The 572,248-nt window shown below is 47.3% G+C and overlaps 10 protein-coding genes, 2 non-coding genes and 1 pseudogene across 25 annotated transcripts; 7 read left to right on the plus strand and 6 right to left on the minus strand.

Moving 5' to 3' along the window:
* The first annotated feature begins 17,142 nt into the window (after positions 1-17,142).
* On the plus strand, positions 17,143-91,269 carry METTL16 (methyltransferase 16, RNA N6-adenosine). Of its 2 annotated transcripts, XM_075561190.1 has the most exons (11): positions 17,158-17,295; positions 20,853-20,959; positions 21,933-22,060; positions 53,574-53,773; positions 58,061-58,201; positions 59,008-59,123; positions 61,398-61,540; positions 77,247-77,316; positions 79,307-79,396; positions 89,566-89,739; positions 89,852-91,269. In XM_075561190.1, the coding sequence occupies exons 3-11, from the start codon at positions 21,933-21,935 to the stop codon at positions 90,470-90,472; spliced, it is 1,683 nt and encodes a 560-aa protein (XP_075417305.1). In that variant the 5' UTR covers positions 17,158-17,295; positions 20,853-20,959; the 3' UTR covers positions 90,473-91,269. The 2 variants fall into 2 exon arrangements, with proteins under 2 accessions (XP_075417304.1, XP_075417305.1); XM_075561189.1 differs by lacking the exon at positions 20,853-20,959 and having other exon boundaries at positions 17,143-17,295.
* Positions 91,270-104,442: 13,173 nt separating this feature from the next.
* On the plus strand, positions 104,443-121,663 carry MNT (MAX network transcriptional repressor). Its single transcript, XM_075561191.1, has 6 exons — positions 104,443-104,905; positions 109,939-110,518; positions 111,125-111,166; positions 111,293-111,404; positions 118,181-118,373; positions 118,543-121,663. The coding sequence occupies exons 1-6, from the start codon at positions 104,833-104,835 to the stop codon at positions 119,274-119,276; spliced, it is 1,734 nt and encodes a 577-aa protein (XP_075417306.1). The 5' UTR covers positions 104,443-104,832; the 3' UTR covers positions 119,277-121,663.
* Positions 121,664-124,311: 2,648 nt separating this feature from the next.
* On the minus strand, positions 124,312-153,539 carry SGSM2 (small G protein signaling modulator 2). 6 transcript variants are annotated; one of them, XM_075561200.1, is made up of 24 exons: positions 153,274-153,539; positions 149,568-149,643; positions 139,786-139,948; positions 139,090-139,251; positions 138,748-138,815; positions 138,505-138,650; positions 138,103-138,237; positions 137,520-137,644; positions 137,119-137,186; positions 136,871-137,031; positions 136,535-136,661; positions 134,872-135,006; positions 131,363-131,516; positions 130,152-130,216; positions 129,914-130,059; positions 129,522-129,650; positions 129,242-129,424; positions 128,355-128,711; positions 127,639-127,763; positions 127,209-127,291; positions 126,896-127,005; positions 126,271-126,367; positions 125,712-125,879; positions 124,312-125,634 (listed from the first exon to the last, which is right to left on the minus strand). In XM_075561200.1, the coding sequence occupies exons 1-24, from the start codon at positions 153,328-153,330 to the stop codon at positions 125,546-125,548; spliced, it is 3,129 nt and encodes a 1,042-aa protein (XP_075417315.1). In that variant the 5' UTR covers positions 153,331-153,539; the 3' UTR covers positions 124,312-125,545. The 6 variants fall into 6 exon arrangements, with proteins under 6 accessions (XP_075417315.1, XP_075417313.1, XP_075417314.1 ...); XM_075561198.1 differs by having other exon boundaries at positions 130,152-130,228; XM_075561199.1 differs by having other exon boundaries at positions 139,090-139,254.
* Positions 153,540-154,163: 624 nt separating this feature from the next.
* Positions 154,164-164,575, plus strand: TSR1 (TSR1 ribosome maturation factor). Its single transcript, XM_075561203.1, has 15 exons — positions 154,164-154,663; positions 154,830-154,933; positions 155,193-155,412; positions 155,520-155,654; positions 156,024-156,448; positions 157,358-157,517; positions 158,372-158,532; positions 158,826-159,022; positions 159,707-159,869; positions 160,141-160,251; positions 161,184-161,316; positions 162,693-162,809; positions 163,744-163,884; positions 163,986-164,060; positions 164,168-164,575. Exons 1-15 carry the CDS (start codon positions 154,567-154,569, stop codon positions 164,344-164,346), a joined length of 2,418 nt encoding a protein of 805 aa, XP_075417318.1. The 5' UTR covers positions 154,164-154,566; the 3' UTR covers positions 164,347-164,575.
* On the plus strand, positions 160,401-160,493 carry LOC142460643 (small nucleolar RNA SNORD91 family). The gene has a single exon (XR_012786813.1). It is a non-coding gene; the product is annotated as a small nucleolar RNA SNORD91 family (small nucleolar RNA).
* On the plus strand, positions 161,468-161,564 carry LOC142460644 (small nucleolar RNA SNORD91 family). Its single transcript, XR_012786814.1, has one exon. It is a non-coding gene; the product is annotated as a small nucleolar RNA SNORD91 family (small nucleolar RNA).
* Positions 164,576-164,582: 7 nt separating the features above from the next.
* Positions 164,583-177,507, minus strand: SRR (serine racemase). Of its 2 annotated transcripts, XM_075561208.1 has the most exons (9): positions 177,359-177,507; positions 174,107-174,296; positions 170,103-170,274; positions 168,436-168,565; positions 168,176-168,279; positions 165,979-166,098; positions 165,803-165,877; positions 165,138-165,347; positions 164,583-164,904 (listed from the first exon to the last, which is right to left on the minus strand). In XM_075561208.1, exons 2-9 carry the CDS (start codon positions 174,133-174,135, stop codon positions 164,689-164,691), a joined length of 1,056 nt encoding a protein of 351 aa, XP_075417323.1. In that variant the 5' UTR covers positions 174,136-174,296; positions 177,359-177,507; the 3' UTR covers positions 164,583-164,688. The 2 variants fall into 2 exon arrangements, with proteins under 2 accessions (XP_075417323.1, XP_075417324.1); XM_075561209.1 differs by lacking the exon at positions 174,107-174,296 and having other exon boundaries at positions 177,359-177,506.
* LOC142460279 (U1 spliceosomal RNA) lies at positions 173,548-173,677 on the minus strand (annotated as a pseudogene).
* Positions 177,508-177,574: 67 nt separating the features above from the next.
* Positions 177,575-447,641, plus strand: SMG6 (SMG6 nonsense mediated mRNA decay factor). 4 transcript variants are annotated; one of them, XM_075561194.1, is made up of 19 exons: positions 177,575-177,743; positions 179,857-181,609; positions 182,134-182,326; positions 183,491-183,601; positions 187,316-187,422; positions 187,668-187,746; positions 200,556-200,666; positions 201,039-201,251; positions 238,205-238,266; positions 245,311-245,456; positions 307,803-307,919; positions 310,303-310,471; positions 328,651-328,852; positions 426,842-427,018; positions 430,641-430,787; positions 439,416-439,569; positions 442,385-442,596; positions 442,866-442,947; positions 445,974-447,641. In XM_075561194.1, exons 1-19 carry the CDS (start codon positions 177,656-177,658, stop codon positions 446,102-446,104), a joined length of 4,254 nt encoding a protein of 1,417 aa, XP_075417309.1. In that variant the 5' UTR covers positions 177,575-177,655; the 3' UTR covers positions 446,105-447,641. The 4 variants fall into 4 exon arrangements, with proteins under 4 accessions (XP_075417309.1, XP_075417307.1, XP_075417310.1 ...); XM_075561192.1 differs by lacking the exon at positions 177,575-177,743 and adding an exon at positions 177,858-179,220; XM_075561195.1 differs by lacking the exons at positions 177,575-177,743; positions 179,857-181,609; positions 182,134-182,326; ... (5 more) ...; positions 238,205-238,266; positions 245,311-245,456 and adding an exon at positions 247,754-247,859.
* A 316-nt stretch (positions 447,642-447,957) lies between these two features.
* On the minus strand, positions 447,958-452,500 carry HIC1 (HIC ZBTB transcriptional repressor 1). Of its 3 annotated transcripts, none has more exons than XM_075561205.1 (2): positions 452,335-452,500; positions 447,958-450,881 (listed from the first exon to the last, which is right to left on the minus strand). In XM_075561205.1, the coding sequence occupies exon 2, from the start codon at positions 450,859-450,861 to the stop codon at positions 448,732-448,734; it is 2,130 nt and encodes a 709-aa protein (XP_075417320.1). In that variant the 5' UTR covers positions 450,862-450,881; positions 452,335-452,500; the 3' UTR covers positions 447,958-448,731. The 3 variants fall into 3 exon arrangements, with proteins under 3 accessions (XP_075417320.1, XP_075417321.1, XP_075417319.1); XM_075561206.1 differs by lacking the exon at positions 452,335-452,500 and adding an exon at positions 451,961-452,038; XM_075561204.1 differs by lacking the exon at positions 452,335-452,500 and adding an exon at positions 451,220-451,678.
* Positions 452,501-461,151: 8,651 nt separating this feature from the next.
* On the minus strand, positions 461,152-462,572 carry OVCA2 (OVCA2 serine hydrolase domain containing). Its single transcript, XM_075561212.1, has 2 exons — positions 462,254-462,572; positions 461,152-461,969 (listed from the first exon to the last, which is right to left on the minus strand). The coding sequence occupies exons 1-2, from the start codon at positions 462,426-462,428 to the stop codon at positions 461,473-461,475; spliced, it is 672 nt and encodes a 223-aa protein (XP_075417327.1). The 5' UTR covers positions 462,429-462,572; the 3' UTR covers positions 461,152-461,472.
* Positions 461,834-471,133, minus strand: DPH1 (diphthamide biosynthesis 1). 2 transcript variants are annotated; one of them, XM_075561211.1, is made up of 13 exons: positions 470,995-471,133; positions 469,238-469,390; positions 469,085-469,148; positions 467,198-467,319; positions 466,686-466,843; positions 466,446-466,567; positions 464,519-464,587; positions 464,046-464,202; positions 463,841-463,941; positions 463,276-463,354; positions 462,865-463,005; positions 462,601-462,711; positions 461,834-461,969 (listed from the first exon to the last, which is right to left on the minus strand). In XM_075561211.1, exons 1-12 carry the CDS (start codon positions 471,053-471,055, stop codon positions 462,619-462,621), a joined length of 1,320 nt encoding a protein of 439 aa, XP_075417326.1. In that variant the 5' UTR covers positions 471,056-471,133; the 3' UTR covers positions 461,834-461,969; positions 462,601-462,618. The 2 variants fall into 2 exon arrangements, with proteins under 2 accessions (XP_075417326.1, XP_075417325.1); XM_075561210.1 differs by having other exon boundaries at positions 463,841-463,944.
* Positions 471,134-564,653: 93,520 nt separating this feature from the next.
* Positions 564,654-567,560, plus strand: RTN4RL1 (reticulon 4 receptor like 1). Its single transcript, XM_075559608.1, has 2 exons — positions 564,654-564,803; positions 566,184-567,560. The coding sequence occupies exons 1-2, from the start codon at positions 564,654-564,656 to the stop codon at positions 567,558-567,560; spliced, it is 1,527 nt and encodes a 508-aa protein (XP_075415723.1).
* The last annotated feature ends 4,688 nt before the right edge of the window (positions 567,561-572,248 follow it).

Consider the following 572,248-nt stretch of genomic DNA (forward strand, 5'->3'; position numbering starts at 1 on the left):
TGTGTATATGTATATATGTATGTGTATATATGTATATATATATCATATTAAATGAAGGGGGAAGTGCAGAGTGGAGACCCAAGGCCCAAGTGTCGACCAATGGAGATCCCCTCATAGAGGGGTTTAGCAGAGGAGATGGGTTAATTAGGGTGTGAGGTAGTATCGATGAAGAACACAGCTTTCCCCCAGATCCTGGATGCTTCTTCCCCCCAACTACCATGATCCGAATTCTACCTTGCAGGGCTGGATAGGACAGAGGATGTACACTGGTGCATATGAGGGTTGGAGGTACAGGGAATCCAGGGTGGATGATACCTTCAGGACCAAGGGTGTGAGGGACGATGCTGGGAGAGTGTAGGGTGAGTGGGTTGGAAAGGGGGAACTGATTACAAGGATCCACATGTGACCTCTTCCCTGGGAGAGGGACAGCAGAGAAGGGGGGAAGGGAGACTCCGGATAGGGCAAGATATGACAAAATAACGATGTATAAATTACCAAGGGCATATGAGGGAGGGGGGAATGGGGAGGGCGGGGGAGAAAAAAGAGGACCTGATGCAAGGGGCTTAAGTGGAGAGCAAATGCCTTGAGAATGATTGGGGCAGGGAATGTATGGATGTGCTTTATACAATTGATGTATGTATATGTATGGATTGTGGTAAGAGTTGTATGAGTCCCTAATAAAATGTAAAAGAAGAAAAGAGAAAAAAATGATTAGGGCAAAGACTGTACAGATGTGCTTTATACAATTGATGTATGTATATGTATGAACTGTGAAAAGAATTGTATGAGCCCCAATAAATTGTTAAAAAAAAAAAGAAAAGAAAAAGAGGCTGAAGTGGCAAATGGCTTTGTTATATATACTTTATTAATTTTTCCTTAAATTTAATGCAATGTAAAAAAAGATGGGGAAACTGAGGCCGTGGAAGATTAAATAACTCGCTTGATGGCTTAGAGAACAGTGCTAGGTCAGTGATACTGGAGAACTCAGAAAGAGGGGGACAGTGTGAGGAGAGGAGGCCAGGGAGACAATCATGAGAGTGAAGCTTCGTGGCCCTGAGTGCCTTGTGTTTGACTGGAACAATTAGTTCACAAGGGGATGTTCCTGAGCTGCTCTGGACATTCTTCCTATCCAGAAAGTTCCACAGGGACCATAGCAATCCTCTCGGACAGGAGGGCCCCTAGGAGTTGGCACCCACTCATGGCGGTGAGTTTGCTTTGGGCCGATAAAGATGTGGGCAAGGACCATACGTTGTGGTAAAGAAGACTCGAATCTGGCAGTCTGGGCTGGGGTTTTGGTTTTCCCACTTGCCTTCGGCTTTACTCTCTTGAAACCTTAGTTTCCTCATCAATAAAATGGGGCAATATCAATCCTATCTTCTTACCTGGTGGTTATGGAGAGTGAACCTTTTGCCTAGTCCACAGTGAGTGGGCACTTATGACAAATCAGCTTTTTAATATTCGTACTATGTGGGGGACCAGCCTCCACAATTGAACAGGTCCAAGGGACAGTTGTATAATTGAGGGGTAAAATGAAAGAGAGATCAGACAACATAAAGCATTTAAGTGCTCACCTCTGGGACCATCATGACCTCAAAAGCCAGTTCCACGCAGAGGGGAGAATATATTTCCAAACAAGGCTTATATACACTCAGGGGGGCATGCAAGCCCCCAATTACAGGTAATCGCATGCATAACAAGAAGGGGTTGTACATTAGGCATACAAGCAACAGGAAGGGGAAAGCTAGGAGTATGCGTGCAATAGGAAGGAGAGGCACTGGCAGCCTGACCTTATTTGGCTTGACCTTCGGTGTCTTTGGGTTCTACCTCAGGGAAACCACCCATTATCCTTATTAGAAGGAAGTGGGGTCTACTTAGGGTGGGGTAGACTACAGGGTCTGCTTGCTCTATGGCTGATAACATTCAGGTAGATCACCTTTGAAGCAGTTGACTTCCAAGTGTACAGTCAGTGCCTTAGGTTTGGCATATATTATGGGGGGGCGGTGCCCTGGGGAATAACTGTTCTGTTTCCTACAGCACTAGACAACCTCTAAACTCAGCCAGGCTCTCTGAGGACTCCTCCTTCCTGCTACCAGAATGAGTGGGTTAATTAAGTACCATGAAGACCGCTGTGGGTAAAAGGAGAGTTCAGAAATAACTTGCCCTCGCCCCTTCAGGCTCACTGTTCAGGTCAGCCCTCCTGGCCAGCAGACCTCAGTTTATGTCTTTGTAGCAGACTCCAGTCTGAGATGAAGATGTTTTTGCAACCCCCATTGTGCCCCACAGAACAAACCAAACAAAACTTAGTTTGCAAAGCTGCTCCTTTGGTTCACGATGGATAAAGCACCAGTGCCTTGTGGGTTGCAACGATGCTGGAAGCAAAACCACCGGGATTTCAAATACCAGTAGAGTCGCCCATGGTGGACATGGTTTAGCCATGCTTCCAGATTAAGACAGACAGGAAGAAAGATCGAGCAGTCCACTTCTGTAAATTAGTCAAGGAAAATTCTAAGGATCACAAGAGAACTTTGCCCCCCGTGTGGTGCTGGAAACTAAGCCCCGTTGGTGGAAGGCAAACAATAGTCATTTATCCCAGCACTATTCACAATAGCAAGACAGTGGAAACAACCTAAATGCCCCTCGGTGAGAGAAGGGACAAGTACCGCGTGGCACATGCATACAGTGGAATATGACTCGGTGATAAAGAAAAGAGAGTTCCCCAAACATCTTGGAACGTGAGTGAACCTGAAAGACATTAGGTTGAGTGAAATAAGGAAACCACACATAAGTTACACATATCTCACTTCTATTAAATGACATGAACAAATAAGTACACAGAAACTCAAGTTCATTAGTGGGAAGGGGGACTCACTCTTTAGAAAGTAGGTATTAGTTATTTTGTGGTGACCAAACGAAGGTGTAATCATTACCCAAAAAATGCCTTTACAAAGGTAAATGATATCACTAAAACACACACACACACATCTATTGTTTATTGCTAGGTCATACGAGGGGGTATCCCCCCCCCAAAAAAAGGGGGGAAAGCTCCGCTGGACAGAGCTTTTGCAATATGCATTTTTCTCACTAGGTGAGCATGCAGCAACTCGCTCTAAGTTAATGCACCCAGTGGCGTTGCCGGAAAAGGTTCTCTCTGGTCACGGTGCATTTTTCTTTTTCATAAAAGCAGTTTCACTTGAACCTCGTTTTTGTGATGGCTGATTTAAGAGAGCTGTGTACAGCTGTGAGATTTTGTTTCCTGCTCGGGAAAAATGCCGCAGAAACTATTGCGATGTTGCACACAGCTTACAAGGACAGCACTGTGGGAAAAACGCAAGTGTATGAGTGGTTTTCTTATTTCAAAAAAGGTGAAATGTCGATTGATGACAAACCTCATTCTGAATGTCTGTCAACTTCCCAAAGGGATGGAAATGTCGACAAACTTCATACACTTGTGCTTGCAGAGCAACAACGGACCATTGAAGAGATGGGGAAGTTCCCTGGACTATGTTGGAGCTCAGTTCAGCGAATTTTAACAGAAAATTTGGGAATGAGAAGGGTCGTTGCAAAATTTGTGCCTGGGGTTCTGACTGACCAGGAAAAGGGCTGTCGAATGGAAACATGCTGTGCTTTGAAAGAACATCTCCAAAGTGGCCCCGACTTTTTTTCCCCGAGGACATTACTGGTGATAAGACATGGTGCTATTCTTACCACCTCGAAAGCAAACATCAATCAAGCCAGTGGAAGATGTGGTTGTCACCTTGCCCCCAAAGAGTTCACCAGTGAAATCGATGCTATTTGTTTTTATGATGTGAAGGGGATAGTGCATTTGGAGTTTGTTCCACCAGGTCAGACTGTTAATCAAGCTTTCTATTTAGAGGTTATGAAAAGATTGCTTAACAGAGTGTGACAAAAAAAAAGTTTGTTTTGTGGCAGACCGGGGACTGGTCTTGCCACCATGACAATGCACTTGCTCACGCAGCCATCTCAGTGAGACAGTTTTTGGCAAAACACAGCATGCCTCTCTTGCCCTATACACCTTACTCACCTGACCTCACTCTGCGTGACTTCTTCTTGTTTCCTTGAATAAAGAGGGACATGAAAGGACAGAGATTTGAGGATGTAAAAGAGGTGAAGAAAAAAATGAGGGAGGTGCTGTCAGCCATCCAAACAGATGAGTTTGAAAAAAGTTTCCAAGAATGGAATCGCAGATTTGAGAAATATATTAAGTGTCATGGAGAGTACTTTGAAGGTGATAACATTGCTTTGTAAAAAAAATAAATAAATACAAAAAATTGAAAAGTACATAGCTTTGAAATATAAATTCCAGTGTTTTTTGGTACCCCTTGTTTATAATTTAGAAACAACCAAAATATATATGGGGCATATATGTACATATGTGTGCATATATGTATACAAGTGCTTATGTGAGTGTCTATATTTGTATATGAAAGGGGCCCCAGTGGCACTATGAGGTAAGTATTAGATGGCAAACCAAAGGTCAACAGTTCAAACCCACCGGTTGCTATAGGGGAGAAAGAATACATTATCTAGTCCAATAAAGATTTGTAGTCTCAGAAACCCAAATAGCGTCCCCATGAGTTGCAATCAACTTGATGGGAGTGGGTTTGTTTATGTTGTGTATATATATGTGTGTGTGTGTGTGTATATATGTACATGTATATACATACATACATAGGGGGCTTCAAAAAGTTTATGGGAAATTTTCATTATATTTTAATCCTATTTTACCATGAACCTGTTGAAGTCACATCAAATAGCTGTGTGCATATGTAGATGCATCCACATAAGTGTATGCTCATACACTGGTATTTATAATAAAGCACATCGGGGGCACAGTTACAGGTGCTTCTTAGACATAAACAGACATCTCACAGGATTGGATTGCTGGGTTTGAAGGATTGGGACCACAGACTTATGGAATAATATACTTATCCAGTCTTGGCATAATAGAGTTCATAAAGTTATGCTCTACATCCTAGTTTGGCAAGTAGCATTTGGGGTTTTAACAGCTGACAAGGGCCATCTAAGATATAACAATGGGTCTACTCATCCAGAGCAAAAGAGGAAGAAAGAAACCAAAGAGTCAAAGAAGATACTGTCTATAGGACAACAAGTTTACACAAACCATCTGCCCACCAGCAGAACAAGAGAGTGCCTGGCTACCATTCCAATCCAAACCACAATAGATGGACCTTGATAAAAAGAGAGGAAAATGTGGACTAGAACCACAAATTACTCAAAACAAAAACAACCAGATCTGGGTGAGATCAGAGGATATGTCAAGACTTCAAACTTTGGCCTGAAATTAACCCCTGAGGTCACTTGTAGCTAACTAGGAAACTGGCTAGGAAGTAATGGATACCTGTGCAAACCATGGTCTCATCTATCCTGAGACCAAAAGACCCAGGTGTCTGGCTATGACGAAGGATCATTCTAACCAGGGGCATGATAGATAGTCATGAATAGAAATGTAGAACAAAGCAAATTCCTGGAAAAGGCCCAATTAGCTGGACTGGTAGAGACTAGAGACATGCCTGCAACTACTGCCCTGGGATACCCTTTAAACTTAGAATGGAAGTCACTTCAGAGGTTACCTTTCCGTCAAATAAATGACACAAACAAACAAACTCACTGCCACCGAGTCCATGCCAACTCATCGCAGCCGTACAGGATAGGGTAGAACTGCCCCTGTGAGTTTCAGAAACTGTAACTCTTTACAGGAGTAGAAAGTCCTGTTTTTCTCCTGAGGAATGGCTGTTGGTTTTGAACTGCTAACCTTGCAGTTAGAAGCCCGAAGAGGAACCAGGTCTCCTAAACAACAGATGGGCTCATAAAATAAAACAGTATCACCCATAAGTACTGAGTTCCTTAAAAAATCTCTGTGTGAGACTAAATGATCAACAGCAGTTACCTTAAAGCAAAGATGAGAAGATATGGTGGAGAGTTAGGGAAGCCAGATTAATAGAAACAAAACAACCAGAATGCTGACAAATCTTGAGAAAATGTAACCAGTGTCACTAAACAATATGTATACCAGTCTCCAAAACTCACTGCTATTGAGTTGATTCCGACCCATCATGACCCTTTCAGCCAATAAAACTGGCCCTTTGGGTTTCTGAGGCTTTAAACCTTTAAAGCCGCAGACAGTCTTACCTTTCTCTTTTATAGCTCTGGTGGCTTTGAACCTCTGACCTTGTGGTTAGGTTAATGGAAATGGAATAACCACAATGGGAATTATGAGACAACTTACACATTATGAAGCATGTGACCAGTGCAAACTGAGCAACTTGGTTAGAGGTTGCTGAGTAGGAACCTACATTACTATGTAAACCTTTACTAAAAGCACAATAAAATATTATTTTAAAAATACATGTAAAAAATCGCATGGGCTGCAACAATGGACCTGAGCATTGAGCATGCCAATGAGAGTGAAGATGGCACAGGTGGCGCAATACTTCAGTCTGTTGTGAGTGGGGCCACCCGCTTGAGGGTGACTAGCAACAGCGACGACAAACTTGGTCCCCGATAGGCTTCAGCAGAGTTCTGGGCTAGTCTTTCATCTTTGTCCCCAGTGCCTGGGATATGGTAAGCTCTCCACAGCTGGCGGTTGAATAAATAAATGGGTGGCTGAGTGAGCTGCCTATTCTTGGCAAACAGATCTCACCCTTCAGACTCTGCAGGATCCCTGGCCAGAAATAATATGTCAGTAACTATAATCCTTTACATGTATATGTGAGTATTGGTGGACAATACTACTTTCCCATTTCAAAGCTCATCCATTGTTATTTTCTCTTCTTGGAAAAGAGATATTACTAATTCTGGTACTCCTTGTTTTCAGGGAAATAAATGAGCTAGATGCCACGTACTGGTTTCTGGGGCTTGTAGCCAGGGATAAATATAAGGCTCACATTTCTCTTGCTTTTCCCTCTGCCTACTGTAGTGTTTGGGCAGCAGGAACAACTGTGGGGGCTGGGCTGGGCATCTGGTGACATCTTGGTAAGAGTACAGAAATGGGGAAAGCAATATGTAATTTAATGCCAGTCTGGGTTTGAGTCAATGCAGATGTGCTTACCATATCTTCATTGGACTAGGTGCAAAGATGGAGACACAGGCCTTGCACTGTGAGAGCAAATGCCTGGCGGAACATTAGCTTTATATATAGATACACACACACACACACACACACACACATATATACACACACATCTACAGTGGTTCTCAGTCAGAGGTTCAAAGCTTTGTAGAGGTTTTCCAGACTGCCCATATAAGACTATCTAGACAGTACAGAACTATATAGACCTCAGGTCTCCACCTTCTCCCTATTGAGTTAGACTCTTCAAGTATGGTATATAAGCAGGTGGGGGGCTTTGGGGACTGCTTTCCCTGGGCTCTGCTGTGGCTCCTAACTGAAACCCACCGTTCTAATGCAGAGTGTTCGTTGCAGGCCTAGTTCTGGAAAGGGGAGGCATTGGTGGGATTCAGTGGTAGAATCCTTGCCTTCCACATGGAACACCTGGGTTCAAGTCCCCACCGCAGGCCTTGTACACAGCCACCACCCACCAGCCAGTGGTTGCCTGTGTACGGCTGGGACATGGAACCGGTGCCAGTGGCTCTTTCATACTCAGACACACTAGGAAGGCAGGCCTAGTGATCTGCTTGTGGAAATCAGCGAAAGAACTCCCACGAATGCATGGTCGTAGTGATGGCGCCGGACCAGAGAGTGTTTTGTTGGGTTGTGCATGGTGTCCCCACGAATCAGAGAAGCACACAAATAATGATAACAACGTACAAAGTGGGGTGAGCCCTATGGAGTGGGCCGACCAGGTGCTGCGGGGCTGCAGAGGAGGCAGGCAGAGGCACCCACAACTCGGTGAAAGAATCAGGAAGGGTTGGGTTTTTTTAATCAGGAAGGTTTTATGGGGGCTTCGTGGGTGACTTGGACATGTGCGTGAGATGGGATGTCAAGGGCATGTAGGATCTGGGCCAGCAGTCCTTGTGGGAAGGAGATGGGAGCTTATCAGGATGAGAAACAAGCATGAGCAAGAAAGAGAGGAGGGGGGCAGGGGAAGAACACGGAGTGTTCCAGAAATAGATCGTAGTGATTTTGGCTGGAAACCCCAACCCCGCTGCTTTGAGTCCATTCTAACTCTTCGATTGCCGCCGAATCTGTGCTTCTGAGGCCGTCAGGAGAAGCCCCGGTGAGGTGGTGGTTAGTGAGAGGGGCTGCTAATTGCAAGGGTGGTGTTTCTCTGCGGACAAAGATGTCGCTTTCTGCTCCTGTCAAAAGTTACAACCTCGGAAACTCATGGGCAGCTCGATTCTGTCCCCTAGGATCAGCCTGGAAATGATTTGATGGCACTGAGAGTTCTGGAGGGTATACATCTTTATGGGAGCAAATAATCTCATCTTTTTGCCTCCGAGTGGTTCGGAACCGCTGACCTTGCGGTCAACAGTCTAATGCTTATCTAACACCCCCACCAATGCTCCTAATTTGGCAGATGGTGGTGGTGGTGGTACAGTGTTTAAGGATTGGAGGAAAGGGAAGATTGGAACCGTCTCCTGTCTTGAGCTCCTGCCTTGTGAGTGGTTTTGAAGGCTGTGGTGAATGAAGTCTTATTAAAGATAAATGGAAGAGTCAATATTGTAGAAATTCTGATCCTCTCAAAATTGATCTAGGTGTTTAGTATACCATAATTATTTTTTAAATCTCAAAAGGATTTTTCTAAGAAAATGTCATAAAGTGATTCTAGGGCTTCTTTGGAAGCATAAACATGAGAAGATTGATGTCACTGGCTTATGGGTTAGTTTAATGCAGAGTCAGAGAGAGCTACAGTCATGGAAACAAATGTGTCCATGTGTAGACGGAGGCAAGCCGATCAATGAAACACAAGTCTAGAACAAAAGCAAGCGCACGTGGGAACTTTGTAAATTCTCAAGGGGGCAATTCAACCTGACCGGTTAAAATGGTTTTCAAACGTCCAGATAGACCTTTGGAAAAGATCCATCCCTCACTAGATCCAGTTAGGCTAACAGTAACAACAGGGAACATTCTTTGAGTGCTTGACCTGAGCTCTGTGCCAATTGCCTTAGATATGTGCGCTATCTCATTAAGGCCTTGAAATAACCCGATGAGGAGTTTTATAAATACATTTTACAGATAGGGAAACAGGCTCAGAAGGCTAACATTCATGAGATGTAAGTGGAGAGTGCTAGAAGAAATTAGGTGTAACATTGTATATTTATAAACAGCAAGGGCTCTAGAGACAAATTACTTGAATTCAAATCCCAGTTCGATGATTTATTGACAACTTTGGGCAACTCACTAAAGTTCTCTGTGTCTACCCTTATATGACTGATAAAAGCACTGAATGAATAGATGATCGGTAAGTGCTTAAAGATATGAAATTGTGGCGTAGTAACCCACAGTTGTCTTGGCTGCTAACTGCAAGGTCAACAGTTCACAACCACCAGCTGCTTTGAGGAAGAAAGATGAGGCTTTCTACTCCGGTAAAGCGTTACAATGCCGAAAACTCATAGGGGCAGTTCTACCCTGTCCTATCAGGTTTCTGATTTGGAATCCATTAGGTGGCAGTGCGGTTGTGTGCGTGTGCTTAATGTAAGTGTGCATCAAATAAACTATAAGTGAACATGGACTATTATTGAAAAAGGAAAACAGAGACCCTAATGAATTAAATTGCATGCAAATTAAACATTTTTGAATGGTAAAAAAAAGCCCCACAAAGTTGAAAGACAAATAACAAAATTAAGACAAGATTTACAATATGTCCCACAGACCAACGATTCCAACTCCCCAAACCCACTGCTGACCTGTCAGTCCAGATGCATTGTGACCCTCTTCCCGGGAGCAGCTGTTTGGCTCCAATCAGTTTCAGGCAGCAGACAAGTGCTTTACCACTGCACCAACACAAATCCTTGACCAAAGCTTATTATTCTTTACCTACAAGAATGTCCTACAAAATGCAAAGGAATTTAAGAGGGCATGGGGACCTGGGCCAGGCGCCACAGAATATTGGGACATTGAAACCTGGATCTTCAAGGCATACAACATGCTCAAAAGGCCACACCGGAGGGATCCAAGGCGGAAACCTCACTAAGGTGATTTAGGCCCGACCTCAAACACACCTGTAATCTGAGAACTGAAACTACATGGTATGTGAAGAAGCAGAAGACAGCTATCAACAGGTAGAGCAAGAGTATTGGACAGCTGCTAAGGGGACTAACATTTACTTCCAACTTCAATGTCCTACTTGGTGTATAAAGACATGTATTATTCTGGTAGACCTATGTCTGACATTGCCAGTGAATATTATTGTAAGTTTTGCCTGACCATCAACACCCATTGTTTGTGTAAATAGCATTCAGTCAGGTAAGGATTTATTCTGTACAAGTCAATAATCCATGGATTGTGATTTGTAGTTAGCCTACACTTGTTCAATCTCCCTCTCTCAAAAGTGTTTTAAAATTAGTACCATGGACTAATTAATGCCACTACAAGAAGAAGGTCCTATGCTCCAAGGAGGTGATTGATAAGATTCTCGACCATAAGCTAACAAGGAGGTCTCTAAGGGAAACCAAAGGTAGATAAAAATACATAGATTCAGCAATGGATTTTGGGCTTGCACTTAATCCTAGCTCCAGTATAAGAACAATTGATTCTTTCAACAAGGTCCTGCTCAATACTTGCCCTCAAGAAGGAAAGACAGAAGATATGGGTGCTCTAGCAAAGTGTGGTGAAGAATTAGATGGTGGCCAGTGATCAGATAGAATAGTGTCTTGGATCTTTTCTTTTTAATTGTTTATTAGGGGCTCATACAACTCTTATCACAATCCATACATACATCAATTGTGTGAAGCACATTTGTACATTCATTGCCCTCATCATCTCAAAACATTTGCTCTCCACTTAAGCCCCTGGCATCAGCTCATTTTTCCCCTCCCTCTTCCCTCCATCATGAACCCTTGATAATGTATAAATTATTATTTTGTCATATCTTGCCCTGTCTGACATCTCCCTTCACCCACTTTTCTGTTGTCCGTCCCCCAGGGAGCAGGTCACATGTAGATCCTTGTAATCGGGTCCCCCTTTCCAATCCACCCTCCCTCCACCCTCCCAGTATCGCCACTCACACCACTGGTCCTGAAGGGATCATCTGCCCTGGATTGCCTGTGTTTCCAGTTCCTATCTGTACCAGTGTACAGCCTCTGGTCTAGCCTGACTTGCAAGGTAGAACTGGGATCATGACAGTCGGAGTGAAGGAAGCATTTAGGAACTAGAGGAAAGTTGTATGTTTCATTGTTACACTGCACCCTGACTGGCTTGTCTTCTCCCTGAGACCCTTCTATAAGGAGATGTCCAGTGACCTACAAATGGGTTTGGGGTCTCCACTCCGCACTTCCCCCCTCATTCACTATAATGCCTGATACCTGATCCCTACGACACCTCGTGATCGCACAGGCTGGTGTGCTTCTTCCATGTGGGCTTTGTTGCTTCTGAGCTAGATGACCATTTGTTTGCAGTGTCTGGGATCTTAAAGGCTTGTTTCCAAACAAACAGCCATCTAAGTGAGACGTCATCCAAGCCCATATGGAAGAAGCACACCAACATTCATGATTCAAGGATTGAAAATCATATAATCCAAATCTGAAGAAGGGAATCGTATCAGAGTTTAAAATCTGGGTTTGCAGAAGACTATGGATGACAGTGGAAGCTCAAAATATGTTTTCAGAACCTACATCAGGAATGCGCCTCTGATGATGTCCCTCTGACCGTAATCGAGGGATGGGACTAACCTGGTGATCAGACAGAGAGTAGATTAAAATGATAAACCTGGCTTAAAGGGTTAAAACCTTGTCATTTGATCTCTCTTTTGCTACACTGTGTGCTTGATCTGGTTTTCAATATTTCCCCCCCATATTGGGGTTTGTCTCTGTTGTATTTTGTCGTTGTTGGTAGCCTTCTTGATACTCTGTTATGTATGTTTCCATGTTGTTCGGCATATAAAATCCAGAATGGGTGAATCTATAGAGACAATAACTAGAATATGAGTTCTTTTTTATTGTTTTATTAGGGGTTCATGCAATTCTTATCACAATCCATACATACATCAATTGTGTCAAGCACATTTGTACATTCATTGCCCTTATCATTTTCAAAACATTTGCTCTCCACTTAAGCCCCTGGCATCAGCTCCTCATTTCCCCCTCCCTCCACGCTCCCCCTTCCCTCATGAACCCTTGATAATTTGTAAATTATTATTTTGTCATATCTTGCCCTGTCCGATGTTTCTCTTCACCCACTTTTCTGTTGTCTGTCCCCCAGGGAGGAGGTCACATGTAGATCCTTGTAATCAGTTCCAAGAATATGAGTTCTTGTGGGCTGGGTCTGACAGGGGAGGTAGGGGGCTTAGAGGCCAGCTGATGTCAAGGAGTTCAAGAAGGAAGAAAATGTTTTAGAGATGACTGTAGTAGCAATTGTACAACACTGCCTGATATAATTGAACTATGGAATGGCATGATGTCTGGATTGGCTCCTAATAAAATAGTTTGGGAAAAAATTTTTAAATAAAAGAGGACAGAAAACAGTAAAGGCAAGTTATAAATAAAGAAATAATAATTATCAACAAATATACAAAAAGGTGCTCAACCATACTAATAAATCCATAAATGCGATCAACCAGAGCAATATTTTCACTTGTGAGATTTGCTAGGAGGATGAGAAAATTAATAATGGCCACTGTATTGAGAATGTGAGGAAACTGACGCTCATGGGTGGGAGTGCAAATTGATAAAAATGCTATGTAGGGCAATTTGGTATGTTCCAAATTTAAGATACACTCATATTATTAATCATAACATTTAAACAAATCTTCATTTTGTCTAAACATGTGCATGCTAATTTACTGGATAAAGCAATTCAGATGAAAAATTATTTTCTCACAAATTTCTGAAGACAGACTCCATCGTTGTCCAACACATATCGTTGTCCTGGAGAAATCTGATGAACCATTCATTTGTATTAGTAAGCTGGTTTGTTTTCCTTGTAAACATCTGAATTTTTCTCCTCTGTAGTGACTAGAAATTTCATTATGAAATGACCTGATGTGAGTCTTTAAAACTTCATCCAGTCATCCAATTAATCCTTTTTCTTTGAAGACTTGCCTCTCCGGGCAAACTGTTTCCATGATTCTTTTATTCTCTCGGTTTGCACTTGCTTGAACTCCTTTTAGACAGATGTTGGAGCTGCTGAACATATCTTCTAAATCTCCTTTATCTCATGTTACCCAACGCTTGTCTTTTTGTGGTTTTTCTGGGGTGGTTTTTTTTTTTTTTTTGCCTACTCAGTTGATCTTCAATGTGCCCATTACATTTTTCAGTTCATTTGTTGAATTTTCAGTTTCAACTATCCTATTTTTAAATTCTAAGTTCTCTAATTGTTTTTTCACATCAACATCTTTATGAAAGAAATATTCTCTCTCAAAGTCATAACTAGTATGTATTATAAAATTCTTTCTTTGCTCTGCTAATTCCTTCTTAAGGTATTCGTTTTTCTTCTGAGTGTGGCACTGTAGTGTGCATTTGAGGCACTACATTATCATGATCTTTTAAATGACTTTTCTATATAATATTAGCCCCTCTGTTAAGAGACTCATTTTACCAATGTAGAAAGCAAATTCCCAGCTTTCCTTGCAAAGAGGGTGAGAAAGTTGTGATACTTCAACTCCTCCCATTAGAAACATTCAGAGGAGATTTTCACCTGCAAGGAAGCAGCATGGAGAAATTGGGAATTCCCATTCTGCCAATGTGGGTGGAGACATAAGAATTCTGGCTTTTAAGGACAGCTCAAAAACTAACAACAAACTCACTGTCGTCTAGTCGATTCCGACTCATAGTGACCCTATAGGACAGGATAGAACTGCCCCAGTGGGTTTCTGGAACTGTAGCTCTTTACAGGAGGAGAAAGGTCTTGTCTGTCTCCCAAGGAGCAGCTGGTGGTTCTGAACTGCTGATCTTGTGGTTAGGAACCACTATACCAGCAGCGGTTGTGAATACAGATACAGGATGCTTGGTGGCAAATGGCATGGAAACCGGTAGCAGTGGAAGTTCAAGGGAGGTCAAGTCCCTGGTGCTGAGTGCTCAGTGGCAGTGTCTGCAGCAGTAGACAGGCCAGTTATCAGTTTTCTTTTTATTATTTATTTTTTATTAAATCATTTTATTGGGGGCTCATACAACTCTTATCACAATCCATACATACAGCCATCGTGTCAAGCACATTTGTACATTTGTTGGCCATCATCACTCTCAGAACATTTGCTTTCTCCTTGAGCCCTTGATATCAGCTCCTCATTTCCCCCCCTCCCTTCAGTTTTCTTATCAGGTCAGTTCTACAGCATGGTCTCTCGCGCATTGTTCCCACAGTCCAATCAGCTACCTAATATCCCCTTATGAATTCATGTTCTGCTTTGATGTGATCAAGACAAATGCCTCGCTTTCATGCTGCTGGTTTATTTTGTAATTTCTGTTGAGATGGTTGGATATTTTGTCATTTTAAACTTTAAATCCTATTCAGCTCCTATGTACTGATTCTGTTAAGACCTATTTCTGATGTTCTCGTGATCATAGATGAGGCACATGTAGAGAACATCATTATTTTCCAGCCATATCTGGGAACATGGGAAGACTGAACTCTGTCCAGCCAACGTAGGTGGGGGCATGTGAGTGGCTTCAGCCTAGGAGATACAAGCAGAAGTGGTGTGTCACGTCTCAGGGGAAGCACGGTAAAGGTGGTGGGATGGACTCTCCCTTCTCACTGTCCTTTTGCTGCGGTGACTCCTGAAGCACATGGACATGCAGGTGCCACGAGGCTGTCGCTGCCTCAATCTCTGCTTTGCCAAATACAGATGCCTAAGTCAGAGGGACTTTTTGTCCCCTCTCGACACTGTCTTGCCTCTCCTGCTTCAGATTGTGGTTTTTGTCCTCTTTCCTATTTTTAAATTATGCATATATCAATACCTTATAATTGTAAGAAATTCACATGGTACAGAGACAAAATCTCACAGGCCCCTGCTTCTAACCTTCCAATTCATTTCCCACAAGTGACCACTCCTGTAGGTGGAGGCGTTTTCCTTTCAGATCTTTTCGCATGGCTAGTTTTACACGTCCATTGTCCCCTATGTGCTTAGTGTTGCTTTCCTGACTACACATGCTCTCAAACAGTATTTACCATTTGTTTTTATCTCTATGTCATTGAATTTTCCATACCAGTAAATATAGATTTACAATTTTAAAACTATAAACAGTAGTACAGTGCATTCTGTAACATCAGTGTACTATATTACAGTCCTCTAGAATATGGATGCACTATCTTTAATTATTCCCTGCTGAGGGACATTTAGGTTGCTCCCATTTCTTCTTTCATATGCACTGTAGTGATAAATATCTTTGTACCTCCATCACTGTAAACATGTATTTCTCTGTGATACAAACTTTCAAATTTTCCAACTTGCATACCCTTGATACAAAATAAATTTACTGAAAAGTAGTACGATCTCCTATTTCCTCTTCCCTCCCATATCTGTCTTCTAGACACTCAGACTTCTGAGTTCAAGGGACATGTAGGGCGACAGTCTCAGAGGTTCCTTCATTTCTATTGGTCAAGTAAGCCTGGCCTTTTGAAGGAATTTGAGTATTATTCTACATTTTATTCTCCATCTACCTGGGGCCTTCTATTGTGTCCTTGATGGGAATGGTCAGTATTAATATCAAGATACCATCTAGTTTTTCTGGTCTCAAGTTATAAGAGGGCGTGGTTCATGTGAACTGTTAGCGCTGTAGACTAGTTTATTTTTTTAATTTTGTTTTCCTTCATTCTCTTTTATTGTATACCAGTAGAGACCAATAATTACTTGTAACTTAGATGACTGCTCACAGCTTTTAAGACCTCAAATGTTACACACCACCCTAGAAGGTACAATATTATCTTTATGAACTATGTTATGCCAATTGAGTTAGTCTTATGCCTTTTGACCCAGTAAAACAATCCCACAGAGTGCACAGGTATGCCTAAGATGTCTCTGAAACTACCTCATGTGTTTTATTAGAATATCAATACATATGCAGCAAATGCAAACACAAAGCTAGGTGATGCTATGCCAGTGTTGTGCCTAAACCTTAAGAAAGCCCGGAAGCTTCCATTTTCACCCTTTTGGGAACCCACATGCACTATGTAAGAAGCCTGACTAAAAAAAAGAAGTACAAGTCTGACTACTTGTAGAGACCATTTGGAGAAGGAGAGGACAAGTCGAAAGAGACCCAACTGAACCCAGTTACCACAGATCCATCAACTCAAAGCAAGCACACAAACTACCATAAAGACCAGTAGAAAGAAAACAACAACAACAGTAGAAGAATAGCTAGGCATCTCTCAGTCCAGATAGCAGAATTGTGAGCAAATGAACTGGTTGCTTTAAGTTATCCATTTGGGGGCGGTTTCTCAGCTGTCCTTGGGAGACTACTGGTACTCTCATTCTGCATAAAGCTGAGGGCCTCCATCCTCTACTCCCTGCTGGCTTTCCATTTTATGGCAATAGTTTGCCAGAAGCATTCACATTAATTACCAGCAGGCAAGTTTTATAATGAAAAGAGGTACTTGGTGGAGGTCCAGAGCGCAGATTGAGCCCAGCTTTGTTATTAGCTTTATGCCCATGAAAGCCATTCATCTTTCTCTCTTAAACTGTAAAACGAAGAGACTAAGTAAGGCTCACGATACTTAATAAAAGGTCCATATGAGTGTAGCTAAGTTGGAAAGAGAACTGACAGGCATTCACAGATCTTCCAGCTCCAGAAGGTGATGAAACAGAAAGAACGCATACTTGATGTCACCCGGCTGTAAAGGAACAACTGACTTAATCTCTCCGCTCTTCAGCTCTTCCCAAGCTCCCTAGATGACTCTCAGGCCGCGTCCTCACACCACCCTTGGAGAGACAGCCAAGACGACCAGGCTCGCCACCACGCCCCTTGCCGCTGTCAGAGGGAACCGCACACCCCAAGTCTCGCGACAGTTTCTCCTCGCTTCCGGCTCGACCTACAGGTAGCGCGAGAGCAACTCGTCCAATCACAGGCTGGGGGCGGGGCAAGATGGCGGCGCGCGGGGAGCGTAGCGTCCGCGTTTCTGGGAGCCGCGCGTGGTGCGCGGCTTAGCGCTGCGGGGTTGCCGAGGCCCGTGCCGGACTTGATCTGGTCAGAACGTCGGTCTCCGAGGTGGGTCGCTTCACATATCTTTGTCACGCGGGTCACGCGAGGGGCGAGTGTGCGTAACGTGTGGGTCACCCGCGTCCCTCCTCGTCCGGGGTGTCTGCAGATGGGGAGTCTTCTGGCGGGGCGGGGGAGGTGTGTGCGCGAAGCTGGGGTGTGGGTGAGGGTGAGTGGGAGGAGTTGGCGCATGGAAGAGGGACTAGGCTTGAAAGGGAAAACCAACCGAGGTTGACGAGGTTTGGGGAGATGCGAAAAGAAGGCGGGAAGACAAACTGAGTGGGTGAAGTGAGGGCGGGTAAGGCCTGAGTGCAAGGGCGAGTCTAGGGGAGCAAAGGGTAGTATTTACGAGGGAAGACGCTGAAGGAAAACGGAGATGGGGGGACGATCTGTGCAGAAGAGAAATGGTAGGTGAAGAGGGTCAAGGGTCTGAAAGAACCAGGGGGACCGAACCATGGATACGAGAAAGAGCAAAGAAACTGGAAGCATCAGCGCCAAGGGTCCAGTACTTGGGCTTTCTGGACTCAGATATCCTGGAATAAACGACTGCAGCCCAAGGCTGAGCGTTTTTGAGCCACAGCTTGGGTACTGCCGCCTCAGAATGTGATGTGAAACGAGAAGAGACGGACTATACTCGCCAAGGAATGATTAAAAAGCAGGCTTTATTGGGGACAGCGGACGGGTTCAACAGCCCACAGTAAAGTGAAGCTGTGGAAGCCGCCACAGGGGAGCTTGAGGGTTTTTTTAATACCCCCCCCCCCATTGAAGCTTCTGGAGAGTTGACGTAAGGTGCGGTTTTGCTCAGTGGGGCGTACATGACTGCTCGTTGTACTGGTTCTAGGAACAGTGATATGGGTGGTCTGTGCTTTTAGTGGGTACAGCTGTTCGCAGAACTAGCCCGTTTCTGGGAAACTCAGTCTGGGGGAAGGGTATCGATGCTTTTACCAGACAGCCTCAACAGTGACACTAAGCCAGTGTCCAAAGAGTGCCTACTTTGCCAGGTTCCAGGAACAAGACGGGATAGGCGGGAACTCTTTCCCTGATTAAACTTACGGGCTGGACAGTTAAAGTACAATATGTAGAATGTCAGATGGGTTAAGTTCTGGGTAGAAAACTAAAGCTGGGAAGGGAGACGATGGTCTCTCTCAAGACCTCAGAGAAAGTGATGATTGATTGACCAGAAGACTCTAAGAACGCAGGTAGCCTTGATTGTGTGTATTTTCAGGGACTAGCATCTGTGCATAGAGACCAGCAAGTGCAAACGTCCAGAACCAGAATTGTGCCAGACTTGATGAAGACACAGCAAGGGTGCTAACGAGTGTGGCCAAGAGCAGAAGGAGTGAGCAAGAGAAAAATAGGAGGTCAGAGAGAGGCGGGTAATGACAGTGCAGGTGCCAGGAATGAGGAAAGTAATCTATGTGACAAAGACCCATTACCTGCTTTTGGAGCTTGGCTCGCAAATACATTGTTTTTGTTAGCTAGGGGTCATTGGTACAACAGAATGAAACACTGCTTCACATTGGTTGTTGGATGATTGTGTTGATCTGTCTTGTTGTGGATCTTCGGTGACCCTCAGCTTGACCATGCATGATGTCCTTCTCCAGATAACGTGTCCAAAGGATGTGGGACTAAGTCTCATCATTCTTTTAAGGAGTATTCTAGAGAATGGAAAAGACATTAGATGAGTTCTTTGAGGAAGATATTGTCATTGCAGGTGTTCACTTGCTCCTGCTCCTGGCTCACGGCTGTTCTTTTTCTTGCTGAGAGACAAGTAGGTCAGGAAGCCTTGTCACTGCCATGACTTTTAGAGATACTGGCAAGACATCCATGGAACCAGAGAGCTGGATTAGAATTACTCTAACCAGCTGTAGCTGGAGGAGGGATGTGCTAACTTGCTTAGAGCTTCAAAGGAGAAGAACCTGAAACTGAAGGGACTGATAAAGATACCTACCAGGGCTCTGGGGAAAAATAAGTCAATAAATAACCAAGGGCTTATTAATTTATTCCTTCCCAGGCTCAGTGATCTGCTTAAGGGTCTCAGAAGGACTGTGCAAAGCGATGAGTTGCTTATAGAGTTTTATATGGACACGATCCTGGGACAAAAAGTTCCTTGTAATTCTCAGTCTCATAGTTTAACTTCATGTGTGTTCAGAATCTTAGATTGCCATTACAGCAATCTAAGAAAGATGATAGTGATATTGATTAAAGAGTTGAATTGTGAGTGGTAAAATGTAGACAGGGTCAAGAAAAAATTAGGTATAGAATGTCCAGGACATGGTAGTGTGTTTGGAATGGGAGTGAGGTAAGGGAAGATGGTGCTAAAGGTTTCTGGTTTGTGTCCCTAGAAAGATGGCAGTGCCACTCAATTAGGTGGGGATGATTAGAAGAAGATGATTAGAATTTGGGGTGGATAGAATTATTTTTGTTTTAGACATGTTAGACCAGCTACTTTTGAGACATTAAGTGGAGAATTCTGGTAGGTGGTTGGATATATGATCTGGATCTCAGGAAAGGTCTAGGGTGAAGATTTTTTTAAATTTTTTTGTAATCAGTTATATTTAAAGTGTAGAAAGCTATCAAAAAAAGTCAAATCAAATACTGACAGATTTATTACTATGTAAAATTGTGTCTGTAACAGAGACTGCGAAAGAAAAAGGGTCTTGTGGGTATGAGTCATTTATAATATAAGGCTCCGACATACTAGGAAAATTAGGGAAGAAATGCCTTCTTGAAGAAGAGATGCTAGATCTGTGACCAGAAAGTGCATGGGAATTCAACAGGTGACAAGAGGGAGGAGAGAACATGACGGTGTGTTTATCTGTGTAAGGTCACTGTAGCAAGAACGAAAGGAAGGACTAGCCAGAGTGGAGAGATGTGGCCCGAAAAGGAAGTGGAAGGAATGCCTGGTTTAAACTGAAGGCAAGACCAGACCATTCAGAGTTTTGTGTGCACCCGCATTAATGATTTCTGTGTTTATTCCAAGAATAAGGTTTTGAGACAGTGGGTGTGGGAAGAGAACCTAATGAAGTTTGTGTGTAGAAGGGATCACTGACTGCAGAGTGGAAAGGCGAATGACGAGAACAAGAGTGGTGCAGGGGACACTTAAGAAACTTGTAGTTTTTAGGTAGCTTGTTGCTGGTGAGTCTGTTCTACTTCATAATGATCCTATGGGAACAGATTAGAACTGCTCCATAGGGTTTCCAAGGCTGTAAATCTTTATGGAAGTCCACTGACTCCTCTTTCTCCCTTAGGATCTTTCATGGGTGTGAATCACTGACCTTTTGGTTAGCAGTTGACCGCTTTAACCCCTATGCCATCAGGACATTCCTCAAGCTTTTACTAAGAGGCGATTGGTAGAGATGGGCATACATAGATCTGAAAGTTATTTCACAGAAAACATCCAAAGAACTGGCAATTTCTTGGCTATCTTCTAGGTTTCTGGTTTATGTAATACTATGCGTATTATGAAACAATTGGAAAATCTATAGATATAAAAAAATAAAAATTATCTGCCATCCAAAGATTTATATTAAAATATTCTAAAAATGACTTGCTTCCTGATTTAGGCTTTGGGCTGCTGATGTAAGGTCAGTGGCTCGAACTCACCAGCTGCCGTGTAGGAGGAAAATGAGGCTGTCCCCTTCAATAACCAGTCTTGGAAACCCAGTATCAGGTGACTGAACCAGAATTGACGCGATGACAGTGGATTTGGTCTGGTTTGGTTAGGTTTAGCGATGTGTTTGTTTTTTTTCTGTGACAGTGAAGTAAGTTTGGTTTAGAAGTTTTTTTGTTTTTCTCCCAATAATTATTTTAATGTTTTTCCTCTTTGGAATGTAGAAGAAAGAAAAAAATTATAGTCTTTTTTTTTTTTTGAAGAACAGTTTCCATTTTATTTCCTTTGAGGTTTGTTTTCTTTAGCTTCTAATTTTTACATAGGGTTTGGAGGAAGTTGTGGGGCAGCTTCTGCAGGTGTAAATCGGGGCGGGGGGAGTTCGTTCCTTCTGGGCTCCACCTGACCGATTCTTAACCACCTTGCTCTGAATGGTACAACTCATAATCAGGTAGCCTGGGAAGCACATATACATCAAAGACACTTGCCTCAGAAATGTCTCTGATGGCAGTGGCCTCCACTGTGTTTCTTATTAAGCTCTTCTCAACAACCTTGTCTTTGGGCACGTAGTGGGCGCAGTGAACGGGCTGTACATGGTCACGGGACTTTCTTGACACAACTTATGATGCCTTTTCCTTGTCATCTCAGAAGTGAGGATGCGAGAGAGAGCAAAATTAGTTGTGTTTTCATTTGGTTTTGGCTACCTAGGAATAAGACTGAAATTGTAAAGTAAGTTAGAATAGAAGATACTTTTTTCCAAACCTTAGTGATGAAGGTATTAAATATTCAGTTCTTGCGAGGTCAGTAAAAACTGACCTCAACCTATGTTATTCTTGGCTGTTGATTATACTTCACTTTACTCTGATGTTCTTACGGGCGTTTTCTCTTGGTTTAAGAAATAATGACTCATTTTATATTGTACATACTTAATTTCTCCTTTCTTACTTCATTGGCAAAGATTTGTTGACTTGACATCCACAACTTTACCCCAGTAATGTATTTTGACTAAATATGCTATTTCTTCTTTTTTTAAAAGATGGCTCTGAGTAAATCAATGCATGCAAGAAATAGATACAAGGACAAACCTCCAGATTTCGCCTATCTGGCATCCAAATACCCAGATTTTAAGCAGCATGTCCAGATAAACCTGAATGGAAGAGTGAGGTAGGTTACAGATTACCAGTTCTTTTTGTTTTTTAATCAATTTATTGGGAGCTTGTACAACTCTTACCACAATTCATTCATTGAATCAGGCATGTTTGTACATATGTTGCCTTCATTCTTTTCCAGACATTAGATTATATTGAGCCCTTGGTACCAGCTCCTCTCCCTCCCCCTTACCCCCCTCCTCAAAGATTATACATTGTTATTGTTTTCATTTCCACACCGACTGCTATCTTCCTTCCCCCATGTTTTCTGTTCTTCCCCCTGTAGAGGGTGTATGGTTATGTGTCGATTATTGCGATTGGTTCCCCTTTTTTCCCTTCCTCTCCTCTTCCCCCTACATTTCTGGTATCACTATTCCCACTCCTGTTCCTGGATTCTGTGTGTCGTGAGCTCCATCTCTTAACTATACGTGTGTACATGTTCCAGTCTAGTCTGAATTGAGAAGCAGCACTGGGGTCAGGGTAGTGGGGAGTGAGGAAGCCTCAAGGAACCAGGGGAATATAGTCTTTCATCGATGCTTTACTGCACCCTGGTGACTCATCCCTTCCCTGTGGCCCCTCTGTGGGGAGATTGTTTCACTGTCTACAGATGGGCTTTGGATCTCTGCTCCAGCCCCTCTCATTTTCAGCAATATGTTTTTGTTTGTTATGTGTCTGCTGATGCCTATAACCCAGTCCCCATGACTCCTCATGATCGCACCGGTGGTATGCTTCTTCCATGTGGACTTGCTGTTTCACTGCTGAGTGGTGGCTTGTGTAGCTTCAAGCCTTTAAGATCCAGACACTGTATCTTTTAATAGCTGGGCACCATCCGTCTTCCTCATATTTGGTTATGCACCCATTTTGTCTTCGGCGATCATGTTGGGAGGGTGAACATCTCAGACTGCCAACTGGTTAGAACCAAGTGTTCTTGTATTGAGGGTATGAGCAGAGGGCTAAAGCCCATCCCCTACCTCAGTGTATTGCCATATAAATATATGTACATGGGCCAGTACCTCTATTTTTGTGGATTAAGGTATTTACATATGTACACCGCTATTTTTATGCCTCTTTCCATTGCTTTGCTTCCTAGGTCCTTCCTCTGTTTCCTTTTACCTTCCTCCTGCCCCACTGTCACTTTCCCCTTATTTCTGCCTCTTAGTACCTCCTCTTAGCCAGTTTGCTGTTGCTCTGACACTCCCCCTTGGATCCCTATCTCCTTGTTATTGACTCCAATACCCCAGTTGTTCCCCTCCCACTGCCCTCACCTCCGAGGTCTCATCTCCCTGGTCTCCTGGGGACCATTGGTTCCGCTGCTCTCTCCTCGGGCATGCCTCCTGTGTCTATCCTATATAGGTAGGTACACCAACTATGACATAGCCCAAACTGATAAAAAAATTGATAATAGTAAATCAGAAAAAAAATTTTTTTAACAGAAGAAAGAGAGAAGAAATATACAAAAATCCTGGGTCTGTTCGCTGGCCTTCATGGCTGTCTAGGAGCTGGCCCACCCTGCTTGGAGTGCCCCCTTGGGGGCTCCTCAAGGACTTGGTAGCTCTGCTCTGCTCCAGCTGCTGATCTGCTATGCTCCCTTCTTGGTTCGCTCCACTTTGTGGGGAAGGGGTCAGAATGCAGAATGTCCTCTGTCGCAGTCTGCTCCAGTGAGGGAACAGCATGGCACATGCTGTTGTCAGTTGCCCACCCCCCTCTGTGTCCCATTAGCTCCCCACAAGGACTTCATCCTCCAGGCCTGGTGTGCCAGCCTGGGGTCCAGTCCGCCTCTGTCTTTCTTTTCCTCCCTCTTGGCCTGCCTCTGTGTGGTGTGGCATGCTGGCTCCTCACCAACCTGTAGGCTCAGTGCTGCTCTCCACCACATCCATTTCCAGGGAGGAGGTCAGATTGCCTCTGGGTGAGGCCAGCCCTGTAGCTCTCTCTTTTCATGCATTGCTCCACGTGGCCAAGCTGAGAGACCAGTTCTTGATGCTGTCATTCTAGGTTAATCTGAAGGGACACAGTAGGCTGGACTGGCAGAAGACCTGAATGCTAATCCTAGTCATTTCATTGAATACCATCTTTGACCTTGGGCAAATCACTTCTCTGGGTCTCAGATTTTAAATCAAGGAAATGATGGAATTGGACCAAATGCTTTTATTTTCTGCTTTAAAGGGGGGGTCGGGGGATGGGAATTTCTTGACATCCAAATTGTCAGTTACTTGCCAGAGATCTCACAGCAGCTGCAGAGACCTTATGATTGTGCTCCTAGTGCTCTAAATCTTGGTGGTGGGTAAGAGTGTAGAGTGGATATTTTGATAAAAGGTTGTTTTTATGTTGCTGTGAAGTACGGACATAACCAGGGCATGAAACTGTGATCTTACAGATGACAATACTACTGATCATTACTAAGATATTGCTAAATGTACATTTAAAATCTTGGTTTCTAAAACTCAATAGAATAATGTATGTGCTTTAGGAAATGCCAGGCATGACTGTGGGAGGAGAATCGCTAACGTTTTGTATTAAATTTGTGAGAAGGAACCACCCCTAACTACATTCCTAAATCCCGTGGGAGTTATAGGGGGGATTGGAAACTCTAAGACTGCCTAGGGAGAGGGGTGGTGATTTAACTGTGGAGAGGAGGAAACGGGATTAAATAGGAGGAGGAAGGTAAGGAATGGGATCACAGGGCTGCGGCAGTTTGCTAACCAAAAGGTCAGCATTTCAGCCAACTGGCCACTCTGGGAGAAAGATGGGGTTCTCTATGCCCATAAAGATTTTATCGCCTCGGAAATCCAAAGGGCAGTTTTACTCTGCCCTTTGGGGTTGCTATGAGTTAGAATTCACTTGATGGCAGTGAATTTTTTTTTGAAGCATTTCATCTTTTATTTATTTATTTTAATCGTTTTATTAGAGGCTCATACAACTCTTATCACAATCCATACACACAATTATGTAAAGCACATCTGTGCATTCATTACCCCCATGGTTCTCAAAACATTTGCTCTCCACCTAAACCTCTGGCATCAGCGCCTCATTTTTCCCCTCCCTCCCTGCTCCCCCCTCTCTCATGAACCCTTGATAATTTACAAATTATTGTTTTGTCATATCTTTCCCCGTCCGATGTTTCTCTTCACCCACTTTTCTGTTGTCTGTCCCCCAGGGAGGAGGTCACATGTAGATCCTTGTAATTGGTTCCCCCTTTGCAACCCACCGTCCCAGGATCACCACTCACACCAATGGTCCTGAAGGGATAATCTGCCCTGGATTCCCTGTGTTTCCAGTTCCTACCTGTACCTGTGTAAATCCTCTGGTCTAGTCAGACTTGCAAGGTAGAATTGGGATCATGATAGTCGGAGTGAAGGAAGCATTTAGGAACTAGAGGAAAGTTGTATTTTTCATCGTTGCTACCCTGACTGGCTCGTCTCCGCCCCAAGACCCTTCTGTAAGGGGATATACACTGGCCTACAAATGGACTTTGGGTCTCCACTCCGCATACTCCACCTCATTCTCTATGGTAAGATTTTTGTTCTGATGATGCCTCATACCTGATCCCTTCAACACCTTGTAATCGCACAGACTGGTGTGCTTCTTCCATGTGGGCATGGTTGCTTCTGAGCTAGATGGCCGCTTGTTTACCTTCAAGCCTTTAAGACCCCAGACGCTAAATCTTTTGATAGCCAGGCACCATCAGCTTTCTTCACCACATTTGCTTATGCACCCATTTGTCTTTAGCGATCATATCATGGAGGTGAGCACACAATGATACGATTTTTGTTCTTTGATGCCTGATAACTGATCCCTTTGGCACCTCATGATCACACAGGCTGGTTTGCTTCTTCCATGTGGGCTTTGTTGCTTCTGAGCTAGATGACCACTTGTTTTTACCTTCAAGCCTTTAAGACCCCAGATGTTATATCTTTTGATACCCAGACACCATCAGCTTTCTTCACCACATTTGCTTATTCACCCTCCTTATCTTCAGTGGTTGTGTTGGGAAGGTGAGTATCCTAGAATGCCAATTTAATAGAAGAAAGTATTTTTGCATTGAGGGAGTACTTGAGTGGAGGCCCAATGTCCTTCTGCTACCTTAATACTATACCTATAAATATATGCACATAGATCTATTTCCCCCATCCTCATATATAAATATATTTGCATATGTGCATCCCTTTATTTAGACCTCTATAAATGCTCTTTGTCTCCCAGCTCTTTCCTTTATTTCCTTTTACTTTCCTCCTGTCCCACTATCATGCTCAGTCCCCACCTGGGTTTCAGCAATTCCTCTTGGTTACATTACCCTTGATCACACCCAACCAGGCCTCCCACAACCTCCTCACCACTGATTTGGATCACTTGTTGTTCCCTTGTCCCTGGGTTTATTAACACTACTACCTTTCCCCCCACCACCCCTTCTCCCATGTCCCCCGGATTTGTCAGTCCCATTGTTTTCTCCTCCAGATTGTTCATCTAGCCTTTCTTTATTTAGACAGACCTGCGGAGATAATAACATACACAAAAACAAGACAGAGCAAAACCAAGCAATAATATACAACAAAACAATGACAAAAACCAAAACACAATAAGAACGTAAAGCTTACAGTTATTTCAAGGACTATGTTGGCCTTCAGGAGGGTTTTCCAGTCGCGTCTGTTGGGGCGCCATGCCCTGGCCCCAAAGTCCTCCTTTAGCATTCCCTGAGGACCTCGCCACTCTGTTCCCTTGCTGTTCTGTTGCACCCGCTTAGTGTTTTGCCTGGGTGTGGCGGGATCAGATCAGGCACAATTCCCACACTGTGTTTCCAGTGTTGTCCCCTGTAGGGCTATGGGTCAGTGAGGGACGTCATGGTTCATAGTGGGGCCGGCCATGTGGTCCTTTCTGTGGACTGGCTGCTCTAACCGGGCACATAGTCCCGGTGTGCTCCACTCTCTCCTCCCCCTTTCATCTGCTCAGTGTGCTCGGATAAGCTCCTCCCTCTCCTGGAGCTGTAGATTCAATGCCATCCTTTGAAATAAATTCCTCTGGGGGGAGGGGCAGGTTTGATGGCAGCAAATTTTATCTTGTCTCTGTGACGTTAGGAATGGAAGTTCAAGGACAGGACTTAAAAAAATTATTTTATTTTTATTATTGAAAACATACTGCATTACATATACTAACTCAGCAATTTTTTATTCAGTACATTGTACGATTAATGACCTTGATTACATTCTTTAATATATGTAACATTCTCACCATCTTTTTCTGAATTATTCTTCCTTAACATTAACTCACTATCCCCTTAAGATTCCTAGTTGCTTCTGTTACTTTAATCCCATATATATCTTAAAAGAGCCCAATATCCAAGGCAAATGTGTTTTATTCATTAAAACTATGTTTTTTATTTAAAGAAGATTTATCGATAATTTTGAGTTAAAGGGCTTCAGTTTCAGAGATTTGTCCACAAACTATGGCTTTCACATGAATTTGAATTCCTGGTTCATATGTTCCCGACTTTTGATCAGGATGATGCTGTCGAATCTTAGATCACGGTGTTCAATAATAGAACTACACGTGGACTAAGCCTCCAGTTAATTTCCTGTAACCTAGAGCAGAGATGTTTGTAGCCTTGCTGTCAGGCAGAATGCATTGGAAAGTTGTATTATCACATATGCAGTTAAGTTAAAATTTAAAACCTTATGTTAAATCTCTTGTGACCATTTTGAATTTGTTCTAGTTTTAATATGTTCTACTTTTCAATTGAGGTTTTCTCTGTTTTACTTTGTTACTGTTGTTAGCTAATAACTTTGGAGAGTATGTCTTTCTGTATATGGAATTTAGGATGCATAAATCTGTAGAGACAATACTGTATACTCGTGTATAAGCTGAGTTTTTCAGCACATTTTTATTCAGGTTGGCTTATACTCAAGTATTTATGGTAAGTGGATTCATGGTTTCTTGCGGGTATGGCAAGGGGAGGTTGGGGGAAAATCGGGAGCTAATAACAATGAATACAAGAAAGAAGAAAATGTTCTAAAACTGTGGTGATGGATGTATAACTTAAAAATTTTTTTCTTGGGGGCACAGACACCTCATCACAATCCATCCATGTGTCAAGCACATTTGTACATTTGTTTCCCTCATCATTCTCAAAACATTTGCTTTCTACTTGAGCCCTTGGTATCAGCTCCTCATTTTTCCCCCTCCCTCCCTCTCCCCGCTTCCCCATGAACCCTTGATAATTTATAAATTATTATTATTATTATTTTGTCATATCTTACACCATCTGACGTCTCCCTTTACCCACTTCTCCACTGTCTGTCCCCCAGTCAGTAGTTATATGTAGATCCTTGTAATCTGTTCCCCCTTTCTACCCCACCTTCCCTCCACCCTCCTGGTATCGCCACTCTCACCGCTGATCCTGAGGTGTTCATCTGTCCTGGATTCTCTGTTTCCAGTTCCTGTCTGTACCATTGTGCATCCTCTGGTCTAGTCAGATTTATAAGGTAGAATTGGGAAGCTATTGAAGTATATGATATGTGAATTATGTGCCAATAAAACTACTGAGAAAAAAAAGTTCTGTAATGATGCCAGGTACCATCCAGATCTTCTGCCTGGCCTCTTGGCACAGACTGTTCATGGGGGTAATTAGCAATGATTCCATTTCCTCCTGTTGATGATTCTTCCTCTATTGCTCCTGCTGAATAGAGATCACATGTTGTACCTTGAAAGTCCAGCAGCAGGAATTCTTAACCTGAAGTCGTAAAAAACCTTAAATCACATTGAACAATTAATGTGTGTTCATACAAATACATTTTCTAGGAAATAATTCTTAACTTTTGTTCCATTCTCTACTACGCCCCACTATTCAAAGATGAAGATCAGGTGGCCAAGGACTGTGGTCCGTAAAGTTTTTAAATTGTCTACCACAATTGGGGCAGGGAATGTATGGATGTGCTTTATACAATTGATGTATGTATATGTATGGATTGTGGTAAGAGTTGTTTGAGTCCCTAATAAAATGTAAAAGAAGAAAAGAGAAAAAAATGATTAGGGCAAAGACTGTACAGATGTGCTTTATACAATTGATGTATGTATATGTATGAACTGTGAAAAGAATTGTATGAGCCCCAATAAATTGTTAAAATTAAAAAAAAAATTGTCTACCACAGTCAGTAAGAAAGTTGAGCTCGGCCCATTCATAAATGAATACTTATACTATATCATAATATTTCATCAAGCATATGAGAAAAACAGCAAAAGTAAAATTTTAAATAGATTTTAAAGGGGGTTTTAATATTTGCTTAGTCTAAAGAACTTTCTTTGGCACCTTCCTTTGATGATCACGCTTTTCTCTTTGTTTATAAAATGCCTATCATTGTGCTTAAATTTTGTTCCTTGGTATATAGGTGGATGCTTATTCTAGTAAATACAGTTTATTATTTTTAAAGTTCCTTTACTTATTTAACACCATTGAACTTAATTATTTAAAAAGTAATTCTTGAACAAGTACTTTATGATAGGTTCTAGGAAGCCACATAAACAGCACCCTTTGCCATTGAATTAATGTTGACTCATAGTGACTCTTTAAGGACAGAAGAGAACTATCTCGATGGGTGTGTAAGCTGTGATCTGTATGGAACAGACTGCCGTATCTTTGTCCCATGGAGTAGCTGCTGCATTCAGACTGCGGCCAAGAAGGACAGAGTGTCTGCCAAGTTTGGAGCTTACGTACTACGAGTGAGAGAAGTAACTATGTGGACTGGTAATTCCATCCAGTGGAATTGCATGGATTGGAGACCTGATCCCAACTACGGGAATTTGAGGATGATTTTAAAGGGAAATGCTATCTTGGTTATGTTGTTAAGAAGGAGTAGGTATTGTGTGCTATTGAGTCAATTCCGACTCTCCGTGACCTTAGGGTGCTCCATAGAGTTCTGGCAAAATTTATTTTGTTTTATTTTCACCTCTTTGTTAATTGGGTGAAGGTGTGCAGTGCACATCAGTTTTTCTCTAGGGGTATCGTATAGTATTTGTCCTTTTGTGATGGACTAATTTCAGTCAGTATAATGTCTTCCAAGTTTACTCATATTATGAGGTAATTTGTAGATTCTGCATGACCTAGTCTTTGCTTACATGTATGCACCGCAGTTTGTTTCTCCACTGATGGTGTTTAACTTGGTTCCATCTTTTGATTATTGTGAGTGGCTCTGTGATGGACATGGGTATGCATATATCTCTTTATGTTTTGACTTGTTTCTTTAGCTTATACCCAGTAGAGGGATTGCTAGGGTTATATGGTATTTTTGTTTTTGACTTTTTAAGGAGGCATCTAGACTTGAATCTTTATGGGAGTAGCTGGGCAGTTTTTTCTCCTGTGGAGTGTCAGGTGTGTTGGAACCAATGACCTTTCGTTGGCAGCTGAGTGTTTCTCCCTTGCATCGTGAGGGCTTCTTGAGTAGGCATCAGCTACGAAGGGAAATATATTCTGGGTAGAGGAAGCATTGTTTGCACAAATCAGTGACCAGCAGGGAAAAGGACAAAAGTGGGTATCCAAGGGTGTGGTGAACAAGAGATTGGATTTTGAGGAGGACTGTTCTTCCAGCACATTATACGGCTCGTTAAAGAGTTTGGATATAGTTTAAGACTGTGATAAGGAGGATTCTTGATTCATCATGGCTACTCATCACCGTCCTTATTCATTCAAGTTTGAAGTAGGGTTTGAAGTAAAGTTTGAAGACAGGCTAAAAATTGTTCTAAGCCCATTTATTCTAGGGCAATTTGGAGAATGGATGGCTTACAGGGATAATTAAGACAGGCGTTCAAGAGGTAGGTAGGAAATGACCTAACTAGAAACAGGATAGAGAACACTGAATGAGTTTGAGGAACATTTAAGAGTTAGAATTAGCAGGTTAGGGTAGAAATTAAGAACAGAAAAGCCAAGTATGACACTAGGGTTCCAACTTAGGCAAGAGGTTAGATGGTAGTGCCCTTTGCTCAGTAGGGAACAAGGGAGTTTGAAGGGACGTGGTGTAGGGGAAGTGGTATTTTTAGCAGGATATATTAGATTTAAGAAGTCTCTGGGTTAGCTAAAGGAACCCTAGAGATACACTAAATACTTATCTGCTAACGAGTTTGAACCCCCAGCCACACCACACGAGAATAGATCTGGCGATTTGCTCCCATAAAGATTTCAGCCTGTCAAACCCTATGACACAGTTTTCTGTTCTACAGGGTCCCTGTGAATTGTACTTGACTTGATGACACCCAGTAGCAGTTTGGGGATATCTCGTTGGAGGCAGTTAGTGGACACTGACTACAGGAGGATGACAGCAGTGATGGTGGGGATGATGGTGGTGAAGTCTTGGATATGGATACTGAAGGATGCATAGGAAAGGGGAAAGAATTCCAAATGTAGAGAAGAGCATATTATGAAATGCTTGAATGTGGAGAACTGCATGTAGGTGGGACCAGAGTGGGTGTAGGGTAGTAAATTGGTGTGTAAGATGTAAAAGTAAAGCTGAGTAGTTCACAACGAGCTTTTCCTGGTGTGCACATCACAGCGTGCTTCCTCACACATTGAGGAACCAGAGAGGGATTTTCTTAAATCATTTTATTGAGGGTTCATACAACTCTTATCACAATTCATACATACATTAATTGTATAAAGCACATTTGTATATTCGTGACCCTCATCATTCTTAACACATTTGCTCTCCACGTAAGCCCCTGACATCAGCTCCTCATTTTCCCCCAACCTCCCTGTTCCCCCTCCCTTATGAACCCTTGATAATTTATAAATAATTATTTTTTCCTATCTTGCCCTGTCCGATGGCTCCCTTTACCCACTTTTCTGTTGTCCGTCCCCCAGGGAGGAGGTTATATGTAGATCCCTGTAATTGGTTTTCCCTTTCTACCCCGCCCTCCCTCGACCCTTCTGGTATCGCCACTGTCACTACTGGTCCTGAAGGGATCATCGTCCTGGATTCCCTGTGTTTCCAGTTCCTATCTGTACCAGTGTACATCCTCTGGTCTAGCCAGACTTGTAAGGCAGAATTTGGATCATGATAGTGGGAGGGGGAGCATTTAGGAACCAGAGGAAATTTGTATGTTTCATTGTTGTTACACTGCACCCTGACTGGCTTGTCCTCCCCGAGACCCTTCTCTAAGTTGATGTCCAGTTGCCTGCAGATGGGCTTTGGGTCTCCAGTCCACACTCCCCCACATTCACAATGATAGAATTTTTTTGTTCTTTGATGCATGATACCTGATCCCTTTGACACCTCATTATCACACAGGCTGGTGTGCTTCTTCCATGTGGGCATTGTTGCTTCTGAGCTAGATGGCCGCTTGTTTACCTTCAAGCCTTTAAGACCCCAGATGCTATATCTTTTGATAGCCAGGCACCATTAGCTTTCTTCACATTTACTTATGCACCCATTTGTCTTCACTGATGGAATCGGGGAGGTGAGCGCACAAAGATACGGTTTTTTGTTCTTTGAGGCCAGAGAAGGATCTTAAGATGCATATTGACTTGAGCAGATTAATAGTAAGTTAAAAAAAAGAAGGGATAAAAGTCACTGAGAGCACAACAAATGCATTTGCTATAGAGACATTTAAATAGATCAAGGTGCCCGACAGGTAATAGACCTTAAACAAATATTTATTCAGTGGACAAGAACAATTCTCTATAAAATCTATTTGCTATTTCCCTGAAACAAAATGTCCATGTATTAATCTGCCTTTGAATACTTAGTTTGTGTGAACATAATGAACCTGTATCTATTCATGGAACTGCTAGTACATCTCTGGGGTATGTATCTAGATTAGAATTTTAGAAATAAGATACTTCTATTTTTAACTTTTTGAGAAACTTCCAAATTGTACCATTTGGCAATACCACCAGCAGTGGATAAGGGTTCCAATCTCCCCACAGCCTTACTCATCACTGTCATCCCAATTTATAGCTTACCCTAGAGGAGAGAATAGAACTGCCCCTGCGGGTTTCTGAGACATAATCGTTATAGGAGTAGAAAGCCTCATTTTTGTCCTTCAGAACAGCCGGTGGGTTTGAACTGCTGACCTTATGGCTAGCTGCCCAATTTGTAACCCACTCTGCCACCAGGGCTCCCTTACAACCTTACTAGCAGTTGTTTTGTTTTTTTGTCATTGCTCTGTTAACCAGTATGAGATGGTAGGTATCTCACTGTAGTTTTGATTTGTATCTCTGATGGTGCTGTTGTTAAGCTTTGGACTGCTGATCCCAAGGGCAGCAGGTTATACCCACTGAGATAGTTAAGGTTTATTGTGCCAACCTGGCTAATAAACTCATGTGGGATTAACTGAAGGGCGGAGAGATAACTGGTGTGGTGAGCTTCACCTTTCTAGTTCTCTGGTCTCTTGCTTTCTGATGGTTGGACCAGGGTGCAGCTCCCTTAGCCAGTTCCCTGCTTCAGCTGACAAGGCTCACTTCCTGTGAGACATCCCCGAGGAGAAGCCACATGGACCTACCCCGATGCAGCTCTGGGTGCTGGAGCAGAGATGCTTACACGTTCACTGATTGGACTTTCCTCCTGTAGTCGGCGTCATTGCATGTGCTTTGTGAGATAGTGGAGGACTTTGTAGATTGGTGTCGGACATGTGTTAATGTTGCACTTATGGGCTTGGACAGCACTGGTTTGGGATGCTTTCTTTTTTTTTTTTTTTGTTAGAATTTTATTTTTAATGTTTTATTAGGGACTCATATAACTCTCATCACAATCCATACATACATTAATTGTGTAAAGCACATCTGTACATTCATTGCCCTCATCATTTTCAAAGCATTTGCGCTCCACTTAAGCCCTTTTCATCAGGTCCTCTTTGTTTTCCCCCTCCCTCCCCGCTCCCCCCTCCCTCATGAGCCTTTGATAATTTAAAAATTATTATTTTGTCATATCTTGCCCGTCTGATGTCTCCCTTCACCCCCTTCTCTGCCGTCCGTTCCCCAGGAAAGAGGTCACATATAGATCCTTGTAATTGGTTCCCTCTTTCCAACCCACTCTCCCTCTACCCTCCCAGTATCGCCACTCTCACCCCTGGATTCCCTGTGCCTCCAGCTCCTGTATGCACCAGTGTACATCCTCTATTCAGACTTGCAAGGTAGAATTTGGATCATGATTGGAGGGCGGTGGGGGGCGGTGAGGAAGCATTTACGAACCAGAGGAAAGCTGTATTCTTCATCGGTGCTACATCGCACCCTGACTGACTCCTCCCCTAGACCTCTCTACAAAGGGATCTCCAGTGTCCGTCAAATGGGTTTTGGGTCTCCACTTTGCACTTATTTCTTAATGTACACTTACCCTTTATATAAAACTCTGTCTTATACAAATGAGTTTCTGTGGATTTGTATCCCTAGTTCACCCAGACTACCACACCCACCATTCGTTCTGCAGGAAAAAGCCGAGGCTATCTGCCCCACATAGGGTCGCCAGCAGTTGGATTTGAAATGACTTGATGGTACCTAACGATAACAATACTCTCCTAGGACAATGTACAGCCTTAGAAGCCCTGACTTGGAAACCGTTGCATGGCAGCGAGTGGAGTGAGAGAACGATCCTGAGCGTCTGTCTGTTCATGTGTTTGTTGGCTGCTTGAATGTTGTCTTGAGGTGTATGGTCTTATTCTTGTTCATCTTTTTATTGGGTTGTTTGTCGTCGTTGTTGAAGATCTTTACAAACTTTAGAGATTAGATCCTTATGTACTATGTTGTGTTTGAAGATTGTCTCCAGTCTGCAGTTTTTCTTTTGGTGAGCACACTTAATTTTTATGAGGTCCCAGTTATCTGATGTGACTGCTACTGTTCATGCATTGGTGGTATGTTTGAAGACACTCACCTCGGGCTGTTTGTAATAAGAAAAGGAGGTTCCCATACAGTGCAATGCCATGTAGGTAATAGAGAGAATGTTGCAAAGTACAGAGTAAATCTAAAATACCTGCTGTTGCCACAGAAAGAGCCTACACGACAGAATTGGGACATTGCCAGTGGTGGGGTTGCTTTGGTAACAGACAATGTGTGTGTGAGGGGAGGGGAAGGAGGTGAGGCACTCTTGAGGAGAAACACCAGCTTTCCCCTTAAAGGTAGGAGCAAAGGAGCGCTTCGCTAGTTGGAGGAACAAGGAGGCTCCTTTTCCTTCATGTAAATGACTTCGTTTCCCCAGACACCACCCTCTTCTTTTTTTGCTTAGGTAGGAGGTACTAATAATTGCCTGCCTTGATAGAAAGGACTTTGACTTTATAATAGCTTTTTCATTGAACTCCATGAGATATATAGTAGGGACTAACAAAACAATGACTTCCTAAAATATTAGGCAGCCAATGATAAGGAAAAGTGAAAAAGAGTATCAAACACAACTCGAGGCCTGCAGTGGATGAGGCGGAGTGCTATTTATTTGCTGGTTTTCAGGGGGCACTTGTTCTTAAACCTGGCGTAATTGATAAGACGATGAGGATTGCTGGTGTGATATCTGTTTTTCTTTCCTGAACCTGCCATTGCTTTATTATAGAGTCATATCTGACCATTGCCATTAGACTTTAGTGTGTGCTTTTCCCAGTAACCATCCCCATAGAGATATCCTGCAGTTTAATTGAGCCATGTCAGTTAAGCTTGAATGGAGTGTGATACTTAAACTGATTTTTTTTTTTAATCAAGACACCCTGCCTTGAAGGGCTTTGTTACACTGTAGCATTTTTAGCACCTCAGTGACTGCCTAATGAATAGAGAAGATGGTGGCATAAGATCGGTAGGCTTCAGCCTTTGTTACTGTAACATCAGGTTCTGCCTGTGTGGTACTGCACTGATTGCTCCTTCAGCTGTGGATCACTCCCATCTGAAATGGTCATGCAGCATTTAGCTGTGGCACAGTAGGCGGCATTCTGGGGAAATTGACATGAGCCTGTTGACAATAGGCTATTTTGTGAAGCTGGATGGGTGGATGTGTTAAACAAACAACAAAGACTGATGGAATAAATTGCTGATACCCATGTGAGAGCTATTTTTAGTTCCTGTACCTCCCTGTGATCTCAGAAATGAGAATGAAAGCGATCTTTCCTTTGTTCAGGATTTTTGAATGTCCCAGAGTGCTAAAGTGACCTAGATACTTAACTAGTGAAGTCAGCTGACTAGACTTTGCCCTACAAAAGGGTTTTCAACTTTCAGATGGTTTCTGTTAGGTGCCATTGAGTTGGCTCTGAATCATAGCGCACCTGTCTGTATCCAGTAGGACCAAACGTTTCTCCGTCCTGCATAATCATATTTACATAAACAGTTCTTATCATTCAAAACTTTTTCTCTCCCTCCTGCCCCTTGTAATCTCTAATACACTTTGGTCTCTATTCTTTTGCCTTTTCTTGTCTTTTTAAAGTACAGTCATAATATGTGAATTTTTTTGAATGATAAGAACTGTTTATGGAAATAATTACCTTTGAAGGTACTAGGAAAACATCAATTACATTGCTGTTCCTCTTGTCTCAAATGGTTCATGAAGCTTTATGATTAATGCTTAAGCTTAAGCTGTAGCATTAGCCTTTGGTGAGATCTGTCACCGTGGGAAAGGTCCTGGTTTAGTGTGCAGCAAGATTGGCCTTCTTTTATGGGAAGTAAGAACTCTGGACCCAAGGTCCCATTTTCCAATTTTTGTAAAAAATATTCTTTATTACACTGACATCACAGTGCTGATTCTGTGGTCCATAGCCTCCCTGGGGTGGAACTGACTCAGTGGCACCTAGCCATAGTCTCTTGAATAGCAATATCACATACATAAAAGAAAAAAGTCACATTCTTCCATCCTAGAAGATCAGATCACGTATTTGTCTGTGTTCCTTTCTAGTCCTTGTCCTTAGGCATATATAATAATTTTTGTGGTTGTAATTTTGTTGTAGGTATAATCATAGATCACCCCCCACTTAAGTATTTCATAAGTAGCTACAAAACATTTATTAATGTGAAAGTGATACCATGTCAGATCATATGAAAATGAGGATGAAATCTCCACACTTTCTCTTTCTTCCACCATTTCCATATCCAGAGGCCGTACTTAGCCTTTCAGGCCTTTTAAATGTATATCCAAACAGAGGGGATTTTTTTGGTATGGTTTTTTTAAGAATATAATTGGAATGCACGTATACCTTCTACTTAAGCTTAAAAAACAAAAAACCCAAAAACTTTATTTGGGATCTTTCATTACTAGCATATGTGGATCAACCCAGTTATTTTTATTTAGTGATTGCAAAGTATTTCCCTAAATGTGGGTATATTATATTTTGCTAACTTCTTATTAATTGCCTTTAGGTTGTTCCTAAATTTTACATGATGAGGGATATTTCAGGCCCTTTAAAAAGATCCTGAGTTGGCTTTCATTTCTGTTGGATCATCTGTTATTGTTATCATTATATCATAGTTAAATGAAAGGCTCTTTACTTTGGATCTCATCCTTATTCCTCAGGAATCCTGCCTAATACAGTCGTTTTTCTTAATTTTTTATTCTCTCTATGTTGTCTAGTTTCTTCCTGTTACCTTTTTTAAAATGTGAGCTAGAATTCACATACTATAACCTCACCATTTTGAAGAGTGCAGTTCATTTGCATTTTTAAAATTTTTATTATTTTTTATTTTAAAAATCATTTTATTGGGGGCTCGTACAACTCTTATCACAATCCATACATACATCCATTGTGTCAAGCACATTTGTACATTTACTGCCCTCTTCATTCTCAAAATATTTGTTTTCCACTTGAGCCCTTGGTATCAGCTCCTTATTTTCTCCTCCCTCATGAACCCTTGATAAAATATAAATTATTATTTTGTCATGTCTGACACTGTCCAACGTCTCTCTTCACCCACTTTTCTGTTGACCGTCCCCCAGGAGGGGGTTATATGCAGATTCTTATAATTGGTTCCCCTTTTCTGCCCCACCTTCCCTCCACCCTCCCAGTATCACCACTCTCACCACTGATCCTGAAGGGTTCATCTGTCCTGGATTCCCTGTTTCCAGTGCTTCTCTGTAACAGTGTAAATCCTATGGTCTAACCGAATTTGTAAGGTAGAATTGGGATCATGATAGTGGGGGAGAGGGAACATTTAAGAACTAGAAGAAAGTTGTATGTTTCATTGTTGCTATACTGCAACTTGACTATCAGGCTCATCTTCTCCCCATGTCCCTTCTGTAAGGGGATGTCCAGTTGCCTACAGATGGGCTTTGGGTCCCCACTCCGCACTCCCCCTCATTCACAAAGATAGGATTTTTTGTTCTTTGATGCCTGATACCTCATCCCTTCGATACCTCATAGTCACATGCTGGTATGCTTCTTCCATGTGGGCTTTGTTGCTTCTGAGCTAAATGGCCGCTTGTTTACCTTCAAGGCTTTAAGACCCCAGACACAGTATCTTTTGATAGCCAGGCACCATCAGCTTTCTTCGCCACATTTGCTTATGCAACCCCTTTGTCTTCAGCCATTGTGATGTGAAGGTGAACATCGTGGAATGCCAGGTTAATAAAACAAAGTGGTCTTGCATTGAAGGAGTACATGAGTGAAGGCCCAATTTCCATCTGCTACCTTAACACTAAACCTATAAATATGTGCACATAGATCTATATCCCCATCATCATATATAAATATATTTACATATGGACATGCCTGTATTTAGACCTCTATAAATGCCTCCTAGTTCTTTCATCTATTTCCTTTTACTTTCTTCTTGTCCCACTATCATGTTTGGCCTTCATTTGGGTTTCAGTAAGTCCTCTCAATTACATTGCCCTTGATCAAGCCTTGCTAGGCCTCTTATACCATCCTCATCACTGATTTTGGATCACTTGTTGTTCCCTTGTCCCTGGGTTTGTTAACACCACTTCCTTTACCCCACTTCCCCCTCTCCCATGTCCCCTGGAACATCTTCATTTGTTTGTATTTTTATAAGATTCCTGTAACTCATCACCCCAGAACATTCCTTACCCCTAAAATAACCCCTGCACTCCTCACTTCCATTCCTCCCTCCTTCCAGCTGCTGACCACCACCGATGGACTTTCTCTATGGATTGGCCTGTTCTGAATGTTTTATCACTTGTGGCCTTTTGTGACTTTCTACTGACTTTTTTTCCCTTCAGCTTTCTGTGAATTAGGTGAAGGTTTACAGAGCAGATCATCATTTTCCATTGACTTAAGTGTGCATTAAAATAAAGTCTTCCATTAAAATAAATAAATAGAATATATACTTTAACCATACTATTTCTACTGCCCCATGTTTTTTCTCTGTACAGCCCACTTTCTTGAAAGAATTGTCAGTTTTTGTCCCACCATACTTAATCTTTAACTCATTTCAGGTAAGTTTCTAATTCTATCACTGCCAGAGCAATTCTTTTTTTTTTTATTTACAATTTTAAAAATTGTTGGGGCTCTTATAGCTCTTATAACAACCCACACATCAATTGTATTAAGCCTATTTGTACAGTTGTTGCCATCATCATTTCCAAGACATTTTTTTTTAACGTGACATGGGAGTTGTTTTTTTTTAAAAATAATTTTATTAGGGACTCATACACCTCCCATCACAATCCATATATACATCAATTCTGTAAAGCATATTTGCACATTCGTTGCCCTGCTCATTCTCAAAACATTTGCTCTCCACCCAAGCCCCTGGCATCAGGTCCTCATTTTCCCCTCCCTCCCTATTCCCCCCTCCCCCGTGAACCCCTGATAATTTATAAATTATTATTTTGTCATATCTTGCTCTGGCCCACGTCTCCCTTCCCCAACTTTTCTTTTGTATGACCCCCAGGGTCACATGCAGACCCCTGAAATAGGTTCCCCCTTTCCAACCCACCCTCCCTATGCCCTCCCAGTATCGCAACTCACTCCACTGGTCCCGAGAGGTTCATGCGCCCTGGCTTACCTGTGTTCCCAGTTCCCACCTGTACCAGTGTACCTCCTCTGATCTAGTCAGGCTTGCAAGGTAGGATTCAGATCATGATTTTGGTGGGAGGATGTGGAAGCATTTAGGAACTAGAGGAAATTTTTTAATCATTTCATTAGGCACTCACCATGAGAAGCCAATGCCAGGGGCTTATGTGGAGAGCAAATGTTTTGAGAATTATCAGGGTAACAGAGGTACAAATGTGCTTGACACAATGCATGGATGGATGGATTGTGATTAGAGTTGTATGAGCCCCCAATAAAATGATTTTTAAAAAAGTTTGGGGGAGTTTTCCATTATTTTTAATTTTTAAAAAATTTACACATTTTATTACATACCCTCTAGTAAACATTGTGTTCTACATGGAGGGGAATCATAAGAATTCCTACTTACACTGTTGGCCCCCAACATACAAGGGCTCTGTCATAAATAGGCTCCTATAGTGGTTCAGGGTACGTCCAGCATGTTTCCAACACCAGTGGTACTACAAACGCCTGTGTTTTGAAATAAATAATGGTAGGAGTGATTGTAAAGACAAGCAGAACACGTGTCAACCCCAATTCTATTTATCTTCATGACCACTTGGACTTTGGGTAGTTAACTTGTAAAACCCTGGGGCAGTACAAATTGTAAGATGAACATTTTTGGTTGATGAGTCCAAAATTTAGTTTACACATAAAACATTGTACAAAATTGGAATAATCTTTAAAATTGAAATGTCTTGTTTGTAATGCAACAATCTTTTATGAGATTAATAAACTCTAATTCATGTCTGTGACTGAACAATATATCTAGGTATAAGTTTTTCCTTTTTTTAAAAAATAATTTTATTAGGACTCATACAACTCATCACAATCCATACATACATCAGTTGTGTAAAGCACATTTGTACATTCATTATCCTCATCATTCTCAGAACATTTGCTCTCCATGTAAGCCCCTGGCATCAGCTCCTCATTTTACTCCTCCATCCCTGCTTTCCCTTCCCTCATGAACCCTTGATAATTTATAAATTATTATTTTGTCACATCTTACACTGTCCGAAGTCTCCCTTCACCCACTTTTCTATTGTCCGTCCCCCAGGGAGGAGGTTATATGTAGATCCTTGTAATCCATTCCCACTTTCTACCCCACCCTCCCTCCACCCTTCCGGTATCACCACTCTCACCACTGGTCCTGAAGGGATCATCTGCCCTGGATTCCCTGTGTTTCTAGTTTCTTTCTGTGCCAGTGTGCATCCTCTGTTCTGGCCAGATTTGTAAGGTAGAATTGGGGTCATGATAGTGGGGGGGAAGGAAGTATTTAGAAACTAGAGGAAATTTGTATGCTTCATCGTTGGTACACTGCACCCTGACTGGCTCATCTCCTGTCAGAGCAATCTTTGAAAAACGTCCTTGGTGATCTCAAATCACAAAATTCAGTGTTCACTTCTCAGTTACTTCTGAGAAGCCGGTCACTTGTTCACTATGTTCTTGTGTATGTTCTCTTACCTCAGTTTCCCTTTTTAACCTTAGTTTCCTTGACATGACACGGTGTTCTTCCTTCCGCTCTGGCCAGCCTGTGTCTCCCTGTAGCGCTTTCTCTGTAATGATTGTGCAGCCACTAAAGGAGTCTCCACGGCTCATTTCTTACTTTGTATTTTCTCTGTAAGCACTTTCATCTATGTCAGGCCTTCACTTTGTTTGCAGATTATTTCTCTAACCCCCGACTCTGGCCTTCATACACAGGAAGCTTACTTGAGTGTCCCAAATACAGCTCAAATTTACAAGAAAAATTTACCGAAAACCAAACCACTATTTTCTTAGTTGTTTACAGTTTATGGTGACCCCTCTATAGGACAGAACAGAACTACTCCTAAGAGTTCCTTAGACTGTAGATTTCCATAGGAGCAGACAATTTCATCTTTTTCCTACAGAGTGACTCATGTGTTTGAACTATCAACCTTGCAGTTAGTAACCTAATGCGTAGTCTCCAGTGCCACCTGAGCGCCTTAAAATGTTTCTCTGCCAGTGTTCCCAGTGTCAGTAAATGGCCCTTTCAGTCTTGTGGAAGCCATAATTCTAAGAGACATGTCTGAAACCCCCTCTCACCCCTTGTATATCAGTCTATCACCAAACATCCTAAGTTTTCCATCCTTGACATCAGCTAGCCCTGTTACTTTCCCCAGCCTCTGCCATTATAGCCTTGGTGTAGTCTCCACACTCAGACACTCAGCAAGAACCTCCTCATTGGCTACCACTTTGGCCTGTCTTCATTCCTTACCAAACAGATCTTTAGCAGAGATTATAAATTGACTCATTGGAAATATTTACAATTTCTACTTTCAATTTCCAGAGATGATAAAATTGAGTGATCTTTCTAATTCTAGTATATGTACTGCCGAAGTGAGCAGTCTTTCTAATTCTAAGGCCCTGCATAATTTGGCCCCTGTAAGACCATTGGAGCAGTTCCACTGTTTAACACATGGGATCCCCATGGGTTGGTATTGACTAGACATCAACGAACAGCAACCTTCCCCAGTAGCTTTCCCTTGAATCATGCATGTTTACTTTACCCTCTGTATTTTGGGCACGATAAACCTCTCAATATTTGGAATGCCATCATGTTCTCTCCTGCTTTTGGGATCTTTGAACCTGCTGTTCTTAACCCAGGACCATGGAATGCCATGTTCCTTCCCTCAGTTTCTCGCCTTCATTAATAGCTTCGCTACTGTTATGGGGCCTTGGTGGCACAATGATTAAGTGCTCAACTGCTAATAGAAAGGTCAGTAGTCTGAACCCCTCAGGTCCTCCACTCCATGGAGAAAAGACCTGATGATCAGCTCCTTAAAAGACTTTGGCTAGGACATCCTCAGGGCAGTTCAACTCTGTATAGGGATGCTATGATTCTGAATCAACTCCATGTCTGTTACATCCTCAAGGAAGTTTTCTAGGGTCTTTCTTAAGCAGATCCACTTAGACTTGTCTTGGTAGCATCCTCTGCTTATCTTTTGAATCATTACTCAGTTATAATTTTGCATGTATGAGGGGTGCTTCAAAAAGTTTGGGGGAGATACGATTACTGAAGACAAATGGGTACATAAGCAAATGTGAAGAAAGCTGATGGTGCCTGGCTATCAAAAGATATAGTGTCTGGGATCTTAAAGTCTTGAAGGTAAACAAGCGGCTGTCTAGCTCAGAAGCAACAAAACCCCACATGGAAGAAGCACACCAGCCTGTGTGACTATGAGGTGTCCAAGGGATGAAATATGGGGCATCAAAGAACAAAAAATCATATCATTGTAAATGAGGGGGAGTGCGGAGTGGGGACCCAAAACCCATCTGTAGGCAACTGGACATCCCCTTACAGAACGGTCTCTGGGAGGAGACAAGACTAGAGACCAGAAGAGCCAGTCTGGGTGCAATGTAGCAACAAATGAAACATACAACTTTCCTCTAGTTTTTAAATGCTTCAGCTCCCCACTATTATGATCCTAATTCTTCCTTACAAATCTGGCTAGACCAGAGGATGTACACTGTTACAAATAGGAACTAGAAACACAGGGAATCCAGGACGGATGATCCCTCTAGGACCAGTGGTGAGAGTGGCGATACCGGAATGGTGGAGGGAGGGTGGTGTATAAAAGGGGAACCAATTATAAGGATCTACAGGGAATCTCCTCCCTGTGGACGGACAACAGAAAAGTGGGTGAAGGGAGACATCAGACAGTATAAGATATGACAAAATAATTTATAAATTATCAAGGGTTCATGAGGGAAGGGGGAGCAGGGAAGAAGGGAGAAAAAAGGAGAAGCCGATGCCAGGGGCTTATGTGGAGAGCAAATATTTTGAGAATTATCAGGGTAACAGGTACAAATGTGCTGGACACAATGGATTGTGATTAGAGTTGTATGAGCCCCCAATAAAATGATTTTTAAAGAAGTTTGGGGGAGTTTTCCATTATTTTTAATTCTGTTTTTCCATAAATTATTTGAAGCTCCTTGTATTTTAGTAAATTTGGATTCATACCTGTCTTTTACTTGTATTAGATTCTTACAGTATCTCCAGCGTCTTACAAAATATCTGGCACATAATTGACTTTAAAAAAATTGACTCATAATATTTCTTGAATTAATAAAAGGACTGTCAGTTCTCATTGCTTTTTAAAAATTCTAACCCGATATATAATTCAATTGAACAAAGTAGTACTCTGAGGACAAATTTTTACTTCATCTTTAAAAGTATGGAATATCTAATACTCCAACTCTCTTTACAATCCTATTATTTACGATGGAGAATGCAGCCTATGAGTTGGGTAAGACTGGCTGTTGTTTATTATTTAAGAATGGAAAATACCACAAAAATACGGATGACTGTTTTATTTGAAATGTTCGGAGATCTGGCAAAACTGGCCACCAGACCCACTTGGCATTACTTGCCTGCACAGAGTAGTGGCTGTGAAATGGTCGTTTATGTCATCTGGTACAGCACTACGACTCTGTGGTCATTGGACAGTTTAGTCATGAGCTGCGACCATCCGTAGCGATAAGCCCCTCCTGTCAGAATGCAAATCAAGAAGAGCACACACCATCTTTTAGGTTCAGCTGATATTTCTGGGGTTGCAGGACTTTCTTCAGTGTCTTGATTTCCATCTTTATCCTGGCAAAACCTGGCACTTGGAACAGCATTGTGCCACGTCCGTCTTCTGTGGAAGGACCGGCGATTCAAGCTGCCTGCCTTTCAGTGCGCAGCCCAGTGCCACCAGGGTTCCTACTGAGCACTGTGGCTTGTAAACATTTGAAATTCTAGCCCTTCATTTCCACATTGTCTTTGGAGTGCTGCGTAAAAATAGCATTAAAAAGTTATGAAACAAGCATGCTAATATTAAGAGAAGTTACTTGCTCTTCATTAATACTAAGGTTTGTTTTTATAAGACACCTCATTAAATTTTGTTAATAAAAAATTATGGAGCTTTACATTTGAGGTTTTAAGATTTTATATGATACTGGGATGTTTTCTTTTGTGTGTTTTCTGTCAAGTTTAGTAATTGAATGAGCTGCCTTTGAGAATAAAATACATGAATTTATTTGAATGCCCTAGTCCGGTCCTCAGACGTTAACTTCGTTCCTTGTGTACAAATGGACTCATTGGTGTGTCATTGAAGGCAATGAAGCTATATTTTAGCTAGATTAAAGTGAACATTTTTGTATTGTGTGCTTTTTGTTGGTATATCACTTATCTTGTTGATCCTGAGTTTGTACTGTTTTAATTGAGGAAGAAATACGCAGGTAGAATGATCCTCTTCTTTTTTATTAATGGGTAACTGACTGAGGCAGTTGCTGTGCAGTTGAATGAAATGGCAATTTGTTCATGGTTCCTTGCCCATGGATTAACTTTTATCAGTCTTCACAATGACAAATTAGTATACAACTAGTTCTGATATCTAAGAATACATTTAACACCCTTTTAAATGGATTAGTATATTTTAATGAGACTTTTTTACTTGCATATACTTATACAAACTAAAGTCAATGATTTTTATAAATTAGTATTGTCCTTGCTATAACTCACTTAAAACCAAACTCATTGACATCAATTGATTCTGACTCATAGTGACCCTATTGGACAGGGTAAAACTGCGCCTGTGAGTTCCCCAAACTGTAACTCTTTATGGGGGAGTAGAAAGTCCCGTCTTTTCTCTTAAAGACTGGCTGGTGGTTTCAAGCTGCTGACCTTGCTGTTAGCAGCCCAACGTACAACCAAGACACCTTACCTGACTCTAGCATTTTGTATAGATGATCTTTTCTACCCAGTTGTGTCTTGTTTCCTGTTTTTTATTAGTTAATGCTTTTGGAGGGTATCGTAAAATAATTAACTCAGATTTAGTTACTGTGTCATTATATCCTTTTTCTAATAACATTAATTTCTGCTTGTATCATATATATTTTTTTTAGTTAGTTTAAGGATCATTTGTTGGCCTTTAGGTGTGTTTTCCAGTCCAGTCTGTTGGGGCACCATGCCCTGGCCCCAAAGTCTACTTTCAGCATTCCCTGGGGACTTCGCCACTCCATTCCCTTGCTGTTCCGCTGCACTCCCCCAGTGCTTTGCCTCGGTGTGGTGGGATCAGGTCAGGTGCAATTCCCACACTGTCTCTGGTGCTGTTCCCTGTATCGCCCTTAGTCACTGAGGGGCATCATGTCTCATAGTGGGGCCAGCCATGTTGCTCTCTCTGTGGACTGGCTGCTTTACTCAGGAACATCATCCTCACGGCCTGGTGGGCCAGGCTGTGTTTCACTCTCTCCTCCTGCCCCTTCACCTGCTCCCGTGTGCTCTGATCAGATATGTCCATCTCCCTCTGCTTGTATCTTATTAATTTGTTCTTTCAATGCATTTTGTTCTTTTTTCTCTTAAATTGGATGCTTTGTTTCCATTCTTGTTTTATAAGCTGAGCATTTAAGGTTTAGAATGATCCTAGATCAGAGTTTTGCTTTATGCAAGATTATTATTATTTTTAAAACATCATTTTATTGGGGTTCACACAAGTCTTATCACAATCCATCCATTGTGTCAAGCACATTTGTATATTTGTTGCCATCATCATTCTCAAAACATGTTCTTTCTGCTTGAGCCTTCTTCATTTTCCCTTCCCTCACAAACCCTTGATGATTTATCATGAATTTATATTTGAATATTTCTTTGGTTCACTTGATTATTTTCTTCAGGTATATGTGGAATCTCTATTATCCCTTGCTAGTATTGTCTTCCTCATGTTGACTCCCATATCATCTATTTTCTTTTCAATAGCAAAGCGGGCTCCTTTTTAACACTTTTTACAAATACTGTTCTGTGACTTTGTCTACATTCTCATATCCATTCTAGTTGGTTCATTTCCATTAACCTAATTTCACATTCCCCCAATCTTCTCATTTGTACTTTAGAATATTTGTTGACCATTTGGTCTCATATAGAGGATGTTTTTTAACGGAGTGCAGTACTCAAGGGTGATATTCATGAGATAATCTCCATTTATCTTAAAGGGGATTTGTGAGCAGCCTGCAAGGTAAAACAAGAAGACTCAAAATGACAGTCTTAAAGAGTCAATGTCTTTATACAGAACATTTTGAACAGAAGGAAAAGTAAACATGAATTTTTAAAAATCAATCAATGGTGCAAAAAAATTTAAGCCACATAATTTTTGGAACTCTTAGGCATATCAGTTCATTGATTCCCAGAGACAGCTTCTTAACCTTACCCAGGATTTTCATGCTGATGGCTCAAAACTGACAGTGTCGGGTCGGAGGTTGCTTCTGAATCACTGGTGCCTCTGATTGCGTCAGCGAAGGCTTATCCTTTCTTTAGGCACAGTATGAAGTTGCCTATAATACTCACAACTAAGGACAAATTAACATGCAAGATTGGTTAAACTTTTTCCAGCAACATGAAATCAGACAGAAAAAAACCTGTCAGTTGATGTTTTTACGTGCAACCTGAATTTTGTATAGATGTAGATATATATTTTTCAAAAAAATAAAAAGAGAGAGAGTATCCCAGTCTTGGGATTTTCTTCGGTCTCCATGAATCCTGTAAGCCTAGTTATTTTTGAGCACTTGAAGTTCTGTTCCATTTGTTTTTCCCTGTCAGGATCCTTCTAGTGTGGTTCTGATTAGAAAGTATTGTCTCAGGCTGTGATGCAAGTTAGTGCACTTGCTTTAGTAGGGCAGAGGCCAGGCCAAGGCCAAAGGCCTGAGGGGAGGCATGTCCTGAAAGGACCAAGAAGAATCTGTGTTCTGGTGGCTGAGCACAGGGCTTAGGCCCAAGTAGGGCTCAGACATGGCTGGGAAAAATGTCCCGATTGAAAAATTGTGCCCTGAATTGTAGCATTTTACGTCTCTAGTAAACCCTATACCTGTGACTGTGGTATGTGAATTCTGTGTGGCCATTGCACCACATTGTCACGTCCAGCAGAGAAGTAGAGATTACGGTGAGAAGGCCGGACTCTTGTCCTCAGATATCCCACTTAGGCTGATGGTGGTGGTGATTCTTTCTCCTTTCCCTTGTGAAGTTAGAGGTCCATCAACATCCCCCAATGTTACAGAAATCCACACTAAGATTGGGCAGCTCAGGAGTTGTTTGAGGACAGCGAGCCATCTAAGCAGACCGTTTCAGACCAAACTGCGCAGTGCTTTCTCTTCCTCAGGTCAGGCCTCTTTTTCCTCCTTGTCTGATTTATAAGTAAGGACTGATAGTATTTTTCATCATTCAGTTTAGTATTGTTTTAATTTTTAACATAATAGCTTAAGTTTCTTAACAAGATAATAATGAATTTACTGTCTGATCCAACTTCTGGATACTTGCACAACAGAAGTGGAAAAATATTTCCGTACAAGACCTGTACATGAATGTTTATAGCTGCATTACTCATAATAGCCAGACGATCCAAATGCTCAACAACTGATGAATAGATACAACAAAATGACCCACCTATTCCAGTGGAATACTGTTCACCTGAAAGCAGAAACAAATCAGTGATGCATGCTGCAACATGGATGAACCTCACAAACGCTGAACTCTGTGGTAGAACCCACACAAAGACTGCACATGATTTCATTTTTATGAAATGTCTAGGAGGGGCAAATCTGTAGAGTCAGAAAAGTACATAGTGGCGGCCTGAGTTTGAGGTTGGATACAGAATGGTGAACAAATGGGCACGAGGTTTCTTTTTGAGGGACGAGCAGCTTCTAAAATTGGATTGCGGTGTACAGCTCTGTGAATAAGCTTGTGGGAGGAGCAGGAGTGTCGGAACTTGTCTAACTTCAGTGGGGATACTGCCAGGATCAGCCCAAAATTGATTCCCATGAGCTGGAGGTCAGACTGACTTTCTGACCTTTTTGCTAATTCTGACTCCAGCTCTCCCTTCCATGCTACTTTATATTTTCTCTGCTAGATTCAGTACTCCATTGGAATCGCTGCATATAACTCACGGATCATACTTAGAGTCAATTGGTTTATTAAGGAAGTAACAGGGGACAACTTGGGATCAAGAATCAGGGAACATGCAGGCATTCTCCCTTCCTTGGAGTAGGGCAGCTCCTGTCAGCTGTATAGGCCTTCTCTCGGTCCCCTCAATTCAGACCTCTTTTGGCCCTGTCACCTGTCACCATCAGCTCTGCCACAGGTCCCCTCCAGGCCTTTTGTCACCAGCTCTGTGGACACCTTCTGGGGTGCTCCCTGTCTATAACATTAAAGCTCTGACTCGTCTTATAAGTCTCCGTGGTGTTCTCTCTCTGTTTTGTCTCTTTTCCCTCTGCTTCAACCTACTTCATTTCTTTCTTCTGTCAGAAAAACTTCTGATGTTGGCTGCATCACGTGCACAAAAACTTAACTCACCGTCATTGAGTTAATTCCATCTCATAGTAACCTGATAGGGCAGGCTAGAATTACCCCTCTGGATTTCTGAGATAGTAACTCTTGACAGGAGTAGAAAGCCCTTGTCTTTCTCCATTGGAGCAGCTGGTGGTTTCAAACTGTTGACCTTACGGAGTGCAGCTGAACTCATAACCACTATGGCACCAGGGCCCTCCCCAGCACCTTATACACACTAAAAAGCTCACTGCCATCTAGTCAAAGCCAATGCACAGCAACCCAAAGGGCAGGGTAGAATTGCCCCTGTGAATTTCTGAGACTTAAATCTCTAAGAGAGTAGAAAGCTTTTAACCACTATGCCACCAAGGGTGCTTCATACACAAGGCCTTGTTAATTTTACCGGACTCCTCCACAGGGACTACAACTTCCCATTAGACCACAGATACTTTATTTGCATAGTATATCGACAAATCTGTGCAAGGTGCCCACCAATCATAAGGGAAGCAAAAAGAATCAAACCCTCTGAGGTAGAAAACTGGGACTAAAGTAACTCCTCGGGATCTATTTATTTATTTATTATATTTTATTAGGGGCTCATACAACTTATCACAATCCATACATATACATACATCAATTGTATAAAACACATCCGTACATTCTTTGCCCTAATCATTTTCAAAGCATTTGCTCTCCACTCAAGCCCTTTGCATCAGGTCCTCCTCTTTTTTTCCCCACCCTCCCCGCTCCCCCTCTCTCATGAGCCCTTGACAATTTATAGATGGTTATTTTGTCATATCCTGCCCTATCCGGAGTCTCCCCTTCCCCCCCCCCCCATTCTCTGCTGTCTGTCTCCCAGGGAGGAGGTCACATGTGGATCCTTGTTATCGGTTCCCCCTTTCCAACCCATTCACCCTCCACTCTCCCAGTATCACCCCTCAGACCCCTGGTCCTGAAGGTATCGTCCACCCTGGATTCCCTGTGCCTCCAGCTCCTATATGCACCAGTATACAACCTGTGCCCTATCCAGACCTGCAAGGTAGAATTCAGATCATGGTAGTTGTGGGGAGGAAGCATCCAGGATGTGGGGGAAAGCTGTGTTCTTCATCAGTACTACATCACACCCTGACTGACCCATCTCCTCTCCTAAACCCCTCTGTGAGGGGATCTCCAGTGGCCAACAAATGGGCTTTGGGTCTCCACTCTGCACTTCCCCCTTCATTCACTATGGGGTGTGTATATATATTGCATGATGCCTTATACCTGGTCCCTTTGGCACCTCGTGATCGCACAGGCTGATGTGCTTCTTCCATGTGGGCTTTGTTGCTTCTTAGTTAGATGGCCGCTGGTTTATCTTCAAGCCTTTAAGACCCAAGACCTATCTCTTGATAGCCGGGCACCATCAGCTTTCTTCACCACATTTACTTGTTCACCCACTTTGACTCCAGCAGTTGTGTCGGGAGGGTGAGCATCGTACAATGCCAATTTAATAAAAGAAAGTATTCATGCATTGAGGGAGTGCTTGAGTAGAGGCGCAAGGTCCTTCCGCCACCTTAATACTAAACCTATAAATATAGACACATAGATCTAGTTCCCCATCCTCATATATATATTTGCATGTACATGTCTTTGTCTAGACCTCTATAAATGCCCTTTGACTCCTAGCTCTTTCCTCCATCTCCCTTGACTTTCCTCCTGCCCTACTACCATGCTCCGTCCCCACCTGGGCTGCAGCTATACCTCTTCTTTACGTAACCTTACCCCTTGATCATTCCCTACCAGGCCTGCCACTCCCCCCTCACTACCATTTTGGGTCCCATGTTGTTCCCTGGTCCCTGTGTTTGTTAACACCACTTCCTTATCCCCCCACCTCCCCTTATTCCCAAGTCACCCCCGGAACTGTCGGTCCCATTGTTTTTCCTCCAGATAGTTCATCCAGCCTGTCTTATATAGACAGACCTGTGGAGACAATAACATGCACGAAAACAAGACAGAGGAAAACAAAGCAACATTATACAACCAGACAACAAAACAACAACAACAAACCACTGACAAAGAACAAAACAAAACACATCAAGAAAGAAGAGCTTGTAGTTAGTTCAAGGATCGTTTGTTGGCCCTTAGGAGTGTTTTCCAATCCAGTCTGTTCGGGCACCACGCCCTGACCCCAAAGTCCACTTTCAGCATTCCCTGGGGACCTGGCCACTTCATTCCCTTGCTGTTCCGCTGCACTCCCCAGTGCTTTGCCTTGGTGTGGTGGGATCAGGTCAGGTGCAATTCCCACACTGTGTCTCCAGTGCTGTCCCCTGTATCGCCCTTGGTCACTGAGTGGCATCATGTCTCATAGTGGGGCCCAGCCATGTTGTTCTCTCTGTGGACTGGCTGCTCTAATCAGGAACATCATCCTCACTGCCTGGTGGGCCAGGCTGTGCTCCACTCTCTCCTCCTCCCCCTTCATCTGCTCCCGTGTGCTCTGATCATATATGTCCGTCTCCCGGAGCTGCAGAATCAATGTCGTCCTTTGAAACAAATTCTTCTCAGGGGAGGGGCAGGAATCCACTTAATTTTTGGTGCTGGGGCCAGCCTCCCAGACCTCTCCACTGGTTCCCTACTCCACGCCGGGATGTTGCATTCACACCTTGCGACACTGGGTTGAAGTCTGGTCCCCCTTTCCCAAATCTCTCCATTGTTTTTCCCAAAGAACCAAGGTAAAAGGCCATGTGAAGGAATTAATTTTAACACAATTCAAAAACTATCAAATTGGACAGTATCGGTGAATTTTATAGTGTGTAAGTTATACCTACCTCAATAAGGCTGTTAAAATAGTTGTATTCAAAATTTCATGTCTGTAATAGTTTATTATAGTTTTCTGTATTCGTTACAGGAGCCCTGGTGGCTGTGATCCTCATGGTCAGCAATTCAAAGCCACAAGCAGATCCGAGGGAGAAAGACTTGGCTTTCTGTTCCCATAAAGTTAGAATTTCAGAAACCTACAAGGTGTCGCTATGAGTGTGTTAGTCTGGGTAGATTAGAGAAACAAAGAGCTTTTTATAAAAGAGCAATTGTATATTAAGAAAACATCTCAGCCTAGTCCAGATCAAGTCCGTATGTCTGTCCGATATTAGCCCATATATCCGATACTAGTACATAAATTATTCTTTAGACTCACACAGCACATGCAATGATGTTGATTGCAGGAAGACCACAGGCCACTGGTTAGAAAGTCTTGTGGATCCAGTGGCTGTGGAAACATCTCAGCACTGGCATGAGTCTCCATGCAGCTCCTCCAGGTCCAGGTCTTTGGCTCCATCAATGTACATCCATGTGTCTTGTGTACAGGATAATGTAGCAGAGAGAGTGTGTCTGGTCTCCAGTGAGCTATTAGTCATGCCTCCAAATGAGGTCATCAAGCTGTGACCTGATTGACGGACTACACTCTACCCCTTCCTCAAGTTGACAGTAGATTATATAACTGCCACAATGTATTAGCACTTACTCAATGGCAGTGAATTTGGTTTTGTTTGTAGTCATTAAAATGTTATGTACTGTTCTAAGTATAATTTTTAAAGGAAAGCTAATATAAAATGATAATGAAAGTACCTCCCCAAACTCTTAAACTCACTGCCATCAGCCAATGCCGACTCCTAGTGACCCTTATTGGACTGGGAAGACGGCCCCTGTGAGTTTCCGAGACTGTAACCTTTATAGGAGTAGAAAGCCCTGTGAGTTTCCGAGACTGTAACTGTTTATAGGTTGTAGCTGTTTACAGAAGTAGAATGCTTCCTTTATGTAACATAAAATAGCTAGCATTTACAAAATAGTTACTATGTATCAGTTTGCCAATTACTTTTAACAGATTCACACACAGCAGTGCTACAATGTAGCGTTGATGTATCATTTCCCTCTCTCCCTCTTGCACATTTTACTGATGAGCAAACAACCTCCAGAGGTTAAAATAATTTGACTAAGGTCATGCCATAGCTAATGAGGAGACAATTAGGCAAGAATTTGAATCGAAGCAGTCTTAGTAACCTCAGTGTTCATGTGAAGAAATAGGTAGTACATTCTAAGGCCTTTCGTTTACTGTGACAGTGTGAAGCAGCATAGGTCTGCCATTGTTGCCAGTGTTGTTGAACATTCTGCACAGCTGTTTGTGTGTGATAACTCTTGGAAATCTAAGTGAATACTCGGTATTGCCTGGTTGCCATTGAGATTTTACAGCATAAGAAATATTGCTAATTCACTTTACTTATTTTTCTCTACCCCTCAGCCTCAATTTTAAAGACCCTGAAGCAGTCAGAGCTCTGACTTGTACTCTCCTAAGAGAAGATTTTGGACTTTCTATTGATATTCCATTGGAGAGACTAATCCCCACCGTTCCTTTGAGACTCAACTATATTCATTGGGTCGAAGATCTGATTGGTCACCAGGGCTCTGACAAAATTACTCTGCGAAGAGGAATTGATATAGGTATATGGATTTTAATTCTTTCCTGATTAAACAGAAGTTACATAAATTTTCCAACATCCAAACTTTATAATTCCCTACTGAGTGCTGCTGTGTGAAGGAAACTGACCACAGATAATACTGCTCTCTGCTGCGCCGGGCTGCTCTGCCGTCCGTCGGCTTCTCTTGGAAGGATTGTCTGTGTCGCCCGGGGCAAGAGGGAGAGAGAGGTGCGGATGCTCCCAGGGCTCCGTGAAGGAAAGCCAGCCGAGTCTGACTTGCTTTTCAGAGTCCAGCGGCGGTGTCTGCCTTAGAGGGCATTATTATTTTCACTCTGCATTGGTGTTCGCACAGTAGTCCCCTGGTGGGGTTTTGTGGTGATGACCACTTCATAAAAGATCATGTAGACTTGAATACTTTCAGGAATATTTTTGGTGACTGTTGGTTAGAGGATATTTAAACCAAAATTAAAGGGAAGAAAAGTCATCAAGTTAAAGTAAGATATTCCTTTCATCGTAAACGTTCACAATTGGAGGAGACTGTCCATATGATTTGCTTGAGAGAGTAAGATTCAGAAGAAGATGGAGCCAGGGTAAGTTTTGGATTTTTAAATATATGTTTGTTATAGCAATTATTTCTCATTTGATAGTTTTACTTTTATTTTTTTAAGTTGGGTTTTTTCTCCCCTTTGACCTTTACTGATTCTTTATAGGGAGGTCTGAAATAAAAGCTCTGTGCCTCTTTCTAAATCCACGTGTCCTTGCTTACAGGCATGGTGAAGTTCCAAATACCAGATCGTTATGTAAAATTTAGCATTATGTTAAAATAAGAAATGACCACATAAGCTTACATCATTATACAAATGCCAAACAATTGAGAATCGTGGTTGGCACATAACCCTGGCACAGACACGGTTACCCTTACATTGCACCTCAGTCTTTGTTACTGTCATGTATATGTCATTAGTGTGCAAAATAGAGTGTAGATTTGTTATTGTCACAGATGTGAAGTACTGGATAGTAATATAGTCAGTACATGATAAATAAGTGTTTAGTATAAACACCAAACCAAACTCACTGGTTTTGAGTGGACTCCTACTCATAGTGACCTTTGTAGGGTTTCTGAGGGTGTAGATCTGTACCTGAGCAGACAGCCTCATCTTTCTCCCACGGAGCAGCTGCAAGGTTTGAACCTACTACCCCTGCTGTCAGAGGTCCAGTGCTTGCCCCAGTGTCGCCTGGGCTCTTTTGGTGCATAGTATAGTTAATATAAATAATACTTTCTAGACAGTGAACGTTTTCACTTTTATATTTGCATTAATTTTTAGTGAATATTTCATCTTCCATGACCTTTCAGTAGCATTAATTGACTACTTCTTTCCCAACCCTGGTAGTGTAGTGGTTATGCTTTTGGCTGTGATCTTCAAGATCAGTGGTTCCAAACCGACAACCTTTCTGCGGGAGAAAGACAGAACTTGCTATTCCCGTAAAGAGTGACAGTCTCAGAAACTAAGGGGCAGGTCTACCTTGTCCTATAGGGCCACTGTGAGTCGGCAGCAACTTGATGCCTATGAGTTTGGTTTTAAGTTTTATTTTCTGGTTCTTCCCTATTCATGAACTCTCTCTCCTATGGCTTCCATGACACTAGACTCCTCTGATACTTCTGGTCATTCTTCTCTCTCCCTTTTAGCTAATTTGCTTGTCTTACCATCAGACATTACAAATCCATACTGGAGACTCAGCTCTTGGCTCATCTCACTCAGTACTCCACGTAGGCAGTTTTATCAACATCTGTGACTTTGTTTCCCCTCCATGCAAAATTACAAATTTAGATATTCCCACAGCTCTTTACTTTTCTTGGTCTCTGCGCATACATCTGAAAAGCATGGGCATCTCAAAACCTCTCAGTCCTATAGCCAAGGTCAAGCTCATGCTTATTTCTTTTTAATTCTGGTCTTTGGTTTCTTCTTTCTGTGAACTCACCACTATCCACACGGCTAGGTAAGAAGCCAGAAGTCTCGGAGTCATCCTCGATATTTCTCCCCATTCGCATTCTTATCTGCCACCATTTCCTGTGGATTTTCTCACTTAAGTATTTCTTAAATCATTGGCTGTTTATCTGTACTGCCACCATTCTAGTCCAGATCACCAACATCCCTCACCTGGTCTCAGTTGCCCCTCTATTCCATTCTCTATGCTGCAGCGAAAAGGAATGTATAAAACTCTTAGCTGATCACATCTGTGATGAATACTGAAGGTTTTCTGTGATGAAACCTTAGCATGGCTGATTAGTATCTTCATGGTCTCATTCTTGCTCTCCTTTCTAAGCCTCATAATGACTCTTCCTTGCTTTGTGCACTTGAATGTTCCTTCTACCTATAGCTTCCCCACCTGTACCTAGTTACTTCTCATTTATTTTTAGTTGTTAATTCCAACCTTATTTTCTTCGGAAAGTTTTCTCTATTATAAATCAAGTTCCTTGCCAATAAACTTTCAGAAAACCAAGTTGTTTTTTATTTCAAGACATTTATTATATTGTATGGTTGTTTGATTAATACCTGTGTATCTATCGTTCCACATCTAAGCAATGTGTTCTCACTGGATTGTCCAATGTAGAGCCCATTTTTGGTTGTTTTTTGTTGTTGGTTCTGAAGCCTGGCAACATTTCTGGCATATAGTAGACATCCAGTAATTAATTTGTTGAATATTAAAGGATAATCTTTGACCATTCAAATTTTGGAGCATCCTGTATGAGCTAAGTACTATGTAAAAATAATAGAGTTTAGCAAAGCTCCTCCTACCCACTTAAATTCATGACAAAAGGTAGACTGGTGAATTATAGAAAGCTTAAAATGGATGAGCTTATTTGGTACGGATTTGATTTTAATTATGCCCCAGACCCTCTGAAATAACACTTTGGGGAATATAGGAGGATAATGAGTTTTAGCTCTTCACAAAGAGCACTTGCTGAAATCCTGTCCATTCTAATAAGAATTTTATATAAATCTTTCCTCAGGTGCCATTAGTTGTTCCAGTTCTACGAGTATATACTTTCCATTTTTATTTATCATTGCAGAGCTTGTTACCCACTTTAAAATGTTACTCAGCTTTCTGAGTGTAGTAGGATATTAGATTGTAAGTCTTTTGACTTTGAGTGTTGAGATATTTGAGTTGTTTGGGAAGGGAGGTGACGAAAAGTCCTTTGCCTGCATTTATTATTCTAGAAGCACATGATCTCTTGGTGGCTGAAAGAAAGTACGTATACTTTCTCCCTCCCTGAAATATAGGGAGGCAGTTATATGAGAATCAAGGACCTGGGATCTGGTCTGTATATTTGTTCCTACAGACCTGATAGTGCTACTGAAATGCACCTCTTCTCAGTAACCCCAAGCAGAATGGCTTACGGGGAACCAGGATGTGGTCCAGATGAAAACAGACCTGGAGTGGCTGATACAGTCTATAGCTACTGTAGACCTTCAGAAGAAGCATTGACTTTCCTTCTCCTGAATATACATACACTTTAGGTTTGTATTAGCCAAACTTGGTCCGGTGGTCATAAAAGCAAGGTGTGATTATGGATAGTTCACTCTAAGCCTTGGGGTTCTACGTGTAAGACCAAACTGAAGTTGTCAAAGAGTGAACTTTACCTGGCGTGTTTGCCTCTGAATATCTCTGAAATATGCCGGGGCACACCATAGATTGCCAGTGTTTTATATCTCTTTATCATAGATTAAGATATTCTCTCTAGTTTTTGTGGGGGGTTTTGTTTTGTTTTTTACTTTTGTTTTCTTTCAAGTGACAATTTATAGAAATTAAAGGAATTGGGCAGCTTAATATTCTGTGCATGTTTTTTATTTTGAACGATGGGCTATATATTTGTTAAAACACTGTTCTGAAAAACTATATAAAATACTGTTCTGGTATTTTCATACATTCATTTTGCTTAGGAAAGTAGACTTTTGTGTGGGTTTTAAAATGGAGACTTTACATAAAATAAATTGAGTTATGACCATGTTCAGTTAATCAGCCATATTTTCCTTGACTACTAATTATATACCCTTCATTTAACCTGAAACATGCAAAAAGAAGAAAGCAAGGTTTCTATCTTCTCGGAAGTTTGAGTCTGACTCTGAGGAAACGAACAGAGCACCCTGTCCACTGCCGTAAAGCCCATTCTGATTCCCAGCTGCCCTGTAACAGAGGAGAACCGCTCTATAGGGCTCCCAAGGCTATATGTATTTATCAACTTGTGATTTTACATATAGATGAATCTCTCTCTCCTGTGTGGAATTCTGACTTTTCATTTTTCCAGGTACCGGGGCATCCTGCATCTATCCCTTACTTGGAGCAACTTTAAATGGCTGGTATTTCCTGGCCACGGAAGTGGATGACATGTGCTTCAACTATGCAAAGAAAAACGTGGAGCAGAATAATTTATCTGATCTCATAAAAGGTTGGCTCTAGAAGTGAAAACCCTTTTCAATCTTTGTTTAGTAACCTGTCTTTATAAATATAATACACTTCATTATCATTTATCTTTGCTTTAATACACACACTTTGGTAAGAATTAATTAAAGAAATTCTAAAATAGAGAGAGTAATCTAGTTTAGATTTTAAAGGGAAAAAAAGTACTATTTAATCTGTTTTTTTTGGATTCAGTACATGGAATGGTAATAGTTGCCATCATTGTCATCAAATCCCCTTAGGGACCAGTTGACATTTTATCTTTGAACCTATTTTTTTCAGGCTTCTTAGTAGGTGTTAAACATACCTTGTTAAGAGAAGATTCCAACATTGCTAATGAATTTTATTTAGTGTAATCTCAAAGGCTCCATGGGTCAGAAACTGAAGCATGGGTTAGCTTGCTGGTTCTGATTCAGAGTCTCTGTGAGGCTTGTTGTCAGGAGACCAGCTAGAGCTGTACTTATCTGGAGACTTGACTGAGGGTAGAGATTTGACCCTTGGTAGGCAGACTCAACTTATTGCCACATGAGTCTTGCCTCACAGCCTGTGGGCTGATGTCCCTGCAGGAAGTCATCTGAGAGAGAAAAGGCAAGGAGAAAGCCACAGTGCTTTCCATGACTTCACCTCGAAGGTGATGCCCTGGCACTTCCGTCATCTTCTGATTGACAGACGTGAATTACTAGGTGCGGCCTGCACTCGAGAGGGAAGTGAAACACATGCATTTTGAATGGAGGCGAGTCGGAGAGTTTGTGGACATAATTTAAAGCCACCACAACATTAATATTTTTCTCCTAGTGGTAAAAGTACCCCAGAAGACACTCCTGATGGATGCTCTTAAAGAAGAATGTGAGATAATCTATGATTTTTGCATGTGCAACCCTCCCTTTTTTGCCAACCAATTGGAAGCCAAGGTAACATGTATTCTCCTTTAATGTAATTGAACACTTAATCTCAGTTTATTTTGCAGTGATAGTAGCAAAGAGCAGCTTTTCTTTTGGAAGCCTTATTACTACATAGGATACTTTGGTTTCAAGTACCTGCAAACCTACTTCAGACTGACAACAAAGGAAATGTATTATCTTCAATGTATGAGAAGTCCACTGGCAGCATGGACTTCAGGAACAGGATGCTCAAGAAGTTCACCGTATTACTAAGTCTGAGGCTCTGCTTTTCCAGCTCTCTCTGTACCCTGATCTGATCTTTGAGCTGTGTTTGTGCACTCGTGGTCAATGACTGTCTGTTAGGATGGGATTGGGGGAGGAAGAGGATTGAGGAAACTTCTTCCTTAAACCATTGAACAATAGGTTTTCTTCTAATTGGACCAAATAGGTCACCGGCCACTCCTACACTGGGCTCGTTGCTTAGCCAAGATGATCTCTGCTTTTACCACCACAGCCATATGATAGCAAACAAATGTCCACTTTAATCTTTTTAACTTAAAAATATATTTACTCATTAATACAGAAGGTCAGTGGATAAAAAGAACTAACCTATGAAAAAGTATCCAATGCTGTTAAATAGCACTGAATTAACCTACATTTTCTTACCTCTAGTAAGCTCTTTATTAATTTAGAGTGAATAATATCAGATGAGAACTTTTGAGAGAATAAATCGTTTTTAGAATCCCTCGGATGCCCTAAAATACCATTCCTCTAGACCTCATAACAAAATTAATTCCAGATGTATTAGTTTGAGGAGTAGGGGGAAAATTTGTCAAAAAAATCATTAGCAATGCCACCATTGCAAGTTGGAAAATAAAATGAAGCAGAATTTAATAACTCTTATCTCTAGCCTTTGATACTCACAGAGTAGTGGCAAGAAGAAAAACTGTCACACGATTAAAAAATACAAATATTGAGATATGTACATACCGTATGTACATAAACGCACCCATGGAATGAGCATCGGCTGTGTCCAAAGAGAACATTCTGGAATCCGTGTCCGGGTGAAGAGATAGAGTATCTCTGGTATCCACAGCTAAGAATGGTTGAGACTAGCTTTATTGACGTGTAATTCATATATGATACAATCCACCCATTAAAGGAAGGTCTACACTTCGCTGGGATTTAGTCTATTATCCGAGTTGCGTACTTATCACCACAGTCAGTTTTGGCGCATTTCCAGATTCTAGGAAACCTCAACGAGGAGACCTAGTGGTGCAGTGGTTAAGCTTGACTGCTAACCAGAAGGCCGGCACTTTGAACCCATCAGCTACTTGACAGGAGTTGCTGGCAATTGTCTGCTCCCATGAAGCTCTGCAAAGTTGGGGGCAGTTCTAGTCTGACATACGCAGTATCTCAATTGACTTAATGGCAACTGGTTTTCAAATGGTGAGCATCTTTCCAAGTGCTTATTGGCCATTTTCTTGTGGGAGAAGTGCCTATTTAAGCCCATTGGCCACTTGTTTTTAATTGGGTTCTTTGTCATTGACTTATAGAAGTTCTTTATACTCTGGACATTTTTCCCTCATCCAGACACATGATATGCAATTATTTTTTCCCATTAGGTTTTTTTTTTACTCTATTGATGGTGCCTTTTTGATCTACAAATGTTTAAATTTGATGACTTACGATTAATATGTTTTCCTTGTCTTTTTAAAATAACACTTTCAAATCCGAGGTTATGATCTATTTGGAGTTAATTTTTTATGTGTTATCAGGTAGGGGTGATTCAGATATTTAAATTTAGAATCATACAATAATAGAAAAAATGTAAGTGGATATTTATTAAATTTTTTGTTTTCTGTACATGATACCAAAGAGGGAAATAAAGAAAAAGTGACAAATTGAATGACATTCAATTGCACTCAGTTACAAAGAGGAAAAGAAGACTTGCATAAGTGTAGTAAAAATATCATACTGCAGTAGCTGTAAGACTGTCGGGGGATAAAATGTAAAAAAGAAAAGGGAATGATGAGGGCAAAGACTGTACAGATGTGCTGTATACAATTGATGTATGTCTATGTATGGACTGTGATAAGAGTTGTATGAGCCCCTAATAAAACGTTTCAAACAAACAAACAAAAAAGACTATTGAGGGGGCCTATAAGACTTAAATCCTAGATCTAATATAGTATTTGAGAAGTAAAGTTATATGTAACAGTCTTATATAGAGCTAGGTATACATTCACAGACTTGATTCTTAAAAGTAAAAATTTTGACCCCAACATTTTTCTTGTTGTTCAGGGTGTAAATTCTCGGAATGCTCGAAGACCCCCACCAAGTTCTGTGAACACTGGAGGTATCACAGAGATCATGGCAGAAGGAGGTGAATTAGAATTTATCAAAAGGATCATCCATGACAGTTTACAACTTAAAAAAAGATTAAGGTAAACCACTTATTTCAACATGAGGATTTTCCTGTTCCCTTTTTTATTTCCCTTTTTAATTCCAGAGGAAACCATCATTCAAAGCAAAAATAATCATAATCTGAATTATAAACAGATTGAAGTTTGTAAAAGCCCTGTTTTTAAAATTTTTAATTAATTTTTTTGTTTTCTTTTAGAAAATCATTTTATTGGGGGCTTATACAACTCATCATAATCCGTACATCCATCCATTGTGTCAAGCACATTTGTACATGTGTTGCCATCATCATTCTCAAAACATTTTCTTTCTACTTGAGCCCTTCGTATCAGCTCATTTTCTCCTCCCTCATGAACCCTTGATAATTTATAAATTATTATTATTTATTAAATCTTACACTGTCTGATGTCTCCCTTCGTCTCCCAGGGAGGGGCTTTTATGTAGAGCCTAGTGATTGGTTCCCCCTTTCTACCCCGCCTTCCCTCCACCCTCCTGGTGGCGACACTCTCACCAATGGTCCTGAGAGGTTCATCTATTTTGGATTTTCTGTGTTTCCAGCTCTTATCTGTACCAGTTTACATCCTCTGGTCTAGCCAGATTTGTAAGGTAGAATTGGGATCATGATAGTGGGTAGGTGGGGGGGGGGGGCGCATTAAAGAACTAGAGGAAAGTTGTATGTTTCATCATTGCTATACTGCACCCTGACTGACTTGTCTCCTCCTCATGAACCCTTCTGTAAGGGGATGTCCAGCTGAAAGGCCCTGTTTTTGAGACTACTTTCAGGCCATTAATTGATCTGTGTTCTCTGTAATCATACTGTAATATACTACCACAGCCACCAAGTTTCTGAGACTATAAAATATTTTTAATCATTTTATTGGGGGCTCTTATAATACATACATAAATACATACATACATACTTTCAAGCACATTTGTACATGTGTCCATCATCATTTTCAAACATTTTCTTTCTTCTTGAGCTTGGCATCAGCTCATAGTTTCAGAGACTATAAAACCTTTATGGGCGCAGCCTCATCTTTCTCGCTAAGAATGACTGGTGTGTTTGAATCACCAACTTTACAGATAGCAACCCAGTCCCATCCCATTAGCACCACCAGCACTCCTTTGTAGAAAGGAGGGAAATGCTATATGATTGTGCTGCTCCCGTACTATGGTATCATGATTAAACAAAACAGACAGGTTCTGTTTTCTAATAAACTTGAATCAACTTATGTTCTTGGAAGCAGTTTTCTAAACAATGACAGTTTTGAGGATACTGATTTCTTACCAATTTAAGGGAGGGAAACTGAGTTCAGTAGCCAGTTCCATAGGAGAAAGCTAAGCCTAATTATTTCAGGTACCACACCTGTCGTTCAGCGGCGTCAGGTACACAGTGGTTTGTCTTGATTGACTGCTCATCCTGCTCACATTCTTGAAGTGGTGGGCAGTGTGGTAGTTGAAAACTAAAGCTGCTGAAAAGGCTCCCCAGTGCTGCAGTGATTGAGTGCTCAGCTGTTAACCTAAAGGTTGGCAGCTTAAAGCAGCCAGCTGCTCCATAAGGGCAGAGGCCTGCTAGTGAAAGAGCATGGCTTAGGATGCCCTTGGACAGTGGTTGTCAAGCTTCCTAATGCTGCCACCCCTTAATATACTTCCTCATGTGGTGGTGACCCTCGCCCCCATCCATAAAATTACTTTTGTTGCTACTTCATAACTAATTTTGCTACTGTTATGAATTGGGCGACACCTGTAAGAGGATTGCTTGACTTCCAAAGGGGTCGCAACCCACAGGTTGAGAACTGCTCTGTCCTGCAGGGTCAGTGTTAGTTGGCTGCACACAGCAACCACAGTTTATCATAGTAAAAAGCCGATTCCAAAATCAGGATAACCTTTTTTATTAAATCTGTGTATGTTTATTTGTAGAAAGCAGGTTGATTATTGAATGGTCTGCGTCTCAGAAATTACATATCATTGAAACCAAAGGTCAATAGATTTTTGCTTTAAACTGATTTTTTTCAAAGACGCATTTGACTATGAGAGGGGAAGAGTAAAGTTATACTACACAGTGAAGAGAATCTGAGTAAGTAATAGCAACTTGAAGCGAACAGAGCATTAACTGTGTTACCATTTTCGTATTTGAGCATACTAAAGCCTGCTGGGAAAGTGGAGAACTGCCTCTCTCTATAGAAGTTTCTCCCAGGCTACAGTGCACTGGTGGAGATTCAAAACACAAAACTCCAAACCAAACTCTCTACCATTGAGTTGATTCTAATTCATACCGACTCTGTAGGATATAGTACAACTGCTCCTTTGATTGTCTCAGACTTTGAATCTTTACAAGCGCATACAGCCTCATTATTCTCCTGTGGAGCAACGGGTGGGTTAGAATCCCTGACCTTGTGGTTAGCAGCTCAATGCCACTATGCCACAAGGACTGCTGGTGGTTGCTTTGGGCAGGCTTTTTAGCGCATGTTTCTGAAGGTTTTTGTAATTTTCTTTTTTTACCTTTTTAAAATCGTTTTATTAGGGGCTCATACAACTCTTATCACAATCCACACGTCAATTGTGTAAAGCACATTTGTACATTCATTGCTTTCATCCTCAAAAGATTTGCTCTCCACTGAAGCCCCTGGCATCCGCCCCTCATTTTTTCCCCACTCTCCTCTCCCCCATGAACCCTTGATATTTTGTAGATTATTATTTTGTTATATCTTGCCCTATCCGATGTCTCCCTTCACCCACTTTTCTGTTGTCCATCCCCCAGGGATGAGGTCTCATGTAGATCCTTGTAATTGGTGCCCTCTTTCCAACCCACCCTCCCTCCACCCTTCCAGTATCACCACTCATACCACTGGTCCTGAAGGGATCATCCACCCTGGATTGCCTTTGTTTCCAGTTCCTATCTGTACCAGTGTACATCCTCTGGTCTGTTTTTGTTATTTTCAAAGTCCCATTTGAACTACAAAATTATATTTTGGGACAACACAATTTTATGGAACAAATTAACTCAGTGTGTTCCAAGATTGTATGGTGAGGTAGCACCCACGTCAAAAAGTGTAAGCCTGTTAGGAAAGATAAGTAGCTAGAGTATTTTTTGAGAGCTATTCGAGCTTGATTTAGCAGGTGTGTGGGTGTGCGCACACCACATTGAACATTGATTAAATATTGGACTGCAAACCAGGAGGTCAACAGGCTAAGCCCATCAGCCACTCTTAAGAAAGATGAAGATATCCGTTTCTGTAAAGATTTACCGCTTTGGGAATCCTAGAGAGCAGTTCTGTACTGTCCGATAGGGTTGCTGTGACAAGACAGTGGGAAATATTAACTGATCATGATTTAGGTGCTCAGCAGTCTTCTCTGATTATTATTGAAAAGAGACTGGAACATTATTGTATGAAAAGAATATTGGTTGCTGATCTTCTTCACAGTTGCACATCCTGCCAGGACATTTGTTTGTATACGTCTTTTATGTAGTCAGGTGCAAATTAAGTTGAATGTGTATATGCCTATGAGATGTTCAGATTACAGAGGATTGTGAAAACATATTGTTATGCTCTAAAAAAACAGTATCTCGTCCTTCCAATATGCATCTAATTCCTGTAGAATTTTTTCCTACCTCTTTCTGAAGTGTCGAAACTAAGCAGAATTTGTTACAGTTTGAAGTGAAATGAATTAAATGTGTCGATTCCACTGAAGGTACCCCACCACCCCTTTAAGATTCAAGCCTTAAGTCAGTCTCAACAGCAACTAAAATTTGGTTTTGCATCTTAAGGGATTTTGTAGAGTTATTTTACACACAAGGAAACTGGGGCTCCGAACTCCTAACGCTGGTCTAGCACTTTTTCTACCACCACCCTCTGCAGTCTCACACTGCACTTGAACTCCCTGACTGTTGCTGGTAAAGATTTCTGCTGCTTGTCACTCTCGCTGTTATGGCTATGGCCCGAACTCAATGCATAACTTTTTTTTTTCTTTTAGAGGAGGGGCCCTCAAATTTTTTAAACAGGGGTCCAGTTCACTGTCCCTCAGACCTGTTGGAGGGCCGGACTATAGTTTTTAAAAAAAACAACTATGAACAAATTCCTTTGCACACTGCACATATCTTACTTTGAATTAAAAAACAAATGGGGCAAAAACACCTGGGGGGCCTGGTAATGCCCTCGGCGGGGCTGCTTGTGGCCCGCGGGCCCGTAGTTTGAGAACCCCTGTTTTAGAGGCTTATCAATGGAATTGTGCATACACTCACACACATCCTAAGTTGTGTGAGTTTGGCTAAGCCATGATTCTCACAGTATCCTCCGTTTTGTGATCTGATATAATTATCCTATGTGATGTTAATGAGGCAAGATTAGAGTCAGTTCTGTTGAACACAAGGAGGAGAGATCAGAGGGCCCTAACCTCAACGAAGAGGGAGGGGCATCCTTTAGATCCAGGTTCCCTATGTGGAGTTCTCCTGAATGCTGGGAAGACACGTGTAGATGTCCAAGCAGTGCCTAGCCACAGACATTCTGAATTCAAGCTTAGCTTCCCAAACTATGATAGAAGAAGTTTGTTTGTCATTGTTGTTGTTACAGCAGCACTAGATACGACTAGACGGTCCTGGAATTAAATGAACATGTATTTGAGCTAAGTAATAAAATTGGATCACTTTATCCACTACATTGCCTGGATGCTGGCTCATAGTGACCCTAATCTGTGCAGGTTTTCCGAGCCTGTAAGTCTTGACAGGAGCAGGAGCCTGCATCTTTTTGCCAGAGGAACACCTGTTGGTTTTGCCCCACCGCCTTGCACTCAGCAACCCAACACCTCACCGATCATGCCACCAGGGGTCCTTCCTCTACACTCGCCTGCTAGATTTTAAGTGCCAGAGTCCACTGTGCTAGAAAGAAATGTTAGCTGGTATTTTTGTATTTTCTTAATTAAGTGCTAATAAATAGGGCGTAGTGGGCCGTGCGTTGGTGTGTTAGTCTGGGTAAAATAGAGAAACAAATCCACAGAAACATGTATAAGAGAGTTTTTTATAAGTGTACATTGAGAAAGTATCCCAACCCCATCCAGTCCAAGCCCATATGTCTGACACCAATCTACAAAGTCCTATTCAAACTCACAAAACGCACACAATGATGCCAGTGCAGTAGGATCACAGGCCAGTGGGTAGAAAGTGTTTGAATCCAGTGAATGTGTCAGCATCTCAGCGCTGGCAGGGGTCTCCACGCGGCTTTTCCAGCACCCAGAGCTGCATAAGGGTAGGTCCACGTGGCTTCTCCTTAGGGATGTCTCGCAGGAAGTGAGTCTTGCCAGCTGAGGCAGAGGGCTAACTAAGAACCGTAAACTGGTCTGACTATCAGAGAGCAAGAGACCAGAGAACTAGAAGGGTGAGGCTCGCCAAGCCATTTATCTCTCTGCCCTACAATTAAACTGTCCTTCATTTAATCCCACATGTGTTTATCCGCCAGGTTGGCACAATAAACCTTAACTAGCACAGTTGGGCTGTGAACTACAAGGTCGGCAGTTCTGCTTCCATACGAGTTACAGTCTTAGAAAGCCCCAGGTAGTTTGACTCTGCCCTACAGGGTCACTATCGGTTGGAATCACCTCCATGGTAGTGCATTAGTTGTTTTGTTCTGTGTAACTGCTACAGTGCTTACAAATGCTCAGCTATTAACTGAAGAAGAGGCCAGTGATTGAAAGCCCCCGGTGGCGTTGTGGGATGAAAGACTGGTGATCTGCTCCCTGGAAAACCCTGTGGGGCATTTTCACTCTGTCCTACAGGGGCCCTGTGAGTTGAAATTGACTTGACAACACACAAGAGACATAGTTATAAAGGACTCACTCTTGGGAGTCCTTGGGAGAACCATGAAGCTGTCTGCTCCTATAAAGAGTTATACGTTTGGAAACCCTGTATAGAGTTGTATTGACTCGGCCCATCCAGATGCAGGAGAAAGCCCTGGCATCCACTTCTGTCAAGATTACAGCCAAGAAAACGGTTTTAGAAAGTTCCACTCTGTCACATGGAGTTTTGACTAAAATTCACTGGACAACACCTAACAATGATAAGAAGTACTTTAATTAGCTGTTATAGAGAACAGTTGAGAGTATATAATTCAGTTCTTAATTAATTTTCTTCTCAGTGCCTGCCCAGTTCGTGCACAAACCTTTACTTGCCTTTAAAAAAAAAAAAAAGCCCAGTCTTTATTCTGAGGTACTGCTGTTGGTTTTGAACCAGTGACCATGTGGCTCTCAGCCCAGCAAGGACCCTACCTGCCTTGATAAAAGGGCAAAGAAGCCCTGGTAGTGCTGTCAGATACGTGTTGAACTGCTAACTGCAAGGTTGACAGTTCAAACCCACCAGCTGCCCGTGGAAGAAAGATGAAGCTGTCGGTTCTTCTAAAGGTTTATAGCCTCAGAAACCCCATTTAGGGTCGCTGTGGGTTGGAATCGACTCGTAGGTGGGTTATAAAAGAGCAGGCCGCTTCAGTTTCCTTACCTGAAATTGGATGGCAGTGCTTAAAAATATTGAGTTACATGTTTATCGATTTCACAGTGCTGGGTAAGTGTTCAGTAGCATCATGAGTACAATTTCACTCTAGAAATATTTTGTAATTTTGCTACAGAAAATTAGAAAACGAGGCATTTCCTGCTATCTGCCTTTTTTATTCATATGCTTGTTATGAATACAAATAATTTTTGTCCTGCTTTCGTGTTTACTTTCTGTCATTTCTGTATTTCTTGTGGCCAGTAATTTTAAATTGCTTGACAACAGGCCATAATTAATTTCTTCCTTTTTTCAGTACTACAAAGAATGCTTTACTTCTAGTGTATTATTGAACTATAGATTAATCTGTTGAGATAATTATGAATGACTGTCTTTGATTTCCATTTTCAGCTTTGAGGCCTTAAGTAGGTCCCCTTTTAGTATTTCTAAAAGGACCTTTTGAGCTATCATTTGAAAGGAAGACATGTCAACATAGGTGGAGCAGGTAGACATTAATGGAGGACAGAGGGTTCTCAGCTTGTTTTCCAGATAGAATAGCATTTTTGTCATTAAAAGCTGAATGAGTGTTTCCCAGGGGGTGAGGCACCACGGGAGGCAGACGTTGCTATTTTGCTTTTTATCCTACCTATAGGGTCACTCTGAGTCAGAATTGGCACAGTGGCAGTGGGTTTGGTGTTTTGATGTTGTGGGTTTTTTAGGAGTAAGAAGACTGAATGGAAAGAGGAGCCCCAGCCTGAAAGCATAGGAGGAAAAGGTTGGACCCATTGGCTTACGATATGACAAGCTAACTGCGTAAGCTTTTATGGTATGTCATCTACAGGAAGTAGTTGTGAGTCTAAAATTGATTGTGATAATGATTGTACAACTCTTTAATATGTACAAACTATTAGATTGCATGTGAATTACATGTCATTAAAACTTTAAAAAAAGTAGTAGTCATGGATGGTTCCACTTCGAGTGTGTTGAAGAGGGCAGTTGTTAAAATCAATACACGTGTGTTTTAAGTACGTCAGGCAGTCTTTTAACAATGCCAAGGAAATAAAAGCCCCAGTCCAACTGCCTTAGAAAAGCTTGGACCCTGTAGTGTTTCTCCAAAGTAGTGTTTATTCTATTGAGAAGGATATAAGGTAAATATTTTTGGCCATGTAGATTGGAAATTTATAATAGTTTATAAGCAATTTTTGAGAGCAGACAGGTATGAGGGCCACTCTGATGAATATTTGAGGATGAGGATGTTCATTGCAATTTAATAAGCATACCCAGCAAGATGTTTTTACAATAGTTTAACTCCTCTCTGACCCCAGCCTCTGCTTTTTTACCTCTTTTTTCTATATTATCCTTCAGTTTTAGGTTTTAATTTTAAAAACGTTTTCTATAGAAACATTCCCTATGCAAAGAACCCAAGCCCCATGGAGAAGTGGTTGATTGCAGGGCTGGGTCAGGATGAGTGTGACATGAGCCTGAAAACCCTGACATAGCAGAGAGAGAGAAAGTGCTTGCAGCAAACATCTAAATGAGATTGGGACCATCCCGAAGGGCCGTAGGAGCTTCGAGAGACTTACAGTGACAATGTGGATTGTAACCTTGAATAAAGTAAGTGAAACAGAAAGGGCATCCAGGAGAAGCCCTTTCTTGCCGTTGCATACTCATAGAAGCAGGAGGAGGCGCAATTGCTGCTGCCGCAGCTGCTGTGGAGATTCCAACGCGTGGGTGTGTGTGCAGTGAGGAACTGCTCCGTGTGCTTCCCCTGGCTGCGAGCCTTCAGAAGCAGATTGTCAGCCTGTCTACTCTCAGGCACCTTTAGGTAGATTCCAGTCACCAACCTCTCCACTAGCCCTCTAGGACTTAACCCTTTGCATCATGCCATTTGGGACTCCTTCTCAACCGGTGGGTCGTGACCCCTTTGGGTTGAGAAACCCAAAGAAAGGTTGAGAACCACTGCCTTAGAAGGAATAATAGAATTAAAAAGACCACCATCCTGCAAACATCATAGTAATAACTGACAGGCATCAAAGTATCTCGTTCAATGGAGAAAATGCAGTGTACCTTGGCAGTGGAAGGACCTGCGGGAGATCTTTTTGAGTAGGTTATCATCTCCTGATGGGACCAACCTTGAGGAAACCTCAGACAAACCAAACTGAGGAATGGTAGAAGTACTGCGATCCCGCAAAGTAAGGGAAGCCTAGGGAGCTGTTCCAGGTTGAAGGGGATGAAACGAGCGCTGGTGGCACTGTGGGTGAAGCGTTTGAATGCTAACCGAAAGGTTGACAGATGGGAGAAAGATGATGCTTTCCAAAAGATTTGCAGCCTTAGAAACCCTATAAAGCAAGCAATTCTGCACTTAAAGCATTGCTTTGAGTCAGAATCTACTGGATGGTACTGAGTAATGAAAGATGACATGTAATGAAGTGTCTGATTCTGATGGGATCTTGCTTCCAGTGAAAAATTGAGAGATAATACTGGGATAATTGGTAAAATTTGAATATGGGTTGTATCTTACATAGTAGTATTCTAATAATGTTCAATTTCTCCAATTTGATCATTGGTCATTATTTTTTAAATGTACATGTGGAATATACAAGGTTAAAGAGACCATAATAATGTCAACAGTCAGCTCTCAAATGGGTCATAAAAAACATGCACCCAGACGGAACGAGCAAGTGGGGGAAATGTTTGATGGTGAATCTGGGTAGAGAGCATCCTGGAGACGTTTGTACTAATCTTGCAAGTCTTCTGGAGAGTTTGAACTTAACTGCAAAATAAATTTTCTTGAAACCTGCTGTCTCAGAGGAATTACTAAATGCTATAATGAGTAGAGAGCTACTTTCATCATTAAAATAGTGTAATGGGGTCAGTCTCTTGGGTGCCAGATCTTCTTTTTGCTCGTTTTTTTCTACCTGCACTCTGCTGAGTTGTTAGAAGATGCCTGTTGAGAAGAGCGAGGGTCTATGAGTAGGCTTTAAAAAAAAAAAATGGAGTTAAATGAGCCTTTTAACACCGCCATAGTTACTTAGGCTCTTTCTGTAAATATTAGCACTGTTGAAGAGTAAGAAGTATTCTGATGAGATTAAATCTTGAAAGATTAACAATACAATATTCTGTTTAGAGCAGGAGTTAAAATAAATGTAAACTCTCCCAAGCCTATATTAAGCACCGATAGCACGTTTATTACAAGTTTTTCTTGTATTAGAGCATTTGCTTTCCTTTAAACTCACTGCCGTGGAGTCAGTGCTGACCCATAGCGACCCCTGTGGGTTTCTGAGTCTGGAACCGACTTACTGGGTAGAAAGCCCTGCTTTCTCCCCTTTCCCCTGTAGATCCCTTAATAGTATTTTTCTTCTTTGTTCTAGGCCATTTCTTGCCTTCCAATGTCTGTCTCTGAGCTAATCTATTCAGGAATACTAATTTTAGAGGAAAGGTGTTAATTAACCTGTTTTATTGTGTTGCTATGTGAGCACTAATTGCTCTTAATTTCTCTTCCTGCATCTTGCTCCTAACATACCCTGCCCTCTTAATTCATGGTTGAGGACTTTTCCATTGATAAACTGTTTTCTTACGAACAACATTATTTTACTTCCGAACATTTTAAAATCATGGAGTGAAATTGCCTATGCTTACTTAAATTTACCAGGTTATTCAGTTTGTTGTTGGTGCCATCTAGTTGTTTCTGACTCAGTGTTTCTGTCAAACAGAGGAGAACTGCCTCATAGGGTTTCCTAGGTGAAAATATTAAAAGGAAAAGATAGAAGCTGACCTTTTGGGTAACATGTATAACTGTGATATATAATATGTATATATAGCTGATATATATGTGTACACATAGGTTGGACAACTATTTCTCTGTGTATTTTCAAAAGGAAAAAAATTAGGCTGACATTAATATAGATACCTGTGGATGAACCCACAGTAAAGGTAAATGAAATATTTGTTGATGCCTATCATTCCTGAACTAATATGAAAATATTTGTCATACTTTAAAGATGAGCAAAGCTCACTATTATATTATTTAATGCATTAGGTTGAACCATATGAAATTGTATTTAATAATTTTCAGTCAATGAAAATTCTGACTTTATGTAGCTTTAGCCTACCTTGTGATTTAGAAGCTTATAAATTCTCTTACAATCTGACTCACTTTAAAATTCGCCTTCAGATAGATGTTGCATACATACCCCTTTGATCTGAAATTCCTCTTTAATAATAATATACAATTAAATGAATTTAAATTACATGGGAATAATGAGGATGCAGACCTCCCATCAGCAGGATACAAAATATAAATTGCTAGAGTGACTAACAAAAAGGAAATATGAAAAACATCAATGTAGTGTTAATTATTTACAGTTTTTTGGAGGTATAATGCACATCACATTTATACATTTAAATTTGTTTAATGAGCTAAAATTTTCATGTGGTGCAATTCTCTAATTTTAAGCATACAGTTGGATGAGTTTTGACAAATGTGTATATGTTACGACCGCCACAATAAAAACATGAGCTTTCCCATCACTGTAAAGAGTGCTTGGCTGCCAACTGAAAGGTGGCAGATTCAGGTTCACCCGTGGAACCCTGAAAGAAAGGCCTGGATGCCTACTTCCAAAAGATCAGCCATCGAAGATTCCGGAAAACACAGTGTGCTAACACACACGGGCTTGCCACGATCCTAACTTGACTCATAGCAATTGTTTCAGAGTTCCTTAAACTGAAGTCCTGATAAGTTAAGTTATTGAATGCAAGAAAAAGAAGATGATGTTATGATATATAGCCCCCCCCACCTAATTCACAAGTTATGTATTTATTTATTTAAGTTCCCTAGACCCCTTTTTAGTGTATCCCCGCCCTACTCCCAACCTCTCAAATGCATTGTCATGAAGTCGACTCTCATTCATAGTGAGCCCTTGTGACAAAGGAGAACTGCCTCACCGGCTTCCAAGGCCGTGTTCTTTAGGAAAGCAGACCACCCTCTCTCTCCTGGGCAGCAACTGCCCATCTTTTTCAGTGCTGGCACATTCATCTAGCTCGCCACAATAGCTTTATCTCTTCTAGGCTTTCATATAAATGAAATCAAACACAATGTCGCGTACTTGGGTGTGATTTCATACATGTCTTATAAAAGTGCTTTCTCTCAGTAGCGGCTTGTCCCATGTTTTTGCTAAATAGTAGGGCCTCTGTGGGAATGCCACAATTGGTTACTCCGTGCTACAGTGACTAGACCGCGGGGTTATTTCTGAGTGTGGGGAGTACGCCTAGAACGACCACGGACAGTTGCATACAGATCATCATGTGGACCTGTTTCCTTTCCTGAGCCAATGCCCAGGAGTATTATTCTGAAGCCCTGTGGTAAGTCACAAAGGATTGCTACTGTCATCCATCACAGGTTTCTTCCGAACAAAGCACGTTGAAACGTGTCTCTGCAATCAGAGGATGGCTGCAGACAAGGTCTTTCTGTACAACATCTGTCTTAGTCTTATTAAAAAAGGTCCAATCAAACAGTGACTTTGGAGGCAGTCAGCGCTGGACCAGTTCAACTCTTAGGAACGAGAAGTCAGCTCCGAAGGGCATGGAAACTATTGACCCCAAAGGGCTAATCGTGACAAGTTTACTCCAACACAGGAGTAAACGTATTAGGAAGAAGCTTTAAGAAAATGGAAACCTGCATCGTGAGAAATGGCCAACTTATGCAGAGGACACTTTTGTTATTTCGTGGCAGCGCACCTGCTCATTGTTGAAGAGCAGCAAGGACTGGCCTCTGAGATTGTTGTGGGTAGCCTACCATCCACCCTACGGTCCTGATCTTGCCTCCCAAGCCGCCTTTTTATTCCCCAAACTCAAGAACTTTTCAAAGGAACACTTTTGAGTCTTTCCAGGGTTCCCAAATTACTATTTTGGTGTGGTGTCAATCAAAGACCACAGACTTCTTCAGGAGAGACCTCTTAGAGAGCTGGACGGACTCACTGCTTTCAGAAGTACATAGACCTAGATGGAAGAAATATTGAGAATCAGCTTTACATTTTGCTACTCTGTCACTGACTGCCACCTAATCAATTATTACTCCTGGTGAACCCTATAGGACATGGTAGGACTTCCCCTGTGGGTTTCCAAGACTGTAACTCTGTGAGAGTAGAAAGCCTCATCTTTCTCCCAAAGAGTGGCTGGTGGTTTCAAGCTGCTGACTTTGTGGTTAACAGCCCAACATGTAACCACTATGCCGCCAGGACTCCCTTACATTTTGGTGGGTTTGTTTAATTATGGTGTCGCTGGGTTTGTATCAGTGCTATTTGACCTAGCCTTGTGTTTATAAAAAGTTAGCATACCATACTCTGTCAGTAAGAGAAATGAAATCCTCATACATACTACAACATGGATGAATCTTGGAAGCATCATACTGAGTGAAATAAGTCACTCAACGAATAACATGTATTTTATAATCCCACTCAAATGTAATAGGCAAGTACATTGAGACCAGGGGTGGAAGGTAGGGGAGATGGAAAGTCTTTGCCAAGGTTATCAAGGTTATCCTTTGCACAAAGGAACCGGACCGGTGTGATCTGTAGAGTTTTCACTGACAGAGTTTTTGGCAGGAGATCTTCAGGTCTTTTATCTTAGCCTGGAAGTTCCACTGAAATCTGATTGTGCTTGAGGGCCAGTGGCCTGGAACACAAGCCAGGTCTCATGTGCAGAAGAGAAGTCTGCCATGGAGCCACGACTGCGCCCAGTGCCCACTGAGTTTTGTTACAGGTGGCAGAATAATCTGTAACTAGCAGTAGTAAAAAGAGGTGGATGGACGCAGCGGCTCCCAACAGTGGGCTCAAGCTGTAGGATTGGGTTTTGTTGTGCATAAGGTCACTATGGGTCTGGCTCGGAGCCGACTTGACAGCACCTAACAACAACGGCACCCGACTTTGTTCTAGCACCTAGTACTTAAGTTCCCTGGGGCAGTATAGCCTTTTGAAGCTAACTTTGTTAGGCACATCCAGAACCAGCTTTAGCCTAGCCGAAAAGTAGAAACTTTCTGGACCCCAAGCCACACACTATTCCTCACCGTGTCTGGGCTTCAGGAATGGTTCAGCCAACTGCTTTCTGGGTGTTCCTTCAGTGGTCTCACGGAGTTCCACCCCGCACATGTGCAGATCACCACTTAGACAAACCTTTTGCAGAACCCGTCTTCAGATCCCGAGATCTCTTTCTGTGCAGTTTGCTCTGCAAAGTCTCGCTGACTCGGTCTGTCTCATCAGTTCTTCGAGCCTCCGTGGCCTCTCCTGAACCGCCACCTGGAGATTGCCTTCGGGCCGTAAACTGACAACTGTAGGCTTTCCGTATTTGTCTCCTTTGCTAGCAGCCAGCGCTTCCGCTGCCAGCTGTCCAGCGTGTGGACACGGTTGCCCTCTGTAAAATGCTCAGTTTCCTTTTTGTTTGTGGCAGCAGGACACTCCTCCTCATGGGCTAAGGAAAATGTTCTGTAGGAGTGTTTATATTTGAAAAATTTTAAGAGCAATTGGAGAAGGCCTCACCACACTCGTTTTTTCTGGATTTGTGTATGCTTTGCGATAAATTCAGAAACTGTAGTGGCGGAGTGGTTAACGTATTGGTCTCTGAACAGCAAGATCAGCAGTTTGAAACCACCAGCACGCCTCTGGAGAAAGATGGGTTTTTCTATTCCTTTAGAGCAGTGGCTCTCCACTTTCCTAATGCCTCAACCCTTTCATACAGTGCCTCATGTTGTGGTGACTCCCCAACCATAACATTATTATCGTTGCTACCTCCTAACTGTAATTTTGCTACTGTTATGAATCAGGTGACCCCTGTGAAAGGGTCGTTCAATCTCCAAAGGGGTCGTGACCCACAGGTTGGGAACTGCTGCTTGCTCTCCCTGTAGTGGCCTGGGGTGACCTGCCAAAATGATTCGCTAGACCCAGAAAACCCCACAAAATCCTGCAAATCAAAAGGTGGAATCTCCGGGTCCACTTTAAGAACACGCGTGAAACTGTGCACTCCACAAAGGGTATGCGTATCCGAAAGCCACCAAATATTTGAACGATGTCACTCTGCAGAAGCAGAGTGTGCCCTTCTGACGTTAATGGTGCAGTTGGTAGGCGTTCCCAGGCCAAACAGGATCGCTGGCCCAAAAAGAGTGCAGAACTTTTGCTGCACATGCTTAAAAATGCAGAGAGTAATGTTAAACGTAAGGGTTTAGATATCGATTCTCTGGTCAGTGAGCACATCCAGGTGAACAAAGCCCCCAAGACGCGCCTCCGGCCTTACGGAGCTCATGGTCGGATCAACCCACACGTGAGCTCCCCCTGCCACACAGATGCTCCTGACTGAAGAGGACCACGTTGTTCTGAAACCGAAGACGCGGTTTCACAGAGAAACAAAAACATAGGGCGTGCTATAAATTAAGCTTAAAAGTTTAAATAAAGAAAAGAAAGTCATGGGGGCAGTTCTATCTTGTCCTGTAGTAGCAGTTCTCAACCTGTGGGTTATGGCCCCTTTGGGGGTCGAATGACCCTTTCACAGGGGTTGCCCAATTCATAACAGTAGCAAAATTACAGTGAAGTAGCAATGAAAATAGTTTTATGGTTGGGGGGTCACCACAGCATGAGGAACTGTTTGACAGGGTCGCGGCACGAGGAAGGTTGAGAACCACTGTCCTAGAGAGTGGCTATGTGTTGACATCAACTCATGGTAGTGAGTTATGGGACAGATTGACTTCGCAGTCTGTCAGAATTCTAATACAATATGAGGGACCTTCAGAAAGTTTGTGGAAAGATCGAATGAAAAGGTGAAGGGATTTTCCCTTTTTGTATATATTTTTAATTAATGTACAAGTGAGGACATAAAATTCATGCTGAATCTTCTAAGTTTTCATAGTGGTGAAAGGGGTGTTTATATATGCTTTTGTACTACTTCCTGACCAGTTTCTGCCTTAGCGCTAAAAAGTCTTTTTCCCTTTCAAATACATCCTGTCCTGAAACATCTGTGAGTGCTACGTGTGGCTTTTAATTTTAAAATGGTTTTGAATGAGTTTTCCACCACTAGGCCTAGCCTTTCTTGAAACACATTATGTATACTTATTGTTACTTAAAAATGCGGAGAGTAACTCGGTGTGTGTGTGTGTGTGTGTGTGTGTGTGTGTGTGTGTGTGTGTGTTGCTGTTCTCATCTTTGCCACTTAGTATTACTTGGTTTCACAAGGTCCCTCATCAGCAGAGCTTCACCTGTCTCGTTCTTCCCCAGGTGGTATAGCTGTATGCTGGGCAAGAAATGCAGCCTGGCTCCTCTCAAGGAAGAGCTGCGCATTCAAGGGGTGAGTCTCTGCAGTTCCTGGTCGATGTTACCTGTAAGGGCGGGTCAAGAAGCATTGCTACTCGGGTTCCAGTTCCTACATACAGAGGCTATCTCCAACACAAGACGTTTAGACTCGTCTCTGCCATCAGTGGATGGTGGCCAGCAAGTTCTCTCGGCAATGCTCTGCTATTAGTGTCAGTAGAGTACCTTCAAAAAGTGTCCAACCACGCAAACAACTCTGAAACCAGGAATAATAGATGATGCCCAGCCACCACTCTAAACTGGTGAAAAACGATCACAGGAGAGTCTTGGATAGATTTGAATAAATACATGTAATAGCACTTCAAATTTTAAAAATCCAGATTTACCGGTTGGGTAGTAACTGGTGAGATCCCCAAGACTATGGCCCTTAGTAGTCACCCTTCAGACGTGCATCTGGAACCGTCCCTGTGTTAGAGTGATCCACTAGTTAAGGACAGCGTTTACCTCGGGACAAAGCTCTGAGGTTTAGGAAAGAAGGAGGGATGGAAATAGAAGTAGAGTAAGTGATAGTGTATGGAGGGAATTGTAGTGGATGAATTGAAGCAAAATGTGTATGGATTATCTAATATAGCCTTAACTGAATTCACAATTGTATGTGTATATATGTACATATATATAATCTGTCGCCAAATAAAACAGTGGCTTCCAGGCAGATGTTCTGGGCAGTTTAATCCATGGCCATGAAGTCAGCACAGAAGGTGATGGGGCCATGAAGTCAGCACAGAAGGTGATGGTGATTCAAAACGGGTCTTCCCGATAGACCTCCAGGGACTCGGGTCAACCAGGGGGACTTATTAGGAAGAAGCCTTAAGAAAATTGAATCTTTCATTGGTGAGAAAAAGGACAGGAAAGCTAGTCCAAGGAATTTTCCCTGTAGTGACAGTACCCTGCTCATCCTTCAAAAGTAACCATGGGCTGCCCCAAGAGGGCTTGCACATTGAAAAGGAGCATGGCTTGAGCTCCTCAAAGCTGCTGTTTACACCTGGTGGTTAGACCCAATTGTGGGGCTCCCCAGGGAAGGGGGAAGAAGGTGGAAACAATTGTTTCCCTACGGAAATGATAGGCCTGCATTTTGATACTTTTTTTCTAATAAAGGTTCTATGATTTTGTAGCAATACTTTATTTCTCACCCAGGTAGTTTAAGTATAGAATTTCTTCTTATAGCATGAAACTGTGTGTGTGTGTGTGTGTGTGTGTGTGTGTGTGTGTGAGAGAGAGAGAGAGAGAGAGAGAGAGAGAGAGAGAGAGAGAGAGAGAGAGAGAGAGAGAGAGAGAGAGAGAAACAGGATTAGTTTGCACTCTGCAAAAGTGCATTCTGTGTGTTGCTTCATAATGTGGATGCAGAAACTGCAGTCCAGATAGATAGGGTCTTGTTTCCGGTCACATGGGCAATTTGTGAAGAAAGCAGCCTGAATCCAGTGTACTTGTCACTGGTGGCAGTCCACACAAGTCTGCACCCTCTTTCCAGTTTTATGGTGTGTTAGCACAAATTTTCTAGTTTCTCTGACATTCTACTGATTTGTTTTCCTCTTGCCGCTTCTCTGTTTCTAAATGGATAAGTAACAAAGTGGTAACACATGCACCACCCCCACCCCATGACCCCTCCAGGCTCTGATACTCAAAAGGGACACAACATAGCTGTTTCTGATCAGCAATGGCTAGCTCTTTTTCTTAAGAAAAGGAGAAAGCCAGCCACTTGAATCGTTTTACAAATTATTGCCCAAACGCTGTGTTTTGCATGTGTCATATTTGGACCTGCGGGCCAAATCTGTAAATTCTTTCTAGTCTCTTAAGCTTTGTGGAAAGCTTAGTCATTGATGATTGGGCGTTGCGGAGCTCATTCTCGGATGGTGGTGTTCATTAACAAGGAGGGCCAGCTCAGAATTTAATGCGAGTGAAGCAGCTGCCAGGAATACAACAGGTGGATCGGCTTCAATTTGATGAGATGCTGTGTTTATTGGTTTCAGGTTCCTAAAGTCACCTACACCGAGTTCTGTCAAGGTCGGACCATGAGATGGGCTTTAGCATGGAGTTTTTATGATGACGTGACAGTACCGGTAAGTAGAAACCTCACCTGGGCTCTCCCAAATGCCAGCACCTGATGGGTTCTAGAAGGTCAGAAATGAACTAATTCTGTACTGGCCTGTTTCATTGACGTTTGTCTCCGAGCTTCCGTTACCGTGGAAGGTGGCTGTAAACCAGACACTGCTGTGGGGTGCTTACCAGGGTGACCACGACCTTGCATTATGAATATAGGCTTATGTGGAATGTTTCCTTGGCAAACATAAGTGAATGGGAAATGCACCTGTTAGGAAGTAAAATTCCAGGTAGTGTGATCTATGGAAATACCTTGGTGACAGAATTATTCTGGTGGACGTTCCCTAAGAATTGAGATGGAAGCTTGTTTTATGTGCCTCTTTCTTTGCCATGATAGCTCTCCTGAGTGAGGTTTCTGGTGCATGTCTAAGTTGCCATTGGGGTACAGGCTTTGGATAGGTGCATCATCCACTAATACATTGATCATTTTGAAACTGAGCGAGGGGTAGATTGTCTAGTTTTTGGTTTGTATGTGATTGAACATTTTGTTAAAAGAAAAAGGTGTCAGCATTCACTAGTTATTTCCCACAAGTGTCTTTGTCTTCTGTACTGCCATATGTAAAGGAAAAATGCTTCTGAGTTGGCCAGACGGATTAATTTCCAGGGCTGGGCTGGGCTAAGAGGTGACGAGAGAATAGCCCTGTTTGTTCCCATGTTTTCCTTGCAGGTTTTACAACTCCAAAAGAAAGACTTATTGGAGTCTGGGGCCTGCAGTTGTCAGCCTAAGCGTGCATTGTTTGGAGCAGTGGGTGTCCTTGCTCACTGGACAGAGCTGAAGCACAGGGAGCCAATGGGAATACAGGACCCTATCTTGCCTCCATCCTTGGTCTGCTGCAACTAGTGCTATGGGATGAAGTATGAGGGGCTACCCCCCCAAAACTGGAATTTTTTTCAAAGCTATATTCAAATTTTTTACAAACCAACCTTATGACCTTCAAAGCACTCCCATTACATCAAATCTGTGATTCCATTCTTAGAAACATTTTTCAAACTCATCTGTTTGGATGGCTGACAGCACCTTGTTTTCTTTACCTTTCTATGCCGTCAAATAACTGTCCTTTCATGCCCCTCTGCGTTCACAGAGACAAAAAGAGGTCTCATGGAGCATGGTCAGGTGATTCGGATTCAGGTGCATGAGGGAAGAGAAGCATGCTGTTTGTTGAGACGGCTGTGTGAGCAGGTGCATTGTCATGGTAGCAAAACTAGCCCCCACATCTGGCCACAATCAGGCTGTTACACTGTCTTTTCAGAAGCTCTAAATAGAAAGCTTGATGAATAGCCTGACCTGGTGGCATGAACTCCAAATGCTCTACGAGTTGACATTTTCATCCGTTCGGGAAGTTTACAGCATCCAGAGCAAGGTTTTTCATCAATCAACATTTCTTTTTTTAAAAAAAAAAATAAGAAAACCGCTCATACACTTGAGTTTTTCCCCATAGTGCTGTCCTTGTAAGCTGTGTTCAACATCACAACAGTTGCTATGACCTTTTTCCCGAGCAGGAAACAAAATTTCACAGCTGCATGCTGTTCTCTTAAATTGACTATCACCAAAAAATGAGGTTTGTGCAAAACTACTTTCACGAAAAAAATTCACTGCTACCAGAGAGAACCTTCGCAGGTGACACCACAGGCTGCACTAACTCAGAGCGAGTTGCTTGATGCTCACCCAGCAAGAAAAATGCAAACTGTGGAAGCTCTGTCTCAGTGGGACTTTTTTTGGGGGGGGGGTACCCCCTCATCTCTGTCCACAGTTAGTCATTCCCCTGGAAGCTCTGTTCACTGGCTATAGGCAGTCTGGAGGTTGGGGTCAGAAACAGCTACAGGTTAAAAGGATGGTTCTGTGATGACTGCGTAACATGGCGAATGCAGTTAGTGTTGCTGAGATGTATGCATAAAAGTGGTTGATGTGGAGAAGATTTTGTTATACATTTATACATAAAATAGTGGTTCTGTTTCTTTGACCACACTCCCACACCCAGAACTATCTTTTTTTTTAAATCATCTTATTGGGGGTTCTTACAAGTCTTATCACAATTCAAGCACAGTTGTACATGTTATCATTATCATTTTCAAAACATTTTCTTTCTACTTGAGCCCTGATGCGCCTCAATTCCCCCCCCCCCCCTTTTCCAGGATTGTTTTCTTTTACCTTCTGGAATACCTGGGCCTTCACACCAAATGGTTAAAACCATTAGCACTGCCTTACACTCTCTGTGCAGGCACCACCAGCTGCCGGAGAGTGGAACTGCACCTGTTTGCAAATGCTCTCTGCTCCGCCTGCTTCTCTGTCGCTGGCACCCTGGCACCCCAGTGGAAGAGCCGCTGATGAGCTCTGGCCCTCTGTGCAGCGCTGAGGGCAGAGTCACCCTTGTCAGCTTTGATTTTGGTAGCCATTTGAAACCCGGATATGTTTCTGTGCCAGCAAAACTGCCCTTTTTTGAAAAGGGACCCCCAAAGCCTTGCTCTCTTGTAGCTTATCCTGTAGTCCTGCGCATAGTTTCCATCTGTCTGGAAAAGGCCTCTGGCGAAGGACTTGAGATTTCTCCCCAGTTGGAGGCTCATCCCGCTCCACCACTACCCCCAGCCCCGGGCTGTTATTAATGCATTCCCAGGTGTTCCATCAGATGCACTTAAAGTGCTACAGGAAAAATGGCGACTTCTGATTTGTAGTAACCCAGCAACAGTTCCTCCATCAGCACCTGCTTTCCCTGGGGTAGGCCCAGGGAGCAGGGAAGAGGCTTATTTGCCTGTCCTATGGATTTTCCTTCCCTCTAGGTCAGTGGTTCTCAACCTTCCTAATGCCTCCACCCTTTTACACAGTTCCTCATGTTGTGGACCCTGCCCCCAACCATAAAATTATTTTCGTTGCTACGTAATAACTGTAGTCTTGCTACTGTTGTGAATCTGCTGAGCCCTGCAAAAGGGTCATTCTACTGCCAGATTGAGAACTGCTGCTCTAGGTAGACCTTTCCCTACCCCCCTGCTTTTGAAAAGCTCACCTGCTGGGTCACAACCCCCCTCTCCTTGGGGTGGGGAGTGGGAAGAGTTCACTTTAGAGGAGTAGAGGAAGCCAAGGACCAGAGCTCCTTAAGCAGAAATATTGACCTACTTCCCCACCCCACCCCCATTCCTGCCTTTTTAGGATAAATGTGCAAGTTACTATGGCAACTTCTGTTTTCACTTAGCTCCGGCCTACTGTTGGTGCTGAATGCTGAAAATTCAAATTCACTGTGGATTCATGTGCCTACACTAAGCCTGCTGCTCTTGTCTGGATTTATTTTAGCAACAAAAAGGCAGGTCCTCGGGTTGATAGAATTGTTCTGCATTTCTTTCTGGCGGGTGACCGACTGAGAGTATCAGGATGAACACTTGGGTGGCTATTTAAAGAATTCCAGCAAGCCACTGAGAAAGCAACCTGGTCCCAGCTTCACCTCAAATTGCTCAGGACACTACTTTAGCTGTGCTTTGCTTTTGAGGTGTTTGCCCCGGGCTAAAAGAAATAGAGAAGAGAACATGGCTGGTGTAGCCATTGTCCAAAAACTGTTTAAAAAAAAATTCCTTCCCCACCCCCCCACCCCGTGGCCAAAGCATTTCCTTTAAGCCTGGAGTGTGCCTGTCTGGGGGGTAATAACTAGAGATTGGTTTGGGCTCTTTGGTTTCTGGAAGGTAAGGTTGTACCATTTTATTGGTAGTTAGAAGTTCGAAAAGTCACAGATCCACCCAAGGAGGCAGGCTGTGGGGACCTGTTAGCGAGCAGCTGGAGGACAAGCCCAAAGTAAGCAGGGCTCTCTTGACAGTGCTCTTAGCCCCACAGGCTAGATGGAGGACTCCGTGTAGCTAGACTAGGGGTGCGGGGCCCTTGCCCTCATTTTAACTCGCACAGACCTGATATGTAAATTGTGGGTATTGATTTTATTTACTAAAGGGGTTAGGAACGAGTTTGGAAAGTAATAGCATCCTAGTCTGTGCCTCACACTGCAAAATGTGAAGACTAGGGAGTGGAGCTCTTGAACAGTCAAAACTTCAGACCCTGGTCTTATTTTTCCTGCTAAGTGTGACCTTCAGTGTGGTGCTGCCGCCGAAGCAGTTTGCCACCATTTCCTATCCCTTAGGACCCTGAGTTTTGTGGGAGGAAGAAAAGAACGTTAACTGAAACCATTAATAGAAAATTGAATGGGTGAGCATTGGAATGAATGATAAGGATGAGCGCATGAGGGAGTTTAGAAAAGGGACCCATTCTGGCTGGGCTTGTCAGAGAAGACGTATGGGAGGAATCCCCAGTGCTCCTAAGGAGGATCATTGTGAGCAGGACAGCAATAGCTTTTGTCACTTTTGAGCCCTGGGTATGATTTGTGGGATGTTTGAATGTTTCATATCACTATCTCATTTTATTCAAGCAAATGAAGGAGATGCCGTTTTATAGAGGAGGAAGCTGGAGGGTCCGAAAAATCACGCTGAACTTAGATCAGCCAGATTTCACCACGTTGACTCCATAGCACTGAGCCTCTCTTCTCACTTGTATTCATCCCAAGTTCACCATTCTAAAAACTCCCCCGGGACCACCCATTGCCAATGGGGTGAGGTTTGGCTCATGAGTTGACTCCCTGGGCTTCCCACCCTTATCGGTCCCTGTTCCCCGTCTGTTCTGTCTGCCGCTAGATTAACTTCCCCAGACCTTTCCTTGTGCTTCGGCTCCTTCCCTGTCCTCTGCCTGGACCTTGCTTTGCACTTCCTTCTCAATCCCGCCTTCTGTGGAAAGACGTCTTAGCCATTCAAGCCTTGGCCATGAAGCCAGAAGAATTGGGTGAATTGATCAATTATTCCATAGAGTGCTCCTGATCAAAAAGGAGAAAATACAGAACAGAATTTCAAATTCTCAAGTCTCCATGGAGGGCATATGAACCCCTAAAACTATTGCCCTGTGATAATCTTTAAACGTTAAACCAAATGTTATTCCCTGTAGTCTTCTTAGAACTCTAACTTCATTTAACTAGTTACATTTAACTAGTTTCAAAGGACTACCATAAGCATTATGCTCTTTAAAGATGTATCTATTTGAGGTCAGTTTGATAACTGTCTCAGAAGCTTACATAGGAACCTCAGGGGGGCAGTGAGTTTGTGTTCTCGATGGAGGAACAGCTCAGACGTATTCATTGTCATGGCGTTACACATGTAGAAACTGCTGAACTAATGTATATTTTGATGTGTTTATTCTCAACAAAAATAAGTAAAATTTAGGGTGGGGGTAATCCCTTTTTTTCTTGATATTTACTTTTTTTTTTTTCAGTCATTGATTGGGTATTCTAAACTTCCCCGGTAATATGAGAGGACGATTTGGTGAACTGGCCTCTTTTAGCTTGATGTGGAGTATATTAATTTTCCTAAATTATTTTTCTAAACGTTAGTTTCCTCATCTGTGTTTTTGCAGTTGTTGGGTGTTGTGTTGAGTTGGTTCAGGCTTACAACAACCCTGTGTGCAACAACAGGGCCTGTGCCGTCCTCGCAGTTGTTTTTTGTTGCTGTCAATGCAATGCAAACTCTAACACTTAAACTCCACATCATTCAGAACAAACAGTAAGTCTACCTAATTTGTATGAATTGCGTCTGATACCATACAAGCACAGTCTCACAATAAATCATTAGAAATCCGTGTCCTAAGTCAGACTTCAAGCTTTCTGCAAGTGAGTCTCCTGCAAGTAGCCCAGGTCATGGGCAGGAAGTTTCCAGGGAGTGATTTTGGGGTTCTACTTTGGGCCGGGGATGGGGGTGCAGTGGAAAAGAAGCAAGCTGGCAGAGGGAGGAGAAGAAGACTGTGATGCAGACACAGGAGGCCTCAGCTGAACTCCACGAGGGCTTCTAGAGCTGGATAGGTGTCCCAAGTTGGGGTTAGGGCAAAGCTTCTGGGTAAGGCCTGTGTACCCCCAGGTTGGCAGGGGTTACAGGCTGCTCCAGGAGGGGACTGTGAGCATGGGAGAAGGCAGGGTTTTTCAGCAGAGGAAATGCCCAAGAAAGACTGGCATTTGTGACCTGATCACAGTTGTTCTTATGTTTGAGCCCATTGTTGCGCCTGCTGTGTCGGTGCAGGGGACCTTAAGAGAGTCGCTGAGCAGTGTAGACGTGGGCACATCAAGGCCAGTCTCACGACTAGAAGATGCTTTGTCCAGAACAAGGAGGCTTCACTCAGCAAGTCTTTAGTCAATGTCTCGCTTCTCTGGTGTGTGTGCTAGGAGTAGCTCAGTGGTTTCATGCTGGTTGAGGCGTCCCTGGAGTTCTGCTTCAGCTGTGGTGAGCAGCAGCGCATCGACAGAGGGTAGCAGAAACTACACTCTGACTTGTGTTAAGTTATACCTCATTTAAAAGCCTTGGTTGCTTTCACTACCGAAATGTTGAAGATTAACGTAAAAATGAGGCTGAGGAATTTGTAGGCAGTCTTAATAGGTAAAGCATATTTTAAAATTAATCAACTTTTTTTTTTTAATCAACTTTTTTGTGTGTTCCCAATTTATGGGTTCAATCCAATGTTTGTTTGGTTGGTTTTGTCTTGTGAGTTCTTTTTTTCAACAATTTTATTGGCATATAATTCATATACAATTCAGTAGTTCGGTCACATCTACAAGAGTTGTACAATCATCACCACAATCAATTTTAGAACATTTTCTTCATTCTTGTACTCATCATTATTAGCTCCCCATTTCCCCCCAATCTTCCCCGCCACAGTGCAAAGAAACCTGTAATCCATTTACTGTCTCTAGAGATTAATAAGTTTTAAACCATTTAACGAAGCAACACCTGAAACAGTTCCTCTTGATTGTCATTCGTTGAATCCTTGCCGTTTAAAAGATACATGTCCTGTGTCACATCTGGGACACAGGCTCCTTATAATTCTTCACACTGTCATCTCAGCTGGGTAATAATACAGTAGGGCCATCAAAAGGGGTGTCTTCTGAGCTGAAACCATTTATCAATTCAACTTTTGGTTCTGTGCATTGAACTCAGTTTACCCACTGGAAATGACGGAGCTTTTTGTTTGTTTTATTAATGTTAAATTATCTTTATCTGCGGTGACTGTTGAACTGTTGTGATAGATTTGAATATAGTGCTCTTCATTTAAAATACTTGTGATATTTTTAAAATTGTGATTTGAAGTCACAGCATAGTAGCAGAAGATGATTTTAATTAGAGCAAAACAGATAAGTTCTGTTTATTAATGTTTGTGACAAGGTGTAAGATTACCTAATGCCAGGAACATAGGAGGTTTAGCGTAAGTCTTTATTTTAAAGATCTGATCTTGTGTCTCATCGTGGCCCTGCCTGCTAATGTTCAATACACGAACACGAGAGGGGTGTTGCTCTGCTAGAAGCAGTGCTTGAGTTTAATAATTTGAAACCTTGCTGGAGAATTGCTAGATATTTTATCTGTCTCTTGAGTGGCCAGTTTTCTATAGTAGAGTAAAAGGAAATTTAAAATAATTCTGAGAATGTGTATATATGGGTACCTGTTAAAGCAAGGCATTAGAACCCTCAGCATGCCAGACAAGGGTTGACTGAAGCTTGTCTATGGAAAACCAGGACCGAGATGCTGTGTTAAGGAGCCATACTTGAGATGATAGGGAAGTTCTCCTGCAAACCCTGCAATAGCAAGGTCCTAAGTGGTTTCTTTTGTTGATTCTGACTCCTGCAGAACTAGACATGCAAATCCTTGATAGCGCTCTGTTAGGGTTTGGGGAGAGTGTTTGTCTCTCATTCCATTCTGGAAGTCAAGAAGAGTTCGTGCTTACTTAAAAAGAAAGAATTGAGGACCAGTCCCAGTGTGACAAATTGATAATGCAACAGCATCTTTACTGATTGCAATTTATGACCCCAGATGACTGCCATTTGGGTAAAACGGTAAAAAGGTAGGTGGTACTGCCCTTTTAACCAAACGGGTAGATGGCCTCAGTGTGCTCTCTATCTTCAGGGGCGGCCTTGTCACAGCGAGGTTTCCCTGGAACAGACTTGGATCTTGGGAATCGAAATGGAGAGTATGGTTCTTGTACCTTTTTTTACACGTGCACATCACCTCTACCACCGCCACCATCACCGGCTGCTTTTCTCTGCAGCTTCATCCTATTTTTGAGCCATAGTGCAAGGTGTCAAAATATCTATAAAGCCCTCGGTAATCTGTAAGATGTGTGTTTCTCCTGCTGCCTGATTGGGCAATGGCAGTTCGGCTGTTTTGATGTCAGTGTGAATCTGTCTGATCTTCGTCGTACAAGCCCGGACTCCCGCAGTACGCGTGCAGTTGTGGTTAGGTGCCGGTGAGGCTGTGCTGACCCATAGGGACCCCGTACACAGCAGAAGGAAACACTGCCCGGTCCTGCGCCATCCTCACAGTTGTTCCTGGGCTGGAGTCCATTGTGGCCGCCACTGGGTCAGTCCATCTTGCTGGGGGTCTTTCATGTCTCTCACTGACCTCTACTGTACCAAGCCTGGCGCCCTGGTCTCTCGTGACATAGCTTCCAGCGCCAGAGCAGCACACAGACAAGTGGTGGAGGCAGTACTTAGAGTCCACTGTTGGTTTTTCAAGAGCTGCCTCTTTCTCGAACATACTTTTTGCTATTGGTTCTTTTCTCTCTAGTATTTTTTCCCCTAGCCTTCTTTAATTGTTATTTTTAATTAGTTAATATCTGGTATAGAGACAGTAGGGATTGTTTCTTGGAAGTATCAATTCTTTTTTTTTTTTTTTACATTTTATTAGGGACTCATACAACTCTTATTACATATACATACATCAATTGTATGGAAGTATCAATTCTGATAGTGCTTTAAAACATTTCTGGCACAGACCTACCTGGGGCTATTTGGTTATATACTTGTGGTACATGGGGTTGTCATTTAATTCTTGAAAGACCTTATCTAGCGACTGAACCTTTCCGTGCATTCACACATGCTCTGGCAGTGTTTCCGGTGCGCTGCAGTTAGCCGCCCGCGGCAGGGCGACCAGGGAGCCTCCCCACAAGGACTCCTTTACATCGAATCTTTTCTGACTCCTGGTGGCCTGTGTAGGACAAAGTAGGGTTCCCGAGACCGTGTCTTTCTGGAAGCAGATCCACCTCTTTCTCTTTTTTTTTTTTTTAGTTTTAAAATTAATGATTTTATTAACATTTATGTACCATACAGTTCAATAGTTGAATTTTTTTTTTTTTTGATTCCACCTCTTTCTCCAGGGCCAAGGGTCAGGGGCGGGGGACTACTGGGTCTGAATTACTGAACTTGTCATTCAAGGCTGAGTGCATAAGTATTGTTGGATTTTTTTTTTTGCAGGAAAAGATCTTCAGTGTTAACTTGTTTTTTCCTCCCTTTGAGCCCTTTTCTTTTCCTCCCTTTCGCTTCATTTTAACCTTGACCTTAGAATTATCTGGTTTTAGTAAATTTTGTCAACAAGCGTGTCTTTTTAAAGAATCCATATTCTTTATAGTCATGACTAAAAACGTTGGTAAAAACGTTGTCACTTTAAAGGATTGCAAGCTGTAGAGAGTGGTGCCGTTAGGGTTGTAGATGGAGCTTGAGCCCCTCTAGTGAGGGACGTGGTGAGCCAAGCCTCTACAGGGTTTGCCTCCGCTTGGGCTGCCCAGCTCACCTGTGGCGGGGACCAGCATTAATGGGCTTTCAGCAGGCCTCCTCTTCAGCACATGTGAATGGATTGGCCAGCCATTCCGAGCTTGTGGTCTCTCATGCCGTGGTTCACTGGCTGCTTGATTTCAAGCCTCAGCAAAGTACAAATTCAAACTACAAGTTGGTGATTTCAAGCCCTATAGTTCTCTGTGGTGCCCCAGGCTCCTTGAATTGGCATGCAATAAATAATTACCCAGGTCAGCTTTGAACAAAACGGTAGACAGGGCCATTTAGCAATGGGAGGAAGATGGTGGAGTAATTGGGACTCAGGAGTTCGGGATATGTGACCTTGAGGTGATTACACAGCTGCTCTGTCTCTTTGTTTTCCCACCTGTATTTGGGGAGCTGGAAAAGGTGAGCAAAGCCTTTGCTTTTCAGTGCGCTATGATTGATTTCCCTAGCTTGGGTCCATTACAATGCAAGAGCGTGACTGTAAGTATTTTGTTTCACTTTCCTCTCTCCTCGGTTTCCTTCAGTCCCCACCAAGTAAACGAAGAAAACTGGAGAAGCCTCGGAAGCCCATTACGTTCGTGGTGTTAGAGTCTGTGATGAAGGAGCTATCCCTCAAAGCTTCCTCTTTGGGCTCCGAGACCACAGAAGGCATAGTCGTGGTGACGGCGTGGATTGAAAAAATTCTCACTGATCTGAAGGTACCTGATTGAGCATGATGAAGAAGTGCTTATCCTAGTTTCTTTATAAAAGGAACTTGGAGAAGAGAAGCAAAAAGTGATTTCCTGTAAATTGTGTTTTTCTTCCAACTAGGTCCAGCATAAGCGAGTTCCCTGTGGGAAGGAGGAAGTGAGCCTTTTCCTAACAGCCATCGAAAACTCCTGGATTCATTTAAGGAGAAAGAAAAGAGACCGTGTGAGACAATTGAGAGAAGTTCCCCGAGCTCCTGAGGGCGTGATCCAGGCCTTGGAAGAAAAAAGAGCTACCACCCCCAAAGAGTCTGGCTGTAGCCAAGATTTGGCCCAGGAGAGTACCCCATGCGGGCCTGCTCTAACGGAGAGCCAGTCTGTCTCTGTTGAGGGCCACCGCCAAGTCGAGCATGCCCTTCCCCATGAAGAAAAGCCAGAGTCCATGGCGGATGAAAGGAGCGAGGGAAAGGAGGGTGGGGTGGAGGTCTGGGAACCTTGCCAAGGTTCGCGCAATGGAGCCCCGGACCGGGAGGCATCTGAGCAGTTCAGCAACCCGGTGGTGGACAGAGGGAGCTCACTCCAGGGAGTGGCTGGGCAGTATCTCTTTAAGTGTTTGATCAACGTTAAGAAAGAGGTGGATGATGCCTTAGTTGAAATGCATTGGGTTGAAGGCCAAAACAGGGACTTGATGAACCAACTCTGTACCTATATCCGTAACCAGATTTTCCGACTTGTGGCTAGTTAACGCTGCACATACTCTTTGCACAGCCGGGACAGTGTCTTTAGAAGCAGCTTGCTTTGGGAGGCCAGAAGGAATCCCACCACTGGCCCTCATTAGTGTCATTAAGTGGAATATTCTGAGAACAGAAACAAACTCGTATTAAAGCCAGCCCCCCTCCTCCCCTGGTTGTTGTGGGGTTTTTTGTTTGTTTTTAACTTGCAGCGAGTAATCTTAATGATAGTTAAGGAGGAAGTCAAGTGTATCAGCAACAGCAGGAAGCTGTCAGTAAACTCCGGAGGAATATAAACCCGACTGAAACTGCTCCCTTCAACTTGGACCAGTTCTCTTAGACCAAGAGGCCTGCTGGCAGGGCGAGGGGTCTGTCCAGGATCAGCTGCGCAGACCATGTGCTTGCTGCCTAAAGGGCCCGCTCTTCCTCTGAGTGGAGCTCCTTCCCCAGGATTCTTCTGGAGTCACCTGTCAAGACTAGACCAACCCCCACTCCCCGGGGGGACATCCTCCTCCTTGCCTCAGACCTGAGAAAGGACTTGGCCTCGGGGCAGGTGGTGGAGACTCCAGGGGAAACCTGAGTAATGGCAGAGAGAAGACCCCCTGCGGAGTGCCTGGGACAGGTGACTGCCTTCAGGGTGCTCCTTTCAGAAGCCATCAGAGAAGCAGAATCCCACATCTGACGGAGACACAGCTACTCCCCTACCGCCAGCCATTTTGGAGTGATTTTCCTGATGTACGATTTTCACTTTGACATCTGAATCTCACAGAGCTTTGTTTTGTTCTTAATATAAAACTGTTCAGAATTGAAAGCTGTCAATCATGTTTGGATCCTGGGGTTGGGGTTGGGGTGTGGGTTTTAGAACGAGAGTGAGAGTGTCTGGCTGGCTTTGGGTGGGGTTTTTGATTTTATATATATATATATATATTTTTTTTTTTTTTAATGAAACAAGATAATACGTGCCACAGTTAACTTATAAAAGTCACATCTGGCGGCAGATAAATTGTTGCTGACCTGCTAGATGTTGCTTTTTGTGGGCTCAAGTGTAATCCCCTCTGCTCACTTGCTAACATTGGAGATTTCTGAGGCCAGAGTTGCCGTATTTCGAAACATGTTTCTAATCGGCATGCCAGACTCAGCAGGAATTCTCTGGACCAGGAATCTCCTTTTTTGTTCTTGCGGGTCTCAGCTCCCCTCTGCTGTGTTGAACTCCGCACAGCTTGCAGCGGATAGTTCTGTTTAGTCTGCAGTCTGAGAATGGAGCCAGAGCTACATGCCACCGACACAGAAGATGGGGACGCTGAGTTGTTGGGCCAATCTTTGGAGAGGTGATTCTTGGGTAGGACAAAAAGCCAGTGACCTTGGCATATCATGGCAACAGTAGGTCAGGGCTTCCGGAAAGGTGCAGGAAAGGAAAATAGGACTGTATGGTGCCCCCCTGTGTAGTGGAGACAGGGCCGTGGAAAGGAACTTATTAACCAGGTGTTTGTTTTATTTTGTGAGAACATTTTATTATGGTTTGGGTGGAAGTTTACAGAGCAAATTGGTTTCCCATTCAACAGTGAATACACTTTTTGTTTCATGACATTAGTTGCAGTCCCCTGCTGTAACAGCACTCTTCCACCTCTCTGCACTGTTTCCATTCATCTAGCCTCCTGTCTCATCCGCCGTCTCACGTTTGCTTTGGAGCAGATATTGCCCTTTTGGTCGGCTGGCCTTGCCAGGTCTGTCTCTTCTTTAGCCAAAAGGTTAAGCAGTGTTCTTAACCCAGTCCATGGACCACTCGAGAATCTGTGCTCTTCCTGGAATTATTTCTAAAAGATCTAGGAGCATACCTGCTTCGCTTGTTTGCCTGGGGAGCAGGTAGATCCTTATAGACAGGAGTCAGCAGCCAGACCCAGTAACTTTAGTTTAACCCTTTGTTTCACAGGTCAAGGAGCCCGTGCCCAGGGTCACCCAGAGCCAAGGTGTTCAACTCTGGATAGGGTCTCTAACTTAGCCTGTGCTGCCTAGCACAGTCAAACAGTATACAGCCACCGGGACTTTAGCTTCTCATAGTTTTAGGATAAAGTTAAGTGGCAACTTTTCATACCACAAGCCATGGATTATTCTGACTGGTTGGCGTATTTTAAAAGAATATCACACGCTCCTGTAGAAAAGAAAAAATCACCCCAGTCTCAACCCTCCTCACACCGCCAGGATTGGTAATGAAATGTTTCCTATCATTTCCCTTTCTGTAGATGGGATTGTATCTTGGGTTACACATAACATTTCGTCTTTCCATTTAATGGCTTGTAAGTACTTTTTCATGTCAGAACAGTAGTATATTTATTTGCACTCTTGCCTTTTTCAGGATGAATTTGTGGCACGGTTTTAGCCTTTAAATTCAAGTCTTGGGGATTCACCGCGAATACTAGTAACTAGAGGTGTAAAAGGTGGGTCTGTGTCTACATGTGCTTTGGAGCCCCAGGCTTAAGGTGTGTCCTAGACAAGGTCATAGGTTACTAAGCTAATGCTCAGAGAAATGTTTCTAAATATTAGTGACTAGAGCTGTGAGTGCCTTCGGAAGTCTCTTTCCTTCTCTGTGGATAATGCGTGTTTCTTAATGTAGAGGACCTGAATGAGAAGACATTGAGAAATTGGTTTGGAAATATATATATTTCATTCAACTGTAAAGTGTATATGTAAACACTATATATAGTATACATTATGTATGCCATACACCTCTGGTAGGGAAAGGGAGTTTGTTCTTTTTCTACCCCCATTACAAAATGCTGGGTGGTACTCAGAAGTGTCTGGAGGGCAGGTTCATCTTGGTGGATTGGCATGAAATTAAATCTTGTGGTATTATCTTCCATTCTATTCTGGTCCCTGGCATCGGCTTCGGATCTCTTGATAATGAAAGTGGGAACAGGAGCAGAGCTTGTTTCCGAGGGACTAAAGCTACTTGTAATCTTTGGAATCTGTTTGGTTCCGTTGGCCTTGGCAGGCTGTTCATATAGCAGAGCGGGGCGGCACACCCGAAGAGACTGAATTCTGGTTGGTTGTTTACAACCTTGGTGTTTATGTGCTTCGGTGTCTACAGGGTTTTCCGTGAACACTCTTCTAAGATCTGACAGTAGCCACAAAACAAGTGATGGGAAAGATGAAGAAGGCTGTGGGAAGTCTGAGGCCTCTTAAGAATATGGGTCTTCTGGACCAGTGGCCTAGCCGGCATCTTACTCAAAGCATAGCAGTTTCCTCTCTGGCCACACGGGGGCAACTTTGGCCTTTTGATCATGGGCCTTGAGGTCACTGGGAATTGATGAAGTGTGGCCAAGGTATTTTCTTGAACTACCCAGTTGCTCTCCAGCTAAGTATGTTGTGTAAATAAGTACATTATAACATAAAGAAAAATTGAAAAATAAAAGAATACCAGTAAGCATCAACAAATAACCACCACCAGTTGTCTTTATCTGCAAATGACCCCTTTGGACCTTTTTTGTCTTTCTTCACAGGCCTACTGAACTGCTTTTCCTCTTGTTTCCCATCTGCCCTCTACTTTAAGACATTGCCGGGTTGGGCCGTCTCTTGGGCTGAACCGATGGTGGTGTTGGGGGCTATTTAGCTTAAAACCGTCGATTTTCAAAAGCAGGCGGAAGAGTCACCCTGAGGGCCCCAGGAAAGAAACTTTCTTTGTAGTGTTCTTGTGTCTGTTCTCGGCCTGGATCCTCCGACTGACCGACTCAGCAGCCCTCCTGCACAGCGTGGAACCGCACCTGTGGGGTCTGGCGCTGCCGCTGCTCACAGCAGCAGGAGGTCCCTCCCTCAGAGCACCAGGCAGAGTCGGCCTGCGGCCCTTGCAGTTAGCAGCCCAACATGTGACCTGCCACGGCACCAGGGCTCCTTCCTCTGAATTGGCTGTTGCAATTAATTAGTTTGATTGACTGGCTGGCTGGCTGACAAATGCATTAAATATGTTGTTTCTATCAAATGTTGGCAAGGGCTTCTGTGTTGTGTCCGTGTGGCTTGGCTGAGTCTTGTTTCTGCGGAGAGCTGGTGTGCCACTCATCCCCGGGCCTGTGTGTGCTCTGGAAGTGCCATCGGCTCCTGACATAGGTTCAGGCTGGCCGGCCAGGCAGCTAAGTAAGGAGACCTCGGTGAAGGAGTGGGTGGAGCACACTGTTTGGAGGATGTGGCTGCCCTAGAGATGTGTTTTTCTGAAAACCTGTTGCCATTGAGTGAAATCCCACTCACAGCAACCCTATGGAACAGCGGTTCAGCAAAATAACAGTTATGAAGTAGCGACAACAGTAATTTTATGGTTGGGGGTCAGCACAATATGAGGAACTGTATGAAAGGGTCGCAGCATTCGGAAGGTTGAGAACTGCTGTTCTAGAAACTGCCCCCATAGGGTCTCCGCGGCTGGAAGTGTTTAAACGAAGCCACCGGCCACATCTCTGCCCTGTGCAGCAGCGGCCTGTAGATTCCTACCCAGCCCTCTGGTGAACAGCCGCATGCGGCCAGAGGGGGCTGAATGAGGAGTGGGAGTTGGCCTCTGCCTGCTGGAGCAGGGCATTGGTGCTCAAATCTCTCTAGTCATCCTGGGCACACATCTCTTGGTCCGTAGAAGCCCTTCAGGAGGCTCCCCTACTAGTTGCAGGGCCTCACACTCGTATCAGAGAGTTCCTGCTCTGCTCTGCTCTGCTCTGGAAAGACGTTCAGAGCCTCCACTGTGACTCACCCAAATGACTAAAACAGTGGTTTATTTTTTTAATTGCTGGTTGAAACAGTGAATGCCGCCTTTTGGAGGCTGTGCTTTCATCACTGGAGACTGTGTTGTGACTGAGGGGAGGCCTTGTGCCTCTGAAATGTAGCCTAGCCGCCTAGCTCAGTGCAAACAGAAACAGCAGGGCTCTGAGGAAGTGGTGCTCGCAGGAGCCAGGGAACTGAGCTAAGAAGAGTGCAGATGGACTTGGCAAGATGCTCAGAAGAGGGCAAACTGGGTATAAACCAAGGTACTTTTAAACCACTGGAGGGGAGCAGCCAACGGAAGGAAGCTCGCTGAGTGCAGTTCATCAGCTGTGTGGCTTATGGACCGTACCCACACGGGGTAAGTTGCTTTGTTAAGCCTTGGTCTCCTCCTGTAAATGGTGGGGGGTGTTTGTCTCGCAGCTTCGTGAGAGCAGTCCTAAAGCAGCTGGCGGGGTGCATCAGCAGTTGGCGCCCCGCTCGCTCCCACCCTCCGCTCCTGAAGTCTCCTGCCCTGCCTGTAGACTGGTGACAAAGCTGAGGCTTTGAGGGCACGGGAACAGGTGTGTAAGCACTCCTTCTTGACCAGAGCCTACAGGGCCAGGCCATGAGGAGTGTGACGTGAGAGAAGCACGTGACGTGCCACGGCGGTAGCCCAAGGAAGGGGAAGTCCAGAGAACTCAAAGCATGTCTTGAAGACATTCCCAGAGGGGAGCCCCAGGAAGGGGATTCTTATGCTCAGTCTCAAGATTTAAGTGCTGCCCTTAGGATGAATGTGGGTCTTAGTCTCGTCTGAGCTACCTCTATAGAGGAAGACTTCAGGAAAGCCTGTATCATAACAGCTTCACAATGCAGCCCTTTAACCGAACAGTTTGTAGTTTCTGTCTGATGAGTGAGCATGATTTAGTAAGTGGAATTGTGCATAATTAATTCTTAGTTTATGCTACCAAATCTTCACAGAATTTTGTATTTGGCAGGAGTGTAGATAATTAAGTAGTTAATGAAACCACACAATAAAATGTCTAGTGAAAGCACACGTTGGACCGGAATCAATGTAAAATAACTGATAATTAGCTAATGACTCTTTGACAATACCTAATTGTATCATACTGGAAGAGCGATTTCATTTTTTCTTTCCGCAGGCAGCTCCAAATATCTCCCTCGCAGAACTTATGAACTTGATGCGTGTTTTCGCTTGTTGGAAAATGGTATCAATTGTCAGAAACCATAAGTCAGTCCGTTTCCCTCCGTAGGTGTGTGAACCAGTGTGAATACGAGAAAGGGAAGGCTGCCTGCCATCTGGTGGAGCCATTTAGGGAGCGTGGCCCAGGAATCTTGACGCAACACCGAGCCAGGAAATCCCCAGCTGGGGCACTTGGCTAGTTCTAGCAGCCAGCCAGCCCCCAGGGAAATGGCAGCTTGCACTGTGCTGCTGTCCAAAAGCACTGCGGAGCCAGAAGCCCTCCCCGGTTGGAGCCAGTGGCCAGGGACCTGCTCCTTCTCATGGCTTATGATTTGGAAACTTGCTGTCTGTTACTGGTGTGACATAGGATCGTCTCCTCGGACCTCTCAGGGTTCCTGTCCACAAGGCTAACTGGGGAGCCGTATGGACCAGCAAGTGCAGTGGGTTCTCAATCTCCCTAATGCCATGACCTATTAATACAGCTCCGCGTGGTGTGGTGACCCCCAACCATAAAAGGATTTTCGTTGCTACTTCATCACTGTCATTTTGCTACTGTTATGAATCGGGCAGCCCCTGTGAAAGGGTCATTTGACACCCCCCCCAAAGGGGTCGAGACCCACAGGTTGAGAACCGCTGAGCTAGTGGGACCCCGAGTTGTAGAGAAGCACATGTATCTTAGGCTCTTTCAGCCCCGAGCGCAGTTTGGTACTTCTCCACAAGTGTACTCTTGCCTTAATTAGTTTTACGGTCCTATTCTTGATGTGCTCTTTCCACCATGGACATCTCTCTATATTTTTCAAGGATACCAGAAATCCAGATTTTGTGAGAAATTTTACTGAACTATAAATCCTAGCAAGTAATTCATTATTTCATTTAAAACTTGAGGGGCTTCAAAAATTTTGTGGAAAAACAATGAAAAGATAATGGGGGAAAAGAAAAGGATAATGGAATTTTCCCATGAACTTTTTGAAGCTCTCGTGTCTGGTGGGCCCCCATTTGCAGTCTCTGGTAGGACTACCTCTGTTAGCTGCCCCACCTTTCTAGCTCTCGTTTACTGCAGTTCCTGCAGTCTGAGTGCTGTCCAGCCAACACCCTTATTTCTAAGGCTCCTCTCATCTTTTCATGGGGGAGAACCCCAAGGATTGTACTTATGGACTTCCTCTGTTCTCTCTCCCCATTCCTGGGTGGCCTCCGCTACGACTTCCCTCCCCCTGGAGTCATGACACCAAACGTCTAGGCTTCCCTGGAGCTTCCAGCATCTTCATACCATGGGGCCTCTGTCTCCACCAGGCCCCACACCACGCAGAATTCAACCTAGCGCTACCTCTCCGTTCTTCTCCTGCGTCTTTTGTTCACCACCCACCCAGTCTCGGAGTTAGGAAACCTTTCTTCTTCCGTATTCTTGAAAAAGGAAAAGAAACAGCTTCTAATTCCACCTCCCCATTCCTAGAGCCTCTGTCCTCCTTTCTCACTGGACTATAGAACCAGACTAATGATTTCTGGAGAACGTCAGAGTTAAACAGCAAAGCGAGCTCCTGGGCAAAATGGACAAAGAAACCACCTTTGGGAATGAAATGGAAGTACCATAAGTATATATACGGGTATTTCAGGAAAAGGTTAGGATGGGAAGTAGACTCATAGAGACAGGCCAAATGAAGTCAAGAGAGATGAGATCCTAAGTAATGGGATACCCGTCCTAATAAAGCTCTGGCTGGCTCCCTCCAACACTTTGATTTCTTTTGTAAAAGTAACACATCTTCATTAGATAAGTTTTAGAAAATAATTTAAAAGCCAAAACACCATAACCACAATTCAAACGAAGGTATTTTACATTTTGTTGCCTGCTCAGCCACTTCTATATGCACCTGTATTTTCACACTGCAAATATAGGATCATAGTGAACAGAAGATTACTTACTGTGTTACATCTTTCATTTAATAATACAACTTTTTTCCTGATAAGACTAATACATATTTCAGAAAACTAAAAAAAGTTCACAGTGCCCAAAGACAATGGTTACTATTTTGGTATGTTGACAGCCCTGCTTTCTTCTCATTGCTACATTATGAGCGTGAAATTCACTAAAAGGACTGACTGCTCCTAGTTGGAAATTGAGGCTTTCTGGTTTTCACTGTTTGAATAATGCTTCAGTGACTATCTTTGTATAAAGGATATTCATGCATCTCTCTTACTGTTGTGATATAAATTTGTAGCAGTAGACTGACAAAACTGAAGATAATTTTTTTCTATCTTGGATGAAGAGAAAATCTGTAACTGAGACTTAGCTGAGCCTCTGAACACATACTTTAAGTTTGTTCAGCAAAAGGTGTACAGTTTATATTTCCATGTCTTGTTTTTACCCTGCCATTGATAGCTCTAAGAGACTCATTGTTAAAAATCTGTTACAAGTTGGTGGGGAATTACTTGTTTTAATTTTATTACAGTAATGGCAAAGTCAAACATTTCCTTTCTTTCACAAATGTCCTTGGTGGCCTGCGTTCTTGTACCCTGTCTCTGCCGGCTTCATTCTTTTTCTTAAACTGCCGATATGTCCCTTCATTTGGCCTTCTCCTGTTGCCTTTGGTGGCTTCATTTTGTTTTCATAGCTCAGAACTTTTAGAGAGTTTATGCAAAAAAAATCTGTCATGGTATACCTTTATATTTTATTTGCCCCTTTTTTGCTAAAAATACTTTTCTGCACTAACAGCAGAAAAATGTGTACCTGAACACTTGAATTCGTGTTGATGTGAATTTATGGTGTGAGGTTTAAGGACCTGCTTGACCGGTGATTCGGAGTTGTCATGAGAGTTACTCTTCAGGGGTGACTGTGAGCTCCAGCACGCCCAGCTGATGTGTCTGCCATGGGAAGCAGAGCAGGCTGGGTACTGAGGGGCTGGGCAGTTGTGCTTGTCGCAGCCCCAAAGCTGGCATGGTGCTCCTAGTCTCTGAAGCGTGTCCCCAGGACTGGGCAGGATAGACTCTCCCAGGGGGTCCTGGGACCTTCCAGAGAGGTCTGGTTGTGCTAGTGGAGTGGGATCGCTGAGGGCCGCCCACCCATGGTAAGGCCGGTGTGGTGGGGGAAGGGCGGTCCCTGCATGTTGTGAGGGTCTCAATTACTAGCACAGCAACACACCGCTTGGGTTTTAGAGACGTGATCCTCGGGCCTTCCGATCACGGCTAAGCGTGCTTTGCTGGGACAGCCCTGATTGTATTCCCATCCCGCTGCCGTGGGAGGGGCCTTCCCTATCGCCAGCGTCCCCCACCCCCACAGGATCCAGCTGCCTCTTGACTCCACCTCTCTTTACTCATAATCTGCCTGGGCTCACGCCCATGACCTCAATGTACTCCAATAAAATGGCTCCGCTGCCACTCCCAAGAATTCAGTCAAGTCCTCATCCTTTCCCTTTTAACTTTCCACTTTGACCAGCCTCCTCCTCGTCCAGTTTCCAGCCCATTGCCACCACTGGGCCGACCCTTCTCAGGCTGCAGGACTTGGCTGTCCAGCTTCTTTGGTTTCTCAGGCAAGACACAGAGCTTAGCTCCTCCCTCTTTGCTTGGGAACTGCATTTCTTTCCTTATTACTCAGGGTCCACACCCAGGGTGACTGCCCAGATAAAGATCTGTCCCTTTCCCTAGTCACCTTTCCAGGCTGGACAGAAGCACACATGAGGAATGGAAACCTACACGGACCCAGTTAGAAGTCAGATTCCGCAGGGTGGCCTCCCAGGTCATTTACTCTTTTCTGGTCGCCTCAGTTATCTGCTAAGCTTGCTTAGGGAGCACCACTAAGCAAGGTGAGTGTTACTAACTTCTCCTTTACCCATCACCACTCATTTACGTGAAGTTCTCAAAGATTCTGGACCCCCATGCTGTAGCACTTCGCAGAGAAGGGAGAGCAGGTAGCTTGTAACCTTGGAGAGGTTAGACTGGGAGCCTCCACTCGTGCATTGTTGGCAGCAGTGGGAGGGGAAAACAAGGTGGAACTTGATGTGACCTGTTCGGTGAGTTCGGGAGTGGGGTTTCTGTAGAGACTACCTCCTTGGAAAGGGAGCATTTCCTTCTGGGGTGGTTGGCGTCTCAAGAATTGGGGACCGATCTGATGGTAGCTACCATCAGCACAGACTGTCAACGCAATTCAAGATCCTTTGTATTATAGAAGCCGGCTGCCAGCACTCAGGTTCCGCTGGCTAACCCCGCCTTAACTCCGCCTAATTTCCTCTTAGCCCTTCTGAGGAAGAACGTGATTATCTGGGAACCCCCTCTCCACAGCAGGCACCGCTGAGACTGCCCCAGCATGCTGGCTGTGAGCGGAAGAAACCCTCTGCCCGTGCTCCTGCAGGACTGAGTTCTGTTCGTGACCTTTTACCCCACTCTGGTTACCAAAGTTGCCTGGCTGACTACTGGGATACTTAGCCCAGTGCCTGGCACATATTGGGCACACAATAAATATTTGCTCAGTGAGTGTTGCCTAGGGTGGCCCTAGGTGGAGTAGTCGTCTGCCCCTACTTCATCCCACATTGGACACCCTCTCTTTCCATCTTGTTTTCATGTTGGCGGCTGCACAGCTCCAGAAAACCAAGAATGAGAAGTCAGGTCTGAAGGAAGGGGTAGCCCATCTGCTGGGAACCGATGCAAATTTCTGCTGCCCTTTTGCCTCACCCACCTCCCAGCCTCTCACTGTGAGCTTTGAAGGGGCGATGGTGTGGCATCTCCTAGCTCTTGGAGGTATAGGAGAGGGCTTCAAAAACGGTTTTGGAAAAATCCCATTATCTTCTCATTTCCATTTTCCCCGCATGCTTTTGGAAACTCCCTTGGAAATGAAAAGCTTTGTTGGAGTGTGCTGAGCCCTGGGGGCGCGGCTAGGAAGGCTGTCTCATGACGGGGGTAGATGTCTCTGGTTCTGTAGATTAGAAAAATTGGGGTGCACACATCTGCTGAGGGGTGAGACTGAGTAGAAATTCCCTGGTGAGAAAACCCACCCTGATGGGCACCCGGAAGCCACACACACTCAGGGGACCACTCTACAGAGGTTCCTGGTCTTTGGGTTACTCCACAAAACGTGCTAGCCTTTCTGATGAACATCAACAAGATTCATCTTCCCTTTCCTATGAGTGACTGAAAACAAGTGCCAGCTTCTACCCCAGCCCCACCCTTGTGGAACAGGAAGCTGGGCCTAAAATGTCAATCAGCCCCCTTCATAGTCACTGCCCTCCCGTTGTTCCTCCTCTTAATAGTTCTCTCCCACCTCTCCCCCACTGGGGAAATGTTTGGTTTATTCTGCTTGGCCATTTTGGGGCTCTGGTAGGCAGTAAGAGACCTGGGGGTGGGGGCGGGGCAGAGAACAAAAACCTTTTAGATTCATTGCTTTTGCCTGACATCCCCTGGCTGCTCTCCCCACACGACCCAAATAAACAGATGATCATGTGAAACCAGAAAGGCTGTTTGTTTTAAATAGCAAGCATCCCCGCTAAGCTCTGGAGCAGATGGGGTATTGGGGGCAAAGGAGAGGCCGGCATTAGAGTCTGCATTCCCCTCACTTTTACCTTCTGCTTCTCTGTCCCTGAAGGAAAGGTTGCTACTTAATGGCATGGGGCTGTTCCCTGACTGGAAGACTAAGGAAAAACTAGGCATCTGCCTCCGGACAAGCTCTCAAGAGTGTATACAGCTATCACCATCCGAAGAAGTCAAAGGAGATGGCTGGATGTAGCTCTAAGCACCCTGACCCGCTGGGTTGGATGCCACAGTGAAGCCTGGGGAACAGTGCCGTTTCCAGTCACTGACATAAACTGTGCCACTCAAGGTGTGAGGTGTGGGGTACACACACACACACACACACACACACACACCACCAACCTCCCTCCCTCCCTCTAGGAGTGGAGTCAGCTGGGCCCAGCCACACCGGTGGCAGGCAGCTTCAAAGGAGGCAGTGAAAGGGCCAGCACAGGTATAACAGGTACAACCCTCCCAGAAAAAGCCACTCATCCCATGGAGAAATCCTGGGCTGGCTTGCCCCTTCACTTGCCATCTCTTGATGTTAGCAAAGTTGACGGTGCCCAGGTTATGAGTTACTGGCCTCTTCGTGCTCAGCTCCAAAAAACTGAGGCGTGAACTCTGCAAGGAGAGCTCTTTCCAGACTGGTGCTGGCAAATAATCCTTTCTTCACTAGATTCCTGATTCCCAAGATCTGGGTAGATTTCTTCTCTGGGGTGCCTTGTGTCCTCAGAAGGATCAACCCAGCAAACACACCTCTGTGTGTGCCTACCTCTCCTTCACCTGCCCTCTGAAATAAGCGTATACCCCTGAGGACCCAGTGGAAGTGGATTGGCAGGTAACTTGCCACACAGAGGTCCTCTGAAAAGTGCTTTCTGGATTTATGTGATGGTAGAGCCCAAGCTGTGGGGGTCCAGAGCCCACTGGCATTGCCTCACTCGGTTGACATTTGTTGGGGAAGGAAAGGACATTGGTCCAGTGTCTGGGGCCAAGGCTAAGGACACTAGGCCTAGTGCTGGGAAGGCAGGGCTGGACATCCTTGTAAATGTGTCTCCTGGCCAGTGCCTGTCATTATCAACTGTACCAATGTGTGTGCCCTCCACCTGCCAGAACACAGGGCTTAGTTTCAGGGAAGGAGTTGTCCTGTATCAGAGTTTTTACGTAGTACTCTTACCGTACTGACAATAACAAAACCCTAAGTTTTCCCAATTCCTTAACCCATCCCAGAACTAGCTCCAATGAGTCATCAGTGGGGTCAGGAACAAATAGTCCTCCCCACAGGTGGGGAGCCGCTCTGGGCTCTTCCCAGGATATCAGACTGGCCGCTCTCTGGCTCTGTCATAACCTACTTCTGGAATACTGAGTGGCCTTAGCCGGTCCTTTCTCTGGACGTTAGTTTCATTGTAAAATGAGAGGTTGGAAAATTGGCCTCGAAGTTCTTAACTTTCTGATTGTACCTTTGTGGCCCTCAGACACGCGCGCCAGGAAACGGTGTGGACGTGCCAGCCCAGGGTCCCCGCCCTGCCGGCAAGCGCGAAAGCCAGACGGCGCGGCCCCGCCCGCCCGTCCGTCCGCAGCCTCTCGCTGGGAGGGCCGGGCTTCCGCCCTCCACGTTGTTGTTCCCGATTGGGGCCACGCCCCGCGGCCAGAGCTGGGGACGCTTTGCCAAGCCCTCCTGCTCGCTCCCGCGTCTGAGCATAGGGCGGCTCCTAGGGTGGCACAGTTGGTTTCTCCACTCACATCAGACGTGTGGACAAAGACAAGAGTTTCGGGGAAAGAGACTTGGTCCTAAAGCGGGGCGCTGAAGAGTTAAGGGTTCTCCGTGGCACAGTTGCAGGATTCCCCTCTCACTCTTTGCTCACTCCGTGGTTCCCTTGCGCGCCCACGAATGTGACCCTGCAGGTACTGGCCCTTTAAACAGAAGGCTGGCGGCGCGGGGTGTCCATGTGGAGCTGCTCCATGCCGTGTTGTCTTGCCCGCCCATTGGCCTGCAGCCGGGTGACGTCGCCTAATAGGATGCGAACGCACTGCGGGGGGAGGAACGGAGACAAAACCTGGAACTGGATCGCCACTCTTCGCGTTCTGCCGGGTCTCCGACTGCCTCTGGCCGTTAGCTCCGCCCAGGGGCGGATCCCGGGGGAATTGCGACAGCGGGGAGGTTGCGGGACTTGGGTCACGTGTGGGTCGGGAGAAGAGAGCTAGGGAATCATACCAGTCGTTACCGTCCTAAGGCTATCGTTACTCAGAACATCCTTATTTGAGCTAATTTAAACTTGAAAATTTCACCCGTCGTTACCTCCCAACATGACAAGATTTAGGAGTGACCTAACATTTAGCCCTTGCTCAACTTGTAGATTGCAGGTGGAGCAAGGCGGGAAAGCGGAAATACTGCGCGCGAATCCGGCGGGATCATCCTTCGCCCCCGCCCAGGCCACGTGTGCGCACTCCGTCTATAGTGGGCGGGACCAGCCCACGCAGGACCCCGCCCCTCCCTTCGCAAGACGCCGGGGCCCGGCGGCCGGGGGCTCCGGTCCGGGCTTTGGCTGCGGCCCCGGTGTAGTAGCGGGGGCGGCGGCCGGGGGCAGCGCGGCTCCTTCCCTTGTTGTGTGTGTCGGTGCCTCCTCGCCATCTTGTTGCAAAGCCCTTTCTTGTCGGCGGGACTCCCGGGGGCCGCGGGGCGGGAGGCATCGGAAGGGAGGAAGAGAGGGAGGGCAAAGAGGGGAGCAGGGCCGCCTCCCCTTTTTTGCATCAAATTCTTTAAATTGCAAATTTATATTTTGCAAATATTTGGGGAGACACTGACTTTTCTCCCCGTGCTCTCCCATTCCTCTCTGCGGAGTGCGCTGCGCCACCCAGCCCTGTCTCTCCCAGGAGGTGATCACTGCCTCCTGCCTGCCCGCCAGCCTGACCTGTGCCCGGCTCGCGGGCCGCAGCCTCGGCTCCGGCGCACCCCCGGCAGCTCTCAGCGCGATGAGCATAGAGACACTACTGGAGGCGGCCCGCTTCCTGGAATGGCAAGCGCAGCAACAACAGAGAGCACGTGGTGAGCGGCCAGGCTGGGCCCCGGGACACTGGGGAAGGGGAGGCGAGCGACCCCGGCCCCCAACTCACACTCAGCGGTGGGCAGGACACCTTCCTCCCCGGCGGCCTTCGAAGCCCGGCAGTGCTCAGCTTTCTGCACTAGCCGCTGCCGGGGAAGGACTGATGTGGGCAGTACAATTAATTGATGAATTCATTAACATGCAGTGAGGGGCCTGGCTCTTGCGGGCTCCACCCTAGCTGCCTGCCACCCTCCTTTCACCTTCTGTTGGGGGTGAGGGGCTTCTTTCCCGTGGGCCAGCGGCAACCTTGGTGGCGGAAGATGTGTGTGAACCGGTGGGGGGGGGTTGAGAAATGGTGTTGCGGGTGGGGGGGTTGGCAGATCCGCGTGTGCGTGCGTGTGTGTGCACGGGAAGATGTGATGTGAGCCTAGGGGAGAGCTGGTGAGCGGACGTGTACACGGGCGTGCGTGTAGTGCACACGAGTGGGCGTGTGTGTAACAGAGTGGGGGTGGGAATTACTCTACGCGGAGCAGCTCCCGGCTTCCCTGGCCCTGGGGGATGGTGTCGAGGACGCTCCCGGCACGGCTACGCGCCGCTTGGGGCGGAGGCGGCCTTTGCAGAATGAAATGACATCGCGTGTCTTATGATCCTGGCCAGCCCCGCCTGACCCCGCCTCCCAGAGCTGGGCTGGGTCGCGCGTCTGGGGTTTGGGTGCGAGCCAGGCTGATTGGGTTTCTGCGAGCGGCCCACGGGTTGCTGGGGGCAGCTCCTGCGCCCCGCTTTAGCCGGTGTGGAATGTGGCGTGTCGGTGCGTTCCAAGCCCGCTCTGGGCTGGAATGTTGCGTGTGTCTGCGTTCCAAGCCTGTTGGTTACACCGGGTGGTGACGTGGATGGGCCCCGCCTCCGACCACGTGCACCGGGGACACTCCCGCTGGGGACGGCGCGGCGGGGCCTGTCTGAGCTGCCTCGCGCTGGGTCAGGGGCGGGGCCTGGGCGGAGCTGGCCCCGGGCCCTGCTCCGGGTTGGGCCGGGGCCGAGGCCGCTGGGCTTCTCCCAAGGCTGGGATCTACTCTGCTCACCTGCTGGTTCTCGCCCCGAAGCAACTGTTTTTTGGGTAGTGGTTTTATTAATACTGGGGTGGGAAGCCCCCAGAGTGGTAGGGTGAGACGATAACAGAGCTCACATCTTCCCTCCGACCCCTCCAACGTTCTCACCAGACGCCCCTGGCAACCCTTTCAGCGGTGAAGGGGCAAACTTTGTCGCTCTCTCGCCAGGGGGAAGCAGGAAAGAGGATTTCCAATGCCTCCTATCCCCACGCACCCTTCCTTGGTGTGGTCCCGAGCCTCAGGGTGCTGCTGGAATGGGGGCAGGGAGGAGCTCGTTTTCCAGACTGCTGTGGGCTCATCGGCCCTATAGGGTGTGTGTGTGCCGGAGCGGGGTCATCGTCCCACCCCCCAAAAACAAAAAAGAAACCCGGTAGGGTTGGCTGTGGCTGAGCGAGTGCTTCGCCCTCCTTTCCTTTCTCTGCCTATTGTTGCTTCTATGATGAGTCATGCAGGAGGTAGTAGTGTGTTGTGTGTGTGCGCGCGCCCGCGCCTGCAGCGAACACAGCCATGGCTGGCGGGGCGGGGGAAGCGGCGGTGGCGGGCAGGCCCAGGGGCCGGGGAGCTGTGAGTCCATGGGGCCTAGTCTGCTGGATGGCCCGCCTCTCAAGGTCAAGAGTCACCTGAGATACCGAAAACCCTCATGCTTGGGTTTTGCTGAACTGCTGGTTTGAGACATCCGCCCCCACACCTCTCTCATCTTTGGGGTGGGTCCCTAGCAGGATGGGCTGTGCTGGTGGGGACCAAGAATGCCTTGTGCGCAGGGACAAGAGGAAAGGGGAAGACTGGACACCAGCTCTGAAGAGACTGTCAGCCCCACACACTGCTGCTGTTGACCCCTGTCGTCGTCCCCACCCCTCTGTCTGAGGCTCGGTGCTTAGGGGTGGGAGACCCTTTCCCAAATAAGTCAGTCCAGAGCTGACCTTCTGGTAGCAGAACAGGGATGAGTGCCACACTGAAGGAACCTGGCAAAGGTACCCTCCTAAGCAATGGCAGCCCCCTGCTCCATACAGACACCCTGTCCTCCATGTAAGCCAAGTTCATTACCCAGTGCCAGGTTCTTGGTGGTAGGGCAGGGAGGTTTAGCTGGTAAATTGGTTCAGGAAAGCTAATCTACTCCTGCAAATCACATTACAGGTGGTCAGACCTGCAGCCTCAGCAGTTAAACCTCTTCCCTCTTTTGAGGTTCTGTTCCTTGACTTGGGTGTGGGAAGGATGGGGTGAGGCAGTGGCAAATAAACTTGCCACCCAGAACTGCTTTCCTGGTGTACTTACCCAGCTGGCCAGCTCCAAACAGGGATTCCTCTGTCCACATCCCCTATACCCCCTTAGTCTCTGAGGGTCAGTTTCCAGGCCTGGTCCCACCAGCTTGCTCACATGAAGAGCCTGAGGATGTGTGCAGCACGTGAATGGACAAACTCACGTGGGAGAGGACAGGGCTGTTCTGTCCTGGTGGTCATCAGGAAGGTGGAGCCTGGCCATGCCCGGCATTCCTGGAGGTGGCATGAGCTGAGGAAGTTCCTGACCAATCCCTGCCCTGGGCCTGGGCCTGCCCCATGCTTGGAGCTCCCTTAGGCCCTAGAAGGAGTAGATCCTTTCACACCTCTGGTAGCATGTGATGCAGTCTCCTCACCCCCTAGTCCTGTGCTGGCCTGGGGCCAAGGTGGCTGAAGGGAACATATGCTTCTGTAGTCTGCCCCAGTAAGCTCTCTGGGGGCACCCTCGGGACAGAGCTCAGGAAGGGTCCCGGTCCCAGAGAGTGTGTGTGTGCACGGGTGTAAAAGGGTACACCCAGGGGTGAGGCAGAGCATTACTCTAAAGAGCCTAAATAGATTGTCCTGAAGGAACCCCTGTTTTCTACCCCTACTTCCCAGAAGCCAAGTAGAGGATTGTGGCCAGGAAGCTTCAGTGAACCCATCCGGTTTAGGGCGCACCTCCTTTCCGACACCACCAGTCAGGATTTGACAGTGGTGGCTCCTTCCTGGCACCTAGATCTGGGAGAGAAGTCATTAGGTGGGAAGGAGGTTGCCACCTGCCTGGCGTGCTTTGAAGTTGCTTGGGGGACACGGATGGGGTTGCTTTTGGGGCCCAGTTAGCCCCGTTTGTGGAGAGTCAACACTTGTTCCAGAGCTGGAGAGAAGCTGGCTTCTGAAGAATCTAAGGAGTAGAGGCAGGGGCTGTGTTGCACCCTGACATAGGGGACTCTGCATTGCAGTAGGAGAGACAGAGCAGGATGGGGGTGCCCCAGGCTGGGCCTGAGAAAGGCTGGAAGTCTCTAGGCCTCCTCCTCCAGCAAAGCTGTTTGTGGGAAGGTGGACCAGAAAGCTTGTTTGCTCTGGGGCAGTAAGAAAGCCATTGTTGGTGTAGGGCAGGCCTGGTATCTCCCCTTCCTCAAGGGCAGGGGCAAGGCGGAAGAGGCCCCTACTGACCGTGTCCAGTGCCTGAACTTTGACTGCTGGGAAACCACTTGCTGCTTCCCTTCTCACACTTCCCCCTCTGCTTCCTCTTTCGCCTCTTCTCCTCAGCTGAGGAAGGAGGGGCCCTGGAGCTGGCCTGGCTGAGCTGAAATTCCTTGATTGGCCTAAGGGCCCTGATTTAAAAAACAAAAATCAAACTCACTGCCATCGAGTTGATGCCAACTCATAGCCACCCTACAGGCCTCAGGTTTTCTGGGGCCACAGGGCCAGAAAGGAAGGTCCCAGGTAGATGCACTTTAGAGGCCAGACTTAGCCCCGCCCCAAGTAGGGTGGCATGTTTGGGGTGTGTCCTGGGTAGTGCTGTCAGCCATGTGGTGTCTCCAGTGCAGGAAGGGAGGGCTGCTTGCTTCCCCACTGGGCTCAGCTCACTGTACTGGGGAGGGGGAGGACAGAGGGGACACTGCAGCCACTTCCCTGTGAGGACTGGGCAGGTGGAGGTGGGAGGAGCACCTTCCTCTTCCGTGTTCTCCTCCCGCTGGGGGGTGGGGTAGACAGGCCTCACCTTCCTGCTAGGCTGGCAGCCTTGATGTTGAACGGGTGGAGTGGCAGGGAGGGGATACAGGGTTGCCTCAAGTCTGTTGCCCTGCTCCTCCTCTGTGAAGAGTCTGAATCTTTTCTGCCTGCCTGGGTGCAGGGCCAGGGGCATCAGGAGTGTGTTTGTTAAGTGTTGTTTCAGTGCATTTTGTTATACAATTCCTGAGGAAACTGGAGGCCTTGGGCCCTAGGCAGTGAGACCAGAGTCCTGGGCCAAGTTTGCTCACCTGAGAAGTGAAGGCAGTGCCCCTGTGTTGCCTGTGGTGTGGGGTTCTTGTGAGATTCCAGGCGGCAGTGTGACCGTGCGTGAGGAGACACCTAGTTTTGGCACAGCAAGGGCAGGGCAGGATGCCGTGTCAAGAGACTTGGGCATCAATTTTACCTGTACTTGCTATGTGAGCATCATTTATCTCACCTGTGAATAAAAGGTACCGCTTGGCCCCTTAAAGAAGGTGCTTGGGGATTCATGCTGAAGGTCAGGTCCAGCCTCGGCAGCCAGAGACTTGATATATCTCACCCTCCACCTGACCCCTGGGCCTCTGCCCCTCTCTTCAGCCTCATCTCCCACTCCAGTCCCCTCAGTGCCCTGCTGCTCCCAACCTTTCCCACTCGTCACCTGCCTAGCCCTCAGTGGTTCCTGTCCTGTGACCCCACAGTCCTTTGTCCTGCCCTCACCATGGCCTCAACTAACTCCTCTTACCACCCCCTGCCCCCAGCCAGCTCTCCAAAGGTCTGCTTTAGTTGTTCCTGCCGTGTCCCAGTGCTTGGCCTGGCCCAATGGACGTTGTGGGTATTTGTGGAGGCCCAGGCTGTGATGTCACCAAGCACTGACTCAATGGGGTCAAAGGATGAGGACCGACCGCTGGGGCCCCAGCCAGGTCAACTGGTCTGCTTAGACCCTCTTGTGTTCTCTCTGCATAGAGGAGCAGGAGCGGCTTCGCCTGGAGCGGGAGCGGGAGCAGGAGCAGAAGAAGGCCAGCAGCCTGGCCAGGCTAGCCCATGCTCTGCCACTGGAGGAACCCCGCATTGAGGCGCCCCCCTTGCCCCTGTCCCCACCAGCACCCCCACCAGCACCCCCACCCCCACTTGCCACCCCAACCCCCCTAACTGTCATCCCCATTCCCGTGGTGACCAATTCCCCACAGCCGCTGGTTCCACCCCCACCACTGCCCCCCACAGCACAATCTCTACCCCTGGCACCCCGACAGCCAGCCTTGGTCAGCACCTCAGGACTCAGCATTAAGGAGCCTGCCCCTCTGCCCACCAGGCCACAGGTGCCCGCCCCTGCCCCCTTACTGCCGGACCCTAAGACCACTGTTGCACCCACGGGTAGCCCCAAACCCTTGCAGCCCCTCCCCACACCCATCTTGACCATTGCACCACACCCTGGAGTCCAACCGCAACTGGCCCCCCAGCAGCCACCTCCATCCACGCTTGGAACACTGAAGTTGGCACCTGCTGAAGAAGTCAAATCCAACGAACAAAAGAAGAGACCAGGGGGGTGAGTGAGGTGGGACCGAGCGGGGGCTGGAGAGAACTGGCTATGCCCTTGTGTATGTGAAAGAGCACCCGAGGAGCTTCCTATTTGGGCATATTGTCACTGTGCCCATCCCCACCAGCAAGTGGCATTGCCCTCTGTCATCCCTCAGGCTTCAGATGCCCCAAGGCTTGGGCTTTTGGCATTTCCAAGCTATTGGGCACAAAGTCAGCAAAGCAGTTCAAACCCACGTGAGCCTCCAGGAGAAAGATGAGGCTGTCAGATGAGGCTGTCTGCTCCCGCGTGAACCCCAAGGGGCAGTTCTACTCCGCCCTGTGGGGTCACTAGTTGGAACCTATTCCTGTGGGGTAGTGGGTTTGGTTTATCGGGCCTGGTGTGAGCTTGTCGCCTCATGGGTGAATGGATGGGATGGGGCACTAACGGGGTTGTGGGTCATGAACACGGATATACCATCCATGGGGTTTATGTGGCACAGGGCAAACATCTTTGCTTCCCAAAGGAGAATGTTGGAGACAAAGCTGCCTGAGGCATACGGGAGGCTGGGGGCGGCGGGTAGGAGGGCTGCAGAGTGGGGCCCTCCTCCCTGAGCCGCCTCTGTCTGGGTTGCAGGATCGGCACCAGAGAAGTCCACAACAAACTGGAGAAGAACAGGTGTGACTGGGCCCACCGCCCTCAGTCCCGGGATTGGCCCAGCCCTTGGTCCCCCCCGCAGCTCCCCTTGGGCCTCCCCTTCGCCACCCCCAGGCTGGCTGACCCCAGCTAGCTCCTTTTCCCCAGGAGGGCCCATCTGAAGGAATGCTTTGAGACCCTGAAGCGCAACATCCCCAACGTGGACGACAAGAAGACGTCGAATCTGAGCGTGCTGCGGACGGCACTGCGGTACATCCAGGTACAGGGGGAGGGAAGCCGGGCCAGGCAGAGGGCGGGCTAGGGTGGCAGTGGCGGCTGCAGCAGCAGCAACTTCCTCCCTCCCTCCCCCCCCCCCAACCCCCCTCTCCCGCCCTCCATCGCGGGCTGCGTCCCGCCCTCTCGCTCCCCCGCCCGCCTCCACGCGGGCGCTGAGCACATGGCCTGGCTGACGTCAGCGGGGCTCCCTACCCGGGAGGAGGAAGCAGGAGACAGGACGCGCGTGCGCCTGGGGAGGGCGGTGGCAGCGGGAGCCCCCCCCCCTTTTCCACCACCCTCCCTCCAGTCACCTCCACCAAGCCCCCGCCTCCTGCTCATCCCCCTAAGCCTTAGTGTCCCCGGACCTCGGAGGGCGCGCTGCAGCCTGGCCGGGTGTAAAACCCGGTGCCTGGACCATCGCTATCCGTGTTCAGTCGGGAGGGCGGGCAGTGCGTGGAGCCGGCTCCTCCGCCCTGCCGCAGTGCCCTTTTCTACCCCTGTTAATCTGTTGGTCCCCAATCTTTAGGCATGTGGAGTAGGGGTACGGAGCCCACCTGGGCCCCTCCCTTACCCCGGGGGAGTTAAGAACGCCCCCTTGTGAGGTGCCTATAATTGAGGAAAACTGTTGAAATCAGCTTGGAGGGGACTGGTGGTCCTTCTAAGTGAGAAACAGCCACTGGAGTCGCAGAATCTTTAAAAATTACGCGTTCCTTCTGTCTGGGTTACAAAAATAGGCCCTAGTTCTAGTTGCTTTTTTAAGGGGCCCTTCTGGCAGTGTGTCCCCTCCCTTTGGGCACTGGCTCTCCAGCAGGATGGGGGGTGGGGAGCGCGCCTGCCAGATAAGACAGTTGCCATGACGGCCCTGAGTTTCGGTTTCCCTGGAAACCGTGGAGGGTTCCGCGTTTGGCAGAGGTTGTGGGGGATGGGGCCGGCGGCCGCGCTCGGCTGCTGAGGAGACCGGGAGCCATTGTGCAATGGGAGGAACTTAGGCCTGTTTCCCTGCCCGCTTGGGGGAGGGTGAGCATCAGGGTCTCCCAGTCGGCCTTCCAGTGAAACCTTGGAGGTCTGGGCAGCTTGGCGGGCCCCCTTGGGAACGGGTGGCAAGGACGGGTCTGGTGGTGCTGTGAACTAGCGGCGGAGCCACCCCTCCACCCCCTCCTTTCTCTGCTGCGGGGTCACAGCCCTGAGGTAACCGGAGCCTGACTCGTTGAGGGGCGGAGGCCCTGCTTCGCGATGGTTCCCAGCCGGCGGGCCCCTCCCCTCCTCCCGCGAGCGACCGACCGACCGAGCGCCCTTCCGCCCGCACTGGAGGGCGAGGGAGAGGGACTGGCGAGCCTCCAGGCTGTTTCCCGGCACCTGGAAGGGGCGTGGCCGTACTCGGGGATTGGCTGGGCCTCGTGTGGGCGGGGTCGTGCTCGGGGATTGGCTGGGCCTCGTGTGGGCGGGGTCGTACTCGGGGATTGGCTGGGCCTCGTGTGGGCGGGGCTTCTCGGTGTGCCGGAGGAGGGTGCGGCCGGCGGAGAGTGACGCAGCAAAGCGAGGTCCGCGTGGGTGCGCGCGTGCTCTGGAGGGGCGGAGCTTCGTCTGCAGCTGGAAGGGACCTGGCGCCAGGAAGGGGACTGTGTAGGTTTTGGAGGCCGAGAAAGGCCGGGCCGGGCATATTTCTGGGTCGCGTTTGCAGAACTCCGGTTTGAGTTTACCTACTTCTGTCCTCCTGCCTGCCAGTGATCAAATCTCTGCCCGCATACCGTGACATCCCTGAATACCAATGACTTCATTTCTGCAATGAGGCTGAATGGGCGGGGGGGGGGGGGCGGAGTGTAAAGTAATAGTAGCTCTGTCATAGGGATGCTAGGCTTAAATCAGACTGTTCCTGGAAATACTACCTGCCAGCCTGTAAACACAAAACAGCTGTTATTCCAGGACGGGAGCGATGAAATGGCAGGTTCCTCTTTGTGGACATGTTTTGGGGGGGAAGACCTGCGTAATAGGGAATTTGGAAATCACTTAGAAATCGATTCCGTGGAACCCCCAGGCTATCTATCAGATACTTGGCCTGGAACTGGTAGCGGGAATAAAAACCCATTGCAGACCTTCGTCACCTCATGTGTGGAACTGCTCCCTGGGTGTCCTCAGCTATGATCTTTTAGAGGAGGAGTCTTGGTGGTTATGCGTTGAGCTGCTAGTTTCAGGTCAACAGTTCAAACCCACCAGCTAGTTGGCAGGTGACTTTCTACTCCTATAAAGAGTTACAGTATCAGAAACTCACTGGGGCAGATCTACTGTGTTAGGCTGGGTTGACTAAAAAAACAAATTCAGTGACACTCATGTGTAAGAGTTTTATATTAGAAATTATATATCAAGCAAACATCCCGATCCAGTGCCGACCAAGTCCATAAATCCCTTTTCCGACTCATGTAGCCACATGCAGTGAGCAGAATGCAGGAAGATCACAGGCTGGTGGGCGCAGGTTTGCATAGATCCAATGGCAGTGGCAGCAGTGCAGGTCCCTACCGGGGCTCACCAACCAGAAGGTGAAGGCAGAGTGAGGGGAGTAAGTTCCCAGGACCCTCCTTATAAGGTCACGCCCACAAGGAGGCACCATCAAGCTGTGGCCTGATTGACAGGCTAGACTCCACCCCTACACTTTCATATAGCTTCAAGTTGACATGAAATTATGTGAACTACCACATCTACCCTGCCATACAGGGTAGCTGTGTGTGGGCAAGGACTCGATGGCAGTGAGTTTGGGGTTTTTTTATTTTAGAAGCAACCCCCAGGTCCTTTCATACTAGCAACCTGAAGGTTAAGCTTTTGACACTACCCAGGGGCCTTGGTGATTGTGGAAATGGAAATAGTAGAAAGATTCACAGTGTGGTTTTCTCTAAATCCCCAACCTCATCCGTTAATGTTTTTCATTTGAGTACCTTTAGCTATCCCGTGCCTTACCTCCCAGGTTTGTATCCCGTGCCTTCCCTCCCAGGCTTTGTGGAAGAAGATAAATCTGTGAACAGACTAGGCTGTCGCCCGCCCTCCTTTGGGGAAGGCAGGGTAGGCCCTGGAGCGAGCACCAGGGAAGTCTGCTGAGGAAAGGACCTGTGAGCCCGAGCCCTTCATGATAAGTTGAAATGGACGTGGAAGGCAAGGAGTTGGGTCCGAGCCAGCATTTTTCCGGCAGGCTGTTGGCAAAGATCAGGACACTAGATGACAGTCAAAAGGTGGTGCTGATGGGGCCCTGTAGACTGAGGGCTCTATGTGCTGGGAGCCTTGGGTGGGAGGAGCAGTGGAGATGCTGAGGGAGGCCTCCAGTCAAACTCCAGGGTGGCTTGAAGTGGCAAAAGGTTTGCAGAAAGTTGTAGTGCCGTAGACAGGCAGATCCCAGATCAAAAAGGTTCTCTCTTTTCACGTAGGCAGAAATCCAGATTGCTGCTTCCAGCTACCCCCCCTGCCCCACCCAGTCAGGTTGCAGTGAGGGCTGAGGAGTTGTCACCAGTCCTGCTGTCAGTGGGCCCCAACTGGGTTCATATCCAGCCCTGGCCTCGTGTGTGTGTGTGTGTGTGTGTGTCCCTTACACCACTGCGGTGGCAGGTGACAGGTATAAAACTGTCAGGTCTCTACCAGGGCAGCAGGCAGCTGTGTAGGTCATAGGCAGCTTTTCTCACAAATAAGGTGAGAAATGGAGCTCGTGGGGAGGTGGGGCCTGGTTGATGTGTGATGGGAGACATTGTTGTGCCTGGTGAGGGTGGGCAAACAGTCCTGGGAGACTGCTGCTAACTCCTCCCCTTGAGGAACGGGCATCAGGAGGAAGCCCAGGCTAATAGTTACCACGGTTCCTTCTAAGGCAGTGGTTCTCCACCTTCCTAATGCCAAGACCCCTTCATACAGGGCCTCATGTTGTGGTGACCCCCCCAACCATAACATTATTTTCGTTGCTGCTTCATAACTGCCATTTTGCTGCTGTGATGAATTGGGAGACCCCTGTGAAAGGGTCTTTGACCCCCAAAGGGGTCTCAACCCACAGGTTGCGAGCCGTTGCTCTGAGGAGCTCTGATTGGTGTAGTGGGCTGCAAATTGAGCTGCTGACCACAGGGTAGCCGTTTGAGCTCACCTGTGACTCCGTGAGAGAAAGACGAGGCTGTCTGCTCCTGTAAAGATGTAAAAGTCAAAAAAAAAAAAAAAAAAAAAGATGTAAAAGTCTCAGAAAACCACAGGGGCAGTTCTGCCCTGTTCAACTAACTTAGTGGCAGGGAGTTTGAGTGTTAGTCTTACTGCAGTGGGCAGAAGGGACTAATGAGAAACTGCCTCCACATCCCCACCCTCTGGTTGATTTCCTCCACTGGTGCCAGGACCCACCTTGTACGCTGCTCTGTCCTAGTCACCAGTGGGGCTGGCGGAGAGAACGGGACTATGATGGCCACTCTAGTTCACACACAGGGCTGGAGGGAACGGTGTGTGTGAGGTGGGGAGGCATGAATATGGAGATGGTGGTTGTGAGAGTCTAGTTAGATAGGCAGCGGGGGAGGAAGGCTGTGTGGTGTTGGTGGGAGATCTGTGGAGGAAGTTGGGACCTCAGGTGGCCCTGGAGGGTGAGCAGATTAGACCTGGAGTGGCACTCAAGAGACTGTGTCCAGCGTCCAGGCAGTTGGGCTCTGGAGCCGACAGTAAAGACTGTTGTGTGGTGGTAGCTGGTGCTGCATGTCCTGGAAGCAAAAGCCCAGGAGCAGGTGGGGCGAGGGAGCAAACAGCCTTGTCCAGAGGCCAGGTCTGGCATGGTCCAGCTGCACAGCCACCAGGACATGCGTAGGCCAAGGAAAAGCCAATGGCAGAAGATCCAGGAGACCTAAAAGCGTTTAATTTAATCAAGTGTGAGCGTCAGGTGGTTCTGGAGGCCCAGGAGAAGATGGTTGACTTGGAAAGGCAGGGCGAGCGCAGCTGGCCCTCGGGAATGGCGTGTCCCTTGTAAGGGAGCCCTGGCAGCAGAGTGAGTGGTTGAAACGTGGGGCTCCTAACCTAAGGTGACCAGACGTCCTGCTTTTTAACCAATTTTCCCGCGTTTCATGGCGTTTTTAAAAAGTCCTGATTTTTGGAAAGAATGCACGACAAGCTAGGGTATACGGGTTTCGGCTGCCATGTGGCTATTTCACCAGAATATGAGTTTTATCAATGGTGTCCTGCTTTACCAATGTTAAAATTTGGTCACCTTATCCTAACCACAAAGTTGGTTCCAACCTCCTGGCTGCTCTGGTCAAACTGTCGCGCGGGGGAGACTAAGGAGCGGCTCTTCTGTGCCCTGTAGGGCGGCAGGGAGTCAGCAGTGGACCCCCTGGCAGTGGTTTGGATGTTGTAGACTGTGTGCCTCTTTCTTAGGGGGCCCCAGTGGCACAACATTTAGGCGCTCGGTTGCCCTGGTTCCCCGGGAAGACCGACCTGGAAATCAGGTACGGCGAGGACTTGTCCGTTCGGATTCACAGCGGCCTTGGGCACAGCATTACGCAGCACGGCCCGGGCCTGTGCTCGCCTCACTGTCCTCGTGACATCGGAGCCCATTGTTGCAGCCGCCGTGCTGCGCCATATCCTTGAGGGTCTTCCTGGGGGTTCTTTTGCCCTACTGACCCACTTTACCCAGCGTGATGGTGTTGTCCAGGGACTGATGCCTCTGGTTTAATGTGTCCAAAGTATCGCTGGCCCTGCTTCTAAGGAGCATCGAAGCGTTGGTTCTTCTGGGCAGCCCAGGGCGCGTTTGGCTTCCTTCTCCTGTAGTCCTGCAGTCGAGAAGCAGCCGCCCCCCATCCTCCTCGCGCACGGCTCTCCCAGGCAGCTGCCATGCATGCGGGGAGACAGAAAGTACCCGTTGCAGGCCCTCCTCTGATTTCTGGACCCCTGCTTCCATGGGCATTGACTATGAGAAGATGCTAGCCGAGACACCGAGCGAGGGAAAAGTGAATTTGATGGTTGTGTACAGAGGAAACGGTAGGGTGGGGGTAGGATGCAGGAACACCAGCGTCAGCACCCTGCAGGAGCTCAGGGGAGGTGGCCAGCTGGATGAAGGAGCCTTCCTAAATGTCTTTGGGAAGTGGGTGATCATTGGTGGTGGGGTGATGGCAGACTAGAACCCGTGGGCACGGATGGCAACCAAAGCCGGGAGTGTCACTGCGTCTTGATCAGTGTAGATGTGACATGGGGTGTAGTCAGCGCTTTGGGGGGCATGTGGAGGCTTCTCACCAGGGGGAGAAATGGGGAGCCCTGTGGGGAGCACCCGGGGAGGTCGAGGAACTAGCAGCTGGCATGGAGTGGCAATGGCATGTGTGACAGTCTGGAGCAGTGGTTCTCAACCTGGGGTCACGACCCCATCACAGGGGTCGCCTAAGACCATTGGAAAACAACAGTAACAAAATGACAATTATGAAGTAGCAACAAAAATAGTTTTATGGTTGGGAGTCACCGCAACATGAGGAGGAACTGTCTGAAAGGGTCGGGGCATTAGGAAGGTGGAGAACCACTGGTCTAAAGGGTCGCCTCTGAGCACACTAACATGACTGAGGAGACAGTGGAGGAGGGAAGTACACTTCACTGGGGGTTCCGAGGAAGGCAACTGCTGGTGGTGCCCAGTGTGGGAGAGCTGTCACCCGCCTTCCTCCTCCGCAGAATCCTACCATCCGCCTTCTCCGGGAGTCAGCAGACCCGGCGGGGTGCTGGTCCACCCCGGGTGGAACGGCTGTGGGGAGGCCCCGCGGTGGCCTCTCAGGGTGTCCTCACAGCGGTCCCTCGCCCTGTCCCCAGTCCCTGAAGAGGAAGGAGAAGGAGTATGAGCATGAGATGGAGCGGCTGGCGCGGGAGAAGATCGCGACCCAGCAGCGGCTGGCCGAGCTGAAGCACGAGCTGAGCCAGTGGATGGACGTGCTGGAGATCGACCGCGTGCTGCGGCAGACGGGCCAGCCCGAGGACGACCAGGCCTCCACCTCCACCGCCTCAGGTGAGCGCGCCCGGAGCGGTCCCTCCCGCAGAGAGCCTCTGGCTGCTGCCGGACCCATCCCCACCCTGGAACACACAGCCACCCTCCAGGGCCATTGTGCTCTCAACCCCTTGTTTCCTAGCCCTTTCTGACCCCCCTCTCCCCATGTCGCCCCCCCTCCCACGCGCAGAGGGTGAGGACAACATAGACGAAGAGATGGAGGAGGACAGGGCAGGCCTGGGCCCACCTAAGCTGAGCCATCGGCCCCAACAGGAGCTGCTGAAGTCAGCCTTGCCGCCTCCCAGTGCCGCCCCTCCGCCCCCCCACCCCCACCCTGTGGCCCTGTCTCCTGCCCACCTGCCAGTGCAGCAGCAGCAGCCGCCACAGCAGAAGACACCTTTGGCTGCCCCGCCGCCCCCACCGACGGCCCCTGCCCAGACACTGGTGCCAGCTCCCGCCCACCTGGTGGCCTCAGCTGGGGGAGGCTCCACGGTCATCGCCCACACGGCCACCACCCACGCCTCAGTCATCCAGACTGTGAACCACGTCCTCCAGGGACCAGGCGGCAAGCACATCGCCCACATCGCCCCCTCGGCCCCCAGCCCTGCTGTGCAGCTGGCACCTGCCACCCCCCCCATCGGCCACATCACGGTGCACCCTGCTGCTCTCAACCACGTGGCCCATCTGGGCTCCCAGCTTCCCCTGTACCCACAGCCCGTGGCAGTTAGCCACATCGCCCACACCCTCTCCCACCAGCAAGTAAACGGCACTGCTGGCCTGGGCCCCCCAGCCACCGTCATGGCTAAGCCAGCTGTGGGGGCGCAGGTGATGCATCACCCCCAGCTGGTGGGCCAGACAGTGCTCAACCCCGTGACCATGGTCACCATGCCCTCCTTCCCGGTCAACACACTGAAGCTGGCCTGAGGAGGAAGCCACTCAGAGGCCCCAGTGGGGGCAGGGAGGGGGTCCTGGCCCCCACTCTCCCACCCACCAGCTCCACACATTCCAGCCTTGCCCAGGCCCGCTCCACCCCCACCCACCCCCAGGCCTCCTAGGGGAAGGGGGTGCAAAGACTGAGCCAGGGGAGAGAGGGGCCGCCCCAGGGGGCTGGGCACTGGGCGAAGGAGTCCCCACTGCACTAGGACTTAAGAGAATGACTGATGAGATGAGACGCTGGTGAGTGTGCCACCTGTGCGGCCTGGTGCCACCTCCCACTTCCGTTCCTGCCACCCACCCTGTCCCCTGGAATCAGTGTGAAGGGACATCCTGGTCTCTGCTTTCCCCTCTGCCCCGCCATCCATTGCTACTGCTGCTGCTATTGCTCTGTCTGGTGAGGTGGCCGAATGCCCTGCGCTGGACACTAGTGACAGCTCTGAAGGAGTGGCAGGCCTGGGCCCCACCCAGACCCATGGGTGCCCCCAGCCTGGCCTCTGACCAAGCGGCCACTGATCAGTTCCAGCAGAGGGGCGATGGGCCACCACCACTAAACCAAGTCCAAGCTGTTGCCAAGTTTCCCAGGGGCATTGGACAAACCTCCTGCCTCAGTGTGGGCACAGAGGTTTGTTGTCCTGTGCCCCCAAACCCAACCTGGAAAGAAGGGGTGCCACTCGTTTCCCTGGCTTTTGCTTAGTCTCTTGTGCCCTCTAAGGGTCAATGGGCCCGGGTGTCTGGCTTTGGGCGCCTCTGCAACTTGGAAGGCCCGGGCCAGGATTTGGTGTCTGGCCAGGAGTCCGGCAGCCCAGGAGGGCCAAGACAGGCAGGCTAGGCCCCGTCCTCGCCCCTGGCTGCCCGACGGCACCCCGCCCGGGTCGGTCCGCGGGCTGCTGCGAGTGCGCGCCCCCGGTGGCCGCGTGACGCCGCCCCCGCGGAGAGCTGGGGGCGGGGCTCCGCCGGGACGGGGGCGGGGCTGCGTGCGCAAGCGCTGCTTCCCGCCTCTGCCCGGGCGGCTGCTTTTAAGAAAAAAAAAAAGTGGGTATTTATTATTACAAGTGGCCTTGTGTCAGACACACTCAGTTACACAAACGTGCACACTCAGCTCCCCGCGGACACTCACCGATGGCCTTTCAGCGGGAGGAGGAAGTTAGCACTGGCAGGCTGGGGCCTGGGTCTCCGGAGGCGGCCCGTTTGCGGGAGCGTAGCCGGGCAGAGACTCGAGGACTTCAGCATCCCTGGCTGGTCCTAGAGACCTCCCGGGGGCTGTTCGTTCTTTTCCTTTGAGCCCAGATGGGGCTGGAGGAAGGGGACCTGAGACCCTGCACCCAGGCTAGTACAGCAAGCCCACCTGACCAGCGCGATGCCTTCCCGCACCTGACACCTTGGTTCTCGGGGGAGAGGCGGCGAATGCTGAATTCAGTGTTGCCAGTGCAGTGGCGAGAAGGCAGGGGCCAGGGCCGCCCCTCCAAGAACAGTCCGAGAAGCACTGGCGAGCTGGCCCCTCCGTTCCCCACCCACCTCCCTGCCCCAGACCGGAACTGCCGTGCCAGCCCCTTGGGCCTGCACAGATACCTCATCTGTCCCCTGCCATCCGCCCGCCCCCGCCCCCCCTCCCCGCAGTGGGGCCTCCTAATCTAGTGCCGAATGACTATGTCCAGATTGGTGAAGATGGATATTGTGGCCGTTTTTGTTGTCGTTTGTGAACGCTGTGACGCCGTGTGCCCGTGAGGGCGGCCACCGCCCAAGCCCTTCTTGGGGGCATTTCCCCTCCACGAGCTGTCCGCTGTGCTGTCGGGACCACATCCGTCCTCTCCCGGTGGGACAGCCCGCCCCTTCCCACCCTCGCCCTTCCAGCCTGGGGGACGCAGACACATCTTACCTCTCATGCGTGTTTTGCTTTTTGATGTTCAGAGTGACTCACTGGCTGGGAGTCTTTACCTCGGGGAGAGGGGGAGGCTGGTTCCTTGGGGGGCCAAAGAAGGGCAGGGGAGGCCTGGAGGGCAGGGAGGGGGTCACCAAACTCCCTGTCCCTCCAGGAGCAGCTGCTGCTTCCCCCAGCCCAGGGTCCCACCCTCCACCCCTCAAAGAGGTGGCCCTTGTTTACAGTGAGGACTCAGTCACTGTGTCTCCGTTTCCTGAAATATAAACTGTAGCGACCCCAGACTGTAGAGATTTTTATGTGTTTGGATACATCTGCTGCGTGGGGTGGGGGAAAAAAACTACAAAACCCTAATTTTGTACATATTGTATTTTTACTATTAAACTGTATTCTAGTGGCTGTTCATGCTCCAAGACTTTAGGGGTTGAGACATGAATACTATCCATGTAATAAGCACTTGCCTGGAATAAAATATAAAATGAAATAAACCTGCACTGAAACCGGAGGTGGAGCTGCCAGCCTGCAGCATCTGGGTGGTTTTATTGTATGCAGGCAGGTGGAAGAGCTGTCAGCCCTGCTGCTGTCCCAGCAAACCCTACACAGGACTTCGTATTCCTTAGACTTTGGTCACACTTGCCCCTTCAAACCATGTTCGCAAACTCCCTTATATCAGCACAAGGAAGTCACTAGAACTCGCTGCACTTTGGCAGGTCAGGGTACAGGGTCAAAGTGACCAGTGGTCATTTTGCTGCTAGCCTGGGACTGTGCTAGTCAGATCTGTCAGCCCGTCACAAAGCCCTTACCCTGGCATTTGCCACCCCCATCAGTTGGGGGCACCCCTGAGCTCAAGGAAGTTCCAGCCGGGTAGGAGGCAGAGACTGCCCACAGCACTGGAATTCCTCGTGCAGGTGTGTCCCTGTGCCTGCCTGCGAAGCCGAAGCTGCCCCTTTCAGAGGCAGGAATGAGAAAGGGACCACGGTCAGAATCATGTTCTCAGCTGATCCTGGAAGACACTTGTCCCCACTGTGCACAAGCCCTGCAAGCTGTCTCAGCAGTAGTGAGGGAAATGAGGTCAAGGAGCCAGGTGCACCTGTAGTCACGCTGGCTGCCAAGTCTCACCTTTGTGTCCTGGGGAACACCTGCCTGACTCAGCCCCAGCTGGAGGCACGTAACTCAGGGTTTCTTCCCAGCATGGGTCTGCAGGAGAGCTTGACCCCTCAGGGAAAGGGTGGGTGGTGATGGTCAGGAATACCTTGCTGGGGGACCCACACGTCCTCTCTTACCCCCTCCAAAGGCCAGACCCCCACCCCCAATGCTGTTTCCCCCATTTTCCCACTGCTTCTGTAGTGCCTTTCACGTGAGATGCTGGCTCCCTCTGCTGGCAGCTCTGGGAAGTGAGGGATCACTTCCACTGGCCCACTAGCCCCTTGGCTGTCCGTTAGAGAGGGATAACCTGCAGGAACACGTTCTGGTCTTTAGTCTCCGGGGGAGGGTTTTCAAATGATAACGTGTCAGCAGCTGAGCACTTAACCAGAGTGCCACCGGGGCTCCTTCAAAAGACTAGCATTTCCTGATCCCCCACTGCCCAGCTCAGGGTTGTGATGGCCCAGTATCATCAGACTCCGTTTAAGGGTAGGCCACTTCTCTCTATCCTCAGAGGACAGTTCCCCCAGCTGAGCGGGGCCGCCAAGAGGATTCTGTGGTCGGGGACAGAACAGGAGTGAAAGCCCCAGTACGAATCCATGTTCTTCCACCCTCTCAAAAGGTCCCTGGGCAGCAGGAATCATTTGCTCTACAAACCCAAAAGTTGGTGGTTTGAGCCCACTGAGCAATCTTCTGTAGAGTGTGTGGTGCCGGGCTGCGGCGTCAGTTCTGACTCATTCTAGGAAACACTGCCTGGGCTGCACCAGCCTCCCAATTGTTGCTATGGTTGATCTCATTGTCGGATGTTTTTTGTGTGGCAACCATGTCACTCCATCTTGTCGAGGGCCTCTTTTGCATGGACCCTCAACTGTAACCAGCCCAATGTCTCTCTCCAGGGTCGACTCCCTCCTCAGTAAAGGTTACAGCCAGGACAACCCAGTGGGGCAGTTCTACTCTGTTAACATCTGGGGTCTCTGGAAGTCATCACCAACTCTGGCCAGAGTCCAGGTGCAGGAGGACTCCTGAGTCCTGAGAGTTACCCACGCTGCTTCTTCCCACCCCCTTGCCCCAGTGGACCCACGCTTGCCTGTGGGATTCCCTCGGTCCTGGCTCAGAAGGCCTGGAGTAGACAGCAAGCACCTGGAGGGGTGGGGGTGGGCGGAGTAGAGAGAAGGTGGGAATTTGTGAGCCCACTGGACTGCTATCAGGCTAGTTTATTCAAGCCCTTTGAAGACTTCCATTCAGGTGGAAGAACCAGCAAAAGGAACTGACAGCCGCTGGGTGAGTCAACTGGGGGTGGGGTGGGGTGCGTTCCTGAGAGGCTTATGCAGTTGACTTGTTCCAGGAGGCCCCACAGCTCGGTATTCACTGGTTGGCCCAGACAGCTTTGGGCCACTAGCGTGTTCCTGCGTTAACCGCACAGCCAGGCAGGGGCAGCAGCTCTTGAGAATGAGTTGATTACAGACTCCTGAGAGCTCCTAGCTCCAGAGGCAACCCGTGGGATAACTGGAGTCCTTTTGTCAGATGTCTTCAGTGGCAGGCCTTGAGGCTGACACCAGAGGCAGGTGAGGGAAGGGCAGGAGAAGGTGTGAGGGTCTTTTGTTAGGCCCTTTCTGTGTCCTGGCCTAAGTCCTCATTCTGACCTCAGCAATGCCTGGCCCCTTCAGACCCCAGTTCCCAATCCCTCAATGCCCCAGCCTGCGGTAGACATCCCCAAGGCAGTGCTGGGGCAGCCCATGGCTGGAGGGGCCTGGAGGTCCCCCGTCCAGCCGCAAGTTCTCCGCTAGAGCCCAGTCAGTGTGGGGGGAGGGCTAGTCCATCCAGGTTAGCCTCAGGTAGCACCATGACCGTCACCTCCCACACCACACAGTCCGAGGTACCTCTCCTGGAAGCTTCTGTCGTCCTCCCTCCATCCTGGCCTTCCGGGGGCTGCCCCTCTCCCTGTTCCCCAGTGCACAGCCCCTCAGCGCCTGGCATAGCCCACCAGTAACCCCCGAGCCTCGCACCTTGCCAAATGCTGTGTTTATTGATCTGTTACACTGAAGAGTATAGTTTCTGAGCCAGAGAAACAAAACAAAACAGACACGCTCTGCTCCTCACAAAACCACGGAGTCACTAAGGCAGGGACACGATGGCCACCGTGCTTGCTGGGCTCATGGACAGGGCTGGCCCCTCGACAGGCCATGCAGAGCCCGGGGAGGGGTGCTGGGCTGGATGCAAAAGGACTGGGGCCTACTGTTTCCACATTTCTCCGTGGGCAGGCAGTGGCCAGGTCTCGGTGAGTGCTGGGCAGGTCCGGGCCCTGGCAGAGGCGCCTCTGTGCCCTTGGACAAGGCCTGGCCTGCCTGCATCTGACAGGGGTTGGAGGTGGGGTGGAGGGTAGTAGGGGCAGAGCAAGCAGCATGCCTAGGCCTGGGGTCCGGGGGCAGGCCCTTCATGGCACTCCAGCGAGCGAGTATGGTTCCTCCAAAGGGGGCCGTGGAGGAGAGAAGTGAAGGCAAGGCAGAGCCCACCCTGCGCCTCCCCAGGAACCCCCACCTCTCAGCCTGGGGCCTGTCCCTGAGGCAGACGGCCGGGGCGGCCTCCCCATGCCACCTCAGGTCACCTGGTGGCACAGCGCCACCCTTGTCACTCAGTGTCCAGGGATGCAGCTAATACACAAAGCATGGGCAGGGGCCAAGAGGCTGCAGACACACACGTGGGTGCCCCTACGGTGACGGAGTGCTGGGGTCACCTCAGGGGCCAAAGGCAGTGGCAGTGCTGAGGGCCTCCGGGGAGTGCCTGGCTAGGGGCCCAGGTCTTCTGAGCCCGGGGAAGGAACTGGCTGTGTCTCCACCATGCTGGGCTGGCGCCAGGGCCCTCCGGGCAGACACAGTCCAGAGCTCTCTGGTCGAATGACCTCGTTGTCAACTCTGCAGAGCCCCAAGGGCTCCAGAGAGGCCAGGGGACAGTCTAGGTGGTGGCCACGGGGGCAGTGGGGCCAGGCCCAGCTGTCTGAGTGGGAAGTGCACAGGTGTCCCCTCAGGGTGACAGCACCGAGAAGCCAAGCCCTCCTCCGCTGGTCCTGATTGGAGGGCCTCCAGGCACCCCCCCCCACCCCACCCCTGCCCCGCAGAGCTGGAACTGCCCAGCGTTGGAGTCAGAGCCCAGGCTCATAATCACTTTGTTAGGTGCCCACTTGCTCGGGCAGGTGGGATGGGCCGGGGTGGGGGTGGGAGGCTACCCAGGCACCCAGCCCTCACTTGTTCTCGATGAGCATCTGCACCTTGTGGACGAGGTCCCGGGCAATCCGCAGGATCTCCTGGGCGTCGTGCCGCTCGGCGCGTTCTGGAGGACATGGGGGTCACCGTGGGGAGGTCTGTCCCCGTGTAAGGGACCGGGGGTTAGCTGGGCCCGGCTCCTACCATTGAAGAACTTGATGATGTCGGTGAAGTCCATGTTGTTGTCGCGGATGATCTCCCGGTAGACCTCCACCAGGGCCAGGGCGATGAACAGGACGAAGTGCTCGGAGGAGACGTGTCGGGCGGCCCAGATCACCTCCCACACGGCGAACACGTCCTCGTACGGCAGCTCTGGGCCACAGAGCCACCAGGCTGAGCCACTGCCAGGTGGGCAGCGTGCCTGGGGCCCCTGCCCTTCCCAGAGGGGGATTCCCTAGGAGCGTGCGAGGTCTAGCCCTTCTGCCTGGGGGGTGCGGGAGGAGCAGCTCTGCTGACCCCACACTCTCTGGGGCCACTAGGTGGCATGCCTGGGCTTCGACTCTGGCGTGGGGGAGAGCCATGTTCCCCGGGGGTGGGTGGGGGGGAAGCGCTTTCAGACACCCTACCGCCCAGGTGGGGGGCAAGGCACTGGGAATTTAAAAAGTATTCCAGGTGATTCCTAAGTGTGGGGTGGTGAGAAGGGGGAGGGGGAGGGGGGGAGGGTTTCTTACTGGCTTGGGAGCCCACTCCCGCCCCTCCTTACCTCGCTTGAAGTCGAGCAGGAACCAGCGGTAGCAGAAGTAGAGGTGGGTGTAGTCCCCGTTCCGGTGCATGAGCTCAAACAGCTCTGAGTCCAGGATCTGGCGTTGATGGTGAGGTGAGGGACAGGACTGGACGCTGCCTCGCCCCACAGCCCTGCACCCCCTATCCGGGATTGCTCTGGCCCCCAAAGACCTGGCCAACATCCTGGTACCTGTGTCCTCTCCCCCTCCGGTGTCCCCATATGGGGCCGCACTCTTGCCCCCCCTTTTGGGTGCTATGGACGTCGTTTTCTAGGTGCTTGATTCATCCTCCCCCGACCCTCACTGGAACTGTCGTGGGTATGAGGGAGGGTTCGCCTCCCTAAGCCCACTGAGCCCCAGAGCACTGCCATGGAGGGGCTCCCATGCACAGTGACATCATCAAGAGGGCAGACAGCCTCGTCCTTCTCAAGAGAGGGCGTTGGTGCCTGTGCACTGTGTACTTCACACCTCACCCAAGGTCGCCTCAGTTTCTAACATTGGGAAACCGGTTTTTTTCTCAATGAGCACAATCAGAAGTGTACTGGAGGGTATGTCGTGAGCCGGGGTCAGCCTAGTGGCACGGGCGCCAGCGGGCTGCGGCCTCACCTGGATGAGCGCACGCATGTTGGCGAAGTGGGTGTCCATGGCGCCCCCGCTGGGGAAGTTCTGGCTCATCCTCGTCATGAGGTGGCTGAAACAGCTGTAGGCCAGCTGATCTGTGGGCAGACCAGACAGGAGTCAGGTCGGCAGGGTGTGACCGCTTCCCCCCCTCCTCCCACCCCCGCCTGGAAGCTGGTTTCTGCTCCCACTGCCCATCCCCGGGGGGCCTGAGTTTCCCTTCTCTGCCTTCAGTGGCCCCACCCCAGCACCATTTGGGGGGATGTGCTCTGGAGGCTGGGTAGGGGCCCCTGGTCCTCACCATTGTCAAGGATGACCAGGAGAGGTGCCAGCAGGTCACACATGCCTTGCACATAGCCCACGTCCAGGTGCTCCCACACATAGCTGAAATGACAGGAAGAGTCACAGCGGTGGCCCCACCTTCCCCTCCCCTCCCCAGAACCAGGTTAAGGGGCAGACCATAGAGGGCCCCTGTAGCAGCCTTTCTGTCTACAGCCCCCAAGCCCTTCCTCAGGGTCCCACCGTCCACCCATAGGGCACTCAGGGACTCGGGAAGGGACACCCCAACGGGACTGGCAGGGACTAGGGAAGCCCTGGAGTGGCCCCAGCAGAGCCTGCTGCGGAGCCTGAGGGGGGTGGTTGTGGAGCTCATGTACCATATAAAATGGCCCCAACAGAGGGAGCCGCACTCTGACCGGATCCCAGGCCACCCTCCCGACTCTCAGAGGCACCTGCACATGATGTCTCGCAGCCGCTCAAGGTTGGAGGGCGTGAAGTACCAGTAGTTGCGGTCGCATCTCTGCACGTCTTTGTCTATGCGGTGCAGGTTTAAGGCCACGGTGTCTAGTAATTCTATCTGGAGGAGCAAAGGACGCTCAGAGTTGAGCCGGCCCAGGCCTTCTGGTGGGGGGATGCCCAAAGAAAGATTTGCAACCAGGGCCAACAAGGAGAGTAGAGATACCAGGAGGATTAGGGGACAGTTGGGGGAGAAAGGGAATCAACCACAAGGATCAACCTATAACCCCCTCTCAGGGGGACGAATAACAGAAAAGTGGGTGAGGGGGCGACGGAGGACAATGTAAGACATGAAAATAATAATCTATAACTTATCAAGGGTTTGTGAGGGAGGGTGGACAGGGGAGAAATGGGGAGCTGATATCGGGCTCAAGTGAGAAGAGAAGGCTTTGACAATGATGATGGCGGCTTATGTGCAAAGGTGCTTGACACACTGGAGGAATGCATGGATTGTGATAAGAGATGTAAGAGCCCCCAATAAAAGTAAGAAAACACAAAAAGAAAGATGCACAGCAAAGGCAGGGGGCCAAGGGCACTGACCGAGAGGAGGCTGAGTGGGATATGCTGGTGGGGGGAGCCTAGTCAGCGACTTCCAGCAAGGTCAGTGCACCCCTCCCTCCACCCGCAGCCCGTGGGAGCAGTGCCCGCGTACAGTGTAGGCAGCGGCACACACAGCCTCCGCCAGTTCGCTGCCTGGTGGGGCCTTCTCCTGGCTGGGGTCTTGGGGCTCAGAGAATGCAAGGGCAGAACCAACTGGCCCTTCCGAGCCGTCCTCCTCCTCAAAGCCCATGCTCTGTCCCTCATCGAGGCTGGACTGGATGCCCGAGGCCACGGAGTAGTTCCGAGAGGACGGCAGGCCCGAGTCCGGCGAGTCAAACTCCACGGACTGCTGCTGCTCCACCACCACAGTGCCCGGCGTGCCTGCTCCCCGCTCCCGCTCGGCCTTGGGCCTGGGCTCTTCAGTGCCCAGGGGCCCTGGCGGTTCCAGGTCATCCACAGAGAGGAACACCTGGTGGGGGGTATGGGTGGGGCAGGCTCATATCTGTACCCCAGCGTCCTGCCTCCTTCCTGGGTTCGAACTGAGCCCTCCTCTCTCCACACTCTGCCCCACCCCAAGGCCTCCCCTAGGAGGGAACTTGGGCTCTGGGCACCCAGAAAGGGACCCCGGTGGACCCTGCCTGGTGGCCCCTCCCAAGGGCTCCTTCTGGAACATGAGGATATTGTAGCTCAAAAGGGCAACTGAGGCCTGGAGATAAAAAGCTCTTGTCCAGAGACACTTGGATCTAAACCCGGATGCCATTCCCAGCCTGGCGGTCTCTCCAGCGGGGGAAGGGTGGCCCCCAAACTTGGACATGCCCATCTTTTCCCTCTTAGTTTGCAGCAAGCACCTCAGGCACACGGCGTGTGTGTGTGTGTGTGTGTGTGTTTACTGCCTTGTTCAGGGGCAGGAATGAGATGGGCACACTGAGCCTGCTCCCAGGCCTGCCGCCTGGGTGCGCTGCCCCACCTCCTGCAGGGTCCTGTTCGCCTGGTGCCCACCTCGTTGCTGAGGGTGGAGTCCCGGTGGACGAGGCGCTGCACGTGGCTGTCGATGCTGCTGCCCGAGGAGAACTTGGCCAACATGGCAGGGTGGGCCTCCCGCTCCCGCTGCCTCACCACCCCTTCGCAGGCCTTCCACTCCGCCAGCACCCGCTGGTACCTGGCCGCCACCACTGCGTCCACCTGTACCCAATCATACCATGCCCATGCCCATGACCGTGGGGGGCGGTGAGCGGAGGGGCCCGCAGAGGCTTCTGAGGCCCCCTCCCTGGCTCCCCACCTGCTCCATCTCCTTCTTGCTGGTGCCGAACTTGTAGTGGCCAAGCAGGAAGGGCCAGACGTCCTTTCGGACCTCGTGCTCCACGCCCCCGTAGTACACCTGCCGCAGCAGCTCCAGCTCCTTGTAGTTCTGAGGGGCAGGGCAGCACACTGAGCAGCCCTGCCCACAGACCCCCTGGCCTCTGGGGCTGGGAGGGCAGCCCCATCTCTGTCCAGGGCCACAGGTCCTTCCCCTCCTTGCAGGGCACGGAGCCGAGCCCCAAGACGTGGGTTAGCACAGAGCGGCACGGAGGGAGACTCCCCAGACAGCCCCAGCCCTCCATGCACACGCGCTGGGTCCGCACAGGCTGCCCTGCACTCACCACTGCCCGCTCCAGCCCTTCACCCCGGCACCTTTTTGTCCTTCTGGTATTTGCTCCACACGTCCTTGGTGAGGCCCCCAGTGGCCCCTGGGGGCCGGTCATGGGGGAGGACATTGTGGTGCACCAGCGCTGACAGGTGGGTCCGTACTGTGGAGAGGTGGCGGCAGTATGCCAGCCCTGCAGAGAGAGGGTCAGGAGGCCTTGAGCCTGTGCCTCCCTCAGCCACACCCCTGCCACGCCCCCTCGCCGCCCCCGCCCCAGCCACTCACAGCCGTAGAAGGCGCGGGACACGATCTGCCTCTTCATGCTCTCACACAGCAGCCTGAGGGGCAACCTGGAGAGCGACCTGGCTGAGAGCAGGTAGACTCAGCCCTGCTGGCTGGAGGCCCCCCAGCCTAGGGCCCTAAGGTGCTGAGGGAGCCCCAGCCTTGCCTGCCTCTCACCCCCAGGCAATCACCTATCAACATACTGTTGTGTGTTCACAGCTGACCTAGCAGGAGACAAGGTAAGCGCCCCCCCCCCTCTCCTAGCCTGGGCATCTGGGGTTCACAAGCTCAGGTCTGGGGAGATGGAGAGGTGGGGCCAGCACTGCAGCTGGATGCTGGGGAGAGCCTTAGAGAGTGGTGTCCTATGCTCTGGGGCTCTCTCTCCACTGTGTCAGCTTGCCCAGTGGGCTCCCTGCCCACCCTATCCACTCACAGCCCTGAGGTCGGGCCACATCCACGGTATTGAGGCCCCCGGGGGCGGGGAGCCAGGTGGCTGGAAGCGCAGGGCCTTGGCCCCAGACTGGATCTTGGTTTACTCATTGAACCTCAAGAGAAGCTCCCAAAGACCCTTAGGAGAACAGACTGAAAAAGAAGTCGTGGGTGGCGGAGAGCAGCCAGCAAGGCACTGATGCCATCCCCGGCCGACCCTGGCACGTTGCAGGACCTGCGTCCGCCTGGGATAGGAGCTCACCCGTGCTCACACCTTCCCCCAAGTGCTCGCATGCACTTTAGGATGTGAGGGACAGCATGATCCCCATTTCACCGACGAGGAGACTGAGGCTTACAGACAAAGAGACTCATAGACTGGCTCAGTAACGTTCCAGCATCGTCCGGGTGCTGATTTTAAAAACAGAACGAGACACCTATACTCGACACCGGCTCACAGCGACCCTACAGGACAGGGTGACCGAGTCTCTAAGTCTCCTTCCGGTTTCTGAGACTCATTCTTGACGGAAGCAGAGTGCTTCATCTTTCTCCGGAGGAGCGGCTGGTGGCTTTGAACTGCTGATGTGGGGTGAACATCCCACCGCTGTATCTCACAGCCCCACCAGAGCTCCCAGGGCAGTGACTGGTGGAAGTGAAACAGGAACCTAACGGTGTCCAGCGCCAGGAGCCACCTTGTCAAGTAAGTGACACAGGCCTTCAGGACAGCTGCGCGCACGTGCACACACACATGCCAGACAAGAAGCTGGTGTCAGGCCCTGCCCACTCACCGGTCGGGGCCGCAGCTGCAGTGGCTGGGGGTGGCATACGGGGAGCTGTGGGACGAGCAGGAGGGGCAGGTGGAGCCCTGGCTGTACAAGGGCTCCAGGTGCCAGGCGGGCAGGCTGGGCCCGAAGCCCTGCATCTCGATCATATCTCCGGCATCTGGGGGTGGGAAGGGAGCTGAGGTCAGAGGCTTAGCAGGCCTCCTCCCACTTGTGCCCTGCAGGATGCCCACCTTGGTGCCCAGAGCTAGAATGTGGAAAACCACCGGGCAGTGCCTCCCTGGGACCAGAGCCCAGCGATACAAATGGGAGAAGAGAGGGTGCCTGCCATCTCCCAGCTGCTACCCAGCCTGGGAGGATAGGCAGGTGTCCTTCTGGTCTTGAGAAAACACTCGGGTGTCGGGGAAGATGGCATTGGTCTCTCTCTGCTGGCAATGGGGCACACCCTGGTTTCTCTCGAGGGAGGGAGGAGACCAAGAGAAACCACCAAGGACTGAGCGTCCTAGAGCACTCTCAGCTGCTAGGCCTTCAAGGATTCAGCTAGGCCCTTTTTGGCAAACTCCCAGGTGGGCAGGAAGGGCCTGAGAGCACTGCACACTCCGAACTCCACCCCCTTCGCCAGGGAGCCCTCACCAACTAAAGCCCACAGGCACCCAGAGTCACCTCTTCTGGCTGCGGGGTCCCAGATCTGGTGGCCAGAGGCTAAAACCAGGTCCCCACATCCCCTCCCTCCTGAGCTCCTCCCTCTCCATCCTTAATGCACTCAGCAGGGGAGCTGGGGACCACACAAGCAAGCTGGAAAGCAGGTCACTGCCCCCAGCCTGCCTGGCCTGAGGAAGGAGGCGGCTGGCACCAGGACCAACCAGCTGAGTGCCAGTCCCAGAAGAAGGTGCCCAGGTGCAACCTCAGCAAAGACACAGCGACACCCCCAGCAGATGCGGCCTTCATTCAGCCCAGCAGGTCTCAATCACATCCCAAGACCTGGGGGGGGGGCTCCAAGGTGGGGCAGGGAGGGGCTGCAGGGCATTGCTGACAGAGGGGTTTCCCAGAGATGAAGCATCGAGTGAGAGCCCCAGATGACACGGGAAGAGGGGAAGCCACGGAGAATAGAACCAGGAGGGAGGGGTGTGAGAGACTTCCTTCACAGGGCCTCTCATTGGAGAGTGGTGTGGAAACCCTCCGGCTCTGGGTGGGCCTGGGGAGCTGGACCTCTCCCAGGCTACTCTGCCTTGAGCTAGGACCCTCTTCCTAAACCAGTGGCAGGGATTTTGGTAGCTGTCTGACCCTTCAGCCCCACCGGGAGGCAAGACAGGGAACACACTTGGTGAGCAGGGGTTGCGTTTCCAGGAGGGCTGCAAGCCATGCTCTAGATTGGGGGTGGGGGTGGAGATGGGGTGGGAGCACAGCACTAAGGCCCTGCAGCAAACAGGAAAGCAGGCCAGTGGTGGAGGGCCAGGGTAGGGGCAGGCCCAGTCAGGCAAGCAGCAGGCAGCAGGCAGGCAGGTAGGGAAGGTTGGGGGGATGGGGTGGGGGAAACAGCACATGCCCAGAAAGCAGGGCCCCACGAAGGGAGTCTCCTGGGGGTGATGCTCTTTTCCTTAATTCTCCAGGAAGGAGCATCTCATCTGGGGCGCTGCTGTGGTCGGGAGGGGCAGGTCGAGGGGCAGTGGGCGGGGAGGGTAGGGTGCTGGGTCAGCTGGGACTCTGGCCTCTCGTCTGAGCAGGAGGACAGTTTAAAGCAAACACTCAGGACCATTGAACCACACAGCCCCTGAGACTCCGAGTGAAAGGCGCCTGACCTGGAGCAGAACTAGCTTGAACAGCGTCTCTGCTCAGTGGGTGGGTAGGGGTAGTATTTTGGGGAGAGGCAGCAGGAGAGGTGGGAGGGGGAGGCCTCGACACCTGCCACTCGAGTCACATGCACAAGTCAAGCATGTTGCAGGCTGGAAAAGCCATGGCTAGCAGAACGGACTCAACAGTGTTGTCATTAAGGACTGGGGGCAGTGGGGAGCTTCCCTTCCACCCCCCACCCAATTCGGGGTTCTGCTCTTGGTTCTTTCCCTTTCCCAAGCAAGGCTGCAAACAGGGTGGCCTGGCCTTTGGCACTTCCCCAGGGGATGGCAGACAACCCCAGGTCTCTGGTCCCTGTGAGACTGGAGGGCTTCCTGACCCTGGTGACCTCAGTCCCAAGTTGGGTCAGGGATGAGTTTCCTATTGCCAAGTCGATCAAGACAGGGCTCCACTGGGACCCCCAGCCTGACCTCCAGACTCTCCCAGGTGGTCTGAGGACTAAGGAGGGGCTCAAAGAGCTCAGCAGTCCCTCGGGACTCAACAAGAAGCTCAACCCTTCTGCCAAGGCTTGCGAGGCTGTAGTGCATGATATAAACCTGGGGGCTCTCCTACTGGAAGGACCGGGAGGGAGCACAGGCACCAGGCAGTGGGGGTGGGAAGGGGCCGCTGCTGCCTGTGCGGAGGACTGGCTGTGCCTTCAGTGGCACAGACTGTCGCCAGGGATGGGCAGGGCTGAGGAATCAGGCTGCTTGGCAGAATTTTGCAGAAGCCTGGAGGGAGTGTTTGTTGTTTAGGGACACCCTCTGCAGGGGCATGCAAGAGGAGGAAGCAATTCACTCGATGACATGAGGATGCGTGGGCAGAGCGAAGCAGACCCCCAGACTAGGGAAGTGCCGCTCGACTGTGCATGCTGCAGTTAACCTATGGGGCTGGTCACGCTTCTCCTGATCTGACCTGGCCCGTGGGTGCTCTGCTGTTTGCAGGGAAGGTCTACGTACTGCCTCTAGCCCAAGCCTGCACAGCCTCCGCACACAGAAGGACACAGGGCTCTGGGGTATGTACAACCTGCCCCAAGTCAGAGCTGAGCAGAGGCATCTCAGGGCGGAGAACTCAGGCTACCATGCCCTGGGTGCCCCACCTGAACATTACAGCTGCTTCTAGACTTCCTTCCTGCTGGGGAAACTGAGTCCAAGGGTCTCTTGTGGTGGCCTTAGGTCCCCAGACAACCCACAGGATGGTCCTCCTGGCCTGTCCTGGAGTGCCCGTCCCTGGGTCCTGCTCCCGCTAATGTGAAGGCTGGGGTACAGGGCCCGAGGAGACTGGCCGTCCAGTCAGCATAAAAGAACAGAAAGAACCACTGCCCTGGGCTGGCTGCCAATACAGTCCCCTGGGGGTGTGGGGACAGGGCTCCCTGGAAACTGCTGGCCAGTCCATGGCGGGTAGGGGGAGGGTCCTCTTCCCTCCCGGGTGGGTGTGACATCCTCTCCTTGCTGATCCCGTTAGGCCCCCAGAGTCACCTGCCTTCTCCACGCCAGCACTCGCCTGACCTGCTGCCCCCAGATGGAAGGGACCTCAGTTCCAAGGTGGGTCCCTTGGGCCCGAGTCCCGTAATGCCAACACTGCCGTTCGAGCCCCTGCGGTGGGTGTGTGGCAGGTGGGCCCGGGAGGGCGGGGGGTTGGGGTTGGGGGGAGCGAGGGGGGCAGGAGAAGGTGAGGATAAGAACCTTTCATCGGATTGGGAGCTGTGAGGTTCCGCGAGCAGATCATTGAGAGCATCGCGTGTAGCTTATCCTCCTCTTCCTCATCATCGTCCACCGAGGCCGCGCGGCTGGCCGCTAGGTGGTGGTAGTTAATAGTGACTGCTCAAAGAGAACAGCGAGAGAGGCGGGGGCGTGAGGACCAGACGCCCTCCTCCAGGTGAGGGGGATGGAGGTTAGGGTCACCTGGAACTTGCGGAAGGTGGAAGAGGGACCCGAGAGCTCTGCTGATAGATTATTTTTGGGGGGAGGAGGGATATATGGAAGAAAGGGGAGAGATGGAGGCAGCTACAGAGCTCCTGAAGGAGAGAGGAGAGGACCGAGGGGCCCGCGAGGGCAGGACCAGCAGCTCAGGACTCATCAGCCCAGCCCAAGGCTAGCTCCACACGGGCTGATAATCCTGGTCATTCTCCCCCTCGTTCACACCAGGTGGGACCACACCTGAGCATCACCCTAACTCCCTGCTCAGGCTCTAAGTGGACCTTCTCCCCCTCTGAGTGGTTCCTGATCTGGTTTCCTCTCTGGGCCCTGGCTGCCCCTCGAGGGCAGTAGTCCTTGGCAAGTGCTGTGAACAGAACTGGGAAATGCCAAGGCTTGCAGAGGGCCATGGGCACGGACTAATAGAATCTGAGGAACAGCTCAGATCCGCAAATGCACGTTGGCTAAAGTCACACCAGGCACATCTCGGTGTCTGTGTGGGGGCGGGTGGGTACCTGTGTGCCCTCCAAGTCTGTTGGGGCTGCCCCTGCTGTGGAGAGAGATGTGGCCTGGGCCATCTCTCACCTAAGAAGGCAGCGTGTGGGTTACAGGGCGTTTCCTCTGAAGCAGAGCCAGTTAAGGGTTAAGGGGCAAGGCAGCTGGTGGAGAAGCGCTCTGTGCTTTAAATACAAGGAGAGCACCCCCGGCGGCACAGGAGCAGCAGCGGCAGGGCGGCAGCACTCAGAGCAGGAGGGAGTGTCCGTGTCAGGAGAGACCTGAAGCTATACCTCCTCTGGCCCTGGGGAGTGTGTCCAGGGCGCAGACAGGCAAAACCAGCCAGGACCTGGAAACAGGTTCCCTGAGGTCTGAATGGACTTCGGGCTTCTCAGCAACCAGAGGCCCCTGGCCTGTTCCAAGTGCCCTCCCCGCCCTCCACTGTCTTTAGACTGTCCCCCGACTCCAGCTGAGTCACCTCTGGCCAGCAGCTGGGTCCTGGAGGCCTCGGGCTACTGAGGAGTTTGCACCCAAAGGCATCACTATGCTTGCTCAGGGACGGCCGCGGCGAGGAGGTGGCGGGCCAGGAGGATGGACAGTCCTCCTCCCTCAGTTCCTGGGCTCTCCACACTCTTAACTGAGGGGACCCGAGAGGGGATTGCACAGCACTGCCTGGGTCTACTGAGCTAAGGGTCTCAGGGGAAAGAGATGGGCAGGGGTGGTGGTGGGGGGCGGGGGAAACAGCTAGACAGGACAAGGGTGACTTTTGGGGGAAAGGTCCATTGTAGAGGTTAAGGCACCTGCCTTAACCCAGCCGGCTGGCCCATGGGCCTGTGTTCCATCTGCCTGCTTTTGCCCCTCCTGGGAGCAGTGCCCCCCACCTCCCTGAGTGGCTCTCTCCTCCCAGCTGGCTGGCCGGGAGGGTGGGGACACTCACTGTGTTCGTTCCTATGGCCAGGATAGATGATCCGGAACACGCAGTCTGTGGCCCGCCCCAAGCCCATCTCCTCCACGTCCACTGACCGAACGCTACTTCGCTTCCGCAGCTTGGGGAACACCTTCCCCTAAACAGGGACCGGGGAGGGAAGGAGGGAGGGAGAAGTGGGCAGTCAGCCTGGAAAAGGCAGAATCTGGGCCCTAGGGTCCCTCCCCAAATGGCTCCCAGGAGGACAGTGTGGGGACAGGAGAAGGGAGCTGGAGGAACCCCTGCCCCCCCCCCACTGCCCACCCCCAACACCTCCCTTCACCCTGAGGCTCCCAAGACTGGCAGTACCTTTCCATGCTGGGTCCAGAGCGGGGGCTCTAGCTGTCCCCTTGGCAGGAGCCCGTTTTCCAGACAGGACAGGAAGGACAGGAGGTGGCCCCCCTGGGGGAAGTGCAGCGGTGGCCTCTGGATGCCATCCTGACCCACCAGCACCAGTGTGCCGCCACTTTCTGGGGGCAAGGACAGCCATAAGGCCAGGCTGGGCTGAGCCCGGTCAGGAGTGAAGGCAGGGTTCTCACAGGACGAGGGGAGCTTACTCTGCTGGTGGCAGTGGATGCAGACGATCTGACTGAAGGGCACCACCAGGGCGTAGTCCCAGTAAACACTGGAAAGGAACCAGGGAGGTGTCACTGTGTCCTGAGACCTCGCCTCACCCTACCAGCCCCCAAGGACAAGATGACCACAGCCAAGACGTGACCCTAAGCCAGCCTTGTTCCTCCGGGCACACAGCCTGACAGAGCTGGCTGTCCAGAGCTTGGCTCGGGCAAACGCCTTTGTGCCCTGGCCTAGCTCAGCCTTAGAGAACGTGGGCATTTCTCCAGGAGGCCTCTCCCTGCCCGTCTGGGAGTCTTTGCCTCCAGGGGCAGCCTGGGTTGCCCAGGCTGTACCGGGCCCCTCCCTGGCTCCCTGGAGGAACCCCTGTAGCCCCCTACCCCACCTCTTTTCCAGCTCGGAGTCGTCCAGCGCCCCATTCATTAGCTGGTTGGGGGTCCATTTCAGAGTGAGGCTCTCTGCAGACTGGTGGAGGGAGAGGTAGCCGGGGACGGCCTCCATGTCCTCCTTCTGCAGTGAGACACAGCAGGGAGGAGACGGTGAGGGAGGAAGGCTGCGGAGCAGCGGCCTGTGATTCCTTGGGTGGGAGCAGAGCAACCAGGGTAGGCCAATTAGGGGGCCCTGGGCCGAGATGGGCAAGAATCGGGGAACAATCTCGCATGGGCATCTGCCTCCACTAGTTGGCCTTGGGCCATTGGCTCTGTCCTGTTGGTCTTCTGCAGGCCAAGTGTCCACCCAGTTGGCTCCACCCCCAACCCCCCCAACCCCAATGTCCTGGTTCTTGGTTAGCCAGAGCGGAGGCCACGCCTGACTCCCACCTGCTCAGGGCTGGGCCTGAGTCTAAGAAAACAGTGGGGGGGGGGGGCTCTTATCCCTTACTCTCTGGCTCACGCCCCCTAGGAACAGAATGGTTGTGAGTCGGGACCCCGGTTTGGGACCCAGGAAGCTGGGCTAGTGGGGTGTCCTACCGGCTGCACCAGCACGTTGTTCTTGCCATAGAGCAGGCGGGTCCTGGAGTTCTGGTGCAGGGACTCCACGTACTCTCGGGCGCAGGCAGCCAGCCTGTCCTCAGAGGCACTGCCACTTGAGTGCCGTTTTCGGATCTGCAGAGCAAGGCAGGCTCAGGCCCGGCCTTGTGGGTGGAGAGCCTCAGGGTGTCCATGGCCACCGTGTCAGGCCCTTGGGTCCTTCCTGCCCCTAGCTTGTTCTCCTGGCCTGTGCCAATGTGGGAGAAGCTCCTGGGCTGGTTATGATCTTGGGGGCATCTCCAGGACACACCTGGGGGTGGTGCTTTGAGGAATTCCTCCTGGCAGACCGGGGGGCGCGGCCTGAGGTGCACACAGGGGGTGGGGAGAAGGGTGCCTACTTACTCCTAGGGCTGGGCGCTTTGCAGGGGAGTCCTGGCGACTCGGGGGCCCTCGGATCCGGTGCCTTTGGACCAGCTCCTCTGCGGAGGGGTCGGTCCAGTAGTGATCGGCAGTCTTGAGCTTGGTGTACTCCAAGGCACAGGGTCCCACTGCGGAGACAGGGGCAGCCAGGTCCTGCCATCACATCCTCCCTCCCCCCCACCTGCCACCACCGGCCAACCCAGCCCCCTGTGCCCTCGGGCTCACCTAGGAGAGAGGCCAGAATGGGCCCAAACACGGGGTCTGCCAGCAATGCCTCCTTCTCATAGTACTTGCTGTCAGGAGAGGAGAAGAGAGGGGGTGACTGCTGGGGTTGTCAAATTCACCTCAGGGCAGTCAGGGGCCCCAAGAAGGGAGATCAAGCGGACACCAGCCACCAAGAGACACGAGTGCACATGGATCGCTCGGAGGAGGGATGAAAGTTCACGGTGCTTTCAGAGGCTCAGAGGACAGCATGGCTGTCCAGCAGCAGGGGAGGGGGCTGCAGGGCTGAGGTGGGGGCTGGTGAGGGAGGAGGGGCTGCCAGGTGTGTGTATGTGGGGAAGTCACCTGCAATTTTCCACCAGATACTGCACAATCCTGTCTAGCACCTTCGTGAGGAGTGCTGTTCGGACCCAGATGTGCTTCCAGGCCTGCGGGCTGAGGACGGGGGCCTTCCCCCCAGTGGAGCACTGTCTCCGCAGGGTCTGCTGGCCAGCCCCGGCTGGTTTCCTGCTGAGAGAGGGAAGGCTTCATGGGGAGGCCTGGGGTCAGGCTGTGAGGCCTAATGATACTGGGAATGGGGCTTAGAACTAAACAACAAGCCAAGCCAAACTCACTGCCATAGAGTCAGCTCCGACCCATAGCCACCCTGTGCGACAGGATAGAACTGCCCCGTGGGTTTCTGAGACTCACTTTATGGGAGTAGAAAGCCTCATCTTTCTCTTGACCTTAAGGTTAGCAGCCCAACCTGTAACCACTACATCACCTGGGTTCCTGGTGGAAGCGGGACTAGGTGCCACCAAATGACAGCCTAGAGGACTGAGCAGCCTGGGGTCTTAGGAGTAGGGAACAGAGACATGAGGCCCCCACAGGAGGCAACCCTTACACACACACACACACACAGAGGCTGGCTGGTTCTTTACACAAGAAGCCCTATGAAGAAGTGGCCTGGAAGCCAACCTTCTATCTAGGTAGCCCCGGGAAGTAGCAAATGCCAGGTGGAAACAGCCGAAGGGAAGGGTGGGGGGCTGGCCCAGGACTCACCTGCCCTCCACTAGCTGCTGTAGCTCCTGGACCTGGTGGCAAATCTCCCCAGCCACGGGGCAGGTCTTCCCCACCTTGGTGAACAGGGCTGCCATCTTGTCACTGCGCAGGAAGCCAGCGGCCCGGCGTCTCAGCTGATGTAGGAGGCATGCCTCCACCGCACCTAGGCCCGCAGAAGGGAAGCACCACCTGAGCCTGGGCTGGAAGGGCTGACAGCAATGGGAGAGGAAGAGGTGCAGAGCAGGCCCTGACCTTACTAGCCCTGGATGAGGGCTTCCTAGGCTCGAGCAGGCTCGGCAGACAGACTGAGAAGGGCCCAGGCTCCTTCATCCCTCTCCTGAGCACTTATTTACACATTTCCTAAACAGCACAGCCCCGCAGCACAGAGCCGCCCGCTCCAGACAGAATGAGGGTTGGTGTGGACACCAGCAGACCTTGGATGGATGGCAGGGGGCGAAAGCGGTCCCACAGTCCTCAGCTCTGTTGGAGAGCGTGGATGGTATGGTTGCTAGGGAACAGGCTCTGGAGAAGGAACTGAAATATTGATGAAGCCGCTGCAGAGATCAGCCTCGACGGCGGCCCCTGAATTATTGATGAGCCTGGCAGCTGGGAGTAAGAGGAGCTTTCCATGTTCTATGCTGGGAGGCTTCCCTTGGCTCATTCATGTTTTCAGGGGCCAGGACTGAGCTTGCCCTCTGGAACCTGCTGACTGCAGGCAGACCCAGGCAGGAAACAGAAGCTGGGCGTGGAAGGGCCAGGAGCTGCCCTGGGCATATGTACAAACCAACAACCCCTAAACTCGGGGCCATCAACTCGCAGTGACCCAATAGGGCAGCGGAAGGCGGCTTCTGGGAGCTCCAGAGCCTGTAACTCTTTATGGAAGCAGAAAGCCTCATCTTTCTCCCACGGAGTGACTGGTGGTTTTGAACTACTGACCTTGCAGTTAGCAGCCCAATATGTAACTGCTACGCCTTTGGGGTTCCTATGTATAGACTCTAAAAAGTGTGGGTGGGGAGAGGGTTAACTGTTCTGAAGGTAAGGTTGCTGTTTTAGAGGAAGGAGAAGCCGGAAGAAAACTCTGGTCGCAGTCCTGCAGTGAGAGCCAGGGGTAGGCCCCAGGATGCCAAACACTGACCGGAGCCCCCTTCCCCACCTTATACGGTCCCTGTGGGTTGGCAGTGGGGGGAGGGGGAGCACAGGTGGGAGGAGGCTCTCATCTCCTTTTGCAGGTGCTCTTTTGGTTGTGTGAGGTATGCGTTGGGCTACCCGCAAGGTCAGTGGTTTGAACCCATTGGCTGCTCCGAGGGAGAAAGATGAGGCTGTCTGTTCTCATACAGATTTACAGCCTGGAAATCTGAACGGGAGCAGTTCTAGTCTGTCCTATAGGGTCACGGTGAGTTGGAATCGACTCAATGGCAGGGGGCTGTTCACAGAAATCAAAACAGTGCTGAGCTGGAAAGAGCCTGGGTCTGGAATCCGAACAGAATTGGAATCCTGTGGGAAAGGACTGAATGCCCTGAGACTCAGCTTTATCATCTCTAAAATGGGAACAGCACTTCTGAGGCCTGGGGTGAAACGCTGGGTGAGGTAAAGTCTGTAAGACACTTTAGTCCCCGGTCCGGCACACGGGAGACATTTGCTTCAAACGGGTCCCTAACATCGTCCATGTTCTGTGCGGGCTCTATCCCATGGGTCTGTATTACTCCTCTGCTCCTGCCAGGGGAGGGGGAGCGAGGGGGGGTGGACAGGAAGAGGAGCTGAGGCCTCATCACAACTATTTTAGGGGGTATTAGAATATGAATCCTGGACTGAGGAAATCATGAAAAGTCAAATTTCTCAGCCCTTTGTGGCTTTCATTTATAGTAAGGGACAGACAGCTACCGTGGAGCTCTAGGGGAGTTTCATTTAGCATCCCCTCAATTGATGACAAGAAGCTGGACGACGGCCAGCTGAGTGAAAGCCTCGGAGGGGAGGGGGGGCGCAGTTTCCTGCTGGAGCCTCTGGCTCGAGCCTGGAGGATGTGACTTTACAAGGGCAGCCCTGTGGCCAGGGTGAGCTCAGCCCTCTGCATGCACATACATGCCTTTATATCCATGTCAGCGTGGATGAGGGATAATGGAGCTTCCCCCCACGCACTTAGATGCTCCTGCAGGGGACATGGGAGTGGTTTCGGTGTGAGTGCCCTTGCAGTGGTCAGTCCCTCAGGCCCTGCAGGTCCGTGTGTCCCTGGGCTGCACTGCACGGCTCATCCTCCTGGTCCTGGGACTACACACACACACCCTTTCCAGAGCGGAGAGCAGCAGCCCCGAGCAGGGTCGGAGTGGCAGCAGGCCTGCAGGGAATCATGTGCCTGGGTGCTGTGACTAATTGCCGGGATAATGAGTCATTAGCCTTCCCACCTTCCCCAGGCACAGCCAGGCAGGGAGGCGGGGATGGCAGGCACACATATACCCAGCCTGACGGCCTTGCCCACCCTCCCTGCAATCCTCGGAGTGCTGGCACCGTGGCTCTCTGGGGGGAGAGGTAATTATTGCAAGCAGGGGATGCAGAGAGAAGCCCAAATATCACACCCAGCCCCACCAGCTCACCCCATGGCCCCTAAGTTCCTTCTGTGAGAACTCGGGCAAGGTGCCAGGCGGCATCTGCGGAAGAAGTAAGGACGCTCACTCCTCTATTTCCCAAGCCAAGTAAATGAACCTGTGCCAGGTACTCTTCGCCCAGTTGCATGGGTTCCGGGGCCAGAGGGTGTTCAGATTAGACAACGCTTACCCCGGGGGTGGGGGGACTCCCACTGAGAACCACAGCATGTAACCAAGATGGTTACTGGGGGCTCTGTGGGGCCACCCCCAAAAAAGAAAAAGGTGAAAATTGAGAATCACTATTCTAAGCAAGTGGGCCACTGGGGATTCCCCCCCCCAAAAAAATTCCAACCCTGACTCACTGCCACTGTATTGACAGTGACCCACTCCATAGGGCAGAAAAGAACTGCATTTGTGGGCATCCAAGGCTGTTCTATATGAGAGCAGATAGCCTCGTAGTCTCATTTTTCTCCTGCTGAGCGGCTGGTGGATTTGAACTGCTAACCTTGGGGTTAATAGCCCAATTGGCCACTTGGCTTTATTGTGTGCAAACTTGTAGCCCACTCCAGTGACTCATATAAGTGAGTAGTATTTTTTCCCCTAGAGGACCTATAACTTTCAATTTCCAATACCTGACCTCCAAAAGGTTAAGAACTTCTAAGACCTTCGTTTGAGCTGAAACCCTGGTGAATGAAATAGACAAGACAGATGGACAGATAGGCAGATGTTCCATTCAGGAACAACCCCATGTAACTGCTTCTCTTTAGGCGACGTTTCTTAAGAGAGTGGTCTGTCCTTGTCTCTCTTATCTCCACCTCCCCTCTGCCGTTTCTTCTTCCCCTTTACAATTTCATTATGGAGAATTCCAAACATGTACAAAGGAGGGTGTCCTAACACCCCCATGTACCCATCACCTAACTTGAAAACGATGATCCTATCAAGACCACTCAAGTTTCGGCTGGACCCCTTCCCACCACTCTTTTCCTTCCCTGGGAACTATTTTGAAGCAAATTTTCAGTATCACACATTCGTATCTTGAGATAGTTCAGCATGGGTCTTTAGAAGGTACAGATTCTTTAACAGCATGTCCGTTATGCTTTTGCCATGCCTACAAAATTAATAATCCTTTAATCCATCAGATAGTCAGTGTGCAAGTTTCCCTTATCGTTCAGATGCTCCCAACTCCCAGAAACATGGAATCCCAGGTGGAATCCCGGAGGTGGTTCTCAGAGGCTTATGGAGAAGGCTGTAAGGGCAAAGTAGCACGTCCCTGACTGTGATGGTGAAGCACTGTCTTTTGAGCACCTACTGCGTAACAAACCAAAGCAAACTCACTCCCAACGAGTCCATTCCAACTCACACTTATCCTAGGTAGGGTTTCTGAGATTTTCAATCTTTACGGGAACCGCCAACCTCATCTTTCTTCTGGGGAGCATCTGGTGTGTTTGAACTACTGACCCTGAAGTTAGTCGCCCAAAGCCTAACTCACAATTTCCCTAAGGCTCTTCATTGCATACCATGCTACTGGCCATCTGCTTTACTCTTTTAATCCCTTATCAGACTTTTGGGGTGCGCCCGGAGATGCTGAGTATCTTGGTCACATACTAGTGACGTGAACTGGATGTGAAGCCAGGTCTCAAACTCACTGCCATTGAGTGGATGCCGACTCACTGCAACCCTATAGAACCCTATAGAACAGGGTAGAACTGCCCCTGTGGGTTTCTGAAACTGTAACTCTTTTTTTTAATTTAATCCTCTTCTCCGCCGCCCTGCCCCCTTGCCCCCGAGACTATAACTCTTTCTGGGAGTAGAAAGCCCTGTCTTTCACCCTTGGAGTGGCTGCTGATTTCGAACTGCTGACCTTGCAGTTACTGCAGCCCAGTGAGTAACCACACCACCACTCTGAACCCAAGTCAGTGAGTCCAAAGTGCCAGCTTTGGACAGGCTGAGCCCCAGAACATTTTGGAATGAAGGGCAGCAGTAGGTTATCCTGAGAATGAGCATTTGGAAGGAATCCCTTTCCCCGAGGGGGGGGCAGGCTCCGACCCCTGGGAGTCTGCGCTGCAGCAGCCCAGGCTTTGCTCTGGCACCTGCCTCAGTGCGAGCTTATTTGCATCGCCTCACCCTTCCCCGGAAAGCGTGCCGTGCTCACTGCACAGACCTTCCAGGCTAATGAAAGCTGCTTAGCAACAGGGAGCTGGTTAATAAAGCTCTGATGTAACTCCCGGCCCCACAGACTCCACCCCCGGCTCCCATTACTGCTCAGCTCAGTCTCCGCCTGAATCCACCCTCGGGTGAACCCACAGAGGAGGGACATGGGAAACCTGGAGCCTGGGTCCCACCCACTCTGTCTCTGGAGGAGGAGAGTCATTTAGGAGTTGGGGAATGGCCCCACTAAGTCTGTCCAGGGTCTCTCTCTGGGCCTCAAATAAGACTATTATGAATATGGGGTTCAAAAATGAAACTTGGAACCATTTGGGGCTTAATCCTGACCTTGAGTGCTCCACCCCAACTCTAAAGTTAAAAACAGGGTCGGAGGGTACAGTGGGCTCCACCTGGGGGTTCGTGAAGCTACCATCAAAACATAAAGCATGAATTTGATTCCATAATGAGTCTTTACATGAAGGTACTTATGGGAATGCCAAAGGCTGCATTATGGAGTAAAATGCCCTGTCTTTGTAACCTGGTCAGGAAGGGTCTCCTCCCTTGTGGCAGGGTGGAGTTGTTTTGTACACCCAACCCTCTGCCGTGGGAGAGGGCAGTCACACTGGTCCCGGTCCTCCCCTCACAGTAGGAGGGGGTGGGCGCGAGGAAACCCCTTCCTCATTCAGCCTGGTGTGCCAGCAAAGCTCCTTTGGAAGGTTTCTATTTGCAGCGCCCCAACCACTTCTGGACAGACAGGTTTCAGAAGCTGCACAGCAAGCTCACGTGGCTCGTCTCCCGCGGGCACTAAGCTACGGTCTGTGCAATCGGCTCCCAGGCGTGTGTAGGTTGGACAGTGAATCAGGAAGACCAAGGAAGAATCGATGCGTGTGAGTTACGGTGCTGGCTCGGAGACTACTGAAAGTACCGTCGGCTGCCAAAAGAACAAACAGATCTGTCTTGGAAGGAGGACAGCCAGAATGTTCTTGGAGACAAGGATGGCGAGACTTCGTCTCACATGTTTTCGACACGTACTCAGGAGGGACCAGGAGCCATGCTTGGCAAACTAGCGGGGCAGTGAAAACGAGGAAGGCCCTGACAAGACGGATTGGCACAGCAGCTCCAACGACGGGCTCGAACAGGAGAACAATTGTAAGGCTGGTGCCCGACCGGGCTGGGTTTTGTTCTGTTGTACCTACCTCAGAAGTGACTGGATTGTACCTCACAACACGGGCAACAGGAACAAGGTCTGGCCACTCCTCTGGGACTATCCTGGCATCCTTTTGTTCCAACTCTAAGGTTCTCCAGGAAGGTTGCATTTCTGGCTCAAATGTCTGTATTCTAAGGAGGTTTGGAGAAGCCTGTCTTGTCCACACCCCACCACCTTCCTCTGCCAAGAGCAGAGGGGCCAGTGCAGAGCCGAGGTGGCCAGTGGTTCCCACCGCTCTAGGGAAGGTGGATCACTGGCTGCTACTCTGTTCGGTTTCTCAGCACGTTCTCCGGATGCCCGTTTCTCCCAAAACAGAGCTGGATCGGCATGTGGTGGGACAGCAGCAAGATGCCGCCCAAGACTGAAGGTGCATTCCAAGGGGCTGAGAGAGGTGGGCATATCGCGATCTCCAAAGAGTCGCTGGGGTGCCATTTCCATCCCATGGCAATCCTTTCTCTGCCACTCCCCAAGAATCCCGGATGATGACGCCCTGTGTGATGCACCGCGACTGCTGCCAGGCAGGGCATGTGGTGAACAACCACTGCTTTTAACCACACCACATTTTACGGCCACGTAGGGATTGACTGCAGCACTGACCACTGATTTTGTCTCACGTTTGAAGGGCTCCCAGCATCCTTGCTTGACTGAGTGTTAGAATGCGGTACCCCCTCCCGCTAACAGCTCCTTCAATAGCTCTACACAGAGCTCGAGGCTTAGGCAGCAGACTGGCAGTGGCTTGCAGACGCCTTTTGTTTGGCCCACACAATTTTCTTTTTTAATAGGAATTAGTTGTCAGAATGAAAACTGGGAAATTTCATAGGAAAACCCAGACTTCTGGCTTCTCTCACAATAAAGCAGATCGTGGCAAGCCCGAGCTCACATTCCCGCAGGACTGGCCAGGGGCGCTGCGTGGTCACCCCAGGCCCCACCCCAACCAGCTCTCCTTGTGGCCGAGCCTGCAGGCATTAAGTCCGCAGCACGCGTGAACTGAAGGCCAGCGTTGGAGGCCACAGCTCCCTCGTAACAGGGCTCTTTGGCATTGGGCTGAGCTTAGAACCCTGTGGGTCCTTGTTGTATCTCAGCAACTGAAACTGGCTACAAGCAGGAATAGACATCGGTGTGTGCTTGTCCTGCCCGTTAGAAAGAGCCCTGGGCTTCGGGGCAAGAGTCCTATTGCTTCCTGGGGGTGCCCGGGCTGCTCAAAAGAGAGCTGACAGAAGTCCCCCAGAGTGGCCCGAATATGGGGTGCTGTAACTAGCTTCTCTTCTCCAAGCCCCTTTCCCTCACCCCCCATAGCCACCAGCCTGTCTCGTGTGCACGCATCCCGACTGGTGAGACTGCCGGGGCTGTGCTCTGGGTGAAGCCTAGCCCTAAGCGGGGCACCAGTCAGGCAGCCAGCAGAGCCCTTTTGGTGAGAAAGATAGACATGGGCCAGAGACCATAGCCACCCAATAATACTTAACCCGATGTGTCACCAGGGCTCCTTATTGTGAGCCTGGCCTCCTTTCCCCTCACACAAGCTCTGCCCAAGACCAGGTGTGGTCAGACTTACCCCTTGTCATCCTGGGAATCATGACGTAATCATGGAGAACAGGGAATTTACCTGAAGGGGCCGGTTGATGGTGACAACATCCTGCAAACTTACTCCAAGCCCCCCATACCCAAAGAAGATGCAAATACAGATTAGTTGTGAGCGCTTACAATGCTAAGGTGAGAGACGTTAGGGACCTTGTCCCCGATGACCCATGAGGACAACCAGGGTCCCCATCAAGGCTGGCACTCGGGGCCTGCTCACACGGCCCCGCCCTTCCCCTCCCCTCCTGTTGCCCTCACCACCTCTGCTTACTGACTGGCACCAGAAGGTCTGGGGTGAGGGCCCACTAACCTGTATTTTCACAAGCCCTTGACATTGATTCCAAGGCACCACACGCTGCCTGTCAGCATATGCTGTGATCAAACGGGCTTCCAAAAGCCGGTGGTAAAATGCAATGAAAAGAATGGAATTTCCCCATGAACGTCCTGAAGCCGCTTCATATTTGGCTACGCATGTGGTTTCCGTCTGTCCCCTCCAACAGAACGGACGCCTCCAGGCCAGAGGCTTTGCCAGTGACGTGAGAGTCTCCTCCCTGACTTGCTGAGTACTTGATGATGAACTGACTGGAAGAACAGCGACCTGCCTCAACCACCCTGCCGTCAAAGCCTCCTGTTCCTCTCTGCACCTTACTGTCCCCCCCACCCCACTGAAATGCACAGCCGCCCCTCCTCTCACCCCAACACCGGTCCCAGAGGCGAAGGAAACCAGCAAACAGATGGCAAACGGCTCCTTATCCCCTGGGAAAGCGAATGGAGAGGTAGTTATATTACCCAAAACCCAAGAATACCATGTTGTTGATAGACAGGTACGTTTCCTTTGTTTGTTTTGACAGGTATGTTTCTATGACAGTGAAGTCGTCCCACTGAGGAGGAAGCAATGGTGTGCCTGGAGAGTGGGGAAGGGCCGCAGGGGTGGGGTCAATCGGAAGTTAAGATGTGACATAGGGAACATCCCAAAGGCACAAACCTCGGCCCAAAGTTAATGTGAGGAGAAATCAAAGCACTGGCTCTCAAACCTGAGGGGTCTAGGGCAGCGGCTCTCAGATGGGTACCCCAAACCAGCAGGGTCGGAATCGCTCACTTGTCAGAAATTCAAATTCCTAGGCCTGACTCTAGACCAAGTGGAATCAGAAAGTCTGGGGTGAGAGCCTAGGACTCAGTTTTAATAAGCACTTAAGGTGGTTCTGCAGTCGGGAGGGTCCATAGTTCAAAACCACCAGCCACTCTGCAAGAGAAACATTGGGCTTTCTACTCCTGTAAACAGTTGATAGCCTCAGAAACTCATGGGACAGATTGACCCTACCCTAAGAGTTGACCTCGACTTGACAGCAGTTGAGTTTGGAAGGCGATTCGAAGGAGCATCACAGCGTTAGCCACATGGTCAGTGGTTCAATCCCTTTGGCTGCTCCTCGGGGATAATGAGGCCGTCTGCTTCCATAAGGATGCACTCCTGGAGCAGCTCTCCTCGGTCCTTCCAGGGCAGCTGGGAGTCAGAACTGCCTTGTGAGTTTGGGTTAAGGTGATTCTGGTGCGCACTGACATTTGAGAATGGTTATGCTAGAGGCTGAAAACATACGAACTCCTGATTGGGCTTTCATCAGCGACACTGTCATCACTAAATTGTGTACCTAACAAAACTGAACTGGCACATGTTTGGCTTATATAGTATTTTTACAACCACTAGAAAAGCCCAGGTGACGTAGTGCTTACGCCACATCGGGCTGCGAACTACAATACAAGGTCCTCAGCCCACCAGCCGTCCAGTCCACGTTGACTCGAAGCGGAAACCACCAACTGCTCTGTGGGGCAGAAAGGCGTGGCTGCCTACTCCTGTAAAGAGTTCCAGCCTCAGAAACCTACAGGGCAGTTTAACTCTAGCCTATAGGGTCACGGCGGGTCAGCACTGATGCATCAACTGGACGGCAGTGAGTTTGACTTTGGGGTTTAAGGAAAGTCTAGTCTCTTTCTCTCTCTCATTCTCTCTCTCTCTCTCTCTCTCTCTCTCTCTCTCTCTCTCTCTCTCTCTCTCTCTCTCTCTCTCTCTCTCTCTCTCTCATTCTCTCTGATCTTGATTCAGCAGATCCAAGAGAGGCCCTGGGAGAGACAGAAGCTCTGAGTTGATTGTGGCTGGCAGCCACTTTTGAGAACTGCTAAACTAGAACTTACCTCTCCCTGGATCCAGGAAGGTGTCCTGCCCTCTGTTCTAAGCCCAGGAGTCACACCTCCCACCACCCTAACCCCCAGGCACTCTTACTCACCACACAGAGCGATGATGTGACTGCTGTCTTCATGCACAAACTTCCTGGTGACCGCCTCCTCCATGATTTGCTTCACCTAGGGACAAACAGGCAGCATAACTGTATGTACATGTGAACATATCTCCAGTTCCCGGTCAAAGGCCTGTGTGCAAGTAAATAGCCTGGCTCTGCCCTGCTGGCCTGGGATAGGTGCCACGCAGATGCCAGGGATGGGGAGGCAGGGCACAGCAGCTCCACTAATCCCACAAACCAAGCAGGGAGGTGTTCTCCCTCCAGAGGAAGTGCCCTGATGTGGAGAGCAGGGCTGGGTGATGTTTGCTCATCTGAACTCAGCTGTTCTTTAGGGATAGACTGTCTTGGCTCAGGCTGTGGATGAACAACCTGTCCCTCTTACTCTCTTCCTTCTGGAAAGTTAGGGAACCAGCATCTGGCCAGGCCTTAGGGGCACGGTCAACATGCTCACAAGCCTGGGCTTTTCACCTAGGTGTGAAAGGCTTAGTGTTCCTGTCTGGATGTAAAGAGCTTCCAAATACCTGGTGAGGTGAGCAGTCACCTGAGGGGAGCAATCACCTCTTTCTGCCTTGAAGCATTTAATAATAATAATAATAATAAAACAACAAAAGCACCAACACAAACTTTATTGATGCAGAGTGAAGTGTAGAAAGGGCGTCAAAAGCCCCTGTTGCTGAGCCAATTCCCTCCGACTCAGAGTGAGCAGGCAGGATGGAGTGGAGCTGCCCTGAGAGGGCACGGATCCAAATTACATAGACAGCGTGGTGAATTTTCACAAACTGCACACACCGGTGAAACCAGTGTCCAGAGCAAACACAACACATGACCCCTACCCTAAAGCTGTTACCCCCATCCTCCAGGGTCCCCACTCTCCTGACTGGCCTCACCGGGTTTTGTACTTTTGATAAATGGAATCACGCTGTGTGCTGGGTTTATGGTGGTTTCTGTTGATCTGAGTGAGTGTGAGATCGGTTCCTATTCCAGGAGCCCTGGAGGGTGTGGTGGTTACACGTTGGGCTGCTAATGGCATGGTTGGCAGTTTGAAACCACCAGCCAGCCGCTCCCTGAGAGAAAGGCGGGCTTTCTACTCCCATCAAGATTTACCGTCTCAGAAACTGGCAGGGGCATTTCGACCCAGTCCAATGAGTCGATGCTGATTTTGGTTCACATTGTTGTTTTGTGACTAGAGTTCCTTCTCACTGCTATGTTCTAAGATATTAATCTACCCCACCACAGAGGGGTACTGGCAGAGTTTCCAGTTTGGAGTAGTTATGAATAGTGATGGCTAAGAACATTCTGGATATGCCTTTTGGTGAAGCTCCAGTAGCATTTCTTTTCATTAAACATGTAGGTCTGGAGTCTCTGGGCCCTGGGGCATGCATATATGTGCAACGCTACTAGATACTGTCAAATTGCTGCCCCAAACGGTCATACCAATTTACCACTCCCACCAGCTGTGCTCCCCACACCTTGAATGCCCCAGAGGACGCAGGCCAGTGATGCCAGGAGACAGATACTAACACTGAAGATTAGAGGAGTGGATGACCTCAAGTTCAACACATCATAATGAAAACATTCCAGATAAAGTAAGCTCTAAGCAGAGCTGGTCTCCTCTGATGCTACCACCACCCAAGGGTCGCCCTCAGGATGGTTTGTATGGGGGAAGGACTCCTGAAGTCTGGCAAGACCAGAGGAGGAACCACAAGTCTCCTCCTGGCTAGCAGTGAGGTAAAGGGGACCAAAACAATTCATGCACGCTAAACTGTCCATAGCATCTTAGAAGACTTCCCCAGGAATGCTGGCATCAAACAGCTCAGCATGATGCTACAACTCTAAGGCCAGCCGATGTCTGAAGCAGATTTCTAGGTTAAGGTCCTGTGCGAAAGGCTATTCCTGTCCCATCTGCAGGAAAGGAAGAGAGGTTTCTCGGGAAATCAGTTCTTTTAAGTGGTGAAGGTGGCTGGGAAATACAGTGGGTTCAGAGAAGATCAGTCTTTGTCAGGAAAGGTTACATCAAAAACTAAACCCATAGCTATCAAATTGATCCCGACTTACAGCAACCTGTTAGGACAGAGAACAACTGTCCCACAGGGGTTTCAGAGCTGGAAATCTTGACACAAAAAGCCAGCCACACATCCTACTCCTGCACAGTGGCTGGTGGGTTGGAACGGCTGACCTTTCAGTTCGCAGCCGAGCGCTTAACCACTGTGCCACCAGGGCACCCTGGTAAGATATACAGCTGTGGCATATTCTGGATATGCCATCCGTTTGTTTAGGAATCATTCTTGGAGTTGCATGAACAAGTTTGGATCACACCAATAATCTCAGCACACCTGGCTACAACTTGAAGTACTTTCTTGTTGTTTGTGTAAATCACTGGCTCAAGACTGCTCACTTCCCAAGGACAAGCATGAAGATGTCTCTTTCCCTCAGGGAGAGCTGAGTGGGGATCACAGGGGTGGGTTAAGACATCCTTCCTGGGCCACTCCACAGCAAAGGCAAGACAGAGCTTCAAAGACCCAGCTGGAGATTGTGCTCAACCACCTGTTGGCCAGGGAGTGGGAAGGTGGAGTAGGCAGGCCAGGGTTTGCAGCGTGGGAACCACCCGAACCTCCAAGGATTCTATTAGAATCACTGCAGATCTAGGACCCACGAAAGGAACTAACACGGGACAATGGTGGGTAACCTTTTCCTGTTTTAGAGATGAAGAGATTGACACTCAGGGAGAGACAAAGTAACTTCTTTAAGGTCACAGCGCTCTGTCCAGTCCGTGCTAAAATGTATGCGTTCCCAGCAGTCTTTAAGAGCAGCAGATTTATTAATGGAGTCGTCCCTGAGTGCCTACTGTGGGCCAGGCACTGAGTGGTGCTCGTGGACAAAACAGAGGGCGGACACGTCTGGCCCATCACGGCCAGAGGCAGGTGGTGGAAGAAGCTTGTGGCTGCAGAGGCCTAACTCATTCTAATCAACTGCGGGTGTAAGCTCTCCAGCTCTCATCTGGGGGTGAGTCATTCAGATGGGCAACCTCCCCTCCCCTGAGAGGAGCTTTTGGGCTGGGTCAAGGTAAAAGGGGGGTTGGTAGAAGGCAAGATTCGTTCTGACTTGGGAGCCTCCATCCAAAGGAGTGGGGGGTGGGGGACGCGAATCTAGAATCTAGTCTTGAAAACCATTCTTAAAAAAACCTAGATCCCTGGGAAAGGAGGTGGGCGTGGAAGGAGAAACAGTGAGGTGTGCAGCAAACCCTCCGGCAGCGGCAGCCACGACTCAGTTCCCAAGGGATGCGGGCTGGGGAGGGGGTGTGCATCCAGAAAAGGGGCGCGAAGCCCCCAATTACCGGCTTCTGGCCTCAGGAGGCCTGCGCGGGACCCCGCCCCGTCCCCTGGCATCGAGGGTAATGAATGGGCAGCGCTCCAGAAATCACCGCCACCCCTCCCCCGACCTCGCTCTCCCAGCGCTGCTGCCGTCACTGGGCGGGGAGCTGCGGGTCCGCGGAGCAAACATGCCCCGGAGCTCCGGCCGGGCTTCCGGGGCCCAGGGGTGCTGCTCCCCAATTAGGAGGAGATGCGGGCGCCCCCACCCGTCCAGGACCCCGCCCCCGCCCGGCCCAAGCCGGCGCCCCGGGGTGGGTGCGGATCTTCCCGCCCCCTGGGCCCGGGCGCGAGACCCCCCCGCAGGGTTCTTGCCGGGACTTTACCTCCTTTTTCACGTTCCAGAGCAGCTTCTCTTTGACCGCGTCCTCAGCGCTGCCCATGGTGTGGCGGCTGGCGGGGAGGCGGCGCGCAGCGACCCTCCGAGTCCCCGCGCGCCCTCGCCGCCTCCGCGATGCTCAGCTCAGCGCCCCCCGCGCGAGGCGCAGCCCCCGCCCGCCGCGCTCCCCGCCCGCCGCCGCCGCCGCCGCCGCAGCCAGTGCCCGGTGCTGGGCTCCGCAGCCATCTTCCGAGCCCCGCACAGACGTCAGGCGGCTGGCCCGGCCCTTACCCACAGCCGGGGCGGGGGGGCTCTCAGTGACGGGGTGGGGGGGTCGGGACGGAGGGAGGCGCGCGCGCCTGGGGCGGCGGGCCCGGGAGCGCGCCACGCGGGCCGCTGTCATGGCAACGCGCCCGCGCCCGCCCCGAGGGCGCTAATCCGCATTGTGAGCGCCCGGAGCTGGCCGGGTGGGGCGTCCGGGCGGGTGCCGGACCCGGCTGGCCGTGGACTGAGGAGACGGTCCCCGCGACAGCGCGAGATCGAATCCAGCAGACGCCCCCTGGCTAGTCTTCCGATGGGAAGGAAAGGACCCGGGTCGCAGGGGTTCGGACCTCCGCGGGAGAGGCTCAGCCTGGCCGAGCGCCAAGCGTTCTCCGGAGTGTCCCCCTGCCGGGTGGATCGCCCCCCCCCGGGGGAAAAGCTTGTGGGAAGAGGGATGCGAACGCATCCCGGGGAAGCAAGGGTCCTCTCTACGTCCCCTCGGGGTGGCCACGTCCAGCCTGGCTCTTCCTTAGGTGCGTGTGTCTATGAGAGCGGGTGTGGGATGTGGGGGCGCGGGGGGGGGGGGAGTCAGGAACTGTGAACGGAGCCGGCAAAGCTGAGAAGCCCGTTCGGCTTGGAACCTTCAGCAGCCTCGCCAAGGAGTTGAGGGAAAGAAGGCTGTTGAACGTGACGAAGAACACCTGCTGCTGCAAACCGAAGGACAGCGGGCACAAGTACAAGTTCCAGGAAGGGCTGCACCTTCCACGGCGCGGAGGGACTTCCGCCTCTTGCTACGCGATGCAACTTTATAATGCAATAAAAGGGGGGCAGAATCTGACGCCCGAACCGAGAACCTGACTCACAAGAGCATGACATTTAAAGCCCCCAGCCGCGACAGCCGCGTGGGAAAAGTTAACACGCCGGTTAGGCTGCGACGCTCGGGGGAAGCCGCCCAGGCTGAGAGCCCGCCCCCATCGTGAGCCGGAAGCACTCGGGCCGGCCCGGAAGTAGTGCTGACTTCTTCCACGTGAGCGGCAGCATGGCGGCTCACCGCTCTGGCCCGCTGAAGCAGCAGAATAAAGCTCATAAGGGCGGGCGGCATCGGGGTTGGGGGTCCGCGCAACGAGATGGCAGGGGTGAGTAGAAGGGGGAGGAGGAAGAATTGGCTGCTTAGCCGAGGTGAACGGATTTTCCCCATTCTGAAACTGAGCGCCTATCTGGTCTGGGCCCTAAACTCCAAGTCCCCATTTTTGACTTTCTTTTGATGCCCAGCACAAAATCCCTTTCTGATCTGCCCTCCAGGCCGACTGGCAGTGAAAGCTCTAAGCAAGAAAGTGAGAAGAGAGCTCAGCCGAGTCGATCAGAGGCATCGGGCCAACCAGCTACGGAAGCAGAAGAAAGAGGCGGTGAGAGGAGCGGGAGGTGGGGAATGGTGTGGCCTTTCAGCCGTTTGGGGCGGGAGAAGACTGGAACCAGTAACCGAGACCTTGGGGGGTGGGGGGAGGGAATAATCTTAGCACACATGTCTGGTGTTTGCCCCTCATGGCATCTTCAAGTTTGATCCCAGTTCCTGCCACTCACAAGGTTAGGGGGCGCATCTGTGCTGTTGGAAATGAAATGCTGGAAGGACCCACAGAGATGCTTTCTGAACCTTTCCGTCTCTAGGTTCTGGCGGAGAAGAGACAGCTGGGCAGCAAGGATGGTGCTCCCCATCACGTGCTGGTGGTACCTCTGCATAACAAGGTTTCCCTGCCAGAGGCCCTTCGTCTACTTCAGGATAGCGACATTGGAACGGTACACCCAAGTGAATGGGGAAGCACCCATCGTTTTATGCTGCTGTGTCCCCGGTTGAAACATCGGTGGTTCTTTACGTCTGCAAAGCCAGGTTAGGGTGCTGTTTGCTTTCTGCCATTATTGCTTAGATAGCAGTGGTGTTTTGTATTGAAGCCCGAGTGGAGCCAGCTACTTCTCATTGCCTTCTTCCATCTCTAGGGGATCTGCACACACTGTTGGACATGGCTAAAGTGGCTGATTCCATCCTGTTCCTCCTGGATTGCCAAGAAGGCTGGGACAGCACTGGGGACTACTGCCTTTCTTGCCTCTTTGCTCAGGGGCTTCCCACCTATAGTAAGTGAGTTAGGGAGTATTGGAGGGGAAGATATGTTTCTTCTCTCTTTTATTTTCTTTTTCTTGTGAGCACCTATAATCTGCCAGGACTCTGCCTGGCACTTGGTACAGGGACACCCTGAGAACAGCTCATTGTATGTGTGAGGGGGCCTCAAAAATTTGTGGGGGAATTCCATTATCTTTTCATTTTCCAGTGCTCCCTGTTATTTAAAGGTTGCCCTTTGCTCAGATGAAGTTCGGTTTCATTGTGAAATGTCTGTAGGTTGCCAGCTGTTGGGTCTCCCAGTGATCCTTGGTGAACTGCATGAGGGCTGTCTTGTCATGACAGTGAAGCACTCAGCCACCAAACTCCTTTTCTTTCTCTCTCAGCACTGGCTGTCCAAGGAGTTTCTGGCCTTCCACCAAAGAAGCAACTAGATGCCAGAAAGAAGCTAAGTAAAGCAGTGGAGAAGCGGTTTCCTGATGACAAACTCCTCCTGTTAGACTCTCAGCAGGAGGCAGGGCTGCTGCTCAGGCAGTTGGCTAACCAAAAGCAACGTCATCTTGCCTTTCGGGACCGGCGGGCCTACCTGTTTGCCCACTCCACTGACTTTGTGCCTAGTGAGGAAAATCACTTGGTTGGCACTTTGAAAGTCTCTGGCTATGTTCGAGGGCAGGCTCTAAATGTGAATAGCTTGTTGCACATCACTGGACATGGCGATTTCCAGATGAAACAGATAGATGCCCCTGTGGACCCTTTTCCTTTAAATCCTAGAGTACTTAAATCTCCAAAAGACCCACACATGGCAATGGAGGTAAGATTGGTGTTCTTGAAAAGCATATATTGTGGATTCTTACATGAGCTGATACAGGAGGGAACTGAGAAAAGGTGGGCTGTACACTTGGGTCAATGGAGGCTCTTGCTAGTTGGGAGTAAGGCAATAGTTAACTATAACTTTGTCCATAAAGAAACTTATCCAGGATTTTCTGGTGCCCGACACTTTAATTGGGTATAAGTTAATAGAAGACATGCATTGGGGTCGCTTCCCTAAACAGTGGCACACCCATGTAATAAAGATTAGATAGTATGTGCCTAAGGTATGGAAGTTGAGAGAGTAGACCTGCAAGCTTCACAGAGATCAGGTTTCATCCAGGTGTGAACAGGGTGAATGACTGAGGAGAGGTGAAAGACTATCCCAGCCGAAGAGGCTAAGGTCACCTTGGCACAATTGTGCATGAGAGGATCTTTTTGAAGGCTGAAGAAATCAGCATGAGAGTGACTTGATTTGAGTAGGAGAAGGGGCAGGTGATGAAAGGCTTCAGAAACTTTTTTTTTTTTGAGCAAAACCCCCAAACTGTGCCATCATGTCAGTTCTGATTCGTAGAGACCCTGTGGACAGGGTAGAGCTGCCCTTAGAGGTTTCTGAGGCTGTAAACATTTATACCAGAAAACTTCATCTCCCACAGACTGCTGCTCTGGGGTTAGCAGACCAACATGTAACATGCAACATTAGCAGGGCTCTTTGAAGCTTTCAAGTAGAGACGTAAACATTAGGAAAGAGTCACTGGAAATATTTTGACACGGTTTAGAGATTTGCTTCATTGTTTTATTTCCTCTTTGAGCACTTCAATTAGATTAGAGCCTTTTGGTTCTGGGGTTAAATCTTCCTAGCTTTGGAGTTAATACTTGGCTGACCCTCAGCTGCTTTTTTTTTGGTTGTCAGATTCCTGTTACAGATGCTGCGGTTGAAATGGAGGAAGACCTTAAGGTCCTAATGAAAGCCGACCCGGACAGACAGGAATCTTTGCAATCCGAGATTGTCCCAGATCCAATGGAGGGGGAGCAGACCTGGCCCACCGAGGAGGAGCTGAGTGAGGCAAATGGTTGGTATTGGCTGACTTGTTGGTAATTCTTCCAGCCTGAAATTGTGAGTTTGGTTCCGTTCACAGCAAAGACCTTATAACTTAGAGTTGAATGAGGAGATTTTTACTGCCTTATGTTTGCAGTAAACATTGAACAGTTTTGCTCCTTTTTTCCCTTCAGAATTGACCTGTTCTTGTTTTGGAATGCATTGATAAACAGTTTGGGCATTATATCATGGTTTATTTCATATTGTAGCTCTGTGAGTATGGTTTGTTCTGAAGCTAGTGAGTCGAATTTGGGAGTTGTTCTACCAGAGCGGCGGCTAGACTGGTGTTGGCAGCAATATAGGTATCCACTGCTTTTTGGAAATTCGCTTCACACTGCTTGGCTCTTATGAAAGACCTCCATTGGTATTTGCTTTTTCTGGCCAAAAGGAGAGCCCAGACTCGCATTCGGTGTTTGTGTTGCAGCCGTGCGAGTGGCATCACCAAGCACCTTCTCTGGAAACTGCTGATGTGCAGACATTAGTTCGTCGCTATATAGGCTGTGTAGTTGTCATTCCATTCCTACTTTTACTATGTGCTAGTGTTATTCAGGGTTTTTGTTTGGTATGTTATTTGGTATGATTTGCAAAGTTGATTTCTGGGTCTGGGAAAGCTCAACATTTTTCCTACATTGAATTATATGCCAATAAAACAGTTTAACCCTACTAGTGAATGGTAATTATTTTACGCCATTGCAAAATGTTGCATAAGAATCTGTTACTTTCAGATAGCAGCAGAAACCTACACTGAGTTCTTGCCTAGGGGAGAATACCAAGAGTAACTGGAGAAAGGAGCTATGTCATTTACGTAACTAGTTTAGTCTTTTACAGACTTACTGAAGGAAGGGTCCAAGGTGGTGAAGAAGGTCCCCAAAGGCACATCCAGTTACCAAGCGGAGTGGATTTTGGATGAGGATGGTGAAAGTGGTGGGGAAGGAGATGAAAGCGATGACGATCCGGAGCGTGAGGATTTCATGGAAGAGGAATCCCAGGTGAAGAAAGGGCCCTCGGGCCCCTCTCTGAACAGCCCTAAATGCAAGGCAAAGAGCAAACCTGATCCGGAAGGGGGTGGGGAGTATGCGCATGGGCGGCTGTAGAGTGGCTGTTAGTTCTGAGAAATGGCTGTAATTGCTAAGAAGGAAGCATTTGTTTTATAATTTCACATATGGTAGAATGGGTATTGGTTGAGATTCTCTAGTGAAAGTGTTTTATCCTTTGCTTAACACCATTGGGTAGAGGCGAGTATGGGTTTCCTTCAAACTAATGGTAATTCAAAATTCCACAGGATGAGATTAGTGAAGAGGAAGAGGAGGAGGAATGTGAAACTATGACTATAGGAGAGTCTGTGAGGGATGATCTGTATGATGAGAAAGTGGATGAAGAGTCTGAGGAAAAAATGTTGGAGAAATATAAACAAGAAAGACTCGAAGAGATGTTTCCAGATGAAATGGACACCCCTCGAGACGTGGCTGCTAGAGTTCGGTTAGTCGATGAGTCTATGTCTAATCAATGCATTGTTATTTATGTGGCTCAGACTATGTCCATGTGATACTTGACAAGAAAAACACATGGTCCCTGCCCCTTAGGGGCTAACATTCTAGAGAGGAAGGCAAGACGTACATACCAGAAAAAACAATTTATAACCAAGTTCTGGGTTGTGTGGTACAGACCTGTAACAGCACAGGGCTTCAGTGAGGGGAAAAGATCAGAATGCATTAGCAAATGCTTCCTGTCGGAGCTAATACTCAATTGAAGTGGAGGTTTGGGGGGAGGAGAGCTGGTAGAACAGTAAGAGTAGACACACGAAGATCATGTGCACTCTGAAGAGGAGTCTGACCAATGCCAGTGTTTGACTGGATGAGCGAGGTAGGGCTTTTCTCCAAGTTCTCGTTTAGCGAGTTTGGGAGCCACTCCATTGGCATCACTAGGGAGCCACTATAAACACTTTGTTCCTCATTAGTGAGAATCTTGCATTTGGGTCTGAAATGCTTGTTACAATTTTGAGAAGTAGCCTTGGTTTGGATGTTGGGTTATTTTGAGAGATGGTGAGTAGAGTTCTTTTAAGGTACGTAGTGCCTTAGCCATTGTAGAAGTGATTGAGGAAAAGGGTAAAGGAGCGTCATGGAAATGTTGACTTTGTTAATTTCTTTAAAACCTGTGTTCTAGGTTTCAGAAATACCGAGGCCTCAAGAGCTTCCGGACATCTCCGTGGGATCCTAAGGAAAACCTTCCTCTTGACTATGCACGGATCTTTCAGTTTCAGAATTTCACTAATACTAGAAGACGCATCTTTAAAGAGCTTGAGGAAAAAGAGGTTGAAGGAGCTGAGGTATCTCCTGCCTTGTCCATCCCTGTCATTGGGGGCCCTTAATTTACTCCTCTTGGCATGAGAATGAGTATCTTAGTTCACTGAACCACTGATAAAGCGTGATGGTGGGGAACAAGAGGTACCAGAGGTGTTAAGTGAAAGGCATTCTGAAGGGTAAGAAGCGGCTTTAGGATCGTGTTGCCTATGGAACACATTTGTGGAGAACAGCTGCTTCCTCCTCGTTGGAACCTTAAGGCTAAGCCTGCAATTGTTTTGCGCTTCCTTCTGGCAGGTTGGCTGGTACGTCACACTGCATGTCTCTCAAGTCCCTGTATCTGTGGCTGAATACTTCAGGCAAGGAGCACCCTTGATTGCGTTTTCCCTGCTACCTCATGAACAGAAGGTGAGATGGTGTCTTGTGGGAAAATGGGGATTCTGGCACTTTCCTACCAGTTGTTTTGGCCTAGTTTAAAATTCTGTTCATGAGACTGGCAGTCTGCTCCTTGGCATGCATACATCCCCTGCTTTCCAATGAGGAGTCAGAGAGAGTAACTGAGAAGTCAGTGATGGTTTTACCCAGAATGTCTGAACCTGTCTGAAGCATCTCAGTGATGCGGCTTCTGCGGTGCTGAGACTTCTCTGATAGGTAGGTTTGGAGGTTTTGAGATAGGGAGAGCAGGTTTTGAGTAACAGTTGGCAGCCTTAAAAACAAAGGGCTTAAAAAAACAACAAACGGCTTATGTCAAGGGTGGTTTCGTTTCTCTTGGCCAGGAGTCATGTAGGTTAGGGTGTGTATGTGAAAACGCTGACCTTTGGAAGGTATGGTAAGGGTTGGGGAAGAGTAAGCTTGAATATGGCTTGAGGTGTGTGATGAGTCAGTGACTTGAAGGCTGAAGGCCACTGACTGTGGCCAATATGTGGCTTGACTACTAGGTGCTGATGGAGGTAAAGGAAGAATCCGTGGCACATCATTGACACACTACCATGTTAGCCATGCCAGTTCCTCAAGTGAGTGCGAGCAGGCCCGTTGGTTCGCTTTCTTTCAGGTTAGACCAGGGATCCTCCAACTGCAGCACGTGGGCTGCCGGGGACATTGATCCGGCCCGCCGGGTGTTTTTGCCCTTTTGTTTTTTACTTCAAAGTAAGAGGTGTGGAGTGTGCATAGGAATTTGTTCATAGTTTTTTTGTTTGTTTGTTTTAAAACTATAGTCCGGCCCTCCAACGGGTCTGAGGGACAGTGAACTGGCCCCGTTTAAAACGTTTGAGGACCCTGGGGTTAGACTGTTAAACTGTGTCCTAGATTATGATGTTTTGCTTTCCTTCTTTGGTCCCCAGATGTCAGTATTGAATATGGTGGTGAGCCGACACCCTGGCCACAATGAACCTGTGAAAGCCAAAGAGGAGCTGATCTTCCACTGTGGGTTCAGGCGCTTCCGAGCCTCACCCCTATTCTCTCAGCACACTGCAGGTTAGGAGTTGGGAAACATCTGGGTTCCTATCTACACTCTTGTCTTTGCGGGGGGTGAGGGGGGCTGTCATTCTACATGAACTGTGTGTGCGTGCTAGCACACGCAGCTTCACACCCTAGTTCGCTGGATTAAAGGTCTTTAGTTCTCTGGCTTAGAAACCAGGGATGTTAAGAACCAGAAAGAATGTCTGCACCTGGCTGAAGCCCCCGAGTGATGCCATCTCTATGGGGCTGAGGCTTCCTTGCCATGAGAACGTGTTCCACAGGAGGGCTGAGCAGGATCTGGCAGCTTTATAAAAGGGTGGGGTGGAAAGAATGGCGCTCTGGCGTCTTGTCGTGCCAGCGCAGTGGTGACTGGCTGGAGGTTGGGTGTGGCCCATGGGGGGGGGAAAGGAGACAGGTGTAGGCTATGATATGCTGAGACTGGATGAGAATGGAGAGGCAGTTAGGGGACATTTCTGTGGCAGTAACTGCAGCCCTACACTTGGGAGTGGCAAGGTTGCCCGCCCATTTGAGGGCTTGTGACAATCACCTGCACACAGTTTTCAATAACGGCAAGAGGAAGATGGTGACGTATTAATGGATGCTCTGGCTAATTCTCACTCCCGCCAGCTGTGCCCCATTCAGATGAGATTAACTTCCCTTTTCCTTGAGATTCTCTCCTGGTAGCGTCAGTATTAAAAGGGGTGATGGTTACACTGAAGGTAAAAATAAATTCCAGAAAGATCTAAGGTTGGAGTTGGCAAACTATGGCCTTTGGGCCAGATCCACCCCGTAGCTTGTAAAAGAGTTGTACTGGACTGTAGTTGCATTCACTTGTTTATGTATATATTGTCTACGGCTGCTTTTCCACCCTGGCAGAACTGAGGAGTTGGAGGAGACCATGTATGACCCAGGTACTTACTTTCTGGGTGTGAAAAAGTTTGCCAACCTTGTTCTCAAGAACTGTTGAGAACTTTCAAACCCTGAGCATAGTCCACGCTCTGAGATTCTAGTTTCCATTAGAAAATCACTGATTGGATTCTCTTCATTGTATTGCAGCAGGAAAGAAAAGAACTAGTGGGGTAAACTAGGCCCTCTGGTAGCACAATGTATTTGTTGGGCTGTAAACTGCAAGATTAGCAGTTCAAAACCACCAGCCTCTCCTCAGGAGAAAGAAAGCTCTTTCTCTCCCCATAAAGAGTTAACCATTTGGAAACCTCCATGGGGCTTTTCTTTGCTGTCCCACAGGGTCACTGAGTCAGAATAGACTTGATACCAGTGCGTTAGTGGGGTAAAGAAACACAACCCACCTTAGTTGCGGTGATCCACTTCTAACAAATGACTGTCCTAGTTACATTCTGAAAAGTTTTTTTTCCTGTTAACTCTCATGGCAGCGGATAAGCATAAGTTTCAGAGATTCCTGACTCCCGAGGGGGCCCTGGTGGCGACAGTATATGCCCCGATCACGTTTCCACCGGCATCTGTGCTGCTTTTCAAACAGAACAGCAATGGTGAGTTGCGTTCACAGAGGTGACCAGGCCCGAAGAGCCTTAATAGGATCAGTACTCGTTTCTAGTGTAGATTCGGGAGCCAAATGGTATGGGGACGTTATTATATTCGGTGTATCTGAGTCTCAGCAGCTCAGTGCATCTGAGGCAGGGGTGAAAAAGTGGGTTTTATGCCTGAGGGTTTTCGCTTATTGGCTAAGTGATCTTTTTCATGGATCCAGGAGGCCAGGCAATAAAGGGCATTCCTACTTTATAAAGTTTCTCTTAAGAAAGTCTTGCTTGGAATCGTATAAATACAAGTGCCTTAAGGCCTTGCCCATTACCGTGCGGGTAAAGAACTCAGCTCTTTGGAAGCTGGAATCTGTGGCTGGGAGGCAACGGGAACTTTTCTTCGGAGCCTTGGGAGCCAGGCCGGCAGCATTGGCAGAGGCCTTTCGCTTCTTTGCTGCTCTGGCTTCAGGATCTTGGACCTCCCTCAAGAGCTTTTGCTGCTTGTTCTTTTGTTTCAAATTCTACGAAAGCAAATCCCTTTGGGTCACCAGTGGACTTGTAATGTGGAATATTTATGTAAACAACATTATCACATTTCCCAAATACTCTTTCAGTCCAGCTGTAACGTTTTGGGGAAGTTATTCCTATGATGAATAAAAAGTTATTAACTAAAGTTCAATAGACTTTAAATGTTGAAAAAAAAAATCTTGCTGTAGATCAGTGTGTCCCAAAGTGGGCAGTAATCACCCCTGGTTGTGTGTGCTAGAAGAATCTAAGGGGTGTCCCAAGAGCAGATACCAACACTATTTGGGATTATGGTACAAGCTTTTCATTGCTAGGGGACACTATTTATTTCTGAAAAGGTGGCCAAATAGTGGGGGCAGTGCCCTCGACTAAGGATTTGGCCTCTGGCCTGCTGAACAGTTGCTCGACTTTTGTCCTGTAGGAATGCACAGCCTCATTGCTACAGGCCACCTGTTGTCGGTTGATCCCGACCGAATGGTCATCAAGCGTGTGGTGTTGAGTGGTCATCCTTTCAAAATTTTGACCAAGATGGCAGTAGTGCGTTACATGTTTTTCAGCAGAGGTAGGTAGAAAGAAAGGGGACCTGGTAGCCTGTGTGGGATGAGGTTGGGCGGCCAACAGTTGGTAAGTATTTCATCTTGGTCTTTTATCATGTCTCCTTAGAGGATGTTATGTGGTTTAAGCCAGTGGAACTGAGAACAAAGTGGGGCCGTCGGGGACACATCAAGGAGCCTTTAGGTGAGAGAATGCAGGCTTTGGGACCTTGGCTAGTTTCCCAGTGCTACTAAATTGCTCCCGAGTTAAAGGTGTTCTATTTTGACTAATTTGCTCTGTTTACTTGCTAGGTACTCATGGCCACATGAAGTGCACTTTTGATGGGAAGCTCAAATCTCAGGACACAGTGCTGATGAACCTCTATAAACGAGTTTTCCCAAAATGGACGTATGATCCTTATGTGCCAGAACCAGTGCCTTGGGTGCAAAGCGAGGTTCCAACAGCAATGCCCGAAGTGGACATGGAATAGCGGACTCGAGGGATTCTGCCTTGTTACTTGCAGTTGGTGTTTTATGGACAGGAGAGCTTGCATGTTGTGATTGGGCAACATTGGCGTCTTCTCCTTAGCCTATAGGCCTGCTGTGGCTTTTCTTGGCCTCAGCAAGGTGTCTCAGTTAAATATGGATGCTTCTCTGTTGACAGTTCATCCCCCCCACACACCCCCAAAAAAACCCTATTAAATTATTGAGAAATATCAACTCTCGATTGGGATTTTAAAGATCTGTTTAAGAGAAGACAAGAGATTTGACACCCACCAAGGGGAAAGCTTGTAAGTAGCTGTAGAGACAATGAAACCCATCTTTTACATAAATTAAAAACAAACCGACTGATAAGGAGCTGGCCTTTCTGCTTGCTTCACCCAAGTTAGGGACGCTAAGTCTACATTTCCACCACTGAGCACGATACAAATGTTCTTTACTTCTGGGGACACGGTTTGAAAATGCTGAGACAGCACAGCAGCCACTCCCACACCCGCTGTAGGTTCAATGAGCAGTTTCATCCTCTCCCACACCAGCTGAGTTGCACGCTGTAGGCAGAGACAGGAGTAAGCATTGGTGAAAGGGGGAAGGGCCTCATGCGCCAGTTGAAGACCCATGCCCCAGCTGAATGTCCTTGCTGCTGGGTATGCTTCCAGGGGAGAACAGGGCTTTTCTCTCCTCTCGGCTCTGCTTATATATTTACGATACCCCACACATGCCCTGAAATCACCACCTAGACAAGACCCCGATAAGGTGATTGCCGCCCCCACCCCAGCCTCACCTTAATCTCATCCTCTGTGACCGTGAAGACATCATCCACAAGGTCTCTTATGATAGGCCAGGTGTTTGAGCCAATGCTGGATTTAACACCATCGGCTATGGTTTCTGGAGAGCAAGGATTGGGGATCAGTTCCCCTTTCAACTTGGACTGGTAGCAGTCATCTGCATTCGAGGGTTCAGCAGCGTACACTTTCACACTAGGTCTCAGAGCCTGGGAGAGAGTAACAGTGGACATTCTACAGCGAGCCCAAGTCGCCTACTGGCCCGAAGCAGACTGTAGAGCTAACACATCTCGGCGCAGAGCAAGCTTTTCCTCGGATGACTGTGATGGCAGTGGGACCGCGTCTCACCGTGCTTTATTTAACGCGGGCATGCAGTTGCTCATATCACGTTTGGGGAAAGGGTAGCCCTGGTTTGGGTAGCAGGGTGAGATGAGAGTCGGCAAAGGCACTGGTGGAGGACCGCTCGCTGTAACGGCGTTGGTGCTGTAAAGCCAACGTGGATTACGAGGCTAGGGGGAGAGGGGCCTCGGTTTCAAGTGCCAGGGATGGTGGGAAGGAACGGCATTTGGGGTGGGGAGGGGGAAATAGGGAGCAAGTCCCTACAGTGTCTACAATGTAAAATCCTCCTGCCGGAAGCGGAGTCCTCCGTGGGGTGTTTCCTCACCTTAACTGCAATTGCGATTCCAGCAACCATTCCGCCGCCTCCTACAGGGACAACCACTGCATCCACCGAGGGAACCTGTAGCGGAAAGGCCATGCAAGCGGGCCGTTTGAGATGTACATGTAAAATAACTGGCCAAACAGGTAGACAGATGAGGGAAGGACTGACTGCTGCCCTACCTGGTTGAGCACTTCCAGGGCGATTGTCCCTTGGCCAGCTATCACCATCGGCTCCTGGTTGGGATGTATCATGATGCCTTCTGTTTCCTCCAGAATTCTTTTGGTGACGTTTTCTCTGGACTGAAATAAAACACTAATCTGGTGCGCTTGATTGGCATTTGATAGGATTTTAGCCGTTTAAACCTCTGTTGTTCACCTAGTATTTCCCAGACACTGCTCAGGTACTAGAGAGACGGCGGTGATCAAGACCCTCCTTGTCCTTAAGTTATATTCTAGTACGAGGGTAAGGAGTTGGGAGACCTGGGCGAGAAGGGAGTATCTGTTATGCCTGCTAAGTGCTCTGGACAAAAGTAAAGATTTTACATAGGGTGGCCAAGAAGGGCCTATGGTAAATGACATTTTAACAACTGGACAAGACCCGTGGCGCTCCAGAAGCACACTGCAGAAAGGAGGGAACAGCAAGTGTACTGCTGCGTGTGACTGGCGTGGAGTGCGGGGAGGTCATAGAGGAGGAATTCAGAAGGACAGGAACAGCAGCTCCTCTAGGCCTTGGACGGCTTTAAAACACCAGCTTACGTTGTGTGAAACGGGATACCATTGAAGGAGTCTGAGCTGACAAGAGAAGTTACCATTTATTAGATGGATCATTCTGGTTTCTCTTTTGGAAACAGCAGTAAGATGGCGTAGAAGCAAGGAAACAGGCTACTAAACAGTTCAATGCCAAATAAGATGGCAATGGTGGATATGGTAAGTAGGCGAACTGGGGAAATTTTGAGGGAACTAGCATTGGAAAGTTAGATGTGAGAATTATCGAAAGGACTGCAGGTTTTGGGCTGGAGCAACTAGCAGGATAACAATTATTTGTGAAGGCCCTGTCGCTCCCAATGCTCTTAAAAAGTTATTAGTTCATAAAAAAGTTAGTTACAGAGACACAAAATCAGGAATATGGTTTTATACTAAATTTAAGATGTCTACTAGATACCCAGATAAGAATGTCAGCAAAAGGCTTCAAAAGTTTAAATCCATATTCCACACTTTAAAGCCCCCTGATACAAGTCTAGACTTCAGGGGTGAGACAAATAGGGAATATAGGTGGTACTTTAAATCAGGAGACTGAGCAATAGGGAGTGTAGATTAGGCTGAACATGCTAACATTTCAAGATGCTAGGCTGAAAAGGTACACACACTAAAGTGGTGTTGCTAGAGGCAGAAACCGTTCCCCAAAAGTTTTGACCTACCACCCCCTTAAAAAAATTATTTTTTACTCAGTGCCCCTGGCAATGAAAAGCTTTTATAATACTATAGCCCACAAATCAGGATCAAGCCTAGGTATCTGCTTGTGCACCTCCTCTGCCCTCAGCACTCTGGGAAACACGTCACCCCGAAGGAAGAGACATTGGACAAATGAAAGGGGTCAGGTGGGAACCGGCATTTAGGGAATGTTGAAATGACCATTTCCTGCTTATGCATAGAATTGAAAAGATTCAACTCTTTTTTGTGTCTTTACTCAGTGAGGCTAAATTGGTTTTGCATTGCACTGGTCACCGGCCCCACCCCCAGCATTTGGGGAACAGTTCTTTGGTGACCCCAGACAGGACTGTACTGATGATAGCCTCACCGGGACCCACTCAGTGTCCCAGACCGGAGGGGCTGTCACTCAAGGGGTGGAACTGTCTCCAGTTCCAGGTCTGGTGCTCTCAAAGGCATTGAGAGACAAGAGGGCTGCCACTGTAAGAAAGGCTATACATCCTCATGTGTAGTGCCGGTGCCAGCACCAGACACAGGTGGTCTGTGAGGCACTAACAGGGGCCAAGAGTAAGTAAGTAGCCTGGGAGGGTGCCTGGCCATGGCCAGGCAGTAATCACATATGAGGAGGCTGGCGCTAGAGGAGTTTGCCTCGGGAAGTGGCTCATGGTCAGAGCTCTGGTGTAGCTTGCTGCCTTGAGGATGCATTCTGAATCACTGGTGTTACTTTGGGATCCCATGGGGAAGTCTAGGAGAAGGTCTTTTGTAACATCATGTGGCCACAATCTTCATTAGGGATGGGCGAAGTGGGTCTCTAAATTAGAAGATCTTACAGCTTGGCTTGCATTGCACCCAGGAAGGAGAAATGAGAGAAAACTTCCATGACTTGGATGTATGCCTTCAAAGAAAAAAGGACAGGCTATGAGGTGGTACTGATCACTGTTGGCCTTACCTCGTCACTCTGTTCGCTGTATACTATAGAGGCTCCGTAGGCCTGTATTGCCAATTTTTTACAGTCGGGAGCTGTTTGGGGCACCACAATGTAAGCAGGAATGCCTGGGAGGAGAAAATATGCTTAGTTAGTGTGAGCCAAGGGCTCTTAGGATAGAAGCTCTTGTTCAGTTTGCTTGTAATCAGATAGGGACTCTGAGGAAAATGTTGTTTTTTTTTCCCACAGCTTTCTTTCAGTACTCTGAGAAAGTAATCAAGTACCTTCCAGTTTGGCAGCGTAGGTGAGAGCCTGGCCATGGTTCCCACTGCTGTGAGTAACCACCGCTTTGGGCTTCTTCCCTTCTGAAGAGGCAGGAATCAAGTCTCTGACTGCGTTCAGGGCACCGCGAATCTGGAAACACGATGGAACATTCGTCTGATTTGAATTTTTGAATCTCAAGCCAAGACGCTTCCTTACGTTTTCTCCAACACTGCACATCTGTCAGTAAATTGTGCCAACCCTGGTCTTTTAAGCATCTTCCTAGCTTGATGGAGGCCCTTACTTCAAAGCTCATCTGCTTCTGCCTCCAGGCTTTCTCATCTGGGTCTCCTGACCTTTAAAACGAGGCAACCCGATTTGCCCGATTCTCAAAAGACAGGACCAATTCCTTACAGTGGCAGTCTTTCTAACTAAAAGCACCCATTGCCTCTATCATTGTTGGCACCACCCTAAATGGCTTCAAGTGTCCCTTGCTGCAGGGCTAGTTCACACCCCTCTGCTCTACCTCTAGGTCTTTCCCTAATTCCAGGTCTGGCTAAAAGCAAGCATCCTGTAAGACTCGGTCAAAGACAAGTAGGTTCAGCTTCTTTGCTCTGCAGGCAGGAAAAAGGCATCCTACTTTGCTCTTCCACTGCACTTGGTTTGTATCTCTCTGAAGACATTTTTCATCAACCTATTTGTTGTATCAGTCATCTTCCCTTCAGTGTGGGTAAAGGACAAGGTCTACTGTATGTCTCCTTAATACAGTTATTGACATTCTAGTTGCTTAGTGGATGATGAATGAATGAACGGAGAATAAACCATATCAGAAGCAAAGGGCAAAAGAGAATGGAGAGCTTATTTCATTTATTGGGCATAGAAAAAGGCAGATTCTTGTTCTAAAGCTACCACTTAACAAGTGCCTAATCCCTGCCTTTGGGGGAGCCCTGGTGGCATAATGGTTATTTGTTGGGCTGCTGCCTGTAAGGTCAGAAGTTTGAAACCTCAATCCACTTCCTGGGAGAAAGAGGAAGCTTTCTACTCCCATAAAGAGTCACAATCTTGGAAACCAATAGGGGCAGTTCTACCCTGGCCTACATGAGTCGGAACAAAGTTGAGGGCAGTGAGTGAGAATCCCTGTTTTCTGTGTCTTACCTGAAAAGATTTTCAAGCTCAACCAACAGCAGATTCTGGTAACATGTCAACACATGGTGCTTTTAAGCATAAATAGGCACTGATACATTTTGGAAAAAAAGATCTTATGAGAGTTTAGCTAGGCTTAGCTCTTTAAGGTCTTAATAAGGTATCAATGAATAGCAAGCTGACACAAGGTGTGAATGCTTAGTGTGGTTTTCTGTAAACATGATCATGTTTTGCCTGCAACAGTTAGGTCATGTGTAATCTCAGGCTAAACATTAAAAGTTCCCCCCTTTCAATCTCATGTATAACCTAGTTTGTATAATAAATTGTATGGCTACCCTAATCATGGGATTTTTAGATTGTCTTAAAGTGGATCATCAGAACCACTAGGCAATCAGGATTTGATCAAAGGATCATTTCCACAACTTTCTTCAACTTAAAAAAAGTATTAATTTGCTTCTATCTACTTTACCGGACCACCAGGAGGCTCAAACAAGTTTACATGTAAAAGAAGGTTGAAAAAATATATATTCTCAAAATGAATTATTACCTTAAAAGATCCCGTTTTCTGAAAGAGTTCACATTTGAAGAAAAGATTGCGCCCTGCTACTTGATTCAAAATGGAGCTTGTTAAGACTGGTGTAAGGTGGATAAAATCTTCAATGTTAGAACGAGCTTTTTCAACATCAGCAAAGGAGATGCAGTACTGAGCACACATGGTTCTGAAACCCAGGAATAAGAAAGAGCCTAAGTCAAAGTCTGAAAAATGAGTATTAAAACATTTTGATACTGTAAAACTACAGAACTGGGGACCCTGGAATTAATGTGGGAACTGCCTCCATTATTGGGGGCTCCATAATTTCTGTGGTCAAGGTCAATTTCTGCGTCTCTCAGCATAATGTAAGCCTTTCAGGAAGTGATTGATGGCTACCCACTGCCCCGCCTCCCTTGTACCATCTCTTGGCACTGAAACTGGCCTCCCTCTCGCTTTTTACTGTTGTGAAGCTGCTTGAATAAGTGGGTTCAAAGTCTGCCATACATTTTTATTTTAAGAGTATTTAATGACCAAGAAATTATTTAATTGCCCTCCCTAAATCATCCACAATCCTATCTTAGTGAATGCTCATCATGTTTTCTATTTTCTTTTCAACACATATGCATTAACATCAGAGCATTTTGCTCTTAGCATTTATATACACATTTGCTCAGCTTCTTCATAGTTTAGTAATTTTCCATCAACTACATTACATTTTTCATTTTTTCCACTCTTTTACTGTAGCACTTAAAAAATGACATTTCAAAAACAAGACATTTCTCTTCAATTTGTCTTATAAAAGCAATACATGTTCAATAAATTTTTTTCATTTAGAAAATAGCAATGCCCAGGGCGTGGTGCCCCTACAGACTGGACTGGAAAACACTCTTAAAGGTCAACAAACGATCCTTGAACTAAAAAAAAGAATAGAAAATAGCAATGCAAAAAGAAATTTAAAAACAACCACTAAAACTTCTTAAAGTCAATTCGAACTAGGATTTTGGATTGTCTCTTCCAGGCCTTCATACAAAATGAAGACAATCTTTTTGGATAGCTTTAATGACTTGCATTTTTTGGGGCTCATATTGTTCTCTGAGTCTTCTATCAGGAGATATTTTATGTAATTTTTAATGTCAAGTTTAATTGTATTTCTTAAAAATGAAAAGATAATAATTTTACATAATACTCTTCTTGATTGTGTAGATTTCCTTTTACCTTTTCTAAAATGATGTAAGAAGCATCCTTAAAGAATAATAAAAAAGAAGCATCCTTGTTACAAAATCTTTGTGCTTCTCCATACACCTTGAGATACCTTCCACTTTTTTTACATCAAAAGCATGCACCTTCTATGACAATGATACTGACCAACCTATCCAGCAGGGTTGTTTATACAATAATTTCTAAGAGCCCCATCGATGTAGTGATGACATGTTGGGTTTCTAACTGCAAGGTCAGCCGCTAAAAACCGCAAGCCACTCTGAGGGAGAAAGAAGGGGCTTTCTACTCCAATAACGAGCTAGTCTTGGAAAGTCAGAGACGGTTCTACTCCGTTGTATAGGATCGTTGGGTTGACACTGACTTGAAGGCAGTCAACGAACTAGTTTATATAAAGAGTCCTGCTATCACAGCGACTACATGATCAGCTGCTAACTAAAAGTCTGAATAAAATGCGTTAGGCTACTTCCTGAAGAATACAGCGGTGGAAGGTACCCTCGCAGGTTAATTCTATTGTGCTCCATGGGGTCCCCAGAGTAGGAACTGATTTGCTTGGTTTATAGCAGTTTATAAGGAGTCCAGGTGCTTGGCTGCTAACCAAAAAGTCACCAATGTTGCTACAGGAGAAAACAAATGGCAATCTGCTCCCCTGAAGATTACAGCCAAGAAAACCCTTTGGAACCGTTCTCTGCACTGTAGGGTTGGGTAGCTCTGGGTCCTAGATCAACAGGATGGCCCACATCAGCAACAGTTTATAAGGAATGCTCATTTTCCTTCAGCCTCGCTGTATCATTTTTGTCTGTCAGTTTAATGAACTATGGGGGCCTTCAAAAAAAGTTCTTGGAAAAATTCCATATGTTTCAATCCCATTCTTCCATAAACTTCTGAAGCCTGTCTAGTACTTTTACTGGTGGTTGAACTTCTTTGCCCGTATGTTTATCAGCCACTTGTTTCTTGTCAAGTTTTAACACCATTTTTCCCTATTACGTGCCACATTAATAAAAATATTGAATTTCTATTAACGCTGGCCTTTGTACTTCGTTTTGTTGATCAAATTGCTGATGCCCTTTCTAGTTATACATTGTATGAATAAGTTCTTCTCAGATTATTTTTCTAATTTGATTTTCTCTTTCCATAAATCAGTCATTCCAAATAAACTTTAGACTCCCTTCCAAAAGGTTGCTAAAAATTCCAGTGTAAAATATAGAAATGAATTGGGGGCACAATTGATACTTAAAAATATTGAATCTTTCTATCTATGAAGAAGGCTATCTTTTAATTTACTAAAGTCTTTTGGATTAGGTTTTTTAGTTATATTTTAAAGTTTGTCTTTTTCAATTTGTATTTTGTACATATCTGATTAAATACATACCTAAGAATAGTATACCTTTGTTACTACTGAAAAGGATGCGTATTTTAAAAATTTGTAGATTTTCTCTTTATGGATTATGCATATGAAAGTTAGTAATTTTAATATTTATCCTATTGTAGGCCACTTCTACATATCTTGCCAGTTCTAATTTATTAGTTGACTCTCCCCATTCTTATAAAGAAAATAATCATACTATCTGTAAATAAAGAAACTTTTATCTTTACCTTATATACATCTGGTAACTTTTACAGTGACTTCACAGTTACTGGGTTCATGTGGGTTTGCCACATCTTCTTGAATTAACTCCAGTAATTTATATATTTTGGCAAAATCACCTAATTTAGAATGTCAAATTTATTAGTATAGAGTTTTACATATTAATATTTCTAAGTACATTTTATATCTGATTTGTTGATTCATTTCTTCAATCAACAAATACTGACCATCTTCTATACTGTTTGGTCTGGGGATACAGTGCTAGAAGAATAGGCTTATCCCTACCCTCAGGAAGCTCACAATCTCAAAAAGAGTTGTGTACGGAAATAAGGATTTAGCACTTATCCTTTGATATGTGCTACCAGAAAGAGTATTATGAGGGTCTTATTGAGATCATGGAAGGGTTTGAGATGGGCCTCTACAGAGAGAACTGAAATTTAGATTATGACCCATAGGATGAAGGGGAAAAGTGTTTCAGGTCTGAAGGTTTTAAGGAAAGAAAAAGCTTGGCATATTCTACGACCTAACGGGAGGCCAATGTGTCTGAACAGGTGATCAGGGGGAAGTATTATAACTTGGCAAGGTCCAGATCGTGCTGGACCAGGATCATGGAGACCGTTATCAGGATGTAGGACTTGTATTTTATTTTTTAAATTTATTTTTATGCAGTCGAGTTTCCCACATTTGGGGAAATCGCAGGGGTCAGCACATCCGGAGTGCAATGGATAAGCCTCGCCCTGGGAAAACCACCTTCGTGATCATGGTCTCTCCCCTGCCAGGTAAGTATAGGACTTTTCTTAAGAGTATTATAATATTAAAAAAAAATTTTGTAAGGCAGTGAGTGACAAGTTAAAATTCACATATTTGGAAAATCACCCTGGCTACATTGTGGTGAATAAAAAGGACAGAGCAGGAGTGGACTCAGAATCCAGTAAAGCGGTATTGCAGTTGTACACAGAAAAGACACAGGGAGCATGGAAGGTAGAAATGGAGACAGAAAAAGAGAATCATTCAAGGTAATATTTTGGAGGTTGGGTTAGACTCCTTAGTTGTGATAGAACCTCACTGTGAGCTTGCTTAGTTAGACACAAGATGGGATGCCTCGTGGAATCCATGGGAGGGTTGAACAAACCACGGGAAGGGTAGGAATATGGAGCTTCAGGAACAATCGAACCAGGGACTAGAAGGCCTCCAGGATTCGCTCATGGAGTCTCACCTCAGCTTCTTTCGGTATGTCGGCGTCATTCTTTGTCACTGCAGACCAGCTGGTTCCACGTGGCAGGTTACATGGCTGCCAGCAGCTCCTATGCTTCACATTTTTTTGGGCTTCCACACTGAAGAAGGATGTTCTTTCTGTTTCAGTTCTAAAAATTCTGGGTAAGGACTCTGATTGGCTCATCTTGGCTCTGAACCAGTGGTCAAGTGTGTGAGGTCATTTAAGAGAAATAGGATGCAACAGTCAGAAATATTTACAGAAACATGAAAAAGAAACAGAATGATAACAATATCAATTATGTACACTAGAAACAGACATAACATAAAACAACACTCTATTTTATTCAAGATACATATATGTTCAAGAACACATCAACACATTCAGAATGGCTATCTAAGGAGAGGAGGGTAGGGACCTGCCTTGAAAAAACAAAAAAGAGAAATGCCTTGGTGATAACACTGTGAACCAAACAGGGTAGCTAGTTAAAATATGCATCTAGGGAGAAAAAACGAGGAAGAAAGGAAAGAGAGGGAAAAAAGGACCTAATTGAGAGTATGAGAATGGGGGAAAGTTTTAAAAGGGAAAGAGAATGTTGGCGAGAGGCTTCTCATAAGTTTCTACTACAGAGATAGAAGAGAGAGACACATCCTGATATCGGACTGAATGCTTTTTGGATTCTTGATTTTTGGCTTAGATGGTGGTATAATTTATTGAGATACAAGACTGGTGAAAAAACAAAGCACTTTAGGGGAAAGAAGCCAAATTTGTTTTAATGGGCTCATGAGCTATCCAAGAGGATGGTCTTGTTCTTGCTTACCAGAAATATGTCTGTGTTAATGGCTATTTCATTGCTGAAGCATGTGCATGTCAATTTACTATCAAGTATTGTCCTTTTTCCTTATTAACTTTTGATTTTGTCTTTATTTGTTTCTGTTATTTTCTTTTATTTCCCTTTTTAGTATTGATGAATGCTTTGCTTATTAACTTTTTAATTAATAATAAACTCACAAAGCTACAAATTTTCCTGAGTAATGTTTTCATGATTTACCACAGAATCAATTATGTAGTATTTTCACGGTTTCTAAAATTTTGACCCATGAGTTATTTAAAATAATCGTTTCAAAACAATTTTTTAAGTGGTTACATTTTTCCTTAAATTTGTGGTTCTTCATTTTTAGTTTTAGTTCTTTTTTTTAACTCCAGCAATAGAATTCCTCCCTTTTCATTTAAGTTTGTTTTATTGTTTTTGGGATTAGCCAGACAATGTGACCAGATTCCTACTGTAAGAATTAAAATACTATAGAATATTAATTCTTTACCATCAAATCTACTCTCCTCCACAAGTTCTAAAAGGTAAAATGTTTTAAACGCTTGATATATATTATCCCATACCTTTTTTCTATGTATTTATATAGATGTTTGCATATCATACAAATGGTTTTCTGCATACATGTAGAACAATACTGTATATTATGAAACTTGGGATTTTTGTTCAATAAGTTTATTTAACAATCTATCTTGCAGACTGCTTCATGTCAATACATAAAGATCACTTAAGTCTTTAAACTTGGAAGCTTTCTTTGTGAGACAGGTCTAAAAACAGTTCTTTTTATTCTTACCTATGAGTCGGCATCGACTTGATGGCAACGAGTTTGGTTTGGCATTATTGCATGAATCCTTTCAGAAATTCTCATTTTTCTATCAACACTATTATTCATTTTCTAGATCCATTCTTCCTCCATGTCTCCTGTGCTGCTCTCTGAGTTTTTAACTATTTTCTTTTACCCCCCACGGCCTGGTCAGTTCCCTTGAACTTGGTTAGCTTTTGGCAGATCTGATCTGCAAGAGGCCTGGTGGTGTCATGGTGCATTGGGTTGCTAACCACAGGGAAGCCGTTCAAAACCACCAGTCCCTATCAAAGGAGAAAGATGAGGCTTTCTACTCTCCCTGGGGCAATTCTACCCTGCCCTATAGGGTACAACTATGAGTTGGAATCGACTTGATGGCAGTGAGTTTTTTGAATTTGACACTCATTGATTTGGCAATTAAGATTTTTCCTAAGAAACTTTTATATCTGATTCCTTTTCATCATTCCCATATTTTACAAAGATTTTTGGGAAAATGAATTCAGTTTTTAAAACGTCTTCCCATTTCTTGCATGTGTTTTAAAGGCTACTATGTGCTCTGACTACTCAACATTAACTTTCCTTCTTTTGAACCCGTCCATCTTGTCCCAGATCTATTGCCTTGGCCTAACGTTCTGGCACAGCGTCCCTCTCACAAATAACAACACACTGCCATCGACTCATTGCTGACTCATAGTGACCCCTGGTGGGTTTCGGAGACTGTAACTCTTTGTGGAAGTAAAAAGCCCAGTCTGTCCCCCACGGAGCTGCTGGTGGCATCGAACTGCTGACCACAGGGATCGCGGCTCAAGATCTAACCACTGGGCTACCAGGGCTCCCATCTCATAAATCGGAACTGAGATATGCAAAGCTTTTGAGCCCATACTATAGAATAACTGATAAGTATCCTTTGGATCGGGGGCTTTCTACTCCGTAATGAGTTACAGTTTCAGATACTCACATGGGCTGCTCGACCCTATCCTATAGGGTCCGCATCAACTGGATGGCAGGGAGTTTTTGTTGTTTTTATGGTTTAGAGGTCCAAATAGCTGTGTGGGGCAGGGAAGGAACAACAGGTGGAAGGAGGCAGCCTTTGGAGAAGAGTTTCACCACACTTCTTCGGAACAGAGGTTCCCGAACAAAAAGCGTTCAGGGTCACTCTTCTGGCTCAGCTAAAATGTAAAGATGGGAGGCATGGAAAGGCCTGAGATGCAGAAAGGGATTTTTTCAAGGATCCACAGTAACACAGAAATTCCCAGGTAGGCTTGTAATCTCTCCCGGAGAGATCTTGGCACAAGCCCTTCCCTCCGCACGTGCCGATTGGGCTGTATTTTTAAGGTCAGGTGGCTAGGTGCGGTCCTTTGCCCTAAAGGAGAAGATCTGGCTATGCCGTGGGCATTCTTCAAAAGGGGCTATTAGCTAATCTTTAAGATCTCCCAAGTCCGGGCCTGTGCCACGAGATCTTGGCCTCGAATGAAAGGCGGAGGGAGACCAAAGGACGTCTTCGCCAGTTCGTACCCCGGACCGGCGTCGGGGTCCTCGATGGCCAGCCACCACCGCGAAAGCCCTGCCCGGTCCCGACCCCGCCCTGCCCGGCGGGACTCGGCCGGCCCTCGCCCAGCCTCACCTCACCGGCGCCGCGCCTCGAACTCCAGCCTCAGCTCACCTTCCCCGGGCTACACCTCTGCGCACGCGCGGCGTCCGCTTCTCCCGCCCAGGCTCGCGCTCCAGCGCCACCCACTGGAGGGGCCGGCTGTGCGTTCAAAGTTTTTCCTCCCATCGCGGCCACCGTCGTTTAGGGCGGGAGGGGGCGGGGCGTAGTGGGGGGGAGGTGGGTGAGCGCGCGCGCCGCCCGTCCGTCGTGGTTTCCTGGCTGCGCGCGGCGGGGGCCGAAGTAGCTGCGGCTGTAGCAGCAGCCGCGAAGATGGCGGAGGGGTTGGAGCGTGTCCGGATCTCCGCGTCGGAGCTGCGGGGGATCCTGGCCACTCTGGCTCCGCAGGCCGGGAGCAGAGGTGAGTCGCGCCGCCCAGCTCCTGGGCCGGGCCTGCCCGCCCCGCCTCCCTCTCCTCCTCTGCCTCCTCCCCGCTCCGTCCGCGGCGCGCCGGAGCCCCCGCCCCTGGTCGCAGCCGTGGGGGCGGGGGCCGCGGGAGTGCCCCGAGCCGCCCCACCTGCCGGAGGGCTGGGGTGTGGGGTCGGACTCCGCCAACGCCGGCCCCCTTTGAGGGGAGCGCCCAGCCCCAAGTCCTGTCATCACGCTTTTCTCAGGCGAAGCCGACTGTCCCCCTTTGCCCCAGCCCTCTCGGACCCGCCTGTCAACTCCCCGCGGTCGGTCGACGGATGCGAAACGGAGTGGGTGCTGGGGTCCGAGGGGGAGACCTCGGGGTATATCGCTCTTAGAGGAGTCCTCCCCAGGCCGGCACCCCCCCGTCGTCACCTCTTTAGCTTCGAAGAGAAGACATTGGGCGATGTTGGGGACAGAGGCGTAACATCCCGAAACTTGCCTGCTGAACTTTTCCCTCCAAGGCTGCCCTCTGAGGGTTGCGCCTCCGGAGGGCCCGGGACCTCTGGGAGTGCCGACTCTACTCTTGTTTGCCTTTGGCCTGTGTGGGAGCAGTTTTTCTCAGAGCGGTCAAGGCGCAAGTTATCTTACGGGCTTCCAACCCCACCAGGAAAGCTCCCAGGAAGATTCTAGTGCCTTACCTGCTCTCTCTTAGGCAGTCGAATGGGAGCTGTGATGGGTGCCCTCTCCAGGTTTGGGGCCCAAGCCTGTGAAATTGGTTTTGTTGGTGGTCAGCTGAATTGGATTATTCAGGTGTTCCGTCTCCCTGCTTACCTAAGTTACAAAGGCTGCTGAGAATATGTTGTTCTGGGGTTTTAACTAATGGGTTCAGTTGCATTACCTTTGTTCTCACATGTTTGAAGCAGTCTTATACATTCCTAAAGATACAAAAATACTGACCCAGTATTTCAAATTTGAGGATTTGTCTTGTTTTCTGTTACGCGGTTATAGACAAGTTTCTAGAACAATATTAGGATTTTATAGAGCATTTCATTTTCTAAAAATAGCCTTACTGATTCTTTTCACTTTCCCACTGAAATGTTGAGTGACTTTTTGTAGTGGCCTTCCTTCTTAATAGACAAAGGTAACAGATACTTGGCACACAAAAAAAGAGTATTTGTTCATTGGTTAGTCAGTGTGTCTTTTGGAACCAAGAGTGGCCTCTAAAGTTGTATACTCTTACTCTTGACTGTCCCAGACGTGGTTGATTTGAAAGCATGTCACAACCCAAACATCAGCTTCTCGGGAAAGCTCCCTCATGGAACCTTTTCTTTTTCATATTCCATCATCATAGTAGCAGGTGTCTCAGTATTCTAATGATGAGTAGTATTTCTGGGGAATGACTCTGCTGGCTGCTGTTAGAGAGTTGGTGAGCATGAGTGAAGTTGAAGCATGTGAAGGGAACTGCTTCCTGTTTGCTTCAACAAGAGGTATGTGATTGAGTAATTGGAATTCTAAAGACAAGAATTATTCTGACCAAGTTCAGAGACTGTAAGTTAGAAATTTTTTTCCCTACAGGTCCCTGGGACCATAGGTTGCTATGCGTACCCCTCGTTTTCACTTTTGTTTGTTTGTTTGTTTATACTACTATGCGAAGTGGACTTAACCACCTCTGGCAAAATATTAAGAGGCAGAGGAAGGATGAGTTGACCCTAGGCCTCTTTAGACGAGAGAGCAGTCTAATGCTGAAGCTGTAGGACGTCATTTATTTTGACAATAATGAGGTAGTTTGGGGTAATGTTGTGTCCAAACATGCCCTAGATAACTCAAGAGAATATGATATGTTGTTTGTTTCTTTTCATTTTCCCTAGCCCAAGTGTGTCATTCAACACAGATCAAGTTCGTAGTCTTGTCTATTGTTGAATAAATAGTGTAAACCCAGGATTTTTGCTTCTGCAAACATTTCCCCTTTTGTCCACCAATATGAGCATTTGGATATGTGATTCTAGCTTGACTTTTCTGTTACATATAACCAAAGTGATGTGCTTTTTTTGTTCCCTTCCTCTTCCTTTATTAATTTCTTCTATCTTTCCTCCCCCTTCCCCATCCCCCCCCCAATGTCACAGAAAACATGAGGGAATTAAAAGAACCCAGGCAGCGTAAAGATAACAGGCGCCCAGATCTGGAAATCTATAAGCCTGGTCTTTCTCGACTAAGGAACAAAGTTAAAGTCAAGGAACCCTCAATGCTTGAGGAATTTAAGGATGAAATTGTCAGTGACAGAGATTCTTCTGTCGGGAATGGTACACAGCACCTTAAAGATGTCTGCAAAGAACAGGACAGCCAACAGCAAAATGGCCCTGTAGACCCAGAAAATATTCGGGCACAGGAATCCTTTCCTAGAACTGCTGGACACGAGGAGCGAAGTCTACGAATTATCAAAAGAACAAAGAAACCTGACATGCAGATCTACCAGCCTGGGCGGCGTTTGCAGACCGCTACCAAAGAATCGGCTAGCCGGGTAGATGACGAAGAAATCCTCAACCAGGTAGAAAAACTGCAAGTAGAAGAAACCGAGTGTAGGAGAAATACTGTGAAAGAGGAGGTAATGAATAAACCCCGCAAAGATGAGACAGAAAAGAGCCCAAATAGTGACAGAGTAAGGGTTTCAAAGGGAGAAAAAGGAAAACGAATTGAAAAGGGCGAGGGCCTGAAGAAAGTGAATGAGGAGCTGGCACAGGGGAAGCCAGGTTCTGCAAAGCGCTACTCCCGCTCAGACAAGCGAAGGAATCGCTATCGCACTTGTAGCACCAGCTCGGCTGGTAGCAACAACAGTGCTGAGGGAGCTGGCCTAACTGACAACGGATGTCGGCGTCGTCGACAGGATCGAACCAAAGAGAGGCCGAGACTGAAGAAGCAGGTGTCAATGTCCTCAACCGACTCCTTGGATGAGGACAAAATTGATGAGCCTGATGGATTAGGGCCCCCGAGCAGCTCAGAGAGGAGGAAACATTTAGAAAGAAGTTGGTCTGGCCGTGGGGAGGGTGAGCCGAAAAGCAATGGTAAAGAGAATCGAGGCACCCTTCGTGTCACCTTTGATGCAGAAACCATGACCAAAGAGTCCCCCCTGGGGAGGTCAGCCAGGGAGGACATGGATAAGCCAAAGCATGACAGGAGCTTGAGCAGCGGGGGCAAAGCCTCTGAGAAGCAGGAGTCCAAAACCCTAAAACGAGAACTTCGGGGCCGTGGCCGTGGCATCCTCATCCTGCCAGCCCATACCACCCTGTCTGTCTCTTCAGGCTCTCCAGAGGCCACACCTCTGCAACCTCGGCTTTTATTTGGATCTGGTAGTAAGGGATCTCGGAGTTGGGGCCGAGGAGGCACCACCCGCCGATTGTGGGACCCGAATAATCCTGACCAGAAACCTGCTCTAAAGAGCCAGACACCTCAGCTACACTTCTTGGACACTGATGATGAAGTTAGCCCTACATCTTGGGGTGACTCTCGCCAGGCCCAAGCATCTTACTATAAGTTTCAAAACTCTGACAATCCCTATTATTATCCTCGGACACCTGGTCCAGCTTCCCAATACCCCTACACAGGCTATAGTCCTCTGCAGTACCCAGTGGGCCCGACGAATGGTGTTTATCCAGGACCTTACTACCCGGGCTACCCAACTCCATCAGGACAGTATGTTTGTAGCTCTCTCTCTGCCAGCACCTTAAGTCCCGAGGAGATGGAGCAGCACACGAGGAACATGCAGCAACAGGAGTTACATAGGCTTCTTCGGGTGGCTGATAACCAGGAACTGCAGCTCAGCAACTTGCTCTCCAGGGACCGCATTAGTCCGGAGGGTCTGGAGAAGATGTCTCAGCTCAGGTAGGGCGTGTTCCAGTGGGGGTTAAGGGTGATGAGAATAAGGTGATGGAGAAGGTGAAGGCTGTAAAGGAACTACTGGGTCTTTCTCCTTTTCAGAGTCATTTTCTTGAGGGAGGGCTATTGGAAAAATAATAGACCAGAGGTTTTGTTTTTAGTCTTGGAAATGACTGTGCTTCCTACTTTTTCTTTAAAGAGAAAAGTTTTTTTTAAGGGAGCATGGAATCTGGAAATGGGAAAGGAAAGACCTTTTAGAATGCCAAGAATTGAACAAACTATGACTTGTGGTAAAAATCTTACTCCAGCTGTGAGATTTACGTGGAGATATAAGGGGGAAAACATCTTTTCCTAGACACAACTGACTTTAGAGTGACAATTTACTGCTACGTGAGAACTAAAGTACGATATGTCATGGCGTTTTGAATTTTTTGCCCAGGGAGGTGGTTAATGTGCAGGAAGCTTGAATCGTTGGTACAGCCTTCTCTGTGGTGTATTTGGAGCTGGAAGTTGCTTGTATTTCATTTCAGAGCTGAACTGCTGCAGTTTTATGAGCGTTGCATTCTATTAGATATTGAGTTCTCTGATAATCAGAATGTGGATCAGATCCTGTGGAAGAATGCTTTCTATCAAGTGATTGAGAAGTTCAGGCAGCTTCTCAAGGATCCAAATGTGGACAACCCTGAACAGATTCGGAACAGACTTTTAGAACTCTTGGATGAGGTAAACCACCTTTAAAAAAAATTATTGGGGGCTCTTACAGCTCATAACATTCCATACATCAGTTGTATCAAGCTTATTCGTACATATGTTGCCATTACCATTTCCAAAACATTTTCTACTTGAGCCCTTGGTATGAGCTCCTCTTTTTTCCCTTCCCACCCTCGTGAATCCTTGACCCATATAATTGATCAGTTATATATACACCATTTTTTGTCTTCAGGATAAAGGCTTTAACACCTTGTAGTTGTGGTAGGTTTTACCATGTGAAATACTGTTTTATAAAATAAAATAGAAAAAAACATTTTCCCCCTTGAGTTTAGGCCTCCCACTCCCCATCCCTATTCCTTCCTGAAGACTATAACTGACAGCAACAACAAAAAAAGACTATAACTGACATTGGGATTTCTAAATGTTCTGGCCTAGGATATATGTGTGTGTGTGTGTGTGTGTGTGTGTACACATCTTTAAAATTCTAGGAAAGTCATGTTATGAATTTGATTTGGGCTCAGTTGCGGCACTTAATACTGTATGTGCTTCCTTTAACTTAGGATGACTGAGCATTAGTAAAAGTGTGAACAGTTTCTTTAAAAAAAATTTTTTTTGTTACGTACTTTTATTGGCGGCTCTTACATCTCTTATCACAATCCATACCTTTATCCAGTGTGTCAAGCACATTTGCACATGTGCTGCCATCATTTTCAAAGCATTCTCTTCCCACTTGAGCCCCTGGTATTAGCTCCCCATTTCTTCCCTCTCCCTCCCCCACACGCACTCCTTCATGAACCTTTGATAAGCTATAGATTATTATTTTCATATCTTACAGCGTCCTTTGTCACCCCTCATTCACCTTTCTTTTTTTAAAAATCAATAAATCTTTTTATTGGGGCTCATACAACTCTTATCACAATCCATACATATATCAATTGAGCAAAGCACCCTTATACATTCGTTGCCCTCATCATTCTCAAAATTCACCTTCCACTTGGGTTCCTGGAATCAGCTCGGTTTCCCTTTTTAACCCCCTCTCCCTTTCCCTCCCTGCTCTCCCCAACAATTTCTTTTTATTTTATTATTTGAACAGTTTCTTTGCCTCGGTTTCTGGTGGGTATTGATTGGATCAGAACAGATCGATTCAACCATTTCCTACTTTTTCTCTTTACATAGGGTAGTGATTTTTTTGATGGTTTACTTCAGAAGCTGCAAGTTACTTACAAGTTCAAACTGGAGGACTACATGGATGGTCTTGCCATTCGCAGCAAGCCATTACACAAGACAGTAAGCCAGCACCTTTATTTGTCCGAAATTTACTTAGCTATTTAGTTAACATTTGTCTAGTGCAGTAATGTGCCTCTCACTATTCTAGATGTTATGGATACAAGAATTAATGATAAAATTTAACAGTTGCATTGTAGTATCCTAAGTTATACGGCAATAGCACATACTACTATTGCCATGAAGGAACGTGAAAGGAAAGTAGATCTGGCTTAGCTTTGTTGGGTCAATGACTACTTCTGAAAGACCCACAAGCTGAGTCTTAAAAGATGAATCGAAGTATGAAAGGTCAGAGTGCAATATAGAAAAATGGCACATTAAGTGAGAACCACAGATTATTGAGAAAATGCAAGGATTTTAGTATTCTGATGCATGTCATGTAGGGTGGGACTGTGCTTGGAATTAAAGCTAGAGAAGTAGGTAGGGATTATTAGATCATAAACCTTACACAACTTTGGTAAAAAAAAACAAAACTATACATGTGACAAAACATTTACCAGTTCGGTAGCATTTACATGTACAGTTCAGTGACATTGATTATGTGTGGCATGTAGTTCATTGTCCACTAACAATGACTCCTTTCCCCTTCCCTACCACCCTTTCTAATTACTACCTATGTCTATTGTAGATTACGCATATCATACAAATTTGTCTTTTTGTGACTGACTGACTTATTTCAGTCAGTGTAACAGTTTCAAGATCCATACATGTAGTATAGGTCACAAATTCTTGTATGCCAGCCTAAAGAGTTTGGACTATTTTGAAAGCATTGGGGACCATTGATTTATTTTCAGAAAATGGTTAATTTATTTGCTCTCAGAAGCAGTCACTTTGGCAAATTGGTGAGTTTGGATTGGAGTAGGGCAAGGGTTAGGTGTAGGGGAGTCAAGATGTGGCCTTAATTAAAATAGTGGAGGTAGAAAAACAGAGACACAGTGGAATGGTAAAAAGGAAATAAAATTCGATTACTGGCTCATTTGATGTAATGAGTGAGATTGGCAGCGTGTGGTCTGTTGAAGGAAGAAAAGCGTTAATTATTTTTGGTATAGTTACATGGGGTATATAGAGAAACCTGAAAATGAACACAAGTATTGTGGTTTGAGTATTGTGGAGCTGAGAGGGTAGTGACGGGTTAGTGATCCAGATTCAGAAGCCCATCAGTGTATAGCAGAAGATGGGCTAGGGAGAGGACTGAACAGAGAGGGCAGACAGGATTTCAAGATGGGGATCGAAGAGATTGAAATTGGCAAGTACTAATAAGTTGTGAAATGTTAAGATTACTGAGACGTATCCACTGGATTGGATGACTTTATCAAGAGTTAAATTAATTGGAAAGGATGGAAAACAGATGGTCATGAGTGAGAGGTAAGGCAGTAGAGATAATGAGAGTAATATAGATAGGGAAGATAATAGATAAAAGAACCAAATCAAGAGAGTTCATTTTTGTTTTGTTTTTACTACTTGAGCATATTATATGTTGAGAGAAAAGAATCAAGCAAAGGGAGAGGTTAAACTTCACTGGAGAGAGGAATGTAATTTATGGGGCAAAACCTTTCCCCGGCCTTTCTGCTCCCTTTGTTCACTTGTTACACACAAGTTCTGTTATTAATCAACGTGTACTTCTTGCGCCCCCTCTTACTTGCCAGGTGCCGTTCTAGGCACTGGTAATTCTGTGAGGAACAAGAAAGCCATGAACCCAGGTCACTGAAAGAGTTTGAATGGGGTGAGTGCAGACGTTGGGTGAATAATCGCAGATGCAGTGCCTTCTGCAGACTGTAGTGTGGGTACGTCACAAAGTGGTTCATCTGGCTCAGAAGATGATCGAAGACTGAGGAAATGACAGTTACGCTAAGGCCGGAAGACCGTAGGCATTAGCCAGGTCTATGGGTTACGTGAAGGACTGGGAAGAATGACATACTAGGGAAAGGGAGCAGTGCGCACGAAGGCCCCGAAGTGGGGAAGAGCATGTGGGAAAGAGCGTAGAGGGACTGAGAAAGGGGTAGTCTGGCAGAGTCACAGAGTAGGGTAAGGGATGTTGAGGTGAGCAGAGTGGTTGGATGACTTAGGACTTTGTTCTGAGGATAAGATAATTTGCTCCTTCCCCTTGTTGGTTGACATAGGGACTAGTGTGGGGACATCCAGTTTTCTTGCAGATATATCAGTTAAATATCCACGGTTTATGGTTTCATTCGTGGGAAGAATATGTAGATTAGTCAGGACCCTGAAGGGATTATAAAAGGTCTTATTATGTGTATGATATATGAGGGTAAGTAAAAAAGTATTGCTACAATGTCATAGAAATCTTTGTTAAATGAAATTATTAAGATGGGAAGCTGTGTTTCTTGATATAGCTTCCTTCTAGGTTAAATATTTCTGAAAGTGGTGTTTCCATCCATCCATCCATCAAGAATTCTGTGCTCTTGAATTTGCACCTCATCGCAACAGCAGTTTTGGTACCCTTGAGGGTCTCAAAATCATATTCCTTTTCCATGTTCTTTGACTTGTTGGGAGCAAACATTATGTCTGAAGGGGCAAGCTAAGGACCGTAGGATGGTTGGGTAAGGGCAGGACAGCCCCGGCTACCCTCCAGAATGAACAGATGCATTGTTGTGATGGGAAAAAATGCCTCGGTGCAACTTTCCTGGACTGTTTTTCATCAAGCAGTGTTCAACTTTCTTAAAACTTTCTAATAAACACCTGTGATTGTCTGAGTCCTTGAAGAAAACCTATCAAGATTACTCATTTGGAATCTCAGGAAAGAGCCACCATGACCTTCAGAGCTGAGCTCTCTGCCTTGAATTTAACTGGCCTGGCAGATTCTCTTTGAAGCCACTGTTTTGATTGGATCAAGTATGTTTTGAGACAGATGTATTTTGAGAGGACTTGTTGGCAGCCGTGCACTGACTGCAGAGACACGTTAGGCATACACCGGCGCACGTAGGAGCTGGAATCCTAGGAGTCCTACATTTTTGCTTACCTTAGTATGACTTTGTCCTTGCAGTGCTGTCGGGTAGGTGGCAGGCTGCTAACCTGCGAACCTCAGTGTCAGCAGTCCAAACCTACAAGCAGCTCGCAGGGAGAAAGATGAGGCTGGCTGCTCATAAGAAGTGAAAAGCCTCAGAAATCCTACATAGGCTGCTGCGGTTCTGAATGGTACTGGGTTGTTTTTGTTTTTTCAACTTTGTTGAGGCACATACTTGAGTTATATGCTTGGAAGCTGATATGCAGTAGCTAGTCATTTAGCTAGTGAGTGAGCCTTCTTAAGGAGCCAGTTTTCTGTTCCACGAGCCTTGCTCTTTATTATAGAAAGCATGAGGTGGAAGTACAGTAAACCTGTAATTATACAGGTTTCAAAGGCAGAACTTGTGTATGACAGGAACCTGTCAGAAGGGAATCTGAAATACTTCCCTTGAAATATTTAAACTTTATTTAAAAAATAAAATGGTAGAAAAAATAAAACAGGCGGTAGAAAAGTGGTAAGCAAAACAATAAAAACTGCACCTCATCAAAGGGAGAAAGACCTAGAGAAACAAGGTAGTGCTGTCAATTTGTTGCTCGCTCAGGTTTTCACTTGAAAATGTGACACAATGTTGCTTAGGGTTTTAAAAAAAATTATGTTGAACACTGGTCCTGGGATTATTAAAGGTCTGCTCTGTTATCTTCTGAGTAACTTTATAGTTTCTTGGATACTCTACTAACTGATTATTTTTCTTGAAGGTAAAATATGCCTTGATCAGTGCTCAGCGATGTATGATCTGTCAAGGAGATATTGCTAGGTATCGGGAGCAGGCCAACGACACCGCAAACTATGGAAAAGCTCGCAGGTACTTTTATCCCGTTTTTGCCTTCTATTCCAAGTGTGGTGCTAAGCCATCTTATTCAGAGCAGTGGGTCAGCTGAGTTGCCTCCCTTCCGGGTGTCACTCTTGGTCCCGATGGTCGTATTCCACCATTCCAGGGCTACATCTAACACTCTAGCATGTTTCTAGCTTAAGTAGTAAGGGACATTGGGTAGACTAGGAAAGGGTGGATTACAGAGCTAGCGTTTTCTTACTGTTTTTCTGTTTTAGTTGGTACCTGAAGGCCCAGCACATTGCTCCCAAAAATGGGCGCCCGTATAACCAGTTGGCTCTGCTGGCAGTATATACGGTAAGAAATCCTGTGGACAGGGAAAGCGTTTTGCTGGCAATATCTTTAAAAAGGAATTTTAGTATCAGTTTCTAGAACTTGACTTCATCTGATCAAGGTAGACCACAGAATGTTCCCTTCTTGTCTTCTCTTGTTACTTGTACTTTCAGAGGTAACTTGTCAGGGGATCCTTTCTCGGTTCAGTTCATCTGTGCTCATCCAACTGCAGTAAGCTCCTAAGGGGTCTATATGCTCTGACCAAACACTAGTCTTTGTTTATGACCCAGGATTCTGTCCTGAGTCTTTGTCTTCCAGCTCATCTCTTTCCTATTGAACTAGGCTACTCAATCTAGAAGGGAAATAGGTTCCTTTTACTTCTTAACCCTAAAGTCCTCAACTAGCCCCAGGTAGTCAGAGCCTCACTTTCTTTCTTAGGTGCCCTTATTCCTTTGAACTTTTTACCTAATGTACCTCTTCAGCAAAAGCACAGTAAATGCCAAACTATCTCTTACCAACTTACCCTAAATGTAGCTATAACAGAGAGAAATGGGCCTTAGGAACTGCCAGGACCCACAGTAAGGAAGCTGAACTGAAAATTGAAGGGCGGGACCAAAGGTTTAAGGGTAGATGACACTAATATGGAGGGGCTTCAAGAAACTGGAAAAGCTGAATTTTTTTCACAGACCTTTTTAATCTCCCTTTTATTGGAGGCTTGTACAACTCTTTTTTTTTCAATCATTTTATTGAGGGCTTGTACAACTCTCATCACAATCCATTGTGTCAAGCACATTTGTACATTTGTTGCCACCATCATTCTCAAAGCATTTTCCTTCTATTTGAACCCTTTGTATCAGCTCCTCATTTTCTCCTCCCTCCCCAGTCCCCCCATTAACCCTTGATAATTTATAAATGATCATTTTTTTCATGTCTTAAACTGTCTGATGTCTCCCTTCACCCACTTTTTGTGTCTGTCTCCCAGGGAGGGAGTTATATGTAGATCCTTGTCATCAGTTCCTCCTTTCCTACCCCACCTTCCCTCCATTCTCCCGGTATTGCAACTCTTTCTACTGGTCCTGAAGGGTTCACCTGTCCTGGATTCCCTGTGTTTCCAGTTCCTATCTGTACCAGTGTACATCCTTTGGTCTAGCCGGATTTATAAGGTAGAATTGGGATCATGATTAGTGGGGGGGGGGTGGGGGAGGAGAGAAGCATTAAAGAATTAGAGGAAAGTTGTATGTTTCATCGTTGCTACACTGCACCCTGACTGGCCCGTCTCTTCCCTGCGACCCTTCTGTAAGAGGATGTCCAGTTTGCCTACAGATGGGCTTTGGATCCCCACTAGGCACTCCCCCTCATTAACAATGATAGGATTCTTTGTTCTTTGTTGCTTGCTACCTGATCCCTTTGATACTTTGTGATCTCACAGGCTGGTGTGCTTCTTCCATGTGGGCTTTGCTGCTTCTGAGCTAGATGGCCACTTGTTTACCTTCACGCCTTTAAGACCCCAGATGCTATCTTTTTTGATAACTGGGCACCATCAGCTTTCTTCGCTTTGCTTGTACACCCATTTGTCTTCAGTGATTGTGTTGGGAAGGTGAGCATCATGGAATGCCAGTTTAATAGAACAAAGTGTTCTTGCATTGAGGGAGTACTTGAGTAGAGGCCCAATGTCCATCTGCTGCCTTAACACCAAACTTTTAACTATATGCATCTATTTGGATCTATACTTAATACTAAACCTATAAATATATGCACATAAATCTATTTCCCCATCCTCATATACAAATATATTTACATATGTGCATGCCTGTATTTAGACCTCTATAAATACCCTTTTCCTCATAGGTCTTTCCTCTATTTCCTTTGACTTTCCTCTTGTCCCACTATCATGCTCAGGCTTCATTTGGGTTTCAGTAATTCCTTTAGGTTACATTACCCTTTCTCAAGCCCTACCAGTCCTCTTACACCCAAGAGGGAGTTTTTTAAAGCTTTGGAATTGCCTAAATAAGCAATGTTTAAATATAGTACATGATGTATAGTGTCACTCACTCAGTGCCATCAAATCAGTGCTGGCTCATAGTGACCCCATTGGATTTCTAACACTAACTTTATGGGAGTAGAAAGCTTAGTCTTTTCTCCCAAGGAGCTGCTGGTAGTTTAGAACTATAGACCAAAAAACCCAAACAAACAAACAAAAAGAACTATAGACCTTGCGGATGTCAACCCAACACAAAGCCACTCTACCACCATATTTAGTATAGTATATTAAAATTTAGTATATTTATATATATCCCCATTAGTCCATAAAAGAGTGACAGAAACTCCTAGTGCGAATTATGTATTGAAGCGTATGAAGTATTGTAGCTCATTGATGCACTTGCTTAGAAGATAGTGAATCTTTTTCTTTTTACTAATGTCCTTCTTTTGCAAGGATCCCTGGATGGCATAATGGCTTAAGAATTGGGCAGCTCCAACTTACCAGCCACTCCATAGGAGAATGATGAGGCAGGCTGCTCTTGTAAAGATTACAGGAAAGTTTCCTAAAGTGAGCAATACCACCCCCTGGGTGTGCAGAAAAGATCCATTGGAACTGTAAACACGGAGATACACTTCATCCTGAATGATGGGCTATAGCACAAAAGTTTTTAATGGCCAGCGGGGCATAGAGTAATTTTTTTCTTTGTTTCTGGATAGGGAGAGGTATGCCAAATAAATTTGTTAACCTATAATTTACAGTCTTGGAACGCATATGGAACAGTTCTCTACTTTTTTTTTTTTAATATTTTTATTTTAACAATTTATTGGGGCTGATACAATTCTTTTCACAGTTCATACATATACATACATCAATTGTATAAAGCACATCTGTACAGTCTTTGCCCTAATCATTTTTTTCTCTTTTCTTCTTTTACATTTTATTAGGGACTCAAACAACTCTTACCACAATCCATACATATACATACATCAATTGTATAAAGCACGTCCATACATTCCCTGCCCCAATCATTCTCAAGGCATTTGCTCTCCACTTAAGCCCCTTGCATCAGGTCCTCTTTTTCCCCCCAGTTCTCTACTTTATAGGGTCATTTTGAATCAGAGTCAACTCACAGTGGGTGTGGTTTTTGGCTTTAATCTTTTGGTGACGTATGTTTGTTTTCTTTGTCATCATTTTGTGTTTTTCCCCCTCCTTTGTGGTTTTATTTTTCTCCTTTTTCACCCAGTCTTTATTCTGTTTTTTCTTCTAATCTCATCTCCTTTTCAGCTTTTCTTCTTTGTAATTGCGGAATAAAATGTCTTATGTTTCTTGTCAATTAGAGATGATAATTTCTTACCCCCACCCCCTTTCAGTGACTTCTTTCTTTCTTCTAGAAAGTATAATGTAAGATTAACCTTAACCATTTTAAAATGTACGATTCAGTGACATTTTGTACATTTACAGTACTGTGCAGTTGTCATGTTTAACCAGTTTGCAGACATTTACGTCACCACACAAGAAAATTTTGTACTAATTAATCAGTTGCTCACATTTTCCCCACCTTAGCTCCTAACTGTTTCTATGGATTTCCTGATTTGGATGCTTCATGTGAATAGAACCGTTCAGTATCTAATCTCTCTGGCATCTTTCACTTGCTACTGTTGTTGTTAGATGACCTTGAGTTGGTTCTGACCCGTGGGGATTCTGTGCGCAACAGAATGAAATACTGTCTGGTCCTGCGACATTCCTCACAGCTGCTCCTATGCTGGAGTCCGTTGTTGTTGCTGGGTGAATCCAGCTGAGGTTTTCCTCTGTTTTGCTGCCCTTCTACTTTACTGAGCGTGATGTCCTTCTCCAGAGACTGTTCTGTCTGGACGCTGTGCTTAGCAGCTCATCTCCTGCCCCACTGCACTGTCAGGGCTCCTTTAGACGCACGCCATCGAGGGAGTCAAACGTCCGTTGTTGGCTTTGATTGGCGTCTCCTCAACAGCTGATGAAGGGAGCCTCCTGGTGCACTGGGATGATAACTATATAATGTGTTCAGAAATCCAGAAGCGTGAATTCTCCTGTTTTGTTCTCTTTCACCATTCTTTTCAGTTGTTTATTAGGGCCTCTTACCATTCCATAGGAGCCCCGCTGGCAGAATGGTTACAAGTTGAGCTGCTACCTGCTAGGTTAGCAGTTCAGTACCCACTAGCTGCTTTGTGGCAGAAAGATAATTAAGGCTTTCTGCGCTTGTAGAGAATGACCGATTCATCTCGGAAACCCACAGGGACAGTTCTACTCTGTGCTCCAGAGTTGCTATGAGTTGGCATCAACTCAGTGGCAGTGTGTTTGGTTTGGTCATTCCATATAAAATTGAGGATTGGTGTTTTTCTTTCTGTGGAAAAGGCTATTAGAATTGTGTTTGTGATTATGTCTATTTAATCTATGGACCATTTATTGACTTCTTAACAATATGAAGTTCTCCAATCCCTGAACATACATGTTGGTCTGCTAACCAAAAGGAGTTTGGAACTAGTGGCTGCGTGGCAGAAAGACCAGGTTTTCTACTCTGTAAAGAATTAGTTGCCCTATAGGGTTGTTAGGAGTCAGAATTGACTCGACAGCAATGAGCTTCATCCTTGAACATGGAATATTTTTCCATTGAGTTTTAATTTTCTAAGTCCTTCATGTTTAGAGTTATTTCTAGTTATTTTATTTTCTTAGGTGCTGTTGTAAATGGAATTGCCTCCCTAAGATCCAGTTCACCTTTCTCATTGCTAGTCTATAAAAGTCTGACTGATCTTTGTTGCACACCTACAAACTGTAACTTTGCTAAATTCATCTATTAGCTCTAATTTTCTTGTGAGTCTTTGGAATTTTCTGTATATAGGATCATCTCATCTGCAATGAGATAATTTTGCATCCTTTTCTCAATCGAAATAATTTTGATCTCTTTTTCTTGTTCTCTTGCTTTAGTTAGGATTTTTTATATAATACTGAATAGAAATAGTGAGAGCTGATACCCTATGTTGTTCCTAATTCAAAGAGGAAAGCACTGAGTCTTTCTCCATTAAATATATTTGTTGACTGTTGACTTTTCATATGAGAGGTACGGTACCCTAGAAAACAGAATTGCGCTGGGCGGAGTGGAGCTTTCGTAGTAACACCTTTTTCCCACTAGATGAGCTTCCAGCAATTTGCTCTGAGTTAATGTACCCAGTGGCATTGCCTGGGAAGGTTCTCTCTGGTCACAGTGATTTTTTTTGTAAAAGCAGTTTTGCTTGAACCTCATTTTTTGTGGTGGATGATTTCAGATAACTGTGTAGTATGAAATTTTGTTTCCTGTTTGGGAAAAATGGTGCAGAAACTGTTGTGATATTGAACACAGCTTACAAGGACATTGCTGTGGGGAAAACTCACGTATATGAGTGGTTTCCTTGTTTCAAAAAAGGTGAAATGTCAATTTACAACAAACCTCATTTTGGAAGTCTGTCAACTTTCCAAAAGGATGAAAATTGTGGACAAAATTCACTTGTGCTCGAAGACTGACAACGGGCCAGCCATTGAAGAGATGGGGAAGTTATCTGAGCTATCTTGGAACTCAGATCAATGAATTTTAACACATTAAAGACCGGATTTTTTTACCAACTTACCCAAGTGGCTGGGTATTTTTTCGGCTGTTAGGTTTTTTTTGCATTAAACAATAAATAGGTTTACATTTCATCAGCTTTTTATCATATTTATTTATAACTTTCAGTTTTTGAATATAACACATCTCACATTATGAAATAATATTTTGCAATGTATGCGGAACCTTATTACTTTTATGAACTATAATCTTTATGAAATAATAAACTTTTAAAAATAATCAACATCCATATTACTTTGAAAAACAATAAAAATAAATACATCAAACAAAAAATACATTCTTTGTTCCCCAGTGTTCATTTGTTGATATGTTCCTTTGTTATACAAGGTACTATTGTTCCTGTACTCTACAACTGTACTATACAACTACATTGAGAAACAAAGACAGTGTGCAAATATTATCCCTGAAACACTGCATAGGAATTATCTCCTAGCCCTTTGGTTTGATTAGTTGTGGAGACTTTATCCTAAACGGTTACGATTATTTCATATATTGTAGTTAGCATAGGACCTATACATAAATAAAAGTTCCTAGTACTTTTTTAATGTATGGTACTTTGTATAACATTTTTCTCTGAAGAGTTACCTTTCAAAATTTGCAAGTACACCTGGTTTCACTTCTTTTTCCACGGGCAGCGCAAGATCTACAGGCTCTGGTAGGAAATTTCTTTTTTCCATTGCTTGACATGAACACAGGTTCATGCTGCTTCACGAGTTATCTCATGATCTGTCCGTAACAGATGGCATGCGAAACACGAGTAAACTCGGGATCGTCCGCAATGTGTTAACAGAAGATACGGGAATGAGAAGGGTCACTGTAGAATTTGTGCCTTGGCTTCTGGCTGACCAGGAAGAAGAGTGTAAAGTGGAAACATGCTGTGCTTTGAAAGAATAGTTCCAAATCGACCTAGACCTTTTTCCCAAGGTCATTACTGGTGATGAGACATTGTACTATTCTTATAACCCTGAGAGCAAACAGCCATCAAGTCAGTGGAAGATGCCATGGTCACCTCGCCCTCCCCAAAGCTCATGAAGTGAAATCACAGAGTAAGATGATGCTCATTTGTGTTTTTGGTAACGGAGGGGATAGTGCATTTGGAATTCATTCCACCAGGTTAGACTGTTAATCAAGCTTTCTATTTAGAGCTTCTGAAAAGATTGTGTAATAATGTGTGACAAAAAAGTCCTGATTTGTGGCAGATGGGACTGGTTTTGCCACCACGACAGTGCACCTGCTCATGCAGCTATTTCAGTGCTCCAGTTTTTGGCAAACAGTATGCCTTTCTTGTCCTACGCACCTTACTCATCTGCCCTTGCTCCATGCACCTTCTTTTTTTTACCCCCTTGTATGCAGAGGGACATGAAAGGAGGTGAAGAGAAAAACAAGGGAGGTGCTGCTGTCAGCCATCCAAACAGATGAGTTTGAAAAATGTTTCCAAGAATGGAATAGAAGATTTGACAAATGTATTAAGTGTAATGGAGAGTACTTTGAAGATGATAAAGTTGTTTTGTAAAAAATAACAAGAGATACATATTTTTTTCAGGGGGGGGGGTTAGGTTGGGTTTTTTTCCGGGTGGGGGGGTGCTCCCGCATATATTGCTTTAGCTACTGCAGAACAATGCTTGTGCTCCTGGAATAAGGCTCACTTAGTCATGCTTTTATTATGCTATTAAATTTTATTTGCTAGTATTTTGAGTATGTTTGCATTGATCTCTTTAAGGTCTAGGAGCCCTGCTAACTATACGGTCAGCAGCTCAAGAACTACCAGTTGTTCCTTGGGAGAAAGACAAGGCCTACTCCCATAAAGATGTACACTTTCAGAACCTCACAGGGAAGTTCTACCCTGTCTTCTAGGTCTCTGTGTGTCCACACTGACTTGATGGCAGTGAGTTCGGTTTTTCTGGCTTATCCATAAGAGATAGTGGCCTATAGTTTTCTTGTGCCTTTTTATGGTTTAGGTCTCAAGGTTATATATATGCTTCATAGGCTAAATTAGGGAGTGTTCTCAATTCTTCTTTACATACTTTGTTTGGAGGTTTTTGATGACGGATTCTATCTCTTCTTGTTATGTTTGTTGAAAATGTTTCCTCTTGGTTTAGTTTGGATATATTTTGTGTTTCAAAGAATTTGTTTGCTTTAGGTTATCGGGTATGCTACCACCTAGTTGTTCACAGTGTTATAATTCTCTTTATTTCTAGCTTAACAGTGCTTTTTAATTTTTAGTGTCTTAAATTTGCATCTCCTTTGTTAAATTTATTCATAAGTAAGTCAGCAGCAGCCTTACAGGATGCATGACCAACACAAAAAATAAGCTGTATTTGTATACATTAGAAATGAATAATCTAAAAAGAAGCACTTCCATTTGTAATAGCATCGGAGACATTTGAAAAACATGTCCAGGTGATTCTACACGTTCTCAATAGAGGACTAACTAGGCCACGGCTAGCACTGTAGGAGCAAAACCAGAATTTCAAAGGAAGAAAACAGAACTTACCAGTGCCTGAAAATACATTGTAAAATTGATCAAATACAGTCTAAAATCAAGTTAGTGATGTGTTATGTATTCGAATAATAATAAAAAGAAGTGAATGAAAAAACCAAGTCCACTACCATCAACCTGATTCTGACCCATAGCAACTGCAACCCTGTAACTTTTTTTTAAAACAGTTTTATTGACACTTCACCCACATATCATACAGTTCAATAGTTCAGTCATATCAAAAAGAGTTGTACAATCCTTACCACAGTCAACTTTAGAACATTTTATTTTTACCCATACTTATTGTTAGTCATGTAGTTTTTTTTTCCAATTTTGGCAAAAATAATACACAACAAAACATTCACCAATTCAACAACTTTCACTTATATAATTCAATGCCATTGATTGTACTGTTCATATTGTACAACTATTATTGTTATCCCTTTCCAAATTGTTCTACTACCATTAAAGTGAATTCAATACCCATTAAGCGTTAAGCAAAAATTCTTCCTCTTTACCCCTGGTAACCATAAAAGTTTTTTTTCCCCAGTAATTTTCTTGATATAATATTCACATCATGTACTTCCACAGTTAAACTGCTTCTAAAAAGAGTTGTATATACAACAACACAGTGAGCTCTGATGCTCCTCACACCCCTATAAGTCTTTTCCCTCCCCCGCTTTTGTAAGTTTTTACAGGAGCAGATAGCCCCATCTTTCTCCCATGGAGCAGCTGATGGGTTTGAACTGCCAACCTTGAGGTTGACAGTCAAATACCAGTAAACAAAAGATAGAACCAAACTCAGTGCCATCACGTTGATGCTCTGTGGGAGAAAGATGGGACTTTCTACTCTTGGAAAGTTACAGCCTCAGACACCCACCCACGTTACTTAACCTAATAGCCAACATTTAGTTGACTGTAGCTGTGAATCAGGAATTCTGTTCCTACCTGTATGTGCATGATACTAAATCTTTTGAAGCAGTATGTACACAATAATAACTACGTTTTATAAGTGAGGAAATAGGTTTAGGTTAACCTGCCTAAGGTTACATCTGTAAATGGTAGAAACTATTCACACTCAAGTGATTAACCTTATAACTATGCCCCTAGGCCTTTAACTACCCCATTCTGCATGAATACAAGACCTGAGTTTTGAACAATGCGTAGACAGTTGAAGAGAGAGAAACTAGTAATGAGATGTATATTCAGTTAGTTAAAGCAAAAGGTGAATATGTATATCTGAAATTGGTATAAGCAGTGAGAAAACGTTTTTTTGGACATTCTTTCCTTTCTCCTTTTGTTTTAGTGTTTTTCTTTTTTATTGACCCTCTTCCTTTCCTTTCTTCTTTTTTCCTACTAATTGGCTATATCATTTACTTTGTTATTTATTGTTGAATTAATTGAGTAATCACTTCCATTTTCTTTCTCTTCAGAGTCAATTCGGGCTTAAAGAAAATAGTTGAACTTTGGATCAAGGCAGACTTAAATTCAGATGCTTATTTACTCTGGATTTGGCTTTGAGATCTTGCACAAATTTTATATAATAATTCTCTTAGTTTCAATTTCTTTAAGATTACAGTAATAATAAATATTAAATTTATTAATTAATGTTAAGTTGAATGTCCTTAATTTTAGAGATAGATGAAGTGCTGACCATTTGCCTCACAATTATGTTTGATAAATGATAGTTGCTATTATATTTACAGTTTCTAAATAATAATTATTACAGTAGAATATTATTTTAATCCTTTTATTAGGGGCTCATACAACTCATCACAATCCATAAATACATCAGTTGTGTAAAGCACATTTGTACATTCATTGCCCTCATCATTCTCAAAACATTTGCTCTCTACTTAAGCTCTTGGCATCAGCTCCTCATTTTTTCCCACTCCCTCCCTGCTGCCCCCTCTTTCATGAACCCTTGATAATTTATCAGTTACTATTTTGTCATATCTTACACTGTCCAAGGTCTCCCTTCACCCACTTTTCAGTTGTCCATCCCCCAGGGAGGAGGTCACATGTAGATCCTTGTAATCAGGTTCCTCTTTTTACCTCACCCTCCCAGTATCGCCACTCACACCACTGGTCCTGAAGGGACCACCCGCCCTGGTTTCCCTGTGTTTCCATTTCCTGTCTGTACCAATGTACATCCTCTGGTCTAGTCAGATTTGTAAGGTAGAATTGGGATCATAATAGTGGGGGGGGAGGATGCATTTAGAAATTAGTAGAAAGTTGTATGTTTGTTTCATCATTGCTATACTGCACCCTAGCTGGCTTGTCTCCTCCCCGCAACCCGTCTGTAAGGGAATGTCCAATTGCCTACAGATGGGCTTTAGGTCTCCGCTCTGCACTCTCGCTCATTCACAATGATATGATTTTTTTGTTCGGATGCCTGATACCTGATCCCTTAGATACCTCGTGAGCACACAGGCTGGTGTGCTTCTTCCATGTGGGCTTTGTTGCTTCTGAGCTAGATGGCTGCTTGTTTACCTTCAAGCCTTTAAGACCCCTGACACTATACCTTTTGATAGCCGGACACCATCAGCTTTCTTTACCACATTTGCTTATGCCCCACTTTGTCTTCAGCGACTGTATTGGGGAGGTGAGCACACAAGGATATGGTTTTTGTTCGTTGATGCCTGATAACTAATCCCTTCAGCACCTCGTGATCACGCAGGCTGGTGTGCTTCTTCCATGTGAGCTTTGTTGCTTCTGAGCTAGATGGCCGTTTGTTTACCTTTTTGGGTTTGTTTACCCCAGATGCTATATCTTTTGATAGCCGGGCACCATCGCTTTCTTCGCCACATTTGCTTATGCACATGCTTTGTCTTCAGCAATCGTGTCGGGAAGGTGAGCATCATAGAATGCCAATTTAATAGAAGAAAGTATTCTTGCATTGAGGGAGTATTGAGTTGGAGGCCCAATGTCCATCTGCTACCTTAATACTAAACATATAAATATATGCACATAGATCTATTTCCCCATCCTCATATATAAATATATTTACCTATGTACATGCCTTTCTTTAGACCTCTATAAATGCCCTTTGCTTCCTAGTTCTTTCCTCTATTTCCTTTGACTTTCCTTTTGTCCCACTATCATGTTCAGCCTTCATTTGGGTTTCAGTAATTCCTCTCAGTTACATTTAAAGTACAATATTTTGTTTTCCTATAAGAACAAAGTATATTAAACAAAGCCTACATGAAAGAAGCATACCAGCCTGTGCGATCACGAGGTGTTGAAGGGATCAGGTATCAGGCATCATCAGAACAAAAAACTTATCATAGTGAATGAGGGGGGCAGTGCGGAGTGGAGGCCCATAGCCCATTTGTAGGCCACTGGACATCCCCTTACAGAAGGGTCTCCGGGAAGAGACGAGCCAGTCGGTACAGTGTAGCAACAATGAAACAGACAACTTTCCTCTAGTTCCTAAATGCTCCCCCGACCCTCCCCTACTATCATGATCCCAATTCTACCTTACAGATCTGGCTAGACCAGAGGATGTACACTGGTACAGATAGCAACTGGAAACACAGGGAATTCAGGACAGATGATCCCTTCAGGACCAGTGGTATGAGTGGTGATACCGGGAGGGTGGAGTAGAAAGGGGACCCGATTACAAAGATCTACATGTGACCTCCTCCCTGGGGGATGGACAACAGAAAAGTGGGTGAAGGGAGACGTCAGACAGTGCAAGATATGGCAAAAGAGTAATTTATAAATTATCAAGGGTTCATGAGGGATGGGGGACAAGAGAAGGAGGGAAAAAATGAGTAGCTGATGCCAGGGGCTTAAGTGGAGAGCAAATGTTTTGAGAATGATGAGGGCAATGAATGTACAGATGTGTTTACACAATTGATGTGTGTATGGATTGTGATGAGAGTTGTATGAGCCCCTAATAAAATGATTAAAAAAAAGAAAGTACATTGCCCTTGCCCTCTTTATAGATTAGTAGGTTCTTTATTCTTTCCTTCTATAAGTACTTGACTCTTGGAATACCTCTACATATAAAGAACTATACCAGAAAACTCATCGCTGATATAATCTCCTTTACAGCTCTCACAGGTGTTTGTTTCCTACAGCTGCTATAACAAACTCCTCCAATGTGGTGACTTAAGACAATAGAGATTTAGATCTTCATGGTCCTGGAAGCTAGAATTCCTCATCTGGGCATACCCTCTCGGAGTCTTTAGGAAATACGCTTCCGAGTATCTTCCAGCTTTTGATCCCCATCTTGGTCTTCATTGTAGCCATTTTCCTTCTACGTCTTGCTGTGTTTCTTATCCTCATGAGGACACCAGTCATAATGGATAGGGTCTACCGTACTCCGATATGATTGCATGTTATTTTAATTACATCTGCAAAGATACTGTTTTCTAACAAGGTCACATTCACAGGCCCTAGAAGTTAAGACTTGAACCTACCTTTTCAGAGGGCCCGAATGAACCCATAATCCAGGCTTCAAATGGATTTCATTCCTGTTAGACATCCTGCTGAGAATTTACTTTTTTTTCCATCTCAGATTTACTGAATCATAAGCTATATTTTAATAAGACTCAGCAAGCAGGCCTCGAACTGGAAAGAATTGGTTCAGTGCCCTGCCTGTAACAGATAACTCTCTGGTTTTCTTAATAGAACTCTTTATAGCTGATTGGGAGAGTAGGGTTCCCTGGGCCAGCTACCTCAGGCTGGAATCAGGAGGAGAATTGACTGACAGTGTCTCTGCCCTCTTTCCCCAGAGGAGGAAGCTTGATGCTGTATATTACTATATGCGCAGTTTAGCTGCCAGCAACCCCATCCTGACTGCCAAGGAGAGTCTAATGAGTTTGTTTGAAGAGACCAAACGAAAGGTGAGTAGGGGGTGCGGGCAGAAACATTCCTCCTTCATAGAATGTATTTCCTCTTACTGCTTCTCTGTCCTCAAAGGAATGGCTCATGAAGGACCCGTTGATCGGGTATCAGACCTTGTGCAGAACCACACTGTGGTCTTCAGAAGAACTTTTATGGGCTTTTGGGTGTACATGTTCTACAATGTTTAGTTTGCTCTAGCTCCAGAATTAGTAACTTTAGTGAGATAAAGAAGATGCTAACTCAGCTACATTGAAACTATGACAAAATCTTTACCTTTCATAGTCCTTAGACACCAAACACAAGTGAGGCTCATTTCTTCATTAGTTGACTCCTAAGTAGCATCTGAGTTTGTGTATTTGCTTATTGTATAGGCAGAACAGATGGAAAAAAAGCAACATGAAGAATTGGAACTGAACACTGACCAATGGCGGAAAGGAAAGAAGTCTACTTTCCGGCATGTTGGCGATGACACCACTCGCTTAGAGATTTGGATTCATCCATCCCATCCCCGGTCCTCACAGGGTACTGAATCTGGGAAGGATTCCGAGCAGGAAAATGGACTAGGCAGCCTGAGTCCCAGCGATGTAAGTACCTGTGGGTGATAATGAGCCAACCTAGCCAAGGAACTACGGGTGCCCCAGTTGATGCAACTGTGAGCTATTCCATAGCATTTCCCCCTAAACTACCAGGAAGACTAGTCACTCCAGGCTTCTTGATGCCCTAACTAACCATCTCTCTCACCTAAATTTCCCTTATCTTTATTGTGCTCTTTCCTCTTCCACCACTGTGTGGCACTATAGAGTTTAATAAAAGTAATTCTCTAGGTGAAGATTGATTTAGTCTAGTGTTAGAATTTTTTGATGCTTTGGGTTAAGAGTTGGTAATATGCTTTAGCAGTAGGTGTCAGATCTTGTACAAGGAAGCTGCAAAAAATTCTTGGAAAAATGGAACTGAAAGATAATGGTATTTTTCTACGAACCTTTTGAAGCTCTCTTGTATTTTTCCCCTGTGGGTTGGCCTTCGATTTAAAGCGGGTACTAAAGTAGTTTGGGTAGGTGGTTAGTCTGGCTTGTTATCAGCCATTTTTGGGACAGTCTCTCATGGCTCTTAGGGTGAGACTTTTTCCTAGGGTTAAGGAAATCACAGTGACAAATCACAGACTCATTTGCAAGATTTTCTTCTATTTTACTCAGAGAATAATTAGTGAGTACTTACAGTATACCGGGCACTGAGAATACAGTGAACAAAATTGTACTTATTCTCAAGGAACTTAGCATTTTAGTGCAAGATGCGGAAGAATGAATAGGCAATTAGGAGATGTGTAATAATTTTGTTTTCGGGTACATACAGTGATTGGACATGGGACAGCCATTGGTCTAGTGGGAAGGAAGAGCAATTGTCAAGGTAACTTTAGAGGCAGTACTAATTGAAGTCCAAATACTGGGTAGGAGATTGTTAAAAGAGGAGGGAAAGGAGAGTGGTTTGGTGTGTCCTGAACAAAGGAAATAACATACAAAGAACTGGGGCTGAGATAGAGTAAATGATCCCTGGTGGCACTCTGGGTAAGGCATTGGGCTGCCTATCACAAGGTTGACAGTTCAGACCCACCAGCTTCCTGAGAAAAATAAAACTTACTGTAAAAATTTAGTCTTAGAATCCCTAAGGAGGAGTTCTCTGTTCTAAAGGGTCGCTCAGAGTTGGTGTGAGCTTCATGGCAGTGGTGGTGGTGAGTAGTAATTAGAGGATAGCAAGTGGTTGGTTCTGTGTATCCTTTTTAAAATCATTTTCTTAGGGGTTCATGCAACTCTTATCACAATCCATACATACGTCAATTGTGTAAACACATCTGTACATTCATTGCCCTCATCATTCTCAAAACATTTGCTCTCCACTTAAGCCCCTGGCATCAGCTCCTCATTTTTTCCCTCCTTCTCTTGTCCCTCCTCCCTCATGAACCCTTGATAATTTATAAATTACTCTTTTGCCATATCTTGCACTGTCTGACGTCTCCCTTCACCCACTTTTCTGTTGTCCATCCCCCAGGGAGGAGGTCACATGTAGATCTTTGTAATCAGTTCCCTTTTTCCACCCCACCCTCCCGGTATCGCCACTCTTACCATTGGTCCTGAAAGGATCATCTGTCCTGGATTCCCTGTGTTTCCAGTTCCTATCTTTACCAGTGTACATACATCCTCTGGTCTAGCCAGATTTGTAAGGTAGAATTGGGATCATGATAGTGGGGGTGGGGTGGGGGAGGAAGCATTTAGGAACTAGAGGAAGGTTGTATGTTTTATCATTGCTACAGTGCACACTGACTGGCTCGTTTCCTCCCCGCGACCCTTCTGTAAGGGCATGTCCAATTGCCTGCAGATGGGCTTTGGGTCTCCACCCTGCACACCCCCTTATTCACAAAGATATGATTTTTCTAATGATGCCTGATACCTGATCCCTTTGACACCTCGTGATTGCACAGGCTGGTGTGCTTCTTCCATGTGGGCTTTGTTGCTTCTGAGCTAGATGGCCACTTGTTTACTTTTAAGCCTTTAAGACCCCAGATGCTATCTCTTTTGATAGCTGGGCACCATCAGTTTTATTCACCACATTTGCTTATGCACCCGCTTTGTCTTCAGCAATCATGTCGGGAAGGGTGAGCATCATAGAATGCCAGTTTAATAGAACAAAGTATTTTTGCATTGAGGGAGTACTTGAGTGGAGGCCCAATGTGCATATGCTCCCTTAATATTAAACCCTGTAATATATGCATATAGATCTATTTCCCCATCCTCATATATAAATATATTTACATATGTACATGCTTTTATTTAGACCTCTGTAAATTCCCTGTGCCTCCTAGTTCTTTCCTCTATTTCCTTTTACTTTCCTTTGCCCCGCTATCATGTTCAGTCTTCATTTTGGTTTCAGTAATTCTTCTCAGTTGCATTACCCTTTCTCAAGCCCTACTAGGCCCCCTACACCCTTCTCACCACTTGTTTGGATCCTTTGTTGTTTTTTTGTCCCTAGGTTTATTAATACCACTACCTTTCCCCTCACCTCACGTGCTCCCCCCGGAACTGTCAGTCTCGTTGTTTTCTCCTCCAGAGTGTTCATCCAGCTTGTCTTATTTAGACAGACCTGCGGAGATAATAACATGCAGAAAAACAAGACAGAGCAAAACCAAGCAACAAAATAAAACAACAAGCCAATGACAAAAAAGCAAAATGAAACACAAGAAAGGAAAGCTTGTATTTAGTTCAAGGACTGTTTGTTGGCCTTTCGTAGTGTTTTCTAGTCGAGTCTGTTGGTGCGCCAAGCCCTGGCCCCAGTCTATTTTATGAATTCCCTGTTGCTCTATTCCCTTGCTGTTTTGTTCCATGCCCTTAGTGTTTTGCTTTGGTGTGGTGTGATCAGATCGGGCGGAATTCCCACACTGGGTCTCCAGTGTTGTCCCCCATAGGGCTGTGCATCAGTGAGGGATGCCGTGTCTCATAGTGGGGCTGGCCATATGGTCTTTTCTGTGTATTGGCTGCTCTGAGTGGGAATATCGTACTGACGGCTTGGTGGGCCAGGATGTGCTCCACTCTCTTTCTCTCCCTTCATTTGCTGCCGTGTGCTCTGATCAGCTATGTCCTTTTCCTGGAGCTGCAGATATCAGTGCTGTCCTCTGAAATAAATTCTTTCGGAGGGGAGGGGCAGGTGTCCACATAGTTGGAATTGGGCTTGGTCCCTTTTTTTTCTTTAAATCATTTTATTGGGGGCTCATGCAACTGTTATCACAATCCACACATCCATCCATTGTGTGAAGCACATTTGTACATTTGTTGCCATCATTCTCAAAACATTTTCCTTCTTCTTGAACCCTTGATATCAGCTCCTCATTTTTCCCCTCCCTACCCCACCCTCCTTCCCTCACCCTTGATAATTTATAAATTATTATTTTTTCATGTCTTACACTATCCGATATCTTCCTTCACCCACTTTTCTGTTGTCCGTTCCCCAGGGAGGGGGTTATATGTAGATCCTTGTGATCGATTTCCTCTTTCTACCCCTCCTTCCCTCTACCATGCTGGTATTGCCACTCTCACTAGTGGTCCCGAGAGATTTATCTGTCCTGGATTCCCTGTGTGTCTAGTTCCTATCTGTACCAGTGTACATCCTCTGGTCTAGCTGGATTTGTAAGGTAAAATTGGGATTATGATAGTTGGGAGGAAACATTAAAGAAACAGAGGAAAGTTGTATGTTTCACCATTGTTACACTGCACCCTGACTGGCTTGTCTCCTCCCCATGACCCTTCTGTAAGGGGATGTCCAGTTGCCTTCAGATGGGCATTGGGTCACCACTCTGCACTTCCCCTCATTCACATTGATTAGATTTTTTATTCTTTGATACCTGATACCTGATCCCGTCAACACCTCATGATCACACATACTGGTGTGCTTCTTCTATGTGGGCTTTGTTGTTTCTTAGGTAGATGGCCGCTTGTTTATCTTCAAGCCTTTAAAATCCCAGACGCTATATCTTTTGATAGCCAGTCACCATCAGCTTTCTTCACCACATTTGCTTATGCACCTGCTTTGTCTTCAGTGATCCTGTTGGGAAGGTGAGCATCATGCAATGCCAATTTAGTAGAACAAAGTGTTTTTGCATTGAAGGAGTACTTAATTGGAGGTCAAATGTCCATTTGCTACCACAATACTAAACCTATAAATATAAGCACAAGGTTCTATTTCCTCACCATCATAAATATAAATAAATAAATAAATATATACATATATATGCACACATGCCTGTATGTAGACCTCTATAATTGTCTTTTGCCTCCTAGTTCTTTCCTCTACTTTTACTTTCCTTTTGTGCCAGTATCATGCTCATCCTTCATTGGGTTTCAGTAATTCCTCTTGGTTACCTAGCCCTTGATCAAGCCCTACTGGTTCTGTGTACCTTAAGAGTGAAATTTCTAGAGTAGGTAAACTAGCTACCATATATACGTGAGTATAAGTAGACCTGAATATCAGCTGAGGCATCTAATTTTACCACAAAAATGGCATTGAAAATGTGCTGAAAAAGCTCTTATACATGAGTATATACAGGGTCATGCTATAAATTATTTGACTATTATACTGAAGATAATAAGAGCGATTTTAAATAGGGGAATAGTTTGTGATAGCTACATTTAGCAAGATTGCTCTGGCTGATTTCTGAAAATTTTAATTGGAGACAACTAGAAATGAATCCAAGAGACTACTACAGTTATCCAAGTAAGATATTAAAGGGACATGAACTGATAAGTACTTTGGCGATTGGGAGAAATGACCGTTTATGAGCTATATTAATAAACTGGAGCCCACAGGACTTGGTTGGACATGGTGAGTTGAGGGAGGAGTTAAGAATAATACTAAAAATAAAAAATAACACTTAAACTTACTAGATAATACAAATGGTGACCCCCCTGATATAGAGAATAAAGACTGGGCTTAGAGGAGAAAGGTGATCTAATTTTGGGCATGGTGAAGTTTTCCTTCCACTGTGCATTTAAGGAGCCCTGGTGGTACAATGGTTAAATATCCTACTGTTACCGAACCAAAAGTTTGGCTGTTTGTATCCACCCAGTGGCTCCATGGGAAAAATACCTGGTGACATGAATCAGTAACGATTGCATCCAAGAAAACCCATGTGACGGTTCTCTTCTGTAGCCCATGGGGTTGTGATGAGTCAGAAATAGACTTGACAGAACTAAACAATAATAGATGAGACATTGAAGTGGAGATATTCTGACTTGAAAAAGATACGTGAATCTGAAGCTGAGAAGATTGGTCTAGGCTAGAGATAATCATCTTTGAAGGCAATTTGTTTATAAATGATAATGATGCCATGAGAGCTGATTAAATTAGTGTAGGCAAAACAGAATGGCAAGTAGGGTGACGTTGTAAGAAAAAAAGGAGATCTACAACAGGGTGAGGTTTTTACAGAGGCAAAGAAAGGAGTAGGATCCAAACACTGGTGAGCTAATTAGCTTAGAAGAGGAGTGTGCTCTAATGTTCCAGGGAAGGGGTAATAGGGAAGGCTGGTAAGTTTGCGATGGTCATGGTAGTAGGAGGAAGTTTTTGACGTTTTGTATTTTGTCATTGAAAGTTGAAGCACATGTGTGCTAAGGCCAAGTCATAGGTGATGGGAGGAGAAATTTTTTCCTAGGGGTTTAATTTAAAATTTTCATCAGTTGTTGTATTTTCTTCTTGGTGTATAGCTGTTTTGTTGAAACTCCCAGGGAGGTGTGGTATGTGCTGGGGACCCGCTGCTTTTGCCTGTGATAACCGTATGTCTGGGTCCTTTGGAGGAGTGGCGCCTTGTGATCAAGCACCTCACTGCTGCCCTCTTCTAGTGTGCATTGGAAGCCTCTTGCGGCATTAGCTACACAGCCCAATCCAAGTAGTATTTAAAAAGGAAACATTAAAGATCAATTTAAGAAAGCAATAAAAAAAAGAAAGAAAGCATTTTGTAGTTCTCTTTACACTGCCTTCAAACTTGGGGTAGTATCTCTCTCTTCTGAAGGTTATAACCAGTGTACTACAAGTTTTATTTTCTCTTCATTTGAGGTACTGTATGTATATATGCTTGTGTCCTATGTGCGTCTCAGAGAAAGCATTGTCAGCATCATTAAACTAATTCAATTTTTGTTAATAATCTTAGTTTTAATTTTGCATGCAATATAAATATGTTCTTGGTAGAAACTATAAATAATTAGACATAAGTATAGTAAAATGTAATTTTTTTCTAACCTATTCTTTTGAAATGTTTTGTTGTGTATTAGGTAAGGGTTTAATTACATTTTAGTTCTAAACTGTTCTTAAGACTGCTTAGATCTTTAGCTTGTACATCGTCCTTGGGTAACTTCCCTTAATTTCTTTTCAATTTACATCTGTGAGCTTGGTCTTTAGTTCTAGACTGCTCCCACTTGAGGAAGAAGTCTGTGCACTTTCATATCTCTTCATTTATCCAGTCAGGAAACCACAGTGTCTTTTTTACCTACTTTCTCAGGCCAGTCAGCTTCCCATATTCTTTTCTTTTCTTGTAGGAGGCCCCAAGAACTCAACTTGTTTTGACCCTTTCTTGAAACACCAGACTGGTGAGAAGTGAGGATTTATTTGACATACGAGGGGGCTTCAAAAAATTCGTGGAAAAATAACATTAAAAGATAATGGCATTTTCCCTGAGGTGTTTTGAAGCCTCTTGTTAGATTGCTTAGGCATGGGAGATAAACAGTAAAATAATCGTAAACGATTGTTAACCTCAGAGAGCTTTCTGTCATGTGGAGAAGACAGAAACATAAAGATATGATGATAATGCAGTGTCTGTGGGAAGTGCTGTGATACAGGCTTGGGGGTAGGTGGCATTTCGTGCTAAGTAATAATAAAAACTTTTCTACACTGAGGCATGAACACTTGAAAGAGGCCTGTGAAGCCTTAGGGAGTTGTGTAACTAGACACAATGAGGTACGTATAGCAGCTACTCTTTGTAATACTTCTAGTATTAAAGGTCCTTTTTAAAATTAAAGAATTAATACTAAATTGTGCTTAAATCAATCAAGTGTATATGAAGTTTAATGTGAGTCATGTGTATTCCTACCTTCAGAGATAGCACTGTTAATGTGGAAGTCCTTTGCCCAAAGTGGGAGGTACCACCCCCTGGGAGGGTGTGCTTGAACAATCCAGGGGCGATGCTGAAGCAGATGCCTATACTTTAGCCTGGATTATGGGCTATAATACAAAAGCTTTCATTGTCAGGAGGCGCTGAGTTTGGGGTTTTTTTTTGTTTTTTTTCTGAAAAGGGGTATAGTCCAAATAAGTTTGTGAACGTATGTTCTAGACCTGTGTAAGCATTTGTTAATGTGTATGTGTATCTATGGAATGTATTGTTGTTAGGTCTTGTGGAGTTGATTTTGACTCCATAACCCCATGTGACAGTAGAGCTACCACATATGGTTTTCTAGCCTGCGATCTCTACGGGAACAGATACAGTCTTCTCCTGTGAATCTGCTAGAGGTTTCCAACTGCCACCCTTTGGGAATGTAACCCACAAACTGCCTGTATGTTACTATACAACTTGGATTTTAAAATGAGTCAGTTGGACAACTGTGTAATGCTGCACATGTTCTTGGTGAGTGCTGTTGAATCTTCAGTGGGTGCCAGAAGTGACGAAAGAAACACTGCCTAGTCCTACACCATTCTCATAATCATTGCTGCATTTGAACCCATAATTAGAGCCACGGTGTCACTCCATCTTGTTAAAGAGGTTTTCCTTACTTGGTGATTTGCTGACCTTTTTTTTACCAAGCATGATGTTCTTCTCCAAGACTGGACCCTCCTGGTAGCATGTCCAGACTACATTAGGTAAATCCTCACCATTCTTGCCTTTAAGGCACAGTCTGGCTTTACTTCTTGTAAGACAGACTTGTTCATTCTTCTGGTAGTCCATGGTAGTCCTTGCCAACACCATCCTGCAAAGGCATCAATTCTTCTAAAAACCACCGTGCTTTGCAGTGTGCAATAAAAACCCAGGGTTTATGGAGAAAAGGTGAGGCTCATAACATCAAAAATGCCCTTACTCAGTGACATTCAAAAAATAGGTAGGAATTCAGTAAAAACAATAGTAGTTTTCATGTTTTTAACATGTTAAGTTATTAAGACATACTAAGCCATTGGTTCTCAACCTTCCCAATGCCGCGACCCTTTCATACAGTTCCTCATGTGTGGTGACCCCCAACCATAACATTATTTTCATTGCTACTTCATCACTGTAATTTTGCTACTGTTATGAATCAGGCGACCCCTGTAAAAGGGTTATTCGACACCCACCCACCCCAAAGAGGTTGCGACCACAGGTTGAGAACCGCTGTACTAAGCTCTTCAATAATTGTGGTACTTTATCTTTAAAATGACCTGAGATTTGAAAGGGTTGCAGCTGGTGAGTTACTGTTAAGTGGTGGAAGGAGAATTATCACAAATCAGATGGACAGTTGGAGTACCAAATATGAATCCGTATAGCTGGTATGCTCTCATGGCAAATTAAGGTAGCTGGTAGATGGCAGTCTAGTGGTTATACTTTAGCTCTTCAGGAGAAAGATAAGGTTTTCTATTCCCCTAAAAAGTTACGGTCTTGAAAGCCACAGGGGGAGTTCTATCTACTTCGTCTTATAGGGTCTCTGTGAGTCGGAATCGACTGAAGGCAATGAGTTTGGTTTTTAGCTTGGTAGATGCTTGTGGTGTGTGGTTGTATCCATTGTGTTCGTTCTTACTGGCTTAGTCCAGCTGGGTGTCGTTTACTGCTTTTACTTAGTGGACAAAATCATGCATAAGCCCTAAATTTGTGTTATGTTCAAATTGTTTCCTAATGCATTGATCACAATGCAGCAAACTGCATTTTCAAAACAAGCTCTCTAGCAGAACTGAGTGTGCGTCTGCTGTCCAGGAATATATTAGTGTGTTCTTAGTCTGGCTGCATGCTATCTCATTGTAAAGATGTATGTCATTTATTTAGTATATCTGTTCAATTATTTGCTGTGAATTGCTTGTTCATTTTAATTGCCATTTTATTTTTAATCGGTGGAGCCCTGGTAGTGTGGTTGGTTGCACGTTGGGCTGCTAGCTACAAGGTCTACAGTTCAAAACTACCAGTCATTCCTTGAGTGAAAGATTGAGGCTTTAAAAAAAAAAAAAAAGATTGAGGCTTTCTGCTCCCATAAAGAGTTCCAGTCTCAGAAACTCACAGGGTAGTTCTACCCTGTCCGACAGGGTCACTATCAGTCCGTATCTCTGTGATGGCAGTGAGTGAGCTTTAGGAGCACTTGCTCTTTTGACAGACAGCACTTAGAGTTCCTAGCATAAACTACTAAAATTTAGATCCATGAATTAAAAATTGACAGTTTGGCCTCAGGTGGTGGTTCTTAATGATAATAAAGACCTAACTAGTTTGTTTTCTATCTGCTAAGCCCAAACTTTAGTTTTCTCTCTGAATGGCTGCAAGAGGTTAGCTTGTGGGTTACTGGTTTTCAGCCTTGACATGTGGTTGGAGTTGGATATCCAGCCTGGGAAGCCGCTGCCAACCTCGGCATCCTTTGTAAGCTATTGAGGGTCATGTTTACACTCACCTTGTAGAAGTCAGAGTGCTTAGTCAGTGTTGCCAGGGTCTGGAGCATTCTTTAGTAGATGTGCCTTCTGCTGAGAAGTTGAAAAAGGGTACTGCTTGACAAATGGGTTGTCCTTGCTAGAGTAGAGACCGAGACTTCCACAGGAGCCAGGTTCTCCTTTGGTGCATGGGTGCCTGTCAGTTAACCGGTCCCCTGTGATATACTTCTGAATTCTGGAAATAGTAATTATTTGTGGAGTTTTTCACTATTCATTTGTCACGTTTGTTTTGATAATCCAACAAAAATACATGTCTGCATTGATAATGCAATTAAAGCATCACTATTCCAGCCATTAAACTTGCTAGAATGGAAGTAGGTTATTTTTATTTCTTTTTTTATTTTATTTTTTTGGTTCAACGGTTTGCTGCTTGAAAAAGTTTGAGGACTGGTTTTCTAGGTAATGCCTTGGGCACTCGGAACTCCAATATGCTGAAGATATTACCATTGCATTGTGTCTTGGCTGTTAGAGGAAGTTGCCAATGGTTTGGCTAAAGTAGGGCAGACTTTTTGTTTTGTTTTTCAATTTATTTAAAAAATTTATTGCTTTCTATAATGTAAAACAAAATTTTCTGCTTACTGTACAAAAGTTTTGGAAATGCAGATACATAATGTATTTTTACCACTATTAATCTCCTAGCATGTGTTCTGCCTGCATGTTTGTATAGGGCATAGCATTTAGATGAAAAATGCCTAATATCTAATACTTAGAAAACCAGAGGGAAAAAAATTCATGTCTACTTGTTAAACAACCTGGAATCTGATTGAAAAATTAGTATTGTAATTTTTTAAGCCAATACAGTTTATCTTCCTGATTATCTTTACTGTTAGCTTCCTGTTTATCAAATTGACGCAATAGAAAGCTTGATGGCTTCCCTCCCACACTTAGAGGGAAGCTTCTCAAGCTACATGAATAAGGAAAAAGAAATTTAAAAAGGTTAGCTACCTGCTAGGACCAACTATTGTTTTGAAAGAAGAGTATGAGGGTCCAGCTCATGAGGAAGCATCTTGAATTATTGATAATTTGTGGGGTAGGAATTATTTTGAATCCTCTTTGGCATAGAAAGTTGTGGCTTTGTTTGGAAAGCCGAGTTCTTCCTAGAGAAGTTTGTAGGCAGTCATGCTGGGGTTGGTTTCTAGATGAGGTTGAAGGAAATTTAGTGATTGCTTTTTAAAACATTTTAATTAAAAATTTTTAACAAATAATATAGCATGTATGTGCATATATGCATAAGATTATCTCCCATTTCTCACATTGTGAGTTTAATATGCACACTGTTACTCACCTTTGCTTTTATTTTCTTCATCGGGCTTTGGAGATCATTCCATGAGTGATTGCCTCCATGTTCATTGCCTCTCTGGAATGAACTAGCTGGCTTTGATGGCTTTCTTGACTTTCATGAACTCAGTCCAGCAGCTTATATGTCAGAGACAGGCTAGAACAAAGGTTAACAGGTTTGAGTCTAGGTTCAAGTCCTAGCTTCAGCAGTTACCAGCTGTGAGTTTTAGGATGGCTTCCTTAACTTGATTGAGCTTCAGTTTCCTCACCTGTAAGATGACAATAATGATAGGTTAATAAGGTAATGCACTTAAAGAACAATAATAGCAAAATGTAAGTTCTCATATACTAGTGGCAATATTTGTTATTTGCCTACGTATTCCTTTGGGGCTGTTAGGTTTGCTGTTGTTATTATCTCCAACCAAATTAAACAGTGAGTCTTGGCAATTCACAAATAGGCAGCCCAGCTTTCTTATAACCATTTGCTTTTGTGACCCTTTGAAAGTACCCCTGAAGTAGGTTAAAGCAGTTCAGGCTTTTGAGAGGTGTTAAAAGTGGTTTCTTAGAATCTATTTACCATTGTAAGGCCCCCAAACAGGTCTGAATTTTTGGGCACAAGGAAGTGTTTAAATCATAGGGTTATTGTTTTATTGTGTCTAGCATGATGTTGTCATTGGTGTTGACCCAGAAACTATAAGGCAGTATATTGACATCCCCAGCTGTCTAGTAGCACAGGGACACTGAAGGTGTCACTTCTGTTTCCAAATGTGGGAATTAAGACCTACAGACAGAGCTCTGGGACAGCTTCTTTCCTCACCATCCTGTTGAAGTCAAGCTTGGTGAAATGTGAGAACTTAGCTACACTCCCTAAGTGGGTAAACTGAAAATCTTCAGGTGCGTTCTTGTATAATCTGCATGCCACCTACAAAATGCATTGGTTAGAAATACACATTTATCAAGGGTTCATGAGGGGAGGGGAGGGGAGAGCAGGGAAGGAGGGGGAAAAATGAGGAGCAGATATTAAGGGCTCAAGTAGAAAGCAACTGTTTTGAAAATGATGATGGCAACAAATGTACAAATGTGCTTGACACAATGGATGTATGTATAGATTGTGATAAGAATTATAGGAGCAAAAAAAAAGAATTGTATGAGGCCCCAATAAAATAATTTAAAAAAAAAGTCAGAAGCCAAAAAAAAAAAAAGAAAGAGATACACATCTTGGAGTTTTTCATAGCCCCTGGCTTTGTTATTTATTTGTATTGTCATAAGATGTATGTACCAAAATGTGCCATTTTCACCATTTTTAAGTGCATAATTTAGGAACTTAGATTCTAAACCCTGTTTTGCAACCATCACCACTATCTTTTTAAAAATTATTTAATCATTTAATTGGGGGCTTGTACAACTCTTACCACAATCCATACATGATCCATTGTATCAAGCACATTTGTACACTTGTTATCATCATTCTCAAAACATTTGCTTTCTACTTGAGCCCTTTGGTATTAGCTCCTCATTTTCCTTCTTCCTCCCTGCTCCACCCCCACCCCATGAACCCTTGATAGGTTATAAATTATTATTATTTTGTCATATCTTACACTGACTGACATCTCCCAACACCCACTTTCCTGTTGCCCATCCCCTAGGGAGGAGGTTATATGTAGATTCCTTGTAATTGGTTCCCCCTTTCCACCACACCCTCCTTCCACCCTCCAGGTATCGCCACTCTCACCACTGGTCCTGAAGGGATCATCTGTCTGGATTCCCTGTGTTTCCAGTTCCTATCTGTACCAGTGTACATCCCCTGGTCTAGTCAGATTTGTAAGGTAGAATTGGGATCATGATAGTGGGGGGGAGGGTTGGGGGAGCATTTAGGAACTGGAGGAAAGTTGTATGTTTCATCATTGCTACACTGCACTCTGACTGGCTTGTCTCTTCCCTGTGACCCTTTTGTAAGGGAATGTCCAGTTGCCTACAGATGGTTCTTGGGACCCCAATCTGTACTCCCCTTCATTCACAATGATTTGGCTTTTTGTTTTTTTGATGCCTGATATCCGTTTGACACCTCGTGATCACATAGGCTGGTGTGCTTCTTCCATGTGGACTTTGTTGCTTCTGAGCTAGATGGCCACTTGTTTACCTTCAAGCCTTTAAGACCCTGGGCATTATATCTTTTGATAGCCTGGCTTCATCAACTTTCTTAACCACATTTGCTTATGCGCCTGCTTTGTCTTCAGTGATCGTGTTGGGAAGGTGAGCATCATGGAATGCCAGTTTAATAGAACAAAGTGTTCTTGCATTGAGGGAGTACTTGAGTGGAGGCCCAATGTTCATCTGCTACCTTAATACTAAACCTATAAATATAAGCACATAGATCTATTTCCCCATCCTCATATATAAATATAATTACATATATACATGCCTGTATGTAGACCTCTATAAATGCCCTGTGCCTCCTAGTTCTTTCCTCTATTTCCTTTTACTTTCCTCTTGACCCACTATCATGCTCAGCCTTCACTTGGGTTTCAGTAATTCCTCTCAGTTGTATTACCCTTTCTCAAGCCTTACCAGACCTCCTATACCCTTCTCACCACCAGTTTGGATCACTTGTTGTTCCTTTGTCCCTGGGTTTGTTAATAGCACTTCCTTTCCCCCACCACCACCCCCTCTCCCATGTCCCCCTGGAACCGTTGGTCCCGTTGTTTTCTCCTCCAGATTGTCATCCAGCCTATGTTATTTACACAGACCTGCAGAGATAATAACATGAACAAAAACAAGACAGAGCAAAACAAAGCAACAAAAGAAAATAAAACAACAACAAGCTTTTCATCACCCAAACAGAAAGCCCGTGCCTATGAAATAGAGATTGCCATGTCCCCTCCCTCTATACCCACCTGGTTACCACTAATTTACTTCAGTCTCTACGCATTTGCTTCTTCTAGTTATTTTATATAAGTGGGGTCAGACTATTTTTCTTTAGTGACTGACTTATTTCACCTCGGCATAATATTTTCATAGTCTATGTCTCAAATTTTCACTTTTCTTTAATGCTGACTAATATTCCATTGTATGTCTATACCCCAATGTTTTGTATCCATTCATCTGGTGAGGGGTATTGAGTTGTTTCCACCTTTGGCACTTGTAAAGAGTGCTGCAGTGACACTGGCAGACAAGTGTTGCTGGTGCCATTGAGTCAGTTCTCACTCATTGTGACCCTATGTACAGAAAGTAGCGTTGCCCAGGTCCTGCACCATTCTCACAATTATTGTTGTGTTTGAGACCATTGTAGCAGCCGCTGTGTCAGTCGGTCTTGTCGTAGGTCTTGCTCTTTTGCTGCCCTCTATTTTACTAAGTATGGTGTCCTTTTCCAGGGATGGGTCTCTCCTAGCAACATGTTTTAAGTACGGAAGAACAAGTCTAGCCATCCTTTTCTAAGGTGCATTCTGACTGTATTTTTTCCAAGACAGATGTGTTTGTTCTTTTGGCAGTCCATGGTACTTTCAATATTGTTCACCAGCATATAGTTGAAATGTCTCTATTCTCCAGTCTTCTGTATTCAGTGTCCCACTTTCTCATGCATATGAGGTGATGGAAAATACCATGGCTTGAATCAGACTCTCTTAGTCCTCAAGGTGACATCCTTGACTTTCAACACTTTAAAGAGGTCTTGCAGATTGACCCAGTGCCATGCCACAGATGTGCGTGTGTGCGTGTGCGCACGCACGCGCGTATTCATTGTATCAGATCCAGGAGTGGATTGCTGGGTTGTGGGCTCACCCTCTGAATTTGCTCTTTGCCGAGTGGTTTTTTTTCCCTTGTGGGTTTCTATTAAACTTGAGGGTAATGATTTTCTTTGCGCCTGTAATATACAAGCCTCGGTTGTAGATGATTTTTTTCTTGCATTAATTAAGAGTTCAGCACAGTAAACATTAGTCAGCAAAAGTACCACTCACTGGGGGAGATCCAGGGTAGGCAGCCCAGAGCTCAGAATTCTCATATGCCCTGCTTGTTATGTTTGCTTCAGGACTTTTTAAAAAGTGTGTTAGGTAGGTGGCATTTTCTTCAGACCCATCTTATCCTGCTTTTCAACACTCCTTGCTTAGCTTGTGCACCCAAGCTGCTGCCACCTCTGCTAAAGCTGCTGTTTGTGGGGGGCACTCTTATTTCCACTGCCATAGCTCAGAGCATGGCTTGAGACGGCGCGCTTCCTTAGGCAGGTTGACTTGCAGTGAGTTTCAGTTTTCAGAGTGGCATGGTGAACCATAGGTTAGCAGTTCCAGAGCCAATACCTATACATAGCTTAGAGAAAGTTGCTTTGCCTGGCTTTTTTTCTGGGTAAGGTGAGCATTCATTTAATCTGTAATAGAAAAGATTTATGCTTTGAAACCTGATTACTTCATTGCCCCATAATTACTTCAGCTTAAACTTTTGGCTTCCTGCACAGAAAGATTCTCCATCTGGAAGGCAGGCACCATGGCCCAGTTATTCAAGGCTGCTATAAGGATTGTGCTAACTTTATGTCATTTATACAAGGGAGTTCAGAAAGCTTGTGGAGAAATGTGATTCTAATGTAATCCTTTGCAATAGTTTCCCTTATGTACTTGACATTCCATTCTTTTACTCTGGTAGCTATTGGGAAGTATTCTTGCCACTGAGATTGAGCAGCAGAATATAACAGCAGTAAGTTAGTTTGTAGGACTCCACAGTGACCCTCTTTGTTTTAGGTTCTAAGAATCTGCTTCATGGAATTACTTGTCAGTGAAGGTAAGGACGGAGCCTGGGATTTTCACAGAATGATTATGTGAAGAATGCTGGTGAGAAACACCCCTGACAGCCAAGGTTGGGGCTGCTTGCCTGGACCCTAAGACTGCTCTCTTTGCTTTTTTTTTTTTTTTTGTGGTTGGCAGAGTGGAAGTTTCTCAAAGAACATTGGCCCCTACTTGCAACCCTTACCGCTCCATATGACCTTGGTCACCAAACCACTTCAGGGCTTTATTTTTATCCTAGCTGTTTGGTTTCAAGCTGTGAGGTTGGCTTCTTTCCTCTAATAGAGCAGAGTTCTCGGTGGGTAGAAACAGTGCCAGGGTGCAGTTGAGACTGCTTAAACACCAAAACCACACTCTTTGTCTTTCTGGGCTTGAGACGTGACATAAGCCATGCTGCAAACACCAGCTTCCACACTGTGAAGAAACCTGGTCAGATATTTATTTCTGTTGTTGTTTTGTACTTTTAGACAAGTGGAGGAAGAGAAGGTGAACCTTCCATTCTGCGTTAGCCAGAAACCTAAATCTAAGAGTGAATGCTTGCTTAAAAGCCAACATTTCCCATTATAACGTTTTCACCTTCCCCAAGAGCATTGCTGAGAACTCTTAGAACTTACCAGGTCTCAGGAAACCGGATTACCAACATATCCTGTTCGCGTGCATGTGTGCATTCTGTGTTACCCACAGGCCACTTTCCACCCCACGTGACCTTTGGTTACCATCCGGAAAGTCAGGACCCAGATACCAGTCAGAATTTCCAGGCTTTGGTTTGGTTTAAGACATTTTAGCAACTGTTAACTGTATTACTTTTAAAGAGACTTTGAGTGGCACGCAGGCGGAGTAGGAAGTTGATGTATCCTGGAGAGAGAAGGAGAAAAGCATTTAACCCGGGGTCTTTTCAGTAACATGTCTGAAGCATTTAGAAGAAATCTTGAAGCAACTGAAATGCACATGAAAGGAGGAGGTGAGGAGAGAAGTGATCTATTTAACAGATTTAGAAAAGGTTAAATTCTGAAGCCCTTAATCCAGTTTTTATAATCATAGGATTCATTGTGAAGTTGCATGTAACACACTGCATCATGTTGTATTTTCATCAGCATTTCCCAGTGAATGTGTCATTTGGAGGCAGCCGTTTAATGAGTCAATTGGAGCCACTGGGCGGTGTGAATACTTCATGTCCTTGGTTTGAGTCCACCCAGAAATGCCTAGGAAAAAAGGCCTGGCAATCTACTTTTAAAATCTCAGGCATTGAAAACCTTATAGAATGTCATTCTACGACACACAGGATCACCATGAGTCAGATTTGACTAGATAACAACTGGTGTTTGTTTTTAAAAATGAGTCAGTTAATAGTCTAAAACACGGATGGGCAAACTTGTCAGTGGCCTTGATGCTGACAATGAATTTTACATTTTAAAATGTTTTTTAAAAGGAGAAGGATAGCACGTGACAATGAAAGTGGCAGGCAAAGCCCAAACTGTCTGACCGTTTACAGAAAAAGTTTGCTTACCACTGCTTTAGAAGCTGGGAAAGGTGAAGGCATTTAATGCTGAGCTTTTACATTTAGTATAGTGTTTGGGCAGACAGTTTTCATTAGACTGGTCTGAATACTCCTTGGGAAGGGCAAGCCTATTCTGTCTGAGAACCTGGGATCTAGGAGCTTGGTGAAATAAAAACACCATATTAAGATTTACCTCTTCATTTTCTCTCAGTCTGGGAAATAGTCTTGGATCCTCAGAGAATCAACAGTAGTCCAATAGAATTTGGGTAGCTGACAGTGATATAGGAAGTTTTTTGTTTAATCATTTTATTGGGGGATCATACAACTCTTACCACAATCCATATATACATCCATTGTGTCAAGTACATTTGTACATTTGTTACCCTCATTATTCTCAAAACTTTGCTTTCTACTTGAGCCCTTGGTATCACCTCCTCATTTTTTCCCCTCTTTCCCCACTCCTCCCCTCCCTCATGAACCCTTGATAATTTATAAATTATTATTTTGTCATATCTTACACTGTCTGACCTTTCCCTCCACCCACTTTTCTGTTGTCCGTCCCCCAGGGAGGAGGTCACATGTAGATCCTTGTGATCAGTTCCCCCTTTCCACTCTCCCCATATTGCCACTCTCAGCACTGAGCTTAAAGGGATCATCTATCCTGGATTCCCTGTGTTTCCAGTTCCTATCTGTACCAGTGTACATCCTCTGGTCTAGCCAGATTTGTAAGGTAGAATTGGGATCATGATAGTGCGGGGGGGGAGGAAGCATTTAGGAACTAGAGAAAAGTTGTATGTTTCATCATTGCTACACTGCACCCTGACTGGTTTGTCTTCTCCCTGTGACCCTTCTGTAAGGGGATGTCCAATTGCCTGCAGATGGGTTTTGGGTCCCCAATCTGCACTCCCCCTCATTCACAATGATAGGATTCTGTGTTGTTGTTTTTCATGCCTGATACCTGATCCCTTTGACATTTCGTGATCATACAGGCTGGTGTGCTTCTTCCATGTGGGCTTTGTTGCTTCTGAGCTAGATGGCCGCTTGTTTACCTTCAAGCCTTTAAGGCCCCAGACGCTATATCTTTTGATAGCTGGTACCATCAGCTTTCTTCACAGTTGCTTGTGCACACACTTGTCCTCAGCGATCGTGTCAGGAAGGTGAGCATCATGGAATGCCAGTTTAATACAACAAAGTTTTCTTGCAATATAGGAATTTTTAAGGAGGCCGTTTAATAAGTTTGTTGCTTGTTTACCTGTGTCAAGAATGGTTGAGATTGTTTAATGAAATGTTTGTTTTAAAGACACTGTCCATCTTTTGAAAAGCATTTTTCTGCCTCTGTGAGAGGAGGAATGGCTATCTTTGGCCTTCATATTCAGATGATTTTGAGATCTGTGGGAATTTGTATGGTGTACTTGAGAGACTTGTTCAAAGCCAATGTAAAGACATAGTTTTGGCATCTCATGAATAACCTGATATCCAAATTTAAGCCAGAACTCTGGGGTTAGAGAATTTTCCAGTCTGGGAGAGTTGACTGAGAAAAGTCCTCCTTTGGCTTGTTACCAAGTTAGACAAGGGAGCAATCAGCTGCTGAGTTCTAGCCAACAGGCATGAATGTCAGGATATAGTATAAACCATCCCTTAGGAACCAGCTCCTGGTCTGTGAAGAGCCTTCCAAATCCGAATGAGACCTATCCATTGGATCCTTGTTCAATCTGCAGCTGCTGTAGGGAGGAATGGAATAGTGAGGGGCTGCCACCTGGGAGCAGCTGGCTTCCTATAGTAGAGCACTGCTGTTACATAGGTAAGAGACTGCTCTCATCTTTTGTTTTTCCCTGTGTTGTCTTTCTTACAGTTTCTTTTATTGATTTTTGTTTCTGACTGTACTCTTGGGGAGATTTAACTGTAGTTCTATCATTAAGAATTTTTTTGTTGTAGTTCTATCATTTTGTAATCCCTCTCTGCTCTTACAGATTTCAGAATCGGTCCACTCCGTTTCGAAACATTGTCCTGAATGTGAGGTGTTTGGGCTAAGAGAGAGAATATGAAATAGTAGTTTTCTTGGCTCATGCTCTTCCTCCAGTCTCCAGACTGTTTGTTTGGCTCCATGGGGAAACTCTGGGTTTGTCCCCTCTTGGAAGCTTTTCACTTTACACATAAATATTTAGTATTGAAGTTAATGTTCTGTTTTCATCTCTTAAGTATGACTATGTAGACTCTTTAGACAGAAAAACTTAAAATACTTGCTGGAGCCTCTGTCCTTTTGATGCTTGAATAAATCAAAATTTGTTACCACTAGACTTTCAGCCCATAGATGCACATTTAAACATGTCTTTGTAATCAGTGGATGACTGCAGGCAAATTTTCTCATTAATACCTTTGTCTTAGCCTCTTTATGAAATGCAGGTGGCATAGTAGGTTATGCATTGACCTTCTAACCTGAGGGTCAGCAGTTTTAAACCACCAGTCACCCTGTGGGAGAAAGATGAGGCTTTCTTCTCCTTTAAAGATTTACAGTTCAGGAAACCCACAGGGGCGATTCTACACTGTTGTCCTATAAGGTCACAATGAATAGTAAGTTTAATGGCAGGAAGTTTGGTTTTGATGAGCCTTTGGGATCTGGCAGGGCAGTTCAGTTCAAGTAAGGAAGCCATCTGAGAAGCTTATGGTGACTGTGTTTTGGGATCCATAAGAGTAATCTCAACTTTTTTGTGAATTAGGTGACGGTTTACAGAACAGATGATAGTTTCACATTCAACAATTCAAACCCATTCTGATTCATCTTGCCCACTGCAACCCTATTTTTATTCCTTCTTTTTTCCTAACACCCTGAACCTTGTCATTTGATCTTAAATGGTTGATTATTGTAACACTGAACTCCAGAGGTGAGTTCAGTTCCAAACCTGAAGAGGCGGGCCACCGTCTCTGGGGTTCCTCTAGTCTAACCCCGTAAGCTTTGTCTCATATATGATTGTGAACTATGTTTTGCATAATATTGGACAAATAGTTTTCCTGTGTCTTTCAGTTTTTATCACTCTTACTTCCTCTGGATTGGGAGAGACCAAGAAGGCCACCTTAAATGTTTAGGGCAGTGGAAATAAAGTTCACAAGCTTTTAAGACTCCAGTCACTACTCAGCAAATTAGAGTGTAAAACAATGTCGTTGAAACTATTATACCAGTTGACCTGGATGTCCCCTGAAAACGATGGTCCAAATCCCTCAGGCTTAGCAATTCATGTCATCAAAGTGTTTGATGATGTATAAGTCTTTATAAGGTTTTCCCCTGTATGCTTCACCACATTCATGGATATATTAGCAGCAAAAATAAATACACATATACAGATATCCTCTGTTTTATATATCTCTCTCTCTATATATATTTTTCATTCGTGGGTATACTCCTCCCTCTCCCACATATTCAGGCTATGTGTGTATCCAATCATCTACTTGTAGATTCCCCATCAGTGTAGGATTGTGTATCTAATAGTATTTTTTTAAATCTATTATTAATTGGGAGTTAATACATATATCATTCCATAGTTCAGTTTCATCAAGCAGTATTGTACAATTGCTACCACAGTTTCCAAACTTTTTTTTCTTCCTGGATTCCTTAACATCGCTCCCCACCCCACCCCTGCCCCGCGCCAACCCTTATTCTTCTTGCTGTCCCTGTAGGTTCATCAGTCCCAGGTTTCATAGACCAAAAAAACAGAAAAACATATAACACCAACTTCAAGAGGGTGACCCTTAATTACATAATACCTTTGAGATAAACCCTAATATGAACAAACAGAAACAAAACAAAGCAAAAATACAGAAACCATTGAAAACCAGAGCAGGTACATTGTGTATCAGAGGGGAGATATACAGAGGGACAAAGTTTTAATTGTTCAAATCAGGTTTATCCCTTTGATCTTCTCTACACATTTCTCCAAGTGCACTCTGTTTAGTAACCACTTTCCTCCCATCCCTTAATTTTGGAGAGAGGGAGGTCACTGGAGGCTTATTTCCTATGTAGTTCCCACAAATGTATCTTGGGTTCCCACTGTCATCCACAGCCTTCTGCTTTGATTTTGGACTTTATGATTTACAGTCCTTTGGTAACTGATGATGGTGAGCTTCTTCCATGTGGACTTAGTTGGCATCTCACTTAGATGACTACTTGTTTGGAGACAAGCCTTTAAGACACTATTTTATCTGATAACCGGCACCATCTTATTACTTCCCCCTGTTTTTCAAAGCACCCATATATTCTGCGTTCCCCTCCTGAGGGCAAGTATTCAGGGCCATGATGTAAAAACTAATTGTCCTTAAGTTGGAGCTAGGATTTAGTGCGAGCCCCTAAATCCATTCCTGGATCTATGTTTTTGTTTGTTTGTTTTTTTATCTGCCTTTGGTTCCCCTTCAAAACCTCATTGTTAATTTGTGGTAGAGAGTCTTATGGGTCATCCCCTTGGTCTAACAGTATTTGCCTCTGTTGCTTTTGTCTGTAACTCTTGCACACCTCCAGCGCCCTGCCTCCACCATTTTTCCTTCATTTCCATCTCTTGCCTTCCCCTTCACCCTTCAACAGTGGACATTCGTCTACCTTCTAGCCCATGATTCCCCCTTTACCTTGGTAACCATCAAAGAACGTTTCTTCCACGTGAAAACCTATTCTTGGCTTTTTATAATTGTGGTCTGAAAATATTTGTTTCTCTATACTTGACTCAGTAGATTGTCCTCCAGATCCATCCATGTGTGAGCTGTGTGTGCATTCATCATTGTTCTTTACCATTGTGTAGTATTCCATTGTTTGTATACAACAAAGTTGATCTGTTGTTCCACTGATGGGCATTTAGGGGCTGTTTCTGTTTGCTGTTGTGCATAGTGCTGTGATGAACATGGTCGTGCATGTATCTGTTGTGTTGTAGTGCATATTTCTCTAGGATATATACCGGGTAGAGAGGTGCAGGATATTATGGTTATTTCTGTTACCCATTTTTTTAAGAACTGCCACAGGCTTTCCACAGTAGTTGCACCACTTTACAGTCCCACCAGCAGTGTTTGAGGGTTCTAGTCTTTTCTCCATCCTCACCAGCCTTTGTTGTTACTTACATTTTTGAACTTTGCTATTACTGTGGGGCTGAGATGGTATCTCATTGTTTTGATTTCCATCTCTTTAATAGTTAATGATAGCAAGCATTTCTTCCTATGTTTGTTGGCCACCTGGGTGTCTTTGGGGTAGTGCTTGTTCATGTCTCTTGCCCATTTTTAATTGGATTATTTGTCATTTTTCTTATTGAGGTGTTGAAGTTTTCTATAACTTTGAGAGATTAGTTCCTTGTCTGATATGTCATTGCCAAATTTTTTGGTGCAATCCCAAAGTGGTAATCTTGATAGATTCTCTCCAAGGACATAAGATGATCACTGGGTCTTTTTTTTTTTTTTAAACATTTTATTAGGGGCTCATACAACTCTTATCACAGTCCATACATATACATACATCAATTGTGTAAAGCACATCTGTACATTCTTTGCCCGAATCATTTTCTTTTCTTTCTTTCTTTTTTTTTTCCCTTTTCTTTTTTTACATTTTATTAGGGACTCATACAACTCTTACAACAATCCATACATATACATACATCAATTGTATAAAGCACATCCATACATTCCCCGCCTCAATCATTCTCAAAGCATTTGCTCTCCACCTAAGCCCTTTGCATCAGGTCCTCCCTTTTTCCCCCCTCCCTCCCCGCTCCCCCCTCCTTCACGTGCCCTTTGTAATTTATACATCGTTATTTTGTCATATCTTGCTCTATCCGGAGTCTCCCTTCCCCCCTTCTCTGTCGTCCCTCTCCCAGGGAGGAGGTCACATGTGGATCCCTGTAATCAGTTCCCCCTTTCCAGCCCACTCACCCTACACTCTCCCAGCATCGCCCCTCACACCCTTGGTCCTGAAGGTATCATCCACCCTGGATTCCCTGTGCCTCCAGCCCTCATATGTACCAGTGTACAACCTCTGCCCTATCCAGCCCTGCAAGGTAGAATTCGGATCATGGTAGTTGGGGGGAGGAAGCATCCAGGATCTGGGGGAAAGCTGTGCTCTTCATCGGTACTACCTTGCACCCTGACTGACCCATCTCCTCTCCTAAACCCCTCCATCAGGGGATCTCCAGTGGCCGACACTTGGGCCCTGGGTCTCCACTCTGCACCTCCCCCTCCATTCAATGTGGTATATATACACACACACACACACACACACACATATTCTTTTTTTTTTTTGCATGATGCCTTATACCTGGTCCCCTTGGCACCTCGTGATCGCACTGGCTGGTGTGCTTCTTCCATGTGGGCTTTTTTGCTTCTGAGCTAGATGGCCGCTTGTTTATCTTCAAGCCTTTAAGACCCCAGACACTATCTCTTTTGATAGCCGGGCACCATCAGCTTTCTTCGCCGCATTTGCTTATGCACCCATTTGTCTTCAGCGATCCTATCATGGAGGTGTGCAGCCAATGACATGATTTTTTTGTTCTTTGATGCCTGATAACTGATCCCTTTGGGATCACTCGCTCACTGGGTCTTTTTAGGAATAGTTTTTTTTGTCTTTATTGAAAGAAAGATCATTTTATCGGAGGCTCTTATAACAATCCACGCATCAGTTGTATCAAGCATACTTGTACATATGTTGCCATCATTATTTTCTAAACATTTACTTTATTTTTGAGCCCTAGGTATCAGCTCCTCTTTTTTCCCTCCCTCCCTAAGAAAAGTTTTAAGAAAATTGAAAACTGCTTTGGAGAGAAAAAGGTCTGGAAAGTTGTACTAGGGAATTTTTTCCCCCTCTATGACAGTGCAGTTCCTTGAGGATAGTAAAGGCTGTCCTAGGAGACTGTCATTGGGAAGCCTTACCCCAACCACCCTAGCCCTGATCTTGCTCTTTCAGACTTCTTTTTGTTTCTCAAACTCAGAGCATTGGAAAGGAACATGATTTGAATCCCTCAAGGATGCCAAAACTGCCATTTTGGTGTGGTGTAAATTGAAGAGCATCGAATTCTTAGGGGAAGGGTTAAAAATAAACTCACTGCCTTCGAGTTGATACTGACTTATAGTGACCCTATAGGACAGGGTAGAACTGCTCTTGTTGACTTTCCGAGAGTGTAACTCGTACAGGAGTAAAAAGCCCCGTCTTCTCCCGAGAAGCAGCTGGTGTGTTTGAACTGCTGACCTTGCAGTTAGCAGCCCAATGCGTAAGCACTACACCACCGGGGCTCATAGAGAGATGGACACACTTCAAGTTTAAAAGTACAGAGACCTAAGTGGAGGATATACTGAGCAATAGTAGCTGTACATGTTGAAATTTTTGTTTAGTGAAGATTTCTATGATCTTATAGCAATACTTTTTTACATACCTTGGTATTTTTACTGGGTATTTATATATTTTTAAGAGCTTCAGTGACTTTTTAAAGGAGCCTTGGTGGTGCTGTGTGTTAGTTATTGGACTGCTAATTTCGAGGTTGATGGTTCAAACCTACAAGCCATTCCTTGGGATAAAGATGAGGCTATCTTCTGTGCAGATTGACAGTCTCAGAAACCACATGTAGGGTCACTGAGAGTCATTGTGGGTTTGGATGAAGTGACTTATGAAATTGTTTTTTATCTAGCCACTTAGTGTCTACTTTATCGAGCTTTTAGTATAGTGATCACCACGCATCTCTTTACTGTTGTTCTTTACATGCCGTTCATGTCTAGGCGTATCGAGAGATGCATGCGGTGACAGACATGTTGATCACCTGTAGTATTGCTGTACAGAAAGTACTTTGGGTAAAGTCATTAGCTTGTGTTAAGACAACATAATCTAAGGGTCTTAAGAGATCATTTCTACTTGTGTTATATGGTGTCTTTGTGAAAATCCAAGGGAGGAATTTCTGCTTCCAGTATCAAGAAAGTCAGGTGGAGTGTTTGTTTTTAGCGGCCTGCACATTTATTAATTTGTTATTTAGACTAACTGTATTTTAACTGTTCCAGAGGTTAGAGCCACGTTTGTAATTTCCTTTAGTAAATGTAAAGACTTACTGGCATGCACTGTATGTCGTGACCTTACAACTAGTGATCTCTTTTCACTCAGCTTCTTTTTAATGTAATTTATCTTGCAGTATACAATACACTGTCACTTTAAGTAACTTTTATGTGGCCATTTTCTCTTTAGCTTATTTGGTTAACATCTTTTAAGAGTAGCTAGTAATCTCTGAAGGGTGTGAAGTTTCCTGACTGCCTCTCAGGTAATTTCCATAAATATTTAGTGACTGCGTTCATAAGTGAGCCATTACTCTGGGTACTGCCCATGCAAAAGCAAGAGAGGTTGGTCCTTCTTCAAAGACACTCCTCGTCTAGTAGGAAAAAAATGGATATGTAGATAATTACTTGAAAGAATGTATTACAAGTAAAATAATGGAAATATGTACAGAGGGGGTTCAAGGTAAAAAAAAAGCTTAACTCAAGTTAACAGGGAACACTTTAGAAAGGTGACTTGTGTTTTTAAATTTAAAGGCTGAAAGAATATATTTTGGTAGCTGCGGGGCAGTATGTATACTTTTCTCACAGAAGGAAGAGCCTGGATAAAAACCACAGAGTGGTAGGAAACTCCAAATAGCGGTTGCTTTGGAAATTCCTAGCCAACAGTCTATCATTAGCAACTTAGGCCATGGTACAGACATCTACATTGAAGCTGTGTCTAATCAGTCAGTTGGAACAGAAGATTCATCACAAAGTAGATACTTCTGGACTTTTGATTTGGCTCAAGCTTAGAAGTAAGTCCTTCAAATATTTCTTCTCTGCTTTATTTTATGCATGAGCAAAGGTTGACTCATCCTAAAGTCATGTCTTCCATCATTTCAGGAAGCTTTCTGAGCCAAGCCCAGCTTTGCTTAGGAGTAAGTTATGCTTTGTGTTATAACCATTGGCAGTAAGTCATCTCCTTGTCCTTCATGCACACAGTGGGCCTGCACCACTGAAGCATGTGGAAAGAGATGTCTGGATAATACCCTCCTTCTGGTTTGCATTTTTGGGTTATTTTTCTTTCATGGTAAAGATGCTAAAATGTTATTTTCTCTAATGAGATATTGAGCTGACTTGGTGCCACAAATCTCTGAGATGCTCAATTCTAATTTATAAAGCAAACTTTGTTAAGTCAGTTGACATTTGCCCTGAGGAGTTTCTTTGGCAGGTTTTCTTTGTACACATCCGGCTCAATCTCTAAAACAGTATTAGTCTTAAAATACTCACAAAGGACATATGTCACAGGGTTGGGTAGGCACTAATGGATTCCCTGGAGAAGCTGTCACCTCTGGTGCAAGACTAGCAGTCAGATCTTAATCCCTGCGTTTGTTAATCTCGTGTGTGCGTATGTGTAGAAACTGGAATACGGTCTGCACCATCAGCACATCAGATATTTGATATTGCTGTGCTACTTCATCCAGCGAGAACCCCAGGCTTTTGCCACGCTTCATTTCTACTCCCTCAGGTGGCCAGGGCATAAAAAGGACTATAAAATAGACCTTTTCTGAACCCTCAGAGAGGTAGTAATTTCACATTTTCACAGGTTGCTGGAGGATCACAGATTGATCCGGGCAGAAGGATTGGCTTTGACTGGTGTCACTTCTCTTCTTCTCTTCCCTTTTAACTCAAGTTTTTCTTATCGAAGGGGGGCTTCAAAAATTTTGTGGAAAATTTTCATGATTTTTTTTTTCATTTAATTTTCCCACACTTGCTGAAGCCCCCTCATATGTTTACTTGTGATAGTGACAGGGATTGATTGCTGTCAATTTGTTTCCGATTCCTAACAACCCTGTGTACAATAGGACAAAGCACTGCTCAGTTCCGTGCCATCCTCACAGTTGAGCCCATAGAATGCTGTAAATAAGTTAAGAAGATGGAGTAATGCTCAGTTTGCCCCTGTTGCTGTTACGCTCGGTGTTAAAGATTGGTCTTCATTGAGAACAGTTAAGAAGCATGGAGGAACTTGGTAGATTAAGAATCGGAGCAAAGATAAGTGATTCAGTGGTGCTTGCTGTGCCTTTTGAAAAAGGTAGTGTGAGTCTGGGAACTAGCACCAAAAAGGGGTCTACTGACAAAGAACTAGATGGAAGCAGGTCTTGCCTCAAGTCACAGTGAAACATGACCCTCTCACCAGAAGTGCTGTGGTTTTCGGTCTTACACTGCAACTCTGGCTGTTGTGGGGAAAAGTGACAGTATGACCTGCCCACTCCTAGAGATGCTGAGGTCGGCATGGGTATGGCATCCCGTACCCATGCACTGCACTGGCAGGGTAATAGCCTTGCCTTCGGCATGAAGGCAAAATACCAGTTGTACCAGGTCATGTTGCCTTTGTACAACCCATTTTTATATTAGTAACCATCGCCTTCTCTTTCTGCTGCGAGCTGCCAGTGAGGTAGAGTTGCCTCCGTTGATAAAGAACAGATACAGAAGTTCACTTCCAAACCTGAACAACCATTTTTAACTTGAAACACTTTTCCTAGGAGTTGATGCACCAGAATCCTTCCCTTATTTGGTGCCTTCCTTAAACCTGCAACTTGTGCGAAGTTGTCTGAGCTCCCTGTGCTGGTTACTTGCTTTTTTGGTGCCCAAAGTACAGTGGTTTATGAAGTCTCTGTGATCACATCTGTCTTAAATCGAAACTTTATTCTCGTTTGGGTTCTTAGTTCTTGTTCCTCCCTTTCCTGAGAGATCCAGGGATTTTTCCATAAGTAGGTGGGTAGGCAGAAAGGTATGTTTTCAGGTAATTTTTCTGGACTGTGAACAATCAATCCCTTGATAATAGTGTGAATGTACATACCTTCTTTGCCTCTTGGAGAACTTGTGCCTTATTAATCAGACAGATTCCAGATTTATTGGGGATATTGTCAGGATTTTCATTTCTGGGTTTTGTTTTTTTTCCCTTCTGTTTTGTTGTTATTTTATGTCCATCAAAAACAAGCTTGTTGTGTTCCCTTTTTCTCACACCCTTTTCTCTCTTCTTGCTGCTTCCACTGACCTGCACGGTAGGATTTGAAAGTACCCACTCCTCCTCTCAGGCTACAGGACTTCTCATTTGGTTTTGCTGATTTGTCTCTCAGTGAATGGTACCTAGAACCACTGATACCCATCACTGTTTTTGCTTGGGGTTTGCTTTAGCTTTAGCTCTTTATAAATAGCCCAGGGTCTATTTTCTTTGTTCTGCTGAACATGTTGTCTTTTTCAAAGGTGAAAGATTAAGAGCTCAGACTATAAGCCAGTCTACCCTGGGTTCAAGTTCTGGCTTTACCCCTTACTAGCTGGTAATAATGGCTTTGGTTCAGTCAAACTACTCCCTCTTTTTGTGACATAGAAATAAAAATAGCATTATTAATAACCTATTGCTGTTTTATCCAACTGAAATTACAACTCAATGACCTTGTAGGACAGAGTAGAACTGTCCCATGCTGGGCTTCCAAAGCTAGAAGTCTTACAGAAGCAGACTGCTACATCTTTTCTGCAGAGTGACTAGTGATTTAGAACCACCGACTTTTCAGTTAACAATCAGGTGGTTAGCCATCGCACTACCAGTGCTACTATAGTATTAATATTGTAGTAGTAGTAGTGCTGTGATTGCCAACACAGGATGGTTGGAAGGATAAATTAATAGGTGTAAAGTGTTTAGAATGGGGCCTTATCCATTGATGGTGCCAGACAAATACACGTTTTTTTTGTTTTTTTCTTTTTAAGTACAAGTTTTGACCATTGTTGTGCTTATGATTATTATTTTGGGTTAGTATGACAGCTGGAAAAACTTGAGCCTCTGATGTTTGAATTACGTCTAATAAAGTACAGACCGACTCTAAATCCATTCTGTTCTTAATTGGAAATCTGTCCTCAAGCTTCTGAAAGGACCAATTCAATATTTATGATCAGGTGCCTTCTGTGTAGATTATACAGCTAATCAAAATAGGAGAATACTAGATCCAAAAACCCGAATTCACTGCCATCAAATTGATATTGACTCATAGTGACCCCATGACCCTATAGGACAAGGTAGAACTGTCCCCATTAATTTTCAAGACTGTAATTCTGTATGGGAATAGAAAGCCCTATCTATCTCCCATGGCACAGCTGGTGGTTTCAAACTGCTGACCTTGCAGTTAGCAGCCCAACGTGTAACCACAATGCTACCAGGACTCCTAGTAAGCAAGACTGCTCCAGATGAGGAAGAGGCTTTGTAGATTTGTGAGCAATGTGCAGACTGAGTCAACATTTTGCTGATAATCAAGAGTAGATTGCATGTACCTATATATGAATACATCAAGCACCTATGTACCAGATCAGTTCTTCCAATTCAGTGCTTTCATTGGCTGAGCTCTGTGTGTTTCAGAATGAGTCTTTTGCAAGCCAGAAATTGTAAAAATGTATGGGTATTGTAGTCTCTGGAACCAACTGTCATCCATTCATCTTCCCAAACACATCTACCACTTTCTGATAGCTACTCTGCCCTGGATTATAAAATGAGTTCTTTTATTAAATAAGATTGCACTCAAGACTTTTGCCAACGAGCTTGGTAGCCACTAGCTATGTGTGAGTACTTATATGAAATGGAATGTAGTTTCTCAGTCATATTAGCTGATTTTGGAGTACTCAGTAGCCACATGTGACTAGTGGCTACTGTATTGGACAGTGGAGATAAGCAGCAGTCCCATCGTTGTGGAAAATTGTGTTGGTACAGGTGGTCTAAAGACAAACGTCTATGTATTTAAGGTATATGGTGATACCCAATATAATAGAAGTATATGACGTGTTCCTTGAGTCTGAAGGATAAAATAATCAGGTTCAACCGAGAGGTAGAGGGCTAAAGAAGGTTTGAGCAAAGAAAGTGAGACTGTATTGAAAAAGAAATGAATACATGAGATAGCGTTCTGGGTAGAAAGAGGAAACAGCAGTGTGAAGAAAATAGTGAACTTAGAACCCCACTAGTAATTCTTTATTATAAAGAGAGGTGGTTTTAGCCAGGGTGGGGCTGGAGGTGCCAGAACCAGACTAGAAAAGCTATTTGTTCACTAGATATTTATTGGTCACCATCTTTTTTGTAGTGATTCTGGGATGACTGCTAGGCATTGTCCTTGCTCTCATGGAAAATGTGTGTAACACACACATACACACACACAGTGGGACTTCAAGAAGTTCATGAGAAAAGTACATTAAAAACCTATTTAAAAAAACAAAAACCTATTTAATCACTATTTACTTATTAAATATGTATTAAGTGCCAAGCATCATGCTAGGCTGTTGATGAATATTATTTAGAGGGAATACAATAGAAATACTGGTTTTGGGCTACTGCTGGTCACTGTTAATCGAATGACCTGGAATTAGAACCATTTGGACTTGGTGCAAAGATCATGATTGAAATGTGGTAGTGGTTATTTCCTTAATTACCTTTCCCTTCTTCTTTGCCATAGAGGGTGATTGCGAAAGCCTCTTTACTGGTAACCTGGCCTCTACATATTCCCCCTGTCCCCAACGGAAAAAAAAAAAAGAAGGAAAAATTCTAAATATTAACTTGAATGACCTTTAAAAATGCAAGTTTGTCTATGTCTCTTCCCTGCTCATAACTTTGAAGGGCTATGATTAAGATCAAACTCTTTAAGAAGGACCTCTGTGACTTGTCCCTGACTATGTCCCCTGCCTCCCTCCCTCCTTCAGAATCACTCGTCTAGCCATGCCATTGCCCATGCTGTACCCTGCTTACGATTTTTTTCAAGGCCCAATTCCCTCCCTTCTCCAAAACTATCCTTGTTAATTGACTCAGCCTTCATGTTTTCTGATGCTCCTGTTGTATCTTTCCACGGCAGCCTGTACTTACCGAGTTGTGGCACTTGATCATTGTTTGTGTCACCCACAGAGTAGTGATTATTTCTGTCTTGTTCACTACTCCTGCAGTGAAGGTACCCAAGGAGGTGTTTCTTGAATGAGTGAATGGATGGGAGGCAAAATGTGACAAAGGACTTCCCCATCCTTTTCGCAGTCTGCTGACCCATTTGTATGTGTCTCAGTTTGTGTCTTTGGAGAACTACTTTTGGTTGCTTACTGATCACAAAGTGGGAGTTTGGGCCATTTCCACCTTTCTCTCACTGTTGTGCAGTATATACATAGGGTGTCCCAACTAACCCCTATTGTTTAGGTAGATGGGCATGAGAGTTCCCAGGCACTGAGACAGATGAGTCAGAAAGAAGAGTCATTCAGAAAGTAACCCAGTCAGAGCAACTGTTGCCCTTTGGCTGAACTTTCTCTCTCTGTATACCTTGAAACTGAACTGGTGGCACTTCAGAGCTATGAGGGGGAACCCCAGAAAAACCTGGAATTGTTTCCAAAGCTATATATGGATTTAGTTTTTTTTTTTTTTTTTTTTTACAAAACAACCTTATCACCTTCAAAGCACTCTCCATTGTACTTACTACATTTGTCAAATCTGCGATTCTATTCTTGGAAAAAAATTTCAAACTCATCTGTTTGGATGGCTGACAGCACTTCACCTCTTCTATGTCATCAAATAGTTTCCTTTCATGTTCCTATGCATTATTGGAAGCAAGAAGTCGGAAGGAGTGGTGAGGTCAGGTTAGTAAGGTGGGTGGGGGCAAGAGAGGCATGCTATTTTTTGCCTAAAATGGGTGCACTGAGATGACTGCGTGACCAGGTGCATTGTCATGGTGTCAAAAACCAGTCCCCTGGCTGCCACAAATCAAGTCTTTTTTTGTTGCACACTGTTACGCAGTCTTTTCAGAACCTTGATTAACAGTCTGACCTGGTGGATCAAACTCCAAATGTGACTCACCATTTTTGTCTGACATTTTCATGTTTGGCAAGTTGATGGATGTCCAGAATGAGATTTGTCATCAATTGACATTTCACCTTTTTGTTGACATGAGCAAACCACTCGAACACTGGAGTTTTTCCCTATGGTGCTGTCCTTGTAAGTTGTGTTCAACATTACAACAGTTTCTGTGGCATTCTCCCCAGCAGGAAAGAAAATTTCACAGCTGCACGCTGTTCTCTTTAATCAACCATCACAAAAAATGAGGTTCAAGTGAAACTGCTTTTCTGAAAAAAATTAACCAACCAGAGAGAACCTTCCGAGGCAACACCACTTGGTGCACTACTAACTCAGAGTGAGTTGAGAGATGCTCGCCTAGCAGGAAAAATGTGTACTACAAAAGCTCTGCTCTGCCCAGCACAATTCCAGTTTGCTTGTTTGTTTGGGGTGGCGATACCCCCTCAGACATGCTATGGATTACCAGGCCTCCTCAGCACAGGAGCACCCAAATCTGGCACTTTGACTTGATGAGAGGAGTATTTTAGAAATATCAAGGAGCCTCCTGGTTTAAGTGAAATCTTCATTGGGCTTGGATGTGTCCTATTTTTCCATCACACAGCCTAATGGTTCTTGAGGTGAAAACCCAAGGAACCAGTTTGTATTTCTCTGTAGTCTCTGAGACTTTTGAATATAAAACTTTGGGAGCAGCCATTGACACTTGGCATTAGTGTGGTTTTTGTGCCAGAAACACATACAGGCCAGAAAGGTAGTTTTTTTTTTTTTGTTTAGAATCATAGAACCACGTGACTTTTAGCCTTGCCACGACACCGTAGGTGGGTGATTCTCTTGAGATGCGGTAGTGGTGGCTATCAGAGTGCCATGGGGATGTTCTTTTAAGCGGCTCTGCCCTTCACCTCTTTCGTGAGTGACAGCTGTGGCTGTCGCCAGTACATGTGTGTGGTTAAAAGTATTTTTCAAGTAGAAAATTTTTTGAGGCCTCAATACTATGAAGATTTAGTTGAGAGATTTGGCAAACATTTTTCTGGAAAGGGCCAAAATAGTACTTATTTTAGACTTTTGGGCAAGCCTTCCATCACTGCTGCAGCTACTCTGCCATCGTAGTGGGTAAACAGCCATAAACACGGTGTAAGCAAGTAAATGTGACAGTGTTTCAATAAAATTTTACTTACAGACACTTAAATTTGAATTTCATATAAGTTTTACATTAAGATCTTCCAGACAGATATATCAGAGAATGTTAATCTTACATGATAGGAACGTTTACTTTGATTTCATTTTTCAGTCATTAAAAGAGGTAAAAACCATTCTTAGATTACAAAAACCGGTAACAGGCTAGATTTGACCCATGGATTTGTTTACCCTTGATCTACTCCATAGTTCTCAAATTTGACTTTATTTCAGAATTGTCTGTGAGAAAAGCTACTTCACCCGCTGTGCTTACTCCCTAAAGAGTGATTCTGTAGGTCTAAAGAACCTAGTTCGGTTGTTTTTAAAGCTTTAGCTGACACACTCAGGGTATGAAATCACCTAGACTAAGCTCACTCAGCCCTCTTGTTTTATAGTTAAAGAGACAGTTCTGGAAAGTTGCTGCAACTTGCCTACAGTTATCTATCAAACAAACAAACGTGATGATCAAAATTTGAACCCAGAATTTTTTGATTTTTTTTTTTTCAGAATCAGTGCTCTGTTTACATGCTCTTCTGTCTTATTCCTTCTCCCCAATTAAAGAAAAAGAAACAGTAAATGTAGAATAATCACATCCACATAGTTCAGCTGTTCTCAACCTGTGGGTTGAGACCCCTTTGGGGTTCGAATGACCCGTTCACAGAGGTTGCCTGATTCATAACAATAGCAAAATTACAGTTATGAAGTAGCAACGAAAATAATTTTATGGTTGGGGGGGGTTTCACCACAACATGAGCAACTGCATTAAAGGGTCGCAGCATCAGGAAGGTTGAGAACTGCTGAGAGTTCTTTCTTTTCGTTTCTGTTTAAATCATTTTATTGGGGCTCTTACAACATTTCATACATCAATTATATCAAGCATATTTACACTTAATGTTGCCTTCATTGTTTTCTAAACATTTACTTTCTATTTGAGCCCTTGGTATCAGCTCTTCTTCTTTTTTTAAAATCATTTTATTGGGGCTCATATAACTCTTATCACAATCCATCCATACATCCATCTTATCAAGCACATTTTTACTTTTGTTACCCGCATCTTTCTCAAGGCATTTGCTTTCTACTTGAGCCCTTGGTATCAGTTCCTCATTTTTTTCCTCTCCTTCCCCTCCCTCATGAACCCATGATAATTTATAAATTATTATTGTTTTGTCATGTCTTTCACTGTCTGACATCTCCCTTCACCTACTTTTCTGTTGTCCATTCCCCAGGGAGGGGGTTATATATAGATCCTTATAATCGGTTCCCCCTTTCCATCCCACCTTCCCTCCATTCTCCCGGTATTGCCACTCTTTCTATTGGTCCTGAGGGGTTCATCTATTCTGGTTTCCCTGTGTTTCCAGTTCCTATCTGTACCAGTATACATCCTCTGGTCTAGCAAGATTTGTAAGGTAGAATTGGGATCATGATAGTGGGGGGCAGGAGGAAGGAAGGAAGGAAGCATTAAAGAACTACAAGAAAGTTGTATGTTTCATCAATAGCCGGGCTCCATCAGCTTTCTTAATCACATTTGCTTATGTACCCGCTTTGTCTTCAGTGATTGTGTTGGGAAGATGAGCATCATGGAATGCCAGTTTAATAGAACAGAGTGTTCTTGCATTGAGGGAGTACTTGAGTGGAGGTCTAATGTCCATCTTGTATCTTAATGCACATAGATCTATTTCCCCATCATCATTTATAAATATATTTACATATGTACATACCTGTATTTAGACCTCTATAAATGCCCTTTGCCTCCTTGTTCCTTCCTCTATTTCCTTTTACTTTCCTTATAACTCTTATAACATTTCATACATTAGTTGTTTCAAGCATATTTGTACATATGTTGCCATCATCACTTTCTAAACACTTACTTTCTACTTGAGCCCTTGGTATCAGCTCCCTTTTTTTCCCCTAACCCCCCTCCCACCCTCATGAACAAGAAGCATTTTTAATTTTTGGTAACCATATGTATGCAGATGAGGATGTTTTGGAAACAGCCTTACAATTTGATGAGTAATATTTTTCCACTTGAACAAAATTACCTCTGGATTGCTAAGGATCAAAAAGTTGCAGAAGTGGAGACCAGTGGTTGATGCTGTGTTAGAGAGGGGAGAAGCTCAGATTGCCGCTTTCCTGATAGAGCTTCAAATCAGCTATGAGCTCTTGAAAGGTTTTACCTCAGTGCCATCTGGCTTTATATTGTTATAACTGACTATTGCTTATACTCTTTTTGATCTCTGTGTGTCACAAAGCTCCCTCTATGTAACAAGCCCAATCTCTAGGATGCAAACCAAGTGTTTATAGCACCTTACTAACATATAGGAAGATCAGGAATAGAAAGAAAAATTAGAACTTCAGGAGATTAATTTAGCTGCCTGAGATCTCCCAGGAGGTGAATGAATGGCAAAGGTGGAATTTACACATTTTTTTTCACCACATTCCTTTGTTAGTAGACCTGGAAACCAGTATTCTAGCTGGCTTTCCTATGCACACCAGTGTAACTATTGGTAATTTATTCTGCCACATCTTTCCTGTCAGTTCAAGGAATTTAGTGTCCCTGGCCCTAACTCATCCTCACTGTAAAGACTGCTTATCTTCAGTAAAGTATCCGCTTTTTAACTAGACAACCCTAATGCCTAATCTAGTAGTGCCCATTAAGTGGAATTTACTTCTGGCCAAATGAAAGGCTGAACCTCTTTTGCAGACTTTGCTGCTGAAGTTATTAGCAAGGTTCCATATGCAAGAGACAGTGCTGCCATCATGATTGGCGGTGCTTTGCCAGGGGATATATCGACCAGGGGTGCTTTTCCTCTTGGGGAAAAATATCCAGTGGTGCTGAACTCTTCTTTCACGCTCTTAGCAACTTCCTGAGATCCAGATTCGTGACCCCTCCTGCAGGCGGCAGGACCCTGAGCACATTGCTGGCAGCAAACCAGAGAAAATGACAACGGGCTTTGGTCTTTAGAATGTCTCCACGTTTGGGGAGTCAGTTTTTTTTTCCTCCTTTGTTTTGCTCAGAAACACCAGGCCCACTGAGTTTAGATAGAAGTAGATATTCTAGAACCTTGAGCAGAAATGGTTTCTTGGTAGCTCAGGCTAAAGGTAGCTGGCAACAGTGCCTTTTTGATGTTCCTGATGTTTATTTATTTATTGTATTAGTAACCAACTTTTAAAAGCAAGAGGCATTTACCTAAAACACCAGATACCAGTTCCCAGCTTTGCTTCTTTTTTAAAAAGGAAAGAAATAAGACTGGACCCAGTGTAGCACTTTTCATCAGAACTGTAGTGAAGTAGCCCTTGGTTGCTAGCAGTGCCCACCAGCCTGTTTCACATCTTGCTCCTGGAGACATGTGAAATACTCAGCTCCAGACTTAGAATTTGAAATTTTGTTTTCACACCTGGAGAAGTACAATTCAATGAGCTTGCTAGCCCTGGATTATCTTACCACTGCTTACAGAAGAAGAGTCTTGCTTTCTTCTATTCTAGCTGATAAATAAGGTCAGAGAGCTGCAGGCATCTTCTTGCAGGTTATCAATCCGTTTTGGTTCATGGCTTCAGTCCCTGCACACAGTGACTACTGCCAGCAGAGGGCACTATCTGCTCACCGAGCCTTCTGTCATCTTGGCTCAACTGAGCGGCAGCTGTTGGGCATGTGCCTTGGATCTGTGTGAGAGTTTGGGCATGTTCATTTGGTTCCCATCCCTAGTGCCCACCCCTTAGACCCTGGCCAGGTTATTGTGTCACTAGGGACTCTGTTCAGTAACAGGAAACTGGGGAAAGTTTAATTGTTTTCTCTTTTCTCTTTTTCCCATGCAGCTGAACAAAAGGTTCATCCTCAGTTTTCTCCATGCCCATGGGAAGCTGTTTACCCGGATTGGGTAAGTGTGCAGGATGTTTATTTTATTTTCCTACATTACAAGTCATTTTGGAATTTCATATTGTTAGCAACTAGACTATGTTTGTAACTGAGGGCACAGGGTGTGAGTCCTTGCAGGCCTCCACCTTCTCTTCCCTCATTCTCTTCTACTGGGCTCGTGAAGTGTGGGGACATTACTGTCTTTCTGCCTTCCACTAACCTTACTGAAGCCCCTTTAAAGCCCAGTCTTTTCCTCATTCCCACCCAGAGGTTTTCCGTGTTTCTTTTCTCTGTTTCTGCTTTAGCGATCAAGACAGGCATGCTAAATCACTGGGTGCTGTTGTCAGGGTTCTCTGCTTTTCATTCAAAGAAACAAGTAGGATTTCTTTCTTCCAAGTCCTTCCTGCCCCATTCTGTGCTCAGCTTCCTGCACCATCATTGCAGATCTCGGCAAATACCATGACAGTTGTGTGAGTGTGTGTGTGTGTGTGTGTGTGTGTGTGTGTGTGTGTGTGAGAGAGAGAGAGAGAGAGAGAGAGAGAGAGAGAGAGAGAGAGAGAGAGAGAGTCAGTCAATCAATCTCAGGGGAGTTCATCTGGGTAAGCCCCTGACACTCACCCCCTAGGAAAGAGATGGTATTTTGAGTAGTCATTTGATAGATCAATGTTTCTTATCATGCAAAACTAGTGACCCTAATGCATGATTTAAAATCTCCAAACCCAAGCAGATACATGCTGAGCTCATCTTCAGCATAGAATTCTCCAGAGTACAGAGCAGAGACAGAAGGAGAGTAGAGCGAGGGGTAGGGGGCAGTGTTCTCAGACAGCTCTTCCACTGAATTTCAGTCTTTTCTGAGTTAGAGGTTTTATGGGGAGCTACCCATTGAGGTGATTTGTTTTGAACTATAAACCCACCCATTAGTGTCACACTTTCCCTTTCCCTTTCTGTCATAGCCTTATTTATCTGTGATGCTCTTTAGGTTTCCTTAGTGGGAGTAGAGCTTTGTCCATGTCCACATAGTTTTGTATTTACCTTTTTGGAGATGCTGGAAGGCTTTGCCCTGCCTGAAGAAACACTGCTTCGTGTAAACTAGAAAGGGTGCAAGTTTTTCCATACTCATTTATATGTTTGGCTTCAGCCTAAGCATGGATGCTAGTGAGGACCACCCCAAGGATGATTTTGACTTTGAGATGACTTGGGGACATTGGAGCAGTGCCAGTCCAATAGGATGAGCCTCTCTCAGGAGAAGTAAGGTGAAGGAAAGTAACTGGGGTGCATTGTTGCTTCCCTCTCACCTCATGGAAGCTCCAGTCTAGCAGGTGTTAAAGCCTGGCACAATAGTGGGTGCTCAGTCAACACAAAGGGGCTTCAAAAGAGTGTGCGGAAAAATTTACTATCTTCCAATGCCATTTTTTCACACACTTTGTGAACCTCCCTCACATTTGCTGTGTGAATGAGTGAATCATTATAGTAAGTGGAGAGATTGTTTGAGATGGGAGAGAAGGATCTAATATTCTAGTAAAGTGTCGAAGACCCCAAGCCAGTCATTAGTGAGTAATGTAAGGCTGCACTTACAAGGTGGGTAACATGATGTCATCTGAGAAAGCAACACATCACAGCGGGAAATTGCTGTTGTGCTACACTTGAAATAGAAGTACTATTGCATATCTGTTTTCTTTTTAGTTCTCTTTCTCCCTCCCCCCCCCATATTTATTTCCCTTATTACCTTTTTACTCAATATTTCCTCTTGGTCTTTTCCCATGCTGGTTCTTTAACTTTTTCTGTAACATGTTACTGTAAGTCAGAGTTTCTCAACCTTCAATGCTGATGAGATTTTGTTGTGGGGGTGAGTTGAACTGTCCTTTGCACTGTTAAATGTTTAGCAGCATCTGCCTCTAGATGCCAATGGGGAATGCTATCCGTACCAGTGCCTCAACCACCAAGTCTTAACAGTTACCAATCTCCAAACGTTGCTAAATATCCCCTGGGAGACAGAATCGTCCTCGGGGGAGAAGCACTGCTTTAGTTATTTCTTAGCTCTATCGGATCTCTTGGGACAAAAGTTATAAAGCATGAAACAATATTTAGGATATATTTGTATTAGGTTACCTTTTAGTTAGACCTTAATTCTACCCCCGGCTCCCTTTAAAATTTACTTAAGCATACCTATTTGGGAGGAAGTTTTGGATACAGCCATTGCAATGGTTAACCAACCAGTTGGAAAATGAGCTCGGAGAAGACAAAATAATCTTAAAATTTTAAGGTTAAAAAAGGAGGAGGGATTTATTTAGATGGCTAGTGTTTAAGTGTTTTTAAAAAGTCATAACCAAAGCAAATGTTTTGAGAATGATAAGGCAACAAATGTAAAAATGTGCTCGGCACAGTGAAGGATGTATATAGGTTGTATAAGAGTTGTATGAGCCCCCAGTAAAATGACTTTTGTAAAAAGTCATAACCAGATAGATAGTCATGATTTTTATGGGAAGATGGGAAGAGCGAACAGGCGTACATTACAGCTGTGAGGTGTGAGACAATGTCACAGTAGGAAGAAATTCTGGATTTTATTTTTTCGAGGCTATTAAAAAGACATAGGTTATCGCATTTGTCTGAGCTGGTTTGCTATAGGTTTACTTTGCAAAATCTCTTCCATCCCCGCATTACTGGTGGGGTGCAGGTGGGGCAACAACAACAGCCTCTTGTGAACACCATTGTAACTCATTTTTTATAAAAGTGAAACTTCACCAAAAAAAAAAAAGTGAAACTTCACAAGAAACTGCACCTTTCTAAAAAATGCGTTACAGTAGTATTCACAAGAGGAGAAATCATGGAAGTCCTAGTAACTCCAGCCAATTGATGAGTATTCCTGTATGTAGTTCTGGAGGTAAAGAGGTGAGCCTCATATTTATTCTGGAAGGAAGAAACAGTAATGTTTCTATTGAGGGGGGCAAAAGTATAGAATTCTGTAAAGAGACTGGAAATACAATGAGCCTAAGCCACACACATCATCATGGATGGTTGCCTAATTACCAAGAAGATGTGAAATGTGGGAGGCGTTGAAAACGAATTAGGAGAGAGGAGATTGTAATGGGGAGCAGCTGAGAGCACATCACTGTCCTGCCCCCCTTTTGAGAAAAGCTCTTGAGTCTGCTTCATCTTTTCGAGCCTCGTGTTCCAAGTTGAGTCAGCATATGCTCGAATACCTACTATGTGCAAGACAAGTCTTACTCTAGGGTCCGTTGAAAAGAGGGTCCAGTTGTTAGATGGGTTCAGGTGCCAAAGAGAGCCTCTTTTTTACCCCTTATTAGTTGTAAGTCCTGGAGAATGAGCAAGTTAGAGCCTCTGTGGGCTTCCTTTTCCTTTTCAGTAGTTTAAAGCGGTCATTCCTGAGGTTCAGTCAGTCTTTATGTTCTGTAGCACTGTGGATTTTTCTTTCATTTCTACCATGTCACATGACTCAGTTGTTTGCTTGCTTCCTTTTTTGCTCTGAGTTTACTCTTGTCTCACTCAGTTTTTTTTAAAAAGAAATTGAGAAAAATGTTAGGGTGCGTGACTCTTTTGTGCAGAGAATGTTGTCTAGCCAAGCTTGTGTTTCTCAGCATCTAAGGGGTTGGGTCCTACCTCATTAGTCACTGTCTGAGTCACTCTTGGGTTTAGGTCCCAGTGTTGTTTGAAAGATTCTTCTCTTGAAACTGCCATTCAAATGAGATAAAGTGTCTCTAAGATCACTTCACAGGGCAGTCACCTAAGTTAGCGTGATTGTATCTTTTGCGCTTTTAAAGGATAAGAACCCAGTTCTCTGGGACTTCGGCAAAGAGAGGACTCAGGCAGGGGTGCCAAGTGGCTCCTGACAGAGAGGCTGTTCTGGTGAGAGACACATCAGACCTTCTGCACTTACATTGGACAGACGCTTCATTTTGTTTCCAATCATTGCCCTGGTTAAAGTTAGAACGCTTTAGTTTTTACTTGCTGCCTAGTCAACCTTATTTACACTCTTCAAAGTCTTTTGGAATTTATAGTCTGATATATTTATTTTAGACTGAGAATTTTCTAGAAAACATTTCTATCTTTTTAATTTAATAGATATTTTAAAATAAAAAAATATTATGGGGAAATTTTATTTTCTTTTTTCATCTTACTAGACAGTGCTTGTTATGAAATATCGAGAAAACTCAGCCAATACAAAGGAAAAATAATACCCACGTCCTCACTGCCCAGAAGGGCAGCTGCGCTGTTAGCATTCGGTGTGCATTTTGTCAGCCTTTGTTTCTGTGCACCCACCACTACCACACAAACACACTGAAGATAAGTAAGTGGCAAAAGAGATCATTTTAACCTACTTTAGGACTAATGCTTTCATTTAATGTATCTTGAACTTTTCCCTACTTAATTAAAAAACAAAAAGCATTCAATTATGATTGTACCATCTTACTCATCTATTGTTGAGCATTTTAAGTTGCTTCCAGTTTTTACTCTTATAAATGACCATCTTTTTGTGCTTTCTCTCCTTTTCATCTTGGCTGAAACTTTTAACAGTTACTTCATAAGCAATAAGCAAAATTTCCTTATAAAATTTCTGACTTTACATATAAGACTATCATTTCATTTAAGTTCCTCCCCAGCTCCTTTATCCTCCAGAGATAACATTAGACATTACTTTCTGTATTCTTCCAGATATTTTTACTATATTTACATACTTGTATATGTACGAGAGATCTTCAAAAAGTTTGGGAAAATTCTATTATCTTTTTAATTTTGTACTTCCACAAGCTTTTTGAAGCCTTTTCTTTCTATGTAAACACATCATTTTATTTTGAGGCTTGTATTTCTGTTTTATGCATAAGTATTCCATTATTTTCTCCGTTTTTGTCAAATATTTTTCTATGTAATATGGGGTAGAGCAAAGATTATTTCTCAAAGGAAAAGACACAAAAGTACTTACAGGTAGTTTGAGGCCAAGATCAGACAGCGTTTTGGTTACACAGTTGAGAACCAGTAACCTAGTTGTTGAGCTCTCAGGAGGAATTTTTTTATCTGTGCACCCCTCGGCTATTGCCTGACAAAGCAGATTTCTCTGAGCTCACCCATCTCTGATAGCTCAGATTTTTTAGTTACGCCATTTTTTAGTTACGCTAACTTACATTCTACTCCTTTGTTTTGTTTTATTTTAATCATGTTGACTTGGTTGAAAGGCAAAGGAGGTTTGTTTTATTTAACTTTATTTTTAAATAAAAGAAAATGTATCCATTTGGCCTGGTACTTGTTTGAAACTTTACTCTGACCTAGAGAGTGTTAATGGATTTATTTCAGTTCTCATCCCAGAGAAGAGGCTTCCTCAGAACCAGCGTCGAAGCAAGACTATCCCACGTGACACTTCTGTCTTGTTCTGTGCTGGCTCTCTACTGCCTTTCAACACGGAGACACATGGCTCTGAAACTTGCCCACTGTGGCTGCTTTTCAAGCAGTGAACTCTGCTATTCTCGTAATGAGAAGTGGTAGCCCCCTCCCCACCTCCAACCAGAAAGAGTGCTGCGCAGTGTCAGGATTTAAAACGAAACCTTTCTTATCGCCCATGGGGAAAAATGGATCCTGTCCAGCCCCAAACATATTGCTCTCTGCCATTCCCAACCTACGAAGAGCTTTAACGGTTCTGAAGCGTTTTAGGGGGAGTGGGGCGTTGAGTGTGTGTGTGGGGGGGGGGGGGTTGTGGCTGGGGTTTTTTTTTGGTGTTTTTAAAGGCACTTGAAATGGCATTTGGAGAAAAACAAATGCATGGCATGTTTTGTGCCAATGAAAATGAGGACAGCTCTGCAGAGAAGGGATCTGGAATGTAAACTGTAATTGACCCATAGCTGTGGCATGACTTGTGAGCACCAGAGGGTCAGTAATCGGAGTTGCCATCCAAGGGCAAAGAATGAAGATTTACCAGGATGCCAGCGAGCTCGGAAGGTTTCTAATCTGCAGAGACTGCTCCGCCCCCAGGGAAAGGTGTTGGTGCAACTAGAGGCACCTTTCTCTAGCATTGGAAAGTGTTTTGCATCTTTTGAAAAGGATTCCCTTTCCTGTGGCTTTCCAGAAGCTATTTATTAATCCAGCCTAGAGCTACCCTTTCCTCTTCCCTCTCCCCTCCCCCTCCCCTACCGCAAGCTATTTGTTTGTTTGTGGAGGGGTGGCATGGATAAAAGATGCTTTCTTAGCTGACCACTAATTGTTCAGCATGGCCTGAAGGCTCATGTGCTTGGTTTGTCTCTTCTAGCACCAAGTTTGAATTTGCTTTTTATTTCTGAGGGCTTCAGCTGTGGTTTGTTCATATTGCCAAAGGAGCTCCAGGCATGTACCACTGTTTGAGATCCAGTGGCCACACTTGGCAAGCACTGGTTTGAATGACCTCTCCTTTGGAGCCCTAGGTCACTGGCTGGATTTCGGCCTCCCAACATTACAGGCTCTTCCTGTACTGGGAGTGGCACTTGGCCAGGGCATTCTATTTCCACTGGCTTAAAAACATACAGACCCTGATGAAGGTCTTGTATGAGCACTGAGGGCAGCAAATCAGGATCCTAAGATGGAAAGAGATTACTGGGGCCTGAGACTTAGGAATTCTCCAAGGGGAAGTTTGGGACCCTTAGAGGGGGAGCAATTAGTGAGATAATACCTTGGGAGACAGCAGCAGAACTATGTCTGAAGCCCTTCGCGGTCAGTCTTTAGAGCCATCTAACCATCTATAGTTCTCATACCAGAGAGTTTGGGGAATATGTATGTCTCAGAACATCAAGAAAATGTGTCTCCTATTTAGAAAAACTTTTCATAGGAAAAAAAACACATTGATATCAGCTTGAATCCACCTAATTGCCAGGGGTTAGGAAATAGTCTGCTAAAGCATAAAAACTCTCATCAAGTGATTTAAGAAGTATGTTGATCCTTGAACACTTTACTCCTTTCTCTTTAATTTGTTCAAAATACAGGAAAATCTGTGAAGGTAGTGAGGAAATATTTTAGGTCTGGTTTGTATGGTATGAGCACCAAGTGCTCTTGGGGTGGAATCGGACTGATGGGCTCTCTGTGTCTGCAGGATGGAGACCTTCCCAGCAGTGACTGAGAAGGTCCTCAAGGAGTTCCAGGTGTTACTACAGCATAGCCCCTCTCCTATTGGAAGTACGCGCATGTTGCAGCTGATGACCATCAATATGTTTGCTGTTCACAACTCCCAGTTGAAAGGTAAACCGTGTCCAACTTCTTTATCTAGACAGAAACTAATCTAGCTTCTTTCCTATGCTACCACACTCCATCCACATAGGCAGTCACACCACCCTCCCCGCCATTGCCTCTCAGATCTTTTAATTTACTCTGTGAAATCTATGTGACTCTAGTGCTTGGGTGGGATGGAAGGAGGGAAGCATGGGTATGGAGCTTAATGTGCAAACCCAGAGATGCTGTTGCACATCTGGTCATGCTAAAGGCAGTGCAACAGCAAGGCTTCTTGGAGGCTGTAGCCCCATAGCCCCTCCCTAGGGAGAGGCATTGCTGAAATGTTTCATTGCAGAGACCATACGCTTGGCAGGGATTGGGAATAGCTGTTTCTGGACTTGTGTACTGTGTTTGTTCAATATGGAAAAGTCTAGTTCCCTATGGGATATCCCTTGTGGGAGCCTGCCAGGGAATAAGAACAGAATTGATGAGCTCTGGTGACTCAAATCTGGAAGCACAAAAAACCACCGAGCCAAGAATTTGGCTAGTATAACGTGTAGTCTGAAATGCTTTTCCGAGCACCTTTTTTTTTTTTGAGGCAGGGGTAGTAGGCTGATTGGCAGATTTTTAAAATATTCTGATGACCAGGTTGCCGTCAAAGAGTATTACCAGGATCCCTGTAGCATTGGGTGACATTACTTTGTGTGTGTTTGCCAATGATATTTGGTCTGTGCTGCCAAGAAATTGTTCAGAGCCTTGACCAGAGAGTATGGTCTCGGGGCTGGAACTTTTATCATCTGCAATGCCACAGAATTGTGGGAATTGTGGAGAGTCAGCTGTGAAACAGATCAAGTTTTTGTGGCACCGTTTCCTAGTGTTTTCACTTGCCCTGAAGTTCATTCCTTTCTCTTCTCATTTGTATCTGGGGTCTTGCTTTAGCTTGTTGGTGATGGGGGAATTCCGTTGCTACTGAGTGGACATGCCACACTTTCCCCTAAAACTTGGCTCCTCCTGGGGCTCTGCAGGGTCCTCTGCCAGCCGGCCTGGGTTTTCAATCACATCTGAAGCTAGCGGAGTTTCTCCTCCTGTCTTGTCTGCTACAACATTTAGAATTCCCCGCAGAAGGCAAGTTGCAGAGGCTTAGGTGCCTTTTTGAACTTGGCTAATTATTCCTGAGATGGCTGTTTGTTTAAGTGACCCTGAGGAGGGATGGAGCCCTGAGGGGCAGTAGTGGTTTCTAGGAAGGAGGAAGGAAATACAAGTCTGCAAAGTGCTGTCTTGGTGGCTGTGAAGTCCAAAGGGGAGGGAGATTGATTCCTTCACTATTACTCTGCTAGTATTCTACATAGTGGGAAGCTCACCGACAGCCCAGCCGCAGGAAATGGAGACCTCCTGAGGTGCCCTCCCATTCATTTTACTGTTTCCCACTGAAAAACAGCCTGCAGAGTTCAGTGAGGTGCCTGTCATAGAGCTGGGGTAGCCTCCGCCAAGACATTGTTCCCATGTCAGGTGACCTGTGGCCTCTGTAGGTGTGATTGGAAAGGCCCTGCAGCTTCTGCTTCATGAAAAGGAGTACTTTGGCCTTTTCGTATGCTACCAGAGAGGCCTTCTCACATAGCTGTTAAATAGAGGTTAAAAAATAAGAGTGAGAGGGTGAGAACAGAGAAAGAAGGAAATAAGTTCAAGTTGAGACTCAGATACTTTTTTCTAGGACTCTTTCCCTCAGTTGGTCATAATAAGACCCTCTCACCTGGGAAGACATGTAGGAATCCATACTGGAGACCCTTATACTTAGTTCAGGCCTGATCCTGACCCTTGTCTCCCTGAGCCCAGCTGTGGCCAAGAAGAGTATGAACTGAGGTGGTCCGAGGCGCTACGGGTGTTTCAGGGAACAACAGCCCAGGCCACAGGATGTAACACTCAACTAGGACAGAGAGCTCTGCGGACGTGCTGCCAAGTACCCGGTGTGCAGCTGAGGTGGCTGTTCCAGACCCCACTGTGTGGGCTGCCATTGGGAGAGGGGTGAGCAGAGCACTCAGCAGGGCTGGTTGGTGGGAAGATGCACTTTTCCATTTCCCAGCACATGAGTCATCTTCTCTGGGCCCCTGTGCTGTGCTTGCACGGACAGTGGCAAGAAGGGGGTGTTGTGGCTGAGCAGCAGCATCTGTGTCGGGGGTGGAGAGGGAAAGGGGTTGGAGAGAGGGTAAAGATTTAAATCCTTCACTAATCAGCAGCAGTTTGAATCACATTTTTATGAGTAAGGAAGTGATAAATCAGCCCTCAGTGTTCAACCCCTAAGTCCAGTCAGCCGGTGCCCTTCTAAAGGTTTCCTTCCAGGACAGTCTGCGTGTTGTCAGAGTCGCCACCCAGCCGCACATCCCTGGGCCGTCTGAAACCAGGAAGCAAGTGCCTGACGTTGCCGGGCCCTCCCAGGTGCTCGGCGGGGCCGGGGAGGGGGGGGTGTCTGTGGTGATTTGGCAGCTGCTGCGCGCTGTAGAACATCTGGGCCGTCATTTTTCTTTCAATTTCTTCTTGGACATGTCCTTCTGGGTGGGTGTTTGCATATGTCAGTTCCTGGCCTCTGTGGAGAAGCATTCCAGCTTGGAGCAGAGGTGATCTTACAGCCTCCAAGGCAGTCTGGAGCCTCTCAGTCAGTCCCTGGGCCTTCCCTGCAGATGTGGTACCAAAGGAGTATGAATTGGAGAGCAATGAAGAAGTCCTTACTAAAAAGTATCACCTTTGCTGATGCCTCTAACAGTACCGTGTGTGTGTGTGTATGTGTGTGTGTGTGTGTGTGTGTGTGTGTGTGTGTGTGTTTCTACCCTGGTTTCTACCCTCTTTTCAAAATACCAGTAGTTAATAGTTGTTGCTAACACTTTAGTGTGACTGCTTTTTAAACCATCTTCCCTTGTGCTCAGGAGAGACAGACCTGTTGAAAAGCTCAGTCCCCCCTCAGAAGGCATAATCGGAGGGAAAAGCATAGCTCGTGGTGAGGAAAAATACCGCCGGTGAGGCCAGATTGCCTCTTTGCTGAGTGGAGAGTAAGTTGAGTTTGTGTCACACCACTCTGCCACCAAAACTTTCTGTATCAACAGGGATACTACAGATCATGGGTTTGGGGTTACTGTTGGGGAGACTTTAATCTCTTCCTGTCGTTAGCCATAGTGAAAAAACTGCTTCAGTGACACTGCAGAGATCTCATCTAGAATTCTACTGGTCTACCCTGAGGTGACCGGGGGCAGGTCAATATGAAGGATGAGACAAGGTATGTTTGGGGACCTAGCATAGTGCCCGGTATCTGTTAGACACTCAGTTTTTGAGCACAAGGGTGAGAGAAGCCTGCTCTCATTGTGCTGTATGTTCCTTACCTGGCCAGTGTCCAGGGCTGTCCTTTGGCGGGTAGTGGGTGGTGGCGAGATAGGTGGTTCCCACAGTGATGTAATAATTGCTCATCTCTCTGAGGCATTCCCGAGCCTAAAGGGAGAAATGGGGCATTCTCCACATGGCTCAGCATTCAAGACTTCAGTAGCCATCTGATTGGCTGACGTGATGCTGGAGGGTGAACTGTGGATCTAAACCACAAGCACTCCAAGAATTTTAATTTTTTTAAATTCTGTAATTTAAGGAAATAAAACTCTCATTTCTTGAAGAGGAATAATTGAAGCAGCATTTGTGGTAGGGCATCACTGAAACCCCATTGCGTCCCCATCTGTGCCCAATTTACTTTAATCTGGCCTTGCTCTCTCTAGCTCTCTCTCTCTCTCATTTTCTCCCCCCCTCCTTTTAAAATATGTTTTATAATTCCTGGAATCAAAACCATTTCAAGCACACACTGTTTTATTTTACTGTATTATTGGATTATACTTCCTATAAATCATTGGATGTTATTCATTGGCCACCACTGGAATAACTTCCCTTTTCTGTGCCCTGGCCCCTTCTTTTTCCTCTTCTACCAGTTCATAGCCATAGTGGGCCTGCCTGTCAGTCCTGCAGAAAAGCCCCAGTGGCAGCAAGAGGGCACTCAAGACACACTGCTTGCCGGTGCCACTGGTCTCCCTGCTCTCTGGGAACACGAGGGGCTGGGATCGAGGGATGACTGGGACTAGACTGGCATTCCTCTCATTTTTTTTTATGCTTGCTTTTATGGTCTGTTGGCAATCCTGAATTGCAGGAGGGTAGAGGGAGTGCCACACATGCATCTCCAGGAGGAAAGAGAACCACTGCTGTCTAGATTAGTTGATAGTGCTTAACCTAGAGGTATGGGATACTTGAGGGGGCACCATTGCCATGTACAGAAGTTGACTTGAGCAGGTTTTTTTGTCTCTTTATATCCTATTTCATTGGATGCTTTAGAGACAACCCTAGAGACCTGCAGAAAAGCAACTTGCTCCTTGACAATTTGCTTTTGTCTGAGTCTCTTCCTCACATAGAATATATGAAGTGCCCAAGGCTTGAGTTTAGCTGTATAAACTCCCCCCTCTCAGTCTATGGTGGTAGGGCCATTGGGCTTTTTCTTCATTAAGATCCATCGGTAGAGTTCTAAAGGTACCAGTGCTGCCTGACCTTTGTCCTCAGAGGTGCCCTGTTTGAAGTAAATGGTTACTCCGAGAGAGGCTGGGCTGCGGAAGCAGGCAGTAGGAGGAGGCATCCTTAAGCTGTGCCCTTTAGCCCTATGGGAGAGATTTAACTATCAGGCCGCTAAGTGAACATTTCTTCTCTCGGCAAGCCCTGCTTTGGGATGTAGTCAAAGTTTCCTGGACCAGAAAAATATTAGAGGAGTGAGGGTCTCAAAGGACATACTGCTTTTTTCCTCAACACTGAGTTACAGGGGCTTTGTGTTTGGAATAAATCTGTTAACTTAAGGTTGGGCAAAGAGAGGCAGTTATGAACAGATAAATAAGCAATTACATGGGCAAGTTAAAAAATATCATTACCTTTATTAAACAAATAACATAAGCTATTGTTTCTCGGCATATCCTCCCCTTAAGTTTATATATTTCTTAGGGCATTGTTTTTATCATCTCTAACCCTACTGTGGAGAATTCTGCATTCTTCTATTTACCTTACATCAAAACAGCACTTTGGGCATCATCAAGGGACTCAAATCATGTTCCTTTTAAATGTCTGTTGAGTTTGGGGGCAGTAAAAAGTCTGAAGAGCCAAAATAAGAACTTTTGAGTGGATAGGGTAAGGCTTCCTAATGACATCTCTTAGGACAGCCCTTGCTACCTTCAAAGACAAGCAGTTGCATTGTTGTGATGGAGGGGGAAACAGCAGTATAACTCTCCTGGCCATTTTCTCACCGATGGCAGTTTTCAATTTTCTTAAAAACATCTTCCTAATAAGCCCTCATGATCATCCTGTGTCCTTGGAGAAAATCTGTTGGGAATCCCAAACCCTTGGGAATCCCAAACCCTTGGGAATCCCAAACACCAGTCATCATAGCCATTTGACCTGACCTCTCTTTCTGCCTTGAATTGAATTCGCCCAACAGATCCTTTGAGAAGCCACTGTTTTGACTGGACCTCCCTTTTGAAGGCCTTCTAATGAGTGGAGACTGAGACAAAGACATGTGTTGCTACTCAGAGAACTTGTCTGCAGCCCTTTACTGACTGCAGAGACATTGTCAAACACATTTAGTTTGGAATAAGTCTGTACATGTATGCAGCAGTGCTTTTTAACGTATTCTCTTATATCAGTAAAATCATTGCTATATTGGGTGAAGAAATAGTCTGGTTTTAGTGGTAGGGCTGTGGTTTGCTGTGGTGCTGCTTTGATGTGGCAGGCAGAGTGCAGCATCTCATTATTGCCCAGAGATTTTAATGATGATCCTCAGCTCTATTGCCACCTGAAGTCTTGCTCAGTTTGTGGAGCTTTTTGTTTGTTTTGCCCCAGGATGGACTTATTCTAAAGGGGAGACTTTTTTTGGGGGGGGGCCAAGGGCATTGGAAGCAAGACTCCCTCCTACCTACTCTTTCCAAGCTTTTTGAAAGCTTTCCCCAAGGCACAGCATTCTAAGTGGGGTGATTGTTGGGGGGCTCAGACTAGATCAATACTTACTGGTTAAATACAAGAAAAGCAAGTATGTTCTTGTGGGATAGAAGTATGTTGCACTTTGTATCATAAGCACCTAAAATTGGTCCGGGAAAGAATTAGAGGTTTCAGAGGTAGTGACAACGCAGCAGCAACTCTGGTATAACGCCTGTGATACCATTTCTTTCCTTTTTTTGGATACCATTCCTTTGTGTGTTCTTATTTGATTTTTAAGTCAGTTCTCTGACCCAGACAAGGCAGATATTTTGTATCCTATATTTCATACATGAGGAGAAATTTCACAGAAATGTTAAGTTACTTGTACAAGGCTGCACAGCTAACACAGTAAGCCCAGGTCTCAAGTATCCATACTTCTGTATCAGAAGACATGAAAGTTTCTCTGGATTTAATTGAGATGGTTAGAAAATGGGAACATCTCCAGCCGCTCTATCCCCAAGTTTGAGCAGCCTGCTCTCTGCTGTGAAAACTGCTTCACGACTCTCCTCTGAGCTTGGAAGTGCAGCATGAAGTAGAAATGCAGGAGGTGGAGGCACTATCATTCTTGAGACTCAGGTAGGAGGTCACAGGTTTTGGAGAAGGAAAGGATAAGGTTTGGGCAAGTGTTGTTCATGACTACTTAGTAAGGAAATGTTTAGTCTTTCTCTTGATTTGGGTTATTTAATGTCTTTTAAAGATCCTCTTTGGAAGTTTTTTTTAAAAATGAGTTATTTTTGTTGAGAATATTCACAGCAGAACATAGACCAAGTTAACAGTTTTCTACTTGAACAATGTAGTAACTTTGATTCTATTCTTAGAGTTGTGTCGCCATTCTTCACCCTCCTTTTTATGATTGCTCCTCCCTTATTAACATAAACTCAGTTTACCCCAAAGTTCCTATCTAATCTTTTGAATTGCTGTTGTCATTTTTTATCGCATATAAATACCATATATAGTTGAGTATAAACTGACCCAAATATACTCCGAGGCACCTAATTTTACCACAAAAACTGCATTTAAAATGTGCTGGAGAAAACTCGGCATATACTCGAGTCTGTAGGTAGTTCTTTAAGAAGAGCACAGCCTCAAAACAGACCTTTTTTTAAATCATTTTATTGGGGCTCAGACAACTCTTATCACAATCCGTACATCCATCCATTGTGTTGAGCACTTTTGTACATTTGTTTCCCTCATCATTCTCAAAACATTTGCTTTCTACTTGAGCCCTTGGTATCAGCTCCTCATTTTTTCCCCTCTCCCATGAACCCTTGATAATTTATAAATTATTATTTTGCCGACCCAATGTTTCCCTTCACCCACTTTTCTGCTATCCATTCCCCAGGGAGGAGGTTATGTATAGATCCTTATAATCTGTTCTCCCTTTCTCCCTCACCTTCCCTCTGCCCTCCCATTTTTAAAAAATCATTTTATTGGGGACTCATACAACTCTTAGCTCAATCCATACATCCATCAATTGTGTAAAGCACATTTGTACATTTGTTGCCCTCATCATTCTCAAAACGGTTGCTCTCCACATAAGCCCTTGGCATTAGCTCCTCATTTTCCCGCTCCCTCTCCGCTCCCTCCTCTCTCATGAACCCTTGATAATTTATACATTATTTTGTCATATCGTACATTGTTGGACATCTCCCTTTACCCACTTTTTTGTTGTCCATCCCCCAGGGAGGAGGTTATATGTAGATCCTTGTAATCCGTTCCCCCTTTCTACCCCACCTTTTCTCCACCCTCCCGGTATCACCACTCTCGGCACTGGTCCCGAAGGGATCATCTGTCCTGGATTCCCTGTGCTTCCAGTTCCTATCTGTACCAGTGTCCATCCTCTGGGACAGACCTTTTCTATCATTAAACTCTTACTTGGTTTTAAGAACACTTGGGAGGATATTTTTGGCTTAACCTTTTTTTTTTTTTTTTTACATTTTATTAGGGGCTCATTCAACTCTTTCACAATCCATACATATACATCCATCAGTTGTATAAAGCACATCCGTATATTCTTTGCCCTAATCATTTTCAAAGCATTTGCTCTCCACTTAAGCACTTTGCATCAGGTCCTCTTTTTTTTCCCCTCCCTCATGAGCCCTTGATAATTTATAGATTATTATTTTGTCATGTCTTTCCCTATCCGGAGTCTCCCTTCCCCCCCCCTTCTCTGCCGTCCGTTTCCCAGGGAGGAGGTTACATGTGGATCCTTGTAATCGGTTCCCCCTTTCCAACCCACTCACCCTCTACTCTCCCAGTATCGCCCCTCACACCCCCGGTCCTGAAGGGATCATCCACCCTGGATTCCCTGTGCCTCCAGCTCCCATATGTACCAGTGTACAACCTCTGCTCTATCCAGTCCTCCAAGGTAGAATTCGGATCATGGTACTTTGGGGGAGGAAGCATCCAGGATCTGTGTTCTTCATCGGTACTACATCGTACCCTGACTGACCCATCTCCTCCCTTAAACCCCTCTGTGAGGAGATCTCCAGTGGCCGACAAATGGGCTTTGGGTCTCCACTCTGCACTTCCCCCTTCATTCACTATGGTGTGTGTGTGTGTGTGTGTGTGTGTGTGTGTGTGTGTGTGTGTGTGTGTGTGTGTATATATACACACACACACACCTTGCGGCACTGGGTTGAAGTCTGGTCCCACTTTCCTTATCTTTATGATGCTCCTCCTGCGATCTGGTTTAAGCTCTAAAGATGATCTCAGGACTATAGTTTTTTTTGTTTGTTTGTTTGTTTTGTTTTCCTTTTCTTTTTTTTTGGTTTTGTTTTAAACATTTTATTAGGGGCTCATACAACCCTTATCACAGTCCATACATATACTTACATCAATTGTATAAAGCACATCTGTACATTCTTTGCCCTAATCATTTTCTTTTCTTTCTTTCTTTCTTTCTTTTCCCTTTTCTTTTTTTACATTTTATTAGGGACTCATACAACTCTTATCACAATCCATACATATACATACATCAGTTGTATAAAGCACATCCATACATTCCCTGCCCCAATCATTCTCAAGGCATTTGCTCTCCACCCAAGCCCCTTGCATCAGGTCCTGTTTTTTTTCCCCCTCCCTCCCCTTTCCCCCCTCCCTCATGTGCCCTTTGTAATTTATACATCGTTATTTTGTCATATCTTGCCCTATCCGGAGTCTCCCTTCCCCCTTCTCTGCTGTCCCTCTCCCAGGGAGGAGGTCACATGTGGATCCCTGTAATCAGTTTCCCCTTTCCAGCCCACTCACCCTACACTCTCCCAGCATCGCCCCTCACACCCTTGGTCCTGAAGGTATCATCCACCCTGGATTCCCTGTACCTCCAACCCTCATATGCACCAGTGTACAGCCTCTGTCCTATCCAGGCCTGCAAGGTAGAATTCGGATCATGGTAGCTGGGGAGAGGAAGCATCCAGGATCTGGGGGAAAGCTGTGCTCTTCATCGGTACTACCTCGCACCCTGACTGACCCATCTCCTCTCCTAAACCCCTCTATGAGGGGATCTCCAGTGGCCGACACTTGGGCCTTGGGTCTCCACTCTGCACTTCCCCCTTCATTCAATATGGTATATATATATATATATATATATATATATATACACACATACACACACACACATATTCTTTTTTTTTTTTTTTTGCATGATGCCTTATACCTGTTCCCTTTGGCACCTCGTGATCGCACTGGCCAGTGTGCTTCTTCCATGTGGGCATTTTTGCTTCTGAGCTAGATGGCCGCTTGTTTATCTTCAAGCCTTTAAGACCCCAGACACTATCTCTTTTGATAGCTGGGCACCATCAGCTTTCTTCGCCACTTTTGCTTATGCACCCATTTGTCTTCAGCGATCCTATCATGGAGGTGTGCAGCCAATGATATGATGATTTTTTGTTCTTTGATGCCTGAGAACTGATTCCTTTGGGATCACTCGCTCACACAGGCTGGTGTGTTCTTCCATGTGGGCTTTGTTGTTTCTGAGCTAGATGGCCGCTTGTTTATCTTCAAGCCTTTAAGACCCCAGTCACTATCTCTTTTGATAGCCGGGCACCATCAGCTTTCTTCACCACATTTACTTGTTCACCCACCAGGACTATAGTTTTAGGAGTTCATCAAGCCGGGAAACTTTTGCTTTTGTGATGAATATATGGGTAACTGAACATTTGTTATTTCAACAGTCTTCATGTAAGTCAGTGACCTTATGTTTTTCATGTTGGTCACCCATCACCTTTAATTATTCAGGGACTTTAAAAAAATTTTCATCCTTTTAATTATTTTCTTGCTTTTAAAAAGAAAGAAAAAAAATCATTTTATTGGGGGCTCGTATAACTCTTATCACAATCCACACATCCATCCATTGTGTCAAGCACATTTGAACATTTGTTGCTCTCCTCATTCTCAAAACATTTGCTTCGTATTTGAGCCCTTGGTATCAGCTCCTCCAAAAGGGAATTTTTTATATGCCATTCTTACAAAAGACTGTGATTCCTCTTTTGGCCTGAGGGGAGGGTAGGTCTCACGCAGAAAAGAGTCTAATGTAGGATGCATTTAGAGGAAGGGCAACGCTGACTACTCATGTAATCACCACCTAGGTTAAGAAACAACATCGTAGCTGCCCCAGAAGCTCCCTGGGTGCCTCATCCCATCGTGTCCTTCCTCCCCACTACATGTCACCTGTGGCCTTCATTCCTTGGCTTTTCATCATAGAATTATAATCTAAGTAAACATCCCCAAACAAAATATAATTTGGCTGTGTGTATCAGTGGTATAATGCTATCACTCTGTTTATATATTTTTATGGCATATTTTGTTTGTGAGAAACATCTGTGATGTAGGGAATAGTAGTTTATTTTCATTGCTGTAATACTGCATTTTATTCATTTATTCCAATTTACCCAATTTTTCTATTAGGCTTTTGAGTTTTCACTTTTGAGCTAGAAGCTGTATTAGAATATATTGACAGTTATTGTTAATTGTTAGTTTGTTTTTATTTATATATTTCATCCTCTATAAAAATCCATCTTTTTGAGGTCAAATTTATGTACAATAATATGCACCCAGTTTAAGTGTATATTTCAGTGAGTAGCAAATTTAGATAACCAGCCTTACCATCAAGTTAACAGAACAAGTCCATCCTCCTCCAAAGTTCTCTTTGCTCCCCAACCTGGTTGATCTTTACCCCTACCTCTGTTCCAGGCAACTGACAATCTGCTTTCTGTCAACATATATTGTATTTGTCTTTTCTAGCATTTCATACGCATGCAGTCATACATCATCGACTCTTGTGTTTGGCCATTTTTTGCTCCGTATAATATTACTGAGGTTTATTCATGGACCAGTATTTCATTCCTTTCTGTCAGAGTAATAGTTCGTTGTATGGCTATAGAACAATTTTGTTTATCCATTTAGCTCTTGATTGATATTTGGGTCATTTTTACTTTTTGTCAATTATTGAACAAAGCTGTCATGAACATTTGTAAACCAGTCTCTTTCTGGACATACATTGTCATTTCTCATGGAATCTACCTAGGAGTAGATTCGCCAGGGTACATGTAGTAAGTGTTTAACTTTATAACAAACTACTAAACTTTTACAAAGTGGTAGTACCAGTTTACATTCCCTCCAGCATTGTATGAGGAAATCCTTGTCAACATTTGTTAATATCTTCTGTATTTTTCATACTCTAGTGAATGTGTGGTGCTGTTTCATGTTGGCTTTAATTTGCATTTTTCTAATAAGGATGCTGAGGATTTTTCATGTGCTTGGTTGCTTCCCCCCCCCCAACAGTTTATTGGCACATAATTTACATATCATACATTTCAGTAGTTCAATCATTCAGTCATATTAAGGGGCATTGTACAGTCACCATCACATCAATCTTAGAGCATTCCCCTCACCTCCTGTTGCCATTTTTATATCTTCTTTGATAAGTGTCTTCAAATTTTTTGCCTGTTTAAAAAAAAATCTAGTTGTTTTGGTAATTACATTGTGAAGAGTTCTGTATAAATTAGGATTTAAAACCCTTGTTAAAAAAACAAAACCCCTGTGTCAGATACATGTTTTGTAAATAGTTTCTCCCTGTGTTTTCCCATTCTCCTGCTTGTTCTGTTTCTCTCTCAATCCCCACTCCCTTTCCTCCGGTCTTACCTTTTCCATGGATTTCCCCCCTTTCTATTTCCTCTCTCCCCCTTACCTCTACTAATTTCCTTTTCTTTTAGTGATTACCTTGGAAATTCCAGCACATGTGCTTAACTTAGGGAGCACCAGTGCAGCCGTGGTTGGAAGATGTCGCAGTCAGCTTCAGTAATGACCCAAAGCCTTGGAAACTGTATGCAGCAGTTAGTTGTTCCTTGTGCTGTAGTGTGATCTGAGTCAAAATGGAATTCACGGCAGTGAATCTGCACGTACCTTGCCAAAAGTCAGAAGTTAGCCAGCAATATGCCTCTCCTCCTTAACAGAACAAGGTAACAGAACAAATCCATCCCTCTCAAAAACGGTCTTTACTCCAATTTTATTTATTCTCTTCCTAATATGTACTATTGTTGACATATATTTTTAATTCCATCTTTTTTTCCTCTTAAACCCTACAAGCCAAATTATTTTTATTTGGTTTTATTCACTATTGATATTATATTCATAGCAAATGTTGGCATAGAGTCATGCATTTACTACATTCTTTTTTCCTTTTTGCGTTTCAGATCCTCCACCTGAAATCATTTTCTGCCTGAAATGTGTTCTTTAGAATTTCCTTAGCAAAATTATTTGGGTGGCAGACTTTCTCCTTTTTTGTTTGTCTGAAAAAAAGACTTTATTTTGTCATTATTCTGAAAATACATGTATTCACTATTAATTGAATTCTAGACTAAAAGTTTTGTTTTATTTAAGCCCATTTAAGATATTATTCTACTTTCATTGGGCTTCTGCTGTTGCTGGTTAAAAATATATACCTTTTCCTTCTGGGTGCTTTTCACAAACTATGATGTCCTGTGGTTTTAGTAATTTTTCTGTTTTTAAACCAGTAGAGAGTTGTTGGTCTTCATGGATTCTTAGCATTGTATTTTCAAATACTGCTCCAACCTACACTTTTTCTTCTGTAACTCTGGTTAGACATGTGTTAGATTTTATTCTGTCTTTAATGTCTCTTAAACCTCTTTAGTTTTCTTATTATTTTGCTGCACTCCAGATAATTGAACTCTTCTTCAGGTCATCAGATCTTTTCTTAGTTGTATCTAATTCGCGTTTGTGCAAGGGTTAGTACAAAAATATTGTTAATAAGGTTCCAGTTCATATATGCATAGATTTATTCCAAACAAAACACGTCTCTTCGATCAGTGGATGGGCGTGGACAAGTTCTCTTCAGTGGCAACACTTGTCTCAGCCTCATTTAGGGCCTTTCATAAAAGCGGTCCAGTCTAAACAAGGCTTTTGAGAAGATCTGTTGGGCCAGTTCAGTTCAAGGCAAGAAAGAGAGGTCAGGTCAAATGGTTATGACAACTGATATTTGGGATTCCCCAAGGGGTAATGATTGATTTTCTCCAAGGATATAGAATGAACACGGACTTATTAGGAAAATTTTTTAAGAAAGTTGAAAAGTGCATTAGTGCAGGAAAGCTGCACCGAGGATTTTTTCCCCTCCATCACGACATTGCACCAGCCCATTCTTTAGAGGTAGCAAGAGCTACCCTGTGCTCTGGATTTCATTGGGAAACTTCTCCCCATCCACCTGTAGTTCTTATTTTGTTCCTTCAAACTTGTTTTGCTCCTAAAAACTCAAAGAACATTAACAGGAACATGATTTGAGTCTCTTGATGGTGTCAAAGTGCTGTTCTGATGTGGTGCAAATTGATGAGCACAGAACCCTTCAAAGGAAAAATAATTTTTAAAATTTACTCTCATACATGTGCCACTGGGCCTTTAATTTCTCAATTATTATGTATTTTTATTTTTAGATTTTATTTGGCCCATTAATAGTTTTTTTAATTTCCTGAACCTATTTTGAATTTTAAAAATTTCCTTAAAATCTATTAAACATGGTTGTGTTAGAGACTTCATAAGTCAGTTTCTACTGATCTGATTGCTTCTGCTGGTTCTTGCTCATGTGCTGTATTTCTTTGGGTCTTTTACGTTTTTGTACTGTGATCTGCTTATTTTCATTGGGATTTTATTAGTGAGAATTCCTAGAGTTCTGAGATGAAGATGGGTTTCTCCAAAGAAAATTTGAGTTTTCTCTTGTCCACAGCCTGTTTTATTATCAGTCTAGATGTTAAGCAATTCTACATTAAAATGTCAGAGGGCTTTTCAGCCATCCAGGTAATGGAGTTTTGAGCTATAAATTTCTTGTGAGGCCTCTTGTGTATAGTCTAGATTCTCAGTGGAGTGGTTTTTGTTGTTGATTGTCCTTCTAGTTGGTATCCAGGTTTGAGATAGTTTTCCAGCAAACTTCTAGATGATTCTTTTATTTCCTAGCTTATCAGTGCTTTTGTATAAAAATTTAAAAATACTTTCCCAGTATTTTTAGCTCTTTCATTGTATGGATCTAGTTGCTTAGTCTGCCTGCTACCAGGGGAAATGCTGTGATGCCTTTGTATCATCCGACTCCAGCATTTCTGTCAGCTCTGCCTGTAAGCCATGTGACTGCATACCTGAGTTGGAGTGGCCAGGGCATAAGGTTCGTTGTCTTCCATAGAGCAGCTTCTTTTTCAGCTTGCGTCCATGTATAAGGGAACCCTAGTGGCACAATGGTTAAGCACTTAGCGGTTAACCAAAAGATCAGTGGTTCAAACTCAACAGCTGCTCTGTGGGAGAAAGGGTTGGCCATCTGCTTCAGTAAAAATTTCACCCTTAGAAACCCTACGGGGCTATTCTACCCTGCCTTAAAGGGCCACTAGGACTTCCATTGGTTTGGTTTAGGTTTGGGTGCATTTATAGCCCAATTTTGTGACAGATGATGTTGTATGCACACTCCTCTCCTCTCTTTTTTAATTTTCTCCAAGAGGTGTTCACAATACAGAATACAGTTAAGGGCTAATTGGGTGTGGAAGGAATGTAAAGGGATAAGGGAAGAGTGGCCTGCCACCAAAGTGACAGACGCCATTTGTTGCCAAAGGCGTGTGGACTAGAGATCTGGAAAACAGTGTTCTGTTGCAGCTACATTGCATTACATTACAGATCTGGTGAGCACTGTTGGCCCATAAAATTCTTTCCATTAGTCAGGGTGCTCTGTGCTTTTCTTCTTGACTACTGGTGTTTTTCAAGCTTCTCGGGTTTGCTTGTATTCTCAGTTTTCTTTTTAGAAGGCAGATTGTCATATATTAGGAATTTATTTACTGTAATTCGAGATTTTTTTGGCTTCTGAAGTCTCCTTGGATATAAGACTCACATCTTGAAGCTTATGTTCAGAAAATGCCCGTGTGATCCCTTGCCCCAAGTGCCCAGCAGCAGATGTAGCAGTTGACACACTGCAGGGAATTTCCAACTGCTGGGCAGGTTTCTGAAATCCAGACACGTGCTGTTCACACTTTGGCTTCTCAAGCAAGGATTCGTGGTTGAAAGCAGGGAGGGGCTGGCAGGGGACCCAAGGGAGAGACGTCTTATATTGCCTGCAATGGCCTTAAGGCAGTGTCAGCTTTCTTCATCTCCTCCCCAGCTGGTGTTGGCAGCATAGAGTAAATCACTGTAGAACTCACTGGGGGCTTCTTTGAGGCACACCTGTGACGTCATTCTATTATCACTGCCCATACTGCATAGCCTCTTTTGCCTATTCCCAGAGAGCGTGATGCCCAGAACTCAAGTCAGGGTGTTGAGCAGAGAAATGTTTGATAATCATTCTTTTGAGATGCTTGTTAAAAGACAGGATTGATGGTTCAGCAGGCCATTGACATGTTCCTCAAGATTCTTCACTGGAACAGAAAAACCTTTGCAAATGTAGCTTGCAAACCTCTCTCATGGATAAACTTTATAAAGCACTAAACACATGGGAGAAAGTTCAGGAAGACTTGAATAAATGATCTCTCCCTCCCTCCCTCCCTCCCACCGCCCAGTCAGTGTTTCTTTTAAAAGCATCAGATCATGTCACTGTTCAAAATCCTCTTGGCTTTCCATTTCATTCACTCTTTATAAGCCCCTTTATGGACCTCCCCCCACCCACCCCCATTACCTCATTCACTACTGTTCTCTCCTGCTTCCTTATTCTGCTTCAGCCACATTGACTTTCTTGCAGATCTTATGTTAAGCTAAGGACACCTCCTACCTTTGGACCTTTGCATTGGCGGTTTCCTCTGCTTGGTATGTTCTCCCTCTAACTGTCTTAAGAGGCTGACTCTCACCTTATTGAAAGTCTTGGTTTAAATGTTACTTCTATGAAGCCTACCCCATGCTGTGTAACACTGTTTCTATTCCCTGCTGGCAACTGCCGGGTAAGCATAGGACTGAAAAGGAACCAGTTCAAACCAACCAAAGAGAAAGATGAGACTGTCTGCTTCTGTCATGACTGGAAGCCTTATAAAGAGTCACTGGGAATTAAAATGAACTATGGCAGTGGGTTACTCTCTACCTACTCTGCACTCCTGAGTTTCCCTATCCGGTTCTAACTTTTTTTTTAATGTAACACTTTCTGCTCCCTAGATACTAAGTAATTTACTTACTGTATATGTTTGTTTGTTTGTTTGTTTGTTTCCCCAGACTACTCCTCTGCAAAGGATATAAGGCAGAGGATTTTGACCTTATTTATTCACTAATATATCCTGTATCCTGATGTGTTTTGCCTCCTATAAGACAGTCTACTTCTCTATCTCTCATAGCACTCTTTAGTTTTCAACTACTCAGTACAGTAATTCATTGCAATGGCCACAGAGAACTTACAGTGCTCATGATTATAAAATTTATTAAGGGTGTTAATAGGTTGCAGTGCAGGTGAGAAATGCTTAGGATACAAATGTTCAGCCAGCCAGAACATGTTACAAAGTTCCTTCAGGGCATGCCACTTTACTGTAAGCCTCAACCAGAAGTTATTCAGCTCTAACCCCAGGGGTCAGGGAGCTCTGCTCCCTGAATTAAGTGCCCAGAGGTATCCCCACTCCAGTCAGCTTCAATTGCAAAGACACTCTGCTTCAGGTCTGTGGTTCAGGAAACCCAGTTCCCCCAGTTCAATGCGCAGGACACCCTATTCCACAAGTCAGCCATCTACCCCAAAGCACTCAGCTTTACTTGCTTTGTAGGTTGGGAAGTCCATCACTCTTTTTTTAAATTAAATCATTTTATTAGGGGCTCATACAACTCCTATTACAATCCATACATTCATCAATTGTGTAAAGCACATTTGCACATTCGTTGCCCTCATCATTCTCAAACCATTTGCTCTCCACCCAAGCCACTGGCATCAGGACCTCATTTTTATCCTTCCCTCCCCACTCCCCTCTCCCTCGTGAACCCTTGATAATTTATAAATTATTATTATTTTGTCATATCTTGCTCTGTCCCACATTCCCCTTCCCCCACTTTTCTGTTGTATGTCCCCCAGGGAGGAGGTCACATGTAGATCCTTGAAATAGGTTCCCCTTTTTCAACCCACCCTCCCTGTCCCCTCCCAGTATCGCCACTCACACCACTGGTCCTGAGGGGATCATCCGTCCAGGCTTCCCTGTGTTTCCAGTTCCCATCTGTACCCAGTGTACATCCTCTGGTCTAGTCAGACTTGCAAAGTAGGATTTGGATCATGACAGTGGGGCCGGGGGTTGGGGGGAGGAAGCATTTAGGAACTAAAGGAAAGTTGTATTTTTCATTGTTGCTACATCGCACCCTGACTGTCTCGTCTCCTCCCCAAGACCCTTCTGTAAGGGGATGTCTAGTAGCCTACAAATGGGCTTTGGATCTCCACTCCGCACTCCCCCTCTCAGTCTCTATGGTAAGATTTTTGGTTCTGATGATGCCTGATACCTGATCCCTTGATACCTTGTGATCGCACAGGCTGGTGTGCTTCTTCCATGTGGGCTTTGTTGCTTCTGAGGTAGATGGCCGCTTGTTTACCTTCAAGCCTTTAAGACCCCAGACGCTGTATCTTTTGATAGCCGGGCACCATGAGCTTTCTTCACCACCTTTGCTTATGCACCCAATTGTCTTCAGCGATCATATCATGGAGATGAGCATGCAATGTAATGGGTTTTTTTGTTCTTTGGTGCCTGATAACTGATCCCTTCAACACCTCGTGGTCACACAGGCTGGTGTGCTTCTTCCATGTGGGCTTTATTGCTCCTGAGCCAGATGGCCGCTTGTTTACCTTCAAGCCTTTAAGGCCCCCAGACGCTATCTCTTTTGATAGCCGGGCACCATCAGCTTTCTTCACCACATTTAGTTGTTCATCCACTTTGTCTTCAGCAGTTGTGTCGGGAAGGTGAGCATCATAGAATGTCAATGTAATAGAAAAAATTGTTCTTGCATTGAGGGGAGTACTTGAGTGGAGGTCCAATGTCCCTCTGATACCTTAATACTAACTTTATAAATATATGCACATAGATCTATTTCCCCATCCTCGTGTATAAATATATTTGCATATGTACATGTCTTTATCTAGACCTCTATAAATGCCCTCTGCCTCCCAGCTCTTTCCTCTATTTCCTTTGGGGAAGTCTATCATTCTATCTCATGCTCTGGCCCCTGGTTCTGCTGCTGCTACTCCTCTGCTTCTTTTCTGATGTGACAACCTTCTTTTGGATCAGGGAGGGTCACTGCACAGGGTTCTCAGGATCCAGAAGACATATTCCATTCCTGGCTTTTGCTGATCATGAGATTCTCCCTCTTGCTCCTCAAAAGGCTCATTTTACACCCAGCAGGATGGTAATCTAATAAATCCTTTGAACAATTACAGGTGAATCCTATCAGTGTCTTCACTACCTTTTTAACCCAGACCTATACAGGAAAAGATAGTTTGTTTGGAGTTCCAGACTTTGGGCAGAAAAGCCACATTAAATAATTCTCTGTCCCTGAACTGAACATCTGGACCCTTGCCTGCACATACTATCTTCTCAAAATTGTGTTTTGAATTGAGTGAGTTCAAGTCAAAGAATAGTTTGTTAGCAAATCAGGGCAGCTAAGAGTAAATGGCAACACCGAGAGCATCTTATTAGCTTGGTCCCTTTGTATATTCATGCCATCTCTCCTTGTTTGGGTTTCTTCAGGTGACTTTTCTTGCTTTCTTTTTTACTTTCCTTAAAATATAATTACCAAATGCATGTTTTACATCCGGATATTAAATTACCATACAATACATGTGCCCTGGGAATTATTATCAACTCTGAAGTCAATACTTTGGGTCGCTGGAAAGCAAAATTTATTTGAGAGCAGTGTAATTTCTGTTCTGGTCTCTCAAGTCTGTCATTTTTGTCATAAATACTCTTATTTCTCCTTCTTTACTTAGTTACCATATTTTCGTTTTGCCTTACTAGAGCAGATCTGTTTTATTCATACTGATATAAATGAAATAATTTTTCTAAAAAGACTTAACATGTTGGATTTTGTTTAGGTCCTGAAAAAAATATAAGGAAGAAAATAGAAATTACCAGTAACACAATTTCCTAGCAAAGATATATTTTCCTATTTGTGTGCATGCTTATTCAAGTTTTTACACTTGAAATGATACTGAATATAAAATGTTTGGTCCTGCTGTTTCTACTTACTGTATTGTAAGTAGAAAGAGTTTACATCATTTTGGTGGCTGTCATGTGAATAGCCTAACATTCATTTAATCATTACCTGTTTGGGGGACATTTTATTTTTTCTCAGTTTTCTGGCATTCTGAATAATACTGTAGTAAGCATCTTTGTAAATAAAATTTTTGTATTGCATGTCATACTGTTTTATTGGAGTATGTTTTTAGTGATTCGTTTGTTGAGATAAAAGAGTTTGAATCCTCTTAATGCTTTTGATACATTATGCTAGATTACTTCTTGAGAAGCACCATTTTTCACTCTTACCCCAATTTTCGAGAATACCCTACTACCATACCCTCTTCCAAGCTTGAATATTAATAATTTTTGTAGTCCTTGGCACAAAAGCTGCTCATATCTTTGTTGAATAATTAATTCATAGAAGAAACTCAATCTTGATTTAAGTTGCATTTCTTTTATGACTAGTGTGAATGAACTTTCCCCCCAATTTTTTATTAGCATTTATAGTTCTGCACCATCTTGTTCTCTGCTTATTTTTCTTTCCAGCTTAGTATCTTTCTTAACGATTTATCTGAGCTTTTCAGCCAGCGAAATAGCAAATTCATTCTTGGTTAGTCAGTAATTTTCTTCTTGTATTTGGCTTTTTGTGTATCTTTTGTAGTGTGTAGCAATTTGAATTTTTAAAAATCATTTTATTGGGGAGAAATTTGATGTAGTTAAATATTTCATTCTTTGCCTTTGTGATTTATTCTGTTACTTTTAAGTTTGAAAGGGTCTTCTCATGGGAGACTTGAAGCTCTGCAAATACATTTTCATTTGTACTAACTCTAGGAAGTTCTCCCACCTTTAGGTGGATAATTATCATCTAGCTGGTACGAAATATGAGGAACCAGACCTGCTTAATTAAATAATAAGCAACATACCAGGGGATATGCCCCCCGCCCCAATGCATTTTTCCCTCTAGGTCAGTATCTAGCCGCTCGCTCTGAGTTAATGTACCTAGTGGCGTTGCCTGGGCAGGTTCTCTCTGGTCACAGTGAATTTTTTTCATAAAAGCAGTTTCACTCCAACCTCTTTTTTTTGTGTGTGATGGCCTATTTAAGAGAACAGTGTATGGCTGTGAAATTTTGTTTCCTGCTTGGGAAAAATGCCGCAGAAACTGTTGTGATGTTGAACACTGCTTACAAGGACACCGCTATGGGAAAAGCAAGTGTACGAGTGGTTTTCTCGTTTCAAAAGAGGTGAAATGTCAACTGATGACAAACCTCATTCTGGACGTCCGGAAACTTCCGGAACGGACGAAAATGTCAAGAAAATTTCATGCACTTGGGCTCAAAGGCCAATGTGGACCATTGAAGAGATGGGGAAGCTCTCTGGACTATCGTGGAGCTCAGTTCAGCGAATTTTAACTGAAGACATGGGAATGAGAAGGGTTGCTGCGAAATTTATGCCTCGGGTTCTGACCTGGAAAAAGAGTGAAAACATGCCACCCTTTGAAAGAACCGCTCCAGAGTGACCCAGACTTTTCCCCAAGGCCCTTACTGGTGACAAGACATGGTGCTAGTCTCACAACCCCAAAAGCAAACAATCAAGCCCGTGGAAGATGCCATCGTCACCTCACCCAAAAATGCTTGTCAAGTGAAATCAGAGATTAGTCCAATTCTCGTTTGTTTTTGTTTTTTTGATGTAAGGGGGAGAGTGCATTTGGAGTTGGTTCCTCTGGGTCAGACTATTAATCAAGCTTTCTATTTAGAGCAGTGGTTCTGAAACTTCCTAATACCCTGACCCTTTAATACAGATCCTCATGTTGTGGTGACTTCCCCCCAACCATAAAATATTTTCATTGCTGTTCCATAACTGTAATTTTGCTACTGTTATGAATCGGGCGACCCCTGTGAAGGGGTCACAGATTGAGAGCCGCTGATGTAGAGGTTCTGAAAAGATTGTGTAACTGTGAAACAAAAGCCTGATTTGTGGCAGATGGGACTGGTTTTGCCACCATGACAATGCACCTGCTCATGCAACCATCTCAGTACGCCAGTTTTTGTTAGAAAAACAGCATGCCTCTCTTGCCCCATGCACTTTACTCACCTGACCTTGCTCCTTGCAATTTCTTTTTGTTTCCGTGAATGAATGAAGGACGGACATTAAAGGACATCGACTTGATGTAAAAGAGGTGAGGGAAAAAAAAATGAGGGAGAGCACATGTTGTCAGCCATTCAAACAGATGAGTTTGAAAGTGGTTCTAAGAATGGAATTGCAGATTTGACAGATGCATTAAGTGTAATGGAGACTACTTTGAAGGTGATAAGATTATTTTGTAAAAAAAATTAAATATATAGCTTTGGGGGGGGAAACCTCTGTTTTTTGGGGGGTGTGTGAAGAGGTACACCCTCATATATTGTGAGTATAATCTTTTGCATCGGACACAAGAATTCCCAACCAGCAGATGAACCCATTTTTTAATGTTACTTGATTGAGGGAAGTTATCGGGGACTGCACTGTCAAGGTCAAACCTTTTACCTTTTGTTAGGTGAAAACTTCTTGGCTGGAAAACTTCTCAAGCCTGGAAAGTCAGTATGGGTAAGTAGCTGAGTAGTTTTGTTGTCTTGCCATGTCAAGGAGAAGGGATAGAGTTGCCTTTTGTAGCCATCCTGTGTCTCATTAATTCATCCATAGTCTGTGCTGGAGAAGTGTATGATTATTTAGGCAGCCCTTGGTTGTGCTGTGGTTAAAACACTTGTCAACCAGAAAGTTGACCTTTTGAACCCATCAACTGTTCCACAGATGAATGAAGTGACAATTTGCATCTGTCAAGATTTACAGCTGTAGAGACCCTTTGGGGCAGCTCTACTCTGTCTTACAGGGTTAGTAATAGTGGGAATCAACTTGATGACAGTGGATTTGGTTTTGGTTTTATATTTTTTGGAATAAAACCTCTGGGATTAATCCATTTATTTGAACTAAACAAAAGGGAGAAGGGAGTAAAACCTGTTGCTGGTGGGGACCCCCAATCATCACTGCATGGGTCCATGGGTGGTCCCCACCATCTCTGGTGGCCTTTTCACTGGGAAGTGTGTGCTGTGAAGCACACCTCTGCTGAGTGTGTAGTGAGTCTTGTCCCTAGCTGTCTTGGGCACAATGTGAAAAGTGGAAAGTAATAAGATATTTTTGAAATTTCTGTGCTTTAAAGAATCCCGAGAGAGGTGTAGGAATGAAACAGATTTTTTCTACCCAGCATGAAGAATCAGACCAGGACGTTTGTTATTTGAGTTGGTTGGACTCTTGGGAGAGCAGTCAATTGCCCTCTTTCTCTGAAGACCATGTGTCTCATGGTTATAAGCTTCACAGTTGGTCACGTTTCTATGTGTGTGTGAAATATATATATATATATACACACACTGATGCATATTTTTCAATGGGCTGTAAACCACTACATTGGAAGTTCAAAGCAGCAGCCTCTTCTCGAGGGGATAATGAGGCTGTATGCCCCTGTAATGATTTGCAGTCTTACTACCCATGTATAGGGTCACTATAAATTGGAATGGACTTGATGGCTCTGGATTTGACTTGGGTTGGGTTGGATTGGGGTAAGTTTATTGGGCTGAGGTGAACGGAATGAAAAGATAATAGAATTTTCCCACAAATTTTTGAAGCTCCGTTGTGTATACTCAAGGGTAAGTCAGCACTTAAAACCAAAACAAACTCAATACCATTAAGTTGATTCTGACTCATAGTAACCCTGTAGGACAAGGCAGAACTGCCCTTTTGAAATTCTGAGGCTTTACAGCAGTGGTTCTCAACCGTGGGTCACGACCCCTTGGGAGGGGATCAAATGACCTTTTCACAGGGGTTGCCTAAGGCAATTGGAAAACACTTGTTTCCGATGGTCTTGGGAACGGAGACACCCGCTTTTCTATCTGTTTCCAGGTGGGCCTCCCACATGCAGATACACCCACATATGAGTACCCGGTGTGAAGGCTGGTAGCCATGCTACACCATGCTTCAAGACAAAATTTAATTTATTTGTAATTAGACATAAATATGTCACAATATATAATTACATATATAATTATATATTATTTTTGTGGTTAATCACTATGCTTTAATTATGTTCAATTTGTAACAATGAAAATGCATCCTGCATATCAGATATTTACATTATGATTCATAACTAGCAAAATGACAGTTTTGAAGTAACAATGAAAATACTTTCATGGTTGGGGATCACCACAGCATGAGGAACTGTATGAAAGGGTTGCTGCATTAGGAAAGTTGAGAACCACTGCTTTTAAGAAACAGAAAGCCTCATTTTTTTCCCTTGGAGTGGCTGAGGGGTTCGAACGTTCGACCTTGTGGTTAGCACCATCATGACTCACATGGTAGACATTTAATATTTGTTAAGTTAAATCTTCTCATCATATTATATCTGCCCACTGATGATTGCCAGTATTGCTCTCCGTTTTTTATGGAAAGATTCTTTTCTTCTCTTGAGCTTGACTTTCAAAAGAAGCAACTTTGGTTTTGAGGGTTTACCAATTGTTTGACATTGTTGATTCTTCCAACTCCTTTCTTTCCCCTCAGAAAAACCAATAACCTGATAGACAAATCAGTGAATATTCAGCTTTCTTGAAAATGTACTTATATGCATATTCATAAAATGTATATATTTCTCAACTAGAGTATATACTCCATGAGGGGAAGGGATTGTGTGATCTTTTACAAATCCTTGTCAGTGTTTAGAAGACTGTCTTTAAAATTAGGTACTTCTCTATTATTGTTTGATTAATTAAATACCAGAGTGTGGGAACATGAAAGATGAATTTGGGCATATAAAAAATTAAGAGGCTCAAAATAATAATAATGATAATAATGTCTTGTAGCCCAATCATTGTCTCTGATAAATTGTTAGTGTTACAATAATTTTTTAAGACTGCTCTTATGTATGTTCCATGATGATAAAGCCATCAGAAACCCTTTGACATGGCAGTTCTGTGGTAGGAACCATGATGAAAATCATCAGCTGGTACCCTGCTATCAAAAGAGATAACGTGTGGGGTCTTAAAGACTTGAAGATGAACAAGCGGTCATCTAACTCAGAAGCAACAAAGCCCACATGGAAGAAGCACACCAGCCTGTGTGATCACATGGTTCCGAAGGGATCAGGTATCAGGCATCAAAGAACAAAAAATCATATCATTGGCTGCACACCTCCATGATTCGATCGCCGAGAACAAACGGGTGCATAAGCAAATGTGGCGAAGAAAGCTACTGGTGCCCGGCTATCAAAAGAGATAGTGTTTGGGGTCTTAAAGGCTTGAAGGTAAACAAGCAGCCATCTAGCTCAGAAGCAATAAAGCCCGCATAGAAGAAACACACCAGCCTGTGCGATCACGAGGTGTCAAAGGGATCAGATATAAGGCATCATCAGAAAAAACAAAAATCTTACCATAGTGAATGAAGGGGAAAGTGCAGAGTGGAGACCCAAAGCCCATTTGTCGGCCACTGGAGATCCCCTGGCAAAGGGGTCTAGGGGAGGAGATGAGTCAGTCAGGGTGCGAGGTAGCACCGATGAAGAATACAGCTTTCCTCCAGTTCCTAAATGCTTCCTCCCCTCCAATTACCATGATCCGAATTCTACCTTGCAAGTCTGGATAGAGCAGAGGATGTACACTGGTGCAGATAGCAGCTGGAGGCACAGGGAATCCAGGGCTGATGATACCTTCAGGACCAGGAGTGTGAGGGGCGATACTAGGAGGATAGAGGGTGAGTGGGTTGGAAAGAGGGAACCAATTACAAGGATTTACATATGACCTCCTCCCTGGGGGACGGACAACAGAAAAGGGGGTGAAGGGAGACACCGTACGGGGCAGGATATGACAAAATAATAATTTATAAATTATCAAGGGCTCATGAGGGAGGGGGAAGCCGGGAGGGAGGGGGAAAAAGAGGACTTGATGCAAAGGGCTTAAGTGGAGAGCAAATGCTTCGAAAATGATGAGGGCAAAGAATGTACAGATGTGCTTTATACAATTGATGTATATATGGATTGTGATAAGAGTTGTATGAGTCCTTAATAAAATGTTAAAAAAAAAAAAAAAGAAAGAAAATCATCAGCATACACTTTTATCTTTTTTTCCTAGCCCCAAACTCTGGGGGCCTCTCTCTCCTTCTAAAGATAGTAGAAAACCAAATTTGTAAAGAAATTCCTATGAATTAAATGGTACTCTTTAGCGCATAGCTGCTTCCTTCCAGGGGAGACTGGAGCAGCTCAATCAGCCCTTGTGGTACCTGCTGTCAGTTTCGACCTTGCTTGAGGCCCTGCAGGCAAAGAGAGCCCTGTTGGGAAGGGGTGGAAGTGCCTCCCCTTCCCAACATCTGTGTGCTATTTCTTTAAAAGAAAGTCAAGCGGAAGTGATGCTGTGGGGGGACATCTGCACTTGGGGCTGAGTGGAGGGAGTGAGATGCGCTGCAGCTGGTGTAAGGCCCTGGCCGGCTGAGGCGCTGCTGTCTATTGGGGTTTACTTCTGTCTACATTGAAACATGGCTTGGGAGGGGGTTGGTGGCCTGCTGCCAGCCTCAGTTAGCCTGCCCTTCTCTTTCCTCCTTACCCCCCTTCCCAACTCCCCTCCCTCATGCTTTAAAGTCACATTTCCAGGCCAGACGTAGAATTAATCTCTGGGCACTTCACATTGCTGGCAGCTGAAGGCAGGATGTGGGATTTTTTCTCTCTCTCTCTCTCTCTCTCTTTCTCTTTCTCTCTCTCTCTCTCTTGCTCTCGCTGTCTTGGCTGACTTTTTTACCTCTCGAAGAATTTGGAAAGGCCATGAGATCCTCCACCCCCACACCCCCAAGTACTGTGGAGTTTTTCAGCACGCTGATCACCCTGCTGTGGCTTCACCCTAATAGACTTCATATGTTGATGCAGTTGACATCAGTATCAAACTATTTTACATGTGATCTGGTGTATTTCCTGAGGAAATCTGCAAGATATTTATTAAGAACTAATAAAATAAACCCCTCCATGAGTTTTTAGGTAGTTTTCAATTTTTCATGTCTCTCTCGTTTCCTCTTATCAATGAGTTGCTATTTTCTCTCTCTGACCATCGCAAAAGGAAACAAAAATAAATGTTTTAAACTGTTCCTGAAGGGACAGAGAGAGAATAGTTCTGCCATGATGTATCAGCCAGAGCTGTATTTTTAGTGCAGCATTGTAGAAACTAAAAATATCCTGTTATAGTGGATCCTTTTTATAGGTCTGTGTGTGTGTGTGTGTTTATAATGTACGCACAAGTGCCTTTGTGCATCAGCAGCCGTTCTTCTCATCACAGCTGGACTCCATTAGTCCTCGAAAATTAATGTAATCCTAGTTAAGAAAAAAATTAATTACTCTACCAGTGCTGCATTTTATCCCCAGCTAGCAGTAGCTTCCTAGCTGGCAGCTCCGTTTGAGAGGCTCCGGGGCCCTGGAGTGGTGGCACTGGTATCCTAGCACTTGCTGCCAGAGTTCTCCCCTGGAGCACGGCCTCTGATTTCTGAGGTTAGACATGTGGCACAGAGAGGAGCTTCACTCTTCTGCTTCAGTGAAATGCTATCTTTCAGACCAGTCAACCCCTAAAGGAAGGTCCCCTCACAGGTTTAACTCACCTGCCATATCAGGTTTTCTTTACTAGAGAGAGACTTTGGCAGTGATTGGTTTTGTGATCTCTGAAGAAGAAATCATGTTTAACCAAGTCCAATCAAGAGACACATAGGATTTGCCTATGAAGTTTCTTCTTCATGGACCATTAAAAATGACACTTATATTCTGCCCCCCCCTTTAAATGGTAAAGATAAAATAATAATATAAAGATAAAAATACAAACAATGAGGAAGAAAGAAAAGACCACCATCAATATTTAAAAAGCCAGCGAAGAAATTTTTGCCATGGAACAAGCAAAAAATACTTGCTTCTAGAACAAATTCAGGTTGAGTCGAGAGGAAGGTCATCAAGTTCGATCCGCACAATCAAGTTTACAGTGGTAAAGCTGTTCAAGACCCTTGCCTGTGGCTAGAGGGGATGTGCCAGCGGTTGATCTGACTAGATACTCTGCAGTTGGGTTTGGGGCTCCCACTGTCCGCCATAACCTTCTACTGATGAGTGTTCACAACTTAAGCTCTGATACTTTCCCCTTCGTCGTATTTGGACTGTATTATTGTCACTTTGGGATCACACAAGCTGGTGCTTGCCTTCCATGTGGACTCAGTTAAATCCTCCCTTAGGTGGCTGCTTGTTTGCATACAAGCCTTTAAGACCCCAGACACTATTCTGATTGATGGCCACTGTCCTTCCATTTTGCTTAAGGTTTGGACCAGCTTATTTCATTTATGAGGGGCTTCAAAAAGTCTGTAAGAAAATTCCATTATCTTTCAATTCCACCTTCCGCATGGAGTTTTTGAAGCCACTTTAATTATGAGTGTGTCAGAGTTGATTGGGCTGATTTCTAATCCCACTTCTCAGCCCCAGCCTCGATTAAGAGTTGGCAAGTAACACTCCCAGCCCTGCCGTCAGTGTCCTGGGCTGAGGTGCAGGACTCAGCCCAGGAGTTGATGTATTCTCCTCACATTAATGATACTGCTCTTGTGCAACTGCCTCCTGCCACCGCTGCTATTGTGATTGTTTTTCCCCTTTAGGGGCCTGGCTTGGAGTGGAGGCACAGAGTGGGCTAGGTGGGAAAGACGGTGGTTTATTTCCTTTCTGGTCAGACTCTGTAGGCTCTCTGCTGAGCGTCCAGCCAGGAGCCATCTGTCTTGGACCGCAGTTCTCTTTTTTTTGCTGAGCTGGGGTGTGGGCAGCGGAGGCCTGGGCAACTCGTGACACAGGCCTCCCAAAGTTGCGCCATTGCACGGATTCTCCTAGTGCTGTTCAGAACAACAGCAGGGTTAGTGCCCACTTGTTTCTTCTTGGGCCTGGGCTCTGGACCTCACGTTCTCTCCTGCTGGCGACTCTCAGTCCTTCTTTTGGTTCCCTTCCTTCATCCCCCGAGCTGATGACTGGTTGAGCCCTCCACTTCCTGTGCTTGACCCCCAGGCAGTGTAGTTCAGTAAAAGTAGTAATTAGGCCTTTTACAAATTTATTTTATTGTTGAAGAGAGTTGGTGGGTAATTGGCTGTAATTCTAACACAGCCAGTTTGGAGATTAATAAAACATTTAAAAAGAGCAGTTTTTACCAGAGGCAATGGGCCTGTTATTTCGTGTTCTCGGCTCAGCCAAAATCAAAGCAGCTGGGACTCGAGATGGACTGTGCTGCTGGGAGGGTGCAGAGCCTGTTGTTACAGCCTGTGCAGTGCCCGTCCTTGAGGGTGGTTTACGCTGGCATTGGAAAAAAGAAAACCTTGTTTTCCAAGAACTCTGCTCTCTCTCAGCTTGATAAGCATTTAAAAATAAAAGCTGCACAATTGAAATTGGCAGTGCATCCTCATTCTTTTGTCTCTCTGTTTATTTTTTTCCCTCATCCCTCAACATGTGTGCTACAGCCCATGGTTATTACACCCTCAAGAATGATGGCCTGGAACGCGGCAAACTCGCACCAAGGTCTGCCCGCCCTGCACTGCGCTGCTTGAAGCTGGCGGAGGCATCGGGCCTAGCACTGAGGGGCCTGGTGGATCAGCCTCAACAGCTCCATCTGTGGCATGTTTCCCTTTTCCCCTGAAGCCACTGCTTGGAATTTTGAGCTCCTCCAGAATCCTGATTGTCAGCTCAATCTTTCTTGTTAGTTTTTGCAGTTAACTTAATTGATTTGTTTACCTCTCCATTGGAGGAGCTCAAAAAGAAAGTGCTTTGGCACTAATCAGGAGCAGTCCTGGCTTTTAGAAAAGATTCTCCTAAGGTACAGTTTTATAATACGGAGGGAGCAGAAAAGTTTCTGTGGCTTAGGCTAGCATGGGTGACTAAGTTCTGGTTTGCCCAGGGAATCAGGCCCTCTCATGGATTATTAATAGCATACCCTGTCACTCTCAGAAGTACCCTGGTTTAAGCAGGACATTTTAGCATCACCCAAGCATCGATGAATTTAGTAAAAACAACAACCAAAAGCCACTCACTACAAACTGTTAATTTTTCTTTCTTGCATTTTGTCTAGAATGTAATGGCTTTGTAAAGCAGTGCCAAACTCTGCCCTGAGCATTGCATGCAGATTCCACTGGAGTCATGCACATGTGACCTCAGAAAGAATGGCTGTATCTCTGGCTCTGAAAGAGGAGAGCTGGCCTCCCTGCCTGAGTGGGCTCTGGTGGAGCCAGTTTTGAAACACCATGTCACTTGTTTGAGCACTTCTGGTTATATTGCCTAGTTGGTTGAGTCAGAACCTGGAGCTTGTCTAGTAGGGTGTGGTTTCAGGTTTACAGACTTACTGGTTGATGCTTGTGTAGGGATTGGTGCCTGATGTAACTAAATCGGGTGTTACTTCAGGTTAGCAGTTCTTATTTTTTTGCTTGGCTGGTTGAGCTGAACCTGGTATTACTGTTTCCCAAAGAATATTTTTGGTTTGAAAACTGAAGGTCAGCAGTTCGCAAGTGCTGAATATGAAGCCAGCTCTGTGGTTTGTCTTGTGCCACTGGGCCAGCAGCACTGCCGTCCTGATCGATTGATCTGCAACAATACGAAACCACGAGCAGCGGCTGCCAGACAAAACTCCATCTCACCCCATTTCGCAGTCCAACCTGTCTCTCTGCCCGGATCCCCTTTCTCTCCCTGTGTATGTCTGTCTCACTTTTGGTTGTGTATTTCACGTTTTTTGGTCTATCTTTTTCCATCTCCCTGTCTCTTTCCATAACAGTTTTTAATAATGTTTTAGTTAGTTCCAGCCTTTCCCCTTAATGGATCCCATTGGAAAATGCATTTGAAAGGAAACAGTTATACACTTCCCTTCCTTTGAAACTCTGTTGGCACCTTTTCCAGTGCAGTAAACCATACAACATGTATTTTCAAAGTTTCCAAACACAGACACGCTGGCGTTAAATTTATGAAAAAATATTTTACTCAGCTGTATGGTAACTGTGAGCTTCAGAGATGCTGATCAGATTTGAAATGGGTGCTGACTTTGGGAACTGCAGCAGGTTTTCAGATCTCTGCAGGAATCAAGACACACTGACTCTGAGGGAGTCCTTGACGCTTTGTGCCTTGGCCTTTGAATGCAAGTTGAGAATGAGGAGTTGGGGTGAGCATTTAGATGTGGGGATCCCCCCAGCCACACCCACAGGAGAATGGGGAAAGTCAGTGAGTCGCTGAGGAAATACTACATAATTGTGTTGGGCACGGGTGCAGGAGGTAATTGGAGGTCAGATAATACCTGTTTGTTGGGTTTGTCACTGACTTTAGGGTGTCTTGGCTAAGAAGGGTTAATTTGCATTCAGAACTGATGAAGTTGCTGATGTGTGTAAATGATTACCTCACTTCTTTGTATTCCTATCTATAGTCTGATGGAGGGAAAGGCGGGTGGAGGGGAGTGTTGGAATCAGATCTATATATTTGAAAATCTGTGGGTTTCGGTGAGGTTTGATTTGGTTCATAGAGACAGTGATCCTTCTCAAGGATCCCAGCTGTTTGTTCAGGAGATCCCTGGGAATGCTCTGGGAAGAAGGCGGTTTCTTCCAGATTGGTCAGGCAGCTGAAGTGTGTCTTGGCTCACTTAGATTTTTGCACTGCACCATTTCAGCTTTCCATTGCTTACCAGCCCAGCAGTGGGGTGCTCTAGGAATTAAGCTAGATTCTGTGCCTGCTGTCGTAGGGCAGAAGCTGCTGGAGACAGTTCTGCAAAAGCTGAACATCCTGCAGGCCATGTGTCCCATTCAACTCAATTAGCAAGAATTTGTTAAGTATTTGTTAATGTGCTTGTTCTTAGCTTTTTTGGTAGTATTTCCTGTTGTTGCCTGCAGACATTCCAGAAATCCTTTCATTGATCCTAACTTTGTATTCTCTTGATTCCCCCTTTCCTCTGTGCCTCTTTATTTGGTCTGCTCTTTCTTGTCCAATTTCCTAAATCTCAGCATTTACTAAAGTCATTACCTTGACCCTCCTCTCTTCAGTCTTTTCCCATGGGGACCTAGTAGAATCACATGGTTTCAACTGTGATCTGTGGCTCACTTCCAACTCTATTTCCTGCCTGATCTTTTTCTTGAGTTCACATTTCTAATTTTTGGTTGGACAGCTTCACCTGGAATCTCACACTTATTCAAAATGGGCTCATCCTGTTTCTTCTGTGTTGTGATCAAGGCCCCTAGGAATAGGCAACCTCTTAAGGAGAACCGAATGCAGGAAGTTGATTGTGGAATGCTCTCAGCAGCAACACCTGATGGGGAGTGAAAGCTGGGTGAGGCTGAAGGAGAAGTGGAACCAGAAAGACAGAACCCTGTAAGATGCTCTCCAGCTGAGGTGCTCCTTCAGAGTAGCCCCAAATTGCTCTGCAAGGGCTGGATTTTTTTTATTCCACCTCGTTTCCCCATTAGCAGTTATTGGATGAGGATTGCCATTTGGAAAAGAGTGTAATATTGGTGAAGTGCCTTCTTCACCTCAAGGGCAAGTCTGGGAAAAACCACCTGCAAGGTGCTGCTGCCAGCACACTCCCCACAGTTGGGGAGTGAGCGTTTCAGTCCTGGGGAAAGTCCTTCCACCAAGACTACACCACACTTTTGTCATTGGCACCGATGTCCTCCATCAGTTTGGGCTGTCTGAGTTGAGGTGTAAGTTAGACGTAACAACAATAATGCATAGATTTTAAGTGGTGTTCAGGGTGCTGAGCTTGATACATGCTAACCTCGTTTCTGTACCTCTTTCTTCTTTATTCTGCGTGTTAGGCGCGTTCATGTAAGAGACTTGAGGACAAGGCTATAACTAGGCCTATAAAAGGATTGGAATATGGACGCCTTCATTTTTAATCCTGTGGTTCCTCTTCTGCTCCTCTCTCCTTCCTAGCACTTAGTACCAAACCCAACTCACTACCACTGAGTGGATTTTAACTCACAGCAACCCTGTAGAACAGGATTGAACTGCCCCTGTGGGTTACTCAGAGTGTGACTCTTTAGAGGAGTAGAGAGTCTCATCTTTTTTCTGAGGGAGCAGTTGGCAGCCCAACATGGATCATTACACCACCAGGACTCCTCAGTACCTAGTAAGGGTTCAATAAATATTAACTTTAATTATTATGTAGTTGATGTATATGCACAGAGAGCTGACTCCCCCCTTTTCTTTTTTCCAATGTAACTTTCACTTTCTTCAGCTCATGATTTTCAAGAGACACTCAGGCACCATGTTGGGAGGAAGTTCAGTCCAAAGGAGAGATCCAGGTTCTAGAACAAGGTCCTGGTCCTCACCCTGTATGCATTCCTAGTTTAAGCCAGGGCAACTTGTCATACTTAAGACAAAGCCATCCAGGGAGAAGAGGCTTCATCCATTTAGTGAGATTTTCAGTCAGGCACTAGGTAAGATCTGGAATCGGACCTTCTCAATGCCATCTCTGCACTGTCTCTGGTTTCTCCATCACAAGCAGTGGTTACCCCTGGAACTGGATCCGCCAGACCTTGGGGAAGGGCTTGAAAAAATTCCACTGTAGCTTGTCTCTAAAACTGACAACAGTTCTTGTTCCAATTGAGAGGAAGCTTCTGAGGTGACAACTAGATAACCAATGGAAACCAGGTTGCGATAGTTCTCCAACATCACATCCTGATACAGGGTCTTCTGAGCAGGGTTCAGGAGCTGCCATTCCTCCCAGATCAACTTGAATGTCAGTGTTCCTGAACCTTGGTCATTTTCTTTGATCCTTAGGACACTGCCGGCAACTGGGATGCTCTGTCTTATCAAGATCAACTCTAGTGATGTTCACAAATTTCGATCTCTCATGGGGACATCCCAGAAATAACAATACCCAAGCCAGACACTTCCTCCTCCTCCTCCTGCTCTGCCTTTGATGCCCAATCTGCAAGCCTGTTTGGAATCAGGTGAATGGATTTGGTTCACAAACCAGTCAGAAGTTGAAATCCTTCCTTGTGAAACTTCAGTGTGCAAGAACAAACAGTAGTAACAGATTTCTAGCTCCCTAGACTGGATCCTATTTCTCTGTGGCAAATCTTTGTTCCTCTTGGGATGCTCACACTGCACCTTCTCATTCAGAGTGCTAACTCACTCTTTATACTCTGTACTTCATTGACTGTGTGTACCATAAGTTGTTTAAGTACTCCTTTACTCATGGATAGGAGCCCAGGTGGCATAGTGGTTATGCATTGGCTCGCTAACTTCGAGGTCAAGAGTTCAAAACCCCCATCTGCTCTGTGGAAAAGACAAGGCTTTCTATTCCCATGAAGATTTACGGTTTCAAACACCCAGTTTGTAGAAGGCTATGGAGGACAGTTGGAGCCTAAAACCCACCTGCAGAATATCTAGTCAGATTAACCGCTGGCAGATCTCCGTCTACAGCTTTACTATCAGAGATCGCTGTAATCAAAATTATGCTGGATTGAACTCGATGCTTGGTCAGTTGACCTCTCTCTTGACTCAACCTGAAATTGTCATAGATGCAAGTATTTCTTGTTTGTTCCATGACAAAAATGTCTTCCCTGGCCTTTTGAATATTGATGGTGGTCTTTTCTTTCCTACTCATTATTTCTATTTTCAGCTTTGTATTATTATTTTACCCTTGTCACTTTACTTTGTTTCTGTTGGGTATACCAGTCAGTGAATCACAGAAGGAATAGATGCATAGAGATAAGAACTGAGGCAAAGGTGTATAGATAGGGGAGAGACGGGTGGGAGTGGGAGATAGGGAGGGTGGGTGGGTTGGGGGAGCAAACATTGTATGCAGGAGGGGGGAAGCAAGCGCTAAAACTGATCACATAACTCATTCTAAAAGTGATTTAACCATGGGGGAAGAAAAGAAAGTTCTGAAATTGTTTGCGGTAATGATTATATAATTCTTCTTGATATGATTCAACTATTGAATTGTTTGATATGTAGATTATGTACCAATAAAACTGTTTTTTTGTTTGTTTTTAAACAGATGTACAGTACTTAGAAACCCACACGGGTAGTTCTACCCTGCCTATAGGGTTGCTATGAGTCCACATTGACTTGGTGGCAGTGAGTTTGCTCATGGAAAGGAGCCCTGGTGGTGTAATGTTCTAGTAGCCAGTGAACTGCTAACCACAAGGTCAGTGGTTCAAACCCACCACCTGCTACATGAGAGAAAGATGAGACTGCATAAAAATTAAAAAATGGAAAGTCTTGGAAACCCAAAGGGGCAGCTCTATGAGTCGCCATCAACTTGATGGCAATAAGCTTCTTTTTAAAATCATTTTATTGGGGGCTCATACAACTCTTATCACAACCCATCAATACATCCATTATGTCCAGCACGTTTGTACATTTGTTGCCCTAATCAGTCTCAAAACATTTTCTTTCTACATGAGCCCTTGGTGTCAGTGCAGTTTTTCCTCACCTCCCCCTCCCTCATGAACCCTTGATAATTTATAAATTATTATTATGTCATGTCTTACACTGTCCAACGTCTCCTGTCACCCACTTTTTTTTTGTCAGCCCCACAGGGAGTAAATTTATTTTTAAAAAGAAGAGAAGTTTGGTGTTTTAGTTTGGTTTTCTTTATTCCTAGGAGGCACCCTGGCTGTGCTGTTGGTTTAGGTGTTGAGCTGCTAATTACAATGTTGGAGAAAGATGAGGCTGTCTGCTCTTGTAAAGATTTAGTTTCACAAACCCTGTGAAACAATTTTACTCTTATCTTTCACAATAACTTTTGAGTCAGAGTCAACTAAATGGCAGTGGGTTTGGTTTGGACATTTACTTTTTTAATGGACATTTAGATGTTTCACAATCTTTTTCTGCCAAAATGATAAAGCAATGGATTTCTTCATATGCATCATTTCACACATTATCTTTACTTGTAAGGCCATTTCTCACTTCTTTGACTTAACTGGGTATGAGAGTCCTATTAGACTTCAGCTCCTTAAAAAGCCCAATCCATGTCTGACTCATCTTTGAAAGCCAGTTGCCTAGCACAGGACCTTGCATGCAATAGCTATTTAAGAAGTACTGACCATGTGAAGTGCTATTCAGAAGAGATCAGCCCCTAAGATGTGACCCTCTGCTCAGTACTGGCATATAAATTAGTCTTTGCTACGTAGGCCCTGCCCATGTGGGATTTACAGTCTAGTGGGGGAGGCTTGATGTTTAAGTCCTGTTAGGGGGACTTTCTGCCATTTGCCTCTGTGGATAGAAGGAGGTCTGTCCGGCAGTGGAGTTCACATTTTGAACATATGAATTTCAAAAATGTTCTTGGAAAAAGTCGCTTGCCTTTCAGTTATATTCTTTCATGCACTTTTGAAGCTTTGAGGTGCTGGTTTTGAAGGAAGGACATGGATAACCAGTAGGAAAAGACGAGCTTTGTGGAGTTGGGTGTGGGAAAATGGCCTTGAGGGACATGGAGGCAGTTTTGCTACTTTTTAAATATTTTTTATTTTTTAAAAATATTTTATTGGGGGCTGGTACAACTCTTTTCACAATCCATACATATGCATACATCAATTGTATAAAGCACATCTGTACATTCTTTGCCCTCATCATTTTCGAAGCATTTGCTCTCCACTTAAGCCCTTTGCATCAGGTTCTCTTTTTTTACCCTCCCCACCCTGCTCCCCCCTCCCTCATGAGCCCTTGATAATTTATAAATTATTGTTTTGTCATATCTTGCCCTATCTGGAGTCTCCCTTCACCCCCTTTTCTGTTGTCCGTCCCCCAGGGAGGAGGTCATATGTAGATCCTTGTGATCAGTTCCCCCTTTCCAACCCACTCATCCTCTACTCTCCCAGTATCACCCATCACACCCCTGCTTCTGAAGGTATCATCCACCCTGGATTCCCTGTGCCTCTAGCTCCTATATGCACCAGTGTACAACCTCTGCTCTGTCCAGACTTGCAAGGTAGAATTCGGATCATGGTAGTGGAGGGAGGGGGGAGGAAGCATTTAGGAACTGGAGGAAAGCTGTATTCTTCATCGCTACATCACACCCTGACTGACTCATCTCCTCCCCTTGACCCCTCTGTGAGGGGATCTCCAGCGGCCAACAAATGGGCTTTGGGTCTCCACTCTGCACTTCCCCCTTCATTCACTATGGTAAGGTTTTGTTTTGTTTTCTGATGCCTTATACCTGATCCCTTTGACACGTTATGATCGCACAGGCTGGTGTGCTTCTTCCATGTGGGCTTTATTGCTTCTGAGCTAGATGGCCGCTTGTTCACCTTCAACCTTTAAGACCCCAGACACTATCTCTTTTGATAGCCAGGCACCATCAGCTTTCTTCGCCACATTTGCTTATGCACCCGTTTGTTCTTTCTTCGCCACATTTGCTTATGCACCCGTTTGTTCTCGGCGATCGTATCATGGAGGTGTGCAGCCAATGATAATGATTTTTTGTTCTTTGATGCCTGATACCTGATCCCTTCGGAACCACGTGATCACACAGGCTGAGGTGTTCTTCCATGTGGGCTTTGTTGCTTCTGAGCTAGATGGCTGCTTGTTTATCTTCAAGCCTTTAAGACCCCAGATGCTATCTCTTTTGATAGTTGGGCACCATCAGCTTTCTTCACCACATTTGCTTGTTCACCCGCTTTGGCTTCAGCAGTTGTGTTGGGAGGGTGAGCATCATAGAATGCCAATTTAATAGAAGAAAGTATTCATGCATTGAGGGAGTGCTTGAGTAGAGGCCCAAGGTCCTTCCGCCACCTTAATACTAAACCTATAAATATAGACGCATAGATCTATTTCCCCATCCTCATATATATATTTGCATGCACATGTCTTTGTCTAGACCTCTATAAATGCCCTTTGCCTCCTAGCTCTTTCCGCTATTTCCCTTGACTTTCCTCCTGCCCCACTACCATGCTCCGTCCCCACCTGGGTTACAGCTATACCTCTTCTTTATGTTACTTTACCCTTGATCATTCCCTACCAGGCCTGCCACTCCCCCCTCACCACCATTTTGGGTCCCATGTTGTTCCCTTGTCCCTGGGTTTGTTAACACCACTTCCCTACCCCCCCACCTCCCCCTATCCCAAGTCCCCCCAGAACTGTCGGTCCCATTGTTTTCCCTCCAGATAGTTCATCCAGCCTATCTTATTTAGACAGACCTGTGGAGATAATAACATGCACAAAAACAAGACAGAGGAAAACAAAGCAACCGTATACAACAAAACAATAACAACAAACCACTGACAAAGAACAAAACAAAACACATCAAGAAAGAAAAGCTTGTAGTTAGTTCAACGATCGTTTATTGTCCTTTAGGAGTGTTTTCCAGTCCAGTCTGTTGGGGCACCACGCCCTGGCCCCAAAGTCCACTTTCAGCATTCCCTGGGGACCTTGCCGCTCCATTCCCTTGCTGTTCCACTGTACTCCCCCAGTGCTTTGCCTCGGTGTGGTGGGATCAAGTCAGGCTCAATTCCCACACTGTGTCTGTGGTGCTGTCCCCTGTAGTGCCATGGGTCAATGAGGGGCATCATGTCTCATAGTGGGACCAGCCATGTTGTCCTCTCTGTGGACTGGCTGCTCTAGTCAGGAACATCATCCTCACTGCCTGGTGGGCCAGGTTGTGCTCCACTCTCTCCTCCTCCCCCTTCATCTGCTCCCGTGTGCTCTGATCAGATATGTCCCTCTCCCGGAGCTGCAGAATCAATGTCGTCCTTTGAAACAAATTCTTCTCGGGGGGCAGGGGGGGCAGGAATCCACTTAATTTTTGGTACTGGGTCCAGCCTCCCAGACCTCTCCACTGGTTCCCTACTCCACGCCGGAATGTTGCATTCACACCTTGCAGCACTGGGTTGAATTCTGGTCCCTCTTTCCCTGTGGAGATATAAACAATACCCTCCCCTTGGGTGGGTTAGTGCCCCATGCCCCCACTCCCCTTTTCTTCCTAATATTCATCCTTTTATTTTCCTTTCCCCACCTCCTCCCCCGTTGTCTACCATGTGCATCTCTGGATTTGATCTGGTCTTTACCATACTACACAGTCCTCACCCCAAAAATGTTTCTATACAGTAGCTTTTTCCCTATGCCCCTTTTGCATTTTTTTTAATACTTATCAGCCGGCTCATGTTGTACTTATCCTTTTGTACCTGACTTACTTCGCTTTGCATGATTACCTCCAGTTCTTCCCATGCCACTATGTGCTTCATACGTTCAACACTGCTTTTTAGTGATGCGTAGTACTCCATTGTATATATGTACCACAGTTTTTTAATCCAATTGTCAGTCGATGGAAATTTGGGTTGCTTCCAGCTTCTTGCAATTGTGAACTGTGCCGCAGTGAACATTGGAGCACAGATGTCTGGCTGCTACTTTTTTTTAGTCATTGTCATTTACCGTTGTGTGTGTGTGTGTGTGTGTGTGTGTGTGTGTGTGTGTGTGTGTGTGTGTTGGGCCTTTTTAAAAGCAGCAAGGTTTCAGTCTATAAATAAACTTGTTAGATGCTTCAAACCAGGCAAAAGCGCGTCCGTTTTGTCCTTCAAATGGAGGAAGCATCACCAAGATAATGAAATTGGAGCTGGAGCTGGAGAAACTGTTTGGTAAGGTGCTCATTCCAGAGTCCTGCAGCTTTGTTCTTCGTCCTCGTGTTCAAATGTAAATTTAGCATTTCAATCCTCTTGCTTTATCCTGTGCTGGTACATTTTTCTATTTTAGAAATAGCCCCAAAATGTACATAATGGAGTTTCACAGTCTAGACAGTCCCCCTTTTATATTCATATATGTGTGTTTATATAACTGAAAAACCAACGTAAGGACTGCAATACCAGGGCTCTTGTGTTTATATCAATATGAAGGAGGCTTCAAAAAGTTTTTGGAGGAACAATTAAAAAGTAGTGAAATTTTTAAAGAAACTTTTGAAGCCCTTTTATCTTTGTACTTAACATATATTTTAATATATCAGTTGGTCTTTTTAAAATAAATGTTTCCATAGTATATGTCACCTTTTCACTTATGTAGGGTTTTTTGGGGTGGTGGTGGTGTTAATTTTAAAATTCTTCACTTTTTGTTTTTAATTGCTCTTCAGTCATCTAATATCAGATAGCACTTGCACTTGAGGTTCCTGGTCTTTCGTATTACTCATATAAATGAATGTTAGGTGAGAAAAGCATAAGACATTAGGGATCTGTCTGTTTATAGGAATCCTACCTAGATGGATCCTAGTGAAATAAGGATAATCTGAGGAGAAACAACGAACTTTCCTTCTTTAATGCTTCCTCCCCCCACTATCATGATCCAATTCTACCTTACAAATCTGGCTGGACCAGAGGGTGTGCACTGGTACAGATAGCAACTGGAAACACAGGGAATCCAGGATAGAAGAGCCTCTCAGGGACCAGTGGTGAGAGTAGAGATAACCGGAGGGTGGAGGGAGGGTGGGGTAGAAAGGGAGAACTGATCACAAAGATCTACATATAACCTCCTCCCTGGGGGACGGACAACAGAAAAGTGGGTAAAGGGAGGCGTTGCACAGTGTAAGACATGACAAAATTATCTAAATTATCAAGGGTTTGTGAGGGGGGAGGGGGAGGGAGGGGGATGATACCAAGGGCCCAAGTAGAAAGCAAATGTTTTGAGAATGATGATGGCAACAAATGTACAAATGTGCTGGACACAATAGATGGATATATGGATTGTGATAAGAGTTGTACAAGCCCCCAATAAAATGATTTTTTAATGTGCTGAAAAACTTGGCTTATACACGAGTATATTACCGTATGTAGATAGCTTTAAGATATTTCTTGACATTACATAGTGTAAGACCATGTTATAGAGACTTTTCAAGTTAAATTGTTCATTTTTCACACAGTATTCCTTGCATAGAGTACCTGTGAAAAAGTTATTTTAGAATCCAGGGCTGAGAAAAAAAATTGTTTTTCCTGAGAAACTGATATTCTTATTACTTTCCAATAATGACAACTGTAGAATTGTTTGTGCTTCCCTTTTTGCTTTGCCTGCCAGGAAAATTATAAAGGCAAATTTCAAGTTCATTGATGGCAGACAGTTAAGCCATGTGATGGACATATTTATGTTTTCCTTTTCCCTTGGTCCTGATTTTCTATGTGTACTTTAATTATTTCATTGTACGTGATTTTACTCTTAATTGTCATAAATCTTCTGTAGAAAGGATAAAGGGATAAATGTAACCCACCCACCCCCAAATTGAGTGTAGTTTAATGCATATGTGTTTTACTAAAAGTTGTTTGCAGAGGGACCTGGAATGCTATTCCTAGGCAGCGTGTCTGTCCTGGAGCCCCTGGGTCCTGGGTAGCGAGTGCCTCCACGAGTTTGTAGTCACCTTCACCGAGCGCTGCTTTCACATTTTCTTCCTGGGCAGATTAGCTGTATTTCACTGTTCTCCTGCGGTCCTCTTTTCTACTTTAAAACAACGTGAACCACACGAAAACAAGCCAAAGAACAAAGTAAACCCACTGCTGTCCAACTGATTTCAACTCCTAGCAACTCTGTGGAACAGAGTTGAACTGCCCCACAGGGTTTCCAAGGCTGTAGATTGGTTGAAGTCATTTCTTCATCTGGTTTGGGCATTGATTTTGGATTATGGAACTCTGCGGAGCCATTTTAGGGTGGTTTGCTGGAGCAGAGGTAGAGAGAGGTTTGTTCAGATTTGCATATTCATGTGGAATCCACCAAAGAATTATGTCTGATTATCAGTCTCAAGTCATAGTGTTGACCCTTCAAGGTTTCATTCGATTGATCTAATTTTTTACATTCTGGAAGCTCCCAGAGAGAGGTAACTTCTCAGAAGGAGTTAGACACACACACACACACACACACACACACAATCTTTAATATGTTTGTGGAAATTTTCCATTATTTTTCATTCCTTTTGAAGCCCTCTCGTGCATGTATGTGCACACACGTACACTTACACCTCCTACCTATCTTGGGTAACTCTGTCCTATCTTAAAATTATTTTATTTTTGGCATTTAGTTTGCAAAGTCTGTCAGCCCCTTATTATAATCTACCAGGAAGAGTAATAAAATGAGATATTGAATTAATATCTTTTAAAACAAAAGTTGGACACGTCTCTGCCACTCTACCTGTTGTATCAAAGACGCTTTCTCTGAATCAGAATGTCTGCAGGCATTGTCTCATGAACTTCCACTGGAGACCAAAGTGCTCCTGAAGCTTCCTACCAGCAGAGACAGGTTTCAAGCTGTTTATCTGTGCCTGGTGTGTTAGAGGAACGATGGCTGTGTTTATTTCTTCTCAGTTGCAACAGGAATTTCCTTTTAGGTTAACTGATGGCTACCCCTCTTAGGAAGTCTCTTTGACATATCTTGACCACTATAACTTTAAATAACCTCTACAGCAAGACACCCCACCTCTACTCCCCACAAATCTGCCACCTTTTTTTCTACCCCTCATTATTCCCTCAAATATTGAGAGAAAGAGACATACTTCCCCAAACCTGGCAAACCAGGTAGAAGCAGAAACTGCCCTCTAGGATCTACTTGTACTACCTCCAAATCAGATGTTAGATTGACTAACAGGTCCTCCCTTCTCCTGGGCTCCATTCTTTGAGGGACTCACCCAGTGCCAGCTCTACCTGCCCACGAGGGGATGTGCATTTGAATAACAGGAATCAGACAGGAAGTTCTGAATGACAGAAATATCAACCTAGAAACATAACCAAGGTGCACATGGACAACTTATGTTTTGACTGGTGTTTTCTATTTGTTTATTAATTTTCCAGAAAAGCTATAGGAATATTATTTCCAAAATTCTATGGCTATTTCTTGGAGAAAGCTAAGCACTCATATTTAAATGTTTCATTGTAGGAAATAGAAATGGGATTTGCTGTCCATCTTGCCAAGATGTATTGATAGAGCCCTGGGGACATTTCTTGGCCCTATGACTCATGTAAAGGAGGAAGAAACCCAGCTGTTGTCTGGAGAGGGTCTCACTTATGGAGATAATTGTCTTGCCCTCAGAAGGTAGCCAGTTGTGTGGTAATGCTGGAAAGAGCTTAGAGTCAGCCAGCTTGAAAGCTGCAATTCCCCTCTCAGCTACATAACAGCTTTAGTGACATTGGTGAAGGATACTAACTTTTGGTGGATTCATTCTTTTGCTTGTCTATGAAATAGTGATATTAGGGCCACTTTGCATGTTTTTTGGGGGTTTTTTTAGGTGTAGAAGAAATTGGGTAACATACAAAACATCTCACTAGGGCCTACAGAGGTTTCAGTTTCTTTTTCTAAGTTAAAAAGTCTTTGAAACAGTTTTATTGGGATATAATTGATAGACTTTAGATCAGCGATTCTCAACCTGTGGGTTGTGACCCCTTTGGGGATTGAACGACCCTTTCACAGGGGTCGCCTAAGACCATCTGTGTGTTAGTCTGGGTACTTTAGAGAAACAAATCCACAGAAACTCATGTGTAAGAGAGAGTTTTATGTAAAGGGTAAGTGTACATCAAGAAAACATCCCAACCCAGTGCTGCCCAAGCCCACAAGTCCAACATTAGCCCGTATGTCTGACACCAATCCACAAAGTCCTCCTCCATCTCACAAAACAGACACAATGATGCCAACTGCAGGAGGAAAGCTGAATCAGTGAACGTGTAAGCATCTCAGTGCTGTGTGTGTGTGTGTGTGTGTGTGTCTCCACAGTCAGTGAATGTGTAAGCATCTCAGTACTGTGTGTGTGTGTGTGTGTGTGTCTCCACAGTCAGTGAATGTGTAAGCATCTCAGTACTGTGTGTGTGTGTGTGTGTGTGTGTGTGTGTGTGTGTGTCTCCACACAGGTGCTCCAGCACCCAGGGCTACATCGGATCGGGGTAGGTCCATGTGGTTTCTCCTTAGAGATGCCTTGCAGGAAGTGAGCCTTGCCAGTGAAGCAGGGAACTGGCTAAGGCAGCTGCACCCTGGTCCGACCATCACAAAGCAAGAGACCAGAGAACTAGAAAGGCAAACTGAGCCATCTATCCCTCCGCCCTTCAATTAACTCCACATGTGCATATCAGCCAGGTTGGCACAGTAAACTTTAACTATATCAATCGGAAAACACATATTTCTGATGGTCTTAGGAACCGAAACACTGCCCCTCTATCTGTCTCCAGGCAGAACCGCCCACATGCAGATATGCCCACATGCAGATATGCCCACATACGAGTATCACCTGGCATGATGACATTGTTGTGCCCACCCCATCACATACACCCCTTACAAATACAGGTGTATGTGACAGGGTTGGCGCCATAATGTACTTATGCAGACAAGTCACACGTATAGTGAGCAGCTACTGTCGTAAAAGCAGCTACTGTGTTGAAAGTAGCAATATTGGAGGTAAAACGATACTTCATGAATTATAATTATTGGGTAAATGTAAGATCATGTACTGTAAAATCATCAACTACTGCAACAAAAAAAACCCCTGTACCATGGGAACTTAATCTGGATGCTGATACACCATGCTTCAAGACAAAATTTCATTTATTTGTAATTAGAAATAAATATTTCACAATATATAATTACATTTTGTTTTTGTGATTAATTACTATGCTTTAATTATGTTCAATTTGTATCCATGAAAAATACATCCTGTATATCATCTATTTATATTACAATTCATAACAGTAGTAAAATTACATTTATGAAGTAGCAACAAAAATAATTTTATGGTTGGTCACTACAACATGAGGAAGTGTTTTAAAGGGTGGCATTAGGAAGTTGGATTATCACTGCTTTAGATTATATATATTTAAAGCAATATTTGATTAATTTTGGCATATATATGTACATTTGCAAAACCATCATCAAATCAAGATACTGAACATATCCAGCACTCCCAAGTTTCTTTGAATCCCTTTATAGTCCACTCCTCCTTAATTCCCTTCTCCCAATCCCCAGCCAAAACTACTGATCTACCTTTTGTCACTACATTTTCTAAAAACTTGTATAAATGAAATTGTACTACATGTTCATTTTCTCCTACTCCCTCCCTCACCCTCGATTCTCTTTGAAGGAATTGCTGCTTCTATTAGCATTATGATTTTGACATTCATCCATGTTGAGTAATTCAATGCTTTGGTTTTTAGATTTGGTTTGCTGAGTAGTATTTCATTGCATGGATTTATTAATTTATTCATTGACTTATTGAAAGGCATTTGGATTTATTCCAGACTTGTTAATTTTGTAAAATTATCAGAAATTATTGTAAATTTTCATGGATAAGTCTTTATCCATTATCCAGTATGTTTTTAATTTCTTTTGGGTAAATACCTAGTAGGAGAATAGTTGGGCTATCTGGTAAGTGTGTGTATTAACTCTTTGTGTGTGTGTGTGTGTGTGTATTAACACCCCCCCTTTTTAATCATTTATTGGGAGCTCATACAACTCTTATCACAATCCATACATCCATCCATTGTGTCAAGCACATTTGTACATTTTTTGCTATTATCATTTTCAAAACATTTTCTTTCTACTTGAGCCCTTGGTATCAGCTTCTCATTTTTCTCTTTCCTTTGTAATTTAGATATTATTTTGTTATATCTTTTTTTAAATTTTTAGATTAAAAAAAACATTTTATTAGGGGCTCATACAACTCTTATCACAATCCATACCTATACATACATCAGTTGTATGAAGCACATCTGTACATTCTTTGCCCTAATCATTTTTTTTCTCTTTTCTTTTTTTACATTTTATTAGTGGCTCATACAACTCTTACCACAATCCGTACCTATACATACATCAATTGTATAAAGCACATCCGCACATTCCCTGCCCCAATCATTCTCATAGCATTTGCTCTCCACTTAAGCCCTTTGCATCAGGTCCTCTTTTTTTTTTTCCCTCCCTCCCTATTTTGTTATATCTTACACTGACTGATTTCTCCCTTCACCCACTTTTCTGTTTTCCAACCCCCTGAGAGGGAGTTATAGGTAGATCATTGTGATCCGTTTCCCCTTTCTCCTCCCACCTTCCCCTTACCCTCCTGGTATGGTAGCTACTTTCAATATTGGTCCTGAGGGGTTTATCTGTTCTGGAATTCCTGTGTTTCCAGCTCTTATCTGTACCTGTATACATGCTCTTGGGTAGTCGGATTTGTACGGTAGAATTTGGGTCATGATAGTGGGGGCGGGGGGATGGGGAGGGGGAAGCATTAAAGAACTAGAGGAGAGTTGTATGTTTCATTGGTGCTGTACTGCACCCTTCTGTGAGGGCATGTCCAGTTGCCTACAGATGGACTTTGGGTCTCCACTCCGCACTCCAGCTCATTCACAATAATATGATTTTTTTGTTCTGGGTCTTTGATGACTGATACCTAATCATATTGATACTTCGTGATCACACAGACTGGTGTGATTCTTCCATGTGGGCTTTGTTGCTTCTCAGCTAGTTGGCCACTTGTTTATCTTCTATGCTTTAAGGTTTGATAGCTGGGCACCATCAACTTTCTTTACCACACCCACTTTGTCTTCAGCGATCTGTCAGGAAGGTGAGCATCATTGGAATGCCAGGTTAATAGAACAAAGTGTTCTTGCATTGAGGGAGTACTTGAGTGGAGGCCCAATGTCCATCTGCTACCTTAATACTAAACCTATAAATATATGCACATCTATTTCTATCTATTAACTTTTTAAGAAACTAGTTAACTATTTCCAAAAATGGTTGTATCATTTTGCATTCCCAAAACAGTTTGCCAACACTAGTTATTGTCTATTGGCCTTTTTTTTTATAACCCCCTCACTGTCATCACATCAGTGCTGACATAGTGACCCTATAGTGGGTGATACTTTGATTTGCATTAACATAATCACAAGTTATTTTGAGCATCTTTTCAGGTATTGTCATCCATATGTCTTTGCCCCTATTTAAAAAGTTGCAAGATTTCTCTATATCCTAGATATGAATCCTTTGTCAGATGTGTTCAGGAAATATTTTCCCTCAATCTGTGACTTGTCTTTTTATTTTTACTATTTGTAAAGCAAACTTTTAAAAATTTTGATAGCCCTTTGTTATTGTTTAAGTTCAATATTTATTGGCAAGGGAACAGTTTAACAGTATTACAGCTGATGCTGTCAATGAAAAATAGCGATTAATAGTTGAAAACCATGCAACATTAAATCTGCCTTAGCACTTCATTTTTAAAGAAAACAGTACTCACGCTCACGCTTTAAAAAACTTCCCCCAATTGTCCTTGTTTGCAGAATGCACATACCACTGATTTTGAAATTCGCAACTTTACTTAGTTTTGAACAGCAGGAACCTGTTTAAACAGCTCGTTTAGCTTGCTTCTGTCATCGTTCTTCACTTTCTCATCACCTTCCCTTTATGCTGCTCTATGTGAGTTTGCTGGTCCTGATGAGTTACAGCTTTGATGATGAAGGTCTCTTGCTTTACTCCTTACTCTGAAGACAGACATTCTGTCTTGAGTGAACTTTCCCTTCATTTTTCTTATCTTCCTTTGGTTGCCCTTGGCAGTTCCTTGCTCAGGCCAGAGACAGAGATGTGCAGCTGGGTATCTCCCAGCAGCTCCAACGAGGCAGGAGAACCAGGGGCTACAATGCCCTCACAGGGTAACCAGCCACACTATTGAGAAAGCGGCCCCAATATATGTAAGTAGCACTTTTCTATATAAAAGAAAGAACCTTCTGGAAACCTGTGTCAGATCAGTTGTGTTTTGTTTCTTTTTATTTTCGTTTTGAATTTTTAATTGTGAAATAATTACATAGGTTGTTCAGAGGGAACAGTGTACAGAGAGGTCCTGTGCACCCTTCAGTATTAACATCTTGCATAATTATAGCTCAGTATCAAAACCATGTAGTTGGTATAGATAGTAGTGCTCAGAACTCACTCAAATTTCACCAAAGACACTGTGAGTTCTTTGCAATTTTATCGCATGTGTAACTTGTGTTAACTGCGCCAGTCGAGATGCAGGACTATTGTCATTGCAAGGCGCTCTCAGTTGGAACCACCTCACCCTCCTTGCCCCCAAATTCAAACTCCTATTCGCTATTAAGCTATGTTTATTTCTATAATTATATTTTCTATTTCAAAAATATCACATATAAATGGGATCATATGAAGGGGCTTCAAGAAATTCCTATAAATGAAAGTAAAGGATAGAGATTTTTTCCCATGCATTTTTGGACATTCCTCTCACCCCCTAGTATAGTATTTAACCCTTTAAAATGGGCTTTTCTTAATAAACATAGCATTTCATAGGCTGAATATACCACAGGTTTTTTTTGTTTTGTTTTGCCGCTCACCCATTGAAGAATATTTGGGTTGCTTCTAGTTTTCTTGCTGTTATTAATTAAACTGCCATGATCATTTGCGTTTAGGTTTTTGTGTGAACAGTTTTTATTTCCTTAGGATAAGTACCCAAAGTACCATTACTGGGTCATATTGTAAGTACACTTTTTAGTATTAACAATATTGCCAATCTATTTTTCAGAATGTATGTAGTATTTGAGATTTCCATTGGCCATGTTTCAGAGATCTGATTTCTTCGCACCTGTGTTAGCCAATGGCATTACTAAAACCCTTCTGATGAGTGTATAGTTAGCTCTCAATTTTAATTTGCATTTCTCTGATTTGTAAAAATGTCAAACATGTTTTTATATACTCTTTTCCATATGTACTTATTTGCCCACTTAGGGGAAATACCTATTCATGTTTTATGCCCATATTTTATTTTATTTTTTTATTTTTTTACATTTTATTAGGGGCTCATACGACTCTTATCACAATCCATACATATACATACATCAATTTTATAAAGCACATCCACACATTCTTTGCCCTAATCATTTTCAAAGCATTTGCTCTCCACTTAAGCCCTTTGCATCAGGTCCTCTTTTTTTTTTTCCCTCCCTCTCCGCTCCACCCTCCCTCATAAGCCCTTGATAATTTATAGATTGTTATTTTGTCATATCTTGCTCTATCCGGAGTCTCCCTTCCCCCGCTTCTCTGCCGTCTGTCTCCCAAGGAGGAGGTCACATGTGGATCCTTGTAATCGGTTCCCCCTTTCCAACCCACACACCCTCTACTCTCCCAGTATCGCCCCTCACACCCCTGGTCCTGAAAGTATCATCCACCCTGGATTCCCTGTTTATGCCCATATTTTAAATTGCATTGTTTATTTTCTCACTGTTAAATTTTGTGAGTTCCTTATATATTTTATATACTCCTTTGCTGAGATGTAGTTTGCTAATAGTTCCTTTCAGTCTATAGTTTCTCTTTATCCTGTTAGGTGGTTTTTCACAGAATAGTTTTTTAATTTTTCATGAGATACAGTTTATCAGGTTTTCCTTTTGTGGATTACATTTTTTTTGCATCAAATTTAAGAACTTTCCATATTGTCATGGGTCCTGAACATTTTCTTTTACTTTTTCCTCCAAAATTTCATATTTTTGCATCTAAATCCTTGGTCAATTTTGAATTAACTTTATATAACATATGATGATATAGTTAGTTTATTTTGCCAACCTGGTGGATAAACACATGTGGGGTTAATTGAAGGGTGGAGGGATAAATGGCTCGGTGAGCCTTGCCTTTCTAGTTCTCAGGTCTGTTGCTTTCTGATGGTTGGACCAGGGTGCAGCTGCCTTAGCCAATTTCCTGCTTTAGCTGGCAAGGTCTACTTCCTGCAAGACATCCCCAAGGAGAAGCCACATGGACCTACCCTGATGCAGCCCTGGGTGCTGGAGCAGCGGCATGGAGACCCCTGCCAGCGCTGAGATGCTTACGCGTTTACTGACTGGTTTTTCCTTCTGAAGTTGGCCTCATTGCATGTGTTTTGTGAGATGGTGGAGGACTTTGTGGATTGGTGTCGGACATTGGGTTAATGTTGGACTTGTGGGTTTGGGCAACACTGGGTTGGGATGTTTTCTTGATGTGCACTTACCCTTTATATAAAACACTCTTATTCATGAGTTTCTGTGGATTTGTTTCTCTAAAAGTACCCAGACTAATACATATGATTTAGGCTATTTATTGTTTTACCTATGAGTATCTGGTTGCTCCAGCACCATTTGTTAAAAAGGCTATTCTCCTTCCTCATTTAAATTGTTTTGCAGCTTTATAAAAAGAACAGTTAAGCATATTTGTGTGAGTCTTTTTCAGAGTTCTCTATTTAGTTCCACTGATCCATGCCTGTCTCCTCTACCAGTGCCATACTGTCTTGACTATAATGTATGTGGTGAGCCTTAACACTGAGAGTAGAAACCCCTATGGCACAGTGGTTACTCCCTGTAACCACTTTACCAAGGTTAGCAGTTTGAAACCACTAGTCACTCTGCATGGGAAACACGAAGCTTTCTACTTCTGTGAAGAGTTATGGTCTCGGAAACACATACAGGTGAGTTCTATCCTATTCTATAAGGTTGCCGTGACTTAGAATTCCCTTAATGGCATTAAGTTTGTTTTTTTTTTTTTTAGTAAAATTGAGAAGAATGGTTCCTCCTACTATGTTCTTAAACGTGTTTTTAGGTATTTTGGATCTTTTCCTTTTAATCGAAATTTTTATGACTCTTTGTCTTTTTCTACAAAATACTTTGCTGAAATGTGTATAGTAATTGTGTTAAACCTATAGGTCTTTGTGGGGAAGAATTAATATTGGTGCAATGTTGAGTCTTCCAAGCCATGAAGATGGTAATGTTCTTGTTGATATTCAGCTGGTTCTAACTTATGCCAACTTCATGTATTACAGAATGAAATATTGGTTAGTCCTATGTCATCCTCATAATCATATCAATGTTTTAAAAATCAGATAAGTGTTTGACTCTATTGTTGCAGCTATTTTGCCAGTTTAGCCCACAGAGAGATTACCTCATTTTTGTTGTCCCTCTTTTTTACCAGCCATGATATTTTTTTCTAGCAATTGGTATTGATTGATTGATCTTTATTGATGATATAGCCAAAGTAAGTGAATTAACATCTCCCTCCTTCTCAACAGCATTCTGTATTTCTTCTAAAACTGATTTCTCCCATTCTCTGGTAGTCCATGTGTAGGCAATGTTTTTAACCAAGAGACCACTTCACATATATGGATTCTTCTGCCTTTTTCATTGCTTGCAGATGCAGCAACAGGAAAGACTATGGCATAAATCTAGCTCACTTTACTCAACAGTATGACAGGTTTGCTTTTAAAATATCTTGAGGCCTTTGAATATTAAGCTTCTCTATTTATACAGTTCCCCTTTAATATTTTGCATCAGCGTTTTGTAATTTTAAGCATTTAGAACCCGTCCAATTTTAGTGAAGCATTTCACTGTCTGTGGCACTATTATGACATGTTGTGCTTTTTATTTTGGGTTCACATGTTGTTATCGCAGAGGTTTGGGGTGCAGGACTGGACTTGGAGTAGTCTGAGGGTTCCAAGTTCACAGAGCAGAGGAGAGGAGCAGCTGGAGTGAGAATCTTGAATGTCAGGCTTTAGAAACTGAGGTGAGGAATTAGTGTGGGCATAGATTCGAATCCCAGCCCTGGTTGTGACCGTAGGCACCTCATTTAACCTCTCGGAACTGGTTTCCTCCACTGTCAGAAGAGGAGAATACTACATGCTGGGCAAATCTTTTGTAAAGCGTTGAGATAATGTATGCAAAGATTCAGTTACAATTTCTGGCCATCGTGGAATCATGGTGTCCCTGGTTTGGATCCATATATGTGAGGGGTAAGTGTGCCTCCTTTTATGAGCAGCAAATATTTCTTGAACCCCTTGCTGGTGTTAATTTTGAGATATGAACATAGCTCCTGCCCTCAAGGGGCTTATACTTTTCTTGAGGAAACATGCTGTATGTATAAACTTTCCAGACAAGGCCGTACTTGTTACCTTCGACATAGATGGAGCAGGCAATGGCGCATCAAAGAACTTTCTCTTCCTGGGTTTTGTTTGCCCTTTTGTACCTTTGAGTGTCGTGTCTTCTATATGTTGTTGAGAGAATGTGTGGGGGTAGGGTGGCTGTGTGTACAGATTTAGGGGGAGGGAGTCATGTGGGAATATGTAATTAATTTTTATACTTTCCCCAGTAAACCATCTACCCTTTTTATGATGTCATGAGGGATTCCTTAATTTTGCAGCTGCTTCCTGATTACGTCAGAGAGGAGCCTCTCACCCCACAGCCTGGAGCTGCATTCACACTAGAATTGGAAACAAATGAAGTGCTGAATATCTAATGGCTTCCACAGGGAGAGCCAGATCAGACTTCCCAGGCCTCCTTATGCAAGGTCTTCCTCAAGTATTTCTAAGAGCGCCACCCCCCTCCCCAGTGTCTTTGTTCTAGAAAAGACAGGACTTGGCACAAAGCCAAGTGGGTGGGAGCCCGTGGACTCCTTGATTCATGCCTCCATTCTTCCAGGTGTTCTGCCCCTTTCCGCAGTCTTGCTTGGTGGGGGTTGCCTTTCTTGAGGCCTCAGGATTCTCTGGAACCTGTATCATTGAGAGCCCCTGGCCTGCTCCAGCAGTCTTCAACCCTTCCCTCCTTCCCCCCCCTCCCCACTGACTGTTGGCTTTCTTTTTGTAACATATTTCATATATGCATGCTTTTCCAATACCTCTTCCACCTCACCCATAAGAAAGATGCTATAGGTATTTGGCATTGTAAAGTTTATGACGCCCTCTACATTTACTTTCTCAGTGAGAACAAGTCATGCCTTCTGTATTTGACCCCCAACCCTCATTAGAGTAGGAATCAATTCAGTGAGTTTAGAGTTTTTTGCCTTTTGATATGTTCTAAATGCTATCACTACTTTGTTCAGAAACCTGAGTACACACCCTACTCACTGCCTGTTGAGTCAGGTCCCAGTACTCTTGTTTCTGGCATCCCAGACCTACTTTGTTATGGTCCCAGTCATATGTCAGGCTGAGTACAGTGCTGGCCACCTGGGAATATGCCTTGTGTGTTCCCACTGCCAGAGTTGCTAGGTGGTGCAAACAACACACACTGCTGCTAAGCAAAAAGTTGACTCTTAAAATGTACCTGCAAGCACTTCAGAAAGGCCTGATGAACTACTACAAAAATAGCCGGTGAAATCACTAGAAAGCGCATTCTCCTCTGACACAAACGAGGTCATCATGAGTTAGAATATATTCCTGCTTCTCTAAGTAGGTACAGGCTCCCTTATACGTGAATCACGTTTCTTTTATCTTTTGTAGCCCATCTGCTAAGAAGCCTTTGATAAGTATTGTCATATACTGTTATGTGTGTGTTATAGACGATATATACAATTATTTTCCCTTTGGTGGCAGAAAGCATCTTTCATAGGGTATGTAATTCACTGTCTTGAATTTACATGGTTTTTGAGGAGCCCTGGTGGCATCATGGTCACCCGTTGGGAGGTCAGCCACTCTGAGGGAGAAAGATGGTGTTTTCTATCCCCCGTAAAGAGAGTTACACTGGGAAACCCACATGGACAGTTCTGCCCTGTCCTATAGGGTTGCTATGAGTCAACATTGACTCCATGACTGGTTTGGTTTTGGTTTTGAGCTATTTGAATATATACGTATTTTCCTTGATGTCCTCATTAGATTATCATCTTCTCCTAGAGAATTGGGCACCTGAATCTACTCACTCTAAGAAGACCTCTAGAAGAAGTCAAGAATTTTGCAATCCTAGAAACATCAAAGGAAGTAGCAAGCGTGATAGGACTTTTGGAGAGGAAACCTTACTTTCCACATTCCTCTCTCTTGTCTTGGCTCTCCCCTCTCAGATATGGGTCATGGCTTGCAGCATACCCATTCAGCCTAGCATCGTTCTGCCTTTGTGCATGAATAATCTTTGAGTATATTGGTCCTGATTCATCTAAATCATTGATTCCCCTCAAGGAGTAAAATACTGCCCTATGGGCATAGACATCTCTTGTTTTGCTCTGAGATTTTGTTCTTGTTCCTAAGCAGCTGTCACAGAGGAACTTTGGCTCAAGAAGCAGTAGCAGAAAGATGCTCTCACTGCCCACTTCCTGCAGACAAGGAGGTTTTGGTGGGCTGCTCAGGAACTCTGCCAGCCCTGTGTCTCACTAGTGAGTGACTCATGAGAAAAGCAGCCTTATGTCTGAAAGATAAGAGCCAGCAAATCACCTCCAGGTGGTGGTAGTTTGGAGGTGACTGGCCATTCATTTCCTCTCTTTAGGAGGAGATGGTAGGGAGGGACTGAGTGAAGAAGTACCTTGCCTGCATTTTTCTCCATTTCTCAGTGAAGGAACCAAGCAGATAGTTGGTTAGTGGATCCTAGTGCCCCTAAATCCCTTCTACTGTTGTCAGGGTATCATCCTATGTCTTCCCTTTATTACTCTTCTTCATCCTCTTTCAGCAAGAGAACTCCACTTCTTCCATTGCTACCAGAATTTTCTGTGACCAGCCACACCACACTCCTGCTGATATGGGTTTCTTCCAAATCTCTCCCTGACAGAAACTTCATGCCGTGTCCCAGACATCAATCAGACTTGATGGTTCTGAAAAAAGCCACTGTCTTTTGGCTGGTCTTAGCAGGTCCAAGCAGGTAGGCCTGCCTCCCTCCTCCCCTGCTTTTCCCTCTCCACCCCTCCTGCCTCACTCCCATTTCCTGCAAGAGGATGCTTTGCCATCCTGGAGCCATCAGGCACAGCTTTGCTTTGGCAGCACCGTCGCGCACACACACTGGTGGGAGAGGGGACGTGTTTATCACTTTTCCTGGAGATGATCTGTTTAAGCACTTCTCTGACAGTTACAATAACAAGGGCAGCGTGTTGTGTTTCCAGCAGAAGGACACTTGCTGTTGAAAGATGTACAGCACTAATTAGAAATACATAACATCCGGCCACATGGCAGCCTTCTCCCGGCCGCTCCATTTCCTGATTTCATACAACTTTGACGACAGTTGGTTTATGTTTTCCATGAATATGTTCTCCGAAAAATGAGAAAGTCTCCCTGTTGTGTAGGAGCCAGAAGACTGTTTTTGTCTTGAGCAGATACTCAGCCATAGGACTCTGGGGAGCCGCGGTCACCTGCCCAGCGAAGAGCAATATGGGAAGGGGTAGAACCAGATCAGACCTCAGGTGACTTTCTTGGTAAGAAATATTTCCATCTGACTTCCGTAGCAGAAACCATCCCCCAAACCCTTGAGTAAGTCGCTTCTGGAATGAGGGGAAAGGCTGTTTCACAATGTTAATGAGTTCTTCAGCTCTGGTCAGGCTTCTGCTACCTGACACAAAGCCAGAGGAGCCTAGGCAAACACCACAGCAAACAATGCCTTTTCCTTCCCCACCCACACTACTTGTTGGCCTGGCCCTGCCCAACACTAGAGATACATATGGCCATTCATTGGACTAGAGCTAGCCCGTTTCCTAGGGCTAGCCCCAAAGTAGGTAGGTGGACACTGGGAATCTAGATTCTGTTTCCCTCTCTTTTTATGGTCTTTATAGATTTATTTATCCTAGATTCAATACACAGAAAGTCATATAAAAACAAAACAAAACCCAACAACAACAAAATAAAATTTAAAAAAATCTTAATCCAACAGAAACAAAACAATAAAGACTAGAGCAAGTTACAACTGGATCAAAAAGAAAACAAAAGCCATAATGTTGAGTTTAAACTTAATTAAATTCCGTCATCTACTTTCCAATGCACTCTGCATGAAGACAAGACTATACATATCCCTAGTCAATGGTCCAAGAGGGTTCAGAAAAGGCTTAATACAAGTGAGGACTCTGCAAATGTATTTTGGGATTTCATTGTCAAATGTTATTAGGTGCCATTGAGTTTTGTACCACAGAATGAAACACTGTTTTGTGTTGTGTCATCTTCACAATTGTCCCTCTGCCTGAGCCCATTGTTGCAGCCAGTGACAATTGTCCTGTTAAAGGTTTTTATTTCTCTTCAACTTCACGAAATGTGATGCCCTTTTAAAAAAAATCATTTTATTGGAGGCTCGTACAATTCTTATCACTATCCATCCACCCATCCATCCATTGTGTCAAGCGCATATGTACATTTGTTGCCATCATCATTCCCAAAACATTTGCCTTCCACTTGAGCCCTTAATATCAGCTGCTCATTTTCCCCTTCCCTCCCCACTCCCCCTACCTAATGAACCCTTCATAATTCATAAATTGTTATTATTTTGTCATGTTACACTGTCCGACGTCTCCCCATGCCCTCTTCTCTGCTGTCCCTCCCCCAGGGAGGATGCTATACGTAGATTCTTGTAATCCGTTCCCCCTTTCTATCCCACGTTCCCTCTACCCTCCAGGCATCGCCTCTCTCACCACTGGTCCTTGAAGAGTCATCTGTCCTAGATTCCTTGTGTTTCCAGTTGCTATCTGTTACGAATGTACATCTTCTGGTCTAGCCAGATTTGTAAGGTAGAATTGGGATCATGATAGTGGGCGGGGGGAAGAAGTATTTAAGAACTAGAGGAAAGTTACATGTTTCTTCGTTGCTACCCTGCACCCTGACTGGCTCATCTCCTCCCCACAACCCTTCAGTAAAGGGTTGGCTGCCGATGGGCTTTGAGTCTCCACTCTGCACTCACCCATTTACAATGATATGATTTTTTTGTTCCTTGATGTTTGATACCTGGTCCCTTCAACAGCTCGTGGTCACACAGGCTGGTGTTTTTCATCCATGTGGGCTTTGTTGCTTCTGAACTAGATGGCCACTGTTTCCCTCTTGAATACTTCTCAGGGAGTAAAATTTTATGACTTCTGGCCTCCAATAAGCCTAAGCAGTGAGCCTCCCAGAAAGTACTGTAGCACCCAGTACATTTCTCACTTGAGGCCTTGAGGCCAAGTTGCCATGGTTACCCGAGTGACTTAACTGGAAAGGCCCTAAAGGTGCAGCTATTGTTCTTTATTTGTACTTGTATGCTCCTCAGTCCCCAAAGAACTGAGAGGACAGGCCACCGTAAACTCTGAGAAACACTCTAACTTGAAGTTGTCATTTGTTATAAAATAGAAATGGGCTTGGTAGGTGAATGTAATGTTCCTCTGCCCTATCTTACCCTTATCCAGCTCATGAGAATGTCTTATTGGAATTGTAGTTTTTTGCTTCGTGAAATGCCAGAGTCTTGATGCTGTCACCTCCTCCATGTCTAGTGGCCCTCCATGTACAAGGAACTTATGCCTGAGATGCCCACTTGATGTTCATTTACACTTGGGTTTCAACTACCAGGATGTGGTCTTCAGTTGTCCTGTCCAGGCTTCTGTTCTGGCCTTAATGCCCCATTCAAGGCTTTGTTACTGGTCAGAGCAGTGGTTCTCAACCTTCCTAATGCCACTAACCTTTTAATACAGTTCTTCATGTTCTGGTGACCCCCCCAACATAAAAGTATTTTCATTGCTCCTTTATAACTGTAATTTTGCTACCATTATGAATTGGGTGACCCCTGTGAAAGGGTCATTCGACCCCCAAAGGGCTCGTGAACTACAGGTTGAGAACCACTGGGTTAGAGGAAAACCACTGGCAGAGCTTGCCAAGGCCCTGGCTTGAACTGGGGTGGTATTGGCAGTGTATATAGTAAGGGGGCGGGAAAGCATAGGAGGGGAAAAGTTGGCAGTTTTCCTTGGGATGGTTTATATATGTTCCCCTCCCTGTTTCTATCTTGCTTCTTACATGTTTTTCTGTCTCAATAACCGAGATTTAGGATTTTACCAGAAAAAAGTATGAGAGTAATGATCTGTTCTGATCCCATGAATTGTTACCACTTCCTTACTGCCTTCCACAATTACGTTGGAGAGTTAGAGAGTGACATTTGGGATCAGCGGACATCTGGAAGGACGGATGGTGGGAAAGCCACAGTAGAAGAATTGGTGCACTGACGCTATTCATATGTGGGACCTTCTGAGCGGCAGCCTGCGCCTTCTCACGTCAGGGCTTTCCAGAGTGGTTGGGGCTGACTCTGTTCTCCAGTAGTGCTTACTCCTGTGGTGAAGACGGTCAGTAATAGCTGTGGTTGCTTTAGCATCTCTAGAGTAACGCCTTCCATTAGGCCCATTGACAAGACTTCCATTAGGCCCAAGCTGACAAGAGAGGGCCCTCCATTGGCTATTGAGGTTAAAATGCAGGCAGGGATAGAGATCAGACATGTGACTAATTAACTTTTTAACATCTAGAGATTCTTAGAGCCCTCCTATATTATTACAGAGGGAATGAACAGATTAGCTCCTGCCAGAGTTAGTAAGCCTGGCCCCTGATTCTGTCTCCTGGGGTGGTCACTGGTGCTTTTCAAAACCGGAGGAAGCAGATACAGAAGGGGTATGGGGCACTGACAAGAAGACGCTCCAACTGAAGAATAGCTTTCACTCCCACCACAGTGAACCCTTTTTTGAGACCCGCAACCAGGAGGGTGGGGGGCAGGCTGAGAAAATGAGGGGGCTGGTATTGGTAGCCGGGTCTATTTCTTGACATTGTTGTTGGTAGATGCCTTGGAATCAATTCAGACCCATAGCAATCCCTGTGTATAACAGAACAAAACTATCCTGCCTTCTCACAATTCGTTGTTTTCTTGGGCTCATTGTTGCAGCTACTTTGTCCATCCAAGTTGTCAAGGGTCTTTCTCTTTTTCATTGGCCTCGGGGAAGGACTTTGTGAAAATAAACTAACACTGATTCTCTGTTTATTATGTGCTCAATGGAAGTAGATGTCATATTTGTGGGTGTCATATTTGTTCTCTCAAAAACCCAACCCAACTTACTGCCATTCAGTCAAAGCTGAGCCATAGCAATCCCCTGTGGGTTTCGAGACTAACTGTTTATAAGAGTAGAGAGCTCAGTCTTTCTCCTGAGGACATGCTGGTGGTTTGAACTGCCGACCATGTATATTGCAGCTCAACGTGGAACCACCACATCACCAGGGCCCAGGAATATAGAGGAGGTTAAGGTTGAAACGAAAGGCTGGTGCTTCAAGATTGTCTTTTTTTGTTGAAAATATGCATAGTAAAATACACCAACCCAACAGTTTTTAAGTGTATCATGTATTGACCTTAATGGCATTCTTCAAGGTATGCGACCATGTTTGCTCCCCTTTCTTAGTTGACGCTCCTCCATTAATATAAAGTCACTGTTTCTAAGATTTCTGTCTTAATTTTTTCAAGTTGTTATCAATATGATACCATGTAGATAGTTCTGAAAAGAACATGATGCTCAAGGTAGACTCATTTTTACTAGTTAAGCTAAACTGTTACATGGTTTTAAGACTTTAGGGCATATTTTTGGTTCAAAGTTTAAAATTTTTCTCAGGGCAGTGATTTTTAAAAATCATTTTATTGAGGTTCATACAACACAATCCATATATCCGTCTGTTGTGTCAAGCACATTTGTACATTTGTTGTCCTCATCATTCTCAAAAACATTTTCTTTCTACTCAAGCCTTTGGTATCAGCTGCTCATTTTCCTCCTCCCTTTCTCACCCTCTGTCCCTCACGAACCCTTGATAATTTTAAAATTATTATTTTTCATGTCTTACACTGACCGATGTCTCCCTTTACCCACTTTTCTGTTGATTCCCCCTTTCTCCCCCCACCTTTCCCTTACCCTCTTAGTTTTGCTACTCTCATAATTGATCCTGAGGGGGTTATCTGTTCTGGATTCCCTGTGTTTCCAGCTTTTATCTGTACCTGTGTACATGCTCGGGTCTAGCCTGATTTGTAAGGCAGAATTGGGATCATGATAGTAGTGGGGAGGGGGAAGCATTAAAGAACTAGAGGAAAGTTGTATGTTTCACCGATGCTATACTGCACTTTTCTGTAAGGGCATGTCCAGTTGCCTACAGATGGGCTTTGGCTCTCCACTCCACACTCCCCCTCATTCACAATGGTACAATTTTTTGTTCTTTGATGGCTGAAATCTGATCCTATCGACACCTTGTGATCATACAGGCCAGTTCACTTCTTCCATGTGGGTTTTGTTCCTTCTGAGCTAGATGGCTGCTTGTTTATCTTCAAGCCTTTAAGACCCCCCCAGACACTAGATCTTTTTTTTTTTTCAGACATTAGATCTTTTGATAGCCGGGCTCCATCAGCTTTCTTCACCACAATTGCATATGCACCCGCTTTGTCTTCAGCAATCATGTCAGGAAGATGAGCATCATGGAATGCTAGGTTACTAGAACAAAGTGTTCTTGTGTTCAGGAAGTACTTGAGTGGAGGTACAATATCCACCTGCTACCTTAATATTAAACCTATAACTATATGCACCTAGATCTATTTCCCCATCATATATAAATATACTTACATGTGTACATGCCTGTATTTAGACCTCTATAACTGCCCATTGCCTCTTAGGTCTTTCCCCTTTTTCCTTTTCCTTTCCTCTTGTCCCACTATCATCCTCAGCCTTCATTTGGGTTTCAGTAACTCCTCTCAGTTACATTGTCCTTGATCAAACCCTACAGGTCTCCTACACACACACACCCCTTGCCATCGATTTTAGATCACCTGTTGTTCCCTTGTCCCTGAATTTGTTAACACCCACTTCCTGCCCCCCCGCATTTTCCTCTCCCCTATCCCCCCTCCCCAACCGTCAGACCCGTTGTCTTTTCCTCCAGATTGTTTATCCCGCCCAACTTATGTAGATAGACCTGCAGAGATAATAATATGCACAAAAAACAAGACAGCAAAACAACATTAACAACAAAAACCAATGACAAAAAGAAGAATAGCTGGGGAAAAATGAGGAGCTGATGCCAGGGGCTTGTGGAGAGCAAATATTTTGAGAATGATGAGGGCAATGAATGTACAAATGTGATTTACACAATTGATGTATATGGATCTGTGATAAGAGTTGTATGAGCCCCTTATGAAATGATTTTTTTAAAAAAAGAAAAGTCTATAAATAGTTCAAGCTATGTTTGTTGACCTTTAGGAGTGTTTTCCCAGCGAGTCTGATGGGGTGCCACGCCCTGGCCCAAAAGTCTAATTTTGATATTCTCTGGGGACTTCATTGCTCTGCTCCCCTTGCTCTTCTGTTGCACACCCTTAGTATTTCGCCTTGGTGTGGTGGGATTGGATCAGATGGGGTGTTCTCGCTGTGTCTCCAGTGAGGGATGTTGCCTCTCTTAGTGGGGCTGGCGCTATGGCCCTCTCTGCATTGGCTGCTCTGATCAGGAATATCGTCCTAAGGAGTTGGTGGGCGTGGATGTGCTCCACTCTCTCCTCTTCTCCCTTCATTTGCTCCTGTGTGCTCTGATCAGACATGTCCCTCTCCCTGAGCTGTAGCTTTAGTCCTGCCCTCTGAAGTGTTGTGATTGGGGCCAGCCCCTCAGACCTCTCTATTGGTTCCCTACTTCATTGCTGGTATGTTGCATTCATGTCTTGGAGCACCGGGTTAAAGTCTGGTCCCTCTTTCTCAGGGTAGTAATTTCAATTTTTTATATTCTGTTCTGCATATTCCCCTTTTTGGTCACGATTCTTTTATAGAGTTTTTGATTAAAATGTTCAGAGCAAAAAAAAATGTTCAGAGCACCACCCAGATCTGTTTTCATGGCAAAGGTGGCAGTTAGTTGTTCATGGAAGTAATAAGTCACTTTTCATATCTTCCTGTTATTTCTGATTCTTCTTCCTCTATTGCTCCAAGAAAATAGAAAACTGCTTGTTGTGTCTAGAATGGCCACTTAGAAGTTTTTAAGACCCCAGGTAGTACCCATCAAGCTAAGGGATTGAATAGAGGCACTAAACATATTACGACAGTTAACTGGGATGTCCCATGAAACCATGCCCCTAAACCTACAAACAAAAGAACCAAACCCCAGCTGCTCTCTTCTCTCTCTCTCTTTTTTTGTCATTGTTATAAATACAAAGGGGCTTCAAAACGCTTGTAGAAAAGTTCTTTTTATTTTTCAGTTTCATTTTCCCATGAACTTTTTGAGCCCTTATGTGTATCTATAACACAAATTTTACAAATTCAACTTTCCACAGACATGTAACTTACTGACAGTAGTTATTGTAATAAGAAAGGCTGCAGTTCTACCATTTTAATGAATATCTGTTGTTTCTATATCATGGTCAAAGAAGACTTTTAAGAGTTGTATTTTCCAATCTCCATTGATGATTTCGCTCCTGAGAATAGAGAGCCTCCGTCTACTAAATATCAGTTCTGGCTGCTATTGCTTCATATTACAGATCAAACTGACCAACTGGGGGTAACTGTTAGGGAATTGATGGGATGCAGAATTTGCACTAGTGATCTTAGGCTATTAATGATGGTACCGCATGCTTATTTATGTGCTACGTAAGTATCATGGTAAACTCTTCACATACATTATCTTATTTAACTTTACATCCAGCCTTTGAGAAGGAGGATATTGCTACCTCTCAGTGTTGGAGGAAGAAAAGAAGGTTCAGTAAGTTGACCAAGGCTACATATTTAGTAAGGGTCAAAGCAAGGTCTGTTAAGTCTAACACTCATAACCACTGTGTCCTTTTGCCTTTGTAGTAGGACCTGTTGGAGACTATGGGGAGGGGAGAGTTAGCTTTTAAAATAAAAGACAGAGGGAAAAAAAACAGATGGAATGAAATAGTTGTAATAGTTCTAAAAAGTGACACTCTTTCTAATTGAATTTTGTCTTGTGTTACCAGTGGAAGGTGGAAGACCCGCAATGTATGTGGCGTTAATGGCAAGGCTTGGTAAGGAAGGGTGGCTGTTGGTCCCCAGAGTACTGATGGACTTTCATTTGCCTTTCCACAGACTGCTTCTCAGAGGAGTGCCGGTCTGTGATCCAGGAGCAGGCTGCAGCCTTGGGCTTGGCCATGTTTTCCTTATTGGTGCGGCGCTGTACCTACCTACTTAAGGAGTCTGCCAAAGGTAAGCAAGTGAAAGAGCACCTACCAGTCGCAGTATCTTTTTCCTCTCCTCTTCCTTTCTCTTCCCAGCATGCCTCTTGGCTAGTCCCATTTTCTTTTGTGATTAACTTTAAGTCCCTCTTTCTTTCTTGTATTTTCATCCACGTTTCTCCTTTAATAACTAGGATTTTCATTGGAACTATGAGCTTGTGAGTGTTCTTTATAACTATAAAGAACTATAAAGTGAATTTCCCTTTTTTGTTTGTCATTGATGTTGTCTGTTCTCCCCTGACCCCCACCCCTTCCCAATCTATATGCTCCTGGAACCTAGTGGGTGTTATATAAGCACTTGAGAGGCTCACTGGACTCATTTGGGACTAAACTCCTTGGGAGACTCACCATACCAGAAGGAGCGATTTCTAATCCTTAAGTTGAGGTAGTATCCCATATCCTTTAAGGCTGCCCCCTAGATCTCCAAATCTGATAGCTATAGTAGTATACGATAGAACCGAAAATCTCATCCTCTCTTCTTCCAGCTTCGTAGCAGTATTGGTGAGTAGTGAGGAACAGCCAGCACGCCACTACATTAACTTTAGAGCCGCAGTTCTCAACCTGTGGGTCGAGACCCTTTAGGGGGATGAACAACCCTTTCACAGGGGTCCCCTAAGATCATCGGAAAACACACATTTCTGATGGTCTGAGGAAACAAGACAGCGTTCCTTTATCTGTCTCCAGGTGGGCCCGCCCACATGCAGATACACCCACATATGAGTAGCAGGCTTGAAGACTTACCCATGCTACACCATGCTTCAAGCAAAATTTAATTTATTTGTAATTAGAAATAAATAATTCAAAGAAATAAGAAAATAAAAAAATCGTTCACAATATATAATTACATATTGTTTTGTGATTAATCACTATGCTTTATGTTCAATTTGTAACAATGAAAATACATCCTGCATATCAGATATTTACATGATGATTCATAACAGTAGCAGATGACATATATGAAGTAAGAGAAAATCATTTGATGGTTGGGGTCACCACAACCTGAGGAGCTGTATGAAAGGGTCAGGGCATTTAGGAAGGTTGAGAGCCACTGGCTCAGAGGATGCTTCTAGCCTAACACAGCCTTTTTTTTTTTTTTTAGGGGTGGGCAGGGGTTATTTTTATTTGGAAAAAAATGTAAAAATTGCAAAAATAACTCAAGAGCTCTTAATATACCTTTTGTTTAGATTCTTTCATTGTTAATATTTTACTATATTTGCTCTAAGTGTTTTCTCTTCCCATACAAACAGACATAAATGTGCTCTTGTTCTTGTTTTTCTTTAGAACCAGTTGGTTGTAAATATGTAGCTATAATAGCCCTTTACCCCCAAACCCTTGGCTGGGTGTTCCCTGATAAAAAGGTAATTCTCTTATCTAATAATAGTACAGTGATCAAAATAAGGAAATCAACATTGATATAATATTAATAAATCTATAGATCTTAATTTTTATCACTGAGGGGGGTTTATTTATTTGATTTTCTTTTTATTAGAAAATGATCTTATTAAAATTTTACCAATTGTTTTTTGGGTTTTTAGGAATTAAACATCAGATATTTTAATACGTGCAATCTCAAAATTATATTTATATACCAAGCTAATAACAGGTTACAAAAAGAATTTAAAAATAGACTTCCCTTTAAAAAAAAACTCAACAACAATAATGGATAGTAGTTTTCAAGACCAAATGTGTGTGTTTATGCAACTGAAGTAATACCATAGCAAATCCAACACAAACTCCATTCTGTTGCCTGATTTTACAGTGTATACCTCAGTGCTCTGAACACTTCAGTCACTTTAGTTAACTCTAACCAATTGTTTTAATAATGTTTCATACCCCCCCTCCCAAAAAAAAAGCCCAAAATGTATTTTCTAGGCTTAACATCCAATCAGGATTATACATTGCATTTGGATGTCATGTCTTTTGAGTCTGGAACAGTTCTCTTTCTTCCTTTGTCCTTCGTGACTTAGATAATTTAAACCATACAGGCCACTGATTTCGTAGGATGTCTCACGATTTGGGGCCATCCGATGTTTCCAAGTGATAAAATTCCGTTTATGCAGTTTTGCCAGGCGCCCTGGTGCCATCTCAGTACTGTGCTGAAGGAAAGTAACAGGCTAAAGGCTGAAGTGGAGACATCAGTCCCACTACTCGTTGACAGGGAACAAGCCCAGCGCATGGGCTCTTGCTTGGTCCTGCTTTCCACAATCCTTTTAGGTGCTGACACTTGTCCTTCACTTCTGGGCCCAGCTTTCCTGTGGACTTGGTCTCCTTCCCTCAGAGTTTGCTGCTGGTCCAGCGTCTCCCTCAGGGGCCACAGCAAACCTAGGCCCCGTTCTCACCCTTTGCCTCTGCAGCTCAGCTGTCCTCTCCAGAGGACGAGGATGACCAAGATGACATCAAGGTGTCTTCCTTCGTCCTGGACCTGAAGGAACTGCTCCCCAGTGTGAAAGTCTGGTCAGACTGGATGCTTGGCTACCCAGATACCTGGAACCCTCCACCCACATCCCTGGATCTGCCCTCACAGTGAGTCAACTCCCTCTTCCTGCTGCCCTGAACACACCTGTGTCCCTTCATTTCCACATCTGTTTCTGTTGTTCACTTCTCCCACCCATGGCCCACTTTTTTCACTATTCCCTTGCCATTTAAACTGATTTTCCTCCCTTTTTGCTCACTGTCCTTGACCCCTGACGTTTTAGGATATTTTTGCCTATCCTCTAATGTTCTGTGTTCAGACATCAGTCTCGTTCTCTTTCCCCCTTCTCTGTAGCTTGCTCTCTGATCCTTTGTCCTTGCTCTGGCTCTCATTCTCACTTCTTGTTCATACTGTCTTTGCAGCTACCTCTGGAGTCTGGGTGTGTTGATGTAGCTGTGAGAGATTGTCAGTTTCTCTTCATGTTTCTTTCCAGCTCTTTCATTGCTTCTTGTGCTGGCTTTCTCACTCGCTTCCTTTGCCGCATTCGCATGGTTTGGCAGTGTGTGGGGCGGGAGCTTGCCTGTCTCCTCACTATGCCCCTCCTCCTGACCCCTGTGTCTGTGTGTTCGTGTGCTCTCTCTCAATGTGGTTTCACCGTGGAAGATGCTGTTCCTAGGAGTGTGTGTGTGGCTCCCTGGGTGTGTTGCTATGGATCTATTTGTGTGTATGTGGTTGTTTCCTGACTATTTTTGTGTCTGATTTTGTACCTGCTTGTCTGCATTTCTCTGTGTCTATATCTGTCTCTGGGGCTCTGTCTAGCTAGGGATCATTTTCCATGAATTTTTGAAGCCCCTTTGTCTATGTCCTTGTGGTTGCTCGTCTGTGTGACTGTGTATTCTTGATTGTGTGTCCCTGAGGGGTCATGCATCTCCATGAGGGGTCATTTACCCATGTGTCTGTGTTTCCATGTCTGTGTCCATCTTCATACCTATCTGGGTGTGACTCTGGGGCTATGTCAGATCTTAGCTGTGTTGGTCCCTATATGTGTCCTTGGGTATGACTGGTCCTGTGAGAGTGTTTCTATGATATCTGTGTCTATGTTTGTCCATGACTACATCTATATGTGTCAGGCTGTGATGTGTCTCTGTGAGTGTGGGTTTATTTGAATGAGGGGGCATTTCTTTGTATATGGATCTTTGTCTACCTGCCTCTACCTGTGTCAGTTGGCCTGCCTTGCCTCTTTGCCTGTCTCAGCTCGTCAGTGCCTACCTGCCTCTGTCACTTTGCCTTCCTCGTTGTCTACTTCTGCTATGCATTTGTCTGTTCTAGGATCAGCAAACTCTGGCTTGATTACCTGTTTTTGTGTAGCCACAAGCTAGGAATGTTTTTTTATAGGGGGGAAAAAAATCAGAAGAGCAATAGTTCATGACTTGTGAAAATTATATAAAATTCACATTTCAGTGTCCATAAATTTTTATTGGAACACAGCCATGGTCATTTATTTACATTTTGTCTATGGCTGCTTTCACACAGTAACAGCAGAGTTGGGTAATTTCGAAAGGCTGCGTTGGCTGCAAAGTCTAAAGTATCTGCTAAACTATTATCTGGCTCTAAGCATGGAATGGCAGACAATCTGACACCTCCTCCCCAACATTTCCCTTTTTACACCCTCCCTCAACATCCTGTACATCTCTGCCGGGTCACATATAACTTCTAGATCATATTCTCAATTATGGGGTTTATTAGGGAAGTATCAGGATATAGTCAGAATCAGGAAAGAGTCGGGATATAGTTAAGAAGAACAGCCTCTTCTCATCCTTGCCACTGACAGATTTCTCTCAGATCTTTGTCCCCACCCTGACAAGTATTACAAAGTTCTGTAGCTCCCCACAGTGCATGTAGGTACCTCATTCCACCAGCCTCTTGCCTGCAGGTGTACTCATCTGTCTGATTCTATGGTCTGGGAAGCCCACTTTACTATATCTTGCCAGTCTCTTGCTGCGTCTGTTGCAATTCTCTATTGCTGCATTTTATCGCTTCTCACTGTCTTTTGTGTTACAGCTCTCTGGATTCTAGGTCTATGGGGTTCCGAGCCCAAAGGATGGTCTCTTTTTTCCTTCTTGATGGTAGACAGGTCCCCTCTCTGTGCTTACTTTTCTCTCCTTTCATCTACTGTTGGATTAAAAAGATGTGATTGAGAGTAAGGGTGACCTAAGGAGCCTTCCAAACTAACCTTACCCCATTAGCAAAACCTAACTTAGTCCTCATTAATATAACGTAATGCTACCTCATTAACACATAGAGGTCAAGATTTACAACACAATGGAAGATAATTATGTCAGATCACAAAATGAAGGGTAACCACACAGAACTGAGAAGCATGGCCTAGACAAGATGCTATAACCCCAGCCATCACGATTTTAAAATAATCATTTTATTAGGGGCTCATACAACTCTTATCACAATCGATACATATATCAATTGTGTCAAGCACATTTGTACATTCATTGCCCTCATCATTCTCAAAATATTTGCTCTCCACTTAAGCCTCTGGCATCAGCTCCTCATTTTTCCCCTCACTCCCTGCTCATGGACCCTTGATAATTTATAAATTATTATTTTGTCATATCTTGTCCTGTCTGACGTCTCCCTTCACCCACTGCTCTGTTGTCTGTCCTCCAGGGAGGAGGTCACATACAGATCATTAAAATCGGTTCCCTCTTTCCAACCCACCCTCCCTATTCCCTCCCAGTATCGCCACTCAAACCACTGGTCCTGAGGGGATGATCTGCCCTGGGTTCCCCGTGTTTCCAGTTCCCATCTATACCAGTGTACATCCTCTGGTCTAGCCAAAATTGCAAGGTAGGATTCAGATCATGACAGGGGAAGGGGGAGGAAGAGACATTTAGGAACCAGAGGAAAGTTGTATTTTTCATTGTTGCTACATCACACCCTGCCTGGCTCATCTCATACCCAAGACCCTTCTGTAAGGGGATGTTCAGTGGCCTACAAATGGACTTTGGGTCGCCACTCCGCACTTACCCCCTCATTCACTATGGTAAGATTTTTTTTTCTGATGATGCCTGATACCCGATCCCTTCGACACCTCGTGATCACACAGGCTGGTGTGCTTCTTCCATGTGGACTTTGTTGCTTCTGAGGTAGATGGCCGCTTGTTTACCTTCAAGCCTTTAAGACCCTAGATGCTATCTATACCTTTTGATAGCCAAGCACCATGAGCTTTCTTAACCACATTTGCTTATGCACCCATTTGTCTTCAGCAGTCATATCAGGGAGGTGAACACACAATGATGTGTTTTTTTGTTCTTTGATGCCTAATAACTGATCCCTTCGGCACCTTGTGATCACACAGGCTGGTGTGCTTCTTCCATGTGGCCTTGTTACTTCTGTGCCAGATAGCCGCTTATTTACCTTCAAGCCTTTAAGACCCCAGACACTATCTCTTTTGATAGCCAGGCACCATCAGCTTTCTTCACCACAGTTGCTTATGCACCCGTTTTGTCTTCAGCGTTTGTGTCGGGAAGGTGAGCATCATAGAATGCCAATTTAATGGAAGAAAATATTCTTGCATTGAGGGAGTACTTGAGTGGAGACCCAATGTCCTTCTGCTACCTTAATACTAAACCTATAAATATATGCACATAGATCTGTTTCCCCATCCTCATATATAAATATATTTGCATATGTACATGTCTTTGTCTAGACCTCTATAAATGCCCTTTGCCTCCTAGCTCTTTCCTCTATTTCCTTTGACTTTCCTCCTATCCCACTATCATGCTCAGTCCCCACCAGGGTTTCATCAATTCCTCTTGTTTACATTACCCTTGATCATGCCCAACCAGGCCTCCCACACCCTCCTCACCACCGATTTGGATCACTTGTTGTTCCCTTGTCCCTGGGTTTATTAACACCGCTACCTTTCCCCCCACCTCTCCCATGTCCCGGCGGAACTGTCCGTCTCGTTTTCTCCTCCAATTGTTCATCCAGCCTATCTTATTTAGACAGAACTGTGGAGATAATAACATGCACAAAAACAAGACAGAGCAAAACAGAGCAAAACCAAGCAGCAATATACAACAACAACAAACCAATGACAAAAAAAACAGAAGAAAGAGATGCTTGTAGTTAGTTCAAGGATTGTTTGTTGCCCTTTCAGAGTGTTTTCCAGTCCAGTCTGTTGGGGCACCACTCCCTGGCCCCAAAGTCTACCTTCAGCATTCCATGGGGACCTTGCCGCTCTGTTCCCTTGCTATTCTGTTGCACCCCCTTAATGTTTTGCCTGGGTGTGGTGGGGTCAGATCGGGTGCAATTCCCACACTGTTTCTCTGGTGTTGTTCCCTGTAGGGCTATGATTCAGTGAGGGGCATCACGCATCATAGTGTAGCCGGTCATGAGGTCCTCTTTGTGGACTGGCTGCTCTAATTGGGAACATTGTCCTCACAGCCTGATGGGCCAGGATGTGCTCCACTTTCACCTCCTCCCCCTTCATCTGCTCCCATGTGCTCCAATCAGATATGTCCCTCTCCCGGAGCTGCAGATTCAGTGCCGTCCTCTGAAATAAATTCTTCTGAGGGGAGGGGCAGGTGTCCACTTAGTAGTTGGGGTTGTGGCTAGCCCCCCAGACCTCACCACTGGTTCCCTACTCCATGCTGGCATGTTGCATTCACATCTTGGAGCACTGGGTTGAAGTCTGGTCCCTCTTTCCCTGTGGAGATATAAACAGTACTCTTTCCTTGGGAGGGTTAGTGCCCTGTGCCCTACTACCCATTTCTTCTTTATTATTTTTTGCCCTTTCCCTACCTCCTTTTTAGGTGTCTACCATGTGTATCCCTGTATTTGGTCTGGTCTCTGCCATACCTGGTCCTTACCCCAGGAATGTTTGTATACTATAGCTTTTTCCCTATGCCCCCTTTGCATTTTTTTAAAGCATACCTCAGCAGACTTTGAATTCTTTCCAACCTTAAGCCAATGCTAATCTTGAGGTGTGTTTTCTCTTTTTTGCCCTATGGGTGAGGTTGTTCTCTGTGGCAGTCTCTTATTTATGCTTGGTGAGTGTTGTTCTTCTGCCCATACTGGGTCAGCAAGGATCTTTTGAGTTTCTTCTAATGTATTCTTTGAGTATTTCCTGGGGAAACTCTTACTTCTCCATCTATCTTGATGGATAATTTGGCTGGGTAGAGTATTCTTGGGTTTGCATTGTTTTCCTTCTATTTTTGGAATATGTTACTCCACTCTCTTCTCTTCTTCATAGTTTCTGCTGATTGGTCTGAGCATATTCTTATTTGGGAACCTTTATATGTGATTGCTTGTTTCTTCCTAGCTGTTCTCATGATTTTCTCCTTTTCCTCAAAGTTGGATAATTTAACTATTATGTGCCTTGGCGACTTCTTCTCGGGATCCTGTCTAGCTGGTGTTCTTTGCGCCTCCTGAATGGTGCCTCATTTTCATTCATAAAGCTGGGGAAGTTTTCCTTCAAGAATTCTCTCACTATTGTTGCAGATGACTTCTTTGTTGTGTCTTCCTCCGGTAAGCCAATAAGTCTAAGGTTCCTCTTCACAGCATCAGACATACCTTGTAAGCTTTCTTCAGCTTCTCTGATGATCTAATTAGATTTTTGTTTACGTTTGTTAAAGTTTGCTTGGCTGTCCTCCAAGTCATTGATGTGGTTCTCTGCTTCCTCCAGTCAATTCTCAAAGTCTGTTTCTGCTCCTAGTTTTTGTTATCTCCTCCTTAAGCTCCTGTGTTTCCCTTTGGTGTATGGCTTTATCTCCTCTATCATTTCATCCTTTTTCTGTATTGTTTCCCTCATATCCTGTATGACTCCAAGTAGCATTCGAAAAATTTCTTTCTGTGGCAGCTCAATGCCTGCTTCTTCTATGTATGTTGTTATGTTCAGGACATCTTCTGGCATTGCCTTTTGTTTATCCTATTTTTTTGTTAAGGTCGTTGGGGCTGATCGCTGTTTGCGTTGTGTTAGATGAGCCAGGTGCCATTTTCCAGGGAGTCGAACAGCACTGGCTCTCTTTGGGAGACTAGTAGGAGTGCTTCTTCAAACTGCCTACAGTTTATTTTACTATGGAATTAACCTACCACTTTATCCTCCTGTGGCTTCCTTCTCAGGGGAATGACCCAGAAGACTGGTGGATTGCCTGCTTTGGTGTTGCGGAGGTTGGGCAGAGGTTCCTGCAGCAGCTTGGAACGTTGAGGAGTGTTGACTAAGCTACCTTAGGACCCCAGGCACCCAAGCAGGAATTCCCCTGTAAGATGTTGAGTAGAGTATCTCCTGGTGGAGGTCTGCAGGGCCTTCTCCAGCCTCGGGCTAGCTATACAGGGTAGAGCTCACATAGCTGGATGTGGTGCAGGCGTAAATGCCTAGGCTAAGGGGAGTGGTCTGGAGGTTAGCAGTAGTGTGAGAGAGACCAAGAAAGAGACAAAGCGGAGAAAAAAAGTATTTAAAAGCAAGCCTCATGAGCTGTCGGGTGCAGGTGGGAGGGGGGTATATAGTGTAGAGATGGAAACAAACAAGAATGTAGCTGAGTCCCGATCCCCGCCAGTGGAGCTGCAAGGGTTTAGTCCCTGCCCCAAGGCGGCAGCGGCAAGCTGTGGCTGTATTGAGACCAAGCTGCCCTACAGGCTCCAAATGGTCCCGACTCTGGCAGAGACAGTGGCGGGGCCAAGGTCAAGCCCCAGCTGGCCTCAACTGAGGTAAGCCAAAAGTCCCAGCCCCTCAAAACCCCGTGGGTTTGTGCCTACTTATTTTTATGATGCTCCTCCTGCGTTCCAGCATTGTTGAATTTCCCTCTAAGCAACTCCCCTGGGCTGAATTCTGTGGAGTCCCTCTGCTATGTGTCACTTCGTCGCCATCTTCCTGGAAGTCCACCATCACAATTTTCTCAGGAGCCTTGGTGTCAGAGTGATTACACATTGAGCTGCCAACACAAGGTTAGCAGTTTAAAGCCACCAGCCACTCTGTGGGAGGAAAACAGCGCTTTCTAGTCCTGTAAAGAATTAGTCTCAGAAACTCACAGTGCTAATTCCACCCTGTGCTATCGGGTCGTTTTGAGTTGGCATCAATTTAATGGCAGTGAAGGTTGGTTTTTTTGAGTATCATAGCTTTCACACACCTTATTTGTATGGTTCTTCTCTCTTAGGGTGCTACACATTATTAGCAAGCTAATTCTCTTGATGGACCATAAAACACCTTATTTTCATAGTCATTTGGTGATAGTTAGAAAGATTAGAAGGGTTATAATGAGTAAATTGTTGTGTTGCCCTCACACATTACTGGAAAAGTTTGCTTACTTCTGACTTGTATTTGGAGTGCTGGTGGCATAGTGGTTACCCATTGGGCTGCTCACTGAAACTCAATGGTTTGAAACCACCAGCTACTCCGCAGGAGACAGGGCTTTTTACTCCTTCCTGTAAAAGGACAGTTCTGCTCTGCCCTATAGTGTCACTCTGGGTTGCATCCACTTGATAGCAGTGAGTTTTTTAGTTTGATTTGTGTTTTTATCTGCATGTGTCCCAAGTCCCATTCATGTATTAGTTTCATGATTTGTTTGTACCATAGTATCTTAACATATGTGCATGTAGCCTTCTATATGCTTATTGTGGTTGAGTATCCATCTCTCTCTCACTCCTTCTGCCTCCTCCCATTCTTTATTTCTCTCTTCCTATCTCTGTCTGTTTTCTGTGTTAATGGTGTCTGGCAGGTGCTCTGTCACGTGTATATATGCAAGTGTTTAGTATTCTTCTCTGGGAGGCTGGAAATACTGGGAGTTAGAATATGGAGACCTAGGCTGCTGCCAGCAACACTTGGGAGGGAATTGTCTCCGGGTTGGGAACCAGCCAGGTGGGTCTACTGGACTCATGGGTGACCCACAGTGGGAAGACTACAGGAGAGCTTTCTTACCAGCAGTTATTGACCTTTCTCTGTGGACTGTATGGTCTGAGTCTTACCCCCCTTTGTTTACCTTACACTACTTCCTTATGCATTACCCCAAGAAGCAATGTGTAACTTTCTCTCCCCCAACATACAGTTAGCATGTTTGCTCCACACCTTTCTCAACTTCAGCTCTGTAATGAAGTGGGTGATGCTTGCAGCGTTAAACAGTTCCCTGTTTCCTTCCGACCAGCCTTTCTAGGCTTCAGAGTACACAGCAGGCAAAGGCATTGTGAGCCAGAGTGAAGCTGGGCACCAACAAAGGAACTGACAGCTCTGCTGGCTCAGGAGCAGCTCTTTTTAGCAACATTAGGAACCACAGGCTAAACAACTTTTCAGGTTGCTAATCTAAAATGCAAACTTGGCAATTTGCAGTTTGGGGGAGAAATGACAAGGCTTTCTAACTCACTGACATCGAGTAGATGCTGACTCACAGCAACCCTATAGGATCGGGTGGAACTGTCCCTAGGGATTTCCGAGACTGTCAGTCTTTACAGGAGTAGAAAGCCTCTCTTTCTCCTTTGGAGAAGTTGGTGACTTTAAAATGCTGACCTTGCAGTTAGCAGCCCAACATGTAACCACTGTGCTACCAAGGCTCCTAGAAGAAGGGCTTAGCCTTCCAAGAATCTGAAGCCACTGTTATTGAGCAAGTGCAGGTGTCAGATTCACTGAGTGTTCCTGCCTTCCTCTCAGAGTTGGAGGTTGACCATATGTTCCTGAGCTTAGGCCTTCCCTGGATCACCTCACAGCCACAGATCCCTTAGCTAGAATCCATCCTGCCTCTGTGCACCAGCATCTTGGGCTCTTTTGCAACCTGCCTCTCTGCAGCCCTCCTTCCTCTCCAGCTCCCTTTGGCTCTTGTTTGGCTGAGGAAATGGAAAGCTCACACAGGAAGTGCTGGGCTTCAGTTGCTTGACGTGCTGAGTCTGTTTTCTCTTTGGATGGTACAGGCAGTTGCTGGTTTAGGCAAGTTGCTGTCCATCATTGGGCAGCTGCTCAATCTGCAGCTGGGGACGTGGTTGTTTCTTGCACAGCCATCCGCTCATGGGCTATAGGGAGGCGAAGGGGATTGGGACTCTCAAACCAAATTTGCTTAGTCTTTGCAAACTTTTCTTCACAAGAGACAGCAATTCTGACCAGATAGCATACTGAATCAGATTGCCCAGGAAATAAGTTCTTGTGACCATGGCCACCAGTGCTCTTTTGTGAGTCCAGTCTGGCTAAGGGAAGTCAGTGAGTGGTAAACAGTCGAGTCCCCTTCTGCCCTTCCCCATCAGGTCCAGCAGCTGGCTGTCTCCAGAATGCAAGTTTAAGCACAAAGAGCCCTGGGGCCTGACCACAAGGCATGGTTGTCATGAGGGCTGGTGGCACTGTTCCACTGAGCAGACCTGACAGACTCTCACAAGGGTAGTCCCACTTCTTAGCCTTCAGGACCAAGTACTGAAAAAGTGTTCTAAAACCTTTCCCTCCCTACCTTCCAGTTTCTCAGGCAACTCCTTAGCAGGCACTGGGTGAATGCTGTGCTTGCAAGGCTGGCAGGGTATGGTAATTCTGTAAGTTACAATTGCACCTGACCCCGCTGCTCTTTCCTTTCTGGAGTTGGTTTTTAAGGCCTTGGGGAGTAAAATACCCCCAGTGGTCCTCTCAGTGTGGACACTAAGCCAGCCCCTCCCACACATGCACCTTCAGTCCTTGTTGCTAATCTTCATTGCGGACGGTTTAGGAATGTTCTCAAGGGAGCAGGAAGGAAATGACTCCCTCTTACTTCCTCTCATGTGCATGCCTTCATTGGTCTTTGCCTGTGTTGGTTCTCTGGAAATAAAAGTTTCTCATTGGTCCTAAGATAAGGTGACCAGATACTCCACATTTTAGTTCGTTTTCCTCCAGACAACTCCTCTCCTAAGTTTTTTTTTAGATAGACGGGCTCTTATTTAATCATGGTCTCTGAATTTCCTTCCTTCCTTTCCTTGTGCAGGTAGAAAATCCTGTCAGAACATCCTCCACTTTTCCTAGGTCCATCATTAGTCTCCTTGGTTCTCTCCTTTTTGCCCATGTCCCTCTTCCTTCTAAAGTCTCCTTTTCCTAGGGAATAGCTACTTAGTATGAAGGAAAAATGGTCCGTATCGTCAGACAGCCTCAGATGATGGTGGTGGTGGTGAGTACAGTACATCCCCAGCACTGCAGAGTAAAAGGGTAAGATTGCATGGCCAATTTTGTCTTCCCACATGGCCTTTAGTAGGTATAGGTATAGGTGCTGGAGACTGCATATGAGTAAGTTTTAACTTAACCATTTATGTGTGACTATTAGGAATTATAATATGGGGGCTTTATATCCCAAGAGATTGGGGGATCATAGTTTGAAAAATGACCTAGACCACTGAAAGAGATACTGTAGAGTCTGTGATCAATTTAGAGCATACCCCAATATCTGTAGGAGCCAGCTACTTGTGGTGAGGAGACGGGGGTCACCGTTTCTCTTTTCTTCTGCACCAGGCTTGTTGTTAGAAGGAAGAGGCAATTTGCTCCCCACTTTACCAAACGAACAAGTGGAATGTCAGGCGTTGGAGAGGAGCAGAGCAACCAGCTCCCTTGAGCCTAAGCATAGTGACCCCTTGTATCTCAGGACCTTTGGCAAGGCTAGGGCAGTGGGACAACCTACCTCATTTCACAGTCTCTGCCGAGGCCAAGTCTTCCCTCATCCTGATCGCTAGTTCTCAGTAAGTGAAAGAGTCAGGGGACTTTGAGAACATCCAAACCTAGCCCAGCTGTGGCAGTTGGTTTATTGCTTTCAGCTGGTACTTGAACCCAGGTCCTGGTCTTGGAGGCTTTCCCAGGTTTAATCCCCAGAGCTTTCTCTGCAGCTGTATGACACTGCGCTGACCCCGAATGAGGATAGGAAAATAGAACCAGTGCCAAGCCAGAGTCTCTTTTTCATTTGGAGTCTGGCTGTCTGCCCATGACCAGGGTTACATAATGGGAAACATAGCCGGGGCTCTGGAGAACCCGCGTTTCACCAGGCTGCCCAGACCTTCGCATTCTGATGCTATATATCTTTCTAATTGTAGTTCGGGTGCATTTATCACACGGTTGGATTGGAGTACCATTAAAAAAAAAAAACCTTTAGAAATTCCTGGACTTGCTGCTTTTCCATGGCTTTTCTACGTTGTTTTCAGCTTATGCTGGAAAAACCTGTGGAGAGCCCTCAGGTACTGTCACATAGGGGATGTAGGAATTTGCTGTAAGCTAATTTCCTCAGGGAGCCTACATGGATTGACCCTGTAGACAAGCTAGAAACTATTGAGTTAAAAAAAACAAACAGAAAAACAGCTAGTTTACTCACCTTTATAGCACAGCTCTGAAATAAAAACGAATCACAAGTCTAATCAGCAACCCTTCAAGGACATTTAATGCGTCTTCCCAAAAGGGCATTTTAGGAGGTCACTAAGTAATAGTCCATCAGCACTTCCCTGAAGGAAGTGGTGGTGACTGTGGGAAGCCCCTTTGCTGCCCTGGCTCCCCACCCAGCCTCCCTGGCTCCGGGTTGGGGCGTCAACATTACAGCCTGGCACCAGGGGGTTCCTCTTCCTGCAAGTGCTGAGTATGGGACACACGTGATCTCTCCCACGGCAGAGTCTCTGTCCTGTCCCTATTCCTCCCACAGGACTCCTTGTGAGAGGAAGGGGTGTTGGCCTAAGATTCCAGTCTGACCCCAGCAGGGTACAGCAGCTGACCCCAGGGAGAGTACTTTCCAGCTCTGGGCCTGAGGTTATTTGGGTCCAGTGTGCTAAACTAAGAAGACGTGTTGGAGTAGTTATAGCTAAAAGTTTTGAGAGCAGGAACCGTGAGAATCCTCACCAGGGAGGCTGCTGAGGACTTCACTCATAGAGTGGAGATGTTGAGGTCCCCTAGGGGCTGCTCTTTCCCAAACACGCAGTGCTGATGGCTTTAACATACAGTGGTGGGGGGCCAAGACTACACAGATGAGTGTAGTTTGGGAGAACTGAAATCCAATAAAGTCCTTCCCTAGATTGAGATTCAGAGGGCCCATAGTAGGCGTGTTCTGGTTCTGAAGAACCCTAGAATGAAGTCACTATGACCAGCTTGTGGCCATAGGGTCCAGCTGGAGTTTATGTTCTTGGCATAGTCCATGGCGAAGGGAACTTTGCCACAGAATGTAATTTGCTGTATTGGGCATAGCTGATTTCAGTTTGGGTACTTTCCCAAGAGCACAGAATGACTTATTTGTGTGAACGAGAGGGGATCATCTCAATCAAATCTGATAGTCTGTAGAGGTCATGCAAAACCAGCTCTTATTCCTAGAGAGCAGCATGTTGCTGCATGGCTCGTGACTTCCCTCCTGGAACAGTGATCTCTGGCACTTTGGTCTTCTCTTTATGTACCTGTGGCGTCTAAATGCAGAGTGGAGACCCAAGGCCCAAGTGTCGGCCACTGGAGATCCCCTCATAGAGGGGCTTAGGAGAGGAGATGGGTCAGTCAGGGTGCGAGGTAGTACCGATGAAGAACACAGCTTTCCCCCAGATCCTGGATGCTTCCTCCCCCCAACTACCATGATCCGAATTCTACCTTGCAGGGCTGGATAGGGCAGAGGCTGTACACTGGTACATATGAGGGCTGGAGGCACAGGGAATCCAGGGTGGATGATACCTTCAGGACCAAGGGTGTGAGGGGCGATGCTGGGAGAGTGTAGGGTGAGTGGGTTGGAAAGGGGGAACTGATTAAAGGGATCCACATGTGACCTCCTCCCTGGGAGAGGAACGGCAGAGAAGGTGGGGAAGGGAGACTCCGGATAGAGCAAGATATGACAAAATAACGATGTATAAATTACAAAGGGCACATGAGGGAGGGGGGGTGGGGAAGGAGAGGGAAAAAAAAGAGGACCTGATGCAAAGTTCTTAAGTGGAGAGCAAATGCTTTGAGAATGATTGGGGCGGGGAATGTATGGATGTGCTTTATACAATTGATGTATGTATATGTATGGATTGTGATAAGAGTTGTATGAGTCCCTAATAAAATGTAAAAAAAGAAAAGGGAAAAAAAAGAAAGAAAAGAAAATGATTAGGGCAAAGAATGTACAGATGTGCTTTATACAATTGATGTATGTATATGTATGGACTGTGATAAGAGTTGTATGAGCCCCTAATAAAACGTTAAAAAAAAAAGATACGGTTTGTCACGTCCAAATCTCAGAGAGGGAGCTGCATAGATTTTTCCTCATCTTCACCTCATCCATGGGCCTTCCAGGGAAGACTTGAGAAACTCCCAACCAGATGCTTAGCACACTCAAAAGGGGTTGGCATGGTATCTTGGCTCTGCAAAGTGCCTGCCAAGGTGCCTGCTAAGCCTTTTTAAGTCTAGATACTATTCTTTCCAGTCTAGCTGACTTAGTGGAGTCATTTCCGCTCTTAGCTGCTCACCTCCTGCAGTTTCCTTCAGTTAGATGGGCGCCTTCCAGGGCAACAACTGTTCTATTGGTCACGGAACCCTATGTGCAGAGGGTCTTGTGGGCTAGGGTTTAGTGGCCTATAGGGGAGATAGGTTTTTTGAAAAAAATCTTGTGTCTCTCAGGAGCATTTCTTTCATTGTTTTCCTTGGCTTTCCTCTTTATGTCTTTAATCCATGGGACCTCTCTCATTCCATTTCCTTGTGCCTAGTTACTGTGCCATCTTGGCTGTATTTCCAGATCTCCCCACCCCAGGAACCAAAAGACCCAACTCATTTCCCATCTGTACTACTTCTCTGATCTTCCATAGCTCTGAAACACAATGCAGGGCTTCTTCTCACTCAACTCTTTCCGGGTTTGTTCTGCAGCTGTGGAGTTTGAATGTTAGTGTTTAAACAAGCTGGTATTACACAGGAAATGGCCACCTCCACAGGCCCCTGCAGGCTTGTAACATGGGGTCATTGTACTTGATATTAATCACCACTCAGCCTGTTCCCCCAGTAAAAATATGAAGGGGTGTGTGAGTGTTCCATCCTTCTTAGGCTTGCCAGGAAGATGGACTGAGCCTTGGTTGGGCCTTTGCACTCCACTCTTTCCAAACTGACTCCCTCCCACAGCCCTGCCCCGTTTGGAGCTTGCCGAAAAGTCCTACCTGACCTCTTCCCTATAAAGCTGGCAGTTCTTCCTGTAGGAGCTGGAGTGTTGTGATAGAGCGTGCCTCATAGGTCTCACCGCTTAATCTTTCAGAGCATGCGGTAGTTGGGTGACATCTCATGAGAACACTCCCAAGGTTGTAGAAACTTGGAGACCCGCTCCAGCCCACCTGAGTGAGAGTGGTGCTTCTCAGTGTCCTGGACCGAGATGCTTTCCTAATGTTGTTTGCAGAACTAACCCTAGCCTGAAGGGTTAATCTGATTCCCCAAGTCAATATCCCCGCAAATAACTGGCCAAGAGTGTGTGTTGGTTCATTTCTGTGAAATGTGTTTCCCCAGTCACCTGGGCTGGCCTGGGCTGCATTGTATCGGCCAGCAGCTGCAATACACTCAAACTGACAGCTACATTAAACCTTGGAATTCTGAGGCAATAAAAAGTAAATTAACTCTTATTTTTTTCCTTTCCTGGTGGAGTAAGTGAATGCATGTCTGTGGGGAAGTGAGTGAGCCTTGGTTCTGAATATATACCTCTAACTAGCCACTGCTGGTCTGTCCCAAGCTAGGATCTGGCTTTCAGTCCCCAGCCAGGAGTCTGCTTTCCTGGTGTGTGGTGTGTTCTGTAGGGTTGGGCCATTGGGTCACCCAGCAACTGCTGATCCCTGTTCACTAATCACATCGCAGCTGCTGAGAGGCTCCCATGCCACCATTCTGGGAGCCATAAACAAGCCCCTAGGACACAGTTTCATATTCTTTGGCTGCTTTGTGTCTGCTTGATGAAGAATGCACCTTAACTTTTAGTGGGAGTTTTTTTGTGGGCTCCGGAAGTTTCCCTCCAATATGAGCTGGGACCAGAACAAGCCAGAGGGACTTGTCAAAGAACCATAGCTACCCCAGAGGGTCCATTTAGAACCAAAGGTGGCTTGCATTGTCCAGAAAACTGTGGGGAGTAATTTCCCAAGCATTTCTAGAAGATCGGGAGCTGTTTTAAAACCCTTCGTAACTCTCGAATTTGACTTTGGGCTTCTCAGGGCCAGGTCAGCTTTGAGTGCTGGGCACTGACTGCTGTGGAGTAAAGGTTAGAAAGTGCTCTTTAGTTGGATCAGGAACTAAAGCAGGAAAAAGCTAAGCTTTTTTCCCCCTCTCCTCAGACAGGAAACGGTATGGTCACCCACAGAACTGACCTCCCAGTTCAGGGCCCCTGATCGGGGTAAGCAGAGATGTTGTTACCCAGGTGCCAGAAGTGACCTTATTATCCTCTTGTAGTTTGTTATCTTTGAGTTTAGGCAGCACACCTAGATTTTCAAGGTACATCTTTTTTCCAGTAATAGTTTCCTGATATCTCCCACTCCCTCTCCCCATGTAGAGAGTCACATTATGGCCCTTAGGTACCTATTGGTTGCGTTTGTTTCTGTGGTGTCCAGTGAGCTAGGAGGTAACTGATCATGGAACTTGAGCTAAGTGTGGACAGTCACACACATACCAGGAGGGAGCAGCTTCTTATTCCGTTCAAATAGGAAGACTCTTCAGAATGTGACAAGGCAGAGATGACCTTTCATTGGTCACTTGCAAAAACCACCAAGTAGCCCTTGCACAACTTTACACCTCTGAGCTGCGAACCCAGTGTACTTTTATGTCTTTTAGCACTAACTGCTGTGTCTTACGAATCAAAATTGGGATAGGAACTCCCATTCATCTCATTATTTTGTATTGAGTCTTAAGGTTTTGGCACAAGGTGGGTGGTAATGGGCAAAAGGCAAACGTGGACAGAGGTCTCTAGTGATGGCCAGCAGTCTCTGGGAGGAGTCAGTTTGGTTTATCTGAGCCTTAGGGGATAGAAGAGGAATATAGTAATGAGAACCACATGGCACCACATATTTCTTCATCCTGGATCCAAGATGGTAGAGGTGGGAGGATGAGAGAGGGATGCGAGGCCTCCCACTGTGGCGGCAGCCTTGGGTAATTTTCTACGCCTCTCCCTGGCTGGGGCTGCTGCTGCCCACCCCTACCCTTAACACATCCTGCAGCAGCCTTGACCTGCACAGCACCAACCAGGGCCCCCAGCCCAGAATTCAGCCGGGAGACTTTTCACCTTCTTCCTCTCACTGTCGTCTTTCCTGTTTATTTTCCAAATTGCTGCCCTGCAGCAGAGCAGTGCCTGTTGGCCGAAGCTCACCAGCGCTGTGGGATCAGGCTCCCGGCAGTGGGCTCAAGTGGCCAGCAGGGCACCGGGGGAGGAAGCGGGGAGGTGGAAGAACCTCCCTGTGCGTCTCCCATGGGCAGCGCTAACCTCGGAGGCGGCCCTGAGCAGCCCTATCGCATCCGGTGCTTGTCTCTGCAGCCGGACCGGAGGATAAACTATCAGAGCTGTGGGGCAGTGCATCATTCCTCTTAGTATTTTCTTCTCTGCAGATGGGGTCGTGGAAAGTTCAGTTCCTTTTAACCCTCGAAGTTCTGTTTATTCTACAGCTGGTAGCCTGAATGCAGCGTTTCCCATTACATCACAAAGGAGCTCAGGCAGATCTCTGCACAGAAACGTGTTGCAACTGTTTATTTTTTTCCATATTTAAACATTTCTGACAGCCAAACCGGCTGAGCCAAAAGATGGAGCTTTGTGAATGAGTCTGGTTGTGGGTGTCTGTGCAGAGTGGCTTTAGAAAACTTTCATCCCTCCGGTGTTTCTTCCCAAACATGTTCCTTTTCCTGGGCTAAGCCTGTGAAGCGAGTGACTTCTGCAGGACACGTGTGTTGATTATGTGCCGTGTGTGATTAATGGAGCTGCGTTCCGCCTGGTTCCCAGGACACTCTTGAAAACAAGATGTTTCATTTTATTGCCTTTTCCTAGAGCTGTGATTACAGTAAATAAACCAGTGCAGCCTCCTTCCACCTGGACCCAGTCAAGGGGCTCCTGTACCTCTCCCCGACTTCCTCCTTCAGCATCCCTTTTGGTGGCCTATCCCCTAGATGCCATCCTTACCACCATCTCCCAAGGGTTTCTGCTCCTTAGGGCTGAGGACCCTCCTGAGCAGAGAGGGCTCAAACCCAGTAACTCAGTCCCGGGGGAACTCCCTTAGGAGCGGCTTATCCTTAGAGCTCTCTGCTTCTTGCCACTCCACCTCTTGAACTTAATTGGGAAGCTGCTTTTACTTGTAATTATCCTGTATATCTGACTCCTTCTGAAGTAGAACTTAACATCCACGGGGTACTGCTGCCTGTTGCAGACTTCCTGCTTAGATCGTCTCTGGAAAACAGTGTCATGTCTTGGCAGGACCACCGAGCTGACCAAGTTTGACTATTGGAGCTGTGCCCTGGGCAGCAAAAAGAAAGCTATATGGAACCATAACATTCACAAGGCTGTGATCTGGATCACAGCAGATTTTTGACAAATGATGGAGACAGAGAAGTGAAGTCTCTTATTATGTAATTCAACCAGGGAGTTTGAACTGGGGAGAGGCAGCTTTTGCATTTTCCAAATTTCTGTTCCGGTTCAAACAAGACCTGGTGATGTACAGTCAGGGTGACCAGCCATCCCAGTTTGCCCAGGACTGAGACGTTTCTGGCAATGTGGAGCTGTCAGTGTGAAAACTGGGGCAGTCCCAGCGGAAACAGAGCAGTTGGTCGCCCAGTTTTCTAACAATCCACGGTGAAGGAGAGGAGAGAACACTGACACTAGCTCATTTGCTGAACTGCACAGGGGACTTTACCTTTCTGGGGAGAGTTTTGGCAGACTAGGGTTGAGATTTGGGGCTTGCAGTTTTTTGCCTCTCTCTATGGGGAGGGCAGTGGGGGAGGGGTGCGGCAACATAACTCTTTCTGCAGTGTGCCTGAATGCTCTGTAGCTGGGCTGGAGGGAGGGAGAGAGATTGGCACCCTTGCTGTCTGTGTGGCATATACTTGGCTGCGCAGGGGTAGGGGGATTCTGCGAGCTGCCTCAGGCACTGGGTGTCTGGAGTGTTTAAGTGTCCCAGGCACACTGTCTGGAAAGGTGACAGGGCCTACATTAGGCATCTGATTCTCTAAATTCTTTTCCCTCTTGGTTGGGATTTTTTTAATTCCCCTAATTAATTTCAACCTCATATAGATGGACACACGTACCAGATTGCTTCCACGGGGACAATTTTGGATCGTAGCTCTTTGGTAAGATTTCCTGGCAGATGCCAGCCCTAGGCAATATTGACTGTTTCCTCTGTCCTTTTCTCTTCTTCTTCCTCACAGGGTGGCTGTGGATGTGTGGTCGACCCTTGCTGATTTCTGTAACATACTGACTGCAGTGAATCAGTCTGAGGTGCCACTGTATAAGGACCCGGACGATGACCTCAGCCTTCTTATCCTGGAGGAGGATCGACTGCTCTCGGGCTTTGTCCCCTTGCTGGCTGCCCCTCAGGACCCCTGCTACGTGGAGAAAACCTCGGACAAGGTCAGCCCCAGGCCAAACATCCCGCCCCATTCACCCCTCCTCTTAATTCTCCAGACTTTTTTTATTCTTGGGAAGTTTTCTGTGCAAACGGAACATGATTAAGTCATTGAGAAGGGTGTTAAGGGAAAATATCGACCTTTTAGCCGCTGACATCCAGCTCTGTGTCCTGAAAAAAAAAAAACCCTCTCGACTTCCTTTGGTGTGTGTGTGTATGTGTGTGTGTGTGTGCTCGCTGGCATGTTGTATATACGATCATTTCCTCACTTGTTTAAATAGTGCAGCTTGTGTTGGCAGTGCTCTCAGTCAGCTCCAAATGGTTTGCATCATGCTTAAAGCACCCTCCTTCCTCCCCCTTCCCTCCCCCCCTCCCGCCACAAAACTCTGCACTAGGAAAACAGCCAGGGCTTTTTCCCTTCTCTAAGGAGGAGAGTGATAAATAGGTGACTAGAGAGAAGCAGACACCATGTGTTAACTTAGAAAAAAAGCTTTTAGGAATATGAAGCATTCCCCGCTGCCTGGTTTCTATTTCCCTTCCCCTAAGGACTCTGTTTTAACCTGAACTTTTTTCTTGTCTGTTTATAGAAAACAAAACTCATTCCCTGTTGCCCCGATGGGGACTGTCGAGCTCTTAGTTTCTGCTTTAACAGTTGGGTTTTCATCCAGGTGGGGGGTAGGGTAGTCTGTTCTGCTTCACACTTCCCGTTCTAACAGCAGTATCTAGACTGGGGAAGTCACCGCACCCACAGAACCTGGGAGACAGACTCCGGTGCTGTGGCTGGAGTACCCTGAGGGAGAGGTCTTCGGGGAAGAGACCCACAGATGGTTTCTCAGGAGGAAGTCTTTTGACCGAGATGAATTATGCTAGGTACATAGATTTTTTTCTTTAAGTTAAAAAAAAAGTCAAGAACTAGTAAAAACTCAATTCCAAACATAAAACAGTAAATATGAGAGAGGTTATATTGAACATTAAATATTTAAAATAAATATGTTCTTAGTATAAAAGAGAATGTAGTTAATACAAATTTTGAAAAATACAAAGAAAAGGAATATATATCTATACATATATATATATTCCCACTACGCAGAGGTAACATCACTTTATTTTCTATTATATATCATCATGTTAACTTTCTTTGTTGTTAACTTTGAATATACATGCTATTGTTAATTTTTTAGAGAAAATAGAGGTCATGTTGTATGAACTGTATGTAATCTGTGTTTTTCATGTAGTTTTCTTTTTTTAAAAAAACTTGTGAATTGGGTGAAAGTTTACAGAGCAGGTCAGTTTTTAATTCAACAGTTGGTGCACATTTTATTTCATATCACTGATTGCAATCCCTATAATGTAAAATTACTCATGCAATTTATACTCTTTTTCTTTTCAGTTCATCCTCCTCTCCTAGCCATTCTTCCTTGGGCAAATGCTACTGTTCTGATCTTGAGTGGTTGCATGTTCTGAGAGTATGGACCCTCCCTAGTGGTGTTGTTCCCTTTTAGACCTGTGTGTTGTTTTCCTGAACATTGAGCCATGGAATTGAGTTCGTTTTCAGATCTGAAATGTGATTAATCTCTACTTGACCAATAATCTACATTTTTCTTTTTTAATGATTTTTTTTAGCTTTGTTTCACATTTTTGTTCCACTCTACTCAGGACCTTTTAATGTGATCCCTTTCAGAGTGGTTTGTAGTGATAGCTGGACACCAAATTCTTTAGGTCTCAGGGTGGTGGAGACTCAGGGTTTGGGGGGTCCATAAGTCCATTGGACTGTTTCCACGTATCTTTTTTTTTTTTTTAGTGAAGTCTTTTTTCCCCCAATCATTTTATTAGGAGCTCTTACAGCTCTTATCACAATCCATACATCCATCTATTATGTCAACCACATTTGTACATATGTTGCCATCATCATTTTCAAAACATTTTCTTTCTATGTGAGCCCTTGGTATCAACTCATTTTCCTCCCTCCCCCACCCTCTCTCCCTCGTGAACCCTTGATAATTTATAAATTACTTTTTTTTTTCATGTCTTACACCCACCACTGCCTCCCTTCACCCATTTTTCTGTTATTCGTCCCCTTGGGAAGGGGTTATATGTCTATCATTGTGATCAGTACCTCCCTTCTCCCCCCACCTTCCCCTTACCCTCCTGGTATCACCACTCTCATTATTGGTCCTGAGGAGTTTATCTGTCCTGAATTCCCTGTGTTTCTAGCTCTTATCTGTACCTGTGTACATGCTCTGGTCTAGCCAGATTTGTAAGGTAGAATTGGGGCCATGAGAGTGGGGGGAGGAAGCATTAACTAAAGGAAAGTTGTGTGTTTCATCAGTGCTATACTGCACCCTGACTGGCTCATCTTTTCCTTATGGCTCTTCTGTGAGGGGATGTCCAATTGTCTCCACTCTGCCCTCCCTTCATTCACATAGATATAATTTTTTGTTCTGGGTCTTTTATGCCTGATACCTGATCCCATCAATACCTCATGATCACACAGGTTGGTGTGCTTCTTCCATGTGGACTTTGTTGCTTCTCAGCTCGATGGCCGTTTGTTTGTCTTCAAGCCTTTAAGATGCTGTATCTTTTGATAGCCGAGCACCATCAGCTTTCTTCATCACATTTGCTATGCACCCATTTTGTCTTCAGCGATCATGTCAGGAAGTTGAGCATCACAGAATGCCAGGTTATTAGAACAAAGTGTTCTTGGGTTGAGGGAGTACTTGAGTAGAGACCCAGTGTCCATCTGCTACCTTAATACCTAACATATGTGCATAGATTTATTTCCCTATCATTTTATATATATATGTATATTTACATATGTGCATGCCTTTATTTAGACCTCTATAAATTCCCTTTGCCTCCTAGTTATTTCCTCTATTTCCTTTTACTTTCCTCTTGTCCCACTATCATATTCTACCTTCATTTGGGTTTCAGTAATTCCTCTCAGCTACACTGCACTTGATCAAGCATCCTGTGCCCTCCTTGCCATCGATTTTAGATCACTTGTTGTTCTCTTGTCCCTGGGTTTGTTGGCAGCCCCTTTACCCCGCATCCCCCTTTCCCCCGCATCCCCCTTTCCTGATCCCCCCTTGGAACCATTGGTTCCATTGTTTTCTCCTCTGGACTATTTATCCTGCCTGTTTTCTCTAGATAGACATGCAAAAACAATAATAAGCCCAAAAGCAAAACAGAACAACAAAAATATCTGATTTTCTTTATTCTTTGCTCTAGATGGGGAAAACCTCTAGTTGTACCTTAGATGGTCCCTCACAAGCTTTTAAAACTCCAGTTGTAGAACATTGTCTTAGTACTTTGGGCCATTTGATCTTGATATCCCCAAGACACTATCTTGAGGCCTCCCAGACCCATGATTTTATTTCATCAAGGTATTTAGATAATATTTGCAGCATATTTAAATACATATGTAAAAATGTCTTCTATCAAACCTATAGAAAAGACTTTAAAAATCTGTGGAGAAATATAATTAAAAGCCAATGGAACTGTGTTAGTCTGGGGTAAACTAGGGAAACAAATTCATAGAAACTTACATGTATAAGAGAGAGTTTTATATAAAGGGTAAGTGTATATTAAGAAAGCATCCCAACCCAGTGCTGTCCAAGCCCATAAGTCCAACATTAGCCCGTAGGTCCAACACCAATCCACAAAACTAATCCACATGCAATGATGCTGACTACTGGAGCAAAGCCGAATCAGTGAGTGTGTAAACATCTCAGCGCTGGCAGGGGTCTCCACACGGCTGCTCCAGCACCCAGGGCTGCATCGGGGTAGGCCCATGTGGCTTCTCCTCAGGGATGTCTTGCAGGAAGTCAGCCTTGCTAGCTGAAGCAGGGAACTGGCTAAGGCAGCTGCACCCTGGTCCGACCATCAGAAAGCAAGAGACCCGAGAACTTAAAAGATGAGACTCAGCGAGCTGTTTATCTCTCCACACTTCAATTAATCCCACATGTTTTATCGGCCAGGTTGGCACAAAAATCTTTAACTATCTCAGGAACTTTTTCATATATATTTTTCTATACAGCCCCATTCTCTTTCCCACACCTGTTCAGTTTGTTTGTGTATGTATGTATATACTTTCAGATTATTGTTATTACTGTTATTCCAGAATTGCTTATATAATAGTACTTTTCTTGCCTTTAACTCACGCTTCTTCAGTGACCTCCTGTCTTGATCATTTTGTGCTGACCTTCCCCATTATATTGCCTTCCTCTTCACCAAAGTTAATAGATGTTTACCCTCTAGTTAGTTACTTACCCTCTTTCCCCCACCCATCCCAACCATCAAAGAATAGTGTGTGTGTGTGTGTGTGTGTGTGTGTGTGTGTGTGTGTGTGTCAGAGAGAGAGAACTTTTTATCATAGTGGTCTCATAAAATGTGTGTTTTTTGGTGACTAATTTCATTCAACATAATATTCTCTAGGTTATCCATGTTATGAGGTGCTTCATAAATTCACCATTAAAAAAAAACTTGTATCCTACTGTGTATGTGCCATATGTTGTTTATCCATAAGTTGGTGGGCATTTTAGATTGTTTTCATTGTGCATTTTGCTATTGTGAACAGTGCTGCAATGAACACAGGTAAATGAACACGCATGTATTCATTTATGTCATAGCTCTTATTTCTCTAGGATATCTGTCTAGTAGTAAGATTGCTGGGTCATTTGGTATCTATTTTCAACCTTTTAATCAAGTCTCATTTGCCAGAATGGTTGCACCAGTGTACAATCCCACGAGAAGTTTATGAGGATTCGAGTCTGTTCACACCTTTTTGTTAGCATTTGTTATTTTTTGAGTTTTGTTGTTTTAACTTTGCTATTAATCCTCGGGTGAGGTATAATTCTGTTCTTTTGATTTGCTTCTATAGTGGATCTTGAGTCTTGGTGACAGAGTGGGTTAATGTCGAGCTACTTGCCAAAAGATCAGTGATTTGCGCCTACCAGTTGCTCTGCTCGAGCAAGACGAGGCGTCAGCTTCTGTAAAGACTCTCAGCCTCAGCAACTTTAGGGCACAGTTCTTTCCAGCCCTGTAAGGTCACTGGAGAAGATCCTGTAAGGTTTCTGGCAGTGGGTTTGGGTTTTGGTTAACGATGGTTAATGATCAGGAGCATTTTTTAGGTATCTGTTGGCTACCGAAATGCCTCTTTTGGCGACCTGTCTATTCACGCCGCTACCCGTTTATTAATTGAATCATGTGTCTTTTGTGGAGGTGTTGAAGTTTTCGAGATTGGCCTCTTGTTCAATCTACCCCTGCCAACAGTTTTTTTCTAGTCCATGGGTTCTCTTTTTACTCTTTGAGGAAATCCTTTTGTATGCATAATTGTCTAAATTTTAAGAGGTCTTCTTAAGTATTTTTAAGCATATTCTTTTTTATTTTATTTTTTAAAACATATTCTTATTTGGAATCTTTTTGTAACTACTTAAAACCAAACCCACTGCCATTGATTCAATTCTGACTCATAGCAACCTTATCGACAGAATAGTTCTGCCCGTGTTGGTTTCCAAGACTGTGAAATTGCACGGAAGTAGAATGCCCCATCTTCTCCCTTGGAGCATCTGGTTTGTTTTGAACTGCTGACCTTGTGGTTACTAGCCCAACATGTAACTAGCTAGGCCACCGTAGTATCCTTTTATTTATTTAAAGTTTTTAAAAATCATTTTATTGAAGGCTCGTACAATTCTTTTCACAATCCATACATACATCCATTGTGTCAAGAACATATGTACATTTGTTGCCATCATCATTCCCAAAACATTTGAGCCCTTAATATCTACTGCTCATTTTCCCCCTCCCTCCCCACTCCCCCCTACCTCATGAACCCTTCATCATTCTTAAATTATTATTTTGTCATATATTACACTGTCCGATGTCTCCCCCCACCTTCTTCTCTGCTGTCCCTTCCCCCGGGAAGAGGCTATACGTAGATTCTTGTAATCAGTTCCCCCTTTCTACCCCACATTCTCTCCACCTTCCAAATATTTAAAGTTTTATTGACATATAACTCACATACCATATAATTCAGTCACATCATGAAGAGTTGTACAATCATTCTCACAATCAGTTTTAGAACATTTTAGCCCCCTGTTTTCCCCTAACCTTCCCTAACATATCCTCAGGAAACCATGAATCCATTTACTATTTCTATAAATTTGCCTAAGTATCCTTTTATATTCTACAATTAATTTGACCAGTCTTTGCCTTCTTCAAATAAAAATGGTCACAATTTTTCACTGTTAAAAACAGTGAATTGATTCCCCATAGCAGAATTTTTGCATGTATCCATGGTTATTCCCTTTGGTTAAAATCTGTAAGTGAATAAAGGTTCTTGAGATTAACATATCAAAACTCCATAGTCTGAGTGTATCTAATGACTAATGGATCTTGGGAATGAGAGAATCTCTTCCCCAAAGGACTACTCATTTTAATGCCTTTCCAACAAAAACGTACAGCAAAATCCTATTCTGGTTTCAAAAGGAGATGAAAATGGGGAACTGTATATAGTATAAGGCTGAAGACAGCTAACAGGTTGCTTAGCTTTGTTTCTGTTTAAAGAAAAACAGGATAATGGCGTGGGCCAGGGCATCTTAGTACTGTTTTTTAGTGATCACAAAGTAGCCTTCATCCCAGAGGATGCTTGTGAAGGGTTGGCTGATAGGTTCGCTGTCTTTTAGTGCAGTACAAGGAAATAGCCCTAAATAGCTTCAGACTTCTTAGCCCTGTCTTCTTACCCATTCTTCCAAATTAAGTGTCAAGTACAAAGGGTGCAATTCAGCTAGAGAAGAACGCAAAACCAGCAGTATATTTTCCCCATTTTGGTAAATGATAACTTTGACTTTTAGGTTGCTCACATTAGGATTCTTGGGGTTATTCTAGACTCTCTCACATAACCATTCCTAATTCATTCGCAAGTTATCTCTCCTTTCCTGCCAAGCAACACATGCAGATATCTTAAATGCTACCACCCTAATCCCATTCACTGAGATGCCTTCTTACTGACCTCTCTACTTCTTTCCTTATTCTTCCCTCTTTTCTTTTTTAACGTTTTATTAGGGACTCGTACAACTCATCACAATCCGTACATACATCAATTGTATAAAGCCCATCCGTACATTCTTTGCCCTCGTCATTTCAAAGCATTTGCTCTCCACTTCTTCCCTCTTTTCTAATCTCTTTCCAACACAGCAACTAAAACAATCTTTTAAAAACTAATCAGGAACCTTGGTGTCACAATAGTTGTCAACTAACTAAAAGGTTGGGAGTTCAAACCTACCCATTAACTCCATGACAGGCAGTCTACTCCTGTAAAGATGGCAGCCTTGAAAGCCACCATATAAGGTCATGTCACTTCTCTGTCCTAAACATACCAATGGCTACTTCCCTTACTTAAATAAAAGCCAAAATTTTTACAACCACTTAATACCCTTCATTAACTGACCCCACCTCCCCACTAACATCTGACCTCAGCTTCTACTACTTGTCTCCTACCTGCTATGTTGTAGTCACATCAGCATCCTCGCTGTTTCTGAAACAAACCAGCACGCATGCCTCGAGTCTTTACACTGTCTTAGTTAGCTATACAGTTCTCATGTGCCCTTCCAAATGTCACCTTCTAAGAGAATTCTTCCCTGTCACCCAATATAAAATGTAGCCCACTTTGCATTTTACTCAGCTTCGCTGTTTTCTCTGTTGCAGGGAAAAATAACAACTACATGTCTACCATGTATTGGTTCCTGACTAGGTATATTCATACAGTATTTCCTTAAGCCCTCAGAAAAATCATTCCATGTAGATGGTGATGTTAGATGCATTAAGTCAGTCCCAACTCATAGTGACCCTATATACAACAGAGAAAAACACTTCCTTGTCCTGTATCATCCTTAACAATTGATGCCGTGTTTGAGCCTATTGCTACAGCCACTTTGTGATTTCACCTCATTGAGGGTCTTTCTTTCATTGACTCCTCTGTTTTACCATGTATGGTGGCCTTCTCTAGGGACTGGTCGGTCCCTCCTAATAACATGTCCGGAGTACATAAAGCTACCTTCTTATTTTATTTTTTAAAAGATCCAAAACTCAAGAGAACAGTGCAAAGCTCTTATGGTTCATCATCTTGTCTGGTCTAGAAAATTGGTATGATGTGTCAGAGGGAATCTTTAGGAACTCTTGACATTTCGAAATCTAGGGGTGAAAAATAGGCATTTCCTCTAGTTTGTGGCGTTTACTACTAATGAATATCAAATAAGGACTGGACTTGTCAATAGCAGCATGAGCACTTTTACTTCTGATTGAGATTAGTCACGTTTGGTCAGCCTTTGTGTCCATCTAACAGAGAGTGTGACTGAACATGCCTCTAGTGCACTGTCCTGTCCACAGAACATGGAAGATTCCAAAATATATCTGTTTGGAGATAATTTGTGACATACACAAAGATGTGAGTAGCAATGTAAGTTACATTGAGCTTATAAAGTGAGGAGCTCTTGCAATGTTGTACAGAGGCCATATCCCTATGAAGGCATTGCTTTGGGAGCGCTGATTTGGCATTAGCATATGGATGTCAAACCTGAGTGTGAACTGCTTAGGACCACTTAAATGTACTTTTTTTTAACAAACACCATGTGACACTAATTATTTCCACATGAGCAGTTTTTGTCTCTTCAGCAAATTACATATCACAGTAAAAAGTGATCTCTCCCAGTTCTTTGGATGTTTTTTTCATGGTTAGTAATGCTTTTCATAAACCTTAAATAACACCATGAGACCTATACGAAGTGCCACTTGTGATACTGGAAATGCTCCCAAGAAGCAGAGAAAAGTCTTATGATATTACAAGAAAAAGTTAAATTGCTTGATAATATACCATAGATTAAGATCTGCAGCTGCGGTTTTCCACCATTTTAATGGAAATGATTCTACCGTAAGGACCATTGTTTAAAAAAATAAGAAGGGAAAGTCGTGACACTGTTACAAAATGCCTTTTCATCTCATGTTGAAAATGCATCTTTTATGTGGATGCAGTATAATACATATATATACTCACTCACTGCCACTGAATTGATGCCGACTCATAGCGACCCTGTAGGACAGGGTAGAACTGCCCCGAGGAGTTTCCAAGACTACAACTTTCTCCGGGAAAAGAAAGCCCTAGCTTTCCTCAAGGAGTAGCTGGTGGTTTCGAACTGCCAATTTAGCAGTTTGCAGGACAAAGAGTAAGCACTATGCCATCAGGGCTCCCTAAAGCTATGCATAATTTGAACTTTCTTGGGTTGCCCTTGTCCACATGTGTTATATTGTGCCCCCCAAAAACTGTGTATTGTAAATCCTAAACTCTATGCTTGTTATAATCTCATTTGGATATAAATTGTTTGCTGTGTAAATGGAGCAGGATTAATGTAGTGTATGCCTTGAGGCGATCTGTTCACAAGGCAGATTTGGCAAGTGGAGATAGGGAAAGAGGGATGAAGATTTGACGGGAGCAAACTCTTTCAAAAGAGACAAGGACTTCTTCTAAAGCCAACAGAGAGAAAAAGCCTTCTCCCCTGAACCAGAACTCAGAATTTGAGCAGACCCCCTAAACAGTATGGACAGAAATATACTACACTACATGCTACAGTCAGATCTGACTGTCAAATATGCCTTGGACTGCCAGAAGAACAAACAAATCTCTCTTGAAAGACAGTATAGCCACAATGTTCCTTACAAGCGAGGATAGTGAGACTTACTCGTAGGTTCTTAGGACATGTTGTCAGGAGGGACCAGTCCCTGGTGAAGGAAGTCATGCTCTGTAGAGAGCCAGTGAAAAAGACATTGACTCTCAGTGAGATGGACTGATGTAATGCCCTGCATCTGTAGATTGAAAAGTAACATCAATTCTGAGGATGGCACAGGACCAACAGTGTTTCATTCTGTACAGAGGTCTCTATGAGTTGGAATCAACTCGATGGCTCTTAACGAGAACAACAAACTAAGAAAATAAGTTTGTTTGCTAAACCTGTGTCAGTTACATAATTGCCTGTCAACTTCAGTGAAGGGGTGGAGTCTAGCCTGTCAATCAGGTCACAGCCAATGAGACCTCGGTGTGGGTATGACCTTCTCCTGAGGATTCTGGGAACTCCTGTCTTCACTGGAGGCAGGAGACTCACTCTCTCTGCTATACATTCCTCTTGACAAGCCACACACAGCTATGCTGATGGCAGTCATAGTTCTGGAGCTGGAGGAGCCACATGGAGACCCAGGCCAGTGCTGAGATGCTTCCATCCCACGAGATCCACAATACTTTCCACATACTGGCCTGTGATCTTTTTCCTTTTGGCATCATTGCATGTGGTACGTGAGTCTGGAGAGGAATTTACAGACTGGTATTAGACATATGGGCTAATAATTGGACTTACGGACTTGATCTGGACTGGGCTGGGATGTTTTCTTAATATACAATTACTCTTTGATATAAAACTCTCTTACACATGAGTGTCTCTGGATTTGTTTCGCTAGTCAACCCAACACAAAACTCATTGACATTTTTGTTATAGCAGCACTATATAATTAACACACATGTTTTTATAAATAATATGGGAAATTCTGGAAAATTTGAAAGGACAGTTGGCAATAAGTACATGTTTCATAGTCGTTACCATGCTATAAATAAATTATTTTTAAGTGTATTCCTGTTTATTCTTTTAAATGACATTTTAATTGCAATTGTTTCATAATTCAATTTTCAGTTTGGCATTGTTAAATAGAAGTATAATTGGTTATTGTACTGTAAATTTTTTAAATCATTTTATTGGGGCCTCTTACAGCTCTTATCACAATCCATCCATCCATTATGTCAAGTGCCTGTGTATACATGTTGCCATCATCATCTTCAAAACATTTTATTTCTACTTGAGCCCTTGATATCAGCTCATTTTCCCCTCTCCCCAACTCTCCTTCCCTGTTGGACCCTTGATAGTTTGTTTAGTTTTTTTCCAAGATTTTTTTTAACCTTTGTGTAAAGTTTCTTTTTATTACACTTCCCCCTCTCTCAGTCCTTAGATATTCATGGGAAAATAATCTCCAGCCAAATATTTAGATATGAACTTTTATCTACTTCCTTCTGTATTTTGCCAATTTAATCCAAGAAACCCTTGCTAGGTGTAGTTAAATTTAGTAAAAGTTACATTGTGTTTTGAGGAGTCCTAGTTTATATTTAGATGATATGCTAACTTCAAACTTTTTACTATTTTGCCACTTTTCACCCAGGTGTTAGGAAAAACCTTTTTTCAGATTCTGTGTTGTGACTTAGTTAACCAGTGACACTGTTTGTATTTGTGTTTATCTCTGCCTACCTGGATATGATGGGAAAGAAAAATGCAGTAACAAGATTGGAGGACTTGTTAGAACCTGCAGTAATACAAATGGCACAATCGTTCTTGCTGAGAGTGAACAGGACTTAAATCACTTACTGATGAAGATTAAAAAAAACTATGTCCTTTAGTATGGATTGCACATCAGTGTACAGAAGACAAAAATGCTCACAATTGGACCAATAGGCGGCAGCATCATTGAAAAATTTGAAGCTGTCAGGATTTTTATTTTGCATGGATCTAATCAATATGTACAGAGTGGCAATCAAGAAATCCAATAACCTTGCATTGGACAAAATTGCATGACCTTTTTAAAGTCTTAAAGTGTAAAGAATGTACTTTGAGGCCTGTGGTATACCCGTCTCAGTCACATGAGAAAAATGGAGGATGAATAGGAGGACCAGGAAGAGTTATGCATTTGAATGACAGTTTTGGCAAAGGATATCGAATCTCTACGAGACTCTGAAGAACAAACAAATTTGTCTTGAAAGATGGACAACTGATGAAACACACAGCATTCCTCTAGTTCAGTGGTTCTCAACCTTCCTAATGCTGTGACCCTTTAATACAGTTCCTCATGTTGTGGTGACCCCCCAACTCTAAAATTATTTTTGTTGCTACTTCATAACTGTAATTTTGCTATGTTATGAATTGGGCAAACCCTGTGAAAGGGTCATTTGACACCCCCCCCAGAAGGATTGCAACCCCCAGATTGAGAACCAATGCTCTAGTTCTTTAATGCTTCCTCCCCCTCACTATCATGACCCAGTTCCACCTAAAAAATCCGGCTAGACCATAGAATATGCAATGGTACAGATAAGAGCTCTCAACACATGGAATCCAGGACAGATAATCCCCTCAGGAACAGTAATGGGAATAAGCAATACCATGAGGGTAGGAGGAAGGTGGGCAAAGGGGCAAAAGGGGGAATCAATCACAGTGATCAACGTATAACACTCCCCCCAGGGAAATGAACAGCAGAAATGTGGGTGATGGGAGACAGTGGACAATGTGAGATATGAAAATAACAATTTAGGAGGATGGGGAAATAGATCTATGTGTCTATAGGTCAAGTATTAAGGTGGCGGAAGGACCTTGGGCCTCTTACTCAAACACTCCCTCAATGCATGAATACCTTCTTTTATTAAATTGGAACTCTATGATACTCACTCTCCCGACACAACGGCTGGAGCCAAAGTGGGTGAACAAGTAAATGTGGTGAAGAAAGCTGATGGTGCCCGGCTATCAAAAGAGATAGTGACTGGGGTCTTAAAGGCTTGAAGATAAACAAGCGCCCATCTAGCTCAGCAGCAACAAAGTCCACATGGAAGAACACACCAGCCTGTGTGATCGAGTGGTCCCAAAGGGATCAGTTACCAGGCATCAAAGAACAAAAAATCATATCATTGACTGCACACCTCCATGATAGGATCGCTGAAGACAAATGGGTGCATAAGCAAATGTGGTGAAGAAAGCTGATGGTGCCCGGCTATCAAAAGAGATAGTGTCTGGGGTCTTAAAGGCTTGAAGGTGAACAAGCGGCCATCTCGCTCAGAAGCAAAAAAGCCCACATGGAAGAAGCACACTGGCCAGTGCGATCACGAGGTGCCAAGGGACCAGGTATAAGGCATCATGCAAAAAAAAAATAACCAACGATATAAGTGTGTGTATGTATGTGTATATATGTGTATATGTATATATATACCATATTAAATGAAGGGGGAAGTGCAGAGTGGAGACCCAAGACCCAAGTGTCGGCCAATGGAGATCCCCTCATAGAGGGGTTTAGGAGAGGAGATGGGTCAATGAGGGTGCGAGGTAGTACCGATGAAGAACACAGCTTTCCCCCAGATCCTGGATGCTTCCTCCCCCCAACTACCATGATCCGAATTCTACCTTGCAGGCCTGGATAGGACAGAGGCTGTACACTGGTACATATGAGGGCTGGAGGTACAGAGAATCCAGGGTGGATGATACCTTCAGGACCAAGGGTGTGAGGGGCGATGCTGGGAGAGTGGAGGGTCAGTGGGTTGGAAAGGGGGAACTGATTACAAAGATCCACATGTGACCTCTTCCCTGGGAGAGGGACAGCAGAGAAGGGGGGAAGGGAGACTCCGGATAGAGCAAGATATGACAAAATAACGATGTATAAATTACCAAGGGCACATGAGGGAGGGGGGAAAGGGGAGGGAGGGGAAAAAAAAAGAGGACCTGATGCAAGGGGCTTGGGTGGAGAGCAAATGCCTTGAGAATGATTGGGGCAGGGAATGTATGGATGTTCTTTATACAATTGGTGTATGTATATGTATGGATGGTGATAAGAGTTGTATGAGTCCCTAATAAAATGTAAAAAAAGAAAAGATAAAAAAATGATTAGGGCAAAGACTGTACAGATGTGCTTTATACAATTGATGTATGTATATGTATGAACTGTGATAAGAATTGTATGAGCCCCAATAAATTGTTAGGAAAAATAAATAAATAAAGGACACCATGGACTAGCTAACACACACACAAAAAAATTTAAGGGCTTCAAAAGTTCATGGAAAAGTCCCATTATCTTTTCATTTTATGTTTTTGAAAACATTTTAAAGCTTCCCTCATATGGGCCACAATTTTTAAAACTTTTATTGACATGTAATTCATGTTCCAAACAGTTCAATGGTTTAAATGTATTAAAATATTTGTGCAGTCATCACCCCAAACAGTTTTCAAACACTTTCTTCATTCTTATTTCCCCCCTTCCCCCACCCCCAACCTCCCTTGCCATAACTCTTAAGAAATGGTTCATTTACTTACTGTCTTGATAGATTTACCTATCCTGAATTTCATGGGCCACAATTCTTAAAACATTGAAATTGATAAGAGGAAGGATATATGGCTCAATAATACTAGTCTACTTTTTTTACTTTCTTTACTGATGAGTGTCTCACATATAAAGTAATATGTATTTCATTTTACTTTCTAATTTTTGGTTCCTGAAATGTAAATTTTAATATTTTTGTAGTTAACACTTATTTTTATTAATCAACATGTTGACATTACCATTTGCATGTAATAAGCTTCTGCATTTGAATGTCTTTAATTTTTTTAATCATTTACAACTCTTATACAACTGTTATAATCCATACGCCCATCGTGTCAAGCACATTTGTCCTTTTGTTGCCATCATCATTTTCAAAACATTTTCTTTCTACTTGAACCTTTTGTATCAGCTTCTTTAAAAAAAATTTTTAACGTCTTAATGTATATGCCTACCTGTGTAAGGACCACCTCAATCAAGATACACAAGTGAGGTATCAACTAAATCCATGCAGAAGAAGCACACCATCCTGTGTAGTCCAAGGATTACAAATAGCAAAATCCAGATGAGGAAATGATATCAGAGCTTTAATACTGCATACCCATTTTGAAGCTGGCTGTGAATGACAAAGCCGAAACTCCATTTGCAGGGTCCCCGTGTGGATGAAGCCTCCGGTAGGGACCTCTGAGGACAGCCCGGACCTGACTAGCTCTGCTGTCAGACAGCGAGAGCACTTTAAAGTCGGTTATGGAAGATGCACTTAAGTTAAAATTAACACCTTATCGTTTTATATACTTTTTGACCCATTTTAAACTTGTCTCCATTTTTAATGTTTTCTGCTTTAAAAAAAAATCATTGGGAGCTCTTACAGATGTAACATTCCATAATTCAATCACATCAAGCAGTATTGTACAATTGCTACCACATTTGGTTTTAAAATATTTTCTTTCTTCTTGAACTCCTTGATATCAGCTCCCTTTTATCTCCTCCCTGCCCCCGCCCCCTCAGGAACCCTATTTTTTATTTTTTCCCTATTTTACACTCCAATATATCCATTCATGTAAAATTATGTTGTATGTAAGATCTGCTTTTTTTTTTACTGAGGTTTTTCCCTTTTATTTTGTCCCTGTTGGGTTTTTTGTTTATTTCTTGATTTGGTTTTGTATGATTTTTTATATATGAAATCCAGGATAGGTAAATCTCTAGAGACAGTAATTAAGGAACCCTGGATTAATACCTAGGGTTATGGCAAGGGAGGTTGGGGGAAAGGGGAGCTAAGAACAATAACTTTAGCCCTGTAACACCGAGTACGGCGTTTTTGTAACATTTAATATAATTAATTAATATATTGATAACTATGAAAGTAAAGAATAAAAACAAAATTTTTTTTCTCTGAAATTAAAAATTATGGTGTTACAGGGTTAAGAAAGAAGAAAATGTTCTAAAATTGATTGTAGTGATGATTGCACAACTCTTCTTAATGTGATTGAACTATTGAATTGTATATTTTAAAAAAAGATACGGAATATTTCCATCTCCCAAAACAATCTTATGGACCCTTTGAAATCAATTTCCCCAATCTCATCAATCTTCCCATTCCCACTCCCCACCTGAAGCAACCACTAATCTGATTTCTGTCACTACAGATTAGTTTTGCATGTTCTAAAATTTCATGTAGATAGAATCATGTAATACGTACTTCGGGTTGTTAGCTATTGATTCCATGTAATGTCTACGAGATTCATCTCATCCATGTCATGTTTCTCAGTAGTTCATTCCTTTTGGCTGATAAGAAGTATTTCAGTTTATCCATTCTCTTGATGGACATATGGGTGGATTTTGTTTTCTGGCTGTTATGAATCAGTATCTGTTACAATTTTTTTAGCAGACATGTTTTCACTTATTTTGGTTAAATAGGAGTAGAATGGTGCAGTCATATGAAAAGTACAAATCTAACTTTGAAGACAACTATCAAGCTCTTCTCCAAATTGTCTGTGCCATTTTACATTCCTGCTAGCAGTAGATGAGAGGTCCAGTCCCTCCACTCTTGCCAACGCTGGTCTCTAGACTATGGTTGTAGCCATTCTAGGAAGGGGGAAAGGAGCCCTCGTGGCACAGTAAACAAAGGTCAGCGATTTGACCCCACCAGCCGCTCAGCGGGAGGAATGTGTGGCCGTCTTCTTCCATCCTGATTACAACCCTATCAGGCAATTGTACTCTGTCTTGCAGGGTTATCGAGATTGAAATCTACTCAATGACAATAGTTTTGTGTTTATTTTTTGTAAGTAAAAATATTGAGTCTTTTTTTTTATGTGCTCATCAACAGAATTGTATGACCTTACTTGAGAAAAATCCCAATCTTTTACCCACTTTACAAATTTTGGAATGCCCTTTTTAAAATTATCTTTTATTAGGGACCCTTATAGCTCTTAAGACAATCCATATAGTAATTGTAGCAACACATTTGTGCATCTGTCCCATCATCATTTCCAAAGCATTTTCTTTCTACTTGAGCCCTTGGTATCAGCTCCTTTTTTCCCCGTCCCTTCCCTCCTTCTGAGCCCTTGATAAATTATAAATTATTATTATTTTTATATCTTATGTCATCCACTGTCTCCCTTCACCCATGCTTCTGTTCATCCCCCTGGGTTAGGGTGGGGGTGGGTTGTTATACACTGATCATTGCAATCAATTCCCCTTTCTCCCCTTTGTGCCCCAAACCCTCTCCCTACCTTCATGGTATAACTACTCCCATTACTATTACTGAGGGGTTTATCTGTCCTGGATTCCATGTATTGAGGTCTCTTATCTATACCAATGTACATTCTCCGCTGTAGCTGAATTTGTAAGATAGGAACTTAGGTCATGATGGAATGCCCTTTTATTATTGAGTTATAAAAGAGTTCTTTATTTTCTGTGTCCTAGACACAAATTCAGGAGCCCTGATAGCATAGTGGATTAAATGTTGGGCTGCTAACCACAAGGTCTGCAGTTCGAAATCACCAGATGCTCCATGGGAGACTTTTTACTCTGTAAGGAGTTAAAGCCTCAGAAACCCACAAGGGCAGTTCTATAGGGTCGCTATGAGTTGGGGTGGATGAGATGGCAGTGAGGAAATTGTTAGATATAGATTCGTTGGATATTTTCTTCCCATGTGTGTCTTGCTGTTAGAGATTAAATTATGTCCCCCAAATGAGTATTGTAAATCTTACTGTACTTGTGGTTATAATCGCATTTGACGTTTTCCTTTGTATGTGAATGAGACAGATTGGTGGTGGTGGTGTTCGGTGCTATGTAGTCAGTTCCCACCTATAGTGACACACAAAATGAAACCCTGCGTGGCCCGTGCCATCCTCACAATTGTTCCTATGCTGGGGTCCATTGTTGTACCCCGGGTGTCAGGCCATCTGGTCGAGGGCTTTCTTCTTTTTCACTGTCCCTCCACTTTACCAGTCAGGATGCATTAGTGTAGGGAGGTCAAGTCAATCTCTTTTGAGATTTAAATAGAAAATTAAGCAAGAAGTGATTGGGGAATAGAGACATAGATAGGACATATGAGATCCCAAGGAATTATAAAACAAAAGCTGAAAAGGGATAAGTACCTTCCTCAGAGCCTAGTGAGGGAAAAACCTTCCTCTGGAGCAGGGGTCCCCAAACATTTTAAACAGGGACCAGTTCACTGTTCCCTCAGACCCGTTGGAGGACCGGACTATAGTTAAAAAAAAAAATGAACAAATTCCTATGCACACTGCACATCTTATTTTGAAGTAAAAAATAAAAACTGGGCAAAAACGCCTGGCGGGCCGGATCAATGTCCTTCCTCAGTGGGCACGTGTGGGCTGTAGTTTGAGGGTGCTTGCTCTGGAGCACTCACCCTGAAGTCCGACTTCCAACCTCCTGCCTAACTTCTGTTTCTCAAAGTTATCCACTTGTGATATTTCTGTTAAAGCAGCACTCAAGAGCTGAGATGCTTGCCCTCTCCTTTATTTATTTTAAGTAGATTTTAAAGAGCCAAAGTTTATCATTCAGTTCAGCTTTTTAAAATTTATATTTATAACTAGGTTCTTGTCTGTCTTAAGAAATCTTTGCCTTACCCCAAGGTCATAGAAATGCATTTTATGTTTTCTTCTAAAACTATCCATCCACCCTTCCATTTTATTCAATTTTTGTCTACTATAGTATTATGTTTCTGTTACACACTTACAGCTTCTAAACAATACTAGTTTTAATTACTACCACTAGGATTATTTTGTAGTGATAGTTCTAGGGCTATCGGTATACCGTATTCACTTTAAAAAAAATCATTTTATTGGGGTCTCATACAATTCTTATCACATACATACATCCATTGTGTCAAGAACATATGTACATTTATTGCCATCATCATTCTCAAAACATTTGCCTTCTACTTGAGCCCTTAATATCTGCTGCTCATTTTTCCCTCCCTCCCCACTCCCTGCTACCTCATGAACCCTTCATCATTCACATATTATTATTTGTCACCGTATTCACTTTTGAGAATATATTTAGTCCATATTGTACCTGTTTTGTAGGTTCCTGGGTAGTACAAATGATGTATACTTCACCCTTAACCTCTAAAAATTCCAGCATGAGTTTACGAGTTAGAGAGGCGGAAACACTGCCTTTAGAAATGCTTAGAGCTAGGTAGAGGGCACGTCACATTATGGCTTGTACTTTGTTGTTGTTTTTAATGTTATTATTGATTTTTGAACTCCCATTATGTAGAATTTGACTCATAATGAACCTATGGAAAAGGTAGAACTGTCTCAGTGGATTTTGAGACTGTAAATCTTTACAAGAGCAGGAAGCCTCAGCTTTCTCTCTGAGTGATTAGTGGGGTCTGACTGCTGACTTTATAGTGAGCAAGCCCAACTTATAGCTCACTACACCATGAAAGCTTTTCTCATCCATTGTAGACAGCTGTGAAGAGCCCTGGTGGTATAGGGGTTGTGAGTTGGGCTTCAATCTGTAGGTCGGCAGTTCAAAACCAACAGCAACTCTGTGGGTGATAGGCTGGTCTTTTTATACCTCTCTTGGGAATTGCGATGGGTCAGTATTGTCTCGATGGCAGTGAGTTTGGTTTTTTTTTTTTTTTTTGTAGATAGTTACACTTGTGGTTTTTTTAATCCATTGGAGACAGCTATATTTTTTATATGTTGCAAATATTTTCTCTTGGTTTTCAGCTTGTTTTATATTGTTTATGTTTTTCACGGCGTAAAACCTAAAAAATTTTATGAAGTCACCCTCGTCGGTACTTTTCTTTGTTGCCCAAGGTTTTTAATTAACGCTGCTCTCTTCTTTGAGGACCTGTGTTAGCATATAGTGGGATGTATGTTGAGCTGCTAACCAGAAGGTCAGCAGTTTGAAACCTCCCGCAGCTCCAAGAGAGAAAGTTGAGGCTTTTTACTCCCATAAATATTTACAGTCTTGGTAAACCCACAAGACAGTTGTGGGTTCTCCCTTCCCCTAAAGGGTCACTGTGAATTGGAATTGACTCGGTGGCAATGAATGTGTTTTTGTGTCTCTTTGTACACAACTATTTATTGTTTTTGCTGATTGTTTAACTCGATTTCTACAAAAAGAAAGCTTTGTGATCTTGAAGCTATGCTGTGGCTTACCCGTGCTAAGCTTTCCATTGGCAGTTTGGCTGGCTCTAAAATAGAAACTACTGCATTTTACCACTCCAGATATTCTAGAATTTCCATGATTTATAACAAAGGACTTTGAAGGCTTGGTGCCCCTGTTTTTATGTTAAAATTCATTATGATAGTAAAATAACTTTTTATGATAACAATTTTCATAATGTTGTGAATAAATGCCTTGCTACACAAAGATCACTATGATTGCCAAGAGAACAGAGACAAGGCCCTTCTTCCAGTGCCTTTCTCTAGGGTGACAGCCATAACTCGGACTTCTAATCTTCTAAAGGTGAGAGAATAACGTGTGCCCGGCAAAACTCTCTCTTGTAGCAGCACTAGATCACTAACACAGACAGCGGCTGAAAGGGTCTTTGTCGGTGTCTCTTCACCCACCAGTAAACTCAGAAATAACCAGATGAAATGATGTAAAACTTCATTTGTAGTGAATGCTTTCTAGTAATAGTTTTATTTTGTTTGTTTGATTTGGTGTGGTTCTTTGCTCATGCACATACTCCCACTGAAGTGAAGGAGAAGAGCAGCAGTTCTTAATCCGAGAGTGCGGTAGAAAGCGTGGTTTGCATGTGTGCTGTGAGAAGGTTGGGATTGCTTAATGAGTGTCGGCTGAGCAATTGCTTAACAAGGCAGACGTGTTTAAAGGGGTGTCCTTTGCTCTTGGGCAGCTTGGGAACTCCAGAGCTGTCTGAATAGGGGATTTCCTCCTCTTATATGTCATCTTAAAATTCACTTTTCCTCCTCTTTTCGATGGTCATTTCCTTTTATTGTTCCCTTAAGTTATTACTCGTTTGTGGCATTTTCTTCTGTTTTTTTCCCCCCTTAAGGAAAGACATCCCTGTGTTCCACCCACATGAATTGATTAGAATTGCACCCAGGCCGGGTCCTACCGGTGGGATAGTGTGGGGTCGAGGGCTTTTCTAGTTGGAGTTTCTAGTTCAGCTTCTTCTCACAAGTGTCATAATCAGTTTATTGTGAGCTTTGGAAGTATGACTTATTAAGCAGCTAGTATTCCCTGATTTCCTGACTGCCATCAGTCATTTCTGAGTCCCTTCTGAATTGTAGCGATTCAGTACAGTTCTAGAATTGTGCAGACTTTGCGGTGCATTTTCTAAGGTGTTTGCCTGTTTTGTCTTTAATGGTGACCAACATTTCCTGATGAAGATCAGCTGCAGACTTGACTAGAAAGTAAAGCCAAACTTTAAGAACGCGTCGGAGCCAACCCGGAAAAGCTCGCGAGCTGCAGGACTTGTTTCTCCCTTGGCAAAACAAAAGTCCGTGTTCTCTCGCTTCTTCCCTTTCGTCTGTTCACTCACACTCATGTTGGATGGTATGTAGTGAAGCCTGCTTCTAATTCTGAATCTCTTCTCCTTACCTTGGCGCGGGGGTTCTGGAATCTGTTCACCCTCATCCTTGCTCTCTTCCAGAGGAACAGGAGAAGCAGTTGGGTCACAGTGCCAGAAAAGCAGAAGTTAAGTATGTGGATTTCATAGCCGCATGTATGAGTGTTTGTGGGGCAGGGAACTTCTAATGGAAAACATTTGTGTTGCATCAGAAACAGAACGAGGCCTGGTTAGAGTCTGTCTGCTCTGTCAGTCTGTTCCTTACCAGCACTAGTCATTGTTCTCCTGGGAGTCTCAGGCATAGTGTGGTTTCTTCTGCTCTTGCTAGCCCCTAATCTTGCCAGGGTTTTTGTGTCACGGGTGGCCCCATACGCAGTTGGGAGTGAGACTGCAAGGGTGGTGACTAATGGCTATGAAGGCACTCAAGCCCACATATTAGCTTTGAGACCCTACTAGAACGAGCTGGGGGGGGGGGGGAAGACTCCTACACAGACAGTGGAAGAAGCACGCTGAGACATACAGATAGGCTTTATCAGCCCTTCCTTTTACTGCCAGTAAGGCACACACCAAAAGAATGGAGACAGAGGCAATGGCTTGCTGTTTGGGCTTGTCATTTCATTTATAAATGTAAGACATGCACCTGGGTGCCCACGCTTGTATCTGACAGGCTGATGTCAATCGGTTGTGTGGCTGGATCCACTTTGGGAGCTAGAGAAGAGAGAGTGCTAATTTCCCTGAGGATAGTGTCACTCCAAGATAGGAGGAACCTGTAACTTGAGCTGTTTTCTTTTTTTCCCTTTCCAGTGCCCCTGAAACTCACATTTGTTCATCATTTAAAAGGAGGGGGTGGGCAATAAAAAAAAAAACCAGCAGCTCAGAGTTTTTAGTCCCCCTATAAGGCACTTCACCAATGTGGTTTTCACATTTTCAGGTTTTTGGCTGGTGCATAAGATTGAGCAGAAATGCTCCTTCCCCTGATAACAATACATTCAGATGCAGGATCAGGAGCGTGTGGATTAAAACCAGACGTTGGATGATTAATACTTTTGCTTATAGAGGTAGACATGGCAGCTTCCTCCATTTAAATGAAAAAGCTCTTTCTCTGCATTTGTATTTGTGCATATGCTTACATGCTTGTGCTCTTGGAAGGTGGGAGCTGAGGGGTTTCTTGCTTAGTTGTAATTTCCAAGTACCACTTCCTTCCTCTCTCTTGAAGCACCCAAGAAGTACTAGAGGGATTTAGTGGAAAACTGGAAGAGCTCTGAAGCAAAGATTTTTGTGAGATAAGCCCATGAAGGTGGGTGAGAATCTGTTCCCTTTTTTACAGTTCTCCAGATAATGCTGTAAACACACCTGGGACCACTAGATCTACTCACTCATTGTCTTCATGTGACCTCATCCCAAGAAAGAATCTTACTTTGAGAATATTGGGACTTTGGAGAGGCAGTGATATCAAACCTTATTGTTAATAGATAAGCTTTCTGTTTGTTTTTCCACCTCACTCACAGAAAACCTGCCAGATTTCTTGTTTGTTCTCTTAATTAGAGGTTGGTAGGGATTTATTGTGATTTAAGATGTGCTTCAGGATTGACTTTCATTAAATTCTGTGCTCCCTTACACATTCCGGCTGAGTCCTCCATTTCCTGTGGGCATCTGAGGCCCTTCCACCCTCTGTGATTTAGACTTGCATGTACTTTGCCCTTTGTAGAAACTGAGACCTTTGCCCAGATGAAACCAGAAATTAATAAGGAGGAGAAAAACCCAGACTAAAAACTTGGTGTCTTTTTATCTGCATAAAGAAGGTAGCATTGCCTCTGCAACAATGAAAAGTTTTGGGGAATGGGGGCATGAAGTTTATTTAAGTCCATCAGCAATCTGGATCTATTATAATCAATAATAGATAGGAGACAGCAGGCTCTACCTCAGTCCTGTCACACTCTAGCTGTATGTGTCCCAAGTATTCCCAGTCACAGCATGGAGTAATGGGCCTCAGTTTGCATACCCCTCCCCAGACCCTGAGAGATTTATTGTTAGTTGCTGTCAGTTTGATTCCTGTGTACAACAGACTATTCCATCCTCGCTGTTCAGTCACTGTGTCAGTTCATCTTGTGGAGGGTCTTTCTATTGGTTGCTGACCTCTCCCAAGTATGACCCGGGACTCGTCCCTCCTGACAGTATGTTCCAAGTACATGAAATGAAGTCTTGCCATCCTGGCTTCTAAGTTACATTCTGAGTATACTTATTCAAAGATAGATTGATCATTCTTCTCGCAACCCATTGTTTACTTATAATATTCTTCACCAGCAACATAAATTATATGGTCTTTCTTCTCCGCTGTTTTCACATGCATATGAGGTGATTGAAAATAGCATGACTTGAATCAGGCACACCCTAGCCATCAAAGTGGCTTTTTGCTTCTGAACGTTTTAAAGAGGTCTTTTATAGCAGATTTGCCCAGTGAAATATGTCGCTTTATTTCTTAACTGCTGTTTCTGTGGGCATTGATTGTGGATCCAAGTAAACTGAAATCATTGACAACTTCAGTCTTTGCTCCATTTATCATGATATGCTTATTGTTCAACTGTGAGGATAATTCCTTTTCATTTTCAGTAAGCAAGGGTGTGCTCTCTGCATATAACAGGTGATTAATGAGCCTCCTTCTCATCCTGATGTCACCTTTTACTTCATATACTCTAGCTTCTCAGATGATTTGCTCAGCATACATAGATTGAATACAGCATGCAGTTGTGGTGCACACCTTTCCTGATTTTGAACCATGTTCTGTGTGAATTATTATTTTGTGGTCGTTGCACAGGTTATGAATGAGCATGATTAGGTGTTTTGGAATTTTCCACAGTTTTAGACACTGTTATCCACAAAGTAGAGTGCCTTCCTCAGAGACTAAGGTTGCTCGTGTGTATGTGTGCTTACATATGGTAAAATTTACTGTTTTAGCATACAGCTTCAACTAACACAGGCGTGTGCCCATCACCACAGTTAAGCTATTAAACAGTTCTATCATGGGGGAAAAATTTCCCCTGTGCAAATAACTACTTCCACCATCTCAGTAGTCCCTGACAGCCTTTGACCTGTCTTTGGTCCATATAACTTTGCCTTTTCCACAATGTCATACAAATAAAATCATGTGCATTCATGGGAAGTCTTAGTTTCTTGGTGCTGCTATAAGAGAAGTACCACAAGTGGGCGACATTAAAGAACAGTAACCAGACTCTTACCTGGGTTGTTTTTTTCCCTTGTGATCCTTAGCGGCCCTCACATGGCATCTGTCTTCCCTCATGTTTGTCTATGACTATCTGCTCAGTTTATAATTAAGACGGGAGTAGATTTAAAGCACACCCTACTGGGGCATGATCTAATTAATGTAATAAGATCTGCTTCCAAATTGTATTGCTGCTACTCATAGAAAGAGGCAGGATTTCAGAACATGTGTTAGGGCGTAGGGGACAAAGAGTCCAGTCCATAACGCAGCATGAAGCATTTGATCTACCTCTGCATTGTTGCCTGTATCATTAATTTGTTCTTTTTAGTTGCAATCTAGTATTCCATTATATAGCTATTCCACAATTTGTTTATCCATTTATTCAACATTTATGTTATTTCTAGTTGGGGGGCCGTTAAGAGACAGAAATGGTAGAAATATGTATGTGTAGGTTTATTGTACACTTGCATTTTTCATGGGTAAATTCAGAGGAGTAGAGTGTGCAGTCCATCCATCAGGTACGTGTGTGTGTGATTTGGTAAGAAACTGACCAGCTTGTCCCTTTTGGGTGTACCATGTTGCAGTACCACCAGCGGTGGTTGAGAGTCTCAGTTGCCTTGTGCAGTTATCCTCAGCGGCACTTGGTGCTCTCAGGTTTCTTGGTTATTGTTTTAGTCATTAAGTATTTCACTGTGGTTTACATTTGCATTTCTCCGATAGCTAATGATGTTGCGCCTCTTTTATTTTTATTTTTTCATGTCTTTATTTGTTGCCAGTGTATCTTTTATGGTGAAATGTTCGAATATTTTGTCTCTTTTAAATTGGATTATTTGCTTTCATGTTGAGTTTTCAGAATTCTTTATCTTTTCTGGGTTCCAGTGTTGAAAATATTTTCTCTCAATCATGTCTTTTCACTTCACAGACTAAAATTTTTCTGAATTCTCAGAGTTAAGGGTTTCATACTCTCTTGGTAGAGAGAAATGAAGAAAGTGAGACCTTAGTCAGCAGAAAGATGTGAGGACCACCCCTTTTGAAGCTGTTTATTTAAACTAAAGAATGGGAGTAGAGGCTATGCCAAGATTTAGTTGTGTAGACAGATGTCTGAAGCTTTTTTTCAATGCCTCCCCTTTCCCCCACCCCCACCTTTGGTGTTGATTCTGGGCTCTTACCTTCAACTGGATTCTTCAGTTCTTGCCATCACTCCAAACTCACTGAGGTCTCTCCAGCTCTGGCCGAGTCCAGCCGAATACCTGAGAGGGTAGGCTAGCTTCTTGCCTAGAGTATATTCCAGACGAAAGTAGTTTTTGATAAGTAATCTCTCCCAAGCCCTAACGTGATCGCCTCCAAGGAGCCCCTCTCTTTGAAGCGCTCCTTTCATCTCCAGCTGGACTCTTCCAAACAAGCATCGGCAGAGCCGAGTCGGGGTTCTGCCACACAGGCTTCTGCCATGAGAAGCGAATTGGCAGCAAGAGGCAGCCCCCTGAGGCACTGGAATCCAGTTCTCAGAACATACATTAAATGTGGATGAGATATTTATTTATCATGAGACCCTTTCATGTTTCAAGGAATGCTTTCCACAGGGCAGCCTGCATAGGTGCAAGAGAGAAAATATGACCTTTCCCATTGGTCACAAGTTAAGAGGAGATGTCGTGTTACTTTTTAATTGTGGATTTCTATTAAAATGCTTTTTGTTTTTAAATAGCATTTGTCACTGGCTGGAAACATGCCGCTTTTTCTTTCTGCAAGTGATGGGGATCACTTAGCGTGCATGCGACAGCTTGGGAGCCTGTGCTAGTCATGGAGGCCTGTCCATTTCTCTGGCATAATGGCGCCTCGTCCGAGCTTGATGGCTTTTGACCCCTGTACGGGTGATGTGTGCAGACAAGAATTTCTGACCCTTCACTAATCTTAGTTACTTGAATGCTTTTTTGTAAACAAGGCAACATCTTTTAGGCATGCTTAATACTGTGCTCTTTCTGTTCATGAGGCACAAAGTTCTCTCTTTACTAAGGACAAATAAATTCATTTGAAGATAAAACTAATGTGAAATAATAGTTCAGACTTTAAAAAACAGAGGGAGGGGTTAAAAACAAGTTCTGCAATAAATCTGCAAGTTTGGAATCTAAGGGAAATGATCCCATCTGGAAAACTCTAGCAGTGGTGCCGAGGCTGGTTTGTGGAGCAATGTGGATCGTGTAGTGAAAAAAGACCCTGCAGTCTTGAAAGATGACAGGCTCCTTAATTGATGTCCATTTAAGCTGGTGCTGTGCCAGCTTATGTTGGCCCTAGTCCAGCGTTCCTGTAATTTGGGAGCCAGGTGTGAAGCATTTTTGTTCCATCTTGTTCCCCAGCACCTACAGAAGCCTCACGCATCTCACTGAGGCTGCAGCAGCATTTTGTAGGAAACAGATGTACAGGTAGAGGTGGAAGGAAGTGTCACAGCTGGGTTATAAGGTTTGGGGTTTGGCGGGGGGCGGGGGGGTGCTCATTGGTTTTTTTTGTTTGTCTTGTGTATTCATGTGAGATCTGGGTTTGAGAGTTAGAGGGGAGAGTTAGTTTTACAGCCTCAGTTTAAGGTGACTATGAAGTCCTCGATTAAATTGATACTTAGTTATGGTTGTTGGAAGCATGTTCCATTATTTTGGAATTACACTACACAGGGGCAAAGATCTGTAGAGATTTGCCTTTATGACTTGGAACGACAAGAATACCAAAAGCATCCCAAGATGGCCATTGGAGATGGGTCTTAGTGTGTCTGTGGCATCATGAACTCAGGATACATAGCCATCTGAGAGATTAGAGATCCCTGACAAGATAAGGACACAGCTGTGTTGTTTGGCGGTCTTGATGAACACAGCGGAAAGCACTAACAACATCTGCCCAATGTGTTGATATTAGGCCCTTGTTGTCTAGAGCAGGAACCCGCAAACAAGACAGAAGAGTCAATCCTGTCCCTAACAACAGTTTAATAATTATTTTTTAAGTTTAAAAAATATTTGAGAATCTTAAATATATTTTTGTAAACAAATGAAATCACCATTATTTGAATAGTCTTTAAAATTTTATGGATGGAACTGATAGTTTTATTTTCATTTTCACTTCAGAACCACATGTACGAACTGACAAAGCTGCATGTGGCTTGAAGGCTAGTTTGCCTTCCCCTGTTCTACAGCATAGTTTCCCAGGCTTTCCTCAACACCCAAAATCGACAATTAAAAATTTTTTATTATATCCCACAATCCAGGATAAAGTTAGGTATCTGCTTCTGCAATCCCCCTGGGGTTATTCCAGCACCCTCCCAGAGGGTGGTATCACCAATTCTGGGAAACACTAGAGTATGGATGCCCTTGGGCCAGGAAAACATTTTCCCCAGAATTCAACTTGTATTCTTTCTAGCCTAAGGCTAAACTGAACTCGAAAGAACAGACAGTTCTGCCTTTCAAGATTACAAAACATGAGCAAGCTCCTCCCAGTGGACATGGAACTTAAATGTTGGAACTGGTGCTTTGCCACTGGCTTATGTTTTGATGTAAGGCAAGTTACAGCCTTCTAGGATGAAGAGTAAGCTCTGTTTCTTATAGGCCCCAACCCATAAACTAAAAACTGAAGAACAAAAAACTTGTGTGCCCTTCTTTTAACTCATAATTTCTTGCAGACTGCTAAGGCTAATCCTAGGTCCTAAGAATCTGACCATGGTGTCAGAGTGCCTCTAAGTTTGCCTAGGTTGCTTTTTGGCTTAATGTGCCAAAGTCCCAGGGAAGCTCTTGGTTCACTGACAGCTTTTAGATCTCTTCTTCCCCAGGTTGTTAAGACCAGAAGCTGGAAACTGCCTCTATGAGATAGTTCAAGAGGGTGAAGAGTTAGAAGGGAGGTTTTCCTGTAATGAAGGTCGTATTCTTTAAAATATGTTCATTCTGTTAAGCAGTAAAATGTTTGGCATTGGGATGCTTTAGCATTAATTTTTTCCTTTTGAAGGAAAGAAAGGCAGCATGGAATAAAAGTGAGTGTCAGATAATGGCCTCTGATCTTGACAGCTATAGGCAAGGTATGTGGCCTCGGGCAATTCATACAACCTCTCTTCTTCAATAAAATAAGAAAAAGTGTAACTTCCCAAGTCAGAAAGCTGTTTGAGTATAAAAGATCAGGTGTATGAGAGTCCCTTGTAAAGATAAAGAAAAGCACAGTGCCCCCCTCCCAGGGGGGGATGGACAGTGGATAAGGGGGTAAAGGAAGATAACGGACAAAACAAGACATGGAAAAATAATAATAATTTATGAATTATCAAGGGTTCATGAGGCAGAGTGGGAAGGGAAAATGAGCTGATACCAAGAGCTCAGATAGTAAGAAAATGTTTTGAGAATGATGATGGCTACAAATATGCTCTACACAATGGATGGATGTATGAATTGTGATAAGAGTTGTAACGAGCCCTCAATAAAATGATTTAAAAAAAAGAAAAGCACAGTGTAGACATTGTCATTGTGGGCCATTAAAACCACTGTTCCTGAAATTCTTTATGAAACCTGAAGTCAAGATACCTTCACAGTTCTTATCCTAGATCCAAGGTTGCTAGTTGCTTTTGTAGGTGGTGAAGAGCACAGGTGATTTTCTTATTCATTTTCCTCAAGGTTGTCTCTTCTGAATTGAGATGAGCAGGAAGGTCCTTGTTTTCCCCCTAAGTGACCACAAAGTCTGATCATCTTCCTTTGGGGATCTAGCTGCACAGTCCCTGTCCGTCACACATAAGTATATTGCACAGTCTAATAGGTGGAGCATTTATGATGTGCGTTGCACGCACATCACCAGGTTTCAGGTCACCACTGTGTGGCATTATTAGTATTCTCCATTTGGGTCTCTGAGCTTCCACATGCATCATTCAGTCAGTCATATCTTGTAGCCTCTTTTGTCTCCTTCTTGCATGTTTGCTGAGCAAATGAAGTATTTGGGGAAAGAGGTAGCATGTAAATAACCTAAAGACAGGAAGCATATATTGAGATTTAGCATGGAGCATTATTCACCAGCTAAGGAACAGGCACAAAAGTTGACTATGAAGTGATCCAAACATCAAGGTACACTGTGTCATCTAGAACAAGTCCAGCTATCAGTGCTCCATTTGAATGTGAAGTGAGTGAGCAAAAATGAGTTTTCTTACCCAGGACTTCTAATCCACAGCTATGCTTTACATATTTTCCTTTAGGAAATGTACTGTGCATATCTGTATATCCTATACAGAGAGTAAAGGAGCCTCTTTGTAGCAGCAGGATAGACTTAGATACTATATATACTTGTGTATAAGCCGAGTGTTTCAGCACATTGTTAATGCCGTTTTTTGTGGTAAAATTACTGTATATACTCAAGTATACACCGACCCAAATATCAGCCAAGGCACCTAATTTTACCACAAAAACTGAATTTAAAATGTGCTGAAAAACACGACTTATACAAGAGCATATGTGGTAGGTGTCTTGCCTGATACTCCTGTCGACTTATACTGGAGTATATACGGTATACTGAGTGATTATCAATTTTAATTACTATAATGTTGACTGTAATATAATGCATCCTAAGCTGATTTAAAAGCAAGAAATTTACCAGTCTTAAAACAAGATTCCTGAGGACTGAATGAGTCAAAGCTGGCTGGTACTTGCCCTGAGGGTTTCTAACAAATCATGGGGAACTTGAGCTTATCAATTTTTATAATTGGTTGATGTGTGGAAGATAGGCATTGAAGCCTAAGACCTAACCCAGCTGAGCAGTTTACACAGATGACCCTGCCTAGCTCTGGGACTACCTAAGAGCTAGACACAGACTTGAAGGGTGGTTGATGAATGAGTCTCACTTTCAGGCTTCCTGAAGGAGTACTGAGGGGCATGGGTTAAAGTGCTTCACTGTTAACTAAATGATCAGTAGTTTGAACCCACAAGCAACTCAACATGAGAAAACTGTGGTATTCTCTTCTGTAAAGATTTAACAGCCCTTGAAACGTATAGGGCAGTTTTACTCTATCCACTGGGTCACTATGAGTCAGCATCAATCCAACTCTGGGGTTTTTGAGTTTATCAGGCTTCATGACCATGACCTAACCTACTCATGTGGTTTTTATTTATATTTACTTTTGTCGTTTTGTTTTTTAGGTTTTTTTCCCCACATGTGTTTTTAATCTGAATTCATACTACTTACATACTCAGAAAAACCTTGAGTAGATAGTTCATTTTTAAGTGGTCCATAACCAGTTGTTTCCAAGGGTGATTGGCAAAGTCAAAGACAAATGCTTTCTAGAGGAATTCAGCCTCAACTCAAACCACCAAAAGTTTTCATGGATCAATTTCCTTGGAAATAAGTCCACACTCTGTAATATACTGAGAGAAAATATGATCAACCTGGAATTCTATTCCCAGCAAAACTATCTTTAGGAAAATGAGTGAGATGATATAGATAAAAGCATATGTTCACATAAAGGCTTGTACATGAATATTTATGACAGCTTTATTTTCAATAGCTTTAGACAACCCAAATACTCATCGACAGGCAAATGGATAAATACATTGTGGTATACCCCTACCATGGAAGATGTATATTACTCAGGAATAAAAAAAAGAATGAATGCTATTAATCAAATCTCAAAACTATTGCACTGAGTAAAAGAAGCCAGCATAAACTGTATGAATATGACTCCCATATATATAAAGTTCTAGAAGATGTGCTAAATATACTGACATACACTAAATTAGTGGTTGTCTGAAGACGAGAGTGTAGTGTGTTATACAAAGTCCACAGTTCAAACCCATCAGGCACTCTACAGGAGAAGGATGAGACTTTCTGCCCCCACCTGAAGGAGCAATTGTACTCTGTCTGATAATCTCTGTCACAATCAACTCGTTGGCAGTGAGTTTGAAATTTCGAGTGGGTGGAAGAGAGGAGTGAATTATAAAATGGCATGAAGAAACTTGGAAGTGATGGATATGCTTACTACATTGATGGTAAGAGTAGTTTTATACATGGATGTATATTTAAATTGTACATTTTATGTTCATTTTTTAAAAATCATTTTATTAGGGCCTCATACAACTCTTATCACAATCCATTCATACATCAATTGTGTAAAGCACATTTGTACATTCATTTCCCTCATCATTCTCAAAACATTTACTCTCCACCTAAGCCCCTGGCCTCGGGTCCTCATTTTTTCCCCTCCCTCCCCGCTCCCCCTTCCCTCATGAACCCTTGATAATTTATAAATTATTATTTTGTCATATCTTGTCCTGTCCGACGTCTCCCTTCACCCACTTTTCTGTTGTTCATCCCCAGGGAAGTAATCGGTTCCCCCTTTCCAACCCACCCTCCCACCACCCTCCCAGTATCACCAGCTTGCACAACTGGTCCTGAAGGGATCATCCGCCCTGGATTCCCTGTGTTTCCAGTTCCTATCTGTGCCAGTGTACATCCTCTGGCCTAGCCAGATTTGTAAGGGAGAATTGGGATCATGATAGTAGGGAGTGGAGGAACATTTGGGAACTAGAGAAAAGTTGTATGTTTGCTACATCACACCCTGACTGGCTCGTCTCCTCCCCGAGACCCTTCTGTAAGGGGATGTCCAGTGGCCTACAAATAGGCTTTGGGTCTCCACTCTGCAACCTCCCCCCCATTCACAATGATATGATTTTTTTGTTCTTTAATGCCTGATACCTGATCCCTTTGGCACCTCGTGATCACACAGGCTGGTTGGTGTGCTGCTTCTATGTGGGTTTTGTGGCTTCTGAGCTAGATGGCCACTTGTTTACCTTTAAGCCTTTAAGACCCCAGACACTGTCTCTTTTGATAGCTGGGCACCATCAGCTTTCTTTACCATATTTGCTTATGCACCCTCTTTGTCTTCAGCGGTTGTGTCAGGAAGGTGAGCATCATAGAATGCCAGTTTAATAGAAGAAAGTATCCTTGCATTGAGGGAGTACTTGAGTGGAGGCCCAATGTCCTTCTGCTACCTTAATACTAAGCCTATAAATATATGCACGTAGATCTAGTTCTTCATCCTCATATATAAACATATTTGCATATGTACATGCCTTTATCTAGACCTATAAATGTCCTTTGCCTCCCAGCTCTTTCCTCTATTTCCTTTGACTTTCCTCTTGTCCCACTATCATGCTCAGTCTTCATTTGGGTTTCAGTAATTCCTCTTGGTTACATTACCCTTGATCTCGCCCTACCAGACCTCCGATACCCTCCTCACCACCGATTTGGATCACTTGTTGTTCCTTTGTCCCTGGGTTTGTTAACACCTCTACCTTTCCCCCCACCTCCCCCTCTCCCATGTCCCCAATGTTCAGTCCCCAATGTATGTCAGTGAAAGTGTTTAAAAAAAAAAAAGAAGCCCCTTTACCTAAAAAAAAAAAAAAGACAAATATATACTTTAGTATATGATATTAGAATAAACATTTTCAGTCATTCAAAAATTATAATGGCTTTATTTAAATATAATAGAAAGTTTATAGTTCAAAATTAACCCATATTGTAGCATACTTCATTCTTTTTTATGGCTGAATAATGTTCCATTATATGAAAATTTCTCATTGTCTTATTTACCTCATGCTACTATAACAGAAATGCCACAAGTGGGTAGTGACATAAATTTATTCTCACGCAGTTTAGAAGACTAGAAGTCCAAACTCAGGGGGCAGTCTTTTTCTGAATCGTGGAGCTTCTCAGGACAGGTTCCACATTTTCAAAGAATGGGCTTCGCTCTGTGCCCTTCTCTTCTGATGGTTCTACATCCCTCTCTCTGCTCACTCCTCTCTCCTTTTATCTCTTAGGAGATGAAAGGTGGTAATATAAGCTGTACTCCAGGGAAACTCCTTAGAATGGATCAGAGTTGGTACCTGAATGAGAGTGTTGCAGTCTACCTAATTCTGTCTGATTAGCATACATTGTTGTCAGATGCCTTCAAGTCAGTTCCAACTCACAGCAACAATAGAATGAAATACTGCACCATCCTCGCAGTTGTGATAGTTAAGTCCATTGTTGCAGCCACTATGTCAGTCCACTTTGTCAAGGGCCAGCCTCGCTCTCTTTTCTCTCTTTATTGTGAATTGAGTGGAGAGTTTACATTGACATTTTAGTGGGCCGGTTATATTTCAGATCATCAGCTCAGCATTCTTCGATTTAAATCACTCATTACCTGACCCCTTATTCTGTCCCCCCTTGCCTCCTCTGATGTCTCTTCTCCCTCTTGTGGTCCTGCATACTTCCCTTCCCCAAGTCAACATCTCCCAGCCCTCTAGCCCATTGCTGCCTTGTCTCTCCCTTGGCAACTTCCAAAGTCTGTTCACTTATGCAAATCTTTTTACTGGTTTTATATCTTTATAGTAGTGGTGTCATACAATTTTTGTCTTTTTGTGATTGACTAACCACTCAGCAAAATGACTTCCGGGTCTGTCAGTGTCATGAGGTACTTCCACATGGTTTCATCGCTGTGTGTATGTAATAAAATTTCTTTATCCATTTGTCTACTGATGGGCATTTGGCTGTTTCCGCCTTTCGCTCTTGTAAACAGTGCTGCAATGAACATGGGCGTGTGTATGTGTTTGTGCTATGTCTCTTCCTTCTTTAAGGTATGTATACTCACCAGATATGTCACTGGAGCATATGGAATTTCTATTCCCACTTTTTTGAGAGATCATCATATAATTTTCCACAATTGGTTTTACATATTTACAGACCCACCAGCAGTGTGTGAGGGTTCCGGTCTCTCCGCACCCTCTCCAGCACTTGTTTTCTGTTTTGTTTTAAATTGCTCTGTCATTTTCAGTGTAAGGTGATTTCTCATTGCTTTGATTTGCAGCTTCTGGATGGCTAATGATCGTGTATTACATATACATTTTTATACATATGTTAGCCATATGGATGTCATGGTCTTTCTTCCTCTTTTTTGCTGACCTGTTGTGCTTTTGCTGATACGTGTTGTCCTTTTCCAGGGACTGGTCTTTCTGATAACATGTCTACACAAATTTCACCATCCACACCTCTGAGGAGCATTCTGGCTGTCCTTCTTCAAAGATAAATTTATTTGTTCTTCTGGAAGTCCACAGTCCTTTACGTTTTATTTCCCAGCAGCATAATTCAAATGTGTTGATTCTTCTAAAATACAGTCTTCTTTGTTTATTGCCTACTTTTCACATACATTTGAGGCAATTGAAAATACCCTGGCTTGGATCAGGCACCCCTAAGCCCTCAAAGTGACACCCATGCTTATCAGCACTTTAAAGAGATCTTAGGTAGCCAGCAGATTTGCCCAGTGCAGTGTCTCATTTGATTTATTGATTGCTGCTCCCATGAGCATTGAATAACAGTGGAACCTTATGAATATTAATAGTATTAACATAGATATCAGAATTAACAAATGGAGGATAATTACATCACATTCTGGGGGTGATTGTATCATGGCATTATTGCCAAATTACTGCCAAACCACTGAAAATCATGGCCTAGCCCAAGTAGACACATGTAGTAATAACATAATCTATAGTTGATTTGAGACTTACGAGTGAAGGGGTAGAGTTTGCCTGTCAGGTCGTAGCTTGATGACCTCATTTGGAGGCTCTAAGGAGATAAATAGCTCACTGGAGGCAGGATACACACTGACTCCCTGGGAGACATTGCCGCTGACAAGACACACAGAACTATACTAGTGTCCTCAGCTGGAGCAGCCTGTGGAGAACCCCGCCAGCACTGAGATGCTGACAACGTCACTGGATCAACAAGACTTCCAACCCACTGGCCTGTGATCTTCCTGCATTCAGTGGCATTGTGTGTGTTTCATGAGTCTGGAGAGGACTTTACGAATTGGTATTGGACATATGGGCTAATACTGGACTTATGGACTTGATCTGAACTGGGCTGGGATGTTTTCTCAATATTCAATTGCTCTTGTATATAAAGCTCTTTCTCATATACATATCCATGTCCATGAATTTGTTTCTGTAGTCTACCCAGACTAACACATCACATATATTTGGTATATACAATGTAATTTATGACACACATTTTGTTTATCCATAAATGCATCAATTGATGGACATTTATGCTGTTTCCACTTCTTGGCTATTATGAATAAAGTTGCTATGAACATTCACATACAACATTTTTATGTAGACATATGTTTTCATTTCTTTCATATAGATCCAGGAGTGGAATTTTGAGAAACTGCCAGACTAAACTGTGTTCTGAAGCAGATGTAACATTTTATATTCTCACCAGTAACAAATGTATGAGGTTTCTACTTTCTCTGCATCCTTCCCAGCACTTGTTGTTACCTGGCTTTTTTAGTCTACTCGCCCTGGTGGGTGTAAAGTGGCGTCTCGTTTGGTCTTTTCATTCCGCAATGACTGATGCTGTTGGGAATGTTTTCATGTGTGTATTGCCTTTCTTTATATCTTCTGGGGTGAAATGTCTATTAATTGACTTATTTGCGCTTTTATCCTTCTTCCTAATGAGACAATTGTCCCCCACTGTCCTCAGTTGCCTCTGCTTTGAGTTCGTCTCAAAAGTTTACTATATCAACATAGATAATCACTGTCAATTCTGACATACAGTGATGCTATATGACAGAGTAGAACTGGCCTTTTGGATTTAATAAGAGTTTAAAACTTCATAGGAGTAGACAGCCTCATCTTTCTCCCTCAAAGCACGTGGTGGGTTCCGACTGCTGACCTTTCAGTTAACAGACAAGTGTTTAACTCTTGTGCCACCAGGGCTCCCAGAATGTAGGTGAACACTATCAAATAGAACTGCCTCTGATTGTGGAAATGTTCTATTTCTACATCATCTGATACTGTAGCCACTAGCTCCATGTAACTATTGAACACTTGAGATGTGGCTAGTACAAATAAGGGGCATATATTTTTACTTCATTAAATTTAAACAGGCATCTACTTTTTAGAAATTCAACCAATATCCACATGTATTCAACATGGCAGTTCTAGACTCCTGGCCACATTCCTTTAAAAACCAATGGTTCTCAAAATGTGGTCCTAGGACAAACTACGTCAGCATCAAAATCAGAAAGTCTGTGGTGAGTGGGACCTAGCAATCTCTTAACCTCTCTAACTGATTCTTGTGCCCCACAGTTGAGGGCCAATTCTAGTTTTTAAATGCTTGCTAAAGGCAGTGCTCACCCATGTTCTCATGTGCATAGCGTTCACCAGAAGAAAATTTCTATAGCTTAAAAATAAATTTAAAACTATTATTAAGACAATGTATTGACTTGATATTATTAAATTGATGAAATGTGGTTATGAAGAACTTCTTTAAGATAAGGAAATTTGCCTCTAATTTTTACACAGTCTTTGAATGCTGGAATTAGAACCATGGACTTTTGACCCTCAGCCTGGTATGCTTTCCAGCTATTGGACTGTTTCAGGAAATAAGCCTCACAGTTTGGGTTGATGTCTCCCAGAAGAGAAAAATCTGGTTACTTGGCATGTATTTCACTCCATCCCTTTGGGGCAGGGCGGGGGGGGCATTCTCCCCTTTTTTGCATCACATCACTTCCTCAACATGAGACTGCCTCTGTAGTTACACACTATGTCCTATCCCCTGGGAACAATCTCCCATTTTAGGGTTCAACCGACTTCACCTATGTACTTTTCCCCCTCTCACGTGCTCCCCACCCCCACCCCCACCAAACCCTCTTAAGCTTGAAACCTAGAAGAGGAGCTGGCTTGTTCTGTTGCTGGCCTTGAGCCAGATGTCATAACTGCAGGCAATGCCACGCTACACATCTCCAGCAGTTTGAAATGGAGAGCTGAGCTAAAGATAAGATCAGCAGCTTTAGGTGATGGCATTGTTTCAAATAAACCATGCATGACCCAAAGCTTCCACTTCAAATGGGGAATGAAATTGCTTCATCCTTTGACAGCTTGCTCCAAGAAAGAAATTTATCTTTACTTAATTGCTTTAGATCCCAAAAGGCTACGTATAGTAATTTCTAGGAGATAATTATATCAAATAAAAATATATATATGTGAACGTGAGTATGCAACAGCAGTGGACCAGGGCCGAGAGAGGTAGGAAACCATAGATCTCACTGAACTTTCTGGAAGGTGTCTGTTCTCATTTTTAGGGACCCCCCCCCCCTTGAGTCCTAGACCACTGAATCTGATTGGGATCCAGGTTCCTGGGTGGTTGCAGCCCTGTACTGGTAGGGTTAAATCATCTTCTACTCTTATAATTGGGTAGTGCTTTGCTCAAACTCCTCCCTTGATCTGGGAGGGGTCAGGTTGGCTGGCTGACTTCCGTTTATGTGTCTTCATCAAGTCTGGCTGGGCACAGACTGTCTACACTGTGGGCCAGAGCCACTAGGGGTTCTGGTCAGTAGCAGCTGAAAAGGAACAAATTTGTTGATTTTAAAACATGACTATTTAGATGTTAGGGATAAACTTCCTGTAGATGGGGACAGGCTACTTAGTCTAGGCATATTTGAATTTCTAGTTTTCATTTCACTGACCTTTATATTTGAAATAGTATAAAGCTTCCATTCTGTCTTTTTCACTAAAGCCCCCACCACTGCCTCACATTTCCCCTCCTATTTCTGAATTCTAGGTTGTAGTTATTTTTCCTTTGTCTTTTTGTTTTGTTTATTTCACCTCCTACTAAATGACTATATTTCCATATTGTAATAGAATAATACATGCAAATAATGGAAGTAATTTCCAAGTGTAGACCAAGTTCTGGATTGTCCTTGCTCACCCTCTTTTGCCTACATCTACCTTAAGACTGCTGAGTTGTTCATCCCATTCGCCAGTGAGTTCCCCCTGGTTGATATCCCCAAGTGTCTAGTGTGGGCTTACATAGCTCATGAGTGCTTGATAAATACAGTTAGCGATAGCTGAATAACACAGTTTATGACTCTCCTGTCCTAAAAACAGCAGAGATGTGACATGGAGAATAAAGATACAAGGGGCTTTTGGATTCTGTGTGAAGACCCGTGAATATCTGAGCCAGCATTAGGAGGTGGGGCCTCAGGAGGAACCAAAATCATGATCTGACTCAAGAAAAGTATCAGCAGAATCAGCGACTTCCATTTCCCAAGGAGTTCTGTCCAGACTGAGTTCCACAGTGCCTTCTGCTTCAGGGGCCGTTCTCCATGTGCCCTTTTGTCCCTTCAGCCTCAGTAATCAGGCCACATTCTCCAGGTCCCTCAGAGGGAAGAGCTAGCTTCAGTTTGTAAAACTTCTCATCCAGAAACTTGACAGATATAACGAGTAATTCAATTTGCATTTGAAAAAGGTCACACTGGTATGCCTCTAAGGGAAATCTGCAGCAAGTACTGTCATGTGATTTCTTGGATTCACATCAAGGAGTGTTTGAAGAAATTATACCTTTTTTTTTTTTTTGAAGAAATTATACTTTTGCTCACATCTAAAACATGAACACCTGAGTAACAGCCTGGAGGAGGGGGTCATCAAGGGTCAATGTGTTTTTTTCTAGCTTGTATCTCTCAAGTTAGGAAAAATCTGTATAATAATTACCATTCATAACCTATTTTCCTGCCACTTCTGTCCTGTGTGTGTCTTTGTGTATTGATCTGGTACCAGAAGCCTAAGAGAAGTTACCCAGTCCTACCTTAAAATCATTTGTAAAGTTTCTTGAGTGGGTAATACCTCGGTTCTTGGTTTCGCATGATGACAAAATGTACACCCAACCCATTTTGTAATCCAATTGGGTTTTTATGAAGGACGGGACAAGTTTCAGGTTTTACAGTCTCAAAGGGGTTCACAACTGGGCACGAGCAACCTCGTGGAAAAGAGCAACCACACGTGTGGAACGGGGGGCAGTGAGTGGTAATCCCAGGGACTGGCGGAGCAAGAGGGCTTAGAGGCAAGAGAGAGTTCCAGAGCATGCTCCCTGCCTTTATTCGAGCTCACCCCCTGCCTGGGGGAAGGCATGATTGAAGGTATTGGTTGACCCCATTGGCTGGGTTAATGAGCCTGGGCCTAGTTTGGACCGCCCAGGTGTACCTCCCACCTGTCTTGGGGGCTTGAGTGTGAGCATGCTCAGTTTGGTGTATTCATAGGAGTCTAATGGTTGCCCAGTTTCATTTTAACCCTCTTTATGGGGGCCTTTGCAAGCATGGGAGGGAGAATTCCCCTGTCCCTAAATCTAGCTACCTAACACATTAATATGATTAAGATCTGTTGGTATTGAAGGAAAATAATCAAGCTGCTTTGAATGTATTGGTGTAAAACAAGGCTTCAGGAATTGATGGAATACCAATTGAGATATTTCAACAAACAGAAGCAACTTTAGAATCACCCACTTGTGTATGCCAAGAAATCTGAAACACAGCTACTTGGAGGAGATTCATATTTGTACCCATTTCAAAGAAAGATGACCAAAAAGAATGTGGGAATTATTGAACAGTTTCATTAATATCACATGCAAGTAAAATTTTGCTCAAGATAACTCAAAAATGGTTGCAGCTATACATCAACAGGAAGCTACCAAAACTTCAAGCCAGATTCAGAAGAGGATGCAGATGGAACACAGGGTATCATTGTTGATAGCACAAGGATCTTGACCAGAAAGACGCTACCTGTGTTTTTTTATTATGCAAAGGCATGCAACTGTGTAGATCTTAACAAATTAAGGATATTGTTGCAAAGAATAGGAATTCATATGATGAAGGTCTGTTGATACTGAAGGAAAATATTCAAGCTGCTTTGACTGCATTGGTGACAAACAGGACTCTGGAGGATCTTACTTGTTTTTATGTGGAACTTATACATAGACCAGGAGGCAGTATTCAAACAGAACAATGGAACAATGCATGGTTTAGAATCAGAAAAGGTGTGCATCAGGATTGTATCCTTTCACCGTACCTGTTCTGTGTGCTAAGCAAAAAATTTAAGAAGCCGAACTCTATGACGAAGAAGGTGGCATAGTATGTGAGGATTGAAGGGGAAAGTCATTAACAGTCTGTGATGGGCGAATAACAACCTTGCGTGCTGAACGTGAATAGGGCTTGCAGCACTTACTGATGAAGATCAAAGATTTTTGGTATAGGTGACACTTCAGCATAAAGCCCAAATCCTCCCAATTGGACCAATAAGGAATATCATGATAATTGGAGATTAATTTGTCAAGGATTTTGTTTTACTTGGATCCACAATAATGCCTTTAGAAGCAGCAGTCAAGATAGCAAGCATTGTATTGTCCAATTCTGTTGTAAAAGACCCCGTTTAAAGGATAAGATGCCATTTTGAGGACTAACTGCCCTAACCCAAACCATTCTATTTCCTATCTCCTCATGCATATGAAAGCTGGACAATGAATAAGGAAGGTCAGAAAAATTGATGCCTTTGAATTATGGTACCAGTGAAAAATATTGAATATACAAGGCACGTGAGAGTGGGGAGGGAGCACTCTCTAGAACTGATGGTGATTACACAACTCATTTTAAAAGTGACTGCCTTGGGTAGGGGCGGAGAAAATGTTTTAAAATTCATTGTGGTAATTAATGATTGTACAACTCTGCTTGATGTGATTGAATTCCTGACTTGTGTGATCTGTAGATTAAGTGCCAATAAAACTGTGAGTGTGTGTGTATGTGTATATATGCTGTACACTGCCCAGAAGAATAAAGAAATCTGTCTTGGCAGAAGTACAGCTAAGCATACTCCATAGAAGAGAGAATTGTGAGACTTCACCTCATAGACTTTGAATATGTTGTTAGAAGGAGAAACTCCCTGGAGAAGGACATCATGTTTGGTGGAGTGTCAGTGTAAAAGAAAAAGACCTTCATTGAGGTGGATGGACATGGTGGCTCCAACAATGTGCTTAAGATACAGCAGTATTGTGAGGCCGCAGCAGGACTGGCAGTGTTTAGTTCTGTTGTACCTAGGGCCACCATGACTCAGAACTGACTCCACAACACCTACCAACAAGAAACAGACGAACGTCTTTCTACTGTGGGGCAGTAGTTGGGTCCAAACCAATTAGCCATGTGCCACCAGAGCTCCTTCAGATAGGTAGAGCAGGCTCATCACTTACCGATCACCTACTTTTGGGGGGGTTAGTTGGTATTCTTTAGAGAGAATAATCCTTCATTGTAGTAAATCACCTGCATTGTTGGTGTTCTTTGTTTTTTTAACTCGTTTTATTGGGGGTTCATACAACTCTTATCACAATCCATACATCCATCCATTGTATGTCAAGCGCACATGTACATTTGTTGCCCTCATCATTCTCAAAACATTTGGTTTCTACTTAAGCCCTTGTTTTAAGTTCCTCATTTTTGCTCCCACCCTCCCCACTCCCTATCCCTAATGAACCCTTGATAATTTATAAATTGTTATTATTTTGTCTTGTCTTACACTGCCCAGTGTCTCCCTTCACCCCCTTCCCTGTTGTCCATCCCCCAAGTAGGAGGTTATATGTAGATCCTTATAATCAGTTCCCCCTTTCTACCACACCTTCCCTCCACCCTCTGGTATCACCACTCTCACCACCGGTCCTGAAGGGATCAACTGTCCTGGGTTCCCTGTGTTTCTGGTTCCTATCTGTATCAGTGTACATCCTCTGGCCTAGTCAGATTTGTAAGGTAGAATTGAGGTCATGATAGTGGAGGAGGTGGGGAGGGGGGCGAGAAAGCATTTAAGAATTAGGGGAAAGTTGTAAGTTTCATTATTGCTACACTGCACCCTGAATGCCTCGTCTCCTCCCCGCAACCCTTCCATAAGGGGATGTCCTGTTACCTACAGATGGGCTTTGGGTCCCCAATCTGCGTTCCTCCCTCATTTACAATGATTTTTTTGTTCTTTGATGCTTGATATCTGATCCCTTCGACACCTCATGGTTACACAGACTTATGTGCTTCTTCCATGTGGGCTTTGTTGCTTCTGAGCTAGATGGCTGCTTGTTTACTACCTTCAATCCTTTAAGACCCCAGATGCTATATCTTTCGATAGTCAGGCACCATCTTCTTTCTTCACCACATTTGTTTATGTATACATTTGTCTTCAGCAATCATGTCAGGAAGGTGTGCATCATGGAATGCCAATTTAATAAAACAAAGTGTTCTTGTAATTAGGAAGTACTTGAGTGGAGGCCCAATGTCCATCAGCTGCCTTAATACTAACCCTATAAATATGCACGTAGATCTGTTTCCCCACCCTCATATGTAAATATATTTACATATGTATATACCTATATTTAAACCTCTATAAATGCCCTTTGCCTCCTAGTTCTTTCCTCTGTTTCCTTTGACTTTCCTCTTGTCCCACTATCATGCTCAGCCTTCATTTGGTTTTCAGTAATTTCTCTAGGTTACATTGCCCTTGATCAATCCCGACCAAGCCTCTCACACCCTCCTTGCCCCTGATTTTGGGTCACTTGTTCCCTTGTCCCTGGGTTGGTCAACACCACCTTCTTTTCCCTACCTCCCCATCTCCCATGTCCCCCCTGACCCATCGGTCCCATTGTTTTCTCCTCCAGACTGTTTATCCACCTATCTTATCTAGATAGACCTACAGAGATAATAATATGCACAGTAAAAGAAGACATAGCAAAACCATGTAACAAAAGAAAACAAAATGATGGGGGAAAAACAATGACAATAAATAGATAAATAAGAAAAACCTGTAAATATTTTAAGGTCTGTTTGCTGACCTCTAGGAGTGTCCTCCAGTTGAGTCTGATGGGGTGCCACGCCCTGGCCCCAAAGGCTATCCTTGGCACTCTCTTGAGACCTCCCTGCTCTGCCGCACACCCTTAGTGTTTTGCCTTGGTGTGATGGGTGCAGTGTTGTTTTTCACAACCCTCCTCATCCCCTCTGCTAAAGGTTGACAGTTGTTTGTTCTGACAGCTTTCCTTACTATGCCAAGAAACTCTGTAGAGTAAGAAACCGTGCTTCAGACTGTTTCTTAGTTTTATCTTCTACTAAAAGCAGAAGATGCCTGATTCTCCTATTTTATTTAATGGAACCAATATAGTAGACTTATAAGGGATACATAAAAGCTTATCAAGAAGCAGCCATCTAGTAAGGAAGCAAATAGGCCCACAAGGAAGAAACACACAGCATGTGTGATCAATGAGGTGTCAACAGGATCAGGTAGCAAAAGATCCAAAACAGTTATGTCAATGCCAAGAGGGGGTTGGAGTGGAGATCCAAAGCCCATCTGTAGACAATTGGACACCCCCTTTCCCCCATAGAACGGTTACAAGATAAAGACAATTCAACCAGGGTGCAGTATAGCACCAACGAAATACATGTTATTCCTCTGGTTCCTAAATGCTTCCTCCCCACCACTACCATAACCCATTTCTACTTTACACATTGATACAGAAAAGAAATTTTGACACATGGAATTCAGGACAGATAAAGCCCTCAGGAACAGTAGTGGGAGTAGCAATCGTGGGGGGAGGGGAGGGGTGAGAAAGGGGGACCCCAGCATAAAGTTGAATATTAAACCCCCCACCCAGGGGGATGAATAACAGAAATGTAGGTGAAAGGAGACACTGCACAATGTAAGACACCAGATAATAATATGTAATTGATGACAGGTTCACGAGGGGGAAAGGAGGAGGAGGAGGAAAGAGGAGCTGATACCAAGGGCTCAAGAAGAAAGAAAATATTTTGGAAATGTTGATGGCAACATAGGTATAGGTGTGCTTAATGCAATTGAATGATGGATTGTTATGATTTGTAAGAGCCCTACCAATAAAATGATTAATTAATAAAAAAACTTATCAAGAAAGGTAATTTAATTTCAGCTATCTTTAGACCCAAAGTTAACAAGGGTATGGGCTTTCAGGGAGTGGATCGTGTTTGGTGCAGTTTTTAATATGCTTTGTTCAGTGAAGGCTTTGTTGTAGGCATGTCTGTCTGACTTAGTGTGAATATTTTTTAATGAATCTCTGCAGAGAAAGACTAGCATTCCATATTGGAAAATGGATAGGAACTTCCCAGGGATTTAGAGATACATCAAGAGTAGACCAGTAGAAAGCATTTTGGCATAAGTGTTGAAAAGAAATTAGATGGATCAGATAAGAATGACATACAATATACTTCCTCTACTTTAAGAGCTAACTTGATGCTTGCATTGCCCAATATGTTAGCCATCTGTGTCTATATTAATTAAAGTTTAATTTAAAATTCATTTCCTCATCACACTAACCACAGTTCAGGTGGTCAATAGCCACAGATAGCCAGTGGCTCCTGTATTGCCAAGTACTGCTATAGAATGTGTCTGTCATTGCTGAAAGCTCTATTGGACAGCTCTGCTGTGTGATGAAGTGAAGAGGTGTGGCTTGACTATAACGATTGGGGGTAACGATAAGGAGACAGGGAGGGAAACATCCGGACATGAATGGGAAAGCTTCTAATTAGGAGTAAATCATGGCCAGAGAAAGGAAATTCAGAAAAGCAGAAAATTACAAGATTTCTGTGAAGATAATTTAGTAGTATGTATTTTTAAGCAGGGCATAATCTTTCCAAAGTGATCAGTTCTAGTTATCTTTTGTGATAAATTGCTCTGTTCTTAGAAGCATAATCTCGTCTCCTAGATGCTTTCTCTGATCCTTAGATCTTAAGCTCTGTGTCCCATCATCATCGCTTTTGTTTCTGTTAAACAAAGAAACTAAGATCTACAATGATACTTATCTGAGATTGTAAAACTCGGGTAAATCAGTTAAGTTTGAGTGAACATGAACCCAAACTGCAGCGGTCCAGTCATAAAAGATGTGTCCTCTCACACCTCAGCCCAGAAATAAGCAGTCCAGCACTGGTGACAGGTCGGTCCCACCAAGGTGACACACACTCACCAAAGCTGCTCTTCCAGCTCACTTCTACAGTCTTCTAAGATGTAGCCCCTCCCAAGACCGCGCCTTAGAACAGCGGTCCTCAACCTGTGGGTCGCAACCCCTTTGGGGGTCGAACGACCCTTTCACAGGGGTCGCCTGATTCATAACAGTAGCAAAATGACAGTGATGAAGTAGCAACGAAAGTAATTTTTTGGTTGGGGGTCACCACCACTACATGAGGAGCTGTGTGAAAGGGTGGCGGCATTGGGAAGGTTGAGATCCACTGTACTAGAGTTAATTTTTTTATACAATCCTATAATTTTCTCCTTTTCAAAATTGGCTTTCTTTGACTGTAATTCACTGCTAATTAGAAGGCTTTTGTCAATTATATCCCAATGTTTCCCTCCCTCTATCCTTGTCATTATTCCCAACCCTTATAATCAAGTCATTCTAACTGATCTCTAGATAGCAGCACTGCCCAACAGAACTTTGGGTGATGATGGAACTTTCCTGTAGCCATACCAACAGGCTACATGGTAAAAGAAGAATCCAGAAAGGATTTCCCCACCCCCACCCTATTCACTAACCACACTGAAAAGGACTTCTTCAGTGCTTTACATAAAACTTCTTTTTTTTTTTTAATCAAGATTCTTTAAAAGAAGAAAAGGAAGTTATTGAGAAGGGAAAGTATTGAGAAGGTTAATTGGCAAGCTCTGCCCCAACAGATGGTTTGGGTTTAAATGCAGTGCTTTTCCACTGTTTGATTAACTAATGATTTAGTTATCCAAGCCTCTACAGTTTTCTCCAAAAAAACATAAGTTGATGAATAAGTACATTACCAGCTCCCTTTTAGTGAAGACTCGTTAACCCCAGGTGTTATGTTGTCCTCGCAACAACTATGTGCACTGAGTACTCCATTGTATAGCTGAGGAAACAGGAGTACTGAATCACTTGGCCAACATTATATCAATGGTAAATGGCAGAGTCAAATGTCAAGCCCAAGAATTCTAGCTCTATAACCTCCCCTCTAGAATTCATATGAGAAGTCTAATGCATTATCATTCTTTACAGACCTAAGTTTGTAAAATGTGGGTGGCTGAAGCAGAACGGGAAAATAAAGATCGATAGATACCCTGCTGGAAATTTATTCTTCCTCTTAGAAAACAAGGGCATCATGTACCTCACATGACAAACGTGCATATTATATAGCAACCAAATCTCTTGACTGGCAGAATAGGGAGCAGCAATACACAGTAAGTAGCCTATCATGCTTTGAATGTGTGTCCGTTTCCACAGGCTGGCAGTGATCTAATCCCCCACACCAGCGCTTTTTTTCCCCCCACATCAGCTTCTTGAACAGACTCGCTACACCTTCTTTCAAGTCTCCCATTTTTAGGGCTTGGATTTGTAATTTATCCCATTCTGGTTATCATTATACTTCACCCCAATTTTTTAAGAATTTGGGTTTATTCCAATTTCCATTTTTCTACCCTAACTGCACTGGTTCCAAGCACTAACTAAAAAGCAATGCTTTGATGTGTCCTCTTGTTCTTCTCCTCCCTGCCCCTTTCTTTTTCTGTCCCTCTCCCAGTCTGGAGGCTGAGAAAGAGATTGTCAGGCTTGGGGTTTTTGTTTTAGAAAGTTCCTATCCAAGAACTCGTGTTGGAACTTGTATGAGAAGATCCTGCTGGGTAATTAATTAGTGTCTTTGGAGAATCTAGAGGTTCAGAGTTTCTTTATCTTGTTAGTAGAAATTGTTCTCAAATATGTATTTTTAAAATTTTATCTTCACCTTCCTTCTCCCTGCTCCAGTTACACATCTAGCTGTGACTGGTAAGGGCCCTGCTTGCTTACTATTCAGCACCTTCTCCCTACCGAGACCACTGCTTAAATCCACTATCTATATGCAGCCTGGGCTTCTCTGTAAGACTCTTAAGTTACTCAGGCAGACTTGAGTTCCGGTGTTTATCTATATGCTTATTTCTCTACTTGTTTACAATCTGCCTCTCCTCAACGAGAATCTGAAAGATCTAGGTGGCGGTGAAACAAAGAACTAAGCACGTAAAGCAGTTTCACCTTGTGCTGATATGCCATGGAGGAGATCAAAGGCCTCTCTTTTAAATCGTTTTACGGGGGCTCGTACAACTCTCAGCACAATCCACCCATCCATCCACTGTGTCAAGCACATTGGTATATTTGTTGGCCTCATCACTCTCAAAACATTTGCTTTCTACTTGAGCCCTCATATCAGCTCCTCATTTTTCTTCTCCCTCCCCGAACCCTTGATAATTTATAAATTATTATTTTGTCATATCTTACACTGACATCTCCCTTCAAAAGGCTAATCATTTCATCTTGTTTACTAACCACTTGAAATTCTTTGTACATATTCTATGCCTGTTTTCTTCTGTATTTTTTTACTGCTTTATAAATTTGGGCATTGTCAGCAATGTGTATTACAAATCTTCCAATTGTGCATCCCAGCTTTTAAATTAATGTATAGTATTCTCATTTATGTTGAATTTTTCTGACAAATCTATTGAACTTTGCCTTTATAGTTTATGTCATAAGAAATTCTCCACAGATATAACAAAATTAGTATTGATAATTGTTGAAACTGGATAAATGTATTTTTGTGTGTTTGAAATTTTCCATTAAAATATTTTTGAAGTATTTTCTAAGATCATTTTATTGGGGGCTCTTTTTTATTTTAAGTTTTTAAGTGAAAATGAGACTACTACAATGCCATATAGTGGCAGATGTGTTTAATATTTTATTACATAGGAAATATCAACTGCTCTAGTATTAAACCAAAGCTTCTACATAACCTAGTGAGGCAAAAGGTGTATTTTTATCTCTGTTTGAACTTTTTTCCTCACCATGTATAATTTGATGAAAATATTTGCTGTAAAAAACACATCTCAGAATAAGCATAAAGAGAAAAGAAGTCCTAGTCCTTTCTTTTTTATATATAGACATCATTTTATTGGGGGTTCACAGAGCTCTTATCACAATCCATCCATCCATCCTTTGTGTCAAGCACATTTGTATATATGTTTCCCTCATCATTTTCAAAGCACTCTCTTTGTACTTGAGCCTTTGGTATCAGCTCCTCATTTTTTCCCTCCTGTTCTCTTCCTCCCTCCCTCCCTAATGAACCCTTGATAATTATAAATTACTATTTTGTCATATCTTGCACTGTCCAGTGTCTCCCTTTATTGTCCATCCCCCTTTGAGGGGGTTATAGGTAAGTCGTTGTGATTGATCCCCCCTTTCTACCCCTACCTTCCCCTTACCCTCCTGGTATGACTACTCTCAATATTGGCCCCAAAGGGTTTATTGGTACTGGATTCCCTATATTTGAAGCTCTTATCTGTACCTATGTACGTACTCTGGTCTAGCCAGATTTGTAAGGTAGAATTAGGGTCATAATAGTGGGGGTTGGGGGGTTGAGAAGCATTAAAGAGCCAGGGGAAAGATGTATGTTTCATTGGTGCTGTACTGCACCCTGACTGGCCCTTCTTCTCCCCACAGCCATTCTGTAAGGGGAGGTCCAATTGCCTACAGATTGGCTTTAGGCTTCCACTCTGCACTTTCCCCCCTCATTCACATTTTTTGATCTGGGTCTTTGATACCTGATCCTTGATCCCATTGACACCTCATGATCACACAGGCTGGTGTGCTTCTTCCACGTGGGCTTTGTTGCTTCTCAGCTAGATGGTTGCTTCTCAGCTAGATGGTTGCTTGTTTATCTTCAAGCTTTTAAGACCCCAGACACTATATCATTTGATAGGGAACCATCAGTTTTTCTTCACCACATTTGCTTATGCACCCGCATTGTCTTCAGCGATCACTTCAGGAATGAGCATCATGGAATGCCAGTTTAATAGAACACAGTGCCCTTGCATTGAGGGAGTACTTGAGTAGAGGTCCAGTGTCCATCTGCTTCCTTAATACTAAACCTATAAATATATTTACATATGTACATGTCTGTAACCTAGTCTATACTATAATCAGGATAAATCTTGAAAATATGCTAATGCAGTAAGCACAAAAAGACTATCATTTTGATTTCAACAATGTGAATATTAGTGGAATATATCTAAAATAGACAAAGTTGTATGGAAAAAAAGTTTATTAGTGATTACCAGGGGCAAGATTGACTGGTGGGTAGGGAGTCACTGAGCTGCTGTTAAGGCTGATGGAAAATTTTGGAAATAGATAGTGTTGATGGTTGTATAACATGATAAACATAACTAATGTCACAGAATTGAACTTGTAAAAATGTGTGCATGGCAAGTATTCTGTAGTCAGCCCTTCAAATCTATGGGTTCTACAACTATGAATTCAACCAGCTGTTGATTGGAAATTTTCAGTGGGGTATGGGAAGAGCAAACGATTCAGTGATTGAAAAAATCCCTCAGTGACTAAGAGGCAGCATAAAGTGCTATTTACATAGCATGTATGTTGTACAAGAGAGCTTCAAAAAGTTTATGCAGAAGAATTAAACACACAATGGAATTCGCCCACAAACTCTTTGAAGCCCCCTTATAATAGGTAGTGTAATCTTGAAATGATTTAAAGGATATGGTTAGGTTATATGCAAATGCCACACCATCTTAGTATGGGGATGGGCGGGGTATTCTAGAACCAATCATCTGTGGATACTGAGGACAGCTGTATTTAACCAATTTTTTTTTTAATTTTTGTTAATTACAAATCTACCTGTACGAAAAAAGGCTCACCTAGACTGGAGTCACAGGGGATATGGATGAATACACACGCATATATTCGACATGCTTTTTTTCTAAAAGTTGGTTTTACTTTATAAAGTTGTCTTTAACCCCTTTGGAATATATTTTTGTAACTCAGTTTCCCTATATGTGGATCAGTTTCTTAGTTGTGTTTCATTGATCCAGTGGACCAGTTAGTAACACTATTCTGGTTTTTGAGTCTATAAATTAGTAGGGCAAGTCTCCCACATTCTTATTCTTTAAAAGTACCTTGACTCTCAACCTCTTTAAGATGGGATCAACTTTTCAAACTCCACCAAAAACTTTGTGTAGATGATTGACTAGATTATTTCATAGTTAGGTTTGACAGAGGAGATTTATATATGTGAATTTACTTTTTCTGCAAATATATCCATGAATATGGTAGAGCATGCAGGTGACAAAGTTATGAAAACTCCTGAGACATAATCAAACACCTCGAGGGAATGATTCACTGAGCCTGAGGGATCAGGACAATAGTTTTCAATGACTATTGGCACAAAGTCAATTGGCATAACATAGTTGATAAAAATGGTGCTCCGGTGTATATGCATGGATTGTGATAAGAGTTGTAAGAGCCCCTGATAAAAATATTTTTTTAATGGTGCTCCGCTGTATGATCATGAGGTGTTGATGGGATCAGGCATCAGGCATCGAAGATCCAGAATAAAACCATACCCAAGGTGAATGGCGGGGGTGGGGGGAGGGAATGGAGTGGAGACCCAATGCCCATCTGTAGACAATTGGACATCCCTTCACAGAGGGGTCACAGGGAAGAGATGAGCCAGTCAGGGTGAACTATAGCACCGATGAAACATACAACTTTCCTCTAGTTCTTTAATGCTTCCTTCCCCCACTGTCATGACTTCAGTTCTACCTCACAAATCAGATTAGACCAGAGCATGCACACTGCTACAGATAAGAGCCCGCAACACAGGGAATCCAGGATAAGCCCCTCAGGACCAACAAGGAGAGTAAAGATACCAGGAGGATTAGGAGAGGGTGGGGGGAGAAAAGGGGAGTTGATAACAAGGATCGACTAGAACCCCCCTCCCAGGGGGACGAATAACGGAAAAGTGGGTGAGGGGCAATGGAGGGAGGCCAATGTAAGAAATAGAAAAAATAATAACATATCAAGGGTTCGTGAGGGAGGGCAGGCATGGGAGGGAGGGGGAAGAAATAGGAAGCTGATATCAGGGGCTCAAGTGGGAAGAGAATGCTTTGAAAATGATGATGGCGGCATATGTGCAAATGTGCTGGACACACTGGAGGAATGTATGGATTGTGATACAAGGTGTAAGAGGCCCCAATAAAAGTATATTTTTTAAAAGGGTGTTCCACATTTTACTTTGCTGAGTAGTGGCTAGGCTCTTAAAGTTCATGCTCTTTTTGTTTTCATTACCCTTAGCATGTAAAACAGTGGTTCTCAAAATGTGGGTCACATCCCTTTTGGGGGTCAAATGACCCTTTCACAGGTGTCGCCCGATTCATAACAGTAGCAAAATTACAGTTATGAAGTAGCAATGAAAATAAAAAATTTTTTGCAATGAAAATAATTTTATGGTTGGGGGCCACCACAACATGATGAACTGTATTAAAGGGTCAAGGCATTAGGAAAGTTGAGAACCATTGATGTAAGGTGAAACTATTGGTCTCTCCCACATAGAGGAAAGAAGAGTGATGGAAATCAAACAGCACAGCGAAACAATTAGTCCAGTAGACTAAGGAGCCTCTCACACATCAGTCTCCACGACACTGAGATGGAACTAGATGGTTGCTGGTGTGCTGACAAAACCATATTAAAATCCCATAGATAGATAAGAATAGAATAGAGAGAAATGTGGGGCAGAACCTAAAATCATAAAGGAGATCAGGCTTACTGGTTGGAGAGAAACTGGTGAGATCTTCAAAGCTGTGGCCCTTAGTCACTCCTCAGGTCTGGAACTGAACTTACCTCTGTGTTAGTATAATTAGCCATTTGAAATTAAAAGAGCAGCTTTTACCCAAGGACAAAGTTCAGAGGATTAGGAGAGAGAGAGAGAGAGAGAGAGAGTTGGAGTTTAACAGTAAACACAGGGAAGAATTTCGGGTGGTGATAGTACAATGAGAGAATTAGTGTATTAGTTGAATCAAATGTGTATGAATTATTGAATGTAAAAATGATCTGCTCTAAACTTCCACCTAGGTCACAATATTAAGTTTTAAAAATGTTTAATATTGTATTTTCTAGTGGACTATTAATGCTGTCATGAGAGAAAGAGAAGGGATTCTGCTACCACAAAGATTCACCCTTTCTGGGGGGCGGCGATTGCAATGGTAGTAGGGACATAAAAGGTTGATGAGGTAGCAACTGTCCAATTCTACTTGATGTGATTGAACTATGGAATGATATGATATATGTATTAATTCCCAATTAATTTTTAAGAAGGAAATTAACCCTTTCTGAAACCCTATATAAGGTTACTATGAGTCAGACTTATTAAACCTTTTTTTCCTGAATTCTTTGCATAAGATCTCCAGTGTTAAATTTAATTGCGTTCATAAAACAGAAATCCTTACTTTGTTTCTTAACTTTAATAGTAATGACTCTAAATTTCCATCATTAAGTCTGAAGCTAGCTATAGGTTTTGATAACTATCTTTATCAGGTTAACAATGTTCTCTTCTGTTGCTATTTGCTAAGGTTTTAAAGTCATGAATGATGATTGAATTTTACTAATATTTTTCTTCATCTATTGATAATCATGTGATTTTTCCTTTCAACTTCTTAACATGGGGCTATACATTAATAAGTTTCTAATAGTGAACTATCCTTCCCACAATTTCCCAGTGTGTGCTTTTTCCCCCCGAGTGTGTTCTTATCCATGCTCTTCACCTCAGAATGATTTTTTTTAACTTTTTACTGTGATCTGGGTGAAAGTTCATGGAGCAAATTAGTGGAGGAGGAAAGATAACAGAATTTAGAATCGAGATTTTGAATCCCAGCCTTTATAAATATACATGACTGGTTTTTTTCTATGAAATAGGAAAACTGCCACCTCTACCCATGTTAATTCCACCTTTGTATTGAAAATTTGAAGGATTTGTGATTATTAAAAAGCGACTGGAAGAGTTAGTAGACAGGACAGTGGTGCATCAGTAAGGGGAAAGGTAGCGAGAGGAGACAGGATGACTGCACTCATTGAAAACAGCTTCGAAGACTCTGCTATTGCTCTGCAGTAGCAATCATCATCAGAACTATCTCCAGTGAGGGAAATTTTCTGCACTGCCCAATATGGTAGCCACTCACCTACAGGTAGCTATTAAGCACCTGAGATGTGATTATATACCCAAGGAACTGAAATTTTTATTTTATTTTATTAAATTTAAATAGCTACATGGAGCTAGTGGCTATCCTACTGAACAGCACTGCCCTAAAAAAACATTCTCAAATTTGCTTTCTTTTCTAAAACAACAGGCTTCATTATACCTGAATCATCTTTGGCCTCCGGCTGACTGATTCTATAGGAAACATAATTAGTGAGGCTGGCACAAAGAGTGATTAGGGTCCCTCCAGGTAGGCTCTCAGACAGGAGAGTCAAGAAGACCGCAAGTCAAGTAGCAGTAGACCCTGTTTCCTTCTGGAAATAAGTAATTTGCTCAGAACCAAAGAGAACCTATTACTTTCCACAAATTAGCAAAGGACAGGTTCTGCTTCTGGCAGAAATGGGACTGATGCTGCCTTTTCATGTTTCTCGGGAGTCAGAAATCATGTTGCTTAAAATTAGATCCATATTCTTTTTTTTAAATGTCTCCTAATGAAGATGGTGATTATTTTGAATTTCCTATGGCTTCTTCCATATATTTTCCTCATCACCATAATGCTATTCTCATGGGAACAAAAAAAATGCATTTGGGTGCAAGTAATTTGTTGAACTTCCTGTTCCGTTTTCATGAAGGTTAAGAGGCCAGGAAATTGCCATACATGAAAAACAAAAAATAAAGTATGAACACTGTAAATAGCAGGACTTTGAACAGTTTGAACCAATTCTGTTATAATGGATGAAGCAAAACCAGGATGGGCCAGGCTTTGTAAAACATGGTGCCTGGAATGGTAACCAGAGTTGGAAAAATTATGGGTTGAAACCATGAAATGAGAGACTCCAAAAGCCATGGTGAGCTCTTCCAGGAGCCTGTGAGCAATTGGATTGTTGCCAGGACCAGGGAGAGGGATGCATGCAAAGCAGGGAGTTTGACCACTGTCTGAGCACAGCACCCTTACTTCTCACTCTGCCAGTCAAGAGGTTGAGTTGCTAAGCAACACACCTGTCCACCTGGTTTTTAAAGGGGGGACTACATTTCTAGCAGGGCATTAACCTGGTATTTTCCCCATTCTGATTATAGTTCCAGACACGCACATTTTGCAACTACCATTCCATCCTGGTCTTACTTTATCTTCCATGATTGAACTAGGAAGAGCTAATTCAAAGCCCTTGTAAGTAATTAAACCAAAAAGCTCCCTTTTGTTGTCTCTTTTCCCTTCCTTCTTTCCTGTCAACCTGCAAAAGAACTGTGACTTTATACTGTTGAAGTTCTCCCTGCTGCTCCCCTCCCTAGCTTCTCTCAAAGGACTCCCTAGAGAGATCTGCAAATCGTCTTGAGTAAACAGGAAAACCTAATAAATAGGGAGTCTTAGAGAGCCTAGAGGCTATCAGACACAGAGACTCTCAGGAAGATGTCTTTGGCCTTGGACAACTAGAACAGTGGGTTTGTGGTGTTTTATGTGTTGTGACTCTCCTGCAAGGGAGTCCTCCAGCCCACTCCTAGACTGGAAGGAGAGCATGTGTGTCCTGGCTTGCCTACAACCCCTCTGTATCAGCCTTCTGAAAAGAGACTGGAACGTCCCTTGTGTATTCAGAATTGGACTAGCCCAGCAGCTGGCCAATTCCCTAAGAAGGATTTCTCCACCTTACTGCCCTGTAGTTTGTACCCCACCCTCATTCCCAACTGTCTTCTTTAGTAGATAACTTCTCTGTTAGTAGCATTTGGGTTTTCCCACACTGAAGTTGATCTATCACCATTCTACCAAAATGTCTGTGCTAACTAACCACTTGGGTGTTCTGGTGTCAGAACTTAGAAGTGTCCCAACTGTCCCACCCATCCTCCTCATCTCTCTCCTCTCTTTCCTGGGTTGTTGTGCTGGAATGATATTTCTCTTGGGTTTCAGTGTGTGCAGTCTTACTTGGGTGGGGCCTGGAGCTGTTCACAGGAGTGCTGGTAATGTCTGGCCTTCAGGGCTGCCAAAGGCAAAAAAGTTGGCTGCGTCTCAGTTTAAAGCACATAGTTGGATTGCTGGGACAGTGTTAGATGGAGGGTGGGGTAAGCAAATACCACTCTCTTCCTACTGTGTTTTCAGGAAATGATTATAAAACAGCTATAAGTGCGAATGAAATAAAAAGAATGGATTGGCATGCCCCTTAGCCCACTGCTAAAAAACAACAGATGAACTCTACTCTTCCCGTCCCTTCCCTTCCCTTCCCTTCGCGCTCTCTCTCTCCTCCCCAATCTCCCAAACCCCACTCAGGCTCCATCCCAGACTCACACTCTTATTGTTCTGCTGGGCTTCACTTTGGTACTGTTTCAGAGCAAAGAACCTTTTTTGCACTGCCTCTGCTCTTTTCCTGGAAGAGAACTCACAAATAATTTATGGAAGGAGAGCTGAGCTTTCCCTCTAGGCAAACTGGGTTCCACTTCCCTGCCCTCTTCCCACCCAAGATGAACATGGGCAGAGGAATGTAAGTGGAAAGAAGAACCAAGATTTAATCCCTCAATTAGGAAGTGGAGTTTTCAGAACTAGTAGTGAATTTTTTTTGCCGAGACGCTAGTTAGTGGAAGAAGTCTTTCTGCCGTCACATCACCATTCCTACCTCTTTTCCTTGTAGAGAGCCCTTTAGCCTGGCACTTCTTTGAGGTTTAAGCCATATGGCTCTTATGAATCTTGTCTGGAGTCTCTGGCATCCCCTGGGTCTGCCTCTCTTCCTCAGCAGCTGCTTGCCACTGACCGAGGTGGCGACTAAGCCTGTGTGTGTGGCCGGAGTCAGTGACGGGCCTCCCACCCAGGCCTGGGGAAGCCCTCAGCCAATGTGGTTCCTGTGGCAGCAGCCAAACACGCCAGAGCTCCTCAGGCCTTCAGGGCTGTAGCGCAACAGCCAGCCTTACGCGGTGGCATTGTTTAGTGTTGGTTGACTTGACTTCTCTGTCCCCACCCTCTCTGTTTAAGGGAATCTGGCGATTGTCCAGTAGGAAAGAAGCTGGCATTCACAAATAGCTCCTTGCAGTCTCTGGTGGTAGGAGCCAGGACCACCTTCCATCTCTGTCTTCCTACCCACATGGCAAAGGCAAAGGGCCCCTTTGTGCTTAGCCTCCTGTTGTGGGGTTTCAAGTTGCCTCAGATCGGTACACGGCTCCCTGCCAAGTTATCTGCCCAGATAAACATTTATTGTTTACAGGGACGTGTTTCAGCTGCTCTGGCTGATCCTACTGGTGAGATCTTCTAGTTTCTCCAGATATTCAGCCAGTATAAGGAGCTGACTTCCAGACAGAGAACTACTGGGGCTTAGCCATTGTTCCCTCCCCCCAATTTCTCTTAGTTCCCAGTCCTGTCTCCTGGGTATTGAAACTGCCTCTACTTACATTTTCAGCGCCGTTGTTATGACACACGTAGCTGAAGGCTTCCATTAGGTGGCACAATTACCATCTGACACTTAGCTTGTTTTCCTGAGTAATTAATGAGGTAGCCATTTAGTGAAGGGATCAAGACATGATCCAAACATCATGTCCACTGCATCCAAATGTGTATTGTCTTTTTTTTAGTGATACAATTGATTTTCCAATATTTTCTAGTAGAATTTTAGTGAATTCACTTATACCCACCACCTGGATTCTTATTTTTCTATAGGTAAATTATCTAAACATCCCTCTCTCCATCCAACCTATCAGTCTTTTATTTTTATGTATGTCATGTACATATTTTTCAAATTTTTCATTATGTCTCTCATTAGAGTTCAGTGCTTGTATTGGTTTACACTTTCTTTTTTAAGATAAAATTGTGAAGTGCACAAATATTATGTAATTTTGCTAGGTTTGGACAAATACATATAGCCCAAACACCCATCAGAAAATAGAATCTTATAATATCATGGCTTCTTAGCTCCACTTTTACCTTTAAAAGTAACCTCTGTTTGAGTTTTTTTCTCCCCAATAGATTGGCTGTAGCTTAAAACTTCATATAAATGGGATCAGCCCGCATACTGTTTGATGTAAGACTCTTTTTTTCACTTAGTATGTTTTTACATTCCCACAATTTGGTGCATGCATCGTTAGTTCATTTCTTTGTGTTGCTTAGTATTCCATTTTATGAATGTGCCATAGTTTGTCAATCTCTGGTTGTAGGGTCACTTGAGAGATAAACTGCTATGTATTCTTAGACATCCTTTTGTGGGCAGATGTTTTCTCTTTTGCAAATGCCTAGGATTGGAATGGCTGAATCACAGGGTAATTTCCTGTTTTTATTAGAGACTGTCAAACCTTTTTCCAAAGGTAATTGTAGCATATTGCACTCCAGCAGTGATGTGAGTTCTAGTTGCTCCACATCCTCATTCTGGTAGGTCTGTGATGATGTATCATTGTGGTTTTAATTTGCATTTCTTATTTCCTAATGAAGTTGTGAATTTTTTTCTTGTACTTTAATGGCCATCTATGTATCATCTTTGTAAAGGATCTTTTAGAATACTTGCCTGTTTTCTTTAACTTAATTGTTTTCATATTGTGTGTGTGTGTGTATGTGTGTTGGATGTGAGATATATACTTTGTGAATATGTTCACTCTATTAACAGTTTTATTGGCATATTCACATACAATACAATTCAGTAGTAAAATCATATTTAAAAGAGCTATACAGTCATCACCACAATCAATTTTAGAACATTTTCTTCTTGTTCTCATTGTTGTTTGGGTTGGTTTTTTTAAAATCATTTTATTAGGGTCTCATACAACTCATCACAATCTATACATACATACATTGTGTCAAGCACATTTGTTGCCATCATCATTCTCAAAACATTTCTTTCTACTTGAGCTCCTCATTTTCCCCACTCCCCCTCTCTCACGAACCCCTTGATTTATAAATTATTACTATTTTGTCATATCTTACACTGACCGGCATGTCTCCCCTTGCCCATTTTTCTGTTGTCTGCCCCCCGGGGAGGGGGTTATATATAGATCATTGTGATCGGTTCCCCCTTTCTACCGACCCTCCTTCCACCCTCCAGGTATCGCCACTCTCATCACTGGTGCTGAAGGGATCATCTGTCCTGGATTCCCTGTGTTTCCAGCTCTTATCTATAACAGTGTACATCCTCTGGCCTAGCTGGATTTGGAAGGTAGAATTGGGATCATGATATTGGGGGGGTGGGAGGGAAGCATTAAAGAACTAGAGGAAAGTTGTATGTTTCATCGTTGCTACACTGCACCCTGACTGGGCTCATCTCCTCCCTGCAACCCTTCTGTAAGGGGATGTCCAGTTACCTACAAATGGGCTTTGGGTCTCCACTCCGCACTCCTCCTCATTCACAATGATAAGATTTTTGTTCTTTGATGCTTGATATCTGATCCCATCGATACTTCGTGATCACACAGGCTAGTGTGCTTCTTCCATGTGGGTCAGCTAGATGGCCACTTGTTTATCTTCAAGTCTTTAAGACCCCAGACGCTATATCTTTTGATAGCAGGGCACTATCAGCTTTCTTCACCACTTTTGCTTATGCACCCACTGTCTTCAGCAATCCTATCGGGAAGGTGAGCATCATGGAATGCCAGTTTAATAGAACGAAGTATTCTTGCATTGAGGGAGTGCTTGAGTGGCGGTACAATGTCCATCTGCTACCTTAATATTAAACCTCTAACTATGTGCACCTAGATCTATTTCCCCATCATCATATATATATATATATATATATATATATATATATATATATATGTAGATGTCTCTTTCTAGACCTCTATAAATGCCCTTTGCCGCCTAGTTCTTTGCTCTGTTTCCTTTTACTTTCCTCTTGTCCCACTATCATGCTCAGCCTTCATTTGGGTTTCAGTAATTCCTCTTGGTTACATTGCCCTTGATCAATCCCTACCCAGACGTCTTACACCCTCCTGGACATCGATTTTTGATCACTTGTTGTTCCCATGCCCCCCCCCTAACCATAGGTTCCGTTGTTTTCTCCTCCAGATTGTTTATCCCACCTATCTTAGCTAGATAGACCTGCAGAGATGATAATAATATGCACCAAAAAACTGGACAGCAAAACAAAACAAGAAAAGTAAAACAACAACAACAAAAACAATGACAAAAAAAGAGAAAAGCCTGTGAATAGTTCAAGGTCTGTTTGTTGACCTTTAGGAGTGTTTTCCTGTTGAGTCTGATGAGGTGCCCGCCCTGGCCCCCAAAGTCTATTTTTGGTATTCTCTCATTACTTTCTTGCTCTGCTCCCCTTGCTGTTCTGATGACACACTTAGTGTTTTGCCTCGGTGTGATGGGGTCAGATCACGTTCAGCTCCTGCGCTGTCTCCAGTGTTGTCCGCTGTAGAGCTATGGATCCGTGAGGGATGTCGTGTCTCATAATGGGACCGGTCATATGGTCCTCTCTGTGCTTTGGCTGCTCTGAGGAGGGATATCGTCCTCAAGGCTTGGTGGGCCAGGATATGCTCCACTCTCTCTATCTCCTCCTTCATTTACTCCCATGTGCTCTGATCAGACATGGCCCTCTCCCTGAGCTGCAGCTTCAGGGCTGTCTTCTGAAGTGAATTCTTCTGGGGGGAGGGTTTTGGGCCGGCCCCTTGTACTCACTGTTGTTAGGGTCCCATTTCCTCCCAACTGTCCCTGCCACGCCTTAAGGGAACTACTAATCCAGTTACTATAGCCATAGACTTAGCGATCCTGGATTTCATGTACAAAAAAAGTTTTTAAAGCATAAAACAGAAACCTAATAGCAGTCACAAAGTAAAACAGAAAAGCTTCAATCAAAAAGAAACCAGAAAATATTAAAAATTAGAGCATATTTAAAATGGATCCAATTGGAGATCAAACGATAAGATGTTAACATTTAACCTCGCTGCATCTGCAGTGATCCACTGTCCAGTGCACTCTGCATGACAGCAAGGCTACTCACAGCCCTGCTCTGTGGTCAGAGGGGGGTCACCAGACACTTCATGTGCATTTTTTATTTACATTTTATTAGGGGCTCATACAACTCTTATCACAATCCATACATATACATACACCAATTGTATAAAGCACATCCACACATTCTTTGCCCTAATCATTTTCAAAGCATTTGCTCTCCACTTAAGCCCTTTGCATCAGGTCCTCTTTTTTTTTTCCCCTCCCAGCTCCCTCCTCCCTCATGAGCCCTTGATAATTTATAGATTGTTATTTTGTCATATCATGCCCTATCCGGAGTCTCCCTTCCCCCTCTTCTCTGCCATCCATCTCCTAGGGAGGAGGTCACATGTGGATCCTTTTAATCAGTTCCCCCTTTCCAACCCACTCACCCTCTACTCTCCTAGCATCGCCCCTCACACCCCTGGTCCTGAAGGTATCGTCCACCCTGGATTCCCTGTGCCTCTGCCCTATCCAGCCCTGCAAGGTAGAATTCGGATCATGGTAGTTGCGGGGAAGAAGCATCCAGGATCTGGGGGAAAGCTGTGCTCTTCATCGGTACTACCTCGCACCCTGACTGACCCATCTCCTCTCCTAAACCCCTCTGTGAGGGGATCTCCAGTGGCCGACAAATGGGCTTTGGGTATCCACTCTGCACTTCCCCCTTCATTCACTATGGTATGTATATATATATATATAATATATATGCATATTTTTTGCATGATGCCTTATACCTGGTCCCTTTGGCACCTCGTGATCGCACAGGCAGGTGTGCTTCTTCCATGTGGGCTTTATTGCTTCTGAGCTAGATGGCCACTTTTTTCATGTGCATTTTTATCCTTTGCTTTTTCTTTTTTATTTTTAATTAAAACAACTTTAAAATGTGTCAAAATGGATATCAAATGGTAGCATATTACATTTTAACCTAACTCCATCGGCCACGATCAACTGTACAATGCTCTCTGTCCCATACATGACCAGGCTCTCCACACCCCTCGACTAGGGTCAGAAAGGGTTCACCTGAGGCTCAATCCATGTGTGGGGCCTCCAACTAGATTTTGGACTTCTATCATTCATAGCCTTTTGCAAACCAAGTGTTCATTCACTTTAAATGTATTTTGCCTACTTCTTTTCTCAACAGTGTTTTTAATAAACAAGTTATAATTTAGGCAAAATTGATTATTTAAAAAAAATTTTAGTCATTACTTTTGGGAGGAGGATTATCTTTGGCATCTTTGGTTTTGTTTGTTTTCAAAGTTATTGTGGATTAGGTGGTGGTTTTGCATATCAGATTTTTTTTTTGAGTCAACAATATAAACAACTCATCAGATCTCCCAGTGACTGACTTTGTCCTCCCCTCCCTTCCCCTTTCCCCACATCTCCCTCTTGTAATCCTGTCTTCCCCGGCACCTGACTTTAGTACTTGTCTACCCTCCCCATCTCTTCCTTTTCTGTGTCACTCTGGGAACATCAAAATCTGTTTCTTTGGGTTTGGAAACCTTTTCTTGGTTTTTTTTTTTAAATATAACAATCATGCGATATTTGTAATTTAGTATTTGGCTAACTGCCTAGCATAATATCCTCCAAATCCATTCATTTAAAATCCATTCATTTCGGAGGTTCATAATTGTTTTCATCAATTTTTAACAATGCATAGTATTTCATTGTGTGTATGTTCCGAAGTTCATTTACCTAATTCAACAATGGGCACTTAGTTAGTTCTCCCCCCGCTATTGCGAATATTACTGTGGTGAACCTGGGTGTGCTTGGACCTGTTTGTGCTATGCTCTTATTTCTTTAGATACCATTTAGACTTAGTTGTATTTGTTTGTTTGTTAACATAGTGCAATCTTTATGCTTTGTACTAAATGATTACTTACTTATTTAAAGGTGACTTCAGGGCATAGTTTATTTGTTTATTTTTAAATTCTTATCAATTGAGTGAAGGCTTACAGAACAAATTTTTTTCAATAATTCATTTTCATTTTGTTCCATGTCATTGATTACAGTCCCCACAATATAACACCACTTATTACACATCCTCCCCGTGTTGTCTGTTTTCATTTCTCCCTGTTTCTTAACCCTCTGAACTTTGTTCTTGGGTAAATGCTGCTCTTTTGATCCCAAATGGTTGATTATTCTAAAATGTGTGCACCTCATTACAATTACTATTTTCCTATTATATTTGACTGTTACTTAGCTAAAAATTGAGCCATGGGTGCGAGTCCATTTCCAGACCTGAAAAGTGATCAAAAGCCATAGTCTTCGGGATTCCATGAGTCAGTATCTGACCAGTAAGCCTGTTCCTTTTTTCGGTAATAATTTTGAGTTTGGGTCCATGTTTCTCACCCATTCTATCCAGGACCTAATAATGTGATCCTTTTCAGAGTAATTGGTAATGCTGGCCAGGGATCATCTAGTTCTTCCAGTCTCAGGGATATGAAGACATGTTCGAATTGTCAATTAGTCCATTGAGCTAATTGTGTTTCAAATGTTTCATTTTCTTATTCTTCTTTCCAAGGTTCATAAGAGGTCTATAGTTGCAACTTAATGGTCACTTATGTTCTTTTCTTTTTTTTAGTTTTTATTATTTTCTTTTTTTTAATCATTTTATTGGGGGGCTCATACTGCTCTTATCACAATCCATCCATCCATCCATTGTGTCAAGCACATTTGTACATTTGTTACCATCATCATTTTCAAAACATTTTCTACTTGAGCCCTTGGTATCAGCTCCTCATTTTCCCCCTCCCCCGTACCCTCTCTCCCTCACAAACCTTTGATAATTTATAAATTATTATTTTTTCATGTCTACTTATGAGCTTTTAAGACCTCACCACCACTCACCAAAATAGAATGTGGGACATTGTCTTTGTGGACTATGCTGTGGCAATTGACCTTAGTGTCCCCCACCCTTTCTAATTATATATCAGTGCTAGTATTTTTTAAAGAGTTTCTAAGCTTCTGAGGTATACTTTGAAGGCCATTGCTCATTTCATTAAGATAAACCTTGTTCTTAGATGGATTTGTGTGTGTGTGTGTGTGTGTGTGTGTGTGAGAGAGAGAGAGAGACTACTTATGTTACAACAAGTAGCTCTGCTACCCTTATTTAAACTCAGGAGGGAACAACCCAATAATTCATGAAAATGCCCCTTTATCTTCTGGGTAAAGCTGGGTCTCCTACCCTCCCTGCAGCTTTGATATGAGACCCCTAGCCTACACACCCACTAGGTGGCATAGAAAGAAATTAAGACAATACCATATTTAATATGGAGTGGGATGCATGGTAATAATACATGGGTTTCTGCCTATATATGCTTTTATTTGATAAGAATACCACATGATTCTTTTGCCAGATTACTTAGGGAAGCTGATCCTGGGCTTAGAAATAACCCAGGGAACCATTTGAATATTTCATGTTCAATGGAGCTAGGGCCCCTTCCCAAGCCCTTTCAAGCTGTAAATGTATACATGTAAAAGCTATGGGCTTTTTTGTTTTGTTTTTTAATAGAATTAATTTTTTTTTAATTTTCAAAAATTTTTTCAACCAGTTCTAGTAGTGCTTTCAGGTAAGCATGTACTACTAGCCACAAGATCAACAGTTCAAACCCACCAGCCTCTGCATAAGAGAAAGATGGGGCTATCTACTCCCAGAAAGATTTGTATCTGGAAAAACTCTATAGAGGGTTACTTAGAGTTGGCATCAACTCGTTAACAGCAGGTAAATTTATTTTTTGTTCTTGTTTGTTTAAAAAAAAACTTATATTATCTAACAACATATTAAAATTTGTTTTGTAATACAGCTTTTACATTTTATTTTTAAAATCTAATGAAAAACAGAATTTTTCCAATTTTATTATTGTGATTCAAATATGAGAACTTGGAACAGACCATCCACTGATTTTTTTTTATGATGAAAGCAATAATAGAATATTTCTAACTAGCAGAAGAGACCTTAAACTTCAATTATAATAACACTTTATTTCCCTGAGAAAACAACCTGGCCAGAGTTCAGATTTGGTTGACATTCACCCAGCACAGGAGGTAGCATATAATCGAGAACCACTAGTATTAAAGAAGAAGTACAACCTGCACTAAAGCATTGGCAAAAAATGAAGCTTTAGGAATTAATTGACAGAATACCAAGTGAAAAAAAAATACCAAGTGAAATATTTCTACTAGTGTATGCAGCACTCACTGTTTATGCCAAGAAATATGGAAACCCAATCCAACCAGACCAACTTGACCAACCAACCAGAAGAGATCCATATTTGTGCGCATTCCCAAGAAAGGTGATCTAGAGAAATCAGGAAACCTATCACATGTTGTAGAGTTTTGCCGAAGATAATTTTTGCAGTATACATTGATGAGTAGTTTGCGTCAGAGACAGAAAAGGACATGGAATGGGGTGCAGCGTTACTGATGTCAGATGAGTCTTGACTGACAGAGGGGAATGCCAGAATGATGTCTGCGTGTGTCTTACTGAGTATGCAAAGCAGTTGACTGTGTTGCTCAGAACAAATTATGGATAACATTATAAAGAATGAGAATTCCAGAACACTTAATTGTGCTCATGCAGAACTTCTATGTACAACAAGAGATACCGCATGGTTTAAAATCAGGAAAGATATGCTTCAGGGTTGTATCCTATCACCATATTTTTGCAGTCTGTATGCTAAGTAAGTCATCTGGGCTGTCAGAAGAAGGTGGCATTTGGTTTGGAGGAAGACGGTGACAACCCTTGATATGCAGATGATACAAGCTTGCTTGCTGAAAGTGAAGAGGACCTCTGAATGCTTATGGCTGCTGATCAAAGGCTACAGCCTTCATGGTGGATTACACCCGCCTAACTGGAACAGTATGACATCATGATAAATGGAGACTAGATGGGAGTTGTCAAGAATTTCATTTTACTGTATCCACAATCAACAGCCATGGAAGCAGCAGACAAGAAATCAAAAGCTGTATTGGTCAAATCTGCTGCAGAAGAGCTCTTTTAACATATTAAAGAGCAAAGATGTGCTTTTAAAAACTAAGATATGTCTGACCCAGGCCATGGTATGTTCAATGGCCTTATATGCATGCAAAAGCTAGATAATGAATAAGGAAGATTGAAGAAGAATTGATGCCTTTGAATTATGGTGCTGGCAAAGAATATTCATAAACCATGCACTGCCAGAAGAATGGGAAAATCTGTCTTGGAAGAAATATATCCAGAACACTCCTTAAAAGGGGGTTTGGCAAGACTCTTTCTCATGTAACTTTGGACATGTAATCAATAGACACCAAACCCTGGAGAAGGACATTTGGCTTGGTAGAGGGTTAGTGAAAAAGATGAAGACCCTCGAGATGGATTGACACAGTGCCCGCCACAATGAGTTTCAAACACAGCAAAGATTTGTGAGGAGGGCACAAGGCCGGGCAGTGTTTCTTTCTATTGTATATAGGGTCACTATGAGTCAGATCCAACTTGACAGCACCTACCAATGACGGATTATAACTATTACTATGGGGGGAGTGGTGTCAGGAGGCTGTAACTCACAAGTAAAGGCCTTGGCATTTTTGTAAGAAATTTAAACAACCAGCAGACATAGAGATTCTTAAGTATGTACTTGGTGCCAGCTAAACCGCCAAGAAGATACTGCATTTGTGGTCCAGAGAAGTTTGAATATTTGTGGTCAAACTTAAAATTCAACTTAAAACTCTCATCTGTGATGGAAGCTTTCCAAAAACTGCACGGAGGGCCTGCAAACTGCATAAACTCTCAAAGGCCTCTCCTTCACCCAATTGGCCAGCCTTTCTCCTTACTTCAGGCAGTGTTGCTGACAAGCCCTTGTAGAAAAGAAGGGCTCTCTGCCATTGCCATTCACCCCCCTCATGAAGCCTACTCCAAGGATTTCTCTGCTTTGTGGTTCACTCCCTTAAATCTCCCATCAGACGGCACCTGATCCAAAAGGACTTCGCTGTTCCTCTTAAATACCAGTGCTCTCCCTACCCTGTTACTCTTTGTTCCTGTTAGTTGCCATCAAGTTAACTTCAACTCACTGCTTATTTTATTGTTTTGTCTTATGGTACTTTCTACTACTTGTCATATTTATTTGCTCCCAAGAATGTTAAGCTCCGTTAAAATAAGAGCACTTCTTTATTAATTGGGGGGTTTGGAGGGGAGGCAAGGAGAGGGGACACTTCAAAAAGTTCATGGAAAAAATGTATTTTAATTCAGTTTTTCCACATATTTTATAAAACCCCTCAAATGCCTATTGCCTTGAGTAGGGCCTGCCATACTTAAAAACCAAGTTCTCTGGCATCAACTCCTTTCCAACTCACAGTGACTCAAAAGGACAGAGTAGAACTGCTTGTTGGGCTTTCCCAAGCTATAAATCTTTACAGGAATAGAAAGCCTCATATTTCTCCCGAGGAACAGTAGTAGGTTTGAACTGCTGACCTTATGGTTAGCAGCCCAGATGCTTAACCCTCTGTAGCATCAGGGCTCCTCTGCCACACATACTACAATAACTTACTGTCATTGACTGTAACTCATAGTGACCCTATAGGACAGGGTAGAACTGCCCCTGTGGGTTTCCAAGACTAACACTTTATGGGAGTAGAAGACCCCATCTTTCTCCTTCAGAGTGCTTGGTGGTTTCGAACTGCTGACCTTGCAGTTAGCAGGACAATGTGTAACCACTTTGCCAACCAGGTCCACACATAGCAGGTGCTTAATAATATCTGTTAAATAAATTCAATACAATGCCTTAAACTGGTATAGGAAGTGTGACGGGAGTAAAATTCTCACTGCCATCAATCAGTGTTGCCTTATAGCAGCCCTGTAGAGCAGGGTAGAACTGCCCCTGTGTCTGAGACTATAACTCTTTACAAGAGTAAAACGCTTTGTCTTTCTCCCTCAGAGCTGGCTGGTAGTTTTGAACTGCTGACTCTGCAGTTAACAGCCCAGTGTATAACCACTATGCCACCAGAACTCCGTATTATACATCAGAAGCATCTTCAACAAATTCAAAGGCCAGAAACATCAAAAGTGCTTCCCCTCCCCCCCTTTTTAATGTGAAATAAACTTTGCTAATTGTATTTGTCAGATACTGTCACTTACCATGGTAGAGCCTCAGGCTTTGAGGTCTTTGTGAGGTACCTCAGATAGCTTCCTCTCTGACCAGGGTCTCTGATAAGATTTGTAGGTTATGCATAAGCGTTAAGATTGTACCCAAGGTACCTCTTGCCATAGCACCTGGGTTACATAGATAAATGAAATTAGCAAAGTTTGTTTCCTAATTATTTTTAAAATGCAGTTTTTGCTGTTTCCAGCCTTTTAATTTGTTGAAAATGCTTCTGCTATTAAGTGTGAGCTGTTTCTGGGCATGCTACAAGAGAAGGGGGCCCATGCTTGCACTTGTTTTACTTGGGAATGTAAGTCCCTCTAGCCCAAACCTTGCCTGCGTGAGGGTTCTCTTAGTGCTTATCACTGTGCTGCCAGCTCTTCTTGCCAGTGATTGCTGGGCATTAGCAGGTCAGAGGAGTTTCTGTCTCTTTTGCTTTGTGGTGACAGCCTTCCCTCGCTCCCAGCCTGCGCGGGGCTTCTCCGACAGTCGTGCAGCACAGAGAAACTCTGTTGATGAGCCACTTACATTGTCTGCATGTGCTCCAGAGCCTGACTGTTGATGAGCCTTAGCATTTGGTATGAAATGTGTTTCACAAATGCTGTTGACAATCTCCAAGATAGGCTGTTAAGTTAAAAAACAATTTTTTGTAAGCACATGGCTAAGTGTACCACTGTTTATACAAATATATTTATGAAAAGTATGGGGAGAGCATATAGCTAATTACTTATGACAGTATATGTATAAATATTTAAAAAGACATACCAGAAACGTATTGGTAATAGTTTTCGATAGAGGGGACTAAAGAAACTAGAAAACAGAGGTGAGAACTATTTGGTTTGGGGTTTTAAGGTGCCCTGGTGACACTGTGGGATAAGCATTGGCCAAACCTCACCAGCTGCTCCACAGAAGAAAGATGATTCTGTGGAGACTTTGTCCCAGGAGTCCCAAAAGCTGCTTCTACCCTGTTCTGTAGGTTCACTAGGCGTTGGCAGTAGCGTGGGGGTGTGTTTGTAAACTCCACAGGACTGAGCAGCCCAGTTTGGCAGGTGGGTGAAGCCAAGGTGGCACCGTATCCTGGGTGCTTCCTGCAAAGGTGCTTTCATTAAACTCTGATAACTTGGGCAGTAGCAAACGTGGTCTTAGCCTACCCAGGATGCCCTGGCAGCTTTAGTTCTGTGACAGCAGTAAAAATGTTTAGACTGTGTGTCAGCATCCCTGGTACAGGCTGGGACAGAAATGTCTCTTTTTCTTTCTCATCAGTGTGAAGCATTGAAATTTCACTTCAGAGTCATTCAAGATTGCGTGTCTTCCTTCCTATTTCTTTGCTTTAAAAGTAGAGTGAGCTGTGCTCATAGTTCCTGGGTTGCCGTCTACAATTTGCTGGTTGTAAGTGTATTCTTAGTCTGCAAACTTGGAAAGATTTAATAAGAGCAGCGTTCTGGTTTCTTTTTAAATCAGACAGCAGGTCTGTGAGGATAATACACAGGCTTAGCGATCCAGGAAGAGATCAAATGAGATATCAACTCAAACACCATTTTGCCAGAAGGACCTGATATCGCCTTTTTTTTTTTAAAGAGGTCTCCTTTTTTGTAGATATGAGTCATGGTTCATTGTCCTCTCCATTGGTGGAAAAAAAAAACTTCTGCTAAGTCATATCTTCTGTCTGAACTTGAGTTTCCTCCTCTGTAAAATGGGGGCAACAGTAATCACTGCAAAGGATTTCATTGAGGACTAAGTGAGATAACACAAGTAAAGTGAGTTTCTCAACATGTGTTCTTCATAGTGAGTGGAAAGGATAGTCAAGCCAGACCCCAAAGACAACCATTTAGACCTGAAATTCCTACCAAAGTTGCCAGATCATCCCGCCGTTTCTGTTGTCATGTTCGATAATTCGTGAGGCTTCACCGTCTCCATGTTACCCTGCCCACGGTTGTCATTTGGCTGCTCCTTTGAATGAAGGAGACCTGTTAGATTCATCTCTTAAGCGAAGACTTAAGCCCAGGAAGAAAATAAGCTACAACATGGATAAACCCTGAAAACGTGTGCTGAGTGAACTAAGTCACAAAAGGACAAATAACAAGCAAGCAAGCTTCAAACTGTTTGTGGGAAATCCATCTTCCATGAACTTTTTGAAGCACTCTCTGAGCCCACGTATGAAATAGGCTACTGTATAGAACCCAGTGTTAGTGGTTATCAGGAGTGGGAGGAAGGGGAAAGGAGGGTCATTACTTAAAGGCAGTGAGTTTCTATTAAAAATAGTATAACAAGTTGGGAATGAATAGTGGTATTGGTTGCACATGGTGAATGTAATCAGTGTCACTGAATTAAACATCTTAAAATTGTTGAATTGGTAAATGGTTTTTTTGTTTGTTTGTTTTTGTAACCCAAGACAATTAGACATGGTTCTAATAGTTTTTCCATAAGGGGGAGGGGAAGGTGTGGTTAACATTATATTATCCTAGGATTCTCTTATTAAGGGAAACCTTTAAGGGAGGGCTTGTGAGCCCTCGAAGGAAAACAATGAAACACCACTTTGAAAAGAAAATTATGCTGTCCTCCTGGGTGTCCTGGCGCGTCCCATGCACCCCCCCCCTTTTCGGCACCATTCCTTTCTGCAGTCCCACCCCACTTCTCAGCTCTGGAACAGAGTCCCTAGAACATGCCACCTGCCCTCTCTCACTCTGGCCCCATCCTTTGGCTGTGCAGCTGATTTTTTCCACATCCTCACCCTCTTCCAGTTCCAAGTGAAATAACCTTCACAGATGGCTTGCTCCACCAGAGCTGTTTAAGAACGCAGGACAGTGAACTAGGGTCCAGAAGGAGCTGCCAAAGCCCAAGGCTGCCCCTTCCTGTGGAGGTCCAAGACAATTTTGTCATCAGCTCTTGAGAAGTCCACAGATTTTAGCCAGCAGAAAGGCTGGCAGGATGGGAGGTAGAATGTCTCTTTAACACTATAATCCTCTCGCAGCTAGCAACTAGTTCTCACGTAGATTTACAAGTCAGAACCTGGAGCTGGATACAGGCTGCATACTCCGTCCCACAGAAGACACAGCGCTTTGTAGTTGGCATTTCTCCCCCGGCTTTTTTACAACATGGAAACCCAACAGGAAATGGCAGCCCTATTTGTGTTTTGGATCATGGTTTGAGTCCTCACTGAAACTCTGTTTGAACTCCTGGAAAGGTCTGGGGCCCTGCCCTGCCTGACCTGAAGGGCAGTATTCCAGCTGTCAGCACATCCTTGGGAAGAGGGTGAACTTCAGATGCCTATTAGAAATCTTGCAGACGAGAAAAGACCCAGAACTTCACTCTTTCTTTCCTGTCAGCAAGGACATGTAAGTTTCCTGTCTGCCTTGTCATCACCTCTGGAAGACGTTTCTCCTGCATCCCCAGTGCATACACAGTGGTGTGGGCCTCTGCCCCTGCAGAAGGGGTATGGGAGAACAAGCTGTTGGGAGATTTATTGATAAGTTGTTTAAATTGTTGAATACAAAAATGATGATCTGAAATGTGTACCCCATCTAATTCACAATAAAAAGTAAACGGATAAAGAAATGGTGTGGCGGAGGCATCTCTTAACTTCACGAGCAAGCGTCATGACCAGCAGTAGCAGCAGGCCACGGCTAACTCCTGTCTCGCGCCTTTTTATACCAATTTGGACACCAACCAATTATTCCGCAACACTCTGCTTCTCTGCTGGGCTAGGTAATCTGTTGCCCTGGCCCTACAAAGCTCAGAGACCTTACTCACTATTAGTTTTTGCCATTGGACTCTGCTTGCGGTCTTCTCAATCAAGTGTTAAAACTCTTAGCTCCCTGGATCACAAACCCTACCCCCAACAATCTCTCACACGTCTCCTGATTGCTGTTGTTTTATGCCTCTCTCTCTCTCTCTCTCTCTCTCTCTCTCTCTCTCTCTCTCTCTCTCTTCTGCTGTACTGTCTTCACTGGTGGTCTTCATGTGAACAGCTTTTCTCATTCTCCCCCTTTCTCTCCTTGTAAAGTTCCATGCACCTCATGTACATGAGTAGCAAGCTAGTCGATCCCTATGGTGTGCCACAAGCACCTTATTTACATAGCCCAGCCAGTCACTTTGTGGGCCTTTACAAAGACTATGATGAGAAGAGACATAGTAAGTAATTTACTGCACCACAACCCCTATCCATTATCCCAGCATCCTTCTTCCTCTGTCGTAATCAGATGGTACTGGTTAATTTTGTTTTATGACTGGAGAGCCTTTTCCTTGCCCTCACAGAGTTATTCTTTTTCATTTGTTTTTAAAATACTTTTATTGGGGACTCTCACATCTCTTATCACAATCCATACATTCATCCAGTGTGTCAAGCACATTTGCACATATGTTGCCATCATAATTTTCTTTCTTTTTTTTTGGTTGCCATCATTTTCTTTCTTTTTTTTTTTTGAGGTTGGAACAGATTTATTAAAACATACAGGTGCCAGCAGAGAAATTATTCAGTGGTGTGTTCCATGGGGCCACTACTTTGTATAATTTTAAAATTATAAACAGACATATTTCAGAAGCCTTTGGCTAAAACAAAGAAGAGTCATTTAGCACATTCTTTAAAGACCAAGAAGAACCAGATTCTGAGCAGTACAAAGATCAAGTCACTGAATTAAAACAGCAACCCCCACTAATCTAGAATCCCGTCGATTTGAAAGTAGAGGTGCCTGGGCAGAGCTAGTCGTTACAGCAATCGGAAGAGATGGGACAGGCACGCTCGTCAGGCTGTGGCAGCACTGGCAGGACCGGAGGAGCTGGGCTTGTCAGGTGAGCATGTCCCAGAGGCAGCAGCAACAGAGAGCAGTCCAGCAGGCAGTGAGACAGGTGGACGAGCCCATGTCATCCCTTCTTTGGTCTTCCACCACATACACTGTGGTTTTAGGAGGCTCCTGAGGTCCACCCTGCCATTCATACTGAGGGTATCCTTGGTAGGGGTAACCCTGAGGAGGTGGGTAAGGTCCCCCCATAGGTCCTGGAGGGTAGACCTCAGGCCCCATGGGTTGCTGTGGATACGGTGGGTATGGGGCCGACGGACCAGGGCCCGGATACGGTGGAGGGTTCCCTTGGTTCATTGGGGCCTGCAAGTTGAACCTCTCCCCTCCACGAACGGGACGCTGGTTCGCTCGCTGGTTCGAGCCGGACTCGTTGCCATCATTTTCAAAGCATTTCTTTCTATTTGGACCCTTGATATCCTCTCCTCATTTTCCCCTCTCCCTCACAACCCTTGCTAAGTTATAGATTATTATTTTCATATCTTACATCATCTGTCACCCTTCACCCACTTTTCTGTTGTTCATCCACCTGGGAGGGGGTTATATGTTGATCTTTGTGATCAATTCCCCCTTTCTCCTTGCACCTTCCCCTAATCCTCCTAGTATCTCTACTCTCCTTGTTGGCCCTGAGGGGCTTATCTATCCTGGATTCCCTGTGTTGTGGGCTCTTATCTATAGTAGTGTGCATGTTCTGGTCTAATCTGATTTGTAAGGTAGAATTGAAGTCATGATAGTGGGGGGAAGGAAGCATTAAAGGACTAGCGGGAAGTTGTGTGCTTCATCGGTGCTATACTGTACCCTGACTGCTTGTCTTTTCCTTGTGACCCTTCTGTGAGGGAATGTCCAGTTGTCTATAGATGGGCTTTGGGTCTCCACTCCATGCCCCCGCCCCTGAGCTATGCTTAAGGGACTTAAGACCTCTAGGTTCTTGGTACCCTTCTCTTTCCCTCCCCTTGCCCTCTGAGGTAACCATCTTGTTGTTCGCTGCCTTTCAGTTGATTTCAACTCATTGAGACCCTCGGTACAACAGAAGGACCCCTGCTGGTCCTGTGCCATCTTCACAATTACTATGAATGCTCGAGGCTGTCGTTGCATCTGCTCTATCATTCCATCTTGTGGAGGTGCCTCCTCTTTTTGCTGGTCCCCTGTACCATGCATGATGCATTTCTCCAGGGACCGGTCCCTCCCACTCACAGGTCCAAAGTACATGAGATGAAGTCTCAACATATTCCTTGACACTCTGGTCATATTTCTTCCGAAGCGTATTTGTTCATTCTTTTGGCAATCCGAGGTATGTTTAGTGTTCTTCACCAACACCAAAATTCAAAGGCATCAGTTTTCCTTTGGTCGGCCTTATACATTTTTCTGTTATCACATGCATATAAGGCAATTGAAAATATCATGGCTTGAGTCAGGTGCCACCTTAGTCTTCAAAGTGACATTTTTGCTCTATAACATTTGCCTTTTTAAAAATCATTTTATTGGGGGCTCATACAGCTCTTATCACAATCCATCTATGTGTCAAGCACATTATGTTGCCATCTTCCTTTTCAAAACATTTTTCTTTCTACTTGAGCCCTTGGTCTCAATCAGCTCCTCATTTCCCCTCCCCCCACCCTTCCTCCCTCACAAACCTTTGATAATTTATAAATTATTATTACTTTTTCATGCCTTACACTAACCAGTGTCTTCCATCACCCACTTTTCTGTGCTCATCCCCCAGGAATGGGGTTATATGTAGATCATTGTGATCGGTTCCCCCTTTCGCCCCTCACCTTCCCCTTCACCTCTTGGTGTCACCACTCTCACCACTGGTCCTGACGAGTTTATCTGTCCTGGATTTCCTGGGTTTCTAGCTCTTATCTCTACCTGTGTACATGCTCTGGTCTAGCCAGATTTGTAAGGTAGAATTCAGGTCATGCTAGTGGGGTGAAGGAAGCATTAACTAAAGGAAAGTTGTGTTTCATCAGTGCTATACTGCACTCTGACTGGCTCATCTCATCCTTATGACCCTTCTGTGAGGGAATGCCCAATTGTCTAGAGATGGGCTTTGGGTCTCTACTCCACCCTCCTCTTCACATCGATACAATTTTTTGTTCTGGGTACCTGACCCCATCAATACCTCATGATCACACAGGTTAGTGTGCTTCTTCCATATGGGCTTTGTTGCTTCTCAGCTAGATGGCCACTTGTTTATCTTCAAGCCTTTAAGATCCCAAACACTATATCTTTTGATAGCTGAACATCATCAGCTTTCTTTACCACATTTGCTAATACACCCATTTTGTCTTCATCGATCCTGTAGGGAAGGTGAGCATCACAGAATGCCAGGTTATTAGAACAAAGTGTTCTTGCATTGAGGGAGTACTTGAGTAGAGGCCCAATGTCCGTCTGCTACCTAAATACTTAACATATATGCATAGATCTATTTTCCCATCCTCATATATAAATATATTTACATATGTACATGCCTTTATTTAGACCTCTATAAATGCCCTTTGCCTCCTAGCTCTTTCCTCTATTTCCTTTTACTTTCCTCTTGTCCCACTATCATGTTCGACCTTCATTTGGGTTTCTGTAATTCCTCTTGGTTATATTGCCCTTGATCAAGCCCTACCAGGCCTCCTACACCCTCCTCACCATTCATTTTGGAGTACTTTTTCCTTGTCCCTGTGTTTGTTAAGACCCACTTCCTTTCTCTGCCTCCCCTCTCTCCCATGCCCCCCCCCCAGAACTGTTGGCCCCATTGTTTTCTCCTCCGGATTATTTATCCCACCTATCATATCTAGGTAGACCTGCAGAGACAATAATAAGCACAAAAACAAGGCAGAGCAAGACAAAACAAAAACAAACAAACAATCAACAACAGCAACCAAGGACCAAAAAAAGAAAAGCCTATAAATAGTTCCAGGTCTTTTTGTTGACCGTTAGGCATGTTTTCTGGTCGAGTCTGATGGGGTGTCCTACCCTGGCTCCAAAGTCTATTTTTGGTATTTTCAGGGGATTTCACCCTGGAATGGTGGTGTCAGATTGGGCACAATTCCATCACTGTGTCTGCAGTGTTGTCTCTCATAACATTATAGGTCAATGAGGGACGTCTTGTCTCGTAGTGGGGCCGGCCCTATGGTCTTCTCTGTGCATTTGCTGCTCTGAGCGGGCATATCGTCCTTGGGGCTTGGTGGGCCAGATGTGTTCCACTCTCTTTCCATCCCTCTCCCTTTCCTCCTGTGTGCTCTGATCAGACGTGCCCCTCTCCCTGAGCTGCAGCTTCAGTGCTGTCCTCTGTAGTGCATTCTTCTTGGAAGGGAGGGAGGGGTCTGTCCACGTAGTTGGGATTGGGGACTGCCCCGCAGACTTCTCTTGGTTCCCTGCTTCATTCTGGTATGTTGCATTCATGTCTTGGCACACTGGCACACTGAGTTGAAGTCTGGTCCCCCTCTCCCTCTCCTGTGGAGATATAAGCAGCACCCTCCCCTTGGGTGGGTTAGTGCCCTGTTCCCCAGAGACCCATGTCTTTTTTTTTTCTTTCCACCTCCTTTTTAGTTGGCGCTCATTAACATTTTAAAGAGATTTTTTTGTAGCAGGATTGCCTAATGCAGTAAATGTTACTTAATTCCTTGAGGGCTGCTTCCATAGACTTGCTTATGGATTCAAGTAAAAGGCAATCCTTGACAATTTCTATCTTGTTCTTTTTATCATGATGTTGCTTATTGGCCCAGTTGGAAGGATTTTCATTTTCTTTATGCTGTCTTATAATCTTATTGAAGACTATAATTTTTAGTTTTCATCAGTAAATGCTTCAAGTCCTCTTCACTTTCAGCAAGTGAGATGTGTCATCTGCATGTCATAGGTTATTAATGAGTATTCCTCTAACCCTAATGCCACCACCTTCATATAGTCCAAGTTTTCAGATGATTTGCTTAATTGAATAAGTATGCGAGAGGTTACAACCTGACTCCTACACCTTTCCTGATTTTAAACCATACATTGTCCTCTTGTTCTTGTTTTTGAATGACTGCATCTTGTTTTGCATGAGCACAATGAAATGTTCTGGGAAGCCCATGCTTCACAGTGCTGTGGTCATCCGTGTTGAATAGCTGTGCATAGTCAGTAGACACAGGTAAACACCCTTCTGCTCTTCTCTGAGCTCAGCCAGGAATCATCTGAGAACAGCAGTATTATCCCCACTCCATGTCCTTTTCTAAATATGCCTTGATTTCTGGTAAGTTTCTTGATTTACAACTGATTTTGAATTTTCTTCAAAATTTTACTTACGTGTGATATTAAGGATATTGTTCAATAATTTCCCCTTATGTTTTAATTATCCTCCTTTGGAGTGAGAACACACTTCCAATCGTTGGCCAGGTAGCTAATTATCGTCCAGATTTCTTGGCCTAGACAGTAAGCACACTCCCAAAGTTGCATCTATTTATTGAAATGTCTCATCTGGTATTCTGTCAATCCTGGAGCTTTGTTTCTCTCCCAATACCTTCAGTGCAGCTTGGACTTCTTCCTTCCATACCGTTGGCTCTTGATTCTATGCTACCTCCTTAAAGGAGTGAACATCCCCCAATTTGTGGGGTGGGGGAGTGCGCACCACAGTGACTGTGTGTGTATGCCTTCCCTCTCTTTTTCTGTTCCCCATGTGATTGACTACTTTGTCCACACAATCTTTCAATATGCGACTCCAGCATTAAATTTTTCTTGTTCTTTCAGCTGGAGAAATATTGAGTACACGCTGCCTTTTGGTTTTCTCACTCTAGGTCTTTGCACCTTTTACATTATAATACTTTGTCTCCTGAACTCACTCCTTTGAAATCTTTGTGTAGGTCTTTTGTTCCTCATTTTTTCATACTCACTTTAGCGACTCTGTTCAGGAGCAAGGTGTAGCCTCTCTGCTGATAGCCATTTTGGACCTTCTCTCTTTCCTGTCTTTTGGATGACCTTTGCTTTTTTAGATATGATGTCCTTGATAGCATCACACAATTCTTCTGGTCTTCGCTCATCAGTGTCAGTGTAATCAGTCTAATCTTGACGTGATGTCTAAATTAAAATGGGATATACTAAGATTGTACGTTGGTTCTTGTGGACTTGTATTTATTTTCTTCAGCTTCAACTTAAACTTGCATATGAGCAGTTAATGTCTGTTTTGCATGCAGCCCATCCCCTTGATGATATTGAGCTTTTCCACCATCTCTTGCCACCGGCACAGTTGGTTTAACTCCTGTGCACTTCATCTACTGAGGTCCGCGTCTGCAATCACAGTTATGTTGTTGAAAAAAGGTATTTGTAATGAATAAGGATTGGATCTTTCAAAATTCCATCATGTACTCTCCAGTATTGTTCCTGTCGCCAAGGCCATATTTTGCAACTGCTGATCACGCTTTTGTTTCCAAGTTTTGCATTCCAATCACCAGTAATTAACTTGATTGAGGTTTTTTTTAATCAGACTGTAGAAGTTAGTAAAATTCTCTAATTTATTCATCTTTGGCATTAGTGGTTATGAATACATTTGAATAATAGTTGCATTAACTGGTTTCTTTGTAGACATCTGGATATTACCTTCTCACTGATAACATTGTACATCATGATAGATTTTTTTTTATTGTTCTTTTTGACAGTGCAGTGCCAACACCATTCTGTGTCAGCTCACTCATGTCTAGGATATTGATCTTTATGCATTCAATTTTGACAACTTCCAATTATCCTTGATTAAAATTTTGTGTGTTTGGTGTTATTAGTGGACGTTTCCACTGTTTCTTCTTCTGTTGAGTCATGCCACATCAGTAAATGAGGATCTCAAAGCTCTACTTCCTCCATGTCATTAAGGTCGACTTGAATTTGAGGAGCCTGCTTTCCTTAGTCTTAATTTGGGTGCCGTCCAACTTGAGAGACACTATTTTAGACAGTGCCCCATTGTAGTTTATGAGGTTTTTTGTTTTTAATCATTTTATTGGGGGCTCGTACAACTCTTATCACATGCATCCATTGTGTCAAGCACTTCTGTACATTTGTTTCCCTCATCATTCTCAAAACATTTGCTTTCTACTTGAATTTATAAGGTTTTCACTGACCAATTTTTAAAAATCATTTAATTGGGGGTTTTTGCAACTCTTGTAACAATCCATCCATTGTGTCAAGTACATACATACATGTGTTGCCATCATCATTTTCTTTTTTTTTTCAAACATTGCTGCTTTTATTTCCATATACATATAACGAAGTTTATCAGACGTAAATATTTTTAGACTAAAAATTCCTTTTATTTTGTTTTTTTAATTTATTAATTTATTTATTTATTTGCATTTTATTAGGGGCTCATACAACTCTTATCACAATCCATACATATACATATACATACATCAATTGTATAAAGCACATCTGTACATTCTTTGCCCTAATCATTTTCTTTCTTTCTTTTTTTTTTTAATCTTTTTATTGGGGCTCATAAGGCTCTTATCACAATCTGTGCATACATCAAATGAGCAAAGCACCCCCATACATTCGCTGCACTCGTCACTCTCATAATTCACCTTCCACTTGGGTTCCTGGAATCAGCTCGGTTTCCCTTTTTTTTTTTCCCCATCCCCCTCCCTCCCCGATCCCACCCCTGGTCCCTTGATAGTTTATAAATAATTATTATATCTTATCTTACACTCCCCGGCGTCTCCCCTCACCCGCCTCCCCCTTGACAATCTCCCAGAGAGGAGGTTACACATAGATCTCCGAGATCGGTTCTCCCTTTCTACATGCCCTTCCCTCCTGGTGTCGCCTCTCCCACCGCTGGTGTTGAAGGGTTCGTCTGTCCTAGATTCCCTGTGCCTCCAGATCCCCACTGCACCGCTGTACATCCTCTGGTACAACCAGGTCCGCAAGGCAAGGTAGGATTGGGGTCATGATGATTGGGAGGGGAGGAAGCGTTCAGGAACTAGAGGAAGGTTTTGAGTTTCATTGTTGTTACACTGAACCCTGTGTGGCCCATCTCCTCCTCACTACCCCTCTGGAAGGGGTGTTCAGCTCTCTACAGGTGGGCATTGGGTCCCCATCACGCACTCCCCCTCTTTCACGGTGATGTGATTCTCACCACCACCCCACCTTTGATGTTGGAGACCTGGTCTCCTCTGTCCTTCATGGTCACCTATGTTGGTGTGCTGCTTCCGTGTGGGCTCGGTTGCTTCTGGGCTAGATGGCCGCTTGTTTGCTTTCAAGCCTTTAAGTCCCCAGACGCTATATCTCTCAGTAGCCGGGCACCATCCGCCTTCTTCACCACACTTGCTTATGCACACTTTCGTCTTCAGCCATTATGTGAGGAAGGTGATCACATAATGATTGTTTTTGTTAGCCATCATCATTTTCAAGACATTTTCTTTCTACTTGAGCCCTTGATATCAGCTCCTTACTTTTTATCTCCCTCCCTCATAAACCCTCGATACTTTATAAATGACAATTCTTTTCATACCCTGACTAATTTTTGTCAGAGTAGGTGATTGATCAGTTCTCCGTTCACTGTGTGCTGGTTGCTGCTAGAGGAGGTTCTTTCCCCTCAGTGAGCGGGGCTCCCTAGAGAGACCCCCTTCCTCCATCACAGGGCACATGGCTGCTTCTCTGCTGGAACTCTGACACGAGAGGACAGGGAACAGTGACATGTACAGGGTGCGCTGGCCAGACAAAAGGAAGTTAACTCTCAGCCAGAGAGAGTAGACAGTTGGAGGAGCTCGGAAAAAGAAGAGAAGGGAAAGGATTCGATGGAAGGGGAAATTGCATGGCAGTAAAGTGGTCCTTAAGATCAAATCAAAAATCACCATCACCTCTGTAAGTATGATCTTTCCTGTGAGAAGTAAACTTTTGTTCTCTCTTCTCCTTCATATCTTGCTCCAAAATAAAAGCATTGCCAGACAAACAACACGTCCTGTTATTTCTTGGATTTATGGAGCCTTTGAATGCCCAGAGGAGCCCTGGTGGTGCAGTGGGTTACCAGTTGCACTGCAAACCATATGGTCAGCATTTCGAAACCACCAGCCACTCCATGGGAGAAAGATGAGGCTTAATTTAACCAACAATAATTTCCCGTATTCATTTAGCTCATCAACTCTTCTCTGTCATCTTGGCATACCGTGTCCAGGGAAACTAAATCCATCTGAGTGGAGGTAGGACTCCTTTCACAAGAGTACCCTGAGGTATTTTTTAATTTCAGTACCTCTGTTCTTTCCTGTAGCTTAGCCAAGAACCCATTTGGTTGTGCTCATTGAACCCCAAATTTATCAGAAATGTTTATTTTGTTCTGGGGGTCTGTGGCCTACTGCTAAGCTAGAGGGTGTGAAGTTGGTCACTTTCTACAAGAGTGCCCCATGCTCTTTGCAAAAAAAAATATCATTGCCTTCATAAGGAACAACCTAGTATAATGGAATAAGCACAGACTGGAGTAAGACCCTAAGGAAAGAGCTGGAAACCTCCCTGCCATGGAGTCCGTTCTGACTGACACAGAATTGAAGTGCCCCTGTGGATTTCCAGAAAGCTGCCTCGTTCTCCTGTGGGGCTGCTGATGTCCAATTGCTGACCTCGTGCTTCGCAACTCGATGAGTAGCCCACTGGACACCACTGGACGCCTTCTCAGCTTCACCACTTCCTAGATGTCCGCTTTCTCTAAGCATCTTCTGCCTCTTCTGTAAAATAAGCACGATGCCTCCTATCTCACAGAATTGCTGTGCCAATCAATTGATGTAACATAATGACTGGCAGCCATCAGTCACCATTTCATCTCCACCTCAGCTTTCCCAGTAGAATGGGACATTCCAACCACCAAGAAGCTTTGGCCAATGAAAATTACAGAAGTAAAAGCAATGCTGCCTTGCTCTGCTTGCTATTGCCCTGAACCTGCTTAGCAGACTTCTTGCAGTCCAGAACTTTCACTGCCCTACATTTGTTTGGGGTTCTTGTTCATGTCTGAGGGCTTGCTTTGTGAGGAATCCCCATGCGAACTTTCAGATGGCTGAGTGGGGAGTCTGAGGAGGCAAGCCTCTGTCCTGTGGAGCTGCCACAAAGTTGCACTGCAGACTCGTTCCAGAGGCCGCTCCTTGCCTTTGTGCACCTAAGCTTTTCTTAGGAAGTCCCTGGTGAGCTCAGGTCAATGTAGTGAGAAGCTAACGGAGCAAGCATGCGTTCCGTCTCCTACAGGTGTCACAGGTTATGCTCGCTTCCTCCCAAGTGGTCCAGAAAGCTCTCCAGGCCATGAGAGAGAGAGGAACAGGGCTCCCAACAAGAGCATGTGCATTAGCCAGCCACTCCCCAGGGCTTGCTGACAAGAGTCTTCAGAACACTGAACAGGTGATTAAAACATCAGTATAAGTCTTTCCAAGCCATACAGAAAGCCAAAAGCTTCGTCTGGACACCACGAGAGAGTTTCCATTGTGGAGCTTTAGAAACTGGTCTGCTGTTTCTGCCTCGGCTTGTGGCCAGAGGGGAACTCTGTGCTAATGATTCCATAACACTCTCCAAGTCTTCCTGAATGGCTTATCATCTGAAGAACCCATGCCACCTTTGTTCCGTCAGGCATGCTCTGGAGTCTCCCACTGTTAGTTCATATTCGGAATCTTTAACCCGTCCAAGAGACGCAAGTCCCCCTCCTGGTGCTGCCGCCTGTGACAGAGCTGAGCCCCAGCTTTGAACTCAGTGGCATAACTGCCTTTTCGGTCCTCCTTTCCAAGATGACTGCCCAAGTTGGGGAAGGGAGACGTGGGACAGAGCAAGATATGACAAAATAATAATTTATAAATTATCAAGGGTTCATGAGGGAGGGGGTCATAGGGAGGGAGGGGAAAAATTGCAGACCTGATGCCAGGGTCTTAGGTGGAGAGCAAATGTTTTGAGAATGATGAGAGCAACGAATGTACAAATGTGCTTTACGTGATTTATGTATGTATGGATTGTGATAGGGGTTGTATGAGTCCCTAATAAAATGATTTTTTTTAATGGAAGGAGCCCTTAAGAATCATCTAACCAACTTGAAGTAACTTGCCACAAATCACACAAGTTAAGCAACCATGAAGTGGCCTTTTCTCTAGACCTTTCTTCCCCTCAACCTGTAGCATGTCAGCTGCCCCTGAGAAGTACACCAAGTCCAGTCTTCAGGAAATCAATCCTTTTACCACCCTACACCAACATCTTCCCAGTCTTCTGGGCACTGAGGTTCCCCACTGGAGGGATCTGTCATGCTCTGAACCTGGTGTGAGGGTGCACACAGAGCAGGGATTAAGCACAGAGGCACATTCTCCCTCCTCCGTGTACAATCTGCATGTTGTGTGCCATTATCTTTAATCTGACTCATAGTGACCCCATGAGACAGAGTAGAACTGCTCCATGGAGTTTTCTTAACTGTGCTCTTTTTAGAAGCAGATTGCCAATTCTGCAGAACCACTGGTCTGCAGAACCACTGGGTGGGTTTAGAACTGTCAACCTTTCTGTTGGCGGGCAAGCACTTTAACCACTGTGCCACTCTGGCTCCCTCCCACTAGCTGGGTAATAACATTAAGCAAATTACTTAACTTCCTTGTGCCTTAGTTTCCTTGTGTGTGAAAGTGAGTTAATGGCACAGTACCTACTTCATGGGTGTGCTTATGAGGATTAAATGAACTGATGCATGTAAAGTATTTGGCAGAGTGCCTGGTGAAAAGTAACTATTCACTAAGTAGTTAGCTGTAGCTGCTACAGTGAGTGAAGCACGCAGCAGTGGATTTTGTTGTTAGACCCTGGAAGGCCTAATGGTTTCCACCCAGGAAGCTGATGACTCTGATGAGGTGGCTAGAGCATTGGCCTAAAAAGGCCTTGCATCTGGCTCAAATCTTGGCTCTGCTGAATATATCCTTGAACTTAATTGAGTTTCAGTTTTCTCATCTAGATTATCTCTATCTACATGTCAGTAACTGCTTCACAGGGGACTGAGAATTTCTTAAACATAAAACTGCCGGAAAAATGTAAGCGAGTATTACTGACACCTTAGCTAAAGTAATACTAGTTACATTTTGACATTGTGACTAAAAGTTTGGCCACTTCCACCCTTCTGATCTACCTTTACAGCAGTGATTCTCAAACTTCAGTGTTCATGAGGACCCAGATTACGTTTTTCAAGCACAGAGTCCAGGGCCCAGCCTCTAAAAATACTATTTCATTTAGTCCAAGTAGAGAGTAGGAATCTGCATTCTTCGCAAGTCCTATATGTGGTGCTAACGCAGGTGGTGGTGAAGAACGATTTTAAATATTCAGAGGAGGAAAGAAACGTCATTTGTATTTATTGAGCGTCTTCTGTTTCCAACCATTGGGCTTCCTATAACACATTGTCTTAAAGTATGGGTTGACTCCTGTCTACTTAATCTAGAAAACTGGTGGCCAGTGATGAGGCTTGGGCTCAAACTGCTTTGGGAATGTAGAATGGGACCTGAAAATGTAACTGAAAGAGCTTTATTTGTCAGTTGTAATCCCAGAGAATTGCTGCATACTTCAGTTTTAAAATACTATGGGGATCCTCCAAACATGGGTGTAATTTTTTTCAGGGCATGACATCAGTGCTTTGAAGAGCATAGTCTCACCTTGTGCTAAGGTGTGTTGTAGCCTGTCCATGGGCAGCAGCCCCTAGTTAAGACAAGACGAGGCATGCTCAGAGCTGGAGTTCTGATGAGCTCTCATTTCTTAGTACATACTTGCAGGCAGAGTTTCTAACCGGGGCTAAGCCTCCATAGGTTGTGCCACCCAAGGCAGAGAATAACATCTCTCAGTCTGTCCAGACTGTGGTGGACACCTCCTCCAGAAAGGTCCCTGGAATTGTACAAACAGTGGCCCTACGGCTGCCATATGTCTCCCATGGTCCATTAGCCACATTGTCTATGCATATGTATTAGATATAGATCTATGTTAATAACATATATGAAACTGCAAGTACTTTATTTACTTTGGTGGGTTTTTGTTTTTCAACCTATACCCATATGCATATGTATAGATACAAAGGAGGCTGCAAAAAGTTTGTAGGGCCTCACTGACCCATAGCCCTGTGGGGGACAACACTGGAGACACAGTGTGGGAATTCCACCTGATCTGATCCCACCACACTGAGGCAAAACACTAAGGGGGTGTAACAGAATAGAAAGGGGAACAGAGCAACAAAGTCCCCAAGGAATACCAAAAATAGACTCTGGGGCCAGGGCATGGCGCCCCAACAGACCTGACTGGAAAACACTCCTAAAGGCCAACAAATAGTCCTTGAACTAACTACAAACTTTTCTTTCTTGTTGTGTTTTGTTTTGTTGTCATTGGTTTGTGGGTGTTGTTGTTGTTTTGTTTTATTTTGTTGATTGATTTTACTCTGTCTTGGTTTTGTGCATGTTATTATCGCCACAGGTCTGTCTAAATAAGATAGGCTGAATGAACAATCTGGAGGAGAAAACAATGGGACCAACAGTTCCGGGGGAACATCGGAGAGGGGGAGAGTGGAGGATGGGGCGAAAGGTAGTGATATTAACAAACCCAGGGACAAGGAAACAACAAGCGATCCAAACCAGTGGTGAGGAGGGTATAGGAGGCCTGGTAGAGCATGATCAAGAGAAATTACTAAAACCCATTGAACACTGAGCATGATAGTGGGACAAGGGAAAGTAAAAGGAAATAGAGAAAAGAGCTAGGAGGCAAAGGACATTTATAGAGGTCTAAAGAAAGGCATGTACATATGTAAATATATTTATGAGTATGGGGAAATAGATTTATGTGCATATATTTATAAGTTTAGTATTAAAGTAGCAGATGGACATTGGACCTCCACTCAAGTACTCCCTCAATGCAAGAATACTTTGTTCTATTAAACTGACATTCTATGATGCTCACCTTCCCGACACAACCGCTGAAGACAAAGTGGGTGAATAAGCAAATGTGGTGAAGAAAGCTGATGGTGCCTGGCTATCAAAAGATATAGCAACTGTGGTCTTAAAGGCTTGAAGATAAACAAGTGGCCATCTAGCTGAGAAAAAACAAAGCCCACATGGAAGAAGCACACCAGCCTGTGTGATCACAAGGTATCAAAGGGATCAGGTATCAGGCATCATCAAAACAAAAAATTATATCACTGTGAATGAGGAGTGCTGAGTGGAGACCCAGAGCCCATCTGTAGGCAGTTGGATATCCCCTTAAGATGAGCCAGTCAGTGTGCAATGTAGCAATGTTGAAACATACAACTTTCCTCTAGTTCCTAAAAGCTTCCTATTCCCCCCTCCCTTCCCCCACTATCATGATCCCAATTCTGCCTTAAGAATCTGGCTAGACCAGAGCATGTACACTGGTACAGATAGGAACTGGAAACACAGGCAATCCATGACAGATGATCCCTTCAGGACCAGTGGTGTGAGTGGCGATGCCAGGAGGGTAGAGGGAGGGTGAGTTGGAAAGGGGGAACCGATTACAAGGATCTATATATAACCTCCTCCCTGTGAGACAGACAACAGAAAAGTGGGTGAAGGTAGACATCGGACAATGCAAGATATGACAGAATAATAATTTATAAAATATCAAGAGTTCAAAAAAAAATATCAAGAGTTCATGAGGGAGGGGGGAGCGGGGAAGGAGGGGAAAAAATGAGGACCTGATGCCAGGGGCTTAGGTGGAGAGCAAATGTTTTGAGAATGATGAGGGCAATGAATGTACAAATGTGCTTTACACAATTGATGTATGTATGGATTGTGATGAGAGTTGTATGAGTCACTAATAAAATGATTTTTTTAATTTGTGGGGAGATAGAATTAAAAGATAATGGAATTTCTCCATGAGTTTTTTGAAGCCTTGTATTTATATATATTATTTATATATACTACATATATTAACAATGCTTGCCCTAGTATATCTTAATAAGGGAAGAAAAAAGACAAATTGAGATTACAAAGCAAATTTGATGGGTTACAATCAGAGAAATAGATAACAATATGGAATAAAATAAATAAATTGGAAACTAAACTGTCAACATTCATCCAAACTATAATAAAATGTTAATAAATAAGTGGAAAGCCCTACCTTTATCCCCAAAGTTAAATTAAGTAGTAAGTCGCAGCCCAAGAGTCAGTAATAGATAGGGTTTCTTAAAGCGAGGGGAGACCCCAGGAAGGGTAGTATTATTAAAGGGTATGGTGGAGATGTGGCACTCAGGATGGCGAGAGATGATTTGGGCACAGTAGGGATTTTGTTGATTAAAACTCACTGTGTCAGTGGACATCGGTTGTTCAGTGACAGAACTCCCCTTACATTCAATTCCCAGCCGGTGTATCTCTGGTGACTTTCATGTTGTAATGCTGAAAAGGTTTCAGTAGAGCGATGGCAAACTAGGAAAAAAGGCCTGGCCATCTACTTCCAAACAATAGCCAATGAAGATTCTATGAGTTGCAGCAATTGAGCCTCAACCAGTTGTGGGTTTGCCTTGAGTTGGGGGCTGACTAAGGTAGCTCGCAACAGCAACATGTAGTGAATAAATGAATCATGGCCTTGGCCTATTCATAGAATCATGGCTTCCAGAACAGAACAAGGAAGAGGCCACCTGCACTGTTCTCACTTGCCAGATCCCAAGTGGGCACTTACTGTAGGATACAAAGTAGTCTTAGAGCAAGTCCTGGTGAAAGAGTAAGCAGGATGTCGAGACAGCTAATGTGAGGAGCAGTGGAAGGAAGTGGTGCCTGTCTAGCCTACAGGCAGTATAGCACCACGCCACAGACTTCAAATAAGTTGAAGTCAGGGAGGTGAAAGCAACATTCATCCTCCCAGTTAGAAAAGCCTACAGAGGAGCGACTCCCCCAAGATGCACTGTGAAGCAGGCTTCCTGTGCAGCCTGGCCAAGACTGGAAGTGTTTTAGGTAGGCCACCGAAGTCTGTTGCTGGGAGTTACAGTCAAACCATTTACTGTACTCAAGGATAAGCCAACCCGAATATCAGCTGAGGCACTTAATTTTGCCACAAAAACTGCATTAAAAATGTGCTGTAAACCCTCGGTTTATACACAAGTATATATGGCAGGGGTCCTCAAACTTTTTAAACGGGGCCAGTTCACTGTCCCTCAGACCTCTTGGAGGGCCGGACTATAGTTTAAAAAATTATATGAACAAATTCCTGTGCACACTGCACATACCTTATTTTGAAGTAAAAAAACAAACAGGGCAAAAACACCTGGCGGGCCAGATAAATGTCCTCAGAGGGCTGCAGTTTGAGGAAGCGCTATATATATATCTATCTATATATATATATATATAGTATGTGTTTCTTAAACATTAGATAAAGCTTCTCCGGGGTCTTGAATCCTCTTCACCTAAAGTATTGTAGTCAAGAAAGGATTGGAAGAACTCAAGTAGAAATGTTTTGGAAATGATGATGGCAACATATGTACAAATATGTTTGATACAATTGATGTATGGAATGTTATAAGAGCTGTAAGGGGCCCCAATGAAATTATTTTTTTAAAAAGAAAGGATCAGAGCACTGTTCCTGGGGTGTGTTGTAAGGGAGGCTCTGTTATGACTCAATGATTGTTAAACCCCCCTCCAATCACAGGACAAGATAACAGGTGAACAATAAATACAGACATTAAGGGCTGCTTGTGAGGTCTGAGAAGATTAAGAAAGTCCATAGGTGCTGAAGGTCCCACTGTACTTGGAAGGGTGGGGAGGTAAGTGTTAGATTACTGTAGAGTCACCGGCTCGGGTCTGAGAATTCTGTGAGGTTGAGGACTGCATCTGCCTTCTATGTGTGTCCCCTGGGTGCCTAGCATAGTCCCTGTCGGAGGACAGCCTTGAGATTTGTGGAAGGCAGGCAAACTAGGCTTTTTTTCCCCCAAGGTGTTAGGAAAAGTCACCGTAGATTGGGGGAATCGTCTGTAAAGTTTCAGAGGTGCAAAAGGGGAGCAAATGGCATACAGAGGCATCTCATCTAGGGTTGCCTAGAGCCCAGGATTAGTGAGTTGGAGCAAGCAGTGCTGAGCGTGGGGAAGTTGGCTGGCAGCGGGCTTGCACAGGCCTGGGACACAGTGGGAGAGATGGAGAGAGCGTTCAGGCTGATGCATTCTGTAACAAGGCTAAACCCAGGGAATGCTCAACCCTGACATCCTAAGATCCCTGAGGGAGCAGAGAGCTTTTTCTGCTCTTTGGGCTGGCCCTCCCTTCCCTGGGGAAGGAGATGTGAATTCTACCCTCTTGAGATCCTAGGAGGTGCCCTTGTGGCAAAGTGGTTGGACATGTTGTACTGCTAATTTCAAAGCCAGCAGTTCAAACCACCAGCTGCTACACCTCAGGACAAAGAGAAGGCTTTCTACTCCCATAAAGAGTTAATCCACAGAGGCAGTTCTACCATGTCCTGTAGCAGTGGTTCTCTACCTTTCTAATGCTGTGACCCTTTCATACAGTTTCTCATGTGGTGGTGACCCCCCCCCAACCATAAAACCACTTTCATTACTACTTCATAACTGTAATTTTGCTACTGTTATGAATCAGGCGACCCCTATGAAAGGGTCGCTTGACCCCCCCAAAGGGGTTGAGACCCACAGACTGTTGACCACTGTCCTATAGGGTTGCCATGAGTTGGGATCAGCTCAATGGCAGTGTGTTTGGTGGTGGTGGTGGTGATGGTGGTGGTGTCATTGTCATTGTTAGGGCCTTCCAGGGGTCCTAGTGGAGAGTGATTATGAATTGGGCTGACAACTGCGAGGTCAGCAGTTTGAAACCACTAACTGCTCCATGGGGACAGTTATAGTCTCAGAAACTCACAGAGGAAGTTCTGTCTTGTCCAATAGAGTCGCCATGATTTGGAATCAACACAGTGGCAGTGAGCTGGGTTTTGGTTTTGATGAAGCAGTGGTTACACGTTGGGCTGCTAACCGCAAGGTCAAGAGCCACTCCACAGAAGAAAGACAGAACTTTCCACTCCCATAATCAGTTACCGTCTCGGAAACCCACAAGTTGAGTTGGAATGGACTCAATGGCAGTGAGTTAGATTTGGGGTTTGGTGGGCAGGGGTTTGGGGGAAGGGTGCACCCTGCAGTGCGTGTACTCCTTTCTCCTGTTGGAGAGAGTCTTTTGATTCACAGGTATGACTATCCCACTCTCCACTAGTTCAGCAATTGTGTTTTCTGTGCTCAATTCATTCCCTGGGCCTAGAACAGTACCTAGATCAACAGACAGTAAATATTTGTGGGTGTTGACTGCTTGTACTGAGTGCTGCAGAGGTCTGAGAGAACTCCCCCCCCCCCCCCCATGGAATAGATAAAAGTAGGAGTAGATCTAGGGAAAGAGCCTCGTGACCGTAGCCCAACATTCAGTATGCTCCTTTCCCAGAACAAACTGGCAGTGTAGAAACAGCCTGCGTGTGGTGTTTGCAGGCTGAGGCAGACTATCCCCAGGGGCTGAGCTTGTAGCCTCCCCTGCTGGTTCATTTAGTGAGGGGCCAGCACCTGCCTTCCAGGTTTCAGACCAGCTCAAGCCAGCCAAACCTGAAAGGCTTGTGTTGGCAGTGCCAGTATCCGCCCCTAAACCCTGCCAATGTGGGTGGCTGCTCCCGGAGCACTCTGCAGGGGAAGCAGCGTTGGCCTGCAGCCCAAGCTACTGCTGCCTATAGCTTGCTCTCTGTGTCTCACTCATTGCTGAGAATTCACCTAGCTGGTACAGCGGAGCGCAGCGCAGCTCTGTAGAAGAGACTCGTTTCTTTCTGTGAGAGGACGATTCAAACATAGCCAGCTTGTAATCAGCTCCGGGAGAGACCAGGCTCCTCTCTGGCTTTGTTCAGAAGGTGCAAGCGCCGGCAAATTCAGGTGGGTAGAAAACGCTGTATTGAGGATTTTCGCATCACTAGGCTCGTAGCGGAACAGATGGAACAAGGATCCTGCTAGGTTTCTTTAAGGAGGGTATTGTTAGCAAAGCAACATCCCCACCCCAGTATGAAGGGGCCAGATAGATAAGGTGGTTTTGATGGTTCCTGCAGGATTTTCTTTCTGATTTGGACATTTGTGGCACACTTGTTCCAAAACCCACACCCTTGGGACCTCTAGAGTCCTGTAGATTGCATGCATGCATCGCCTTAGATCCTGGAACTTGTTGGAGAATAAGAAGAGTAACAGCTGAAGTGAGGCCCCATACTCCCTTCACCATTGGCCTACTCCAGACAGCCTAGATCTAGCACTTAGTGCTGATTAAAATAGTTCAGCAGCTTCAATAGTCAGGTGAGCATTCCAGGGCCTCTCGCCTCAGCTCAGGCTATGTGTCAGCCTCTAGCTTCCCACCTCGCTGCTTTCTGAGTCTGGCTCCCTCAGAACATCTCAACGGTGTTGGACAAAATGCCTCCTTCTTCCTCGGAGCAGGTGGAAGGAGGTAGCCAGGGAGAAAAACTCAGCTTTATTGAATGCTTAATGGACCCAGGAAATTGCTAATTAGTTGATGTGCCTTATACTTTTAATTTTATTGGGTAGAGCATGTATGTATATATGTATAACATATATATATATATATATATAACAAAAATTTGCTGTCTTTAACAAATACAATTCATGGTAGCCATTACATTCACCACCATCATGATCCACTTCCAAAATTTTCATCATAAACCGAAATTTTAATTAAGAAATAATACTCCCTATCCCCCTGATGAACATTAATAAATCTACTATCTCTACTCATTTGTCTAGTCTAAATATTACATATAAATGGAAGCATGTAATATTTTTCCTTTTGTGTCTGACTTAATTTCACTCATTTAATGTTTTCAAAACATGTATCAGGATTTTCTTTTTATGACTGAATAGTATTCCATTCATCTTTCGTGTTTGTTCGTCCATCTGCTGAGGCAGACATGGGGATTTCTACCTTTCAGCCATTTTGAGTAGTGATCCAGTGTCTGTGGGGATGAGTGCCTGCTGTCAAGTCTGCTGGCTCTTGACCAAGGCATGTCAGTGCTGGGCCAGGTGGCAGTCTGTCAGGTGACTTTTTGAGGAGCCGCCTCACTATTTTCTAGTCCCACCCACAGTAGATAAGGGTTCAGTTTCTCCACATCCCAACGCCCTAAAAGTTATTTTTCATTTTTCTGATAATCCTCTACTGAGTATGAAGTGGTATCTCATTGTGATTTTAATTCTCATTTCTTTATGATTAATGAACATCTTTTCGTGTGCTTGTTTGGCTATTTGTATGTCTTTGGTGAAATGTTTAAGTCCTTTGCCCATTTTTACATTCAGTTATTTCCTTTTTACTGTGGGGTTTTTAGATTTCTGTGTACATCCTGTTTATTAACTCTTACCAGATGATATGGTTCCAATGTATTTATTTTCTACATTGTTCCTTCCCTTTGTTCATAAAATCCTCGAATGCACAAAGTTGCCTTCCCTCTTATGAACCTACAGACGGAGAAGTCAAATAGCCTGTCTGTGGACACACAGCAGGAAAGTAGTAAGTAAGACTTAGCTTAGGTCTGTCTGATTCCGAAGACGAGGGTTTTGACCAACCTCCTGTATTGTCTTGCCTCTTCCCAAAATGGTCCCTGTGTTAGTCTGGGTAGACTAGAGAAACAAATCCACAGACACTCATATGTGTGTAGGAGAGTTTTATATAAAGGGTAATTATACATAAAGCATCCTGACCCAGGCCAGTCCAAGCCTGTAAGCTGGTTATTAGCTCATATGTCTAGTACCAATTTATAAAGTCCTCTTCAGACCCACCAAACATGCAATGACATCAAATGCGGGACGGTCACAGGCCAGTGGGTAGAAAGTCTTTGGATCCAGTGGTGGTAGAAGCATCTCAGCTCTGGCAGGGGTCTTCATGTGGTTCCTCCAGTTCCCAGGGCACGGGGTCTATCAGCATAGTGCCATGTGTCTTGCCAGTAGGTAGTCTCCAAGGGAGGGAGCAGAGAGAGCGTCTCCCACCTCCAAGGAGAAAATCCAGGAATTCCCAGAGTTCTCAGAAGAAGGCCAGACCCACACAGAGGCCTCATTGGTTATATCTTAATTGACAGACCAGACTCCACCCCTTCACTCATAATTCCTCTCAAATTGACACCAGATTATGTAACTACCACAGACCCATTTTCCTGCAGTACTTACCTCCTCACTGCCACTGTCTGCTCTTCAGCTTGAGCCCCATTCGTTCATCTCAGCTTCTCCCAACCAACTACCTTTCTCGTGTCAGTCTTCCTCCCAACAGCCAAAGACCTGTACCTTTGGAATCTTCAGTAAAACTCTGTTGGTGTGACCTACCTATTACCTAAATCTTCCTCCCTAACCATTGCCAACCTCTATCCAGGAGACTTTGGGGTAGTGTGTCCACCCACATGTACATTTGCACTCACAGAATGGATGTGTGTAGGGAAACCAAAGTGTCACTTCCCTCTGCCAGCTGATCAGTGACAGCCCATACTTTTTCCTCTGCAAAGAAAACACAGTTGTTGGAACTAGATTCACACAATGGTGTGACTGCTGGGGGTTGGCCAGTTGCATTCGGGGTTCATCTGGGCTTCTCAACCAGCACAGACCCAGCCGGATGACTAGAAAAGGTTTGGAAGTGGCCCGTGCTTATTTAGCTGCCTGTCATAGGCATGAGGCCCTGCTGCGATAGGGTTAGGGAACGAGTGAAAGGTTGTGGGAGTTGGCTAGACAGTATGCCCAGGGGTGGTTGGCACAGGGACCCTGGCCTTTTCTCTCACATTTCCCTTTTGACAGTCAGTCCCTGCATGCACAGGTTCTCCTCTCTCTCACCACTGACCTGTGACCCACAATCTCAATTCTATACTCAGTCCTTCTGACCCAGCTCATTTGAATCTCTCTCTTCTCCCTACCCTTGCCCGGACCTTCCAATCCCAAACTTCTGCCTCTGCCTGCAGAGTGATTGTGCACCTTTGTGGCCAGTTCCCCTTCTGCCCCTAGAGTCTGCTCTCTGCCAAGAAGCCCCTCTCTCTAAGAATGTGAGCGAGCCATTTCCTTGTCCTCCTGGGGCCAGAGGATTCCCTGCGTGGAGCGTTTATTTCTGTGTCTAAACTTGCATCGGCAGACTCCTTCTCAAGCTGACCCACACTCCTGGCAATCACGAATTGGTGTTTTCTGCCCTTCATAGTCCTTCAAGGGGGAGTTGTATAGCTTAGAGCTTCCCAGTTTGTAAAAACACAATAGTCTTGAGTTAAATTTTTTGTAGCCAATCCTATAGGTTTGGCTCATTAAAGATGATAATTAACCCATTGCTAATTGACCTCAGAAGCCAGCCAGGCAAGCCTGTATTTTGCCAGCTTTGGTGGTAGATTTGTAGGCTATTTTAAGGTTCTTTAATAATCTCAGCAAGACTTCACTTTCCTGTCTGCATCTTATTTGCTCTAAGGACATTCTGTAAAATTAACAAGCTATAAAGTTTGATTGAAGGTTTCAACAAATGTGAGAATAATTGGCTCCACTTAGAGAAACAAGAAAAACAACCTGTAAACTTGCGTTTGTGGGGAAACCCCTTGTGATTTTTCTCTTTAACCAGAGCAGCAGTAGCAAGCTAGACTATTTATGACTAGGAAAAAAACTGAAACTGGCTGATAGTGTTAAATTTAAATTCTGATCCCCAAACCCAAAGCTCACAAAAAGATCTGACTAGCAACTGTTGGTGCTCTTGCCTTCCATGAGGCTTGTTGGTAGAAAATGGGAACACGCCGAAGATAAAGTGAGTCCTTCATTCCAGAACTCCTGGTTCAGCTCCCTAAGACCACTGACCCCAAGTCCCCTGCCTGGGGCAGGGCCTTGTCTCCTTCTCCATGGCTGATCTGAAGCGAGGACATCAGTATGTGGTGCCTGGCACATGGAGGTGCTCAATAAGTTTTCGTTCTATTTTCTCTCAACCTTCCCCTATCCTTCCATAGAGGGCAGCCTAGGTGTCTCTTTCTTCCTTCCTGGGCACCTCTACCCAGGTTAAGCTTAGACCCCTACTGGCACTGTCCTTAGACCCAGGGTGTGTGGACAATTGCCCATTCTCAGAAAACCCCATTCTTGACTCACCTACCTTCTCACCTAAGATAACCCAGACCAGATAACCCAGCCTGCTTGCTCTCTTCTCTTTTCTCTCCACCTAGAGGTTTCTTCCCGCTTTCTTCCAAACGGAGGCATCTCCATAGTTCCAGCCCCCACTTACCGGCTCGGCCCCCCTCCCCCATAGTGTGCTCATATTATCTCTCTAAGGAACTGAGCCTGGGACAGGACAGACTCCGGTATCACCTCACCACATCTCACTTTCAGTTTTCCTTTCTGCTTGGTGCTTTGCGTGTAGACCTGATGAGGGTGATAACTGGAGCCCAGAAGCTTGAGGTTTCAGTTCCCACTAATGGGGCAGGCTAGCTCAGATGGTCTTCAGGAGAAGGGAGGGGACTTTCTTTGCCCACATTTCTCCTAGGTCTCCCCCAACCTAAAGCCTATCTTCTAGACTGATGGGGAAAGTTTGCATGAGTGTTCTGCCTGTGGCTTTAGAGTCCTTGGAAATCTCCATAGTGAGTCTCCCTCCACGAGGGCCATGACTGCCCTTGAGTAGGTGCTGGTCCCCGGGTCTCCCATGGGTATTCCCTGGCCAGCAGTCCTTTCACCTACCTCCAGCCCCAGGCAGCCTGGCTCCCTCACCTCTGAAGAAGCTAGATGCCCAGAGCTTCAATGTACATACCACTTACCTTCTCTGTTTTTCATTGATTTAGAATGGAAAAATATGCTCATGAACAGTTATTGTGGAAATTATGTCATAGACTTCATCTGGGCTCCTTCATCTCTGAGCAAGGAGACTAGGGTTAACCCCTCTCTTACCAGGAAGTCCTCCCCCCACCCCCAGACAAAAACAATCTTGGAGTTTGCTCTTTGTAGGTAGTTGAAGGACTTCCCCTGTCATAGTGTCCCTTATTAGCTATAGTAAAACTGGGTTTAGTGGTGGTATTACTTTTTTGCCTCCGACAAATGCTACAGACTTTGTCTAGGACATAAGTTCCCCAAGTTGTTTGGCCTGCTCCCCCTTTTCAGTGTAGGGGGGATTACTCAACATCTCCACTATATATAGGTCATAATTCAGGATAAGGTCTTTGTGTGTGCCTCCCTGGATTTTTCCAGTGCAGCCCACTCCCCAAGGGCTGTATTGCCCACTCTGGGAGACAGTAGTTTAGGAGTGTATTCCCATAAGCTTCTGTTGCACCCCAGGGTCAGGAGCTTATTCCTCCTGCCTTAATGCAAATGCTGCAGCAGACAGCCTGGACAAAGGCAGCTCGCTGTGCCCCTGGCAAGCCTTCAACTCTCTGCCACAAGGCCTCCCAGGTCCTGCACAGCTGGAGCTCTCCTGTAGAGCCCTCATGACATCACCCAGCTGTGTTCACCCTGCTGGGGGGATCGCAAAGGAGAAAGGACACTCTGCCCAAAAGAACCCCAGGCTAACCAGTCTTTGAGCAGATAGGCCACTTTCAGGCTTCTTAGCATCAGCCCGGAGACCTGGTGTGTCAATGTCCTTTGAAAATCAGTCAGGAGTGCCCTTGCTCTAGGGCAAGGACTAATGGCCATAGCCAACCCAGTCCCTAAGGAAGCCAGGTTCTTCCTTTCTAAATAAGGGGGAAATGAAATAAAGCTAGGAGAGGGGCACCTCCTTTCTGCTTTTGTGTCCACATGATTGACAATCCCCACTGATCCTTTAAGGATGTGCCGCAGGCAGGCTCAGGATGTCTACCTCCCTGGGTCCTGCTGTGCCCTGGAAATCCCCGTCTCCACTCAGCCCACGTCCACACATGTGGCCTTTCTCCTCTTAGCCATTTAGCACACCTTGCCGCCCACCCATGCGCCACTCACAGTAACGCTGCCTGCCTTCCAGCAAGCACACAGCCGTCCGCACGCACACCCTTCCGGGCGGGTTTCTGCTGCACATTCAGCAGCGATGCCAGTATCCTCCTGTCCGCCATCAAGGTGACGCCAGGGACCCAGCTTGAGCTTCTCTATTCCCGGATTACTTCACCCCCACCTCCTCTCCATTCAGTGGGAATGTCCTCACACCGAAAAGGAAAGTCCTGAGCCCATTACATAATTCTCCATAGTGCAAGCAGTAGCTAGGGCATAAGGTCAGAGGTCATGGTGGGGTCAGGTGGCTGACACACACTGTAACGACAAGGTGGTTAAAATTAGACCACAGAGAGGAAACTGGCAGTCTTGTGGAAATGCAGAAGTTTCCTCTGCGAGTGAGAGGCTGGGGATGCAGGGAGCCACTGTGCGTGCTGCCTGCCAGGCTATTACTCATTTCAGCTCTGCTCTTTAATGCCTCTTAGCCCCTGCTTCTGTATTTCTAGCCTTCCTCATCACATGCCTCAACACACGCGATGGGCCCCATCGTCACCTGCCCTGGCCCACAGAGAGCTTCCTTCCGCCTCCCAGGAGGTGAACTTGGGACTGGGCACGCCAAGCTCAAGGCGAGTCTTCTCTCCTGAACCTCGTCTGGCTAGCCGAGCACCTTGAAGGTGGAGGTGCTTGAGGAATTTAGCCTGTGATTCTGGCCTAAGGCAGTAGCAGGGCTGCTGGCAGCAAAGACCACTCCTGGGCACAGTCTAGTGGCCAGTGTGAGTGGGGTCAGGGAGCCCACAGTTGACAGGTGTCTCCTAAGAGCTCCTGGCCGGCAGCTGACAGAGTAGTCCTAGTTTCCACAGCATCCAAGAGGACCTGGGCCATGCCTACTTTCTGTGCACGTGATGATATCCAGGCCAGCATCCCTGTGCCCACCAGTCTTCACTGTGCGCTTGTTGTGTGCCCTGAGCCCCCTTGCTAGTGAAATACGAGCATCTGAGATGTGGTCCTGACCACCTGTGTACCTGTAAAATAATGAGCAAACAAGCTGACGGCCCTTTACTGTACAGTACAGACGTGTAAATCTGTTTTACTTTATGAGATACGGACGCAGTAAAAGGACTGTGGCATAGGGAGAGCCTTAATCAGTGAGGAAGAAGGAGCTCTGCCACCATGTGGCTTATATGGCCATTGAAGTGTGTTTGTTCCCTATGCCATGTGACCTTCACCTCCTTCCCAGCACCAGCAGCCCCCTGGTGAGGACCCTGCCAGCAGCGAGGAGAGGTGCAGGGAGTGTGCCGAGGGCTCACATGATGGCCGACATGAGCGCAGGCACATGTGCTCACCCAGAAGCACCCCAGGCTGGCTGGCTGTGGAAGCTTCAGCTAAGACACGGACACTTTGGAGACAATGGCTACAGATGCTGGATTTCATTTCAGCTAAATCAGCCCAGCCTTTCTGACAAGACTGGCTCGTGTACTGATATGGCCACATGGGAGCAGGGTGGCGGGAACCCCTGGAGAAGTAGAGAGCTGGTGAAACAGCCCCACCGGTTTTGCCTGTCTCCTTTCTCCTGATCGTCTCCTGCCTGACCCCAGTCTCCTGAGCCCGAGGAGCTGTTAGGTGGGGCAGGAACCTGTCAGGGAAAGCCCACAATGATCTGGCTGAAATGAAACAGCGAAGAAAGGCCTCATCATTCATTTTGCACTCAGGCTGCAAGCTCTTTGGGGAGTCTGGAGAGAAGGAAGCTGAGAGGAGAGTCTGGAGTGGCAGCGAGGGGACAGGAGAGCATGCTCCATGAAGCCCTGCCTTCTTTCTGCCTTCCATCCTCCTCCTGCCACTTAGATACCAAGTATAGGAGAACCACTTTTTTTTTTAATCAGAACTTTAAACAAAGAAAGAGCAAACTTGCGAGGACCCTGGTGTTGGTTCTGAGGTTGCCTGGTACCCCAGAGAAGTGGGGGTGACTTTGAAAGATCTTGATCCTCGGCCCCCACTTGGCGCCCTCACACACACACTCATTCACCCTGCATCCCTTGCCCAGTAACTATGCCACATCTCTCATGTGCCCCTCTGCCAGCAGTCTCCTTCTTCATCTTCCCTGTTGTTCTCTCTCTCTCACCCTGTAGGTTATTGCAGCCGACTGCAAAAGGGTCACAGTGCTGAAGTATTTTCTGGAAGCCCTTTGTGGACAAGAAGAGCCTCTGCTGGCATTCAAGGGTGGAAAATATGTGTCAGTGGCACCCGTCCCAGACACCATGGGAAAGGAAATGGGAAGCCAAGAGGGAAAACAACTGGAAGATGAGGTACTGTGCGGGAAGAGCGCGATGGCAGAGGGAAGCTCCCCCACCCCAGCCCTGTTCTGCTCGTGGCTTTGCTGCATCTCCTGGTTATTTATAACCACTCAGAGCTGTGTCTGTGTTCACGTGACCAGCCAGCTTCTCAAGAGTGCACTCTGCTGGTGCCCCTTTCTGCCAGTCCCACCCTGGTGCCTCCGTCTCACTCCACTACGACTTCCAGATGCTTCTTTTTCATGCTGCATTGGAGGAGAAGGGAGGGGAAGAAAGAGAGTTTAATAATGTGCAGCTCTGGAGGCTTAAGAAAGCGCGTGGGGAGAGGGGGGTGTTCGGGTTCAGGCTGAGGATCAAGTTTATAGACGTGTGGCGCGCAGTGCAGCACAGGCCTGAACTCCAGCCTCCAGCACACGTACAGGAAGAGCAGACATTGCTGGCCCCTGTGGAAAATCACCCCCTCCCTCAGCCTGCCCTCCCTCTCTTACTCCCTCCCTCCTGCACATCCTGATGTGATTAAGGAATTCTCCTCTTGTTTGTTTGCCCTTGGTTGTTCCTGTATCCCTTGCTTCACTCTGTGTGTGTGCGCGCGCGTATGTACATGTGTACAGGCACGCTCAAGGTCTCTCTCGTGCCAGTGTACCCCGCCCCATAAGCATCACAGCAGATGCACAACCCTGCTGTGTGTGCATCCATCTTTCTGAATGTGGTTGTTGATGTGGGTCCATCTGTGCTGGGTGTGTATGTCAGTTTACATTCAACACTGCTGCAGCTCTCTGCTGCCTGTGGGTCCTTAGTCCGTGTGAGTAGATTTGAGTGTGTGGCAGTGTCAGAGCATATATGCATGTAATATCACTGCCAGCCATCCTCCTGTGTATCTGACAGCTGGGTGTGAGTAACTTTGTCTGGGTGTGTGTATATGCACACCCCACTTTAACCTGGAGGTTGTCAGCACTCCTTCTTTTACCCCACAGTGTTAAAGGCAGAGGGGCTTAGGTGGGAAGAAACGTGGGACTTGGGGAAGGGACAGAAGTAATTCTAGCCAGAGGCCAGGTCACCCATAGGCCAGCACAGTCATTTGGCCCGCAGCAGTCTCAAGCGCCTGGTGAAGCAGGGTGGGGTGCAAGGATGAAATCAGCAACAGGCCAGGCGAGCCAGATGTCAGCTGGAAGCTGTCACTTGTGATCTGAGGCAGTGATAGAGTGGCCACCTTTGGTTCAGAGTCTTCAGAGCAGAGTCTTGGACTGCCTTCATGAGACTCACTGGAGAACCCCACCCCTCCCCTGATGACACAGGGCTCAGCTTCCAGGACAGAGGTGGTTCCAGGGATAAAACTGAGCCCATGATGGGAGACTCTTCCAGATGAAACCTGGGCAGGGAGTAACGGGAAAGAATGAGCTGTCAGCATGGGAGGAGACAATGAGTTTGCTAAAGCCATTGGAGTGGCCAGGCCTCAGGCGGGCAGAGCAGTGCCACCCAAGCCTTGGGCACTGCATAGGGAAGCGGGGTGTATCTCATTGTCACCTGGAGGCTCAGGCAGGCAATGGAAGATGAGCAAGGCTAGTTCTCAGGGTTGCTATAAGACACGTTGCCCTCTGCACGGTGGCACCTGAGGTCAGACAAGTGAGGAAGGGGCACAGTGTGAAAGTCCAAAGGGTCTCCCTTCTCTTACAAAGAACAAACCAACTCTGGTCCCAGATGGTCTCTGTGCCACACTCCCCACCTTGTTTGAAGGCTTTGCTACAAGGGTTGTGGCCCACACCAAGCTACCCACTTCTCCCTTTTCCAACTTGCCTCCTGGGTTCCTTTATGTTGGCGGCCCCTGGGAAACCCTGCTTACATTGGTCTGTGTAATTTCATAACCCCTGCACTTCCTCGTTTGCTGTGAGAGCTGAGCAAACCTCAGACAAGCCTCTCTGACCCTCTTTTGACCTCTGTGAAGCTCACTCCAGGCCCCACGATAACCCTATAGATCCCTGATCAGAGCAGACCTGGTTTCCCCATTGAGCCAGTCAGGCATCCTGTTCCACTCACTCCCATTAAGGTTAACCCTGTGAATAGGGAAGTAAGTGTGTCGAGAGCCTTCCTCCTTCCCAAGGCCTGGTCTTCTTTGGAGGTGAACCGTGTGACACGGTAGCATGCCCGTTGCCAGATGAGTCGGTGACTGTGAATAGACCCCTGAAACCTTTTAGGACAATGGCAGTTCTCATTTCTCCCTCCACTCTAGGACTCAGTCACTTAGGCTGACTGATGAACAGAACAGAGTCTGCGGGGATGCAACCAAAACTCCCATCTCCCCACCCAAGCCTAAACACCGAATCACCCACACACCCACACACCCTACCAGTGTCAGCCAAGAAAACCCATCTGCGTACTGTCTGTCGCACAGTGAGAGGAGAGAGCAGTCTGTACTGAACCGACCCAGGGCAAGCCTCTAAGGGGCAAAACGGAGCCACGAAGGACTGGAGCTGGGCTTCCGGTCCCCACGCAGGCAATCTTGGTAGTAGTGGTGGGAACCCAAGGATGTATACCATGTGAGAGAAAAGACCCTAGTGCTGCCGCCCAGAATAGGTGACGGGCACAGGCTGTGAGTCTGGCTTACTCTGGTAGGGATCCCTGTTCTGCCACTTTACAGCTTTGTGGCCCTGAGCAAGTTATTTAACTCCGTTGGTTGATTCCCTTGGAAAATAGGAATGCGGATAGGATCTGTTTCAATTCAGGGCTTTGCCCAGGAAATGGTAGCTGTTACTATCATAACCATGGTCACAGTTACCGCCCAGTTAGAGACACAGAGCTCTTCTCTTGCTCAAGCCCTCCCCATGTACCCACACTAACCCTCTCCCTCCAAGGAGGCTGCTTAGCCAGCTGCATGTTCTCTACTGACCAAGGCCAAGAGCGAGAGAGGAGGAATGGCGCCTGGGACCACCCGGAGAGTGGTGGTTCTGAGAGCAGAGGCTGCGTGTGGGGAGGTACCATCCCTGGGGGACTGCTCCACCAGCCTGGCAGCCACCTCCGCCCCTGCCCGGCCCAGGAAGGGCAGCTGAGCAAGGTCTTAGCCTGTGAATTCCACAGCAGGGCCCAGCAGCCCCCCACCGCCACCAGGCTGTGGGCTTGGGAAAGCAGGGCAAGGTCCCCTAGCCTAAAGCATCGCTGCTCCCTGGCGCCATCTGTGGCAAGGAAGCGGCCGTGCCTAACTCTCAGCTAACTGTTGGCCAGAGTTTAGTCCTACCAGATCGTCAGCTTGAATTAAATTGAAATGGCATAGTTAACCCTCTCTCTGTTGTTTCCCAATTTGGTGATTCCAAATGCAAACAGGCCCCAAGCGTGACCTTGTGAGTGTGCAAGAAGGATGAAGAGTTGTGAGTGTGTGTCTGTCAGTGGGAGTGTCCTGTGGTGTGTGCCTGTGAGTGCTGTGAGAGGAGAGAGTCCTGAGGAATTATTATGGGTAGAAGAGTGACAGCTTCTCGCTACCCCTTCTCTACCTGCCTAGAGGGGGGCACACACCCCTTGGGGGCCCTTTGCATGTGGGGTCTCAGTAAACCTGGGGGGGGGGCTGAAATGGTAGAAAGGTGGGCTCAGAAAATGCCATTATGGACTCACAGTGTCTTCTTCCCCCTCTTTGTACCACCCCCCAAAGGAGGAGGACGTGGTGATTGAAGATTTTGAGGAAGAGTCAGAGGCTGATGGCAGCGGGGGTGAGGATGACATCAGGGAACTCCGGGCCAAGAAGCTGGCCCTGGCCAGGAAGATTGCTGAGCAGCAGCGTCGTCAGGAAAAGATCCAGGTGAGGCAAGGTGGCCCCCGATGGGCTGGTGTCTGTGCAGAGCCAGAGGCAGATGTGGACAAGGAGCCGGAGATCTGTGGGGCTCTCTCAGGAAGCGTCTCATAGGGGCCTGTCTAGCACCAGCCCATTTGAGAACTCCACTACTAAATTCTGGTCTCATATTTGATGTCCGGAATCTCCCTTTCCTGGGTTCCAGAGTTCATCAGAGAGCCTGGTGAACTCTTCTCCCTCAGTGAGGATCTGTAAATATAATAAGGGGTTCAAAAAGTGTGTGGAAATATTCCATTATCTTTTTCTTCCATTTTTCCAGAGACTTTTTGAAAGCCCCTTGTACATACTCAAGCCCACCACACGTAAGTGGTCTTTCATACAGTTTCAGGGGTTTCCCCTCCCCCCAGAGCTGTATCCAGATATTCCTGGAGAGACCATGGAGTCTCAGCTGAGAGCACATATTCTCAGAGGAAGAGACTGTCTTAAGTACTGTCTACTTATCTGAATTCCCAGTGTGATGAAAGATCCCCATATACCCCCCACCCCAAGACAAACTAAATCCCCACACAAGGAATTCCTCCACCATGAGGCTATGCATGTACCCAGGCCTTTGTTTCCAACAAGTTTTTCTTTCTGACTAGCCCAGCTCATTTCCACTTGGGCTCAGCAGAGACAGAGGAGGGCTGGTCATGTGGAAATCTCCCTTCACTGAGTGCTTGGGCATGGGGAGGCATCTGGCTATCTCCTCCTCAGCCTCTTCAGGAATGTCTGGGTTCAGCTCTCTCCAGCTGCCCTTCTCCTTTGGCACAGGGCCTTAGAGGTAGGTGCTTTAGCACTGTCATTTTCTAGAAAAGGATTGCAGCCCAGGCTCCCCAACTTAGTGCTCTGTGGCTGTGGGCAAGTTGCTAACTTCTCCTGTTTCCTCATAGTGAAAGTGGTAATTGCACCTAGCCCTTAGATACACTGTTAGACCAAACTGAGGCGCAGTGCCTGTCAAGTGCTGGCATGGTGCACACCACGGAGTATGTGCTCTTTCTGGTCACTAGGCTCTGCCATTAGTCAGAGAGTCCCTCAGAGCCTTGGCCTGGGAAGAAGAATGAATACCAGTTGGGATCCATCATCCCTCAGACGTAGTTGTGTCCCTGCTGGAATCAAGTGTGTTTTACCTCGACCAGCAGCATCCATCGTGAGGGCTCCTTCCGCGCTGCTTCCTGTCAGCCTCAGCTGGAGCCAAGTCGGCTTATCCTCCAGCTTCAGCCCTGGGACTGCTTCTCCCTCAATCTTCCCAAAAAGCCTCTCTCTTCTCATCACCTCCATTCTTTGACCTCCTGTTCACTTGCAAGGCAGGAGTTGCAGAAAACTATGCTAGAACCCACCAAGACCCTGGCTTTGTCATCTCGTGGCCTCATCCTAGTTGACTTCCTGCTATCTTTGAATCTTGACGCCGTTTCCCAGCCTCATTTGAGCACAAACAAACCCTTGATTTCTTTTGGCCATACTCCCCGCCTGGACTTCCACACTTTCGCGCGTGCATGTGTGTCCTCCTGCCTTGTCATCACTTAGTCTCCACAAGCTGATGTCCAGCAAGCATTTCTTCGGGGACACAGTAGATGGTAGCAACTAGAGCAGCATCCCAAGTTTCTCCTGGATTTTAAACCTCCCATATAACTTCTTACCAAATTCTGCTTCTTCACTCATTTCTTCTCTCCCCTCTTCTCTATTCCCATTGCCACTCTACTGTTCTGAGCCAGGTGCTTGTTTGGATTGTAGCATCCAGTCTCTATAGGGGAGCCATTGGTCAGCTCCAGGGGTGCTGTTGAGCTTGCGGTCTGTGAATGGTCACGGCTGTCATCGACTGCCTCCGGTACATTTTAGGTGTCTTATCATTCCTCTTCCCAGCAGAGCCACTGTTCCCGCTCCTAAGTCATCAGTGCCTTTGATTGGCCAGTAAAATGCAGTGCAGTTTCTTATGATGGCTTCCTGGGGCTATCCCTACTTTCTTCTAGTCCTTTCTACTACTACTTCATCTCCCATGAGCCCTTAATAGCTGTGTGACACTGGGCATATGATTTATCTTCTTGTCTGAAAACGGAAAACGCCAATAGCAGCTGTATCGTAGAGTTGGTGCGAGGCTGAGATGAGACAGTGCCTGTCAACTGTCCGTCCAGCCTCAGTGATGCTAACCTTTTCTCTTGGCTCACCGTTCCCCCAGTCACGTTCGGTCCTGCCCTTTTCCTACTCCACATTTCTTGTTACCTGTTGAAATTCTTTTCCTGCTCCCATCCCCAGATGAAACTCTATCTTCCCAGGGAAACCTTCCCTGGAGCCCCCAGGAGTTTCTTGCCCTCTGCTTGGTGTTCCTGTAGCCTTGATTTATACTTCGTTTATGGAGTACAAGGATAGAGATTACAGCCCTTTCTGGACTTGTTTCTCCCACGGTGTTACGAACTCCTTGGAATCGAGGACCAGGTCCTCAGTCACAGGCTGGCGAGGAGTATTGTACATCTGCTGTGGCGGTGCTTGGAAAATACGGGTGTGAGCCCCAAGAGTCACCTTCCCTCCCTTGTCTACCAAGAGGCATCAATGTGTAACTCAGTGGTTTGAGGGGCGAATATGTATTGTTGGGAAAAAGAGGTAGAGGACAGCACCCTTCTACTCTGGGAGCCTGTCATGAGGGATCTGCCCGGAGCCGCTGGCTCAGCTTTGCCTCTCCCAGCCTGGTGCTGTGCCTCACAAGTCAGAGGTCCCTTGTTGAAGTGTGACTGCCAGGGCCGATGGCCACCCCTGTTTTCTAGGTCGGTTCTCCCCATCAGCTCCCTCAGAAGAGGGTGCTCAGGCCCCAGCACCAAGGGTCTCCTGGAGGCTCCCCGGAGCTTGGGGTGCCATGGCCCCTTTAAGATGGGCCCCACATGCACCGCTGTTGGCGGCCCTGCCTCCTGTCCGCCTCCTTCCTCCAGCCTCACAGCCACAGGAGGATTTCTCAGCAGAGGAAAAATTCCCCCCTCCCCCCTCCCTTTAATGCCCGGGGCCCTTCACTTCCATAATTCTTCATTTTCCAGCCTTGAACGTAAGCCAGACACATCTGTCTGGCCATATGCGTGAACCCTGGAGTCTGTGCCGAGGTGGCTGTAAAACAGGGCCGGTGAAGGCCCTTCTGGGAGAGCGCGCACATGTGTGTGCCCTCGGGCCATTGGCTCCCTGCCCAGAACCACGGGGGCTTCAGCGCTCCAAACCCATGTTAACCTTTTCTTATTTGTCCTCTTTTTGAAAAATCCCAAGGAAAAGGTAGAAATTGTCCTGGGAGTGGGGGAGGCTCCAAGCTCTAGAGGCCATTATTGTTGGCAGGTACCTGGGCCACACTAATACAATAAGGAAGAAAGCAGCATCGGGTGGACTGTAAATTACACTGCTCTGAACTCCGTCGGTCTCGGGGGGTGTTAACCGAGAGGTGTAAGGCAAGTCCCCAGGTCCCAGCGCCTTTTACAGATGCAGCAAAACAGGAACCACACATGTTTGGGGAAGGGGATATGAAGATGGGGTTGGAAAAAGTCCTCCTGGCCCCCATGATGGTTGTAAAATCCGAGTGAGATCTGGGGCTATTGCCACACCACCCTCCCCCTTGCTCCCACCCAGCCCCCAGGCCCAAGCTCATCTGCGGGGCGGGGGGTGAGGCCTGGACTCCCTGCTTCCGCCGTTGCACAGAGGCTGGTGAGTGGGGCCGACTAGAGGTCAGGAAAGGGGTGTGGGGAGCTCTTGGAGCTGTGCAGCTGGAACAGCAGCCCAGGCAAGCCCCTGAATGCTGGGGGGCCAGGCCAGGCTGTGCCTCATTGCCTGTGACAACTGCAGGGCGGATGGGTCCTGCCCAACCTTTCTGGTTTCTGTGGACCTCGTGTCCCTCCCCTGGCCACTCTTGGGAGGTGTCCAGAAACCAGAGAGAGTCCGTGGTTTGTCTGGGAAATTGGTCAGAAGTGCTTCATTCCTGCCCAGGCCCCTGGGCCAGCAGTCACTGAAACTCTTCTCAGGCGTGAGGTGGGGCCTCCTGGCACCTCCTGCTGGCCCTGTGATTCTCTGCTGCCCCCCCCCCCCCAGTGGCTGCCTCCTTGCTGCCTCCAGGAGGCTTTGCTGTGATTCGTGCTGCTGTCGGGCGGGGTCAGGTTTCCTGAGCGGTTGCAAACATCCCACCTGAAACATAACAGGCTCTTCCTCTGGCCACAGCTATTGTTCCCTCGGCATTATGGCCATAGTCTTGCTCTGTAGCCAGCAATGACATGTGTTCTGAAAATAGCTGCGCGCTCCTGTCCCCTTCCCGCCCACCCACCCCTCCTGAAGATGCAGTCACTCCTTTGTGGTGGCCCCAGGAGTGTTACTCTAAATATAGCTGCAGCCCATTCACATTGCCACCCAGCTGGGAGGTGGGGGGGACATTGTGGAACAATGGGGCATCCACAGAGCCCCCCACACCTGTATGGAAGCTAGCGGAAGGCAGACACTCAGCCCTGGCTCCTAACTGTCGGAGGCAGGGTGGGAGCCAGCGCACTACCAGGCCAGGGGCACGTCCACGCCAGGGCAGGAAAGCACATCAGTCTGCCGAGCCCTCCAGTGTCCCTGCAGGCTTTGGGGCGAGGCCTCCGGCTGGCTCTAGCCACTCCCACCTCCCTGGCTCCAGCAGCATCCACAAGGTCCTGTCCTCCCTCAAAACGCCTGGGACACCCTGAGGCTGTCTGGAGTTAGCTCAGAGGGGCCATGCTTAGCCCTTCCCCACTCCCTCAAAACACCCCCCCCCCCATTGGAAAAGGAGCCCCTTCTTTGGCTTCTCAGAGCAAGAGTTATCAGATCAAATTCTGTCAGATTGTCTTTCAACTCTGAGCTTGTTGAGCTATGGGGAACATGGAGCTATACAGTACAACACGAGAAGGTCGTCTAACAAGAACTAACAAACCCGTCGTTACAATGACAGCTTTTCGAAAGGAAGCAAGTCAGCGCTAAGCTCTGTGGTACTGACTTGGGCCATCCAGAGAAGGCCCCTGAGCTGCAGTCCTGCCGTTAGCGATCCATACCAAGTAGAGATGCTAACCCCTCTCCCTGGGAAACTGGCACTGGGCCCCGCTTCCCCCACACCCGCAGAGGTGCTACCTGCCACCTTGGTTTCTGCTGGCCCAAGAAGGAACTGGTGATCTCACCAAGGATTTCTGGTTTTTAATTTCATTTCCATTGCATGCATGTGCATGCGCGTGCACGCACACACACTTCCACATAGCTTAATACATACACTCTTCTGTGACTCTTGTAATGGAAATCAGTGGTCCTCTGCCTCCTCTCTCCTCATCCCACGCTCCGCTCCCTGGGGGTTTCCCATATGCCCTGTCTAACTCCAGGGTTGATGGAGGGTAAAAAGTGGACTTGGACAGGAAGAAAGGAGACTGATATTTGCTCAGGCACTGTGCTAGGTGTTCTCACATGTAAGGAGCACATTGGTTATGAAGCCTGTTTCGGGTAGAGACCCAAGGATGACTGGCCTGCCGAGGGAAGGAAGCTGCCACCTCCCTGCAGCCCCTCAGCAGAAGGAAATGCTTAGAAGGCCCTTTGCTGTTCCCGCTTGGCCTCGTCATCTGGGGCTCTTTAAGTTCCACAGTCGCCAGGTGAGCTCACTGCAGTGTCTTCCTTTGTCATTCCCGCTTTCTCTTTCTCCGTGTTCAGCACGTCAGCATCACAAAATCCTTCCCACTGTGTGGAAGAAGGAAGGTCACCCCAACTCTACGCCTCTTTCCTGTGGACCCAAGCCGCTTGGTTTCCTTACTGAGGTTACCGTCTGGCTCCCTTCTCTCCCCTGGTTCCCCTAGCGTGCCTGAGGCCACGCTCTCGTCTCAGAGAAAGTGGCTGGCTTGGTGCCTTGAGAGACCATCCTGCTGGTGGACGTGATGTGGCGTGTGGGTCTGGCTCAGGGTGTTGGTGCCTTCCTCGGGTTCTCAGGACACCGTCCAAGGGTCACGACGGTCTGGCCATGGTGCCAGTTAAAAGGGTTACTGTGGGACTCTCCTTCCAGGTCAGCACACTTGACTCCCAGCCAAGGCCCGTCGCTCTGAATCACAGCATTCCTATGGCGCGCCCCCCCCCCCCGCCCCCACCAGAGGCTTCTGCAGCTTTTTACTCAGACAAACAAAAATAAATCTCACTACCGGCCTCTGAACTCCACAGCAGCATGCTTCCCCTTCTCCCCAAGCGTCCCACGGCTGTGAGTGGGGACTTGGCATTCTCCCCACCGACATCACTTTTTCACTCCCTGTGCATCCTGTGTCCTTCTCTCACCGTGCGACCCAGAGCTCAGAATGGGACGTGACGGCCGGCACAGGCGCCGTGCACAGCTGCCAGGAATCTGACGGGTAAAATCTGGAAAAGTTGGGAGGGCAAATGCTAAACACACACACAGCACCACTCAGAGAGGGCCGGAAACACAGACACCATGGACGAGTGCCTGTGGACTCCTGGCCTTCCTCTGTCTGCCATTCTTGCTAAGAAACAGAGCCAGACTCGTGACCCATGTGTGACATTCTCCCTCCCCCCACCTCCAGGCCCACTGGTGCCCCCAGGAGAGGGGGCAACTTTGCTTTATCTTCTGAGACTCCGTGAGGGCATGTGGGGAACAGGAAGCAGTTGTGTGGTGACTCACTGGGCAGAGCCAGGTTAAGGGAAGTTGTCTGCGGGTGTCTCTGGGACCAGCCACCCTCACACAACGTGACCCCCACCCCACCCGAGGGAATCAGAAAGGCCTCCACCTCCCTGAGAGACTGTCTGGTCTGCTCCCCTTCCTCACCCTGACGGCAGTGCAAAGCCTCGGGCAGGAAGAGCATCCCTGGGCCTGGCGGCTCTCTCTGGCTTCCGTTCTATTACCAGAGCACCCAGGGGAGCTCATTTTGTCCTCAGCTTCCATTGGCCATCCAGCTGAAGGCCTCACACCTGCTGCCAGCACTAAAAGGAGAGTGACAGGTGGTTTGAGAGGCTGGTTGTTACCACTCCGTTGGCAGTGGGAGCTTGCTGGAGGACACCAAGGCCGGGAGAGGAATGCGGAAGAGGGCGCGAGTGAGTGCCCCGCCTGCCTGAAGAAGAAAGGGCAGGGAGTTGTTCACCTGCGCAGGGACCGTTCCCTAGTCTTACGGAAGACCTAAGCCCAGCGCGTGGCTTGTCCGTCCCCGTCCCCCGGGGGATGGCCAGCAGCAGTGGTACTTCCCCTTAGTGAGGGCAGAGCAGGATGAAGACTTCGGCAGACGGGGCCTCTCCAGTCAAATTTCTCAGGCCTGCCAGCGTCCTGTGGTCTGTGCCTTCCACCAGCTGTGGTGGCGGTGGCAGCATCGCCTTACTCATAGGGAGAGGTCCCCAGCAGGTCACAGAGTAAGCCACCCCTTCATTTGAAGCCAGGCCCTTTCAGTTTTACTGTCATTGTCAGTGAAACCTGAGCAGTCTTCCTTGCTGTGACTGTTAGTGGCAGGGCCCAGCGCTGAGCCTTGGCTCAGTTGGCACGCATGTCCACTCCCCTGGCCCTCACACCTGCCAGTCTCTAGTGTGTCTGTGAGTTGCTGTGTGGTCGGAGGTTGTGGGAGGGTGAAGCAGAGTTGCTGCCTGCTAACCTGACCCTGGTCAGGTTTGTCTTGGTGTCTCTGGCTCAGTGAGTCGGTCCCTCTTGGCTCTGGTCCCTCAAAGAGCATGTAGCCCAGGAGCACCCACATTCCGTAATGCTGAACATACCCAGAGCTCTCTGGAAGGGCTCTGTCAGACGGGAAGATTGGACTTCTGCAGATGTGCCTGGAGCTTCCTGCAAGACACAAAAATCAGAAAGGCTAATGTGTGTGAGGCCACGCGCTTTGCAGAACGTGTTCAGACCCTGGGGCTCCGTGAAGTGGGTTGTAAGTGGCACTTGGAAGGCCCGCTGACTCGGTGTAAAAAAGTGACTAGGATAGCAAATCCTTGGTCCACAGACATCACTGCTTAGGAAGAGGCCAGGCAAACAAGTGAGCTGATTCAGAGTCAGTGTCGCTCAGTAAGTAAGAGTGTAGACGCACAGGTTGTGGCAAAGGAGCAAAGCAGAACCAGCGTTTGGGAACCACTGTTGATCAAGGGAAAGGAGGCCACGATTGTGATCAGTCTCTAGGGGTTGCTCTTTGCAAACACGTGAGCTGGGCCTTCACTCATCAACACCAGTGGATCCCAGCTGCTGGAGGAGACTGTCGGTATTTATTCGTTGTCAGCATCACTGTTTCTGTGCAGCCTTTAAGCTTAACTTTTTCTTTTTTCTTTTAAGTTACACAGTAAATTGACATATCAAATTCTGTTTGTGATATGCATACATGTCTGTGTTGCTGCCCATGTGAACCACTTTCATGTCATCCAAGGAGCCCAGCTTGTCCTGGGTTGGTCTTTAACCCCAGGGCCAACTATTAGACACTGTCTCTGGCCCTTCCACCGTTTCAGGCTGGCTATTCGTCCCTCTTGCTTGGGCCATTTGGTCTGTTGGTCTTTGCTGCACTACTCTGCTTGCACTACTCTGACGGGTGTGTTGTTCATCGGGGCAGGATGCTGACACACAGTGGAGGTAGGCCTGGCCCTCCTGCTTACTGGCTCACTCTCTAGTCTGTGTCCCTGCAGGCTGTCCTGGAGGACCAGAGTCAGATGAGGCAGATGGAGCTCGAAATCAGACCCTTGTTCCTCGTCCCAGACACCAACGGCTTCATTGACCACCTGGCCAGTCTGGCACAGCTGCTGGAGAGCAGGAAGTACATCCTGGTGGTGCCCCTCATCGGTGAGTCAGGCGGGAAGGCCAGAGCGGCCTGCACGTGCGCGGCACCCTCCACACTCATACCCCTCGGCCTGAGCCAGGCAGGCAGAGCCCTGCTGTGTGTGTGAGAGACAGGATTTGCAGGGAAGTAGGGAATGTGTGGGGCAAGGAAAACTGTTTAATAATCAAAGCGGTTCAGATTATGATGGCTGATCCATGGCTTACACTGCTTTGAGCAAATGAACCCCTGTGTCCCAGCAACCAGAGTCTGCATGAACCCAGCCCTTGTTTTTAGCCTTATAAAGCGTGCAGTAAAACAGCAAAGCTGGTTCCCGTTATTGGTAAACACTCGGCCCTGGCAGATAACGGCGGTGCTGCTGGGTGGTCTGGCAGGGAGGCTGGGAGGATTTTGAAGTGGTTAGATGCCTTTGGTCTGATTGTCTTGTAGTTTTTCATGACCGTTCTGTTGGTTCGAGGTAGCATTCTGGCCAGTGTCACCCGGAGGCCAGACCGACGGGGACCCTCCAGAGCAAGCCCTCAGCTCCTGCCTTTGATTCCTGTCAGGTCAAAGGCTGCTAGTCCAGGGTCAGCATCTCAGTGTCCAGTCTTCTCGCCATCACTCTTTGGCCCACAGAACCCAGACGGGCCTCCCAGATTTCTGACTCTGGGGGTGGGAGCTGGGGTCTGTGAAGATCTTGAGTTCCCGGGCCCCCTGGTAAGGGTCAGCCTCTGGACCTGGGTGCTGTTTGTACAGCTTATAGAGCTGATGACTTCCCTGTGGGGAAAAGGTTCTGGTAGATGATTGGGAACCCAAGCTTGGAATGTCCCCCTCTCAGCAGCCACTAGGGACAAGCTTGGGAGCTCTGTCCTCAGGAAAAGCTGCCAAACTGGCAGTCAGCCTGCCAAGCCACCTCTGACATTCCATGCCAAGATGTTCCATTGGGCCTTCCCTCCCAGTCCCAAGTGTCTTAATGCCAGATGGGGGTGGAAACAAAGGGCAGGAAACATCCGCCCCTGCAGAGGCTGCAGAACCCTGGGGGGTTGTGGGAAACACGTTAGCACCACCTGAGAATGTTGGCACTGAAGCAGCCCTCCTCCCTGCCTCCACCCTCCCCGTCTTCCTTCCCCCTCCCCATGTGGCCTGGCCAGAACCTCTGAAACCCAGGCCCTGAGACCTGAGGGAGGGCTTTGTGTTCTTTAGAAGTAGAGCAACTTCTGTCACCAGGGAAGGACAAGGGCAGCAAGACCATCAGGTTGTCTCTGGCTCCCCTCTTGCCACTCCAGGTGTGAGGGTGAAGTGGCTTCCACCTCTGACCCACGGATCTAGAGGCACAGTGCTCTGGGTTCCCGTTGGCCTCCACTACCCTGGAGAGTTTCAAGGAGGAAAGTGAAAACGTCACCGCTGAGGGAGTTTGTTCAGGAGTCTGAGACACCATCCCTGCCTGGAAAAGTCCTCGGTCACCAGCCCAGAAGCGCCTCACTGTGTCCTCCTGTGTTCTCAGGAGCCAGCAAGTCCCAGAGGTGTAGCCCTGGCTCTGGGAGCCCTTGTGCTCCGCCGGGGAAAGCCATATTTGCTGGGGCTGGAGCCTTCTCCCGCTGGGTAGACCCGAGGGACCCCTGTTCACTAATGCTTTGCGTAGTGGCTTCATGCCCCCTGCCCTGAGCAGCAAAGGGTTAGCCTGCAGCTTTCCCTGTCGGTCCTTCTGCTCTTTAACCTGCCCTGTGCTCCTCGGGACTGACCCCAGCACCAAGAAGGCCTGCCTGGTGCAGAAGCACAAACACACTTCCCCTTTGAAGCCTGTTTAGCTTGGAAGCAGGAAAGCAGATTTTGGGGTGGAATACCAGTTTTTCCTGTTTGATGTTCAGTTTGCTACACCCTCCCCGACACCCCCACCCCTACCCTCAGCCATGCATTGTACAGGGCCCGGCAGCTCTGGTTGCCGAGTGTGTGGCATCGGAGTGAGTGAATGAGTTTATTCCCTCTTGGACCCTCTCCAGAAAGCCTCTGAATACCCAGACAGTGAGTGCCAGGCTACCATGGAGAGCATGCTTCTGCCGACTCCTCAGCCATGAATCACTGCACTGAGGAGAGGCCTTAGACCCCAAACTCTCCCAGAGCCCCCAAGGAGTGCATAGTTCCCACTTGACCTCAGACTTTTGGCTGGAATTTTGGAAAGAATCTTCACCAGAAATGAAGTTACATCCCAGACACATAGGCAGGCAGCAGACACACAGCTACCCCACTACGACTACCCTTACAGTATCAGAAGAGGGGCATGTGCCCAAGGGCATGGTTTGGGGAATACTAGCGCTATTCCAGATGATCTGTGGGCACTGCTTCCCACATGGACACTTCACCAAAACTTCCCATGGGGGTGCAGAAAAGGTGACCATTAACAGTAGCCCCAAAGCCCTTCCTGGACCACTGTCATTGGGGTCCCCAGCAGATGGGGGAGAGAGACATCTTTCCCTTCAGCTGCTGCATGCTCTTGCCTCTCCCGGAGCCTGTCAGCATGATCTCAATCCTAAGGAACTCAGTAGAGGAGTCAGGTGTCTTCCTCTAGATCCAGCAACCCTAGAAAACCCCTTCTCAGTCCCCTCCTAAGAGGAGGGCAGAGCCAAGGGGAAGAAGCAGAAAGAGGAGGACACACCAAAGAGAGAGAGCCTGGTGTAGATCTTGCCCTCAAGTTTCCTGCCCGCCCCTAGGTTCAATTGAAGACACCTGTTGGGTGGGTCAGATTCTGTGGTCTCTGAAAAAGTGCCTAGAGACAAAGAAAGGCCTTGGGTGAGGGCAAATGTGATTGCTGAGGCTAAGAACTTGTCGGTTCTGTTCCTCCAGTGATCAATGAGCTCGACGGCCTGGCCAAGGGACAAGAGACGGACCACCGGGCAGGGGGCTATGCCCGCGTGGTACAGGAAAAGGCCCGAAAATCCATTGAGTTCCTAGAGCGACGGTTCGAGAGTCGGGACTCTTGCCTTAGGGCACTGACCAGCCGTGGCAACGAACTCGAATCCATCGCCTTCCGCAGCGAGGACATCACTGGCCAGCTGGTAAGGCACCCCCCCCCCCCCGCCCAGTGCCAGGGGAGAGCCCTAGTCAGCCTTTAGAATACAGGGTCTGTCAGCTTCAGAGTCGAATAGAAGGCAATCCTTGTCCTCCAGATCCCTGGTGGCCCTGAGTAGACCCAGCTAAGCAGGGCTCGGTGGAGGGTGGGAGATGCTTTGGGATGTGGCCTCCCCAGAGGCACAGAGGCAGCGAATACCTCTGGCTTCTCCACCCAGAGTCCCTTCTGCCCACTTCTCACACTGCCTTCCTCTAGGGCAACAACGATGACCTGATCCTCTCCTGCTGCCTCCACTACTGCAAAGACAGGGCGAAGGACTTCATGCCTGCCAACAAAGGTAGGCGTCACAGCTGCCTGGGCAGCATCTGCCTTGGCATCGTCCTCCCCGCCCTCCACCCTAGAGCAGGACTTTCTCCTGACTAACGTGGGAAGTCTGAAGGATGCGAAGCTGAGGCCAACAAGGGGCCAAATCTCCCCAGCCCCCTACCAAGGACTGTCTGCTGCTGGGCCAACTAGCTCCGAGCCCAACCCAGAGACCCAGCCTGTGTTTCTGCGACAGCGCGGACTGCCCTCTGTGAGTCAGTGGGGCTTCCTTTAGCCATGGTCTCCTGAGCCAACCCTCTGCCTCCCTGAGGAGAATACCCAGGGTCCCTCAGCCCCTCTCTGGATGCTGACTCGCATTAGCCTAGGGGAGAGGCACGTCCCTAGCAAATGGTGGGGCCATCCTTCCTGGACTGTACTTGATGAGCTGCCGCTGCTCTTGGCTAACTGGAGTTGGAGAGGTGAGAGTGGGGCCTGAGCAGCTCTCCCCACCCTGCCCCTCCCTGCCCCACTAGTTTTTAAGACTAGTTTTTTGGTAGCCCTACTGGGACTCCCTTCCCAGGTGAAGTGCCTGACCCCTCACCCTCGAACTTGCCCTGTGCGATCCCTGAGGCTCAGATGTAGTCCGCTTTGGGATCCCAGAATTCTGGCACTTCTTCAGGGAAGGGAGTTCCTAGTGTCTTGTAGCTCAGAGTCATCCGTGGTGCTGGTCAGTCTCCAGTTCAGGTCTGCTTATGTGTGGAGTCTTCCCAGTTTGCTTTCATCTAGCCTCCCCTCTCTCTTCATTTGGTTCTCCTAGTTGTAGCTGTCAGACAGGAAGAGTGTCTTGCCCCTTGCCTCACCCACACTAGAGCAGCCCCTCACGCTGCCTGAGCCTCTGGTGGCTGTTCATCAGAGGGGTGCAGCCATGCCCAGGTTCCCCAACTCAGTAAAGAGTTAGGAGGGGAAGGCAGGGGAGAGTGCATTGTAAATGTCATCGCCCCCAAAATGAAGGCTTTCTGCTTGTGCCAGTACAGCCAACTCTGAGACACACTGTCTTGAGTACAACAAATGTGGCATGGGGTGAAAAGGTGTGAGGGTGCACACAGATACCCGGGGCCCATTTCACAGGGCTGCACCCCCTGCCCGCAGGCAGGCCTGACTCGGGCTCTCCCAGTGTCTAGAGGCAGCCTGGCAGTGCTTGATGGGTCCTGTGGCCAGGGCAGCCGCCTGGTGGGGAGAGGTGGACAGGGCTCCAAAAGGCCTTGTTGGGAAGTGTGGTTAGGAGCCTGCCGTAGCCCCACCCGAGCCTCAGAGCAGTTTCTTTCTGAGCAGAGATGTGTTTGGACTGTGGCCTTACTGATCGCCCCACCCCCACTTTACCCCAAACAGCCTACAGGGACCCATTGCCATCCTGGGGACCACCCCTATCAGAATTACATCAGCAACAGCTAGTGTAATCAAACCCCATTTGTCAGTGTAAATTCTTAGCAGATTAACGTGTCAGATTCACAGAGAAACCGTCACCAAATGTTTATGTGTAAACGATGTTGAATTTTAAAATCATGTGGATTATGGCGGATGGGGCCTGACAAGATGACAGTCTCTGGTTTCTAACAAAGTGAAGTTACCAGTGTCAAAACAGAGGATGTTTATTGTTGAAAATGTCTCACGTATCCACAGAAACCCCTGCAGACCCCTGCCAGCAACACCAGCCCTCAGCTGGCTGACCTAAGGCCTGGGGCCCCCCAGCTTCGAGTTCCAGGGCAGAACTGGTGAGGCTGCATCCAGGCACGGGCAGCCAGCTGGGAGACCCACATGCCACCTCAGCAACACTCACACCCCTGAGGAGCCAGCTTAGACTCAAGTGGCCTCATAGCATCCCCATGGTGGCCCATGGCCTCCCTTCTCTTCCTGTCTGCCCACCCCAGCTCCTTGCCTCTTCCCATCACACCACCTCCCCGCCTCCCACCTCTCACCACCATCAGCACCAGGGGCCACCCCTCCAAGGCTGACAGCCAGTTTGCAGCCTCCCCGCCCGGAGCTGGCAAACCGAAAACTGTTCAGGGCAGGGCTGGCTTTCTGTAGCCCGCCAGTCCCGCCAGCCCACACAGCCAGTGCCACCACAGGACACTTCCTGCACCTCACTGTTGGCCAGACCGCCAGCAGGAAGCAGGCAGCCCTACCACTGAGGAGTGGGCCTGTCACCCAACTGGGCTTGCCAAGGGTAGAGGTGTCGTTTACATGATACTGGCCCTGGTTTAAATTCTCTCAAATACATTGGATCTAGGAAAGATCATGCTAAAAACAGGCATCTTAACGCAAACGAAGGCTGTCTGTCTATGTCGTCGTAGAAAGATCTTAAAACATATAGCTTGAATAAGTAAACATAGCATATAGTTAGAATAAGTCAACTTAGCTAACATGAGCCCAGTGTTGTGAGGGGGGAGCAAACTTAAGTACGAAAACTTGCAAGTTTGCACAGGAAAATCTGGAAGAAAACACATCTAGGTATGTGTATGGGGCAGAGCAAGACGGATGCCTGAAGGAAGAGTTTGAGGAGGTTGACCCAGACTTGACATTCTTTTTCAGTTTTCTGCGTGGCTAGAGATGTGCACCCTGTACATAGATGACCCCTGTGCACATAGCCTCAGGGCTACCTGGACACCACTGCACTACCCAGGGACTCCATTGAGCCCCCTCGCCCATCAGGGTTCCCTCGAGTTGACCCCTCCCCCCATATGCCTTTCTCATCTATCATTCGTTTCCTTTCTCTTGATACCGTAAGTCTCGGCCCACTGACCTCGGAGGGACAGGGTGTGCAGAGGGTCCTGGCACAGCCCCGCAGTCTGAAGGAACAGAAGGCAAGGGGCTCCTGCTCCCCTCCCCTCACAATCCTGGGAGTGCCAGTCCATTGGGCCCCTCTCAGCCAGTGAGGGGAGAGAGAGGCCAGGCAAGAGAAAGGACCTGGGAGCCCTCAGTCAGTCACCGGAGCACCTTCCCTGGCAGTGCTTCTGCACCTGCTTCTCCCTGTTGAAGCCCTTCTGCTCTTTGTGCCAACAGAGGAGCCCATCCGGCTACTGCGGGAGGTGGTGCTGCTGACCGATGACCGAAACCTCCGTGTGAAGGCGCTGACAAGGAATGTGCCTGTTCGAGACATCCCAGCCTTCCTCACATGGGCCCAGGTGGGCTGAGGGGGTCACTTCGGGGCCTGTCCCCACGGAGCCATTCCTGAAAGGCCACCAGGCACCCAGTGTAGCATATGGAAGATGCCCACGTGCCTGAGCCACCAGTCCACCCAGACAATAAACCATCCTCTTCCAACCCACGCCGTGGCCGTGCTGTGGCGGAGCTGCTCCTCACAGAGCCCCTCCCAAGGGCCGGGCGGAAGCTGCTGGGACCCTCCTGGGCTGCCAAGATTTAGCAGGGAGGTGGCTGGCTGCAGCGACAGCAGGTGGACGAGCCGGATGGGCCACCATGCTGGCAGCCTTTTCCTCCCCCTGTATAGTTCGAGGGTTGGGGGAAGACCATCTCACCCCAGAGACTTAGCCCCCTTCTCAGACAGAGATGGGGCAGAGAGCTAAGCAGTTCCATCAGATGCAGGTGAAACCACAGATCCCTTGACCCTTCAGCACCCGGTCCTGAGTCTGTGTCCCAGAGGCTGCAGCTGCTCCGTGAAGAGTGTGCTTAGTGGACGGCTCCATCTCCTTGGGCCAGGAGGCCCCTGTGCCCTGCAGTTGGGTCCTGCACACCTCTGCCCCCATCCCTCACAACCGGTCTGCCCTATTTCTTCCTGCCCTTACCCCATGGCTCGGTATCCTCAGCTGCTTGCTTTCCCCGGAGATGGTCGTGGATCTAGAAGAAGGGACATCTGCTCTCAGGCCCACATTGCCGGATGGCCCTCACCCATCCCTCTCCACACTTGGGCCTTTTTACTACAGTTCTCGCTGTAATTCCCCAGTCTTCTCAGCTCTTCCCTCTCTTCTTGTCTTCCCCCTCCCTTCCTTCCAGCCCCCCTCATCTAGTTGACGCCCCCAGTTTCCTAGCTTCCTCCCCCACTGGTCCTTGCCCTGCTGCTCTCACTCTGAACCCCCCTCCACTAGTACCCTTGCAGGAGCTGAATAAAGATTTCCTTCCCAGGCCCCTGGGCTGAGAAACTGCCACGCTCCACTCGGCGGCCCAGTCTAATGGTAGGTGGGCCTGTGCGTGAGACAAGCATTGCCCCTGGAGTGTGCACCCTTTCTATTTTCGCTTTCTCAACTTTCCAAAAGAACTGACCCAAGGCCTTTGGCCTATGAGTTTTCTTTCAGTTGCCCACCTCGCTGACACCCAGGTTCCGAGTCTCACTTGGGAGGCTTTCCACGGCGAATGACCCCTTGTAACACAGGGTCAGAGACAAAGGGGGTTTGAGGAGGACCCGGGAAGAAACATGGCTGGAACCATTCGAGGGGTGCCCCCAAGTCCCTGTCTGACTGTACAGCTACCCAGATCCTGGGAGCAAGGTGAGCCCCCCCCTGGGGCCCAACAGGAAGCCAGCAGGAATAGGACTGTTGAGACCCGAGGCCCACCAAGGGAGCACACAAGTCCCCCAGGGTCTCCGAAGACTGGCCTCTCCCCTTGAGATCTTCGCCACTAGATGAAGGCCGATGGCCCAGTGGGTGGGAGACCCATCTACTTTCTGCCCTGTTGGCAGCACTGGTTTTCTTAATAAATTTTCAGTTCTGAAACAAACCACCCTCTCGCTGATCTGTGTCGGGCGGGGGGGGGGGGGGGGGAGGTCCAAGGCTCTGCACCTGTGCAAGGGCAGCCCCTTCCGGGGCTCCCCACCCCACCAAGGAGCCCTGGTGGTGCTCTTGGGTGAGACGGGGCTGCTAACCGCAAACCAGGTTCAAACCCACCGGCCACTCCTTGGAAGAAAGATGAAGCCTTAAGGATACACGCCCTGCAAAACCCTTCCCAGGGCTGCTGAGCAGGAATGGACTCAATGGCAGTGGGTTTGCTGCCCACCCAGGTCCTGTGCAGAGGCAGAAGAGAGCCACAGGGGCCGTGGTCCTTGGTTACTGCTTTATTGCTGTTTGGTTGAGTATAGAAAATGGAAGCGGCTCTAGAAGAGCCTGTGTACAAAGTAGAAAATATACAAACCCAAAGGAGGGAGGGGAAAGGGAGCTAAAGAGACCGCGTTCCAGCCCAGCCCAGCCTGGGCTCGGGGTGGGGAGCCGCCGGGGTGCATGCAATAAATATGGTCCGGGGCCCTAGGGGAAGGGGGCACCGTGGGAATGGGAGGCCGGGTGCAGAACTCCCTGCCCTTGGTGGTTGGGAAGGGGAGGTTTGGCCCTGGGGCTAGTGCCACTTGTGCAAAATGAATTTCACATTATCAGTCCCGAGGCAGGTGGGGGCGGGGGCGGGGCGCCCTCCGGCCGGCTCAGTCCCCTCCACACCCCCAGCTATGCCCTGACACTCCGACCCCAGCAGGCAGATTCACAGTGAGAATGGGTGTGGTCGCAAGGGCCGGAGGTAGGGCTGGGAGCGACCCAACAGTGACATCCCTTCCCCCCAAGAGCAGCACAGAGCCTGGGGAGGGGCCAACGAGCCACAGGAAGAGGCAACGGACGTGGGGCCGGGGTCTCCTTTGGTCAAAGCTGATATCAAAAATATAACTCTCCCTCTCCCCATCCCACTCCCGACCCGGGGTCTTTCCCCCACCCCCACCCCTGGGCAAAGGCACAAAGCAGTGAGGCCCGCCGTCATCGGCGGGAGGGCCTGCTGGCTCCCTGCCGGCCGCCGCTCCCTGGGGGCGACAAGGCGGGTGGCGCAGGCCACTCTAGGTGGGAGAGAAACGGTCGATGGTCCGGCCGTCGGGCCCGGCGGCCAGGTGCGCGCCCTGGCTGAGCACCTCGGCCGCCTTGTCTGGACTGAGGCCCAGCTCGGCGGTGAACTTGGCCAGCGGGTAGAGGCTCTCGAGCGCCACCTTGGGGTCGTGCAGGAAGTGCGTGGTCTGCGCCAGCAGCTCGGCTGCCGCCGCCTTGTCCTGCTGCTTCAGGCTCAGTTGTTCGGCCGTGAGGCGGGCCACGGCGAAGACGCCGTCGGGGAAGTCGAGCTTGCCCTTGCCGTCGGGGCCCGGGACGCCGGGCAGCGCCCCGAGGCTCGCCAGAGCCCCCGCCGCGCCCGCCGCGCCGCCCACGGCGTGCATCTTCATGTGGCTGATGAGGTTGCGTTGCTGCGCGAACTTGCCGCCGCACACCTGGCACTCGTAGGGCTTCTCTCCCGAGTGGATGCGCATGTGCTCCGTGAGGCGGTACTGGCGCGTGAAGCGCATGCCGCACGCGTCGCACGCAAAGGGCTTGAGGCCCAGGTGGCTGCGCATGTGGCGCGTCATGGTCCCGCGCTGCGTGAACTTCTTCCCGCAGATCGAGCAAGGATAGGGCCGGGTCAGCCAGTGTGTCTTCTCGTGCTGCCGCAACGTGGCGGGGTCCTTGTAGCTCTTGTCGCAGGACGCGCAGCGGTACGGCCGCAGCAGCTCGCCCAGGCCGCCCGGCGTCCCACCCACCTTGTCCCCGCCGCCACCGAAAGGGGGCCCTAGGCCAGCGGCCCCGGCCGCCACCTCTGCCGCCTCGGCCCGGCCGTACAGCGCCTCCTCCTCCACGTGCGCCTCCACGTGCGCATTGAGCTGCTCCGAGCTGGGGAAGCCCTTGCCGCACGGGATGCACACGTACAGGTTGTCCCCGAAGCTCTCCGGCTCGCCGTACGCCAGGTGCGGGCACGGGTAGCCCTCCAGGTGGCCGCCGGTCGGGCTAGGGTCCTCGCTGCTGCCGGTCTCCTCGCTGCTGCTCTTGTAGTCGTCGCCGTCGCCGGCTCCGCCCGGCCCGTCCAGGCTCCCGGGATAGCGCGGTGGCGGTGCCAGGCCGAGCTGGGGGCCCCCGGGGGAGAGGGCAGGGTCCCCGCCGCGCTCCTCGCAGCGCTCGCCGGGGGAGCCGCGCTCCCTGACCAGCTCGTCGCCGTAGCTGCCCAGGCCTGGCTCGTGCTTCATCCAGCGATAGAGAAGGCTGGGCCCGTCGGGGCGCCCCGGGGGGAGCTCGGGGCCCGGGCTGCCGCTGCCGCCGCGGAACGGGTCCGGGGGCGCTGCGGCCTCCTCCAGCTTCTGGAAGGGCAGCGGCGGCAGCGGCGGCAGGACGAGAGGCGGCTCCTTGTAGGCGGCGGGGCCGGCGCCGGGAGGGCTGTCCTGGCGCGGGGGCAGCTCGCGCTCGCCCAGGGGCCGCTCGGGGACCGCGGAGCCCGGCGGGCTCTTCTTGGACAGGTCCAGGCCGCAGAGCGGGGAGCAGCGGCGCTCCGGGACGCAGAGCGCGGCGGCCGGGCCAGGCGCCGAGGCGTACAGCTCCGCGCAGTGCGTGTTCACCGCGACCTCGGGGCCCGACGGCGGCTCGGCGGCGGGGGGCGGCGGCGGCCCGGCGGGGGATGAGTAGCAGGTCTGGATGACGGGCGTGGCGGCGCGCAGGCCCCGGCCGGGCCGGCTGTAGGGCGTGTAGCCGCCGCCGCCGCCCCGCAGGTGGCAGTACTTGCCATGCCGCTTGAGGCGCTTCTTGCACAGCGCCACGAGGTCGGGGATCTGCAGGTAGCTGGCAGCAGCCAGCACGGCGCCCAGGCTCGGCTCGGTCCCCGGAGCCACGGCCGCCGCTGCCTCCTCGCCGTCGGCCAGGCGGCCGGTGTAGATGAAGTCCAGCACCAGGCGGAACACGGCTGGGCTCACCATGTCATGGTCCAGGTTGAGCAGGTTGTCATGCACCACCAGGGACTTGAGGTAGGCGCTGCTGGCCGCCAGCACGTTCTTGTGCGCGCGGAAGAGGGCGTTCTGCACCACGATGATCACGTCGCACAAGAAGCCCTTGGTGCGCTGGTTGTTGAGCTGCAATAGCAGCTGCCTCGAGTGGCCTGGCGCCTCCATCGTGTCCAGCATCGTCTGCCCAGCACAACCTCCTGCGGGGACACACAGCAGCCGGGTCAGAGGCGCGCTGCGCCCTCGCCTTCGCTACCCAGCCCAGCGATTCTCCCTTCCTCTTCCTCTGCCCTTCAGCTGGGCCAGGGGCCTGGAGCACCGGGGCCTGGGCACTGGCAGAGAGGCGCGGCGGCCTCTGGGAGCAGGAGCCTGGGCCCAAAGGCCAAGCTAGAGGAAAGAGTTGCCACCGGCGGAGAGGAGGCCAGGCTGGCCTGCACATCCCAGGCCCAGACGCCAGTGGGCACAGGAGCTGGGCTGGGGGGCTTTCGAGGAGAAAACTGGGGTGAAAGGACGAAGTGACCCTTTCTGAGCCAGTTACCCCGTTTGAGGGAAATATCCGCTTGAGGAAAATTCATTCAGGGCCAAGAAGTTTGCCCAAGATGGGAGAAAGGGAGGCGAGTAGGAAGCGCCTCCCGCCTCGGGAGAAGTTGCCCCAGGAGCAGGGAAGTAATCCAGAGGAGGGGAGCGCGGTGCCCACCGAGGCGCCACCCTGGCCTAGGGCTGTCAGCCCCTTGGATGGGCCCCGGGCAGCGGCCCGGCGCGGGGAGCGGAGGCAGGCAGCGGCTGCCTTGGCGGGCAGAGCGCGAAGGCCGGGCCCCGGCGCAGGGAGGGCGTTATATCGGGGCAGGAGGCTGAGGCAGGAAGCAGGTGGGGGGGAGGGGGGAGCCACGCAGCTCCCAGGGGAGGGAGGGGGCAGCGCCCCGGGCGGGCACGACGCACAGCCGGCTGCGGCCCTGACCCCGGCCTGCGCCCCACCCGCATCCCGGCCCTGGGCTCGGCCTCGGCTCTGCCTTCGCGGGCCGGGCGCCTCCCTCCCCAGCTCCCCTTGGCCCCTTCTCCCCGGGAACTGCACTGCCCAAAACTTGGGGAAAAGTTTCCCAACTTCAGGCAGGGCGGGAGGAGTCCGCCAGCCCTGGTCCCTGGACTCCCGACTTGGCTTTTCCTTTCGGCCCCCAATTTCGCCCTGGCCGTGCGGCCCGGAGGAGCCGGCCCTGAGCGCCTCTGCCCATTCTCCCGCCCCTGGACCCCGCCTGGCCCGCAGGGCCTAGCGGTCCGTTACCTGCGGTCGCAGCCCGGACGGGCTTCCCGCGGCGGTGGCCGCTCCTCGCCGGCGCCCCACCCGCCCCGCTGCCAGGCGCCGAGCTGTGCCAGGGCAGCGCCCCTGCCAGCCCCGCCCGCCGGCTCCCCTTCCCTTTCCCTCGCCTCTCCAACCCATGTGCGGGCAGAGCCGGCCCCGAGCCGCTGACCCCTCTGTGAACCCGGCGCGGAGGAGCGACCCGGCGGTCCTGATCCCTCGGAGGGGCGACCTCCTGAGCCCGAACGCCGTGAGGAGGCGCTCCCATCAGAGGATGTGCCCCGAGGCGACCGACCAGCGCGTGGGGACCGGGTGTCCCGGGTCCCCTGTCCCGCCCGGACCCCGGCCCGGGAACCCACCTGGGGGGCATGTCTGAAGCCCCGGGCCCGGCTGCCGGCGGATCCAGGGGGGACGTGGCTGCGCCGCGCTGCGCTCCGCCCGCCGGGCCCCCGGTCGGTCTGTCCTGCTGGTCCGTCCTCCCCGCGTCCTGGTCGCGTCTCAGCCCCGCCGCGCTTTCCGCACACTCTTATCTGGAGCGACCCGGGACGGCCGGCGCTGCTGCGACCATGGCGCCACCTGGTGGCCGCCTGGAGCTCTGCGCCGCTCAACCGCCATCTCCCGTTCACCTGGACCGCAGGCTCACGGATGCCGAGCTGGGCAGGGAGCCTAACGGCAGGTCCACCCTTCCAGGAAGACCCCGGCCCTACGAGCCCCCAAGCCCCAGAGTTTAGAACCGAAAGGGCAGAGGGTACATCGTTCCCATTTACATTTAGGACGGCCTGCCCACGAGGAGCGGGACTCTGGTGGCATTAGGTGATGGGAAGAAGGTTATGGAAATCCGGAGGAAAACAAGGTTTTGGAGGATACTGCTTAGACATTCCCGATTCGGAGAGACTTTTTCCATTTGGACTCCCATACCCGCCATGCCCCACACTCTCAGCCACACGGGTTAGGGATGCACACACAGTATAAACACGTTCTCACCCGGACCCCCGTGAGCATTGGCACCCTGGGCAGGGCGTGCATGTTTGCACCCGCCACTCCTGGAGCCTGGCTGGCTGCTACTCCTGGGACTACTGCTCCCTATGGCCCTTGGTGAACCTATGAAGAGGTGTCACCCAAATTTGGGGGCCCCCAGGGTGGCCCAGCATATACTCAGCGGGGACTAGCGGGACAGCGTCTCTTAGGGTCCTTCCGAAGGGATCCTCCCCCAGATTCTCTCGGGAGGGACCCCATTTAGACTAGCCTCTTTTCAACCCACAGAAACGTGACAGGTGGGCCTAAGGTCCTGCACCGTGCGCCCGAGTCCCGCTCGTGCGAGTGCACTCTTTCTGGGAGGGAGGGGACCCCTCAGCGCCACCGCCGCTCCCATTCTCCGGAAGTGGCCCCGCGGCGGCACTGGGCCGGTAGTCTCTGCGGCCCACGCTCCGCCCCCTCCCGCACCTCCTTACCCCCGCCTACACGCGCGGGGACGGCGGGGGGGGTCCCCGAGAACACCCGCAGCTCTTGATTGGCTGCGCTCCCCCAGCGGCCGAGCTCCAGGGACTGGGGCGCAGCGTTGCCATAGTAACCGATGAGGTTCGCCTGGATCGAGTCTCTTCGAGGCCTTGAAGAGCTTAGCAACTGCGCCCGACCGCGGAGCTGGCGGGGGCCGCACTGACCGCCCCCGACAGCCCTCTGGCCTACGGCCTCGGGCCCCGCAGATGCTGTGACTGAGTCACCTAGCCAGCGGCCTGGCGTGGCTTCTGGCAACACCAAGGTCTCGGGCGCCCCCAAGAGGCCCCTTCCTTCCGCACTCGCTCACGGCTTTCGGGCGGACGGGTAGCTCTGGATCCCGCGGGTCACCGGACGCCCTTTTTGGCCTGCTTCCGCCACTCCCCCTGTTCTCTCCTCCGGTCCCCTGAAGGTAGTTCCGGAACTCCCACCCCCTCGGGAAGATGGACTCCCTATCTCCGCGGAAGATGCTACTGGGTGCCGAGATGAAAGAGCCTTCCGAGTGTTGGAATAAGCGCTGTAGGTTAGGCTCAGGCGGATGAATAAGAGTTCTCTCCCCAAGCAGAAAGGCATTCCTGGAGGAGAGGTCGCTCCCCCAGCCGATGCTGACTCATGGCGACCCCTGTGGATTCATGGTAACTTTATGGGAGCGGAACGCCCAGTCTTTCTCCTGCCAAGCTGCTGGTGGTTTCGAACTGCCAACCACGCGATTGTAGCCCAACGGGCAACCACTATACCCTCAAGGCACCTGGGACAAAGGGCAAGACATGGGTACTTTCAGCGGCCAGATCGTAAAAAGCGTGACCTCTGATCCCCCCTCTGCTTTCATCTATCCGTGAACCTCCGGTGAGGGGCTCACAGCCCTGCCCAGAACTTAACTTTTCCTCAGTCTTTAGCCCCTCCCACTGCAGGTCCACCTGCTGGGGCTGGCCCCAGTCTGCTGTCCCTCCTCACCCCAGCCTAGTTCCTCCACTTTCCTCCTCCTTTTCCAGCCTCCCCCAGCAATAGTTGGTCTGGGCCAGGACCACTCGCCCGCTCCTCCCAGTGAGGGCCCCCAACAACTCTTAACTCCATCACCACGGAGAGCTCTCTGTACCACGTTCCTTCCTCAACTTGGCTACCCTCCCTGGGTCGCCCCCCACCGCCCCCCACACACACATGCCCTCCCAGACTCCGGTACACTTCTTCCCCTTGCCCTCCCCACGCACGGCCCCAAATACGCCCCACACCCCGCTCCAGATCCAGGGTTCTCTCCAAACCCCCTCTCCCGATGCGAAGGTGAGGCACCCAGTGGTCTCACTGGATGTACTGCCGCCAACGCAGGGCATCCTGTGGCGTCACGGAGCCGTTGGGCCCAGGAGTGGAGGTGGGGACCCGGAAGCCCAGACTGGCCGGTGGGCTGCCTGCCCCCAGAGCTCCAGGAGCGAAGGGTGCACAAACAGGGAGCAGACCTGCTGCCCTCCGGCTCGGTCCTCGGCTCCCAGACCCACGGCTGCGGGTCGGGGTGTTAACCCCTTGCAGACCTGGGCAGGGGGCTCCGGCTTCCCTCCCTGTTCCGACTTCCGCACGCCCTCCTCCCCTCCCAGCTCCCGGTCGCCTCGGTTCCCCCCCGCCCCCCCCGCCTTGCCACTATAAATAGCCCCTCTTCCCGTTTCCTAAATTCCCTGCTGACGTCGGCAGCGCGTCAGTGTGTAGGAGCCGCGGCCGCATGAATGAGCCGCCGCACGAGTACTACGCGCGCCTATAAAAGCGGCCGCGCCGGCCGGGCTGAGGGAGGCGAGCGAGCGCGGGCGCGGCGCGGCCGACAGGTAAGCTGGACTGATGGACCGACGGACGACAGACGGATCCACGAGCAAACCGGGATGGGAGGGCAGCGGGGAGACGGTGGGCGCCGGGTTGGAGGGCCCCCTCAGCGTGGGGATGGGGCGGGAGCCCAGGGTCCCCTTTACAGCCGATGGAGAGACGGAGCGGTGGCCAGAGGCGACCTGACGGGCCCCTTCCCCACGCTGGGGTCGGAGGCAGACAGGACCCTGCCCGCGCGCCAGGATGGAGACGCTGCCACTTCGGGGGAGCATCAACCGAGGATGGACCCGAGTCCCCACGGCTTCTCCTGGGCTTCTGCGCCATTCTCCCAAGAACGTGGGGTGAGGGTGCTGGCGCCCCAGGAGGCGCGTCCCCCTCTGCTCCTCCGGGCAGCGCGGTGACTCAGCCCCACCCCACCCCCAGCTGGTTGAATGGAGGCGCCAGCGAGAGACAGACGCCCACTGGCCGCCGCCCCGACCACCGTTCTCTCGGAATCCCCTCCCGCTTTCCACCCGCCGCCCCTTCCCTGGCGCGAGCCGTCGGGCTAGTCCCGCTGCGTCCCCGACTTCGCGCCTCTGCACGGAGCTGTCCTCTCAGGACCAGGCGGGGCCTCTGCTAGACCGCCCCGCCCCCAGGTCACCCCCCCTTGCCGGAAGTGCCTTCCCGCAGGGACAGCTTTGACGTCACAGGACTCTGGCGTCAGGGACCACGAGGGCCGGGGGCTGAGCGGGGCGGGGGACGGCGGGGGCGGGGGGGAGCAGCAGCAGCAGCGCCCCCAGCCGCTGGCGATGGGGAGCGGACCCGGCCCGGGCAGCGCGCCGGCACCTTGGCTCTAGACTGCTTACTTCCCGGGCCGCCTTCAGTAACAGTCTCCAGTCACGGCCACCGACGCCTGGCCCCGCCCCAGGACCATGGATCGGCTGGCCCTCGCGTCCCCGGGACCCCCTAGCCTCTCTGCCCCGGGACCCCGCAGCCTAGCGCGCGCTGGCCTCGCCGGCGCTGTCCGCGGTGCTGACCCAGCGCGGCCCGGGCCACCGAGCATCCGCGCCCGGGCCCCCCGGGGCTGCGAGGGGCGGTCGGACCACCAGCACACTCGCTCCCACAGTCTCCCGCGCCCCCGCCGCGCGCGCCACCCACTCCCGCGGCTCTGACGTCAGCCTGTCCGGAGCAGCCGCGGTGCCGTCAGCGGTGCGCCCCGCCCCCGCGTCTCCAGGGCAACCGTGGCTTTCGATTGTTACTGTGGGAACCGGAGGTAACAGTCTACAGCCATGGTCGCCCCGCAGCACGCGCCGCGCCACGCCACGCCGCGCCGCGCCCCGCCACGCCGCGCCGCGCCCCTGGAGCCGACGGCGGCCAGGCAGGGAGCTGGAGCAGGTGGGGGCGGCAGTCAAGATGGAAGGAGGTGTCCGCGGAGGTGGTGGGGGGATGCAGGGCGGGAGGGGCGCCCTGCCCTCTGGGTCTGGTTACTACTCTGACCGGCTCCCTCGGGGACTGTCTGGTCCTCCTAGCCCAAGTATAGGTATCGCAGGCGGGGGTGGGTGGGGGTTTGCGAGAGAAAGGGTAGGTCTTTATCTCTTCTCCGTGGGAGGGAGCCTGCTGGACTGGCAGGCATCTGAGAACGTCTCTGAATCTTGGAGACTGAAGGCAGTAAGAGGGAGGCAGGCTTTCCTAAGTAGGCCACACTGCCCTGCTTTCAGGAATGCTAGCCCAGTAGACTGAGCATGGGGAGTAAACCTTGGAGCTCGTTTTCTGATGAGTCAGCCTTCTCTAATGACCCCTTCCCACATTTCTCCTCAAACACAGAAAGTGAGAAGTAGGGTCCCCAATCTCAGGAAGCCAATGAACTTTTAAAGTGATAGTAATTCTGAGAGCATGTTGAGAACAAGTCAGCATCTTCCATCTGCCTCTTGCCCTGGTTCCAGTGTTTCTCCAATTAGCCCTAAAGAAGGGGAGTGGCTATCAGTGAAGTGCATGTCACTTGCCACTGTCACCATCACCCACTGCAAGGGGTAGCTGTTGGATACTGGGTTTTCAACTTCTTTTTGGATGGTGATGAGAACGATTCACTCAACCAAGCCCTACTCCCCCAGCAGTATGACTTTTCTTTACCCCTCCAGGCAGATCAGCACACATTATCACCTCCTAGCGTCCCCGAGGTCTCAACCATTTGATTCTGGCATCCAGGGTCCACCTGTAAACACACACTGGTGTGTATAGATGGGAGTAGTGCACCACGAAGGAGAGGTCCAATTTGGTTCCGTGGGCTGGCTGTCACTTAAGAGATCATGTTGTTTGGTCGCCTTCTGTAAAACAGAAAACTCCCTCCACAGCCTTCCTGGAGGGTGTGTAGTGAAGATCAAATAAGATTATGTAAGTAAGAATACTATTCTGATCTTAGTCTATCAGCCTACTATATGTTTATGGGAGTGCTGGTGGTCTTGGGCAGAGACCCTAGCTCTGGGCACTTATACAGAATGAGTTGGGGAAAGGTCCTTTGCTAAGAAAGAGTCCACGGGTGGTACTTGGCTACTCACCACAAGTTTGAGTCTGCCCATAAGCACCTCAGAAGAAAGGCCTGGTGATCAACTTCTGATAAATCAGCCATTGAAAACATTGTATGGAGCACAGTTCTATTCTGACACATGGTGATGTGTGTGTGTGTGTGTGTGAGTGTGTGAGAGCGGGGGGAGAGAGAAGGGGTGGGTTGCTCGGTATGACTGGCTTGGCGGGTGGGTGGGGTGGGTTTGGTTTTACTTTAGGGTTTGCTTGTTTGTTTTTGGCAATGGGCTCAGCCTTCCAAGAGGCTCAGCAATCCACAATGCAGTGAGAGGTAGAAATGAGAACTAGTAAAAACCATCCGAGAAGCCTGATCTTTTGCAGTTTGAACCCCTCAGGAGGTGGCACTTAAAAGGGGAAAGAGCCAGCGGATGGTACCGTCTTTGTCGTGTAGTATCTTTCAGTATGGCTCCCTAACTCTGGGTTAGGAGCGGGAGGGCCGGGCAGGTGCTCAGTACGGAGTGAGTTATGTGTCTCAGCACCCCCTCGGTGTGATGGATAAAGCAACAGTCTGAATGCAACCCGAGGTAAGTGATCCAGCCCGAGTCTGTGTTCTCAGTGGTTAAAGGAAGATCCTAACAGTGCCTACCTCATGAAGTTGTGAGATTTAATTAGGCAACACCAAATCCCGTTATCACAATGTCTACCATAGTGCTATACATTATAACATGCTATTACTATTTCTATCCTCTGGACCTCACTTTCCGTAACTGTAAATTGGTTATTTTAATGATTCCTCCCCTTCCTGAAGGGTGCATGAGAACCACACAGGGATTTTTTGCTTTTAATAATACATACTTACTTCAGACTTTTAGTCTAACTTTAAGAGACTACAAGCTTTGGTGTTGCCTAATGTAATCTCCCAACTTCATGGGGTAGGCATGTTATGAACTTCTGTAACAACCGAGAAAGTAGGGAGAGGGTAAATAACCTGGCCGGGGTTGAATTTCGACCCAGGAGCTCACATAGCTTTTCCAGTAAGAGGGTGAGTTGAGTCTTGGCAGTAGGGGTTCCAGTTCAAAGTAACATGTTTAAAGATGGCTCTGCAGTCAGGGCTTGGCAACAAACAGGTTCAGTAACCGTGTATCTTGTTCTCATCAGGGCGCCTCCCATGAAAAAAACGATCCTCTCAAAGCAGTGACTTCCCAGGGGAGCGCTGGGGACAGTTCAGTTCAAGGCAGAAAGGTCAGCTCAGAAGACTGTGGTGACCCTGGATGACAAAGGGGTCACAGTGATACATTTTCTCAGGACACAGGATGGTCAAGGGTGCTTCTTGTGAGGAAGTTTCTAAGGAAACTTAAAATTGCCTTGCTGGTGAGAAGAGGGCCAGAGCGCCTGCTCACTCGTGGGAGGCGGCAAGGGCTGTCCTAAACTTCCCCTGGGAACTCTTAGCATCGTGCCCACATCCCTGACCTTGCCGTGAGACTTCTTTTTGATCCTAAAGCTCAAAGAACAGTGAAAGGGAACAGGATTGAGCGCCTGGAGGCCCAAACTGCCGTTTGGATGGGATGTGAAGTCGGGGCACACAGAACCCTCCGGGGAAGGTCAGACAGATGGAGACACTGCCTTCTGAGCGCACAGACCTGGATGGAGGGTACCTGAGAGCGAAAATGGTGTCCCCTTGTGATAGTTTTGTAAGGTTTCTGTGATTTTGTAGACTTCTCTAACTATATACTTCTTTTACTTACCTCGTGTTACCTTGTTTGAGAACGAGGAGGGTGACTCTGGGTCTCAGTGACTCTGGAATTCAAGTTTTAGCAGATGGCCCTGAGGCAAGGAGTGCACAGTACCTATGGGCGGGCCGGGGGCAGGCACACCCCGATTCTCTCTTGCTCTTGGATACAAGAGGTGAAAGATCCCATTTGTTGGGAATAAGACCTCAGAATATCTTCCTTTCAGTTTAGGCATTTTAGGATTCTTAGCGAGGAATGCCCCCTTCAACTTACAGGAGTATTTCTATTCTTCTACTCCTGGCTGGCCTCTCCCCTTCTACTGAAATTCACCCCTCAAGACCATTTCCCCTCTCTTAACACAGTAATTCCCAGTAGCAGCAGCTGGGGGTACAAGTCATTTCACCTCCTGGGACTTTGCTAATGGGGCCCCTGAGCTGCAGATGCATTCAATTCGAGACACCAAAAGCTGAATTTTTGAGTGAAATTTCTAGTTTTTAAATACTGGCAAGGGAGCCAGTTTTCTCCCCTTTAGTTCTCATGAGCCAAATCAAATCTGTAGGAATGCCTCAGTCTATTTCAGAATCCCCTTCAAAATGCCCTAGCGGGGCAGGGTTCAGACTGCAGGCAGGAACATGGCCAGCTCCTCCTGTCAAGGTCCTCTGCCCAGTGCTCTGGGCCCGTGTGGGACGCGAGCCTAGGAGAGTGCCTCCCACTGTCCACTCTGGACCACTGCTGACCTGTAGTTGGAGCTCAGAATGTTCCTCAGCATGAAGGGCATCCATGTGGCTGTCTCAGGATGGTCTGGGGTACTTGTGCTGCCTCTCCTAAACCCAAGTTTCGCTCAGCTTAACTCCCCAGAGCAGCTGTGCCCAAGGACTGCCATCTTCCAGAAAGGGAGCAGGCTCAGGAGCGGACAGCAGTGGGGGGTGCAGCTAGGCACTGACTGAAAACCAAACTCACTGCCATGGAGCCACATGAATCCCAGCTGCCCCCTGGGGGTTTCTGAGCCTGTAAGTCCGTACAGGAGCAGAACGCTTCGCCTTTCTTTCTCCTGGAAGGTTTCAACAGCCCATCTTTCCATTAGCAGCCTAACGCCTAACCCAGTACTGTCATGTCACCAGGGACCCTGGGAATACTGCAAGGGACCGGGAAGTGGCTAGGGTGGGCAATTACAGTACCGGTCTGCTTAGGCTGTAGCCATTAGAGTAGCATTGGTATCAGAAAACATCCTGATGTCCAGGTGAGGAGACAATTCATTAGTCTCCACCTAAGGTCATATCCCATCCTTAAAGGTCACCGTTCACAGAGGTAAGGCGAATGCCAAAAACACAAGGGGTTTGAGCACAGGCCAGCACCCAATTCTCAAGGGCCAAGCTAGAGGAGCTTAATGCACTGGAGCCCAGGCAGAGCCTGGTCAGTGCTCTCTCTCTCCAAACTCCAGCATAAATCCCGACTTAGCCATCTCCTTTACTAAAGCTTGTACCTTAAGACTTCAACCAAGATGCAGTATGTGCCCACAGGCACAAGCCTGTCTCAGGGGCTCCCAAGTGGAAACCCTTGTTGCTTGATTAGACTGTGTGAATGAGCAAGGGTCCAAAACTTGTTATAAAATTACTTCTTCTATAATAAGATGAGGATGCCGAGTTCCAGTAATCACTTTATTATGTGACAGCCAGCGGTGCCAGACCCTTCTTTTCCCATGTCACCCTCCTCCTCCAAGGCTTCACTGGCCTGGATTTGTCTGACCTTATGCCTTGATGTCTGTCCATCAAGGCCTTTTGCTGTTTTCTGATGCCGAGCACAGCTCTGCAAAACGGTATTTGTCTCTTCAGCGGTCACAGTGGGGGGCAGGAGGAGTTCCAGGGTATGGGGGAAAAGGGGAGGCAGGGACTACAGCAGATGGGGAGGCTGTCCCAATGCCAGGTGCCCCAGAGGCTGGAGGTGGCAGAAGACACAAAGGCATTGTTATTTTCACTCTGCAAACTGGTCCAGGAACTTGAGGTAAGCCTGGCGCTGGGAGGCAGTGGCCGGAATGAAGTGGCCTCCGGAGTGGTTGAGGGTGATGGCTCCAGGGAACTGGCTAGCCAGCTGCACACTCTCATGGGAAGGGATGACACGGTCAGTGTCCCCAAACACATGGAGGGAGGGGACTGACATGGGGGCCCTCAGGATGTGTTCCTTGAGTCCACGGCCCCTCGGGCAGAAACCTGAGATCAGAATGATGAAGCGTGGCAAGGGGAAGCGGGCATCACCAGCCTGGCCCAGGGCGCACACAAGGGCCGCTAATGCTGCCCCCTGGCTGAAACCCAGGAGCCCGTCAAAAGGCCCCTGCTGGGCCACGGCTTGTGCCACCGTTTCCAGGGCTTCCTCCAGTCCCCTGCACACGGTGGGCTCTTCCAGCGCAGAGAAAACGGCCGCCGCCTCGGAGAACCACCAGCCCCGCGGCTGCTCCTCCGGAGCGCAGGGCCCTGCAGCAATAAAGAAAAGAGGGCGGGTGAGGCTAAGGACTAGCCCGGTGGATGCAGAAGAGGAAGGGAGGGCTTGGGAGGGGAGAATGAGGTGGGAGACGAGCTGGGCGGCAAGCGCAGGGCCGAGTGGGAAGCAGGGCAGCTGGAAGCCTGGGAAGGCCGCCCACAGAGCCGCGTGCGGGGGTTGGGCAGGAGAAACGACGGGGATGGACAGAAAGAAGAGGGTCGGGCGCGCGCCCACGGGTGGCTGGCGCCCATTTCCGGGGCAGGGCTGGTGGTCTCACCAGAGTCTGGCTCGGGGCCCGCCGCCTCCGGGACCGGGTGCGGCCCGCTGAGGCACACGAGCTCCGCGCGGCCCCGCAACGCTTTCCTCAGCGCGCCCGTCTTCTCGCGGAAGCCGCGCTCGCTCTGCCGGAAACCCGCCAGGCACAACACGCGCAAGGGCGGCTGCGGCGCCATACCGCTGGGCAGCGCGCCCCAGAAGCACCGGAAACGGGCTTTCCCCGAGCGGAAGAGGCGTGTCGGGGCGGGATCAGACGCCGGCACCGCCCTAAAGGCGGGCCCAGCGAGCGTTTCCGTGACAACCAGGAGGCTCGGCGCGGCGCGCCGCCAGAACTTGGAGGAGGAGTACCTGGGCCCCGGGCAAGTCTCAAGGGGCGGCGGGCGGAGCGACCCCCTCGTCTCTGCACTTGCAGCCTTCCCAAGCCGCGGCTGGAGCGGGGCACGTGGATCCCCCCTGCACCTGAGGATGCAGACTCTGGTTAGAGGCTTCGGCGCCGCCCCCAGCCCCGCCCCGTGGCAGTTCTCGTCCTGGCCGCACGGCGGCGGCTTCGGCTCGCAGCAGCCAGCGAGCTGGCCCGGCCCCAGGGGCGGCGCCTCCGGAGTCCCCGCCCACCTGCCCGGGAGCGGGCCGGCCCCGAGGCTTGGGGGCCCGGTCCTGCCCGTGGTTCACAGTCCAGGGCCCCAAGGAGCTGCCGGCGTAGAAGTCCATGGGGTAGGGTTGCTGCCAGGATATGTCCCTCAGAGCCACGGCCGCCTAGGGGGTAAGAACCAGCGATCATACGACTGAAGTGGATTCTCCGGTTGGCTTTCTGAAGGTCTTAAGAAAGGATTTGGGGTGCCCAGAGAGGTTCAGAGATTTTCCCGAGGACACACAGCTAGGTCTACGAGGTGGCCTCGCTGGGGTCCCGGACAGTCAAGCTTCAGAACCTATGAATTTAACCAACCCACACACACCATTCTGAGCCCCACCCTTCACAGACCCAAGCGCAAAGCCCACCGTCACCCAGAGATTCTCAAAATGTACCTCGTATGGTGTCAGTAGTGGCTTGGGGAAAACTGTGCCCCAGTCAATGGAAAGGCGTGGACATGCCACCTGCACCCACCTGGGAAGAAAAGCCAGTCACACTAGCTGGAAGAGCTTCATCTCCCAGGCAGTGGGACACACTGTCTCCAGCACACTCTAAGAGTGTTCCTGTTCTAAAGACTGTCACCAGCTATGCAGAATAAAGATCCCACTACATTGCTGCTGCTTGTTCTCTTTACTGATGTGAGCTTTCCGAGGACAGGGCCTGGGTAGCCCTTGGTGCTGGAACTAGCTCAGTGCCTGGTCCACCGTGCAGGCGCCAGTCACCCCTGGACTTCACTTCCCACAAGAACAAGTATGACACTGCCATTAGCTCTGAGCCCTAGAGGCAGACCAGGCAGGGGTGACCAATGGTTAAGGGAGCACGCACTCAGGAAACACTCATACTTCATGACCAGGGAAATGATTCCGGTGGATCCCTGATTCCGTGGGTGCCAGGCAGCAGCCAGTGTGTCAGCATCTTTAGGAAGGCTCACAGCTGGGCAAGAAAGTTGGAGAAACTTACACATCCACCTCCGGAAACAGGCTGAGCTTGTTGGGGAAGATCTCGGAGAGCAGCAGCCTCAGGAAGGGGAGGCCCAGGGCACGGAGCCGAGATTCCAGGTGCTGCTGGGAGAAGAGGGTGGTGATGGGGTCACCAGGATCAAACGGGGTTTCCTAGGCATCCCAATTTTCCCACCTGGGTGTTCAGCCACCCAGAGCTCTCTGACCTCCAGGATCTTGGGGCTTCCCTGGCGGCCCAAGGTACCCAGGATGAGGCCCCAAGATTTCCCAGAGTGGGCAGCAGCTATGGCTTCTTGGCGGGTGGCCTGCATGCGCTCGTGGTCATAGTGCTCTCTGGACAGGACTTTGCTGTATGGATCATACCTGGAAAAGAGGGATCTGGTAGGGTCACAGTGTCGGCCACTCGGGACTACAACTGAGCTCGTGGATCCCTGACAGCCCCTTGGGCTCCTAAGCCACCAGGCACCGTTTCTCCTCTGACTGCAGGGGTGGGGAAGCCGGCAAGGGTCCAGAAGGATTTTAGAATCACAGTGTGAGCTCCCAGGGGCTCTGCTCCTGGTCTGATGCCCAGGTCCAGGGCTTCAGACCCCCCAGTGCCAAGAGTAGGCTTCTAAGTTTCTGCCAGTTGAGGGGACCAGTGGTAGGGCATCCAACTCGGCCAGCCCAGAGCAGCTCATACCGATAAGCAGGGACATTGGGGTTGGCAATCATGACGGACTCCAGGTGGAAGCGGCCATCTCCAAGATATCTGCAGGTAGTAGGAAGGAGGTCGTCAGCGCGGGATGGACATAGCAGCCCTCACCACCATGGCCTGAGTGCTAGGCTGGCTGTGCCGCTCACTGTACCAGGGGGCTTCGAAGAGTTTGTGGAAAATGGAATGAAGAGATAATGGAATTCTCCCACAAACTATGAAGCCCCCTCATGTGCGAAGCAGGACAAGCCATCACCTCATCACTGGAGGTTTTCAATTCTCCCACATGTAAAATAGGGCATGCCCACTACAGGGCAGGAGCCCTGGTGGCACAGTGGTTACACGTTGGGCTGCCATCTACAAAGTTGGCAGTTCGAAATCCCCAGCCGCTCTGCAGGAAAAAGACAAGGCTTTCTACTCCAGTAACGAGTCACTGTCTTGGAAACTCACCGGGGCAGTCCACCCTGTCCTACAGGGTGGCCATGAATCAGCATTGACTCGACGGCAGTTGAATTTGGTTTGGGGAACGAGAGGACCGTAAAGTCCCTCTAGATTAGATTCTGTAATGCATAATCTAAGAGCGGCATACCCCAACCTTCTGGGGACAGAGTAAAAGGGCAGTCAAGGCCACAGTAAGACCTTTTGGAGGTTGTAGGGAGCCTAGTTCAGAGGTGGGAGCAGGTTTCCCCCATCCAGTCCAGTGCACATGTGGGAAGTCAAGTCCAGGTTGGGCTGTGAGCTGTGCAAACCAGTTCCCGGAGCCGGCTGTTACTGAAGTCTATCAACGGCTACTTCATTTCCTGCTGAAGCCTTCGGAGATTTTACAAAAGATACAACTGAGGTTCAGGGAAGTCAAGGCATTTCCCCCGCAGTAATCACTGTGATGCTGTGGGTGAGGTGCAGGGCTGCTGACCACAGGTGAGGCTGTCTGTTCCCAGCAAGATTTCCAGCCTCAGTCAGCATGGACTCGATGGTAGTGGGAAGGGTTGGTTTATACCAAGCAGTCTCTAGAACGTAAGTGCCTAGACGTATTTGGTGAACGTCAGGCACCTGCTTTTTCAGCCCCTTTGATCAGTCCAGCATCCCCCAGGGTGTAGCATGGCCCTGTCGGCATATTGTTGTCCCTAACAGTACCATGGCAGACCTTGAAGAGTCAGGCCATGGGCGATAATTGGCCAGTAGCAGTGCTCATTGTCCTTCTTAGAGACCTCCCTTCGTTTTGATGGATGGCCAGCCCCCAGGGTGGCCCTCCCTCCATCACTCATCCCGACACCGCCTTGGGTAGCATCTAAGAGCTCAGGCAAAGGGGGAACACCCTTCCAGGAGCAGGCATTCAGGGCTGGGCTGGGGAGGCCGTGTCTAGGGACAGGGGTGTCCTGTGAGGGTGCAGCCAGACCTGTGGGACCAACCCCAACCCCGAAGGCCCTGAGTCAGGGAGTGCCCCACCTCCCTCCTTGCCATTAGCTGGGACCCGGCTCCCCTCCCCAGTCCCAGCTGGGGGAGCTGTGGGCTCTGAGGCTGGCTGCATTCACACAACATTAAGCATTTCCATTACCTAAAATAATTAGGTGGCAGGAGACATGCGGCTTCTGCTTGTTAGCTGTCCGGATGCGAAATTAATGGGGCTGCAGCCTGGGCGTGCCCATCCATCTTCTCCAATTATATTCCCAACATTTCTAGCCACCCCCCACCCCCATCAATTCCTGCCCCCACCCTGAGCACAGCCTCTGGGTGATGGGCGTAGAGCAGGAGAGGGAGGGAAGAAACCTGATTTTTAGTCCCCATTTTGTCAGTGCACCCTTTGGGCAGATGGTTAAAGAACTTAAGCCTGTTTCCTTTCCTGTACGAGGAACCTCGGGCTCCCTTCCAGGGCTCATTTCTGATTCTCCCACAAGGGCCCCCTTTTCTAACTTACACAATCGCCTCCACCTCTTTGGACAGTTGGGGGGAAGTGCACCCCAGAATCTCCCCAGGGGACAGAGGCTTGCACTGTGGCACGTGCACACGGTACTCAGCTTTCAGCTCGTGGGCAGCTGCCTGCAGATGTAAGGAGGGAAGAAAGCAAGTGGCGTGGGATGGAGAGCTAGGAGCAGGTTCCAGGCACAGCCCGGGACTGGCCACTGGCCGCTGCCAGTCCATCTTCACGTCCACTAACCTGCAGGCTCGACACAAACTGGATGGTGCTGACCAGGGCCAGAGCACTGGTGCGGGGAAAGGTGACACGGATGGAGTCCAGCAGGTGGGCAGTGTCGATCCGGATGTCCACGAACACATACAGTACCCGGAAGTCTTGGGCCGACGTGTCCATGGGAACTGGGAGGAGAGACGACTTCAGGAGACTAGTTGGAAGGCAGGAGGAGCAGAGGCCTGGCCTGGGCCAAAGTCTTTGAGAAGGCAGCACCTCTATTTCCACCTCTGGGTTGGAGGGGGGTGGGAGGAACTGGGGTCACAGGTACCCCCCCGAAAAGCTTCTCAGTCACTCGGCCAGGGGCCCAACATGCTCAATGACAATAAGCCTTGCAATAAGCCCACATCTGGGACAGTAGCACAGTTTCCACGGCAACCAAATCAAAGGACAGCTCCACCTGCAGAGCAGCAAGGCTGTGGCCATCCCAAAAGGCCCACCCGCCTCCAGCCCTGCCAGGCCAGGAGCCTGGCCCACCATACCCAGGCAACTGTGACCATAGTGCACCAGGAAGTCTGCCCCCAGGGCCCTCGCAGTGAAGTCATCCACGCAGCACGCCCCATAGGTCACGTCCCCCATCACCATCACTTCAGCCTCTGTGAACCTGAGGGGAGGGGTGAGTTGGGAGAGACCTTGGAGGTGCTAGAGCGAGGGAACCCCTTGGAGGGATCTTAGGGCCCAGTCCCCCTCTCCCCACCTCTCTCAGTGCCTTAGGTTGGCAGCTGCCACTTCAGCCAGCAACGAGTAGGTGGGGCCCATCTGCTACCTCCCTAGACTCTGGCAGCGGATCCTGAAACTATAGTTGCATGAGTTTGGTCGCCATCACCCCCGATTCCTCTGCCTGGGCTCAGCTGGGAGACAGAGCCCGACTCTCACCCTGGCAGCCTAAGTCAGTGAAACAGAGTCCAGGGCCGGTGACTACCAGGCCTCCTTCCACCCGGAGCAGTGAGTCCACGCGTGGACCCGCATGTGAAGGCACCTACTTCTGTGGTCTCCAGGGGCATGGGCGTGTGGGTACCCATAGCCTCCCCTCTCACCTGGAATCCCCGCCACCTCCCCACCACCAGGCAGGGCTCTCCATGCCCAGGATGGGAGGACCCAGGCACAGCGCCCACATAGCACATGGCACCGCCTACCCCCCGCTATTCATCAGGAAGAGTGGGCTCTGGCCAGCGCATTGCCATGGGATCCGCTGCCAGGCCTGAATCACTGGGGGGCGGGGGTGGGCAGGGAAGACCCTGCACCCCTGACTCATTACGGGGTGGGGGTAGGAGGAGGACCAGACCTTTCTTGGGGCAGATGTACCCCTGGCCCTGCCCCACCCATTCTGCTCCTGAGGATGTGATGGGGGAGCAGTGCTACTGCCAGCCACCCCCACCCTCCTTCACCCCTTCCTCAAATCAGGCTGTGCACAGAGCAGATTATTCAGCTCCTTAGAATGCAGCCCAGGCGTCTGAGTCAGTCGGAGCACTTAATTTTTTATAGATTAAAATGTATGCAAATTGGCCCGAGCCCCAGAGAGCATCCCCAAGGAGCAAAAGGGTGGGAGCAGAAAAGAGTTGGTAGCAGCAGTGGGGCTGGGGAGCTGGGTGGGGGGAGGGTGCCAGCAGGGAAGTAGGAGTCGCCCATTACCAAATGACCTCCCCTTTCTCCTTCCCCCTCCCCTCACTGTGCTAATTCCAGATGGCTGGGCAGTGCCCCCCCCCCTGCCACCCACGATTACAGAAACTTCATGGGAAGTGGAGGGACATAAGAATCCCTTCTCCTAGGCACCCTTCCTCGGCCAGACCCACCCTTGCCTTGAATGTACCCCCAGCCACACTTTGTGCAGACCACCCAGCCCGGCCCAGGGGCAGTTCTGAGGAAGTCATAGATTCCTTCTAGGGCCCCATCACTTGCTGTGAGCCCAGTTTAGAAGATACTGGAATGAACCTCTTTCTCTCAGGTGTTTTGTTTTGTTGTTGTTTTCTTGTAGGGGAGGGAAAATTTGTCTGAAGGCAGCAGAGCTGGAAGTTTGGTTTGGGCTTTTCCCTTGGTGCCAGGAACTGGCAGAGAAGGGGGAGGGAGGCTACACAAAGGTCTAGACTCCAGCAGGGGTTCTCACCCTGGGGGTCACAACCCCTTTGGGCATTGAACGACCCCTTCACAGGGGTTGCCTGATTCATCAGTCGCAAAATGACAGTGATGATGTAGCAATGGAAATAGTTTTAGGGTTGGGGGTCACCACAACATGAGGAACTGGATGAAAGGGTCGCAGCATGCATTCGGAAGGCTGAGAACCATTGCTCTAGAGGGAGACAAGGATAGCCACAGGCAGTGCCGGCTGGCACTGGGAGGGCTGGGCTCTGCAGCACCAGCCACTGCCTCACCTTTCCAAAATATCCACCAGGGTGCAGGCGAAGAGGAGGAGACCTTCGGGCATTTGTAAGGCCACTGCAAGACAGAGCCGAGATTTAAGAGGCGGAAAGCAGGGAGGAGGCTGGACGAGTCAACCTCACCATACCCAAAGTTTGGGGGCTCACCCTTCTTGGCTTGGGCCTGTTGGATCCTCCAGATGGTCTTGGGGATCTCAAAGTTGTAGTTGTCGGGCAGCACCTGGATGGCTGCCTGCAGCTGGGGGTTGTTCAGGATCTCAGGAGGGATCTGATTGGCTAAGCGACCCCGAAGCGCTCGAGCTAGGATGAATGTAAGGCCTGAATCAGCACTTGGCCTTGTCCACAGCCAGACCCAGCGAAGCTGTTCCCTCCATCAAGGTTCACAACCCAGATCCCAGATGCCACAAGGGCTGCTTTCTTCTCAGAGTTCATGTCGAAGCTGGAGACAACCCATTAAGCCAGAAGGAAGTCTGCATAATGAATTCACTCCATTGTAAGATTATCAGAAACCAAAGCATTGAGGTTCAGTCCTTAGCCCAGAAGAGAGGTGACACCAAGGGACTGCACTAAGGGGCAATGAGCCTGTATCCACACAATCGCTACCTGATACAGAACAATCCAGTAGAAAGCTCAAGTCTAGTCAGCTCATCAGGTCTGGAAGAATGCCTCTCCTCCTACCATATTCCTGGAGAACATCTTGAAGCTTTGAGGCCCAGACATAGGAACGGTTCCAAATGGTCGTAACTGCTTACTTGAGAAACTGCCTCCTTACTGTCCCACTGAGCATGCCCACATCGGTTTATTGTTGTACTCCCCCCCTCCATTTGAAAAGGAAATACACCCAAAGCAGCATCAAATACTTGAGAAGGAAATAAACAACCTATATTTGACTGCACTAACTGGTTTCCCAGCCCCATCACCTTCTCCCCTTCTGCAGACAGATGGGAAAAGCATACTTTAGTTAGGGGGGACATGGGGGGCCTGAAATGTTCTACTTCCACCACCAGTTACCAGTCTCAGAAACTCACAGGGGCAGTTCTGTGTGCTTTACAGGGTCCCGATGAGTCCGAATCGACTGCATGTCAGGTGTTGGGTGTTTGGGCCAGGAGTGTGAGCAAACAGGTGAGAACAGAAAAGTGCACTCATCCTTTAGGATACTCATTTATGCAACCACTACTGATCGCCAAAAACCTGCACTCTGAGAGATCTTCATCGTGAACGTGGTGGCGGCTGGGGAGAGGCTGGAGGGGAACAGGGAAAGCGGCTGGACTGGCAGGCTGGGCACGGAGTCCAGATGCAAATGGTGCCAGCACTGTGGTTTGGGCCTAGCTGTTTCAGAGGTCTTAGGGCAGCCAGGGCAGCGCTGGCGGGGTGGGGTGGGGGTGGGCTGTTCAGAATCTGTTCGCCTTAGGTGCTCAAGTCCCAAGTGCTCCGAGGGGCTGTGGATGGGCGCCTCCTCCACCAGGTGGCTGTGCCCATCTGTTTGCATCCGTATTCCCCGTAGACTGTGAGATCCCTGAGGGCAGCGGCAGTAGTCTAGTCCCCGCATTCAATCAGCGCTCAGTGAATGAAACGACACGCGTCTCCCCTGAAAACGTTCCCTAAGGGTCCTGTGGACGGCCGCCACGGGCCAGGTGCCCTCGGCTCCGCGCTATCCGTGACTTCCCATGAGTCTGCCTGCCGGCTAAGACTTGGGGAAAGGTAGGCTTGAGGCCCACACACTTATGAGGCCAGACCCGCCCCCCCAACCCCCATCCAGGTGACAGCAGCAGCCCAGAGCGAGTGACAGTCCAGTGCTAGTGACTTCCGGGTGTGGCGCCGACAGAGGAGACTGACCCTGCCCTTGATGGAAGGGCCCCACCCCGAGACGGGAGGTCTGGAGGCGGCAGCGCTGCAGCACCCACCTCGGCCAGGGCCGCTTCGGCCGGCGGGCTCGGTCGCCTCAGACACAGCCAGCGCCGCCATCACCAACCGGCCCACGTGGGAGCTAGAAAGACAGCGCTAGCAGAACGTGGAGAGCGCAGGCATCGCAATCGATCGCCGATTGCCCTGCGAGGGGCGGAGACTCTCTGGGTGGGGACCTAGAAGGAGAAGGGAGAGGCGGGGTTAAGTGGGCCCCCATCTCAGTCCGGAAAGTCTAGACTCTCGGGAGCCCCTAGTGGTCCCTGTCCATCGCGGTTCTGCTCCCCGGGTCACCAGTCTCTGGCCCCGCAAGCCCAAAAGGGATGGCGCGGGGGCGTCCCCGAGTTTCGTGAATAGGACTCTCAGCCAGGTCTCCAGCCTCTCTCCTTTTGTCCCCTCCTTATAAGCAGTGACCAGCCAGACGGAGACTGTGGGATGGGGTCACATTTCTCTCTTTGGGCCCTTGCCAGGACAGGACAGATCTAGAACTCAGCGTCCGCCAGCCCAACTCCAAGTAAGTGGAGAGTCTTGGCGCGAAGTGTAGGCAGTGGTCTAGAACCCGAACCCATCCTGTGTGGGAAGGCCAAGGTGCAAGGAACCGCTGTGCAGGAGGAGCTGAGCCTGTTGGGGCTTTTCCAGGTGGGTGGGCCCGTCTCTGGTCGTCCACTGTCTTACCCCATTCCTGACTTCTGTTTTCTGGCTCTTGCTGCCCCTCAGACCTAGCTAAGCTTTTCTCCAGACCAGCGACCTAGCTCCTGGAAGCCCAAAGAGAAGGTCCAGCAACAGTGGGACAACCACAATCTTTGGATGAGCAAATTATCTGCAGGGCTGGCCCCGAGCTAAGTCAGCCCCACAGGGCAATGGTCCTCCAGGCTGTTTGCCCACCCAACCCCCTGGCACCGATCTCCTCTGCAGTGGCTCTTTAAGGCAGCTTTGTGGCCTCGGGCTCCCCCAGAGGCCCTCCTTGCTTGGAAAGCCCTAATTAAAGTGCAAAAGCAGTGAAAACAAGCCGCCAGAGTGAGGCCCCGAGAAGAACAGGCCAAGCTGGCTGAGAGTGAGCAAGAGGTGTGGACCAGAAGGGGTCCATTCAGCCAGGTGGCACTGTTGACAATCAGCTTTGGAGAGGCATGTGGCCAGCACAGGTGCTAGGGAAATCCCCATCATAGACTTCCCTGGCTCTCCCTGGTCCTCTGAGCCCTAAGGTTTTGGAATCTCAATTCCTGAGACTGCCAGAGCACAGCCTCTACCCCTTTAGGACCCCAAGGCCTAGCCTGTGGTCAGCTTCAGCTCCGGAAGCAGTTGGGAGTTCCAAGAGGGAGAACTGGGCCTTGCCCCGATGACCATATCTTTTGGCAGAGGTGAGGCCCTTTGGAAGAAGGACCCCACCTCCTGTGTCCTTGTCCCACAGCCTCTGTGCTGTATGAAACACCTGGCCCCATTAGAAAACCAGGTGTTGTCTAGGAACACTGGGCAGCAGGGGCAGATGTGAACAATCCTTCCCAAGACCCTGCAACGCAGGGCAATGAAGCCTATCCTTCAACTTGGGCCGAGGACACCCCCATCTGTCCATGAGGGTCTCTCAGCCTGAGTTACTCAGCAGTCTGAGTAATTAGTGCCTGACAAGAAAGAGGGTACAGTGCACCCCCACACTACACCACAACACCCGCCTACGGTCACCCCCACCCCCTGGCTGGACTCCAAGACAGCACCCAGTCCTCCTGAGGCCCAAAATAATCTGCTTCTCACACTCACGCCCAACCCCAACCAACTCCGCTTAAGATGTTGGAGTCTGTGGGACAGGGGGTCATGACGAGGCAGCTGGGGAGGTGGAAGGAGGATGCATGTACCGCTTCAGGCCCACGCTTTTTCCCTGATCTGCTGTGTGACATTGAGCACATTGTTCAACCTCTCTGGGACTTGCTTTCCCGATGGAAGCCTTCTGCAGCTCAGAGTATCTTGGAGTTTGCCTTTCATTTCCACCTGGCTGAGTTCTGGCAAGGGGTGGGGTTGGCTGAGCCCTCTGGCTGTTCCAGGCTGTGAGAAGAACTGTTTTGCCTGTGGTCCTGCTCCAAGAGAAACCAATCTTCTTCTTTAAAAAAAAGTCTATATATATATGAAAATTTTACACAGCGAGTTAGGTTCTCACTTGACAATTCCACACATATTGTTCAGTGACGTAAGGTACATGGATCACAATGTGTCAACATTCTCTGTAATTCTGGTTGTTTGTTCCCTTTTTGATACTCTAGTTTCCCTACCCCTTTCTCTTCTCATCTTTGCTTTTGACTCAGTGGGCCTTCCTGCTCTTACACGGATGACTTTTAAGTAGGACATTACTCTTATCCTTTATTTTGTGTACCCCAGCTGCTATTTCACTAGAAGGTGATCTCGGGCGATAGGATAAGATCTAGGTTTAAAAAGGGTCTCAGGTCATCCTCTGTTCTCTACTGTTGTTCCGGTTTGGCTGGCTTTTTTCCCTTAATAATGTTTGTTCTCCCTACGTTTTCTCCCATTTGATCCAGGACCGACCCTTATGACCCTAGGCAGAACAGTCTGTGCTGCTAGCCGGGCACCATCTAGTTCTTCTGGCCCTGCAGTAGATGAGGTGGTTGTAGGCTTGTTTCTTCTCTGAGCTTCTGGTTATCTTTTCATTATTTCCCTCCCGGTGAGTAGAGAACTAGAGGATTTGTGTCTTGGGTCTCTTCACCTGCTTTTAAGACTCCAGACCCCTTTTTCACTTCACTAGGTTGGGTGAACTGTTATGCCAAGTGACTGAATTGTCCCATGAAATCCTGGAGTGAATCTTCTTAACCTCCAGAACACACCAGGTTGCTTTCCCAACCTCCAAGCATTTGCCCTCTTTCCTGCCAGGGAAGCCCGAAAAGTGGCTTCTGCAAAGCGCTCCCGGATCATCCCTGTGGTGCTGTGAATTACTTAAATGGCTCTTGTTGCCAGAGTCCTAGTGGTTCCCATTAAATGACTAGGTAGGAGCATGGAAACGGGAGGCGCTGATGTACTTTCCCACCAAGGGGGGTGGATAGAGTGCTGACAATGTAAATAAGGTGCTTGGCACCCTTGTGGGAGTGGAACCATGCAAATAAGGGGTATGGGAACCCCAACATGTGGATTGATCAGATCTGCCACCCAGGAGACTTAAAATGAGCTATTGCAGAGGCAGAATGGGGGACCTCGGGACCATCAAGAAACAAGAGTCCCAGAAGTGGAGCGTCCTGGCCTTTGAATTGGGGTCCTTGCACCGGAGAGCCTCCTGGATCCACGAGGCAGAGAGCTGTAATAGTATCGACAGTAAGAAGAGGAACAAGGCAACAGAGACCATCACAAGATAGGGGTGGGCTTCCCAGCTCCCAGATCAAGAAACCCAAGCACCTCCAGACTTGCTGGAGGCCTGCTGATGGAGTGGGGTGACTTGGTGGCAGAGTTAAAGGAGCTTTCTGACACTTGCTTGAGCAGGATGAGGACAGGGCCGAGGAGCTCAAGGCTGGGCAGAGGTGTACCTGTGAAGAACAGCTGAGAAGAGGCTACCTTGAGCAAAAAAAGCAAACACTGTATCCTGAGCATTCCTGAACCTGAATTGTAACCTGTCAACATCTCTATTACACCCCATAACTGAGTATGGTCTGTGAGGTCCGTGTGGCCGGTGCAATGCATGATCAAACCTAGACCTCTCGGGTACCAGAACAGGAAAGCTGGTGTCAGAACTGGTAGAAAGGTTGGCGTGTAGAGGCGCGTCCCGCCTCTCTCTGCCTCATAGGAACAGGCCTTGGGCTGTTCATGGTGATTCTCCTTGTGAAAGGCACAGCAGGGTCTGCCACCACTTTGGTACCATGTCTTCCATCCTCCACCCTATTTCCAATCTAGCAGAGCCCTCACACTCTGCACCTCCTCCTGCTATGCCAGTTCCTCCACGCCAGCCCCAAGCTTTCTCCTGGGAGTCATAGGACTCATTCTCACTTGGCTGAACCAGATCTCTGCGTACCTCTCACCTCCCCAGAGAAGCTGTCTCTGACCCCCCTCAAGCCAACTCCGGCAGAATTCCCTGCTTTCTTTGCTTCAAAGCACCCAAGCATTCTAACCGTCCCTTATTGTGTTCCCCTGTTAGATGGTAAGGGAAGGCCCTGGTGGCGGCAGGGTTAAGCACTCGCTGCTAATTGAAAGGCTGATGGCTGCAACCCAACAGCTGCTCTGGGGGCGCCCTGCGGCATGCAGTGTGCTCCCATGAATAGAAAACCCTAGGTGGCAGTCCCCCGTTGTCCAGGGGCATCGTGGTGTCTGCGTGCTGACATCTATCCGGCGGAGACCCCGAGGATGCAAAAGCTTAGGTTCAACTCTGACTCCTAACAGAAGAGTCAAGAACTCAGGCTGAAAACTTGGAAGAAAAGGCCTGGCGAGAGACATCCAACAGGCCGCAATGTGGAAACCCAGATGGGGTGCAGTTCTGCTCTGTACACAAGGGGTCGCCATGAGTCGGAAACTAATGGGAAGGCAACTGTTTCGTTACTGTTGTTCGCAAAGGGATAGGGGTACGTTATGAATCCAGGGACTTTGTCTCCTTCACGAATCTAGTTTCCAGAACCCACACATACGTGTTGAATGAGTGACCCGGCCCACTCTTTTCCCCTTCTCCAACCCCAACCGCACCCCAAACCAGTACCACGACTCTAATTCAGCCCCATCGCGAACCTAAGACATGACTCCCAAGATTGGAAATCTTTACTGCAGCGGCCCGCCTTGTCATGGTTTCCGCTCTGGCCGCTGCTGGGTTGGAACCGGTGACCTTGTCGTCAGCGAGCTTGGCACCCCCTTTATGCGAGGTCAGAAGGGGGCGCCGGTCTCTATTTAAGATCTCCCCAGCACCTTGCCTACACTCAACCCACCCGACCGCCCTGCGGGACCGCTTTCTAGGCCAGCCTCCTCCATCTTCCGGGGCTCCCGGGGGGCGGGGCGGGGTCTGCGGGGCCGAGGAAGATCAGCGCGCCCCCAGGAGTGGGGGGCTGACCTGGGCCTCGCACTGGCTCGTGGAGATATACAGCTGAACTCTTGCTGCGAGCCAAGATTAGCTCGGGGCAAGCCTTACTTCCTCCGGCGGCCCTCCTCCCAAAAAGAACAGCGCCTTGGGACGCGAGATGCGGGGCAACTTGGGGGGGGGAGCGGGGACTGGAGCGCGTGCGGGCCGGGAAGAGCCGTCGAGCCTCCGAGGCCGCAGGGGCAGCAGGCGGGGCGGAGGTGGACCGGGGCGCGGACTTGGGATCGGGGCTTTGCGCGGTCGTTCTCCTGACCCAACCGGGCGGCGGGGCGCACGCTCGCTGCCGCTTCTCCCGGTGACCTCCAGCCGCGAAGGGCGAGCGGGAGGGGGCTGGGCTGCGTGTGCGGGCCACGGGAGGTCCGTGGGGCCGGGGAGGGGCGTTAAAGTGTTCCGAGGACCGGCCCAGGGGCAGGGGCAGCAGGTACTTGGACGGACGCGGGCCCAGGGCCGTCCCCGGGGGCGGGCGCAGCGAAAACACCTTGGGAGGCGGCGCCGCGCGGCTGAGCGCCGCTGCCCAGGGAATAGGACGGCGCTCGGCACCGCGAGCTGAGAGCACTTTCATAAATTTTGTATGGGAGGCGCTCGGTGAGCGGGGGCGGGGAGCGGAGCGGGAAGGAGGGAGGGAGCTCGCGAGCTCGCGAGCGCGGGAGGGAGGAGGAGGAGGAGGAGGTGGAGAGGTGGGGGAAGCCGAGGGGGGGGCGGGAGGAAGGGAGGCGCCCCGCTCCGCCGCTCGCTTGGTCCTGCAAACGCTCGCAGGGCGCTTTCCCCGGAGCTCAGCGGTGCGTGCGAGCGCCCTTTTGCAGCAGCCTCGGCGGCGGCCCGAGGGGGCGGAGAGGAGGGGGCTGTGGCCCGCAGGCTGGGGGGCGGCGTCCCCCCTCAAAACCGCCTGCAAAGTGCTCCGGGCGGCAGAAGCAGGCCGCCGGCTCCGCGGAGCAAACCGTTCGCCCCGGGGCTGAGCGCGCGCGCGAGGCTGCTGCGGGGCAGCGCCGCGGTAGCTGGCGGGCGCCGGTGCCCTCGGCGCGGGGCTCGGGCTCACCATGCCCCTGCGGGGCCCGGCCGCCGGGCACCAGCGGATCCCCGGGTTGCCCCCGCCTCGGCGCTCTCGGATTAGCTGCAGCCGGCGCTCCGGGATTTGAATCTGGAGCCCCGGAGGGAGCGCGCCTACACCGACCTCGGAGCGGCGGCCCCGCGGCCAACATGCTTCGCAAAGGTGAGTTGGAACCGCAGGGGCAAGTTGGAGTTGTGCGCGCGCGCCGGACAGAGCCGCGAACCCCGGGACCCGCCCGGCGTAGGGGCTCGGGCCCTCGGGGAAGCAGTTCCTTCCCCGCGGGCCGGCGGGTTTACGGGCACTCCCTCGCCTAGGGGTTGCGGTGGAGCAGTGGTCAGTTGCAGGACAGCGGGGTTGTTCTTTGGACCAAGCGGTCAGGCCGAAGGGGTCAGCCCGAGACCACAGTGAGCGGCCCTGGTGCCCGGAGGGCGCGCCGCGGCCGTGGTGGGAGGGGAGTCGGCCTCTCGGGACTTCGCTTTGCTGTAAAGTTTTGCACTTGCAGGCTCCATCTCCTGCGCTGCGGGCTCCGGTGCCATCAGCGGTGCCATGGCTCTCAAGTGCCATCAGCGGTCAGTGGCCGCGCACACAGCCCCGGCGCTTCCCGCGCGCCCCAGTTCCCCCAAAGGGGCCTGGCGCGGGCACCTTTCTTGCCGCCCTACTCCCGGACCCCCAACTGCCGAGGGTGGGGGTGTGGGATGGCGAGGGGCAGAGGCTCGGCGTCCAAACTTTCCTCCTGCCTGGCGCAGAGGGACGCGAAGGCGGTGCCGGCGACGCGCGCCGCTCCGGCCAAGCTGAACTTGGGGAGAGCTGGCTCTGCAATCACCTCCGTCCGACTCCCCGGCAGCCCGGCCGGCCGCTCTCTCGCCTGGCAAAGTTGGCGCGGGCGCCGGGGAAGTCCCGCCGCGCCCCACGTGGCTGCCGCGCGGGGCGCCGTCCCCCGGGCCGGTGGGAAGGCAGGTGACCACGCCGCGCGCCCGTGGGCCCCTGCACGCGCTGCCCCAGCCTCTACGTCTCTCCTCCCTCCTAGGTCCGCGCGGGCTGCGGCGCCGCGCCGGCCGCTCCACGTGCCCAGCCCCGGCCCGGCCCCCGGCGAGCCGCGGCGCCTGCGGCTGGCTGCTCGGGCCCCGCCGGAGCCTGCCGAGGCGGGAGCTCAGGTAGCGGAGGGGCCTGATCCCCGCGCTCCACGCTCCAGCCTTAATCCGCCCCTGTTTCCATGGCAACAGACTGAGGTGTCGTAAGCATTGGATTCTGACCTCACAGCAGGAATGGGGAAGGAGAAAGCCGTCAGGGAGGAAGGGGCGACGGGGTGGGGTGGGGTGGGGTGGGGTGGCGGGGAGGCCCGGTGAGCGGAGACCCAGGATGCACTGAGCCGCCGACCTGGGGTGCTGATGGGCAGCTTGCAGGTCAGACAGGTGGACCAGGAAACCACGCCTCAGACGCGGACAGTAAAGCCGTCGTCGTCGGGGCCGGGCTGGGCTGGAAGCCCCCAGGAGACTCGGTTACCCCGTCGTGTCGGAGTGATCACAAACTTGTGTGTGACTTGTACCCTCCACGTGGGCCGGTGCAGTGCGGGGAGGGAGGTGTGTGGCGGGGGGGGGGCGGGGGGGGGCGGGGACGGACGCTGGCTGCCTTTCACGGTGGCATCTTGGAGAAAACTCTTCAGACACTCCTTGGTTGTCTGATCGCTGTAGAAAAAGGTCGAAAAGTCATTTCCGCAATGGAGGGGGCTGTTGGGAGCTGAGCGCCAGGCACCTGCCCAAGCGGCCTGGGCCTAGAGCTGGGGAAGCTTGCCCCTGCGGGGAAGGCCGCCATGTCTGGGCTGCCGGTCTGTGATGGAGATAATAGAGAGGCGCTGACATCTCATTTCCCTCTTGGTCTTTTGTCTTTTGGCAGTTTACGGTTAAAAATGAGCCACAAAGCAGCCCATGCACGTTATCGATATGGTTGAGGTGCCCAGGGAGGCTTGAGCGGTCTCCAGGAGCCTTGCCACCCAGAGGCCCAGCTTGGGATGAGCCCGGTGCATTCTGGGGGCCGCTCCCTCAGGAGGGAGGCTCCCTTACCCTGCTCAAGAAGTGGCCACTGGGGGCTTGGCAGTCACGTGTGATGGCCTCACGGCATGTTTGCACCAGCAAAGAGGTTTCCACCTGGGTGAGCCCGAGGGCCACAGGGCAGAGAAGCCCTTGGCTACCCTGGGACACTGTGTGAGCAAAGGACTGTTGTCTCAGTCTTTTCCTGGCTAGTCTGGTCCCTCTGCCCCTGATCCTGAGGACCTGTGCCTTCAGAGTCTCTGGGCGGATTTGAGTGTGCACCCAAAGCCCGAAGTGTGCCTGACACTAAGGCCAAGCTGATGAAGTGTCTGCTTCTAGAAGTGCCCTCCAAAGGCTCAAAGCCCCCCCCCCCCCCAACCAAAAAATTAGTCCTTGGTTGAGCAGAGATAGTGGATGGATGCTATTACCTTATTATCGGATGAAGAATCCCATACCTGGGCTTCTGGCCCTGATGGAGTTCGATGATGATAGAGAATAGAGTTTGGAGGATGGAAAAAGACTATTTGTGTGTCCTGTGAAATTATAGGTCTACATGGTTAAGTGACTCCCCCACCCCCACTGCCGGACAAAGCAAGGGAAAGGCCTTGAACCATGAGATTCCTTTCTCTGGTGTCTGGTTGTCCTGCTGGTCTGGAGGTGCAGCCTGATGAACGGACCCTACTGGCCACAGCCCCTCTGCTTCCAAACAGAGCAACCCCCAGTCCCTGAGGAACTCAAGCTGCTGACAGTGCAGGGAGCTGAAGGCCTAGGCAGCTGCCCTGCCTGTTTCTCCATCTCTTGGCCTTGCCTGGCAGAACCCGGGATATAAAAAAAGCAAGCCTCCCGTCAAAGATGAGGAGCAGCCAGGGCAAGGGAGGTCCCAAGCCACCCAGTCATATGCAGGAAGGAAGGGCCACCTGCTGGGCGTTGGCTTTGCCAAAAGCGGCCTGCTTAAGGTCAGGATCTATGGTTTTCATTTTTAGAGCTATAGAAGCAGAATGCAAATCAACAGCCTCGGGGCTAATACCGAGCCCTTCCTTAAAGTTTTTGTCTTGTTAAGCAAGGAAATAGAGTGCCAAACAGGCTTTGTTAAGTGGCAATCTAATTAATAATTTAAGATTGTGTAGCTGTCTTTCATTAGAATTTATCTGTACATCAACCACAAAATCAGTCAAACACACTCATTTATAAGTTAATGCCATCCCTGAATAATTCAGCAAGAGCTAGATTAAGGCCTTTAACCCAGTAAAATGCATTTTGTGCTCCTGGTTTCCATAGCCCGATGGCCTGGCCTGGTGGCTGGATTGGGTCTTCTCCCAGCTGGGGAGGGAAGGAGGTTGGGACTCTGGTGTCTTCAGGTGGCTGATTGGCTTGGGAGTCAGTCTCCTTGTGGCCAGGTGTAAGCCGGCTCCATCCCTGCCCTTCTCTGGGGCACCCAGGAGCCTGAGCTGTTAGAATATGGACCTTCTTAGCCCCAGTGGAGAGAGGCAGAGAGTGTGAAGGGCTAAGCCCCTCCTCAGTTTTGTGGTGAGAATGTGTATGGTCCTTCTTGAGAGGCTGAGGGTTTGTTGCCCACATCCAGGCACACAAGTGGAAGTTCAGCCCTCCCACTCCATGACTTCTGTCCCACCCAAGGACTGCGCCTGGTGGGCCCAAACCCTCTCCCCCTGCCAACAGCCTCTTGATTTTGTAGCTTTTAGGTTTCTTCTAATAGGCCCCCATGTGCCATCATTGGTTTGCTCTTGGCCACTCCCCTAAAGGTTGGTGGCTTCACCCCATGCAGTGGTGACACAGAAGAAAGGGGCCCTGAAGTCATCTTCCCTAAAGCTCACAGCCCCCAAAGACCCTAGAGAACACCTCTACCCTTGCCACACCTGGGGTCACCGCAATTGCCATCAGCTGGGCAGCAGTGGTGGGGTCGTGGCTTCCTTTGGCTTCTCCCATCCTCAAAGCTCCAGGTCTTTAGGCCAGAAAACAAAGGGCCCAAAGGGGGAACCTGAGGGAAGCACCAAGCAGAGACGGGGGCATTTCCTCGCCACCCCCAGAAGGAAAGCAGTGCAGTGCTTCCCTCGCAAGCTCAGTGTAGAAAACCCATTTGGGGTTCGGTTCCTGTGATGCCAGCGTGGGGCGCATTCTGCAATGCAGCTTTCAGATCCGTGTTCCACAAAGAAACAGCTCAGGACCCAAAGTCCAGGCACGGAAACATCCCAGGGCCCTCCCGGGATGGAATGGACCTGAGTTTGCCGTGTCTGCCTCAGCACGCCAACCCCAAGCCCTCTTGAGATGGAAGGGCTTTGTTGATGGAGATCTGGACTCTCCAGGGTAGTGTGTTCACAGTGCTCACGGCTACTGAAAAGCCTGGAAGTTCAAGCCCACTCATAGGCCTGTCGGAAGGAAGGCCTGGCAGTCTACTTGGGAAAAATCCGCCACTGGAAGCCTGTAGAGCACCGTTCCCCTCTGATGCTGCCGGGACCTCCGAGAGTTGGAAGTGACATCACAGCAAGTGTTGCCGGTGTGGGTTTCGGTGAACCAGGGCCAGGGCCAGGGCAGACAGTGGACTTAAAACAAGATGCCAGGAGATGTTCTTGACCAAGTCTGAAAAGAGGAACTCTCGTTAGGAACAGGCAAAGCCGAGGGAAGGGGTGCGTGGTGCCTGTGTCCTGCCCTGTGGATGACTGGTTGGCAGATAGGACTCAGAAGGGAGGCTTGTGGGGGGATGAATCTGACTAATCTTCGGCCACGTCTTTAGGGTCGGGACTGCAGACGGGAAGGAGGGGGCAGGCCTTATGAAGGATGCCAAGAGCGGATCTGTTTGGTACCATCTGCAATGAAGTAGTGGGAGAGGAGATGACAGGGAGGCCACAGATGGCCGGGGACGCAAGATAGCTGGCGAACGGGAACAGAGTCTCCCGGGACGGCAGAAGGCAGGACCTCCACACAGATACCAGAAGGGGGCCTTTTCCTCACGATGCACTGGCCGGGCCACGGTGGGTGGAACTAAAGTGCAGAGAGGAGTGGGCCAGGGACCCCCAGGTGAGAGCCTTCCGTGCTGAGGTGCCAGGACCCAGGAACAGGAGGACAGGCCTGGCTGCCTGGGCGCCCGCACTAGAGCAAGGAAAAGTCACCTTGGGGGGAGCCTGCTGGGAGATTTGGAAATAAGAGCAGCAGGGGATGGGCAGTTTTTCCCAACCTGCTTTGCATCTGCTTATGCCAACCTCTGTCCATGTGCTGACAATACCAAACCAATCCAAGCCCATGGCCAGCTAGTAGACTATGACTCACCGCGCCACTTTTAGGACAGAGCAGAACCGCCCCATGGGCCTTCTGGAAGTGTAAATATTTTCGTGAGCAGAGCCTCCTCTTTCATCCAGAGAGGGGCTTGTGGGTTTGAACCACTGACTCCGTGGTTAGCAGTTTAGCCACAGTGCCACCAGGGTTCCTACGTGCACACAGCCGCTGCGTGGATTTTCTGAGCATTTACTATGTGCTGTAGGGTTGCTATGAGCTGGAGTTGACTCGATGGCAGTGAAGGGTTTTTCCGCATTGCGATGTGCCAAGCCTTCTTCCTGCTTTGTGTCCCCTGCCTTGTCAACGCCGCTCCTCAGCCACCCTGTGAGGTGCGGCGTGTGCTCAGCAAACGACTTTTCAGTTAGAGATACTGAGGCAGAGATGGAGGAAGCCCCGGGTCCCCAGGTCGCACGCAGGCCTACACGCTTCGTTGCTCTCGTCAACCTCCGTGCTCCACCAGCTCACATGCCCATCTGTCTGGATAGGAATGGCATTTGTTTTGTGGGGTGCTGGGCGCTGCTGAATCATCCCATCCTGTTCCAGCGCTTCCTGGTATTTCCCATGTACTTCCCTTTTTGTGTGCCTCCTGGAGGGGCTTTGGCTGGACCCTGGGTCCCCTTCCACCCTGCCTTCCCTCTTGTGGCTAGGTAGATATACTCCTGGTCATCTGTCTCCTGTGCTGGTTTCTTCATTGGGTGCAGAGACAGGGCAGCAGTTCAGGTACCACCCTGCCTACTATCACATCCCTTAGTAAGGCTGGACAGGGCCAGGCTTATTTAGGCGTTAGGCCCAGCTTGGGCCCCTCTCACTGACTCTCCTTACAGGCTGACCTGGTGGGCTTGCTAGCACAGACATATCCTAGACTGGTCAGGGGGTTGTCTGGGGAGCCCAGAACATGTGGGCCCAGGTGCGTAGCAGGGGGCAGGCTGGGCGAGGCAGGCCCCGTCTGCCCTCTCTGGAAGCACACTCTCATGCCTGGGAGCCTGGGAGCTTGGCCGGTCACTGCAGGCCTTGAACAGAGACCAGTGCTTTCTAGGGTCAGCATAGAAAAAGCAGGAAGCACGGCAGAACACGGAGCAGCTCAGTGTAGAAGCTCACCCTCCTGAGAGGACCAGCTCGCCTCCACCACGCTTAGGTAGAGCGGCTGATCTCACAGATAGGGCGGGCGCTTCGAAACTGTGATCACTGTCTAATCAGGAGCCTAAACTGCAGACAGCCCTGTTTGAGTCAGGAGAGCCACTCAGCAATAGGGTGGCCTAAGACGTGTGTGTGTGTGTGTGTGTGTGTGTGTGTGTGTGTGTGACACCTGGCAGGCATGCAGCAGGCTCTCCAGAACCTGTGTGCTTGGGGTTGCAGGACCATGCACCCTGAGTGGACATGGGCAGTCTGATGCCCTGAAGCAGATTGTGACCCTACTCTTTGGGTGCAATAGTGTGACATTGGCGCCGGGAGTGAGGCTGGTGAGCCATTCAGTGGGGGGCCTCCTGGAGTGGGTGGGCCAGTGGGACGTGTGCCACGCGCCAGGAACAAAGCTTGCTGAGTGGGTGTGCGGCTCCCCCTCACAGGGGGTGGGTAGGCACGACTCATCGGGGAGGTGCCAGGGGACAGACCACCACCGTCCCCGAAGAGGGAGCCTCTTGCCAGTGACTTGGCACCAGGCGGCCTTGGTCTGTGTGCACACTTGCCAGTCGGGAGAAGCCGGGCTGCGGAAGTTGTCACCCACCTCCCAAATAGTCCTCGACGACGGCTTGGCTGCCCTCTCTGGAGCCCTTAGCCTAGCTGGAGTGAGGGGCCCTTCACAGATACGCATAGAGAAAGATGCAGGAGGCCCTGGGGTGGGGGTGGGGGCTAGCATTCTTCTGAAGATAATTTATTTATAGGGCGATTGGATGATGGGGGGTTGGAGGCTAAGGCGCCTCCATTAGTGAGCACACGCCGGGCAGGAAGCCGCACTGCACATTTGACATTTAGTGGGTCCGCTCCTACGGGGAGTTGCCAGTGCTTTCATATGGGGTCCCCTTTCATGTACTATTCATGGGCTTGTCTGAGAGGTCGCAGGAGGAGGCCTCGGCCACATCCGGGAGGTGGGCTGGAGGGCGAGACCGGCGGCAGGGTCACTGGTGCCCCCGGTTGGGTGTGAGCAGCTGGAGGGGAGGGGGGCACTTGGAGGTAGCTGGGCTGCTCCCGCACTACAGGCAGCCGCTCCCCTCAAGCCCCCCTCCCTCTCCTTGGCATGTACCGCATGCAACATGCTGCGTGGTGTTTACCTTCCTGTCTGTCTTTGTCTTCACTGCCGCCAGTGCCAGGCTCAGCCTCTGACAGCAGCCCCATGGTGACCCTGCCTTTGGACTTGCTGGCTGGGTGGATGGTGGGGCTGCGGTGGTTGTTGTCCAGGGGACCCTGGCAGGGCGGGCGTGCCCACTAGCACTGCTCCCAAGGGTTAGGGCTATGTGCTCTCGGCTGCAGAGCCCCAGGCTGGAACTAACTCCGAGGCACCTCTGGGCCCCTTCAGCCTGCCAGCCCTTGGCGGCGGGGGCGAGTAGTTGAGTGCAGGGACTCCTGGGGTGACAGAGGGAACACCAGAGTGGGCCTCCGGAAGCAGGTTCAGTTTCATCTCTGTGACGGATTCACTAGGATCTTGGTCAGGCTATTTCTGCCTCACTGAGCCTCAGTTTCCCCATCTGTTCTAGCAGTGTGGCCCTGACTAGGGCTGGGAGGAGGGGCCTCTTCTGTTCAGCTGCCCTGGTGGTACCTCCAGCTTGGAGACTTGGGGGGAGCCCGGTGGCACTCCTATTCAGACAGTGCACACACACGTGGTATGTGCTGGGGTCTGGTGTGCTGTATTGGGCTGCGTGTGTGGGGTGGGGTGGGGCTGGGTGTGCATAAGAATGGAGACTGCTGTGCTCACAGTGGGATCAGCTCTCCCTCCTCCCGGGGTCTGGGGGGCACGGTGAGCATTGGCACCCCTCATTCCATACTCTGAGCCCTCCCTGGGGAAGTCCTGGAATGAGTTGCCCACACCTGTACTGCTCTTGTGCTTGCCTCCCACTTCCTAACGCTTCCCCCCAGCACACCACCCTCGCTGCTCCGGCCTTGAGGCTCCCACTTGCAGACCCTGCCTTCTCTCATGTCACATCCTGGTGGATTTGACTCTGCGGGCCCCCACTGAGTCCTCCTGGCCTCCTTGGCTTCCCTCCACCTGGGGTGGCTGCGCTTCCTCAGTCTCTTGCCAGCTTCACCCCCTCTTGCTTTTTGCTCCCGGTTGGACTGTGTGCTCTATAAAGATAGGTCCTCACCCTCAGCTTTGGTAGCTGCGCATTTGACATGATTTGGAAATAGGGTCATTGTAGATGTACTTAGTTCATTGACCTGAAAGCAGACAGGAGTAGGGGTGGGGTCCCTAATCCAATGTGACTGCTGTCATCATCAGAATCGGAGATTCTGACTCCAAAAGGCCGACATGTGAAGGTGGAGACAGACATGGGGATGCCTGGGACTCCCTGGGAGAAGCAAGGACGTTTCTCTTCCTTCCCTATGGCCTTCAGAGACAGCATGGCCCCGCTGACGCCTGGGTGCAGAGGGGAGGCTCTCAGACTGTGAGTGAACACATTTCTCTTGTTTCTCATCATCCAGCTTCTGGTCCCAGGTCCCGGCTGCCCTAGGAAACCCACGCCCAATCCCCCTCCAGGGGACAGCCGGCTGGGCCCTCTGCTCCGTCCATGCTCAGCTCCTGCCAGATGTCACCCCACCTCCCCCCATGACTGCTGTGGCCTTTTGCTGATGATTCTGAACCCTGATGTCCGGCCAAAGGGTCCCTCCTGATGTCCAAGCCCCAGCTGTCCAGTGGCCCTGGAGCCACCATTGGACCCTCACAGCCCCCCCGCCCCTCCGCCCATCTGGCTTGTCTGAAACTTGGCTCCTTGCCTCGACAGCAAACCCCACCCCTCCCTGCTTGCTTGGGTCTCCATGTCTAATACCACCATGTCCCCAGGGACCCGGCCCAAGAACTGGGGGTCCTTTCCCTCACCATCTCCATGACCAATCCGACAACCCCTTTTTCCTTCATCCAGCCCAGCTGCCTCATTGTGGCCAGAGTCTAGGGCGGTCCACAATCCCATCATCCCTTTGTTAAAACCCTCCAGGGGGGGGGGGTCCCCATTTCCCTGGCTGCCCGCCTTTCCACCTTCAGCAGTCCCAGACTCCTCGCTCCCACCTACTCTGAGCCCTAGGTCTGTGGAAACGTCTTTCCATGCCGTCACTGAATCACTCTCTTTTATCTCTAAGGATTTACCGAAGCAGCTCGTCTTGTCTAGAGCATTCTTCACTGCCTCTTCCCTTCTTCATTCCTATCCTACACATCATCTCCTCTGGGAGCTGTCTTCTGGGGGTCCCCGAGCACCCTGCACCTCCTTGTCACGGTGCTCACCTCACTGTTATCTTGAAGTTACTGCTCTACCGTATACATAGACCTTACGTGACTTGTTAGCAGGGTATCCGCTCTGGGAGGAGACTGGTTGCCATTCTACGGATTGCCCCTTCAGGTCCTTTCTGCCCCTTCACCGGCCTTCTGCCCTGCTCTCTGCCTCCAAGGCTGGTCTGCCCAATGTCAACAATAGGCCCCGTACCTTCTCCCTTATAGTTGATTTCAACCAGTGGTGAGTCACTAAGCCTTATATGTCCCTCCACCAAAGGCCACCCAAAGGTTCTCCCAGAAGCACAGCCCGAGACAAGGACTCAGGGGCAAGTATGTATTGGGGAGGTGATCCAAGGATATGCCAGTAGGAGAGTGAGGAATGGAGGCAGCGAAGGGGAGACGCCAATTGAGGGTGCTTTATCAAGCAAGTGACCAGTGTGGACAGCCAGGACTTCACCCCACTAGAGAGTGTTGGGGTGTGACTCTACAGTAGCTCAGAAGTACAGGTTCACCCTTCCTTCTAGAGTAGTGAAAAGCAAGGATGTTACTTTGAGGACTAAGGTGCACCTGACCCAAGCCATGGTCTTCTCCACCACCTCATGTGTATGTGCAAGTTGGACATTGAGTAAGGAAGACCAAAGAAGAATTGATACAATAGAATTGTGGTGCTGGAGAAGAATATCGAAAATACCATGAACTGTTAAGAGGACAAATCTGTCTTGTAAGGAGTACATGCAGAGGGCTCCTTAGAGGCAAGGATGGTGTGTGAGTCCAGGTGGACCAGAGAAACACATTCAGACACTCAGGTGTGTATAAGAAAGAGCTTTATATAAAACAGCAATTACATATTGAGAAAACATCCCAGTCCAGTCCAGATCAAGTCCATAAATCCGATATTAGTCCACATGCCTGATAGCAGTCTATAAATTCCTCTTCAGACTCACACACCCATGCAATGATGCTGAATGCAGGAAGTCCCAAGCCAGTGGGTGAAAAATCTTGTGGATCCAGTGGCAGTGGAAACATCTCAGCACTGGCGTGGATCCCCATGTGACTCCTCCAGCTCTAGGGCTCTGGCTGCCATCAGTGGAGCTCCATGTGGCTTGTCAACAGGACTGTCAACCGCAGGAAAGGGAAGGCAGAGAGAGCGGGTCTGTCCTCCAGTGAGCTATTTCTCTCCTTCATGCCTCCAAATGAGGTCCTCCAGCTGTGACCTGATAGGCTAGACCCCACCCCTTCGCTCCAGGTGACAGGAGATTCTGTAAAGGCCACAGATGGTAAGACTTCGGTGTACATACTTTGGACGTACTGTCAGGAGAGACCAGTCCCTGGAGAGCGACATCACGCTTGGTAATGTGGAGGGACAGCGAGAAAGAGACGGATGGACACAGTGGCTGCTGCAAGGAGCCAGGCGCAGGAACGACACGGTGCGATGGCGCAGCGCCGTGTGGCATTTGCTCCTGCTGTGCACAGGGTCCCGATGGGTCAGAACCGACTCGGTGGCACCTAACAACAACAGCATCCAAAGAGAGTGGGGGAGCTGCTTGGAGACCGCTCCTGTGAAAGAATTCAGCTCTGGGCACCTTGGCCTGCTCAGGACAAGCCCACAGGCAAAGCAACACGGGCTCTGGCAGCCGGAAGCGAGGCAGGTGCACGTTGAGGTGGTGGAAGCAAGGGAGGTGGGCAGATGCTCACAGCAGGGGCCACGCGACTCCTGCCAGCGGCCTCGCCACGGCTTTCCGGCCAGGTTCGGCCACAGCTCCCGAGTGCCCTGCTCTCCTTCTTCTCGGCCCCAGGAGTGGGAATGGCCTTGTCTCATGGGGTTTCCCTACCCCTCGGTCTTACAGACCTTGACTATGCACGTCCATTCGCCCAGCCTGAGTGCTCTGTGTGGCCCACCAGGACCTGACCAAACCTGTGTCCTGAAGAAAGCCTAGCCGGTCGCCACGGTCTCTGAGCTGCTGTGTGGGCGGATGGGCTCGTGAGGCCCACCTGACCTTGCAACCAGAGAAACCTACCATCCAAACCCCATTCCTCCCCCGCACCCCAAACCTGCTTTTTCAGTTGGGCTAAAACCATAAGAAAAAGTAATCCTGGCACTTAGAAAAATAAACTCTCTCAGAAGCCAGGAGGAAATAAGGAATAGTCTCTCTCTTTCCTGTGTGTGTGTGTGTGTGAGAGAGAGAGAGAGAGAGAGAGGCACCCTTGCACACAGATTTCCCAGTCCAGTGCCTCATTAAAACCAGAACAGGCAGGTCTGATGAGCCCCCAAACCAGCCACAGTGGAGCTGAGTCTGACTCACTCGGCCCTGTGTGTGTCAGGAGAACTGTGCTCAGTAGGTTTCTCGCTGGCTGAGTTTTAGAAGTCAATTCTTATCCTTTCTTCTGGACATCTCTGGGTGGAATTCAACCCCCCTTCTGTTCTGTCCCGGCGTGGTACAAAAAGGGTACGCGCTCAGTTACCCCAAACCTGGCTGTTTGCAAACCCACCCACAGGAACCTAGGAAGAAAGGGCTGGCGAGCACTTCCTCAAGGCTATAGCCATGGAAAACCCTGCATCGCACAATTCTACTGCGGGTCCCCCATGAGCCGGACTCGACTCGGCAATAACTGGCCCTGGCCCCAAGTTAAACATGAAGACGCTGAGGCTTGGGGAGGCGAAGTAACTTGTCCCAGGGTCCAAGGCTGCGCCTGCCGCCTCACCCCAGTCCGCTGCATGCCCTTCTCCCGAAAGCAGCAGGGCACAGGTAGCCTGGCTGCTTAAAGCTAGGAAGATACTCAGTAGGCCCAGAAGCTGTGCTGGGAAAAGAACCAACATTCTTACTTGGAAAAGTTTAGGCTTGTACTTGGCAGATTCTTAGGGAGCAAAATTTGCACTATTGATTCTGTAGCAAATGAAAACCTCTCGTGGGCGCTCTGGGCTTCGGAGCCTGAAATGTTTAAATGAGGCTGGGCCAAACACGGGGAGATAGAATCGCCAGCCGAAGCCGAGCTCAGGTGGTGCCTGAGTGAGTAGACTGCCTCTTTTGTCTCCTGTTCTGTCTATGAAAACTGCTTGTTGCTTTGAACCACTAGCTCTCCTCGCAGGGCAGGCTCCCGGGTTGTCCAGCCCTGGGGTTTAAATGGCATCTCAGAGGAGCAGAGGGCAGGAGAGGCCAGGGTGGCTCATAGGGCCACCCTCTGGAGACTGCCCACCAAAGGAAGGCTTTACCTTTGAGTGGCAGAGCTGCGATTGGCCCCGGGCCTGCCTCCGGGTAGCTGAAGCCATCCCATCTTCATTAGCCCACGGATGGGCCGGGATTGCTGCCTTCAATGGGCACATTTGAGTGCTCATTGGAAATAAGGAATTCTTGCAAGGAGATATGTGGCCTGGATTCTGGAAGCTTCCAGGAAAGGGGTAGCTCTAGCAACTAGCCAGCATCTCTGTGGTCCCTCTTGCAGCCTTTGCCCTGGTCTTTCCCCTACCCAAGGCAGTCCCTTGGGCTTCTGCACCCGGCATGCATCTGTGCATCTTCACCGTGCACGAGGCCCAATATGGCCCCCCAGGGCTTGCCTTTCAAGAAAGCCTTGTGCCTTCCCCTGCCCCTGCGAAGTGCCTCGGACTCTCAGTATTCCCGGCATTCTTCCCAGGACGACCTCCGTGGACCCAGCCGTGGTTTACACATCAGTCCACATTGAAGATCACTGTGGCTGACGGACTGCCCAGGAATAAGGTGGTTACCCTCTGTCCTGTCGGACCAGGGGTCTGGGAGGATTCTCTCCAAAGGACAAAGCATGCATTTAACACTTGACTGTGTGCCTGCCTATTGCTTGCATGGTCCTGAAGATAAAGCAATGAATGAAACCCAGCTCCCTTGATCTTCAGAAGCTTCTGCGCTGCTGAGGGGAGGTGGGCAGTAAGCTCCTAACTGTTGGCTGTCAGGTAGAGGTAAATGCTTCGAGGGAAATTAATGCAAGATAAGGGACAACAGGGATAAGAGCGCTGGGAGGTAGTTAGGTTATTGTGCCAACCTGGCCGATAAACAGGTGGGAATAATTGAAGGGTGGAGGGATAAATGGCTTGATGAGCCTCACCTTTCTAGTTCTCAGGTCTCTTGCTTTCTGATGGTCAGACCAGGGTGCAGCTGCCTTAGCCAGTTCTCTGCTTCAGCTGGCAAGGCTCACTTCCTGCAGGACATCCCTGAGGAGAAGTCACATGGGCTTCTCCCCGATGCAGCCCTGGGTGCTGGAGCAGCCGTGTGGAGACCCCTGCCAGTGCTGAGATGCTTACACGTTCACTGACTCGGCTTTTCTTCTGCAGTCGGCATCATTGCATGTGTTTTGTGAGATGGAGGAGGACTTTGTGGATTGGTGTCGGACATTGGGTTAATGTTGGACTTGTGGGCTTGGGCAGCACTGGGTTGGTATGTTTTCTTGATGTGCACTTAACCTTTATATAAAACTGTCTTATGCATGAGTTTCTGTAGACTTGTTTCTTTAAAGTACCCAGACTAACACAAGCTGTTAACGTTAGGCTGGCCAGGGGAACACCTGACCTGGGGACACTTGAACAGAGGCGCTTAAGTGAAATGAAGGAAGAAAGGCCGGAAAATGCAAAGGTCCTGTGGCAGGAGCATTCTTGGAGGGTATGTGTCCCTCTCCGTGGAGCGGGTTCTGTCGGGGAGCGAGCAGAGGGCTGAATACTGGCTCCCCACCCTTGGGAAATTGATAGACCAGTAGGAGAGAGAGGGTGGGAGGGAATGGTGCCCCATGGTTAGGAAGGGGTTCAGAGTCAGGGGCAGGTTCCTGCTCTCCAGGCAGCTCCCTGGGGAAGGCTGGCTAGCAAGAGATCAGGGCAAAATGGGCCACCCACGGTGGCAGTTCCTGGCTGCAGTGGTGGCATGCCAGTTGGGGGACAGGTGGGTGGGGACTTACTGCCCTAAGTTCTAGGTCAGTGCATCTCAACCTTCCTAACACCGCAACGCTTTAATACAGTTTCTCATGTGGTGGTGACCGACCCCCAACCATAAAATTATTTTCGTTGCTACTTCATCACTGTCATTTTGCTATTGTTATGAACCGGGTAGCCCCCGTGAAAGGGTCGTTCGACTCTCAAAGGGGTCGCGACCCACAAGTTGAGAACCACTGTTCTAGGAGGAGGAGAGCTGGTTGGCTCAACAGACACCGAGATTTTTTTGGGGGGGGGGGGAACTTCCCAAATCATGCGTATACACGGCGGAAAAATCGGAAAGCCACAGATGGACAGAAAGCAGAAACTCACAGTAACTCGCCCAACCCAGAGTTCGAGGTGTGGGGAAACTCGCCCTCCCAGGGGCCTGGAGCTTGGGGGCCTCCTGCATTGGCAGGGACACGCACACCCCGTGTTGTTGCAGCTTGTCGTAAACACCTGTCTGTGTCAGTGCTGGTAAAACCTTTCAGTGGCGGCAAAAATACTCCACCGTCTGCCTCGCTGGGTCCCTGGGGTGTGGTGTAGGGGTTGTTTGCTGCTCTTTGCTCTGAAGATCACCTGCAGCCAACACCTGTGCACACCTTGGCTTCTGTCCAAGGGATGCAGAGGGGGCGGGCGGCCGAGGCCCCCACAGGGAGTCGGGTGGGTGGAAGCTTTTATGAGCGGTCAGTACCCCCTACGGAGTGGGCAGTGTGACACCAACACTAGCTTCGACCAGACAGCCCTCTGGCCTTTGCGGAGAGGGAAGAGGTGTGTGCTGGGGTTGTGGAGGTGACGCAGGTCCCGAGGTGACAGCACTCCTGGGCGTGGGGGCCAGGCCTCTGGAGAGCTTCCGAGGCTGGAGTGAAGGGGCAGACCTCTGGCTCCCGGGGCAGAGCGGGCATCTGTGTGGTTCCGCAGAATCCATTCAAACTTGGAAGGAGTCTCGTTGCCCAGCTGAGGAAACTGGAAGTCCAAAGAATGGCTATGACTTGCCCGTTGTCACAGAGTTAGCTGCCCGTCCGCCACTATAGGCGTGTGTGTGTGAGAATGTATATACTTTTTTTATTGTGGTGAAAGTACAACAAACCATTTGCCATGGGAACTGGTTTTACGTGTATTAATTCATCCACACGCTGCAATCTTCGCTGGTAGCCATTTTCAAATGGTTGCCATTCCTCTCCACAGAAGTGGTTCCATGGTAGAATGCTTGCCTTCCATGCAGGAGACCTGGGTTCAATTCTCAGGCAGTTCACCTCACGGGCAGCCACCAGCCATCAGCCAGTAGAACCTGTGTATTGCTGTGCTGTTGAACAAGTTTCAGGGGCGCTTCCAGATGAAGGCTGATCAGGAAGAAAGGCCTGGCGATCTACTGCTAGTAATCAGCCACGGAAACCCCATGGCTCACTCATAGACCTTCATGACTTTGCAGCTGCTCATCCTAGACGTTTCATACGACCATATGTGGGATCATACTCAATTGTTCCTTTGTGTCGGACTTATTTTACGCCACAGAATGTTTTCAAAGTTCATCTGTGCTTTTTAAGAAAGTATCTGTAAAACAACAAAACGAAAGTATCTGAACTTCATTTCTCTTTATGACTGAATAATATTCTGTGGCATGGATCTACCACATTTTTCAATCCATTTGTCTGTTGATGGGCACTTGGGTGGTCCCTACTGGTTGGCTCTGGTGAGTAAACAGTCCTACTGGGAACAGTGGTGTATCCAGGGCTTTCCAGCACCCAGACTGTGTTCCATAGACTTGTCCAAGGAATGCTGACTGGTCAGAGCCCACCTCCCTGGCCAGGACCCCCTCCCAGCCTGTCCTCTTGCTCAGTGCAGGTTTCCTCTCCATGAGAGACGAGGGCTTGGCAAGGAGGCCTCTTTCCAGGCGTCAGCAGCCAGGCTCAGAGTGTGTTGCTTAAGCGAATCCTGAGAAATATTCCCCTGAATTTGTGTTTCTTCATCTGTAAAATGGGGGCTAATAATAGTATCTGTTTCAGAGCCTTGTGAAAATTCAATGAGAAGATGCTCATGAAGTTGTGTTAGTCTGGGTAGACAACAGAAACAAATTCACTGATGCTCATGGATGTAAGTGAGAACTTTATATCAAAGATAAATTATATATTAAGAAAACACCTCAACCCACCAAGATCAAGTCCACATGTCTGATATTAGCCCATATATTTGATACTAGTCCATAAATTCCTCTTTAGACTCATCTAGCACATGCAATGATGCTGAATGCAGGAAGATCACAAGCTAGTGGGCAGAAGGTCTTGTGGATCCAGTGGTGGTGGAAGCATCTCAACGCTGGCATAGGTCTCCACGCAACTAATCACGGGTTCGATAGGCGAAATTGTACGGTTAAAATATATAAAGATTTTAGTAAAGTCGTAGAGAGCATGAGAGATAGAGGAGAGATGGAAATAATGAGTCTGACACATTTCATGGGAGCATGCTCACCTCAGCCCCACTTGGTGGTCCACGTGGAGATGGGAGAGCCGAGGGCAGGAGAGAGGGGGAGGACAAGGGGAAAGGGAACAGGGGAGCAAGGACAGGGGAGAGAGGATGGGAAGAGCTGACAAGAGAGCTCTTTATTGCTAAGCCGGGCTTATATATCTTTGGGGGAATGCAAGCCCCCTTATTACAGGTAAAGACATACATCACAGGAAGATATTGTACTATAGGTAATACAGTAATGATAGGGGGACAATCGAGGGATATATACGTAATAGGATTAGGGGCATACACGTGACAAGATGGGCAGATCCTAGATTCAAGATGGCAACCTAACTTTGAATGTCACTGAGCAGATTTTACCTGTTCTCTGGATCTCCATAGAAACCATGATCAGTAGGGTGTAAACTCCACCTCCAGGGACCAGACTGATGTTTGCAAGCTTTTAGGGAGAAGTAGCCCATTGTCCTTAACAGCAGGGCCCTCTTGTGATGGGACCAGATAGTAGTCTGGCAACTGACTGCCTTCTGGGAGGATGTCTCTAAGCATCTGACCTCCCCCCATATGCTGGCAAATAGCCTCTAATTGTTTGACATATCTTTGGGGGAGACAAAGCTGGGGAAAAGTCTCTTTATAATCTCACAACCCACCACATGCAATGATGCTGAATACAGGATGATCACAAGCCAGTGGGTAGAAGGTCTTGTGGATCCAGTGGTGGTGGAAGCATCTCAGTGCTGGCATGAGTCTCCACGTGTCTCCTCTAGCTCTCTGAGTGTCTCAACAGCAGGAAAGGGAAGGCAGAGAGAGCGGGTCTGGCCTCCAGTGAGCTATTTCTCTCCTTCATGCCTCCAAATGAGGTCATGCAGCTGCAACCTGATTGACAGGCTAGACTCCACCCCTTCATTCAAGTTGACAGGAGACCATGTCACTGTCACAAAGTTCTTGGCACTTTCCTGTGTCCAGATGCTCAAGGGCTTTGGACATAAATACCAGCAGTGGTGGTGCTAGCTGCTTCTCAGAGCAGAATCTACCGGGCTGCCCTTCCTAGCAGCTGGGTCTGACCGCCCATTGCATTCTGGTCTCTCTGGGTCCAGAGCTAAATCTGTGAATGGTCAGGATGGACACCTGGCAGCCCTGACGGAGTGACCAGCAGGGACAGGGCACTTTGGACGGAGGGGTCACCCTATTTGAACCTGTATCCCTTCTGCACAGGCCAGGGAGAAGTCCCTGAAGACAGTCCAGAGGGAGCTAAGAAAGGCATTCTCGAGAGCTTTTCTCAGGCTTAGAAAAGATGAGGTCATACCACTTCCCAGAATTGCTGGTCCATCAGCCACTATCTGTAGGCCAACAGCCTGGCCGGCTTCGGGGCTGGGTCTTGGCCTGGGAATGGGTGCTGCTTCTTGCCTGGGCCAACTCACATGTTTTCCAGTTCTGAACCGGTTCCCCTGCTGCCTCTCTAGATGGAGCCAAGAAGGCAAGAGGAAGGGCCCTGGAGCCAGCCCAGCTGTCAGGGCCTCCTGCTCAGCCACTTACCAGCTGCCTGTCCTCCAGCAAGCGCTCTTGGCTCTTTGGGCCTCAGTTTCATCATCTGAACAGTGGGGCTAGTCCACCTGCCTCGGGACCCAATGGAGGCAAAGGGCCTCCTCGGCACCCAGTGGGCACGGTGTCAGGCTGCTGTGGCTTCGTCAGCGCCACTCAAGATTCAGCAGCCCTGCGGGGAGGCCTACCATGTGCCAAATAACTGCCACCCACCCTTCTCTCAGTGGCCTGGCCTCCCGGTCTCTCCTCGCCCTTCCCACCTCTTCCTTGCTCCGGGTCCCACTCTGCCTTGCTCTCGGGCGGTGGCTTAAAGGGTGTCAGCTGCCTGTCTGCAGGATCAGGTGCCAGCGGGCTGCAGGGCCTTTTCGGGATGCGGATGCGTTGGCATATTTTGCATGGAGCCAATGACCAGCCATTTTCAACAGGCAGATGGAGTCCTGGGAGGTGAGGGGGAGGGGTAAGTGTCCTGGGAGCTGGCAGTGCCCGAGGGGTGAAGCCCTTAGCAGCCCCAGGCTGGAGGTGTCGCCTCCTCCACAAGAGGAAGCTGGAATCGATTTCTCTCTCCGCTCCCTGGAAGAGAGCAGCCGCAAGTGGGAAGGCCTGTCATTGGTGGAGGGTGGTCCTGAGAGAGCAGTGCTAGATGAAGAATCAGCTCGGGATGTGTGCCTTGGGGCCAGAAATGGGGGGGCAGAGCCTCTTCCCGCCCTTATCTTCTTTCTGGAGGGGAGGGCCCCAGCCCCACCCCTGTAACTGGGGGTAGCGGTGCCCATTGGGAACTGGCCTGGGTGTTTTTACTAACAAGCTAGCGACTGTGCAGTCTCAACAGAATTCTCTCTCTCTCTCTCTCTCTCTCTCTCTCTCTCTCTCTCTCTCTCTCTCACACACACACACACACACACACACACACAAAGAAAGAAAGAAAGAAAGAGAAAGGTAGAAAGAAAAGAAGAGTCCTCTAACAAATGCCACTGCAGTGTCTGCCAGGACCTAAGATCTGGTACTATCTATTTTTTAATAATTGAGGGTAATAAATATGCATTTCTTTCTCCTTAACCCGCCCCACCCCCCCACCCTCCGCAGCTTGTCAGCTCCCTGCGTCTCTCCTCTGATCAGACCAAGTCTTCCCCAAGCCAAAAAAAAAAAAAATCCTTTAAGCAAAAAGGATTAAAGCCTTGAAAGTAGGTCTGCCTGAGCTCTCCCCTCCCCCACACCCTGCCCAGGCCTGGGCTGGAGAGGGGGCCCCCAGGGGAGCCAGGGGTAGGGTAAGGGTGGGCTGCTTGGGCAAATTCCCAGTGGGGGCCTCAGGTTGGGAGGCTCTGCTGTGAAGTGGGGGGATCCTTCTCCCCTTCCTCCCATAGCCCCCGCAGCCCGGGGTCCCCCTGGCCCAGAAGGAACGAGAATCAGAGAAGCAGGGTCCCCACCCAGCAGTACCAGATGTAGGCTAAAAGGCTGTGTGCTCAGAGGGTCCTGGCTTGGCCTTGCCACCTGGCTTTATGCTTTAGGGGCCTGCCTGACTTTGGAGCCTCTGTTTCTCCATCTATAAAATGGGAGTACATCAGAGAGGCTCCAATGAGCTCAGGATGGCCCAGTGCCCGGCACCTGGCAAATAGGAGCTTAATTCCTGCCAGACATAGACAGCAGTCAAACGTTGCCCAGCCCTGGCCCCCCACGCCCCGCCGTACTTCAAAGCCCTCTTCACATGCTTTGAAGAAGGCTTTGAAAAGTGTGTGTGTGTGTGTGTGTGTGTGTGTGTGTGTGTGTGTAGCTGCTACCCAAGGCTACTGGACCAGTAGGAGTAACACTGAAACTCAAGGCAGGACTTGTATCCTGCCCCCACCTCCTGTCCCAATACCCTTTCCTCTACCCCTTGTGGCCTCTTGTGTGGGCACCTAATGTCCACTGGGCACCAGGAGCCAGCCCAGGAAAGGCCTGCCCTGGTGGGAATGGAGAGCTTAGCAGTGACTGCTGAGAGTCAAGGCACCCTCCCCCTTCCCGCACCCCCCCCCCCAGCCCCAGCTGCCAGTTCGGCTGTTCTGCTGAGACAGCAGCGTGGCCCAAGTGGGCCCCCCTCCCTCTGAGCTGGCCACAGGCACGCCATGGAGCAGCTGCAGGTCGCAGGCCAGCGCTGCGGCACCCTCCTAGGCCCAGAGGCCCTGACCTATCCCAGTGGTTGGGGCTGGTCACTGGGTCTCCAGGGCCCCTCTGCCTGCCCCTGGGGACAGGCCTGCCCTGGCCGCTGGGATGGAGCCTGAGGCGGGAGAGGAGAGGCAAGGCCGCAAGGCCGGAGGGCAGGGAAAGTGGGGAGGGAGGTGGCTATTTATAGCTGGCTTTGCTTTTGTTCCTTTTCCAGCAAGGCTCCTCTTTAAATAGGAGCAGGGCTGGAGGCTGCAGCTCGTTGCCAGCCTCCTGCAGTCACTGCGCAGGCGTGTGTGCCTGGGGTGTGTGTAGGGGGGACGCATGTAGCCCCATGCATGGGACTGGGCACTTCAGTGCATGGCCTGTGCATGTGTGCAGGGGGAGGGGGAGGGATGGATAGTTCTGGGTGCATGTACTGTAATGGTAGAGGTGGGCCCGCTGCCGTGTGTGTGTGTGTGTGTGAACGCAAGTGCCTGTGTATGCACAGATATGTGTACGGATGGGCAGTTCCTTGTATGGACAACGGCCCATGATACACTAGTGGTCACACAGTGCAGCACGTGAAGCTCCGGCTCTCAGTTTCGGTGTGCGCGTGTGTGAGTATATGTGTGCTCACATACATGTAGAGATGGGATGAGGGATGGACAGTGTGTGTGTGTGTGTATGTGTACAAAAACATGTGAGCCTCTCTGGGGGCAGTGTGCATCCCTAAAATAGGGTTGCCGCTGTGTGTAAGTATGTGTGTCCTAGTGTACATACATGTACGATGCCTGAAGGGGAGGCGGCTCTTATTTTGTGTGTACAGGAGTACACACTCCACGTGGGAAGAGCCTCCTCTGGGTGCTATACACTGCTGGCTGGAGCTTTGGTTAAAAGGTTGACCAAGAGGGTGTGTGTATGTGTGCGTTTAAGGGGCTCCAGGGTCGGGTCCAGCTGCAGGAGGAGTGAGTCTCAAACATGACCCCCAACAGGGGTCTTTAGAACCTTGCACTAGGCCTCCCTTCTGGGGGGTCCTTGTAAGGATGAGAGACCACAGAACCCAGGAGGGCGGCAGGTGGCCATCTAACAACATCAAAGACTCAGATGCAGGAAGCACCCCGACATGGGGTGGGTGCAGGGAACAGATCTGCGGTCCCCAGCCTCTGACTTCTGTCTATAAAATGGAGAGAGGCACCCGGGCCGGGCAGGGGGCCGCTGTTAGAGTGCACCGAGCACTCAGGCCTCGGCCCTGCTTCTGGGCCGGTGTGTCTCTGTGGGATTGCGCAGCTCTGGCCTGGAGCGCGCAAGCAGAGAGCCTCCCGGACCCCGCAGCTCCAGGGCCAGGACGGCAAAGGGCCCCGCCCCGCCCCGCCGCAGCCTGCAGCTGGGCCTGGTTTCCACGCCCGCCGGCCGCGGCGCCCCGCGTGGAAGCCGCGCGGTAACCCAGATATGTCAGCGCCGCCCCGCGCGCGCAGATGAATTCCCGCCCTGGGCACGGCGGCCGGGGCTCGGGGCTCGGGGCTCGGGCCTGGGCACCTTCCTCACTCTACGTGCGGATCGCGTCCGTGGCGCCCGGCAACCGGGACCGGTGCGACAGCCCCGCCCCGCCCCGCCCCCAAAGGCCAAACAAAACATAGTAAATATTTAATCCGGGCCGGGGAGCCCAGGAGGCCTCCGCGGCCCCTGCCAGCCGTCTGGCTCCTCCGCCAGCCCCGGCCGCGCTCCTCCGCAATGAGGCCGCGAGCGGCAGGGATCGATCGATCGCGGCCCCGGGCGGGGTGCAGCGGGGGGCGGGGGGGGGGAGCTGCGCCCCTCGGGCAGCTTCGCGGTCCGCCCCATCCCGCAGACCTCACCCTCCTCTTTCCGGGAGACGGTGTGAACTTGGGGCCTGGGGAGGAGAGGGTGGGGAGAGGAGGAGGCAGGCCTGGGAAGAGAAAGGGACACCCTAGGGCCTTGGGTGGGCTTAGGAGCCCCGCCCTCAGAGGCTGGCAGGTTATTTCTACGGTGGCGTCCGCCCTGGAGGGGCGCTGCTTGGGGGGCGTCGTGGTTATGCGTTGGGCTGCTGTCTGCGAGGTCGGCAGTTCGAGCAAGGGGCTTTCTACTACCCAGAAAGCTCTGGGAAACGCGCAAAGGCAGTTCGACCCTGCCCTATAGGGTCACTTTGAGTCGGCGTCCACTCGATGGCAGTGAATTGAGTAAGGGACCATCGTGGTTATGCGTTAGGTTGTGATCCCCGCGGTCCGCAGTTTGAAAGTGAGCAAGAGTGGGCCCGAACCCCCGCCTCCCCCGGGGTCAGATCTCCTTGAGCCGGCAGTGACTGGTTGCAGTGAGTTTGGGCAGTGCGGAGAGGGGGAATGGTATTCGTGCAGCAGAGAATTATTGAGGGTCTATCCACCTGGTGGGCAGTTCAGACCTACCAGAAAGATGAGCCTTTCTCTTGGATTCCGCTATTGAGTCAGGAATCCCCTGACCAGGCAGCGGTGGGTTTCGATGGGTCTGCAGGAGACACCAGTCTGCAGTGAAATTTACATTCTGGAGGATGAAGCTGTTTAGTAAATAAACAAAGAGACATCAGATACTGGCTGAATTTGGTACAGAGCTATGGTGGATGGGGAGTGCAAAGGTCCCGAGGCAGGAAAGGATTGGGAAGAAGTCCTGTTATTTGGAGTCAGCCTGGGGAGAAGTCGCCCTGGTAGGTCCCATGGGGTCTTGGTTAGGAATCTGGATTTTATTCTAAGTGCACTGGGAAGTCATTAGAGGTTTTAAGCAAAAGAATGGCGGATTTGATTTACAGTTTTAAAAGCTTCCACTGTGTGGAAGGTAGGTAGTTAAGGGTGGAGGCAGGGAGCTAGTTAGTGCTGTGGTTGTGGGGAGGGTGGTGCCTGATGTAATGAGGCGCTGGTGCCCTGCCCGGTTTGGGTGACCATGGCCATTTATGCTTGCCCTGTTCTCAAAACCAGAAGCTAGGGACAGCCTGCTGGGGCCCCAGTTCTTTGGGAACTGACCATAGACAGCCTGGATGGAGGCTAACCTGGAGGTGGCCCCTGCTGGATCTCCCAGGCCCAGGCTCCACAGTGGACAACCTAGGAGCTTTTTGTAGGTGCATTAGAGAATGCGGATGTGTTTCCGCTCATTTATTTGATTCCTAAAGTGTGTTCATTTTGTTTCTGTGCAGACTCTGCACAGCAAAGTAGGCATCCCTCCCGGGGTCTCTGCATGCAAAACCCAGCGACAGTCATTCCGTTGTTCCAGTGGCCACCTTCCTGTCCCGAGTGCTCCACCCCACCCGTGTCCACACGCACTCACTGCCCCTGAAGCGTCCTGTCCAAGCTTTGAAGCTGCCATTGTCCCTTGGGTCCCCTAGAGATCATCCTTCAAAGGGCATTTTCAGGAGGGAAGCTAAGCTGTGCTGTCACTCCGCTTTCAGTTGACTTCAGGGGATCTTTTGGGTTGAAGGTTGACAATATTATTAGGGGTTCATCCAGCCTCCTTGGCTCCAGAAAGTCCAGAGCCCTTGAACATGTGAAATTCTCCTCTGCATTCCTCTCGTCCACCACCCCTCCCTTTTTGTTGGGATTCTTCTACAGCAGCGGTTCCCAGCCTTTCTAATGCCGTGAGCCTTTCACGCCTTTCATACCCCCAACCATAGCATTATTGTCGTTGCTATTTCATCACTGTCGTTTTGCTCCTGTGATGACTCGGTAGCGACCCCTGTGAAAGGGTCGTTTGACTCACAAAGAGGTGGTGACCCACAGGTTGAGAACCGCTGTTCTATGGAAACTTTCATAAAAAAATGTTCAATCATAGGAGCTGGTACCATCCAGTTCTACCCTCAAGGCCAAAGGCGATTAGCACACATCCCATATTCACCTGCTATTCCTGCTTCTCCATCTCTGTCGCTGCTGCTGGGGCATAAAGACCAGTTGCTATTGTCTTGGATGCCCTCTTGCAAGCTGTTAAGACCCGGGCAGTATGCAGTGAACTGGGAGATGAGACAGAACAACTAAGCATGTTACTAGGCCAATTGACTGATATGTCCCAAGAAGCCCTGACCCTAAATCTCCAAACCAAGGACCCAAATCCCAGGTTGGACATAAGCAGCCTTAGCAGCTACTGTGTGTGTGTGGTCATTTTGTAACTGTTATCTATCACGGCTTAGGCCAGTTCAACTTTTAATAGGTGTACAACATTTTAAAAAATTGTTTTATTGGCGGTCCTTACAACAATCCATACATCCATTGTGTCAAGCACATTTGTATCAACATTTGCCACCCTGATGTTGCCATCATCATTTTCAATCGTGTCTTTCTATATGAACCCTTGGTATCAGCTCCTCATTTTCCCCTCCCTCCCCCACCCTTCCACCCTTGATAAATTATAAATGATTGTTTTCATATCTTATACTGTCTACTGTCTCCCTTCACCCATGTTTCTGTTGTTTGTCACTCTGAGTGGGTGGGTGGGGGTTACAGGTTGATCATTGAGACCGGTCCTCCCCCTTTCTCCCCACCTTTCCTCTACCCCCACAGTATGGCTTCTCCCATTATTGTTCCTGAGTGGTTTATCTGTCCTGGATTCCGTGTGTTGAGAGCGCTTTTCTGTACCAGTGTACATGCTCTGGTCTAGCCGGATTTGTAAGGTAGAACTGGGATCATGAGATGTACGACTTATTAACAGCAATTTCAATCGTTAGTGATGTAATGATAACCTGTGATATTTCCCTCCCTGATAATCCCCTCCCCTCCTGTCCTTTGGTCTCTGTGCATTTGCTTTATCTTTTTATACAAGTGAAGCCATATGACATTGGTCCTTTTGTGACTGTAATGTCTTCACGCGCCATCCAGACTGTAGCACGTGTCGGGTCTGCTTTTCTCCTCCTGACTGAGAGGTGCTCCATGGTATGTAGGTACCATATCGCGTCTCTGTGGATGAGTACTGAGGCTGCTTGCACCTTTGGGTTATTGTGACCAAATGTTGCTATGAACATTGGTGTGCAGGGCTCTATTTAAGCCCGACTTTCGAGTCTTGTGGGTCCATAGTACTCAGGAGTGGACTTGCTGGGCATAGTTTTGGGTTTTGTAGGAACTACCACGTGGTCATCCACTGTGCTTGTATCATTTTGCATTCCCACCAGCAGTGGACAAGGCTTCCACTTGCCCCAACCTGTGTTGTTTTGTTCCGTCTTTTATTTTGTCTTTGCTAATCTAGAGGAAATGAAGTATCTCCTGTGGCTTTGATCCGCATCTTTCTGAGCATCTTTTCATGTGTTTGGTGGCCCTTTGGACATTCTCTTTGGTGAAATGACTATTCAAGCCCATCCTTTGCCCACTTTATCATTGACTTGTTTGTCTTTTTGCTGCTAAGTTGTTGATATTTTATGTATCTTTTGGTTATGAGAGTCTTACTGAGGTCTCGTGTATTTAGTTTTTTTTTTTTTAAGCTGTTAGATAATCTATACTTGAAGGCTAGGCCTGACAGTATTGCCCCGCGCCCCCTAAGAATTTTAGGGATTTTGTGCATTGAAGTCCTTAATCCATTTTGAGTTTGTTATTTGTTCTGTATGGTGTGAGGTATGTCCCCTGTTTCATTTTTCTGTGTGTGGAAATTGCATTTCCTTAGCACATTTATTGAAGAGACTCTTCTAACTCCCTTGCTTGGACTTAGCACTCTTACAAAAAAATCCATTGATCACAGATGCCTGGTTTGCTTCTGTACTTTCAGTTGTATTCGATTGGTCGTTGTATCTGTTGCCATGCCAGTCCCCGCCTGTTTGGTGACTGTGGCTGTAGAGGTTTTAAGATAGGAGCTGGGACTCCCCCTACTTTGTTCCTCTCGCTCAACATGCTTGTAGCTTTTCAGGGCCTCTTAACATTCCATACACAGTGGAGGGTTGGCTTATCAATTTCTGTGAAGAAAGCTTTTGGAATTGGGATTGGGATGGCCTTCTACCTATAGATCTCTTCAGGTAGTATTAACATCTTCACAGAACTAAATCTGAATGTAGTTGTTATGGATTGAATTATGTACCCCCAAATAGGTTAGAAATCCTCACCTTGGGGCTTGTGGCTATAAAACCCACTTGGGAGTGAGTTCTCAGTCATTTTAATGGGCAGTATGGGAGTCCTGTATACAGAGAGAGAGAGAGAGAGAGAGAGGTGCCAACATACACAGGAATCTCCAAGGAGCCAGGAAGTAGAAGCTGAAGAGAAGGACCATCCCCCAGAGACAGAAGGAGAGAGAGAGAGAGAGAGAGAGAGAGAGAGAGAGTGAGAGAGAGAGAGAGAGAGAGAGAGAGAGAGAGAGAGAGAGAGAGCGCCGCCTTCTCCAGCCAGTGCTCTGAATTGAGCCTTGTAGCCTCTGAAACTGTGAGAAAGTAGCTGGCTGTCTGTTCTGGCCCTCCACTTGTGGTACTTCTGTCATAGCAGCGCCCGATAACTAAGACAATGGCTGACATGTTTTTTTTGAAACAATTTCAGATCTGTTATCTCCGCCAGATTGAGTTTGTAACCAGCTTTATTGTGTAAGCCTGCTGGGATTTCATCCAAGGCTGCTGTTGTTTACCCAGAGCCATTTCATTGGAGAAAACAGCAAACAGACCTGCATTTCTGTCTGATTTCACTTTTCCCCTTTTCTCCTGAATTTAAGTGCTTGTGAAAAGCACTTGTGAGAAGGCAAAGCTGGGAGAATCAAACCACCACCCCACCCCACCCAGTACCCGCCCCCCAGGTGGAGGCCCGGAAATACCCTGGGCTGAGGTTTATTAATAGAGTGGAGGAAAGCTGGGGATAGCCCGCAGCCTCCCCACACCCCTGCCCCCCAGGGAGGCACTCTTGGCCAGCAGCCAGGGGGGCACTGGACAGGGGTAGGGGGCTGGGGAGAGCTGCTACCCCTCCCCCCACCTGGCCAAGATTTCTAGGCCATCTCCTAGTGTCTGCTGTGCCCCCCCCCCACTAGAGACACTGGTGACAAGAAAGGACCGAGCATCGCTTCCCATTCAGAAAGCAGCTGTGCTCCAGCCTCCGAGAGCTGGGTTCCGCGAGACAGACCCAAGCTTCCCCGGGAAAATGCCGAGGGAGGGGACCCATCAAATGGCAAATGGAAGCCAGGTCGGAGAGCAGCATGGAAACCTCCCCCTGGGCTCGGCTCCTTCGTGTGCCAAGCAGCCGGTGCCAGGGCAGGGCAGGTCCCCGAGCCTCTTGTCACAGGCTCAGCACGCCCTCCTCCCCGAGGAGTCTGTGCCAGTTTTGTCATCGCCTGCCTAATAGGATCCGGGTGCCTTTAAGCAGGCCTGTTGACCCAGCAAACGTGTTAGCCCAATGGGGGAACAACGCAGGCCAAGGAGCCTATCAGGAGGAGAAGGGGTTGTGAGAAATTTGGGCTAATGTGCCCTGTTCGGATGTTTGAGCGACAGCGAGTTAAATGCACGGGTAGCTTGGCATGCAGGCTGTCTTTTACCAGATGTTCATTAGACCCTCTTACAGGGTCCATCGATCTGAGCATACGGGACCTGTTATTCTGGAGCTTTTGCAGCAAGCCCTTGAAGAAGGAAGAGACAGACAGAAGAGAAAGGGTGGGGGGGTGGTGTGTGTGTGTGTGTGTGTGTGTGTGTGTGTGTATGTAGCCAGGCATGACCACTGTGCTCTGCTGCCTTCTGGCAGGCGTGCCTGAGTGGCTCACGTGGTTAAGTGTTTGCTGACTAATCTAAATGTTGGCAGGTTTGACCCGAACCTTCCCAGGAGTGCCTTAGGAAACCCCCTTGAAAGATCATGGTCCCCAGGGCCCTTGGGTACCAGTTTGGTGGCAACTGGTTTGGTTGGTGGTTGGTTGTTTTTTTTTTTGCTTTCGGCTTCTGACAGGTGGGCTCCCAGCCCCAGGAAGAATCAACAGCGGCATGTTTGCAATGAGTCCAGAAGAGTGGGGAGAGAAAACCAGTGGAGAGAGCCCGAAGGAAGTCTCAAGATCTTGACCTTCAGAGCCAATTCTGGACTCCGCCCCCGCCTACCCTATACAGATACAGATACAGAGTCCAGGGGGCTGCTGGGATCTCCGTGGTAGCTTCAGCCCCTGTGAGCTCGAGGCATGGCCCACGCTTTCTGTGGGAGCAGAGGGATTCCACACCTTTCAGAGTGGGGGGGGGTGTCTAGGGACTCTGCTGCTCTCTGTTGAGGATCTTCATCATTTTATGTAATTTAATCTTCCTGGGGCATGGCTGGTTCACGGTGGGCTGGGGTGGGCGGAGAGAGCTCAAACCAGGGCTGCAGAAGGCTCTTCCTGGACCAGTACTTTGGCCCTCCCAGCGTTTTCCTCGTCAGCAGCCCGGGCAGTGGCACAGGCTTGACCTTTGAGGGTGGGTTTGATTTTTCAGAAAAGGTCAAAGTAATTTGAAGCTGTGTGTTGTGAATAAAGCAGATGTGGAAGGCAGTTTGTTCTTGTGGTCGGGGGCAGTTTTTCATCTTTCTCAGATCCAGAACAAGATGGGGTGCCACAGAATCAAGCCCCTTTTCGGACAAGGCAAGTAGGCCGCCGAAAGAAGTTCCAGAACTGTTTCGCATGAAGACAGGTGGGGGTGGGGGGATCTACTCTGACAGAAGGGCAGGGCCAGGGGACTGGGGCTTTATTGAGCCCCTGCTGTGTGTCAGACACCTTACACACATCACTTCAACTGCCTGAGACCATTTTTAGAAGAAGGCCGGTCTATTAAAAAAAAGCATAAATAATCCATCACCTGGCTGAAGCCTCACAGTAATCGGATGAGCATGAAGCTCAGCCAGGTCACAGGGGAAACAATGAAGGCCCGGCGACGTTCAGGTGGTTTTCCGTATTGCTAACAGAGCCCTCCCTGCTGTAGGTGCCATGAACCAACGGGATTCTCTCACAGCTTCAGAAGTTTGAAATCACAGTGCTGGCTGTGAGTGGTGGTGGTGGTGGTGGTGGTGGTGTGTGTGTGTTGATTCTTCTAAGTCAGCGGTTCTCAGCGTGTGGGCCGAGACCCCTTTGGGGGCTGAATGACCCTTTCACGGGGGTCACCCAATTCGTAGCAGTCGCAAAATAACAGTGATGAAGTGGCAATAAAAATAATGTTATGGTTGGGGGTCACCACCACATGAGGAACTGTATTAAGGATCGTGGCATTAGGAAGGTCAAGAACTACTGGTCTAAGTTCTCTGAGGAAGAATCTGTCCATGCCACCCACTGATTTGCTGGTGATGGCCAACCAGGTCTGGGGACCCGAACTTGTAGTTCTGCCTCCATCACCCCATGGCCACCTCCCCTCTGTCTCGCTCTGCCTCGGTGTCTTTGTTAGATTAGAACTTGCCTTCCTCCAAGATGAACCTGTGAGCTGGTAACATCTTCAAAGAGGGTGGGGGTTAAGGCTCAGTGTATCTTTTGCGGTAAGGGAGACACACAATTCAATCCTCAACACTTCTCAAGGCCACAGGGCTGGGATTCAAACCCCAATCTGACCGACCCCCAGACTCAAGATCAATTCTTTTTCAGATGTGTACATTCTGACATACCCCGCACCTTCCTGTCACCCATAAACACTCAGACCTAGTTTCTCAATGTCACGGTGACGTCATTCTGGCTGCCTTCGCCTCTTAAAAAAGAATGCTGGCCATCAAGGAGTCATGGCCCAGTGTGAAATGCTGACTGTGAGTGGTGGCAGTGACCATCAGCGGGCATCAGGGGATGCGTGGGTGACAATGGCTGCGTATGAAGGATGGGGTTTATTAGATGCTGGCCAAGGCCCGGGAGTTGGGATGCCGAGCAGGGATAAGCAGGAACTGCCTGTCTCAGCTCTGGGCTAGCTCCTGGACCCGAGGAGCCTCAGTCCAGTGTCCTGGAATCAGCGGGGCTCCTGGTGGCCCATCCAGGGAGGTTTCCTGGCCATGGGGCAGCCAGGGTTCCCTCTGGGCCACACTCAGAGCAGTGATAAGGTCAGCGAGAGCTCATGCGGAGGTGACAGCCAGCGTGCTAAATGCTTTACAATTAGGCCTGGTTCATCTAGAGTTCATAGGGTTCCAAACTTATTTGGTCTACTCCCTTTTCAGAAACAAGCAAACAGAACCCCCCAAACACTTTTTTTTTTTACAACTCAGCACCACTGGTGATGAAAAACGTATATAGTAGTGCCCATAATCCAAGATAAAGCATAGGCATCTGGTTTAGTCCCCCGGGATCGTTCCAGTGTCCCTCAGGGGCAATATCACCCACTTTTGGAAACACTGATCTATGTACTCTTCCCCCCTCCTCCCTCATTGCATCTGAGTTCATTTGGGCTCTTGGTGACCCTAGAACAGTCCCTGTGGATGGTTACGGCTGGAAACCTTGACAGGTGCAGGAAGCCACCTCTTTTTCCTGCTGAGAAACTTGTGATTTTGAACTGTAGACCTTGTGGTTAACGGCCCAGTTTGTAACCCACTACGCTAATCAGGCCTCAGGCCCACAGCCTCCCACGGATAACAACCCCACATCTAGGCATGTGGGCAGACGTGTGCATACAGGAGCACGGGCATTCTCATCCCTGGCAAGAGCAGGAAATGGATGCGACCCGCACGTCCATCAGTCCGGGATCAAGTGAGTGGAAGACAATGCCCACATACAATGGGCTGACTTGCAGCAGCCCCCGGAGCCTGGAACTGTGTCTACAGTGATTCGGGACAGGTGCCAACATAGATTATTAAGTGAGAAAGCAACAGGCATACGCGGCGCTGCCACTTGGGTTTTTAAAAAGGAAAGGTATTTCTCGTAGGTGATGGAAAATGTCGCATAGGCACAGAAGAAGCTGTGAGCAATGGGGTACCTCTGAGGAAAGGTATTGGAAACCTGAAGGAGGCTTCATTTTCTTCAGCTACCTTTTGTGTTCTTGTGTGTGTGTGTTTTACGATGTGCGTGCGTTATTTTAATGATTAAAAGAGAAAGTGGGAGTGGGTTACAAGAACAGCCCCCTCTGGCTTTATCTGGTTCCTCAGTCTGCCTTTTCTTCTCCCCCTCCAGCCAGGACCTGCCAACCCCACCCAGGCCATACCTCAGCTCCGTCCCCTTGGCCTCAGCCCTGTTCCCTTGGCCTCAGCCCACACCCACTCCTCCCAAGGCATGGGTTAAGCCCACCTCTCTGCCTTGAAATGCAGATAACTCCGAGCTGGAGGGAAGCTGAGAGAAGGCTCCACTGCCTTTACAGAACAGACAGAAATCAGCAGGCGTGGAGATGCTCAATAAATGTTTGCTGAATTGAATTGGATCTGTGACTCGGTTGGTTACACCGAGCAAGGTCCTAATTGGGCAAGGTCAGGCCTCTCATCTCACACAGGCTGGCTCTCAGAATCCAGAGAGCCCTCGGTTTCTTTGCACACGGCCCAAGCCTTTGATCGGATGTAGCTCTGTGCCTCAGGGAGCCAGGGGCTGTGGGCACTGGGCTCCGTCTCTAGCGTCTCCAGGAGACCCAGTCCAAAGTGGGTCACGGCCCTGGCTCCTGGAAGCCGGATGGCAATAATGGGATAGCCCAAAGGTTCAGGCTTTGAATGAAAAGCCTCTGTATCTGTGTATCCAGCCCCCCCCCACATCCCCCCCTCAAACCACGTCCACTGCCATCAAGCCAATTAGGACTTATAGTGACCCTGTCTGACAAAGGAGAATGGCCCCACGGGTTTCCAAGGCTGGCACAGTGACGGGGCAGCAATGGGCTAGGGCGTGGGGATGACTCAGGATGACTGCGTTTCATCTGGTGGGCACGGGATCGCTGTGGGTCAGAGCTGACCCCACCACACCCAACAGCAGCAGCAAATCTTTATGGGAGCAGACTGCCGGTCTTTCTCCTATGGGGCTGCTGGTGGGTTTGAACTGCTGGCCTTTCAGGGGCAGATGAGTGCTGTCCCCCTGAGCCACCCTAGCGTCTGTGGTGGGCCTGGAAGGCTCTCCCATGGCCATTCTTCATGGTCTCCCGTCCCTGGCATGGTGGTTGGAAAGTCCGGGAGACTGTACACCACACATGGTGGCATCTCCTGTAAGTGAAGGGCCCCTGGGGACCCCCACAGAAGAGCCCTGGTTTAACCCACCGAGTGGCACCGTGAAAGAAAGGCTTGGCGAGCTGCTTCCACCCAGACGGTCATAAGGCACCGTCGTCGTTGAGTTGATTTCAGCTCTCCAGGGACCCAGTGGACAGAAAAGTGCTGCACTGTCGGGTTTGCTGGACTGTCTATCATCTGTATGGGAGGGAACCCTGGGGGTGGAGTGGGCGACACCTTTGGGCCGAGAACCACAAGTCAGCAGTTCAAAACCACCAGCTGCTCCACGGGGGTGGGGAAGACGAGGCTTTTTCCTACCATCAGAACTTCATAGGCGCAGCTCCCCTCTGTCCTACTGGGCGCTCGGCGCCAGAATGGCAGCTACAGTGGTGACATGGGAGTTTGGTTCTTGCCTGGCTTTGGGTGTGCGATCCGTGTGGGAGCAGATTGGCAGGCCTTCCTCCGGCCCAGCTCGCTGGCTGGGTTCCCAACCCCAGCCTGGCTGTGAGCAGCCGAGTGCTTAATGGCCGCATCACCAGGGCTCAGGCCATAAAGATTTCAGGCAGGAAAGCCCCATGGAGCGGCTCCGTTCCGTAAGGCCATCAGCGAGTGGGGTGGCCACAGCTGGTGCAGACGCCGGCCGTGGCTGTTAATCGCCTAACAGTGTGGGACCGTCCATTGCAGCCAGTGTACCACAAGAATCCGAAGCGCTAATAATAGGCGAACCCGTGCGCCGGGGGAGGGAGTGTCTGGGAACGCGCTGTACTTCCGCACTATTTTTCTCGGAGCCTAAAACCGCTCTACAAAAATAAAATGCATTTTTAAAACAAGTCCTTCCAAAGAGAAAGATGAAGAAAAAAACAGGTAGAGAAAGCCTGAGAAACACCTCTCTACGGGCACCTGGCTCTGTTGGAAGGGGGCAGTCTCCCTGCCTTTACTGGGACGTGGCCTGTGGCCTGCCCACGTCGCCAGCACACGCACTGCGGGAACCTCAGCAGCAATGGGCCTCTTCCCTGCGCTCTGAAACCATCCACAGGCATTGACAGGCTAATAGAGCAGGAGCAGTGGCCCCATCTAGAAGCCTCTAGAAACAGATGAAGGCAGCATGGTGCAGTGGGGCATTCCACACCCCCTTTCTTCGTGTGCCCGAGCTGCATGAGCTTGCAGAAAGGAGAGCATCCATATGCCCACGACCACGTCCTGGGTCTCGGGATTTTCCCAGAGGCCCCCTGGCCTCAGCCGGTAGGAGATGCTCTGACACCTTATTGGAGGCTGTGACCCAGCAGCTTGACAGGCCCCCAGGACTCCTCCAGCTCACTGGCAGTAGCAGTGTCTTGTCCCAGTCAGGGTTATTATGATGAGGAAGCATTTGCCTGAAAGTACAGTGAGTCATAAAGCTTACTGTGCCTTCTAAAAAAAAGAGGAAAAAAACATCTATAATCTTTGGCGACATTAATAGAAGTGTCCAAATCTAGGGCAACTTGCTTTGCTCTATGCTGGGCACCCAAGTGAGTCATCCTCTCCCTCGTCATCATCCACCAATAGAATCCATCTCCCGGACGTGACATACGTCCTCCCCATGTCGTCCTCTCCATCCTCACTGCCTCAAAGACCGTCTTAGACCAGGCCCGCATCTCTTGCTTGGCCCCTTCAATGGCTTTCTCACTATAGCCAGTGATGTCGGACACATGCTCCCGCATGTCACTTTGGTTGTTTAAAGCTCTCCAGTGGTTTCCCACGGCGCTTAGGTGAGCAACCCAAGCACCCAGTCTGCTGGCGGCCAGCACATGCTGACTCCTGGTGAGCCCACCTGTCTCAGGGCCGAGCTGTGCCCCACAGGGTTCACCATGGCCCTGACCTTTCAGAGGAAGCTCACAGGCCTTGAGAGCTTCTGAGATGCCTCTGGGCGGATTCATACCGCCCACCTTTTGACCAGTATCTGAGTGCTTAACTGTCTATGCCACTTGGGTGGTCTCTTGGAAGAGCCCACCCCCTCCTAACACCTTCCCATAGTTAGCATGGCATTCAAGGCTCTATGGGTCTCACTCACTGCCACTGAGTCGATTCTGACCCATAGCAACCCTGTCTGACAGGATAAAACTGCCCCTGTGGGTTTCTGAGATTTTAATTGTTCATGGGAGTAGAAATCCTTATCTTTCTCCACAGCAGCAGTGGTTTAGAATGGCTGAACTTGCTGTGGGCAGTCTAACGAGAACCCCTGCCCACCTCTCCAACCGCTCTTACCGCTTTACTGTCAAGCTTTTCTGGTTTTCAGTGGGTTAAAGAAAGGACCAGAAATCTCCCTGTCATGAGCTCAGTGCTGGAGCTGCCCTGTGAGAGTATAAAGACTCTCTATGGGAGGATAAAACCCCTTCTTTCCCTCAGGAGGGGCTGGTGGTTTTAAACTGCCAACCTTTAGATCAGCAGCCCAATGTGTAACCACTACGCCACCAGAGCTCCACAGTGGACCAGACCTGCAGACTTCCCTCCTCAACCGTGTGGTTTCTGCTGCCGAGAACGTGGCCTCTACCCTCACCCTACTCACCTGGAAAACTCCTTCTCCTATAGAGCTCAGCTCAAGGGGTGCTCCTTTAGGAAGTTGTCATGCAGCACCCCCTCCCTCAACCAGGTCCCCAGATCGGGCACCCCAGCATCTAGGACTCATTCATTCAGCAAACATAACACCCACTACCAGGCACTCTCCTGGGTGCTGCAGACTCAGCGGGCGAGCCAGACAGGCACAGCCCTGCCCTTAGGCAGTGGGGATAAAAGACTGTAAAGTCAAGTGAGGAGGGCAAAGGATGGCAAAGGATGGGGAGGGGCACGGATGTGGAATGAGGTGTTCTCAGAAGGCTTGTTGATCCCGAGAGCTGGCAGAGGTTAAGGAGGGAGCTTGTGGATGTGGATGGTGGGGGTGGGGGGAAGGGGACAGGAGTGTGCTTAGACCAGCACAGCTGCCACCCAGTGGGCTGTAGCAGAGGGGAGCCCCCAGGAGGGATGGATCATGCAGGGCCTCATAGGACACAGTGAGGGCGCTGAATTGTATCCTCCGTGCCATGGGGAGGGAGAGGGATTGGTTGACGTGGGTTAGCCTTTTGGATTGGTTTTCCCTTTAAAGAGTGATATAACTCTCATTTTAAAAGGGCTTGCATTTGTGTGAGATTGGCCTGATTGCCGTGTGTGTGTGTGTGTGTGTGTGTGTGTGTGTGTGTGTGTGTGTGTGTGTTGGGGTGGGGCGGTGACTTGGGGTTTAAGTGTGGGAGCCGAGAGGGGCGGAGTTAGGAGGCACTGCTGACCTCCGAGAGCGGCGGCCTCTGGAACTGGGTGCTGTCTGTATGCCCAATGGCTGGGTCTGTTATTCGATGCCACAAAGAATCGTGCAAGACTCTGGACTGTGATTGTGTCCTGTGTTTTCACCGGTCCCGACACTTAGTACATAGATTCAGAGCCTTTGAGCCGACTTTGGCTTATGTATAATAGGAACCTTGTCAGGTCCTGTGCCGTCCTCACGGTCACCGGCAGGTTTGGGCTCACCAGTGTGGCTCTTGTGTCAGGGCAGCTCATCGAGGGTCTCTTTGTCCTTGCTGATCCTCGGTCTTCCCAAGTTTGACGTCTTTGTCTAGCGACAGATCCCTCTGGATGACGTGTCTCAGGCATGTTCTGTTGTGATCCATATGATCTCCTTGGATAATTTCTGGACGTAGATGTCTAGTCTGTCTTAGTCAGGGAACTCCACTGCAACTTGTCCATCCTGGGAGACTCAGCTGGTGTTAGAAATTCTGGTGGCGCAGCTGTCAACAGCACAGCAACAGAAAAGTGCCGCCTCAGTGAGACAGCGTGACAGGGAGATGAGCTGTTCAGGAAATATCTGTTGATGGGCACTCTGACTTGGGTAGTGAATTGCGTTCCCCTAAAATATATTTGAATAGTCTAACCCTCTTTGGAAATAAGGATCTATCTTTTATTGTATGAAACAGATATTTCATAATATATAGGGTGGATCCCAAACCTAATCACTTCTGAGTTAGAAAAAGACTAGGATAGACACCGGGTTACACATGAGGGTGACAAACTCCATGCAAGAAGCTTTTACAAACCAAGGAATGCCAAGGAACTAAGACTCACCAGCAGAAATGCCAAACTAGAGAGCGACTTGCAGAGGGAAAACCCCGATTTGTACTTTTAGCCAGAACAACAAAGTCCGTTCCACCCCCAGATGGCATGCTTGTCACAGCAGCCCGAGGAAACCAGGATGGGCCGTGAAGATGCTCAAAAACCAGGTCATGTGGAGGACTGCCGACGGAGCCAGGTGACCGACGGCCCCGGAGAGGAGATTTAGAGAAACGTCTTCAGATTCATGAAGGCATTTGACTCAGTGGCTCTAGGGTGGGTGGAGGTTAGCTGGAAGAAGGAGGCCTGGCCTGGACCCATGGAGTAGAGCTTCATGACAGGCCGATGCAAAGCACTGTTCAGAGCTACAAAGATTCTTAGACACGGTTACACCCGACCCAAGCCAGACTGGCAGGACAGAGAAAAGGGCTCACTGGTTCAAGAAGTGGAAAGATTCCGAGAAACAACTTGGCCACTGAGTGTCACGAGGCCTTGGTTTCTCGACGTGCCTTCCTCTGGAGTCAGTGTCCTTCTCAGAAGGTTCCAGCAGCTCCAGGTCCACCCCTCCCCCCATCCACCCCCAGAAAGAGAGAACTTCTCTTCCCCGAAGACTTTGAACAGTTGTGAGCCTGGTGTCAGATCATTGATTCAAGATTGGCATAGACCTCGGGGGAAATGTGCTGATTGGGGGCTGGCCCAGCACCTGGGCTGAGAGGCAGGTGGGGGCAGTTATCTCCATGGAAAATCAGGGCACCGGACCATTACCCCCCAGCTGAGTCCAACTCATGATGCCCTCGTGGTGTTAGAGATCTCTGTGACCTGGGGTTTTCCACGGCTGGTGGTTAGGCAATCTATCACCAGCCCTTTCTCCTGCGAGGCCTCAGGATGGCTCAAAATGCCCACTTGAGATCAGCAGCCGAATGTGTTAACCGTGTGCACCAACCAGGGACTCCAGAGAATCCTGGGCCGTCAAAAACTCACACAAACTGTGTTCTGCAAGTGCTTGGCCAGACTTCCCGCTTTGTAGCGCCCGTCCGTGTCGATCAAATGGACTCTTACACAGACCCCTCTTGCTAGCTTGGCAGCCCTTGAAGCCCCCACTTACCTTGTCCAGCCCCTTCATTTTACAGATGAGGAAGGTGAGGCTTAGCTACCTTTGCAAGGTCACACAGCTCATTTGCAAACAGAGCCAGCAATGGGCCCAGACTTTTGAGCCTGGCAACATCATGCAGTGGGATGGACAGGTTTCACCTGCCAGGGGTGAATCCCAGTGCTGCCATGTGTCAGTGATGGGGGTCTTGCCTGGGGTTGCCATGACAAACAACAGCAAACTCTCTCACAGTTCTCCACACCAAACCCAACCTCGCCGCCATCAAGTCAACTCTGATTCATGGGGACCCTGCAGGACAGGGTGTAATGGCCCCTGTGGGTTTTGGAGACTGTAACTCTTTTAAATCATTTTATTGGGGGCTCTTACAGCTCTTATCACAATCCATCCATCCATCCATCCATCCATCCATCCATCCATCCATCCATTCATTGTGTCAAGCACAATTGTACATTTGTTACCATCATCATTCTCAAAACATTTTCTTTCAACTTGAGCCCTTGGTATCAGCTCCTCATTTTCCCCCTCCCTCCCGATCCCCCTCCCTCCCGAACCCTAGATCATTCATAAATTATTATTATTTTGTCATGTCTTACACTGTCCAGCATCTCCCTTCACCCACTTTTCTGTGTCTGTCCCCCAGGGAGGAGGTTATATGTAGATCCTTGTGATCAGGTCCCCCTTTCTACCCCACCTTCCCCCCACCCTCCGGTATCACCACTCTCACCACTGGTCCTGAAGGGGTTATCTGTCCTGGATTCCCTGTGTTTCCTGTTCCTATCTGTACCAGTGTACATGCTCTGGTCTAGCCGGATGTGTAAGGTAGCATTGGGATCATGACAGTGGGGGGAGGGGGGAAGCATTTAGGAACTAGAGGGAGGTTGTGTGTTTCATCGGTGCTACAGGTTGGAAGACTAACGCCTTATGGGAGTCGAGCACCTTTCTCTTGTTGCCGCAGAAGCCAGAAATTAGGATGTTGATAAAGCTGTGATCCCTCCAAGGGCTCTAGGGGAGATCCTGTCCTGGAAAGCTCTCCTAGCTCCTGGTGATTCACACATTCCTGTGCCTGTGATAGAAGGTCAGTAGTTCAAAACCACCAGCTGCTCCACAGGAAAAAGATGGGACGGGACGTTCTACTCCCATAAAGAGTTACAGCCTCTGAGACCTCCAGGGGCAGCTCTACCCTGTCTGTAGGGCGGCGTGAGTCAGCAGCATGCACCTGATGGCAATGCATTTGGTTCGGTTTGGGGCCGCATCTTTCCAGTCTCTCTGCCTATCAGATTTCTCCCTTTCGGTTGTTTGCAAGGACACTTGTCATTGGACTTGAGGCCACCAGGGTAACCAGGTGATCGCATCTCCAAATCCTGAACCTAATTATCTCTGCAAAGATGCCTCCATATAAGGTCACACTACCAGGTCTAGAAATTTGGACATAGATATATGAAAGAATTTTTTAAAGTTCATGAAAAAAATAGAACTGAAAGTTTTCTCCTGAACTTTCTGAAGCACCCTCATATCTTTTTTGCGGGGTGGAGGGGAGGGGTGTGTTTCACCATTCAACAGGGACCTTCGGCGGCAAGTCACTTAACTTCTTGAGCAGTTTTGTCATATGTCGAGTGAGGATAGTAAAACCTACTTCATCAGAGGGTAATCAGGATTCATATGTGATCATCTTTGTTCCCAGAGTGCTGAGCACTTAAAAAGTGCCCAGGGTATCGTAGCAAATGTTATTATTCATTGTCTGAGACGTGCAAATGGTTAAACACTCAGCTCCTCACCAAAAGTGCCTAAGGAAAAACCCCTGGAGACTTAGTTTCAGAAAACCAGTCACTGGAAACCCTAGTTCCCTAGAGCAGTGGTTCTCAACCTTCCTAATGCCTCGACCCTTTCATACCGTTCTTCATGTTGTGGTGACACACACACACTCACAACCATAAAATCACTTGCGTTGCTACTTCATCACTGTCCTCTTGCTACTGTTATGAATCAGGTGACCCCTGTGAAAAGGTCATTCGACCCCCAAAGGGGTCGTGACCCACAGGTTGAGAACCACTGACCTAGAGCAACAGCGCAAGACCGAGAATTGGGAACCACAGTGTGACAACTGCCTCCACGAACAGCTGCCACCTTTGCCACGAGACTGGAAGACCCGGATGGGACCTGGCTACCATCATTGAACAGTGTGACCAAAGATTCCATAGAAGAACCCTAATCAAAAGGGGGGGAATTGCAGTACAGAATCTCTAGACTTCTGGGAGCCATGGAGGGTGGTTGAACCCCTGAAACTGTGCTGAAATAATCTTTCAGGCCTAAACCAAAACTATCCCCTGAAAGGGGAGAGAAAAGGGAGCAACAGAGGAGAGGGTAGACAGGTGTTGACTTGCGTGAAGGGGAATATAAGGTTCTGCAGGAGGGAAACAGGAAGAAAGAGGGTGACAAGGAAACAGGGCAAGCCCTGGGGAGATTTGATAAGTGGAAACAAGAGAACGATGACCTGATATGTAACCCTAATGCATAATAAAGTTAAGGGGAAATATTTATGTATCCCCTGAAGGTCATCTTAAAACCCAACAATTGTTTACCTGAACTAGTGAAAAAGTCTACCTTGGAGCATTAGTCTCTTTTAAGAACTATTTTGACGCAGTCAGATTAACAACCACCGCTCAAAAGATTAAACAGGAACCATGTTGATGCAGGAGGAACAATTCCGAAAAGGAGGAGGTGGAGGATTGTCTGACTTGAACAATGTAGTCAATGCCCCTAACTGGTACATTAAGAAATTGTTGGATTGGTGTCTGTGTTGCTGTGTATATGTTTTCAACACCAACTCTGGGGGGAATAGGCCAGCCCCCCACAATTAATCTCAGGTCGATAGGTGCTTTTTATGGTTGAGATATATAAATATTATAATAAAGTCATCGAGAGCACGAGAGATAGACGAGAGATTGAAATAATGGAGTCAGACATGTTTCATGGTAGCGTGCTCCCCTCAGCCCCGCCTGGTGGTCCTCGTGGAGAGAGGGGAAGGAGGACAAGGGGAAAGGGAACAGGGGAGAGAGGACCAGAGAGGAGAGGGAGCCAATGAGAGGCCAAGAGGGTTCTTTATTGCTAACCAAGGCCTAGAAACCTTTGGGGGGAGTGCAAGCCCAATAATTACAGGTAAAGACATATGTCACAGGAAGGGGTTGCACTATAAGTTATACAGAGGGGGATATTCGAGGGATATACACCCAATATGAAGGGGAGGGATTGGGGGTACACATGTGACAAGAAGGGCTGCTCCTAGATTCAGGGTGGCAGCCTAACTTTGGATGTCACTAAGCAGGTTTGACCTGTTCTATGAATCTCCATAGAAACCATTGTCAGTAGGGTGTAAACCCCACCTATAGGGACCAGACTAATGGTCTCAAGCCTTTAGGGGGAAGTACCCATTGTCCTTACCGGCAGGGAGTGGGCCCTTCTTGTGGTGGGCCCAGACAGTAGTCTGGCAACTGACTGCCTTCAGGGAGGTAACTTGACAATCATTTACAATTAGCTGCAAGCAGTGTCCTAAGTCTAACATTTATTTGGGGGAGACGACTTGGGAGAAATCTTTCTGTTTCCCACAACCAACAAAATAAATAAAAAATCTAGAAGAAAAATAAGAAATTGTAGCAAGGGAAAAAGAAAGAGAGAAAATACTGGGAGCCAGTTCGACTCTTCATGCTCATTGAGTTGATTGGGGCAACTGATGGGCTCATCAGCATCCTAATTACTACCATTAGTCGTTGTTTAAGAATAACACTATTACCCTAATTGTCGGTATCATTCTGACCCCAGATCACACCCCGTCTTCCTGTGACTTTCTCTGAGGTGACTTCACCCCATGACAGCTGGTAGTAGCAAGGACAAGGGCACCCGTTCCTCCCTCAACCGCAGGGTTAGGTTCCAAAGACCAAATTGTGACTCCCCCCAAAAAAAGTGTTCTGTGAAAACGGAGGATGATCACATCAGATCACAAAAATAGAGCAGCAGGATTACATCATTACATAACTGCCCAATTACCTCTTTAGATAACTGCTGAACCACCGAGACCCACCGGTGCCTCTGCCAAGCGAACACATGACCTTAACCATCACAGCCAGTGCTATTGATGCCTGGAACCCTGCACTTGCGGCCACCAGCCGGACGTCATTAATGAGCAAATAGTCAGATAGTAGGTATTTTACTGTTGTCATAAACGCAAAATGCCAGGTAACGAGACAGTCAAGTGAGGAGTTATGTGTAATGAGGGTGTTGGTGGGGATGGAGCTGCCAAGGTTATAGCCAAGTGTCTTCCCACTTGCTAATCAGTTGGGGCCCCATCCTGATTGTCCCAGCAGCCCTGAGTTTCCGAGGCCTGCAGCAGGGAGGCTGGCGGCCTGAGGGGGTGTCCTGCCAATCACCCTCTCGCCCTGGCTCCAGAGGCTGGCATGGGAACCCCATGATTTAGAGTGATGAAATGTAAATTTCAGAGATTCCAGCTTCCCATCCGGCTGAGATCCCGTCAGCATTTCATTCCCCTTACCTGGGGCCCCTCCAGGTCTCATTTGGTGGATCCTGTCGGCAGAGGCAGAGCCCTTCCCTGGCCACAACAATGGCTGGCTTCTTACATCTATCACACCTGCACTGTGACAATGTAATTTTTATCTCTGGTTGTTTATTTCTCAGATGGAACTACTTGTAAATTCCAAGAAGAAAATACATCCCTGTGTGTGACAGAACCAGCCTGCGGCGATTAATCTGGGCTTTTAAGCTGGGAGTGCAAGCCTGGCGACTGTAGCTCTGTGCGTAAGTGGCCAGTAATCAGCCACTGCCACTCATTGCACCCCAGCCAGCAGCGGCCCTGGGAGGCATTGGGCACAGTAGGAGTCCATCCAGATGGATGGACATGGGGTTCTCTTGTTGCCCATCTGCTCAGGCAGCTAGTGGTCCTGGGGACAGAGAGAAGGCCGCAGGTGACTGGGGGCCAGGAGGTACACGAATTTTGGGAAAGAGACCCACACTTCAAGGTAGAGTCAACAGTGGGTGTGAGAAGAAGTGGGGCGACCTTGGCAACCAAGAGATCTGATTAGAATCCAAACCCCACCATTCTGGGCAAATTTGAGGAGCATCTGTTACCGTCTACTCCTGGCATGGGGTTTTCTTTTTATCCTTTTTCATTGTTCCAGAAATCTAGGTAACATGCACATCCATACATACGTGTCTGTGTGTGTCTAACACATTTGCCAATTAAACTGCTTTTCCCCTGTCATTTACTGACACCTGTCACATTAATCTTGTACAACCACCACCAATCCCCGTTGTCAACAGACAAGAACCTCATCAGAAGAGAACTCCATTTTCCCCCAAAGCAGTGGCTCCTGACGGAAGTTTCTTGGGTATAAAATGGAGCAAAGAATACGTGTCCCATAGGGCTGTCGGGAGGATGCCACGAGCCATGTCTGAGAAGCGCCTGTCGCGTGTAATGGGTGTCGGGTGGCAGCAAGCTCCCCTAATCCTCTGTTTTCTGTAGGCCCCTGGCGAGTACTCAGGCTTGGAGAAGATGAAAGCCACAAAAAAAGAATCGGCCTTTAGGATTCCATGGTGGTGAGGAATGTAGAGGGCGGCTAAGCAGCTCTGGCCCAGGCTCGGGGACATGAAGAGCCTCTTGGCAGCCTCGTGCCCCTTCCCCCTGCCACCCCTCGTGCACCCTACTGCCTTGCTGCCACTTCAGCAGGAGGCTTGGCCTGGGCTTTCTGGACTCTCGCAGAGTAATCACTGGGCCCCGGGCATCCGTATTCCCTAAACCGATGGGCTTGATGCACAGAATGCTGAGAACAGGTGCACTTTAGAGTAGAGATCATCCGGGCTCTCACCAGTCTCAGAAGGGTCCTCCCTTCAATCAAAGTGCCGCCTGTCAGGCTGTGTAAGGTCAGCTCACCGAAAGGCTGCCTGCTCAGCTGGACTCCCCCAGCAGCTCCACGGGAGAAAGACCTGGCAGGGATCTGCTGACAGTCAAGAACACACACCCCACCCCACCCCCGTGGACCTGCCCTGCCCTGCAGCACCCAGGGGATCCACACAGCTTAGAACTGGCTCCAGGACAATGGGATGGACTTTGTAAGTGTTGTGACTGAATGGGGCAGGGGGAGAGGGAGGGCCGGCCAGGGGGCTGTCTGCCCCTCCCACCTGCATTCTCTGTGTTCCTGGCCTTGAGGTTTGATCTTGGCATTTCCTGGGGGTTAGGGCCTCCCTGGCCCTTCTAATTCTAGCCTAGTTCTGGGAACCCCAGCGGACACACGCACAGGGCCAGTGGCAGGCAGACGGAGTCTCCAGGCTTTACTGATCGGGCTCTGATCCAGAGTCGGGGACTTGTGAAGTGTGTCAGCGAGGGCAGTGGGTGGCTCCAGGGTGCGGTCCTTGCCCTCTCTGAGCAGGAGAGCCGCATTTGGTTTCTGGGGAAGGAACCCCCATTTGTGTGTTGGGGGTGCTGGTTGCTAAACAGGTTTCAGCAGAGCTTCCAGACTAACACAGACAACGAAAACTCTGCGGGTTACAGTGCTTCAATCCGCAGCCGCCTTTGTGGCTGGCATTTCACCCTCATGTGGGCTTGCCTTGAACTGAGGACCTATGAGACAGCAGCGAACCACGGCCAAGCTGATCTAGTCTGGGGGGCTCTCTGTGAAAAAGACCACAAAGTCCTGGGTGGAAAACTAGGTGCAGGGCCTGGGAGGATTTCTCAGTGCCACTGTCAATCGGCCCCCACCAGTGCATCATTACCAGACCTGTGTCCTCAGGAGAATGTAGGGTCTCAGCACAGCTGTGCCCATGGACATCCACAACCCCTAAACCGTCCCTTTGTTGATCGGTTTTTCTGGCTCCCCCAAATTCCAACTCACTGCCCATTTCTCTATGGCTGAGGGTCTGAGTTGTTAGCCTGGGCCCCGTGCAGACACCGTGGGTGCTTGTGACAGCAGGGTGAGAAGACCGGAAAAGACCAGACCCCTGTCCACAGGGCGATCCCGCTGTCTCCTGCTGATCCCCGCCCACCCTCACTCACCCAGCTCAGCAAGTTTTTGGCATTCCCATTTACTACTCCTGCACCTTCCCGGGGAAGCTGGCAGCACCAGGGAATCCTGGGTGGGGGCGGGCAGTAGACCCCGTCGGTGTTTGTGGCCCTGCCCCTTTCCCATTCCCATAGTTGTCTAGACCCCAGAGTTGGAGGAGCCCATTGGAAGATGGAAGGCTGGGGGGTATCGAATCTGGGGTCTACCACCATCTCTGCCTCATAAATTGACCTGCCGCTGTGTGCCAGGCACCGACCGAACAGGCTCTGACGGTGAGAAGGGTGAGCATGACCCAGGGCCTGCCTTTGGCTCTCTCCGCCATTCCTGCTTGTGGCCTCAGAGCCTCTCTGCACTTCCTCGTCTGGAAGACAGATCCTCACGACCGTGGTGACATGAGCGGTTTTGCATGTGCTCGCAGGACCTGAGCACGGCCCTGTGGTCAGTAGCCCCTCCAGATCCGCCTGATGCCGCTGCTGTTTTGAAAGAATCGTCCCCGCCTCTTGGGACAGACAGCTTTCCTCTGTAGCTTCCCGTGTGTCTCCTTGGCTGGGATGTTCACACGCCTCCCGACTGGGGACGAGTATGGGCAAAGCCGAGCCCTGGCCCAAGCTCCAGGGGAGTGCCTATGGGCAGTGCCACCCAAAGCTCAGGCTGGAGGCAGACCAGCTGGAAGGAGGCCAGGCCTGATTCAGAGCCAGCCTGCAGATGAGGCAGCTGCCACAGGGTGGGTGAGGGAGGGACTTCCGTCTCCCCAAAATCTGTGGCAAACTGGAACCTAGCAAAGAAAAATACTCAAATGGAAGCAGCTTCTTTTCTGGGCCTCCTCAGAGGGGGGTGTCTGGCTGGAGCTCAGTGGCCCCCTTGCTGCACGGCCACACCTTGGGGTGCCACCTGGGAACACCCATTCCCACTTGTGCCTCCCTGTTCCCATCCAGCTTCAGGAAGCAGCCAGGAGCCAGGGAAAGGAGCCAGCTCCTGGCTTCTGGGAGGCGCTGCTACACCTCTGATAAGGATTTAAACCAGTTGCTGGGAGGGGCTTGGATTAATCTTTTGGGCTGGTTTGTTCACTGATTCTCTTCTGCTCCAAAGTAATACACCCCATTCTGGGAAAGCTGGGAGAATCTAGACACTAAGGGGGCAGGGAGGAAAACAGCGCAGACAACAAGACCTGAGCCGGCCAGTGAACTTGTTCAAGTTCCAGAGAAAGTCAGCAGCCTTGAAACAATGTAACCATCTTTAATGACCAGGTGAACACAAGTGGATCATAAAGTAATCTGTAAAATGAAGCAAAACACCCACTTGGGTCAAGGGTTGCCTGGGTGTCCATAAGTGATCTGTTGAAGAAAATTCATCTAAGCCAAGTGGCTTTGGAGTGCAGGGATTTTGGGGGACCCCAGGCTGAGGTATGTGGGTGAAGTGACCGGCCCTTTGGCCCTGGGGCCAGCATGGCTTTACCAGAGGCTCCCAGGGGGCTGGCTGTCGGTGTGCCTCAATCCCTGGCATCTCCTCCACACCCTTCCGGGCCTGAGTCGATTTTACTTGGGGGGTAGGGGTGTGGGTGGATGGGGGTGAGGGGTACCTCAGGCAGAAACCTCAGCGTGGAGTCAAAACCGAACCAAACCAAGCTCACCAGCATCCAGTCTACTCTGTCTCCCAGCGGCCCCATAGGACAGAGTACACCTGCCCCTGGGGGTTTCTGAGCAGAGTCTCATCTTTCTCCCTCGGGCAGGTTGGTGAGTTTGAAATGCTCACCTGCTGTTAGCAGACCAGTGAGTAGCCCACTGCGCCACCACGGCTCTGCCAGGCAGAAAGGAGGCAGCAAAGGCAGGGGCTCTGCCCTCTGCTGACTGGGCACGGCCATGGCTACCATGTGGGGAAGCCACCCAGGGCTCATCACTGAGAGGCCACCTGCACAGGTGACTGACTGGGATGGAGTCTAGAATGCTGTGGTGCTCAGTGACTCCTGGTGGGCAGCAGCTCCCAGGCTCGCACTAGAGGAAGGGCCTGGGCTGGTTTATGAGCGGAGGGAGGGCCTGGTGTTTGCTAGCTGCTGTTGCCAGCTGCTGAGGGTGTCACGTGCCGTTGTTACTGAACCCTGTGTTAAGAACTGCTCCATCGTGTGTGTGTGTGTGTGTGTGTGTGTGTGTGTGTGAGAGAGAGAGAGAGAGAGAGAGAGAGATCAAAAGAAAGCTGATTGCCAGACCTTTCTTTCGTGCTGCGTGGGTTTGAGCGGCCAGCCTGTAGGTCAGTCACTGAATGCAAACTGCTTGCTTCACTCACAACATCCCAAGAAGATGGGTACCGGCTTCCCCCCTTTTACAAGTGAGCAAACTGAGAGGTTAGGTGACTTGCCCAATGTTGCACCAGCCAGCCAACTGCTGGGCTCCAAACCCAGGCCTCATCCCACGCCCGCTCTCTTAGTCACGGTTCCCGGCTACTGTTGACCTGCAGAGCCACCCAGCAGCTTTGGCCCCATGACCCGGTGGGAAGCCACTCTTGAGTGTGGCCACCATGTCTCCCTCCTCTGAAGCTGTCTGCTCCATTAGCACTTCTCTGGGGAATGAACAAAGTGCTTTTATGTGTCAATAGGGAGCCTGAGCCCACAGAGCAAGGCCCCACCCCTCCCCATACTATAGGCTCAGGTTTGGACCTGGGGGGAGGGTGCCCTGCTTTGGGAGTGTGCTTACATTGCCCCAGAACTTTTTCTTTTCTTTTTTAAACTTTGCTTATTTAGTTGTTGAGAAGACATGCAACAAAACAGATCGCAATCCAGCGGTTCCCACATCTATAATTTAGTGTTTGAGTTGTGCAATTGTTTCCACTTGGTGGTGGTGTGGCTACACATTGTGCAGAGACCCCAAGGTCAGCTGTTAGAAGCCACCCGTGGGAGAGAAAGATGAGGCTTTCTACTCCCTTAGTGACTTGCCGTCTCAGGAACCCAGAGGCAGTTCTATCCTGTCCTCTGCGATCCCCACGAGTCAGAATTGACTCGATGGCAGTTTGTTTGTTTGTTTTCTGAGTTGTCTCTTTCTCATTGTCACCAACTCACAGCCCCCCTAAGGTTTCCAGTGATTGTCAATTCATAGGTAACTCTTAAAAGAGACCAATGCTCTAATTGGTAAGGTAAGTTGTTGTTGGGTTTAAGATGATTTAGGGGATGTTTTTAGTTTGAAGTTTTAAAAATTCTCAAGGGTAATCACCTCAGGGGTTTGTGCTCCAAGAAGTCTAGACTCTATGAGAATTTAAAATTCTTTTCTGCATGACTCCCCCTTCCGATCAGGCTTTTTCTGTTGAATCTTTGATCACAATGTTCCGTAACGGATGCCAGGCACCATCCAGTTCTTCTGGTCTCATGACACAGGAGGACAGACGTTGGACATGGAGCCCATCAGCCTCATAGTCCATTGCTTCCTGCGCGTCCCGTCTCTGTTGCTTCAATCGTTGTGCCTTGGGTGGCCGCTTGCGAGCTTTTAGACTCCAGGCACTCGACAACAAGTGAGGAGGCGGAGCAGCAACACGAAGCCATTATTAGTCCAATTAACCTCCAAACCAAGGACCAGGTCCCAGGAGGTGTTGGGTTGTACATAAGCAGTCTCAGCAGCAATTTTTTTTCTCTTTAACCTTTTTGGTCATTGTTACAAATCCGTCTATCAAACCATTGCTGCCAAATCAAGAAAGAAAACCCCACAGGTGTACAACAATGGCAGTAATGGGCTATGCAACCCACCCTTAATCAAGGTGATTTTCCCATCATCGTTAACCCCCTTTCGCCCTTCCTCCCCGCCCCCAGTGGTGACTAATAGCCTTTAGCTTATATACATTCGCCTTTTCCTGTCTTTTATATAACCTACAGGACTCCTGGCCCCTGATTTCAAGGCGGGGCACCAGCGCAGAGTCAGAGGCACAAGGGGATTAACTGTAGCCCAGCAGGGCCTGGCAGACGCCCGGACCCCACCCTCAGGCCAAGGTGGGCCCCTTGATGCCAGAGAGGGTGGGGTAGTAGAGGTAGCCTAGGAGTGAGGAATTGGGCTGGTGAATGCAGGCAGCCCCGCAGGCCTCCTGGGAACCCGACTGCTGCCCTATCACACACCTGCATGGTTGCCAGGCAACTGGGACGGAGTTGTAACACCTTGGCAGAGGCAGGGCGGTGGTTTGATTTTCTGGCTGCTCCAAGCCTCTCCTTAGAAGTTGTGGGCTGGTGGCATTTGGTTCCTCTTTTCAAAGAGAGATACACACTCATACACTCCATCCCGCCCAGCCCCGGCATTCCCTGAGCCTGCAGCCTTCACTCCTGGGCCCCAGGTCCCAAGGGTGGCACAAGGGCTGAGGAGGGGCCTGGGGAAGCTCTTCAAGGCTCCCTCATTTTGAGAAAGTCATTCTCAGGGGACCTGGTCACTTGCACCACAGACAGATCGTGGCTCCGGGAAGCCCACCCTCTAGGTGGCGAAGGGTCAGCTCCAGGGCCGTCAGGGCCACAGTGCATCAGGACAGCCTTGAGAGGGCTGTGAGGTGGGTGTGGGGCAGCTTCCGACGTCACACACAGGTGGCCATCTCGGGCTTCCCCAGCCCCAGCCTCTGCCTCACACCTCCCCGTGCCTCCCCATCCCTGAGCCGCCCGTCTTATTCTCTCCTCCCCTTTTTCCCCTGTATATTGACCCACTTTCACGTAAATAAATATCTTTTAAAAAGGAAACGTGATAACACTTCTGTAAAGGGAGGCCCACTTGCCATAAATAGAAAGTAGCTGTAACATTAAACACAAAGAAACAAACTGTTATTCAGTGGGAGCACGTGGGGTGCGTGTGGAAACAGCTACAATAAGCAAACAGCGGCTGAGTCAACACGCACATACCCTCTGCCCGGCGGGTGAGCGGAGGTCCGTTTGATCCGGTGCCATGCATGAACCCGTTTCACAGATGAATATGCCAAGAGGGTAAGGACCCACTTACTGAATGGAGAGCTGAGATTCAAAGCCCAGTGCATCCTACAGCTGGTCTTTTATCCAGAGGGCTGTGCTTGCTCTCTGCACAGTGGCATCGCTGACCTGGTGTCCTGGAAGGTGGGTAGTAACTCTTTCTGGGGTGGGAGCAATGGTCGGAGCCCCCCACTGTGGTGGCTTTTACTTAACCTCACAGATGCTTTCACGAACTGCCCAATCTTCCCATTGCAACAGTCCGGGGGCATAGCTCATGTTATCCCCGTTTTTATGGCTCAGGGAACCCAGGTTTGGGAGGCCAGGCCACCTGCCCAAGGTCATAGTGACTGAACTGTGCGCCCCTCTCTCTCACTCTCTCACTCTCTCGCTCTCCCTCCACCTCCCCCAGAGCTCACTCAAACCTTTACTTCTCAGCAAACCTTACAGCTCAGCAGAGCGTCTCCCCTCTCACACAACACAGAATGAATTCTTCACCTGGGCAAAATGGGCATTTGTTGAACCCCACCAAGGTTGTGGGCAGACACCCCTCAGGGCCGGGTCTGGTCTCTGGAACTGCGGTCTTCTAAGGATGGCTGAAGACTGCTGGAGAGAGTCCCTCCTCCCACCTCCTCTCAGCCACCGCCCCCAGCCCTCCCTACCCCTGAGCCAGCCTTCTGCACTGCACTGCCTGGCAGCGATGTTGGTTTGGCTTTAGTATCTGCCCTTCTGGAAAGATAGTCCATCATCCCCTATCAAAATGCTCGGCTCCACTTCTCACTCTCGAGCTGGCTCCTTCTCCCTGGACGAGAAAGAACAAGGAAGGGTGCATTTGGAGAGGGAGGAAAATCATATGTTATTTTTAAAAGACATTTTGAGTGAATGCTGAATAGAGTTCAAGAAAATTGCCTTAAAGACCTGCTCTCTGCAGGGATACTGTTCCCTGTGACTCCCGAGTATTTGGAAACTTAATTGCACATTTGTACGGGCTACTGTTTTTATTTCTTTCTGGTCTCTGAGGTGGGCTTTGAAGATTGTGAGCTCTCTGTAATGGTTTTTCTTTATCTCAAATAAATTCCGCACACCTGCGAGGGGGAACAGCTGGAAAGAAAACCATGTCAGGATCAGCCTCGATTTAATAAATCTGCACCCGGAGCAGGGCTGAGCGAGATGATGCGGTGGTCACTCTCTGGGGCTTCCTGTCAGCCTAATCCTCTCCCTTGCACCCCCGCCCCCGCCCCAGTGGGCTGTGCACTTGCTGATCCTCTGAGCTGCACGTCTCTCAGCCAACATCTCTGCTGAGACCCTTTCTTGACCCCAAGCTGGAAGCCAAGAAGCTATGAGGTTCATTACATAGAATTCCTGGGTGGCGCACATGCTTCAGCTCTTGACTATGAAAACAAGCGAACTCGCGGCCATTGAGTCAATTCTGTGACCCTGCGGAACAGGGCAGAACTTCCCAGACTGTAACTCTTTACCAGAGTAGAAAGCCTCATCTTTTCTCCCAGTGAGTGGCTGGTGGTTTCAAACTGCTGCCCTCGTGGTTAGCGATCCAAATCGTAACCACTGCGCCACCAGGGCTCCACCACCTCCCAAGAAAGGCCTGGTGCTCCAATTGCAGAAGGAACTGCCAGTGAAAGCCCTATGGAACTCTGGTCTACTCTGAAAACAATGTGTGTGTGTGTGTGTGCCAGAATCCACTCAAGGACGCCGAGATAGTTAAAGTTTGTTGTGCCAACCTGGCCAATAAAGACATGTGGGGTTAATTGAAGGGCGGAGGGATAAATGGCTCGGTGAGCCTCGCCTTTCCAGTTTTCTTGTCTCTTGCTCTCTGATGGTCAGACCAGTGTGTGGCTGCCTTAGCTGGAAAGGCTCACTTCTTGTGGGACCTCCCTGAGGAGAAGTCACGTAGACCTACCCTGATGCAGCCCTGGGTGCTGGAGAAGCTGCATGGAGACCCCTGCCAGTGCTGAGATGCTGACGCTGGCCTGGATTCAAAGACTTTCTACCCACTGGTCTGTGGTCCTCCTGCATTTAGCGTAATTGTGTGTGTGTTTTGTGAGTTTCAGGAGGACTTTGTAGATCGGTGTCAGGCATATGGGTTAAGTCGGACTTATGGGCTTGGACTGGATGGGGTTGGGATGCTTTCTGAATGCATACTTAACCCTTTATATAAGACTCTGTCTTATACATATAAGAGTTTCTGTGGATTTGTTTCCCTAGTTTACCCAGACCAACGTGGACGCCCAGGACTTTAGTGGAAGAACCACCGCTCCCCTCTACTGGGAACTTCCTGACCTTAGAACCCCCCCTTCGCTGCATCTTCTTAGATAATCCGAAGGGACATTTTTGCTGTCAGAATTGGGTTAGACAAAGGTTAGACTACAATGCTTGTGATTGACATGGGGTGCCAGCACAGAGTAGTAGTGGGCAGGGGGTGGTATCCCAGCCTTGTGCTCAGCCCCCTCTGGACCTCTCTGGCTTCTGTCCCACAAAAACACCACAGTGGTAGTCAGGGCTAGCCACATCCGCCTGAGGAGGCAGGCAGGCAGGCCTGCACCAGAGTCCAGCAGGGGCAGGTGCTGGGAGTCCCGTAGCTTCCTGTGCCGGGCCCTGTGCCCTGCATGGGTGACAATAGTGACTCTTGTCCTCCTGCTTCAGATGCAGACACTGGCAGGTGAGCAGAGAGAGGCAGGGGTGCGAGGTCCTCGTATAACGAAAACCAAACTCACTGCCATCGAGTGATACCGACACATTGTGACCCTATAGGACAGGGTAGAACTGCCTGCCCTTTGAGTTTCCAACCCTGTAACTCTTTACCGCAGCAGAAAGCCCATCTTTCTCCAGAGGAGCTGACTAGTGGTTTCAAACTGCTGCCCTGCTTGGTTAGCAGCCCGGAGTCACCACTAGACCACCAAGGCTCCTTTGAGATTTACCAGGGTGCTTCAGAAAGTCTGTGGGAAAATGGAATGGAAAGATAACGGGATCGCTCCACGAATTTTTTAAAGCCCTGTTGTGTTGCCCAACCCTGTGCAAGGATCTCCGATCTTCTCAGTTCTTGTCAGGGGTCACACAGCCTCGTAGCTATGGGTGAGGGTCCCAGTCCCTTCCCTGGCCCCCTTCAAGCCTTGCCTGACTCACTATTTCTGTGGTTCCCTGTGCCTTGCCCTTGCCCTTGTCATGGTCCTTTCAGGAAAACGCTGCTCAGATCACCCACCAGGAACATCCTGCCAGCATGGGGACTGGCACGGCGGTTCTGGGCAAGTCGCTTTCCTCTCTGAGCTTTGGTCCCCTCCCCTGTAATGTGGACTTACGTATATTATGAAATAGCCTCTTCTCTGGGGGTGGGCTGTGAGGATTGAAGGTAATACTAGGGGGTGCAGCACTTCGCCCAGGGCCTGGCTCAGCTGGGGCCTCAGCCCTGGGAGAAGAGGAACCTTGCTCCTCAGGCAGGCCAACTGCAGATGGGGTCGGCCATCAGGACAGAAATGGTGGGGGGCAGTCAAACCCCTAGGGCCTTGGCCTGTGGCTCTTTGCTTTCTCACCTAGGGGTTGGGCACTCCTGACCTGCGGACTGGTTTGGGCGGAAGGCGGAGGAAACCGCCGGGACAGAACCCTGGACTCAAAAGTTGTGATTTCTTTTGTCCTGTGCCGTCTCGCAGAAGCTGCTCGTCCACGTGCTACGTGCACCTTCATTTTAGTCTTGATGTTTTGTTATCGGGAAACAAAGACAAACGTGCGTGCAACCCGGAGTGCCCTGAGGAAGCAAAAGAAACAGGGGACGCCAGACACCCCTGCTAGAGCAGCCAGTGGGGGCCCGGCCCTGGGCTTGAAACGGCTTCTCTGAGCAGATGAGCCCTGATCCTAGCCAGGTCCACTCTGGAGCCTAATGCAGGGCCCTCAGGTTTGAGGATCCGGGAGCAAAAATCGAATGGGCCCTGGGAAGAGCTGGTGAAGCTTTTGTGTTGATCCGAGTGCCCAAGAAGCTGAGAAAGGTGGGGAGGATGGTCTGTGTCCTCCAGGGGCTTGCTGCAAGTTGGGATGCTCACACTGACTAGGGAGATGATGAGAGCTCCAGGTAGGATCGGGAGTACATTTTTTGGAGTCAGTCAGGAGCCCCTTGGCACATTGGGTTACGAGCTGCTACCACAAGGTCAGGAGTTGGAGACCACTAGCTGCTCCGAGGGAGAAAGACGAGGCTATCTGCTCCCACAAGGACTTCCCGTCTCAAAAGTCCAATGGATAGGTCTACCCTGTCAATGGGATCACTGTAAGTTAGAAATGACTCCATGGCCATGAGTTAAGAGCCCTGGGGGTGCTGAGGGTCAGGAATTGGGCTGCTCACTTCAAGGTTGGCAGTTCAAACCCATGAGCAGCTACCTGTTTCTATAGAGTAGTGTGACCCAAAGAGGACAGTGCCGTCCACTGGAGGACACTGGAATGATTTAGAGGAGTTGAAAAAGCAGATACCTATTCTCTAATTGCCAGGCGGGCACTGATTAAGTTTGTTTGTTTGTGTCCCCCCCCCCCCCTGCTGAAAAGAGAGCTGTAGGTCAAATCAGTTTGGGAAACTGCCAGTCACTTGGAGTGGGAATGCCCTGTTGAGCAGTGGGGGGTGGTTTTATTTTCCATCTGGGTGGCACAGACCCTTCCCGTGCTTGGGTACAATCGAGCCCGGCTGTTAATCAGAAGTGTGGAGGTTCAAGTACACTCAGGTGCATCAGAAGAAAGGCCTGGCGATCTCCTTCTGAGGGATGAGCATTGAGTCTCCTGTGGAGTGCAGCTCTGCTCTGACACACGTGGTCACCAGGGGCCAGAATTGTGAGGACAACTGGTTTCATCGAAGGCTGACTTAGGGACAAGGAAAGCTCCCAGGAGAATGGAGCCTTGACCTCTTGGTGCAGATGGGGCCGTAGAGAGGGCATTTCAGGGAGGGACCATGCAGTGAGAAGGTTAGGGATGGCCAATCCGAAGAGAGAAATCAGTATGGTATAGGAGTCATCAGAAATCCAGAGGGGAGCATAGCATGGGCCTGGCTTCCCCAGAACATTGAAGCCGAACAGTAGGGTATTTAGATCTGCTAGGAAGGGGCTGCCCAAGAGCCCTTAGAAGAGGCACTCCTAAGCTGGCCTTCACAGAAGGAATTCAGAGCCTCCTCAGCCCTTCTGGAGCTGCGTGGTGCCGTAGCTAGGCATGTGTGGGTTTTGCGTTCAGATCGCTTTCGAATTATTCCTTAATCTCTTCGGAACCTCAGCTTCCTCAGTGGAAGTATCTGCCTGCCAGTCTGCTTGGGGTGACCAGCTAGGGCACAGGCTGGCTGTGCATGGCACAGGGCCTGGTGCACAGTCAGTGCTCAGGAGAGGGCCCGCTACCACCAATGTGATGCACAAGTGTGAGTGAGTGTGGGGAGTCAGCCACGCTTCTCCGGGGACAGTGTCTCCTACAGCTTCTGTGACATTCCCTGAGGGGGTCCCTGATTCAAAAAATGTTAAGCACCACTCTCTGCTGGAGAGGTTTAAAAATAGAGAAGCGCTGTTAAGCACCAGAGAGCAGTGTTTGTGTGAACCCAAAGGGGTGGTGTGGGCCTTGGGGGCAGGGAGGCCAGCGGGGAGCCCATCTGTCCATCTGTTAATCTACCTCTCCATCCAGGCTGACTAGCACTACCGGGCACTGGCTCAGCCGGGGCCCTCCTAGATGCCGACGGCTTTAAGACAAACAGCATGGTGTCCTGCCCTCAAGAACACCAGGCCCATCTCCCCCCCCCCCCCCACCCACCCAAGGCCCTGTACCTCCAGCTGTTCAAATGCCTTTCCGCAGGGAGTCAGGGCTGGGCCTGAGACTTGGCTTCACCAGTAGGGGGGGCGGGGGCGGTGAAAGTGCAGTTCTGTCTGTTCTGGGTCTGAGCCTGAAGGTCTGTCTGGAAACTTGCAGCTCACTGGTTTGGGGAGTTCTGAGCCACCACGAAGGCGTCCCTGCTGGCTCCAACCATTAACCCAAAGGGTGATGGTTTGAATCCACTCAGAGGTACCTCGGAAGAAAGGCCTGGTGATCGATGTTGGAAAGCAGCCATTGATGACCCTCGGAAGCTTGTTCTACTCTGACATGTGGCAGGGGTGGGGTGACGGGGGCACAAGTAGGCGCTGAATCCATGACAACTGGCTTGGTTTGGGTCTTTGCACCACCTGTGGAGGGACCTGACTACCCTGCTAGAGAGAGCTTGTGCAGAGAGCACACTGAGAGGACAGACCCCCAGCCCCTGCCACCATCCGACTGCAACCACAGGAGACCTGGCAGTGAGGACGACAGGTTAACCTGTGTCCACTTCTCCCACCAGCCCCTCCCTCCAATGAAGCGTTGTTGGGACCCTCATGTAGTACCCTGGAATCGTGGATGTCATCCTCTTTGGAAACAGGGTCTTCTCTGTTATCGTAATGAGCTGCTACCGAGTGGAGGCTGTGGCCTAAACCTGGTCCCTTGTGAGCAGGTTAGACACAGTAGCAAAATCCAGGCGGGGAGGGCAGGTGCCATGTGAGGACTGCCTGGGGGGACGGCTGACAAGGAAGGAAGCTGAGAACCTCATTTGGACTTTAGCCTCCAAATTGGAGAGTAAGTCAATGTCTGTTCCTTATAGCTCCCCCCTTGTGGTATTTTTGTGACAGCAGCATGCAGCGACAGGGCTGAGAAGGAATGTCTAGAAAAGTTGAAGACCCAGGAGAGATTTGTGTGCAAGAAACCAAGGGAGGGGGAGATTTAAAGGGGTGAAGGGACTTGCTGTGCCCTCTCCCCTGCAGTTGAGGCAACATCAGACGGCAAACTGCCATTTGTGTGAGGGGGCGTGGGGTTCAAGGTGCGGGGTTTGAAGTGAGAGAAGCAGGAGAGGAAATGGGCCCACTGCAGGAAGACAGGGCTTTCAAGAAGCATGCCTGTGAAAGGGGAGGAGAGGCGGTAGCTGCAGGGAGATTTCGGTTCGGCGGGGTTTTCTTGTTCAATGGGAGGACTGAGCAAATCCACCGGAGGAGAGGAAACCGTTGATTGCGGGGGTGGGAACTGAGGTTTCATGGAGAGGGGGCACACTAGGCCTGGAGGAAGGCAGCTGTCAGCAGCCAGGGCCTCGGGCAGAATCCAGGCTGCAGGTGGAGTTTCCTTGGCCCACACAGTGCTGTTTTTGTTTTTGTTTGTTGTTGAATTTGTAGCCAGCGAGTTTCCTGTGAGGATCCTGGATCCCCAGCCTCTGGCAAAATGGAAAGGTCCGGTAGCCCAGGCCCCAGCATCCTGCTGGACAGTAGTGTTGGAAACCGAAGGGCCCCTCTGGATGGGCCTGGCTTCCAGGCTGCCACTGGCCTCGTCCGGTACGCCCAGCCCTCAGTTTGGTGGGTGTTTGTCGCCCGCGTGGCCCTTTAGGCATTAGAGCCGAAACGCTAGGTGAGGAGTGAGGCAGGGGAGACTGTGGGCTCAGAGAAGCAATGAGTGAGGATGCATGAGGGAGGGGTCAGGCCAGCAGGTGAGGGGTGGGCACTTGCATAGGGGAGGTCTGGAGCGGCCACGGAGAGGACCAGAGAGGGGGAGAAAGGAAAACCACATAGAGTAATGCTAGCTACCTGGAGGGGGTGGGGCATGGGGTGGGCACAGAAGGTTCAACCTCAGCTTCTAATATATGCATGCGAACGTTGGACCTTGAATAAGGAAGACCCTAGAAAAATGGATGCATTTGAATGGTGGTGCTGGAAAAGAATATGGAAAGTCCCACGGATTGCTAAAAGGACAATCCGATTTGTGTTGGCAGAAGTCAGTCCAGCGTGCTCCTTAGAGGCAACGATGGCAAGACTTCATCCTCCGTCCTTTGGGCATCTTGTCAGGAGAGACCCGTCGCTGGGGAAGGGATGTCATGTTTGGTAAAGTGGACGGGCAGCTAAAATAGAGGAAGGCCCTCGACAAGGTGCAGTGACCCAGTGGCTGCATGCAGGGGCTGACATAGCAACAGATGTGAGGCTGGTGCAGGACCATGCAGGGTTTCGCTCTGGTGTGCATGGGACCAGAGCCCTCTCAATGGACCCTAACAACACAGCAGCTCAGATAAAGTTCGACGGTTCAAGCCACCCGGCAGTGCTGCGAACAAAGTCCTGGCTGTCCAATTTAGAATGAGGACAGACTGTGGAACACAGTTTGGCTCAAACATTTGATCGACAGTCTACTTGATGGCAGTGGCTTTGGCTTTGGCTTTTGTGACTCATGTTTGCCCCAGGCACGATGGTGAACCTGGGGACTACAGGTGATCCAGTTCCATCTATGGTACCCAAAGCAGTAGGGGTGGGGACAGGGACAGCAGGGGGAGGGCAGGGATGGGAGGTGGGTCTGGCCCTGTCCTGTAGGAGCTTTTACACTCAGTGCCTGCATCCTTTGGGTGTGTCGGTGAACATGGGCAGTCCAGGGTGAGGAGGTCTCACCTGGGGTCTGCCCAGGTAACACCTCCAAGCACGCACCTCAAGATTAGCACGTCCCCATACGCACCCTCCTTGGGAACGCGCTCTTCTCTGTCTTCCTGGAGTCGTGTGTGGCTTGGACACATGTCCCTGTATCACATGGAACTGGAGTGTAATTAGGCGATGCCGGGGAATGTTGCACCAGTCTCCCGGGAACGCTGCAATAATGAACCGTCACAGAGGATGGAGGAGGGTGCTGGGGGCTGCTGACCTGAACCGCCAGCTCGGATCACTCATTAGCTGGAGGCGCTTGGGATTTGTTCCTCCTCTTGGATGTGTGAACAAGCTGGCCCCATTCTTAAGCAGGAAGTGGGAGCTGGAGTGGAGATCCTATCAAGGGTGTCTGGACTTTGAAGCAGGAAAGGCGACCAAGTCGCCCCTTTGCAAGAGGGTGAGGAGTGGCAGGGACCACAGTTCTCCACGGTGGGTATGTGGCCACCGGAGGGGGTGGAAGATGATCAGGCAGGGAGGCCAGCCTTTCTGGGATAGTGGGCTGGGTCTGTGTCCACCAAGGCTTTGAGGGCTCAGCTAGGTATGGGAAGGCCTAGGAGGCCTGAAGGGTGGGGGACAGAGATGGGTCAAGGGTTCCCGCCCCTCTAAAGTCACTTCTCTGGGATAACTCTCCTTTTTGTGCCTTGTGGATTCCCCAGACCCACTCCACACCGCCCCCCCCACTCCCCATCTTCCCAGTCTTCTGTCAACCAGGCCGGGTGTCTGTTCCACACTGATCCTGTACCAACCCTCCTCCACCTTCCAACAAGGCGCCGCCCATGGCTCACAGAGGCTGCCAGCCAAGGTACCCCTAACCCCCAGTCTTTTTCAGCCCCTGCTGGGCCCGGCTTTCCCAGCTCTTTCTCAAGGGAGGAAGCGCTTCACTTCCTGGCAGCAGAGCCCACACTTCCTTAGGCGCCTTTCTCTTCTCCCTCTCTGCCCTCTCCTTGCTTCTGTCTTCCTTTATTTGTGTTCCCACTTTCTCCGCAATCCCTTTCCCTTGGCCTCGGGGCAGCGGATTCTTAGCTGGGACAATTCTTTCCTCCGAGCGGTCTCATTGGTGCAGCCTGCCCAGGGTCCCTCCTCCCCCGTGCCAGGCGCTGTCCGGGGTCCAGGTGACCCTGGAGAGGAGGAGCCACGCCCTCCCTGGTCCCGAGTGTGTGAGTTGCATCAGGTTTAGGAGGTGCTCCGTGTGTGCAGGGGAACCCGTGATTGACAGCGAAGCCCCGCCTCTGCGTCCCTCCAGGCCACGCCCCTTCGCAGGGCCTCTCCCTGGCCTTTCAGGCCACGCTTGTTTATCGGCGCTCATTTCTGGCTTCCTGGTCAGGGTTCCAATCACCAACCGCTCCGCGGGAGAAGGACGTGGCCGTCTGCCCTCCACTTCTGTAAGATGTGCAGTCTCGGGAGCCAGGGGCAGCTCGATTCTGTCGTACAGGGTTGCTATGAGTTGGCAGCCACTCATTGACAGTGAGTTTGGGGTTGGTTGTTTGGTTGGTTTGGTTTTTGGCTGTTGATTCCCCCAAGCGGTGCCTCCCAAAGGGCAAGCAGCCCACCCAGAGCCTCTGCCTCCAGACCAGCCTCGTTCAATAGCAATATAAGGCCAGCCACAAGTCATTTGATATGCTCCACTAAGCTACTAAGCTACATATCTCAAAAAGTTAAGAGACTGATTAAATTAATTTAAAGCTATTTTTATTTAACGTAATAGGCTCAAGATGCAATCATTTCAGCATGTAATCAATATAAGAATTATGAGCTAGTGTGCATTCTGATTTTCTGAAGTCTGGTGTGTGGGTATGTTATACTTCCAGCCGCTCTTCAGGGATGCCTAGGGAGGGACATGTCAGGTGCTCAGTAGCCACAGGTACCGGACAGCTCAGCTTCGGGTCTTGAGCTGGGTCCTTGAGACCCCCAATTCCCTGCTCTAATGGACCCCAGCCTGCTTCCCATTAGAACCCTGGAGATAGCCTGAGGCAAGGGGCGCACTAAGTCAGGATTGTCGCAGAGGATGGGGCGAAATCCCTGCAGATTTCTTTTCTCTCTTAGAAGCTCACAATCCACTCTGATCTAAGAGGGGTGGGGGCTGGGGTCCACGTGCTGTCTAGAGAGAATGGAGGGTGGGCACAGCTCAGGGGGAGCAGGGCCCCTCCCTCCTCGGGAGAGGTGGTGGGAGGTTTGGGCCCAGCCTGGCACTAGCCTGCCTGCCAGAGAGGAGAGTGGGTGGGGCCACTGCAGTCCACAGACAGGTTAATGGCTGCTGCCTGGCACACAATTGAATTTGCCCTTTGGAGCCTCCCGGCTTTGGGGAAGGACCTCATCCTGTGAGCTCAGCTGGACTCCCCAAGACACAGACCCTGGGTCAGCGGGACCTGATTCAATCAGGAGAAATGAGGGACATGGGAGTCACACTCACAGCCAATGCCCAGAGGGACCAGTGCTGGGAAGATAAGGCTGGAGAGGGCAGGGGTGTGGGAGGGTGGGTAGCAGGCCCTTCTATCTCTGTCTCCCTCTGAGCAGCTCAGGGGACCGTGATCCTCTGGACTCTCCCTCCCATCGCAGCTGGCAGCTAGCTGTAAGAGACAGCTTCACAAGGGCCCCACCTTCTCATCTCCCTTAAAGTGGGTTGCAGGACAACTTCCCATCAGGAGACTGGGACCCCCACTGAGCTTGTGGGGTGTCCAGACCAGGGGTAGTAGGGAAGGAACAAAAGTAATAAAGGCTGAGTCCTCTCTTTCCTCTAAGTACCTCACATGCTGTGGCAAACTCACCTCCCAGGTGTATGCTGTGTCTTCTCCCTGGGGGCAGCTAGTGCAACAATTAGGGGACATATCGCAGGCAAGAGGGGACATCCTAGGACTCCAGACTGGACTTGCTCTCCCGTGCCTCCCGGCCTTTAACCTGGCAGTTCCCAACACAAGGATTGCCCTCCCTGCTCCCTTATGGCCGTGAGCGGAGCGTCTATGCATCGACCAAGCTCGCTCTCTCTCTCTCTCTCTCTCTCTCTCTCTCCAGAACCTTCCTGATGATGGCTCCACCTTTCGCCGGCTCTCATGCTATAGATTGGCTCCATCGGGGCCCTGGGTCATTCCATCCACACAGAGTGGTTGAGTGCCTCGAGTGGGGGGGCAGCGTGCTGAGGGGGGTGGGGTGCTGCAGAAACAGTGCTGGTTCTCTTGCTGTGGCTTCTCCTCTGTCACCAATGTCTTCCGGCTCAAGGAGGTTCATGGACCGCATAGGGATCTCAGGGTTCAGAGGACGTGCCCCAGTCCCGCCTCTTGCAGGGAGCAAAATCCCCCAGCTCCTGTTTCTGAGGAGCCTCATTTTCTACGCAGCAGGATGGCAATCACAATGCATCTTGTTAAGGAGTCGTCAACAACTGAATCCCGTCCGTGTCTTCCCCTGCCTTCTCATACCCAGGCCCACCAGAAAAAGACCGTTTGGTGAGAGTGCAGAGACGCTGGCCAGAGAGCCACCTCGAATCATCTGCTGCCCTGTATGGAGGCACCTGCTTCAGGTGGGGAGGCGGGGCTGGAGCTGAGCGTCACATGCTGAGAAGGAGATGGTCCTTCAATAGCCGGGGGCAGAGTGGTGCATGAAGGGACGACTCTAGAGACATACTGCGTGATTCTATGTGTTTACTTGAACTACTCAACACAGGCAGAGCCATCGAGGCCCCAAGCAGACGCCTGGGACAGTGCTACAAGGGGAAATGAGGGCCTCCCAGTGGTACAGGCTTTCCTTTCGGGCTGATGACCACGTTCTGGAACTCGGTGGCGGTGATGTTTGCCCGGCATTGTGCATGTCACCAAACTGTGCACTTCAAAGTGGCTGAGATGGCAGACTTTATGCTCTGTGTGATTTACTACAATGTGTATTCTACTGTGCTATGCTGCGTGCATTTTACCACAATTACAAAAACACACACCGGAGAACTTCTAGGCAGATGTGAGGATCCTGGAGGGTAGGACGAGAAGGGTCGGTGTGGATCCTGAGGGCGAGGCTAGGGCTTTGTGGGCTGTAAGGGGGTTGCATTTTATTCTGGGCTCAGTGGGAAGGCACCAGGGAGTTGTAAACAGGGATGTAACGTGAGAGCACTTGCTGTTATTGAAGTGCCGCGGCGTGGGGCGTGGTTTCGATGGGACTGAAATAAAAGCTGCGAGACTTGCCAGGACCCAGGGAGAGATGACGACAGCTTGGAACCGGGTGGGCCAGTGGGGATGGAGTGATATGGACAGATTTGGGATAGATTCTGGAGGCAGATCCAATGGGACTTGATCGATTAGAGGGAGAGAGAATGAAGGAAGGGGAGAAATGGAGGATGGCATCTACGTTTTCAGCTTCAGCAGCCTAAAGGGTGGTGTTGGCATTCCCTGAGCTGGGTGTAGCGCACCCCATCACCGGGGCAGGCAAAGCGCTATGCTAGTCCTGGTACCAGGTGTGTACCTGGTCGCTTTTCCCGTGTCCGCATTTACCCCTGGGCCCAGATGAGCCCACCTGGGGATGGGTGTGGCTACAGAAGATACCTCCGAGGCTGAACCCTGGAGAATGAGGTCGGGTAGAGGAGAAACCCCCGTGCAGAGGAGAAGAAAGAGCCCAAAGAGGTGGGAGCCGAAGCCAGAGGCCATGTCTCCGCAGGGAAGAGAAGAAAGTCTTTCCAGGAGGCAAATGTTGGGAAGCAGCTGCATCATGGATGAAACGGTGTCCCCCAAGCAGACATATTGAAGTCCTAACCCCTCTACCTGCCCGGAAGTAGTCGTTGAAGTTAGCCGTTCACAGCGAGGTCACCCTGGAGACGTGTGCGTGCGCCCCACTCCAATTGCATGCCAGAGGAGAAGAGACGCAGCAGGGGGATGACTGGGTGACAACAGAGGCAAAGACTGGCGCAGTTGTCAGTGCCATCCTGTGAGCATCAGGCTGCTGACGGAAAGGTTGGCTGTTCAAACACAGCAGCCGTGCCCTGGGAGAAAGAGGAGGCTCTGCTCCCGTAAAGAGTTACGGTTTCAGAAACCTTATATAGGTGACAGTGAGTCAGAATGAACGCATTGCAGGGTTTTTTTCCTCTTTTTTGGGGTGGGGATATGGGATATGAGCCAGCAGCTGGGAGAGAGACATGGCAGATTATTTCTCAGAGGCTGGGAGCAGGGATCCCGAGCCCAGACTTCTCGTCTCCAGAACTGTTGAGATAAAAGATGTTCTGTTCTTACTAAGCCGCCCCGACGATGGTATTTCATTGTGGCCGATTGGGCTGTCGCTGATTTAGAGTCTCAGTACATGAGAACTAAGAAATTAGTGCCCAACTTTGCAAGGTGTTTGCATGTCTACCTCTTGGCAAGCTGAGTGCCAGCACATGATAGGTGCTTGTAAAAGGTCAGTGGACCTGAAACGATTGTGTTCTGCACTGTGTGCATAGCTGCCCCAGAGCGGAGGAACTTGAGAGACATCTGGTATCAAGGCCAGGAGACGGGGCTGGGGTGCTTGAACTACCTGGGATATTAGCGGCGTGTCAGGAGGGAGAGGCCCTGGTGGCGTAATGGGTTGCAGCTGGGACTGCTAATCGTAAAGTCAGCAGTTTGAAACCACCGGCTGCTCCTGGAGGAGAAAGATGAGTTTTCTGTTCCGGCGAAGAGAGACCGTTCTCAGAAACCCACAACGGCAGCGCTCCTCTGCCCCCCACGGTTGCTATGAGTGGGAATCGACTTGAGGGCAGCGAGTTTGGGTTGGGTGCAGAGGTTGCTATGAGTGGGAATCGACTTGGGTTGGGTGCAGAGGCTGGGCCAGCCCAGGGTTCGGCTCATTGGCCAGCCCATTTTGAGAGGGCTTCACCCTCCGCTGCTTTTTCTCTCTTGCCTCTCAGGAGGTGATTCATATTTCAATATATTCCAGCTGAAAAAGGATCAGATTTTGAGCAGGTGGTAAGTCAGTACATGGAAATTTGATATATTTTGACTAATGCAGTTTGAAATTTGAAAACTGCAGACAATTTTATTCAAGATCCATTTTAAAACCAACTCATTATAGGGGGGCTGAGGGAGGGACGATTTCAGGTTTCTAGGGAGAACATGTGAACCCGGGCCTGTCGCCACTGAGCCCCAGTGGGCAGGCTTGACCTGGCCAGCTCTAGTCCGGCGGCTGTCCGCCTCAACTGCCTCCCGCGCCTGCCGGAAACGCTGGCTTTAGCAACCTCTTTCAAGTATTCCCCTGGGGTTACCAGTCCAATTTAATCTGACCTTCAGCCCCACCTCTGTCGCAGCAACTCCAGCAAATCCCCGGGGCTGGCACTTAAGACAGGTTTTGTGAGACAGACGGTGGTGTTACACAGAATTTCCACTTCCTTCCCCATCTGCCTGTCCATTTCCCCAGCCTCGCAAGCGTGAGGCAGAGACTGCAGGGCCCTAATGAAGACAAGACGGGGCGAGATGGAGATATTGACGGGGGTGCCAAGGACATGGCTTTGGTGGGGAGGGGGTGCCTGAGGGGGGTTACTGGGAGGGGGTCCCTGAGGCACAACCGCCCTCCATGAAGGAGCGTGTGCGCTCTATTACTGGAGGTGCGATCAGCCTTGATTTGAATGCTGCTCCCCCACCTTAGGAAATCATACTGAGACCTCTCCTCTCAGCTGTGCAACGGGGAGGATGGCTGCCTCCGTCGTTGCTCCCTCGTGCTCCCCCGTGCTTCCGCCGCTCCGTGTGCTGCAGGAACAAGTTGTAGAACCTCTGCTGACATCCAGCCGGGACTTTTCTTTCCCTCCTGCCTTTTGCGTGGCCTTCTGCTTTCTTCAGCCTGCTGCCCTGAGTAGCAACCCCTACTTCATCTGGTCTGTGCTCACCAGGGTTCCCATGAGATGGTCTCCACATTCAGGAGGGTGGTGCTTCAGGCCATACTGTGGCAGTCATGGCCATGGTTCTGACAGATGATCTTGAGCGTCTCTGTCCTCTTTCCCCAGATGTAGTTGACTTGACGCCTGGGCAGTCCAGCTGTTGAGGCTCACCTGCGTAGTCACAGTTTCGCTGCTGACAAAAGGTATTTGCAGTGAGGAAGTCATTGGCCTTGCCAAAGTCTATCACACGGTCCCCCATTTTGTTTCTGTCACCCAGGCTGTATTTTCCAAGTACCAATCTTTCTTTGTTTACAACTCTCTCCTCTCAAGCGCTAATCGTTCTTACTGCATCTCGAGTGTGTGCATTGGATCTGTTGCAGATCGCAGAAGTTGGTAAAAATGGCATGAGTGACTGGTGTGTAACTCTGCCTAACAGTCACACTAACTGACCTTCCTGTGGGCGTATGGACGTTCTCCCATCACTGACAGTGTTGTGCTTCAAGACAGAGCTTGACATGTTCTTTGCGATGATGACTGAGACGCCTTTTCTCCTCAATCTTTCATCACAGCAAAGCAGACCATGTGATTTTTTGATTCCATATGGCCAATGCCGGTTCATTTCAGCTCACTAATTGATGCCTAAGAGATCGTTCTTGATGCATTCATTCGTTTTTTACAACTTCCAATTTTCCCACAGTCATGCTCCGTACGTTCCACACTCCAACCGTTAATGGATATTTGCAGCTGCGTCCGCTTACTGTGAAGAGAACGTAAAATGAGGGATATCACTGCTGATGCCCAAAGGATCTCGACTGAGAGAAAATACCAGAAAAACATTTACCTGTGTCTTATTGACTATGCAAAGGAAGTCTACTGTGTGGCTCATAACAAATTATGGATAGCATTGTAAAGAACGGAATCCCATAACTCTGAATTGTGCTCATGGAGAGTCTGCACACAAACCAAGAGGCAGACATTCAACTAGAACACAGGGATATTGTGTGGTTTATATTCAGGAAGATGTGTGTCAGATTAATATCGTTTCGCCACACTTACTTAATCTGTATGCTGAGCAAATAACGCAAGAAGCTGAGCTACAAGAAGACATGGCATGAGGATCGAAGGAAGACTATTTAACAATTTGAGATATGCATAAGATTAAACCTTGCTTGCTGAAAGGGAAATCTTTGAAGCACTTGCTGATGAAGATCAAAGACTACATACAGCCTTTCGTATGGACTAAAATCCAACATTAAAAAAAAAATTCACTGCCATCAAGTTGATTCTGACTCATAGCAACCCTGTAGGACAGGGTGGAACTGCCCCTGTGAGTTTCCGTCTTGAGATGGCAATTCTTTTCGGGAGTAGAAAGGCCCATTTTTCTCCCAAGGAGCAGCTGGTGATTTCGAACTGCTGACCTTGTGGTGAGAGGCCCAACACATAAGCACTACTCCACCAGGGCTCCCACCATAAAGAAAGCAAAAATCCCCCCAACTGGACCAGTGAACAATCTGATAAACAGAAAATACTGAAGCTGTCAGGGATTTCAGTTTACTGGGACCCACAGTCAATGCTCATGGAAGTAGCCATCAAGAAAACCAATGATGTATTGTGGTGGACAGATCTTTATGTTTAAAAAATAAAAACCAAAGACGTCACTTTGATGACTCAGGAAGATGCGCTTGACCCAAGCCATTGTCAATGACCCAGCGATGTTCAATCACTTAATATGGACAAGACATAAGGAAGACTGGAGAAGAATTGATGTCTCTGAACCCCGATGTTGGTGCCCCACCCACGATCGTGCAGTTGACGCTAACGGAGGGACTCTGTAAGACTCTGCAGGGCCCGCTTTGAAGCTAATTGCTCATTCTTCTCCCTTGGCGCTTTGATCGTGAAACCCAACACTGAGTCCACAGTGCCAGCAGGGCCCTGGCGATGGTGCAGAATATTCACTATGCTGCTAGACCAATGGACAAATCCGTCTTAGAAGGAGTACAGCCAGAATAACCCTTAGCAGGAACCAGTCCGATGAGCTTTCACCTCACATATTTTGGGCATGTGATCAGGAGAAGCCAGTCTTTGAAGAGCATTATGCTTGGTTAAGTTAGGGTCAGCACAAACAAACAAACAAACACCCGACCCCCAACCCATCTTGGGGCTTTGGGGCTCGGCTCAAGGGGAGTCCCTCTGGGACATGGGGTACAGTGAATTAGTATGATCCTTTGCTGGGCATGCCTACACAGTAGGGTATGCTGGGTCCCTCTAGGGTTTCCTGTATGGGCTCCAATAAGTTTCTTCCCTTTTGCTTAAAAAAAAACCCCAAAGCATAACCATCCTCAATGAGATGGATTGACACAAGCGGTTACAGCCATGGGCTCAAACATAGCAAGGCTTGTGAGCAAAGGGACCTGGCAGCGTTTTGGTGTGTTGTGCGTAGGATCACCGTGAAGTGGAACCAACTCAGCGACACCTGGCAGCAAGCACAGCACCTTGATCTGTTGAGAGAATTCAGTGAGTGCGTGTGGAAGCTCCAGGTAGGCTGGCAGGCAGGAGGTGCTCAACACACGTGGATTATCTTAGCTTCTCCATGATCTCCCTATAGGTAAGACACAAAGGTCTGGTCTGTTTTCAGGTGTTAGGAGTCTACTTGCAAAGGCAAACGGGGAGAAGCGTTGAATCCCCGAGATCCTGGAGAGCTGGCATTTTCTCCCAGAGTGAAGAATGGGCTCAGCTTTCTGGAAGGTGATTTATCAGGATGTGTGTTAAGAGAACTTTGACTCAATGAATCAGCCCTAAGGACAGAATTAGAAGTTCGGGCAAAGCTTCAGACAGAGAAATATTCATCACCGCATTATTTAATGTTAAGTTAACAGAGTTTGGAAACACTCAGTTGACATGGTCACGTGGCCAAGAATCGAGCGCTCATGACAGGTCTGCCATGCGTTTTTCTCACCCCAGACCTCTGAACACTTCAGTTGTCCTCCCAGGAGACAGCTGACTTAAACAATTTATTTTTTTTCTAGCACAATCAAGTTTATTGCTTATGAGGATAGTATATCAGACTTTTAAAAATAGCTCTCTACTATTGAGGTATAATCCACTGCTTTATAATTCATCTAGTTAAACTGTACACGTCAATGGTGTTTGATATGCGTCTGGAAATGAGGGGGCTTCAAAAAGTTCATGGAAAAAATTCTTTACCCTTTCATTCAACTTTCCTGCAAACTTTTTGAAGTCCCCTTGTGTGTGCGCAATCACCGTTAGAGTAAATTACAGAACATCTTCATCATCTCTAATCAAAAACTCACCCTCCTGTGCTGCAGGCCCCCCAGCAATCTTCCTGGACCTGCACGCTGCCTACTGTGGCCATCTGAATGAAATCACACAAAGTGTGGTCCTCTGTGAAGGACTTCTTTCATTCCGCAGCAGGTTTTTAAGGATTCAAGTCGCACCATGGAGCGTTGCATCATTCCTTTTTGTGGACAAATGCCGCTACTTCTTTGGACAAAGGTATCAAGTGTGTAGCTAGTCATCCACTGACAGACAGTTGGGCTAGCTCTAGGACTTGGCTATCACGAATAATGCAATTGCAACCATTCATGTCTACGTCTCTGTGTGGACGAATGTTTTCACTTCCCTTCGGCATACGTCTAGCTGTGGACTTGCTGGATCATGTGATCACTTGATGGTGGTTGTCTGAGACTCGCAGACTGGTTCAGATTGGCGCTGTCATCTTCCATTCCCGCCAGCACTGTTTGAGTGTGCCATTCCCCCACATTCTCACCAACACTTGTTATATCTGAGTTTGCTAAGTCTATCTATTTTAGTGGGTATGAGGCAGTACCACATTAAGATTTTTCTGTTTGTTTAGGGGATTTTTAAATTGTGATATCTATCTATCTATCTATCTATCTATCTATCTATCTATCTATCTATCTATCTATCTATCTATAGCTCGAAGCATTTTCCATTTCAACCTTTTTTCCGTTTTTTCCATGTACACTTCTGTTAAATTAATCATGTTCATTTTCTTATCATCACCATTTTTTCCAACTTTTCTACATTCTTCACAGCAGTTCCGTGTCCCCTGGATAAGGAGTTCACCTGGCCTCCTTCCTCTCACCTGCCCCAGGTAATCACCGGTAAACTCAGGCTTTTACACAGTTCTCTAGCCTAGCCTCTTCCTACGAGGGGCTCGCCCATAAACACGGTCGCGAGGATGGTGCCGGCTCTCCTGCTGCCGTCCGTGGAGTCCCCAGGAGTCAAAAGCAGCTCGCCGGCAGCAAACACAGCAGACTCTTCCCCGAGGGCTCCACTGGCTGCATGTGTGCTTCCGGATCAGACTGATTCTACTCAACATGTTTCCGAGGTTCTTCCGTGGGTCAGGACTTCACTTCTTATGGCTACGCCTCATTTCATCGTAGGCACCAAAGCGCTTCAAAAATGTTTGTGAAAAAATCCCGCTTTCCCATATACTTTCTGAAGCCCTCTGGCACGTACCACATGTTCTTCATCCAGCTGTCTCCTGGTGGACAGGGAGGCTATTTCCAGTGTTTGTCTACTGAGACTAGTACAGCCACGGACATGATATCCAAGTGTCTATTTGTATTCTTGCTTTCTAATCTTTGGGGTATATCCCTAGGAGTGGGACTGCTGGCTCAAGAGTTCATTCTTTCTTTATATATATAAATCATTTTACTGAGGGCTTATACAACTCTTATCACAATCCATTGTGTCAAGCACATTTGTACATTTGTTGCCATCATCATTCTCAAAAATTATTTTTAAAAACCCTAAAAAACATTTTCTTTCTACTTGAGCCCTTGGTATCAGCTCCTTATTTTTCTCCTTCCTCCCTCCCTCGCTTACCTACTCTTCCTCCCACAAACCCTTGAAATTTATAAATTATTATTATTTTTCCATGTCTTACACTGTCCCATGTCTCCCTTCACCACTTTTCTGTTGTCAGTCCCCTAGGGAGGGGGTTATATGTAGATCCTTGTGATTGATTCCCCCTTTCTCCCCCACCTTCCCCTTCCCCTCCTGGTATCGCCACTCTCCTTAATGGTTCTGATGGGTTTATCTGTCCTAGATTCCATGTGTTTCCAGCTCTGATCTGTACCATGTACATGCTCTGATCCAGGCGGATTTGTAAGGTGGAATTGGGATTGTGAGAGTGGGGGGCAGGGGGGAATTGCCCAACTGCTCCTCTCACAGGGAATTTTTTTTTGTACATTTTATTAGGGGCTCATGCAACTCTTATCACAATCCATACATATACATACATCAATTGTATAAAGCATATCTGTGCATTCTTTGCCCTAATCATTTTCTTTCTTTCTTTTTTCTTTTTTTACATTTTATTAGGGGCTCATACAACTCTTATCACAATCCATACATATACATACATCAATTGTATAAAGCACATCCATACATTCTTTGCCCTAATCATTTTCAAAGCATTTGCTCTCCACTAAAGTCCTTTGCATCAGGTCCTCTATTTTTTCCCCTCCCTCCCCGCTTCCCCCCTCCCTTATGAGCCCATGATAATTTATAGATTGTTATTTTTTCATATCTTGCCCTATCTGGAGTCTCCTTTCCCCCCATATAGCCATGATGCCTTATACCTGGTCCCTTTGGCACCTCATGATCGCACAGGCTGGTGTGCTTCTTCCATGTGGGCTTTGTTGCTTCTGAGCTAGATGGCCGCTTGTTCACCTTCAAGCCTTTAAGACCCCAGACACTATCTCTTTCTATAGCCGGGCACCATCAGCTTTCTTCGCCACATTTGCTTATGCACTCGTTTGTCTTCAGCGATCGTATCATGGAAGTGTGCAGCCAATGATATGATTTTTTGTTCTTTAATGCCTGATAACTGATCCCTTTGGGACCTCATGATCACACAGGCTGGTGTGTTCTTCCATGTGGGCTTTGTTGCTTCTGAGCTAGATGGCCGCTTGTTTATCTTCAAGCCTTTAAGACCCCAGACACTATCTCTTTTGATAGCCGGGCACCATCAGCTTTCTTCACCACATTTACTTGTTCACCCGCTTTGGCTGCAGCAGTTGTGTCAGGAGGGTGAGCATCGTAGAGTGCCAATTTAATAAAAGAAAGTATTCATGCATTGAGGGAGTGTTTGAGTAAAGGCCCAAGGTCCTTCCGCCACCTTAATACTAAACCTATAAATATAGACACATAGATCTATTTCCCCATCCTCATATATATATTTGCATGTACATGTCTTTGTCTAGACCTCTGTAAATGCCCTTTACTCCTAGCTCTTTCCTCCATCTCCCTTGACTTTCCTCCTGCCCCACTACCATGCTCTGTCCCCATCTGGGTTACAGCTATACCTCTTCTTTATGTAACCTTACCCTTGATCATTCCCTACCAGGCCTGCCGCTCCCCCCTCACCACCATTTTGGGTCCCATGTTGTTCCCTTGTCCCTGTGTTTGTTAACACCACCTCCTTACCCCTTCCCCACCTCCCCCTATACCAAGTCCCCCCAGAACTGTCGGTCCCATTGTTTTTCCTCCAGATAGTTCATCCAGCCTGTCTTATTTAGACAGACCTGTGGAGACACTAACATGCACAAAAACAAGACAGAGGAAAACAAAGCAACAGTATACAACCAGACAACAAACCACTGACAAAGAACAAGACAAAACACATCAAGAAAGAAAAGCTTGTAGTTAGTTCAAGGATCATTTGTTGGCCCTTAGGAGTGTTTTCCAGTCCAGTCTGTTGGGGCACCACGCCCTGGCCCCAAAGTCCACTTTCAGCATTCCCTGGGGACCTTGCCGCTTCATTCCCTTGCTGTTCCGCTGCACTCCCCCAGTGCTTTGCCTCGGTGTGGTGGGATCAGGTCAGGTGAATTCCCACACTGTGTCTCCGGTGCTGTCCCCTGTATCGCCCTTAGTCACTGAGGGGCATCATGTCGCATAGTGGGGTCAGCCATGTTGTTCTCTCTGTGGACTGGCTGCTCTACTTAGGTACATCATCCTCACTGCCTGGTGGGCCAGGCTGTGCTCCACTCTCTCCTCCTGCCCCTTCACCTGCTCCCGTGTGCTCTGATCAGATATGTCCATCTCCCGGAGCTGCAGAATCAATGTCGTCCTTTGAAACAAATTCTTCTCAGGGGAGGGGCAGGAATCCACTTAATTTTTGGCGCTGGGGCCAGCCTCCCAGACCTCTCCACTGGTTCCCTACTTCACGCGCGGATGTTGCATTCACACCTTGCGGCACTGGGTTGAAGTCTGGTCCCACTTTCCCTGTGGAGATATAAACAATATCCTCCCCTTGGGTGGGTTAGTGCCCTGTGCCCCCGCTCTCACAGGGAATTCTATATACCCCCTGGTTTGGCTGAGGACTTCCCACTGTGGTCTGGTTTGCAGGTCTTGGAAGACCCATGATGTTGAATGAGCATCTTTTCATGTGCTTATTGGCCGTCTGGAGAGCCTCTCTGAGGGCAGGTCTGTGGAGATCCTTGACACATTTTCTAATTAAGCTATTCCACCTTTTATCACGGAGTTGTGTTCGTTATGTCTTCTAGCTCCACATCCCTTATGAGATGTTATTAGATGTATAACGTGCATATATTTTCTCACGTGTTCAGAGCTATCTTTTTTTAAATAAATCATTTTATTGGGGGCTCTTACAGCTCTTATCACAATCCATGCATCCGTTGTGTCCAGCACATTTGGACATTTGTTGCCATCATCATTTTCAAAACATTCTCTTTCTCTTTGAGCCCTTGATATCAGCTCCTCTTTTCCCCTCCCTCCCCCTCTTCTCCCCTTCCTGAACTCTTGGTAAATTATAAACTATTATCATTTTCTTATCTTACACCATCCGCTGCCTCCCTTCACCTACATTTCTGTTGTTTGCCCTCCTCCCCCCACCCCCGTGTGTGGGGTGGGGGTTCAGGGTCTAGGCAGTCTTTAAATTTTAGCAGTAATGGGTTTTAACAAAACAAAAATGATAAACAAGCTAAATGTCTCCCAGTTAAATAGATGCTGTTCTACCCATATTTTAGGGTATGCCGCAGTCTCTGAAAAACGTGCTTATTGACCCCCGTTCTTCTTTCTGAGACATAAACAGGTATTGCCTCGGGCACCAGAGCCTTAGCACGTGCCAGAATGTTCCCTCTCTCTGGAACCCCCTCTCAAGTACCCTCCACCCTTCAGGCTCTCCCGCATCCTCCCACCCACAAGTTCTAGGGGAGGCCCTCCAGTCTCATTGCTCCCTGGACCGCACCCCTCCTGGGTGCTCTATAGAAACGTGGCCATTTGCTAAGAGTCCGTGTCCTCATTAGACTCACTGTCCACGCGGGAGGGCCCCCGCTGTTCATTCCTGCAGAGTCTCGCGGATGGAACCATCGAGAGAAGCTGCTGAGAGAATGGGGCATCAAGGATCCATCTAAGGAGCAAACACAGACTTCAGAGCTGCGTGGGTAGCAGGAACCCAGCACTGTTTCTTTAAATAAAACTATCTAGAAGTTATCTCTCCCTATATAAATGACCCTCAAGGGCAGCAGTTTGAAACCACCAGCCATCCACAGGAGAGAGACGGCTTTCTACTCCTGTGAAGACAGTCTCTGAAACCCACAGGCAGTTGGCCCCGGTGCTCTAGCGCTGCTAGGAGTGGGGCATCGACTGGAGAGCAGCGAGTTTGGAGATGGGCAAGGAGGTCCGGGAGACACGGTCGGGCCGGCCAAGGGTGGCGGATGGCGGTGCGTTTCCTTCCCTCGCACGTCTATTTTCCACACTTTCTATTACTTTAAAACTGAAGGGTAAATCATGGAGAGTGAGATCAACATTGCGGGAAACGTAGGGCTTGGGGGTCCCACCAGAAAGCGCATGCTCAGTGCTACCTGGGCCAGCCTGGGGAGGAGGTGCAGGACTCTGGCCACCCTCCCCGCCCTCGAGGAGGAGGCACCCACCCAAGGGCGGGGGCCTGGGAGGCCCAGGCTCGGTGGCAGGTGGGTGGCAGGTGTCTGAAGGAGCAGGAGCCTGCAGTAGGGTGAGTTATTACAGGAACGAAGACAGCCTTTTCTTTGGGGTCTTTGAGTCCCTCGCTTTCTGTTGGCAGAAACCCAACGCCCCTCTTGTCTGCAAGCAGGATCCAAGCCGTGTTCCGCTCTCAGGCGGTCTTTGCTCCGGAGAGGCTGGACTCCAGTCCACGGGGCGCATCTTTATGAGACGACTCCACGGTGGGTGACTGGTTTAGACACGAGCATGTAGCTCCCTCCTGACTAATGAGACACAAAGGCAAGTCTGGGTGGGACTCGTGGGAAAGTTTGTCTTACTCTCGCCTTAGAGTCTAAGGGAAGGACGTCCTTTTGTCCTTCCTGCCTTAAGTCCTTGGGTGAGGATGAAAGTCAGGGTCCTGAGACACATGGGGTGACTAGCACAGAGCCACCACCATCTGTGTGGCTTCAAACAGAGAGGTATTAAGTCAGAGCTGGGAGACTAGAAGTTTAAACTCCAGGTGTTGATCTTGCCTGTTCCACCTTCTGGCAGTGACTGGCGATCATTCGTATCCCTTGACATATAGGGGCCTTACTCTAATCCTTCGCCGTCACCATTGTCACCTAGCATTTCCCTTGTGTATCTGTGTGTCATCGGATTAGGACCTGCTCGTTTTAATGTGATTGCATCTACAAAGACTCTCCTTCCACAGGGAGCCCTGGTGCTAGACTGGTCATGCGTTGGGCTGCTAACCTTAAGGTCTGCCGTTCGAAACCGTGCCTCTCCGCGGCTCTGTGGGCTGTCGTTCTACTCCCGTAAAGAATTGCCGTTTTGGAAACCCACAGTGGCCTGGTCCTATAGGGTCACTATGAGCCAGAATCGAGTCGATGGCAGTGAACCTGTCTTTGTGAGGCACACAATTCAAAGTGTCCGACATACTCTTCCGGAGAGCAGGGACCATGGTGGCTGTGGCAACGTGAAGAGGCGGGGTCCCTGAGCAGTGTCCTCAGGAGAGCCCCCTGGGCTAGGATGAAACAGCTCCAGCTAGGCCATCTGGTCGGGGTGCAAATTCCTGGTAGGGAGAGAGCGAGAGCCTGGGGGAGGCTGGGCTAGTCAATGGACAGCCCTGCCTCCCGAGTCACCTGCAGGGAGAGAAGAGTTGGGGCCTTGCTCCCAAGGAGGCAGGAGGAGAGGAGTGGGAGCCACTCCACTGAGGTGGGTGGGGAGGGGGCCAGGAGAGAAGTAAGGCCAGGCCGTGGAGGCGCTGCGAGAGCCAGGCTCTCCTCCAGCGAGCTCTCATCGGTGAAGATTCTTATTCGTAAACCACAGTTTAAGGAAAAGAAGGGGCTTATTAGGAGGAGATGGGATACTTGCAGAATCTCCCAGAGGCCTGAGCACCAGGCTTGGGGGTGCCACAGGCAGGAGCCATGCCCAGTACAAAGGCAGGAATTCCTCGGTTTGTGCCATCAACACCCCAATGCAATGGCTGGCTCCATTGGGTGTGGACGTGAGGGGGCCCCTCTACCTCTGCAGCCTTCGATCCTGTCGAGTCCCCTGCCCATTGGCATCACGAGGGCCTGGCTCAGAGTCTAGATTGTGAAAGAGGTCTGTGTGTGTGTGTGTGTGTGTGTGTGTATGTGTATGTGTGTGTGTGTTTGTGTTCATGTGCTCGCATGTGAAGTAGCAGACACCCAAGGCACAGGGCTTTCACAAGTTCTAAGGGAGGATGGGAAAATGAGTGCTTTTGCTTGTAGAACCATTTCAACCTCTACAGGGAGGGAAATCGTCCTTTATACCTTCAATGAGACCCTCAAATATAGGAAGAGCTTTAGAGGCCAGCTACCCAAAAGAGGGGTCGTTGCTCACCGTGTATGGTCCTGGAGGTGTTCAGGAGGACTGTTGGCTGCTGGAGGCCAGCGACTGTGGCTTTATCTCCAGGTCCCTCCTGGCGTGTTTCTCGGTACAGAGAAGGGCTGGGGAAGCAGTGGGGTATGGCAGAGTGGCTCTCTCCAGAGCGGAATTCTCAGCTTCTGGGTGGGACACCCTGCTTCCTGTCCTGGACAGGGAGCTCATGTGCAGTCACCCCCTTCTGTCTGAGGAGACCGGTGCGTTGCTTTGATGCTGAACAGGTTTCAGAGGAGCGTCAAGGCTAAGACGGACTAGAAAGAAAGATCAAGTGATCCGCTTCTGAGAATTGCTGAGATTCTGGGCTCACTTGTGATCTCGGCTGACCCTAGTCTCCTGCCCGGATACAGAGCTGTCTCCCTTTTCCCGCCTCCCTTCATGATCGGTGGTTTTCTTTATGAAAATAAAGCTTTTTTCCCTCGGAAATGGATTGAAGCGATGATTGCACCAATCTTCTTAATATGATGGAACAATTAGATTCTATGATATATGAAATCTATGCCTGTAAAACTATTTTAAAATAAAGAAAGAACACAGGAACGGTTTATTCCAGGAATGCAGCACTGTATGATACTCACCTTCCTGACATGACTGCTGAAGACAAAATGGATGCATGAACAATGTGGCGAAGAAAGCTGATGGTGCCTGGCTGTTAAAAGATATAGTGTCTGGGGTCGTAAAGGCTTGAAATTAAACAAGCAGCCATCTAGCAGGGAAGCATCAAAGCCCAGATGGAAGAAGCACACCAGGGGGGAGCGGGGAGGGAGGGGGGAAACCAAGGAGATGATGCCAGGGGCTTAGGTGGAGAGCAAAAGTTTTGAGAATGATGAGGGCAATGAATGTACAAACATGCTTTACACAATTGATGTATGTATGGATTGTGATAAGAGTTTTAGGAGCCCCTAATAAAATTATTTTTAAAAAATGAAGCACACCAGCCTGTGTGATCATGAGGTATTAACAGGAATCGGTATCAGAAGTTCAAACACAAGCAATCAAATTGACCTGAAGGAACGTGGACAAAGTGGAGACCCAAAACCCACCTGTAAGATAATTGGACAGTCCCTCACAGAAGGGCCTCATGGAAGGGATGATATATCCAGGGTGCAGTAGAGCACTGATGAAACAAACATATAACTATCCTCTAGTTATTTAATATTTCCTCCCCTTCCTATTATGGTTTTAGTTTTACCTCATTAATCTTATTAGACCCTGTGTATATTCATTTGTATAACTGACATCATTTGATGCATGAACTAGCTAGCCCTTCAGAAATAGTAATGGGAGCAATGATTCCCTGAGGGTACAGGAAGAGCGGGAGGTGTTTGCTGTCAGCAATGATGACTGTATGACCCCACTCTAGGGGAATGAATAACAGAATTGCATGGGAATGGATACATTGAAAGGTGTAAGATATTGCAAATATATATATATATATATATATATATATATATAATATAGAATAAAATAATAAGGGCCCTTGGGGGGAGATAAAGGAGAGCTGATGTTAAATTGTTCAAGAAGAAAGGGCAATTCTTATTTTTTAAATGTTATAAAATTATAACAGTGAAGTAATGCTAAAATATGTAATATTAAAGCTCAAGACATTAATTTTTATTGCGAAAAAATATAGGTATAACAAAGCATTTGCCACTTCAACGGTTTTCACGTGTCGAGTTCAGTGACACTGATTCTATTCCACATGTTGTGTGACCATCACCACTGCCCTTCCCCAAACGTCTCTGCTGTGGGCTCTCCGACCATCCCTGAGAACCCCGTCAGCACTGTGCTCTCAACAAGTGCCCATTCCATCAACATGGGCCCCACAGTATTCCGTCTGACTCGATTCACACAGCATATGTTTTCACAGTTCATCCAGGCTGTGGCATGGATCAAAGTGTATTTCTCTTTGTGGCTAAGTAATAATCTATTTGTGTGTGTGTGTGCGCCGTATTTTGTTAATCCCTTCATCTTTTGATGGACATTCAGGGTGTGACCACAATTGGGGTCTGTGACTTTCGCTGCTGTGAACATGGTTTCCCATTTACCCTTCATTCTGACCCACAATGCCTTACCCACCTTACAACCGGAATTGACATTTCCAGAATCATAGATTATCGCCATGTTACATAGTTAAATGGATACTCAGCAGAAGCCCAGAAACCACTAGCTGCTCCACAGGTGCAAGATGCGGCTCTCTGCTCCCGTGTAGCTACAGCCTTGCAAACTAACAGTGCAGTTCTGCTCTGCCCTATGGGGCAGTAGGAGTGGGAGCGGACTCAGTGGCAGTGGGCGAGCGAGCGGGGTCTCCATCCTTGAGGCAGCCAGTTTCTGAAAACCACTCTTTCCCTGATTCTCATCATAACTCACAGGCCAGCTGAGTTCATCTGGGTTGACTAGAGAAACAATTCCAGAGACATTCATATGTGTTTTAGAAAGAGCTTTATTGTATATTGAGAAAATACCCTAGGCCAGTGCAGATCAAGCCCATAAGTCCTATATTAGTCCAGATGTCTGATACCAGCCCATAAATTCCTCTTCAGACTCACGCTGAATGCAGGAAGATCACAGACCAGTGGGTGGAAAGTCTTGTGGATCCAGTGGTGGTGGGAGCATCTCAGTGCTAGCGTGGGTCTCCATGTGGCTCCTCTAGCTCCAGAGCTCTGGCTCTATCAGTGTAGCTCCATGTGGCTTGTCAATAGGACTATCTTGCTGGGACTGTGTCTCCCGCCTCCAGGGAGGAAGATAGGAGTTCCCAGAGTCCTCAGAAGAAGGCCAAGCCCACACAGAGGCCTCATTGGCTATGACCTGATTGACAGGCTAGACTCCACCCCTTCGTTCAAGTTGACAGGAGATGATGTAACTGCCAGGCCAGCCTTTCCCCTTCCCTGGCTCCTTCTCTGCTGCCCTCCATCCATGCTGGTGAACTGCCATAGGCCTCTAGCCCTTAATACCCTTTCCCTCTGGACTCTGAATGGTTTAAATGCCGCCTCTGTGCCAATGACTCCCCGTGGCTCCGGCATGGCACATCCATCTCTCTCGGCCTGCTTTTCAGCTTCTCCAGTCTTGCAGCAGAATCTGCCTCCTCCGACCACGGCCTGAAGCCCTCCAGGCCCTCCCCTTCCCCTTCCCTTACACCCAGTCCAGCTGCAAGCCCGTCACTGCAACACCCACACAGTTTCCCCAGCTGCCCTCTGGTCTCCATACCCACATGCCCCCCTTTCCGGGGCCCCTGACTGAGTATGCTAAAGCCGCGGTACCAAAAAGTACTACACATCGGTGGCTTTGTTGTTGTCAGAGGCCATGAGTCGGTCCCGACCCATACCTCCTACCTTCCGCACAACGGAACACAACGCTGCCCGGTCCTGAGCCATCCTCGCAATTGTTCCGATTCCTGAGCCCGTTGATGCTGCCGTGGTGTCAGCGCATCTCTTTGAGGGCCCCCCTCTCCTTCGCTGCCCCTCTCCCGACCTAGCACGGTGTCCTTCTCTCCCGACAACACGTCTAACACATGTCAGAGGAAGCCTCGCCGTCCTTGCCTCTAAGGAGCACTCTGGCCAGCTTTCCTCCGAGACATCGGTTTGTCCTTTGAGCAGTCCACGGGCCTTTTATACTCCTCTCCAGCGGCATGGTTCAAATGCACCGGTGGTCTGCTGGTCTCCGTCATTCCGTGTCCAACTGTCACAGGTACAGGAGGTGGCTCTAGAGCACGGGAGTTTGTTTATCCACAGTTCTGGGTAGAGTCCCAGCCAGGCTCTCAGCCATTCCTTTGGCGAACCCTGGCTCACAGTTTCTGGTGTTGGCGGGGGACCCTTGGGGCTGCTTTGCTCGTCGCCAGGCCCTCGCGTGGCATGCGTCTTCCGTGCGTCCGTGACTGCCCAGCAGAGGGATGGGGCCCACGCTCTTTCTCCTCCGCCTTGGCTTCAGTACCACAAGAGACCACCCCAACCCCCCATTTTCAAACAGGGTCTTGCTCACTTAAAGGTGAGACTATGGAAGGGAAAGCCAGGGCACCCCAGGGGTTGGGGAGAGTGGGGAGTTGAACAAAGTCAGTACCCGTGTCGGAGGGCCTTCCATGCACAAATTTTTGGAGAACACAATTCCACCCCTTACAGCTCCCGGCCTCTCCCCGCCTGTCTCCTTTCTTGCTCCAGTACAGCAGCCACCAGTTGCCGCTGCGTCTCTTTGATTCCTGGCAACCCTGTGTGCCAGAGAAGAACTGTGCTCTTGAAGATCTGGGGCTCTTTGTTTGGGTTTTAAGTTCCCCTCTCGACTTGGACGAATTTGCTACATCCTCAGCTCTCCCCATCAGACGGACTTGGCTGCTGTGCTGCCGGCCTGGGCCAGCTGGAGAATGGACTCTGCCGACTGGCCCATCATGAAGAAGGCCCCGGGGACAGTGCGGGTCTAAAACCGGCCATAGAACTTGTCAGCCTTACCAGGTCCAGCTGGCTGGCCACCGGTGCCTCCGATTCTGTAGCAGGACGAGCCTTTCCTGGGCCGTGCTGGTTCGCGAGCCCGCCGGCGCTGTTCTGCATGCTGGGGCTTCGACCAGGGACACCACACCAAGGATAGCAGAGAGGCTCCCCATGTCGAGCTTTCAATGGCTGAGTGTTTGGAACTGGGTGGACTTGCTCCAATAACAGCCCCACATCCAATGGCATCCCTTTTGTCTCCCCAGGCACAATAGGCAGGGCCGGGGTCTGGCCCTCTCTCCCAGGCCATGTCTCCCCAGTAGGAACCCTGAGCCCTGAAGTCAAGTCCCCATTGGATCTGCTGGGTCCCTGGGCCAACACTCTGAAGTGCAGAGGCAGGCTGGGAGTGTCGTGTGAATGGGGGAGAGCCAGGGTTCCCCAGAGGCTCAGAGAGTGAGGAGCCTGATGGAAGCCATTACCCCTTTGGGAGGCTGTGCTCGCAGCCGCCCAGGGTAGGCAGGGCAGGTGCGATCTCACTCACACCAGCAGCAGCCTATCAGGTAAGTGCCACTCTCCCAGCTTCCAGACAGAGACCGAAGCTTCGGGAAGTTTGGTGACTCATCCAGGTTACGGAGCTGAAATGTATTCCCATGGAGACTGGTCCCTTGCCCACTTGGTTCCTGCAACACAAAGTTGTCAGCATCCTAGATCCCACTCCCGTGCAGAGACCACCCCAGTGAGGAGCCAGGAGACAGGAAGGGTGAAGGCCAGGACCCCTGAGTCGCTGGAATGAAGCCCCCTGTGCACTCGCCAGCCCCCTGAGCACGGCATCCCAGAGCTGTCCTGCTCCGGGGGTGAGCACAGGCTGATGAAAGCAGAAAGGGGCTTTCAATAAGGGGTGACCCACTTCTCAGCCAAGAGCCATCCGGGTGTGCTGGAGGGCCCTGGAGTGGGTGCATAATTCAGCGTGTCAGAAAGGGAGCGGGAGTTAAAGGCAGAGCCGGAGTGAGCAATGAGATAAGACAGGGACATCACAGGGCCCCGATGTATGCGTCTGTCTCCTCAGAAGAGGGTCCCTGCCCTCTCTCGGGAATGAATTGCCCGGGCTGCTGCCGATGAAAGGGCCTGCGCTGTCAGTCCCATTGCATGCCACAGTACAACATGCATGTACATGAGCACATACGTGCATTCTGATACAGGTGCGTGCACATAGCCATACACATGCACACAGAAACGCAGCCACCTGTGCACATGTGTAAATGCACACATAGCCATGACCTTGCACAAAGATGTACCTAGACGCTCCCCTATACACAAGTTTGCACATAGAACCATGCACACTCACAGATAGATATTCGCCTGTGCACAGACATACATGATGTGTGCATACCATAGATACAGACAGATACACACACGTGCACATAAGCATGCACACACAGACACACGTGCACGTGTGGATACACATCCCCCTATGCAGACACACAGAGGCACAGGCCCATGTGTGCCTACAGATTGCACATAGACATGTGTACCTGCACAGGCTCACCCTGGGCCCAAGCCTGCATCCTGGCTGTTGGTGCTGGGCTCCCATGAGTGGTAGCCATCCCTTCTCCCCCTATCCCCAGAGAATTGTTCTGTTCTGGAACAGTCCTGCCCCAGGAAGGCCAGTTTGCCTGGGACTTGCCGCCTCCCAACACTGACTGTCTTACATCCTCAGAAACCCCGCAGATCCAGGCAAGCCGCGTCATTGGTCACCCTGCCCCAGACCTTAGGAAGACCAGATACTGCCCCCTCCTCCCTAGAGTCCAGCCACCCCTGTGCTGGACCCCAGGGACGCTCAGAACAGAGCCAAGGCTGAATCTCTGCTCTTACCTGGATTCTGCATTGGTTTATTGAACACCTACTATTGGTCAAGCCCTGGGCATGGGGCTTCTGGGCACCATCTCTCAATCTTCCCACCAACCCAGGAAGGCACCCTGTGCAACCAGGCACTGTTACTGCTCTCTGTGTCCCAGGCATCCTCCTGGGCCCCAGGATACAGCCGGGGACACTCCAGACGAAATCCCTGCCCTTGGGGAATAGAGATCTCTGGTGGACCGAGGCAGAAAATAAACCTGACTCTGAGCTAGGTGGGCCTGTAAAACAGGTGGGTGAGGCCAAAGAAGGGCTGGCCACCTAATGCGGATTGTCAGGGAAGGGCCACCTGAGGTGACGGGGACAGAGATCTGGAAGAGGTAAGAACAGGAGCCAGGCAGGTATCCAGGGAAAGTATTACTCCAGGTGGAGGGAACAGCGTGTGCAGTCTCAAGGATTTTCACCTGCAGGACGTCAAAGGGGCATTCAGATGGGCTTCGGGGGCTGGAGTAAGCACCGGGCGATAGCGGAGCGGAAAGGAGGAGAGAAAGCCGGCCGGGGCTCTGGGTCCACAGGGGCCGTGGAGAGTTGTCAGCTGCGGCATGACATGCTCCGTCTTCAGCTTTAGCTGGGTCTCCGGCACTGTCTCCGACGGATGGAGTGCAGGGACCAGGGTGGGAGCAGGCTATTGCAGTGAGCACCAGGGTCGCACCAGGGCAGTGGCTTCGGTGAGAAGTGGGTGGGCCCTGGAGGGGCCGCTGCGGGACGTGAGAGGGATGCATCCATCTGCCTCTGGGGTTCTTGGCCTTAGGGCTGCCCCGCAGGGGCCACTCACCTGATGGAAGAGAGGGGAGAGGGGGAAGCTTGCGTGGGGAGAGGAGAAACTTAGCTTGGATCCTACGACATACAGCGAACAGATGGGGGTGTGGAAGAGGCAGGGGAAGACCAGAGCCCACAGATGGCAAAGGCCCAGCTGACACGTTCAATATTGTCTCCGTTTTCCCAGCCAAGGAGCCCTGGTGGTGCAGTGCTTACACATTGGGCTGCGATGCTCACAGTCGGCAGTTCAAAACCACCAGCTGCTTCTCAGGAAAAAGATGGGCCTTTCGACATCTGTAAGCAGTTATGGTCTTGGAAACCCAAAGGGGGGTGGTCTTCATCGACTCAATGGCAGTGGTTTTTATAGGTGAGGAAATGAGGCTCACACCAGTGAGGTGACACACGCGTTACATTGGGGCCAGCACTGGAACACACATCTTTCTGGTCCCCAAACCTGTGCAAGCCCCAGTAGGAAACCCAGCAGCCATCCTGCCCACCATCTGATGGGTCAGCAATGGGCTGAGGGCTTCCTTGTCTCCAGGGAGGAACCAGTCTGGCATGGGAGGTGCCAGTACTCACCAGGAATGGCTAGGGCTTGGGTGCGGCCCTGAGGGTCAGTGCCAAGTGGCCTGAGGCGCCAGCAGCTCTGTGAGTGCAGCTGGTCTGGCCTGTGGCCATTATCCGACCCCTCTTAGCAAAGAGCCATTGGGTTAGCATCGATTGGCTTAGAGAAGAATCAGGAACACTTGGGGCGGTGGGAGAGGGACCAGGAGACCTCAGCTTTAAGGATGGGTCAGGCAGGGCTAACCACGTGGCTGACCAGTCACCAGTCTCACAGAGTCCCATGGACCTACCCAGGGGGCCACTAGGATGCCAGCCAATCAGGTTCCCCTCTGCCAGTGCAGGCAGTAACGGCCCCTTCCGTAGGCAGCCCGGAGAGCTTGGGGGCCTGGCTGAGATGGTCCTCCGGCCCCCAGCACTGTGGAGCTGTGTGCAGAGCTGTGGCTTCACCTCAGTTTCTGCGTCTGTAATCATCGTCTGATTCCCCGATAAACAAGGTAAGCACAGGCCTGCTGTGCTTACCTATTCTTCAGTAGTGAGCAATTTCATATTTTTTCATCACATCAAAGACTCATATCTTTTCTAAGGAGGGCTGGTATCTGCCTTATCGCCCTCCAGACACCCCCCCACCCCACCCCCAGCACCTACCCACAGAGTCAAAGCCTCTTTTCAAAATTACAGTCCCTGAGTACCAGTAAGCAAGGTGGACACGGCCTGACTCACGCTCACGCATCTGCAGTGAACAAAACGTGAAAGTGTTCACGACCGATTACTTAGTGAGCCCAGGTGGGTCAGTGCGGCGCTGGCCTTGCTTTATTGGGGACTGTGCCCTGGTGCTTGTCTAGAGCCTGGCGTGAGGGCCCCCAGCTCCCAGGGTAGGGAAGCGTCAGGAGCCCCGACAGCTGGGCTAAGGACGGAGTCTCACTCAGAGGCACCAGCCCACGTGAGGGAGGGCCCCACCATGGTGCACACGAGGTGCCCTCTGCTTGTCCCTGTCACCCTGGATCTGGCCCCCATGGGTCAAGCAGTCAACACAGCTGGGGCACTCCAGAGAGAGCCGACTGGGTGAGGTGCCTGTCCATGCTCCTGGGTGGGAGACCCACAGGACCCTGCCCGGCATGAAAGACATGAGACATGAAAGCCACGCCAGCTTGCCTTCCTGAGCATCCTCTGCACCCTCCCCGCCTCCCCTCCCCCACCCCCCCCCACACACACACTGAGCTGGGCGCACTTCGTCTGACTGTGCCCGTGAGGCAGGCCTCTTTACCCACCTCTCAGATGAAATCTGAAAGGCGAGTGGAGGGCTTTGGGAGCAGAGCCGGCGGGGCGGGTCCCCCAACCTCTGGCCAGACTGAGTGCCTAAGGGGATGAGCCCCCCCCTCATGTGTTAGTGAACCATGTGGGTGCCTCTGACACCTGGATTCAGGAGCAGGCGCTGCCTGCCAGTGAGATTCAAGTGAGCTCAGACACGTGACACGGGGTGGCCCCCACAGGAGGAGAGCCGGAGTCCGGCTGAGGGGGAGGCCCAGCTCTCTTGGTTCCTTCTGTTGAGCGGCTCCCACCCCCACCCAGAAGGGGGCCGAGGAGGCTGGTGGGAGGGAGTGTGAGGCTCCACCCCAGAGACTTGGATCGCTGCTAATTTGCAATCTTAAAATGCACAGCAAAGACACCCGCCACGTTGCTAGTGCCTTAATCAGGCAATCAACGGGTCCGTCTCCCACAGCCTGCACAGGCAGGGGGGTGGGGTGTGCAGAAGGAGCCTGGCAATGGGTGCCAGCCTCTCTGCGAGGAAGCTCAGTGGGGCACCCTTCCACCCCAGATGCCTGCATGCATCCAGAGCTTGGGCTAAGGGTGCTAGATGTGGGCCTGCTGGCGGGGACACCAGCTGGTGGAGGTGGGGTTGGGGGTTGAGGGGTTGAGGGGTACCATCAACCTTGGTGATGGGACGGGCTTCCATGGTGGGGCCCTTGGGTGGTGAAATGGTTAGTGGACTCCGCTGTTAACCGCAAGGTTGGCAGTCAGAGTTGCCTGGGTAGGTGGGCCTGGTGAGATGCTTCTGACCAGCCAGCCTTGCAGCCCCTCTGGAGTACATATTGATTTGCATACATGGGGGTGTGTGGGAGGGGGCCATGAGTAGGAGCTGGCCAACAGGCAGCCAGTTTGGGCATTGTCCAGGGTAGCTTCTCTGGCCTGGGTCCCCTGGCATGTGGGCATGACTAAGGCTGCAGAGCAGTCCCCAGCCTACCTTCCTAAATGGGCAGCCCAGGAAGTGATGCCCCGTGGTCTTTTTACTCCACCCTGCTGCACCCCCAGACCCTGATAGAACAGCACGCTCTTTCGTGGGGTACAAGAGTATACAGGCCACACCTTGTGCCACGTGTTGGCAGTGGTCCCTCTCAGAGCAAGGGTCACTTGTCACCCTGCCCCTACTGCTGGACGTTCACACATGGCTTGTGGGGCAGCCTGGCCTTTGCACCTAAACCACACACAGACCCTCTGCGGTGCACCCCTCCCCGAGCCTGCTTTCCTTCAGAGAGGTGTGGCTCCTTGTGGGGTCCCTACCTCCTCTGGGGTCACTTTCAGAGACCCTCACTCCTGGGCCTTAGGGAAACGGAACATAGGAGGCAGAGGGGGCTGTGCCTCCCACCCAGGGTCTGGGAACAGAAACACTGCTCAGAACCACCGCCATCCCCCTCTTGCCCAACACACACACACACACACACACACACACACACGGCGGCTCTGAGGATCAGAAGATGGAGAGCCGAGTACTTGGTAAACTCCAGTAAGCTGTACAAATGTCAGGTGGCATTAGCACTGAGCCTGCCACAGCTCACCCAGGGGCCCCACAGGTGTCTCTCCTGATGCCAGACTTCAGGAAATGCCTTGTTCTTGCAGGACCCCCGGGGTGAATTGGGTGGGGGGCCTGGGATGGTGTCCCCTGGGTGTCCCATGAGCCCAGGTTGTGTGGCCAAGGCCATGCCCCTTTCAGTGTGAGCTGTGGGACGGAGCACAGTGGACAACGAGGGTCTGTGAGCTGGGTGACCCCTGGACTCCCTCAGAGTGGCCTTCCTGGGGCAGGGTGCTGCAGGTGGGGCTGTGCAGGAGTGAGGCCCTGGGACTGAAATGAGCGTCAGCTTCTCGGAAGGTGTCGCCAGCGTAGGCTGGCCCCTCCTACAGGCCCCTGGTGGCAGGCTGAAGGCAGTGGGCAGGTTTCTAGGCATCCGCTGGACTGGGGGCCCAGATGCTTACCCCCTCTCACTCCCGCCCACCCTTGACTGAACTTAGGTGAGTGGCTGGGAGCTGGAGGACAGGCCCGCGCTCCCGTCTTGTGAGGGCAGGCCTGGACAGCCTCTCCAACTCCTGTAACAGTCAGGCCCAGCTTGCAAACTGCCCAGCGGCTGGGGTGACTGAAGGCACTGCAGAGACCCAGGGAGGGTCCTCAAGCTGCACCGCCACCACCCACCACCGAGGTCATAATTGCTCTAAAATCACAACCACGCGCAATTATGCAAAAACCAAATTGTGTGCGATGATTTTTATGGGTTGCAAACGTTCATTGGAAGCTGGGTGATTACAGGGGACGGGAGGCAGCTGCTGCACTCTGGGAGCCCATAACTCCCAACAGCTGGGAGCTGTCACTTACTGACGGTCACGCTGCGGCTGCCAGGCCCCAGGGTGACAATGGTAGCAAAGCCTGCTCAGCCAGGGGCCTGGGCCAGCAGCTGGTCGGTGATAGGCCTGCAAGTCCTGCCCGGGGAGGCCCCCCAGCCAGCATGAGGCCGAACACGAGCCTGACTTGGTGCCTGGGCTCCCTGCACCCAGCGCAGCTGCAAGAAGGCTGTGCTAAAGTGGCCCGGGCGCCTGGGCTCTCCCAGGAGACCCAACCGACCAAGCTGGAAGAGAAGGGGCAGGAGGCCAACCTGGTTAGGGACGGATGGCTGCCAGGCTCGTGGGGGTGGGCGTCTGCAGGCCTGGAGGCGCCTCGGCCTCCCCCCCAACCCCCATGACACTGGTGCGCCTGCCGGGCCGCCCGGGGCAGCTGCGACCCTGGAAAGAGGCAGGTAATGACGCTCGTCCATAATGAGGCTGCGCCGTTAATGAGCGCAGGGCTATTATCCGACCACAGGCTGGACACATCCGAAAGTAAATTATTTTAGGGATCCATTAACGAATGCCTAATTAATGCCCAATTAGAGGGAAGCTACAGAGGAAACGCTCCGGACTGTAGCGCAGCGAGGCCTGATTGGCAGCCCCAGCCTGGAAGGTGGGCGCAGGCAGTGGGGGCTGGGTTGCGGGGGCGGCCCTCGGGCCACCCTTAGTTCTTGGTAAGCATGTGTGGCCTCTCACCTAGTCCTCAGGACAGCTCTGTGAGGGGGAACCGCCCTCGACGCATCTTTGAGAAACGAGGAAACTGAGGCACAGGGGAGGGTGGGGGCGTTTGTAGCCCAGGCCGCTTTCTGGAGAACTTTGGCGTCAGGCATGCTTTGTTTGCTGATTGGAGATCACTTAAAGAAAGAAACGACTCGAGCTTGGCCGTGGTATTGACTTTGCTTGAACGGGAGTCTGCACAGTGGGCTGTTAACACAGAGCCAAGCGAAGTAAGCGGGCCGCACTGGGACGGGCGTGAAGCCTGCGCGCATCAGAGCTGAGGGGGCGGGGCTCAGCAGCTGTGGGCGGGGCTAAACTGGTCCTGTGACGTCAGGCCCCTCACTCTCATCTTTGCGCTCCACTGCTAGTGGAAAGAGTATCGATTCGAACCCGCCCAGAGGTGCTGCGGAAGAAAGACCCGAGGACCCGCTTCCACAGAGACTGCTGTTGCCGGGTGCCTAGGAACTGGTCCTGAGCCTGACTCACGGCGGCCACATGTCAGAGAGCAGAGCTGCCCCTTGGGTGGGGCTCGGCTTGGAGCAGGGTTTTACTGTGTTTGACAATTCTACACAAGGTGCTCGGTGACATCAGTTACATTCTGAGTGCTGTTCTCCCGCCTCTTCCAGCCCTGGGCAGAATGGTTGGTCGTGGTTCAGGGTGGGTGAGGCCGTGGCTGGCGGAGGGCTATTAGCCCTGGAAACTGGCTCCTTCTCTGGGACAAGAGTTGTTTCTTTTCTGTTCCCTGTGGGGTGTACGTGGGGTGAACGTTGACTAGGAGTTGGCTGGGGCGCGGGCCAGTGGTGAAGTTAGGCATCTAATCCAAGATAGAGTCCTAACCTTTCCCTGGCCCAGTCCCCCGGGGGCGTGAGCCCAGCAAAGGCATAGCCAAGGCACAGCTGGCCCAAGAGTGTCCTGTGCCAGCTGGCACCCCGTAGTCCACTGCGGCCCACCCCCGCCCTCCCTCTCCTGGGCGGCTGCTGACCTGCCCGTGCTCTCTGTCCCCACCAGGTTGCTGTGTGGAGCTGCTGCTGCTGCTGTTACTGGCTGGGGAGCTGCCCCTGGGTGGCGGCTGCCCACGAGACTGCGTGTGCTACCCAGCGCCCATGACGGTCAGCTGCCAGGCACACAACTTTGCCGCCATCCCCGAGGGCATCCCGGAGGACAGCGAGCGCATCTTCCTGCAGAATAACCACATCACCCTTCTCCAGCAGGGCCACTTCAGCCCCGCCATGGTCACCCTGTGGATCTACTCCAACAACATCACCTTCATCGACCCCAACACCTTCGAGGGCTTCGTGCACCTGGAGGAACTGGATCTCGGCGACAACCGCCAGCTGCGGATGCTGGCGCCGGAGACTTTCCAGGGCCTGGTGAAGCTCCATGCCCTCTACCTCTACAAGTGCGGCCTCAGCGCCCTGCCAGCGGGCATCTTTGGTGGCCTGCAGAGCCTGCAGTACCTCTACCTGCAGGACAACCACATCGAGTACCTCCAGGACGACATCTTTGTGGACCTGGTCAACCTCAGCCACCTGTTCCTCCACGGTAACAAGCTGTGGAGCCTGGGCCAGGACACCTTCCGGGGCCTGGTCAACCTGGACCGCCTGCTACTGCATGAGAACCTGCTGCAGTGGGTGCACCGCAGAGCTTTCCACGACCTCCGCAGGCTCACCACCCTCTTCCTCTTCAACAACAGCCTCTCCGAGCTTCAGGGCGAGTGCCTGGCACCCCTGGGGTCCCTGGAGTTCCTGCGCCTCAACGGGAACCCCTGGGCCTGCGGCTGCCGGGCCCGCTCCCTCTGGGAGTGGCTGCGCAGGTTCCGAGGCTCCAGCTCCGCCGTCCCCTGCGTGTCCCCGGAGCTGCGGCAAGGTCAGGACCTGAAGCTGCTGAGGGTCGAGGACTTCCGGAACTGCACTGGGCCAGCCTCTCCGCACCAGATCCAGTCCCACACGCTCACCACCACCGACAGGGCCGCCCGCAAGGAGCACCACCCGGCCCACCGCCCCGCCAAGGACAGGGCCCATCCGCCAGGCTCCCGGAAGCCCAGCAAGAACTGCACAAGTCACAGGAACCGCAACCAGATCGCGAAGGCGGGCGTTGGCAAGCAGGCCCAGGAGCTGCCGGACTATGCGCCCGACTACCAACACAAGTTCAGCTTCGACACGCTGCCCACCACACGGCCCAAAAGGAAGGGCAAGTGTGCCCGCAGGACCCCCATCCGCGCCCCCAGTGGGGTGCAACAGGCCTCCTCAGCCACGCCCCTGGGGGCCTCCCTCCTGGCCTGGATCCTAGGGCTGGCAGTCACCCTCCGCTGAGGACCCCGGGGAGGGGGGCGCGTGCCCAGCACTGCCCCCTGTTCACCAGGAACAGCATATATTTTCTTCTCTTTTTCGGACAAATGGAGGAGCTGCTGGGTTTCAGGGAAAGGCTGGCAGGGGCTTTAGCCACTGCCTGGGCTCTGTCCAGTGGAGTGTAAGCCCCAAGTGTACAGCCCCAGGCAGAAGGGGGTGAGCGCACATCGCCCAGCTGTTCTCCCCCCGTTGCCAAGCACCCATGGACAGCGTCCAGGCCAGCAAGGTAGTAACAGACCCGCCAAGTCCCTCCTTCCTCGGCTACGATGGGACAGTTGCCCCGCGCCCCCGCGGGAGTTGGGCTCTGTGGAAGCCTGATCCTTTGGGGAGGCCTGGAGGAGCCCCCTCCCCCGCAGTTCCTGGAGGATGCAAGACTCAGAGGCAAACCAAGGAGGTGTACCCACCCCCCAGGAGTCTGCTCAATCAGCAGTCTGGGAGTGGGTAAGCAGGTGGTATCTTGGCTCTTACCTGGTGCCCCTCAGCCAACCTGCTCAAATCCAACCATATACCACCTTCCGTCCCTCCCTCGGGGACCACACCTCCCATCCCTGATGTCTCAGGCAACCCTGGCAGCTCCAGGCCCAACTGCTGGGGTCCAAGACCCACTTTACCAAAGGAAAGAAAGGTCACCAGAGGCAGAAATTCAGAACCTCATCAGGTGCAACGAGGTTCCCACAGAAGGTGCGGTTTTATAACTATGTCCACTTATATACATATATATATATATACACACACACTCTCTCTCTCTTCTCTCTCTCTACATATATATATACACACACGCACAGGCTCTTTCTGCCCCACCCCCAACTCCATTACCAAACTGTATGTCTACTATGTTTATAAACTCTGTGGAAAACTCTATCTGCTGAACCAAGGATTGTACTGGTGATTTGTAGCAAGAAAAAAACAAAAACAAAAAAAAGAAAGAAAAATCAAACATTGTAGAATCTTTGTCTAGAATCTTGGCAACACTAGTCCCCAGGTGCCCGTGGCTTGCCAGGCGCCCGTGGGGAGGGCTATGGAGAAGGGGAGACCGCAGTGGTCAGATCAGGGGACCAATATTCTTAGCTACTTAGAGCCTCACCCGGTTTTTATATGCAACACAGGCCTGTCGCCTTGGCACGCTCCCCCCCACCCCCCATCCCTTGCTGTTGGTGTCAGGATGAGAAGCAGCAAGCAATGGCTAGGTGTCCGAATGTTAGTCCCGGGCTGGGCAGAGCCGGGAGGGGAGAGGGCGGGGGCTTTGGGCGTAGTAAGCAGCAGGCGAGGCAGTATTCCAGTGTTAGTCCAGTGGGTTGGACAGCAGGGTCATCAGCAAAGCCCTGCGACTGCGACGCCCCGAGTCCTGGGAGCGTGGGGCATGAGCCAGGTTTCCGGGATGGCTCAGCTGCTGGGTTTTTTCCTGGAGGCTCTTTGATGGGCAACCCAGCGAGGGCAGGGTGGCAGGAGGGAGAGCGTCAGGTGGCCTTGGCAGAAGAGGCCCTATGAGGGCATTTCAGGAACCACCTCAGCACTTCTGCAAGATGGGAACCCAGCCCACCGGTCAGGGGGCCAGAGCAGTGGCTCAGGAGTGGTGGAAGGGATAGAGGTGGCCAGCGGGCTCCGGTCGGTTGGCCCTACCTCTGGCCAGGCACTCCAGCAGGCAGAGTCTCCTTCGCACTTTGCACAAACCCCAGTTCCCCACCAGAGAGGATGTGTGTGAGGAACAAGAAATGCTGAATCCAATTAAGAGAGAATAATAATAATAATAAAAAGCAAATCTCTTGGACACCAACAGTGTTTTTTATTTCTTAACCCCGCATTCCTGACAGGGTGGCAGATCCTGGGTGTTCAGGGGAGTGGGCGGGCCTGGCTGGGCACAGCTTTGAGAACACAGCACGTTGGTTGGCGAGAGGAACCGTGTGGGGCAGGGGCGCGCTGACTCACAGGGACATGCACATGCATGCCAATTGTTCCCTATTTCACAGCGTTCCATCGACTGCACAAACGTGATCCCCAGCTCCCCCCTCACCCACCCACCCCCCATGCTGGGTCAGTGCCCTCTCCAAGTCTCCCCCCAGAGCAGACTGACTCAGGATTGTTCCCAGCTGTTCCCAGGAGGCTGGGCAGTGGCTGGAAGGGAGCAGCCAGCTCCTGGGACCCCGGGGACTTCAGGAGGCCCCGGCAGCAGTGGATGGGGTATCCGCCCTCCGGGTTCTGGAAAAGAAGGCTCAGAGGTCAGAAGGCTGTGCCTTCTTGCTGCCTCCCCCCATCCCCCACCAAAAAGGTCATTGTCCTGGGGTCAGTGTAGACTCACAGCCACCCTGATGGACAAGGCAGAACTGTTAGTAAGAGTAAACTAAGAGACGGTAAACTCCGAATGGGAGTAGAGAACCTCATCTTTCTTCTGCAGCTGATGGTTTTGAACCGCTGAACTTGTGGCCGGCAGCCCAATGCATAACCCAGTACAATAGCAGGGCTCTTCCTCCTTGCTGCAGGGCTTGAAACCTAACAAATTATCTTCAGCCTGTTCTGGCTCCGACCCCGACCTGCTCTGACCCGGGCCAGCCGGGTGGGGCCTGGCTGTCCCTCAGAACCTGTGCAGGCTGTTAGGCTGCTGATTTCATTTCCAGCTTTAGACAGCAAACCCTGGATGGGAAAAATCAAGAGTATAAGCACTTTATTAAAATTTGTTTTTTTTCCAAAAAACAAAAACAAGAGAGAGACTTAGTCCCATAATCTGGAAGTGAAATGTCAAGTACAAGAAATGTTAATGTTTTATAAATGATCCACTTCTGTCAGGGACAGCGGAGTCTGTCTCCGGCGCGGCCGGCCAGCGGCTCTTAGGCAAGGCTGCAGGGCCCAGGACACCAGGGGTATTTTTAGTAGCTCTCTCTGCTCCAAGGGGCAGCGGGACTAAAGGCAGCTCTCCTGTGGATGACATCACTGCCCCTCAGCCGCTCACATGCTACCCAGGACGGTGAGACCGTCACTCAGGGCCTTGGAGCCTGACAGCTGGTCAGAGGCTGAGCACAGCTCGGGCCTTGCTCTGCGAGCCAGACTGGGCTTCTGGGGGCTGCTCAGGGCAGCTGATTTCCTGCCTCTGGGAACCCTATGCTCCCAGGTATTCTCTGGTGCTGCTGCAGTGGGCTCCTGGGGGCTCAGCACATTCCCTGGGACCCCAGAAGGGACCAGCTGTCCCCCTCACTCGCCTTCTGCCAGCCAGCACTCCGCTTGGGGCTGACAGTCATGGTGGATGAAGGCGCCACGGGAGACAAGTGTGGCAAGGAGGAGGCCTTAGGGGTGGGCGACCATACTCTGTTCTAGAAGTAGTGGGGAGGTGGGGCTCCCTCCACTCAGGGGACCCTTCCGGCCCCACAGCCCCAGCCGTAGGCCAATCGGGGCACGTGACCCCACCCATGACACCCCTTGTTCCTCAACAGCGGCTTCTTTATCGCAACTTGCCTCTCTGCTCAGTGGGACCCCTCTCTCTTGCCAGTGGGCCCAGCGCTCCCTGGAAACGCACCTGGGCTAGCAGCCCATTCCCAGACACCTGCTGCTTCCAGGCTCAGAGCCTTCCAGAACCATTTGTCTTCAGGCCCCCAAGCCCTCCGTTCCCGCTGCTCTCTCCTGGCTTCAAAGGGTACCTGCCTAGGAAACATCAACTGCCACCTCTCCATCTGCCACCCAACCCAACCTCTCCAACCAGCAGCCAGCCAGGCATAATCCCCCACCCTCACCCCTAGCTGCACCTCCCCCCTCTCTACTGACCGGGCTGCTCCTCACCAGGGAGCCAAGAATCCCAACAGCTGGTCTTTACTCATCACTTAGCTCCTCCCCAAGCACTGCCAGGGGGTGGGGGCATTTGCCACCCCCAGGAAGGGCTGTCATTAGGTTTAGGGAGCCCGGGAGCCAGAGAAGCTTCCTGGCGGACCAGCCACATACATACATACATATTGGGTCCAAGAGAATGAGTCTTCTGGAACCAGCTGGAAGCTTCCTCCCTCAGCGTCTCAAAAGCTCCCCAGCCTGTGCCCACCTGTCCCTGATCATACACTGCCACCAGGACCCCCTCAACGCTGACCCAGAGGAAGCCAGCCAAGGATTAAACAAGGCCAAGCATGTATAGTGACAAGATCGCAGATAACCCCCTCCAAAAAAAAACAACAACCCAACCCAGCTGCCAGCCTAGTGACTGACTGGTGGTGACCCCTTACAGAACAGAACTGCACTCCGGGGAGGTTCCATTCACGGCTGGGACCTTCCGGAAACATCTCTGGAGGCTTTTTCCTGAGGTGCCTGGGAGTAGGTTTGAACTGCTAACCTTTCCATTTGTAGCTTCATCATTTGCACCACCCAGGGGCTCTCATGGGATCCCATCCACGAGGCCTGTTTTTAAGCCTCCGGACATGGCTCATCTCCCATCATGGGCTCTCGGTGTTCACCATCCAGGAAGCAGGAGTTTAGCTCATCCCGGGTCATCAGTCCAGAGCCCTGCCCCCTGCCACCCTCTTCAGCTTGTAATGGGCCAATTTTCTTTTTACCTTCTGTTTGCTTAGAAAAGATCTCAAGATCTCTGTGCATTAAAATTACACGTCTACACTCGATACTTCGTTCTGTTCCTCTAATTGTCTCTTTTAACTCATGGTGAACTTTCAGTGTAAATCACCCAG

Source organism: Tenrec ecaudatus, chromosome 10 (genome assembly GCF_050624435.1).
Source record: "Tenrec ecaudatus isolate mTenEca1 chromosome 10, mTenEca1.hap1, whole genome shotgun sequence".
NCBI classification, from domain to species: domain Eukaryota; kingdom Metazoa; phylum Chordata; class Mammalia; order Afrosoricida; family Tenrecidae; genus Tenrec; species Tenrec ecaudatus.

Bases quoted from the DNA above. Each gene is read 5' to 3' on its own strand.
- TSR1 (XM_075561203.1), top strand. From the start codon at position 154,567: ATGGCGGCTCACCGCTCTGGCCCGCTGAAGCAGCAGAATAAAGCTCAT. The intron at 162,810-163,743 runs GTGAGTTGCGTT...TTTGTCCTGTAG, and splicing joins TTTCAAACAGAACAGCAATG to GAATGCACAGCCTCATTGCT. The intron at 163,885-163,985 runs GTAGGTAGAAAG...ATGTCTCCTTAG, and splicing joins TTACATGTTTTTCAGCAGAG to AGGATGTTATGTGGTTTAAG.
- OVCA2 (XM_075561212.1), bottom strand. From the start codon at position 462,428: ATGGCGCCGCAGCCGCCCTTGCGCGTGTTGTGCCTGGCGGGTTTCCGG. The intron at 461,970-462,253 runs GTGAGACCACCA...TTATTGCTGCAG, and splicing joins GGGCCCCGAGCCAGACTCTG to GGCCCTGCGCTCCGGAGGAG.
- RTN4RL1 (XM_075559608.1), top strand. From the start codon at position 564,654: ATGAGGCCGAACACGAGCCTGACTTGGTGCCTGGGCTCCCTGCACCCA. The intron at 564,804-566,183 runs GTTAGGGACGGA...GGCACCCCGTAG, and splicing joins AGGGGCAGGAGGCCAACCTG to TCCACTGCGGCCCACCCCCG.
- MNT (XM_075561191.1), top strand. From the start codon at position 104,833: ATGAGCATAGAGACACTACTGGAGGCGGCCCGCTTCCTGGAATGGCAA. The intron at 104,906-109,938 runs GTGAGCGGCCAG...CTCTCTGCATAG, and splicing joins GCAACAACAGAGAGCACGTG to AGGAGCAGGAGCGGCTTCGC. The intron at 110,519-111,124 runs GTGAGTGAGGTG...TCTGGGTTGCAG, and splicing joins CAAAAGAAGAGACCAGGGGG to GATCGGCACCAGAGAAGTCC.
- DPH1 (XM_075561210.1), bottom strand. From the start codon at position 471,055: ATGGCGGCGCTGGCTGTGTCTGAGGCGACCGAGCCCGCCGGCCGAAGC. The intron at 469,149-469,237 runs GTGAGCCCCCAA...TCTGTCTTGCAG, and splicing joins ACAGGCCCAAGCCAAGAAGG to TGGCCTTACAAATGCCCGAA. The intron at 463,945-464,045 runs GTCAGAGAGCTC...CTCTTCTCCCAG, and splicing joins GAAGCCCCAAGATCCTGGAG to CAGCACCTGGAATCTCGGCT.
- HIC1 (XM_075561204.1), bottom strand. From the start codon at position 451,256: ATGAATTTTCCTCAAGCGGATATTTCCCTCAAACGGG. The intron at 450,882-451,219 runs GTAACTGGCTCA...GTGTCCCCGCAG, and splicing joins GGATATTTCCCTCAAACGGG to GAGGTTGTGCTGGGCAGACG.
- SGSM2 (XM_075561197.1), bottom strand. From the start codon at position 153,330: ATGGGCAGCGCTGAGGACGCGGTCAAAGAGAAGCTGCTCTGGAACGTG. The intron at 136,662-136,870 runs GTACTGCCAGTC...GTCCCTGTTTAG, and splicing joins TCTGGACCCAGCATGGAAAG to GGGAAGGTGTTCCCCAAGCT. The intron at 127,006-127,208 runs GTGAGGACCAGG...GTCTGCCCACAG, and splicing joins CCTGGTCATCCTTGACAATG to ATCAGCTGGCCTACAGCTGT.
- METTL16 (XM_075561189.1), top strand. From the start codon at position 21,933: ATGGCTCTGAGTAAATCAATGCATGCAAGAAATAGATACAAGGACAAA. The intron at 58,202-59,007 runs GTTGGCTCTAGA...TTTTTCTCCTAG, and splicing joins TTTATCTGATCTCATAAAAG to TGGTAAAAGTACCCCAGAAG. The intron at 77,317-79,306 runs GTGAGTCTCTGC...TATTGGTTTCAG, and splicing joins AAGAGCTGCGCATTCAAGGG to GTTCCTAAAGTCACCTACAC.
- SMG6 (XM_075561192.1), top strand. From the start codon at position 179,130: ATGACTCTGCTGGCTGCTGTTAGAGAGTTGGTGAGCATGAGTGAAGTT. The intron at 183,602-187,315 runs GTAAGCCAGCAC...TTTTTCTTGAAG, and splicing joins GCAAGCCATTACACAAGACA to GTAAAATATGCCTTGATCAG. The intron at 238,267-245,310 runs GTAAGTGTGCAG...CTGTGTCTGCAG, and splicing joins AAGCTGTTTACCCGGATTGG to GATGGAGACCTTCCCAGCAG.
- SRR (XM_075561208.1), bottom strand. From the start codon at position 174,135: ATGACGCCGACATACCGAAAGAAGCTGAG. The intron at 166,099-168,175 runs GTAAGGCCAACA...GTTTTATTTCAG, and splicing joins ACAGCGAACAGAGTGACGAG to TCCAGAGAAAACGTCACCAA. The intron at 164,905-165,137 runs GTGAGGCTGGGG...CTCTGCCTACAG, and splicing joins TCACAGAGGATGAGATTAAG to CGTGCAACTCAGCTGGTGTG.